At 36.7% G+C, this 576,716-nt stretch overlaps 1 protein-coding gene and 1 pseudogene across 3 annotated transcripts; one reads left to right on the top strand and one right to left on the bottom strand.

Moving 5' to 3' along the window:
* Positions 1-108,222: 108,222 nt before the first annotated feature.
* LOC308278968 (glyceraldehyde-3-phosphate dehydrogenase-like) lies at positions 108,223-109,234 on the bottom strand (annotated as a pseudogene). Its single transcript has one exon. The product of its transcript is annotated as a glyceraldehyde-3-phosphate dehydrogenase-like (transcript).
* A 77,821-nt stretch (positions 109,235-187,055) lies between these two features.
* GRIA3 (glutamate ionotropic receptor AMPA type subunit 3) lies at positions 187,056-566,235 on the top strand (the record flags this gene model as incomplete). 2 transcript variants are annotated; one of them, XM_080718396.1, is made up of 15 exons in its annotated part: positions 187,056-187,254; positions 188,319-188,477; positions 283,283-283,522; positions 359,547-359,734; positions 408,900-408,953; positions 441,523-441,684; positions 446,108-446,275; positions 454,165-454,269; positions 455,666-455,773; positions 457,214-457,420; positions 475,223-475,599; positions 495,229-495,427; positions 546,841-547,088; positions 563,331-563,445; positions 565,990-566,235. In XM_080718396.1, exons 1-15 carry the CDS (start codon positions 187,146-187,148, stop codon positions 566,233-566,235), a joined length of 2,685 nt encoding a protein of 894 aa, XP_080574522.1. In that variant the 5' UTR covers positions 187,056-187,145. The 2 variants fall into 2 exon arrangements, with proteins under 2 accessions (XP_080574522.1, XP_080574523.1); XM_080718397.1 differs by lacking the exon at positions 563,331-563,445 and adding an exon at positions 547,647-547,761.
* Positions 566,236-576,716: the final 10,481 nt, after the last annotated feature.

Genomic DNA, 576,716 nt, shown 5'->3' with positions numbered 1-576,716 from the left:
ACTTACTTAACCCTTCTACAATTATTATCCTATTGCCTCCCCCTCCCTCATTCTCATGTTTGGTTTACTGATTAACTCTGATAATTATAAAAATGTACATCATATACATAAGGGAATTTGCCTAAATCTATTTCTTGAAATAGAAAATAATGGGACTCTCCCAAATACATTCTATAAAGCCAACATCACATTAATACCAAAAGCAAATAATGACATTTCAAGGAAGGAAAACTACAGTCCTATATCTTTGATGAACTTGGAAGGAAAACTGGTAAACAAAATACTAGCAACACTTATTCAAAACCATATAAAGAAAATCATACACTATGACTGGGTAGGGTTCATCACTGGGATGCAAGTCTGGTTCAACATATGAAAATCAATCCATGTAATTCATCATATAGACAAAACCAAAGACAAAAATCACAGGATCATTTCAATAGACACTAAAAAAAACATTTGATAAAATCCAACATCCATTTATGATAAAAGCACTGCAGAGAATCAGAATAGAAGCAATATACCTCAACATCATAAGCCCACAGCCAACATTGTATTAAATGGGGAAAATCTTAGAGAATTGCCACTAAAAAAGAACAAGTTAAGGATGTGAATTATCACCACCTCTCTTAAATATAGTACTTAAGACACTTTCCAGAGCAATAGGGCAAGAAAAGGATATCAAAGGAGTATAAATAGGAAATGAAGAACTCAAACTTTCACTATTTGCAGATGGCATTATACTATACTTAGAAGACCCAACAAACTCAACCAGAAGGCTTACATAACTGATCAACAAATATAGCAAAGTGTCTGGACACAAAATAAATATTAAAACCTCAGAATCTTTTCTGTGCACCAACCATAAATCCACTGAGAAAGAATGCAGAAAGCATATCCACTCAGTATTTCCCACACACAAAAATATAAAGTATTTAAGAATAACTTTAACCAAGGAGGTAAAAGATCTCTACAAATAAAATTATAAAACACTGAGAAAAGAAATTGAAGAAGATCTTAGATGAAAAGATGTCCCATGTTAATGGATAGGCATAATAAATACCCACTCCTGGATATCTTTACAAAGGGGTTAAAATCAGAGAACTACATTAACATATGCATACCCATGTTCATAGTAGCACAGTTTGTAATAGCCAAAATATGGAACCAACCTAGATCTCCATCAACAAATGAATGGATTGCAAAATTATGGGAAATACACACAGTGGAATTCTATTCAGCTATAAAAAAAGAATGAAATAATAGCATTTACAAGAAGATAGAAGGAACTGGAGAACATTATGTTAAGTGAGATTAGTCAAGCACAGAAAGAGAAGGGACATATGTTTTATCTAATATGCCCAAGCTAGGGAATATTGGTAATATCAGAGGGACTCCAGATGATGGAGGGAAAATTTTAGCAAAGTTAGAATGGAATAATAGGAGAGGAAGAAAGCTGAGGTTGTTCAATGGAGGAGGTACATACGAATATGTGTAATGGTATAAATATAACATGGTTAACCTGGACACTCTTTATTGGGAGGGGGAAGGGAAATGGGGGAAGGAGAGGGCACGAAGCACAATCTAAATGTACACCATTTCAATATGTTCAACTTATAAATAAAATAAAACATGGAAGAAAAATAAAATAAAAGATGCATTTAAAATCTGAAAAAAATGTCCATACTTCTAAAAGTGATCATTCTTAATATCATTCCTCAAAGACATAGAAAAATCAGTCCTTAATTTATTTGGAACAATTAAAAAAACAGAATAACCAAAGTATGTATAAGCAACATAAGCATGCTGGAAGAATCACAATACCTGACTTTAAACTATAATACAAATCCATTGTCATATAAACAGCATGGTGCTGGCACAAAAACTGATACATAAAATAATGGAGCTAAATAGAAGACTCAGAAATAAATCCACACACTTACAGCGAATTGATTTTTGACAAAGGGGCCAAAACCATACACTGGAGAAAAAGATACTCTGTTTAACAAATGATGTTGGCAAAACTGGTTAACCATATGCAGAAAAATGGAAATAAATCCCATTGTCTTACCCTCCAAAAGAGTCATTTTAAGATGAATCAAAGACTTGGAAATTAGATCAGAGACCTTGAGGTTTCATGGAGAGGGCATAGTTCCAACACTGCAAAACATAGGCACAAATAAAACCTTCTTCACTAAGACCCCAAAGGCACAAAAAACTAAAAGGCAAATCAATACGTGTGATTGTATGAAACTGTCGAGATTCTGTAAAGCAAAGGAAACTGTCAAGAACCTCAACCTTAGCAAACAGAATGCGAGAAGATTTTTTCCAACTACTCTTTCAATAAAGGAATATAAAGAGAATTCAAGAAACTCAGTACTAAAAATCAACCCAACAGCAAATGGACAAGTGAATTAAATAGACTCTTCAAGAAAGATGAAATTCAAATGGCCAATAAATGCATTAAAAATGTTCACCATCATTAGCTCTCAGAGAGATGCAAATCAAACTACCCTGAGATTTCACCTAACTCCTTGACAGTCGTTCAAATAATAAATAACAACAAATGCTAGTGAGGATGAGGAGAAGTGGGAAGTCTAAAACATTGTTTGTGGGATTACAAATTAGTGCAACCACTTTGGAAAACAGTATGGAGTATGCTCATAAGAATGGGAACAAACTTACCATTTGATCCATCAATACCACTTCTGGGTATCTAGTCAAACAATAGGAAACAAAACTACCAAAGTAATGCAGGCATATCAATGTTCATAGATGCATAACTCATCATTGACCAACTATGGAACCAGACAAGATATCAATAAACAGGTGAGTGGATTACAAAATTGTGAGATATGTACACAATGGAATTTTTCTCAGCCATAATGAAACACAATTATATCATATATGGGAAAATGTGTGGAACTGAATGACATTATAGTAAATGGGATTAGTAGGTCACAAAAAGTAAAAAAAATTGTATGTTTTTCCTAATATGCAAAAGCTAGGGAGAAATGGATAACAGGAGGAACTCTTGAAGAAGGAGATCCTATAGAAGAGCAAATAAGGTGACCTTAGTGAAGGGATGGGAGGAGGGAAGAAGGAAACTCTCCAAAGCACATGATGTACTTAAACATAAAAAAATCAATCACTAAGCCAAGCATGGAAAGGAGAAATGGGGAGGGAATGAGGTGGGGATTGGATATGGGCTAATTGGATGAGGTATGCCTGTATGTCTCCACCACAGAACTCATTAAACTCACCACTAAGAAAACAAATAACCCAATTAAAAAATGAAAAAGTGAACTAAGTAGATATTTCACAAAAGAAGAAATTCAAATGGCAATCAATGTATGAAAAAATGATAAACATCATTAGACATCAGAGAGATGCAAATCAAAACTACCCTGAGATTTTACCTAACTACAACTAGAATAGCAATCATTCAAAACAAACAACTACAAATGCTGGCATGGATGTGGAGAAGTGGGAACTTTAGTACATTGTTGGTGGTATTGCAAATTGGTACAACCACCTTGGAAAACAGTATGGGGGATCCTCAGAAAAATAAGACTTAACCTACCATATGATCCAGCAATACCACTTCTGGGTATCTACCCCAAACACAGGAAATAAAGCTACCAAACTAATGCATGCATATCTATATTGATACTTGTACAGTTCACATTTACCAAACTATGGAAACATCCAAGATGTCCATTAACAGATGAATGGATTACAAAACTACAGCATATGTACATAAGAATATTTTACTCAACCGCATTTACAGAAATGGTTGGAATTGTATATCATTATTATTAATAACATTATTACTAGTAAGTCATAAAAATTAAAAATTAAAATGCTCTCTAATATGTAGAAGCTAGGGAGAAAATGGCTCATAGAAGGAACTCTAGACAAAGAAGAAACCATAAATTAGATAAAAAAAAAAAGGTAACCTGACTGAGGAAGAAAGAGGGGGAAGAGCAAAATTCCTTAATGTCCATGATGTACAATCACAAACGTATCAATTGAGTAAGTAAGACTTACACCATAAGAAAATAGGGGTAAGAAATGAGGTGAAAATTGGGGAAGGGCTAAATGAAAGATGTGTGGAAGTATGCCTCTACCATCTTGTATTCCATTAAAATGTATGACTACAATGCACCAAGGAAAAATTAAAGAAAGATTAAAAAATCTTCAGTTAATGGAGGAGTAGCTTATTTTATAAACTATGAAACACCTTTTCAACAGGATCAAAGCAAACTCCAACAATGTTGGGGGAAAATCAATACTTAGTACAATAGTAATTTCTATTTTAGTTTTTTATACTTTTCAGTTTTTCAGATATTTTCCCAATTTGGTCATTGGATTACAATCATAAAAATTTATTTTTATTTTTAAGTCAAAATTGCACACTCCTATGAGGAATTACTTATCACAACAAGGTTTATTTTCTGGATATTATAAACTATTTTGTTCCTAACCAATCCCTTATTCTTGAACAATACAAATGATGGAGATTAAAAAAAACTGTGTGTGTGTGTGTGTGTGTGTGTGTGTGTGTGTGTGGTGTGTTTTACTGGAGGTAGAACCATGGGATATTCTAATTCCAAGATACACCCTCAAAACTTTTTATATTTTATTTTGAAATGGGGTATCCCTCACTTACTGAGAGTCCAACTAAGTTGCTGTGGCAGTCCTTGAACCTGAGAATTTCCTGTTTCATCCCTCACGTACTGGTATTACAGATGTGTGCCATCACACCACAACAAAAAAATAATATTTTAACTGCTTAATTGGTACAGGATTTTCTTTTCAGATGGTAGAAGTTTTTTGGAACTAGATACAGGTAGTTACTGCACGTTATAAACATACTAAATACGAGAGAGCTGGGCAAGATGTTGGTGGCTGTGGTCACAGTGGTGATCGCGGCTGCTGAAAAAAACATGCATTCCTTGGAGAAGCCCTAGACACCAGATTTTGGTTTAATATCTGATTGGGACAACTTAAGGAGACAATTCCAGCTGTGACTTCCTATCTAGAATACAGGAGAGAGAGTGGATAACAGCGGAATTAGAAGCAAGATGACAAGGAGGCACCCGCCATGCAAGAAAAGTGATTTTTGGAAGAACTTCTCAGAAGAGATTAGAGAAAAGACTGCTTCAGCTGCACATGCTAGGGAACTCTTATCAACATACCTCATAAGAAAAATGATCCAGGCGTGGTGGTGGGAGCCAGGCAATGCCAGGCAGGAAGCCCAGCCACATGTCCCGGGGAGCTCAGTGTGCCTGGCTGACATGCTCCGCTATGCTGCGCTGAGGACCATGATGTGTTCGGAACAGCAGATCCTGCTCTACACGGTGAGGCTGTATGCCTCTACTCGTGGAAGGGAGAAAAAATTCATTGCTGCTGAGTACTCGATCTCACCTCTTAAAAACACACATACAGCCTTCTCTTATGAAAAAGTATTAGAGAGGTGCCAAGATGGTGGCGGTGGCAGCCAGGATTCAGAAGATGCAGACAAATCCTATGCAATACACCTTGAACTTTTGGAAAAAAAAGTCTCTGTGAAGGGGGACTGCTCCTGCTACGCATGCTTAGGAATTCTGGACATCATACCATGTAAGGAAGGTGCTCAGCAGGGAATCAGGAGGAATGCTGCAGCAGCAGGTGTGGGAGCAGCCAGTATTTGGGAGAGGCAGATATCTGGTTCAATCCACCATTAACTTGCGAAGAAATCACCCCAAAGAATGCCGGGCATGGTGGCGCAAACTTGTAATCCCTGTGCTTGGGAAACTAAGACAGGAGGATTGGGCAGGTTCTAAGCCAGCCTCACTGGCTTAAGAGACCCTTTTTCCCAATAAAAATATAAAAAATAGGTCTCTGGGAGGGTTGCCCAGTGGTAGAAGGGTTTCCAGGAACCCCAGTACCACCAAAAAAATGGAAGAAAAAAGGGAACATCTGTAGACTACCTGCTCACAGTGACAGAGACCAGAGCCCACTGCACAGCAAGGCCATTGATGGGGCCTCTGAGGCTGGGATCATAGCCTGCCATGAGACAAGGCCTGTACTTGGGCCTCCGAGGCCAGGATCAGAGCCTGCTGAGGGGTGAGACCAGTGCTGGGGCCAGCGAGGCTGGGATTGGAGTCTGCCATGCAGTGAGGCTGTTGCTCGAGCTAGTGAGACCATGATAGGAGCTTGCCTTAAGGCAACGCCAGTGCTGAGGCCTCCAAGGCCAGGATTGGAGCCTGCCATGAGGCAAGACTAGTTCTGGGGCCACCAAGGCCAGGATCAAAGCCTGCTGAGTGGTGAGGCCAGGATTGGAGCCTGTTATGAGGCAAGACCAGTACTGGGGCCTCCAAGGCCAGAATTGGAGCCTGCCATGCTGCGAGGCCAGTGCTGGAGTCAGCAAGGCTGGAATCAAAGCCTGCCATGCGGTGAGGCCATTGCTGGAGCTAGCGAGGCTGGGATAGGAGCTTGCCTTAAGGTAAGGCAGGTGCTGTGGCCGCCAAGGCTGGGATCAGAGCCTGCCATGTGGTGAGGCCGTTGCTGGAGCTAGCAAGGCTGGGATAGGAGCTTGCCTTAAGGCAAGGCAGGTGCTGGGGCCTCTGAGGTAGGCATGGAGACTGCCATGAGGCAAGGCCGGTGCTGGGGACAGCGAGGATGGGATCAGAGCCTGCTGAGTGGCAAGGCCAGTGCCGGGGCCTTCAAGAGTGGGATCGGAGCCTGTAATATGTCATCCACAGAGAAATATCAGAGAAAATAAAAAATCAGATGCTTTCCCTAATATGCAAAAACTAGGAAGAAATGGGTAATAGGAGGAAATCTAGTTGAAGAAAACACCCTATAGAGGAACAATTAAGGCAATCTATCAGAGGGGATGTGATGGGGGAAGATGGAATCTCTTTAAACCACATGATGTACTTAAACAAATATATCAGAGTCAATCACTAAATCAAGCAGGGGATTGAGAGGGGGGAGGGAATGGGATGAGGATTTGATAAAGGCTAAATGGATGATGTGTGCTTGTATATCTTCACAAGTCTTGTATGCCATTGAGATGTTTGACTACAATACACCAATAAAAATATATTAAAAAAATAAACATACTATCTGGGCATGGTGGCACATGCTTGGGAGGCAGAGACAGGAGGAGTGTGCTGGTTCGAAGCCAGTCCTCCCTGGGTTAAGAGACCCTGTTTCCAAATAAAAATATGAAAATAGGTCTGGGAGTGTAGCCCTGAGGTAGAAGTGTTTCCAGGAACTCCAGTACCTCAAAAAGATAAATAAATAAATAAAAATAAAAATAAAATAAATAAACATACTAAATACAATAAATTGTTCACTTTTATTTATTTTTTATAGCTGCACTATCATCTTTCATCATAATATAGATCATGTTGAAAATGACGTATATTCACACAGTAATTGGTGCCTTCAACCCCCCAATTTCCCTTTTCCCTTTCTCTCAGTACTGTGTGACCAGGTTAACTATGATATTTTCACATGAATACACATATTCAAATGTAGCTTTTCCATTAAGTAACATCAGCCTTCTTCCTCCCCTACCCCTCCTTTATGGCTTTGCTGAGGTTTCTCCTTTATTATCTGGAGTACTGATGGTATCCCTAATACTCTCTAACTTGGACATATTAGAGAAAACATATGTCCTTTCTCTTTCTGTGCTTGGCTAATCTCACTTAACCTAATATTCTCCAGGTAAATTGTTCACTTTAAATGGTTGATTTTGTCTTATGTAAAATTTCCTTCTATTTAGAAAGAAATCTGATTGAAAGCTTGGAGAAAACCAAACCACAAGTAATTGAGTGGACAAGATCTAAGAGCAAAGAAAAGTTTGTTGTGATCCCAATCTCTTCTCGATGCCCCATGAAACATTTGTCAATTCTTTACAGGACTACTTCTAGGAGCTGAGAAGATAAACAGAAAGTATCTGCTTAGAGAAAGAAACTAAACATAACTCTCAGAAGTTTCATGGTTCTGGGAAAATTTGAAAAAAAATGTTATAAAAATGGGAATTCAGAGCCTGCCAAGGAGGAGAGATTATGATAAATAAATATCCTAATGCTTTACTTGAACCCCCTGAATTACTATATCATAGTAGGTAGAAAATTTATAAATAATCTAGATTTTAGAAAGATTTAATGAAATCTAACCTAAACTGAGTGTAAGCCTGATTGAAGTGAGTTACTAATAATCTAATCCTTGATAAAATCTAAAAAAAATCTGAAAAACAATAACATTATTCAAAATTCTCCAATTTCTAAAATATTATTTTTCATGAAGTTACTGGATCTTTCAAATATAAGAGCAAGAGAGATAAAAAGAGTCAATAGTAGCAGAATACATGCATATATATATATATATATATATATATATATATGCAATATAAAGGTATACAAATATATGGAAATATGCAAAAATACACAAGAATTTTTAGAGCAGCACTAAAACTGAAAATCAAAAACTCCAAGCTTTTGATAACTTAAAGATAACATTTCAATATTGTTATGTGAGATTATCATTTTTAATTTTGGATAAATTGCTATAATACTAGATGTCAACCACTAAGCCAAGCATGGGAAGGAGGGATGGGGAGGGAATGGGGTGGCGATCAGGTGGGGGTTGACTGGCGATGTGTGCATGTAAGTCTACAAAAGTTTTTTTTTGTATCCCACTATGATGTATGAATACAGTGCACCAATAAAAAATTAAAAAAAACTCCATCAACAGAAGAATGAATAAATATTAATGTGTTCATACATTGGAGTATATGCAGAAATAAAATGAATTGACTATTGACTATATGTGACAAGTGCACATTGTTGAGTGGGACCAGACAGAAAAGAATGTATAGGATATAAGTTTATAAATTTTAAGCACAGGCAGAAACAATGGTGATAGGTATCAGGATAGCAGTTAGTTTTAAGAACTTTTATAGGAATGACTGTGGGGAACATATGTGGCATATATAGATCTTGTAATATTCTATTTCATTATATATTTGATGGTCACAGAGATGTTGTTATACTTTGTATCTAGAATGTGAATGCCAACCCCAAAGCTCATGTATTAGGCAATACAGCAATATTTATAAGTGAAAACATTACACTATGAAGACTACACTCATAAGGGTATCAATTTATTTAATATGTTCATAATTTGAATGGATTTCTGGGTGATAACTTCACACAGGTGAGGTGTGGATGAAGAAAGTAGGTCACTAAGAATATGCCATGGATTTTTATCTGTCTCTGATCCCCTCCTTTCTTACTCTTTTTCTGCTTTAAAGCTGCCTTGAGCTGAAAAGTTTTCCTTTGCCACATTCAGCCACCATAATTTTTCTGCCTTATATCCAGTTGACCTCCAAATAAACCTTCCCTCCTCTAAGGTTTCTTGTCAGGTGTTTTGCTCACAGTGACAAAACCCAACTAACATAAGATGTGCCATTTTGAGAAACTTTATATACATTTATGATTTGTGTACACTTCAGTTTATATGAGTTTGCTTAAAATATGAAGTGAAAAAATAAGTTACTAGAGAAACTTGTAAATAATGTCTATCTGCCATTCACAAGGAATGAAGAATTACTTCTTCTTGCCAAGCTCTATGTAGGTTTCTTAGGAAAAGTGAAAAAATGAAAACCTAGAGTACAATGAAATCAACCTCTTCCTTCTTCTCCCTACATTCCTCATCCTCTAGTAATCATTCATCACATTCTAGCTCATCAGTTTTTACAACTATCATGGGTCATTTTTAAATAAATAAATAGCCGGGCATGGTGGCGCACGCTTGTAATCCCCGCACTTAGGAGGAGGAGACAGGAAGATCGCGCAAGTTCAAAACCAGCCACTCTGGCTTACAGACCCTGTTTCCAAATAAAAAATAAGAAGAAGAAGAAAATAGGTCTAGGAGTGTAGCCCGGAGGTAGAAGCGTTTCAAGGAACCTCAGTACCATCAAAAAATAAAATAAAATAAATAAATTTAAAAATTTGTGACACAATCTCTGTTTGGGGAGTGTATATTCTAAGAAAAGGCTTTAAAACAACAATCCTTCTAATTTAAGTTGTGCCTGGGTTTTCAAATGAATGCCTTTCCCCACTGCCTGACATCTCTAATCATGATAGATATCTCAAGAAAAGAATGCTTCTTAATGCTAGATAATTTGGTTAGTGACTACTTTCTATATAAAACTGACAAAAATTTATTTACAGTCATTAATCTATCAATATTCCTGTTTCTATATCATCAAAAGAACAAAAGTAAGGAATCGTATGCTTTCCCTAATATGTGAAAGCTAGGGTGAAAGGGGATGTAGGAGAAACTCCAGATGAAAAAGAAGATCCTATAGAGGAGCAAATAAGGCAACCTAACTGTGGGGATGGGAGAGGGGGAGAGGGAAACTCTTTAAAGTGCATGATATACTTATATCGAAGTTACCCACTAAACTGAGCATGGGAGGGAGGGACAGGGAGGAAGTGAGGTGGGGACTTGGTGGAGGCAGGCTGGGTGATGTGTATATGTATGTCTACACAAGTTTTTTTTTAACCCCATTATGATGTATACATACAATGCACTAATAAAAATATGGAAAATAAAAAAGAACATTAATAAATGCTAATGATACAAAAATGGGACCCCTTATATACTGTTGGTGGATTTTTTTTAATTTTTTGGTGGTACTGGGGTTCCTGGAAGCCCTTCTACCTCCGGGCTACACTCCCAGACTTATTTTTACATTTTTATTTGGAAACAGGGTCTCCTAAGCCAGCGCGCATGGCTGGCTTAGAACCTGCGTGATCCTCCTGTCTCTGCCTCCCAAGCGCGGGGATTACAAGCATGTGCCACCATGCCCGGCTGTCAGTGGAATTTAAAATTAGAATTTTCTATTTATTTTAAAATAAATTTTTCTATTGTATAAAACAGTATGGTGTTTCCTCAAAAATCAAAAATAAAATTGCCATATTATCCAACAATCCAACATCTATATTTATCTCCAAAGGACATACAACCATTATATTAAAGATATACCTGTACTGGCACATTAATTTTTGTACTATTACCAATAGTCAATATATGGAATCATTCTAAGCATCTACTAATGAAGAATGGATAAAGGACATGTGGAATATATATCTATATCTACAAAGATATAGATATATATTGTAATATTATTCAAATTCATAAAAAAAATCCTTTCATTTGCAGCAATATAGATAGAACAGATGGGCATCATGTTAAGTGAAGTAAGCCAGGCACAGCAAGACAAATACCACATGGTCCTATTCATTTATAAAAGCTAAAAAAGTTTGTTTCATAGAAGTAAAATAAAATACAGATGCTTTCTCTAATATGTGAAATCAAGGGGGGAGATGGATCATAGTAGGAACTCTAAAAGAAGTAGAAACCATAGATGAGCAAATAAGGTGACCTAAATGGGGGGGGCTTAGGGGTGCAGGGAAATTTCCTGATGTACTTTCACAAACATACCTAAGTCAATCACAAAGCCAAGCATGATAAGGAAAAATGGGGAAGGAAATGGAGTGAGAAGTGAGGAAGAGCTAAGTGACTGATGTGTATGTGTTTGCCTCAGTCATCTTGTACACTGTTAAGATGTATGACTACAATGCACCAATAAAAATAAATTAAAAAATAAATAAGTAAAGTAAAATAATATTTAATATAGGTTGGAAAGAGTGGGGGAGAGAAGGTAGAAAGAGTTCATTAACCAGTACAAATATATAGATAGGAAGTTAAGTTCTAGCATTCTATAGCATAGTAAGCTGACAATAGTTAACAATAATTTATTATAGATTTCAAAGTAATGAGAAAAGGGGATTTTGATTGTTCTCAAAATAAAGAAATGCTAAATATATGAGGTGGCAGATATGCTAATTCCCATGGTCTGACCATTAAATATTGAATATATGTATAAAATATCAAACTGTATCCCATAAATATGCCTAATTACTGTATGTCAATAAAACAAAAATTTCTGCTTCCAGAGACACAAAATATAGCTAGAGAAAACCGTTTATGTGTGCGAATTTGTGCTGCCTCCAGTCTTCTGGATGCTAACCCTACCACTTTACAATGGATTTAGTTGTCTCTGCAAACTCCTTTTCCGACCCCACAACCATTTTTTCAAATGTTTTCTACCATGCTTAGTTCTTCATTTTTTGTCCCAACCCCAGCTTACATTTCAGATATTAAAGAATAAACTGAAACTATTAGAAGTGCCTTTTTTACTACTGTACATCAACATTCCTAAGATCATTGTACAAATCTTTTATTCTTCTCTTCATGCCTCAAAGGAAGAGAATTCTCTCTCTAAACTAAAAGAACAAACTCTGCCCTTATCTATTCCACTGATCTCACTCCTTCCTACTGGAGTGAAATGAAGCTGTTTTCCTTAGGGTAACTAGTCACTTGGACGAGATATACAAAGTAACTTGAATAAAATATTAATTTTTTACTGTAATTCACTTTTCTTCAAATGATTACAAAATGAACTACATCATCTGTGTAAATGCCCAACCCCATGATTTTCCAGGAAATGTTGAGGTATTGAACCTTCAATTCAATCTATCTCCGGATTCCAAGACATTGATCTGCTAAGATTTCTGGCTCCAAAAATACTGTAGGCAACAAGCATCTATTTTTCAATTCTGAATATTTATTTACTTTCTTAATAGAACCCTGAGTAGAAACTAATAGTCCCACCCCCTTTTTAAAATTGATCTATGCATTTCAGACTTTATTTTTTATATGAGATAATTTTATAGTAATATATTTGTTGGGTACAATCGTATAAAGATATGTTGGGGCAAATTCAGGAAAGTAGAATGTGAACTAGGTATTAGACTATTATAGAATTACTGTTAAATCTCATAGCTGTTGATAATGGCATTTGTTGACACAGCAGTTTTTTAAAATATATTTTTATTGGTGCATTGTAGTCAAATATCTCAATGGAATACAAGACTTGTGAGGATATAAAAGCATGTATCACCCAAATAGCCTTTATCTGATCCCCATCCCATTTCCTCCCCCTCCCTCAATTTTATGCTTGATTTAGTGATTGACTTTGATATATTTAAGTACATCATGTGCTTTAAAGATTTTTCATCTTTCCCCTCCCATCCCCTCAGATAGATCACCTTAATTGATCCTCTATAGGGCCCCTTCTTTCACTAGCATTCTGCCTATTACCCATTTCTCCCTAGTTTTTGCATATTAGGGAAAGCATCTGATTTTTTTCTTATATTTCTCTGTGGATGCTGCACTGCAGGCTCCAATCCCACCCTTGCAGGCCCCAGCACCAGCCTCACTGCACTGCAGGCTCAGATCATGACCTCACTGGCCCCTGAACCAGCCTTGCCTCACAGCAGGCTATGATCTCACCCTCACTAGCCCCAGCACCAGCCTCTCCACCCAGCAAGCAGGCTGTGATACCTACCTCAAGGCTCTGGCACTGGCCTCACCACATGGTAGGCTCCAATTCCAGCCTCTCAGAGTACAGCACCAGCCTTGCCACACGACAATCTCCTATCCTGGCCTCAAAGGCCCTAGCACTGGCCTTGCAGCTCGGCAGGCTTCGATCCAGGCCTCAGAGACCACAGCACCATGTATGCAAGAATGTGAGTGCCTTACAGAAAGAAGTTCTTCCTAGTATAGTATCAATGAAAAATTCTTCATAAGCCTTCTTTGTGACTCTATAGCCCCTTAGATCTATTGAAAAATCAGTCCTTCATGACCCTGGTTTTTCAATTATCGCTTCTCTTATAACTTCTCTTAAAATTTCTCTTTCTTCTCTCATCTCTTCTATCTTTCTCTCTCTTAGTCTCTCTCTTTTTCTCTCCCTCTGTTCTTCCCACCATCTCTCCCCATCTTCCCATTTGCTTTCCCTATTCCACTTTCATCTTCTCCATTGACTACTTTTATTCTGTATTTCTACCTACAAACATAAACAGACAAATATGTTTTCAATCCCAAAAACAACTCAATTTAACTTTATTTTTACTCTAAATAAATCATTCTCCATTCCATGCCTCCTTAAGTAATTCTTCATTCTCTCTTGAACCATCTCTGCCTGTAATATGGCTCCTATATTCACAAATTTGCTCTCTAAAATACTCAGTGACTTCTTAAACACTAAGCCTAACATTGTGTTCTCATTTTTTTCTCCTATACTTTTTTTTTTGCATTTGACACTCTTGACCACCACACACCCTTCCATGATACTTTATTATCTCAGGTATATTCTTACCTCTATTATTGTTTCTTGTTTTTATCCTTGTTTTTTCCTTTTTTCTAAAGATTGGCCCATCTCTCTGTATACCCATGCCCTGTAAGATTTTACCCACTTCCTTGGCTTCATTATCATTTGTATGCAAAGAAATATCAATTTTGTTTCTAAGTGAAACTTTTCCCCCATGTTTCTTCTATGCTACAAACTATTGAACTACATTTCTGGATTCTACAGAAACTTCAAACTAAACCAAATAAGCAACCAAGAGCAAAAACTTTCATATCCAACAGAGCAGACTTTAAGCCAAAACTTATCAACTTACCAGAAGAGACAAAGTGGGGCATTTCTCACTTATTTTATATTTTTATACTTTTTCTATTGGTTTTTAAATGTCGAGGATCAAACACCGGGCTTTGCACATGCTAGGCAAGCACTATGCCACTGAGCTAAGTACCCAGCCCTCATTTCTCAGTTATAAAAGGAGTAATATAAGAAGAAAATATAATGATAGTAAAACATTTGTGCCCCAAATCTTTATGCACCCACTTTTATAAAACAAACTTTTTGGCATAATAGGTGTCAAATAGATACACACACAATAATTTTGGGAGACTTAAACACACCACTCACACCACTAGATCTTTCAGGTAAAAGATGAATAAAGATTCTTCAAACCTAAAGAACACCATAAAACAAATAGTCCTAATAGATATATACAGAATCTTACAACCAACAATAGCTGAATACATATTCTTCAAATCTGCTCATGGAAGCTTCTCTAAATCATTTTATTCACACATCTATTTCCTTCTTATTTCTGTTGAGTATGTCATATGTCAATTAGGCTTCAAACGTCTATGATTGTGAAATCTTCATAGTTTCTCTCTCACAATATCTAGTCAGCTGTCTCAACCTATAACAAGGATTTTTGTAATTTCTCATCTTGAATTTTCTTTCTTGTCATTGTCAATATCATTTCTGTAGTCCAGGCACCAATTCTCTTTTGTCCTCATAACTGAGTCAAAGTAAAAAAAAAAAAAACCTCAACAATAAGAAAACAAATAACCTAATCAAAAAAAAAAATTCAGAAAGTGAATTGGACACTTCACAGTAGAAAAAAATCAAATGGACAATAAATATATGAAAAAAAATTCAGCATCATTATCAATCAGAGAATTGCAAATCAAAACTACCCTGAGATTTCACCTAACTACAGTTAGAATAGCAGTGATTCAAAACACAAACAGCACCAAATGCTGGTGAGAATATGGAGAAGTAGAAACTAATAATATTGGTGGGATTGCAAATTAGTGCAACCATTTTGGAAAACAGTATGGAAGACTCTCAGATGAATGGAAACCAAGATTCCATATGTTTCAGCAATAAAACTTCTGGGTTTCTGCCCAAAAGAATGGAAACCAAACTACCAAACTATTGCATGCATATCTATGTTCATAGCTGCAAAATTTACCATTGTCAAACTATGAAACCAGCCAAGATGCCCTTCAATATATAAATGAATTACAAAACTATGATATATGCACACAATGAAATTTTATTCAGCCAAAAAGAAAAACACAATTATGTCATTTATGGGGAAATGAATGAAATTAAAGAACATTATTCTAAGTGAAATTAGTCTGTCACAAAAAGTAAAAAAAAAAAAAAATTTGAATGTTCTCTCAAATACGTGGAAGCTGGTGGGGGTGATCATAGGAGGAACTCCAAATGAAAAATGAGAGACCATATATGAGCAAATAAGGCAACCTAACAGGGCTATGGGAGAGAGGTAGTATAAAATTTTCTAATGCATATGATGTATATTCACAAACATATCAAAATCAATTACTAAGCCAAACATGAGAAGAAAGGAGCAGGGAGGTAATGAAATGGGAATTGGGGAATGGCTAAATAAGTGATATGTGCATGTATGCCTCTACTATTTTATATTCTATTAATATGTATGACTAATATGCACCAATAAAAAATTTCTTTTCCTAAATTCTTCTTCCTAAATTATCCAGAAAGTGTCTACCTATTTAATCTTACTAATAGCTAAGTTCAAAAAGTTCTATTTATACCAACTATAAATTAAAACCTGCTTTACTTGACACTTATGTTACCATAGGGTAGCTTTGACCTACCTTTACAAACTTATTTCCTATTAATTACCCATATGAATCATACATCCAAACCAAAATTATCTAATAATTGGTTACCCCGTCTTGTTCTTTCTTGCCTCTCTGACTTTAATTATAATATTTGATTATAATATTCTCTTTCCCTTTGCAAAGTAAGCTATGAAAACCACAGAAGAGAGTATAATGGAATCTGTGAAGGGAGAAGTAAAGGGAAAGGGGAGGGGAGGGGAAGGAAACAAACCAAATAATTTCATGTAAATATATTAATGTACCACTATGAATCTCACTATCATGTACAATTACAATGCACCAATAAAATTATTTTTAAAAATCCTATGAAGTCAAGCTCAAAAAATATATTACCTGATCATTCCTTCATAACATACTGAGGGTCTCCTCCCTGACACATCATTTATGTTGTTTATTTGGCTACTTTCTTATACTGTATAGCATTTATGCAACATCAACATTAAATGGTAAGTTTTTTATTTTGTAATAAACTAGTAAAGTTCCTGGAATAATATAGAACTTAAAGACATATTTTAATAAGTGGAATAATTTAATAAAAGCCAATATGTGATATTTGATCTAGAATAAAAAATACATGTTTATGGAGAAATTTTTTAATCAAGCAAGCCATGAGTTTATGTCTTATCAAAGTACTACATTAATGTCACATGATTTAGGATCCCTAAGAGTTTTGGGGAAATTAACAAGAATTATACCTAATATTTATAAAGATTTGTGTGAAGCTTCAGTTTACACATATAATTTTAAATCTGATTTTGTGTTTTCTAGAAATAGTTACAATAATATTTTTAAATTTCTGCAACTTCTGTGGGTGTTCAAATTTTTTCTCATAATTAATATGGGGACTAAAACATGAGGCCTTGCTCAGGCCTGTCATGTTCTTAGGCAACAATGACAATAAAGCAGATTTCTGCCCCAAAATACTCCTATAAATTTGTGTGCATATACCAACCCTCATCAACACTGGTAGCCCTTCTTAAAACTTTCAAACCTAAGCAGAACTGAACACTTTCAATGCTAGTTATGAGTGTGTTATTGTTGCATTAATATTCCCATAGCTTTCTAGAAAATAATGTTAATCATTGAAAATGTTAAGACCTCATACCAAAAAACAAACTACTAAAGCACATAAGACAAAAGTAATACAGATTAATCTCAAATCACAACCTGGGGATGATATTTCTGGTAGGAATTGGTAACCCTCTGATGCCTACATATCATCTCTTAAGCCCTACTATGGTTCCCCTTCTACCAATATGAAGGACAAGGACTATTTCTATGCCAAGAGAGATAACAAAGCAAATCAATATTTTAAAACTTCAGCAGTAAAAAAAAATTCACTTCACAGCATTTAAGAGCAGAATTCATTAATTGCTTGGCTTATTTCTTGGGCGCTTCATAAGAAAATGAAGTTAGAATTCAGTGTCAATTAATATTACTCATAAGGTTTTTTTTGATAAAACTCGAAGCAACCTAAAGATATTTTCATTTAAACCTCATAAGAAGAGGGGCAATTTCTTAAACACAAGTGATTGATCACATATTGGTTTCTTCCCTTCCTCAAACTCAACTCTAATTGCAGTGAACAATTTATCAGAAAAAAAGTAGACTTACATGGGAATAGAACAAAAGGGATAGTGAGTAAGAAATCTCAATAAAATTTTGAAAGACTGAATGTAGATGTGAGCTAATTTAGCAAAGTAGAGGATTTTACAATATTATAGTCTGAAAAGAGATGATAATCATTAGAGAAAAATTTAGTTTTTCCTGCAGACCAAAAAAGTATCAGGTTCTGGAGGTGCCTAGGTTCCACACAAGACAGAGATGATACATGGTACAGAAAACAATGAGATTGATTTCAGGATTCCACTGATCAATTAGACCTCCAGGTCCCAAATCACTATCCTGAGCAGCCAAGTGTCTATTCTTTCTCTCAAAAGAAATAAGAGGTTTAATGTTTACATATATTAAATCTGGGATACTTTGAACATAGTAGCACCAGGCATTATAGAGAATGGAGGTGAGATATAATATGCTTAAAAGAAAAGGTATAAGCACAAGTCGGCCTGCAGACTGAATAATGAAGTCTATGTACAGGAAATGGAGGTTGACATTCATCCCCTAAGGGTGGCTGAGTATATCTCTAAGAGAAGAAATTTTAAAAAAAAGATCCATATGATTTCTAGCCAGCACTGTCTTCTAATAACCTTTAGAATTATAGGTTAGCTGACTACTTCTTGCCTAACTAGGCACCTGGTAAATATTACATTTTGGTATTTAACTACAATCTTACTTTTTTGTCATTCTGTAAATGTTAGACAATCACTGAAGAAGGATGAAAAATCCATGAATAAATATATGGACTCTGTATTCAACTTTACCTAGATTCTATTGCTGGCTCTTTATTTTTCTAGTTGTATGACAGAGGAAAACTTAATCTTCCTAAGCCTCAATTACCACCTGTCAAATATGAAGGATAATAAAGGTCATGCATTCAAAAAATTGTAGTGAAGATTAAATAATCTAAAATGTTTATCACAGCATCTAGCACACTATTGTTAACTATGAGTCTTATTTAAAAATATTATTAGCCAGGCATGGTGGCACATGCTTGTAATCCCAGCATTTGGGAGGCTAAGACTGGAGGATCACGGTTCACGGACAGCCTCAGCTACTTAATGAGGCCCTCTGCAACTCAGTGAGACCCAGTTTCAAAATAAAGAAGAACAAATAGGGGTGTAGCTCGGAGGTTGAATGCACCTGGATTCCACCCCCAGACCAGCAAATAAAATAAAATAAAAGTATTAGTAATTAGCATTTTATTTCAAGTTACTATACTAATCTACAAACCAAATCTACAGTATATTTTTCTATTTCTTAGACTTGCCCTTCCAATACAAATATGAATAAAATTTGTTATGAGGTCATACTCTTCTAGAGAAAACCCATCTCCAAATCCCCACAAGTCATGTGATTCTGTTCTTTTTACCACTACCAACACCCTAATAACAGACTATCATTGACAACTTACCCAAACCAATCCAATTCATTGGATTTCCACTTGCAAATCTCATTTTTTGTTTTCTTGCTTGTATTTTTATAAAGTATTTTACCTAAAAAATGTAGACTACAATTGGTGGTATATACTGTGCTGGGAAAGTTAGGTAAACAAAGTACTGGTGGTGATACTGAGCAATACATAGGCTAGGGAAAGAAGAAGAGAGGGAGAAAAAAATAGAAACAGAGATGGAAGAGACAATTTTATCCTTGCCTCTCTTATGTTTGCCACAATATTGCTGGATAGAAAACAACTATAAAATATTAGAATTGTGCAACAATAAATCTGAGTTCTCTGGACTTATGCACAGACACCTCTGCAGCCAAATACTCATTGCCTTGGCAGCTTTGATAGTATACATGAGTTTGTCATGTATATAGACCTTAGTTGAAACAGCTGAGCTGACTTGACTCTACTTATATCTGTTATTGACCCACAGCATAATCTGGACATGTTTTCATGGCAAAGTCAGGTGTGCAACAAGAATTGTGCACACATTTTCCAAGTCTCTAGTTACATTGTCTATGCAAATATCCCATTGGCCAAAGAAAGCAAATTGTCAGGCCCATAATCATATAGAAAAAGGGCTTCAAAGTTAGAGGACTTGTGATGAGGATTTAAAAAGATCCCAAAACTTTTGTAACCCTAAATGACTAGAGAATGGCTTTTATTTCCCAGATCTACTTCCCAAGATTTGTGACCATAAAATAGTTTGGCTATCATTTTATTATAACAAATCCCTCCTTATCTGAACTTTCTTCATAGATTTCTTATTTGTAATCAAGAAATCCTTTATCAAGAGTCCTAAATTGAGTGGCAATAACTTGATGAGTATAGACTGATACAAAATGCAAGGAGCTGGCCTAAAACAGCAACATAAGGTCCTGAGGGTTTAACCCAAGATCTTAAACCTCCAAGGCAAGTACTCTACTACTGAACTACACCCCCTGCTTTGAAACTTCTATTCTGTTGGTCACCTAATTCAAATGCCCACATTATTAAACACTAATGAACAGTTGCTTAAAGATATTTCTTTTTTAATTTTTTCTTGTCTTTTCTCTTAATCTGCTTGGAATCATAAGAATTCACTAATTTTATAGTAAATTAGAAAGATGTGCCACATTTGACAATTTCTTTGTGATTGTGTAATATTTTTTGTGGTACTGGTGATGGAACCCAGAGGCTTTCTACCTTTGAGCTATACTCCCAGATATACTTTTGTATTTTATTTGGAAAAATGGTCTCACTAAGTTGCTGAGAGCCTCACTAAGTAGCTGAGGCTGGCTTCAAACCTGTGGGATCCTCCTGTCTCAGCCTCCCAAGCACAGGGATTACAAGCGTGCCCCACTATGCCCGGATACATATTTTTTTAAAATATACTGCTATACACAGACAAAACCAGTAATGTTGATTATCTATTTCCAAGCTGTCTGTTTCAGCTTCAAGAGATATCTGGGAATATTTCACTTACTTCAGAACTTCCATAAATATTCAATGAGACTGAGTGACCAGAATAGACCTGCACATTTTCTCTCTTTGCAGAAAATGTAAAGAGTGTAGCAATGTTGTGCTGATTTCCAGCTTTGATTCAGAAAAATCTTGGCTCTCAGAGCCCTGAGCATCTGTAGCTTCACACCCACCTGAGCTAATCTTGAATCAGCTGCTAAGACACGATCAAGGCTTTGAACACTCATGCAGACTCACTAAAAGCTCTTCAAGTGGGTGCTCTCAACAAGCAACTCTAATATAACATTTAATAGAGACCATTACAGATCTCCTAAACACCCAGAACTGCTATGAGTTAACAAAGCATGTTGAAATAAACCTTCTAAGGCACCTAAATACTTGAAAGTTCTTACATTTATTATCTTTAACAGTGTAATCTCACATAACTGATTTGGGTTGTGCCCCTTCTCAAACCCAAGTTCCAAATGGATATCATAAGCCAGTGTAAAATTTTCCTGGCTGTAGCATAATATTTTCCATCTGGACTGAATTCTCTTGCAAAACAAAATCCAAATATGCTGATTGTTTTAGCTCAAATTCCTTAAACTATAACATCATAAAAAGGTGTAGATTTTAAAATTTTCTGCCTGGAAGACATTTCACTGACTTAACATTAGATATCCAAAGCCTCAAAAACATATTTCTTATAAGGAAGAGGAATTCCAAGCTGTACAGTGCAGGGCAGAGTGTATATTTTCACAAATGATCCATTAACACTTGCTTAAATCCTGTATAAAAAGACAGTACTATATTTTAATTTCTAGACTCATTTTTTCAGTTTCTGTAATCTGTGACCCAGAAGAAAATAAATAAAATTTCTCCAGTTATGGACACAAGGCACTGAATACAGTTTAATAGTATTAAACAAATTCTTTAATTATATGTAAAATTTTCTCTTGTTGAATAATGAAAAAGACAGAATGTACTGAGATAGAGAAAACAAGGGAATTTGCATTGAAAATATTTGTGTATTTTTTTTCTCTTGGAGAAAAAAATGAAATACTTCAATGTAACCAATTTGGAGAAGTCTAGGAGGCCAATGATCCAAGAGTTCCATGAAAACATTTCTGAGAAGCCTTTTCCTACCACAACAACAATAAAAAAGATGCATAAAAAGGATTATTTAATTGCCTTACAGAAAACATCTCTGCCAGGTGCAACAATTAAAACTGAAAAAAAAAACTCTTCTGCTTAATAAGAAATAGATGGAACTCAAATTGTGGGCAGTGATAGTGCCTTTTAAAAATATTATCTGAAGCAAAAGTTTCATTTTGAAATGTACATGTCTGGTTTATCAGTAAATGTTACTGTGACCTACCCTAACTCCTCTCACTTGGCAAGTATTTTCAGGACCGGACTGCATCTCAGTGGTAGAATATGTCGTTAGTATATTTGAGGCCCTGGGTTCAATCCCTAGTACCAAAACATACTTATTTTAGTGGGTCCAAATCTCTTTAGAATATAGTCCTTCAAACAACATTTAAAGCCATATAAAATTTTGATCTTTCATAATATTACAGACTCTTCTGTTGCCATTTCTCCAGACCTCTATGAAAATACTTTATTCTGAATGTCTTCAAATACTTTCATATTTCAAATATGTCAGGCATATTAAACCCTCTATACCTTTATACCTGCTCTTTCCTCTCTATTTCCTTCCCTCACTTTCTGTAGATATTCCAATGTATTCTAATGCTGCATTTATATCCTACACAGTGTAGTAAGCATATCCGTGAGCTCAGCCATGTACATAGTCATTCATATGCATACATATACATATCTTCTTAAAATGTGGACCTAATGATGTTGAGCATTTTTTCATGCATTTATCAGCCATTTGAATTTCTTCCTTTCATGAAGTGTCTAATTAATTCACTTGCCCATTTTTATTGGGTTATTTGTTTGTGCTGAGTGTTTCTTGAATACTCTGTATATTCTTTTTTTTGGGGGGGGGCAGTACTGGAGATGGAACCCAGGGGAAGTCTACCTACAAGCTATGCCCCCAGCCCTATTTTTTATTCTTTAATTTGAAACAGGGTCTCACTGAGTTGCAAAGGGCCTCATTAGATATTAGTATGCTATTGGAATAGGTGGCAAAAATTTTCTTCTATTCTGTTGGCTCTCTGTTGAGGTTCTTGAGAGTTTTCTTTGCTGTACAGAAACTCATCAGTTTAAAATATTGAACATCAGCCAGGCATGGTGGCACATGCTTGTAATCCAAGCATTTGAAAGGCTGACACAGGAGGAGCATGGTTCAATAACAGCCTCAGCTACTTAGTGAGGCCCTTTGCAACTCAGTGAGACCCTGTTTCAAAATAAAAAAATAAAAAATAGGGCTGAGGGTATAGCTCAGATGTAGAATGCCCTGGGTCTTATCCCCAGTGCCACAGAAACAAAAAAGAGTAAGAACTAAAATACTCAACATCATTATCAATCATAGAGATACAAATCAAAACTACCCTGATATTTTACCTAACTCCAACTAGAATGGCAATCATTCAAAACATAAAAAACTACAAATGCTAGAGAGGATGTCAGAAGTGGGAACTTTAATACATTGTTGGTGGAATTGCAAATTAGTGCAACCACTTTGGAAAACAGTATGGAGGATCCTCATAAGAATGATAACAAACTTACCATATGATCCAGCAATACCACTCCTGGGTATCTACCCAAAGAATAAATAACAAACTACCAAATTAATGCATGCATATCTATGTTCATAGATGTACAATTCAACATTGACAAACTATGGGATGCCAATATTTACATCAACAGATGAATGGATTACAAAACTATAGGATATGTACACAATGGAATATTTTTTAGCCATAAACAAAAACACAATTACATCATTTACAGAAAAATGGATAAAACTGGAGAACATTATTCTAAGTGAGATTAGTCAGTCACAAAAAATAAGAAGTTGGATAATCTCTCTAATATGCAGAAACTAGGGAGAAAATGGGTCATAGGAGAAACTCTAGAGAAAGAAAGGGAAACTATAGATAAGCAAATAAGGCGAGCTAACTGAAGGAATGGTGGGGAGAGGGAAATTCTCTAATGCTCATGATGTACATTAACAATCATATCAAAATCAATCACTAAGCCAAACATGAAAGGGAGGAAAGAGAAGGGAATGGGGCTAGAATTGGATAAGTCCTAAATGGGTGAAATGTGCATTTATGCCTTCACTATATTTTACTCCATTAAGATATGAGGATTATTCCTAGGTATTTTATTGGTTTTGAGGTTATAGTGAATGGAATTGTTTTCTTTGTTTCTTTCATTGTGGATTCATTGTTGGCATAAAGAAAAGCCATTGATTTCTTTAGGTTGATTTTGTAACCTGCGACTTTGCTGAATTTGTCAATCAGCTCCAGAAGTCTGTTGGTTGAGTTCTTTGGGTCTTCCAGATAAAGGATCATGTCATCTGCGAATAAGGATAATTTTAATTCCTCTCTTCCTATGTGAATTCCTTTTATTTCCTTCTCTTGTCTGATTGCTGCAGCAAGAGTCTCAAGGACTATATAGAAAAGGAGTGGTGATAGTGGGCATCCTTGTCTTGTTCCTGACTACCAGAAATTCTTGCAGTTTTTCCCCATTCAATATAATGTTGGCTTTGGGTTTGCAGTATATTGCCTTAATGATGTTGAAGTACATTCCTTCTATCCCAAATTTTGCAGTGTTTTTAACATAAATTGGTGTTGGATTTTGTCGAATGCTTTTTCAGCATCTATTGCTATGATGATGTGGTTTTTGTTCTTGGTTCTATTTATGTGGAGAATAACATGTATTGATTTGCATATGTTGAACCAGCCTTGTTTTTCTGGGATGAAACCGACTTGGTCATGATGTATTATTCTCTTGATATAGTTTTGAATGCATATAGCTAATATTTTGTTTAGAATTTTTGCATCTATGTTCATAAAGGATATTGGTCTGTAGTTTTCCTTTCTTGAGGTGTCTTTATATGGTTTGGGGATTAATGTGATACTGGCCTCATAGAAGGCATATGGGAGAGTTCCATCTCTTTCAATTTCCCGGAACATGTTGTGAAGTATTGGTATTAGTTGCTCACTGAAGGTTTTGTAGAATTCAGCTGGGAACCCGTCTGGGCCTGGGCTTTTCTTTGGTGGAAGAATTTTTATTGCCATTTCTACTTCTTTGGTTGTTATTGGTTGGTTTAGGCTTGCTATGTCCTCTTGGCTGAGTGTAGGAAGGTTAACTGTGTTTAGAAATCTATCAATTTCTTCCAGGTATTCAAGTCTATTGGAGTATAAATTTTTAAAGTAGTTTCTGATAATCTTTTGAATTTCTTCACTATCTGTGGTGATATCTCCTTTTTCATTTCTAATATTGATAATTTGAGTTGATTCTCTTTTTCTTTTGCTTAGTTTTGCCAGGGGTTTATCAATTCTATTAATCTTTTCAAAGAACCAACTTTTTGTTTTATTGATTCTTTGAATTGTTTTTTTGTTCTCTATTTCATTTATTTCTGCTCTAATTTTGATGACTTCTTGCCTTCTGCTGGGTTTGGGAATAGACTGTTGCAGAATTTCTAGATCCTTAAGTTGTGTCATTAGGTTCTTTACTCGGTGGTTCTCCATCCTTTTTATGTGGGCACTCAACCTAACCCAGGATGTAAAAGACCTCTACAACAAAAACTATAAAACATTAAAGAAAGAAATTGAAGAAGACCTTGGAAGATGGAAAGATCTCCCGTGTTCATGGATAGGCAGAATAAATATCATCAAAATGGCCATTCTGCCAAAACTGATCTATATGTTTAATGGAATTCCCATTAAAATACCAGTGACATTCTTCAGCGACCTAGAAAAATCAGTCATGAACTTCATATGGAGAAAGAAAAGACCTAGAATAGCCAAAGCAATTCTTAATAATAAGAAACATGCAGGAGGCATTTCAATCCCAGACTTCAAACTATACTATAGAGCAATGGTAATAAAAACCGCATGGTACTGGCACAAAAACAGATATACTGACCAGTGGATTAGAAAAGAAGATACAGAAACAAACCCACACATCTTTAATCAATTAATCTTTGACAAAGGGGCCAAACACATACGCTGGAGAAAAGACAGCCTTTTCAACAAGTGGTGCTGGGAGAACTGGCTTACCATTTGTAAAAAGATGAATCTAAACCCCTATATCTCACCAAACACAGGAATCAACTCAAGACGGATCAAAGACTTAGAAATTAGACCTGAGACTGTAAAGTTAGTAGAGGAGAGCATAGGTTCAACACTACAACATATTGGCACAGGCAGTAATTTTCTCAACAAAACCTCCAAAGGCCAGGAAATTAAAGCAAGAATAAACAAGTGGGATAACATCAAACTAAAAAGTTTCTTCTCATCAAAGGAAACTATCAATAACCTAAAGAGGAAGCTGACAGAATGGGAAAGTATCTTTACCAGCCACCATTCTGATAGGGGGCTAATATCCAGAATATACAAAGAGCTCAGAAGACTCTACACTAGCAAAACAAACAAACCAATCAAGAAATGGGCAAATGAACTAAATAGACACTTCACAAAAGAAGAGATACAAAGGGCCAATAGATACATGAAAAGATGTTCTTTATCACTGGCCATCAGGGAGATGCAAATAAAAACTACACTGAGATTCCATCTAACCCCAGTCAGAGTGGCAAGCATAAAGAAATCAAACAACAACAAATGCTGGTGAGGATGTGGGGAAAGAGGGACTCTTTTACACTGTTGGTGGGAATACAAACTAGTTCAACCACTATGGAGATCTGTGTGGAGATTCCTAAGAAAGGTGGGAATAGATCCACCATATGATCCAGCTATACCACTCCTAGGTGTCTTTCCAAAGGGGTTGAATTCAGAGAAATATAGCAACATATGCATACCTATGTTCATAGCAGCACAATTTGTAATAGACAAAATATGGAACCAACCCAGATCACCATCAACAGATGAATGGATAGAAAAACTGGGAAATACACGCAATGGAATTCTATTCAGCCATAAAGAAGAACAAAATTATATCATTTGCAAGAAGATGGAAAGCCCTGTAGAACATTATGTTTAATGAGATCAGCCAAGCACAGAAGGAGAAGATACATATGTTTCCTCCAATATGCCCAAACTAGGAAACACAAAGGATACCAGTGGGACTCCAGATATTAGAGGGGAAATACTAGCTAAGTTTGAATGGAAAGATAGGAGAGGAGGAAGGCTGATCTTGATTAATGAGGGTCTACATCTGAACATGTGTAAAATTATGAATAAGACATGGTTAAGCTGGACAACCATTGGTGGGAGGGGGGAAGGGAAAATGGGAGCGGGGGGAGAGGGCACCAAATATAGTTTAAATGTATACTATTTTTTTATTTTTCAATAAAAAATTGTTAAAAAAAAAAGATATGAGGACCACCGGGTGTGGTGGCACACGCTTGTAATCCCCGTGCTTGGGAGGCAGAGACAGAAGGATTGTGCAGGTTTGAAGCCATCCACGCTGGTTTAAGAATCCCTGTTTCCAAAAAAAAAGGTATAAAAATAGGTCATAGGTTAAACACTACAACATATTGGCACAGGCAGTAACTTTCTCAACAAAACCCCCAAAGCCCAGGAAATTAAAGCAAGAATAGACAAGTGGGATAACATCAAACTAAAAAGTTTCTTCCCATCAAAGGAAACTATCAATAACCTAAAGAGGAAGCTGACAGAATGGGAAAGTATCTTTACCAGCCACCATTCTGATAGGGGGCTAATATCCAGAATATACAAAGAGTTCAAAAGACTCTACACTAGCAAAACAAACAAACCAATCAAGAAATGGGCAAATGAACTAAATAGACACTTCACAAAAGAAGAGATACAAAGGGCCAATAGATACATGAAAAGATGTTCTTTATCACTGGCCATCAGGGAGATGCAAATAAAAACTACACTGAGATTCCATCTAACCCCAGTCAGAGTGGCAAGCATAAAGAAATCAAACAACAACAAATGCTGGCGAGGATGTGGGGAAAGAGGAACTCTTTTACACTGTTGGTGGGAATGCAAACTAGTTCAACCACTATGGAGATCTGTGTGGAGATTCCTAAGAAAGGTGGGAATAGATCCACCATATGATCCAGCTATACAACTCCTGGGTATCTTTCCAAAGGGGCTGAATTCAGAGAAATACAGCAACATATGCATACCTATGTTCATAGCAGCACAATTTGTAATAGCCAAAATATGGAACCAACCCAGACCACCATCAACAGATGAATGGATAGCAAAACTGTGGGAAATACACGCAATGGAATTCTATTCAGCCATAAAGAAGAACAAAATTATATCATTTGCAAGAAGATGGAAATCCCTGGAGAACATTATGTTAAGTGAGATCAGCCAAGCACAGGAGAAGGTACATATGTTTCCTCTAATATGCCCAACTATGAAACACAGAGGATACCAGTGGGAATCCAGATAATGGAGGGGAAATACCAGCAAAGTTTGAATGGAAAGATAGGAGAGGAGGAATGCTGATCTTGATTAATGAGGGTCTACATCTGAACATGTGTAAAATTATGAATAAGACATGGTTAAGCTGGACAACCATTGGTGGGAGGGGGGAAGGGAAAATGGGAGCGGGGGGAGAGGGCACCAAATATAGTTTAAATGTATACTATTTTTTTATTTTTCAATAAAAAATTGTTAAAAAAAAAGATATGAGGACCACCGGGTGTGGTGGCACACGCTTGTAATCCCCGTGCTTGGGAGGCAGAGACAGAAGGATTGTGCAGGTTTGAAGCCATCCACGCTGGTTTAAGAATCCCTGTTTCCAAAAAAAAAGGTATAAAAATAGGTCATAGGTTAAACACTACAACATATTGGCACAGGCAGTAACTTTCTCAACAAAACCCCCAAAGCCCAGGAAATTAAAGCAAGAATAGACAAGTGGGATAACATCAAACTAAAAAGTTTCTTCCCATCAAAGGAAACTATCAATAACCTAAAGAGGAAGCTGACAGAATGGGAAAGTATCTTTACCAGCCACCATTCTGATAGGGGGCTAATATCCAGAATATACAAAGAGTTCAAAAGACTCTACACTAGCAAAACAAACAAACCAATCAAGAAATGGGCAAATGAACTAAATAGACACTTCACAAAAGAAGAGATACAAAGGGCCAATAGATACATGAAAAGATGTTCTTTATCACTGGCCATCAGGGAGATGCAAATAAAAACTACACTGAGATTCCATCTAACCCCAGTCAGAGTGGCAAGCATAAAGAAATCAAACAACAACAAATGCTGGCGAGGATGTGGGGAAAGAGGAACTCTTTTACACTGTTGGTGGGAATGCAAACTAGTTCAACCACTATGGAGATCTGTGTGGAGATTCCTAAGAAAGGTGGGAATAGATCCACCATATGATCCAGCTATACAACTCCTGGGTATCTTTCCAAAGGGGCTGAATTCAGAGAAATACAGCAACATATGCATACCTATGTTCATAGCAGCACAATTTGTAATAGCCAAAATATGGAACCAACCCAGACCACCATCAACAGATGAATGGATAGCAAAACTGTGGGAAATACACGCAATGGAATTCTATTCAGCCATAAAGAAGAACAAAATTATATCATTTGCAAGAAGATGGAAATCCCTGGAGAACATTATGTTAAGTGAGATCAGCCAAGCACAGGAGAAGGTACATATGTTTCCTCTAATATGCCCAACTATGAAACACAGAGGATACCAGTGGGAATCCAGATAATGGAGGGGAAATACCAGCAAAGTTTGAATGGAAAGATAGGAGAGGAGGAATGCTGATCTTGATTAATGAGGGTCTACATCTGAACATGTGTAAAATTATGAATAAGACATGGTTTAGCTGGACAACCATTGGTGGGCGGGGGAAGGGAAAACGGGGGCGGGGAGAAGAGGGCACCAATAGTTTAAATGTATACTATTTATGTTCAATAAAAAAATTGTCTGGGAGTGTATCCCAGAGTTAGAAGGGTTTGCAGGAACCCCAGTACCATGAAGAAAAAGATATATGACTACAATGCACCAATAAAAATTTAAAAATAAATATGGATCTATTTCATATGCCCTTTATATTCTCAAAGGTCCAGCAAAATATCTACCAAAGAGTAAATATTTATAAAGATGAGTAAATATTCACAGAAGTTGCGGAATTCATATTTTGGGGTGAGTGTGGATTTGCTGATCTGATTGTTCATGAGATCAATAACTTTTCTCTGCCAATTGGTGTGCCATATTGGAAGTAGACTATGGATAATATTAAGAATAGTTAACAAGCCAACTTGAGAAATAAGTCGCTGGCCATAACATCAGTCTTATATGCCAATCAAGTGAGCCCATGACAAGCACAAAGTTTTAAAATATGACAACTAACTCAAATGCAAGCCAACTATATCATTAGTCCCATCTGCAGGCTCCATGTGTTTGAAATACAGACCATAATTTTGATTAGGTTGATGATTACTTTTTTCTTTGCTCCTTAATCCAATTCCTATTTATAGAATTGTATGTAAAATCTGGCAGATACAAAGCACTTTGTCATGATTCCATTGGTATTTTAAATTATTTTAATTTAAATAAAGGCAGCAGTGACACAACCATTTTAACCACTAACTACTTATAAACTTCCCTATTTGATAAATCCATTTATGCAGGTAGAATATATTTAATGATAAATTAAATCACCAATTCTTATGTCAAATAGAAGAGATATTTGGTTCCACCACATAGTATTGGTATTTGCAAAGAGTTTTCAGTGGTTTCAGACTCTCTAGTACTGGTAAATAAAATCATTCTGAGTTAGTATTCATGCCAAGAATGATCAAATTTTATTATGAATATGTAGCTATGAGGAGTACCCCTCTCTAAAAAGATCCCTTAGGATCATGGAGCATAACTTGGAGAGCAAAGAGCAGCCTTGGGCTTCCCAAGACCTTACTTAACTTTGGCTTCAGACAGCAGGAACTAACTATAAACCCTACGGGCAATGAGATGATTATTTATAGTGACTGCAACTGAAGTAGAAACAACCTCCCATTCCTCCTGCCACTCCCTGAAGGCTTAACTGCATCAATGGACACGTTTGGAGGATGTATGTAAAGCCATCTTTAAAAAAATTAATTAGGCATATATTTATCAGAAATACAAAAGTGCACATACACAAGATGCACAAGGCTTGCAAAAAGATAAATATTTCTCAATCCAAAGCCTAAATACAGAAATAAAAAGCAAAATATAACCACATAAAATAAAAGGGATTGACTTCCTCCTCATCCCATACTTATAAATTCACTTAAAACAAGCACCAGTTAATAGTGTTTAGAAAAGTGTAGTAAGATTGGCAGGGGAAGGGGCTGAAGGTAGATCTTAATACTGTATACTTTTTTCTCTTTGATTATTTTTATTGGTGCATTTTAATTATACAGTGCGATAAAGTCTATAAAAGCATACATGCACACAGCACTCAATGATCCCTCCATCAGTTCCCACCCTACTACCTCTCCAACACCACCTTTTCATGCATGGCATTATGATTGGTATTGATAAATTTGTGTATGGACATTATGTCCACTGATGTGTTTCCCCATAAAATCTCCTCCCTCCTTCTACTTCTCTCTGTCATGTCTTCTTCCTCACACCACTAATATTTCTCCCCCTTTTCTGGAGTCCATCATGGGTACCAATTTCTCCCTAGTTTCTGCATATGGGGTAAAACATCCAACATTTTACTTTTTGTGACTAACTGATCTCACTTAGCACAATATTGTCTGGTTCTGTCCATTTCCCTACAAATGACACAAGCTTATGATTCATTATGAATGAATAGAATTCCATTGTGTATATATTCCATAATTTTGTAATTTATATACCTATACTAGGACCATAGATTAGTAATTATAAATTTACTACTATAAACATAGATATGCATGCATTACTATGATAGTCTGGTTTAATCTCATTTTACTGAGAATGCTAAACAATATTTTCCAAGTGATTGCACTAATTTTTAATTCCATCAGGTTTCCTTCTTCTCCACATCCTCTCCACCATTTATTATTCTTTGTGTTTTTAATTACTGTCCTTACTTCTAATTTGAATGAGCCAAATTACCTTATTATTAATTATATTGAACATTATTTAGAGATTTATTGGCCATTTGTATTTCTTCTTTTGTGAAGTGTCTAATAAACTTGTCCATTTTTGACTGGGTTATTTGTTTGATTGGCACTGAGTTTATTAAGTTTTTATATATTCTATTTATTAGCCTCTATTAAGGAGTATCTGGTAAAGATCTTCTCCATTCTGCTGGTTCTCTCTTCCTTGCATTCCATCAGTTTTCTCTTAAGGTTCTTGATAGTTTCCTTTGCTGCACAGAAGGTCTTCATTTTAATATTATTCCTTGTAAATTCTTGTGTCTTCGGGGTCTAATTGAGGAACTTTGTACCCATGCCTATATGTTGGAATATTGGTTTTATGTCCTCTACAAGTAAATGAAAAGTCTCTAGTCTCATTTTCAGGTCTTTGACCCACCTTGAGTGACTTTTATTCAGAGTGAGAATGTAAGATGAATTTTTCTATTTTTCTATATTTATAACCAGTTTTGTCAACATCTTTGATTGAAAAGGCTATCCCTTTTCCAGAATATGTTTTTGGCAACTTTGTAAAAAATCAATTGGCTGTAAGTGTGTAGATTTGTTTCTGAACCTTCTATTCTCCTCTATTGGTCTATGTGTATGCTTTTTGTGCCAATGCCATGCGGTTTTTATTACTCTAGCTCTGCGATAATAATCTGAAGATAGAAACTGTGATGTCTTCTGCAATGTTATTATTTCTTAGAATTGATTTGGCTATTCTGGGTCTTTAGTTTTTTATACAAAATGCAGGAGTAATTTTTCTAGGTCAATAAAGAATTGAATTAGTATTTTCATAGGGTCTGTATTAAATCTGTACATGACTTTTGGTAGAATAGTCATTTTGATAATACTCAGCCTATCCATAAGAAAGGGAGATCTTTACTTCTTCTAAGAACTTCAATTTCTTTATTTAGTGTTTTATAATTTTCATTGTAGGGTCCTTTTATTTTAATTTTTGGTTAGACTTATTCCTAAGGTATTTTATTGTTTTGAAGTAATTGTAAATAAAATTGTTTTTTGAATTTTTTTCAATGCATTTGTGGTTGGCTTATTGAAAAGCTTCTAATGTTTTGGATAGATTTTGTATTCAGAAATTTTGCTGAATTTATTATTCAGTTCAAAAATACTTCTTATATGAGCACTTTGCACTATCCATTTTTCCTCTTAATACTTCCTTCAAAGTTTCCTAGTGATTTTGATATGCCATATCTCTAATTTTATTTGATTCTAGGATTTTTATTTCTTCTTCTATGATACAGTCCTCATTTAGAAATGTGCAATTCAATCTTTATGTATTTTGGGTAATTTCTTCTTACTGTTGAATTCTACAATCATTCCTTTGTGGTCTAAAAAGATAGAGAAGAACTTCCAGGAATATGGAAACCCTAGAAAAGGAGCACATATCAATCCTGCTAACATCTCACCTCTTTTGCCCTGAAAATAGCAAAAAAATAAAAAGTAACCAGTATAAATTTGAACAAAGCATCGAGAATGAAAAGGCAGTAGAAACTAAGTAATTTACCAGCCTCTGGCTTTGGCCATGATGGCTGTGGCAGCACAATCTTGCCTCACTATGCCATGAATGCTGGCACTGTGTTGCCAGAGACACCAAGCAAAACAGACAATAACTTAAATCAAAGTAAATAGCTGCAGCTCATTGAAAGTGTAAGTGATTGACTCCTCCTGCTCGTACCTGGACAACAACTTGCAGCACTGAAAGCCGAGTTCACCTCATCTTCCTGAGATCCAGAACAGTGCTCAACAACACTAAGTAAAAGAGCAATCCTTGTGAAAGACCACCCACCATGGCTGCAAGCACTTGAGCAGCAAGTGATAGACTTGCAGGGTCTAAGACTTTACAGTTCACCCTGGAGAAGGTGGGGATAGAGATTGCTCTTGACTCAGCACAGATATGGATTAGTAGACAGCCAGGCCCAATCAGTCAAAAAGGCCCATAATCTCCAGGACTCTGAGACCTAGTAGGGCATCTGGAGATTGCTACAAACCACCAAATTGTGGTTATGAGGGAGAAATCAGATCAATCCAGCTTTACTTGTGGAGAAGGTGGTCCTAGCAATGCAGGCTACCTACAAAAGTAAGGAGAGAAATAGACTTAACATGGGAGGAAATCACAGAAACCTGCACTTAACATTAGATCCAGCCCAAGTGATACTTACTGCCTGCATAGAATGAGAGAATCTCAGAATTAGGTCCCTTTAGACATATCAGAGAAAAGTTTCACCATGCATCATAATAGACAAACTGACCAATGTAGAAACCAAGAAGATAATTTAAAAGGCAACAAAAGCAAAAGATCAAGTGATATTCTGAGGCAAACCAGTCAGAATCACTCGAGATTTCCAACTAGGATTCAAAATTGATAAATAAAATACTCGCAGCATGTATTCAATACCACATCAAGAAAATCATACACCATGACCAGGTAGAGTTCATCCCAGGGATGCAAGGCTGGATCAACATACAAAAATCAATCCATGTAGTTAATCACAGAAACAAAACCAAGGACAAAAATTATATGATCATTTCAATTGACATAAAAAGCATTTGACACAATTCAGCATTAGTTTATGCTAAAAAGCAATGAAGAGAATTGAAATAAAAGGAACAAACATACCTCAACATCATAAAGGTAATCTACAATAGGCCCATAGCCATTATATTAAATGAGGTAAAACTATGAAAATCCCCCCTAAAAACAGGAACAAGACAAGGATGTCTATTATCACCACTTCTTTTCAATATAGTAAATAGAAAAAGAAGAACTCAAACTTTCACAATTTGTAGGTGACATGATACTATACTTGGAATACCCAACAAACTCAACCCAAAGACTTATATAGCTGATTAACAAATTCAGCAACTTTCCAGATACAAAATCAATCTTAAATTAACTGAAGCTTTTCTGTATAAAAACCATAAATACACTAAAAAAGAAATATAGAAAACATTTTCACTCAAGATAACTCACAAAAAATAAAATAATAAGGAATAAATACAACCAAGAAGGTAAACAACCTCTACAAAGAAAAGTATAAAATATTTTAAAAAGTTTAAGAAGACCTTAAAAGATGGAAAGACCTTCCATGTTCATGAATAGGCAGAATAAATATCATTAAAATGGCCATACATTCAAAAATGATCTACAGTTTCAACTCAATACCCATTAAATTATCAATTAATTTGGGACAAAACAACAACAAAAAAGAATTAAAGTATATCTCAGCAACAAAAATTATGCAGGAGAAATTACAGTACCTAACTTTAGATTTTTAGAATGAAGTTATTGACTAATCAAATAAGTATGAATTCAACAGGAATAGACAAAATATTTCATTCTTTTTATATGCTGGGGATAGAACCCAAGACCTTATGCATGTTAGGCAAGTGCTCTGCCACTGAATCACACTCCCAGAGTTATCATTTTTTACTTTTTATTTATTTTTAAGCAGCATGACCCTGAAGAATACATGAGTGTTGTTATCAGATAGCCATGGGTTCAAACCCAACTTCCATTACTACCATTGTAATTTAATCAAGTTATCGAGCATCACTAAACTTTCACTTCCTTATATACAAAATGCATTTAGTAAAACCTATTTACTAGAAGATGTTGTGAAAAATGGCATGTAAAACACCTATTCATCACAATTCCTGATACACTGAAAATTCTTAACAAATGGTAGCTATTTTTATTATTATTATTATTATTATTATTATTATTATTGTAATTACATTATTTATTCTATAATAAGGTATATTTCTGTTGATATTAAAAGAATACTCTGCCAGACTGAAAAAACAACAAAAATCCAAAAGCTATTTTGATAGTTGATTCCTACCATATGACTTTTATTAACAGTTGATTTAGTAAAACCTGTAAGAAATAAGACAAAATAGCACCAGGTGTGGTGGAATATGCTTGTAATCCCTGCACTTGACAGGCGGAGACAGGAGGATTATGCAGGCCCAAAGCCAGCCGCACTGGTTTAAGAGACTCTGTTTCCAAATAAAAGGCATAAAATAAGTTTGGGAGGCTAGCCCAGAGGAAGAAGGGCTCCCAGGAATCCCAGTAACATCAAAAAGAAAAAAGAAAATTATTCACCAAATCAAATGATATTTGAGACATGTAGACCAACAAAGACGTTCAAGAAACTTTTTTTCTGCATAGATGGTTGCTATCACAGTTTATTCAAAATATAATATTGCCTTTCTCGCTGTCCTAAACCAATTATGTAATGTTGTTCAATTTACCCTTAAGTAAGACTTCACATTCTTTCTCAGGGATCTATAATTCAATAAAAAAGGCATTCAGAAAGACCTATAAGAAAACACACAAAAATATGGAGGAAATATCTGCACTGGAAGTTAGCTTAGATCACCTCCAAATTTCCTCAGTGTATGAGACTCTATAAATGTCTAGGCTCTGACTTGCTCTGTCACCCTGACCAATCAACTATACTTCTCTGGGTCTGAAATTCATCATCTGTAAAATGATAAAGTTGACTTTAACATTCTGTAATTCTGCTTTAGCCACAAGGACAGAAAAACTGATATCCCTTAAACTATTCCTCTTTGCAAAATCAACTCCAAATAAATCAAAGAAAAAATTATTTCCTTTACCTTATTTATTACTTCACACTTGTTCAGGGCCTAAATTATTTGGTATAAAAATCACCACGAAGTGATTACTAATTTGCTTTACAAATGAAGCAAACAATAAAATTGAGTCAAAACCTTCAATAAACATCCTTTACTTAAAAAATGACATTTAATTTAGTAACAGTTTTCAAGGAGTCTATGGTGATACTCAGTGTGACAACAGCTACCTTTGGAAACACTGTCAAATAATAATGAATCCAAATCTGTCTGCTAAGCAGGGAGAACAGGAAACATAATACACAGGGATGGTTTAGGGGAGAAAAAGTTCTACTGAATTTGTGACCTTACATATGAAAAAATAGCTTTGTAGGTAAAAATGAGGATCTAAATTTTAGTGATTTAACTGTGTCCCATAAAACCTGAATAACCGTGAATATATAAAGGGAAATTTTACATTTCTATTATACTTTTTCTGTCTTCTGCTCTAAGAAAAATGGATATTTTTCAGAAATTGAATAGTACCCAGAGTGACAACTGAGATGATTGCAATGGCCTGGTCTTTATCTAGCCAGAGAAGATAATATAGAAATAACATATACATAGTATTTATATCAGTTATACTATATATGATTATATTGTAATATATATTATATATTATATACTATACTATATATATAGAGAGAGTATATATACTATATATATAGTATATATAGTATATAATATATATAGTATATAATATATATAGTATATAATATATTATATATAGTATATTATATTTTATATATATTATAGAATTTATTTGGTACGAACGTTATATCAGGCCCTTTGCTAAGTGTTTATTCAACACAGTGTTACAATGTTATTTAGGATAGTGGTAATATGAGAACCAAACATAACTCAAAATAAGTTCTGGGCAGGAGGAGTAATGGTGGAGCCATAAGTTCTAGATGTTCTGGCATAAAGGATTAGAGAAACTTTAAACAGTTATCAGAGCAATGATGGCCTTGGACCTTTAGCAGACACAGTGCAGACAGTTCCAGAGAATGTAACTATAGCAATCCTTTGGGCTTAGTTCCTAAAGCTGTCCCACTGGAGTTAACTGGTTCTCAGTAATTTGGACATTATTCATGTTTTGTGGGGCCTTATGCTTTCACAGCATCCTACACAAGCCTGTTTTTGCTTTACACTGAGCACTTAACCCACTATAGTAAAGGTGTGGAGAATAGATTTGGGAACAATAGAGGAAGCTGGGAGAGTAAATGGTAAACTATTATAATAGCCCAGGTGAAAGAAGTTTAAAGAATACTGATAGCAGTGAGGTGAAATAGAAATGAGTAGATCAAGCTATATTATGGGAAATATGGTACAACAAATTTACATCTTTCTGTGGGTTTTTTTTTTTTTGTAAAATGAGTATATTTGTTTCAACATGCCAACCCAAATAATTCAACTTTAGAGACTGAATTTTTCACTTTTAAATATTTTTGATGATGTGTGATTATAGTTTACAATCTAACAATTCCAAAAGGAGTAACAAGGAGAAGAGCAGAAACTTAAGTGATAACTTAATCCAAAGAAGAAGGAAGGTATAGTTTGCCTCTATCCAAAATCTCCTTTTATAAAATATTAATACCCTAAAATGGAAATATTACCTATGATGGACACTGAGTGCTATTCAAAAGGCAACTGCCCAAGAAAAGTATTTTAGCACCAATACATTAAGTTCTCTGTAAAAAATCATTTACTTTTGAAACTTGAACACACAAAAATTAGAAGCAGAACCAATAAAGCATATGCATCAGCATATCATTTTAATCATTCTTTTGCAATATATTAATTTAACTCTTCTTGTTCTATTTTTATCTCTGCTGAAATTGGGTTTTACTTTGCTGTGTTTCAGCTTCTTTTTTAAAAAAAAATTTTATTGGTGCATTATATTCAAACATCATATTGGGGTAAGAAACTTGTGTGTACAAAAATGTACACATCGCTGATTTAACCCCTACCCAATTTCCACCTCATTCCCTCCTTGTCCCTCCTTCCATTGCTTGGTTTAGTGATTGACTTTGATATGTTTAAGTACATTGTGTGTTTTAGAGATTTTCCTCTTCCCCCCTCCTTTCTCCTCCTAAAATTAATGCAAATAACATACAAATGGCCAGGTCCACACAGCCCACTGGACTATTTTGGTACCCAAAGTGCATCTCCAAGCCAAGGGACAAAGTATAAAATCCAATAAATCATTTATATATTTGAACATCTAAAATATTTGGATGCTTCCTGAATTTTCTTTTTTCACTTTAAACCAGGTATTTCCTGTTTCCTCCACTGTTCCTAGAAACGAGCTTGCTTCAAATTGACTATGGCCCAAATACTTATAGACACCCTTAAGGTCTCCGGGAGATTTCTGGCAGATAAATCAAGAGTAAATTTGATAATTCCCCAAAAGATATACTATTGTATAACTTCATGATTATTTATCAGACATTAGTCATTTAATTTAGAAGGTTATACTTTTAGATGCTTTTAAATTAACTAACTTGTTAATTTAGTTAAGCAGCTATTTTGACACATATTTTCTAACAATTTTCCCAATAATTTTGATGCCCAGCCTGAAAGAAAACCCCATAAGCATAGGCTGACACAATTAATATAACTAATTAACATAATTAGTCCTAAGATTCTGGCTTTCAGGGAGATTTTTGACCATATTTTATTAAACTAACTGAAAGATTCACATCTTTTTATGTTCTGATGTTCGCCTACAAACTTGTAGTTATAGTAACCAAGAACAAATGCTCAGTCTCAAAAGATTATGAAATTTAAAGCTATAAACTAGATTTGGCAGCTTCTTTCCCCTCCAAGATACTTAGAAATTTAGATGCAAAATAGTCCTCTACCTTTTACATTTCTTTATTTATGTTAAATTAATTTAAAATGTATTACAACTTTCTTTAATACAAATAGAAATTATTGTTACTTTCCTTTCAATATTTTATCCAGTAAACAGCATTTTTAATCATTTGTTTTACTTTTCATACCAAAAATTTTCTTTTTAAAAGTATATATATATATATATATATATATATATATATATATATATGCTATTGGCATATTTTATATTGGTGCATCTTAATGAATCTTGGTTCCTAATAGATGGTAGAGGCATACATGCACAAATCACCCTTTTACATTTGTTACTTTTAAATAATAGTCAAAATGCCCTTTTTCTGGGCAATGAGCAACAAGTCCACATACTTATAGACACAAAAAAGTAGGCAACAGAAAAAGGAGAAGGTGAAATATCAGCTAGGAAGTTGTGCAGAGTTGATAGAAACTATTTTTAAAAGAATATTAAAGGAAGACTCCATGTATAATTGGATCTGAAACTAAAACATAATAAGAATAAAAACTGGCCGATGCCAGGTGTGGTAGTGCACACTTGTAATCCCAGTGCTTGGGAGGCGGAGACAGGAGGATCACAAGGGTTTGAAGCCAGCTTCAGCTACTTAGTGAGGCTCTCAGCAACTGAGTGAGACCCTGTTTCCAAATAAAGTATAAAATAGGTCTGGAAGTGTATCCCAGAGGTAGAAAAACCCCTGCGTTCCACCCTCACCAGAAAATAAATAAATAAATGAGTAAATAAATAAATAAATAAATAAATAAATAAATAAATGGCTGCCATAAAAAGCACAGTGAATTCCAGGTGTGAGTAAAGGGAAATGTTTATCACAACACAGAACAAAGCCAGATAAAACAAATTATCCCTACTTCTTCATAGCTGCAAATGGTGGTAGAAAATATTTTAAAGGAGAATGTTACAATTTCAAAACACTTTTAAATATGTATTTCAATTTCCATTTCTATCTGGTTCAGTCCACTGGAATGTGGGTATTGATTGAAGCAGTATAGTAAGCAGAATAATGGCACTCCAAAGCTTTCCAAGTCCTAATACTCAGAAGCTATGAATATGTTATCTCACATAGTAAAAGGGATTTGAGATGAGAAGATTAACATGAACAATTTGGGCAGATCAAATGTAATCAAGAGGGTCTTTATAATTCATGGAGGCAGACAAGAGAATTAGAATAAGAGGATATGGGATGAGAGAAGCAGAGGTTACAAAACTCTGATTGCTGGTTTTGAAGGTGGAAAGCAGCTGCAAGCCAAGAAATCTAGGGAGCTTCTATAAACTAGAAAAAGCAAGAAAACAAATTATTTCCTATAGCATGCAATAGGAATACACTTTGATTTTATTCTGGCAAGATGCATTTGAAATTCTGACCTCCAGAACTGTAAAATGTTAAATCCATGTTTGTTTTAAGACCAAAAGTTTGTGTTATTTGTTATAGCAGCATTAAGAAATTAATACAAGTAGTATAACACATAATATCCAAAGGGGCATGACTAATTCAAGATTCATTTCCTTCAATATTTATCTCCCATAGGCCCATGAAATAGGCACTTCAGGTAATATACCTGGTAAAAATCAGTCTACTAGGAATCAAGACTTCACTAAATGACAAGAGGATAAAAGTATAAATTTAAGTACTACTACTAATAATAATTATAAAAAATAAAAGCACTCATATTTTCCCTAGCTTCCATGCCTGGCACTTTTCATTTATTTCAGTAACCATAAGAAACCTATCAAAAACATATTACTGTTATTGTAGATATTAAGCCCAAGGGATGGGAGTCACAAGAACTAGAGAAAAAGTCAGGGGCTATGCAAAATGGGTTCAAACTCAGGGCAAAGTTTTAGTTCCAGAAGAAAGCTGTAGTACTAACTAAAAAAAATAAACTTTGAGGAAAACTCACTGGGTAATCAGAAGTGTAGGAGGAAAGAATGGTTGCAGTTCAATTGATTATTGTGTGCTCAGGACACAATCCAAGTATGCTGGGTCCATTTTTGTAAGGCAGCAAAAGTTATTCTGGGCCTTGCTCACAGTTTGAAAGTTCAAGGCAGGGATAAATGCAATGTATAGGCAAGCCTCTTCTTGTAGCTACCTGTCTGAAAACTTTCAGACATTATTTCCACTCTGTTGGGCTTACATAGATAAAATGCAAACTCTTTGTTGATAAACTCAGGGCATATCAATAAATTTTTCACCTTCCTTCAGCTTCAAGTCTTTTTATATTTCCATAAACAGACTCTCTGCTGCAAAAAAAGCCACCTTCTTGGCTTTTGTCATGGATTTACACCAAGAAATAAGCAAAATGATCTCTAGCAAGAAGAGGAGCATTTCTACCAGAAAATGTCCAGGAATAATAGCTAATGATTCTGGTCAACACCAAACCATTTCTACCAAATTTTTGCTTCTCCCTCAAGTTGTTTCCTCTTTTGTTTGTTTTCAGAATCACAACTGGTCCCAAGGAGGAGTTTATCACCTTATTTAAAGATTAAAAGCAACAGAAAGAAAGTAGAACTCTGGAACTAAAATTATTCCAAACCTGCCCCCCACACACACAGTTTGCAGTTTGGCCCTGAGGGGAATGATCTAATTCCAAGCCAACTGGGAAGGCTACAGAGATTGGCATACCTGACTCTGAAAATTCCACAATTATCTGACTCCCATCATCATTACACCATCCACCTCAAAGGTATTTTATGATGATCCATACAATTCCTTACCCTTTCCCTTTCTCCATGGAAATAATCTCAAAAAATTTGCCCATTGAAGTTTGATAATAGAAGAATTTCAGACCCCTGTAATTATCAAACATTCATAGAAAGACAATTACCACTAATTCTAAGAAAGTTTTCCTGACCCTTGTAAACTTAGTCACATGTCATTCCTCAGGGCTCATAACATTCAGAGGGGCCTCAGATGAGACTCGACACAGAGATATGCAGCACGTTTGGAGTAAACAAAATTCATCATAAAACTTTAAATATTATCCTATTACTAGACTGCACTGCCTGTAGTGTACTAGAAAATAATATATTTATAAATTCTGTGTAATTATCTTATAATTATCATCATTATATAACATATTTTTGTATAGGATACAAAAACACATTTGAAAACTAGAAATCACAGTTTGTATTCCTGTTTTGGAATTTATTCATATTTTTATATGGGGGTATCAAAATATAAAAGAGGCTTAGGTATCTCTCAATCTCCGAAAAAGCCTAGTATCATTTACCTTTCTGGATTGTAACATCTTATCTACATGTCTAACAGCCTTGCACCAGAAGTTCTCAGCCATGGACATACATTAGGGCCATTTGGGCAACTTTAAACTCCTCTGATGCCTAGTCCCTCTCCTCACCATTTGGAATAAAAATAAACTTCCCAGAAGATGGCAAAAGAGGGAAGCAGCACATAACAGTCCTGCTGACACCCAATCTTCATTGACTCAAAAATAGCATTCAATAAAGCTGGAAAATACTATCAGTAGAGGATTAAAAAGGATAGATATAAGGGACAGGGGAAAAGATTATAAGACTGATCAGAGAGCAGAAAAGAAACCCTCCCACCTTGCAGCAGCAGGAGCCATGGGACACCATCTTGCCTTATACAACCAGACTCCAGTGACAAAAAGGAAAACAACCAAGTACCTTAAGTGAACAGCTGCAGACTATTGGAGATGTAAGCCATCATTTCGTCCTTAGCAAACAGTGGCTGCAACTTCCAGTAGTGGTGGCCAAGTGCACCACGCATCCCAGGGATCCAGAGCAGAGCTCAACATCAGAAAAGAAACCCACCCGCATCGCTGCCAAGGGTGCCGTTGCAGCATCATTTTCCCTCACTGCACCTGACTCCAAGGACAATCAGGAAAACATCCAAGGACCCGAAGTAAGCAGCTGCAAATCATCAGAAATGTAAATCAGTTCATCATGCTCAAACACCAGCTACAACTTGCAGCTGTGGTGGTGAAGCCCACCACACCCTTCTAAGATCCAGACCTGTGCGCACCAAAACCTTAAGTGAAGCTGCAATTCCCATGGGATAATGGGACTCATGCAACCCTGAGGCTGAAACTTTGCCATTCAACCCAGCAAAGGAGGGAATATAGTCTACAACTTGCAGCAGTGGCAGCTGAGCTTATCACGCCCTCCAGAGATCCAGAGCTTAACTCAATAACACCATAAATGAAGTCACCTTTCACATGGGAGAATGCCCAGTGCAGTGTCCCCAGGACTCACGCAGCTGCAATAAACTCCCTGGGTCTGAGACTTTGCAGTTCAACTCAGAGAAGGTGGGAATTGAGTCTGCTATTGTACGTAGCAGAGGCTCAGAAAAGACTCAAGCTCTGATCAGTAGAAAGTGTGGGGGGAAACTCATGCTTCACAGTAGACCAAACTGGTAGGATTTCTGAGATCAGCACAGACCACCCAATCATGGTAAATGAGAAGAAGTCAGACCCGTCCAGCATTAGCTCTGGAGAACAGATACCTACATTGAGTTTGATCTCAGAGGCATATGACACCTACAGAGGCAAGGAGAGACTGAGAATTCAAAACTGTGAAAAGTGTGGAGGGTGACCTGCACTTAACCATTAGTGACCATCTACATAGACTGAGAAATACTCAGAGAACCAAGTTAACAGCAGGAATGTTGCAATATCTGCATAGAGACTGCAAAGACCCTATCTGCTGAATAGTCATTTATTTGTACAGTTATATTAAATTGTTATTAGGGTTGTTTTGTTTTTATTTCTTGTTCTTTCTTTTTATGTGTGTGTGTACCTGTTTTTTAAACTTTTTCCCAAACCACTGCCAAGAATCTTTCCTTGTACATACCTACTCTATTCAATCCCTTTTCTAACTTTTTTATCTCTCTTTTCTCTTCCTTCTCTTGTTTTAAATCCACTTCATATCCCTATACCACAAACTCTACATTGGTTACTACAATACTACTACATTTTCCCTATCTCTAATCTTTCATATTTACTACCTTATCAAACTCATACCCTCATTCTATTTGATCATATCTGAGGCTTTACCATATTCTTCCATTTATGCCTTCACTTCCTTACTCACTCAAACTTCACTGTTGAATACAATACAACTTGCCCTTGGATATACCAGCTGACACCTAGAGACTGAGAAAAATCTCTCAAAAGCAACAGAAATAAACTTCTGATATCATGAGAAGGAGTAATAACAAGAAAGCAATGAACTCCCACAATAACAGAACCTGACAACACAGAACTGCAGGGATTGTCAGAAAGTCAAATCAGGAATGTTAACTGTAAAAGTAACACAGGACTTCTGAGAAGAATTTAGAGAGAGAATAAAAGAAATAAAGAATGCAATCATTGAAGTGAAATAATAAATTCAAAATATATACAATTAATTAGACCACATGGAGAGTAAAATCTTGCCCCTAGAAGATGATCACTCCAAAATCTAACATATAGTATATAACTTAGAAAAAACAATTCAACAGCATGAATTAGACATTGAAAAAATATGGGCCTATTTTAAAAGAGCTAACCTAAGAATAATTGGCATAGAGAAGGGAAAAAAGGTGAAACAAAAGGGATAAACAATCTATTCAAAGAAGTAATATCAGAAAATTTTCAAATCACAGAACATGAAGTTGATACATAGGTAAAGGAAACTTACAAAACACCTTTTAAACAAGATCAGATAAAAGGTTTCCCACACCACATAACAGTTAAACTGACCAATGTAGAAGCCAAGGGGAGAATCTTAAAGGCAATAAGAACAAAAGACCAAGTGACATTCATAGGCAAACCAATTAGAATTACTCCAGACTTCCAAAACCAAATCATGAAAGCCAGAAATGCCTGGAGTAATATATTACAAACTCTGAAAGAAAACAACTTGCAATAAAGAATTTACTACCCGGCAAAACTATCACTAAAATTATAGAAGGAAATAAAAATGTTCCACAACAAACAGAAGCTGAAGGTATTTATGTCTTCCAAACGAGCACCAGAGAAAATATTCAAAGAGATCAACTGCAAAGAAGAAATAAGTAATACATGCCAGAACCAGAGGGGGAAAATTTTTTTTGATTCAGCAAGCAACTAAGCAAAGAACAACAAACACTATTTCAAACAAAAGTTAAATCTCAACATGTTAAGAATTAAAACTCAACTCTCTATAATCACACTGAATGTAAATGGCCTCAACTCCCCAATAAAAAAGAAATAAAGTAACAAAATGGATTAAAAAACAGAATTTATTTATCTGCTGCCTGAAAGAAAAACACCTTACAAGTAAAGAGAGTGACAAACTTAAGGTAAAGGTCTGGAGCAAGGTAATCCATGCAAATAGAACTTAAAGACAAAGCAGGAGTAGCAACTATGATATCAGACAAGTTAGACTACAAACCTAAACTTATTAGAATAGTGAAAAAAGTTTATGTTTTTTACTGATAAAAAGACAATCCAGCAAGAGGAAATAAAAATAGTCAACATTTTTGCCCCAAACAAAGGTACAGCTACTTTCATAAAACAAACTCTTTGTGACATTAAGTTATACATAAATCCTAATAGAATAATACTGGGAGACTTCAACACCCCTTTCACACCGTTAGTTTGAGCTTTTTTTTTAAACGAATTTTTTATTGAACATAAATGGTATAGATTTAAACTATATTTGGTGCCCTCTCCCCCCGCCCCCTTTCCACCAATGGTTGTCCAGGTTAGCCACGTCATATTCATAATTTTACACATACTCAGATGTAGACCCTCAATAACAAAGATCAGCCTTCCTCCTCTCCTATCTTTCCATTCAAACTTTGCTAATATTTCCCCTCCATTATCTGGAGTCCCACTGGTATCCTCTGTGTTTCCTAGTTTGAGCATATTAGAGGAAACATATGTACCTTCTCCTTCTGTGCTTGGCTGATCTCATGTAACATAATGTTCTCCAGGGATTTCCATCTTCTTTCAAATGATATAATTTTGTTCTTCTTTATGGCTGAAGAGAATTTGATTGTGTGTATTTCCCAAAGTTTTGCTATCCAATCATCTGTTGATGGAGATCTGGGTTGGTTCCATATTTTGGCTATTATGAATTTTGCTGCTATGAACATAGGTATGCATATGTTGCTGTAGTTCTCTGAATTCAGCCCCTTTGGAAAGATACCCAGGAGTGGTATAGCTGGATCATATGGTGGATCTATTCCCACCTTTCTTAGGAATCTCCACACAGATGTCCATAGTGGCTGAACTAGTTTTCATTCCCACCAACAGTGTAAAAGAGTTCCTCTTTCCCCACATCCTTGCCAGCATTTGTTGTTATTTGATTTCTTTATGCTTGCCACTCTGACTGGGGTTAGATGGAATCTCAGTGTAGTTTTTATTTGCATCTCCCTGATGGCCAGTGATGTAGAACATCTTTTCATGTTTCTATTGGCCCTTTGTATCTCTTCTTTTGTGAAGTGTCTATTTAGTTCATTTGCCCATTTCTTGATTGGGTTGTTTTTTTTGCTAGTGTAGAGTCTTCTGAGCTCTTTGTATATTCTGGATATTAGCCCCCTATCAGAGTGGTGGCTGGTAAATATCTTTTCCCATTCTGTCAGCTTCCTCTTTAGGTTATTGACAGTTTCCTTTGATGAGAAGAAACTTTTTAGTTTGATGCTATCCCACTTGTTAATTCTTGCTTTAATTTCCTGAGCTTTGGAAGTTTTGTTGAGAAAGATACTCCCTGTGCCAATATGTTGTAGTGTTGAACCTATGCTCTCCTCTACTAACTTCACAGTCTCAGGTCTAATTTCTAAGTCTTTGATCCACATCTTTAGTCAATTAATCTTTGACAATGGGGCCAAACTCATACGCTAGAGAAAAGACAGCCTTTTCAACAAATGGTGCTGGGAGAACTGGCTAACCGTTTTTAAAAAGATTAATCTATACCCCTTTATCTCACCATGCATATTTTGAGCTTTTAAAAAAAGGTCAGTAAAGATCCCTCAGACCTTAAGAATACCATTAATCAAATAGACCTGTTAGACACATATAGAATATTCCAACCAACTACAACAGAGTTTACATTTTTCTCAGCCACTTACAGAACCTTCTCCAAAGTATATATCACATCCTGGGCCAAAAAGTGAGCATTAGCAAATTAAAAATATGTGACATACTTCCCAGTGTCATTTTAGACCAGAATGGAATGAAGCTAGAAATCAACTATAAAAGAACCCAGAGAAACCACAGAAATATGTGGAGACTTAACACCACACTGCTGAATGAAGAATGGGTAATAGAAGAAGTAAGGGATGAAATCAAGAAATTAATCAAAACAAATGAAAATAGAGATACATATCACAACCTCTGACACTTTGAAGGCAGTACTAAGAAAAATTTATAGCACTGAGGGCTCACATAAGAAAAATATAAAATCATTCAAATAAATAACCAAATGACCTACCTCAAATCCCTTAAAAACAGAAACAATCTAATCTCAAAGCCAGTAGAAGACAGTAAATTATTAAAAACTAGCACAGGAATCTATGAAGTACAGAATACAAAAATATAGAACCAAAAGGCTATTTCTCAAAAAAAATAACAAGATAGATAAAACACTAGCCAACCTAACCAAAAATTAAGAATCAACCCTAATTATGAAGGCAAAAGATTAAAAAGGAGATACCACTATTGACAGTGTACAAATCCAGAGGATTATCAAAAACTACCTACTTTGAAAAACTATACTCCAACAAAATGGAAAATCTGGAAGCAATTGACAATTTTCTAGATAAATACAACCTGCATATACTGAGTCAAAAATATATTAAAAAATTCAACCAACCAAAAGCAATCAAAGAGATTGAAACAGCGCTAAAGAGCTTACCATCAAAGAAAAGCCCAGGACCTGATGGTTTCCCAAGTGAGTTTTATAAAACCTTTATAGAAGAGATCATCCTGATACTCCTCAATATATTGCATGAAATGGAAAAAAAAAAAAAACTGGTACTCTCGTCAATATATTCTGTGAAGTCAACATCACATTAATACCAAAACCAAATGAAGACAGTTTAAGGAAGAAAAACTACAGCCTATATATTTGATGAACTTGGAGTCAAAACTGCTAAACAAAATATCAGCAACATATATTCAAAACCTCATCAAGAAAATCATACACCAGGACCAGGTAGGGTTCATCCCAGGGATGCAAGTCTGGTTCAACATATGAAATCAATCAATGTAATTCATCATATAAACAGAAACAAAGACAAAAATTACATGATCATTTCAATAAATTCTGAAAAAGTATTTAATAAAATCCAACATCCATTTAAACTAAAATCACTGCAGAGTATCAGAATAGAAAGAACATACCTCAGCATCTTAAAGGCAATCTACAATAACCAAAATCATATTGAATGGAAAAAAAGTTTGAGAATTTTCCCTAAAAACTAGAACAAGACAAGGATATTCATTATCACTTCTCTTCAATATAGTACTTGAGACTATAGCCAGAGCAATAAGGCAAGAAAAGGAAATCAAAGGAGTACAAATAGAAAAAGAAGAAAAACTCACTATTTGTAGATGACATGATACTATAATTAGAATACCCAACAAACTCAACCAAGAGGCTTATAGAACTAATCAACAAATTTAGCAAATTGTCTGAATACAAAATCAGTCTTAAAAAATCAGAAGCTTTTCTGTACACCAAACATAAATCAACTAAAAAAGAAATCCAGAAAACACATCCACTCAGGATTTTCCACAAAAAGGTAAAATAAATTAGAAATAAACTTAACCAAAAGGTTAAAGACCTCTACAACGATAATTATAAAACATTGACAAAATTAATTGAGAACCTTAGAAGATGGAAAGATCTTCCATGTTCATGGATAGGCAGAAAAAATATCATCAAAATGGCCATACTTACAAAAGTGATCTATGGAGTCAATAAAATACGCATTAAATTACCAAGATCATTCCTCAGACATAAAAAAATTAGATCTTAAACTTATTTGGAATAACAAAAAGCCCAGAATAGCCAAAGTATTTCTCAGCAAAACAACAACAACAAAAAAGATGCAGAAGAAATTACAGTACCTGACTTTAAACTATACTACAAATCCATTGTAATAAAAACAGCATGGTACAGGCACTAAAACAGATACATAGACCAATGGAACAGAATAGAAGTTTCAGAAACAAATCCATACACTTACAGCCAATTGATTTTTGACAAAGGGGCAAATAGCATACACTGGAAAAATATTACTTGTTCAACAAATGGTGTTGGCAAAACTGGTTAACCATATGCAGAAATATGTAAATAAATTCCATTTTCTCACCCTGCACATGAGTCAATTCAAAATGAATCAAAGACTTGGAAATTAGACCAGAAACCTTGAGGCTCATTGAAGAAGGATTAGGTCCCAAACTACAACACATACACAAAGATAAAAATATTTTGAGAGGAACCCCAAAGCACAAGAAATTAAAAAGCAAATGAATAAGTGGGATTGCATGAAACTAAAGAGCTTCTGTACAGCAAGGGAAACTACCAAGAACCTCAACCAAGAGCCAACATAATGGGAGAAGATTTTAGCCAATTATTCCTTCAATAGGGAACTAATATATAGAATATACTGAGAACTCAAGAAATTCAACACTAAGAAAATAAATAACTCAATCAAAAAGTGGGCAAGTGAATTAAATAGGCATTTCACAAAGGATTAAATTCAAATTGCAAATAAATGCATGAAAAAAATGCTCAAAATAATTAGAAATCAGAGAGATGCAAATCAAAACTACCCTGAGATTTCACCTAACTTCAACTAGAATGGCAATAATTCAAAACACAAACAAAACAAATGCTGTTAAGGATGAGGCAAAGTAGGAACTCTAAAACATTGCTAGTGGGACTGAAATTACTGCAACCACTTTGGAAAACAATATGAAGGATCGTCAGAAGAATAGAAAACAACTTACAATTTTTTTGTGGTACTGGAGTTCCTGGAAAACCTTCTACCTCTGGGCTACACTCCCAGACCTATTTTATACTTTTATTTGGAAATGGGGTCTCTTAAGCCAGTGAGGCTGACTTCGAATGAGCGCAATCCTCCTGTCTCTGCCTCCCAAGTGTGAGGATTACAAGTGTGCACCAACATGCCCTGCAAACAACTTAACATTTTGATCCACCAATACCACTTCTGAGTATGTACCCAAAAGAAAGAAAACCAAACTACCAAACTAATGCATGTGTGTCTATGTTCATTGCTACACAATTCCCCATTGCCATACTATGGAACCAGCCAAGGTGTCCATTGACAGATTAACTGATTACAAAACTGTGGGATATGTACACAATGGAATTTTACTCAGCCATAAAGAAAAACACAATTACATCATTTGTAGGGAAATGGATGGAACTGTAGGACATTATGCTAAGTGAGATTAGTCAATCACACACACACAAAGAAATTAGATGTGTTCTCTAATATGTGAAAGCTAGGGAGAAATGGGTAACAAGAGAAACTCTAGATGCAGAAAGCAACCTGAGGGGATGGGAGCAGGGAATAGAAAAACTCTCTAAAGCATATGATGTACTTAAACATATCAAAGCCAATCACTAAGCCAAGCATATAAAGGAGAGATGGGGAGGGAATGGGGTGGGGATTGGGTAAGGGTTAATTAGGTGATGTGTGCATTTATGTCTGCACAAGTTTTTATCCTATTAAGATGTATGATTAAAATGCACCAACAAAAATATTTTTAAAACACCAGATGACTGGATTACAAAACTGTTGGATATGTACACAATTTAATTTTACTCAGCCATAAATATAAACACAATTACATCATTTACAGGGAAATGGATGGAACTGGAGGACATTATGCTAAGTGAGATTAGGAACCACAAAAAATAAGAAATTGGATGCTTTCCCTAATATGTGAAAGATAGAGAGATATTGGTAACAGGAGGAACTCTAGATGAAGAAGGAGATTCTATAGATGAGCAAATAAGGTGACCTGAAGGTATGGGGGGATTTTCTAAAGCACATGATGTACTTTAACAAATATATCAAAGTTAATTACTAAGCAAAGCATGAGAAGGAGGAGGGGATGGAATCGAGGGGGAATTGCACAAGGCTTAAATAGGTGATGCGTGCATGTATGTCTTAACCAGCTTTTATCCTATTAAGATATATGAATACAATGCACCAATAAAAAAATTAATAAAACAAGTGCATGAAAAATTGTTCAACATCATTAGCAATCAAATAAATTAAAATCAAAACTACTCTGAGATTTCACCCAATTCCAACTACAATGAAAATCATTCAAAACACAAACAACAACAAATGCTGGCAAGGATGTGGAGAAGTGGAAATCTAAAACATAGTTGGTGGGAGTGCAAATTAATGCAACCACTTTGGAAAACAGTATGGAGGATCCTCATAAGAATGAGAACAAACTCATCATATGATCCAGCGATACCATATCTGAGTATGTACCCAAAAGAAAGGAAACCAAACTACCAAAATAATGCATGCATATCTATTTTCATAGCTGTACAAATCACCATTGCCAAACTATGGAACATGTCAAGATGTCCATCAACAGATGAATGGATTACAAAACTGTGGGATATGTACACAATGGAATTTTACTCATCCAATAAAAATACTCAATTGCATCATTTTCAGGGAAATGGATGGAACTGGAGGACATTATGCTAAGCAAAATTAGTCAATCACAAAAAATAAGAAATTGGATGATCTCCCTACTATGCGAAAGCTAGAAAGAAATGGGTCATAGGAGGAATTCTAGATGAAGAATGAGACTCTGTAGATGAGCAAATAAAGCAAACTGAGAGGATGGGAGGGGGAAGAGAGAAATTTTCTAATGCACATGATGTACTTTAAGAAATATATAAAAGTCAATCTCTAACCCAAGCATGAGGAGCAGGAAGGGGGTTGTAATTGAGCAGAAATTGGGTAGGGCTAATTTGGTGATGTTTGCATGTATGTCTTCACCATCTTGTATCCCATTAAGTTGTATGCACCAATAAAACATTGTGTGTGTGTGTGATACTGGGGTTCCTGGAAGCCCTTCTACCTCTGGGTTACACTCCCAGACCTATTTTTATTTGGAAACAGGGTCTCTTAAGCCAGCACAGGTGGCTTCAAACCTGTGCGATACTCCTGTCTCTGCCTCCCAAGTGCAGAGATTACAAGTGTGCCCCACCATGCCTGGCAGCCAATAAAACATTTTTTTAAAATTGGAATAAAAATACTATATAGAAAGGCTCTGGTGTCTTGTATGTGAAATATCCTACAAATGATTTTTTTCAAAGATAAAGGCAGAAGTTTATTAAAGATTTTCCAACTCACACTGAGGGCCTAGAACCACTGGTATTGACTGGGAACTTCTTATAAGGATACAGTAAAATGTGTTGAATTCCTGCTTCCATTGAGTCAGCATTCAGGAAAGAATTACTAGGTAAAAATGGTCTATTCCACTATCTATTTTGACTTTCTTTCTTTTTCTCTTTCTCTCTCTTCTCCTCTCCCCTCTCCCCTCTCCCCTCTCCCCTCTCCCCTCTCCCCTCTCCCCTCTCCCCTCTCCCCTCTCCCCTCTCCCCTCTCCCCTCTCCCCTCTCCCCTCTCCCCTCTCCCCTCTCCCCTCTCCCCTCTCCCCTCTCCCCTCTCCCCTCTCCCCTCTCCCCTCTCCCCTCTCCCCTCTCTCTCTCTCTCTCTCTCTCTCTCTCTCTCTCTCTCTCTCTCTCTCTCTCTCTCTCTCGTCTCTCTCTCTCTCTCGGTACTAGGGTTAGACCAGAAGCTTTTTACATCAAGACTCTTTTTAGAAAAGATGATTCTGCTGAGAGTCTCACTAAACTGATGAGAAAACCTTTGAACCTGCCATGATCCTGTTTCCAGGTAATGGCATCACAGGCATGCCTTGCCACACCCAGCCTGTTCATTGTTTTCTTTGGTGATTCCCCTTTCTGACAGAAACTTTCTTTCTGTCCCCCAGTCAGTATTTCCAAAATTTAGCTGTGCTTTGCTTCCAAATTATGTGGGAAGCTCATTAAAAATCCCCTATTACCATAACTCATTCCAGATTACTAATCATATCTCCTCCAGTGAAACTCAGGACTGTATTATTTGCAGCTCTAGACAGCTGACCTACAGCTTTCTTTGACATCGCTGTCCTTCTGTTTGTCAACATCACTCATTAAGGGTACCACCTTTATGGGGAGCCTTACTGAATTGAATAAACTCCACTTTAATTTATTTTGTAACTATTTTTCTTCAGGTATTTGAACTTTTCTGTGGGGAAGGGAAAGGGAGGGAATAATTTTCTCATACAGATTATATAATAATGGTGGATATGACCTAGGCTTATCTGTAACTGTTGTATAACCTACTTACCCATCCACCCCCAAAATCATTGAGCCCAATATTATGAACAAATAATCAGGCCTAACAATTCTAATATGGGAGTGTTCATGCTAGTTCCCCATACTCTCAGCTTGTTCCCTTGCATTTGACTTGGAAAATGTATGTCTTTATACCTAGAATTAAATCGAGCTCAACAATATTTTTTTCTAAATCTCTGGTTTAATTTTAAACTATTTTTCTTCTCTTCTGTGCTAAAATTAAATACCTCTGATGAATCTTTACTACCATTTAAACCAGTGGCAATAGACTCCATGTGAGTTTTCTTTAACTCCACAACAGAACTCCTTTGGTCCTTTATGTTACCTTCACAGGTTTTTTTTTTTTAATATAATCTGTTAACCACTCTTATTCCTGAGGAAATAGAATACTTTTCCAGAATTCAAAGAGCACTTAAACACCAAAAAACTCTTCTCACCAATGATTAGCTTTCCAGATCCACCCAAAGCCAAGCTGATGCATTCTACTGACTACACCTTCATGCATCTGCAGCACTGCACACAGCTCAGTAGGCAGGTAGAGTAAGAAGTGGCTGCTTTTTGGCACCAAGTGTATTATTTGAAAGTCAGCATAAAACTCCCCAAATTTAGACCAATTCAGAAAAAGGATCCTGGGAATTTGTGAAAAGCCTAAATAATAGAATATGTCATTGCTAGAGTGAGCTTTGGCAATTGTCTACTTTAGTGATTCTTAAACTTTTATGTATGTGGGCATGCATGTGTATGTGTGTGCATGCATGCGTGCACGCGCGCGCGCGCACGCGTGTGTGTGTGTGTGTGTGTGTGTCTGTGAAGCAGAATGGGGGAGATCAAAATATTTTACTGGAAAAATATCTCGTATAAAATTTGTAAAATTCTACTATCTAAAATTGATTTTAAAGCAAGCTGGCTAATGTACCTCGAGTAATCTGAAAGACTTAGCTTTCTTTCTCCCTCATTGTAACACTCCTCCCCCAGGAATTGTCACAAAACCCTGGGGCTTCAAAGCATATTGCTGGAAACTCACTGTTCCATTCCAATCCTCTGATAAGAAATTGAGGCCAACAGCAGGGAGTGTGATTTTTTCAAGGTCACAGCAATTCAGTGGTGGAACTAGGAACAGAACACAGGTCACCTTATGGTCAAGATGTGCTTTCCAAATGACGCAAAATATTTTTTTCCAATTCAATATATCTTGTTCTTTTCTGATTGCTGTTTTTTGCTCTACATTTTTATTTTTATTTTTATTGGGTACATTGTAGTTTTACAGCATATTGGGGCACAGAATGTTATAAAAATACATGCACACAACTCTTTTAATATACCTTTATTGATGCATTGTAATTATATATTGTAATGAGGTTCAGAGTGAAACATACATACACACAGCACTTGATTTGTTTCTCTCCACAACCCACCCTGTTCCCTTCCATTACATATTATTGTCTTTTATAACTTTGTTATGTACCTAGCATTTTTAAAACTGTTTCCTTTGTCAAATCTCCTTTTTCTTTTCTCCATCTCCCTCCTTTAATCCCCTTCCACTATCCTACTGGTTTCTCTTCATTTACCTAAACTCACTTTTACTTCTTCATTTTTCTCTAGCCTCTATATGTGAGGGAAAACATACAGCTCTTCACTTTCTGAGACTGATTGTTCTCACTTAGCATTATATTATATTTTAATAGCATTTATGGAACTATTTCAAATGACAAAACTGATACCTGCTCATTGTAAAAAAAATTGAAAAATGAATAAAATAATTAAAATATCTCATAATTCCACCACTCATGGAAAATCATTAGGATCTTCTAGTCTTTTGATATGTATGTCTTTCTTTTATGAATTATATCACTGTAGCTTTTTATCTTATAATTTCACAATTATCATTTACCATTCAATATTACTAGTCCACGGCAACATTAATTTAAGGAATAATAAGAATTCTATTTTAATGTACTATGACTTATTGAGTTTATATTTTTGAATATAGTCTGGAAACAGAAGTATAAGATCTGCCCTAAAAATCAATATGATGTCTGTTAGACTACATGCTTTTAATTTAGATATCTTGAGGAAACCATAAAATCTACCCATTACTAAGTGCAAGTATCTCCCAGTTAAATCATAACAGCATAACTGGAAGGGAAGCTAAATTCGTCATACTTGTTAGTTTTAAGAATTATTTTTGAAGCACATTCTCTGCCATGTAGACTTAACCTGTCTGTCTGGAGAGACCCTGGATATTTCAATGTGGTCTCTAAAATCCCCATACCAATTACAATCTTAGACAGAAAACTACCATTGTTAACTGCCATCCTTCATTGCTATGCTGACTCATTATTCTACTGGATTCTTTCCTTTCAATTTTTTCTTAGATAAGTGAATGGGAACTAAGTAAGAATGGGCAATACTCTGAGACCTGATTCTGACCTCATGTGTCACTCCTCCCCACAAATCTGCCTGAAGTGGCCCATGAAAGGTCTCACTCTTGGCCCCTTTCTAAAATCAAAACCACTAACCCCTTTGTTTCTGTTAATTCCTGTCAAATATCCCTACTTGAAGGCTAATAAAGACTTTGGCTCTGGGTCTTAGGATTTTCCCTAAGCAGTAGACATACAATTGGTTTCATCATAGCAATGATGAAAATGTCTTTTGTCTAAGCCTAGAAACTTATTTTTTCCCAGTCTGATATTTCAGCCTTGGTTTTATTTTTTTATTTTTAATTTTTATTTTATTTATTTATTTATTTATTTTTTGGTGGTACTGGGGTTCCTGGAATCACTTCTACCTCCAGGCTACACTCCCAGACCTATTTTATACTTTTTTTATTTTTGGAAACAGGGTCTCTTAAGCCAGCGGGGCTGGCTTCGAACCAGCGTGATCCTCCTGTCTCCACCTCCCAAGCGCATGGATTACAAGTGTTCACCACCACGCCCAGCTTCAGCCTCGGTTTTAGAGAACAAATTCTACTTGAATATTTTTATGTTGTGCTTTCATACAAAAAGGTATATGTAGGTGTGGAAGGGGGCTAATAATGATTTAAATCACTTTACATTTTTCCTAGCATTTTAATCACACATATAACAATCTTTACCTTCAACATCATGTAAAGATTCACTCATATTTTTCTTCTAATATCATTATTTATATATTTAATCCTCCTGGAATATTATTTGTGTGATATATATGAAGATATTTAATTTTTAAAAATTAATATTTAATTATCTCTAAATCCTTTAGAGAATGATCTAGTTTTTCCACATACTTTATTATACAACATAGAGTTATACTGTCAGATGGATAGAAAAATAAGATATTTTAGCTTCTGGATATTCTGGTCAACTGTACTAATCTATTTGGCTATTCCTATGTCTGTCACACTTTATTTTTTTATTGGTGCATTGTTGTCACACATCTTAATGGAGTACAAGATGGTAGAGGCATACATGCACACATCACCCAATTAGCCCTTACTCAATACCTGCCCCATTCCTCCCTCCTTCTCATGTTTGGCTTAGTAACTGAATTTGATATATTTGTGAGTGTACATAATGTACATTAGAGAATTTTCCTCTTTCACCCTCCCATCCCCCTCAGCTATGCCAACTTATTTGCTAAACTATAGTATCTCCTTCTTCATCTAGAGTTCCTACTATGACTCACCTTCTCCCTAGCCTCCACATGCTAGGAAGAACATCCTATTTATTATTTTTGTAACTTAATAATCTCACACAGCATAATGTTCTCCAGTTCCATCCATTCCCCTGTAAATGACTCAGTTGTATTTTTCTTTATGGCTATGTAAAGTTCCATTGTGTACATACTCCATAGTTTTAAAATCCATTCATCTGTTGATGGAAATCTTGGCTAATTCCATAGCTTGGCAATTATGAATAGTGCAGCTATGAACATAGATACACATGTATTAGTTCGGTAGTTTAGTTTCTATTCTTTTGGGTAGATACACAGAAGTGGTATTGCTGGATTGTATGGTAAATTCGTTCCCATTCTTCTGAGACTTCTCCATACTGTTTTCCAAAGTAGTTGCACTAATTCACAATTCTACCAACAATTTATTCGAGTTCCCACTTCTTCACATCCTTACCAACATTTGTTATTGTTTGTGTTTTGAATGATTGCCATTCTAGTTGGAGTTAGGTAAAATCTCAGGGTAGTTTTGATTCACATCTCTCTGATTGCTAATGATGTTGAGCATTTTTTCATTCATTTATGGGCCATTTGAATGTCTTATTTCATCTATTTATTTGTTTTTATATCCAGTAGAATAATTGCCCCTTTTCACATTTAATTGTTTTATGTTTTGCTAGTTCCTTAGCTAAACTAACTTTTCATTATTCAAGTTAAACCAGAATACAAATTTGTCAAACTTCCCTGAAAAAACTTTGAACTGTTTTTATTTTATTTCTTTGAAATTCTATAAGGATAATTTACATTTTTAAGTACTTGTGGTGTCCCTCCATTTATTCTTTTCGACCTAGGATAGAATGAACTGTTGTAAATTATTCATGGGTATTCTAAAATATTACACATAATAAAAATGTATCTAATTTTTTGGCGTGTGGTATTGGTTATTTTGTGTGTGTGTGTGTGTGTGTGGTACTGGGGCTGGAACCCAGGGGCCTTCTACCTCTGGGCTACAATCCCAGACCTATATTATATTTTATTTGGAAACAGGATCTTTTAAGCCAGCTAAGGCTGGTTTCAAACCTGCATGATCCTCCTGCATCCCTCAGCCTCCTAAACATGCATATTATAAACATGTGCCACCATACCCAGCAGGTATTGGGTATTGAATTCAGGGGCATATATACTTAAGAGTTACTCTCCCAGCTCTATTCATTATTTTGAAGCAGTATTTCACTGGGTAGATGAGAGTCTGAGAGTCTCAGTAATATCTGAGCCTGTCCTCAAACCTACAATCCTTCTGTCTCATCCTCCCAAGTACTAGACTCTCTCTCCCTCTCTCTCCCTCTTTCTCTCTCTCTCTCTCTCTCTATATATATATATATATATATATATATATATATATATATATATAACTCAACTATTATTTTTATATTTCTGTCTATTTTATTTCCTATTTCAAGTAAGATATATTAAATTATCTGGCTGTAATTGTGTATTTTATGCATTCCTGACTTAATGAAGTATATTTTTTATACTTCTCTTTATTTGGAAATGCCATATTATAGGTCCACACTACTTATAAATTATTTTAATATTATTTTATTTTTTACGTAAAAAGAAATAAAAAAGAAGAAAACAAGACAAAAATTAAAAATTCAGTCTTCCCCACCTCAAAAACATTATTATATTTGAAAAAAATGTAATATTATTGCTTGAAAATCAAGTAGCATCAAAAGGCACAAAATGAAAATTTAAAATCTCTTTCATAATCCCACACCTAGTAACTATAATATCTTGTGATTTTTTGTTAAAAATTTTATATATATATATATATATATATATATATATATATATTCATTGCAATCATATATCTTGATTAAGTTCAGGGTAGTAGAAGTAGTTATTGTACTAGTTTGCAAACTCACCAACAATGTATTAGAGTTCATACTTCTATACACCCAGCCAGCATTTGTTGTTGTTTGTGTTCTCAATGATTGCCATTCTAATTGGGGTAGGGGAAAATCCTAAGGTAGTTTTGATTTGCATCCCTCTGATTGCTAATGATTTTGAACATTTATGATACATTTATTAATTAATCATTTGCATCTCTTTTGTAAAGTATATCGAGTTCATTTGACCATTTTTTATTGGATTATTTGTTTGGGGATTTTTTGATGGTGAGTTTCTTGAATTATCTGTATAATCTACATATTAGAGTTCTGTCAGAATAGCTGACAAAAATCTCCCATGTTATCAGCTCTCTGTTGAGGTTCTTGATAGTTTCTTTTTTTATACAGTAGCTCTTCAGTTTAATGCAATCCCACATGTTGATCCTCCTTTTACTTTCTTCTCTTTGGGGTCTTGTTGAGGATGTTTTACCCATGCCTATGTGTTGGAGGTCACTTGGATCTGGAAATCTGCTGAAAAATTAGGTGAGGCAGCAGCAGCTTCTAGTGCTTCCTGGCCACACGGCTAAAGAAACCTGCTGGCCCTCTGCTGTAGAGCAGGCCCCAGTTCCAGGCTTGCTGTGCAACAGGCTCTGGGCTCAGTCTTGCTGGCTCCAGACCCTTCCTTGCTGGCTAAAAGGCCTTAAAGCAAGTGTACAAGAAATGAAAGAGGAAATGGAGACACTAAAAAGAATGAGAAAGAGGTCTGGAATGAAATGAAAAGTCAATAAATGAAATGAAGACAGCAATAATAAATAGAATATCACTATTAGAAGACAGTTCATTTAAAACCAAAACCACAGTCGACAGCATACAGAAGTCATTACAGCAACAAGACCTAAACATTCAATAATTATGGGACAATATAAAATGTCCTAAATTATGGATAAAAAGGCATTGAAGAAGGGAAAGAGATACAGACCAAGGGCATTCATAATCTCTTCAGAGAAATAATTTCAGAGAATTATCCAAACATAGAGACTTACATGTTCAGGGGACATACCGAACACCATTAAGACAAGATCAAAGAAAGACCTCCCCACACCATGTAATAATCAAATTGACCAACATAAAGGTCAAGATAAGAATCTTAAAAGCAGTGAGAACAAAATAAAGGGAGCAAAAACATTAAAATCACCTCAGACTATATGATCTAAGTCATAAATGCTAGGAGAGACTGGTATGATTTGATCCAGACCCTGGAAGAAAACAACCTCCAAACAAAACTGCTATATCCAACAAAATTATTATTCAAAATTTACAGAGAAACAAAGTGTTTCAAAGTAAACAGAATCTCACAAAATTCATGAATTCGAAGCCAACACTAGAGAAAATACTTAAAGAAATAAACCATAAAGAAGAAAAAAGAAACAATTTTAAGAACCAGAGAAGAGATGAAGTTGATGAGCAGGTCATCTAAGTAAAGAAGAAATAACATTATACCAAACAGAAGATAAAACAAAAAATGATAGGAAACAAAAATCATATTTCAGTAATAAAACTGAACAGCAAAAGACTTAACTCACCAATCAAAAGGCATAGACTGGCAATGTGGTTTAAAAACATAATGAAAATATATACTGTTTGCAAGAAACTGACCTTACAGCCAAAGACATTCATAGACTGAAAGTGAAAGGATGGATAAAGATATACCATGTTAATGGAGACCAAAACTGGGCAAGGGTAGCAACCCTGATATTAAATAAAACAGACTTTAAGCTAAAACACATCTGAAAATACAAAGTGAGTCACTTCATTTTATGAAAAGAACTAATCCACCAAGAAAATATAATGATAATAAATGTTTATGCCTCAAATGTTGGTGCAGACACATTTGTAAAACAAACCTTCCTCTACATCAGATCTCAAATAGATCAAAATAAAATAATATTAGAAGACTTCAACACAGCTCTAACAACACTAAATCAATCTTCAAGGCAAAAGATGAGTAAAGACTCTGCATAACTAGAGAAAACTATAAACCAAATGGACCTATTTGACATATACATAATATTTCTAACCACAAATAGCAGAATGCACATTGTTCTCAGCAGCCCATGGAACCTTCTCCAAAAAAGATCACATCCTGAGCCAAAAAGCAAGCACCAGAAAATTCAAAAGATATAATATAATTTTCTGCATCATTTCAGACAATGATGAAATGAAAGTAGAAATCAACAACAGGAAGACAAAAAAACTATTTAAATAAATGGAGATTAAATGATACACTATTGAACAATGAGTTGATAAGATCAGAAAAAGGAGAGAAATAAAGAAAGTTCTGAAATTAAATGAAAATAGAGACACAACATATGAAAATCTACGTGACACTGTGAAGATGGTGTTAAGAGCACCATGGTTTATGGCATTGAACACGCACAAAAGAAAAACAGAAAGTCACCAAGTAAATAACCTAATGACACATATCAGGTTCCTAGAAAGACTGAAGTGGTCTAATCCCAAAGCTACAAGAAGGCAGGAAATTATTAAAATCAGAGCAGAAATAAATAGAGAACAAAAATCAATTCTAAGAATCAACAAAACCAAAAGCTGGTTCTTTGAAAAGATTAATAACATTGAAAAATTCCTGGCCAACCTAACAAAAAGAAAGAAAATATCAGCTCAAATTATTAAAATCAGAAATGAAAAAGGAGACATCACCACAGAGAGTGGGGAAATTCAAAGGATTATCATACTATTTTGAAAATTTATACTCCAATAGTCTGGAAAACATGAAAGAAATTATTAGATTTCTAAGCACATATAATCTAACTAAAGTGAACCAAAAGGACATAGCAAACCTAAACCAACCAATATCAAGTAAAGAAATAGAAAAAACAATAAAAATGTTGCCATTTGAAATCAGAAAATATACATCTTCTAGCTGTGTTCTTTTTCGAGATCGCATTGGGTATCTAGAGTCCATATTCCATATTAGGATAGATTTTTTCTGAAAAATAAATAAATAAATATATGATAGTTTCACCTAAAAAAAAAAGAAAAAATATTCTCTGGTAAGAAAGAAAGCAAAAAGAAATATTGAAATGTTATCTTTAAGTCATCAAAAGCTTGGTATCAGACAAATGAAACTGTTATGTGAGATTATCATTTTTAATTTTGGATAAATTGCTATAATACTAGATGTCAAACACTAAGCCAAGCATGGGAAGGAGGGATGGGGAGGAAACAGGGTGGGGATCGGGTAGGGGCTAACTGGGCGATGTGTGCATGTATGTCTACAAAAGTTTTTTTTTAATCCCACTATGATGTATGAATACAGTGCACCAATAAAAAAAAAAGAAAAGAAAAGAAAAGAAAAAGAAAAAAATAAGAGTCCAGGCCCTGATGGGTTTCCAGCTGAATTCTACAAAAACTTCAGTGAAGAACAAATCCTAATACTTCACAACTTGTTCAGGGAAATTGAAAGAGATGGAATTCTCCCAAATGCCTTCTATGAGGCCAGTATCACATTAATTCTCAAACCAAATAAAGATGCCTCAAGAAAGAAAAATTACAGAAAAAAAAATCCTTGATGAACATAAATGCAAAATTTCTAAACAAAATACTAGCTATACGAATTCAAAATCATATCAAGAGAATTGTACAACATGCCTGAGATAGTTTCATCCCAGAAAAGCAAAGCTGATTCAACACATGCAAATCAATATACATTATTCACCATATAAATAGAGCTGGGAACAAAAGCCGCATGATAATATCAATAGATACTGAAAAAGCATTTTACAAAATCCAACACCCTTTCACGTTAAAAACACTGCAGAAAATAGGAATAAAAGAAACATATTTTAACATCATTAAGGCAATAACAATAAACCCAAAGCCAACATGCTATTGAATGTGGAAAAACTACAAGAATTTTCTCTAAAATCAGAAACAAGACAACTATGACCACTATCACAACTCCCTTTTAACATAGTCCTCTAGACTCTTGCCACAGCAGTAAGACAAGAGAAGGATATCAAAGGAATTCAAATAGGAAGAGAGGAATTAAATCTATCCTTGTTTGCATATGACATTGTCCTTTATCTGGAAGACCCAAAAACTCAACCAAAAGACTACTAAAGATGATTACCAATTCAGCAAAGTTTCAGGATACAAAATCAATCTAAAGAAATCATTGGCTTTTCTTTAAGCCAACAATAAATCCATATAAAACAGATAAAGAAAGCAATCCCATTCACTATAATCTCAAAACCAATAAAATACCTAGGAATAACCATAACAAAAGATATAAAAGACATCTAAAATAAAAATTATAAAACACTAATGAAAGAAATTGAATAAGACCTTGGAAGATGGAAAGATTTTCATTGCTAATGGACAGACAAAATAAATATCATCAAAATGGCCATTCTGACAAAACCGATCTATAGATTCAATGCAATTCCTATTAAAATACCAATGAAATTCTTCATTGACCTAGAAAAATCAATCATGAATTTTATATGAAGAAAGAGAAGATCCAGAATAGCCAAAGCAACTCTCAGTAATAAGAACCAGGGAGGAGGCATCACAATCCCAGACTTCAAATTATAGAACAGAGCAATAGTAGCAAAAACAGCATGGCATTGGCACAATAACAGGCATACTGACTGGTGGACGGAATAGAAGATACTGAAACAAACCCACACACCTAGAGTCAATTGATCTTTGACAAAGGGGCCAAACTCATTCGCTGGAGAAATGACAGCCTTTTCAAAAACTGGTGCTGGAAGAACAGGCTATCCATTTGTAGAAAGATGGAACTAAATCCTTTCCTCCCACCATGCACAGGAATCAATTCGAGATGGATCGAAGACTTAGAAATTAGACCAGAGACTATAAGTTATTAGAGGAGGGCATAGGCTCAACACTCTAACATACAGACACAGGTTGTAACTTTCTCAACAAGATGTCCAAAGCACAGGAAATTAAAGCAAGAATTAACAAGTGGGATGGCATCAAACTAAAATGTTTTTTCTCATCAAAGGAAACCATCAAAAACCTAAAGAGTAAGCCTACAGAAATGGGCGATCTTTACAAGCCACCACTCTGATAGAGTAATAATATGCAGAATTTACAAAGATCTCAAAAGAATCTACCCTAGCAAAACAAATAGCCCAATCAAGAAATGGGCAAATGAACTGAATACATGCTTCATAAAATAAGAGATACAAATGGCCAATAGATACATGAAAAGATGTTCAACATCATTACCCATTAGGAAGATGGAAATCAAAATTACACTGAGATTCCATCTAACCCCAATCAGAGTGGTAAGCATAAAGAAATCAAATAACAACAAATGCTGGCGAGGATGTGGGAAAAGAGAAACATTTTTACACTATTGGTGGGAGTGCAAACTTGTTCAGCTGCTATAGATATCAGTGTGGAGATTCCTTAGAAACCTGGTAATAGATTCACCATAAGATTTAGCTATACAACTCCTGGGTATTTGTCCAAAGTGTTTGAAATCAGAGAATTACAGTAGCATATGTATACCCATGTTCATAGCAGCACAATGTGTAAGGGCGCAAATATCAACCCAACCTAAGTCTCTATCAACAGTTGAATGAATTGAAAAATTATGGGAAATACACACAATGGAATTCTACTCAGCTATGAAGAAGAATAAAATCATGTTATTCCCAAGAAGATAGAAAGACCTGGAGAACATTATTCTAAGTGAGATCACTAAACACTAATTTTAAAAAACTGACTTTAAGCTAAAACACATCAGAAGAGAAAATGAAAGACTCTTTCCAGAGCAATAAGACAAAAAAAGTATATATATATAAAAAAGCATCAAGTAGAAAAGAATTAAAATTTTGTTTGGAGTCAGCATGATACTACATCTAGGAGACTCAAAAAACTACTGGAGCTAATTAACCAATTCAGAAAAGTAGCATGATACAAAATTAACCTAAATGAATCAGTAGCTTTTATATTTGCCAACCATGAATCCACAAATAAAGAAATACAAAAAACAATTCCACTCACAATAACTTGAAAACTAATATAATACCTAGGAATAAACCTAACCAAAGAGGTAAAAGACATCTACAATGAAAATTATAAACATTAACAAAGAAATTGAAGATGGAAGATATCCCTTGCTCTTGGGTAGGCAGAATAAATATCACTAAAATGGCCATTCTACCAAGAGTAATCTACAGAATCAATGCAATCCCTATCAAAATACCAATTTAATTCTTCCTAGAGCTAGAAAAATCATTTACAAATTTTATATGGAGGAATATAAAACCTATAACAGCTAAAGCAATTCTCAACAGTAAGAACTATGGAGGAGGCATTAAAATTCCTGATTTCAAATCATAATGCAGATCTGTAGTCATTAAAACAGCATCTTATTGGCTCAAAAACGGGCACACAGACCAATAGAACAGAAGATACAGAAACAAATCTATACAATTATAGTCAATTGCTTTTTGACAAAGGGGTCAAATACATACACTAGAGAAAAGACAGTCTTTTCAGAAATGTTACTTGGAAGTGTCTGGATACAAAATCAATCTTAAAAAATCAGAAGCTTTTCTGTACACAAACCATAAATCCACTAAAAAAGAAATTCAGAAAACACTTCCCCTTAGGATCACCCATAAAAAAATAAAATACTTAGGAATAAACTTAAGCAAGGAGGTAAAGATCTCTACAAAGAAAATTATAAAACACTGAAAAAAGAAATAGAAGAAGATCTTAGAAGATGAAAAGATCTACCATGTTCATAGATAGGAAGAATAAATATCATTAAAATGGCCATCCTTCCAAATGTGATCTACAGATACAACACAATGCCCATTAAACTACCAAGATCACCGGGCATGATGGCATGGGAGGGGGAGACAGGAGGATCACACAGGTTCAGAGCCAGCTGTGCTGGCTTAAGAGACCCTGTTTCCAAGTAAAAGTAAGTATAAAAATAGGTACTGGGAGTGTAGCCCAGAGGTAGAAGGGTTTCCAGGAACCCCAGTACCACCAAGAAAAAAAAAAACCTACCAAGATCATTCCTCACAGACATAGAAAAATCATTCCTTAAATTTATTTGGAATAACAAAAAGCCCAGAATAGCCAAAGTAGTTCTCAACAACAGAAACTATGCAGGAGAAATCACAATACCTGACTTTAAACTATGCTACAAAGCCATTGTAATAAAACAGCATAGTACTGGCACAAAAAAGATGCATAGACCAATGGAGCAGAATAGAAGACTCAGAAACAAGTTCACACATTTTCAGCCAATTGATTTTTGACAAAGGGGCCAAAAACATACACTGGAAAAAAGATAGCCTGTTCAATAAATGGTGTTGGCAAAACTGGTTAACCATATGCAGAAAATTGGAAATTAATCCCACTTTCTCACCCTGCACAAGAGTCAATTCAAGATGGATCAAAGACTTGGAAATTAGACCAGAGACCTTGAGGCTCCTTGAAGAAGGCATAGGTCCCACACTGCAACACATAGGCACAGATAAACACTTTCTCAACAAGAACCTAAAGGCACAACAAACCAAAAGGTGAATCAATATGTGGGACTGCATAAAACTGAAGAGCATCTGTTCAGCAAAGGAAACTGTCAAGAACCTCAATCAAGATCCAACAGAATGGGAGAAGATTTTTGCCACCTATCCCTTCAATAGAGGACTAATATCTAGAATATACAGAGAACTCAAGAAACTCAACACTGAAAAAGCAAATCATCCAATCAAAAAATGGGCAAGTGAGCTAAATAGACACTTAACAAAAGAAATTCAAATGGCCAATAAATGCATGAAAAATGTTCTATATCATTGGAAATCAAAGAGATGCATATCAAAACTACCGAGATTTCACCTAACTCCAACTAGAATGGCAATCATTCAAAACACAAGCAACAAATGCTGGCGAGGATCTGGAGAAGTGGGAACTCTAAGAAAGCCTACAAAATGGGAGAAGATCTTTACCAGCTATCCCTCTGATAGATGGCTAATATCCAGAATATACAAAGAGTTTAAAAGATTTTACACTAGCAAAACAAGCAACTCAATCAAGAAATAGGCAACTGAATTGAATAAACACTTCACAAAAGAAGAAATATAAATGACCAATAAATATATAAAAATTTTCAACAATATTAGCGATCAAGAAGTTGCAAATCAAAACTACACTCAGATTCCATCTATTCCCATTCAGAATGACAAGTATAAAGAAATCAAAAGCAATAAATGGTGAGGATGTGGGGAAATAGAAACCCTTTTAACTGTTGGTAGGAGTGCTAAGTAGTTCAGCCACTAAGGAGATCAGTGTGGAGATTTCTTAGAAAACTGGGAATAGATTCACCATATGATCCAGCTAAACCACTACTGGGTATCTTTCCAAAGGGGCTGAAATCAGAATTATAGTAACATCTGCATACCCAAGTTCATAGCAGCACAATTTACAATAGCCAAAATATGGAACCAATCAAGGTGTCCATCAATAGATGAATAAATTACAAAATTGTGGGAAATACACAGAATAGAATTCTAGTCAATGATAAAGATGAACAAAATTACATCATTTACAAGGAAATGAATGGAACTTGAGAACATTATGCCAAGAGAGATTTTTGTGTCAAGTCACAAAAGGTAAGAAATTGGATGCTCTAATATGTGGAAGCTAGGGAGAAGAAGCACCATAGGAGAAACTCTAGATGAAGAATAATTATAGGTGAGTAAATAAGGCAAGCTAACTGAGGAATATGGGAGAGGGTAAGAAAGGAATTTCCTAATGTACAAGATGTATACTCACAAACATATCAAAGTCAATCACTAAGCCAAACATGAGAAGGTATGGAAGAGAGAAGAGATGGGTATTGGGGAAGGGCTAAATGAGTGATGTGTGCATGTATGCCTCTACCATCTTGGACCTCATTAAGATGTATGACTACGCCGGGCGTGGTGGCGCACACTTGTAATCCCCACGCTTGGGAGGCGGAGACAGGAGGATCGCGCAGGTTCGAAGCCAGTCGCGCTGGCGTAAGAGACCCTGTTTCAAAAATATAAAATAGGTCTGGGAGTGTAGCCCAGAGGTAGAAGGGCTTCCATGAAACCCAGTACCACTAAAAAAAAAAAAAAAAAAAAAGATGTATGACTACAATGCACCAATAAAAAATGGAAAAAAAGCATTTTCTTTCTTTCTTTCTTCTTCTTCTTCTTCTTCTTCTTCTTCTTCTTCTTCTTCTTCTTCTTCTTCTTCTTCTTCTTCTTCTTTTTGGTGGTACTGGGGTTCCTGGAAGCCCTTCTACCTCCGGGCTACACTCCCAGACCTATTTTATATTGTCTTATTTGGAAACAGGGTCTCTTAAGCCAGCAAAGCTGGATTCAAACCTGTGCTATCCTCCTGTCTCTACCTCCCAAGCAGGGATTACAAGCATGTGCCACCATGCCCAGCAAAAAAAAAAAAAAAAATCTTAATACCTATTCTATTCTAGATACTATTCTAGGTGCTAGAAACTCAAATGAATAAGATGTGGTCATTGCCCTAAAATAAATTTCTATCCTAGAGATGGGGATAGAAAAACAAGTCAAAGGCAGGTGTGGTGGCTGACACACACTTGTAATCCCAGCATTTGAGAGGCTGAGACAGAAGGATCACAGTCTGTAGACAGCCTCATATACTTAGTGAGACCCTTTGCAACTCAGTGAGACCATATTTCAAAATAAAAAAGAGGGATGCATCTCAGATGTAGAATACCCCTGTGTTCCATCCCCAGTACCACAAAAACATAAAGAAAGCAAAGTAAGTTAGACATGATGGTGCTATAGGTTGACAGGAGAATGTAGAGGGTCTATCTGAATCATATGCTTTCCACAGAGAAGGTGTGGATTAGCAAGGTTTAAAAGGTAAGAAAAGATCATTAAAACTAGCAGAAATAGTTGTATGAAAACCAGAGATGCTTAAGAAATTACCAGTGTTTTGACCTGACTGAAACATTGAGTTTGTTTTGAAAAGTGGCAATTTTTGAAGGTTGGGATGGTGAAAGATAACAATTTATGATAGGGCTTTATATGAAACAATAAAATGCTTGGATTCCAAAGGTAATGAGAACTAAAAGATTTTAAGTAGAGAAGTGACATGCTTTACTTCTACAAGTTATCAACTTCTAGGCAAGTGTTCAAAATTTTTCTATAAATAATGGGACATTAAAATGAATAAGAATAGATTCATCCTAGTCTGTGATTACAGAAGCTCACCAGTGTGATCAAGATCTAAGATACATTTCTCCTGATCCTGGTATATATAAGTTATGAATCATCTCATCAATGCCCAGAACTCGAAGTGGACTTTTTTTAAACAGTTCTGTCTGAAAACACTTTAAAGCTTGGGCCTTGAAAAGAATTCATTGAGACGGCAATAGCCTACATGCCATGATAAGATAGACAAAGAGATAGAGCTCAATGGCTGATCACTGCTGAAGAAATATCAGTTCGCCCTGCATAGACAACTGCTAAGCCACACAGGCACCAAATGATGGTATTGGAATTAATCAATAGCCTTCTCTTGAGCCTATGTCATAGACAGATTACCAGAGTAAGGGAGAGGATAACTTTAATAGGGCCTGATATGTCAGATTCTGCACCAGGCATTTTTCAAACAACGTTAAATTTAGTCCTTACAGCAGGCACAGCCTTATAAGGCCTTCTTTCTTTCTTTTTTTTGTGTGTGAAAGAGATAGAGACAGAGACAGAGACAGAGGAAATAAAGGATTGAACACAGTGGCATTCTACTTCCAAGCTACACCACTAATCCTTTTTGCATTTTTTGTATTGAAAGAGGTTTTTGTTATGTCACTGAAAATCTCATTACACTGATGATGAGCCTATCATCATACCCAAGATCCTCCTGTAGCAACTTCCCAAGTCATAAGGCCTTCTAACGATTGAGACTATCTTTTTTTTTTTTTTTTTTTTTTTTCCAAACATTGACAAGTTATTTTTGACAAGGTTTCCATGAAGTTTTGGTGGAGGAAATACTAGTCTTTTAACCAAATATTGTTGAAAAATAATAATAAATGAAAAAGAATAAAATTGGACCGTTACCTAACACATATACAAATATTAACTCAAAATAGATAAAAGACCTAAATATAAATCTTAATACTATAAGCTTTTAGAAGAAAATCTGGGTTATAAAACCTCACAACATTGAAATTGGAAGTGATTTCTTGGATATGATTTCAATTGCACAGGCAACAAAAGGGTAAATAAACTCCCTAAAAAATAAAAAAAATATTGTATATCCAAAGACAATGTAAACAGAGTTAAAAGTATGACCCATTTCTCCCTAACTCTCACATATTAGAGAAAGCATCTGATTTCTTATTTTTTGTGCCTGACTAATCTCACTTAGCATAATGTCCTCCAGTTCCATCCATTTCCCTGAAAATGATGTAATTGAGTTTTTTTTGATGGCTGAGTAAAATTCCATTGTGTACATATCCCACAGTTTTGTAATCCATTCGTCTGTTGATGGACATCTTGGCTGGTTCCATAGTTTGGCTATGGTGAATTGTGCAGCTATGAACATAGATACACATGGATTAGTTTGGTAGTTTGGTTTCTTTTCTTTTGGGTAGATACCCAACAGTGGTATTGCTGGATCAAATGGTAGATTTGTTCCCATTCTTCTGAGGATTCTCCATACTGTTTTCCAAAGTGGTTGCACTAATTTGCAATCCCACCAACAATGTCTTAGAGTTCCCACTTCTCCACATCCTCGCCAGCATCTGTTGTTGTTCGTGTTTTGAATGATGGCCATTCTAGTTGGAGTTAGGTGAAATCTCAGGGTAGTTTTGATTTGCATCTCTCTGATTGCCAGTGATGTTGAGCATTTTTTCATGCATTTATTGGCCATTTGAATTTCTTCTTTTGTGAAGTGTCTATTTAGTTCATTTGCCCATTTTGTTATTGGATGTTTTGTTTTCTTAGTGTTGAGTTTCTTGAGTTCTCTGTATATTCTAGATATTAGTCCTCTATCAGTGGTGTAGGTGGCAAAAATCTTCTCCCATTCTGTTGGCTCTCGATTGAGATTCTTGATAGTTTCCTTTGCTGAACAGAAGCTCTTCAGTTTCATGCAATCCCATGTATTGATTCTCCTTTTAATTTGCTGTGCCTTTGGGGTCTTGTTGAGGAAATGTTTGTCTGTGCCTATGTGTTGTAGTGTTGGACCTATGCCCTCTTCAAGGAGCTTCAAAGTCTCTGGTTTAATTTCCAAGTCTTTGATCCATCGTGAGTTGACTTTTGTACAGGGTGAAAAAGTGGGATTAACATCCAATTTTCTGCATATGGTTAACCAGTTTTGCCAACACCATTTGTTGAAGAGGCTATCTTTTTTCCAGTGTATGTTTTTGGCCTCTTTGTCAAAAATCAATTGGCTGAAAGTGTGTGGACTTGTTTCTGGGTCTTCTATTCTGCTCCACTGGTCTATATATCTGTTCTTTTGCCAGTACCATGCTGTTTTTATTACAATGGCTTTGTAGTATAGTTTAAAGTCAGGTATTGTGATTCCTCCTGCATGGTTTTTGTTGCTGAGAACTACCTTGGCTATTCTGGGCTTTTTGTTATTCCAGATAAATTTAAGGACTGATTTTTCTATGTCTGTGAAGAATGATCTTGGTAGTTTAATGGGCATTGCATTAAATCTGTAGATCACTTTTGGGAGGATGGCCATTTTAATGATATTTATTCTGCCAATCCATGAACATGGAAGGTCTTTCCATCTTCTAAGATCTTCTTCGATTTCTTTTTTCAGTGTTTTATAATTTTCTTTGTAGAGATCTTTTACCTCCTTGGTCAAGTTTATTCCTAGGTATTTTATTTTTTTGTGGGAGATCCTGAGTGGAAGTGTTTTCTGAATTTCTTTTTCAGTGGATTTATGGTTGGTGTACAGGAAAGCTTCTGATTTTTTAAGATTGATTTTGTATCCAGATACTTTGCTGAATTTGTTGATCAGTTCTATAAGCCTTTTGGTTGAGTTTGTTGGGTTTTCTAAATATAGTATCATGTCATCTGCAAATAGTGAAAGCTTAAGTTCTTCTTTTCCTATTTGTACTCCTTTGATTTCCTTTTCTTGCCTTATTGCTCTGGCTAGAGTCTCTAGTACTATATTGAAGAGAAGTGGTGATAGTGGACATCCTTGTCTCGTTCCAGTTTTTAGGGGGAATTCTTGAAGTTTTTCCCCATTTAATATGATGTTGGCAGTGGGCTTATTGTAGATTGCCTTAATAATGTTGAGATATGTTCCTTCTATTCCAATTCTCTGCAGTGTTTTTATCATAAATGGATGTTGAATTTTATCAAATGCTTTTTCAGCATCTATTGAGATGATCATGTGGTTTTTGTCTTTGATTCTGTTTATATGATGAATTACATGGATTGATTTTCGTATATTGAACCAGCCTTGCATCCCTGGGATGAACCCTACCTGGTCATGGTGAATGATTTTCTTGATGTGGTTTTGAATGCGTGTTGCTAGTATTTTGTTTAATAGTTTTGCATCCAAGTTCATCAGAGATATAGGCCTGTAGTTTTCCTTCCTTGAACTGTCTTTATTCGGTTTGGGTATTAGTGTGATGTTGGCTTCATAGAATGTATTTGGGAGAGTCCCGGTTTTTTCTATTTCCCGAAATAGTTTGAGTAGTATTGGGATTAGTTCTCCTATAAAGGTTTTATAGAATTCACTTGGGAAACCATCTGGTCCTGGGCTTTTCTTTGATGGTAAGCTCTTTATTGCTATTTCAATCTCTTTGATTGTTATTGGTTGGTTTAAGTGTTCTATATCTTCTTGACTCAGTTTAGGAAGGTTGTATTTATCTAGGAAGTTGTCGATTTCCTCCAGATTTTCCATTTTGTTGGAGTATAGTTTTTCAAAGTAGTTTCTGATAATCCTCTGGATTTCTACGCTGTCAGTAGTAATGTCTCCTTTTTCATCCCTTATCTTCATAATTTGGGTTGATTCTCTCTTTTTCTTAGTTAGGTTGGCTAGTGGTTTATCAATCTTGTTAATTTTTTCAAGAAACCAGCTTTTGGTTTTGTTGATTTTCTGTATTGTTTTTTTATTCTCTATTTCGTTAATTTCTGCTCTAATTTTAATAATTTCCCGACTTCTGCTGGCTTTGGGGTTCAATTGTTCCTGCTTTTCAAGGGCTTTGAGGTGTGTCATAAGGCTATTTATTTGAGAATTTTCTGTTTTTCTTATGTGAGCACTCAGTGCTATAAATTTTCCTCTTAATACTGCCTTCAAAGTGTCCCAGAGGTTTTGATATGTTGTTTCTTTATTTTCATTTGTTTCTAGAAATTTCTTGATTTCACCTCTTACATCTTCTATGACCCATTCTTCATTCAGAAGTGTGGTGTTCAGTCTCCACATGTTTATGTTGTTTCTCTGGGTCTTCTTATAGTTGATTTCTAGTTTCATTCCATTATGGTCTGAAATGACACAGGGAAGTATGTAACATTTTTTAAATTTGCTAGTGCTCATTTTGTGTCCCAGGATGTGATCTATTTTGGAGAAGGTTCCATGAGCAGCTGAGAAAAATGTAAACTCTGCTGTAGTTGGGTGAAATATTCTATATGTGTCCAACAGGTCCATTTGGTTAATGGTGTTCTTTAGTTCTGAGACATCTTTACTGACCCTTTGTCTGGACGATCGGTCTAGTATTGTGAGAGGTGTGTTGAAGTCTCCCAGTATTATTGTGTTGGGATTTATGTGTGACTTCATATCACAGAGAGTTTGATTTATGAAAGTAGCTGCCCCTATGTTTGGGGCATAGATGTTGATTATTGTTATTTCCTCTTGCTGGACTATTCCTTTTACCAGTAAGATGTGACCTTCTTTGTCTCTTCTAATAAGTTTGGGTTTGAAGTCTAACTTGTCTGATATCATAGTTGCTAATCCTGCTTGTCTTCGAGTGCCATTAGCATGGATTACCTTGCTCCAGCCCTTTACCTTGAGTTTGTTCCTATCTTTACTTGTAAGGTGTGTTTCTTGTAAGCAGCAGATGGATGGATTCTGGCTTTTAATCCATTTTGCCACTTTATGTCTTTTTATTGGGGAGTTGAGGCCGTTTACATTCAGTGTGATTATAGAGAGATAATTTTTAATTCCCAACATGTTAAGATCTTATTTCTGTTTAAGATACTGTTTATTCTTCTTTGCTTAGTTGTCAGCTGGATGGGAATTCTTGTTTCTTTGGTTCTGGCGTGTATTACCCATTTCCTCTTTGCAGTTAATCTCCTTGAGTATTTTCTCTAGCGCTGGTTTTGAAGACATAAATTCCTTCAGTTTCTGTTTGTCATGGAAGCTTCTTATTTCCCCATCTAATTTGATGGATAGTTTTGCTGGGTAGGAAATTTTTGGCTGGAAGTTGTTTTCTTTCAGAGTTTGGAATATGTTACTCCAAGCCCTTCTGGCTTTCATAACTTGGTTTGGGAAGTCTGGAGTGATTCTAATTGGTTTGCCTCTGAATGTCACGTGGCCTTTTGTTTTTGTTGCCTTTAAGATTCTCTCCTTGGCTTCCACATTAGTCATTTTGACAATTATGTGGCGTGGGGATCCTCTTCTCTGATCCTGTCTAAAGGGAGTTCTATAAGTTTCCTGGACCTGTGTATCGACCTCTTGCTCTATGTTTGGAAAATTTTCTGCTATTACTTCCTTGAAGAGATTGTTGATCCCTTTGGTTTCACCTTCTTTTCCCTCCTCTATTCCAATTATTCTTAGGTTAGCTCTCTTGAAATGGGCCCATATTTCTTCAATGTCAGATTCCTGCTGTCGGGTTTTTTTTTCTAAATTAGAAACTATGCGTTCATTTTTAGAATGATCATCTTCAAGAAGCGAGATTCTATTCTCCATGTGGTCTAATCTGTTGTTTATACTTTGAATTGAGGCCTTTACTTCATTAATTGCATCCTTTATCTCTTTTTGACTCTCTCTAAATTCTTTTCGAAAGTCCTCTATTATTTCTAAAGTTATTTTCCTAATTTGATCTTCTAGAGATCTTTGGGTTTCTGTGTTATCGGATTCTGATGTTGTGGGGTTGTTGGCATTCACTGCTCCATTGTTATTTCTCTTTCCCATGATTTTGGAAATTTGTGCCTTCTCTGGGTTCTTCCCTGAGTCACTACAAGTTCACTTAAGATGCTCTGGATCTCGTGTCTGTGGTATCTCTGTCACCACTACTCCTTAACTGGGTTGTATCACAAAGTCTCAGACCCAGGGAGTCAATTAAGGCTGCTTAGACCGTGGGGAGTGCCAAGTTGGGCGTTCTCCAGTGGGGAGTTGTGACTATGGTATGATATCTCTGCCACTGCCACTCCCCCACTGGGCTGCACTGCTAAAATCTCCGACCCAGGGAGACTATCTGCGCGAGTCCCTGGGAGTGCAGAACTGGGATTTCTCCCCTAGGGGCCGCAATTTGACTCACGGTTATTGAGTGCGCTGATGGAGCTGTAATGAACTCGATGGATTCGCTGCTGCCGCCACTGGCAATTTGGCACCACTGCCACGCCCTCGGCCGTGATATGGCGTATTTCTTCTCTGGTTTTGAACTCCGCTCTGAGTCCTTGCCAGTTGTGCTGTGCCCGGCCCTTGGGAGTTTTAGATGTTCCCTGCACCAACAAAACTGCTGACTGCCGCCCGGCTGTTCAGCACCTGCTCACCTCGGCTCGCTGTCCACCCCTCCTCTCAGGCGCCTGGTGGCTGGTTGAGTGGATTGGTCTAGGGTCGTCAGGTGAACTCACCGCTGCCGCCAGCAGTAAGACACTGCTTCTGCGTCCTAGGCCGCGAGGCCAAAGTACCTCCTCTCTGGATTTGAGCTCTGTTTTGAGTCTCCCTCCTCTCTGGATTCTGGTGCTGCTAGGGGAGATGTAGGCCGCGCCGCTCCGGCCGCTCTGCGCCGCGGCTCTGGCTGCTCTGCACCGCGGGTCTGGCCACTCCGGCCGCTCCGGCCGTTCCGCGACGCGACTCTGGCTGCTCCGGCTGTTCTGGCCACTCCGCTCCGGCTGTTCTGGCCGCTCTGCTCGGCTGCTCTGGCCGCTCAGCTCAGCTGTTCTGGCCGCTCCGCTCCGACTGCTCCAGCCGCTCTACTCCGCGGCTCCGGCCACTCCGCGCCGCCGCTCCAGCCAATCCGGGCTGCGGCTCTGGCTGCTCCGGCTGTTCTGGCCACTCCGCTTGGCTGTTCTGGCCGCTCCGCTTGGCTGTTCTGGCCGCTCTGCTCGGCTGCTCTGAACCGTGGCTTCGGCTGCTCTGCACCGCGGGTCTGGTCACTCCAGCCGCTCTGGCGGTTCCACTACGCGGCAGGCCGCTCCACTCTGCGGCTCCCCCCAATCCGCGCTGCGGCTCTGGCCGCTCCGCGCCGCGCGGGCGCGGCACTTCGGGCTGGTTTTTCTCTGGTGTCTTGTTTTTCCAGCCCTTTTTCTCTGTCCCTTGTAGTTACCGTTTTTATTTTTTTGCTGGTGGTGTTTTCTGGCTCTGAAAGGCGCTGGTTTTGTGGTAGTAGAGTTGGATTGTTAGCAGGACTTGTAAGTGCCGCTTTCCTCCGTCGCCATCTTCCCGGAAGTCCCTCTGAGACTATCTTTATTTCAATGGATAGAAAGTACATATCGAGTTGACTTTCTACAAAGAAATGGATTTAAGAGGGATAGTGTACTTATTAATTTGTATAAATGAAAGACTCAAAGGTATATTTTACTAAATTCAGGCAGAGCTTTATGTGTGGACTCAGAAGGTGTCACCAAAGATGATTCCCTTTGATGTGAATCTGTTTATTCTGAGACATTCTCAATATTTTCAGATGCTTACCACCTCAGCTTCACATTGGGGAGAAAACAGTTCTTTTTCTGCAAATTCTTGAGAAAGATGACTCTCATTAACCTGCTTATGTCTCCATCACAGAATCTATCTATACCATTAGGGGTTTGATTGATTGAAACTCTTCTATGATTAGGATTGGAAGTAAAAGGGACATTATTTCACATAAGGAAGCTTGGTATTATCTTAAGTACTTTTATTGGTGCATTATAGTGTCACATCATCATATAGTTCAGAGTGATAGTGACATAAATGCACACAGCACTTGGATCCCTCTCTACTCCCTCCCCTTTCTCAAAAGTGATATTGAGATTGGCATTGGTTTTCTCACATTACCATTGATAATATTTCAGAAAATAATGAGTAGATGAAGAAATTAGTGTCCAGAAACATTAACTGATTTTACCAAAATTTTATTGCCAGTGACTGGGAAAAAGAATTAGAACCTAGTTGCATTTTACTCTAATGCCTCTGTTTATTTTACTACATCAAGCTGTCTTAATGAGTTAATTTTAACTCAATTTGTCAAGAAACTGTAATACTTCAATTTATACCTGATACCAATCAGTCATCCTAATGAAAGGTAATTTAAACTAAGGTCACATCACACTAAACAGATCACTTCAAATTTTAGAATCTTCTCTGTTTAGCTTTGGAATGTTTTTAAAAATCACTGTCCCAGAAGATGTATCTAGCTTCCTGTTACAGAAAGTTGTTAGCGACTGTACCAAATGAACAGCAAGAGAAAGAATCTTGGATTAATTAATACTGAAGTCAAAGGATTTAAAAATAAATGTATTTATCTATGTGTTCCTGCATTAATCAGCTTTCCATTTTTATACCCGACATAAACAACTTAGAAGAGCAAATATTTTCCTTGGCTTATGGTTTTACAGGTGCTATTCCATAGTTGGTTGGCTCCTTGATTTGGGCATGAGGTGAGGCAGAACATCATGGCAGAGATAAGCTGCTCAGGGTAGGCCAGGAAGCAGAGAGGGACAGAGAGAGAAAGAGAGGAGAGGCAGAGAGATATACAGACAGAGAAATGGGTTGAGGCAGATATAATCCCCAAAGCTATGCTTTTCAGCTTCTTGCATTTCTGTGCTTAAACATGTTGTGCTTCCTTTTCATCCTGGGTAAAGGGCTCTTCTGGATAATGATTTATAGACTCCTCTTTCAGTGAATTTTGAACAGAAATGGCTTCATTTCCTCAAACCTGTTGTTTAAGTGAAAATATTCTAAATGCATTATTACTACCTTTTAAAACAAAAACAAACTCAGTGATGGGAGATTGTATCAGCCATTAATATACTGAAGTCACAGAGACAGCCCAGAAAGAGCAAATCATTGAAGTAGGGAGAAATATTGTTAATTAGAGCATCTCAGCTTTATGGAATTAAAAATACATAAGGGACAGCAAATTTTACACACACAATTCAAGAATCTAGTTAAGGAAGAGTACAGCATTTAATCAAGAGAGGGAGAAGGACAAGGTTCACTGATACAATATGGTTGTGATTGCCCAGCACAGGGCAAAAATAAATCTGAAAGTTATTTCTTTCCATTTCATTACAGTTTACACATTTCATGCATAATTTTAGACATGAGTAATCCATACTAAATATATAATAGCCTCTATCTAATCCTATGAGCCATTACAACACAGTTTATAGTATCATCCAAATAATCTAGTTTTAGCCACATTCTCATCATGAAATACAGGGCTATAAAGCAGATGGGGGTCTTGGGAAGGCTGCCTATTAGCGATAGAGTATAGCACTGAAACATCATTTTAGTTGTAAGTCCATAAAAGATAGGATATTAATTTATACAACTAAGACTTTACCATAACCTAGAAGGAGGAGTAACCAGAACTGAGTTTAGTAGACTACTAACCAAGAGAGGAATGGTGATGTGATATTATATGTAATTCTTCCTTCAGTTAAATGAAAAAAAAAAACCCACTGGAAAACAAATCTTATTGTAAAACACATGACATCCATAACATCAAAGCCTCTGGGGTCCCTTAAAATCTTCATCATTTTTATTTCTTTTTTTTGTACTAGGGTTTGAACCCAGTGGCATTTATGGTATTGCTTAGTTGCTGAAGATCTCAAGTACTGGAATCACAGACATGTGGTACTGCTTAACAGATACATTTTTCTGATGAATAAGTACATTGTTAAAAATTTGTGGTATGTGTCAAGAGTTTTATAATCACTTTGAAATATCAGAATAGTCTCTCTAAATAATTGAAGCACTAACAATAGAATAAAATTGGCCAGAAAAAGATGAATTTGGTGACTAGTAAAAGGAAAATATAAATAAAAAGTGGTAAAATTTCTCATTCTAAACAAATTTGCTAATTCTGAAAAATCATCATTGATTTGGAACACAAAATCTTGAAAATTTCAAACAAAACTGGAGAAATAAAGATATAGATTTATTTCCTGAGCTTTGGAGGTCTTGCTGAGAAAGCTACTGCCTGTGCCTATATGTTGGAGTGTTGAGCCTATGCCCTCCTCTAATAACTTCAGAGTCTCTGGTCTAATTTTTAAGTCTTTGATCCATCTTGAGTTGATTCCTGCGCATGGTGAGAGGTAAGGATTTAGTTCCATCTTTCTACAAATGGATAGCCAGTACTCCCAGCACCAGTTGTTGAAAAGAGTGTGTTTTCTCCAGCATATGAGTTTGGCCTCTTTGTCAATGATCAATTGACTCTAGGTGTGTGGGTTTGTTTCTGTATCTTCTATTTGGTTCCACTGATCAGTATGCCTGTTATTGTGCCAATACCATGCTGTTTTTACTACTATTGCTCTATAGTATAATTTGAAGTCTGGGATTGTGATGTCTCCTGCCTCGATCTTATTGCTGAGAATTGCTTTGGCTATTCTGGATCTTTTCTTTCTTCATATAAAATGCATGATTAATTTTTCTAGGTCTATGAAGAATGTCATTGTATTTTAATAGTAATTGAATTGAATCTATAGATCATTTTGGGAAGAAATGCCATTTTGATATTTATTCTGCCTATCCATGAACAAGGGAGATCTTTCCATCTTTCAAGGTCTTCTTCAATTTCTTCTTTCAGTGTTTTATAGTTTTCATCGTAGAGGTCTTTTACATCTTTGGTTAGGTTTGTTCCTCGGTATTTTTTTTTGGTTTTGAGGTTATAGTGAATGGAATTGTTTTATTTCACTCATTGTAGATTCATTGTTGGTATAAAAAAGCCACTGATTTCTTTAGGTTGATTTTGTATCCTGCAACTTTGCTAAATTAGTTAATCAGCTCCAGAAGTCTTTTGGTTGAGTTCTTTGGGTCTTCTAGATAAAGGATCATGTCACCTGCAAATAAGGATTGTTTTAAATCTTCTCTTACTATTTGAATTCCTTTGATTTTCTTCTCTTGTCTTATTGCTGCAGCAAGAGTCTTAAGGACTGTATTGAAAAGGAGTGGTGATAATAAGTATCATTGTATTTTTCCTGATTTTAGAGGAAATTCTTGTAGTTTTCCCCATTCAATATGATGTTGGCTTAAAAGTGGGATGGCATCAAACTAAAAAGTTTCTTCTCATCAAAGGAAACCATCAGGAACCTAAAGAGAGAAACTAAAGAATGGAGAAGATCTTTACCATCCACCACTCTGATAGAGGGCTAATATCCAGAAAATACAAAGAACTCAAAAGACTCTACACTAGCAAAACAAACAAGCCAATCAAGAAATGGGCAACTGAACTGAATAGATGCTTCACAAAAGAAGAGATATAAATGGCTAATAGATAAATAAAAATATGTTCTAATCATTAGCCATCAGGGAAATGCAAATCAAAACTATGCTGAGATTCCATCTAACCTCAACCAAAGTGGCAAGCATAAAGAAATCAAGTAACAATAAATGCTGGTGAGAATGTGAGGAAAGAGGAATTCTTTTACCCTATTGGTGGGAGTGCAAACTAGTTCAGCCTCTATGGAGATTGGTGTGGAGATTCCTTAGAAGACTGGGAATAGATCCACCATATGATCCAGCTCTACCACTCCTGGATATTTTTCAAAAGGGGTTGAAATAAAAGAAAAACAGTAACATATGCATACCTATGGTCATAGCAGCACAATTCTTAATAGCCAAAATATGGAACCAATCTAGGTCCCCATCAACTGATGAATGGATTGTAAAATTATGAGAAATATATACAACAGAATTATATTTAACTGTAAAGAAGAATAAGATGTCATTATCAAGAAGATGGAAAGATCTGGAGAACATTATGTTAAGTGAGATCATCCAAGCACAGAAAGAGAAGGGACATATGTTTTCTCTAAAATACCCAAACTAGGGAGCATTGGGGATACCAGAGAGACTCCAGCTGATGGAGGGGAAATCTCAGCAAAGCTAGAATGGAAGGGTAGGAGAGGAAGAAGGCTGAGGTTGATTAATGGAGAAGCTACATTGAATATGTGTAAAAGTATGAATATAGCTAATCTAACCTGGACACTCATTGTTGGGAGAAGGGAAAGGGAAACCAGGGAGGGGCACCAAGCACAGTTTAAATGTATACCATTTTCAATAAAAAATTAAAATAGATATAAATTAATATTGAATTAATATTTTTGAAATATCGGTGAGCTTTTAATGGAAGAAATGACAGAATAGCATTTAAGCCTAATTTTATATTATACAGTACTAACTGTAATAAATAAATTTGCACTTTTTTTATCAGAAAGTTACTTCTGACTTTATTGATCAGGTTAGAACTTTTTTTTTTTATTGGTGTACTGTATTTATACATCATAGTGGGATACAAACTTTTGTAGACATACATACACACATCGCCCAGTCAGCCCCCACCCGATCCCCACCCCATTCTCTCCCCATCCCTCCCTCCCATGCTTGGCTTAGTGGTTGACATCTAGTATTTTAGCAATTTATCCAAAATTAAAAATGATAATCTCACATAACAGTCTCATTTGTCTGATACCAAGCTTTTGATGACTTAAAGATAACATTTCAATATTTCTTTTTACTTTCTTTCTTACCAGAGAATATTTTTTCTATTTTTTAGGTGAAAATATCATACATTTATATATTTATTTTTCAGAAAAAAAATCTATCCTAATATGGAATATGGACTCTAGATACCCAAAACGATCTTGAAAAAGAACAAAGCTAGAAGATATATATTTTCTGATTTCAAACCATATAAAGCTAGAATAATTGAAACATTGTAGTACTATTCTAAAGGCAGATATATAAACCATTGGAGTTAAATAAAAGCCTAGAACTAAATTCTTCCCTATATTGTCAAGTTATTTTTGACAAGGTTTCCATGAACATTTGGTGGTGGAAATAATAATCTTTTAACTAAATATTGTTGAAACATAATAATTACATGGAAAAGAATAAAGTTGGAACCTTACCTAATCTCATATACAAATATTAACTCAAAATAGATAAAAGACCTAAATATAAATCTTAAGACTATAAACTTTTAGGAGAAAATCTGGGTCAAAAAACCTCACAACATTGAAATTGGCAGTGATTTCTTGGATATGATTTCAATGGCACAGGCAACAGAAGAGTATACAAACTCCTTAAAAAATAAAAAAATATTGTATATACAAAGACAATGTAAACAGAGTTAACAGTTACTAATAGAATGGGATAAAATATTTCCAAATGTTATATCTGAAGGTATATTAATATTCCAACTAGAAATCCTAAAAATTAACAACAATAAAGGCAAACAATACCATTTAGAGATAGGTAAAAGACTAACATAAGTAATGAATCTCCACAGATAACCAATCTTAGTTGACTGTTGGATGGAAACTCTTGTTTCTCTGGTTCTGGTGTATGTTACCTATTTCTTCTTTGTAGTTAATCTCTTTGAGTATTTTCTCTAGTGCTGGTTTTGGGGGTTTTTTTTGTTTGTTTGTTTGTTTTTTTTTTGGTGGTACTGGGGTTCCTGGAAGCCCTCCTTCCTCCAGGCTACACTCACAGACCTATTTTTTATATTTTTGAAACAGGGTCTCTTATACCAGCGCGGCTGGCTTCGAACCTGCGTGATCCTCCTGTCTCTGCCTCCCAAGCGCGGGGATTACAAGCGTGCACCACCACGCCCGGCTCTAGTGCTGGTTTTGAAGACATAAATTCCTTCAGTTTCTGTTTGTCATGGAAGCTTCTTATTTCCCCATCTAATTTGATAGAAAGTTTTGCTGGGTAGGAAATTTTTGGCTGGAAGTTGTTTTCTTTCAGAGTTTGGAATATGTTACTCCAAACCCTTCTGGCTCTCATGACTTGGTTTGGGAAGTCTGGAGTGATTCTAATTGCTTTGCCTCTGAATGTCACTTGGCCCTTTGTTTTTGTTGCCTTTAAGATTCTCTGCTTGGCTTCCACATTGGTCACTTTGACAATGATGTGGTGTGGGGATCCTCTTCTCCGATCCTGTCTAAAGGGAGTTCTATAAGTTTCCTGGACCTGTGTATCAATCTCTTGCTCTATGTTTGGAAAATTTTCTGCTATTACTTCCTTGAAGAGATTGTTGATCCCTGTGGTTTCACTTTCTTTTCTCTCCTCTATTCCAATTATTCTTAGGTTAGCTCTCTTAAAATGGGCCCATATTTCTTCAATATCAGATTCCTGCTGTCGGATATTTTTTCCTAGATTAGAAACTATGAGTTCATTTTTGGAATGATCATCTTCTAAGAGTGAGATTCTGATCTCCATGTGGTCTAATCGGTTGTTTGTGCTTTAAATTGAGGCCTTTATTTCATTAATTGCATCCTTTATCTCTTTTTGGCTCTCTCTGAGTTCTTTTTGAAGCACCTCTATTATTTCTACAGTTATTTTCCTGATTTGATCTTCTAGAAATCTCTGATTTTCTGTTTTATCAGGTTCTGATGTTGTGAGGTTGTGGGCATTAATTGCTCCAGTATTATTCCTCTTTCCCATGATTTTGGAAGTTTGTGCCTTCTCTGGGTTCTTCCCTTGGGTCACTATGACTTCACTTAAGGAGCTCTGGATCTCAAGTCTGTAGTATCTCAGACCCCACTACTCCTTTACTGGGTTGTATCACAGAGTCTCCGACCCAGGGAGTCGATAGAGGCTGCTTTAAACTATGGGGGGTGCCAGGTTGCACGTTCTCCTATGATGTGATATCTCTGCCACCGCCCCTCCCCCACTGGGTCGAGTCCCAGGGAGTACAGTACTGGAATTTCTCCTCTGTGGCCCGCAATTTGACTCACTGTTCTTGAGTACGCAGATGTAGCTGTACTGGATTCGGTGAATTCTCTGCTGCTGCCGCCGGTGGCAATATGGCGCCGCTGCTATGCCCTCGGCCGTGAGGCTGGCGTATTACTTCTTGGTTTTGATTTCCACTCTGAATACCTGCAGCATGTGCTGAGCTCAGCCACTGGGAGCTTTAGATTTTACCAGCAGCGAGAAATCCCGCCTGGCTGTTCCGCAGCGGCTCACCTCAGCTTGCTGTAGCCGTCCAGTGAATTTGCCACTGCCGCCGACAGTATTTCGCCGCTGCCACGTCCTCGGATCTCCTCTGTGGCTCTGAGCTCTGTTCTCAGTCCACTTTCTCTCTGGAGCCTGGTGATTTTTTTGTTTCTCTGGTGATGGTGTTTTCTGGCTATGAAAGGCGCTGATTTTGTGGTAATGGAGATTGGTTGTTAGCGGGGCTCTTAAGCCCCGCTTTTCTCGGTCGCCATCTCTAAATTTGCATTTTAATTCCATGTAGTTCTTACATTTATTAAGGCAAACCAAGCAGGACTTCTACTTGACAACATTATAAACTTGCTGCTTATTTTCTGAAGTAACACAATTTGCCTTTTTATAATTTATTTATTTATTTATTTATTTATTTATTTATTTATTTATTTATTGTGGGTCTGGGGATGGAACCCAGGGACATTCGACCTCCGAGCTACAGTCCCTGCCCTATTTTTTTTTGTTTTGAAACAGGATCTCACTGAGTTGCAGAGGGCCTCACTAAGTAGTTGAGGCTGTTGGCAAACCATGATCCTCCAGTCCTAGCCTCTGAATGCTGGGATTATAAGCATGCGCCACCACGCCCAGCATAATTTGCCTTTTTAAATCAGTGTTTTTAACTCATTCGTACAGCCTGGATAATTGTGATATACCAAGAAGCATTACAGGAGATGACATATAATACCACACATATGTAAAAAATGAGACCAATAGATACATTAAAATGTAAATAATGTGTAAGGTTAGATAATGAAACTGCAGTTGATTTTATTATCTTTGTGCTTCTTCTTACTTTTAGATTTTTCTACAATGATATTACATTACTACTTTAATCAGGGAAGAAGGTTTTGTAATGCATTAAAAATTGCTTGGCCCCTTAAAACCAACCTATACAAAGCATTATAAGCAAGAGGAATCTCAATCTGTGTGTGTGTGTGTGTGTGTGTGTGTGTGTGTGTGTGTGTGTGTATACTGGTGTGCATATGTGTGTATATGAGAAAAAGAGTTCTTGAATTGGGTTATGATTTTTAACAAATTATTTATGAAATGAAAAAAGGTAATTTTTCTATGTAATAAAAAGAGAAAAAATAGTATTTCTGTAGCAAGATATAAATTACTCAATACTCCCAAAGTGACATGTAAAGCATGATTGGGCTGCATATATCAGAATATAAATTAAGTTTCTTAAATGTAGGAAATGAAATATTTTGGCCCAAAGTTTTTCTCATCTGTCTTCAGAAACCAGCATTTACATGTTGTCATAAAACGTCCTCTCAAGCCACAAGTAACTGAGTTTGAAATCAGATAAACAGCAGTTTGGCTTATGTATCATATATGTAGAACAAATTAGCTTTCTTGATTTATTGTGGAAAAAATGATAGTTTTCAAAACTAGGCTCTGATGAAAAATTGACCTTTCAGTCTACAAACATACCATTTAATTTACAAGAGAAGTAAACCTTTTTGAATTATATTTACCCAGTTACTTTAATAAAGGTTAGACCTTTCAAAAACAATTGTAAATGTGGCATTTAGCTTCTCATATTTTCTGAAGTACTTCTTGAATCCTGGGACTCAAAAGAAATAACCAAGAAAATAATAATAAAGCAATATTGGGGATCTCCCCTGAGTGAAGTAAAGTGCACAGTATACAGATTAAAATCACATATTTTAAATTTTATATTTCAGATACTCACTACCGTTATTGGGTTTTAGTGTATGTCATTAACATCTCCTTTGGGGAAAAGATGGCAAATAAATTCATTCATTCATTCATAAAGCAATGCTTATTACTGATACACATTTGAATTAGTGAAAGCTGATAGTTATTAATATGCAAAATAACCACTGGATAATTGAAAACTACAATAATTAAAATCTAGGAGGTGAAGTTTCACAATAAAAATCAGAAAGGTTTTATTGTACTCTTGGTTTGATACAATAAAAGTCATATGGGGAGAGTTACAATTAAACTCATATATTTTAAAATTCAGCTTTTACTAGTTTGATAAATATTTATTAGATTTCTACTATACGTATAGTTCCTTCTTCAGAAATGACGTAAATTACTATCATCATTGTGTGTAATCTAAAATGTCTGAATATAATAAAATCTGCTTAAGAAGCTTATAAGGAAAAGAATGAAGGGTTTGCAGACAGATACACCCAAGTTCCAGTCTCGGTCTTGTATTTTTCTAGTAGTGTGACCTTAGGCAAGCTACTCAGCCTCTCTGAAACTCAGTTGCCTTATTTTTAAACGAAGATAAATATTTCTTCCCAACTAACTTGCTGAGCCAGTAATGTATGTAAGAAGTATAATGCTTAGTACTTTGTAAACATTAACCTTATAAATGTTAGGTTTCTTTCCATACTTTTACCAAGTAAATAAATCAAATCTGAGAAATTAAGTAAAAATAATTAAGAGTTAAATTCCTTGGAGGATTGACATAGTGGTATATGCCTGTAATCCTAGTACTTGGGAGGTTGAGACAGGAGGGTCACAGTTTTGAGGACAGCCTCAGCCATCTATAAATCTCTGTTTCAAAGCAAAAAATTAAAAAGGGGTGGATGTATAACTTGAATAAAGAAAGTCCCTGGATTCAATTCACAGTACCACAAAAAAGAGTTAAATTTCATGGAAATACAAAACTTTTATGTGTCATTTGGGCTCATTAATATATAAATTTATTTCTGCTACCTTGGAAAATTATTTGAAAAATGCAAGAGTTTTCTGTGCTTGAACTCATTTCAGGACCCAATGGCAAGAAGCCATGACACCTGAATAAGTCCAAAGAGTTATATTCTGGAATACCTACAAGATGCTCAAAGTCATTTCTTAAATTTGGTAAACTTCCTTCATTTCTGGGAAGACAGCAGCATTAATCAATATATTTCTGCATATAAAGCTATCCCAGGCCCATTTTGAAATATCTGTCTTAGAGTGTAGGTAGGCTATTTAAGAGTAAAGTTTTCACTCTTGGTTGTCCAAGGAATTATCCAAGACATATGGTAAATAACTCAGTAACTACCAATGATCCCAGTAGCTCTTCCCTTTGGTCTATAGGTCTTTGAACACCAGAATAACTTTTATAAAAATGCTTTCAGACAACAAAATACCATTAGTGTTTGTCTCTGGATTAGTAATTACCAATGCTTCTGACCATATACAACCACTAGTACTGTTAGATCCCTTAGACTGTGGATCCTGCCTGTTACCTCATTATTTATCTTGACCTTCCTAGACTTATTCCATTTTTGCACTGATTTACAGTATGTACCAGCTTTTGTATTTGACTATACTTAATATCTAAGTCTCTTCTGGCCATATCCAGGTCTAAATCTTATTCTGGTTTCTTCTATATATATATATTTCTTAAACTACTATAATTCCAAAACACTTCCAGGGGTTTTCAGAATGGAAGCAAGTTCACAAATGTATTGGAATGGGAATAGGTTGGTAGACATTTATTATGCCATCAAAGAGAATATATTAAGGGAGTTGGAAATCTTGGCCTCCTAGATTAGCCAAAGAATTGGATTACTCAATATATTAATGTCAGGCTAATGTTAAGTAAATCTTAAGAATTACCAATATGAAGACAGATTAGAATAATACACATTGCACTAAATGTCAAAGTACCATAAACCCCTGACTCACAATTTATTTTATTTTATTGGTGTACTATAGTCTCATATCATAATGGAGATCATGTTGAAAATGGTGCATACACACACACACACACACACACACACACACACACACACAGAGTACCTCGTGCTCTCCCCCTTCTGCTTCTCTTTTTCCCTTCTTCCCAATACTGAGTGTCCAGGTTAACAATGTTTTATTCACATGTATACACATATTCAAATGTAGATTTTCCATTAATTAACCTCAGCCTTCTTCCTCCTCTAGCCCTATTTTCAGACTTTGCTGAGGTTTTCCCTCCATTATCTGGAATCCCTCTGGTATCCTTAATACTCCCTAGCTTGAACATATTAGAAAAAAAACATATGTCTCTACTCTTTCTGTGTTTGACTAATCTCACTTAACATAATGTTCTCCAGGTCTTTACATCTTCTTGCAAATGACATGATTTTGTTCTTTATTGCTGAGTAAAATTCCATTGTGTATATTTTTCATAATTTTTCAATCCATTCATCTGTTGATGGAGATTTAAGTTGGTTCCATATTTTGGCTATTGTGAATTGTGCTGCTATTAACACAAATTTTATTCTCTAAGAACTTGTATGAATTTTTAAAATAATAGCTATGTAAATAGCTTAAGCTGTCTCCTGTTTGTTAGCATTGACTACCTCTTCCCAAATATCTCCTGTGTGAGAATCAGTGGGAAATGATCATATTGTTCATTGCTAAATGCTTGCAAGAAGCCTAGCATTGAGCAGGATGCTACTGACCAGCCCTGAGGTATCATCAGAATCCACTGACAACAAGTTGGTCATCATTCATGGAAGTTGATCTCTGTGCTTTTACTCTACTGAGAATTAAGAATCACTCTCAACCTTTCAGATATCCACAGTGCAGTCATCTTGTGACATTTTCCCCACTGCTGACCCTGACTGCTAATCATCATCACAGTAATTAGTTACACAGGAGTCAGACACTACAACATGGGGACACACAGGCCAGCTGCTTCCCTCAGACATGTTTTGTTTGGCCTGCACAACATTGTTCTAAATTGTACATAAAAATGCTCTTTAATTGTATGGGTGCTTTCCCACAACTTATTGTAGAACCAGCTAATTTCCAATATTGTGATATTGATCTGGTGGGTGTTTTTTATTGTATCAAGGACTCATGCTATTTAATTTGTGGTTAGTTTGCTCTAGTCCTCATAGCAACTTCAATTCTTCCTGCAAACATCAGGTCAACCATAGAAACTCCTAACTGTACCCCAGGGAATTTTTCCTGTGGGCACAATGTTCCCATTGCTACTGATTTCCATTTCTAATTACCTCCTTATAGTTCAACTCATAGCAAGCAGAAAAAAAGGGGGAAATGAACTAAATCTCAAAATTTGACTCATATTAGCACTAGGAGTCTATACAGGCCAGAATCATACCCTAAAAGTCACGCCAACACTAGAAAAGTTGGTATCCACTGTCACCAGCTTTCAGGGTCCAGGAAAAGGTAGAAACCATTGCTGGTTGGGACACTGATCTCTATCAACCACAAAAAGTCATGCAAGGAGGCTAAGTCAAAAGCCTCATTCCTTTTTGGTCCTTGGGTGAGATTCAGAGAAAGAATTTGAACACAAGGAGAACCTTAAGCTAATAAAAAGGTGCACTGGGCCTGGCATTGTGTAAACCAAAGAGTGGTCTTGGACAATATTATTCATGTTTGTGTGTTATTTCTAGTTAATTAAAACTCTCTAGAAAGCAATGTTAATCTCTCTTTCCTGTCACTTCATTGATGTTTTTCTCTGCCTTTGTATTTCAATGAAAACTCCAAGCCTCCTGGCCCTTAGCTCAACATCATCCATATAGTAAGCAATGCTAGATATATTCTATTCACCTATCCAGATACACTCATTGTGCCTCTCCATCCTGTTCTCTACCAAAGAAAGAATTCTTTTCCCACTTCATTCCAGTGGAATCAGCTAGAGAGAAGTTCCAGTAGCAAAAGGAAGGGAGGAAAAGGAATAAAACCACTGAAAATACTTCCCTGCATTCCTTCCTGCAGGGTTGCCTTGGGCTACTTAGGTCTAGTCACTACTCTCCTCAACACAGTCTCTTCTACTCCACACACTTTTCCAGTTCTGGCTCCCATATACATGTCTCCCCTCACCATTTGGGCTCTCATTTTTGGGTGGTAACAGCTCCATAGCTTTCACCCCTCATAGCAAACTCATATTTTCCTACACCATACTCTCACCTTTTGAAACAGTCCATTTGTAAACAAACCCTCCTAAAGTCATTTCACTAGAAGTAAGCACTCTTTTTTGTGAGACTTTGACAAATATGATGGTGTTCCAAAAATATTCATTAATAAATTACTGATACCTCTGGATACAATCTCCTGAAATGAATCCAGAAATCCCTTACCATTAATCATAGCTCTCTGCAATTTATATTCGCTTTGAATACTTCAATAGGATATAAACCTCTTGTGGACAAGGAATATATTAGATAGGGCAAGATATGGTAATTAATCTACATATTAAGGGTGGGCAGATATTTCAGGGGTTATGCCATGCAACTAATGATGGGAAGAAATTCAATCTGGCAGGCAGAGCAGAACATCTAAAGTATTGAACAATAATGGCAATTGCTAAGAGACCAGACAATTATATGGTGTTGGGGGTCCAAAACAAAAGCAATAATTGTCTCTTATTTTCTATTTTCTTATTCATTTAAGTTTTTTTATCCATTTGTCCACTTTGTCCCCTAGTAGACAAACTTCACGAAGCACATAAATATCGTGAGGTGAATACTTGGAGAATTGAGATAAATGAGACATGGTCCCTGCATTTAGATTATGATGAAAAATAAAAACAGAAAATCTAAGAAAGCGTGGTATTTTGATGGTTCCCTAAATCTCTTTTTCAGCTGATAGCAGATGGAAGGACCCAGCCACTGGGTTGGAATTCAGGGAGTATTCCCAGTGTTATGATAGAAGCAATATTGCTGACAAATTTAATACAGGGACCAGTCCTGATGGAATGAATGTCTTGGGCAGGCTACCAACATGAGGTCTCAGGCACAAGGAATAGATGGTAATCAGAGCCAAGATACAAAGTAAGGACTGGCTCTCAGAATAAGATAGTTGGCTAAAAAGGATAATTGGAGGAAAAAGTCAGGGCCAGCTTGGCAATAAGGGAAATTGAGGATGAGTAGGAGAATATTGGTCTGGATCTTCTGAAAGCCTCTGGCATAGATATTTCCTATAGTCAAAATAAACTGCTACTGCTGCTGACAGAAGGGTGGTGAAGGATACAACCTCCACAGAAAAGAGAGATATAACAGCTTATCAATGATCATATAGTCCCTATGGAAGGCTGACTGTCTGGTAACCTACCCACTCAGAGGGATGTAGAAATAGATAAGATAGCTACAAAATATCTTATTTTCCAGGAACATAGGGCTTTGTCGGATCAGTGGTGCATCATCAATTCAATACATTCAAATATCACACATTTTATTAGTCATAGCATTTACAGAGTTAGACAGTATTTAGAACTATAAATGTCCTTGAAAACTAAATTTCTTTTTTGAAAATCAAATAATTTTAAATTCACCATGGGGACTCACTATTTAAATAAATCATGAGTTAAACTTTTTGTAAAGTTAATAATCTCTTGTGCTATGTGAATAATTTACCCCTTGGTTATATTTGTATATTTGTGTATTAGATCCCATCAAAGTTAGAAACTTTCAGGAAAATTGGTAATATTAGAATAAGGCACCACTCATGAGGGTCTCATGTGCCCTGCATCACCATATTCAGGACATGACACTTAAAGGCCAGTGATTTGACAGAGAGTCCATTGCCTGAGAGTCCAAAGGAGAGTGACACAACTTTGTAAACAAATGTTCATATGTTTTGAAGCAAACTGAGGCCTTTCAAACCCTGAGCCACACCAGACAACAGCAAGACCAAGGCAAGGGAGTGTGGAGATGGGAGTAAACTTCATCAGTGGAGCAATAGTCCAGAACATAAGGAAAAGAGAAGTGACAGAGCCTGTGTTGCTAAGACCACAGGTCTGTCCAGAGGTTTCAGGGGAGAATTTGTTTTCTTGCCTTTTTCTAGCTCTTAGAGCTGTGTTACCAGCATTTATTGATTTATTGTCCCTTTTTCCAGCTTCAAAGCAAGGAGTGGAGCATTTTCAAGTTACCTTACTTCCATTTGTCATTGCCTTCCTTTTCTAGCTCCATTTTATATCTCTAATATAATTTTGTGGTTACTTTGGACCCAGCCACATAACCCAGGATAATCTCTACATCTTGATATCCTTAAATTGATGACATTTGCAAAACTTCTTTTGTCATATAAGGTAGCAGTCACAGGTCTAATAATTAGAACATGGACATATTTATAGGGGCCAGTTTGAAGGCAAGGGGAGGAAAACATGCCAGAGACTTGAGAGAAATAATTTAATTCTCCTTCACCTCAATCCAATTATATTCATGTTTATCCCCAAACCGACAAGTCATAAAAAGAAGGAAAAACAGAGAAGAAGGCAACTAGAAAGTTGAAGAGAACAGAAACACAGGAGGCTCTCTTTACTAGCCACACTTGGATATTCTGAATTGCTCAAAGATGTATAGCTGTAAGAAATGAATTACAGCACAATAGTATTGAGACTGATTTTCATAAATTGTTCATGCATCTCAAGGAATGAGGTCTGTTAACATCACAGACTGGTTGGTTTTTTTAATTTGGTAAACATCTATTGATGAACTACTATGCTCCTGGTACTAGAATAAGTTCTTACATGTTAGCTTGTTTAATCTTCTCAGTAGTTCTGCAAGGTAAATGCTATTAGTCTTTTCTTGTTCTATTTTGTGGGACTGAGAATTGAAACCAGGGGTATTCTACTTATAATTTTTCCCCAAAACCTTATTATTATTTTTTGTAAATTTTGAAACAAGGTCTCACTAGATTACTGTGAGTCTATGTTTCTGAGGCTATGGCCAAATCTGTGATTTTCCTGTTTCAGACTCCTAAGTATTGGGATTACATGCATGTGCCACCACACCCAGCTAATAAATGCTTATTATTATTATTATTATTATTATTATTATTATCATCATCATTATTGTAAATGTTGCCACATAGATAATACATGACAGAGATAGGAATTAAAGCCAGGTCTTCTGCCTCTAACTCCTATGTACTCAGGAGGACAGAACAACTATTTAATCACAGTGTCTGACTTTTCAACTATTATACTGCCTCAGGTTTTGTCAATGATATTGAAAACAACATAACTCCAAGCCCTGAAATATCCCAGAAAGAGCTCTAATTAGTAGATATCCACATTAACTGACATACTACAGAATGGATTAGAAAAGAATACTTCTTGAAAACCTCTGCTCATAGACGTAAATTAACATTCAATTAGTGCTTATAAATACATTTACCAGTGTATGGACTGAAACTCAAAACCAACTTATTCTATTGTATCAACATTTGTAGCACGCTGATGATACACATACATTAGTTTGGTAGTTTGGTTTCCATTCTTTTGGGGAGATACCCAGAAGACCATGGTATTGCTAGATCATATGGTAAGTTCATCCCCAATCTTCTGAGGATCCTTTATAGTTTTCCAAAATGGTTATACTAATATGCAGTCCCACCAACAATGTATTAGAGGAACCACTTCTCCACATCCTCACCAGTAATTTTTGTTGTTTGTGTTTTGAATGATTGACATTCTAGTTAGAATTAGGTGAAATCTCAGGGTGATTTGCATCATTCTGATTGCTAATGAAATTGAGCATTTTTTCATACATTTATTGGACACTTGAATTTCTTTTGTGAAGTATATATGTAGTTTACTTGCCTATGTTTTGTTGGGTTATTTGTTTAATTAGAGCTGAGTTTCTTGAGTTATCTGTATAGTCTAGATATTAGTCTTCTACTGAAGGAGTAGGTGGCAAAAAAAAAAAAAACCTTCCCATTCTGTTGACTCCTCGTTGTGGTTCTTGATAGTTTCCTTTGCTATATAGAAACTCCACAGTTTAATTCAATTCCATGTATTTATATGCCTTTAAGTTTCTTGTGCTTTTGGGGTCTTGTTGATAAAGTTTTTACCTGTGTCTAAGTGTTGTAGTGTTAGACCTATGCCCTCTTCAAGAAGCCTTAAAGTCTCTGGTCTAATTTTCAATTCTATTATCCATCTTGAATGGACTCTTGTGCATTATGAGAAAGTGGGAATTATCTCCATTTTTCTGAATATGGTTATCCAATTTGCCAATACCATTTGTTGAACAGGCTATCTTTTTTCCAATGTATGTTTTTGGTCATTTTGTCAAAAAAACAACTGGTTATAAGTGTGCCAATTTATTTCTGAGACTTCTATTCTGCTGTTTTTATTATAATGGCTTTGTAGTATAGTTTAAAATTATGTATTGTGAGTCCTCCTGAATGTTTTTTGTTGCTGAGAACTACTTTGTCTATTCTGGGTTTGTTGTTGTTCCGAATGAATTTAAAGACTGATTTTCTATGTCAGTGAGGAATATTTTGGTAATTTAATGGCTATTCCATTGAATCTGTAGATCACTTTTGGAAGTATGGCAATTTTGATATTTATTCTGCCTATCCAAGAACATGGAAGATCTTTTCATATTCTAAGGTCTTCTTTGATATTTTAAAATGTTTTATAATCTTCTTTGTGGATGTCTTTTACTGCTTTGGTTAAGTTTATTTCTAAGTATTTTATTTTTTGTAGGATATCCTGAGTGGATGTGTTTTCTGGATTTATTTCTTAGTGGATTTATGGTTGCTATTCAGAAAAGTTTCTGATTTTTTAAAATTGATTTTGTATCCAGACACCATGCAGATTTTGTTGATAAGTTCTATAAGCCTTTTAGTTCAGTTTGTTGCGTCTTCCAAGTATAGTACATCATCTAAAAATAGTGAAAATTTGAGTTCTTCTTTTTCTATTTTTATTCAGTTAATTTCCTTTTCTTACCTTATTGCTCTGGCTAGAGTCTCAATTACTATATTGAAAAGAAATGGTGATAATGAGCATCCTTGTCCTGTTTCAGTTTTTAGGGGATATTTTCACAGTTTTTCCCCATTTAATATGATGTTTGCTGTGGGCCTCTTGTAGATTGCCTTTATGATGTTGAGGTATGTTACTTCTTTTACAATTCTCTGCAGTGATTTTAGCATAAACAGATGTTGGATTTTGTAAAATGTTTTTCAAATATCTGTTGAAATGATCATGTGATTTTTGTCTTTTTTTCTGTTTATGTGATGAATTACATGAATTAATTTTTATATGTTGAACCAGTCTTTCATTCCTGGAATAAACCCGACTGGGTTGTAATGTATGATTTTTTTATGAGGTTTTTGAATGTATGTTGCTAGTATATTGTTTAGCAGTTTTGCATCCATGTTCATCAATGCTATAGATCTGTAGTTTTGCTTTCTTGAGCTGTTTTTATTAGGTTTTGGTATAATGAGATATGAATATTCAACAGAATAGACCTCTCGGTTTCTCTCTTTGTGCAGACCCCAAGTGCCGCTGGCACGTTTCCTGCTCAAAGCCTGGTTCTCTGAGTCTTTCACTCTATGCAGTTGGCCAGTATCAATGGGGATGGATCTAGTGTTAAGTGTAGGTCCCCCTCCACGATTTCCACAAATGTGGATTTTAGGTCTCTCTCTGCCTCCATAAGTGGAGGATGCCTCTGAGACCAAACTCAATGTAAGAGTCTCTGTTCTCCACAGATAATGCTGGGATGATTTGACTACTACCTGTTCACCAGGATTGGGTGGTCTGTGGTGATCCTGAAGATACTACTAGTTGTATCTAGTGTTAAGTGTAGGTCTTTCTGTGGAATTTCCACTTATGCAGAAACTGAGTCAGTCTGAGACTGCTATGTCCAAAGACAGACTCCACCCCCGCTTTTTGGGTTGAACTGCAAAGTCTCAGACCCAGGGAGTTTACTGAAGATGCACAATTTCTGGGGACACTGTGCTGTGTGTTCTTTTGTGGGGACAGTGGCTTAACTTATGGTGTTGTTGAGTGTTTCTCTAGATCTCTGGAGGGCTGGTGAGCTTGGCTGCCACTGCTGCAAGTTGTAGTCAGTGTTTCTGCAGGAGGAACTGATGGTTTACAATTCAAATGATCTACAGCTGTTTTTGTCAGGTCCTTGGTTGTTTTTCTGTTCGCTGCTAGAGTCTGGTACAGTGAGGCAAGATGGTACTATTGCAGTGTCCATAGCTGCAAAGTTGACAGGATTAAAGATCAGTCTTCTAATCTTTTAATCTGCCTTCTGATCAGTCTTCTACATTTTTTCTCCTGCCACCTTGTACTTATTGTGCTATTTTTCTAGTTACAGTATTTACTGGCTTTTGTAGAATGCTGTTTTTTTAATTTTTTTATTGATGCGTTATATTCATACATCATACTGGAGTAAAAAAATGCATGTGTACATACATGTACACATTACCAAATTAAACCCTACCAACTTCCCACTCCATTCCCTCCCCATCCCTCCTTCCCTTGCTTGGATTACTGGATGACTTTGATATGATTAAGTATGTTGCGTGTTTTAGAGAATTTTCTTCTTCCCCCCTCCCATACCCTCATTTAGGTTGTCTTGTTTGCTCCTTTTTATGACTTCCTTTTTCATCTAGAGTTCCTCCTAAGACCCATTTCTCCTTATATTTCACATATAAGGAAAGCATCTGATTTCTTATTTTTTGTGCCTGACAAATCTCACTTAGCAAAATGTCCTCCAGTTCCATCCATTTCCCTGAAAATGATGTAATTTAGTTTTTTTTAATGGCTGAGTAAAATTCCATTGTGTATATATCCCACAGTTTTGTAATCCATTCATCAGTTGATGGACATCTTGGCTGGTTCCATAGTTTGGCTATGGTGAATTGTGCAGCTATGAACATAGATGCACATGCATTTGTTTGGTAGTTTGGTTTCCTTTATTTTGGGTAGATACCCAGAAGTGGTAATGCCTGATTGAATGGTAGATCTTTTCCAATTCTTCTGAGGATTCTCCATACAGTTTTCCAAAGTGTTGCACTAATTTGTAATCCCACAATATTTTAGAGTTCACACTTCTCCACATCCTCACCAGCATTTGTTGTTATTTGTGTTTTGAATGATTGCCATTCTAGTTGGAGTTAGGTGAAATCTCAGGGTAGTTTTAATTAGCCTCTCTTTTACTGCCAGTGATGTTGAGTATTTCTTCATGCATTTATTGGCCACTTGAATTTCTTCTTTTGTGAAGTGTCTATTTAGTTTGCTTGCCTGTTTTGTTATTGGATGATTTTTTTTAGTGTTGAGTTTCTTGAGTTCTCTGTATATTCTAGATATTATTTCTCTATCAGAGGTGTAGGTGGCAAAAATCTTCTCCCATTCTTTTGGCTCTCGAGTGAGGTTCTTGATAGCTTCCTTTGCTGAACAGAAGCTCTTCAGCTTCATGCAATATCATGCATTGATTCACCTTTTAATTTGTTGTGCCTTTGGTGTCTTGTTGAGAAAGTGTTCATGTATTGTAGAGTTGGACCTATGCCCTCTTCAAGGAGCTTCAAGGTCTCTGGTTTAATTTCCAAGTCTTTGATCCATCTTGAATTGATTCTTGTGCAGCGTGAGAAAGTGGGATTAATTTACAATTTTCTGCATATGGTTAACCAGTTTTGCCAACACCATTTGTTGAGGATATCTTTTTTCCAGTATTTTTTGGCCCCTTTGTCAAAAATCAATTGGCTGAAAGTGTGTGGACTTGTTTCTGGGTCTTCTATTCTGCTCCATTGGTTTATGTATCTGTTTTTGTGCCATTACCATACTGTTTTTATTACAGTGGCTTTGTAGTATAGTTTAAAGTCAGGTATTGTGATTCTTCCTGCATGTTTTTAGTTGCTGAGAACTACATTGGCTATTCTGGGCTTTTGTTATTCTAAATAAGTTTAAGGACTGATTTTTCTATGTCTGTAGGGAGTGATCTTGGTAGTTTAATGGGCATTGCATTGAATCTGTTGATCACTTTTGGAAGGATGGCCATTTTGATAATAATTTTTCTGTCTATCCATGAGCATGGAAGTTCTTTCCATCTTCTTAAATATTTGATTTATTTTTTCAATGTTTTATCATTTTCTTTGTAGAGATCTTTTACCTCCTTGGTTAAGTTTATTCCTATGTATTTTAATTTTTTGTGGGAGATCCTGAGTAGAAGTGTTTTCTGAAATTTTTTAGTGGATTTATGGTTGGTGTACAGAAAAGCTTCTGATTTTTTTTTGTGGTGGTGGTACTGGGGTTCCTGGAAGCCCTTCTTCCTCCGGGCTACACTCCCAGACCTATTTTTTATATTTTTGAAACAGGGTCTCTTACGCCAGCACGGCTGGCTTCGAACCTGCGCGATCCTCCTGTCTCTGCCTCTCAAGCGCGGGGATTACAAGCGTGCGCCACCATGCCCGGCAAGCTTCTGATTTTTTAAGATTGATTTTGTATCCTGACACTTTGCTGAATTTGTTGATCAGTTCTATAAGCCTTTTGGTTGAGTTTGTTGGGTTTTCTAAATATAGTATCATGTCATCTGAAAATAGTGAAAGTTTGATTTCTTCTTTTCCTATTTGTACTCCTTTGATTTCCTTTTCTTGCCTTATTGCTCTGTCTAGAGTCTCTAGTAGTATATTGAAGAGAAGTGGTAATAATTGACAGCCTTGTCTCATTCCTCTTTTTAGGGGGAATTCTTGAAGTTTTTCCCCATTTAATACAATGTTGGCAGTGGGCTTATTGTAGATTGCCTTTATGATGTTGAGATATATTCCTTCTATTCCAATTCTTTGCAGTGTTTTTATCATACATGGATGTTGGATTTTATCAAATTTTTTCTCAGCATCTATTGAAATGATCATGGGATTTTTGTCTTTGATTCTGTTTATATAATGAATTGCATGGATTGATTTTCATATGTTGAACCAGCCTTGCATCCCTGGGATGAACCCTACTTGGTCATGGTGTATGATTTTCTTTTTTTTATTTTAATTTTTAAAAGTGGAACATACTGAGAGTGGTGTACATTTACATTGTGCTTCATGCCCTTCCCTCTCCATTTCCCTTCCCCTCCCAATAGTGTCCTGGTTAATCATGTTTTATTTATGCTAGTACACATATTCGTATATAGCTCCTCCATTGAACAATCTCAGCTTTCTTCCTCTCCTATCCTTGCATATATCTGTGTATATATCTGTGCATATATCTTTGACTGTTATTGGGTTTAATCTTCTATATCTTCTTGACTCAGTTTCAGAAGGTTGTATTTATCTAGGAAGTTGTCCATTTCCTCCAGATTTTCCATTTTTTGGGAGTAGAGTTTTTTCAAAGTAATTTCTTATAATCCTCTGGATTTCTACACTGTCTGTAGTAATGTCTCCTTTTTCATCTCTTATCTTCATAAATTGGGTTGATTCTCACTTTATTTTTAGTTATGTTAGCTAGTGGTTTATCTATCTTGTTAATTTTTTGAGAAACTAGCTTTTGGTTTTGTTGATTTTTTAATTTTTTATTCTCTATTTCATTAATTTCTGCTCTGATTTTAATAAATTCCTGTCTTCTACTGGCTTTGGGATTCAATTGTTCCTGCTTTTCAAGGGCTTTGAGGTGTGTTGTTAGGTTATTTATTTGAAGATTCTCTGTTTTTCTTATGTGAGCACATAGTGCTATAAATTTTCCTCTTAATACGATCTTCAAAGTATCCCAGAGGTTGTATCAAAGATATGTTGTATCTTTATTTTCATTTGTTTCTAGAAATTTCTTGCTTTCACATCTTACATCTTCTATGACCCATTCTTCATTCAGAAGTGTAGTGTTCATGCTCCACATGTTAATGTTGTTTCTCTAGGTCTTCTTATAGTTGATTTCTAGTTTCATTCCATTATGGTCTGATATCATAGTTGCTACTCCTACTTGCCTTAGAGTTCCTTTAGCAAGGATTACCTTGCTCCATCCCTTTACCTTGAGTTTGTTACTATCTTTACTTGTAAGGTGTGTTTCTTGTAAGCAGCAGATGGATGGATTCTGGTTTTTAATACATTTGGCCACTTTTTCCTTTTATTGGGGAAATGAGGCCATTTATATTCAGTGTGATTATTGAGAGATAATGTTTTTATATTTTTTTAATTTAATTTTTATTTTTTATAACTGGAACATATTGAGGGTGGTGTACCTTTACATTGTGCTTCATACCCTTTCCCCTCCTTTTCCCTCCCCCCAATAGAAAGTGTTCAGGTTAATCATGTTGTATTTATGCTATTACACATATTCGTATGTAGCCCTTCCATTGAACAACCTCAACTTTCTTCCTCACCTATCCAAATTCAAGCTTTGCTGATATTTCCCCTCCATCATCTGAAATCCCTCTCATATTACCACTACTCCCTAGCTTGAACATATTAGACAAAATATATGTCCCTTCTCTTTCTGTGCTTGACTAATTTTACTTAACATAATGTTCTCAAGTTCCTTCCATCTTCTTGCAAATGCTATTATTTTATTTTTCTTTGTAGCTGAATAGAATGCCATTGTGTGTATTTACCACAATTTTGCAATCCATTCATCTGTTGATGGAGATCTAGGTTGTATCCATATTTTGGCAATTACAAACTGTGCTGCTATGAACATGGGTATTCATATGTTAACTTAGTTCTCTGATTTCAACCCCTTTGGAAAGATACCCAGGAATGGAATAGCCAGATCAAATGGTGGATCTATTCTCAGTTTTCTAAGGAAAATCCATACTTATCTCCATAGTGGCCGTACCACCCTGAATGAGCCTGATCTTGTCTGATCTTGTAAGCTAAGCAGGGTTGGGCCTGGTTAGTACTTGGATGGGAGAGATAATTTTTAATTCCCAACATGTTACGATTTTATTTCTGTTTGAAATACTGTTTATTTTTCTTTGCTTAGTTGTCTGCTGGATAGGAAATCTTGTTTCTTTGGTTCTGGAATGTATTACCTATTTCCTCTTTATAGTAAATCTCCTTGATTATTTTCTCTAGCTCTGGTTTTGAAGGCATAAATTCCTTCAGTTTCTGTTTGTCATTGAAGTTTCTTATTTCCCCATCTAATTTGATAGATAGTTGTGCTGAATAGAAAATTTTTGGCTGGAAGTTGTTTTCTTTCAGAGTTTGGAATATGTTACTCCAAGCCCTTCTGGATTTCATGACTTGGTTTGGGAAGTCTGGAGTGATTCTAATTGGTTTGCCTCTGAAGGTCACTTGGCCTTTTGTTTTTGTTGCCTTTAAGATTCTCTGCTTGGCTTCCACATTGGTCATTTTGACAATTATGTGGCATGGGGAACCCCTTCTCTGATCCTGTCTAAAGGGAGTTCTATAAGTTTCCTGGACCTGTGTATTGACCTCTTGCTCTATGTTTGGAAAAATTTTTGTGATTACTTCCTTGAAGAGATTATTGATCCCTTTGGTTTCACCATCTTTTCCCTCCTCTATTCCAATTATTATTAGGTTAGCTCTCTTAAAATGGGCCCATATTTTTTCAATGTCAGATTTCTGCTGTCTGATTTTTTTTAAAATTAGAAACTATGCGTTCATTTTTGGAGTGATCGTCTTCTAGGTGCGAGATTCTATTCTCCATGAGGACTAAGCGATATTTTATACTTTGAATTGAGTACTTTACTTCAATGATTGCATCCTTTATCTCTTTTAGACTCTCTCTAAATTCTTTTCAAAACTCCTGTATTATTTCTACAGTTATATTCCTGATTTAATCTTCTGGATATCTCTGAATTTCTGTGTTATCAGGTTCTGATGTTGTGGGGTTGTGGGCATTTCTTGCTTCATTGTTATTACTCTTTCTCATGAAATCAGAAGGTTGTGCCTTCTCTGGGTTCTTTACTGGGTCACTATTTCTTCACTTAGGGTGCTCTGGATCTTGATTTTCTGGTAATCTCAGCCACCAACTACTCCTTTACTGGGTTGTATTGCAAAGTCTCAGACCCAGGGAGTTAATCAAGGTTGTGTGAGACCATGTGGGTGCCAGGATGCTGGTTGTTTTCCCACAGGGAGATGCGACTAGGGTGTGGTACCTCTGCCACTGCTACTCCTTCACTGGGTTGGACTGCAAAATCTCAGACCAAGGGAGATTATTAAAGCTGCAAAAGTCCCTGGGGGTGCAGTACTGGGATTACTCCTTTAGTGGCCGCAATTTCACTTACGATTATTGAATGTGCTGATCTGGATCTGAATGCGCTACCACCTGTACCAATATGGCGCTGCTGCTGCCACGCCCTCAGCAGGCATGATGCTGGTTATTTATTTTCTGGTTTTGAGCTCCATTCTGAGTCCCTGGAGGGCGTGATGACCTTGGCCACTCGGAGTTTTAGACTTTCTTTTTGCTGAAAGAAATGCTGAACTATACCTGAATGATCCCCAGCTGCTCACTTCAGCTCCTTGTTTACCTTTCTTCTCTGGAGACTGGTGGTTTGTTGAGTGCACTGATCTGGAGCTGTCACAGGCACAGTGAATTCACCACCACTGCTGACAAAATGGCACTGCTGTTGATCCACCCTCGGCCATGAGGCTGGCATATTTCTTTCTGGTTTTGAGCTCCATTCTGAGTCCCTTTCTTCTCTGGAGCCTGGTGCTGCGAGGCAAGATGACACCACTGTTGCTCCACCACCGCAATGTGGGCTGGTTTCTTTTCTGGTCTCTGGTTGTTCTTCTAGCCTTCTTTTTCTCTGTCCCTTGTTTTTACAGTTTTTATTTCTCTGCTGAGGGTGTTTTCTGGCTATGAAAAGCACTGATTTTGTGGCAATAGAGTTAAATTGTTAGTGGGCCTCATAAATGCTGCTTTTCTCAGTCGCCATCTTCCCAGATGTCAGAATGCTGTTTTTAAGGCAATGGAAATCAGGTGTCAGCAAGGCTGGTATTTGCGGCTTTCTTCAGTTGCCATCTTCCCAGAAGTCCTGATGCCTGTTTTTTAAATGGATCCTTTATTCCTTTCTCCCCATATGAGAATACTGGCCTCATTCCAGAGATTATTATAATTTAAAAAATTAAAAGAAGAAACCTGTAATCACTCTGGGTAAGCAGACCAATCTACATAACTTTTAGTAATTGACACAGGTTGAATAGTAAAGCAAATATAGCAAGAGTATTCCTTTCCACATTCTCTGATTTCATCTATAGAAAACAAATAGGCTACATTATCTATCAGGAAATATTCCCTACAGTGCTTTCTCCTTCCCCAAAAAAGAGAGAAATTTGGACTGAGACACTTAGTATGGGAATGCAGGTAATGTAGAGAAAAACAGTCAAATCCAAGAAACATAAACAGTCAAAACCCTTGCCCACTGAACTCTTCATCTCACTGAGAAGAAAGCTTAGTCTGACTAACTGACATGAAAGTAATCAGTAGTTAAGAAATCAAATAAATTCAATAGTTAAGTGCAGAATGACCCTACTTGTAAACCAAAAGTAAAATATAATGAACATTATCTCTGGAGCTTGTTTCCAAGAAAAGATGAGTCTAAACATTCCCTTTTATTTTTAACTAGTGTTTTCCTTCTAGCATTCCCTTCCCAAGGTGCCCAGTGCCAAAAAGGTCCACTAAGCTTTGGGCAGCAGCATTCAGTGGGACTTAAACTTCCAAACAGGACCAATCCCCTTATCTCCAACACATTTTCCAGTAACAATGAGTTAATAATCAGTATTCGACTAATATATTACCTAGTAAATACTTTTGCTTTAACCCAACAGAGTTTCACTAATGAGAAAATATCAGACAATGACACTGAATGTCTCCAAGTTGGGTTTCTAAGATGCAAATTATCCTCTGGTAAGAAAGAAAACAAGAAAGAAATATTGAAATGTTATCTCTAAGTGATCAAAAGTTTGATATTAGACAAATGAATATGTTATGTGAATTTTTCATTGTTAATTTTGGATAAATTGCTATAATATTAAATAAAGAAAAAATGGGATCAAGTGCCCTCCCTAATATGCGAAAGGTAGGGAGAAATTGGGTCATAAGAGGAACTCTAGGTGAAGAAGATTCTATAGATGTGCAAATAAGGTGACTAAAATGATGTACTTTAACAAACATATCATACTCAATCACTAAGCCAAGCAGGAGGAGAAAGGACGGGGAGGGAATGGGGCAAAAATTGGGTAAGGGCTAACTGGGGGATGTATTAATGTATTTCTCCACCATCTTGTATCCCATTACTGCGTATGAATGCAATGCACCATTAAAAAATAACAAAAATAAATAAATAATGAAAGCTAATAACTAGTTAATTGAAAATTCCTTCCACATTTTAATATTAGATTAATGACTAAAAGCTCTTCCAAACTTTCACAAGAAAAGGACAAAAAAAGCACTTTAGCCAAGAAAAAAGGAGCTGAGACTTTTCTAACACTAGAATTTGTTTTGGCCCAAAGTTTAAGGTTCTAAAATATTGGACAGGTGGAAGAAAAATGTATGCACCATATCCCAAACCATTATGTAGATTGGATTTAAGAAAAAATTGAAAAGAGAAAAAGAAATAAACAAAATCAAATTACCTTTATGTTCTTCAAATCACCAGTATGGTCATTTTATAGCTTTTATTAACTGAAGACCTCAAGCAAATGCAAATATCTTTGGAAATTGTGGCATTATCACCTTTTAGGCATTTTAAAAACAGATATGAGGTCCCAAATTATATTGTGTTAAAAAAATAATTCCCTAAGGGAAAAGTTCAAAGATCTGACTGTCATTGTAGACAAGAAGAGTCATGTTTATTTCCTGCATAGGAAGCCCTAGGCCTCTGGGGTGGGAGGAAAGAGGAAGAGATTGAGTTGTGGGAAGAGTAAATAAAGAAAATAGAGAGGAAAAGATGCTGAAAGTAAAAGAGGCAATAAAGAAAAAGGTCAATGATACTTCTTGGGTCTAGACCAGAGGTGCCAGTGAATAAAAGAGGGGGCAGTTACAAGATTGGCAAATCTCCCTCCTTAGGCTTGATGACTCCCCCATGAAGCTATCACAAAAATACTGTTCTTTGTCAAGTTATATGCTGTTTGTTTATGGGAGAAAACAGTAATCAATATCCAAACCAACTGAAAAATTTGTGCTATATTTTAAGCCAAGCTTCTGCCATGCCATGTATCAGTTGGAGAGAATGACAGCCTTCAACATGAAACTAGCATATTATACCTGAGGCAGGTATGTTATAAAATATTCATAAAATCACTGTAAATACCCCAAATATCAGTCCCAAAATAAGGCACTTTCTAATTGTGGATGGAAAGTGGAGGCAGGACTTGATTTCTATAAACACACAAAAAAAGACTTTTAACAAATCAAGTAGATCTCAAATATATTCCTGGTACAAAGGCCTATTTAGCTTTCTGGTGGCTTTTTATTTAGTAATTGAAAGTTCTTTTATAGGAAAGACCTGTCATTAATGCAAAGAAGTGTTACTATTTACAAGAGTCTCAGTTTCTAAAGAAAAAAATGAGACTATTCAATAACTACAGAAAATTCATTTTATTATTTCATCTTGTCACTGCAAGTCTTCATATTCTGAAATAAGTCCTAAAAAAACTGAACACAGCATTTGTCTCAATCCATTAAATTCATTACTATATCCCTTTTTCTTATGCTTTCTTTACCTTTTTAGCTCTTGCCTTCTCTTTTGTTTTCTATGTTTCCCTCACATTTTTTGATGACTCAAAAGAATTTCAGGCCTGACAGTCTGACCTTAGACACTTTTCTCTTTATAGGGGTTCAGTCCTCAAAATTGTCCAATACAGGAGAAAAGTAGCACATATCAGTCCTGCTTATACTCAGCATTCTGACAAAAAAGAAAGCAGTAAAACGTTTTTAAAAACACAAGTGAAAGTCAGGAGGAAAAGAATCTAAAAGGCTGATAAGAAAGAAGAAAAGTACCCCACCCACCTCTCACATCTGGGACCATGGCACAACAGCAGTGCCATCTTACCTCATCGTGCCTGACTGCCAGAGACTCACAGGGAAAAAATCCAACAACGTGAAACAAAGTAAGCAGCTAATGCTCATTGGAATTGTAAGCCATCAGTTCCTTCTGTGCAAAGACCAACTATGACTTGAAGCAGAGGCAGCTGAGCTCACTGTGCCCTCTAGAGATTCAGAGTGGTGCTCAAAAACACTGTAAGTATTCATGAAATATCTTCTGTAGAATGACCAGTGTGGTGTAAACTCCCTGGGTTTGAAATTTTGCAATTCAACCAGCAAAGGTGTAAGTGGAGTTTACTGTTGGACGTAGCAGAGACTCAGAAAGACTTGGATCCCACAACAGAGTGAAGGGAGACACTTTACACTAGATCCAACTAATAGGATCTCTGATATTATCACAGATCACCCAATTGTGGTGAACAGGGAGAAGTCAGATCAATCCAGCCCTACCTCTAGAGAACAGGGACTCTGGGTTTGGTCTCAGAGGTACCTGCTGACTGGGGAGGCAGGGAAAGACTCAAGCTCCACATCAGTGAGAAGTTTGGAGGGATATCTATGTTTAACTCTAGATCAAGCCCCATTGATACCGGCTGTCTGCATTAACAGAGAGACTCAGAGAAAAAGTCTTGCAGTAGAAAAGGTTCCAAGGCTGGGCATGGTGGCATTCTTGGGATGCAGAGGCAGGAGGATTGCGCAGGTTCAAAGTCAGCCTGGCTGGCTTAAGAGACCCTGCTTCCAAATAAAAATAATATAAAATAGGTCTGGGAGTGTTGCCTGGATGTAGAGGGCTTCCAGGAATGTCAAACCACCAAAAAGAAGAAGAAGAAGAAGAAGAAGAAGAAGAAGAAGAAGAAGAAGAAGAAGAAGAAGAAGAAGAAGGAGGAGGAGGAGGAGGAGGAGGAGGAGGAGGAGGAGGAGGAGGAGGAGGAGGAGGAGGAGGAGGAGGAGATGCTCCAGTGGTACTGCATGTCTGCATGTCTGCACAGAGAGAAAATGCAGAGGCCAAGTCTGTTGAATACTCATATAATCATAGGGTTACATTATTTTGTTGTAGTTTTGTTTTGTTTTGTTTTAGTTTTATGTGTGTTTTTTGAGGAATGCTTTTTTGTTTGCTCTCTTCCCCATCCAGTTCACAAACCTCTTTCTTTGTATGTACCTACTCTCTTCTCTCCATCTCTTTCCATTTTTCTTTTCTCTTCTTTGTCTTTTATTAAATCCACTTCATATCACTATACTAAATGCATTGATTACTAGAATACTACTACATATTCACTATCTCTAATCTCTACTATATTTTTCTTTTTTACTGGGTGCAGTGGATTTTATTGCTGGTGTATTTGACAGTAGAGATCCCTAAGCCCCTCCTCTTTTTCAGGGGGTCTGGGGTGGAAACTGGGAGTACAGGAGATTCTCAGTGTGTTGGGAGTGAGTTGAGGTGGGGGAGACACAGCAGCTAAGGGTCTCTCTCTCTCTCTTCCTCTGTTTTTCCTGGGGTGGGTGTTCCAGGGGTTCTTACTTCTTGGAGACCATGTAAATCATGACGTCCACCACCCTGTTGCTATAGCTGAATTTATTGTTATGCCAGGAAATGATCTTGACAAAGTGATCACTGAGGTCAATATCAGCCCCAGCATAGAAGGTGGAAGAGTGGTAGTCACTGTTAAAGTCAGAGGAGACCACCTGGTCCTCGGTGTAGCCCAGGATGCCCTTGAGGGTTCTTTGGATGCCTGTTTCACCACCTTCTTGATTTCATCATACTTGGCACTATTCTCCAGGCAGCAGGTGAGGTCTGCAACCAATACTTTGGAGGTGGGCATGTGGAAGGTCATGTCAGTGAGCTTCCTGTTCATCTGAAGAATGACCTTGCCCATGGCCTTGGCAGTGCCAGTAGAAGTGGGGATGATGTTCTCAGCGGCCCCACAGAAGTCATGCCACAGTTTCCCAGAGGGGATATCCATGGTCTTCTGCGTGGCAGTGATCACATAGACAGTCATGAGTCCCTCGATGAGGCCAAAGTCGTCATGGATGACCTTGGCCAGGGGGGCCAAGCAGTTAGTGGTGCAGGAGGCATTACTGACTATCTTGTGGGAATTGTAATATTTCTCATTGTTCACACCCATGATGAACATGCATCAGAAGGAGCTGAAATGATGACCCTCTTGACACCACCCTTCCAATGTTCCCCAGCTTTCTCCATTGTGATGAAGACACTAGTAGACTGTACAATATATTCAGCACCAGCTTCCTCCCACTTGATGTTGGCATGATCTTGCTCCTGGAAGATGGAGATAGGTTTTTCATTGATGACAAGCTTCCTGTTTTGGGCCTTGGCAGTGTCATTGAACTTACTGTGGGTGGAATCATACTGAAACATGTAGACCATGTAGTTGAGGTCAACAAAGGGGTCATTGATGGTAACAATATCCACTTTGCTAAAGTTGAAAGCAGCTCTGCTGACCAGGCACCCAATATGTCCAAATCCGTTCACTCTGACTTTAACCATGGTATATCAGGGACATGGCTGGCACTGCATGAGAAGATGTGGCTGTCTTTCAGATGGCGAGTAGCAGAGAGCCTCTAATATATATATACTTTTTTAAACTAATATTTTCATTCTAATCTATTTCAATCCTACTGGTGGCTTTACACAATTGTTGCATTTACAATTTCGCTTTCCTCCTCACTAAACCTTCACTGTTGAATACAACACAAATTTTCCTTGGTTATACCATATAACACCTAGAGACTGAAAGAAATCCATCAAAAGCAACAGATACAAACTTCTAAAATCATGAGAATAAAGAATAATAAGGAAGCAATGAGCTCCCAAACCCCTAAATAACAGAACCTGACAACAGAGAATTGCAGAGATCGCCAGGACAAATAAAAAATTTAACAGCAGAAATGATACAGAAATTTCAAAAAGAATTTAGAGAAATCCTGAAAGAAAAAAACATTCAATCATTGAATTGAAGGCACAAATACAAACTATAAAAATAGACCACATGGAGAATAGAATCTTACACTTAGAAGGTGAACCCTCCAAAACTGAATGCATAATATATAATTTAGAAAAAATTGACAGAAGGAATTGGACATTGAAGAGATATGGGCTCATCTTAAAAGAGCTTACTGAAGAACCATAGGCAGAAAAGAGGTAATAGAAGGTAAAACCAAAGGGATAAATAATCTTTTCAAAGAAGTAATATCAGAAACTTAGAACAGCTGGGCATGGTGGCACACGCTTGGAATTCCCCATGCTTGGGAGGCTGAAACAGGAGGATATCACAGGTTCAAAGCCAGCCTCAGCTACTTAGTGAGACTTTCAGCAACTTAGTGAGACCCTGTTTCCAAATAAAGTATAAAACAGGGCTGTGAGTATATCCTGAATGTAGAAAGCCCCTGGGTCCCACCCTCAGTACCACATTAAAAAAAACAGAACAAGAGGTCAATACACAGGTATAAGAAACATATAGAACCCCTTTAGACAAGATCAAAGAAAAGGATCACCATGCCAACAATTAGAATCACTTTAGACTTCCTGGAGTAATGTATTCTAAACTCTAAAAGAAAAAAAATATACAACTTGCAGCCCCCAAATTTTTACCCAGAAAAACTATCTCTCAAATTGTTATTAATTTTGTGTGGTACTGGGGATCGAACCCAGGGGCATTCTACCTCCAAGCTACACCCCTGGACCTATTTTTTATTCTTTATTTCTGAAATAGGGTCTCAGTGAGTTGCAAAGGGTCTCACTATGTAGTAGCTGAGGCTGTCCTCACACTGCAATCCTACTGTCTCAGCTTCCAAAATACTGGGATTACAAGTGTACACCATCACACCTGGCTAACTCTCAAATTAGTTGGGGAAATAAAAATCTTCCATGACAAAAAGAAGCTGAAAAAATTTATGTCTTCCAAACAAGCACTAGAAAAAATGCTCAAAGAGATTAACTGTAAGGAAGAAATAATAATATATGCCAGAAACAGAGAAACAAGAATTTCCATCCAGCAAACAACTAAGCAAATAAGTACAAATACTACCTCAAAGAGAAGTTAAATCTCATGATATTATGAATTAAAAATTATGTCTCAATAATCACTCTGAACATAAATGGATTCAACTCTCCAATAAAAAGACTAATATCCATAATATACAAAGAGGTCAAAACTCTACACTAGCAAAACAAACAACTCAATCAAGAAATGGGCAATTGAAATGAATAGACACTTTACAAAAGAAGAGATACAAATGGCCAATAGATAAATGTAAAGATGTTCTACATCATTAGCCATCAGGGAGATGCAAATCAAAACTATGCTGAGATTCCATCTAACCCAGTCAGAGTGGCAAGCATAAAGAAATCAAATAACAAAAAATGCTGGCAAAAATGTGGGGAAAGAAGAACTCTTTTACACTGTTGGTGGGAGTGCCAACTAGTTCAAACACTATGGAGATCTATGTGGATATTCCTTAGAAAACTAGGAATAGATTCACCATATAATCCAGCTCTACCACTCCTGGGTATTTTTCCAAAGGAGTTGAAATCAGAGAACTACAGCAACATATGCATACCTATATTCATAGCAGCACAATTCGTAATAGCCAAAATATGGAACCAACCCAGGTCCCCATCAACAGATGAATGGATTGAAAAATTATGGAAAATACACACAATGGAATTCTATTCCGCTATAATGAAGAACAAAATCATGTCATTTTCAAGAAGATGAAAAGTCCTAGAGAACATTATGTTAAGTGAGATCAGCCAAGCACAGAAAGAGAAGGGAAATACCTTTCCTCTAATATGCCCAAACTAGGGAGCATTAGGGATACCAGAGGGACTCCATATAATGGAAGGGAAATCTCAGCAAAGTTTGAATGGAAAGATAGGAGACGAAGAAGGCTGAACTTGATTAATGTGGCTCTACATCCAAATATGTGTAAAAGTATAAATATAGCATGGTTACCCTGGACAATCATTTTTGGGAGGAGGGAAGGGAAAACAGGGGTGGGAGGGAGAGGGCACCAAGTACACTTTAAATGTATACCATTTATTTTCAATTAAAATTATCCCTCAGTAATCACTCTGAACATAAGTGGACTCAACTCCCCAAGAAAAAGACATAAGGTGGCAAAATGGATTAAAAGCCAGCATCTATCTCTCTGCTGCCTGCAAGAAACATACCTTAAAAAAAACATAGACACAAATTAAAGGGCTGGAGCAAGGTAATCCAAGCCAACTGAACACAAAGACAAGCAAGAGTAGCAATTATTTTTATCAGTCCAGTTAGACTTTAACAGCAAGCTTATCAGAAGAGACAAAGGTTATTTTTTACTGGAAAAAAGAACACCCCCCAAGAGGAAACAACACTAGTCAACATTTATGCCCCAAACACAGGCGCAACTACTTCCATAAAACAAACTCTTTGTGACATTAAGTCACATGTAAGTCCCAATACAATAATACTAGGAGGCTTTAGTACCCCTTTCAAACTGCTAAATGGATCTTCTAGACCAAAGTCCAGTAAAGAAGTCTCAGTCCTAAAGAACACCATCTACCAAATGGTCATATTAGATACATGTAGCATATTCCACCTAACTACAGCCAAGTTCACATTTTTCTCAGCTACTCATGGAACCTTCTCCAAATAGATCCACATTCTGGGCCACAAAGTGAGCACTAGCAAATCAAAAAAATGAGATTTACTTCTCTGTGTCTTTTCTAATCCAATGGAATAAAACTAGGAATCAAGTATAAGAAGACCCAGAGAAAACACATATACATGTGGAAACTGAAAACTACACTGCTAAATGAAGAATGGGTCATAAAAATAAGTAAATTCCTAGAAACAAATAAAAATAGGGATACAACATATCAAAACCTGTAAAACACCTTAAAAGCAGTATTTAGAGGAAAGTTCATAGCAGACTTAAAAATAGAAAATCACCAAATAAATAATCTAATGACAAACCCCTAAAGCCCTTAAAAAACAGAAATAGTCTAACCCCAAAGCCAGTATAAGATAGGAAGTTATTAAAATCAGAGCAGAAATCAAAGAAGTAGAGAATAAATAATAAAGAAAATTTAAAAAACCAAACCTGATTTCTCAAAAAAAATTTAACAAAATAGGTAAACTACAAGCCAACTTAACAAAAAAGAAATAATCCAAAATATGAAGATAAGAGGTTAAATTAAGAAGATAAGGGGTTAAATCAGCGATGTGTACATGTCTGTACACACAAGATTTTTTACCCAATATGATGTATGAATATAATGCACCAATAAAAATTTTAAAAAGAGATGAAGAAAGAGATATAAAAAGAGAAAAGAGATATTATCACTGACAATGTATAAATCTAGAGGATTAACAGAAACTACTCTGAAAAACTATAATACAACAAAACAGAAAATTTGGAAGAAATTTACAACTTCTAGATAAATATGACTTTCCTACACTGAGTCAAAAAGATATAACCAAGGAGGTAAAAGATCTCTACAAAGAAAATGATAAAACATTGAAAAAAGAAATCAAAGAAGATCTTAGAAGATGGAAAGATCTTCCATGCTCATGGATAGGCAGAAGAAATATTATCAAAATGCCCATCCTTCCAAAAGCGATCTACAGATTCAATGTAATGCCCATTAAACTACCAAAATCATTTCTCATAGACATAGAAAAATCAGTCCTTAAATTTATTTGAAATAACAAAAGGTCCAGAATAGCCAAAGTAGTTCTCAGCAACAAAAACCATGCAGGAGGAATCATAATACCTGACTTTAAACTATACTACAAAGACATTGTAATAAAAACAGCATGGTACTGGCACACACACACACACACACACACACACACACACACACACAAACAAACAGATACATAGACCAATGGAGCAGAATAGAAGACCCAGAAACAAGTCCACACACTTTCAGCCAATTGATTTTTGACAAAGGGGCCAAAAACATACACTGGAAAAAAGATATCCTCAACAAATGGTGTTGGCAAAACTGGTTAATCATATGCAGAAAATTGTAAATTAATCCCACTTTCTCACCCTGCACAAGTCAATTCAAGATGGATCAAAGACTTGGAAATTAGACTAGAGAGCTTAAGGCAACATGAAGAGGGTATAGGTCCAACACTGCAACACATAGCCACAGATGAACACTTTCTCAACAAGACCCCAAAGGCACAACAAATTAAAAGGCGAATCAATACGTGGGATTGCATGAAACTGAAGAGCTTCTGTTCAGCAAAGGAAACTATCAAGAATCTCAATCGAGAGCCAACAGAATGGAAAAAGAATTTTGCCACCTACAGCACTGATAGAGGACTAATATCTAGAATATACAGAGAACTCATGAAACTCAACACTAAGAAAACAAAGCATCCAATACCAAAATTGGCAAACAAACTAAATAGACACTTCATGAAAGAAGAAATTCAAATGGCCAATAAATGCATGAAAAAATTCTCAACATCACTGGCAATCAGAGAGATGCAAATCAAAACTACCCTGAGATTTCACCTAACTCCAACTAGAATGGTAATCATTCAAAACACAAACAACAACAGATGCTGGTGAGGATGTGGAGAAGTGGGAACTCTAAGACATTGTTGGTGAGATTGCAAATTAGTGCAAACACTTTGGAAAACAGTATGGAGAATCCTCAGAAGAATGGGAACAAATCTACCATTAGATCCAGAAATACCACTTCTGGGTATCTACCCAAAAGGAAGGAAACCAAACTACCAAACTAATGCATGTGTATATATGTTCATAGCTGCACTATTCACCACAGCCAAACTGTGGAACCAGCCAAGATGTCCATTAACAGATGAATGGATTACAAAACTTTGAGATATGTACACAATGGAATTTTACTCAGCCATAAAAAAATACAATTGTGGTATTTTCAGAGAAATGGATGGAACTGGAGGACACTATGCTAAGTGAGATTAGTCAGTCACAGATGTAAGGAATTGGATGCTTTCCCTAATTTGTGAAAGCTAGGGTGAATGGGGTTATAGAAGGAACTCTAATTGTAAAAAGATCCTATAGAGGAACAAATAAGACAACCTAGCTGTGGGAATTGGAGGTGGGGAAAGGGAAACGCTTTAAAGTGCATGATGTACTTATTCATAACAAAGTCAACCACTAAACCAAGCATGGGAGGGAGGGATGGGGAGGGAGTGAGGTGAGGACTGAGTGGGGGCTGGATGGGTGATGTGTGCATTTATGCCCACACAAGTTTTTTACCCTATTATGATGTATAAATACAGTGCACCAATAAAAAATAATTTAAAAAACTAACCAATAGCAATTTAAAAAACTGAAGCAGCAATAAAGAGCCTATCATCAAACAAAATTCCAGGACCAGATGGTTTCTGAAGTAGATGTTATTAAACCTTAATAGAAGAGCTAATCCCAATACTCCTCAATCTATTTTGTCAAATAGAAAGAAATGGGATTCTCCCAAATACATTTTATGAAGCTAACATCTCATTAATACCAAAACCAACTGGAGGACATTATGCTAAGTGAGATTAGTCAGTCACAAAAAATAAGAAATCAGATTCTTTCCCTAATATGTGAGAGTCAGGGAGAAATGGGTCATAGGAGGAACTCTTGAAAGAGGAAATCCTATAGAGGAGCAAACAAGACAATCTAAAGGAGAAGAAAGGAGGGGAGAAAGAGGAAAATCTCTAAAACACACAATGTTCTTAAACATATCGAAGTCAATCACTAAGCCAAGCAAGGGAGGGAGGGACGGGGAGGGAATGGGGTGGGAATTGGGTAGGGGTTAAATCAGCGATGAGTATATGTTTGTAACCACAAGTTTTTTACCCCAATATGTTGTATGAATATAATGCACCAATAAAAAATTTTAAAAGAAAAAATACCAAAACCAATTAAAGACAGCTCAAAGAAAAAAAACAACTACAGGCCTATATCATTGATGAACGTAGATGTAAAGCTGATAAACAAAATATTATCAACATGCATTCAAAACCACATCAAAAAACATCATACACCATGACCAAGTAGGGTTCATCCCTGCTATGCAAGCCTGGTTCAACATATGAAAATAAATCCATGTAATGCATCACACAAACAGAACCAAAGATAAAAATCAGATGATCATTTTAATAGACATGGAAAAAGTATTTTACAAAATTCAACACCCTTTTATTCTAAAAGCACTATGGAGAATTGGAATAAAAGGAACATACCTCAACATCTTAAAGGCAATATACAATAGTCGAACAGCCAATCTCATATTAAATGGGAAAAAAACTGTGAGACTTCCCCCTAAAGACAGGAACAAGATAAGGATTTCCATTATTACCACTTCTTTTTAATATAGTACTTGAGACTCTAGCTAGAGCAATTGCAAGTTATCTACAGGGAGCCTGAGAAATATAGCCTGCAAGGATTATCATCTCTGTGCTAAAAAGCAAGGTAGGGAGATCACATACTTATTTTTCTTTTCTATAAAGTAGAAAAATAATACCTACCTTCCTGTTATGGTCAGATATAGAGCCCCCTGAAGATCCATGTATTAATGTCCAGGGTTGATATGGTTCAGTCATGGGGGTTGTAATCTCATCAGGAGATAAACCCATTATGAGTTTATCTGGGTGGTGGCCAGGGCCAGTAGGGTATGCATATATAAGGTGGATCCCAGGGGATGTGTGTCTTTCTCCCATTGCTTGTGCTCTCTGCTTCAGGCCTCCATGAAGACTCTCTCTCTCTCTCTCTCTCTCTCTCTCTCTCTCTCTCTCTCTCTCTCTCTCTCTCTCCTTCCAACAGCCATGCCATGAGATCCAGATACTTGACTCACATGGACTGAACCCCAAACTTTCAAGGAGACCATGAATCTATAAATCTGTCCTCCTTGGAGTTGTATGGTCAGGTTTATTCAAAATATAGCAGTGAGAAAATATGGACTGCCATACTCCCTAAGTTATAGACAATTCAATGAAAGAGTACATGTGAAGTATTTAACACAGTTCTGGTCTAAAACACTTCTCAATATACATTCATTTCTATGCATATTCCAAATACTTAAGAAATGTATGAGTTTTCAAAATGCCTAGTCCTATCTAGAACTAAATATGTTATGCATGTTAACAGCTCTTGTTTCTAAGACACAATTGCTTTATATTTCCATCTGTTTTATTTTCTAACATTACTCTTAAAAGTAACCGGGAAGATGGTGACCGAGAAAAGCGGGGCTTAAGAGCCCCGCTAACAACAAATCTCCATTACCACAAAATCAGCGCCTTTCATAGCCAGAAAACACCATCACCAGTGAAACAAAAAATCACCAGGCTCCAGAGAGAAAGCGGACTGAGAACAGAGCCACATAGGAGATACACCGGCCTCGCGCCCGAGGATGCGGCAGACACGGGAGCAGCGCCATACTGCCGGCGGCAGCAGCGAATTCACCAGACGGCCACAGCAAGCTGAGGTGAGCCACTGCGGAACAGCTAGGCGAGATTTCTCCGCGCAGAGAGCATCTACAGCTCCCAGTGGCCGAGCTCAGCATACGCTGCAGGGATTCAGAGTAGAAATCAAAATCAAGAAGAAAAACGCCAGCCGCACAGCCGAGGGTGTAGCACGGCGCCATATTGCTACCAGTGGCAGCAGCAGCGAATTCAGCGAGGCCAGTACAGCTACATCTGCGTACTCAAGAACAGTGAGTCAAATTGCGGGCCACAGAGGAGAAATCCCTGGGACTTGACCCAGTGGGGGAGGGGCGGTGGCAGAGATATAACACCATAGGAGAACGTGCAACCTGGCACCCCCCACAGTCGAAAGCAGCCTCTATCAACTCTCTGGGTCAGAGACTCTGTGATAAAACCCAGTTAAGGAGTAGTGGGGTCAGAGATACTACTGACTCAAGATCCAGAACACCTTAAGTGAAGTCATAGTGACCCAAGGGAAGAACCCAGAGAAGGCACAAACTTCCAAAATCATGGGAAAGAGGAATAATACTGGAGCAATTAATGCCCACAACCCCACAACATCAGAACCTGATAAAACAGAAAATCAGAGATTTCTAGAAGATCAAATCAGGAAAATAACTGTAGAAATAATAGAGGTGCTTCGAAAAGAACTCAGAGAGAGCCAAACAGAGATAAAGGATGCAATTAATGAAGTAAAGGCCTCAATTCAAAGGACAAACAATCGATTAGAACACATGGAGAACAGAATCTCGCTCTTAGAAGATGAGCAATCCAAAAATGAACTCATGGTTTCTAATCTAGAAAAAAATATCCGACAGCAGGAATCTGATATTGAAGAAATATGGGCCCATTTTAAGAGAGCTAACCTAAGAATTATTGGAATAGAGGAGGGAAAAGAAAGTGAAACCAAAGGGATCAACAATCTCTTCAAGGAAGCAATAGCAGAAAGTTTTCCAGACATCGAGCAAGAGGCCGATACATAGGTCCAGGAAACTTATAGAACTCCCTTTAGACAGAATCAGAGAAGAGGATCCCCATGCCACATCATTGTCAAAATGACCAATGTGGAAGCCAAGCAGAGAATCTTAAAGGCAACAAAAGCAAAGGGCCAAGTGACATTCAGAGGCAAACCAATTAGAATCACTCCACACTTCCCAAACCAAGTTATGAGAGCCAGAAGGGCTTGGAGTAACATATTCCCAATTCTGAAAGAAAACAACTTCCAGTCAAAAATTTCCTACCCAGCAAAACTTTCTATCAAATTAGATGGAGAAATAAGAAGCTTCCATGACAAACAGAAACTGAAGGAATTTATGTCTTCAAAACCAGCACTAGAGAAAATACTCAAAGAGATTAACTACAAAGAAGAAATAGGTAACACACACCAGAACCAGAGAAACAAGATTTTCCATCCAACAGACAACTAAGATTGGTTATCTGTGGAGATTCATTATTTATGTTAGTCTTTTACCTATCTCTAAATGGTATTGTTTGCCTTTATTGTTGTTAATTTTTAGGATTTCTAGTTGGAATATTAATATACCTTCAGATATAGCATTTGGAAATATTTTATCCCATTCTATTAGTAACTGTTAACTCTGTTTACATTGTCTTTGGATATACAATTTTTTTTAGGGAGTTTGTATACTCCTCTGTTGCCTGTGCCATTGAAATCATAACCAAGAAATCACTGTCAATTTCAATGTTGTGAGGTTTAATGACCCAGATTTTCTCCTAAAAGTTTATAGTCTTAAGATTTATATTTAGGTCTATTATCTATTTTGAGTTAATATTTGTATATGGGATTAGGTAAGGGGCCAATTTTATTCTTTTCCATGTAATTATTATTTTTTAACAATATTTAGTTAAAAGATTTTTATTTCCACCACCAAATGTTCGTGGAAACCTTGTCAAAAATAACTTGACAATATAGGGAAGAATTTAGTTCTAGGCTTTTATTTAACTCCAATGGTTTATATATCTGCCTTTAGAATAGTACTACACTGTTTCAATTATTGTAGCTTTATATGGTTTGAAATCAGAAAATATATATCGTCTAGCTTTGTTCTTTTTCAAGATCGTTTTGGGTACCTAGAGTCCATATTCCATATTAGGATAGATTTTTTTTCTGAAAAATAAATATATAAATATATCATAGATTCACCTAAAAAAATAGAAAAAAATATGCTCTGGTAAGAAAGAAAGCAAAAAGAAATATTGAAATGTTATCTTTAAGTCATCAAAAGCTTGGTATCAGACAAATGAAACTGTTATGTGAGATTATCATTTTTAATTTTAGATAAATTGCCATAATACTAGATGTCAACTACTAAGCCAAGCATGGGAGGGAGGGATAGGGAAGGAATGGGGTGGGGATTGGGTGGGGGCTGACTGGGAAAAGTGTGCATGTATGTCTACAAAAGTATGTATCCTACTATGATGTATGAATACAGTGCACCAAAAAAAAATTAAAAAAAAAGAAATAAAATTATTTTTCTCTGAAGTCATTTCAGACTTTTTACTTTTAGACAAGAGGTGTCCCATTTTGCAAAATAAGCTATATTCATCTCTGATTTTTATGGTTAATATGTTCCTATAAATTGATTTCACTTAAGGTAAAAATTTATAATAAGCAATAGTCCAGATCCAAATGAGTTAATGGATTCTACTAGTGAATACTAAAAGGGGACTTTGTGAAGGAAGAAAGTCCCTCAACAAAAGGCTAACTGAAGATAAATATCCCACTGTCAAACACCAGCTGGGCCCAAAGCCTTCTGTTTATGTTAGAGAGAACTCTGTCTTATAAATGTGTCCTTCAGCCTCACAGACCAATCATGAATATTTCAGCAAAGACATTTCAAGAAACCCTTGCTAGTATTTTCAGAAAATTAAAATATAAAAATTTAGACAGCAGGAATATTTAAACCTCATGCATTATTTTTAATTTGAGATGTTGATCATGAAAGTGAATTTGTGTTTCAGTAATTTATGCTGCCACTTAGGATATTTAATCCTCAAAAATTGCAACTTTGAGCTGCTATTGACATTTATACTAGACATAGAGGAATGGTGACTTAAAAATGGTTTGTGTAGAAAATGTGATTTGCAGCAACAGAGAACCTATTAAAACTATTTGCTCTCCCTTTCTACACTTCTCCCCCATCTCCTCTCTCCAGCAGAGAGATAAATTCCAAGAAACAGGAAAGCTACAATAGAAAACAAAGATGACCAATGATTGAAACCTTTTTTCAAGAGCTCAAGCTATTTTTCAAATAATATTAACAATAAAAGTGATATAAATAAGGTTACTTTTAAAAATAAAACCCAGGCTTTCAAATAATTATAAACACTGAATTAGTGATGAAGAGGTTTCTAATTTTGGCATTAACTACATAACTAGCTGTGTAGTTTGGGAATATTACATCATTTCTCCTGGCTTTAGTTTTTTATCTATTCATAAATGATAATGTTAGCAAATTATTTCCAAAGATTTTAAAACTGCAGATATTCTAGATATAAGCTTTTGGGGGGATTTACAATGTGATAAGGAAGTCAGTGTCGAGACAAAAAGATGAATGGGTAAAGGGGAAGGAAGAAAGATGTTCATATTCCTGCTGATCTAGAATAAATAATAATCTTTCTGTCAACAAAAGGCGTAATCTAGAAGACTAGGTAAACAATGTCAGGAAGGACATATAAAGAAGATTGGTCCTTAAGGTTAGCCAGAAGTTGACTCTATTATATATGGTCACTATCCACATGGGATATCCAATTCGCAACCATTGAGCCTGCATGCCCCAGAGTAGTCTTTGTGAAGATGTTAAGTAAAAATATAACATGAATCTACAACTATTTAGTATCCTCCCATGTTGGAACCTTGTTAGCACCAAACACTAAGATATTACTGATTTTATCAAGATGGGAAAATAGAGAATGATATTGATTACTAGCTTGGAGATCCACCAGGTAAAGTTTCAAAACCTAATAGTAGATGGTTTAACTATCTGTCAAGATTATTCCTGTTGCCTCCACAAACGTTCCTTGTTAAATTTATCTCAATTCCCTACTATATCAGATCAGGTTGAGACTCTTGCTATGGACTATGCTTTCTTTCTTTTAACCACCCTTTAGAACTTTCCTAGCCTTTTTACCATTAACTCAGGCCCAAGCTTGGTGAATGTTAATTTGATCAGCCAATCAAATGGGTTAGTGAATATTTAAGGCCTAATAGTAACATGGAAACACATTAATAAATGTTTGTTTTATGTTTAAAATGATAGCTCTAACACCAGGCATGGTGGCACACGCTTGTAATCCCCATTCTTGGGAAGCGGAGTCAGGAGGATCACGCAAGTTCGAGGCCAGCCGCACTGGCATAAGAGACCCTGTTTCAAAAATATAAAATAAGTCTGGGAGTGTAGCCCAGAGGTAGAAGGCCTTCCAGGAACCCCAGTACCACCAAAAAAAAAAAAAAATGATAGCTCTGTAAGAAAACAAATATAGTTTCTGAATCCTTGCATAAATCTTTTAAACCCCCCTGTGCCTCAGTTTCATCACCCTGCACAATCAAGTAGTACTTACCTCCCAGAGGTTTGTGTTACATTAGATAAAGCATCATATACAACAGTAAAGGTTTTCCGTATCTGTTGCCTCTATTCTTCCCTTCCAATTTTCCATATTTTTACTAAACAACTTCCTTGATTTAACTCCTAATAGATTTTTTGTTTTGTTTTGTCTTGTTTTGATTCCACCCAGGTGATTGACCAATGATCAGAATAAAAGAATCAAAAGCCCAATTGGTTGGCAATGAAGTTTCTGTTAGTCTATTAAACAAACCTGCAATATGAATATCTACAACATGCAAATATTATGCTATCCTCTGATAAATGCAAAATGAGTGACAAATTAATGTTTCCTAATTTGTGGAATACTTTTTTCCAGAGGCATTTTTTACAACAAATCAGTAACTAAGGATCATGGTTGATAAAGTGCAGGAATTAGAGGGTTTTGATTTCAGAGTGAAAATCATTCCAAGACAAATTCACTTGCATTTTAGTTTTCAGTAAATATCTAGGCTGTTCTCCTACATTTTTCCAGATCTTGCACAAAGTCTTTCACCCTCTCAGAATAGAAACCTTATGTCATTTCAAACAAATTCGCCAGAATTCATGGAGAGTAATGCTTGCAAGGGGAAAGGAATGGAGAGGGCCAGACATTAGCCTGGAAATACTTTAGTTCATCAAGCCATTACTAGGGAAACTAGTAGTCTTCTTCAGGATTGAATTCACAGAAGGGTAAATTATAATTTTCTGATATGTGCTGAGAAACTTGCTGTGGCCATCACCTTTATTAATCTAGACAAGCAGGGACTCACAGCTTTTGGTGTGTCCTCTTGGCATCACAGTAAATATCCATCCCAATGGCAAGCAAGAAGAAAATGGACAAGATTTTTCTTGGCTGCTTATTTAAAAAATGCAGAAAAACCATTCCAGGGCATAATATTGATTTTGTGTTCTTTAGAACATAACTTTTCAGGTAAATCTTATAACAATACAATTTGTGTGAAATCAGGACACTTCTGAATGTCACAGCTACTAAGATATAGAAGTTTTGACACCAAATTAGGCTTTATTTGTGCATATTTTTATAATATAGATAAGCATGTCATAGTTTGGAATGACAAAGTTTTATCTTACTAATTTGAATGATATGGAGAAGGCTATCATTAATAAGTATAAGTGTAAAGTCTATATTTGTAAATCTACAGGGCTTTAAGACATTCAAACACATCCAATATCTCAGGTCAATATAAATCTACAGCAAAGGAACTTCCCAAAGAATTTTTAATGCATAAATAAACATTTTAAATTAACTGCTAATGACCAGTAACCACTATAGGCATTTTCCAATGCTGAAGCAGTCTAAGAGAGATTTTTGGGAAAAGTAGGACTTGAACTGTACCAGAAGAGAAAGAAAGGATTTAAAAAGGGAAATAGGAGGGCAAGAATTTGTCAAGTGCCTTGCTTAGCCCCATTCAATTCAAGGAACAAAGACACAAACAGTTAACTTCAGAGAGAAGTAACCTTTTGGTATAAGGCTACTTAATAAGAGTAAAAAAATATTGGAAATGGTCTTAGTAGCTCCACATCCAGAAATTGTATAATCTTTGATATATTTTAAGATGTACAGTTTTAGTAAATGAATCACAACACTAGTAATCCAACACGTAATCAGACAAGTAGATATCTATTACTTTCAACTCCAATGATTGTTTCACATCTTGAACTATTTTCACCTTGTTTCTCTTGTGCTTTCTGTTTTCAATTGACTCTCCCCCTACCCTATTGTTTCTGCTTATTTATGGATTTTTTGGTGATACTGGAAACCATTCTACCTCTGGGCTACATTCCCAAACCTATTTTATACTTTTTTATGTGAAAACAGGGTCTCTTAAGCCAGTGTGGATGGCTTTGAACCTGTGCGATCCTCCTGTCTCCACCTCCCAAGTGCAGGGATTACAAGCGTGTTCCACCACGCCTGGCTTTATGGCTTAATTCTGATTATTATAAAATTTTTATTTGTCTCTGGGTTCATTGTATCACATATTGATAATGTCAATGCGTTTTTAATGAATTTCCCCAAAAAAGAGATCTAAATGGGATGCCCTGTCACTGTGAAACTTAGGGTATCCTTCTCAAGATTGCTCTTATGCCAACCACCTGTCACTGACCTGCCTAGGTGACTGAGTTTGGGTGAGATCTACCCAATAAACTATAACCGGTATGGTTCTCAGCAAAGGCTATGGGCAATACTTTTCAGAAAGGGACAGCTTATCTGGTTCTACCTTTCGTAGCCTGTCTACCAAGCTGGAGCGAAAGCCTGAGTGAAGACAAAGAGGTGACAATTCACACATATATGTGAAATAGTCAGTGTTCTCAATAAATATACAACTAATAGGATACAGGAGAAAGATCAGAGAGAACTTATATAGGAAAACAGCTCACATGCTATGATAGGTCATAAAAAATCTAGTTCTATGATAGGGTGTATGAAGAATCAGAAAAATTAGTCCAGTGACTGAGGCCTTTTTATTTGGTTCAGTCCAAGTGAAAAGACCTAAAAAACCAGTAAAGACAGGGGTGTAAACCCTCAATTTGATGCCAAAGGCCCAAGAGTCTGAGAGGAAACTGGTATAAAACCCAAAATCCAAAATCCAGAGAAGTTGGATTTCTGATACCATTAGGCAGAAGTAGAACATCTTAGTTCCAGAAACAAGAGAAAATCACCTTTAATCCACCTTTGAGTTCTATCTAGACCTCCAACTGACTTCATGGTGCCCACCCAAAAGGAATCTTTCTCTTCATCTACAAACTCATATCCATCTCCTCTGGAAACACAAACACACTTAGAAATAATCTGAAATACTAGGAATTTCTTAATTATCACTTGAAATTAACCATAAAAATAAGTAGATACATCTATTAATATTCAGGGCTGTCAAAACAAAATATCACAGATGTGGGTGGCTTTAACAAATAACATTATTTTACCCCAATTCTAGAAGCTAGATGTCCAAGAGTCAAGATGTTGGCAGTTTTTTTTTTCTCCTAAAACCTGTCTCCTTGGTTCAGGTGTCTACTTTCTAGCTGTCTTGCGTCTGAGTACAGATTCCTGGTGACTTTGTGTGTTCAGATTTATCTTCTTATAAGAACTTCAGTCACATTGGATTATGGCCTACCTTAAGAGCCTTATTTTAACTTCATTACCTCTTTAAATGTTCTATTTCCAGATACAATCATATTCTTCATTACTGATTAGGGCTCCAACATAGTAACTTTGAGGAACATAGTTCATCCCATAATAATCAGCCTGACTAAAGAGAAGGTGAAGAAATAAAGTAAGAAAATGTTGGTCAAACATCTGCTCTAGAAAGCATGATGTTAGGTGTTTCTATAAAGGTTTTCTTATTTAATGTTCAAAATAATTCCCTTGAAAATGGCAATTAATATCTGTGTTTTATAGAAGAGAAGACTGAAGACTAAATAATGTATTATATAATGATAGACTGGAAAATTCAACTCCAGGTTTGAATTACTCAAAAGCCATTATTCTCACCACCTCCCAGGACTACGGGAAGAATGAATATGGAATGAATATTTGAGAAATTAATATGAAAATCTGATAAATTTGATGATGGATCACCTATTACTGAAGGCTATAAATGCTATATCATATCATGGCAGCTAGGAAGGGGAAAGAGAGAGAGAGAGAGAGAGAGAGAGAGAGAGAGAGAGAAGAAGAAGAAAAAGAAGAAGAAGAAGAAGAAGAAGAAGAAGAAGAAGGAGAAAGAAGAAGGAGGAGGAGGAGGAGGAGGAGAAGGATGAAGAGGAGGAGAAGGAGTAGAGGGAGGAGGGAGGAGAAGAAGGAGGAGGAGAAAGAGGAGGAAGAGGAGGGAAAGAACAGCCCAGGGGGCAATGTATATCCTCCCAAGGCATGCCCCCAGTAACCTACTTTCTGAACTAGGCTCCATCTCCTATAGTTTCAAACACCTCCCAACAGTACATTTAATTATGAACTCATAACATTATATTGATGATGTTAGAGGTCTTAGAATCCAGTCACTTTTCTAAACTTCTGCCTCTCACCATCATTGCACTGGGGGCCAAGTCTCTGGGAGACATTTAATATCTAACCATAACATTATTCATCCATAGCCAAAACAAAAGAAAAAATTATAAAGTCTTGCAGGTATTTCTCTACAGTAACAGCCAAAATCCATGTCTTGTTCTTTCCAAAAAGAGGGTAGTCATCTTCTAACCTCAACAGAGAGAGGCACTTGTACCTAATAAATAAGAGTCTAACTACCATCTATTGTATTTACTAGTGATTGATATACAGTTTCTTTAGCAAACAGCAACTAAAAACTTATTTGGAGTTAAAATAAAATTTCAAATTTCAGAAATTATATTCTAAAATGATACAATATTTTATGAAAAATAATATATTTTGACCAGTATTAGAAGATGGGCTTTACTTGAAAATAGATATTCACAAACTGGTTTTTGTAAATAGTGCCAAACTTTAGTCTAAATAAAGGAAACATATTTCAGAAAATTATTGTGAAGTTTTAATTTTCAAATTTTCAAAAACATAAACTTTCAAAACATAAATTGTTTCTTGACAAACTACATTTGTTGCAGAAAATGTAGCCACATTTTTCCCACATCATATTCAATCAATTGAAAATAGAACTGAGAGACTTCCGGGAAGATGACGACCGAGAAAGGTGGGGCTTAAGAGCCCCGCTAACAACCAATCTCCATTACCACAAAATCAGCGCCTTTCATAGCCAGAAAACACCATCACCAGAGAAACAAAAAAATCACCAGGCTCCAGAGAGAAAGCAGACTTAGAACAGAGCTCAGAGCCACAGAGGAGATACACCGGCCTCATGCCCGAGGACGCGGCAGCAGCTCCATACTGCCGGCGGCAGCGGAAAATTCATCGGATGGCTACAGCAAGCCGAGGTGAGCCGCTGTGGAATAGCCAGGCAGGATTTCTCACCACAGGTAAAATCTAAAGCTCCCAGTGGCTGAGCTCAGCACACGCCACTGGGATTCAGAGTGGAAATCAAAACTAAGAAGAAATACGCCAGCCTCACAGCCGAGGGTGTAGCAGCGGCACCATATTGCTACCTGTGGCAGCAGCAGAGAATTCACCGAATCCAGTACAGCTACATCTGCGTACTCAAGAAAAGTGAGTCAAATTGCGGGCCACAGAGGAGAAATACCAGTACTGTACTCCCTGGGACTTGACCCAGTGGGGGAGTGGAGGTGGCAGAGATATCACACCATAGGAGAACGTGCAACCTGGCACCACCCACAGTCTAAAGCAGCCTCTATCGACTCTCTGGGTTGGAAACTCTGTGATACAACCCAGGAAAGGAGTAGTGGGGTCTGAGATACTACTGACTCGAGATCCAGAACACCTTAAGTGAAGTCATAGTGACCCAAGGGAAGAACCCAGAGAAGGCACAAACTTCCGAAATCATGGGAAAGATGAATAATACTGGAGCAATGAATGCCCACAACCCCACAACATCAGAACCTGATAAAACAGAAAATCAGAGATTTCTAGAAGATCAAATTAGGAAAATAACTGTAGAAATAATAGAGGTGCTTCGAAAAGAACTCAGAGAGAGCCAAAAAGAGATAAAGGATGTAATTAATGAAGTAAAGGCCTCAATTCAAAGCACAAACAACCAATTAGACCACATGGAGAACAGAATCTCGCTCTTAGAAGATGATCATTCCAAAAATGAACGCATAGTTTCTAATATAGAAAAAAATATCCAACAGCAGGAATCTGATATTGACGATATATGGGTCCATTTTAAGAGAGCTAACCTAAGAATAATTGGAATAGAGGAGGGAAAAGAAGGTGAAACCAAATAGATCAACAATCTCTTCAAGGAAGTAATAGCAGAAAATTTTCCAAACATAGAGCAAGAGGTTGATACACAGGTCCAGGAATCTTATAGAACTCCCTTTAGACAGGATCGGAGAAAATGATCCACATGCCACATCATTGTCAAAATGACCAATGTCGAAGCCAAGCAGAGAATCTTAAAGGCAACAAAAACAAAGGGCCAAGTGACATTCAGAGGCAAACCAATTAGAATCACTCCAGACTTCCCAAACCAAGTCATGAGAGCCAGAAGGGCTTGGAGTAACATATTCCAAACTCTGACAGAAAACAACTTCCAGCCAAAAATTTCCTACCCAGCAAAACTTTCTATCAAATTAGATGGAGAAATAAGAAGCTTCCATGACAAACAGAAACTGAAGGAATTTAGGTCTTCAAAACCAGTGCTAGAGAAAATACTCAAAGAGATTAACTACAAAGAAGAAATAGGTAACACACACCAGAACCAGAGAAACAAGAGTTTCCATCCAACAGTCAACTAAGATTGGTTATCTGTGGAGATTCATTACTTATGTTAGTCTTTTACCTATCTCTAAATGGTATTGTTTGCCTTTATTGTTGTTAATTTTTAGGATTTCTAGTTGGAATATTAATATACTTTCAAATATAGCATTTGGAAATATTTTATCCCATTCTATTAGTAACTGTTAACTCTGTTTACATTGTCTTTGGATATACAATATTTTTTTTATTTTTTAGGGAGTTTGTATACTCTTCTCTTGCCTGTGCCATTGAAATCATATCCAAGAAATCACTGCCAATTTCAGTGTTGTGAGGTTTTATGACCCAGATTTTCTCCTAAAAGTTTATAGTCTTAAGATTTATATTTAGGTCTTTTATCTATTTTGAGTTAATATTTGTATATGGGATTAGGTAAGGGTCTAACTTTATTCTTTTCCATGTAATTATTATGTTTCAACAATACTTAGTTAAAATATTATTATTTCCACCACCAAATGTTCGTGGAAACCTTGTCAAAAATAACTTGACAATATATGGAAGAATTTAGCTCTAGGCTTTTATTTAACTCCAATGGTTTATATATCTGCCTTTAGAACAGTACTACACTGTTTCAATTATTGTAGCTTTATAGTGTTTGAAATCAGAAAATATATATCTTCTAGCTTTGTTCTTTTCAAGATAATTTTGGGTATCTAGAGTCCATTTTCCATATTAGGATAGATTTTTTTTCTGAAAAATAAATATATAAATATATGATAGTTTCACCTAAAAAAATAGAAAAAAATATTCTCTGGTAAGAAAGAAAGTAAAAATAAATATTGAAATGTTATCTTTAAGTCATCAAAAGCTTGATTTCAGACAAATGAAACTGTTATGTGAGATTATCATTTTTAATTTAGGATAAATTGCTATAATACTAGATGTCAACCACTAAGCCAAGCATGGGAGGGAGGGATGGGGAGAGAATGGGGTAGGGATTGGGTGGGGGCTGACTGGGCAATGTGTGCATGTATGTCTACAAAAGTTTTTATCCCACTATGATGTATGAATATAGTGCACCAATAAAAAAAAAAGAAAATAGAACTGAAACATGAGACCAATAAATGGTGCCTGTTACCTACGTGCTTTCACATACGTTTTCTCTCTTTCCTTTCTTCTTTCTTTCCTTTCCTCCCTCCTTCTCCTCTTCCTCCTCCTTGTTCTCCTTCTTTTTGTCCTCTCTCTCTCTCTCTCTCTCTCTCTCTCTCTCTCTCTCTCTCTCCATGTGGTGTGTGTGTGTGTGTGTGTGTGTGTGTGTGTGTGTACTGAGATTTAATCCAGGAGCATTCTGCCTTTGAGCTACACCCTCATTCCTATTTTATTATTTTTATTTTGAAACACAGTCTTGCTAAGTAGTGGGGGGCCTCACAAAGTTGCTTAGGCTGGCCACAAACCTGCACACCTCCTGTCTCAGGCTCCCAAGTACTGGGATTACAGGTATACAAAAGCACAACTGGCCCATGATGTCTCTTTAATCTAAAGATGGCTTTTAAGCCAGGCGTGGTGGCGCATGCTTGTAATCCCCGCGCTTGGGAGGCAGAGACAGGAGTATCGCGATGGTTCAGAACCAGCCTTGCTGGCTTAAGAGACCCTGTTTCCAAATAAAAATATAAAATAGGTCTGGGAGTGTAGCCCAGAGGTAGAAGAGCTTCCAGGAACCCCAGTACCACCAAAATAAAAAAATAAATAAAGATGGCTTTTATACTATATATTTAGTCATTTTTCTTCAAATGCCAGATAAAATGATTCCTAATGAATACATTTAACTTTCGTGGGAAAAATGATGGGTCAAGTGTAGCCAGTCCATTTGATGACGACATATTTATTAGTATTAAAAGATAATTGCAGATCTTGCAGTACTTGTGACACTGGAGCATCAGAGACCAATTGGACAAAGTGGTCAGTATTGCAAGGCAGTCATGTTGAACTCCAGAAGAAGCTGCAGTAATGTCAGAGTAGCACTGAAACATTCATTCTGCCCCAACTTGATACTAACTTAATGATGCCCTGACACAGAATTGATGGAAAGTAAAGAGGCTTCTCTTTTACAAAATTTCTGGTGGAACCTGGAAGTGGTGATTGAGAATTGTGATGACAATTAAGACAGTTTCAAAAACATTTTCAATTACAATTTTTTTTATAATTTTGTGAAATGTGTGCCTGTTGGTTAGACTAGAATGCTCTTCCAAAAGAGAATCCTCTTTCTGTGATTAGACTTGATTTTTGTGTGTGTAATACTGAGGGTGGAACCCAGGGGCTTTTCTACCTCCAGGCTATACTCCCAGACCTTATACTTTATTTGGAATCAGGGTCTCACTAAATTGCTGAAAGCCTCACTAAGTAGCTGAGGCTGGCTTCAAACCTGTGCAATCCTCCTGTTTCATCCTCCAAGTGCTGGGATTATAAGCATATGCCACCACGCCTGGGTAAGAGTTGATTTTTTATTATTAACCAGATCCAGAAAACCATGATTAGGATAGGTTTTATCAAATATACTAGCTACTAAATGCTGAGAATCAATATTTAACTAGATACCAGACAAGGCCTGTAGAGTGCACTTTCTCTGATTGTATATTGTCTTTGTTTAATTTTTAAAAAAAAGCTATTATCAGGAAAATTCATTGCAAAGCAGTATTACTTTAAAGAGAAAAATATGGCCTTTTTCTTCCCAGGCCAAATTCATTAGGAACCATTGCCATTCTCTTTATTCTATGTGAAGCTTCTGAAGCAAGAGCATCCATTCAAAAGCAACAATGTGTCCTGTTTCTTACCTTTGCTCTGCCCAGTATCCTAGGTCCCTAAAATGAAATTGTAACTGTTCTTTCAGCACTTAATTATATTCTACCAGTGTTTTGCAATGCCCATTTTCTCTTGCAGATAAAATCATTACAGACAAAAAATTTTTAAATGCTATCATGCTTTTAAGAAGCAATGTCAATGTTTTGCCAAAATTAAATCAAGTTATTTGGTGTCAGAAAGTTCTGGATCTCTGTCACTTTATCCATTGCATGAACTTAAGTAATTTAATAACTCTCAATTTCTTCAACAGTAAAATGGGGAAAATACTATATAACCTCATATGTTGTGTCAAGGTTTAAATGAAACAATGCATATAAAGAGCATAGCACAGCAATCAGTAAGCACTCAACTAATGTTAGGTATTAGAATATTAATAGCAATAGATTTGCTTGATGAGCAATTTTATACTCTTTATTTCTATTTTACCCTCCATTGTAGCAAGTTTAAAAGAAAGATGAGAACAAGTTACCCATATACAAAATACTCAAACTTCTTCATGATCCTCAAACACACAGTAATCCAACCCATTTCCTGAGCCCTGGAAAATTATTCAAAGCTGATTTTAACTCAGGCCTTCATATTTGCATGAGTACAATGAATGGTTATGGACTTAATCATTCAGATACATCACATTCAATTAAGGGGATTTTGCCAAAATATGGATGTAGCAAGCATAGATTTCCCTGCTCACAGGCCCAGACATGATATTTTTATTTACAAAGTTAAAAAAAAGAAAAAAGAATTTTCCTCTGAGCTGCCATTCTGTCTAATGAAACATTTTTAAGCTAGTAATGTCTAGGTAATTTCAGAAAATTCTCAGTCATTTCTCATTAAGTTCTTAGTCATAAACACTATATTTTTTTGTTTCACTCTTTCTTTCCATGGGAATCAATGATCAACTCTGGGTATGTTTGTGGACAGGGTGACAGTGACACAAGTGAAAGGGAATTTCATTGTGTTGGCCCTATTTTCTTACTACTTCAAATCTAACTCATCCATTCTGATCCTGGGCACATGTTACACAATGCTCTCTTGAATACTGTATCAGTTAAAGTTTAGTGGTTAACAAATTGCATCAAAACTTAGAAGCTTAATATACCAACCACTGACTTAGCTCACAATTCTGTGGGTAAGCAATTTGGACTGATGTCAGCTGGACTCATTCATGCATCTACAGTCAACTGGCAGTCAAGAACCTCGCTCACATATCTAGAGATTGGCTGGCTGTCAACTGGGATGAGAGAGTAACTAAACACATATCTTTCAGAATCCAATAGTGTGATCACAGAATGATCAAGAATTTCAATGGAATAAAGAAAAAAAATAACCCTAATACATTAACGCTCCAAGTTTTCACTTGCCATCTCAAGGAAAGAAAAATCCCAATACATTAATGCTCCACGTTTTCACCTGCCATCATATTCTATATCACCTAATTGGCCAAATCGAGCTACATTGCCAAGCCTACAGTCAATGTGAAGAGTACTATGATAGTATAAAAATATAAACACAGTAAAAAATTAGAAATCAATACTGCATCGACCTGAAAAAAATGGAAATTGTTTTTCTTATGAATATTTAGTGCCAACTCAGATCCCTTATGATGATGATCTATGAAAGGTATTAGATATTCCAAACCATAGCAGGAATTACCAAAATTATAAGCAGGATCCTCTCATAAAGGCTAAGGGCATCTTAGAAACACATTATTTTGCTTTCTTCTCCTCTTAAATAATGTCCTCCACTCAATTTAGTAGACCACATGACATTTTCATATGATATCATATGTCTTTAGAGGGTTTATAAAACTTAGATATAGGAGGTTTACAAATAATACAAGTTATATATAATATAATATAATATAATTATATAATTATATGCTATATATTATATATTATAATAATATAATAATAAGTTATTATATTAATTGTATATTGATATATTAATTATATATATATTATTCTTACTGGGCCTGCCACACAATACAATTCCACTCTAAAACAAATGTGTTGGATGAAAGAATGGGAATTGCTCAACCAGGAAATCCAGTTCACTAGAGTTTAAATTAAATCGTTCTTTCTTTGATTTCCTCAGCTGTTGAGTGGATATTTTTATCATGTTTTATCTGTCTCTGAGATATGGACCAACAAGATGGGGAAATGGAATACATGAACAGGTAAAATTCATGTTTAATGTCCCTACCTTTTCAAAACTCTATACTATATTCTTTTGTTTAAAAATTCCTTTCTGTGTGTATGCATATTGTACATGTGATAGGGTGAGAAGAGTACAGAAAGATGGCAAAAGTACTTAAACTGATCTTGTATTCTCCCTGACTCTTTCTTAATTTTACTAAATCAGTGGCTATTATTTTATCTTAGAGATTAAAATTTTCCTGCCTTCATTCTTTGAGCTCATTCTTATAAATAACACTATAAATTCTAAATTTTTATACACAGGAGCTATTATTCCAGAGGCATAGATTCTGTCATATATAATTCCACTCTAAATTATACCCTTGGAAAAGCCTTCTATAGCTTACAGGGGAAATAGTAGGGGAACACCTACATTAAAGATCCAAATGCAATGATTTACTCAGGAAGATAAATATAGAAATACAAAATAATTAAGTATCAAGATATGGATTTTTATTATCTCTTTTCCCCCTCTCATTACCCCTTTAACATTTACCAATAAAATTAGACATGGAGCCAGGTGTGGTGGCACACGCTTGTAATCCCAGCACTTGGGAGGCTGAGACAGGAGAATCACACAGGTTTGAAAGCCAGCCTCAGCTACTTAGTGAGGCTCTCAGTAACTTAGTAAGACCCTGTTTCCAAATAAAATATAAAATAGGTCTGGGAGTATAGCCCAGAGTTAGAAAGCCTCTGTGTTCCATCCCCAGTACCACCAAAAAAAAAAAAAAAAAAAAAAAAAGATTCGACATCGATCTGGGAGTGGTGGTGCAAGATATAATCTCAGTTCTTGTGAGGTTGAAACAATAGTATCACTGGTTCAAGGTAAGTCTAAACAACTTAGTGAAGCCCTATACAACTTAGTAAAAAACTAGTTCAGCTTAGAAAAAATAGGGCTGAGAGTGTAATTCAAAGGCAGAATGTCCCTGTTCTCAAAACTCAGCATTACAAAAAAAATTGACTTTGGGACCTTTACCTTGAGCAAGGTCCTAATACAGAAAACAGATTATATTCTTAGAGTTTATTTTTTATTGATGCATTGCAGTCATACTTCTTAAGTACAAGATGGTAGAGACAAACATGCATACATCACTCATTTAGCCCTTCCCCCAAGCTCCCCCCATTCCCTCACCCCTTTCTCCTCATGTTTGGCTTAGTGACTGACTTTGATATGATTGTGAATGTACATTATGTACATTAGGAAATTTCCCTCTTCCCCCCTCCCATCATCCCCAGTTAGGCCTTCTTATTTGCTAATTTATGGTTTCTCCTCCTTCCTCTATAGTTTGTCCTATGACTCTTTTTCTCCCTAGCTTCCACATATTAGAGATAACATACAATTTATTACTTTTTGTGACTTACTAATTTCATTCAGCATAATGTCCTCTTGTTCCAAAGGAATGGAAACAAAAATACTAAACCAATGAATGCATAACTATGTTCAGAGTCGCACAATTCACAATTGACAAACTATAGAACCAGCCAAGATGTCCATCAACCAATGAATAAAATACAAAACTTGGGATAGGTATACAATGGAATTTTACTCAGTCATAATGAAGAACAAAATTACATAATTTGCAGAGAAATGGATGGAACTAGAGTTTACTTTAGAATCAGACCTCTGAAACCCTTACCAAAGCTGTTATTTCAAGAGATAATGTTTTGGATTACAAAAGTCAAGATTTTGGGGAGAGAAAAACTTTAAGTTTCAAAAATTTAAAAAAGAAGTGCAATCTCATAGCCACATATATTTAAAAGAACACATGATGAAAAGGGAGCTTATAGTTAACATCCAAAGTGAAATTGAGTTAGACTGGCTGAGAAAGGAAAGGGAATTGGGACTAATTTCTGGAAAGGAAATGATAGGTACCCTAGAAATATTTAAAGAAAATTGAGAGTAGAGGCCTATGGTTCACTTCCATCATAAAGCTCAAAAAGGCAGCAAGCCTTTTTGCATATCTAGATTTTAAAAGGCTACAAAGTTCTCCAAATCTCCTTCTAACTACAGAGGGTGGCTAGATATACCAAAGTTATCTGTGGTCTCAAAAATTCTACAAATGGCTAAGAGATGTGTAGTCTGCAAGAAAGGTCCTCGTAATTTCAGTAAGGTAACACTGGCAGTATTTTTTTTTACAATTTATATGCCTTTTTAATTATTGCTTTTAATTTTCTTATGGTACATTGTAGTCATACTTTTCTCTTTTTTTTTTTTTTTTTTTTTGGTGGTACTGGGGTTCCTGGAAACCTTTCTAACTCCGGGCTACACTCCCAGACTTATTTTTGTACTTTTTTTTAAATTGTAAACAGGGTCTCCTAAGCCAGCATGGCTGGCTTTGAACCTGTGTGATCCTCCTGTCTCTGCCTCCCAAGCACAGGGATTACAAGGATGCACCACAACGCCCAGCATAGTCATACATTTTAATGGGATAAAAGACTTGTGTGGACATACATGCTGGCAGTAAATTTCATGTCAAGTGTAATATATAGGTATGGTATGAGTATGGACACTAAGAAACACTATTATAGGGATAATGACCAATAGATTAAAAAAAATAGGGGCTATTTTTAGCTACTAACAATGAATGATCATGGTCAAAATGCTCTTTCTTTCATTTGGGTACTTAAACCTACCCCATAGAATGAGGAGAAAGAATAAAATCATAATTTTTATCAAGATTTTTCCTGAAAAGAATGTTTTATCATCATAAATCACTGTGGTACACACTGATAATCCTGGCTACTTGGGAAGCTAAACAAGAAGATCACTTCTTGAGGAACAAGACCAGCCTCAGCAACTTAGCAAGAACATGTTTCGAAATATAAATAAAAAGGGCTGGGGATATAACCCAGTAATAGAAAACCCCTGGGTTCAGTTTCAGTATCACATAAAAGAATGTTATATTATCAACTTAATTATGAGTATCTTGATGAATATTAACATTTCTAAAACTGAAAAAAATAAGGGCTTCAAACATAATTGGACAAAAAGAATACCATTTTACATACTTCAATACCTACAATAGGTGTGTTAGATTAGCCTCCCCCTTATATAAATCACTTCTTATAAGAACCCACAGAGACCTGGGCATGGTACCACACATTTGTAAACCCAGTACTTGGGAAATTGAGACAGGAGGTTTGTATCCAGCCTCAGCTACTTAGGCCCTCCACAACTTGGTGACACCTTGTTTCAAAATAAAAGAATAAAAAAATAGGTCTGGGGTGTAACTTGGATGTAGAATGCCCCTGGATTCAATCCTCAGTACTAAAAAAAGAAAAAAAAAAGAAGCTATAGAGCCAAAATCCTAGGAGCACAGTCTTCTATACAAGTTGTTGCTCAACATTAATCTTTAGCCATCCTGTCACAGATAGGGTCCTACCAACTGTTCACAGCCAGAGTCAGTACTGATTGATTGTTTGGTGACTGTTCTATACCCTTTGTTAAAATTTTTGAATATCAGCCCTGGTGACAGTGACAAATTGAGAAATGTTACTCTGGTAGTGTGAGCAATTAAAGAAAATTCCTTGGGTAGCCTACAAAGCTAAATGAGCAAAGGCAGAAATTTGTATAATAAGGTAGGCAACAAAAGTAAATAATAATGATTATATTTTCTATGCATATATTGTGGATAACATCCCAAACTACTTTGTTTCCAGCAATAAAAAATCATGTGGTACATATGTCCCAGGTCTTCTTCCCTATGATTTCTGAAGAAAATATCAGTGACTATTTTCTCAGATTTTAAGGAATATATTCACTCATTTATTCATTCACTCAAACATCTTTATTGACTATGTCTTGTGTCAGAATCTGTTCTCGATGTTGAAGGTGCAGGAATAAAGAACAACAGATAGTATGGGGCAAAGGTTGTTAATGTTCAGTGTGTGTTTATGTATGCATTTATTGTTTAATAAAATGCAGATTCCAGGGCTGTTCTAGAAAGATAGGTTTCTGAACCCCTCCTTCAGAGAGTCCAATTTATAGTGTTTGGGGCAACTCATAAATTGTAGCCAGTTGCAAATTAAAATGCTATTGTGAAAAGGGACAAGTTAATAGAGGATCTCATCACACTGGTAATGGCATGCAAGAATATTTGAGGCTAAATCCCTTACCATAATTTTTATTTCTTTTAAATCATCCCATGAGCTAGGTTATACAAGTTACAGTGGGACTAGGTTTATGCAGATGCTAACATGTCTACTGTCTTCATTTAGAAATCCTATGTGAACATTTGTTAATTTCATCAACATCATAATTCTTGTACCATTATCTACTTATTTACTGCAATAACTCAAGGGAATCTAGATTAGATAATGGAGTACATAAGTGACTAGTCTCCATATTAGAAGCCACTGCTCCTCATGGTTTTATTTGCAAGGCAGGTCAATAATTTTCAATTTAAACTATTGAATAAAAAACTGTTTATGCTAGAAGCTTTGTACTTTGTTATGCTATAGGAATCTTTTGTGTTGACAACTAGGGGACACAAAAGTTTGATATACATAGGTAAGAAAAATCTCCCAAGGATCACTTTCCCCCCCCAAAAAAAAACCCTTGTTTAATTGACAGTGAAATGCATTGTTTCTGTACCTTCCTATATCTATCATACTAGACATGGACACCCAAACCAGGGTAGGTCATCCCTAGATTCATAACGGACCTATGGCATGGCCTAGCAAAAGGAAAACAGCCATAAAGAATCAGTTAAGTCAATCACATTTATTTTTCTTGGTAATTTAAAGAAAAAAATAACAGACAAAAATTCCAAGTTAGCTATAGAAACTAAGTGGAGAGTAATTACCAATGTTTATACTGGGTTTAAGAGTGGTAAAAGAGAAGCTTCATTCTCATAGTTTTAAGAAAGAGACTAGGTCATGAGGAAATAAAGATAAGTAGTGATTTGAGGATAGATAACAAGTAGGAATAGGTGAGGAATTATGATAGCATGAGGTATAAAAGATCTGAGATAATTAAAATGAAAGAGAAATGGAAGCAAAGAGGAATCCTACACTCCCCTATTGAGAGCCTGTCCTATAAACTACCCTAATTTACAGACATCAGAGGTTTGAAATAAGCCTACCCTGTAAAACCTGGCATTTAGTATGGTTGGGATGAACACAAGAATCTATATATTTGAAGTTAAAATAAAGTCAAGCTTTAGTCTCAACATTCACACAATTGGTAATTTATATTTGTATCATGAGCTACAGCTACAGCCTTGGCAAAACCAAATGGCCAATGATACACTTGGGCAATAATATTTAGAGTCTTTGATCTTGTGTATCATTAACCATGAGCCTATTAAATTACCATCACAAATAATTATCACACCAATTGTCAATAATAGAAACAAAACACCATTTAGATTGGCTAGTATCTAAGTATTCCCTTGCAAAATTCAAAATAGGTAAGCATGCTTCATGTTGAAACCTGGAATAAAAATGATCATCAACCAGTTGAAATGCAAATCTATATGTATGTGATTATTGTAATAATCAAATGTTAAAATAATTAATGCTGATTATGAAAATGATTCATCTTATATACAAAAATAATTATTAGAGACATCCAAATTGTTACATAAGTAGGGAAGCAAATTGGCAATTATAAATACTGAGAGCAAATTAACCACACAATTGTAGGAAGGATATTATACAGTTTTGAGTAAAAAAGGCAGATAATTATATAATAATAATATGATATAATTGTAAAATAAAACAGTAGACAGATATTACCATAATTTAATGTTTATAAAATTGTTTTGTAAACTAGTTAAATACTATTTGATTTATACTTAGTTTCATTGATTCCAAGAAATAATGATATAATTTGTGCTTTAGATATATTTTATGAGAAAAAATTAAAAGTTGAATATTAATTTTGCCATTTCAGTATTTCATGAGGAGAATTAGAATGGAAGCTGTTAGAGAAGAAGAAGGAAATAAGGGAGGCAATGGATGATGTGGTGGAAATTATGAAAGTATGTTATATACATGTATGAATATGCTAAAGTGAAACCAATTATTATGTGAAAGTAATATATACCAGTATTTTTTCATAAGGAAATATCTTCCAAAATCAAATACAAAAACCTGTAATAAATCATCTTTGTGCTTGTCAGTCATAACAAATAATAAAGATTATGAATAGAACAAATCAAATTAAAATAGCTTATGTTGGCTGGGCATGGTGGATCATGCCTTTTGTCCAGTACTTGGGAGGCTGAAACAAAAGGATCTCAGGATCAAAGCCAGCCTCTACAACTTAACAAGTCCCTCAGCAACTTAGTGAGATACATTTTCAAGCTAAAAATAATAAATTAAATTAGGCTCAGAGTTACAATGCCTCTGGATTCAACTTCCAGTATAAGAAAATTAAATTAAATTAAATGGGCTACTTTATAACTATCTTCCTCTTGCAATGTGTAGTAAAACCACCCAAAGCAATCTATTATTAAATAGTGCAAAGTAATTATTATTCTTGTACTCTAATGCCAAAAATTTTAATTGAAGATTAAACATATAAAATCATAATTAGTTTGGAGAGAAAAATCCTTATATATCACAAGTTCACTCTATTGTGATGATACTTATTTTTTATTGAGCTTTATGTTGACTTTTTACTATTATTATTATTTAAGTTGAGACATAATGCTCATATCATATTTAAAGTATACTAATCAATGGCTTACAGTATATTCACAAATTATAACCATCACCACCATTTAAACCTAGAATATCAACACCCTAAAAAGAAACCTCATTCCCTTTATCATTTACTCTTTAATTTCCCCTACTCCTTGCCTTTGTCAACCACTAGTCTATTTTCTGTTTATGATTCTGGCTATTCTGCACATTTTACATAAATAAAATCATATAAAACATGGCCTTGTGGGCCTGGATTTTTTCATTTAGCATAATGTTTGCTGGATTCATATGTGTTACAGAATATGTTAGAACATCATTCCATTTTATTGCCAAGTGATATTGTATTACCTATCTATATATGTTATTCATTCATTTGGTTGTTTCCACTTTGGAGCTAATATGAATAATGCAGCTATGTATATTATAGTTGTGAGGGATAGAATATATATATATATATATATATATATATATATATATAATCATAGCTAGGCATAAAACTGATGAGTGATATGTTAAATTTTGTTTAATCTTTTGAGAAACTGGCATTAAATTTTTCTAAGCAGCTGTTCTGCCCAAGAAATACACGAGTGGTCCATTTTCTCATATTAGCCCTTTTGGCATAAATGGCTACTGAGACCAAACATGACTTCATCACCCCTCTGAGAATCCGAACACTACTTGCCACCATTTTCTTGAGACAGATCCTTTAAGTTTAGTACCCATGAAGCACAGCTCTACTTCAAGTTCCAGCTTATTCATGTCCCTCCCCTCAGCCTGACAACCTACTACTAAGATTTCCCCATTTTTCATGCTCAAAGCCACATAATTATGACATGTTTTTATTGATGCCATTATTTAGGGTTATGAAACCATACAATAAAATGATGAAAATTCATCAGTATTATCAATTATCCTTGAGTATCTGAAATTTCATGAGAAACAGTATTTTATTTATTTCTTGCATAAAATATACTAAGAATCATTTTTCCATTTTATGTATAAGTAAAATAAACTTCTAGGAAAGTGAAGGCAATTGTCTAATTTTTTTTTTATTGGTGCACTGTATTCATACATCATAGTGGGATACAAACTTTTGTAGACATACATACACACATCGCCCAGTCAGCCCCCACCCGATCCCCACCCCATTCTCTCCCCATCCCTCCCTCCCATGCTTGGCTTAGTGATTGACATCTAGTATTATAGCAATTTATCCTAAATTAAAAATGATAATCTCACATAACAGTTTCATTTGTCTGATACCAAGCTTTTGATGACTTAAAGATAACATTTCAATATTTCTTTTTACTTTCTTTCTTATCAGAGAATTTTTTTTCTATTTTTTTAGGTGAAACTATCATATATTTATATATTTATTTTTCAGAAAAAAAATCTATCCTAATATGGAAAATGGACTCTAGATACCCAAAACTATCATGAAAAGAACAAAGCTAGAAGATATATATTTTCTGATTTCAAACCCCATAAAGCTACAATAATTGAAACAGTGTAGTACTATTCTAAAGGCAGATATATAAACCATTGAAGTTAAATAAAAGCCTAGAGCTAAATTCTTCCATATATTGTCAAGTTATTTTTGACAAGGTTTCCACGAACATTTGGTGGTGGAAATAATAATCTTTTAACTAAATATTGTTGAAACATAATAATTACATGGAAAAGAATAAAGTTGGACACTTACCTAATCCCATATACAAATATTAACTCAAAATAGATAAAAGACCTAAATATAAATCTTAAGACTATAAACTTTTAGGAGAAAATCTGGGTCATAAAACCTCACAACACTGAAATTGGCAGTGATTTCTTGGATATGATTTCAATGGCACAGGCAACAGAAGAGTATACAAACTCCCTAAAAAAATTAAAAAAAATATTGTATATCCAAAGACAATGTAAACAGAGTTAACAGTTACTAATAGAATGGGATAAAATATTTCCAAATGCTATATCTGAAGGTATATTAATATTCCAAATAAAAATCCTAAAAATTAACAACAATAAAGGCAAACAATACCATTTAGAGATAGGTAAAAGACTAACATAAATAATGAATCTCCACAGATAACCAATCTTAGTTGTCTGTTGGATGGAAACTCTTGTTTCTCTGGTTCTGGTGTGTGTTACCTATTTCTTCTTTGTAGTTAATCTCTTTGAGTATTTTCTCTAGTGCTGGTTTTGAAGACATAAATTTCTTCAGTTTCTGTTTGTCATGGAAGCTTCTTATTTCTCCATCTAATTTGATAGAAAGTTTTGCTGGGTAGGAAATTTTTGGCTGGAAGTTGTTTACTTTCAGAGTTTGGAATATGTTACTCCAAGCCCTTCTGGCTCTCATGACTTGGTTTGGGAAGTCTGGAGTGATTCTAATTGGTTTGCCTCTGAATGTCACTTGGCCCTTTGTTTTTGTTGCCTTTAGGATTCTCTGCTTGGCTTCCACATTGGTCATTTTGACAATTATGTGGCATGGGGATCCTCTTCTCCCATCCTGTATAAAGGGAGTTCTATAAGTTTCCTGGATCTGTATATCAACCTCTTGCTCTACGTTTGGTAGTTTTCTGCTATTACTTCCTTGAAGAGATTGTTGATCCCTTTGGTTTCACCTTCTTTTTCCTCCTCTATTCCAATTATTCTTAGGTTAGCTCTCTTAAAATGGACCCATATTTCTTCAATGTCAGATTCCTGCTGTTGGATATTTTTTCCTAGATTAGAAACTATGCGTTCATTTTTGGAATTATCATCTTCTAAGAGCAAGATTCTGTTCTCCATGTGGTCTAATTGGTTGTTTGTGCTTTGAATTGAAGCCTTTACTTCATTAGTTGCATCCTTTATCTCTTTTTGGCTCTCTGAGTTCTTTTCGAAGCACCTCTATTATTTCTACCGTTATTTTCCTGATTTGATCTTCTAGAAATCTCTGAATTTCTGTGTTATCTGGTTCTGATGTTGTGGGGTTTTGGGCATTCATTGCTCCAGTATTATTCCTCTTTCCCATGATTTAGGAAGTTTGTGCCTTCTCTGGATCACTATGACTTCACTTAAGGTGTTCTGGATCTCGAGTCTGTAGCATCTCAGACCCCACTACTCCTTTACTGGGTTGTATCACAGAGTCTCCGACCCAGGGATTCGATAGAGGCTGCTTTAGACTGTGGGGGGTGCCAGGTTGCACGTTCTCCTGTGGTGTGATATCTCTGCCACCTCCACTCCCCCACTGGGTCAAGTCCCAGGGAGTACAGTACTGGGATTTTTCCTCTGTGGCCCGCAATTTGACTCACTGTTCTTGAGTACGCAGATGTAGCTGTACTGGATTCTGTGAATTCTCTGCTGCTGCCGCCGGTGGCAATATGGTGCTGGTGCTATGCCCTCGGCTGTGAGGCTAGCGTATTTCTTCTTGGTTTTGATTTCCACTCTGAATCCCTGCGGCGTGTGCTGAGCTCAGCCACTGGGAGCTTTAGATTTTACCTGCGGCGAGAAATCTAGCCTGGCTGTTTCGCAGCGGCTCACCTCGGCTTGCCATAGCCATCCGGTGAAGTCGCCGCTGCCGCCGGCAGTATGGCGCTGCTGCCGCGGCCTCGGGCATGAGGCCGGTGTATCTCCTCTGTGGCTCTGAGCTCTGTTCTAAGTCTGCTTTCTCTCTGGAGCCTGGTGATTTTTTTGTTTCTCTGGTGATGGTGTTTTCTGGCTATGAAAGGCACTGATTTTGTGGTAATGGAGATTAGTTGTTAGCGGGGCTCTTAAGCCCCGCTTTTCTCGGTCGTCATCTTCTTGTCTAATGTTATATAGAGCCAATTAAGATAAAACCAAGTCTCAAATTTTTATGCCTTTGAATGCTATTCCACCACCGATTATCTAAACCTGCGTCTTCTCCATAAAACATTTGCATAAATTGTATCAGAAAGACTCCTTCCCAAACTAATTTTGATAGCTTCCAAGTTGTCCAAAGGCTTGAGAAGAACCATTCTAGTTTTTCTATGTTGAAGTATCATCTGACTTCCCTTCCTATCATAATATTTATTTAATTATTCCAGAATAAACCATATAGATTATATGTGGCAGAAGAAAAATTAAACAAAAGCCTAAAATGTGGTTAATATTTATAATATTCAACTAATACTTCTTATAGATTCTTCTATAATACCTCACTTCATAATTATTTTGTTCAGTGTTTGTCATACATGTGGTTATATTTTAAATGTTTTGAATCCAGAAGCAATAACTGAGAATTTGAACTTTTTATTAAATACTTTCATTTATACTCTATTCTTCAACCCAAATAACCTCGTGTGGAATCTGTCCTCAAGTTAGTCAAATCTCATCCATATCCTTCATATACACTATACTCACTAGCACCATAACAGCATTGCCCATTTTATTTCCTCCACTGCCAATACCTTCTCCCTTTTCCTTCACCAATATATTATCTACATCTCCTTAAGGCCTAACTCAAATCCAATCTGGTTCATAAAGCTTTTCTCCCACAGTTGTAGTCCTCAACGGATTCTCTTCCCTTTATATTCCAATTATATCATGATATTAAATAAAGTATTAATGGCATCATAATCCATGGTTAGAAAATGATGTCTTCCTCAAGAATCCAAGTTCTAGTACTTTCACAATCCCTAGTATTCATGATAACTTAAAATCATAAAAATAATCTCTTCTCCTTATGATGAAGTTGAATTATCTAATCATTTTCAGTGAAAAATTTAATCAAAACCCTTAATTAAGTTAAATTCTTTCTCCATACAACATCTGAGGTAATAATGCAAACCAAATACATAATATAATTTTTTGCAGTCCTGGAAATGGAATCCACAACCTCAAATTAGCTAAGTATATATTCTACCTAAGTGACATCTCCAACCCCTTTAATTTACTTTTAATCACCCTTCAGGGGTTGTCTTGAACTTGGTAGGCCTCTATTTCATGCCGAATATCTGTATTATCACTTCTTGGAGAATGAGCACTGGTTATTAAAATAATCAGTCTGTGAATCTGCAAAAGTAAAAATACTCAGTAGATCCTACCACAAAGGCAAGAAAGTGTAGAGTAGAGCTAAAAATATTCCAAGAACATGATAAAAAATGGAATTTCAATTAACCAAGGCAATAAGGACAGATTATAAGAAATAAAGTATAATCTCCTAAAAGACAGGAGCTAAATCTTAATTTTCTTTGTTTTCCCAATATATGGTGGAATGTCAATAAAGAAAACCCCAAATCAGAGCTTTTCGATAGATACATTTGGATGTTTTTATTTAAAATCTTCCCAAATGCTGAAAATATCTCCTGTGAGTCTTTAGTTTAACAGCTTCACTATTAAAAGTCTAATTCCTAACTTTGGGGGTAATATACTCCTCCCTCTTGCCCTCTTTTCTCATTGACAGTTTTTTTTTTGTTTGTTTTCTTTTCTGCAGGCCTATCATGCATGATACACTTTTAGTAATGTTACATTTTTCTAGTTTTTAATTCAACCATATGTGCTCCCCATTAAGTGAAGTGAAGCTCCAATGACTCTGTCTTCCCCCTTTAATGAAAAAGTTTTTATAAAGGAGAATAGAAATATCATTCAGATTTAGGGCTTAGCTGAGAATGGAGAAACTTTATTATGGTGCTCATTAGTTGCAAAATGTTCAAAAGGAATGTGTATACACTCTCTCCAAAAATTTTACCAGGAAAAAGCCCCAGTTTGGTAGGCCTTTACATTAATCAGCATTCCCAGCAGCATAATGATGCTGGAAATTAGGAAAGCAATGGAGGATTCTTAGTCAGATTTAATAGGCTAGGGCACTTTGCTAACACACTGCTGTGGATCGATTGAAGTTAATTATTATACAAGATTAAACCCCAAGTAACTACAGTACATCAAACCAATGCAAAAAGCTCTGGCTCAGGAAGGAGGATAAACAAACATGAATTCTGGAGGAAAGGCTTTTCTATCCAGTCCTTAACTCACTGCATTACATATAAATATAATAAACTAATGCAATATAAATCTAGGATATTCAACTGAAATTGAAATATAAACTTCACTTACTGTCTCTGTGGAATACTTGACCTGGAAACCTAAATAAATAGCTGTGAATTTTCTTAACATTTCTATTTATTTTTAGATAGTTGATTTGTCTTCTACCATTTGCCCAGATTTACTCTTTTATGATCATTGATCATTCTAAGAAAACTAAGTATATGAGGAAGTCACAAAACCAAATAAATGGTGTTTCACATTTATTCAATGCCTAAGTCACTTCAAGAGAACATGGCTAAGCCTGGAATTGGTGCCTAATAAATAATTGTTGATAAGCTCAAAGAGTGTTTTAAGTCCTCTAGGGACCTAACTTCCTAGGAAAGACAAAAGGACATACTAGAAAGGAGAAAACAATGACAAAGCATATGTATGCTAATTTGTGGTGATTAAATGATTGTGATATACATTTTGACAGAAGAATATTTTTATTACAACCATTTTCTCCTGAGAGTTTCTTTTCTCTTGCCCTTCCCTTCATTGAACAGCTAAACAATTCTGTGCTCATTTTGCTTTGGCAGACAGCAGAGAGCAGAAACAGCCTAAAGCAGTGGGGAGTAAAAGACTTCTCATCTTGACATTTAGATTTCAGATGCATAGCAAAGGGCTCACAACATAGACAATATGTGTGAGAAGACAAAGATTACCCCAATGATCTTTCACAAGAACCAAAAAGATTCCCCAGGATGAGAGAATTAAGGATATTTAGGGGAAAGCAATGAGAATATAAATATCAAATGATTCCATAGAGGGAACCAGAAATAAAAAAAATCCTTTTTTATTTTTGAGAGATAGAAAAATTTGCACCACATCTGCAGGCATATCCCTTGATAGACAACAAGATACACCAGAGACAAAATGACTCTTGTATGTGTTTAGAGAGAAGAGGCCATAGAAAGAATAACAAATTTACTGTACATCATCATGCTTTGGGAAGAGCTGAGTGATTCTCAAGAATGACATGAAAACAGCAGGAAAAAAAAAGATGAACCTAAAGGGAGCCATTTAGGTCTGAGGCATACTGAATTTTTTCTAGAATATCAGTCTAATGGTGAGAAAGGGGTATTGAAGTCTCCCAGTATTACTGGATTGGGACTTAAGTGTGAATTAATGTCACAAAGAGTTTGTTTTATGAAAGTACCTGCACCTATGTTTGGGGCATAGATGTTGACTATAATTATTTCTTCTTTCTGCATTGTTCCTTTTATCAGTAAAAAAAAAATGTTTTTAAATATTGCTTTGTCTCTTCTAATAGGCTTGGGCTTGAAGATTAACTTGCCTGATATCATAGTTTCTACTCCTGCTTGTCTTTGAATTTCACTGGCATGGATTACCTTGCTCCAGCCTTTTACCATTAGTTTGTTACTATCTTTCCTTGTGCGTTGTGTGTCTTGCAGGTAGCAGAGACATGGATTCTGTTTTTTAATCCATTTTGCCACCTTACGTCTTTTAATTGGGAAGTTGAGGCCATTTATATTTAGTGTGGTTATTGATAGATGACTTTTAATTCCTAATATCTTGAGATAGAACTTCTATTTGAGGTAGTGTTTGTTCTTCTTTACTTACTTGTTTGCTGGATTGAAATTCTTGTTTCTCTGGTTCTGGTGTATATTACTTATTTCTTCTTTGCAGTTAATCTCTTTGAGTATTTTCTCTAGTGCTGATTTGGAAGACATAAATTCTTTCAGCTTCTGTTTTTCGTGAAAGTTTTTATTTCCATGTCTATTTTGAGAAAAAGTTTTGCTGGGTAAAAAATTTGTGCTGTAAGTTGTTTTTCTTTTTTCTTTAAGTTTAGAATATGTTACTTCAAGCCCTTTCATGACTTGGTTTGAGAAGTCTGGAGTGATTCTAATTGTTTGGGCTATGAATGTCACTTAGTTTTTGTTTGTTACATTTAACATTCTCTCCTTGGCTTTTACATTGGTCATTTTGACTATGATGTGGTGTGGTGAACCTTTTCTCTGATCTTGTCTAAAGGGGGTTCTATAAGTTTCCTATACCTTTGTATTGACCTCTTGTTCTGTGTTTATATTAATTCTTTGAAAAGATTGTCAATCCATTCTAAGATTCGATCTCTTAAGATGGGCCCATATCTCTTCAATGTCCAATTCATGTTGTCGAATTGTTTTTTCTAAATTTTATACTATGCATTCATTGTTAGGAGTGATCATCTTCTAAGAGTGAGATTCTATTCTTCATGTGATCTGATCAGTTGTATATAGTTTTAATTGATGCCTTTGCTTCAATGATTGCATCCTTTATTTCTTTCAGATTCTCTCAAAATTATTTTTGGAAGTCTTGTACAATTTCTACCATTACATTCCTGATTTGTCCTTCTGGCAATCTCTATAATTCTGTGCTGGCAGGTTCTGTTATTGTGGGGTGGTGGGAGCTCATTACTTTCTTGTTATTCCTCCTCATGATTTCAGAAGTTTGTATATTTTGCAAAGTAAAAAGTAAAAATAAAAAGAGCATTTAAATAATAGCAAGGAGCATCTCCTATGATAGTGTCCCATGACTCTTGATGTAGGATCAAATGGGCACTTGGACATCTCAACAGTTGAGTACATGGAAGAATAATATTGAGAATATAATAACTTACCTCCCAGGGTGATTCTTGTGTATGTGAATTAGTGAAATGGGTCTCAAAACTACATATTATGTATTAGCATAAGTGAAACAAAATACATGCTAAAATATTTAAAGTAAGAATGGGCAATTAATTTATTTTATAAACATTTATTCATTGGTCACTATCACTTTGTTTAAGGGTCGATAATGGGAAGAGATCTGATAGAAATTCACAAAGCCCTAAACAAAGGTTGTAGGTTTAAAAGAAGGGCAAAGCAGTAGGCAAGAAAGCATAAACAAGTGTCTGGCACAGGAAAAATTACAATTATCAATATATTTACCTTTATACTAAAATATTGGTTATCAAACATTAGTGCATTAAAGGGTCAGTTTTGATGCTGTTGTTGTTTACAATACATATACCAAATCCCTACTACCAGAGATTGGATTTTAAAAGTAAGAGTACAGAGCAACATCAAGAATCCTTTGCACTAAAAGTCAAAATAATAAAAATTTTAGATTTTTCTAGCCATGTTAACTCTGTTAAAACTATTCAATTCTGTATTGTATTGTTAATTACATACAATTAATAGATGAAAGGATAATGTTTGTAAAGAGTAAAACTTTATTTACAAAAATTAGTGAAGTCTTGAACCTGGTCCACAGACCACCATTTGTTGATCCCTGGTCTCAAGCAAGGCCTAGACACCTATCATTTTTAATGTTCTACAAGCCATTCAAATTCACAGCATAAACCATTGGGAAAACAGTGAATTAGAACATTATTTTCTAGAAAGCTATAATTTTGAATGCAAATACATAATCTCTGAGGGAATTATCCCTTAGTTCTTTGTTAATCCTAACCAACATTTTAATTTAAAAAACAGAAAATGGCAGCAAAGTACATATGCCCTTGTATTAGTAGCTATGCAAAAGTTATGCAAAAATACAAAGTTAACTATTAGATACAATCTTATAACCCATTAAAATAATAAATATCATAAATCAGTGTAATTAATTCCAGGAATGCAAGGACAATTCATATCCTTTGTCACAATAATTACTATCAATAGACTAGTTGATACTACATACCTAATATGAATAGAATGCCTCTGGAAGAATATACAGGAAACTGTTAATAAGCAGTTGTCTCTAGGGAAAGAAACTGGTTGGCTGAGAAACAGGGTTGAAAGGGGGACTTGCTGTATATATGCTAAACTTTGAGGCTTTAGCATTTTACATAATGTGCAAACATATATTCAAATAAGTAACTATGATAATTTTAAACTAAATTGCCTTATTTGGCTTACTCAGCAAAGCTATATTCAACTCTTGAGAACACAGCTAAAAGAGGGATATCTAGCAAAGAAAACCTTCAAGCGAACAATTCAGGAAATGTAGCCCAAATTTTCAGGTTTCACCACCATATATTCTGTCCCAATTGTCCTAGAAGAGGGATGAAGACAGATAATCCATATTTTTTAAAAAGAAACAAGATGATTTTAATGACTATACATGATTGAGAATGCATAATTTAAGTGTGGGTTGTTGATGGGAAAGCCATAGAGAATCTATTGCATCTGAAGCAGACACTTCTCCAGAGGACATAACAGGTGCCTAGTGCCTTTATTCACAGCAGTAAGGGAAGGAGTAAAAAAAAGAGTGAATTTCACACATATAGAAATCCTGTTGAAACCTATAAACTACCAAAAAAACCCCACAAAAATTATACTAGACAATAGAGGTTATTTGTAAAAAGCGAAGAATTAGACTTCTCTTCAACACTGGAAATTGGAGGATATTGGGATAATATAGACATAGTCTGTGGAAATGATTTAGTCAAATATTCAGATGTGGGAGTAAAAGAAAAATGAGTTCAGAAAGTATACAATTCAGGTATTTTTTCCTAAGTAAATCACTCAAAGAAAGAATTTTTCCAAGTGAAATTTGTGATATATCAAAGAACTCAACATAAAAGAAGAGTAAATGTACAAAAATTAACAGTAAACATATTTTTAAATGTGTAGTTAAAATCTTAATAAATAGCCAGGTGTGGTGGCACATGGCTTGTAATCCCAACATTCTGTAGGCTGAGATGGAAGGATCATGCTTTGTAAACAGCCTCAGCGACTTAGGGAGTCCCTCTGCAACTCAGTGAGGCCTTTTTCAAAATAAAGAATAAAAAATATGGCAGGGGGTTTAGCTTGGAGTTCTAATGCACCTGGTTCCCATCCCCAAATACACAAAAAACTTAATGAAAACTATATTTAAATGAAAACTATATTCAAATAAACAAATTATCCAAAATTAACAATGATAATCTCACATAACAGATTCATTTGTCTGATATCAAACTTTTGATCACTTAGAGATAACATTGCAGTATTTCTTTTTGCTTTCTTTCTTACCAGAGGATATATTTTTCTTTTTTAAAGGTAAAACTATCATACATTTATTTTTTTCCAAAAAAAATCTATCCTAACATGAAATATGAACTCTAAATACCCAAAACAATTTTGAAAAAGAACAAAGCTAGAAGATGTACATTTTCTGGTTTCAAACCTTATAGAGCTACAATAATTAAAACAGTGTAGTACTGCTATAAAGGCAGATATATAAACCAATGGAGTAAAATAAAAAGAGTAGAAATAAATTCTTCCATATATGGTCAAGTTATTTTGACAAATTTCCAAGAACATTTGGTGAAGGAAATAATAATAATTTCACTAAATATTGTTGAAAAATAATAATTACATGAAAAAGAATGAAATTGGATCCTTACCTAACACTATATACAAATATTAACTCAAAATAGATAAAAGATCTAAATGTAAATCTTAAGACTATAAACTTTTAGAAGAAAACCTGGCTCATAACACTTCACAACATTGAAATTGGCAGTGATTCCTTGGATATGATTTCAAAGGCACAGGAAACAAAAATATAAACAAACTTCCTAAATAATAAAATTTATATATCCAAAGACAATGTAAACAGAGTTAAAATTACAGATATAATGGGATGAAATATTCCAAATAGAGATCCTAAAAATTAGCAACAATAAAAGCAAACAATACAATTTAGAAATACAATTTAGAAATAGTTAAAAGACTGAAATAACTAATGAATCTCCAAAGATTTTAACCTATAAATACATGAATATATTCTTATTTGCTTAGTTGTCTGCTGGATGGAAAATCTTATTTCTCTGGTTCTGGTGTGTATTACCTATTTCTTCTTTGTAGTTAATCTCTTTGAGCATTTTCTCTAGTGCTGGTTTTGAAGACATAAATTCCTTCATTTTCTGTTTGTCATGGAAGCTTCTTATTTCTCTATTTAATTTGATAGATAGCAGTGCTATGTAGGAAATTTTTGGCTGGAAGTTGTTTTCTTTCAGAGTTTGGAATATGTTACTCCAAGCCCTTCTGGCTCTCATGACTTGGTTTGGGAAGTCTGGAGTGATTCTAATTGGTTTGCCTTTGAATGTCACTTGGCCTTTTGTTTTTGTTGCCTTTAAGATTCTCTGCTTGGCTTCGACATTGGTCATTTTGACAATTATGTGGCGTGGGGATCCTCTTCTCTGATCCTGTCTAAAGGGAGTTCTATAAGTTTTCTGGACCTGTGTATCAACCTCTTGCTCTATGTTTGGAAAATTTTCTGCTATTATTTCTTTGAAGATATTACTTATCCCTTTGGTTTCACCTTCTTTTCCCTCCTCTATTCCAATTATTCTTAGGTTAGCTCTCTTAAAATGGGCCCATATTTCTTCAATGTCAGATTCAAGCTGTCTGATATTTTTTCTAAGTTAGAAATTGTGCATTCTTTTTTGGAGTGTTCATCTTCTAGGAGCAAGATTCTATTCTCCATGTGGTCTAATCAATTGTTTATACTTTGAATTGAGGCCTTTACCTCAATGATTGCTTCCTTTATTTCTTTTAGACTCTCTCTACATTCTTTTTGAAAGTCCTGTATTATTTCTACAGTTATATTCCTGATTTGATCTTCTGGAGATCTCTGAATGTCTGTGTTATCAGGTTCTGATAATATGGGGTTGTGGGCATTCATTGCTCTATTGTTGTTCCTCTTTCCCATGATTTCAGAATTTTGTGCCTTCCCTGGGTCACTATGACTTCACTTAGGGTGCTCTGGATCTCGAGTTTGTGGTAATCTCAGCCGCTGCTACTCCTTTACTGGGTTGTATCGTAAAGTCTCATACCCAGGAAGTTAATCGAGGCTGTGTGAGACCGTGGGGGTCCCAGCCTGGGGGTTTTCCCACAGGGAGTTGTGACTAGGGTGTGTTATCTCTGCCACTGCTACTCCTTCACTGGGTTGGACTGCAAAATATCCAACCCAAGGAGATTATCAAAGCTGCACAAGTCCCTGGGAGTGCAGTACAGAGATTTCTCCTTTAGGGGCGGCAATTTAAATCATGATTATTGTGCACGCAGACCTGGAGCTGTGACAGGGCACTGTGAACTTGCTGTTGCTGCTGGCAGTATGGCACCACTTCCACACCCTCCGCCATGAGGTTTGCACTGCTGGCAATATTGCGCCACTGCCACGCCCTTGACCATGAGGCTGACACTGCCGGCAATATGGCGCTGCTGCCACGCCCTCGGCCGTGAGGCTGGCGTATTTCTTTTCTGGTTTTGAGCTTCATTCTGAGTCCCTGGAAGGCATGATGAGCTTGGCCACTGGGAGTTTTAGACATCCATTGCCCTGAAAGAACTGCTGAATTATACCTGAATGATCCATAGCTTCTCACTTCAGCTCCTTGTTTACCTTTCCTCTCTGGATCCTGGTGCTGTGGGGGAAGATGGTGCCAGTGCAGCTCTGCTGCTGCATTGCGGGCTTGATTTCTGATCTCTGGTTGTTTTTCTAGTCTTTTTTACTCTGTCCCTTGTGTTTACATTTTTTACTTCTCTGCTGATGGTGTTTTCTGGCTGTGAAAAGTGCTGATTTTATGGCAACAGAGATCGAGTTTTAGCAGGACTCATAAATGCTGTTATTCTTGGTTGCCATCTTCCTGGAAGTCTGGTTGACCCTTCAGTTTCTAATGACTAAATAATCTCACTTAAAACAATGTTCTCCAAGTCCATCTATTTTTCTGCAAATGACATAATTTTTTCTTCTTTATTGCTGAGTAAAATTCCATTTTGTATATATCCCATAATTTTAATCCACTCATCTGTTGATGGCCAACGAGGTTGAATCCATAACTTGGTTATAGGGAATTGTGTTGCTATAAACATGGATATGTATGTATCACTATAATATTCTGACTTCATCCCCTTTAGAAAGATACTCAGAGGTGGTATAGCTGGATCATATACCATTCTCTGTTTCCTGAGAAATTTTCACATTGATCTCCACATCATATACACTAGTTTGCAATTCTGGCAACAGTGCAGAAGGGTTCCTATTTCCCCACATCCTTGCCAGGATTTATTTCTGTTTGATTTCTTGATGATTGGCATTTTAATTGGGGTTAGATGGAATCTCAGTGAAGCTTAGATTTGCAACTCCTGATTATTAATGTTGTCGAATATTTTTCATATATTTATTGACCATTTGGAGTTCTACTTTTGAGAAGTATCTATTTAATTCACTTTCCCATTTTTGATGGGGTTAATTGTATTTTTAAGTGTTGTCTTTTAAGCTCTTTGTATATTCTATATATTAGTCCTCTTTCAGATGAGTGGCTGGCAAAGATATTCCATTGTATAGACTCTCTTTCTCTTTAAACTATTAATGATTTCCTTTGCTGAACAGAAAGTTTAAATCTCATTTATTAAGTCTTATTTTAATTTTCTGAGCTTTGAGGTTCTTATTAAGGTTCTACCTAGGCTATATGTTGAAATAGATGGCCGGCTGCTTTTGCCACTTCTAGTCAACATAATACTGGAAGTCCTAGCCAGAGTGATCAGGCAAGGAAAAGACATAAAAGTCATTTAAGTTAGAAATGATGAGGATAAGTTATCTCTGTTAACAGATAATATGATCTTATATGTATAGAACTCTTAAAATCCACCAAAACTGTTAGAATTAATGAATAAATTCAGCAAAATTGCTTAATACAAAGTCAGCATATAAAAGTCCATTGCAGTCCTATATACTAAAACAAATAATCTGAAAAGGAAATAAAAGTAATTCCATTTATTTTTTTAAATTTTTTATTGGTGCATTGTAGTCATACATCTTACTGGGATACAAAATGGTAGAGGCATACATGCAGACATTACTCTTTTAGACTTTCCCCAATTTTCACCTCATTCCCTCCTCCTCACTCTTTCTCATGTTTGACTTAGTGATTGAATTTGATATGTTTGAGAATGTCCATCATGTACATTAGGGAATTTCCCTCTTTCCCCTATCATCCCCCTCATTTAGGTCACCTTATAGGCTCATCTATGGTTTTTCTTTCATATAGAGTTCTTCCTACAGCCTTTTTTCCCTAGCTTCCACATATTAGGGAGAACATTCAATTTTTTACTTTTTGCAATTGACTTATCTCACTTATCATAATTTTCTCCAGTTCCATCCATTTCCTCTCAAATGGCATAATTTTGTTCTTCTTTATGGCTGAATAAAATTCCATTGTGTACATATTCCAAACTGTTGTAATCCATTCATCTATTGATGGAACACTTGGTTGGTTCCATAGTCTGGCAATTGAGAATTGTGTGGCTATGAACATAGATACCAATGCATTACTTTGGTATTTTGGTTTTCCTTTTTTGGCTAGATACCCAGAAGTGGTATTGCTGAATCAATCCCATTCTTCTTAGGATTTTTTATACTTTTTTCAAAGTAGTTGCACTAATTCACAATCCCAACAATACATTAGAGTTCCCATTTCTCCACAGCCTTGCCATCATTTGATGTTGTTTGTGTTTTGAATGATTGCCATTCTAATTAGAGTTAGGTGAAATACCAGGGTAATTTTGATTTGCATTCCTGGAATTGCTAATGTTGTACATTTTTCTTATATATATTGGTCAGTTACATTTCTTTTTTTAAGTGTCTATTTAGTTCCTTGGCCATTTTTTTACAAAGAGGCCAAAAATGCACACTGGACAAAGGATGGCCTCTTCAATAATTGGTGTTGGCAAAACTGGTTAACTATATGCAGAAAAATGGAAATAAACTCCACTTTCTCACCCTGCACAAGAGTCAAATCAAGATGGATCAAAGAGTTAGAAATCAGACCAGAGACCTTGAAGCTCCTTGAAGGGAGTATACATCCAACACTTCAACACATACGCACAGATAAAAACTTTCTCAACAAGACACCAAAGACACAAGAAATTATTAGGAGGATCAGTTCTTGGGATTGCATTAAATTGAAGAGCTTCTGTACAGCAAAGGAAACCGACAAGAACCTCAATCAAGAGCTAACAGAATGGGAGAAGATATTTGCCAACTACTCCTTCGATAGAAGACTAATATCTAGAATATACAGAGAACTCAAGAAACTCAACAACTAAAAAACAAATAGTACAACCAAAAAATGGGCAAGCAAACGAAATAAACACTTCACAAAAAAAGAAATTCAAATGGTCAATAAAGGCATGAAAAATGCTTAACATAATTGGCAATCAGAGAGATGCAATTCAAAACTGCCCTGAGATTTCACCTCCAACTAGAATGGCAACCATTCAAAAAATAAACAACATATGCTGGTGAGGATGTAGAGAAATGGGAACTCTAAAACATTGTTGGTGGGATTAAAAATTAGTGCAACCACTTTGGAAAACAGTATGAAGAATCCTCAGAAGAATTGGAACAAATTTACCATTTGATCCAGCAATACCACTTCTGGGTATCTAGCCAAAAGAAAGGAAACCAAACTACCAAACTAGTGCATGTGTATCTATGTTCATAGTTGCACAATTCACCATAGCCAAACTGTGAAATCAGCCAACATGTCCATCAACAGATGAATAGATTACAAAACTGTGTGATATGTACACAATGGAATTTTAGTCAGCCATAAAAACACAATTACATCATATACAGAGAAATGGATTAAAATAGAGGATATTATGGTAAGTTAATCAGTCACAAAATATAAGAAATTGTATGCTTTCCCTAATATGCTAAAGCTAAGAAGAATGGGTCATAGGAGGAACTCTAGTGAAAAAGGAAATCCTACAGATGAGCAAATAAGACAACCTAACTGAGGGGTTGGGAGGAGGGAGAAGGAAACTCTCTAAAGCACACAATGTACTTAAACATATCAAAGTCAACCACTAAGCCAAGCATGGGAAGGTGGGATGGGGAGGAAATGGGATGGAGATTGGGTAGGGGCTAACTGGGTGATGTGTGCATGTATGTCTACACAAGTTTTTTACCCCATTATGATGTATGAATACAATGCACCAATAAAAACAAAATTTAAAAAATAACCTCAACAGAAAACTGACAGAACTGGAGAACATTTTTGCCTGCTAATATCAGGATATTAGTCCCTGATTGAGGATTAATATCTAGAATATACAGAGAATTCAAGAAACTCAGCACTAATAAAACAAATAACCCAATCAAAAAATGAGCAAGCAAACTGAATAAATACTTCACAAAAGAAGAAATTCAAATGGCCTGTAAATGTACAAAAAATGTTCAACATCATCAGCAATCAGAGAGATGCAAATCAAAACTACCCTGAGATTTCATCTAACTCCAACTAGAATGCCAATCATTCAAAACACATATTACAGCAAATGCTGGCAAGAATTTGGAACACTTGGAACTCTAATACATTGTTGGTAGGATTTCAAATTAATACAACCACTTTGTAAAACAGTATGGAGGATCCTCAGAAGAATGGGAACAAACCTACCAGATGATCCAGTGATAAGATTTTGGGGTATCTACCCAAAAGAATGGAAACCAAATTACCAAATTAATGCATGTGTATCTATATTCACAGCTGTAGAATTCACCATTGCCAAACTATGGAACCAGCCAAGATGTTCATCAGCCGATTAATGGATTACAAAACTCTAGTATATGTACTCAATGGAATTTTACTCAGCCATAAAGAAAAACACAATTACATAATTTACAGGGAAATGGATGGAACTGGAGGACATTATGCTAAGTGTGATAAGTTAGTCAGTCACAAAATGTTAAAAATCAGATGCTCTAAATATGCAGAATCTAGGGAGAAAAGGGGTCATAGGAAGTACTCTAAACAAAGAAAGGAAAACCATAGATGAGCAAATAAGGCAACCTGAGGGAGATGGTAAGGGAGAAGATAGAAATTCTCTAATGTACATGATGTACATTCATAAACATATGAAAGTCAGTCACTAAGCCAAATATGAGGAGGAAGGGGGAGGGAATGGGATGGGAATTGGGGAAGGGCTAAGAGTAATGTGTGCATTTATGCCTCTACCATTTTGTACCCAATTAAGATATATGACTATAATGCTGCACCAATAAAAAAAATAAAATAGCATTTTGAATTTACTGGGAATATAAATTACTGGAAATTTAGAAAAATGGAATACTTCCCAACTTATTTTCAAAGCTCTAATAATCCAAAAACAAAGCATTAAAAACATACAAAAATGAAACAAAATCAGTCAGCACACAAATAAAAAATTCTAAATAAACCAGCTTTATAAATCCTATAGTTTATGGAAAACATTAAAAATCTAAGAACATAGCTTATATCTAAAAATTAAGAAAGAAAATACATGTAATTATATTGAAATAGTAATTATAATATACTAAATTCTATAGCAATCCTAGATTTAAGTTCCAAAAAATAAAAATAATAGAGATAATATTTAAAGGCAAAAATCAAAACCTAACTACCTGGATTTCAATCTGTGCTCTGGCAATTCTCCTGTGATTTAATATATATAAGACCAGTACTTGCTTTTCAGAAGAGGGATATGGTATAGTAGCTGTCTAGGTTCCAATGCAAGTTTACTACATTAAGTTGTGTGACTTGAAGAGAGTTGCCTACCTACATGTTTCTCCATTTTTTCTTTCTCTGCTAAAGAGGGATAATAGCAAGCCTACATAAGTAAGACAGAGAATATAAAAAACATACTCCCAGTAAACTTAGTTCCTATGATTATTATGAGAAATAAATTAAGGTCAATAACACTTAGACCACTGCCTGTTACATAGTAAAAGTTATTATGACAACTTACAGGCTTCTGGAGTTCCTTATCCATAGTTCCAATATCTATGGCAACATCCCCACAAATTCTAGTCACCGTAATAGTCCTCAAACTACTAGCTCTGTCTCACTTTCTGGTTAAGATCTGCCACCCTGGGAATTATGCCCAGAAAGAATATTTGGGTGAAAGTTAGACTTGAATCATACACCTCCCCTCTTTCAAAGATCACAATCCGGCTTTGATTGATGTCAAATACATACATACATACATACACACACACACACACACACACACACACACATATATATATATATATATATATATATATATATATATATATTTTATGGAAAAAATTAAGAATCTAAGAACAGCTTATATTTAAAAATTAAGAAAGAAAATACATATATATAGTATATATATATATATTTCTAATTTTTCTTCTAATATTTATTTCCCTTTTTAACTACTCAAGAGTTGCCCATTGCTACAAATTTATTAACTTATAAAATAATTTTATTTTGTGTATTCAAGATTTACATTATATTAGGGGATATGTATAGATTGTAAAATGACTAAATATAGTATAGCAAATGGAAATGTATATCATCTCACATGATTACTTTTTAAAAAATTTTTATTGGTGCATTGTAGTCATACATCTTAATGGGATAAAAGATGGTGGAGACATACATGCATACATCACCCAATTAGCCCTTACCCAATTCCCAACCCATTGCCTCCCCCTCCGTCCTTCCCATGCTTGCCTTATTGATTCACTTTGATATGTTTGTTTAAGTACATCATATATTTAAATAGTTTTATATAGGGACTTCCGGGAAGATGGCAACAAAGCAAAATGGGGCTTATGAGCCCCGCTAACAACCAATCTCTATTACCACAAAATCAGCACCTTTCATAGCCAGAAAACACCATTAGCAGAGAAACAAAAAATGTAATTTTAAGGGACAGAAAAAAAGAGGGCTAGAAAAATGAGACACCAGAAACCAGACCACAGTGCTGCAGCTGGAGCCATGGCGTGAAGCGGCAGGCACCATTTTGCCTTGCAGCACCAGGCTGCAGAGAGGAAGGTAACTCATAACAGAGCTCAGAAACCAGAGAGGAGATACTCCGGCCTCACGCCCGAGAACGCGGCAGCAGCACCTTACTGCTGGCGGCAGCAGCGAGTTCACCGGACGGCACCAGACCAACGCACTCAACAGCCTACCAAGCTCCAGAAAGGAGCGGCAGACAGCGAGCCAAGGCGAGCTGCTGCAGAAAGGCGGGGCAGGATTCGGCAGATTTCTCAGCGCAGAGAGCAGCTAAAGCTCCCAGGGGCTGGGCTCAGCGGAGTGGAGTTCGAAACAGAAAAGAAATACGCCAGCCTCAAGGCCGAGGGCGTAGCAGCAGCGCCATATTGCTACCGATGGCAGCAGCAGCAAATTCACGGAGTCCATGACAGCTCCATCTGCGCACTCAACAGTGAGTCAAATTGCAGCCCCTGGAGGAGAAATCCCAGTATTGAACTCCAGGGGACTTGACTCAGTGGGGGAGTGGTGGTGGCAGAGATATTACACTATAGGAGAACACCCAACCTGGCACCCCCCATGGTCTAAAGCAGCCTTGATTGACTCCCTGGGTCTGAGACTCTGTGATACAACCCAGTAAAGGAGTAGTGGGGACTGAAATACCACAGACTCGAGATCCACAGCACCTTAAGTGAAGTCGTAGTGACCTAGGGAAGAACCCAGAGAAGGCACAAACTTCCAAAATCATGGGAAAGAGGAATAACAATGGAGAAATGAATGCCCACAACCCCACAACATCAGAACCTGATAAAACAGAAATTCAGAGATTTCTAGAAGATCAAATCAGGAAAATAACTGTAGAAATAATAGAGGTGTTTCGAAAATAATTCAGAGAGAGCCAAAGAGAGATAAAGGATGCAATTAATGAAGTAAAGGCCTCAATTCAAAGAACAAACAACCGAGTAGACCACATGGAGAATAGAATCTCGCTCCTAGAAGATTATCATTTAAAAAATGAACGCATAGTTTCTAATTTAGAAAAAAAAAATCCGACAGCAGGAATCTGAGATTGAAGAAATATGGGCCCATTTTAAGAGAGCTAACCTAAGAATAATTGGAATAGAGGAGAGAAAAGAAGGTGAAACCAAAGGGATTAACAATCTTTTCAAGGAAATAATAGCAGAAAATTTTCCAAACATAGAGCAAGAGGTTGATACACAGGTCCAGGAAACTTATAGAACCCCCGTTAGAGAGGATTAGAGAAGAGGATCCCCACGCCACATCATTGTCAAAATGACCAATGTCGAAGCCAAGCAGAGAATCTTAAAGGCAACAAAAACAAAGGGCCAAGTGACATTCAGAGGCAAACCAATTAGAATCACTCCAGACTTCCCAAACCAAGTCATGAGAGCCAGAAGGGCTTGGAGTAAGATATTCCAAACTCTGAAAGTAAACAACTTCCAGCCAAAACTTTCCTACCCAGCAAAACTTTCTATCAAATTAGATAGGGAAATAAGAAGCATCCACGATAAACAGAAACTGAAGGAATTTATGTCTTCAAAACCAGCGCTAGAGAAAATACTCAAAGAGATTAACTATAAAGAAGAAATAGGTAACACACACCAGAACCAGAGAAATAATATTTTCTATCCAACAGACAACTAAAATTGGTTATCTATGGAGATTCATTATTTATGTTAGTCTTTTACCTATCTCTAAATTGTATTGTTTGCTTTTATTGTTGCTAATTTTTAGGATTTCTAGTTGGAATATTAATATACCTTCAGATATAGCATTTGGAAATATTTTATCCCATTCTATTAGTAACTGTTAACTCTGTTTACATTGTCTTTGGATATACATTTTTTTTTATTTTTTAGGGAGTTTGTATTCTCTTCTGTTGCCTGTACCATTGAAATCATATCCAAGAAATCACTGCCAATTTCAATGTTGTGAGGTTTTATGACCCAGATTTTCTTCTAAATGTTTATAGTCTTAAGATTTATATTTAGGTCTTTTATCTATTTTGAGTTAATATTTGTATATTTGTTAGGTAAGGCTCCAATTTTATTCTTTTTCATGTAATTATTAATTTTCAACAATATTTAGTTAAAAGATTATTATTTCCTCCACCAAATGTTTGTGGAAACCTTGTCAAAAATAACTTGACAATATATGGAAGAATTTATCTCTAAGCTTTTATTTAACTCCAGTGGTTTATATATCTGCCTTTAGAACAGTACTACACTGTTTCAATTATTGTAGCTTTATATGGTTTGTAATCAGAAAATATACATCTTCTAGCTTTGTTCTTCTTCAATATTGTTTTGGGTATCTAGAGTCCATATTCCATATCAGGATAGATTTTTTTCTGAAAAATAAATAAATAAATGTACGATAGCTTCACCTAAAAAAAAGAAAAGAAAAAATATTCTCTGGTAAGAAAGAAAGCAAAAAGAAATATTGAACTGTTATCTTTTAGTCATCAAAAGCTTGGTATCAGACAAATTAAACTGTTTTGTGAGATTATCATCGTTAATATTGGATAAGTTGCTATAAAACTAGATGTCAACCACTAAGCCAAGCATGGGAAGGAGGGATGGGGAGGGAACAGGGTGGGGATCAGGTAGGGGCTAACTGGGCGATGTGTGCATGTATGTCTACAAAAGTATTTTCCTTATACCATTATGATGTATGAATACATTGCACCAATAAAAATAATGATAATAAAAATAAAGAATAATAAATAATAAAAAATAAAAAATAGTTTTATATATTTTGTTAAGTTTTAAGTTTTTGTGGTTGTTTGTAGTGTTACTGCACCCCTTCTGCTGCTTTTTTGGTTTGGACAAACTATGTATAAGGTTATTTTTCTTTGTGTATCAGTTTTCTTACCCCAGATACAGGCATGTGATCAATGTAGCCTGTTGCAATCCCCAGAACTAAGACTCTGCCTGGGAAGCACCAGTAATCAATGTAGGAGAAAAACCCTTATACAAGTTACATTTTTGTGGTAAGAACCAGAAGCTGTGGCAACATATTTTAATAGATAATATACTATATTATTGAGTTTGTGGGGAAACAAGTATTCTCCAACACTGTAGGTACAATTGTATATGAATAATGTTTCTAAAATAATAATAATAATAATAATAATAACAATAATAATATTTACTGAGTTTAATGTGTCTTTCAGAATTTCTAAGCATTTCATATAAATGTATTGCCACATTTAATCAGCACAACAGACATATGATATAGGTATTTCTACATTACAGAAGAAAAATAACAGAGTAAGGAAGAGGAGGTTAAATAATTTTCCTGTGGTTACACACCTAAAACATGATGAAGTCAATATTTAAAATCTAACTGGGCACTGCAGCCCATGCCTAAAATTTCAGTACTAGGGAGCCTAGGACAGGAAGATCACAGGTTCAAGGCCAACCTCAGCAACTTAGGCTCTTAGCAACTCATTGAGACCCTGTTTAAATATAAAAAATAAAATAAGTCAGCCATTGAAATATTCATTAAAATTAAAATATGTTTAACATTTGGTATAACAGTCCCAATTCTGAGTTTCTCCATCAGACATAAAAGCATCATTATATACAGATATAGGTATAACTCATTTATTGTAGCATTTGTAATAGTTCTTTGAAAAAAAAAAAAACCCTGAAGACAATCAGAATGTTCATTAATAAAAGAATGGTTAAATATAGTGCATTTGTACATACTATTGAATACTATTTGGGTACTAAATGAGAGTAATCCATATGCATTGAATTTAGGATGTGTGTGACATACTAGGAATAAAAAGCTAAATTACAGAATACTATGTAGAGTGTGATTCATAAATGACTCACCTAATTTATGTCTCCAGCACAGACCTTTCCCCTGAACTTCAGATTTCATATTCAACATTCCCTCTTGATGTCTCAAAAGCACTGCAAATTCAGTATGTCCAAAATCAAACTTGGAGTTTTCTCTCTTCAAACCTGATTGCTAACAATGTCTGTTTTCCTAATTAATGAAACCATAAAATACCCATATATCTAAGACAAAAGCCCAGGACTCATCTTTGCCACTTCCTTCTCCCTCAAATCATTTTACCACCTACACACCTTCCCCACTCTGCACACCTATTCAACCCTTCACCAAGTTACATTCACTTTATTACCTAAATATATCTCTACTTTATCTACTTCTCATTCTTCTCATCACCAGTACCCTAAGCAAAATTACCAGTATCTCCCACTTAAATTACTAATATCCCTAACCCAGCCACTCTAATCCACCTTAATTTGTTCTCCACTATGTATTGATGAAAGCAAAGAAATCTCTTATTTGGAAAGCTTTATCCTGAACTTATCCTTATCAGACAGAAAATAAGTAACCATTGTCATAATCACAGCCTAAAGAATTAAATTGCCTTTTGTTGTTGAAAGTAACAAGAGCTTTCCTATTTGGAAAATATTTTTGAGTCATAACCCCACTACCCCTAATACAACATCTCTTGTGCGACAGAGCACAGGAAAGGGAACAATAAACTGCAACTTTAAATTATTCTTCCATAAAAATTATCCTTAGAGGAAGATGTACATGAAAGAGATTTTTTTTTCCTAGGGAATGACTTCAGCAATCACTCCTTGCATATTCATCTCCACAGTTTGGCTATCATCTCATATGAACACCAGTACGAAAAATACTTGCTTTCTATAGAAACTATGTAATTAAGATAAAAAACTGAAGGACTCCCCCAATTAACCTGTACTTCTACATTGTTTCCTATTTCAAAATTCATCCTGACTTTAGCCGAGCGTGGTGTCTCACACTTGTAATCCCAGCATTTGGGAGGCTGCGATCGCGGTTTACTGCCAGCCTCGGCTACTTAGTGAGGCCTTTGGCAACTCAGTCAGACTCTGATTCAAAATAAAGAATAAAAAATAGGGCTAGGGATGTAGCTTAGAAGGAGAATGCCTCTGGGTTTCATTCCCAGCATGGCAAAAAAAAAAAAATCATCCTGATTTTTCTGATTAGTGTCCCAACATTCAGTTTCAGATCTCTCCTCTGGGTCACCACTCATTTGTTAGAATCCTGCCACCATTAGGGAGGTCTCCCAAATACATCTTCCTGCTTGTGTCCACCCCATGAGGACCCAATGTCATGTGTTTCTATCTAAACGTCTGATGTACATTATCATAACAACATATACTCCAGTTTTTACTATTGCTTGAATCCTACTGAGATAAATGTTTCTTCATGCCATGCCCAATCTCAGAGTCCTAAAAAGTTTCTTCTGTGAAACTGTTACTGACTTTTTTTAAAGGGTGGGTTTTATGTGAGTTCTCAAGACTTAAAAGTGATTTTCAGATAAGAAATACTCTTCATGACTCTTTGATATGGGCAAACTCTAGGAAAGGGGGCAGGAGACAGAATGTCAATGCCACTTCTCAATGCACTGGATCAATCTCTGTAAAGCAGCATTGTTGAACTCAATATTTACAATATTATTTTGCATTTGTGTGATTTATTTCTTCCAAGTATATTCACATTTTCATTTTTATTTGCACTTGCTGTTTCATAATATTTTATAAGCATCTTAGGAGATAAACAGAACAGGTATTGAGTGCTTTAAAAATCTCTTAAGGGCAAAGGCTGAATCTTCCATTATTTGAACCCTCCCTAGCATTTAGTACAGTGATTCTGTACAAAGTGAGAGTTCAATATTGAGATATGTACACAATGGAATTTTACTCAGCCATAAAGAAGAACAAAATTATGTCATTTACAGGGAAATGAATGTAACTGGAGAACATTATGCTAAGTGAGATTAGTCAGTCACAAAAAGTAATAAATCAGATGTTTTCCCTAATATGTGGAAACTAGGGGGGGGAGTATCATAGGAAAAACTCTATACAAAGGGAAACCATTGATGAGCATATAAGGCGACCTAACTGAGGGGGATGGGAGATGGGAAGAGGGAAATTCCCTAACATATATGTTGTACATTCACAAACATCAAAGTCAACCACTTAGTCGAACATGAGAAAAAGGAAAGGAGGAGGGCATGGGGAGGGAATTGGAGAAGGGCTAAATGATATGTGCATGTATGCCTCAACCATCTTGTACTCCATTAAGATGTATGACTACAATGCACAAATTTTAAAAATTAAGAAATAAAAGAAGTCACTTACCCATGCTAGCTGGTAATGTTTTATGGTAAAAAATACATTCACTTGATGCTTAGAACTGAAGTAGGGGGAGTAGAAATAATAATATTTGAATCACTTAGAGCTAGTGGTTACAAAATAGACCAGAGTCCCAAGACTTTCAAGCCTTTGGCAACCGAAAGCACTTATAAAAATATATCTGTATTCTTATAGGTACAGAAAATGTACAACGCAGTAGTTTTTAGTCGATGAACACTTAATAAATGCAAACTCAGCATCAAACAACAAAAAATACAAAACCAACATCACTATTATTGAGAAAATTAGAAAATGTTAAAAATATGGATAATATGCAGAATTGGTGAGATTAAGAGGAATGTACACTATCACGCATTTCTTGTAATATTATAAATTGATATGAAAATTCTAGAGGAAAATTTAGCAATAAGTTGCAAAAGTATTAATATTTTCTATAATGTTTGACTCTGCTGCACCCTATCTAGCAATTTATCCTATAGAAAGAATCACAAATGAGGTCAAAGTTATATGTTAATAGGTCTTCATTGCAGTACAATTTACCATCATGAAATATTGAAACCAGCTTAAGTAGCCAATAATAAGAGATTGATAAAATGACTTACTGTAAGACTGGGGATATAGCTTAGTGATAGAAGAATTGTCTAGCATGCATGAAACCTTGGGTTCAATTCCCAGCATTACCAATTTTTAAAAATAATAAATAAGCAAATAATTAAACACTAAATAAATAGTTTATTAAATATGTTAAATCATAGTTGTTGATGCTAAATAAATAATAATAATATATGAATTATTAAAAGCATACTATAAGAGAAGATTTGGTGACATGAAAATGTTTTAAATAGTCATTTTAAATTACATTGAGTTTAAAAGCAAGCTACATAACAGTTTGTAGAGTATGACTTTATTTTTAAAATATGCATGTTTCTTGTAATCATTAGGACTATTCATCAATATTCTCTTGTTCTACTTCAAGGGACATAATATGATGACAAGTCCCCATTCCCTTTGAATTTAGGCAGGGCCATGTGGCATAACTAGGCAAGTAAAGTATGAGTGGAATGTTTAAGCACCAGTGCTCAATCAGGCCACAGGCCCTTTTTCCTGACTTGACAATGATAGAAGCACATGTCACCTTGGGTTCCTAAGTGATGTAGATATGTAGAATGAGGAGGAAAAGAAAGTTTTTACTATATGAAGCCACTGAGATGCTAATACCGCCTGCATTTGAATGTATGTGTGTAAATTTAGAGTTGGAGAAGAGAAGGAGGAGGAGGAGGTGGAGGAGAAAGAAGAGGAGGGGAGAACTGGTTAGTCATACATAGAAACTATAACAAATGGTGATTTCCATTTTCTTGTTTTTCAACATATCTTAAATTTTAAATAAACATGTACTTTTTAAATTAATAAAAACAAATTAGGTTTACAGAACTTTGGGCAGAAAACAGAGTTACTATGTGCCCCCTCTCCCCCATACACATAAACATACAACCTCCTCCATTAGCAATGTCCTGAACCAGAGTGTGTTGCAATGTATCAACAGTGACACATCATTATGACCCAAAGTCCATTGTTTGTAATCTTGGTATTGAACATTCTATGGGTTGAACAAATCTATGATGACATGTATCCACCATTGTAATGGCATACAGAGGAGTTTCACTACCATAAAACCCTACCATTTTTAAAATCTTTGTTACCACACATTTAGCTCATACATAATTATCCAAAAGTATGCACACATGTAAGTATACATAATAGAACGATGTTGCAGTTATTATTTGGGGCAAGTTATCATCCATTGGCATAATTAATAAGAATAATAAAATGTTTTATTTTACCTTTACTCAAAAAACTTAACACCAAAAATATCCAAATAACCCAATTTAAAAATGGACAATTGAACTGAACAGATACTTTTCAAAAGAAGAAAAAAATGGATGGTAAATATATGAAAAATGTTCAATATCATTATCAATTAGGGAAATGCAAATCCAAACTACAAAGAGATTTCTTCTAACTCCAATTAGAATGGCAATCATCAAGAATATAAACAATAAGCCAAAAGTGTTAGCATATGCCTCTAATCCTAGTACTTGGGAGGCTGAGACAGGAGGAGCACAGGTTCATGGCCAACGTCAGTGATTTTGTGAGATTCTCAGCAATTTAGTGAGACTGTTTCAAAATTAAAAATTAAATAGGGATTTCCGGGAAGATTAAGATGTAATTACAAGGGACAGAGAAAAAAAGGGCTGGAAAAACGAGGCACCAGAAAGAAACCAGACTGCAGTGCTGCAGCCGGAGCCGCGCCACGGAACGACGTGGGCGCCATTTTTGCAGCACCAGGCCCCAGAGAGGAGGGGGACTCAGAACAGAGCCCAGAGCCACAGAGGAGATATGCCGGGCTCACGCCCGAAGAAGCGGCAGTAGTGCCTTACTGCCAGCGGCAGCGGAGAGTTCACTGGACGGCATCAGACCAACGCACTCAACAGCCCTCCAAGCTCCAGAGAGGAGCGGCAGACAGCAAGCCGAGGTGAGCCGCTGCGGATCAGCTGGGAGGAATTTGGCAGATTTCTCGGCACAGGGAGCATCTAAAGCTCCCAGGAGCTGGGCTCAAAACACCTTGCAGGGACTCAGAGCAGAGTTCAAAAACAGAGAAGGAATATGCCAGCCTCACGGCCAAGGGTGTGGCAGCTGTGCCATATTGCCACCGGTGGCAGCAGCAGCAAATTCACCGAGTCCACTACAGCTCCATTGGCGCACTCAACAACAGTGAGTCAAATTGCGGGCCCTGGAGGAGAAATCCCAATACTATACTACCAGGGACTTGACCCAGTGGGGGAGTGGTGGTGGCAGAGATATCACACCATAGCAGAACACCAAACCTAGCACCCCCCATGGTCTAAAGCAGCCTTGATTGACTCCCTGGGTCTGAGACTCTGTGATACAACCCAGTACAGGAGTAGTGGGGACTGAGATACCACAGACTCGAGATCCACAGCACCTTAAGTGAAATTGTAGTGACCTAGGGAAGAACCCAGAGAAGGCACAAACTTCCAAAATCATGGGAAAGAGGAATAACAATAGAGCAATCAATGCCCACAACCCCACAACATCAGAACCTGATAAAACAGAAATTCAGAGATTTCTAGAAGATCAAATCAGGAAAATAACTGTAGAAATAATAGAGGTGCTTCGAAAAGAACTCAGAGAGAGCCAAAAAGAGATAAAGGATGCAACTAATGAAGTAAAGGCCTCAATTCAAAGCACAAACAACTGATTAGACCACATGGAGAATAGAATCTCGCTCCTAGAAGATGATCATTCCAAAAATGAACGCATAGTTTCTAATCTAGAAAAAAATATCCAACAGCAGGAATCTGATATTGAAGAAATATGGGCCCATTTTAAGAGAGCTAACCTAAGAATAATTGGAATAGAGGAGGGATAAGAAAGTGAAACCAAAGGGATCAACAATCTCTTCAAAGAAGTAATAGCAGAAAATTTTCCAAACATAGAGCAAGAGGTCGATACACAGGTCCAGGAAACTTATAGAACTCCCTTTAGACAGGAAAAGAGAAGAGGATCCCCACGCCACATCATTGTCAAAATGACCAATGTCGAAGCCAAGCAGAGAATCTTAAAGGCAACAAAAACAAAGGGCCAAGTGACATTCAGAGGCAAACCAATTAGAATCACTCCAGACTTCCCAAACCAAGTCATGAGAGCCAGAAGGGCTTGGAGTAACATATTCCAAACTCTGAAAGAAAACAACTTCCAGCCAAAAATTTCCTACCCAGCAAAACTTTCTATCAAATTAGATGGAGAAATAAGAAACTTCCACAACAAACAGAAACTGAAGGAATTTATGTCTTCAAAACCAGCACTAGAGAAAATACTCAAAGAGATTAACTACAAAGAAAAAATAGGTAACACACATCAGAACCAGAGAAACAAGATTTTCTATCCAACAGACAACTAAGATTGGTTATCTGTGGAGATTCATTATTTATGTTAGTCTTTTACCTATCTCTAAATTGTATTGTTTACTTTTATTGTTGCTAATTTTTAGGATTTCTAGTTGGAATACTAATATACCTTCAGATATTGCATTTGAAAGTATTTTATCCCATTCTATCAGTAACTTTTAACTCTGTTTACATTGTCTTTGGATATACATTTTTTTTTATTTTTTTAGGGAGTTTGTTTACCCTTTTGTTGCCTGTGCCATTGAAATCATATCCATGAAATCACTGCCAATTTCAATGTTGTGAGGTTTTATGACCCAGATTTTCTTCTAAAAGTTTATAATCTTAAGATTTATATTTAGGTATTTTATATATTTTGAGTTAATATTTGTATATGGTGTCAGGTAAGGGTCCGATTTTATTCTTTTTCATGTAATTATTATTTTTCAACAATATTAAGTTAAAAGATAATTATTTCCTCCACCAAATGTTCTTGGAAACCTTGTCAAAAATAACTTGACCATATATGGAAGAATTTATTTCTAGGCCTTTTATTTTACTCCACTAATTTATATATCTGCCTTTATAACAGTACTACACTGTTTCAATTATTGTAGCTTTATATGGTTTGAAATCAGAAAATATACATCTTCTAGCTTTGTTCTTTTTTGATATCGTTTTGGGTATCTAAAGTCCATATTCCATATTAGGATAGATTTTTTGTGATAAATAAATAAATAAATATATGATAGTTTCACCTTAAGAAAGAAAAAGAAAGAAATATTCTCTGGTAAGAAAGAAAGCAAAAAGAAATATTGAAATGTTATCTTTAAGTTATCAAAAGCTTGGTATCAGACAAATGAAACTGTTATGTAAGATTATCAACATTAATATTGGATAAATTGCTATAATACTAGATGTCAACCACTAAGCCAAGCATGGGAAGGAGGGATGGGGAGGGAACAGAGTGGGGATTGGGTAGGGGCTAACTGGGCGATGTGTGCATGTATGTCTACAAAAGTATTATTTTTATCCCATTATGATGTATGAATACAGTGCACCAATAAAAAATTTTAAAAAAATTAAATAGGGCTGAGGGTTTAGCTCAAAGGTAGAATACTCTTGGGTTTAATCCACATAACCTATATAAATAGGTTAATATAATCTATGTAAACCCCCATAACCTATGAAATCCCCATAAACAATAATAAATGTTGGAATAGTATTGTGAAATAGGAATTCTTATACGTTGCTGGTAGAATTGTGCATTAATATAACCATTATGGGGATCATTAAATAGGTTCATCAAAATACTAGCAGTGGGACAACTATATAACTTACCTATACCACACCTCAGTAGCTTTCCAAAAGAATTAAAGGTAAAATACTATAGTTATATATGTGTATCCATGTTTATAGCACACAATGCACAATAACAAAATTATAAAACCAACCTAGGTGTCAACATACGAACAAATAAAAAATGTGGTGTATGTACACAATAAACTTTTACTTAGCCATAAAGACAAAATTATATCCTTTGCAGGAAAATTGACAAAATGAAAAAATATTATGCTAAGTGAAATAAGCCACCTCAGAAAGTCAAGGGTCATATGTTTTTAAATCTCATGTGGAAGCTTAAGAGAAAAATAGTAAACAGAAAGGACTTCACTTAAGTGAGGAAAGAGACCAGTGGAAGAGTGGAAGGGATTGGGGGAGGGCAGTGAGGAGAGGAGGAAATGGCTTGATGAAGGAAACATCTCAAATAATAATGTGTTCATATATGAAGGTATTACTACCAAATTCTAACATGTACAAGGAGGGAGAAAGGGGAGCAGGGTGGACTACAGGGGTAAACACACCAACTGCTGTGTTATGTATAAATGTATCACTTCAAATCTCACTGTGATATATAATCTCAAATGGATGTAAACGGAGTGGGGTTAGATACTAAAATGGAGGGCTGAGAGTCTTAGATTTATGTTCTCTTGTCCATCCTCCAGGCAACTGATATTTTGTTATTCCTAAGAGACAAAGGGCAATTCTACACTTCATGAAGGGAAGGCAATCATTTCCAGATCTCTACCACTTTAAAGTGAATTCACATTTCTGCCTGGAGCATATTAGGCACAAATCTGTATTATTTAACTTTCTTTTACTCTTTCATCAACCTTAACTGTTAATAAAAGTGTTTAAGAGGGAAACATCCTAATGCACATGTTGTACATTCATAAACATATCAAAGTCAATCACTAAGCTGCACATGAGAAGGACAGGACAGAAAATGGGGTGGAAACTGGGGAAGGCTAATTGAGTAATATATGCATGTGTCTCTGACATCCTGTACCCCATTAAAATATATGATTACAGTGCACCAATATTTTCAAAAGAATTTATATTGTCTTTTCACAAATTCAAGTAAATCTAAGATGATGGCACAATCCCATAAAACATATTATCTAGATGGCAGCAAAAGTCTTGCCAAAAGACATTATAGCTTATCTAACTTTGAAAGCCTAACCAAAACAAGATCAAAGAAAGAAAAACCATTTGCCAAACTGCTGGAATTACCACCATTATCTCTGCTTCAATAGACTAACACAGTTATGTCTCCAGAATTCCCCAATTTAAATGTGAATTTCAGCCTAGAGAAGCTAATATGTTAATATTCAGCTTTCATTTCTGAATAGAAGGCAAAGTCCTAAGGGAATGAAATACTGCAGAAAACAGATAAGCTTTAATGGGTATGAGGGGGGAAAAAAAAGAAAGTTCTGGACATGGGAGGAAACATGAGCACTGAAAAGCTAGAGAAAGAGCAAATAAAGTATTTGAGGAAGATACCAAAAAGGAAAGTTAGCAAAGACTAAAAAAGCATTAATTTGCTCCCTGGGTCCCAAATGGTCCTGGTGCTACGTGATTTCTCATTTCTGATGGAAACCTAGGAGGGGCGATAGCATGAAGTCTCTAATCTGCCTTTTCATCTGTGATATGGAAACTGGAGCAAAACAGTAATAGTAGGTAATAGTAGTTGTATAAATAGAAAGGTGGATATATAAAAAACTAACAGAGCAAACAAAATAAAAGGGTATGCAGTTCAAAGGTCTAATCTCAGTAGGGCTAGTTTGGAAAAGTAACCTGGGTTAAAAGCATAATTGACTAAAGAGAGTAAATTTCCTAGATTAGACAGTTTGCCTGAAATTCTGGTTTAATTATTAATTGTGCCCCTTACACTCTTAAAAGTGTCCCAAGTTAAATTGATAAATGATTTAGTCATCTTTATGAAAGACTGCTGACAGTATCAAGTGAATAGATTAGAGATGTGATGAGTCAGTGGTTTTTTTTTTTGTTTTGTTTTGTTTTGTTTTTAAGGCCTCTGCTATACCGGAGTGGCAGAGTTTCCAAACTTGTTGATTGTAATTCTGAGGAGTTGTTCTGTGCCACCACATGTAAATATTGGGAAGCATGTACCAAAGAGAAGCAGTGCTGCCATTTTAACAGACAGCTTCACATAAGAGTGTATAGATGTGAGAACTTCAGGAAGCACAAGACAAGAGGAAAGGATGCAAAGGAGCAAAGTGGAAAAAATAGAAGCACCCTGAGTCACACTCAAAGGAAGTATTTCCCCCCTCCACTTAGATAGAGGGCTAGATTTGATTTGTGTGTTCACACTGTTGTCATGTCTTCCATTTCCACCCAAAAAGAAAATAGTGTTTTCTCTGGATGGGGTCACTCAGCCACAGGCCAACCTGATATTCATCGTTGAACCTGACCACCTATTTAGTTTTCCACTTAATTAGAAACAGATCAGTACTTGTATAATGCCAAGCCTAGAACAACTAAAGAAACCAAAAAAAAGCCTATACATAGAGAAAATGCAATGCTATACTGATGTGTAAAAAATATTCATTTGATTATAAACACTGGATTTCAGTTATCATCTAATAGCACCAGTGAGGAAATTGTTCTAAAATTGATAACATGTTTTTTCTTCCCAAAGTTTGTGTTCCCATTCAAATTGCACTTAATCTTTGGAGACATTGTCTTCTGAGCCTAAAACCTATTTATGCATCTAATTCTCATCTCTTAGTAAATACTTGTAATGTATCTAGGAAATCAAAGACATAATTTCTTTTTCAATATATGCAAAAGCATTTGTCTCCTGTGGTTGAGGGCATAATTTAAATGCTACAAAAAAATCAAAGAGCAGATGGGGGCTTTGGTGTTGCTCCTGGTCCCTCTGGCAATGTTTTTATTTCCCTTTAACAGTACTGATATTGGGGGACGGAGGAGGGCAACTAAGGTTCTGGCCTCTTGGATGCTTCCAGAAAAAAAAAGTGTTCTCAATGCACACTAAGGAGCAGGTGAGGAGAGAAAAATTAAGAAGATAATCAATGCCCTCCTACAACCCTCTTCCCTCTACGGTCTTATTCTCTCTTCTGTTGTGTGCATAGAGAGCAGGTAATCAGCAAAGCTAATCAAAAATGCATTCATTACCACAGAGCAGCAGTGGGTGAGAGCAACTGCAGCTTTAATTTGGCAAGTGGTTTCTAGACTGGCACAACAGAGTCTCCGTAGCTCTTTGGCAGGCCTTTTGCATCTTCTGCCCTCCTCCCTCACCCACCATCCCAGCAGTCTCTGCCATACTCAACTCTGCATTCCCATTAAAGGCAATTTAATCCTTACAGTTGACAATGTTTCCGCTCAATCACCATAACATTGTTCTGTAAACGCTGTTTTCTGTCTAATAAGTCTTCTGAGTATTTTTTATAAAGCTTTAAAGGTGTTTATTTGTGTGAAAAATACATTTCTTCCTTTGTTTTCAAAAGAGGAAGCTCTTTCTTTCCGGGGCTAACGAAACTGAAATGCTGACAGATTCTGCAACTTCAAAAACCTCTTCTGTTTCCTCTAACTTAGCAAAATGGACTCGTTTAGAGTCCTCTGGACCCAAAGGAACTCAGAGGGACTGTGCAGGTGTGGAGTCCAGTGATAGAGTGCTTGCCTAGCATGTACAAGGCCCTAAATAATAAACTTAAACATAAAATATTCTGGTGGGCAGATTGGAGCTAATACTGAGCACTTATTGCATTCCAGATATCATTCTATATACTTTAATCTCATGCAATTTTCACAAGTGCCTTTTGAAATATGTGTTAACTATTATAATCTCCATTGTTCAGATGGCTATGGTGAGACCTGAGGAAATCAAACCAGTGTCATGGGTGGGGTTTTGAATTCTGACAGAGTAGCTCTTGGGCCAAACCATACATCCATTGTTCTGATGGAAGAAAACAAGTGTACTGCTGCATACATTGCTTCATCCTCTCTCAGACAGTAGAGTTGATTTTTTTTTAGGATACATGATTGCCAATTAGTAAAATAACTATTTTCTTGGTGGTACTGGGGCTCCTGGAAAGCCCTCTACCTCAGGGCTACACTCCCAGACCTATTTTATATTTTTATTTTGAAAACAGGGTCTCTTAAGCCAGCGAGGCTGGCTTCAAACCTGCGCGATCCTCCTCTCTCTGCCTCTCAAGCTCGGGGATTACAAGTGTGCACCACCACACCTGGCTAAAATAACTATTTTTAAGGCAGATAAACAGTATCTCCTTCCCTAAAAAATATAAATTTGATTTAAATAAGTTGGAGAGGTACATTTATAAAAACAAATCTCCTTGAAAAGTCTTTGTCATAGTTTACACTGATGGTTGACTGGCCATTGGGTTTGTCTGGCATAGAAGCAGCTATCTTTACCCTGCCCTTTGGAGACACACAAACCAGTTGAAATGTCAGGAGACACACACACACATACACACACAATGACAAAGAGGCTTCCTAAACTTATTTCACTGGAACCACTTAGAGCTATATGACTTTGGGCAGTCAATTTCTATGTGTCTCAGTTTCCTCAGCTATAACACTGAAAAAATAATAGAACTGACTCCAAAAGGGGGCTACCAGGATAAGATAAGCTAAATTACTTTGCACATGACTGGCATGTAGAAAGTACTTGATGAATAATGACTCATAAAATAATTTTCCCCCTGATTTGTAGCTTAGGTTGCGTAGCCAAGGCTTCAGTGAAGTAGCAAATGGTGGTAATTTGGGGCAGAGAAGGACAATAGTATGTATGTTTCATTAACCCTTCAGTTTTGTCCCAGGTAAACTAGTAAATGTCTGATCCTACTTCAGAAGTATGCTGTGAAAAGTTGACAGATTGGAATACTGGGAACTTAAAGACATGCTTCCTTATGTAAGCTTTAATAACAGAAATTTCAGAAAATAACTATCCCAAAAGTACATCAAAGAAATATGACCTCTAAATTATAGGAGACTTTGCTTTTTAGAACAGCATGTAAGAAACCATTAAAATGACAAAAATTGTCACTATTTTACTTGGTAAAATGATTTTCTTCAGACTTCCCTTAAATTAAAAGTACCTGTCCTGAGTTTAAAATGGGGTTTAATCTACCTAAATTAATTTTCCAGTCAAATTTTTAAATGAATGACCATTACATAAGGCAAGACTTGCCCATATTGTAGGTATAGAAACAAATTGCTGATGTCCATTTTTACTTTGTCGGCATTTATAACTCAGCCTCTTATCATGCTGTGGCCAGCTACAGACATAGTCAGCCAATTTCTATGTTCTTGAGAAACTGGAAATATTATATACTAATGCAGATCTTCAATTCTTCTCAACTGCCTTCTCTCTATTAATGGCAACACAAGGACTGCTTTCCACTAAATACATTTTGGAATATACAAACCACTTTTATCTGATTCTGGCAAAAAAAGGAAAAGGATGGGTAAGTTTTGACAGTGAGAAAGCAAGAAAAGTTATTCTCCCTTTCTCCCTCTAGTCCCACCCTTTACTCTTCTCCACCCTACCCAGAACTTTAATAGGCACTGCCCTAAGCATAATGAACACTGCTCTCTAAAAGTATGTTAAATCTAATCACCCAGACAAATGGACATTTGATCTCTTCTTTTTTAGTCCATCCCTATAATCAGAAACGTTTTCTCCCTTATATTTATTCTGATACATTTACCATAATGTTAAGCATTTACCACTGGATTGGGCCTTTGGCTAATTCAACAACCCATTCATTGATTTGAAAAAGAGGAGCAAACAAGGCAACCTAACTGAGGCGATGGGGCGGAGGAAGGGAAACTCTCTAAAGCACATGATGTACTTAAACAAACACATAGATATCAACCACTAAGCCAAGCATGGGAAGGAGTGTTGCAGGAGGAAATGGGGTGGGGATTGGGCAGGGGCTGACTGGGCGATGTGTGCATGTATGTCCATCCAAGTTTTTTTTTTAATCCCATTATGTTGCATGAATACAACGCACCAATTTAAAGAAAAGAAATTAACAATTGAAGCTTGAGTTGAGAACAGGCGCCACAATGCAGATGATGGGCCACTTCAGCTCCACAAAGCCACCCCTCTCTTGGGCTTGGGCTTTGGCAGCATCATAACTATGGGAGAAAGGACAAAGCACAGAGGCAAGCAGGGGGATCTGCATTTTCTAAGGGTTAGGATCCACAAAACCCCTGGGAGAAGAAGCAATGAAGGGAATGACACCCCCCAGCAAGGTGATTGAAATGTACAAAAAATGAACTGGAAGGAGAAACGGCAAAGTTACAATCGAGACTTGTTCTTGGAGGCAGGAGTGAAAATGGGATAGATGTGGGTCAACATCTTTTAACATTTTATTAAGAACATTTTCAACAAAAAAAATAAAAAGAAATACTTGGAATCTCTTATGTTCTAGGCATTATTCTAGGTGCTAAGATGCTAAACTGAATAGATAGCCTCCATTCATAAATGGATTCATAATAATTCTAGGTGCTAAGATGCTAAACTGAATAGATAACCTTCATCCATAAATGGATTCATAATAATTCCAAAAATATATATTTTTTGATGTTTTATCTAAGTAATATATAGAAGAAATGTTGGAAATACTAGTATTACCATAATCAACAACCATTCAGTGGAAGTACTTTGACAATTGTTTTTTTCTCTCTGTAACATATGTTATACCAGTCTATAAAGGTTATATTATATAATAAATTATATAAAATAAAAGGATTCCCTACCTTGAGAAGCTTACAATCTTAAATAATTTTAAAAATTAAATATCTAGTTAAGGTAAAATGTAGACTATAGTTAATTCCAATACTGAACAAGTTGGTACCCTCAAGTTTTACCCTGGTAAACAATAACGTGGTTTTAATTTCAAATATGTATTAATTTGATAATGTAAATATCCTATTTATTTGGTATTTATTAATCACACATTTACAAATTCTATAACAATTTTGAGATACCTAAAGTAAAAGGAACATAATATCATTGCTTTTGTTTGTGAATCATAAGTCAAATGTAAAGGTCAAATATTATCCCAAGGAGAAGTGTAAGAGTCAATAGTCAAGATCAACGTGGGTTTTGCTTAGGTAATTTGTCTGCAGTTATTGGAAACTTCTATAAGTCGGTTGGAATAAAGCCTTCACCTATAACCATATCAAGATAATCTTGTTGGGATATGATTTACCTAAAATGAAGATAGAGTGTACTTCTCTAATCACAAAATTTTGTTCATCAAAAACTTTGTGGCAAAATTCATTATTACAGAGCTTAGTTTTATAATGCTTGCTATAAAACTTTAGATCTTGAGTGAGCCCATGAAAACCTTTATTTACTAATTGATTCAGCTAAGTACTAAGCACTCCAAAAATCATTCACAAATAAATTTTGTGTTCACAAAATCATACAATAAGGGAAGCATCCTAAATAAAGGGAAAATTAATTCACCTTGTGACTTACTAATAATGGAAATTGTGCAGGTACTTTCCATTTAACCCTCCTTGTTTGATAGATGTTTTTCAGCATCTCTTTCTTTATAAAAATGCTTCTAATTTTTATTTGCATGAGGATACTGGTAGTGCTTAGTTCAAAAGGCTGTCATAAGTCTTAAATAAGACAATGTATGTAAAACTGTGATGAAATAACTTGAATAAAGTAAAAAATAAACCATAGCTATCATTATCATGTTCATCATTATTATGGTCATTGCCTTTGATTTTAGTTTTATATTAAGTTAATCAATATATACCAGAAATATGAGCAAAGAAAATTCAGAATTGGGAAGGAGTCATTGCTTTCCCTTTATCAGCAAAATGTTAAAAAGTTTTAAACTCTTAATCACAGCACTGCCCCCTAAGGGATTTCTGTTTAGTGCCTTTGGATATAGAATGATCTTCCCCCTAGGAAACTAACTCATTTTGAGTTTTGATAGCAGAGCAGGTTAAGTTCAGAAAGACCACCTTTTACTGGTCTCCTACCAAGATCCAGTGATTTGAAGTGATTTTCTTGTGCTTTATAGCACGAATCTTCTCTTGAAACTGGAACTACCACTAAGGGAGAACCAAAGAAGTAGCAAAAAACTATTTGCAGCCTCCAAGAGGAAGCACCTTGGTTTCCTTGGCCCTATAGAGCCCTTAGTGAAGGAGCTTTCTCTCTGGGGCTTGAAGTCAGAAGCCCAGGGAACTGAAGAGGGTGGTGTTCCACACTAGCCCATTCTCCTCTAGAACAGGTTCCACCCTCTCAAGTGTGACCTGTGTAAGCTCACAGATTTAATGCTTTGCTCTCTGTTGTGGAATTCTTATCAGTGTTTAAACAAAGAGCCCGGCATTTTCATTTTTCTCTGAATCCTATAAATTACATAGCCAGTCCTGTCTGCCATGAAGAGTTTCTAAACATCTGGCAGGCCTTGTTCATAGTAGTCTCCAGGCTTCCTGTTGCTACTTAACAGAATATATCTCTTTTTTTACATTTAAGTCCAATTAAGTGTTGGTGGTTCCATGGGAATCAGCTTTCTGTCTAACCCTGAGCTCTAAAGATCTCTGTAGAGATACTTTCATAACTGCCACTTCTTCTCTATTCTTATTTTCTCTAAGTTAAAAAAGAAAAATAGCAACAGTAATACTCCTGGGAACACTGATAATGAGTTGTTAGGCATAATACATAATTTGCAAGGAATTGAAGATAAATAAACAGCATAGAAGTCAGAAAGTTGGGGTTTCCTGCATCAGACTTAGGGAAGTGACAGATATTCTCAGTTCTTTATCAGTGAGCCCTGCCTCAGTTGTGCATCAGTGAGTTATTGCCATGTAATGTCTAGAAAAGTAATAGCAGTTGAAATACTCTTAGTTCACATTTCCTGATAATCTGTGACTAGAGCTAATCAAATTTACCAACCAGAATACTAAAGGACTGAGTGGATAGTGTCAGTGATCTTTCCCTCTCCTCTCTCTTCTCTCCTTCTGTTTCTAATGTTTTATATGGAAAAGTTAATAAGATGTACCCCAAACTCATGGATACAAATCTTAAGGCACAGAGAGTATAAATGATTGCCTGGGGATAACATTCCTAGTAATTTTGGTAGAACTGTGACTAGAAATACAGATTTTTAGATTCCAGATTTAATACCCAAGTTAATTAATTATAAACCAGTTGGTTTTAGACATTTCTATTCTGAATACATAGGAGTTAGGTTCCTGAATAATGACACTATTGACATTTAGGGCTGTATAGTCCCTTATTGAAATTGCTGCCTTGAGCTTTATATGAGGTTTTCCTACATCTTTGCCTCTGCCCACTAGACATTTGTAGCTTTGCCTTTCCCCAACCTTGATGATCAGTAATGTCTCAACCATTGCCACTTATCTTCTGGGGAAAAAATTACTTCCAGCTGATACCTATTTCACAAGGACAGTTCATTACCCAATGAAACCTTTGGTGAATCTTTAATAAACTACAAAATTTCCTCTAAATTTATACTGAATTTTCTTAAACCAGGGCATATCTGTAATTTCAAAAGAAAATTCCACTGATTTTAAATTTTCAGGTACTTATCCCAACCAAATTAGCACTGCCCCCATAACTGCACACACCTCGAACATGGGAGGAAAATCATGGGATGTTATTTGGCATGATGCTAAATCAGTGCTTAACATCCAGGCTTGTAAGTTTTAGTACCCAAAGACAGTTTTCAATTTTCATGAGTACTCCCAAAATGGAAACTTCTCCAGCTGCATGTAAAGCACAACTCCTCAAACAATTGGCACCCAAAATTCCTCAACATTTCTAAAATTCTCAAATCTACACAAAATGCAATTCATCCCCAAGTAGAGCCAGAAGATGAGACTAGTTCTAGGTGGCAGGGTTAATTTCCCCCTGACTTGCCTATGGTATTTCACTGTGACAGTTTTTAACCTTCCCAGAGGGATAAAAAGGTATGCATTAATAAAAATGTCAGCAACATCATCTCTGGGAGGTAACCTGGAACAATTCACAATAAGCACTTTCCATCAGATAGACATTGCAGCTTATAAGAATGTCACTTTGTGAGAAGCAGGAGTCCCAAAGCCATGTGATATCCATCTGTAGTTTCCAAGCCCATTCAGAGCCCATCAGGGGATAATTACTTGCTAAGATGTATTTATCCCAGCAGAATATATTTGTTAGGATTCAGTTCTCTTGCATTCTCAGTCTCTCAGCATGAAGGAGACTCTGGTCTAGTGGATAAAGCCCTGGAGGAATAAGAAACTTCATTTCCTACCACGTGACCTTGGGCTGCTCACTTAACCTCTCTGATTATTCACTTTCATAGTCTATGAGGTGACACCTTAAACCTCCTTCACTGAGAAGAACTTGTATAGGAATCACAAAATCTTTATCGTAAAGGCTTTGGAATATTTGTCTCTACCCCTAGGAAAATGAATTATTTCTATATTAGCTTCTCACAATAGACTCTCGATATAAAATGATTGTCTCCAGAGAAAAACTAAATATCAGGCAGATGCACCCTGCACTGAATTTAAAGGGTTGAGTTAAATAAAGTAACAGAATGTTTTAATCACTGAGTGGTCTAACCATATTAGACCCTTAAAGACAAGACAAGACCATTTCAGCAAGTCATCGAGGTCTTATGGGCATTTCAAGATTAAATTCATTACTGTTCACAATACTCCAGGAAGAGGAAGACTTCAGTCATTATTGTGGTTGTTTCCAAACCTGCAAAACTTTCTCCCCCAACTCTGTGTCAATCATGTGGTTTGGGGGTGAGGGTTAGGGAAGACTGACCTTATGCTAAGCTCTCCGGATGGAGGATAATCTTGTCCTCCATGCCATGCTGATTGATTCAGATAATTCAGAACTCAGCATGGCACTACCTGACCACAGAATTGAATGTCAGATCATGTGATTTAGTTTGAACCAATACAAGATGACGTGATGCAGATATGAAACCAAGAAAGGTTACAGCTATGATACCATTATGAGGGAAATGAAAAGGATAGAGGGAAGAAATTAGGTCCTGGATGAGATTATTGAACTACTGAGTCTAATCAATTTTCAAGCCAGCCCTGTTTCTTGCCCTTTCCCAGTATATGAGCCGATGTATCTCTATTATTGTTTGTAATAGTTTTAGTGGGTTTGTTCTTGCCTGCAGCATGAAACATCCTAATGAAACAGGAGCTGAAAGGGTCAAAGCATGCTCACTAGCTCTTAGATTGCTTACAGAAGGTGGTGTGTAAATGCTTATTCCAGGGAGTAAAGTGGTAAAAACAAAGGGTATTAAAAGTAAAAGAAAATCACCTCCAAATAATTGTGCCTCCAAACAGTTTCAGGAGATATCTTCAGGGCAAAAACTGAGTCCTAAACACCATTTCCAGGGTGAAAAAAAACAAGCTAATCTGAAAATAATTTGATGAATAATTGCTTCCCTGGCCACTGCTCACCTGATGTGACTGTCTCCTTCAGGAAGTTGCTACAGATCCATTTCTGGGCATATTAAACCCAAGGCATAAGGCTTCTCTGACTCACATATCTGCTCCCACCAGGAGCAGCTCCAACTAGGCCCATGCTTAGATTCTGAGTTCCTCAGGGCTGTGGATTTGTTAAGCACTGCCAAGGCTGACACCCACAGTGAGGATTTCAAAAGAGATTTCTAGATGGGTGACATAACAGAGAAGTTGGGATGATAGATACATAGGATAATAGATCCAAAGTTTTTTCGATGTTGCATCCAAGCTGAATGAATCTCCCCATGTGGCTGACCTCAATTGCTATCAAAGAATTAGGGAATGGAAAGGCAAGAGACAGTCATAAAAATATGTTGTGCCTAGCTTTGTCCTTTGATTAGAAGCTAGGCTGAAATTTTCAGTTTTTCTGGCTATAAGATCTTCTCTTTTTAATGGTTTGCAATTAAATCGGGGGTAAGAGAAGAACCTTGTTTGAGATACTTAAGCACCCTCCTCTGTGCTACCTTGCACCTGATGCTGACTGTTTTCAGATCACTTACCATATTGCATCATCATTGCCAGTGACTAAATCTGCTCCTTCTCTTAACTTGAAATTCATTGAAAGCAGAAATTGCCTCCTTATATCCCTAGTGCTTAGTACAGTCTGTAATATAGCAGGTGGTCAATAAACGTTGACAAAATGAAAGTTTCAAGTCAAACAATGGGAATTACCTTGGTTTTATTATCTCCAAAGGATACAGAAGTAACCATGCAATAAATCAGGATATTTGTTTTATTTATTTTATTTTTAAGGTATTAAATTAGCAAGTATGAGACTCAGTGTATAGTATAGGTAGAACTCTGTCCAAAATTTACTGGCAAACATATCTTACTGCTTATGCAAGTGTACCCATCCCAAGCCTGAAGCCAGCATGAATCTCATAAAGAGAAGTGCTACTTTCAAATTTCAATAACAATGGCAATCAATTATTGTCTTACTATTTAAACTGTACCATTTAAAAGTACAGACCATAGGTCTTAAGACTAGTGGGCATTCTCGAATTCAGTGGCAATGTCTTTTAACCACAAAGAGAGACAGAGCTAGATTTGGGGCTTTGTTGGCAACTTGATGTGGCTATGATGCTGCTAGTATAATCTCTAGCCCCTCACTGGAAAATCAGAGATAAAGTTCAAAAACTGTCTCACTGCTCTCTTGGGTAAGGGATAGATTGCTAAAGCATTTGCATGCATTATACAGGCTTTTCAACCAACAGCAATATGCTTAGTCTACCACTGTGCCCCTGCTGGCTCAGCTGAGACTAGTCCAACTCTGCCAACAGCTGCCACTGACAGCTAAAAGTTGAAAGAGTGGCATCAGATGAAAGGGAAAATAGGTAGCAAGCAGAGGAAAATGAAAACGGAAGGGATGGGTGGCATTTACAGCAATGACTTCAATAGAGGATTTTCAAGTGCAGAGGTACTGAAATGTCCTACTTCCTCTCTCTCATCACTTGTGACTGACTCCACTCTTATTCTTCATGCCAAATGGCAATGATAAATCTCTCCTTCACCTCTTTTCATGGATGGCCAAGGAGAGATGGGGACCTGGCTGCTTTCAGGAGTAAAGTAAGGTGTACTAAAAGCCACCTCCTCACCTCCAGTACAAAAAAATTTATTTACCCACCTGAAATCAAAACCAAATCTATTGAAGACTCCTACTAGGATGCAACTATATTATCTAAAAAGAGGAACATATAGTGACTGGCACAGAGAACAGGTTCTTTAAATGTGGCATTTTTAATATTAAATTGTCACTGCCTACCATTAGAACTTTAGTAAAGATTCATTTACCAGCTTCTCTCCTGTCTCCTGAGGCTTTTAAGGAACTATGATAGGGATTTTTTTTTTTTGCAGTACTGGGGATGGAAACCAGAAGTATTCTATCTCGAAGGTACACCTCCAGCATCTATTTTTTATTCTTTATTTTGAAACATGGTCTCACTGGGTTTCAAAGGGCCTCACTAAGTAGTATCTGACACTGTCCATGAACCTGGATCTTCCTGTCTCAGCCTCCCAAATGCTGGGATTATAAGCATGGACCACGACGCCCAATATATGACAGGGATATTTGATGTATAGCATAGACAAAGACTTGGTAGCAGTCTGAGGTTGTGGGGCTGGTGAAAAGAAGGGAGGATACAGTATCAGGAACTTTTGGGGAGACATGGGCACTTTTAGAAATTGAAAAAGAGGAAAGAAAATTTAGAAATTAATATTTATTGATTCCTCTATGAGTCAGACACTTAATTAGATGCTCTTGCATCCATTATTCTATTTAATCCTCACAATTGTAAAGAAAGAAATATTATCATATCCATTTGAAGATAAAAAACTGAGTAGATTAACAAAGTTGTTCAAGGTCATACACTGCCTATACATGATGAAAATGAGACTTGAACGTGGACCTGCCTCCCAAGCCTAGCTTTAAACTGATGCTATCTTGTCCTCTATGTCAAGGGGTAGTTGATTTTGTCTTCACTACCTCCTTCACCCTCTTGCTCCTTCCATAGGAAGAATGAGACTTTTCTGGCTCCCAAGGATATCCCTCACTTCCTCACTTATTTCAAGCCATGGACTGTCAAAATGGAGATAAATTATTTCTAAGTGATGGGGGGGAAAGAGGTTAAGCATTATCAGAATGGATACAAATTTAGAAAGAGCCTAGGACCATTTTTCTAGTAGCCAAAGAGTCTTGAATCCCTTTGTTCCAGGCTCCACCTTATATCTTTCCAAAATCTAAGTTTTGAAATAATAAATTAGATGAGTCCCTGGGTCCCTGCCCTTTATGTCCAGTGCCATGTGTATTTGTTTGCTGTGTGCTGGCATAAGAGCTCACTATCCACTTAGACCAGGTAGAGAGGATATACTGAGAATATCAGGTGTGAGGAGGATACAATCTGCACTTTACAGAGTATCTGTGAGCTAGGAGTGAAAGATTGTGACATACAGGATTCTTTTTTTCTTAACACTAGAGAAGGAATACACCACAAGAGGTGTAGGAGACTATGTGGAGGGGACCTCCCTCATTAATATTCAGGCTGGGGCATATGACTTCATAGGTTCTTTTCTCCCCTTAGAGCAAAGAGTTCTACAAAATTGATAAGGTCTGTGAGGTCATCACTCAGGAGCCTAAGCTGCAATGTCCAGAGGCAACACTGGAAAAAGGCAGCTGAAGACAGTTCCCTCCAACCTTAACTTTCAATCCCCACCCCCACCTCTGTTCATTCTCACACTTCTTTCCCGAGTCCCTGGGACCAAGCATCCTGAATTTTTATTAACCTTTTAGTTACCACTTCCATGTGTGTATATATATATATATATATATATATATATATATATATATATATATAGTTGTTGTTGTTATGTCCTCCAAAGCAGTCCACCCCAATCTGCACATCACTGCCTCCTTCTCTCTCAAACCCGCCTAGCAACTAAGGGGCGCACACATCCCGAAGCTGCAGGAATGGAGGTGGAGGTTGTTCCTTAGCCCTTCGATCTCTGCTGTAAAAACTGAGCGCAGAGACCGGGCATGCGCAACATCTTCCGGCGCATTGTGATGGGAACTGCTTTACTGAGTCTCTTTAAAGACTCCAGAGTAACCACTAATAGTCCTCAAAGACCCCTCTTCCTTAAGATGGACAAACAAATGCAGAGGCAATGCAGCTTTTTCTTTCTTTCTTTCTTTTTTAAGGGAAGACTGGTTGCAGCTTGAAAGCCCGGTCCGCGTGAGGACTGGGGAATTTCTATTGATTCCATCTTCCGTGTTGACAAATGCCAGCGCCTAGGCTTTGCAGTGCAGGGCTGCAGTTTGCAGTGGAGCTGAGCGGTCTGCGCTGTGCGGCTTTAATTCCACGTCATATCAACTTTGATCAATATCCCCCTACCGTCCCCATTGGGAGAGCCCATTTCACCGGTGCTGAGCTTTTCGCTTTTTCATCCTGCCCCCCGCCCCCGCCTTTAGACAGCATCTTCTGGGGAAGGGGTCCCAGGTTTCCTTTGTAATTTCCTTCATATTTCTTTATCCCTATCTTTGTGTGTGTGTGTGTGTGTGTGTGTGTGTGTGTGTGTGTGTGTGTGTTTCTGTGTCTTAGGTTTTTATTCTCTCTCCCCCTCCGTCTTTCTCCCCCCCTCCCCTCTCTACCTCCCTCTTTCCCTCCTCCCCTCCGATAGGGAGAGAGATCGCTTTGGCGAAACCAGCGAGCAGCCAATGAACCCGCCTTCCAGATTGGTGTGAAGACAGAAGTGAGGTGGGGGGTGGGGAGGGGGTGTGAGAGATCCTAGGAAAGAGAGAGAGAGGAAGAGAGGAGAGAGAGAGAAGAAGAAAAATTAGAGGAGGAGGCAGCGGCGGAGGAGGAGGACTAGTGTGGGGTGGAAAGGAAGAGTGAGCGAAAACAAGTTGAGGGGAGGGGGAGTAAGAGCCGGAGAATTCTTTTTTCTTTTCTATTATTATTTTAACGACTCCCGAGTTGCGTCCATGCTCCTGTCAGCTTCGTTTTAGTCGTAGCATGGCCAGGCAGAAGAAAATGGGGCAAAACGTGCTCCTAGCGGTCTTCTTTTTAGTCCTGGGGCTTTTGGGTCATTCTCACGGAGGATTCCCCAACACCATCAGCATAGGTAAGTGCCAGCGAGCCGCCGGTGGGGCTAGGCTCTTCTGCATCCAAGACCCCTGCCCGGCGTGGCTGCCGGCTACCGCGGCAGAGGGTCCCCGTCCTGCATGGCCTGGGAAAGGGAACGGCGGAAATCTGAGTCCCAGCAAGCTGGCTAGTCTAGGGAGCTTCGAGGATGAGACAGGGGCTTCCCAGGGCTGACAGGGGTGGACTTCCTAGGTTTCTGAGCTGGGAGAAAAAGGGGAGATGAGCTGGAGGTCCGGATGCTGCAAAGGGACGAAGAGTCGCGGCTTATCAGCAACGGACTTTGCCAAGGCATGCAGCTGCTGGAAGTTGTCCCAGGGTGATGCTGCCTATCTGGCCTCACTAGGGTTCCTAACCTGGGCCCCAGGTGCCCTGTCCTGCATCTACTGCTACAGGGTTACAGGCTAGTGCTGGGGGACAAGGAACCTGGCAGTGGATCCGGTAGGAGGTGGAGAACCTGAGCGAGCGGGCCAGCAGCGAAGTCACGCAGACCATGAATTCATGAATTGCCGCTGTGTCTGTCTGGAACCCAGCTCCGGGAGCCAGAAGAGAGTTCTCTCTGCTGTCTGTATTTACTAGTCAAGAAGTTAGAATTGTTGCCATTATTGAACTAATCCCTGTATTGTCACCAAGGAGGATGGCTAATGGGGAACGTGATGGGGAAACAAGGGGGGGGAATTGTTTTTCTTCTCGATTTGCCCTTTCACCCCATAAAAAGATGGACCAGCTATGGGGATGTGGGTGAGGGACTAGTGTAAAGAGAAAGGCTATCATCTAAGAACCAATTCCCACTCTTCATTCCATTGTCCTACCCCAAAGCAACCCCACTCTTTCTTCTCTCCCTTCTCTCCAGCCTCTTCTCTTCAGTCTGGAGAAACCAGGTTTCTTTTGGACAAAATCTGAGTTCACAAGTCTGAAAAAGAAAATCAGTCCTCAGTTGTGCATCTCAGTAACATTGAGAAGTATCTGGTATCTAGTGCTCCCCAATTTATAACTCATCCCAGGGTAGGGGGACATAAACCAAATCTCCATCCCCTTTTCTTATAGGTGGACTTTTCATGAGAAACACCGTGCAGGAGCACAGTGCTTTCCGCTTTGCTGTGCAGTTATACAACACCAACCAGAACACCACCGAGAAGCCCTTCCATTTGAATTACCACGTAGATCACTTGGATTCCTCCAATAGTTTTTCTGTGACTAATGCTTGTAAGTAGATCTACTTTTCCTCCATTTGGGGCCTTGGGAACCTCACTTGCATTTTGGTTGTGGTGCTTGGGTCTTCTGTGTACTGGCAGGTGATTGCCTCAATAGACATTTTAGGGGATCTAGTCAGTTCTGGTTTCATATTGCATAAATCAGTCCCAAAGATTCTGCTATGGGGCTGAATGCAGTAGGCAAAATTGTCATGATGCAAAAGTTTAATTTTCTTCCCTGCTAAACTGGTGTTCCCTCCCCCGCAGCATTTTTTTTTTCCTAAGGAGAGAGAAAAATAGCACGGTTGTTCAGGGAAATTTCTTCAGATGGGATTTTAAAAAGAAGAAAACAGCAGCTTCTTGATTGAATCAATTCAGGATATACATTATTTGGTTGTTAACACTACTGCTTGGCAGTAGGAATGAGCTGAATTTGACAACTGTTAATGTTTAGGAACTAAATATGATAAATCCCACAAACAAGTGACCTTGAAGAACAGATCAGGCTGAATTCCCTGGCCTCTTTCTGTCCTAGAATATCACCTTTCTTATGGAGAGAGCTCTGATAGGAACGGATAAGACCACAAACTGATTGCAAGTGATGAACGCCTGGCAAACTGAGAAGGGAGAAGACAGAGCTTAGATGAATGTTTGGAAAGCTAGCTGTTTCCCTAGTGTTGTGTGCCCCCCAACATTAAGAACCACCCAGTTCTTAAATTAGACCAAAAGGTTGGGAGGAAGTCGGAGCAGAAATATCAAAGGGGGGATCTCATCAACCTCCAAACCATTTCTGAAATGCATAATTGTGTACTGGGATTATTCCTTTGAAATGGGACATTTAAGAAGCTAAAATCATGGGGAGTCCAAGTGTCTCATTGTCTGCTGGACACAAGGTTTTACTTGAATGAAATGGTTGTGAAAAAGAATTCTTCATCTAAGCTTATTTCACTAAAAGTTTCACAACAGTGAAAATGATGATGACATGAATGAAGCATGATTTGTTTTATGGCTGGTGTAGTTTGGATTTTTTTCTCATTTTCTTTCAAGTGAGAAATAATATTTATGTTTGATTGGGTGAAACTTTATATATGACTTCTTTCAAATCCTTCTGTCTCAAAAAATATGTAATTTCCAAAAACCATTATAAGGGTCCTCAAAAGCATATGTTCCTTGGATTTGAAAATTTGAACTTAGGGGCTGGGGTGAAGTACTTTGCAAGTAATGTGACAGTTATCAGCTTTAAGAAAATATTAGCTGAACATACAGATCCTTTCATAAATATGTTATTTGACATTTTTGGCTTTCCAACATTGGTAAAAATAGGAATGTATTAATTCTAGCTAAGTATGAAAGTTATAAAATGTCTGTCTATACTTTGCCTCTTATTTCAGTCATCTCAACCTGTTTCCACAGTACTTACAACACACCTCTGACTCTTAATCCTGCAGCACTGTGGTCTAGTCAAAAGGCTGAAACTCAAATGCAGCTTCCTAAATTATAGAACAGATGTAAAACCAAATGCATAAAACTACCAATGTTTATTCTCAGCAATAATAAATAATATTTATTTCAACTTTCTCCAATGTCTTTCCACTGATCAGAACTAGGATAAGCCATTTGGCCTTTCAAGAATGATCAATTTCTAAGGTTTTTGGTCCTGTTCTTATGGTCAAAACAAATTGACACCTTCTAGCCTAGGGCCACTGGACCCTTACCAAAGGAGTGATCAGGAAATTATCTTAACCATGTGAAAATCTTGGATTTTGGAATAAGTATTGCCACACATATCTGTGTCGAGTTGCCTTAATGCCTAACCTTTGAGGAAAATAAAGTAAAAACCATGGGAAAGGAAAAGTGATTGTCAGAATCCCTCACTTTAAATCCAAAGCACTTCTATTTACAAGGCTGAGTTATGGCTAGAGGCTTGAGAGTGTGGGAGAAGGAGTGTGGGTCACCAGAGAACATGGAAAATAAAAGAAAAAGATGACCTTGACCTTAGTTTTGCCAAATACACATGTATCCATGCATAAAAACACACCACACATGGGAGAAATATATAGAAGCCAATGATGTGTACCTAGCCTCCTGTTGGATTCTCGGACTTTTTACAGCTCAGATGATAGAGAAGGAAACTGTCATCTTTTCTGGTCCCCAAAACAGTCATGTCTGAATGTCACAACCATTGAATGGGTGCCAGATCTCAATGCTGACTCCCGGCAGCTGCTGCTTAGTAGCTTAGTATGAGAAAGATGATGAGTCTAACCATAGTCTGAATGCATAAATGAACATTCTCAAGGGGCTAGAGAATACTTGGAGTTTTCTACTTTATCTTCTCAGTCTTGATTTTTCTTCTTTTTGTAAAAGTAAGGGTAAAACATTTCAGATGTAGACAAACAATTCCAGCTCATTGCTGGAACCTGGCAGTGAGGGATCCCAGATTTCATTCCTCCAAGTAACTACCTGACTGTGAGAAAATAAATAAATAATAAATAAATAAATAAATAAATAAATAAATAAATAAATAAATCCTGTATCCTTTGGCCTGCCGTTCCCTGGAAACCTAAAGGGAATTAGAAAAAGGCCCAGATGAGAACAACTCTGATCACCCATCTCTCTTATTTGATTCAATATAGAATGTACTTGTAAAAATTAAAGAAATTTCTCTCTGTGGCTATGTAGAACTCCTAGTTTCAGCTTCCCCTAGCACTAGAATTGATCTCTTCTCATGATCTTTTCTGCATCCTCAGTTCTGAGGAAGGCATAAACTTTCTAGGGCCTAGATACTCAGGTAAACACACACAAATGGTAATTTCTTCTGTATATGTCCCTACACTCTACTGTCCTTTGGGATTATCCTCCTTTCTACCCCCAACCCCCTTAATGTATTCAGAAGGCTTCCATGCAATGAATCCCAGGTACCAGTTATTTAAAGACTCTTCTTCACCAACAACCATTTTTTCACAAGCCCCAAAAGATTTGCTTAAGACTTTACTCTTTGCCTTAAGAGGACAATAAAAGCCTCCCTGGCTTTGAATGGTGGTCCATTTGGGATCTTGGCTCAGAGTTGAATTGAAGTTTATCAAAGAGACTCATCCAATTTAGAGTATGTGTTCCCATTTCAGAGGAATTAGTAGAGTTTGTTGCTTTACTTTTCTGTTTAGTTTTATAAACCCAGAAAGAAATATGGTTTGAATATTCTGATTTCAGCATATAAGCATTCATAAACATACATAGGCATTCATACCCACATGATCAGTATATTTGAAAAGAGATGTAGATACAATTACACATATCTATTCTTTGAAAAAGCAAATGTTATCATCCTCCAATATTGGGGGCTGTATAAACATCAAGGGAGTCCTGAATCCTATTTTGTGGCTTTGCTGCTCTGGTTCCTTGAGAAAAAGACCATTTCCCTTGAAGTCCCCTCCGTGTGTCTTGCAGCTGTGTACTTGTAGTGCACTCCACACTACACTGCCCCAGCCTCTGCAGTGTCAGCTCATTAGTACACAGATCTCATATTCCCTCTCCGCACTGTCATTGCAAAAATTGCTGTTGTACACCTTTACAGCCAACAAATGTGCTCACGGATTACACACTGTTTGCAAGAAGCAAGAAAAAGGCAAATGTAACCTTAAAGGATATTCATCACGGAATGGTGCTCTAAATGTGTTGGCTTAAATAAAAATATGTTGATGGAGATGCAACAGTGATAATGAGACTGAAAGTCAGACTTAGGAGCACACAATCTAATGGAGCCCTAGGCAGAATCTCTTTTGCTGGCTAAACCTAACCTATCAGCCCCAATTTTTTACTCTATTAATTTTTTAGCCATTTGAAACATACCTGCTGAAAACATGCCCCCTTTTATGACTAAGTGTTTTTCACTACCAGGTACACATAGCCCATACAGGTTTTCATCTCTTGCCTACAGGGTCACAATCTAATTAACTAGTTATTTTAATTGCCAGTGTCTGGTTAACTATTTAGGGACATTAGAAAGGGAATGACTTCCCTGATTCCATGCTCTGCAATTTGGTGGGTTTGTTTAGTTTAATTGGGTTTAGTTTGGGTGTTTGTCCTTTCCATGTGAGCTCTGGAACCAGGGTAAAGACAGCCTCCCCCCTTGACCACCCATGCCTGTAAACAGATCTTCACATACCAGCTAATGTCTTTTTTGCCTCACTTCTCCCATTGCTTTCCTCATTTTTTCTCCTTTCTTCCTGTCTCCTCTGTCTGCTGGCTAGTCCCATGTAGGATCACAAGTTTAGCTCACTTTTCAGCCCTTCGGGCCAGCTGGCTTAACCCACTGAAGCACAAAGAGATGACTCTGGTGGAGCCAGTCAAAAATTTTAGTTACCCTCTCACAAGGTTTATTATGGGTTTTTAAAAAATCTATTTTTATGGGAAGGAGGAAAAGGGAGGAAAGTGATGCTGTTCATTTGGGCCATAAAAATAAATGGTAAACAGCAGGCTGTAGAGGTGAGCTTCCTGCAAAGTGTATTGTCACCTATACAAAACAGCTTCCTATCAATCTGTGACATGGGGGTGGGGAGCATTTGAGGGGAAAGAACAAAGAGGATTATTTTTTATGTGTGCTTACTGCAGAATGGGTCATGCCTTTTCTTTCTAACTGAAATTTTTAACTTTTTTCCACAAATGAAACTAGTTTTCCAAATTCCCCTACAGTAAAAATCTTAATCAGCCCCCACTATTCTCACTCAATCTTCAAATTAGGTCGGGGGATTCAAAATCAAGAAAACAACCTCTTGACTGTGAATAGTGGGGGCTTGTTGAGATTTTTATTGTATTTTTGGCTCCTAATATATCTTTAATTGTCATTGTGATAGAAGTAATTGGCTGGCTTCATTTTAACAGATAAAAAATAAATGAAACTGCTGAGGTGTCATTATTTGTCTTCCTTTGTGGATGAAAAGTTTGTCATTTTTATGGAGTTGGTTTAAGGATTAAATGACAGCCTGGAGTTCAAGAGAGGGTGGGCATTTTAAAAGATAAAATTCATGATCTTATGGGAAAATAAGTAACAGTTTTATTCAGATTATTAACCTTTGAACTTCTTAGATAGGGTGTGCAAAAATATTTAAAAGACCTTCCATGAGACTCTATCTTCTTTGAAGGTAAAGAAAATCGTATGTATACTTTACCTGCTCCATTAAAAAAATCAAGATAATAAAATTTTGACTTTATTCTTTTGGCTTTGTTACTTTGGGTTCAATTAAATGAAACAGCCAGAGGACCAGGAAATCAAAACCGCAGGAGGGGACAATGGGTATTTTTCAGTAAGATTGTGGAATTTGTACAGGCACAAAAGGAACTCTAGCCCTTCCTCCTTCCTGAGAGTTGCTCAGAAAATGCTTGGAATCCAGACACAAAGCAGCAAATAGCCAGGTCCTATTTGTGTGATTAGCCTCTAGCTAGAGCAGCTATCCCCCAAAAGAGGTCAGTCCTTGGCAAAAGGTTAACATGGACAGAATTTGACTTGCTTGGATTTCTACCTCTTTTATGACCATAATTTTTTCCTCCTGCTGTCTGTCCAGCTCAAGTGCTTTTGCTGGTCACTTACTGCCTACTCACTGATTTTCCCTGGATTCTGAGGTCCATCCATACTAAACTTACCTAGGGACTATTTCTGACCCTTGACTTTTCTAGACCTAAATCTCTTTTTTATTCAAATATTTTAGTCCATCCTCCTCAGAGACTGCATCCCACTTTGGAGTCAATGGATTTTTACCTAATATAGGTACATAGCTGAGTGGCAGATAAAGGCTTAATATACCTAATGAGGAAGTATTTGCTTTAAAGTCAGGGACTATGATAATCCCAATCTCTCAGTCTTCCAGAAAAGATACTTAAATGGGGATGATTCTAGATAGGATGCTTAAAATATTTGTTTACCCAAAGCAAAAGTCTGCTGGCTTTGGTCATAGCAAACCGTCAAAGTACGTTGGATGCAAGTACACCAAAAGCATAGGCAGGCTCAGCTTCTCCAAATGAAAACTAAAAAAGCATTTGAGGTAATTTGTGAAGCAGCCAAAGTTCATGGGGATTAATTTTATTAAAGAGGCTGTTATAAGGTCTGAAGCTGTCTTGTGGGCACTGACAGGAGATGCGGGGCACACAAGAAAGGTCATTAGAGAGAATGATGGGAAAGCTGGTTCTCAAGCTAGAAGTTTCCATGCCCTGGGATGGCGTATGGGATGCCACATTTTATGAATCAGCATCCATCTCAGACACTAAATGGTAACTCTGGAGGCATTTGGAAAGTGAGCCAAGAAGTGTCTCCTCCTCACTCCCTCTATCCCTTCCTTGTCTTGGCTTAAGTGAACACTCTGGCCTTCCTCCTAGTGGAAATAACTAGCATACTCTCTTCTGGATTTCTATTTGAGCATTGGTGAGAGGAATAGGTGTTTACATCCTTCAGTCTTAACCTCCCTGCTCCTTAGTTTCTAATCATCACTGGCTTTTTAAGCAATTGTTCTCAACACAGCCACCATTTGTCCTTATGTGGAGAAGACAGGGGAGTAAGGATAAAAACCAGGAGAGAAAACACAGCTGGTAAATCCCTCCCCACTCTGTGGCATAATCCAGTGAAGAAGAGCACTTCTTGGCTTTTCTTGTATACACTGATCACCTGGTGTTCTTGTTAAAATTAAGATTCTTCTTTAGTAGGTCTACTGTGGGGCCCAATATTTTGCATTTCTAGCAAACTCATGGGTGATCCTAATGCTGCTTGTCCTTGAACTGCATTCTGAGTTAGAAGAGTACAGAGAAGGGACACTATGCCCATCAAAGAAAATCCTCTTTCAGACAAGTTTTTACCCATGTTTATACCCTCTTTCCATTTAAAGAACATTCAGAAGGAGACACATTTGGCTCATTCTGACTTACAAATATCTCTAACATATTCCTAACAAATTCAAGTATTTTAAAGTCAGGTAGGTGGTATGGTTAGGTGACTGGTGAAAGTATTCATTTGAGTTTGGTTTTTCTTGGGGATGTGGAGGGGGCACTCAAAGGCAAGCCAAGAGAGGAGGTTGTTAATGAGTCAGGACGACAATGCCATGGTTTCTCGCCACATTCCAAGGTATCCCTTTTAGAAACAAACTGCTCAGGAGATTTAAGATTGGCTTATTGTCATTCTCTTTCCAATTTGCTTCTCTGGGTCAAGGTATGCTAGAAGGAGACATGTAATATCTACTCCTCAGCTGTCTGGCATATCTCCTAACATGGTTAAAAACAAGAAGCACCACATAATTCAAATTCTAACCGGTCCCAGAAGAACCTAAAACATGACTCTGTTTTCAAGGCCTGTGTGAGGTTTTCATTGATAGGAGGTAATAGATTCCGTGTTACTTTCTAATATATCTAAACTGACAACTATACCAGAACTATTACACAGTGTCATCCGAGGACTGTAAAATGACACTCAACCCTCTCAAGATATTATCCCTCAATAGTCTTCCATTAAACTAAAATTTCACAAGTTCATTTATTTGTGTTACTGTACTAAACTGGGCTAAAATAGAAGTGGGCTACCTGGAAAGGAATGAGTTAAACCCTCATCAGCCATTAATATTTCATCTAGAATTATTTGTTCAGTTTATTACCTATTACTTCACAGAATCCTCAGAGGGAGCTCTCCAAGACAGATAAGTGACCCAGAATGAGATATCTGCCCAAAGAAGTGGAGTATCAAATAAATGAAGGGCATTCAGGAGGGTAGCAGAAAATCCTCAAGGTTAGAAAGAATCCCTGAAATATGCTTCATCTATTTTGAAACATTTGACATGCCTGGGTAAAATTATCGTACTTTATTCACTAATGTCTTATCTGCCTTTGACTGTTATAGTTGCATTTGACCAGTCTAGCCATACACTTCCAATGGCAATGGGCCTGCTGTCTGCTCTGCATGTGCCTGTTTGCTGCAATAGATGATCTGAGCCACAGAATTGTCCACAGTTACTGTGGGTAATTTTCAGAAGTAAAATCAGTTTGTGATAGAGAATCATAAGGATTATTTTAAAATTTCAAAATTGTTGTGATTAAAAAATGGTCTACTCTAGGGCTGGGGATGTAGCTCAGTCGCAGAGTGCTTGCCTAGCATTTAGTAGATCCTGAGTTCAATCCTCAGCACTGCAAACAAAAATAAATTCCTCTCAATTGTCCATGATTGGCTGACTTATCTCACCAATTACTCATTGCAATCAGAGCCCTCATCTTTGAAGCTACCCAGAAAGGGGTCAGGCTACAAGCAATGGATGAGACAGGAAAGGATCAGGATCCAGTCCACAGAGGGTAAGTATATGGGGAGGGGTGTTAGTATGGATCTCTATGCAAGAAACAGCTTTGTAAATTTAAGGTAGAAAGGCAACTAACATTCATAGCTAGCCAGAACCTGTCATAGATTTTCAAACATGTGTCTATCTTGTTACAATTTCCAAAGCTACTTGTCAATTATTTTAAAACAGTTTCTCTAATTGGACTGCTTGCATCAGAATCATCATAAATACTTCTTAATTTTAAATTCCTGGGTCAAACTCCAAATATACCAAATCAGAAGACAAAAGAATGAGCTTTATAACAATCTCCATAGGTGATACTAATGAAAACTCAATTTGGGAATCCAAAATTTAATAAGTCCTGGTACTACAAACACAGATATGTAGATTCAGATTGAATATTAATTGTGCAACCACTAAGCACCAGGTATTATACTAGTACTTTCACATATGTTGCTTCTGTGTGTACTTGAGGTGCTATTGGCCTGTGCATGATTAGTGAGTTTGGCTCTCATACTGAAAATCTAAGCCTTGAAACAACTAAGAAACTTGCCTCAACTCACAGTACCTAAAAGAAACAAAGCAAAAATGCTCTTTGAGATGATAAGAACAGACAAAAAATGAATTTCACTTTAACAACTTCTTTCCTTATTTGGTTATTATCCAATGATTGATCCTGAGCTATGCTATAAACTAATTGTCATGGCAAATGCCAATCCATTTATTCAAAACAGATGTATTACAATCAGTTCGTATGGCATCTCTTCCTCTCTATTCTTGGCTACCAACAAATGTAAAACCAGATCTGAAATAATAACTGCTATTCATTGAAGCTGTACCATGTAGAAGGCACTATGGTGAAGTATTTTATATGTCTTATCTCATAGAATCATCACAATATTTTCAGTAGGGATAAACTCATGACCATTTTATAAGAGGAATCAGAGGTGGTTCAAATTTATAAGAAACCAATTCAACTGGGCATGGTGGCGCACGCTTGTAATCCCTATGCATGGGAGGCAGGGACAGGAGGATGGCCCAGTTTCCAAGCCAGCCTCGCTGGCTTAAGAGACCCTGTTTCCAATTAAAAATATAAAATAGGCCTGGGAGTGTAGCACAGAAGTAGAAGGGTTTTCAGGAACCCTAGTACCACCAAAAAAGAAAGAAAGGAAGGAAGAAAGAAAGAAAGAAAGAAAGAAAGAAAGAAAGAAAGAAAGAGAAAGAAAGAAAGGAAGAAAGAGAAAGAAATAAAGAACTCAGGTTCACCCTGATGGATAGTGGAGCCAATATTCTACCTAAGAATCTCCCACTTCCCAAGCATGAATTGTTTTCAAAAAGATTTAACACCTCAAATGAATATATGTGGGAACTGAATGAAATGTGTTACAACAAAGAGTATTGAGGCCTGTGCCAATCTGGAGAGTTTATATTCCTACCTGGAGGCATTTAAATTCAATTTTTTGTGGTACTTAGGGTGGAACCCAGGGGCTTTTCTACCTCCTCGCTTTACTCCCAGATCTATTTTATACTTTATTTGGCTAGGCCAGGCATGGTGGCACACACTTGTAATCCCCGTGCTTGGAAGGTGGAGAGAGGAGTATCCCGCAGGTTCAAAGCCAGCCACACTGTCTTAAGAGACCCTGTTTCCAAATTTTAAAAAAAAGTATAAAATGGGTCTGGGAGTATAGCCCAGAGGTAGAAGGATTTCCAGGAACCCCAGTACCACACACAAAAAAAATCTCCCAGGCTAAAAGTTTCCCATATACTCCAAGAAAGAGGAAACTCCAACTTTATACCAAAGTCTAAAATATGAATGTGTAGTGAGCTTCCTAATGTTGTAACCTAATGTAATCCAACTTGGTCATTCACATCTATTAGGTATACTGTGTTAAATATCAAGAATGAGGGTTAGAGGTCTTCTTGCCATAACCTCATTACCAAGTATGAAAGACTCAGCAAAATCATGTCATCACTAAAATAGTAGCAAGCAGGCAGAAAACTCTTGGACAGCCAGTTCTGCAGGCTTAGTGAAGTTCAATTTACTTATCTTTTGAGTGCTCAAACAGTAGCTTGCACGAAGGTTCACTTGGGGCAGACAAGACAACTTTCTAATGTCAAAATTCAGCTAACCATGGACCCCCATCTTTGGCTACCCACAGGGCAATTTCCAAATAGAGCCTAGGATCCCATTTCTAAAGAAAAATACTATAGAGCTAATTATATCTTTATATCTTCTTTCTGCTAATTTGAGAATACTTCTATCACATTTCTAGCCAATCCACAAGTTGTAAATACTACTGATTTCACCAATGAGAAATTTGATGTTAATTAACAAAGCTTCTGGTATTCATTGGAGAAAAACTCCTAGAATGTTTGTAAAACTTCTTCTTGATCTGAATTTTTTATACTAGATAAACACTCCTGGACTATGTGTGGGTAACTGACCATAGCTGGTGTGTAAATTAAGATTCACCCACCTACATATATGCCACATATATTATGTTGAAATAAATTAAATCACAGAAAATATAACATTTGAGACCCCATGTTTCTATGGCCTTGGGAGACAGAAAAAAAGCTGTAGGGAGAATAAGGGTGGAGGGGTATGAGCAATGGGCCAGGAATTCAATCTGATCTGTGTTCGTGTCAGTTCTGACAACCAACAATTTCCTGGATAACCTTAGATAAGTGCCTCTTATTCTAGTTTTTTTTATATCACTTGCAAACTAGTAAGATTCTTCTAAATGATATTCCATCTTTTACATACTATCATTCACTCTTATCCCATTCTTAACCATCTCAATTCATTTTTTGAAGATTTAAAGAATTTTATTAGAAATATAGAAATACAGAAAATAGAAATATAACCCCATGCCAGAGTAGCATGGAGGGATGACTTGAATGAATACACCTATCTCACTTCATTTTTACTGAGGAAAGCCCATTCAAAAGGAAGCCCCCCAATTTCTTTTATTTTTTATTTTTATTGGTATATTATAGTCATATATCTTAATGAAGTATAAGATGGTAGTGATGGACCCATCACTAAATTTCTACTCATATCCATCTATCCTCTGCCATTATAAGATGCCATGATGGAAATATCAAATCCATGGAACAAATGGATAGTATTTCCAGCAAGTTATGACCTATCCTTGCTCATCCCAACTCTTCTACTTACTAAGTGTGAAACCTTGGGAAAAATTACTTAACTTCATCATACCCCAAATTCCCTAATAATAATAATTCTTATATCATAGATTTGTGGAGAGTTTCAAATTAAATAAGTCACAAATCAACATAAAACACATGATAATACCTGGCACATGTTGGATATTATCACTAATATCATCATTAGTTCAAGATCTTATGAGATTTTTGTCCTAAAAACAGAGACACAGTTCCATCTATTTATTTATTTATTTATTTATTTATTTATTTATTTATTTATTTTGGTGGTACTGGGGTGGAACCCAGAGGCTTTCTACCTCTGGGCTACACTCCCAGACCTATTTTATACTTAATTTGGAAACAGGGTCTCACTAAGTTACTGAGAGCCTCACTTAAGTAGCTGAGGCTGGCTTCGAACCTGAGCAATCCTCCTGTCTCAGCCTCCCAAGTGCAGGGATTACAAGCATGCACCACCACGCCTGGCTAGTTCCATCTTAAAAATAAAATCCACTGTTCCTTTAGGGATCATATTTCCTTCCTAATAGGGATCAGATTTATTTCCTGAACAGCTGTCCTCTAACCTATTCTACCATTCTCAGTTCTTCTCCGAACCCAAACAAACCATCACAACACCCCTTCAGATTACCAGATCACCTACCTTGCCTCAAGCCTCTCTCACCCAGGCTTCCATTTTTTCCCACCAAGTTTAACTCTTGGCAGCACAGGTGAGAGATGCTTGAGGTTAGGTAGGTGATCTGGTAATCTGAAGGGGTGTTGTGTCAGATCATTATCCAAACAGTATTCATGTAGTTCCTCTGACTTCAAAGGGCCCAGGAGGCATCCACTTGTCCTCTGAAGTTTGATTCAGAAAAAAACACTGTGACCAATCACCCAGGAGATTAGCTTTGCAGTCAGTCCCTGGGGTTTCAGTTTTGAAAATGAGGATCCCCACTGAGGGGCACCAGGATTAATAGCAAGAAATTGCCCATGGCCTCCTTCATGAAAGTCCTTTCATTTCCTTGGATACTTCAAGGCCATTAGGGAGTGACCTTTCTTTCTGGCCCCTGAAGTCATGAGCCTAAGGAATTGAAGAGAGAGGCTCTCTACTGCATATTCTCCTCTGAGGCAGGCATTACCCAGGCACCCACACACTTCATACACATTTTCCTTTGTCTTTTCCACCTCTTATTGACACTTAGAAGTCAATAATGCTTTCAAACTCTAGTTATTCAGATGATGAAAAAACCTCAACAGAAACGCACCTTGGGTACATCTCTGCATCTAGGCAATACTTGAACTTATAAGAGTTCAGTCCACCTTGTGCCAGAGCTATGATTGATGACCTTTGGCATCTTGGTTTCTTCCGGATCCAACTCCTACTGTCCCATTTATTCCTACATATCCTCCAGACCTATGGAGTAGGAAGAGAGGAAAACAGTGAGGACAGCTGTACCTTCCCTTGGCTAAAGAGACCAAGAACAGCCCAGCTCTTCCTCCTCTCACTTCTAGCCATTAGGTTTTAGACATTACTCCCTAAAACAAATGATTGCTATTTGACCCATGCTGATGAAAGGCTTTCTCTCCTACTCAATTTGGGAGCTGCTAAAGACAAAGAATGTCTCTAAATTGGGCTGTCTGAATTTGAATCTTGGCTCTCTCCCTAAAAATATGACTTTGGACAAATGACTTAACCTCTTTAAGCCTCATTTTCTCCTATGTGAGTGAAATGAGGATGAATATCATATTAATTCCCTTCTAAAGTCCTGAAGATTAAACAAATTGCCCATGTATATTTACTATAATGTGTGGCACATAATAAGTGTTCAATAAGTTGTAGCCATCATTAAAGTAGAGTAATAAGGTGATTGGTAAATGAAAGAGGGGAATAGAACTAGTCTAGTCAAATGCAAGCTCTCTAGAAGAGATTCTTTCTGTCTCTGGCCATGTCCAAGGCCCTCGACACCAACTGTATCTGAACCAAATCTGGATGGGGTAATCTTTGAATACTCATAATGCTACCTTGAGCATAAGAGATTTAATTTGAGGCAAAAAAGTGGAGAAACAATTGACGTTTAATCCTCTAAAATCCAAAGCATACACACCATGAGGGCCAATCATTCCACCAATAAATGATATTGTCTAGAAGGACATAATACCTTCTGATTTTTTTTCTGAACTATATATGACTTTATTACTCTCCATGCTTTTGAAAAAAGCATCATGAATAACCTTGATAACTTTGGTGCTTGCTGGCTTAAAAGAAAGAAATTTTCTTCAGATGTTAAGAAATGTGTTGCCACGTATAGTGCAGTATGCTTGTAATCCCAGCATTTGAAAGGGGGAAAGTGGAAGATGATGGTTCTCAAACAGCTTCAGTTACTTAGTGAGGCCCTTTGCAACTCACTGAGACCCTGTTTCAAAAGGTAAAAATGACTAAAATTTAGGGGTAAGGCTGTAGCTCAGAGGTAGAATTCCCCTGGGTTTCATTCCCAGTACCACAAAAAGAAAGAAAGAAATATGTTAATGTATTTAAAGTGAGAGAGTGATTTTTCTGAGTTCTTTCATTGAGCATGATGTGGTGATGGAAGTTTCGAGCACATCCATTTGCATAGACAAACTGTTTACTTTTTTTTTCTTCTTTTGGAAAAAGTTAAAAGAGAAAGTTTTGCTAATGTGATTTTCCAGCATTTCAGTCTCCAATCTTTTCAGAGCAAAGGTTAACTAGCCAATTGCAAAATCATAAATTCAGTACAAGGATCCTGCTGAGGACCAACAGGCAATGCAGACTGTTTTTCTCCCTTCTTTTCTTCTGTATTCTATGTTTGGTCTAACAGTATGCTATCTCCAGCAGGCCAAAATGTGGGTGATGAGTAAACACAACGTTTTTTTCCTTTATGTCCCAGGATATCTATGCTCTACCAGCATCACCTCCTCTTCTCCTTTCCACCCAAGCCTGTGACTCTGCTTTATCATGAATTGTTGTTCATTATTTTCAGATTACTTATACTTTAGAATAAGTGATTATTCTAAAGTCACACAGCAAGCTGATAGCTTGTTTTACAAAGCAAGTCTTCTAAATCTAGCACTTCTCTTGGTCCACCATTATCTTTCTTCCCTGAGCTTTCTGCCACAACAGTGATATTCTCTATTAAAATGACAATACTGACAGTTTTAAGTAGGTGGCAGACAGGAAGAATAATTCCACAGCAAGCAAATTGGAAATGCAGTAAACCATGAGTTTCAGGGGCCGTGGTTAATTGTACCCTCTATTTAGTGTCCCAGTGTTAATCTGTCATCATTTTACCACCCTCTGATTTATAGTCAGGGATAAGAAAAACAAAGACTCGAAGTCTTGTTATAGGCTGAAGACTTTTGGAGCCATATCAAGTATTTCTTGTCCAACAACCTCATTTCATGAATTAGGAGAGTGAGGAGGATAAAGAAGAGGTTTGCCAAAAATGATGTAGCTCCCAAGCAGCAGAAGCAAAATGAAATCTAGACTGCCATATTCTCTGAGTGGGCGCTTTTCTACCATGTTTTGCTACCTTCACAGCAGAAAACTATACCAAAGCAATACCATAGCTTTAATTACTTTACTATATTATGAGATATCTTCTTCTCTAATCATTTCATTGTTCTTATTGTCTCAACTTGATTTTTAAATGTAGAAAATACTTTGAATGATTATAGAAATTAAAAATGTAAAATAAATTCAAGCTCATTTAAAAAAATCATGCAAAATCAGGTTTTACCATCTGTTCCAATTGTATCCTGCCTTTTTACTTAATATTGGGAACATTTTTCTAGACCCTTGTTTCATAGTTATTTTATTATATATAAAAACCATTGCCATACATACATTTATTTATGTATCTATACATACATATAAAGCTATTACCCAATTGTATGCATCTAGATAGATTCCCAATCCACTGAGGTTTAGAATTATGCCTTAACTTCCCTGTAGTATCTACATTCAAGCCAATCTCATTCCAGATGAGGGAGAGTAAGGGGGCAGGAAAGTGACAAGGAAGGGGTCAGTCAGGTGTGGAGACTGTCCTCATACTTGACTAGATTCTGAAGAGAATTCTATTGTTCCCAGCAGTGACTGCTACAGCAGATGACCTTACTTTGATTAATAATATTTATCTTTGCAGTTAGTCCTCAGTTATGTGCTTTTGGAAAACTTGGTGAAGCATATGAAATTGCCAGTTGCTTAAAAATACAATTGCCAATTGTTTGAGTAGAGTAAATTGATTACAGCCAGAGGACTATTCATTTCCCCTGGCCTGAATCTAGCCCTCATCAGGCAAGGACTGCACCACTGATGGCAGCTAGGACATTGCTTCATTCTCCAAATTATATCCCTCCAGGTACTCAGGAAATATGTATTGGATATTTTCATCTTTATATTAGCTAAGATGAAAGCTCGTGAGTACTTCTGTATGACAACCTTTTTAAGTTCAGTGGCATAGGTTATTTTGAAAAGAAGCATAAAGTGTTTTTTTAACATCAGGCTGCAAGGGTGACTAAATGCCAGCCAACAAAGCAGCCCATTAATAAATATGTACCCAAATGAGGTCTCACTATTCTGAGCTCCAGAATTCGGGCTGCATTCACTAGCTTACATTGTAGCCTGGACAGGGTCTATTCATACTGAAGTATCTTTACCTGCCCTTCAGAAGAAGGGAACCTATTACCAGAAACAGCTTGCCTTTGCCTGATCATCCCCACAGGTTCTGCCCAGAAGGACTAACTGATTTGTCTGGGAAGCATCGGGAAAAGCAGTTAGAGAGCTCCATCATGCTGCAGAGGCCACAGACTGCACCTAAACTGTTAGCCAGGTGGGGGCCAGCTAGGATGAGGCCTCTTGCATCTGGAGTAAAGTTGTCAAAGTCTGAAGGCAGCAAGGTGGAAGAAAAAGGAAAACAACCCCGATCATCAAGCCCTGTTAGCCACAACAAGCTGCCTCCTGGCTGCTTGAAAGGGACACACTTCAGGTCTGTGGGAAGTAAACATATGGAACTCCTTACCCCAGAGTAGAAATAAAAATGCTGTCAGAGAAGCCTCAATACATTCCCGACTGCTAGAGCCATAATAGCTTATTAAGGAAAGTGACACTGTCTGGGGACATGTTCAATCTCTGAGTTCAAAATAAGTGAGGACAATTAGATCCTTTGACAGCTTCAGTAGAATGAGTCCTGAAGACATGCATAGTCACAGAATTTGGATTCCCAATTAAATTTGAGGGAGAGGTATTGATGGTTGGTCAACTATAACTGAGATACTAAAACCTCTGGTTTGCTCAGAGTAACATTCTTGCACACATATAAGGGGAGTAATATTTTGTGAAAGAAAAAGCCCCCTTGCCCTGCTACTACAGCCGAGCTGCATGGCTGGCTCACCTTTTCCCATTTATAAAATAAAGGCATTAGATCAGGTGACTTCTGAGGTATTTTTCTGGCTTCAAATACATTGAATTCAGATATCACACAGTTCCCTTGGAGGGTTAGGGGCTCTTCCCCTTTCCTTGCCCTCCCTTACTCAGGAGCTCAGGGTTTTGAGATTCTCATAAGATGCTCTAGACTCTACCAAAATGTCTCTCTCTCACCTGGCTTCCACTGTAGAGGCACTTGCTCTAGGATTTATATCTCAAGGCCTTTTCCTCCATCCTTAAACCCCCAACAGCCTTGTGAGGAGATTAAACTGGTTAGACAAAGAGGTTTTGTTTTGTTCAATTCAGTAGGCCAGTTTGGACTCCAAATATTAGAGGCAGCACTCTGTGGACTTTAAAAACTAGAGCTGGCTTTGGTTATAATTCTGGTACTTCCACTTCCAGCTATGTGACCTTCAGCAATTTACCTAAGCATTCTGTACTTCAGTTTTCTCATCAGTGGAAGAAAATCCTAACACTGCCTTCTGTCTAAGTTATTGTAATGATTAAGGAAATTGCTATCAGATGTTCATCATAATGGCTGACATGCAGTAAGTTCTGGCACCAGTGGACATCCTTGTCCATTCTCCACTAAAGAGACATTGAGCTAACAGACAAAACGAACAAGTCAATAAAAATTGAGCTAAAAATCAAGATCATAACTTTTAAGTAAAGGTAAATTATTTGGCTTCTCATGGCCTCCATTTTATAGTCCCTGTACATGTTTACAATTGATCAGGGCATTCTGGAGAGTGCACAGGTCAAGGAAGATATTTTTGGTAAGAGTGGAACTGAGACCCTTCAAATCCCACTGGTTAAATAAATGAAGCTTTTACCTCCTGTAGAGCCAGCCCAGTTTGAGGGGATACTATAGGGAAGCTGACAGAGTTCCCTAAAATGACTCTTTGATGTGATTCATCCACTCACAAGGCTGAAATTGCACCTTCCCCATTCAAGGTATACTGATAAACTGTGAGGTAAGACCAAAGCCAATGAGATTGCCATTATTTCTTATCTTCATGGGTTCTCACTGATTACCATTTGGGGGGGAGCAAAGAAAGAAGGGCAGCTTGGGTATGCAAAGCTGGAAATCTTTGGGATGGGCCCAAACTCAATTTAAAGACAGGAGGAACTGTCCTATGAAGATAAAAATGAAAATATGAAGTTGAAATGAGACAGGATCAATGTTGATGAAATTACAAGACATGTTAAAAAGGATTATTAATTTATTCCTCAAATCTTGTGTTCTGCTTTGTGGGCATGTATTTGGGAATTAAGGGGGGATAGGAACAGATATTAGAATGAATCAACTTCTGGAAACCCTGTACCTCATTTTACACAGGGCCATTATAATTTCTCTTCCTTGGCTATTTTTGTGAGAAGCCCCCAGTATTTAAAAGAAAGTTCTCAGTTAATTGAGATTTATGCATGAGTACAAATATGTCTTAAAAGTTTAATGGATCAGGTAAGGAAGTAAAGAAATGAAGATAGTCCCTAAAGGTGTATACCATGTCCAGCACAAGCAAAGGTAAGATAGATGATGACCTGTGCTGACTGCTTTTATTTTCCAGGAAACACCCATGTATTTTCTTTGTATTATTATAATAAAATACCTATGATAGCCAACTTATAAAGAGAAAAGGGATGTTTTGGCTCATGGTTTAAGAGGTTTCAGTTCATCATTGGCTAGCTCCATTACTTTTGGGCAGGGAGGACATAATAGAGACAAGCTGCTTGACTCATGGTCACCAGAAAGCTGAGAGAGAAAGGGCAAGGAGGGGCTCCAATATCCCCTTCAAGATTATGCCTCAATGACCTAACTTCCTTTCACTCGGCCCTACTTCCTAAATGTTACACCATCTCCCAATATCATCCTAGGCCAGGGACCAAACCTTTTGCATATGAGCCTTTGGGGGAACATTTAGTATCTAAATTAAAATAACCCATGAATTAAGGCAGGTAGAAAATCTATTTCACAAAAAGTTAAGGCATATTTTATTACTATGCCTGTTTTACGGTTAAAGTAACAGACTCAAAGAAGTTAAAGTACTATTCCCTATAACTAGCAGGAATGAAATGCCAAACCTAACTCTAATCTTGTACTCTTCCTATACGCCATGCTGTCTCCATTTAACTATTGTAAAATGGGAACATGTGGTGCCATTGAAGCTAATTTTCCAAATACTTGAAGCACACATCTTCCAGAAGTGCAAGTACAATTTGCATTTTAACCATTTTTGAAGAAAAACTTTCTACAATGCATTGCCCATCTCCATGCCTTACTATGCAGAAGATACAGATTACTGTGATTTTAGTTTTCTATTTTCATGGCCTCTATTTTCACCGTGGTTGACAACACTCAACATTTTCTAGGTTATTGAGGTGTGTCCCATTTGAAATGGGGCACTCCTATAAGTAGATGTACTAAAATGTGACAGCTGACAGAGAAGGAACCACATGCAGAATCGTCATCTACAAAAGCCCAGCAGTCTGAGAGTATTTAGCATGGGGTAGATATATATATCTAAGAGGGCAAAACACCTCATAGACATCTAACTTTATACTGTAATTGCAATTCCCAGGAAAGACCCAAAAATATTCATAGAAAATCAAATCATTCTCTTACTACTGTGCTGGTATACTGTGGAGAAGGGGTGATGGAGTAGTTCCATCCCATTGAGAGTATTTTCCCACTAATATTGGTTAGAAATGCCTGTGCATAGTGATAATAAAAAGTAGACTTTTTTAGATGGAGTATTGCTGACTTTAAATTCTCCACACACAACATACCCTCCTGTTGTTTGCATCCAAGTGGACCACTCCCCCTACCACCACCCTCAGTATGCCAGTGCTCAAACTGTATTTAAAGAAGAAGGCAGGTATATTTTAGAAAGATTTTATCTCCAGTGGAATGTCTGAAGGGACAAATCTTCAATGATCTGGAAAACATATCCCATGTGAGATGCATGGCAAATTACTGTGTGTTTAGCTTGTCACTTCCCTTTTTCTCATCCCACCTGTAATTTCAAAGCAAAAAAAAAAAGCAAAACAAAACAAAACAAAAACACCCTCCAAGTAAACCTTCTATAGATCGCCAGCCTATTAGCCTGCTGCAAGTACTTGGATCTTTTCAAATTCTAATTAGGAAGGACTCTGCTTTGCCTTCTCCATCTTTGTCTCCCCTGACCCAGCAAAGTTTCACATCTTTCATCCTGTCACTTAGCTAATGGTGTGTGTCCCTTATACATGTATTGCATAGTCATAGGTTCTTTTCACTAGTGAATTTGGAGGCGAGATGCTCTGCAGATGGTTCCCTGGCTGCCATTTTTGTCCCCTCACTGCAGCAATCTGTTGTTCTAAATAAAAATGTTAATGAAAATTAAAAGAATGCAGCACCAATATCTGTCTGATCTAAATTAATATAGAGTCAAACTTTTTGAGACAGGTTTTACTGGCACAAGTTTCTCCATACAGACTACCCATAGTTTTGTGTGTGTGTATGTCTGTGTGTGTGTGTGTGTGTGTGTGTGTGTGTGTGAGTGTGTGTTCTCTCTCTCTCTAATTAAAACTAAATACTTTTATTTACCTGTGTCTTTCTTGGCACCTACCAACCTGTTCTTCTTAATAATAACAAAGGCCTAACGAACAGTTGATTTCAGTGTTCTGTGGAATGGCATCTCACCTGATGAAACATAATTTTGGAGATATGTGATGTCTAATTATAAACAGGCTTTGATTAGACACTGTTTTCAATATCTAAATGATACATTTACTAAACACCTCAAGCGCAGCTCTAAGGCATGTGGTTATTGAAATCACTTGCAATCCATTTGTTTTAGAACTGCTGGCAAAATCATTGCTAATTTCCTACTTTATTTACAAGGGCCCTTCACTTTCCATGTACTCAGCACAGCATTCATTTCTGCAGCAGCAACAGGCCTGCTTCCTTTTTTGGAGGAAACAGATGTGCCTACAAGATTGTATAAGACAAAATTTCAACTTCAATTTAGGGAACAAGTGGTCACGATGATGTTAACACACCTAATCGGGAAGTTGTCTCAATCTTGTTACTTACAAAAATCTAGAAACCAAAACAATGGCAATTTCAACCACCTGCAGAAGACCACATCTTTCATAGATTCTTCCTGAGTCCTTAGCTGATATTTCTGAGAATAGTAGAATAATGGGAATTTTTAATTTAGCATAATTTAGGAATAATAAGAGTGAACACTGTGCTTCCTATACATCAGGAATCCTTCTAAATAATTTACATTTATTTAGTCTTTCAATCATCTTCCAGTCATCAAAACAACTCTGTAACTTTGGTCTGTTGACAGATAACGAATCTAGAGTATAAAGAAGCTAAGCTACTTGCCCAAGGTCATACATCTAGTAAGAAACAGAACTAAAGGATAATGTGCCTGGCTCAAGAGCCTTCTCTTTTAACCTCTATACCCTTCTATACTATGCATCAAGGGCCAGATATTTCAACCTTTTTGGAAATAAGCTATTGTTTTCTTTCAGATACACAGAAAAAATTTTGCTAAAACTGCTATGTAAGATAGAAGCAGGCTTTCACATTAATTGGACTTGCTCCTTGGTAAATGTATGTGCTCTTTGCATGTCTCACTGCCACTAGGTGAACATCTCTAGCAGAGGCAGTAAGCAGGAAGGCAGGGAAAAAAGCTGGTTTAACCAGGTGTGGCTGCACATGCCTGTAATCCCTGTTCTTGGGAGGCTGAGACAAGAGGATCACAGGTTTGAAGACAGCCTCAGAAACTTAGTGAAGTCCTCAGCAATTTAATGAAATCTTACTTAATTTTTTTAAAATAAAAGGGCTGGGAGTGTAGCTTGGAGGAACAATGCCCCTGGGTTCAAATTCCAGTGCCTCTCCTCACCAAAAAAATAAATAAATAAATAAAAAAGAAAAGAAAAACTTGGGCTTGGGGTAGGTATGACACTAGTAATTAGATCAATTATCTTAGTCATGTGCACTGACAAGAGAAGACCAAAAGAGGTAAAGCTCACAAAGCCCACATCTGAACCAGTGGACCAGATAAGGTCTCCCAGCTGGGACATAAGTCAGGTAAATTAGTTCCACCTTCAGTGCTTTTCTGTGCTGCAAACAGGGCCACCAACAAACAAAATACCACTGAAGTATTGTCTTATACCTCTGCTCAGAAGTCAGCTCAACTGAGAAAGCAAACAACAGTATGGTTCTCTCTAATTAAATATATGCCTCCACGGCCTCAGAATTTACTAGGGTATCAAGTTGTCCTCAAAAAAGGCTGCTAGTCATGGTGACTCACCTGTAATTCCAGTACTTGGGAGGCTAGACAGGAGGATCACACCTTCAAGGACAACCTCAGCAACTTAATGAGACTCTCGGTAAACTAGAGTTAGGAGTGTACCTCAAAGGTAACATGTCCCTGGTTTCAATCCTTAGTACCACAATAAAGAAAAGAAAAATGTCCCCAGTGGAAAAAGATGACAAGAGTCATTTCAGTCATTTCTTTTGCTGAGCCTCACTTTGGCAGTTGTATTTCTCTGGCCTTACAAAGGACTAAATGAAAATAGGAATCTGGAAATGATATTTCCAGAAAGCAAGATATGTTGATCAGAATCCTGGGATAAAAGCCGGATTCCCAGATTCATTTATAGCACACCATGACCTCTCTGGGTCTCATTTATATCATTTATAACATGAGAAGACCCTATGAAGGCCTTTACAACATTAAATACATATGATTTGAGCATCCCCAACTATTTCCTAGGGAAATATTTTTCTTGTGGAAACAAGGAAACTCAGAGGATTTAATTAAATAAAGCAAATATTAGATTTGTTTATGGGTGTTTCTGAACAACCAGAAAGTAAATTTCTTTCTGGCCTGATATCTCTCTGAAGATATTGCTAGGTAATTGCTCACCTCTGTGAGTCATCAAATCATAGGCACTTTGAATATCTGGGATGAAGGTTATCTTTTTCTTCCTCCCCTCATGACTTGGCTACTTTTGTTTAAAAACAGCTAGTCTAAGTAATGGGTCTTTTGCCAACTTTACACACAGTCAGAAAAGGTGCTGCTCATCTGGCTGAATATCACAGGTGTGAGATGGGCCATCTGACCCTTGGCCTCAAATAACTCTCCCTCACTGTAGAGCTCTCATTTAGGGTTCTTCTATCCTTCATAGTATTTACATATGGGAGAGCACTATTAACAGAGGGCCTAGACTTTCTTTATACACTGAGAATATATAAGCTACAAATTCCCTTGAAAGAGATGGCAGGTACTGTGTGACTTCGTAGGAGTTCCCATCTTGAGATCCAATTTTAATATTAAAGCTGAAAGATAGGAAAATATGGAAAAGAGTAAAATGGGATTCAGTGAGGAGAGGAAGGATATATAGAACAGAAATAAAAGGAAGGACAGAGAGACTAAAGTGATAAGGTAATAGAATATAAAACAACTTGGAATCAGACTTAGGTTTACACCTCAGCCATGCCCAATTGAACTAACTGCATTACCCTGTATAATAACCTAAGTCACAGCCTCCTAAATGGTAATATGGGGATAATAATATCTGTTACACATGGCTTTTGAAAATTAAGGTAATCATTCATAGGCATAATTACAGTTTACTTAAGTATATTTTTGGCTCCAAATCTACCATGTTATTAGAGTTTGGTGGTTTAGATATTCATATTCTTTATTGCATCTGTGGCACTCGTGAGTATGTATAGTGCTGATGTCCAGGCCTGCAGCCACCAGTAATACTTTTAACGAGCTTTAACATCAATGGAAAAAATTAAATAACTGATTTAAGTAGCAGCCAGTATCTCAATTGTCAAGAAATTGAAATGCCTACATAGAATTTTGATCAAGATTAAAAACCAGATATGTGCTCATAGTTTGAGAGGATCCCATGTTTTAAAGCTTGTCTTTATTTATTTATTTATTTATTTATTTATTTATTTATTTATTCATTCATTCATTGTGGTGTTAGTATTTGAACTTAGGGGCATTATTTTTTATTTTATGTATATCATATTGAAAATGGCATACATTCAGATAGTGATTGGTGCCCTCCCCCCTGCTTCACCTTTCCCCCTCCAAACAAAGAGTGTCCAGATCGACCATGCTACATTAATACTTTTACACATATTCAAATGTAGCTCCTCCATTAATCAACCTCAGCCTTCTTCTCCTACCCTTCAATTCAAGCTTTGTTGAGGTTTGTCCTCCATTATCTGGAGTCACTCTGATATCCCCACTACTCCCTAGTATGGGCATATTAGAGAAAACATGTTACTTCTCTTCCTGTGCTTGGCTGATCTCAGCATATTGTTCTCCAGATCTTTCCAACTTCTTATAAAATACATGAATTTCTTCTTCTTTATTGCTGAGTAGAATTCCATTGTTTGTATTTCCCATATTTTTGCAATCCATTCATCTGTTGATGGAGACTTAGTTTGGTTTCATATTTTGGCCATTATGAATTGTGCTGCTATGAACATGGGTATGCATGTTACTATAGTTCTTTGATTTCATCTCCTTTGGAAAGATACCCAGGAGTGGTATAGCTGGATCATATGGTGGATTCATTCCAAGTTTTCTAATGAAGTTCCACACTGATCTCCATAATGCCTAAACTAGTTTGCACTGCCACCAAGAGTATAAAAGAGTTCCTCTTTCCCCACATTCTTGCCAGAATTTGTTATTTGACTTCATTATGCTTGGAACTCTGATTGGGGTTAGATTGAATTTCAACATAGTTTTGATTTGCATCTCCCTGATGGCTAATGATATTGAACATCTTTTCATGTATCTGTTGACCATTTGTATCTCTTTTTTTGTGAAGTGTCTATTCAATTCAGTTGCCCATTTCATGATTGGGTCATTTGTTTTTCTACTGTAGAGTCTTTTGAGCTCTTTGTATATTCTGGATATTAGCCCTCTATCAGAGTGGTGGCTGGTAGAGATCTTCTCTAATTCTGTAGGCTTTCACTTTAGGTTCTTGATGGTTTCCTTTGATGAACAGAAAATTTTTAGTTTGATGCTATCCATTTGTTAATTCTTACTTTAATTTCCTGCACTTTGAAGGTCTTGCTGAGAAAGTTACTACCTGTGCCTATATGTTGAAGTGTTGAGCCTATGCACCCCTCTAATAACTTAATGATCTCTGGTCTAATTTCTAAGTCTTTGATCCATCTCGAGATGATTCCTATACACAGTGAGAATTAAGGATTTAGTTTCATCTTTCTACAAATGAATAGCCAGTTCTCCAAGCACCATTTGTTGAAAAGGCTGTCTTTTCTTCAGCATATACGTTTGGCCATTTTTTCAAAGATCAATTGACCATAGGTGTGTGGATTTGTTTCTGTATCTTTTATTCTGTTCCATTGGGCTGTATGTCTGTTGTTGTGTCAATTTCATGATGTTTTTACTACTATTTGTCTATATTATAATTTGAAGTCCAGGATTGTGATCCCTCCTGCATGGTTCTTGCTGAGAATTGCTTTGGCTATTCTGAGTATTTTCTTTCCCCATATAAAATTCATGACTAATTTTTCTAGGTCTATGAAGAATGTCATTGGTATTTTTATAGGAATTGCATTGAATCTGTAGACAATTTTTGGCAGAATGGACATTTTGATGTAATTTATTATGCCTATTCATGAGCAAGGGAGATCTTTCCATCCCCCAAGGTCTTCAATTCTTTTCTTTAATGTTTTATAGTTTACATTTTAGAGGTCTTTTACAACTTTGGTTAGGTTTATTCCTAGGTATTTTATTGGTTTTGAGGTTATAGTGAATGGAATTTTTTTTTATTTCTTTCATTGTGGATTCATTGTTGGCATATAGAAAAGCAACTGATTTTTTTCAGATTGATTTGTATCCTGCAACTTTGCTAAATTGATTAATCAGTTCCAGTAATCTTTTTCTTGAGTTCTTTGGGTCTTCTAGATATAGAATCTTGTCATCTGCAAACAAGAATAGTTTTAATTCCTCTCTTTCTATTTGAATTCCTTTTATTTCCTTCTCTTCTCTTATTACTGTGGCAAGATTATCGAGGACTATTTTGAAAAGGAGTGTTGACAGTGGGCATCCTTGTTTGTTCCAGATTTTAGAGAAAATTCTTGTAGTTTTTCCATATTCAATATGATGTTGGCTTTGGGTTTATTATATTGCATTAATGATGTTGAAATACGTTCCTTCTATTCCAATTTTCTGCAGTGTTTTTAACATGAATGGGTATTGGATTTTGTCAAATGCTTTTTCAGCATCTATTGATATGATCATTTGATTTTTTTTTGCTCAGTTTTATTTATGTGGTGAATAACATGTATTTATTTGCATATGTTGAACCAGTCTTGCTTCTCTGGGATAAAACCAACTTGGTCATGGTTTACAATTATTTGATATGGTTTTAAATACATATTGCTAGTATTCTTTTAGACTTTTTTCATCTCTTTTCATTAAGGATATTGGTCTGTAATTTTCTTTTCTTGGGGTATCTTTATTTGGTTTTGGTATTAATGTGATACTGGCTTTGTAGAAGGAATTTGGGGAAATTCCATCTTTTTCAATTTCATGAAACAAGTTGTGAAGTATTGGGATTAGTTCTTCACTGAAGGTTTTGTAGAATTCAGCTGGAAATCTGTCAGAGCCTGGGTTTTTCTTTGATGGAAGAATTTTATTGCTGTTTCTATTTCTTTGCTTAATATTTGGTTAGCTTAGTCTTGCTATGTTCTTTTGGTTCAATTTAGGTAGGTTATATGTGCTTAGAAATGCATCAATTTCTTTCTTGTTTTCCAGTCTATTAGAGTATAAATTTCAAAATATTTTCTGATAATCCTTTAAATTTCCCCAGTGCTTGTAGAAATGTCTCCTTTTTAATTTCTGATTTTAATTATTTCAGTTGATTCTTTTCATTAAGGGTTTCTCAATCTTATTAATCTTTTCAAAGAACCGGCTTTTTGTATGTGTTGATTATTTAAATTGTTTTTTAGTCTCTATTTCATTTATTTCTGCTCTGATGTTAATTATTTCCTGACCTCTCCTGGCTTTGGATTAGACTGTTGCAGTTTTTTCTAGGTCCTTGAGATGTGTCAATAGGTTGTTTACTTGACAACTCCCTGTTCTTCTTGTGTTAGCACTCAATGCTATAAACTTTCCTCTTCACACCATCTTCAAGGTGTCCCATGGATTTTGGTAAGTTGTGTCTCTATTTTCATTTAATTCCAGGAATTTCTTTATTTATCCCCTTATTTCTGATCTTACTCACTCATCATTGAATAGTGTATCATTCAGTCTCCATGTATTTGGTTCTTTTTTTCTTCCTGTTGTTGATTTCTTCTTTCATTCCATTGTGGTCTGAAAAGATGCAAGGAATTATATTACATCTTTTGAATTTGTTAGTGCTTGCTTTATGGCCCAAGATGTGATCTATTTTGGATAAGGTTCTATGGGATGCTGAGAAGAATGTGTATTCTGCTGTTCCTGGTTCAAATACTCTGTATATGTCTATTAGATCCATTTGGTTTATAGTTTTCTTTAGTTCTGAAGAATCTTTGCTCATCTTTTGCCTTGAAGATCAATATAGTAGCATGAAGGGTGTTTGAGGTATCCCAGTATTATTGTATTTGTGTCTATTTGAGATATGATGTCCCATGGATTTGTTTTACAAATGTGTGTGCACCCACATTTGGTGCATAAATATCTACTGTCATTATATTTTCTTGAAGAATTGTTCCTTTTAATAAAAGGAAGTGCCCTGCTTTGTCTCTTCTGATATGTTTTAACTAAAAGTCTGTGTTTCATTGGATATCAGCATTGCTACACCTACCTAGTTTTGGCCTCCATTAGCATTATATATCTTTTTCCATCCTTTCACTTTCAGTCTATGAATGTCTTTGGCTGTAAGGTAAGATTCTTGCAAACAGCATATATTTGGATTATGTTTTTAATCCCTGTTGCCAATCTATGTCTTTTAATTGGTGAATTAAATTCTTTGATGTTCAGGGTTATTATTGAAATATGATTTTTGTTTCCTGTCATTTTTGAGTTCTGTCTTTTGTTTGGTATAATGTTATTTGTCTTTACTTAGTTGCCCCGCTAATCAACTTCGTCTCTTCTCTGGTTCTGAAATTCTTTTTTCTTCATGGTTTATTTCTTTAAGTATTTTTTCTATTTTTGGCTTTGTATTCATGTATTTTTTTAGATTCTGCTTATTTTGAAACACTTTTTTTCTCTATCAAGTTTGAATAATAACCTTGCTGGATATAGAAGTTTTGATTGGAAGTTGTTTTCGTCCAGGGTCTGGATTACAGCATACCAGTCTCTTTTGGCATTCATGACTTGAGTTATAAAGTTTGGGGTCATTTTTATTGTTTTTCCCCTATACATCATCCATTTTTTTCTCACTGCTATTAAGATTCTTTCCTTGGCCTCTATGTTGGTTGTTTTGAATATTACATGGCATGGGAAGGTCATTCATTGATCTTGTCTTAACAGTATTCTGTATATCTCCCGAACGTGTATGTCCAAGTCTCTTTCCAAATTTGGAAAATTCTCTGAAATTATTTCTGTGAAGAGATTATGAATACCCATTTCTCTGTATCTCTATCCTTTTTTCAATGCCTTTTATCCATAAGTTAGGACATTTTATATTGTCCCATAGTTGTTGGATGTTGAGGTTTTATTGCTGTAATAACTTCTGTATGCTGTTGACTGTGCTTTCTGTTTTCAATGAACTGTGTTTTAACAGTGATATTTTATTTTTCATTTCATCTAATCTTCCAGAATTTCTTTATATCGCTGTCTTCATTTTATTTATTGACTCATTACATTCCAGACCTCTTTCTGAGTCTTTCTTAATGTCTCCATTTCCTCTTTCATATTCTATATTCTTGCTGTGAAGCCTTTCATCATACTGAAGATCAGGATTCAGAATTCTCCTTCTGCATTTTTTGTAGGTTGGTATTTGTGATTTCCCTTATTTCCTCACTGTTCCTAATTATCATATTTTCAGGGCTCTCAGGCTTGTTTTTTTAATGCCTCAGCACCTTCTCTTTTGTGTGTGAATATTCTGATGGATTCAATATTAGTAGTAACAATTTAGGGATGTCAGCTTGTAAGCAGTGCTTTTTTCAATGGTGACAGTTGGATAAGGGGGGAGGAGCTGAGGTAATGGGCACAAGAGTCATGTAAGGTAGAAGATATTAGATTGAGTAAAAATTTAAGTATAATAATGTAGTTTATCTGGTTGAGAATGAGAGAAGGTTAGATAGTAGGACTCTTGTAGTTAGTAGACTAAAGTATGGAGATATGAAATAGCTTGAATATACAAAAAGGAGATACAGTAAGGGAAAATAAAAGTTTTGAGAGAAGGGAGTAAATAGGCTAGAATGAGAAAGTCTGTAAAAGGAATGGGATAAAGAGCAAATAAAAACAAATAAAGTAACAAATCAAGCTACAAAATCTAACATTTATAAATCAAAGATAAAAAATAACCAAAAGAAAAAAAAAGGAATAAGAAAGAGAAAAACAAAAAGAAAGGACAAAAATATAATTAGAAAGAGATCTAACAACAGTGTGAGAGACAAAGAAACAAAACAATAAAAAAACCAGCAATCCTGATAATTTACATATACGGGCCAGGGCCCATATAATATCTATATGTTTATTCACTGTGGTAGATTCTGGAGTATATTTCAGTATGTTTTATTTGTTCTGTAACCTATTGTCAGCTTTTGAACCCATTATATGAGTGTTTGTCACCCTCTCTTACCTCTGAAAGCTTTGCATTTTGGTGTCAGGGTGTCGCATCAGCAAAGGGAGCCCAATGTAATCTTGGAGTGACCTCTGTGACCCTGTGCAGGTACCAAGCCTTGAGCACCTTTCCTGTATCTCTGGAGGTTTTAACTGGACTACCACCAGAATGGGCCACCTAGGCTTAGCCTTCCGGGTTCCTGAAGCTTCTCTGGGCAGTCTACGGCCTCCACCAAGTACTGAGTAATGAAATGGTTACCTGACTGTCCTAATGCTGGGTCTCTGGAAAGCATGTTGTGCTGATACAGGTACCACCTCTGGTGAGCACACGGGCTTTTGGACCTTTTTCTGTGTCCCTGGAGTGTCATGCTAATTGTTTAAGATGTTGGAGATCTGTCGCCTCTTTCTGCACTTCAAGTTCTTGGATTACTTGGGAGGAATTTCTTGGGGCTGCAGCTCTGAAGTCAGTGGTGCAGGAGCCGGCACTCTTGTTTCGGGCCTGTGACCTGAAATGGCACTGGCAGCCAGGTCAGTGGCTGTACCAGGTCAGTCACATTCTTGAAATTTTTGCAGTGTATATCAGAGTTTAGAGTACTAAATTTCTTCCATTGTGGTTCCTGTTTCTGTTTTGGTTCGTGAGCTATGATTATTTTGTTTGTCAAGATGCTGCCTTCTTGGTTGTTGCAATTTATTTGTTCCAGCTACTGAGACGTGCTGCATCCCGCAGTCGCCATTTTGAATCTCAAACCTAGGGGCATTCTATTTCTAAGCACTGCCAAGAGTCTTGCCACATTGCCAAGGCTTTTCTTGAACCTTTCCAAGTCCTTGGATTACAGGTGTGTGCCATCAAGCCTGGCTTAGCTTATCCAAATTTAGCTTAGTTAACAGGAATTTAAGGTAGTTTCCCCAATTAATGGGATCCAACCAGGAATAAACACACATAACTGCCTTCTTGAAAATGGTTCCCAAGATATATTTCAATCTTAATGTAGAAGAAGAAAATTAACAAATAGATTGTTAAGGAGTCCATGAACTTGTCAAAGATAATGACAGGAAAGTTAAAGATAGGCTCTGGTCATGCTGCAAGGTAGCCCTCAGTCCTCTCATTTGGGTCAGTGTACTTCATTCTACATAATATTTTTAGATAGAATGTTGTAAGGTTTGGAACTGCATCTTTCTGTGCTGCTTTGGTTTCTTTGCTTCTATTGCAGGTGGTGTTGATATGTAGGAGCTAATCAAATCTTTAAAGTATTATTTTCAATGACAGAAACAAAATTATTAGAGCCCAGGGCTCTTTTTCTTCCTGTAAAAAACATGCGCGAAGCTCCCTATTAATAAAATTACTGTTTCTACCTGCTCTTTTTTCCCCATCGTCCTCCTTTTTCCCCCTAACTTCTCTAATCTGGAATCTGAGTGAGTTTCCTCTATTTCCTAGCACAAATTCTATTCCTAACTCTCACAATCTCTTTCATTTCCCACTAATGTACCAATATTTCTCTTTTCTAAAAATTTTTATTGGTGCATTGTAATCATACATCTTGATGGGATAAAAGATGGTGGAGACATACATGCACACATCTCCAAATTAGCCCTTACCCAATTCCCACCCCATTCCCTTCCCCTCCCTCTTTCCTATGCTTGGCTTAGTGATTGACTTTGATATGTTTAAGTACATCATCATGCACTTTACAAAATTTCCCTCTTCACCCTTTCTATCCCCTCACTTAAGTCACCTTATTTGCTCATCTATAGAGTATCTTTCGTCTTCTAGAGTTTTTCCTGTTGCCCATTTCTCCCTAGCTTTTGCATATTAGGGAAAACATTCTATTTCTTATTTTTTGTGACTAACTAATCTCACTTAGCATAATGTTCTCCAGTTCCATCCATTTCCTGTAAATGATGTAATTGTGCTTTTCCTTATGACTGAGTAAAATTACATTGTGTACATATTCCACAGTTTTGTAATCCATTCATCTGTGAAGGACATCTTGGCTGGTTCAATAGTTTAGCGATGGTTAATTGTGCAGCTATGAACATAAATACACATGAATTAGTTTGGTAGTTTGGTTTCATTTCTTATGGGTAGATACCCAGAAGTGGTATTGCTGGATCAAATGGTAAGTTCATATCAGTTCCTCTGAAGAGCCTCCATACTGTTTTCCAAAGTGGTTGCACTAATTTGCAATCCCACCAACAATATTTTAGAGTTCCCACTTCTCCATATCCTTGCCAGCATTTTTTGTTGTTTGAGTTTTGAATGATTGCCATTCTAGTTGGATTTAGGTGAAATCTCAGGGTGGTTTTGATTTCCATCTCTCTAATTGCTAATGGTGATGAACATTTTTTATGTATTTATTGGCCATTTGAATTTTTTCTTTTCTGAAGTGTCTATTTAATTCACTTGCCCATTTTTATTGGTTTTTTTTCTTTTATTAGTGCTGAGTTTCTCGAGTTCTCTGTGTATTCTAGATATTAGTCTTCTATCAGAGGAGTAGGTGGCAAAAATCTCCCATTTTGTTGGCTCTCAACTGAGGTTCTTGATAGTTTCTTTTGATGTACAGAAATTTAGCAATTTTATGCAATATCACATAATGATTTGCCTTTTGTTTCTTGTGCCTTTGGGGTCTTTTTTAGAAAGTTTTTATCTGTGCCTATGTGTTGCAGTGTTGGTCCTATGCCCTCTTTAAGGAGCCTCAAAATTTCTGGTCTAATTTCCAAGTCTTTGATCCATCTTGAATTGACTTCATTCAGGGTGAGAAAGTGGGGTTTATTTCCATTTTTCTGCATATAGTTAACCATTTTTGCCAACATCATTTGTTGAACAGGCTATCTTTCTTCCAATGTGTGTTTTTGGCCCCTTTGTCAAATATCAGTTGGCTGTGAGTGTGTGGTTTTGTTTCTGAATCTTCTAATCTGCTCCATTGGTATCTGTTTTTGTGCCAGTACCATGCTGTTTTTATTACAGTGGCTTTGTAGTATAGTTTAAAGTCAGGTATTGTGATTCCTCCTGCATGGTTTTTGTTGCTTAGAACTACTTTGGCTATTCTGTGTTGTTTTTGTTGTTGTTGTTGTTGTTGTTGTTGGTCCAAATGAATTTATGAAATTATTTTTCTATGTCTGTGAGAACCAACATTTCCCTTGTGAAGTAACCAGTGATCTTCATCTTACCAAATGCAAAGATTATCTTTTGTTTACCCTCCAATCTCTTTGGGGCATATGACATACTCATTTCATCTGGTCTTGGGTTCTTTCTTTATCCTCTATAGACATTGCACTTTCCTGATTCTCCTGATTTTCCACCACTCCTTTTTACTGACATAAGGCAAGTTACTTCTCCTTTTTAGCAATGAGTTTTTTGATAAAATGAAAATATGATAAATCCTGAGTTCTCTTCCATATCACTCTGTAGCTCTGAGAGTCAATGAGATATACCTGAGATCCTTTACTTGCCTTCAACATGCTATAAGGTTTTTAATGTTTTATAGCAACACATGTACTTTAGTGTTCAAGTAATTGATATGTGTACATATTTTGTAAGGCTAGGTTTTTGCTGACTTATAAATATATAATCTATGTTTCCTTTTCTATATATGAACATATACGTGTGTGTGTGTGTGTGTGTGTGTGTGTGTGTGTGTGTATCCTGAAAGCTACATGGTGCCTTTCTTGAAAAAATATATGAACATTCTACAACAATATCCTTTTGTTTATGCTTAATGCTAATTTTTCAAAAATGTATATGTGTCAGAAATGTTTCTTGTTTCAATTAATTTGTATGTTTAGAAAATGGAAAAATACTCATTTTAGCCAATTAAAAACACTATGAACAACCATAAGAGCCAGAACTTATGCATGCCATCAATAAAGAATTATAAATAAATTTGACAGTTTATTTTTCCACATATTCAAGCATTTGTTAAATATACATTTATTAGTAATTAAACCTAAAAACACTATATACAGTCTGCCCTGTGAACTCTATTTTTATGCGATTCTGAGATGTTACCATATTCTGGAAGCAAATTTCTTCTAACCTAATAGGTGGTGCCAGGCAAGTAGTAATCCTCTTGGACCAATGATGAGCTCAGGACCATAGGACCATTTAAAACTGAATTAATATGTTACACACAACTGGACTACAGTGGTTGAGTTAACACTTCTGTGTTGTCCATGTAATGTCACTTGAAGATATTCACCAAAATATATTTCAATACAATTTTTACTGATAATTGTATTCTTTCACCCATATTTTAGTTGTTATACATACTACTCTAAAGAATTGCTTGAGACCCCCAAAATATTGGCTACCCATGCCTTAAAAGATAACCCCAGAAATCCTTTGAATAAGAAATTTTCCTTATCACAATTAAAATGCAATGATATAATTCCTGGATCCAAGAATAAATATACATTGGTAATGAGTATATCAGGAAAAGAAAACTTTGATTGTACAAAGTAGAAAATGCTTACCCCTGCTAAGAAAGTTCCTCAAAAGTGGGGAGAAGGGTCCTTAAGGTGCTCCCAGAGCAAACCATAAAAAAAAAGCAGCTGAGGTTTTGTTGGAATTTTTTGCTGTTTATCACCAGAAAAATATATAAATTTCAAAGACCTTACTCACAAAGTAGCTCTCTTGATCCATGAAACATAAAGTTGTCAGTGTCTCAACAAGGTATGATATACTACCAGCTCTCCTCTAACAGAAGAAATTCAGTAACTTTCCCAAAGTTTTAAGAGTCAGTGGCTGCATCAACAGGCCCCTAAATCTCTGTCAATTTTTTCTTTTTCTTATTTTTTTGTGGTACTAGGAATGTAACCCAAGGGAATTCTACCTTCAAGCTACACTCCTAGCCCTGTTTTTATTCTTTATTTTGAAACAGGGTCTCACTAAGTTTCAGAGGACCTCACTAAGTAGCTGAGGCTAGACATGAACCTGTAATCCTCCAGTCTCAGCCTACCAAGTACTGAGATTACAAGTGTGTGCCACCATACAAGCTCCTGTCAAATTTTTGAAAACTATATATTTATACAAAATATAACAACTACTGGCTGCCTCTCTCATAGTGTTTCTCTTTCTCTCCACATTCTTTTTCTTCTCCCCTTCTCTATCTTACATTACCATATACTACATACCACCTAAGTGCTTCTCAAACTCTTCTTTTTTTTCAGGAAATAATAAAAAATTTTATTGGGAACTTTCAGTTGGGAAGAGGAAAGTTGAAGAATGTGACAATTAGCCTGTGTAAAACTAGACCAGATGGCAACTTCTACCTTTGTGGGCTATAATTCACATCTAATTTGAGATATTATTAATTGACCTTTATGTGGCTCAGTGTAGATATTCTAAAGAAAAAAAGAAACAGTAGGCAAACTAATCACACAGCTACTAAGTGACAAACTAATGTATGAATTCAAAGACTTTCTGTTTAACCACTATACAAACTACATTCCTTCATATCTCCAAAAATATTGATGGGACTGTCATCTTTCTAAAAAGACATGTACAGGTCATGCATATAGAGGACAGTGTGTATTTTCTCATCATCTTATCTAATTAAAAACTATATACATGCATATACTTCTCAAACTCTTCTTGATGAAATGATTTTTATCATGCCATATAGTTTTGGTATTGAGCATTTTCAGGGACTGGAATGCTCAAATTAATAGACTTGGATATTAAAGTTACTAAAGAAGCACTAAATATGCCATATAAACTTTACCCATTTTTAAGAGTTAGAATAAAATAAAATGTACTCACAACTAAAAATATAATATGCATAAAGTTATTTTTATCAATGCTTTAGTAATATACTAGAAAGACATAATACAGTTATGGAGTTAGGTAAAAGGTGACATCTTTGGAATGACAGGACCATGAAAGTCTATTCTAGGTAAAATAACTGACTCTAAATTCTCCAGGAAAAGAAGAAATGAAGATTATTTTTAAATAAGTAAACATTGTCAAGATTGTTATATGAAATGCTAGCAATTCTACCTTGAATTTCAAATTCACACATTCTTAACATCTTGTATTTTGTTTTTAAATCAGTAATCCTAACTTTCTGCTCCTAAAAGTAATAATATGGTATCTCATTGTGAAACTTGGGCTTTTATATCTCTATAAACATCTCCATGTTTGGGGATTTTAAGATATTACCCTTAAAGGAATGCCAATTTTTTTATCAAGAGCTCCAGTTGGGGTGGTGCCAGTGACAAAGTATTTGTTGCTCTGTGCCAAGAGTTATATTTATTTTTCTGACACAAATGAATAAGTACTTATAGCATTTTGTAAAAATAAGAAATAATCTTCATAGTCTTTCAACCAAAGTTCCACTATTATTTCTATTAGTTTGGGGAGCTTTTGCCCCACCAAAGAGAAAATGATGAGTGACAATAATATCAGTAATAGCTACTAAGCATTGACCTCTTATGTTGTGCCAGGCATTTGCTAAATGATTTTACATGTATGATGTCATTTAAATCCACATAACAAATTCATAAATACTATTGTCAGCCCCTTTTTTCAAACAAGGATTATGAACATAAACAAGGTGTCTATAGGATCTTTTGCCAAGACAAAATGCCTTGAGTGTAGAATTGCCATGTTAATTCCTATAAAGGGGCATGAATATATAGTAAGCATCTACTATGTACCAGGAACTGGGCCAACTTCTTTATATAAATTGCTTTATTTAATCCTTTCATCAGTTTTATTAAGTTATCATTTTAAACATATTTTTAATCAAAGGGAACAGGAGTACAAAGAAGTACAAAGAAGTTGACATTTTTCTCAAGTTATTAATCTAGATACATATGACCCTACAGTCCAAGTTTTTCCTACCACAAATAAAAAAATAACTAGACAAGAGAAGAAATATATTTAGTTTAATAATAAATCTAAGTTAGATTAGTCAGTCACAAAAAATAAGAAGTTGGATGTTCTCCCTAATATGCAAAAGCTAGGGAGAAAATGAGTCATAGGAGGAGCTCTAGATGAAGAAGGAGATTCTATAGATGAGCAAATAAGGCAACCTGAGGGGATGGGAGGAGAGGGAAATTCTCTAATGCACATGATGTACTTTAACAAACATATCAATATCAATCACCAAGCCAAACATGAGAAGGAGAGAGGGGAAGGGAATGGCAAGGGAATTGGGTAAGGCCTAATTGGGTGATGTGTGCATGTATGTCCCCACCATCTTGCATCCCATTAAGATGTATGAATACAATGCACCAATAAAAAATTAAAAAATAATGAATACCATATTGTATCCCTGAAACTAATACCTTAATCATGAAATCCAATGTCAATAGTAAACTCCTATACACAGAACTTTTTATTTTATAGAATACTGGGATATAGTATTTGATCACCTTTAGGTTTTAGAGGAGAACATGGATCAGCTTAAAGCATTCCTCCATAATTCTTTTCAGGCCAAATAAAGAAAAACAGACCTTAAAGCAAAATTATCCTAATTTGTCCACATGCAGAGTGCAGCTTCCATTGAGATGAGGAATTAACTCTTCCATATGATTAAATATTCCCCTTAATTCAAGAATCCAGTCCTCACTGATCTGAAATCTTTACCATCCTCCTCAAATAAAAACATTCAATTCATATTTCTCACTCAAATCCCTTAGAGCACTTGTTAAAAACTGCTGATTCCCAAGCCCAGTCCCTGCAATCAGGACTTATGAATCTGCATGCTAACAAATATTTTATAGCACTTAACAGATGCATTAATGTTTGAGAATCAAATTTTTTCTTAACTCACAGTTATCAAAGCCTATATTATCGTATGCCCCTTCTGTGAGGAAAACATGATGAATACTTTGAGAATGTGCTGCTCTGCACCAGTGTTTCTCAGAGTACTGTCAATATCATCAAAATGCAAAGATGGTAACTCTCCCTTAGACCTGTAGAATCCATTTCATTGGGGGCAGGAAAATAGGTTGCTTGTGCAAGGGAAAATACTTTGCCTTAAGTAACCAAGCTCCAGAATTGAACACACAGAAGAAGCCCAAATAATGTTCTACCAAATCCTGCTGCTTCCTCAGGGAACAACAGGAGATAGTGGGTGGGCAGATCTGCTCTTCCTCTTGCTAAGCTGTAGAACCACTTAACCTCTCAGTTTCCTCATTTGTAAAATGAGAATGATTATCATTACCTGAGCTACTGTTAGAACTCAATGAAGAAGTACATAGAAAACTTCAATGAGAAATACGAAGCTCAAAAAGTGTTCATTTCTCTCTCTCTATCTATCTCTATCTCTATCTCTCCTTCTCTGGAATAGAACTATAGGATTGGCTTTTTTAGTGCAAGGGGTGATCAGGAGGTTCTGCTATTGGGTCTAGAGAAGCTATTCTTCCAAAAATAGTTTCCTTTAATGACAGCCTAGGTTGGCAATACAAAGAGGTACAAGGTTCTAAAGTAGTTATTTGATTCCACTAGCCAGGAGCTGACATGCACTGGGGTCCACAGAGATGAACATACAAGTCTATCCCTCAAGTTGCTGGTGACAGAGTTGCGACAAAACTGAATATGTCTAGTATGACAGAAAATGGGAAGTGTTTCTAAAGACCAGAGAGAAGGATGCAGCTGGTCATAGAGGCAAGCCATACTAATGCAAACTGCATTATGGCTAAGTTAAATCAGAGAGTCTAAGGACACCCAATGTCATCTTTATCTACTCAGAAGAGCCAAGTGCTGACCTAACCAAGGGCTGCAGTTTCAGGGCTCAGTTCCAGCTGCAACAGCAGAGCCAGGCACAGGCTGTTTTTGCTTTGTGCCTGGTGCTGTACTACATATAGGATAAAGCCAGCAAAGCAGAAGTGACCCCTGCCCTCTAGGAGAAAAAACACTGATGAAGGCAAGCCTCTAGGGCACAGGAAAATAATTGAAAAGTTAACACTAAAAAAACAGATAAATACCATGTTTCCCCCATCATTATATTCTTGGGTTCCTGTCCAGTTTTCTCTAAGATGGAAAAGCTCAGAGGATACCAAAATAAGTGAGCCTTAAGTCTCCAGCCACCCCTACCTCAGCAACTCGGAGATTTCTTGTCACTGTTATTTTTCAAAACATTTATTTCACCAGAGTTGCATGAAAATCAGTGGTCATAATCATTGAAATACATCTTCCCTAACATTTCTGTCTCCTTTTAACAATATTTTGTCCTTTGTGTGGCAGGGGAGGAGGGACTATGAGATTCCAGTGATGCAGTGATGTTCACATGGAACATTCCCTTGCCTATCGATGCTCCTAGCTGGGCCTTAAGCTCCTTCTCTCAGTGTGACAAACCCCAGGAAGCTGTGGAACTTCCCTCTCTATTTGTATGTTTTCCCATATGCAATTGGGCAGTTGGGCATCAGCAGTGGACAAAGTTAGCATTTCCTAGATGGAGGGTAGGGAAACAGTAGTTGAGAGGCAGGACTAGAGGGTGAAATACAGACTTGACCAGCAATCTCTTGCACCTTCCACTTAAACTTATGTCAACCCGCCACCACTGAGGAGATGGCATAAAATAATTAAAGAGACTCTGAATATCACAGGTGTTGTTTCTTGATGTGTGCATGTACGTCTCCACCATTTTGCATCCTATTAAGATGTATGAGCACAATGTACCAATAAAAAAAATTTTTAAATGTCAAAGAACTAAAAACTTCAGGAATTAATAAAAATCATTCAAAACAAAAATTAAAAATAGTGGCAGAGGAAAGGAATTATATTAAGCAAATACTGATTTTCCCTAATTTTCTTCCAGAAATGTGTACAGGGACAGATGACAATGAAGAGCCATAACTGAATAAATACTTGCATAAACTATGTAAACCATCTCAAAGCCTAAGTGGAATTTAAAACTCTAGTCTTGTCTCAGCTGTTTTGCCTAGAATTCACTGGACAACTGTCCTTCATTTCTAATATCTAATTCCTCAAATAGCCTTTCAGTACTATCTGATGCTGCTAAAGGGCAAAAGATGCTAACAGGACCACAGAAATTTCTGCAATGCCTTTTTCCCCCAGCAGAACAAACAGTGTTCAGATCTTGCAAAGCCAACAAAACTGCAGCCGAGGTCAGCTGTGAACTTCTCCTCATCAGAGACCTCCCTGAGCCAGCAAAGTCAGGGCCATGAGCTCAGGGCCCTGAGAAGGTCACTGGAGAGGACAATGAGTCTGCAGGATGAATCATGAGAATTGAGAAGCCCAGCCAGTGCCTAGAGCCAGGTCTCTTGCAAGACAGCCAAGGAAAATCTCTGTAAGAACCTGGAACACCCTGATAATGGAAGAGAGGGTGGGAGGGCAAAAGCAACAGGAGAAACTACGTGCCCTCAGCAATGGCAGAAGCAGGGATCCTGCATGTTTTAGCCTTGACATATCTCTATTCCACTCTCTATATCCTCTTTCCTCCTAAAAGCACCCAAAATGCCCACACTGAGGCCAACTGACCAGGTATTTTCTATCACTCTCAGCTCACCTTTGAACCCCAACAGGCTTGCCTTTCTTATACCTTCCCTGGTATCTCACTGTCTTTCAACAGTGTCTTGCTTCCTTAGCACTGCTCTGCTTTGACTTTGTGATAACTAATTTGGACTAATATATCAATTAATGAGTCAGTGTGGTCCCCACGGGGGTCACACATTGGCGATTAAACAGCTGTCTCTTAGTAACAGAATACTTTAACTCCAGTCTCTGTTGTGAGAGGGTTTCCAATGAAGGCAGAGTGATACTGGAGGACTCCACATTCAATTCTATGTGTACCAATACTTCCCTCTTTCCTTATTTAAGCATAAGCTAATCCTAGAGGTATCTACTTGGCCAAAAGCCTAAACCAAATCAGTGTCTAATGCCCCAAGATACCTTCTTATGCGGACCCCAAGTACAAGAACTTCATCTGAACTATTTTCCTCAGATTGCAAACTGCTAATTTGTGATATTATCACTTGCAGTAGGGTAATTAAAAATGGGAGTTAAAATAACTGACCATATTATCAAACTGTGAGGAAGAAAAAATTAAGAGCAACCCACATTATGATAAAAATTGCCTGCTAAAAAGTTTTGGAAAACTTACACTGCTCCAAAGGTGCTAAAAAGGAGAGTGTAGAATAAGAAGTCCTACCTATGGCATTGGCTTATGCCTGACAACTGGGAGTGTTTGGGGAACATGGATTTGCTGAAAAGAAGGTAATCATTGGCAGCACTGGCTTATTCTAAGACAACTCAAGATGAGATAAAGAGCTGGCATTTAGGTTACCCAGTTTGTAAGAAGCTGTAGAATATTGAGGAAGCCATTTGATGGGTTTCCTAACATATTGTGCTGTCACAACTGGATTTTTGGGGGAAAAAAGTACCTACTTCATATTTCTGAGTTCTAGACTGTTTCAGAAAATATCTGATGATGCTGATTTACAAATGGACATCATTGTCTCTTTTTTTTGCAGTAATGGGGATAGAACCTAGGGCCATTCTACCTCTGAGATACACCTCCAGCCCTATTTGTATTCTTTTTCTTTTGAAAAAGAATCTCACTGAGTCGCAAATAGCCTCACTAAGTAGCTGAGGCTGTCCAACAACCTCCATCCTCCTGTCTCAGCTTCCCAAATGCTGGGATTACAAGCTTGTGCTACCACACCTGGCATCATTGTCTTTTCTTTTATTTTATGCTTTTTTAAAGTTTTTTTTAAATTTATTTTTATTGGTACACTGTATTCATACATCAAAATGGGATAAAAAAAAAAACTTGTGTAGACATATGTGCACACATCGCCCAGTTAGCCCCTACCCGATCCTCACCCAGTTCCCTCCTCATCCCTCTTTCCCATGCTTGGCTTAGTGGTTGACATCTAGTTTTATAGCAATTTATCCAATATTAATGATGGTAATCTCACATAACAATTTCATTTGTCTGATAGCAAGCTTTTGATGACGTAAAGATAACATTTCAATATTTCATTTTGCTTTCTTTCTTACCAGAGAATATTTTTTCTTTTTTTTAGGTGAAACTATCATACATTTATTCATTTATTTTTCAGAAAAAATCTATCCTGATATGGAATATGGACTCTAGATACCCAAAACGATCTTGAAGAAGAACAAAGCTTAGAAGATTTATATTTTCTGATTTCAAACCATATAAAGCTACAATAATTGAAACAGTGTAGTACTGTTCTAAAGGAAGATATATAAACCATTGGAGCTAAATAAAAGCCTAGAGATAAATTCTTCCCTATATTGTCAAGTTAATTTTGACAAGGTTTCCATGAACATCTGGTGGAGGAAATAATAATCTTTTAACTAAATATAGTTGAAAATAATAATTACATGAAAAAGAATAAAATTGGATCCTTACCTAACACCATATACAAATATTAACTCAAAATAGATAAAAGACCTAAATATAAATCTTAGTACTATAAACTTTTAGAAGAAAATCTGGGTCATAAAACCTCACAACACTGAAATTGGCAGTAATTTCTTGGATATGATTTCAATGGCACAGGCAACAAAAGGGTAAACAAACTCCCTAAAAAATAAAAAAATATTGTATATCCAAAGACAATGTAAACAGAGTTAAAAGTTACTGATAGAATGGGATAAAATATTTCCAAATGCTATATCTGAAGGTATATTAATATTCCAACTAGAAATCCTAAAAGTTAGCAACAATAAAAGCAAACAATACAATTTAGAGATAGGTAAAAGACTAACATAAATAATTAATTTCCACAGATAACCAATCTTACTTGTCTGTTGAATGGATAATCTTGTTTCTCTGGTTCTGGTGTGTATTACCTATTTCTTCTTTGTAGTTAATCTCTTTGAGCATTTTCTCTAGCGCTGGTTTTAAAGACATAAATTCCTTCAGTTTCTGTTTGTCATGGAAGCTTCTTATTTCCCCATCTAATTTGATAGATAGTTGTGCTGGGTAGGAAAGTTTTGGCTGGAAGTTGTTTTCTTTCAGAGTTTGGAATATGTTACTCCAAGCCTTTCTGGCTTTCATGACTTGGTTTGGGAAATCTGGTGTGATTATAATTGGTTTGGTTCTGAATGTCACTTGGCCTTTTGTTTTTGTTCCCTTTAAGATTCTCTGCTTTGCTTCCACATTGGTCTTTTTGACAATTATGTGGTGTGGGGAACCTCTTCTCTGATCCTGTCTAAAGGGAGTTCTATAGGATTCCTGGACCTGCAGATAGATCTCTTGCTCTATGTTTGGAAAATTTTCTGCTATTATTTCTTTGAAGATATTATTGATCCCTTTGGTTTCACCTTCTTTTCCCTCCTCTATTCCGATTATTCTTAGGTTAGCTCTCTTAAAATTGGCCCATATTTCTTCAATTTCAGATTCCTGCTGTCTGATTTTTTTTCTAAGTTATAAATTATGCGTTCATTTTTGGAGTGATCCTCTTCTAGGAGTGAGATTTTATTCTCCATGTGGTCTAATCAATTGTTTATACGTTGAATTGAGGGCTTTACCTCAATGATTGCATCCTTTATGTCTTTTAGACTCTCTCCAAATTATTTTTGAAGGTCCTGTATTACTTTGACAGTTATATTCCTGATTTGATCTTCTGGAGATCTCTCAATTTCTTTTTATTAAGTTCTTATAATATGGGGTTGTGGGCATTCATTGCTCTATTGTTGTTCCTCTTTCCCATGATTTCAGAAGTTTGTGCCTTTGCTGGATCACTACATCTTCACTTAGAGTGCTCTGTATATCGAGTCTGTGTTAATCTCTGCCACCATTACTCCTTCACTGGGTTGGACTGCAAAATCTCAGACCCAGGAAGATTATTAAAGTCCCTGGGTGTGCAGTAGAGGGATTTCTCCTTTAGGGGCCGCAATTTTACTCACAATTACTGTGCGTGTTGATCAGGAGCTGTCGAGGGCGTGGTGAACTTGCTGTTGCTGCTGGCAATATGGCGCCACTGACACGCGCTCAGCCAAAAGGCTGGAGTTGCTGGCACCATGGCACCACTGCCACACCCTCAGCTGTGAGGCTGGCATATTTCTTTTCTGGTTTTGAGCTCTGTTCTGAGTCCCTTGAAGGCATGATGAGCTTGAACACTGGAAGATTTAGATGTTCTTTGCCCTGAAAGAACTGCTAAATTACACCCGGTTGATCCGCAGCTGCTCACTTCAGCTCCTTGATTACCTTTCCTCTCTGGATCCTGGTGCTGTGAGGGAAGATGCTGCCGGTGCGGCCCCACTGCTGCATTGCAGGCTTGATTTCTGATCTCTGGTTGTTCTTCTAGTCTTTTTTCTCTGTTCCTTGTGTTTACATTTTTTATTTCTCTGCTGATGGCATTTTCTGGCTATGAAAAGCACTGATTTTTGTGGCAATAGAGATCAAGTTTTAGCAGGGCTCATAAATGCTGCTTTTCTCAGTCGCCATCTTCCTGGAAGTCCATCATTGTCTTTATAATGAGATTTCTCTGGGCAAAGAATGCTGTCATTTCAGCTTTCTTGTGCAAGTGGACTTTCCTAAGCAGGTCTAGCAAGTGGACCAAGCTTGTCTTTGGTTAACTCCTCCTTCCTACTCTATAGCTTATATAGCTCAGTCTCCTCACAATCCTAACACTGGAACCCATTTTTCCCTGGCAGCCAATGCTCCCCGTGGTTCTACTCAGTCCAGCTTGCTTATTATTGCTTCAAAACCTATAGTGCTTTGTCTCTCTGCTCCTTCTCATCATAAGATTCTGACCTGCGTCCCTTTGCTGAAGGTCCTGTTGCATACTTCCCAAAGAAACAGCTGGGAACTCATGAGTTATGATATGTTAAAGTGACCATGGCTAATAATGAGTTACATTCTTCCTCCTTCAGAGTAGAACAGCTTTATTGACAAGGAATAAATTTCTGACAATAGAATTTTAGGCCTGTATTAGCTGATGAATGTGGCAGTTGCAGACAAGGCCAGTGACACACCTTGCATTACACTCTGAAAATGGCTGCCTAATTTTCCTAAACATAGGACATAAAGTGCTCTGACTGGTTTAGGTAATGGAAGGAACCTGTTTACAAAGGATGCATAATTCATACACTACCTATTATTTTTACCCAGAATCCATTCATATGCAGGTGTCTATCCTTTAAAAGGTTATGATTTTGCCTTTGATTGTGGCCTTATCTTTCACATTGTGCCTTTCTTTACTGAGTCTACTCAAAGCAAAAACAAGTTGCTAAATCCATATTGCATTTTTCCTGAATTATTTTAAAATGTGTCTTCCTTGAAATGAGCCTGCACCTGGACTCCATTTCTTGTCCCTTTGTATGGTTCAAGCAGTAGAACTCACTTTACCCAGAAACTGCATTGATGGAAAAAATGTATCTGGGAAGAGCAATACTGTAAACACACCACATTGCATCAATCTGTAATGTAGTAATTCCAAGTGATTAGATCTATTATCTTAATGAACAAGTACAAGACTGATCTTTGGCCAAGTTGTCCAGTAAGGCACACCTATTGTCAAGATATTAAATTGTCCCATACCAGTTGGTAAATAGTCACTAACCCTCACCTTGGCTGCTTCAGATACTATTCTGAAATGCCTAGATTACCACAAGATCCCACAGCTAACAAAATAATATGTATCACAGCAAAAGCTTCCAGATCCTTCTTCTGAGACTATACCTGAAAACTATTTGGTTAATTTCCTGTGCCTTTCAACATAAATATTATCCACAATATCAAGGTAACTGAGTAGTAAGTACTCTTTGTGTCCGTAAATGTGGATCATAATAATTTGCTGAAAGCTGTAGTAGTGACACTGAGGTCTGTCTCCTGTTCATTTTGCTGCATGCATTCACATGGAGCAGAACATCTACGACCTTCAAAAGATAGACAACTTGAGCCTGGTTTCCGAAATAGCACTTGGCAGCTAGCCTAGACTCAGATAGGGGCAGCAGACACAGGCTGTGGGCATGATGGGCCAGCCCCCTATCCCATTACCTCAGGGGATCCTTGGCCTCATGGGACTCACTAGAAAATCCTTTATATTTGAAAAATAGAAATTATCTAGTCCACCTGAGCACCCTGAGAGTGGGTCTATATTCTTAGCCTTATGCTTCAAGTGCTGAGTTTAGAATAAAAGCTCTGTTCAAGGTCATATGATGAGTCAGCTACTGAGTGGGGAGTGAAAAGAAAGGGGAACAAAAAACCCAAAGCAGGGCTAGCTTCAGCTTGAGCTGCCTCAACCTATGGGGAAGGCCTGTTCAAACCATTTGTATTCTATTTATATAAATAGCTAGTGAAATTGCCTTGGAAGGGTATTAATGAAAATAGGTAAAGAAAACTAATGATAGTGCTTGGCACTTCTTTAATCAGCAATCCTGGAAACCCCAACTTGTGGTAGCCTATGATACACATGAATATACACTCAGCTTCTGCTTGCTGTTCTTATCTGTGAACCAAGAAAAAAATCATTTTTTTTCTGCCTCAGGTACAAGCTCATTTCTTTTTCCAATGCACCTGAGCTACTGTCAACCTTATACTAATGTAAATAGATTCCTCTTGTGACAAAAAGAAGAAAAAGCCTTATATCTGAGTGTGGAAGATCTGAGTTCTACTCTTGACTCTACTAACTCTTTTGGGAACAGTAATGGAGGCATTTTTTTTCATTTTCCTCATTTATAAAGTAAAGATGACAGTGCTACCTGCCTCATGGGTTGGGATAGGAAGAAAATACTAGTATACATATGAAAACTATTTAAATATTCCAATAACTACAAATGCATAAGGAAATATAACTGTCTTCAGAAATGCTCAAGGAGTATGTTGAAACCTAAAATTATCAAGCACTTATTATGTGCCCTGAACACTCATATGCATTAATTAAATTAATCCTGATGACAATCCTATAAAGTAGATATTTTTCATTGCATTAAAATTATGTGGGATAAAAATGACAACAAAAATCTGGGCATGGTGGCAGATTCTTGTAATCCCAGCATTTGAGAGGCTGAGACAGAAGGTTCATGGTTCACGGACAGCCTCAACTACTACTTACTGAGGCCCTTTGCAACTCAGTGAGACCCTGTTTCAAAATAAAGAATAAAATAAGGCTAGGGCATAGCTTAGAGGAAGAATGCTCCTGGATTCCATCTCTCCTTTTTTTTTTTTGGTACCACAAAAAAAGACAATAAAATATACTGCTAGTCGAGCGTGGTGGCACACACTTGTAATCCCAGAATTCGGGAGGCTGAGACTGGAGGATAGCAGTTTGTGGATAGCTTCATCTACTTAATGAGGCCCTCTGAAACTTAGTGAGACCCTGTTTCAAAATAAAGAATAAAAAATAGGACAGGAGGTGCAGTTTGGAGGTCGAATGTCCCTGGTTTCCATCACCAGACCAGCAAAAAAAAATTAAATTATATATATATATATATATATATATATATATATATATATAATTTCAAATTTTAATTTTATTTTAGAAATAATACCAGCAAAATAGCAGAAGAAATAACATAGCAAAGGGGATGAGGTGAGAAAAAAAACGGGACAAGGAGGTTTGAGGAAGGAATCAGGTCTAATAATGTTATGTTCACATATGAAGGTATCACTACCAGTATCACTAACATGTATGAGGAGGGAACTGGGAGGGCCCAGAAGAAAATATATCAACCAATACATGCATATACATGCAAATGCACCACTTTGAATCTCTCACTGTGTTGTATAAATACAGTGCACCAATAAAATTATAAAAATAGAAATAAGTAGATATGTCCCTCAGTAAAGAAGCTTGTATCTGTGCATGTACACACACGTATCTAAATTACAAATTATAACAATAAAACAAATAAGTTTAAAATCAACCTGAACCTATAACACACAATTATAAAACAGACAGACATTTCCTTCACAATTTATATTACAGAAGGATAATGGAAAGCATTTATGGTCAAGATCATCACCCTGGAAGGAATATGTAAGTGCTTAAAAGGCAGCCAATAAATCCAAACAATCCTCTATACTAAAATGACAGAATGCACAGAGGCAGGAATAAAGGCTTATATTGGGCATAAAGTAGTAGTCCAGTAAGGGCCTCCTAGTGAGGCATACAGACTGCCTTGGAGGTAAAGGGTGAAAAGACACAGAAGAGTTGATTTGTATAAATGTAAAAATGCAAGCACACATGTGTGAGAATAGCGGAGGTACTGTGAACCTGTAACTTTCCCCCTGACTGGGAAAGCAGTGCCAGGCTACTGCTGTAGCTAAACCCTATTATTTTTATCCTTGACCAAAAGAGAAATGAGACTCCTGAAGGAGAGGTTAAAAAATGATTCCCAATATTTTTATCCTCATCCTCAGCAAGAATAATGAGGCTCCGAAAGTTATTTCCCCAGATATTTTAGCTAATAATGGGGGAAATTGGGATTCAAATCAAAGTATACATGACATTCCCATGCCCATATCTTAAAAAAAAATGCATCACTTCCCCAAACCACATTTCCTCTCTCACAAATTGTTCCAAACCTTTGGGTGACAGTGAGACACTGTTCTTGGCCCTTTCTTACTTAAATACCCCTTATATGACCACCCTAATTTGTCACACATGATAAATTCTGCAAGCATTCCTACCAATGCTGAATGCTGTTTCATTGTTTAATAAAGAAAGATCATATGACCAAGAAACAGCTGTTTTCCACCCGTAAAGCTAACTGAATTTCCCAGGGAATCAAAATCATGTATGGCCTTATCTTCTCTCCCTTTTTGTTCAGCCTGCCTGGCACAGAAATCCTTGAAGACTAAGACTCTGTCTGAAACATTCTATCCCAATATTCCAGTAGTTTTCAGCACATCACTTGATACATAGCACACATGCAAACTATGCACTGAATGAATGAAGATCATTCTCTCACCATGTGCCATTATAAGTATGTCTTCAATGTCTTAATATTATTAGAATCCTTGAGAAATTTTATCAGAGTTATATACAAAAAGATAAGAAATTGAGATGAAGACAATGATCACCTCGTACTAAACTCTCCTCTTTCTCAAATGCTAACTTGATAACATTTGTTCCAGTCTCAAATCTAATGCCATCAACCAGAGAAATTAGAAGATACCTCCCCTCTTTTAGCCTACATTTCCTCATTTTAAGCAGAACAATATTGAACAAGATCAGTGGTTATCATCCCTCACTTCACACTAGAATCATCTAAAGAGCTTTAAAAATATCAATACTAGATCTTATCCCTGGGGTTTCTTTTTCTGATGTATAGTGAGGCCTAAGCATCAGTATTTTCTTAAGTTCTCCAGTGAGTCTGATATGCAGCCAGAGTTGAGAATAACTAGGCTAGATGATCCCTAAGGTCCCTTCTTAATCTGCAAATCTATATGCACACTAAAGCTGGATCTCTTGTGATAACAGAGCTTCCCTGCCTGTTCTCCACTTCCTCTAATACTACACACCACAATATTTATCAATTGAGTTGCCCAATAGCCTAACATCTTGTTCCACCCCATTTACCTATTGACTTAAAAGTTTGTTTACTCCTGGGGCTCCTAAACAGTGCTATTTAGACCTACTTTTTAATGCTATGTGACTCATTTTGTCAACAAAGAAGCTCCCCTGATACCAGAATGTATTCCCAAAGCACTAGCTGGCCTGCCCCGCTTCCAGGCTAGGAAAGCCCAATAGGCAATAATCAGTCTGGAGGGCTCCAACTGATCTGGAAGGAATACATTGGCATAATGCACAACTTTCCATTTCACTAAACTCTTTCATGATACTGAGCTTGCTCATTACATTTGGCCCTTTGTCAAGAATGTCCTTGACACATAAGGAATTGATTTGTTCTTGCTTTGCTTTTAATAAGTCAACAGTTACACAAAAGTCTTATAAGATATTGATTTAACATACAAACTGCATTATGGCCCTTGAATGCTACAGCAAGAACCAATGCCTCATCAGCCAGGAAGACTAATATTACTGACATCTTAGCATTTTCTTAACCTGTCAAAACATCCCTGAGTTCTTTGGTTTTGCTGAAGAACAGACATGCCAAGGATTTAAAAATGTCATATTAAATTATTCTAGGCTATTTTCAAAAAGACATAAAGTGATTTAGCCACTAGCATTATACAAACAATGCTCTTTCAGACCATAGGGCTGCTAAAAGAAGACCCTCTTTACAGAAAGTTCCTCACAGTCATCAGATGACTTTATATAAGGAACATTCCTCCCAAACATTTATCTGATCTTTGTGTCAATGAGAAGGGCTGGAAGTGTGGCAGGACAGGAGTGGGAGCTTTAAAAAATAGGGAGGGAGGTGAGAGCAGGAATATGAATGAAAAATTCCCATGCTACAAAGATCCTAAAATTGATGATTGGAATATTAAAATCTGACATGGCCTTTTAGTTATATTTAGCTTAGATGTCCTTCAAGGATGGGAAAGTGAAGAGGGGCTTTGTTGTAGGCCCTTGGTCAAACTGTCAAAAGCATATAAAATCATTCTTCACTTCATTGCCAAATACCTTGTCCATTCATTCTTTATATTTATTTCCCATGTTCCCCACTCAGCTGAAACTGCTCACAATAAGATATCAGTTATCTCCAAATAGCCAGTCCCTATGGTCATCTCTTGGTTCTAAGCCTGATTGACACTATTGGACATGACTGGCCATTCTTTCCTTGATTTTTGTGTGATATATCTCCAGATTCTTTTCCTGTTTCTCAATATTTCTATTTTCTCAGTTGGCTGCTTAAACTAGTCATCCTTTACCCAACTCTTAAATGATAGGCATTTTGGGGCCCTTTTCTCACCTTTTACAAATGTTTCTATGCTATGATTTAAATGACTATCAGATCTAGTGCCAATAATTCTTCAAAACTCCAAGCTGATATTTTCAGCTCCCTTTTAGATACCTTCACCAGGAAGTCCAGCAGACATATATACCCATTCCCAGTCTGTTTCTTTTCAGATCATTTCATCTACTACATTAACTTTCTAATTGATGTAACTGATCTCCTCACCTATAGCCTCTTTCTCATCTCTAATCTATCAGACAATATTGGGCATGCTCAGGGTGGTATGGCCATAGATTCTAATTTATCTTCTTCACTTTTTCTAGAATTTTCTCTTGGACACATATATCTAATGTTGCCTCTGTCTCAAAGGTTTTTGGGGCTACCTTATATCTACAGAATAAATCTACTCTTTACTCCATGACATTCAAGATATCTAACAAGTTGGGCCTGCTTTATCTTACTAATTTAACTTCTGGTATCTCCCCTATCATCCCTACCCCTTTTCAAACTTCACTGTTATCTATCTTATGTTGTAGCACTTTTTAAATATGTCATGCTAGCTGAAATATCAATGTTTTGTTTCATACTACTTTCTGTAGCTGGAAGAGTCTTTCCTCACTCCCATTTTCAAATTATATATTTAAAATACCTTCATGTCCAATCAAACTGTCACTTCCTGTGTCAAATCTCCAGGCAGAATTAATTGTGGTCTCCTCTAAATCCAAACTTGCTACAGACCATAGTTTTAGCACTCAAACATATTGTTTTGCAATTATATTTGTGTGAGCTCTTTAAGAGAAAGAATTCTTCTCAGTCTTAATGTTTAATATCTCAGACTCTGGAATTGAGTACCAGCTCTCATACGTAATACAAATGTGATGTTGGGCAAGTTAATGTCTCCAAATCTCTTCATTCTCATGTACAAAAAAGTGGTAGCTATTGTACTTCAGAAAAACAAATGAGATAATGCATATAAAACATTAATAGTGCCTGCCACATAATAAACACCCAACAACAAGTGTTAGATATATTTTTCCTGTGTTCAACATATGGTCTTGCACAGAGCAAATACTCAATAAATGATTACTGAATAAATTGGCCTTAACATGGAAGCTCAACTTCCTGGAAGATGGCGACCGAGAAAAGCGGGGCTTAAGAGCCCCGCTAACAACCAATCTCCAATACCACAAAATCAGCGCCTTTCATAGCCAGAAAACACCATCACCAGAGAAACAAAAAAATCACCAGGCTCCAGAGAGAAAGCGAACTGAGAACAGAGCTCAGAGCCACAGAGGAGATACACCGGCCTCACGCCCGAGGACACGGCAGCAGCATCATACTGCTGGCGGCAGCGGCAAATTCACCGGACGGCTACAGCAAGCCGAGGTGAGCCGCTGCGGAACAGCCAGGCGGGATTTCTCGCCACAGGTAAAATCTAAAGCTCCCAGTGGCTGAGCTCAGCACATGCCGCAGGGATTTAGAGTGGAAATCAAAACCAAGAAGAAACATGCCAGCCTCATGGCCAAGGGCGTAGCAGCGGCGCCATATTGCCACCGGCAGCAGCAGCAGAGAATTCACCGAATCCAGTACAGCTATATCTGCGTACTCAAGAACAGTGAGTCAAATTGTGGGCCACAGAGGAGAAATCCCAGTACTGTACTCCCTGGGACTTGACCCAGTGGGGGAGGGGCGGTGCAGAGATATCACACCATAGGAGAATGTGCAACCTCGCACCCCACACAGTCTAAAGCAGCCTCTATTGACTCCCTGGGTCGGAGACTCTGTGATACAACCCAGTAAAGGAGTAGTGGGGTCTGAGATACTACTGACTTGAGATCCAGAACACCTTAAGTGAAGTCATAGTGACCCAAGGGAAGAACCCAGAGAAGGCACAAACTTCCTAAACCATGGGAAAGAGGAATAATACTGGAGCAATGAATGCCCACAACCCCACAACATCAAAACCCGATAAAACAGAAAATCAGAGATTTCTAGAAGACCAAATCAGGAAAATAACTGTAGAAATGATAGAGGTGCTTCGAAAAGAACTCAGAGAGAGCCAAAAAGAGATAAAGGATGCAATTAATGAAGTAAAGGCCTCAATTCAAAGCACAAACAACCGATTAGACCACATGGAGAATAGAATCTCGCTCTTAGAAGATGATCATTCCAAAAATGAATGCATAGTTTCTAATCTAGGAAAAAATATCTGACAGCAGGAATCTGATATTGAAGAAATATGGGCCCATTTTAAGAGAGCTAACCTAAGAATAATTGGAATAGAGGAGGGAAAAGAAAGTGAAACCAAAGGGATCAACAATCTCTTCAAGGAAGTAATAGCAGAAATTTTTCCAAACATAGAGCAAGAGGTTGATACACAGGTCCAGGAAACTTATAGAACTCCCTTTAGACAGGATCGGAGAAGAGGATCCCCACGCCACATAATCGTCAAAATGACCAATGTGGAAGCCAAGCAGAGAATCTTAAAGGCAACAAAAACAAAGGGCCAAGTGACATTCAGAGGCAAACCAATTAGAATCACTCCAGACTTCCCAAACCAAGTCATGAGAGCCAGAAGGGTTTGGAGTAACATATTCCAAACTCTGAAAGAAAACAACTTCCAGCCAAAAATTTCCTACCCAGCAAAACTTTCTATCAAATTAGATGGAGAAATAAGAAGCTTCCATGACAAACAGAAACTGAAGGAATTTATGTCTTCAAAACCAGCACTAGAGAAAATACTCAAAGAGATTAACTACAAAGAAGAAATAGGTAACACACACCAGAACCAGAGAAACAAGAGTTTCCATCCAACAGACAACTAAGATTGGTTATCTGTGGAGATTCATTACTTATGTTAGTCTTTTACCTATCTCTAAATGGTATTGTTTGCCTTTATTGTTGTTAATTTTTAGGATTTCTAGTTGGAATATTAATATACCTTCAGATATAGCATTTGGAAATATTTTATCCCATTCTATTAGTAACTGTTAACTCTGTTTACATTTTCTTTGGATATACAATATTTTTTTTATTTTTTAGGGAGTTTGTATACTCTTCTGTTGCCTGTGCCATTGAAATCATATCCAAGAAATCACTGCCAATTTCAATGTTGTGAGGTTTTATGACCCAGATTTTCTCCTAAAAGTTTATAGTCTTAAGATTTATATTTAGGTCTTTTATCTATTTTGAGTTAAATTTTTATATGGGATTAGGTAAGGTTCCAACTTTATTCTTTTCCATGTAATTATTATTTTTCAACAATATTTAGTTAAAAGATTATTATTTCCACCACCAAATGTTTGTGGAAACCTTGTCAAAAATAACTTGACAATATAGGGAAGAATTTATCTCTAGGCTTTTATTTAACTCCAATGGTTTATATATCTGTCTTTAGAATAGTACTACACTGTTTCAATTATTGTAGCTTTATATGGTTTGAAATCAGAAAATATATATCTTCTAACTTTGTTCTTTTTCAAGATCGTTTTGGGTATCTAGAGTCCATATTCCATATTAGGATAGATTTTTTTCTGAAAAATAAATATATAAATATGTAATAGTTTCACCTAAAAAATAGAAAAAAATATTCTCTGGTAAGAAAGAAAGTAAAAAGAAATATTGAAATGTTATCTTTAAGTCATCAAAAGCTTGGTATCAGACAAATGAAACTGTTATGTGAGATTATCATTTTTAATTTTGGATAAATTGCTATAATACTAGATGTCAACCACTAAGCCAAGCATGGGAGGGAGGGATGGGGAGAGAATGGGGTGGGGATCGGGTGGGGGCTGACTGGGTGATGTGTGCATGTATGTCTACAAAAGTTTGTATCCCACTATGATGTATGAATACAGTGCACCAATAAAATAAAATAAAAAAATACAAAACATTCAAAAAAAAACATGGAAGCTCTAAGAACACTAGCTAAACAGACAGTTTCTTCCTTTATATAATTTTGGGATTCCTTTGAGAGGCACAGAAAGTGGTTATATAATGATTTTTTTTCTCTGTAGTCAAATCATTTCAGTATCAAGTGGGGTAACCAAAAGCTTTGTACATGTACTTTATCATTTGTATCTGAACCTAGTACATCTTTATTCTCAATAAATACATATTTTGAAGTGTATAACTCAAAAATTTTTCCAGGATAAACACAAATCCTTTCTTCTACTTTAATACTTGAGAAATGAGTTGATTCAATAATTGTGATAATTTTAATATGGCAAGCAAAATCTTTTAAGATATAATGGTAATTGAGCCCAGCATGCTTAGAATACCATTCTCTGAATCAGATTCAATGATATGTTTTTAAATTGTGACCTTAGAGGTTTTATTCATTCCAAACTCTTCTACCAATAAAAATTTAAATTAATGGCATTTTTAATTTCCCCCCTTTCAATCATAATCCATCTTAATCTTTTGACCTCTATTTTAGTCGTGAATCTTTGAAGAATTACCTTTCATATTCAACCCATAGTAATCTGTTTAATATCCTTTGATAAGGAATATCCTTTTAAAAATTTAAATTTTGACATGTTTTAAATATACTCCCTCTTTTTTGAGAAAAGACAAACACTAGTCCTAGAAAAGGGCCAGAGAAAGCTACATATGTCAAGTCCATTATGAGTATGGAAAGCAGACATTTGAAGTGTCACTATCACCAAAATAAAAATTAATATAATACCAGTTCAAGATGTTTGGAAAATAAAGGTGGAGTTTTATCCAAATACAATGAAAATGACTTTTACATATTTTCCCATTCTTATTCACTTGTCTACATTTTTTGAAAGCTTGACTCTAAAACAATACCAGGTTACATAAGGTGAATTTTTGAAAACCCCAAAAAAACTATTATTTTAATTGTATGGCTGCCAGAAAGGCTTCCCATGGTTTTAGATTTTCAGAGAAAGACACTTTGAGAGTATAGATATTCTGCTCCAAGTCTATGGAGAGTTTCATTTCTGTGAATACACATTACCCATTCCAAAACAAACTGTTGGGAATTGGCTAATTAGCTAATCTTTGGTGTCTATCTGATAACCAATCATTACCAGCCCAAAGTCTGGAAACCAGCACCTTTTACTTCAATTTTAATTCTGAAAGAGAAATGAAATGAGGATTCCCTAATGATAATAACTTTAATCTTCATGATATTAAAAAGTAAGAATTAAAAAGCAAATAACATTCAAAAATCCCACTGATATCCAAAAATAACATATGCAAATCATTTTTGTATGTGGTTCACCATTGATTATCCATGAGAACAGAAAGGAGCTGAAGCTTCCAGATGTGTTAAATTATAGTTATCTGCAACTTTTATTTCCCTATCCCTCCCCATGCTTTATTCTCCAACTGCAACACATTTAGGATATTTAAGATTATATTTTATATGGTCAGAAAAAACCTGATGTTGGCATTAATGGAAGTGTACATTAGTGCCTTCTTACTTTTATTTCTCAAATTTACCTTCCTTAATTTTCTTGCACACATCCTGAAACATGTAGATTCCTCCTTTTTAGATACCTTTTTATAACATAATTTTCTAGACTAGATGATTTAAAGTCGGATTAATTCATAGTATGTTATGTAGCTATTGCATCACTTAATGTGTCTAAGGCTTGTCTCTTCAAATTGATCATGAGTTATTTGACATTTCATACCTATTACTTCCTTCCTATCTGCTGTGATCCTTGTCAAGTAGACTATGAGCTTCTTTGGATGGACCATGCCTACTCACCTTTGTCTCCACAGCATTTATTTCAATAGTTGTCAGTGGACTTAATAAAAAAATGTATTGAATGAATGGAAGAGTGGATGAATAGATGAATGAAAATAGAATAGTCAAGAAATTATATGCTGGTGATTAATGGATTTCAGAGCACTGTCCAGCAAGAAGAGTGGCCAGCAATTGTTAATAAGCCAGTTAAAAATTACTTACCAGCTGGGCGGGGTGGTACATGCTTATAATCCCTATGCTTGGGAGGCTGAGACAGGAGATTCGTGCAAGTTTAAAGCCAGCCTCAGCAATTTAGTGAGATCCTGTTTCCAGATAAAATATAAAATAGGTCTTGAAGTGTATCCCAGAGGCAGAAGGCCTCTGGGGTCCATTCCCAGTACCATCAAAAAAATTTTACTTACCATGTACCTACTATCTGCCTGATTCAGATATTCTGGAGATGGGAAGGGAGAAAATAGAGGCCTAAAATTAAAGATAAAATGTGTGTAAATCACAAAGTATAACACAATTACCCAATCACCTTTTTGTCACCATTGTATAGGCTCGGGTGAATTCTTTTCTCTACCACAAGAGGTAAACGAAGTTGGAAGACAGAATATTACCATGATTCTTTTATTTTTAGATGGACTTGAATGTTTTAAGTATTGGGATATGTAGTCACTTCTATGACATCTTCCTTAGCCTGAAACTATCCCTTTTAACCAATGTGAACATGAGTTGGAGAGACATTTTGAGTTCTAGCAAAGTCACTGAAGCTAATTAATAGATTAAAAGCTGGGCTGTGATAAATAGGTTGCATTCAAGATCTTCTTCCACTTTAGAGAATGAAGGCTTCCGTCTTCTTCTGCTACCTCTCTGACACTGCTTAGTAAAGTTTTGCTTGAATAGCAGTAACAGAGCAGCAAAAATTGATAATGGAAAGTATCATAATAGCATGGTCTTGTGGCCCAAACATAGTCAGCCTCTCAACAGCCAAGCCCGTGGAGCTGCCCTGTGCGTGTAAATGAGGGGATAAAATGGATATGGAGGAGACATTTTATAAAGCCATTATAGCTGCTCACTTTAAATACACTGTCCATCACATATAGTAATTGGGACTTGGAAATCACAGACATTTGGGCTGCTTGAAAAAGAGGAACATTATGGTAAATTGTATTATTGTACATTTGCTGAGTTCCAGGGCATCTCTGGGTGCCTCTGAGGTCCAATGGGACATTTTCAAAGAATAGTTTGAAACACTGCCATGCTGGGGGTAAGCTCAAGGCCAGCTAATGGGTCTCTGATATGAAATCATAATTTTGGTGTTTGGAAACTTGGTTATGGGTTAGCATGGACAGTTTTTAAAGAATAGAATCACTTGGCAATGGATCAAAAATGAATATATTTATAGAAATATTTAATAAAACCATTGAGTTCATTGCTTGGACACTTTTAGTATTAAAGGTCTATTCAAAATCAAATGTCTGCATTTAAGGTTTTATGGCAATGCCTTACCATGTCCAACATAATTTACTTTCATCCCTTACTGCTTAGTACTTAAGCACAAATCCAATAGATTCAGTCCAAAGACCCAAATCAAGCAATTGTCCTAGCAAGGCTGGATAAAGTGCATGGCTCCTTTGGATTGCCATAGACCTGGGAAAATCAGAATGTCACTGATGGAGAGAAGTTTTAGCTTCCAGAAAAGGGGGGCAGTTTACCATAGAGGTCAGTAAGCCCATTGGTTTAATTATATAACATGTGTTTACAAAATATGGCACATGCTTTATTGAAGCCTCATTGTCACAGGCAATATCCTTGGTAAATTCAAAAGGAAGAATGTCTCAATGGGAGTGAAATTCTAGAAACTCTATTTTCCATCCACCAGGATTATGCCCATCTCAATACTGGGTAGTGAAAATAATTTACAGTGGAAAAATCTCAGAAGTAGAAGATTTCTAAGAGGTTAAATACTGACTCATCTTCTTTACATATGGATAAAATGAGGGTTGAGGATGTATCTAAGGTTGCAGTGCTAGGAGTACAAGTCATGTCCTCTGACTCCCCATATAGATGCACTTTTCACTAATACCATGTAAACTGTTTGTACTACATTCATCATCATGACCCTGAAGCAACAAAATACATTAAGATATCTAATTATTAGAGAAAATCATAATATGTTCCTTATATTGCCAGTGTGCTATGAATTACATGGTATTTACCTCTCTGTCCTTGTGTATCTATAAGTAACCTTCATTAAGTATAACTTTAACTTGATGTTAACTCTTATTCACTAATCTAGCCAGTTGACATAATATGTTGGGAAATAGAATGTATTCCTTCCCTTAGCATCCACCCCTGGCCTTTCTTAGAGGACCATGACATCTAGGAACTAGAAAAAGTAAATTGATAGAAAGGGAAGGACAGAGGCCATCTTTCAGAGTAAGGACTTGTCTGGGACCCATAATTCCCCATCAATAATGCTTTACTGGAAATAGAAGGGTCTGAGCTTAGTAAAAATAAGGGTCTGAGCTTAGTAAGAGTCATTGCAGTATAACAGCAAGATTATACATTCTCTACTTAATGGGACCTGAGTTGAGACAACTATGCAGAGCCTAGCATGGTGTCTGGCAAACAGTGAGTACTTGTCAAATGACATTCATTATTGTGATTATTACTAAGCATATTATTATGAAGCATAAAGACTAAAGCTACCCAAGGGGTCAGGATTACTAGTCAGATAATAGAAGAGAAGTAAGTGTTCTAAAATGTAAAAGTATTTGCTAAGTGCTTGAATGGGGGTTGGGGAGAGAAAAAACAATTTACAGTTTCTATACTCAAGGACCATTTCTCATCACTTTCTCCAGAGTTGCACATGACCTCTTACCACTGTGAAATAAACCCAGATAATTTTCAGTGCTTCACTGGACTTTTGGTGACATTTCCAAGTAGGGAAAACCAACACCCTCATGTTGAACACTAGCTGTTTGATGGGAGCTTATTGTAATATTGAATAATATCTTGAAAAGTATCCCATGTTCTATAGTTTTTCTTTTTTTAAAATTTTCATTAAAACAAGCATGGGATCGAGGGAGGGGGAGGGAATGGGATAGGGACTGGATGAGGGCTAATTGGATGATGTGAGCTTGTATATCCTCTCAAGTATTGTATTCCAATGTGATGTATGATTACAATGCACCAATAAAAATAAATTTAAAAAAATAATAGTGAGAAAATTGAGATGCAGAAAAGATAAAAATAAATAATAAATAAAATAAAATTTTATTGAATATTTTTATTTCTATTAGTATTTTGTAGTCATACATCTTAATGGGGTACAAAATAGTAGAGGTATACATGCACACATCACTCATTTAGCCCTTCCATAATTACCACCCCATTCACTCCCTCCTCCCTGATTCTCATGTTTGGCTTACTGATTGACTTTGATATGTTTATGAATATACATCACGTACATTAGGAAATTTCTCTTTTCCCTACTCCCATATCCTTCAGTTAGGTTGCCTTATTTGCTCATCTATGGTTTCTCCTTGTTTGGAGAATCCGATTTTTTACTTTTTAAATTTTTTTTATTGGTGCATTTTTAAATTTTTTTTTGGTGCATTGTAGTCATACATCTTAAGGGGATAAAATACTTCTGGAAACATACATGCACACATCATCCAATTAGCCCTTACCCAATACCTACGCCATTTCCTCCTCATTCCTCCTTCCCATGCTTGGCTTAGTGATTGACTTTGATATGTTTGTTTAAGTACATCATGTGCTATAGAGAGATTCCCTGTTCCTCCCTCCATCCCCCCAGTTAGGTTGCCTTATTTGCTCCTCTATAGGATCTCCTTCTTCATCTAGAGTTTTTCCTGTTGCTCATTTCTCCCTAGTTTTTGCATATTAGGAAAGAATCCAATTTCTTCTTTTTTGTGACTGACTAATCTCATTTAGCATAATGTCCTCCAGTTCCATTCATTTCCTTGTAAATTGTATGATTGTGTTTTTCTTTATAGCTGAGTAAAATTCCACTGTGTACATATCCCACCGTTTTGTAATCCATTCATCTGTTTATGGACATCTTGGCTGGTTCCAAAGTTTGGGAATGTTGGATTGTGCAGCTATGAACATAGATATGCATGCATTAGTTTGGTAGTTTGATTTTCTTTTTTTGGGTAGATACCCAGAAGTGGTATTGCTGGATCAAATGGTAGATTAGTTCCCATTCTTCTGAGGATTCTCCATACTGTTCTCCAAATTGGTTGCAGTAATTTCCAATCCCACCAACAATGTTTTAGAGTTGCCACTTCTCCACATTCTCGCCAGCATTTGTTGTTGTTTGTATTTTGAATGACTGTCATTCTAGTTGGAGTTAGGTAAAATCTCAGGGTAGTTTTGATTTGCATCTCTCTTATTGCCAATGATGTTGAGCATTTTTTATTCATTTCTTGGCCATTTGAATTTCTTCTTTCATGAAGTGGCTATTTAATTCACTTGCCCAGTTTTTAATTGGGTTATTTGTTTTCTTAGTGCTGAGTTTCTTGAGTTCTCTGTATATTCTAGATATTAGTCCTCTATTGGAGGAGTAAGTGGCAAAAATCTTCTCCCATTATGTTGGCTCTGGATTGAGGCTCTTGACAGTTTCCTTTGCTGTACTGAAGCTCTTCAATTTCATGCAACCCCAAGTTTGATTTGCCCTTTAGTTTCTTGTGCCTTTGAGGTCTTGTTGAGAAAGATTTTATCTGTGCCTATGTGTTTCAGTGTTAGACATATGACCTCTTTAACAAGCCTCAAGGTCTCTGGTCTAATTTCATAGTCTTTGATCTATCTTTAATTGACTCTTGTGCAGGGTGAGAAAGAGGGATTTATTTCCATCGCTATGCATATGGTTAAACAGTTTTGCCAGTATCATTTGTTGAACAAGCTTTTTACCAATGTATGTTTATGGCCCTTTTGTCAAAAATCAATTTGCCACACAATGTAGTTAAACATATCGAAGTCAACCACTAAGCCAAGCAAGGGAAGGATGGACAGGGAGGGAATGGGGTGGGAATTGGGTAGGGGTTAAATCAGTGATGTGTACAGGTATGTAAACACAAGTTTTTTAACCCAATATGATGTATAAATATAATGCACCAATAAAAAAAAAATTTTAAATCAATTTGCACCAGCTGTGGTGGCAAATACTTGTAATCCCTGCACTTGGGAGGCAGAGACAGAAGGATCAAGCAGGTTTGAAGCCAGCCTCACTGGCTTAAGAGACCCTGTTTCCAAATTAAAAAATATAAAAAATAGGTGTCTGGGAGTGTAGCCCAGAGGTAGAAGGGTTTCCAGGAACCCCAGTACCACCAATAAAAAGTAAAAAAATAATTTGGCTGTAAGTGTGTATTTGTTTCTGAGTCTTCTATTCTGCTCCATTGGCCTATGTATCTGTTTTTGTGCCCATACCATGCTGCTTTTATTACAATGGCTTTATATTATAGTTTAAAGTCACTTATTGTGATTCCTCCTGCATGTTTTTTGTTGCTGAGAACTACTTTGGCTATTATGGTTTTTTTTCTTCTTCCAAATTAATTTAAGGACTGATTGTTTTATGTCTATGAGGAATGATCTTGGTAATATAATGGGCATTGCGTTGAATCTATAGATCACTTTTGGAAGTATGGCCATTTTGATGATATTTATTCCACCTATCTATGAACATGGAAGGTCCTTCCATCTTACAAGATCTTTGATTTCTTTTTTCAATGTTTTATAATTTTCTTTAGAGAGGTCTTTTACCTCCTTGGTTAAGTTTATTCTTAAGTATTTATTTTTTGTGGGAAATCCTGAGTGGAAATGTTTTCTGAATTTCTTTTTCAGTGGACTGTTGGTGTCCCGAAAAGCTTCTTTTTTTTTTTTTTTTTTTTTGGTGGTACTGGGGTTCCTGGAAGCCCTTCTAACTCCGGGCTACACTCCCAAACCTATTTTAACATTTTTATTTTTGGAAACAGGGTCTCCTAAGCCAGCGCACGTGGCTGGCTTTGAACCTGCGCAATCCTCCTGTCTCTGCCTCCCAAGCTAGGGGATTACAAGTGTGTGCCACCACGCCCGGCCATGATTCTGGTTTTTTAAGATTGATTTTGTATCCAAACACTCTGCTGAATTTGTTCTATAAGCCTTTTTGTTGGGTTTCTTGGGTCTTCTTAGTTTACTATCATGTCATCTGCAAATAGTGAAAGTTTGACTTCTTTTTCTATTTGTACTCCTTTGGTTTCCTTTTCTTGCTTTATTGATCTTGCTAGAGTCTCAAGTACTATATTGAAGAAAAGTGGTGATAATGGACATCCTTGTCTTGTTCCTGTTTTTAGGAGAGAATCTCAATGTTTTCTTCCTATTTAATATTGCCTTTATAATGTTGAGGTATTTTTCTTCTATTTCATTTCCCTGCAGTACTTTTAGCATAATTGGATGTTGGATTTTATCAAATGCTTTTTCAGCATCTATTGAAATGATCATGTGATTTTTGTCTTTGGTTCTGTTTATATGATGAATTACATGGATTGATTTTCATATGTTGAACCAGCCTTGCATCCCTGGGATGAAGCCTAGCTGGTTAGGGTGTATGATTTTCTTGGTTTGGTTTTGGATGTGTGTTCTAGTATTTCGTTTAGCAGTTTTGCATCCAAGTTCATCAAAGTTATAGGCCTGTAGTTTTTCTTCCTTGAAATGTATTTATTTGGTTTTGGTATTAATGTCATATTGGTTCCATAGGATGTACTTTGGAGAGTCCCATATTTTTCTATTTCTATAAAATAAATTGAAGAGTATCAGGATTAGCTCCTCCATAAAGGTTTTATAAAATTCACTTGGGAAACCATCCGGTCCTGGGTTTTTCTTTGATGGTAAGCTCTTTATTGCTGTTTCAATCTCTTTGATTGCTATTGTTTGGTTTAAATTTTCTATATCTTCTTGACTCAGTCTAGGAAGATTGTATTTAGCTAGAAAGTTGTCAATTTTCTCCAGATTTTCCATTTTGTTAGAGTATAGTTTTTCAAAGTAGTTTCTATTAATCCTCTGGATTTCTACACTGTCTGTAATGATACCTCCTTTACTCAATTATATTCATAATTTGGGCTGATTCTTTTTTTTTACTTAGGATGGCTAGAGGTTTATCTATCTTGTTAATTTTTTGAGAAACCAGCTTTTTGTTTTATTGATTTTCTATAGTTTTTAATTCTCAACTTCATTAATTTCTGCTCTGATTTTAATAATTTCCTGTCTTTGACCGGCTTTGGGGTAAGATTGTTCCTGGTTTTCAAAGGCTTTGAAGTGTGTCCTTAGGTTATTTATTTGAAGATTTTCTGTTTGTCTTATGTGAGCACTGAGTGCTATAAATTTTCCTCTTAATACTGCCTTCAAAGTGCCCCAGAGGTTTTGATATGTTGTACGTCTATTTTCATTTGTTTCTATAAATTTCTTTTTTTCACCCCTTTTTGTTCTATTGACCAATTCTTCATTTAGAAGTGTGGTGTTCAGTCCCCATAATGTTTACGTGGTTTCTCTGGGTCTTCTTTCAGTTGATTTATAGTTTCATTCCATTATGTTCTGAAAAGACACATGGAAGAATGTCACTTTTTTAATTTGCTAGTGCTCACTTTGTGGCCTGGGATGTGGACTATTTTGGAGAAGGTTCTGTGAGTAGCTGAGAAAAATGTGAACTCTGCTGTAGTTGGGTACAATATTCTATATGGGTTTAACAGGTCCATTTGATTAATGGTGTTCTTTAGTTTTGAGGCATCGTTACTGACCTGTTGTCTAGAAGATTGGTCTAATGGTGTGAGAGGAGTGTTGAAATCTCCCAGTATTATTGTATTGGGATTTATGTGTGACTTAATGTCCCAAAGACTATGTTTTGTGAAAGTAGCTGTATCTATGTTTGGGGCATATTTTTTTTTAATTTTTTATTGGTGTACTGTATTCATACATCATAGTGGGATACAAGAAAAACTTTTGTAGACATACATGCACACATCGCCAGTCAACCCCCACCCGATCCCCACCCCATTCCCTCCCCATCCCTCCTTCCCATGCTTGGCTTAGTGGTTGACATCTAGTATTATAGCAATTTATCCAAAATTAAAAATGATAATCTCACATAACAGTTTCATTTGTCTGATACCAAGCTTTTGATAACTTAAAGACTACATTTCAATATTTCTTTTTGCTTTTTTTCTTACCAGAGAATATTTTTTTTCCTTTTTTTAGGTGAAACTATCATATATTTATATATTTATTTTTCAGAAAAAAATCTATCCTAATATGGAATATGGACTCTAGATACCCAAAACGATCTCGAAAAAGAACAAAGTTAGAAGATGTATATTTTCTGATTTCAAACTGTATAAAGCTACAATAATTTAAACAGTGTAGTACTATTCTAAAGGCAGATATATAAACCATTGGAGCTAAATAAAGCCTAGAGCTAAATTTCTTCCATATATTGTCAAGTTATATTTGACAAGGTTTCCATGAACATTTGGTGGAGGAAATAATAATCTTTTAACTAAATATTGTTGAAAAATTAAAATTACTGGGGCATAATTTTTTACTATTGTTATTTCCTCTTGCTGGATTGTTCCTTTGACCAGTAGAAATGACCTTCTTTGTCTCTTCTAATAAGCTTGGCTTGAAGTCTAATTTGTCTGATATCATAATTGCTATTTTTGCTTGTCTTCGAGTTCTGTTGGCATGGATTAACTTGCTCCAGCCCTTTACCTTAAGTTTGTTACTATCTTTATGTCTAAGGTCTATTTCTTGCAATTAGCAGATAGAAGAGTTCTGGTTTTTAATCCATTTTGCCAATTTGTGTCTTTTTTATTAGGAAATTGAGGCCATTTACATTCAGTGCGATTACTGATAGATTTTTAATTCCTAACATGTTGAGATTTTACTTCTGTTTGAAATGCTATTTGTTCTTCTTTGCTTAGTTGTCTGCTGAATGGAAATTGTTTCTCTGGTTCTGGCATGTATTAGTTATTTCTTCTTTGCAGTTAATCTTTTTGAGTATTTTCTCTAGCACTGGTTTTGAAGGCATAATCTCCTTCAGGTTCTGTTTGTTGTGGAAGATTTTTATTTCCCCATCTAATTTGAGAGATAATTTTGCTGGGTAGGACATTTTTGGCTGCAAGTTTGTTTTTGTTTTTTTTTTTCAGAATTTGTAATATGTTATTCCAGGCTCTTCTGGCTTTCATAACTTGGTTTTGGAAGTCTGGAGTGATTTTAAATGGTTTTCCTCTGAATGTCACTTGGTCTTCTGTTTGTGTTGCCTTTAAGATTCTCTCCTAGGCTTCTAAATTGGTCATTTTGACTCTTATGTGGCATGGGGAACCTTTTCTCGGATCTTGTCTAAATGGGGTTCTATAAGTTCCTGTACCTGTGTATTGACCTCTTGCTCTATGTTTGGAAAATCTTATGCTATTACTTCTTTGAAAGGAGTGTTGATCTCTTTGATTTCACCTTCTTTCCCCTCCTCTATGCCAATTATTCTTAGGTTAGCTCTTTAAGATGGGCCCATGTTTCTTCAATGTCCAATTCCTGCTATTGAATTGTTTTTTCTAAGTTATAAACTATGCATTTATTTTGGAGTGGTCATCTTCTAGGAGCAAGATTCTATTCTCCATGTTGTCTAATTGATTGTTTGTGGTTTGAATTGATGCCTTTACTTCAATGATTACAGCCTTTATTTTTTTCAGACTCTCTTTAACCTCCTTTTGGAAGTCCTGTATTATTTCTATAGTTACATTCCTGATTTAACCTTCTGGAGATCTCTGTAAATCTGTGTTGTCAGGTTCTTTTATTGTGGGGTTGTGAGAGCTCATTGCTCCCTTGTTGTTCTTCCTGCATTTGATAGATTTCTCAGTCTCTAGGTATCAGCTGGTATATACAAGGTCAAGTTGCATTTTATTCAACAGTGAAGGTTGAATAAGAGGGTAAGTGACAAAGTAAATGAAAAATTAGTGTAAAGTCTCAGATAGGGTAGAATAGAATGAGAGTATGAGTTTGGTAAAGGTAGTATATACTAGAGATTAGGGATAGTAAAAATGTAATATTATTCTTGTAACCAAAGTAGAGTTTCTGATAGAGCAATATGAAGTCAATTTAATACAAGACAAGGAAGAGATAAAAAGAAAAAAAGAAAGAAAAGAAATAGAGAGAAGAGCGTAGGTATGTACAAGGAAAGAAGCTTGGGAGAAGGTTTTGGAAGAGGATAATAAAAACAACCAGGCATACACACTCACACACAAAAAAGAACAAAATAACAAAACAACCTCAACAACAAATTAATGCAGTTGTACAAATAAATGACTATTCACATATAGGTCCTCTACAGGTTTTCTCTGTGCAGATACTGAGTGCCACTGGCACCTTTTCTGCTGTGAGTCTGGTTCTCTGAGTCTTTCTCAATCTATGCAGATGTTCAGTATCAATGGGGCTGGATTTAGTATTAAGCACAGGTCACCCTTCACACTTTCCACAGATTTGGAGTCTCGATCTCTCCCTCCCTTTTTTTGGTGGTGTATGCCCCTGAAACCCAACTCAGTGTAGGAGTCTCTGTTCCCCACAGCTAGGGCTGGGCTTGGCTGACTTCTTACTGGCCTGTGCTGATCCTGGAGATACTAATAGTTGGGTCTATTGTTAAGTGTAGGTCTCCCCCACACTTTCCACTTATCAGAGCCTGAGTCTGCTGAGCCTCTGATATGTACAACAGCAAACCCTTCTCCGGGTTGTATTGCAAAGTCTCAGGCCCAGGAAGTTTATCAGAGCTGAGCTAGTCCCTTGTGGTGCCGAGCTAAGCATTTTCCCACAGGAGCCTCGACTTTACTTATGGTGTTATTGAGCAATGCTCTGTATCTCTGGAGGGTGTGGTGATCTCCGTGGCCACTACTCCTTCACTGGGTTGAACTGCAAAATATCAGACCCAGGGAATTTATCATGACTGTGGGAGTCCTTGAGGACACAGCACTGGAAGTTCTCCTGTGAGAACTTAAGTTCACTTATGAATTTGGTGCTTCCTGGTGTTGAGCTGTGCTCTGGACCCTTGGAGGGCATGGTGAGCTTGGTCACTGAAAGATGTAACTGGTCTTTGTGCAGGAAGAACTGATGAATTACAACCCATTGATCTGCAGCTACTCACTTCAAGTTCTTGTTTTCCTTTTAGTCTCTGGAGTCCGGTGCTGAGAGGCAAGATGGCGCCGGTGTACCACCCACCATCACAAGGTGGGAGGGTATCTTTTCTGCTCTCTGGTCGGGCTTCTAATCTTATTTTTCTATTTCCTTTGTATTTATCATTTTTATTCCTCTACTGATAGTATTTTTTGGCTTCATAGAGCACTGTTTTTGTGGCAATGGTTATCGGGTGTCAGCAAGACTCATAAGCAGTGCTTCTCTGGATCACCATCTTCCCGTAACTGATTTTTTACTTTTTGTGACATACTAATTTCATGCCACTTCTGAATATATATACCCAAAAGAATGGAAACCAAACTACCAAACTAATGCAGTATTTTTTATTTACTCTTTAGGTCCTAATAAAAACTAATCCATCTTGTGTCCTATGTTCCCAGGATCCTAGCATTAGATAATACAAAAATTAATTTATTCTGGGTATTAATTATCACTAATACATCATATATCCAGGGTATCTGGATATAATGTTTTCATTTTAATGAATACTTTGTGCCAACATAAAGCAGTTTGGTAGAAATTCCTGGAGCCTGAGTAGGCTGCCATGGGAGCTATTCATGGCCATATAAGAGCATTGTGGTATTTCTGAAACTGTACCATGTGGGAAGCTCTGCTTCAGATAATTCTAGCAAGTTAACTGGGTATAAATTATAAAAATAACAAAAAAAGAGAAGTTGCCTACTCAACCTATGCGTAGGGCATTCCAGCTGTCACTTTATTTAATTATGTAGAAATTTTGAACACCTACTCTGAACCTGGCACTGTACTGGCTGCTAGGATACAGAGATGGCTATTATACAGCCTGGATCTTCTATTTCTATGCTCCAACTATGGCTGAAGCAAAACTTAGAGCTGCATATTTGCTTATTTAATTGACAGAGTAAGAACGTAGTAGAAGAAAAGCTAGCAGCTATTTGCTTATAATCATTTACCATTGGAGACTTCTCTTCTTGGTTTAAATAGTACTTTTTTGCTTTGAATACAAAGAAGATCTTCATGTGAAAAAAACTAATCTTTGAGGCAAAAGGTAAACAAAGAGCAGATGATGAGAGAAGTGAATTCTGCAATGAGCAAATCACTTGTCTTTTCCAAAGCAAACCAACACTGTTCACCAGTGTTGAAGATTAATTCACTAATTAAATTTGTTTTTTTATTTAACCATGACTATTCAAAACATTAGAACTCTGGAGATCTCTATTAAAAAAGCAGCAAGTCTCAGGTAATTCACTGAAATATTTTTTCTCACTGGTAATGAACCATAAACCAGTGTGGTTAATTATGTAAGCCTAGAGACCCTTAAAGATCATTGGATTCTTGTTTTTTAGGTGAGGATATGGGCTTAAAGAGCCCGTGTGATATACCTTTGGCCACAATCCAAAAAATGACAGAGATAAAATCAGAATCCTGAGATCTTGGATGTCAATTTTTAATTCATTGGGTCAATCAGTCAACTAAATTCCCTGAGCATTTACTACATGTCAGGCATTGTGCTAAGATCAGATGGTAGGGTATAAATGAGTGGTCATTATCTCTGTTTTTATAAATCTGGGGAAGATAGAAATTAAGAAAATATTTATTTATAAATATGATCCACACAATGAAGAATAAATACAGAAAACTAGAAGAGCAATGTAGCCCTGCTGAAGGAATAAGAGAAGTTATAGTTTAGACTAACAAGTAAAAAGATAAGGGTGAGTTCCTCAGCTGGATAAAATCATCCCAGGGGTTGGATAGTAGACTTTTGAGAGGAAAGAACATTCTAGCTAGTCTAATGGAAAAGAGCAGTCAGTGTAAAGCCATCCACGCTCTCAAATGCTGCCTCTCTTATAATCCAGACATCCTGCCCTTTCTATAATGAAGCAAGGTCTCCAGTATATTTTATTTTTTCAGAAGCATGGATGTGTAGTGGAAATAAAGGCATCATAGCCATCTGGACCTATTAAAATACTTATTAAACACTTCTCTGATTAAAGTTATTTTTACTCACCAATGTCATACACTAAGGCAGATAATTAGCATTTCAAGCTTCTATAAAGGTTGTATCCTCATCCTTATACATGGCACCTGAAAATAAAATAATTTTATATTCAAAGGAATCAATTTTAAGTGGTGTTCACTAAAAATAAATTCACTGAACAAAGAAAAAATAAGGAATAACAGAATTTTCACATACAGAGAGAGAGACAGACAGACAGACAAAGAGAGATAGAGAAGCATAAAGGAATGTTGCAGGCAGCAGCCACCATGCTATATAACCTTTTCCTGCTCCAACTAGAAGCACCCTGACAGGAGAAAGCAACTAATCTGATGTGGCAGGTGTAACTTCACAAGAGTTTTGGAGTCCTGCATCCTAGATGTGGAAGGCTAATTACCAAGCACTCAGAGTTCTTCATTTTTGCTATGGTACTTTGTACCTAAAATCCAGCCCCATATTTTCACTTCAGGTTAAAACAAACAATTAGAAGTTAGAAAGGTGGTTGTCCAGAGAATGGAAGTGAGGTGTAGGGATTGACTCTTTAATGAATACAAATTTAGTTTCACAAGATGAACATTATTATGGATATGGATGGTTTGATTATTGTAAAACATTATGAATGTATTGAGTATTACAAAACTGTACAATTAAAACTGGTTTAAGATGACACATTTTATGTTAAATATATTTTACCACAACAAACTTTTTTAAATTAAGTGATGTTCATGTTAAACTGTGATCATTCACAATCAATGTGATAATAGTTAAAGCAATTCTGCTACAGACACTATTTTATATGAATTATATAATTTGATTTTATAATGGGATCTATCTCCAGAAAAATAAAAGTTCCATGATGGCAGGGATTTTTGTCTTCCTCACTATCATATATCCTCAGCACATATAACAGTAATTGGCACAAAGCAAGTGATCAGAAAATACCTGGTGGAGTTGGAATCCAACCAAAGCAATCTTCTTCTGCAATCTACTTAGATACTGGACCAACCACCTCCAAGGTCTCTATTCTTTGAGCCCCATTCATTTAGGTCCTTATTATCTCTTGTCTGGAAGCCACAGTGTGCTCCTAATTGCTTATCTCCATGGCCGTTTCCAGGCTTCCCATGTTTTTAAACTGTTCCTGACAACAGTTTAAAGCCTAGAGATAACCCTTACTAAAACCTTCTAAATGTCACAGGCCCTGCTTAGGCACTGAGAGGGAATTTCAAATAGTTCCAGGCCCACATCCTACTCTAATATTTGCTATCTATGTGATACTGGTCAAGTTATGTCGCTTCTCTTAAGTCTCAACTTCCTGACCTGAAAAATGGGAAATCACTTGGAAAATTGCTTGCCCATTTGAGGCTAGGTTTCTTGTTTATATCCCATTTTCCTTCTAGCTTCAAGGATTTGTGACTAACACACTGGTATCCCACATGTCCAGCTGTCCCACTCTATATTGTTTGAATTATTTACTTGGAATTTTGTAACAGCCACCTAGGTCTATTCAGATTGTATATCTAACTAACAACTTCATATGTTTGGAAGGTATTTCTTATTTAATTTATTTTCTTTTTAATTTTAATTGGTACATTGTGAATATATATCACAGTGAGACTCATAGAGAAATATATATGTTCATACATGCACACTGTGTTTCCTAGTTTTTTTTTCTTTCCCATTCCTCCTTTTTCCCTCTTCCCTCCATGTATGTGGTATCAGCTACCTACTCTTAATGGTTTACATGCCCTCACCAAAGTCCCTCAGATAAATCTGGTATCTTAAAAATCTGTCAGACTTTCAATTACTAAGGAATCTGCCTATATTTACCTAATATATAGAATGAAATGATTTCTTACCTCTTTTGAAGAGCCTAGTGCTGATATTTCTGCCTTTATCCCTACCTAAGTCTTTTCATGTTTAATATCTATAAATCAAAAAAAGATCAGGATGTCTTCTGCCAGGAAATTTGATGATCAGAGGTTGAAGTCATGAATAGTAAGTATTTGAAGAGAAGTATTAACTATATAAAGCTTGTTGATAGGATCTAGAAGAATTCCTATAAATAATTCGTATATACTTTTTCCCCATATTTCCCTTTTCTGAAAGGAAAGACTACACTAAAATTAGAAAAATAGCAGTCCATGTTTTATAACAAAAATATTCCCCTCTTTTTCTTCATGCTTCCTCCATTTACGTGAGTAACCCTGTGGGATCCTAGAAAATAATTGATATCCTTGTAGACAAAAATGATACTGTAGCCTGCAGCTTGCTTGGAACTATTCCCTTTGATAGCCCCTTCTTTTTATAAGCTATTTCTCTCCCAGATGCTACCACCTGGGTAGAAAAAATCTAATGGGTCCCTTTACTAATTGGTCTGTATTTTTGGCCTCAATAGGATGGGGGAATTTCTAGCCACTTCCCTCATCTCTGTGTCCATCAGTGTCCCATATAGCAACAGAGCCATCCCCATGACAAACACCCTCCTGGTCTTCATGACACTCCCCAAGATACTTGCCTTGAATTGATTTGTACTTTTTCTCCTGGAATCCAATTCTCAAATGTTTCTGACACTGAAATACTGATGGTATTATTATAAGTAAAGTGGCAAAGTGATATGTAGAGGAAATAACTATCCATGGGATGGGGCATTTCAGGGTGAATTTCTAACAATAAATTATATTTCAAGCAGCAAGCAGTGCCATCCTAGCTTTCTGAAATTGATTAGACAGCAATTTAATTACAACATATGTCTGATCATTTTATACATTGAGAAAACACAGTGAGATCATGAGACCTTTCACTTCGTAGCAAAATATTCCCTCCAGCTCTTGGTTTCTCCAAATGGGAGCATAACACACAAATAAGTCAATGGCATCTAATGAAATAATAAATGTTCATTAAGAGCCAAGGTATCCACTGACAAATGTGTTCTGTAATAGCAACAATATTCTAGGGAATAAAAAAGTGAGTGCAAAGGGCAAAATCTCTTCTAGAGACACATAACTGAATTATAAGCTCACATAACAAGTAATGCACTGAGGGCCTAATAATTGGCCCTTTATCTTTTCCTTATAAAAACAAAGGTTTATTTGCCCTTTAAATTATCCAGTAAAAGGAAATTGGCACCATGTGGTATATGTTGAATTCATAATCAGAAATAGGAAAATATAAAAGAGAAAGCAAAAGTAGAAAAGTCAGAGATGGCGAAGCTATTAAATGAGGGCATAAGCCTAACACTCCAACATGAAAGCACAGGTAGTAACTTTCTCAATGAAACCTCCAAAGCACAGAAAATTAAAGGAAGAATTAACAAGTGGGATGGCATCAAACTAAAATTTTCTACTTATAAAAGGAAAACATCAAGAACCTAAAGAGGAAGCCTACAGAATGAGAGGAGATCTTTACCAGCCACCACTCTGATAGAGGGATAATATCAAGAATATACAGCCAGGCATGGTCGCGCACGCTTGTAATCCCCATGCTTGGGAGGCAGAGACAGGAGGATCATGCAGGTTCGAAGCCAGCCCCGCTCTGGCTTAGGAGACCCTGTTTCCAAATAAAAATGTAAAAATAGGTCTGGGAGTGTAGCCCGGAGGTAGAAGGGCTTCCAGGAACCCCAGTACTACAAAAAAAAAAAAAAAGAATATACAAAGAACTCAAAAGACTCATAATATATAGCAAAACAAATAACATGATCAAGAAATGGGCAACTGAATTGAATAGAAACTTCACAAAAGAAAAGATACAAATGGCCAATAGCTACGTGAAAAGATGTTCAACATCATTAGCAATCAAGGAGATGCAAATCAAAACTACACGGAGATTCCATCTGACCCCAATCAGAGTGGCAAGCATAAAGAAGTCAAATAATAACAAATGCTGGTGAGGATGTGGGGAAAGAGGAACTCTTTTACACTGTTGGTGGGAGTACAAACTAGTTCAGCCACTATGGAGATCAGTGTGAGGATTCCTTAGAAAACTGGGAATAGATCCACCATATGATCTGGCTATACCACTCCTTAGGTATCTTTCCAAAGGGCTTAATATGAACTACAGTAACATATACATACCCATGTTCATAGCAGCACAATTTGCAATAGCCAAAATATGAAACCAACTTAGGTCTCCATCAAAAGATGAATGGATTGCAAAATTATTAAATACACACAATGGAATTCTACTCAGCAACAAAGAAGAGCAAAATCATATCATTCACAAGAAGATGGAAAGACCTGGAGAACATTATCTAAGTGAGATCAGCCAAGCACAGAAAGAGAAGGGACATATGTTTCCTCTAATATGTCCAAACTAGAGAGATTTAGGGATACCAGAGGGACTCCAGATAATGAATAGGAAACCTCAGCAAAGCTAGAAAGGAAGGATAGGGGAGGAAGAAGGCTGAGGTTGATTAATGAAGGAGCTACATTCAAATATGTGTTTAAGTGTGAATGTATCATGGTTAACATGGACACTCATTATAGGGAAGGGGGAGGGGAAACAGGAAGGAGGACACCAAGTACTTTGTGAATATATGCCATTTTCAGTAATGATCCACATTATGTTGTGAAACTATAGGGCATCAATAAAATAAAAAAGAAAAACAATGTAGGAATGTAATGCAGTTTACAGTAATACCTCCTCATTGTGTAGCAGATGCTGGGGCAGCCATTTCTGAAATCCAGATATTACCAACTGTATCCACAATACCTCAAGAGGTTTAAATGGGAGTATCCCAGAGGAACAGGGGAGGAGGAGGACAGGTCAGAACCAGAAAGGAAGCAACTCTCCACCAAAAGAAAATTTACAAAACTTTGAAAACAAATGCGCTACTTGTAAAAACATATGCTCCGTGGTACTCAAAGTGTCTTTTAAAGTATATTCCCTGTAATCCTTCTAAAGATGCTCATGTTAAGATCTTCAGAAAATAGGCACAACAAAATTCTCATAATATATAAGTATACAGTAAGCCAACTTTCAGAAAAGGAAGAAACTCAGTGCTTGCTAACTGATGAACATGAAACACAGTATATAATAATAAAAATTTTTTCTTCTGATTTTTAATTTTGATGCCCAGACACAGAACTTCCTGTTTAATGAGTGACAGCACATTGATAATAGTTTTCTATATAAACTTAATAGATGAAAGAGAAGGGAAAATGTATTATTATTCAATTACCTTTTGCATCAAATGTATTCATATATTCTATTCAGAGAAATTATTAATCATGTACTGAAGAAAATCATGCACTTGGAAATCTCTGAAGGCTTTGTAGAATTTAATTGTTTACAATGATTCACATGGTCAATAAATAAGTAAAAGAAAGAACACATAATGAATCTCAAAGAATGCTTCTCTGAAAATGTCTCAGAGGTTCTTAGTGAAAGCATAACTATCTAGAAATCATCTCTCTGCCTCCAACAGGGAATACGTATTAGCCTAAATATATTATGTGCATCTGCATCATGAGTAAAATTTTCTTTGACTTTCTAGGGGCCTCCACAAGTTCTTTCCAGCCTTAGAGGACCAAATGATAACTTTCATAGCTAAAGAAACACATGTTTGTTTCCTCTGTGTCTCTCCCAGGCAATCACCAAGGAATACCCTCAGATATCATTGCTGTCTGGCTGACACTTATGTTCTGTACTGCCCCCACCACTTCTTAGAGATGGAGGGAAACCAACATGGGAAAGAACACTGGCCAAAGCAGATATTCAAGTGTAAAAGATGGCAAAACATAGTGAGAATCACTGTGTCTCTAATGTTTGGGGAGCCTAAATCCCATAAAGGTTGATCTTTAGCCAAATTTATCAGAGGTTGCATTTAAAAAGCAAAGAAGCAACTAGACACCATTTGTTCATGGAAACAAAAAATCACAAGCAATAAAGTAAAATTAAATACTCATAATTGACTAATTACTTTTACAGTTGGCTTCTTTCCCCCTAAAGGCTTTATATGATTTCTGAAGCATTTATCCAAGTATAGCTATAATTACTATTATTTATATAATTACGGAGTTCCCATAGATTTTCATATTTTACATGTTTTATCTTCATTATGATAATTCATAAAAACATCTCTTTAGGGTATATAAGAACTGTTCTTGCCACTATGCTGGAGACAAGCAAGAGCTACAGAAAAGGTAAAATGAAGGTCACATATTGAGTCAGCAGTGACTTGGGAAATAGAAGTAGATAATTTTTCTGCTCAGTATCAATTTATGTCATCAGGTTCTTAAGTGCTTTACAATATAAAACAAGTTATACTGAGCATGACACAAAAGCAACAGAGCACATGTTTCTTGGCTCACCAAAAGCTTCTCAGCCATTGATAATTCACATCCACACACATGAGGCAAGCAGGCCACAGCTGGGGCCAGGCATGGTATGATCAAATGCCAAAATGGGGGCTTCAGGCCAAGTGTTTCAGGAACTTGAAGAAAAAATAGGTCTATTAGAGGAAGAAGCGCCACCAAGAGCTCCAGATGGATTTTGAAATGTGGACAAGAATAGGAATGGCAGAGATTTGGGAAAAGACAGTTCATGATAATCACAGAGCATTAGCAAGTGCTCAGCAATGAGAATAAGCAAGTTGACACAGAAAGCTCAGCTAGGTTGGGACAGAAGATTCTTATTGAAGAATTACAGGAGATCGTTTTAGATAGAGCATACATCATAATGAGGAAAAGTAATGGGATAGAAAACAACCACTATTTATTAAGTACCTATTATGTAAATTTCTGATTTTCCTGTTTTATCAATATAAATTCTAAGCTGAAAGATTTGGACTATCTGACAGCCAATGGAGAGCACACGGCCCAGTCACTATGTCCCAATATCTGAAATGAGTCAGGGTGTGCTCACTTGCCTTTGTCATATGTCCTTGGACAACCTCTAAGGACTTCAGTGTTTTTATGACTACATATGCAGCTTCTCACAGGAAACATCATTGTTATCAGAAAATATAAAAACTTCAATTTTGCCGGGCGTGGTGGCGCATGCTAATAATCCCCACACTTGGGAGGCAGAGACAGGAGGATCAAGCAGGTTCAAAGCCAGCCATGCTGACTTAAGAGACCCTGATTCCAAATTTAAAAATGTATAAAATAGGTCTGGGAGTGTATCCCGGAAGTAGAAGGGTTTCCAGGAGCCCAAGTACCACCAAAAAAATAACTTCAATTTTGCTTGGCAATGAACAAGATATCCACAGAGACCTAATTCCTCTTCCTGGTAGAACAAATGGATAACTCCAATATAGTCAGATATATTCATTGGTAGCATGTTAAAGTTACAAGTTCACACATAAATGAGCAACAAACTTCTAGAGAGAATAATACATTCTGTCTTAAGATGAAACTAAATTCTATAAGTTGCATGCATTTACTTAATGCTAGCTATTTCTAGATATTTTAGTCTGATTCTTCCCCATGGAGCAAGTTAGGCACCTTAGGAGATCCAGTCTTACTCTAAAGCCACTGAAAGAGCATCTGCAGGGTCTATGGAAGAGGACTCAGTTGTTCTGTGTTGCTGCAAGAGTTTAAAGTAGTAATCTACTTGAATGACATTCTGCACCAGTGGTCTTCTTACCACACAAATGGATTGAATTCTAAAAGAAGATGTGCAATCTGGCTTAATACAGGTGGTCTGAGTACCAGAGCTACTTATTAAAGCACTTAGTACCCAGTCTGTAACTGAAGGCTTATATAGCACTGAATCTAAACCCACCTCATGCTAATGTCTCTTTGTGGGAAGACGCATTCATTTTCCCAAATCAAAAATTCAGTAATGCATGTTCCCTAATCACTCCTGTCTGAGTAAGTGGGAGCAGAACTCCTTTAGCTCTCATCCCCAGGTTGCAGTTCAGTGTGACTCCAGGTGGGTGGGGAGGGTGAGTTCATATGGTACTTAGAGTGCCTAGGGAGGATGAATGAATTGGGAGATTAGGGAAAAGAGAGATGGAACCTCTGCAGGAGGCAATAGACAGTAAAGACACAAATGTTATAGAGTAAACTAGTGCTTGGCTCAGGACAGAGCACATAGCTACAATGGTGTAAGGTGGTGAAAAGTCAGTATTCTCACTGCTATAACCCAAGACAGGTGACTCCACAACTTAGAAGAAATGCTTACAGTTTTCATGGTTTTTTTTGAGATCTTGGAGTTCAGTTTATGTGACACCAGATGTGGAGTTAGAGCTCAGTCCATGGAAATGGGAAGCAGAGAGAGAGGAAGAGCACAAGTCTTCACACTCACATCATGGAGGCCAGAATCAGAGCAAGAGAAGGAGGGGACCTTATAGATTCCCCAAAGCCACTCTACCCATGAACTCCTTCTTAGCAACCAACCCAACTTCCACCATTGCTACCTTGTTTCTGTGAGGGATAGGGGTACATTCTAAATTCAAACAATTATAGTTAGTAAATAAATTAATTTTATTTCTTAACCCACAAAACACATGGCTATGCTTGATAACCTTGATTTCATTAAGCAAAATGTATCCTTACTACATAGATGTACTTTGCCTTTTCTTGTTTTTCATTTATTTGTTAAATGATAAGTCAAGATTCAATAAATTATTTCATAAGACACTAATGGGTTGTACCCTGCAATTTGTGAAACATTACTGTAGGGGAAGGGAGAGATTTATTTTTCTTCATCCTTTCCTTTCTCTGTTATCTATCACAGACTGGTATGAACCAAATCAGAAGTGTGGGAGACTGATAAAATGGAGACTGAGATAAGAAGGGTGGGGAGGTGGGTTCCAAACAACACACAGGGGAAAAAGTGGAAAGGAAAGAGGAGGCCATGCTGTAACTATGAGTTTCCTAACAGGAGATCATATTAAAAGGAACTTGAGAGTACAACTCTTTATCACCAGCATGTGACACAGTACTTGATACTGTTCAATAAGAATTTATTTTTAAAAGTCTGCTGAATTGACACATATAAGTCATAGGCTGCTTGTGTTTTAGCCACATATGTGGCTAAAACACAGGGATAATAAGAACATATCCTGGGTAAATAGCAACAATGACAGGGATTATAGGGATTGTTCTTAGCACTTTTATCCCTTCTCTTTGAATCTGCCTTCAGATGGCAAAAGGCCCCTTTATTGAAGTGTCCCCCAGCTTCCCCAACTAAAGAAGCATTATCCTAGGGGATAACTGAAAATTGAGGTGTTTCCTGACTCTCAGTAAAATCCTAAAAAATTTACCTACAAAGATTCTATTCCCATGGTCCTTGGTTTTCAGTCAAAATTAATTTGGCAAACCAATCTAAATTGAAGCAATTATAAGTAATACCAACTATACATTTCACTTTGGAGACACATTTTCATCTTAACAGGGGATATCACCATCCTAGATAGTCTTGGTGGATGTTTCAAACCTCATGGTAGTCATTCAGGATGACAACTGAAGACAGGAAGTCTGTCTAAGAACCCTGATGCCACACTACAAGGCCAATAATTGGCTTCACATTGGCAGTTGGCATTACTCTATAGATGATGCCCCCCTCTACCAAAACAAAAATGAAGGTTGCTAGTGCAATGCCTAGAACAAAGAGAATACTGAACAAGTATAGGTTGAATTAGAATCCAAAATATTTCAATGAGTAGGGGCAGGAGATAATTTTAATTGGCCCAATTGTCTAGCACTGTCTGTGATAACAGAAATGTTTCATATTGTAGCTTCCAATATGGCAGTCACTGGCCCCGACTATGTATGTATTGCTTGAATTGTGGTTAGCTAGTGTGGCTGAGAAATTGAATCTTTAAATTAATTTAACTTAGCCATATGTGGCTAATGGCTACCAGATTGGACAAAATGTATTTTAGACATTCTCTAGACATAAAAAGCCACATTTTGAGCAAGTGCCTATCTCTTAGTGATGCCTTTTTCAAAAGCTGTGTCTTTTTCTAAGTTAACTCCAAGACCTGAAATGTCCCTCTTCTAATGAATCTTCTTTTTCTATAGGACAAAGGGGTGAAGTGTAGGTATTTATAGATGCCCTTTTCAGAAGACTCCTCAGTTCAAGCTACAGTACCTACTCCAAATTGAAGCTTTTAAATAGAAGTAGGAGCCTATCCCTGCACCATCTTGCATGGCCCACTGAAGTTGGCCTGAATGTGAGCTCTATGCTGAAATACAAACAACTCTACCATGACTTTCATGGCACAAAGTCTGCACAGAGCTAGACCGCATTCCTCCAATAAAAATCAGAAAATTACTTTCAAATATGCAACAAGTTGGATTCAAGTAAGAAGATTTCTTCATCAGAATCTTCACAGCTATAATCTAAAGATTTGGCCATGTAACTTAGAGGAAGAAAGATTTTTTTTTGCTCATGGTTTTGGGGTTCTGTTCATGTGAAGATTGGACCTCAGAGGGCTGTGGGAAGTAGAGAGAGGGAGAGTACATGAGCTGTGTTCCTCATATTGTGGAGCCCTAAGGACACACTTTCTCCTGTCACATTCTACCATCTCAGACTACCACTGAAATAAACCCAATAGATTGGTCCACTGCTGAGATTACAATTCTCATGACTCAATTACATTAACTTCAAACACAAATTTATGGCTCTTCAAGGGACCATTCTATATATAACTATAACAGAGGAAATATCCTTAATTTAAAGGTGACTTTTTCCTAGATGGAAAAATAGTTCTTTGCTCTTTGGGCTGTTGAAACTAATGTGAAGAAACAGAGGTTATAGAAGAAATAAGTAATACATGCCATAACCAGAGAAACAAGAATTTCCTTCCAGAAAACAACTAAGCAAAGAAGAACAAACACTACCTCAAATAGAAGTTAAATCTCAATATGTTAGGAATGAAAAATCATTTTTCAATAATCACACTGAATGTAAATGGCCTCAACTCCCAAATAAAAAGACATAAATTGGCAAAATTGATTAATCTATCTGCTGCTGCAATAAACATACCTTGCAAGTAAAAATAGTAGCAAACTAAAGGTAAATGGATGAAGAAAGATAATCCATGCCAACAGAACTTGAAGACAAGCAGCCGTAGCAATTATGATATCAAACAAGTTAGACTTCAAGCCCAAGCTTATTAGAAGAGACAAAGAAGGTCATTTTTACTGGTAAAAGGAAAAAATCAGCAAGAGGAAATAACAATAATTAACAATTATGCCCCAAACATAGGTGCAGCGACTTTCAAAAAACAAACTCTTTGTGACATTAAGTCACACATAAGTGCCAATATAATAATACTGCGAGACTTCAATGCCCTTCTCACACCATTAGACCAATCTTCTTATTAAAAGATTAGTAAAGATGCCTCAGATCTAAAGAACACCATCAAACAAATGAACCTGTTAGACACATATAGAATATGCTACCCAACTATAGCAGAGTTCATATTTTTCTCAGCTGCTACGGAACCTTCTCCAAAATAGACCACATCCTGGGCCACAAAATGAGCACTAGCTGATTCAAAAAAAATGTGACATACTTCCCTGTGTCTTTTCAACCATAATGTAATGAAACTAGAAATAAACTATAAGAAGACCTAGAGAAACCACATAAACATGTGAAGACTGAACACTACACTGCTGAATGAAGAATTGGGTCATAGAAGAAAAAGAGGTAAAATCAAGAAATTTCTACAAACAAATGAAAATAGAGATACAATATATCAAAACCTCTGAGACACTTTGAAGGCAGTATTAAGAGGAAAATTGACAGCAGTGAGTGCTCACATAAGAAGAACAGAAAATCACCAAATAAATAACCTAATGACACACCTCAAAGCCTTTGAAAAACAGGAACAATCTAACCCAAAAGCCAGTAGAAGACAGAAAAATAAAATCAAAGCAGAAATTAACAAAGTAGAGAGTAAAAAAATGCAGAAAATCAACAAAACCAAAAGTTGGTTTCTCAAAAAAATCAGCAAGATAGATAAATCACTAGCTAACCTAACAATGAAAAGAGAGAATCAATACAAATTATGAAGATAAAAGATGGAAAAGGAGATATCACTACTGATATAATAGAAATCATGCAGCAGTAAGTTATATGGCTTTATATAACCATCATTTCTGAGTATTGTGAAGGTGGCTGTTAAAGAGTTACTTTCCATTAGAATTGCATTTGGGGAATTTTATAAGGCTTCTTTCTATCTCTTTAAATTGTACTAGCAGGTAGGGAACGAAGATCATAGCCTTGAGGAAGTAATCAACTAGAAATTATTCTATTTTAAAATAGGTAGGCCATATATATCTTTGTAACAACAAAGCACAGTGAATCAGCTTTTTATCTTAGATAATGACACAGTATTAGAGTAAGCAAATGGGAAGGAGTTTCCCTCATTCTTCACCAAAGTACTTCTCTATCTCATCATCTTCCCTACACTCAGACTCCTTTTCTTATTTCCTCCCCATAAAATGAAATAATAATAGTATAGATACATGGTTAAAGATTATTAGAAAAAGAAGAAAATTATTCCAGTTTGTTTCTGAGATTCAGGCCCATCAATGAGTATAAGGAACCAAGATTAGTGTTAAATCATTTATATTGCCTAAACTGCAAGTATATTAAATATACATTTGGAGCAGACTGAGAAACTCTAGCCAGAGTACTTATTATGTATTTGTTGTCATCTTCAAAAGTGTTCACGTAATGAAGGAAGAAGATTGCCAGACAATTCTGTCCTTGACCCTGTCTTCTTCAGCACTTTTTGCCAATAACTTAAATAATTCTTTCCAAATATAACTGATCAAATTTTCATATGGCACATAACTCAGAACAACAGCAAATAAACTTGTTAACCAAATCAATATTTCTACATGATCCCAAGAGTCTGGACCAAAACCATGAGGACATTTTCAAAAGGTAACAGATTTATAGAAAGAAATTAGTTAAGGTTGGGAATGTCCAGCAGGAAAAGTTTTTTTTTTTTAATATACCTGGGGTATAAATTCAAGACTATAAAATAGTAGAAGATTCCATAGAAGTCTATGATTGGCTGATAAAAACAAATTGTTCCCATTCTAGGAGGCACTCTTGTCTAATCCAAAGTCGTGGTACACAGAACATGAGTATATTCTGAATGGGTTCTACCTCATTTGCGGTGTGTGCTTAGTTCTAGACACCAAATTCTAAGAGTAAAATTTGACAAACTGGAGCACATCTAAAGGAGGCTGGCCAGAGTGGTGCAGGGCTTGGGTCTATGATATATCCCTGAATAACAGCTAGTGCTGGGGGTAATTAGCCCAAATAAGGAAAGAGTAGTTTGATGAGATGCATAAGAGGAAGCATATACTTTCTGTAAGCTTCAGACCCAAAAAAAAAATGATCCATAAGTGGTGAAAGTTGCAAGGAAACATGTTTGTGCTGATTATAATAAAAAAATTTTAATGATCAGAGTCATCTAACTATAGAATGAATGCACTTCTTTATGAAGTAGTGAGTTTCCCATCATCAGAAGTATTCAAGAGGAGATGGAATCTTCACATGTCAATCAAGCAATAGTGGGGACTTTTGCAGCATTTAAGAAGCTGGAGAGGGTGACCTAGGCCATCACATACATTAAGAAGGTGAAGGAAGGCTGGTCATGGTGGCATACATCTTCAGTTCTAGCTTTCTAGGAGAACAGTGCAGTAGGATTGCATGAGTCTATCTCAAGGCAAACCAGGGCAGCATAGTGAGACCCCATCTCAAAAAAGAGAATTACAAAAGAAATTCAAATGAAATGGGAAAGGAAAGCACATAGTCTTGACTAATGATGGTATTTTTATACCAACATTATTAAAGATTATGAAATGTTCCAAGCCTACACAAAATAATATTATAGAAAATCATTATTATATTAGTCAGCTTTTCATCACTGTTATGAAATATCTAAAAAAAAACAACTTAAAGAGGGAAAGATTTATTTTGGCTTATCATTTCAAAGGTTTCAGTCCATGGACATATAGCTTTATTACCTTTGGGCCTGAGGATAGACAGAACATCATGGCAGAAAAGCATGGTGGAAGAAAGCTGCTCAACTAATGGCAGCTGGGAAGCAGAGGAGAGACAGAGAGAGACGAGAGAGAGAGAGAGAGAGAGAGAGAGAGAGAGAGAGAGAGAGAGAGAGAGAGAGAAGAGGGAGAGAGAAAGAGGCTAGGGGACATAGATAGTTCCCAATAGCATGACCCAATGATCTTACTTCCTTCAGCCATGCCCCACCTACCTGTAGTTTTCACCACTTCCCAGTAGTCCATCAAGCAATCCGAGCATTAAATTATTGATGACACTACTGATCCAATCATTTCCCCAAAGTTCCACCTGTGAACATATCTGCACATGAGCCTTTGTGGAGCATTTCAGACCCAAACTATAATGACTGTTATTAACTTTTAAGAATAACTTTTACTTTGGGGCCAAGTACACTCTCTCTCCAACAGGATGGTGTGAAAATTAAAGAAAATTGTTTCCAAAAATGATATGGCAGCAAGGCATGTTAGCATATGTTTGCAATCCAACTACTTGAGAGGCTGGGAAAGGAGAATTGCAGGTTCATGAACAGCCTCAGCTACTTAGTGAGACTCTCCAAAACTTAGTGAGGCCCTGTTTCAAAATAAAGAATAAAAAAATAGATCTGGAGGTGTAGCTCTGAGATAGAATGCCCACGGGTTCAATACCCAGTACCACAAAAAAATACACATAAACACACACACACACACACACACACACACACACACACTATATATATATATATATATATATATATATATATATATATATCCTGAAACTCTTACCTCTCTGTGACAAAACTTAGGGCCATTTGAAAGGCATCATAAGAACATCATTTTCCTGCCTGGCTTTAGAAATTATTTCATTGATTCTGATTAGATCAAAGGTTAGACTATTTTTCCAATAAAGAGTCCTGATAAATCCCATGTAAAATGAGTTAATAGTCAAGACAGGCTTCTGACCACAGCAGATGATTGATGGAGATATGTGAGTGAATGGCAGAAAACTGAGGCTAAAAGAATGACAATTCTGTTGAATTATTTGTCATAGGGATGTTGATGACAAGGAGCCAACTACCAACACTACTTACTGACACTCAGATAGCAGTTTTTGTTATTTTTCAAAGGGGATAATTAGCTATTCCATTTATTTTCTTCACATCCCTGTGAGGTGGGGTAGGCAGATATATTGCTGGCTAACAAATGAAGATCTGAAGCCTGGTGAAATGACTGGCCCAAGGTCACACAATGACAGTGTCTATTACACAATATAAAGTAAAATTTCATATGATGAATAAATTAATGACAAAAATGTAAACTGATTTCTGAGTTCCAATACTTAACAATGCTGTCTTGATATAAAAGAGCCTCAGAATCAGCCCTTTATTCTTATCTCTTCGGCCACTTCTGACACTGCTATGGTAGGGTAATTTATACTTACGGATTCAAAATGAATTTTCCATAATACATGTGTTTCTATGTTAATGTCTGCATTTGCAAGCCTTTATATTCAAGTAGGATTAAATGTTGATGATGAGTGTTTTATTTGCCAGCGTTTAGATACATGCCATGTAATTGCAAAAATAACTAGTTAGACTGTCAGAAGGCAGTGTACTCCTGAAAGCAGAACAAAATGCTCAAAGAAGTTAACCTTGTGATGGTAATTAAATCATGGAATCATCAGCTGGAGAATAGAGTTGATACCTTGTTCTTACTCTGGAGCCTACAAGCACCTGTGGTTACTAGGCCCCAAGACCAAAGGGGATTTGTGGTGGGCAGGAACTAAGCTATATGAAGGCAGGGAAGGTAAGAGCTGATTACCACACATGTTCCCCCTACCACTTCTTTTCTCTCTCTCTCTAATTCCCCTTCTCCTACTTCTCCAGGGTAAGCACAAACAGCTAATTGAAGAGCAGAATAGAACAAACATTCCAGAGGAATGATATGGGGAAGAGAGGAAGAGAGTGAAGACATAAATGACCCTTAAGTCTTTGGCCTGGGAATAAGAATGATGCATTAGAGAAACAATGACAAGATTACTGATCCATAGGAAGAAGATTGGAGTGGAGAAATGATATGATGTCTTGAAGGCCACCTAGGAAAGCTGTTTTATGAGCAGTAAGAAGTATGAATCTAGAGCTTAGAAGTATGGCTGAAGCTACAGGTATCTGCTTGGAAGCCACTGCATGGAGGTAGTGAGATGAGATTCCCCTGCCTGGCCCATAGCAGTACCTACATAAATATTTATGGAATTTCAAAATATTTAGTATAATAAAAAGACTAGAGATAAAACTTTTTTGTGGTACTGTAGGTGGAACACAGGGGACTTTCTACCACCCCACTATACTCCCAGACCTATTTTATACTTTATTTGGAAACAGGGTCTCACTAAGTTGCTGAGAGCCTCACTAAGTAGCTGAGGCTGGCTTCAAACCTGTGTGATCCTCCTGTTGCAGCCTCCCAAGGACTAGGATTAAAAGCATGTGCCATCATTCTCAGCTGGGATAAAAATTTTGAAGATGTCTTCATTGAGGGGTTAGACCAAGAGGAACCTGAAAAGGAGTAAGAGAGGTCAGGCCAATATAATTTTTGTTCTAATAATAGTAGAAAGGAATTTCAAGTAGGAAGACTTGGCCAACAATATTGAATGCTGCTTGGCAGTCAATTGCAATGAAATCTATGAGTACAGCTGGATGTGGAAATGCAGATTTCATCACCAAACTTGAGAAATCAGTCTCAGTAGAGTGATGGGAACTGAAACTAGGCCACAGATGCTGAGGTCTACAAGGTTCTCATCATCCCCTCATTGGTGAGCATGGCCAGAGTTTGAAAGGTAGTTTCTAGAGGTAGCAGGGATGTAGGAGGAAATGGGAACTTTTATCAAAAGGTGAGCCTAACAGGGAAAAGACAGTACAAAGAGACCAGAGACACAAACTTGAATATCTAATAGATATAGTGTATCTACTGAGTTATATCCACTTTAATATTGAGCTTCCTATAAAACTAAGTTGAGAACAAACTGCCCCACAAGAGAAGTAATGAGTTCTCTTGATATTAGGGGGATTTGAGGAGAGTCAACATGACCTCAGAAGATATGTCTCTGAAATTGGACAGAAAGTTGGACTAGATACTTCATTTCTATGTTTTGGACTTCTCCAATAAATAATATTTAAGGCAAAAAAGGTGGCAGGCTTTAAATTGATCCAGGGAGTTAATAACCTTTTAATTTTTCTATGTTTAGTATATTAGCTTTCTTTGTATTGCTGCAAAAATTACTATAGATTCATTGGCCAATAACAATACAACATTACTGTCTTTTAGTTCTGTAGGTCAGAAGTCTAGTATGAATTTTGCCATCTTAAATTAAGATATTGACAAGACTGAATTCCTATTTGAAAGCCAGGAGAGTGTGTTTGCTTGCCTTTTCCAAGTTTTAGAGGCTCATGACTCTCCTCCACTTCAAAACTAGCATGGCCAGACAAGCATGATATCAAATTTTTCTTATACCTTCCTTTGTCTCTGTCTACCACATTTGAGAAGCAATGTGATTACATTAGATCAACTGATACATTATATCAACTAGATCTCTCTATTTTATGGGGCATCAGAAAAGACAATTCCATCTGGAGCATTAATTTTCCTTTCCATGTAACCTCATTCACAGATTTTGGATTCTAAAACATGAATGTCTTTTCTGAGACCATGATTTTGTCTACCACATAGGAGACATAGATAAGGATATAGATACAGATACAGTCTCCTCTGTAGTAGTTCTCATTATCATTTATATCAACATCATTTCAGAAAAAAGAAAACTCTATGTGTAACACTAGAAAGTAAAAAATTACACCACAAAGCACTATAATTTCTAAGAATAGTAGCTTTCCTTATAACACTGTAAACACACACACACACACACACACACACACACACACACACATATTTATTTCACCAAACTAAAAATTCCACCATGGACCAACACCACAGCATTATAAGTCACTGAATTATATGTTCTCTTAATGTCCCTCTCAGCGCTAAGCTTCTTTGGATCCACTAGAATTCACTATACTCTGCTATTATGTAGAGAACCTTCTTTTGATGTACTTTATCAGTCCCTTCATAGCTATATTTTTCTACTTCCTTCTTGCTTCAAATGTGATCATTAAGTCAGCAAAACACTTCAGTTTCCATTTCCCCCTTGATTTAAAAGGTTTTGAAAAGTGTTCTGTAGATGATATGCAATATTGTTATTCCAAATTTTTGGATAATACAGATGTTTGATGTTTTATAATGCCTTTTGGAATATGGGTGGTATAATTAGCTGCCACACTGTATATTTACAATACCTGCCCTGACCCTACAGATTTTGGAACTATAAATAAAAGTGTGACAGTTGGTTCCAGCCTTACTTTGTCACTCACCATTGAATGGATAGCTGTTGGGGTGCTACAATTGAGTGCCCAAGAATCCAGGATGTAGTCATAAACAGCACCTTCAATGAGAAGAATTTGGTATTTTTTCTAGTGGAAAGAATGGAACCAGATATTCTAAGTAAGGAGGCAACCAAGATCTTTCACACTGAGAAGCACTGAATCCCCAAATGGGGATAGCATTTTACCAGCAAAAAGGCATTATATAGGGAAGGGGAAGACAGAAAACCAGCATGTTCTTGAACCAAGTAGTAGGGCTTCATTCTTAAACCATTATAATCCAGAAATGAGAATAGGAGAGGGCACTGAGAAATGGATAGGGGAGGACTTCCAGGAAGATGGCGACTGAGAAAAGCACCATTTACGGGTCCTGCTAAAACTTGATCTCTATTGCCACAAATTAGCGCTTTTCATGATCGGAAAACACTAGCAATAAAAAAATAAAAAATGTAACCACAAGGAACATAGAAAAAAAACTAGAAGAACAACCAGAGACCAGAAAAGAAATCAAGCCCGCAATGCAGCAGCAGACCCACGCTGGCACCATCTTCCCTCACAGCACCAGGCTCCAGAGAGGAAAAGTAAACAAGGAGCTGAAGTGAGTAGCTGCAAATCATTTGGGTGCAATTCAGCAGTTCTTTAAGTGCAAAGAATGCCTAAAACTCCCAGTGGCCAAGCTCATCACACCTTCCAGTGACTCAGAACAGACCTCAAAACCAGAAAAAAAAATACATCAGCATCATGGCCGAGGACATGGCAGTGGTGCCATATTGCCAGCAGGGACAGTGAGTTCACTGCACCCCACGACAGCTCCTGATCACCACGCAGAGTAACCACGAGTGAAATTGCGGCCCCTATATGAGAAATCACTGTACTGCACTCCCAGGGACTTGCGCAGCTTTGATAATCTCCTTGGGTCTGAGATTATGCAGTCCAACCCAGTGAAGGAGTAGTGGTGGCAGAAATACCACACCCTAGTCGCAGCTCCCTGTGGGAAAACACCCAGCCTGGCACTCCCATGGTCTCGTGCAGCCTTGATTAACTCCCTGGGTCTGAGACTTTGTGATACAACCCAGTAAAGGAGTAGTGACGGCTGAGATTACCACAGACTCAAGATACAGAGCAACCTACATGAAGTCATAGTGAACCAAGGAAGGCACAAAATTCTGAAATCATGAGAAAGAGGAACAACAATAGAGCAATGAATGCCCATAACCCCATATTATCAGAACCTGATAACACAGACATTCAGAGATCTCCAGAAGATCAAATCAGGAATATAACTGTAGAAATAATAAAGGACCTTCGAAAAGAATTTAGAGAAAGTCTAAAAGAAATAAAGGATGCAATCACTGAGGTAAAGGCCTCAATTCAATGTATAGACAATCGATTAGACCACATGGAGAACAGAATCTTGCTCCTAGAAAATGATCACTCCAAAAATGAACGCATAATTTATAACTTAGAAAAAAATCAGACAGCAGGAATCTGACATTGAAGAAATATAGGCCCATTTTAAGAGAGCTAACCTAAGGATATCAAAATAGAGGAGGGAAAAGAAAGTGAAACTAAAGGGATCAATAATATCTTCAAAGAAATAATAGCAGAAAATTTTCCAAACATAGAGCAAGAGATCGACACACAGGTCCAGGAAACATATAGAACTCCCTTTAGACAGGATCAGAGAAGAGGTTCCCCATGCCACATAATTGTCAAAATGACCAATGTGGAAGCAAAGCAGAGAATCTTAAAGGGAACAAAAACAAAAGGCCAAGTGACATTCAGAGGCAAACCAATTAGAATCACTCCAGACTTCCCAAACCAAGTCATGAAAGCCAGAAGGGCTTGGAGTAACATATTCCAAACTCTGAAAGAAAACAACTTCCAGCCAAAAAATTCCTACCCAGCACAAATATCTATCAAATTAGATGGGGAAATAAGAAGCTTCCATGACAAACAGAAACTCATGGAATTTATGTCTTCAAAACTAGTGCTAGAGAAAATACTCAAAGAGATTAACTACAAAGAAGAAATATGTAATACACATCAGAACCAGAGAAACAAGATTTTCCATCCAGCAGACAACTAAGATTGTTTACCTTTGGAGATTCATTATTTATTTTAGTATTTTACCTACTTCTAAATTGTATTGTTTGCTTTTATTGTTGCTAATTTTTAGGATTTCTATTTGGAATATTAATATACCTTCAGATACAGCATTTGGAAATATTTTATCCCATTCTATCAGCAACTTTTAACTCTGTTTACATTGTCTTTGGATGTACAATTTTTTTTATTTTTTAGGAAGTTTATTTTTTTGTTGCCTGTACCTTTGAAATAATATCCAAGAAATCACTGCCAATTTCAATGTTGTGAAGAGTTATGACCCAGGTTTTCTTCTAAAAGTTTATAGTCTTAAGATTTATATTTAGGTCTTTTATCTATTTTGAGTTAATATTTGTATATGGTGTTAGGTAAGGGTACAATTTTATTCTTTTTCATATAATTATTATTTTTCAACAATATTTAGTTAAAAGATTATTTCCTCCACCAAATGTTCTTGGAAACCTTGTCAAAAATAACTTGACCATATATGAAATAATTTATTTCTATGTTTTTATTTTACTCCATTTGTTTATATATCTGCCTTTATAGCAGTACTACAATGTTTCAATTATTGTAGCTTTATAAGGTTTGAAATCAGAAAATGTACATCTTCTAGCTTTGTTCTTTTTTGAGATTTTTTTGTGTATTTAGAGTTCATATTTCATGTTAGGAGAGATTTTTTCTGAAAAATAAATAAATAAATGTATGTTTCACCTTAAAAAAAAAGAAAAGAAAAAGAAGAAAGAAAAATATCCTCTGGTAAGAAAGAAAGAAAAAAGAAATATTGAAATGTTATCTCTAAGTCATCAAAAGCTTGATATCAGACAAATGAATCTGTTATGTGAGATTATTGTTGTTAATTTTGGATAAATTGCTATAATATTAGATTTCAACCACTAATCCAAGCATGGGAAGGAGGGATGGGGAGGGAGTGAGGTGGGGGTTGGATAGGGGCTAACTAGGCAATGTGTGCATGTCTGTCTACACAAGTTTTTTATCCCATTACGATGTATGAATACAGTTCACCATTAAAAAAATTTTTTTAAATAGAAATGGATAGGGAAGGTAAACAAGAATAAAAGCTGTGAAAACTAAATATAAATATAAGACAGGAAACATAAGAGTCCTTAAATAAATGAGGATAGAGACCTGAAGAGTTGATGGGTGAAGGAATTTAGGGAGGGGAAGAAGGAGAACTGAAATAGGAAATAGGCCATATGTGAAGGTATTATAACAAATCTCAGTAGCATCAGTGGGGAGAAAAGAGTATGGAGCAGGGTGGGATGCAGAAAGAAATACATCAATAACTGCGTGTATGTATGTTTTTATCACATTGAACCTCACTATAGTTTTATAATTGCATAATTGCAATGCACAGATAAAATATAAAAATGAAAATCTGTGCTACTGGGGACTCTGAGATTGAAGGCAGTGGTTACTATGTGAAAGATATTGTGACAAAGCCAACAGGGACAAAGGATGCTAAAAAACAGCTGGCCACATGAGACTGGCTATGTATTTGATTCATCTAATTTATTGTATTTTCCCTTCACTTAAATATAAGTTCCAAGATGACATAATATTTTCATTTCTGTGTCTCCCAGTCCCTACAAAATTGTCTAGTATATAGTAGGTGCTCAATTAATGTTTGTTGAACAAATAAATAACCAACATTAATTAAGTATTCATTATTTTTCAGGCATTGTTATAGATGCTTCCCATCAATGAACTCATTTTAACGTTCATGGCAATGCTGAGACAGGCACTATTTTTATCCCAATTTTACAGATGAAGAATGGCACAAAGGCACAAATATATTAAGTAACTTGCCTAACAAGTGATGAATTCAAGATTTCAACCTATATGGGTTAACTCCAGAATCTGCCTGTGTAATGCCAATAGTATACTGAGACTCAAAGAGGTTAAGAAACTTGCAGTATAATGTGGTAGCACACACCTGTAATCCAAGTAATTAGAAGGCTGAAACAGGAAGAGCAAAGTTCAAGACCAGGCTCAGAAAAATAGTAAGAGCCTGTTTCAAAATAAAAGTTAAAAGTGTTGGGGTATAGATCAGAGGTAGAATGCCCCTGAGTTCAATACCACATGTGGCAAAAATAAAAATAAAATGAAGCTTACAAAACTTCTAATTATTGGAACCTGTATCAGAAGTTATTGCCCTTCTCTCTGCATTTTATTACTTCATAAGATTACCAGGACAAACAGTCTTTCCATTAGCATTTTACCAAAGACAGACTTCTGAGACAAAATAAGTTTGGGTCACTAAGAAACAGGAAAAAGAAAACAGATATCCCCTCCCCAAAATTCCTGAGTCCTGCAAGATCACTGATATTCCCCTAGCTCTCAGTTATTTGTTTTGGGAGCTCGAGAGAGCTGAGAGAAGCAGTTGGCAGATAAGTCTGTGCAGATACAGCTATCCTACTTTGACTAAAAACTAGGCATCAAGGGAAGTCCCTTTCATGCCAAGCAAATCATGAGCCATACCACCCTAGATAGCTCTGAAATAGGAAGGCTAAGAGAAGGCTGACAAACATTTTTAAGAGAGTGGTTCATAATTCATTGTGTGACCTTGTACAAAACACTTGCTTTCTTTGTGATACAACAGTTTCTTTATAATAAAGAGTTAGAATGGTGGGATACTCTTCAGTCACATGAGCTCCACTTTGTCTCTTTTATATATTATCCTTCATATATTGGACTTTGTTGCATAAAAATTTATTTGGGAAAAAATTCCACCACTAAATATTATGCTTGAAAAAGCAATGAATAAAAAATCTTTAGGGTCCCTTAGCTCATTCTAAGTATCTAAAAGCTGAGAATTCCTTATCTATATATCTCTTGATGGACTTCTGGAGTTGAGGAGGGGGAAAAAAAGATGAGGAAAAATGAGGAAAAATGAGGAATATGTAGTATGTAACAGGGCCTGGCTAAGTATTGTTATCACTGTTATCTGCCATTGGTATTATTATTGTTGACAATATCTGTTATTAAGAATTTTATATAGAAAATTATGTGCACTGGCCAAAATTTGATCTAGTATTGCAAAACTATTCATTTGTAAAATTAATTTTTAAATGAAATTCTTTCTTAGTAACTCTCTTGGAAATGACCAAAGGCAATTTTTTTTCTGAATGATTTCTTTGGCTCCCTGTTACGAACTATCACAGACTCATTCTCTAGCTGGCTTTCTCCTTTTAACATAAAGACCGCTTCTATGCATGTATTTTGAGGATCCTTAGAATTTCTTGAGTTGAAGGCTATTGTCATTCATATTGGAGATGATGGACTGGCTAATAATCTTTGAAATTGTATCCTCAAGTCAATAACTAATGAGTTTGGCTGATAAAAGAGAGTAGCCCTAGTCAACATAGATTGAAATGCAGGGAAAAGAAGAGAGCTTTCTCACACAACAGGGTCAAGAAAAAAGTCAAATGGTGTTCCACTTGCTTTCACCCTACTTTCAATGTCATCCCTGTTTTTGGTACCCTCCTTTCATGAAGGACTTCCAGATCCTATAATTCTTTTCACCAAAACCATTAATTCCTTTCAAAGCTAATCTTTACTTTTCTACTCATTCTGGCATCTAACTGGGTATTTCATCTTACTATGATAATGGATTTAAAAGATACTATTTTTCCAGGTGTGGTGGCGCATGCTTGTAATCCCCACTCTTGGGAGGCAGAGACAGGAGGATTGCACAGGTTTGAAGCCAGCCATGCTGGCTTTAAGAGACCCTCTTTCCAAAAAAATAAGTATAAAATAGGTCTGGAAGTGTAGCCCGGAGGTGGAAGGGTTTCCAAGAACCCCAGTACCACCAAAAAAAAGATACTATTTAATCTCTTTTACAAGCCACAGATGCTTCTTAATGCTCTAAACCTGAAGTAAGCATAATATTGGTATTTAGGAATTCCTAACAAATAAGGGAGACCATGTAGGACCTCTTTAATCACACCACATTATGTCTGTTATGTCTGCTTCACATGAATGGAAAAGAGCAGTGGTGCAGATAATCTAAAGATAATTTCCACTTGGTTTGGAAATGTACCACACGGTGTGGTTGTAACTGATTTGCTTTGCTAATTATGTTCTCCTGAAACACTAATATTGAAATTGGTTCACATTTTTTATGATCATCAGAGCATGAAAAAGGAAGAGGCACTGGCATGGCCTACTTTGATATGAAAGAAAACTGATGACAACCATGAGGGGGGAATGAAAGTTTCACACATGAGATAATGAATATCCAAGGTAAAGGCAAAAGAATCAAGATAGAACTGCCAATTATGAGGAGTGGAATAGGCAGCCACCTACCATGAGTGATTCAGTGGGCACTGAAAGACTAGTCCTACCCACAGCCCATCCAGAATTGTAAGTTCTCCAAATTAGTAAGCTGGACTAAGGATCTTAATCATAACATAACTGTAGTTGAAGCATTTTTGTACCTTGGGAAGTGTTACACATTTCCTAGTGGACATATTAGCAATTAGTCTGACTAAATCCTCTGTCTTTATTGTCACCTATAAGAAAAAGCACTAGAGAGGCAGAAAGTGAGTTGTACCTTGTTGGGGGCATAGCCAAACTAAGAGGTCCCTTGGCAGCAATGGTATAAATAGCTCCAGTGCCTGGGAGGTAACCTGACTGGTTTGCTGAAAGAGGGCAAAAATATCTTCACCTCTTCCTTTCTCAAGTCTTAGCTTCTTCCTGCTCATGGTAGACTTACACAATATGTAACTATTTCAGATAAACTCTTCCCTTTCTTACTTTTCTCCTACTGGACAACTGAGCCTTCAATGACCTCTAGAAATTTTATGAGATTTTGGTTTTCATTCAAGGATTGTAATTTTGAGCCTAACTGTACATTGAATTTCCAGATCTGCAAGCCACAGCAAGGGACACTGGGCCTCTTGACATTTCTTTCTCCTTTTCTCATTACAGTCTGCTCCCAGTTCTCAAGAGGGGTGTATGCCATCTTTGGATTCTATGACCAGATGTCAATGAATACCCTGACCTCCTTCTGTGGGGCTCTGCACACGTCTTTTATCACACCCAGCTTTCCTACTGATGCAGACGTTCAATTTGTCATCCAAATGCGCCCAGCCTTGAAGGGTGCTATTCTGAGCCTTCTGGGTCACTACAAATGGGAGAAGTTTGTGTATCTCTATGACACAGAACGAGGTAAGAAGATGCATCTACTCCTCCTGGGATATTCATGTAATAGTAGCATGTGCTCTTCTTCAATTCATGTGCCATTTTCTTCCAAAAAATAAAATCTAACACTCTTCTTAAGATGTATTTAATGTTCAAAATAAATCAAGGCATAATACATAAAAATTAAGCAATGCTTATTTTGGAATCTAATCTTTCAAGCCATATATGTCCTCATTGAAAAGCAGTTTGGGGTACACTACTGATTGAGACATCAATGTTGGAAAATAATCCCTCTTCTCAAAGGCTCTCTCTGGTCCAAAATTCCCAAAGGCCTATGCTGATGGGATTACATTTTAAATTAATCCCATCATTAACAATAATTAACCTCCTATATAGATGAGATAGCTGAAACCTAAGGAAGAGATGTGCTCTTTCACACAGTGATTAAACTGTAGATATGGAACTGGTGGCAATGTCTCTTGTTTTCAGGACTTGTTTCACCAGATCACATTAGGTCCTCAGTTAACAGGGTGTCACTTATTACTAAGGAATGAGTGTAGACTGGCTAAACTGGGCTTTGGGCATGGTTAATTTTTCTAATACTGAGATAATATATTGAGGCCAAATCCTATTAATCTTGAACACTATACAGTAAGGTGTATTAATTAATTAACTAAAACACATATATCATAATTCAGATAAATGGACTCTAAAACCTAGTTAATTTTAAGTAGTTCCTCAGTAAAACCAAAGGATTCTATCACCACAACAGCTCAGAACATTATGTTTCTTTATCAGTCATTTGCCTGTGTTTCTGTCACCATTCTCAATGCTGTGATCTAAATACCTGACAAACATAACTTAGAGAAATAAAGGTTTATTTGAGTTCACAGTTTAAGAGGTTTTAATATATATGGCTAGTTCCTAGACATAAATGTCAACAGAAACAGCAGCAGGGTGTGTTAAAGGACCCCACTCTAACATCATGGTGGCCAGAAGCAGAAAGCAAGGGAGGAGGGAGCCTGTAGTTCCAGAACTACACCACGAATAACCTATCGTGTCTCACATGCCTATTTTACCACCCTATAAATACATTTAAAATTATGAATCTGTCAATGAATTCATTCACTAATAAGATTATAACCTTCCTGATTCAATAATTTCACCTCCAAACATTTTTATTGCCTATTCATGAACTTTTCCAGAGTACATTCTATATCCAAATCATAACATATCCAAATCATAGACTATGGATGGTTCTTTTTGACTCATGACTTTCACACTCAGGGAAGAAAGGAAAAAATTGAAGGCCTATATTCCTGAGGGACGACTGGAGAGGAGGTCGTCTACATAATTTAACTTGAAAGGTCATTTAATTCTTGGCAAAACAAATATGTCTTCCCTTTAATTTCACTTCATCATTAGGTTCTATCAGGAAATACTTAAGCCTGTTTTTGCCTGTGGTATTTACCTCCAAAATTGTACCGAATTACATGAACCTGGAGCAGGACACCAGAGTTCTATTATTTATTTATTTATTTATTTATTTGGTGGTAATGGGGGTGGAACCCAAATGGGGGCTTTTCTCCAGGCTATACTCTCAGACCTATTTTATACTTTATTTGGAAACAGGGTCTCATTAAGTTGCTGAGAGCCTCACTAAGTAGCTGAGACTGGCTTCGAACCTGTGCGATCCTCCTGTCTCAGCCTCCCAACTGGGATTACAAGCATGCACCACCACGCCTAGCTCAGAGTTCTATTCTAAGCACTACCACTAACTAGTTCCTTGATATTGACAAGCTCACAGAAGCTTTCTTGACTTTGGTCTCTTCATTAAAGGTATATTCCCTCTTGATGTAATATTATATGCTTCCATGATTTTTAGATATTCTGCTAGGCATAGAACACTTTGTATCTTGCTATTAACCCTAACTTATATACTATCAGTTAGCCAATCAATTCTATAAGCCATTATCAACCCATAATAATTTGTTCCAATCCTGTGATAAATACATATATAATATTGTTCCAATAGAGGTGGACAGAAAAAGATACTCATAAAAATTATTGAACATCACAAAATAAAATCAAGTTGAATATTACACTGTTGATTCCGATTGCTTTATTAATTGTGAATAGAGGCATAGTATGGTGGCACATGCCTATAATCCCAGGGAGGCTGAAGCAGGTAAATCACAAGTTCAAGGCAAGCCTCAGTAACTTAGCAAGATTTTGTTTCAAAACAAATAATAAAATGTTTGAAGTCATAGCACAGAGGTAGAATTCTCTGGATTCAATTTCTAGTACCCCCTCCATCCCCCTCAAAATAAAAACCCTAGAATTGCAGAATTACAAAAAGGCAGACCTTCCAAAAAGTAGAATTTTCTGAGAAAGCTTGTTAAGGAAGCTAGGCTTGAGGAATATAAGCTGCAGATCACCAGAGAGGAGGGAGATGGAGCAGGGAGACTGGAAAAGGGTGGAAACCAGGGGCAGAAAGGATCTCTGTGTGTTCAAGCAGAATCTTATTTAACTAATGTACCAAACTAATTTGAATGTTCTAATTTGAAATTTGCTAAATTGTAATATATTTCATTTTGTTCAAACACTGGTAATGAATTAGCCTTTTCCCCTGCACTATATATAATGCTACCTAGTGCACAGCAATACAGCTTTCAGAAATAAACAGCAACTTCATTCTTAAAACTATTTCAAAACTAAATACCATTTCTACTAATACTGTAACTCTAATTCATTCAAAACAGATACATGATTAATGTATTCTCTCCTCATCTCCTGTGACCCATTGCTGCTCATTAATTCTCAATTAGAGCAAGGAACCAAATGTCATCCATATCTATTTCTTATCCCTATATTTTTCTCAAAACATCTCACTAAATAGTTTGAAAAATTCTAGAAAGGTTTCCAAAGAAACCTTTTTAGTGAGCTAAGGGTATAGCTCAGTGGTAGAACACTTGCCTACCATTTTGCAGGCCCTGAGTTCCAGGCACACAACCACAAAAATATTAATAAAAATAAAAAAGAATGCAGAAACCTTTTAGAATCATGTTAGTACATATTTCTTCTCACTGTAGCCTTTGGTGGGGTTAATGTGCTCTGCTTTAGAGAAGTTCTTCTCATAAACTTTTATATTGATTTCCTTCTTGGAAAGCCTTCTCAAAACATTATACCAGGAACCTGCTCCAAAATTCATAATGGCTTTCTATTTCCCACATTAAAAATTAGTGTGCTCTTTATGATTCAGCATGGTTATGCCTCAATCAACTAACAAACCCATTCTCCACATGCATGACAACCTTCTAATATAGGCTGCTCCTGTTTTCCACTTTTGTCCAAATGTAACAGAACCATGCCCAATTCATCAACTTCACTTTTATACTAATATTTATAATTATCTGCTTCACTTTGATTAAGAAAATCTTGACCATCCTTCCATTTTTCAAAACCCACCTCAAACTTTGTCTCTCCAAGGTGTTTTTCCCTGACCATTACAGTGCACAATGATTATTCACACATTCATTCAATAAATGTTAAGCCAACCACTAAGTCAAGCATGGGAAGGAGGGATGGGGAGGGTATGGGATGGGAATTGAGTAGGGGCTAAATGGGCAATGTGTACATGTATGTCCACACGTTGTTTTTTTTACCCAATTATGATGTATGAATACAGTGCACCAATAAAAAAAATTTTAAAGATTACAATGATAAACAAGATAGATATGATTCCTGCAATTATAAATTTTACATTCTTTATTTGCAGTACTGGGGATTGAACCCAAGGGCATTTCACCTCTGAGCTAGACCCCAGCCCTTTTTTTATTCTTTATTTTTGAAACTGAGTTGCAAAGGGCCTCACAAAGTAGCTGAAGCTGGTCGCAGACCATGATCCTCCTATCTCAGCCTCCCAAATACTGGGATTATAACCATATGACACCACACCCAGCTTAAAGATTACATTCTAATGAGAGAAATATACAACAATCAAGCAATGTAACAAATTAATTGCCCATTTAGATAAGGCGCTATGAAATAAAGAGGAAGAATATGGATAGGCTCCTAGTTTGAAAAGGATGCTTAATTACAGTCTAACTGAGAAGGAGTATTTAAGTTGGGAACTAAAAGATTAAAAGGAGGCAGCCAGGTAAAGAATAGAAGAAAAGAGTAAAAATAGCAAGTACAAAAGTCCTGTGGCATGTTTGAGGAATTGAAAGAATAGCTGTAGGGCTACAGAATACTGAGTAGGTAGAAAGTGTCCTGACAGAAGAATAGAAGGAGCCATTGAGTGTGAACAGGAACCATGATGAAAAGTGTAGACCTTATTCTATGTACAATAATTGAAAGAGAACAAAGTGTGGTAAAAGAAGAAAAATCAATTAAAAACCTATTGTGGTCATCCAGGTGAAAATGATGGCAGATTAAACTATGCTGGAGATGGAGAAAAGTGTGTGGAGCTGAAATATATTTTGGAAACAAAAACAACTGAACTTGAGGACAAAATGACTGTAGGAAATAAAGGAAAGGAAAGGCTTGTGGAGGCCTAGTAAGCTTTTGGTTTGAGAGATTGGATAAGATAGTGATATAATTTTTTGAGGTGGGTGGGCAAGAGAACCAGGACCCTTTGGCCCATGTCATTTACTTAGCACTCAAAATAACCTTTTTCCATTATAAGTTCATTAAGTCTGCTATATACTTTCTCAGGCCCTTCTTCACAGTCTGGTAAGCCCCTGAATTTATACTTTGTGCCTCTCATGATACATAGCACAGTACCAATTTCAGCCTCCTTTACTGACTCATCAAGAAAAAGCTAATGTCGATATTTCAAGACTGGGCTAAAGGAACTGGAAAAAGAAAGAGGAAGAGAAAAAGAGACAAAAGAAAGGATATAGGAAAGAGGTGAAGAAGGAAGGTAGGAAGGGAAGAGGGAGAGAGGGATGGAGGGATGGAGGAAGACAGGAAGGCACATCCAATTTAGTAAACCATTTTGTACTGTTCTTTAAACTATTCAATGAAGTATTTTCTCTATAGTTTCTTATTTTACACAATAAACATATATGTCTTTAATAACAACATTTATGGGTAAAAATTACAGCATAAAAGTATAATTTTAGCTAGGCATGGTAGTGCACACTTGTAATCCCAGCATTTGGGAGGCTGAGACTGGATGATCCCTGTTCATGGACAACCTTAGCTACTTAGTGAGGCCCTTTGCAACTCAGTGAGACCCTATTTCAAAAGTAAATAAGACTAAAAATATAGGGCTGGAGCTGTAGCTTGGAGATGCAATGCCTCTCAGTTCCATTCCCAGTACCACAAGAAAGAAATAAAGAAAAGAAAGAAAAGAAAGAAAGAAAGAAAGAAAGAAAGAAAGAAAGAAAGAAAGAAAGAAAGAAAGAGAGAGAGAAAGAAAATAAGGTTGGGGGTGTAGGTCAGAGGGAGAATGCTGAATGCTCCTGGGTTCCATCCCCAGTACTATATATATTATAAGAGAGATGGAAAACAGAGAGAAGGAGAATATTCAATTAAGTTAAGTATACACATGGTGTGACTACTATGCAAGGTCAGGGAAGAATGAGGACCTATGAAATGGGTCATATATGTGAGGTCATTTAAAACATGTGTAGCACCAACAGGGTAATTTTTCTCTGGAATTATGAATCATTGACTGTATTTCAAGGATTTATTGGCTCTTATTTCTGTCTGCAGAAAAAGTCTGGTTAAGGTTACAGTTGATCACTTCACTTTGTTATTAAACTACCACCTTGTTTTACTTATGCAAGGTTGAAAATTATGCTCTTGATACAATACACATGAAAGTTTCATTCTTGAAAAAAACATGGGTTTTATTCTGTTATTTGTCCTCAATTTATTGAACCCTCTAATCCTTATTTACCAGTGACTATTACTATGGGCCACATCTACACATCTACACCTGCCTTCCCTGGCAGAAGCCAAACCTCAACCTGCCTCTACACTTTCATAAAAACTTTCCTGTCCTACAATTTGTTCACATTAATTAATAGTCTTTCTCTGTTAGTGACAACAGATTGGTTCACCAATTTATTCATGCCAATTTATTATGGCCACTAATGACTCATGTTACTTCATCCAGGGAAGAGGAAATTTCTATTCAGGCCAGGGGCTTCTGTTGAAATAAAACCTTAATACAAAATACACCTTTCTTTTTATTATTATTATTTTTAATTAACACACAACTGTATATATTTACAAGATACAGTGTGACATTTGATACATGTATACATTGTGTAATTATCAAATCAGGGTAATTGGCATGTCTATCACCTCATACATTTATCACTTTCTCCATGGTGAGAGCATTCAAAAACCTTACTTCTAAATAATTTTAAATATACTGTACATTAATGTTAACTGTAAGGACCTCACTGTGCAATCAGAACTTATCCCTCTTGTCTAACTGTAACTGTGTACTCATTGACCAATCTTTCCCCAACCTTCCAGTCCCAGTCCCTGTAACCATTATTCTATGCTCTGTGATATAAACTTTGCTTCAGAGATCTCGGGCACTATGAGTCCAGTTTGGGAGTTTCTTTCCTCACATGCCTTCCTATGGAAAGTCAAACTAGCCCAGAGAGATGGCCACTTCTTCCAATTACTAGGCCTATCTTTTGGGTTTAAGTGGCATACTTCTCTGTGTCACTGCCCCACAACAGTGACATACTTGAGAATTACAGCCAGATTCTCATGCACCTGATAACTCTCCTTTGCTTCAATGGGCAAGACCCACAGAGATGAAAGAATCTGAGCCAGCTGCAATTCTCTGCTTAGATAATGAGATAATACCTCAAGGTGACCTTTGAGGCAACTAGTCCCTACCTTCTTACCAGTGTTTAATAAACTCCTGCTGTCTTCCTTTCTCAAACTGAAACTCCCTACTCAGCTCCCAAGTAACTCTGGAAGTCAACAGCCTTCTAACAGATCTTTCTATTTTCTTTCCAAGGTTGTGACAGGAACATGGGAGGTTTAACAATTACCCCATCAATCAACAAACTTTCCCTACCTCTAGTTTGTGCTAGTCTACTGGCGGGATTTCAAAGCAGCAGAATTAAGTAAGCAGTTAACTCCTGCCTTTGAGGAGTTTACAGTCTTGCTACAGAAACAGTGATTTATCTCAGGGACCTGGCAAAAAAATAATTTTTAAACCAGCTATTCCCACACCCACCAATGACACATGCATTCATTAGAGCCAATATCTTGTGGAAAAAATAAAGGTTACCAGATAGCTAGGAGAGTGGAGAAATTTTAAAGGTACTAGAGGATTTAAGTGGTCAAAAGACTCCCCAAGACAAGGAGAAAAAGACATTTCCTCAGAGGACTGTGAGTCCTTTCAGACTGGCTGTATTTGGAGTCCTATTGATAGACAAACAGAGCTTCAGTTCTGCACACCTTCCTGCAAATGGCCATTTACAACTACTTACACAACCTATCCTCATTCCTTCCATTCAATTATGCTTTCCAAATAAAGCACAAAATCCCACTCTTGCTCTATCTCTTCATCCTTATATTCCACCTCTCTATTCACTTTATCCTTTTCTCACTTTCTTCACTCTTTCTCTCCACAAACATGCATGCATTTCTGTTATTTGCATCATTTTATTACCTTATTTTGATAAAAATCAGCTGCCATTTCTTAAGCACTTATTATACTAGGCCCTGAGTTTATAGGCTAACACATTTAATTCGCATAGCATATCTGCATCTTTGCAACTGAGTAAACCAAGGCATAAAAACATTAAATGATCATTTCTAGGATTACACAGCTCCAAAGCAATGAAACTAGATTCTCACCTAGATCTGCCCATTTCACAGTGCTTTACACTGGCTGACATACTACCTCCCATGCTTTTGACACCTGAAAACACCTATCACTTATTCCCTTCAGCCATTCTTCAAAATACCTGGTACTCAGACCCTCCCCATATTTATTGTTTACCTGTGGATACCACCCACTTGTCAATTTCCTTCTCAAAGACTGGTATCCACAAATACAATGTCCTATAGTACTGAGGGATTAGGGATCAGGGAGGAGGTAAAAAGATTCAGGTTAAGGGACAGATGAGCTCCAAAGGTGAGATCAGAAAAGGACAAGTTCTGTTATTTATTTGGTTTTCATTTTATGCAATGTTGGAGTTTGAAATCAGGGCCTCATGCATGCTAGGCAAGCACTTTACCACTAATTTACACTCTCAACATCCAAAAGTCAGAGTTCTAAATGCTGGTAGAAGGTAGGCTTGCTCATTGGTGCACATCATAGTGCTGAGTGACTATCTGATTCTGAAACAAAGGGAAAACATATATTCCTATCCAGAGAAAGTCAGATTCCATAGCACAGAAAGATATGAACCTGCAAACCCTCTTTGGTAAGGAGCTATTTCTTATTTAAAAAAATCAAGGAGTGACCAAGAATGGATCACTATCTCATGCTTCTTTGAGTTCCTGCCAAGTACTATGAGTAGCAGGTATCTTCATTAAAAAGAAAGACAAACTATCATGGATTTTTTCTCCTGCACTTTAAGAACTCATTAAAGCATGTACAAAGTTAACAGATGGTTCCAATTCTAGTCATGTCCATTTGCCTTCTGGGAGAAGTGAAGTCAAGAGAGTTTTTATTGAAATTCAAGCTACTTTTTACATCTGAATAAATTAGGAGGGCCCAGAGAGTACATTATCCTGTGAGAGACAGATCCTAAATTCCCCTGTTTGAGCAGCAATAATAAGAGTTGACAGTACCTGAGACATTTGGTATTTTCTTCAGTCTGCCTAATCTATTGTGATGAGTCTTCAACTATGAGAACATCTCAAGAGCCTGCACAATAATAATAGTGAATGAATATTTGAACTAGATTGTGAATAAAAGACTTTACATATGTCTGTAATGAGAGTTTCATTGAAAATGAAAATACCAAAGCTGTCATATTTTTAATGCTTCGATTTTCATGTCTTTGACTGCTTTGGGGCATGGAAAAAGAAGTGCTGTGCAATTTGTTGCTGGCTCTTGAGATAAATTATCATTTAAACACTTCCTCTCCACAAAGGTTATTAGCTTCATGGCTTGTTTCTAGGGTTGGGATATCAGTATCAGGGGAAAAACCACATGACACTAAAATATCCTTTCAAAAGCTGAATATTTAGTTACTGTGGAGATTGTTCTTTCACTAGCTTCACATATTTGGCTGAAGCACTCCAATTCTGCAGTTAGACTGCAGTGACTATTAATAAATACTGTCATATTTTACAGCTGTCATGCAAAGCTGAAAAAAGGCCTCACTGTGATTAGATTCTATTTATTGTAATATTTACAGCTCAGACTCATAAAGGCAGTTTTTCTATAGAGTTAGTTTCCATAAGTAGAATATTTCCCCAATGTATGCCATGACTAATTTTAATATATCATTAACTCCTTGGTGGCAGTGATTTTGAGATTGAATTTACTTCACAACCAGAACTACATACTTCTCCAAAGACACATTAAACTAAAATGTCAAACTTTCTCTCTTGGGTCATCAGATGTGCTTTGAGTCTGTGCTTCCGCCCTAGAAGGACAAATCTACACTGGCATATCCACCTTCTTTTACTCTGTGTCTCTTGTAACCAAGTGCATTGTTTGCAAGATGACTGATCAGGAATTCAGGTAGGAATTTTTCTTCAGTGGACTAGCTACAAATCCTGCTTTCTGAGATTGTCATTTTATAAGCAAAAGAAATACATCTCTAGACCCCCTACCATGCATTAGCTATTTGGAATGGCACTCACATCTCTGATAAAAATCAGATGACAGCTTGCAGGGTTGCTTTTGTTCTGACATTCCATTGCTTATCAAATTCCTTGAGGAATTAACCCCTTCATCAAATTCCCTGAAGAAGTAACTACATCTCAATGAATAAGTATCTCATACAATCAATGGTTAGCTGGAGTGTCCTGTAAATTCTTAGTTTGAGCCTGTGAGGCCCTTGAAAGGTTCTTCTAAATGTTTCTTAAGGGAAATGATAGACTTTGATATATACCTGCAACTATGACTTTGGGGTTTGTCCCTGGGAACCCTTTAGACAATAATTAAAGCAAAGACAGAGTTACCATGGAAGTTAAATAAGAGAATTCATGGAAAGCCTCTACATTCAAGTGGAATATGCACAATGAATTTTACTTCTTATTTTATTTTGGAATTATGGAATATTACTCCTCACTAGGGAGGGAGGGAGGAGGTCATTTCCCCCCCTAGGAAACATTTGGTAATCCCTAGAAATATTTTAGTAGTGAATAGAGGCCAGAAATGCTGTTACACATTCTACAATCCACCAGACAGTATCCTCCTCCAAGGAAAGAAGTATCTGGCACAAAATATTCATAGTGCCAAGGAAGCAGCAGGTCAAGGGCACAGTTGCACACACTCCTCAAGGAGCCATCATTGAACCAATGTGGCAATCAATCAGTGTCTTTTACTATGCCTACATCAGTAGTAACAGCTATGATCAATAAGAGTCAGAATCTTTGACTCTGAAGAACATACATCATGGTTGGGAAGATGGGTTAAGATTAATGTTTATGAAGCAAATATTAGCACAAAATAGCTTAAGGTAAGAACTAGATGGTGTGGTACAGATTTCAAGTCCAATGGGAGTCCAAGAAAGAAAGAATTTATGGCAGGAGGGGCTGGATTAGTCAGGGATGAGTTTGTAGAATAAGTTGCTTCTGAACCTACTACAGTAATGACCTACCCTAGTAATGACCTTGCCTTGATTACAGAAACCAAGTTGGGATCTAAAACCAAAACTACATGATATTTCCATCAGTTTTCTCAAATGTCAGATCTCAGGGCAAGAAACACAATTAAAAGAAAAATCAGAAAAAGGAACAATGTTCCTTTTACTAAATGGAAAGTGATTATAAGGCTATTAAAATAGGCAATAAACAAAGGGAGGGAAGTAAATACTGGCAAATTTCATTTCTCCAACAAATCCTGAAGCAAAAGTACAATTTACAAAAAATCCAGCAGTATTCTCTCTCTCTCTCTCTCTCTCTCTCTCTCTCTCTCTCTCTCTCTCTCTCTCTTTCTCTCTCTCTCTCTCTCTTTCCCTCTTTCCCCCTCCCTCTTTCTGTCATATGTGTTGTTTGATATCAACACAGCTACACATGATGTCTCAACTAAAAATTGTATAGATCTTAGGGCTTCCATAGATTGTAGACCTGGGAGGAGGGAGAGAAAGAGGGTGAGGTAGAGCACAAATCATTTTGCCTTCCAACGTCTTTGCACCTTCATTTGAGGTGAAAGAGGAGAGGCGCAAAGCAGGAACACTTTACTTCCAATCTTCTTGGATCTTTTACAATCAATAAGTTGCCAGAGTCAGTTGCTCTCCTGCTTTTGTCGATTCCACAAACAATCTGATTAATTATCTGGTGCTAACTGCCTCAGTGGGCCTTCCCAGCAGTACAACAGAGGCTAATTAAGATCATGTCAGGTGAGGAGGCTGACAGGATCTGTTCTTGGGCCAGACTGAACTTTTAGAAGGTGCTTCAACTTCACTGCAGGCAGGCAGCACTTGGCTAGGCACTGACTTTATAGCAGGTCTCTCATTTATATGCACAGGTTCCCCTGTCAATAGGCCTCTGTTTTGTCAGGATTTATACCATTCTCCTTGGAGTAATTAGCTGCCAATATATTTGCTTTCAATTACATTACTTCAGCTCCCTTTCATTTTAATATTTAAATTTTTATTGGTGCATTGTAGTTATAAATCTTTATGGAGTACAAGAGGGTAGAGGCATACATGCATACATCACTCATTTAGCCCTTCTCCAACTCCCACCCCAATCCCTCCCCCCTCCCTCCTCATGTTTGGCTTACTGATTGAATTTGATATGTTTGTGAATCTACACCCATGTACATTAAGGAATTTCCCTCTTTCCCCTCCCAACCCCTTCAGTTAAATCACCTTATTTGCTCATCAATTATTTCTCCTTCTTTGTCTAGAGTTTCTCTTATGACCCTTTTTCTCCCTAGCTTCAACACAGTAGGGAGAGCAACCAATTTTTTACTTTTTATGACTGACTAATCTCATTTATCTCCAATTAGAATGTCAATCATTCAAAACACAAACAACAACAAATGCTGATGAGGATGTGGAGAAGTGGGAACTCTAATACATTGTTTGTGGGATTACAAATTAGTGCAATCACTTTGGAAAACAGTATGGAGGATCCTCAGAAGAATGGGAATGAACCTACCATATGATCTAGCAATACCACTTCTGGGTGTCTACTCAAAAGAATGGAAACCAAACTACCAAACTAATGCATGCATATTTATATTCATAGCCACACAATTCACAATTGCCAAACTATGGAACCAGCCAATATGTCCATCAACAGGTGAATGGATTATAAAACTATGGGATATGTACACAATGTAATTTACTCAGCCATTAAGAACAAAATATTTCATTTGTGGGAAAATGGATGGAACTGGAGATCATTTGAATGTTTAATATGCTTATAAACACATATAACAAATAATAGTGAAGTCATTTTCCCAATTAAGACATGTGCATTTGTGCCTGATTGTGTGTGTGTATGTGTGTGTGTGTGTGTGTGTGTGTGTGTGTGCGCGCACTTTACCAACATATAGACTACGGAGGTGAGTTTAATACAAATAGAGGAAGCTCTACTTCTCACAACAGGTTAGTGGAAGGAACATATGAAACTCATTAAAACAAGCTGTGGATTAGACTGAAAATATAAATAGCTGCCCCCCAAAAAATAAAGGCTTAGATGAATTCATGGATGATGTTCAGAGGTTTCTCCAGATAGAGATTGATACAAATTGCACAGTAGCCTATTAGGGCCATATTTACCTTCTCATAGACAGAACCATTCAGAGCACTGGCATTCTGTCCCTGACTTTTAGAGGATAACCTCAAGGGCCACTATACATTCATTAGGTCAGAAGGAATGCTCAGAAATGGAGGAAAGTTCTCCAGGAACATTCTGTCAGTCCCTAACTATGGCAAAGATAAACACAGATATAGACTAAAAAGTTAAGGAGAAATTTTAATCAGTGATATGATTTTGCAATAAGGGGAGCATTCAGCATACACAGAACTCACCTCCAGCTTGTACAGAAATGAATGGGTATTTTAGAAGTAGAAGGAGTGAGAGAGGGATGGATGGGGACTCAGGAGAATTGGGGAAGGTAAAAATCATAGAGTAGGAAGAAGTTTATGTGAAGCCTCTTCATATCAATATGAAACTCTTCTTGGTTTGTTAATCGGTGCACCATTAAGTCAGGCTCCTGCCCTCCCACAGAGTCTGAGAGACAGGCCTTGAATTCAGGTATTGGCTGGAATAAACAGTTCTTTGGGCAGCCTTGATTTTTCTCAGGCACTTTAGGGTGAGCAAAACATGTTTGAGATGTTGGATACTATGCTAATGTTTTGTTCAAGCCTCTGTGGGCCAAGATTGGATTCTAGTCAAGCAGAGAACTCAAAGGAACATGGCAAGAGTTTAGTTAATGACACAATTATCATCCCACATGAATAATGCCATTGTGACAAATGAACAGTGAATTAAAAGTATGGAAGAAAAGCAAAATCAAATCAGAACATCAGTTCTCAACTTACTTAAGTACTTGTGTGATCATGTTCAAGTCACATAGCCTTTCTGGTCCTCAAATTCCACATCTGTGAAATGAGGGAATAAACTCCATTATTCTGCAATTAATTCCTGGATACAGGACTTCTATGTTGGGGCATTACTGGGATTATTAAAGTAAATGAGACAAAATATATTCCCTTAGTAAGTTTATAGTTTAGAGGGGCAGCAGAGACATGTAAATAAATTGAAGACAGAGTGATTCTTTAGTGTTCCAAAAATCTGTAGGTTATTTTCAGACTTACATTTATAATGAAACTAAAACTTCTTTTTTAATCAGATGGATTAACTCTTTGTTGCTTCACACAAAGTATTAACTCAGTTAAATTTGCTATGTTATATATACAATCAATATATTAGACATAAAACAAAATAAAATTGAAATATCTATTATTAAGGTAGCTCCTAATAATATAGTTTTAGTGCTACTACATCCCTAGAGCATAAAATATACCACCTTATTTTATTTTTTTATTGGTACCTTGTAATCATATATCTTAATGGGGTGCAAGATGATTAAAGCAAGCATGCATACATCACTCTTTTAACTCTTCTACACTTCCCATTCCATTCTCTCCCTCTTACTACAATTTGCAACAGTTCTTCAGTATAGGCATTATTTTTTCTTGTCATCAGAGACAAAGATAAAGGTATAAAAATTAAATAATATACTCAGAATTATCCATTTACTTAGTGGCCAATGAAAACTTTTAAACTTAAGTTTTTATCAGTCAACTTATAATAATGAAAAGAAAAATATAGTATGTATTTCAAATATAAAAGACTTAACATGGGAGTTTGGTCTTGTGGGATGTGGGAAATGGAAAATAACAGAAATTGGAACATTAGTTTCAGCAGTTAGAAACAGTAAGAAAAAGGTACTTTCTGAAGGGCACTAGAACTCCTTTTAAATGTCCTTTCCTTGGGAGGGTTATGAAGACACAAATCACATCCTACATTGGCTTTGGCCAGAGATCCGCAAAACATTCATATGTTTCCTTCCTGCTCATCTCTTAACACAAATCCCTTAATCTCTTCAGGACCTTGTGAAGTATGTAAGAAAATAAAATGATGCCCAGTTTATCAGTTAGATGTTCTGGTAGATCTTAAATTCCTTGCAGGTAGGTTTCTATACCAGGGACAACCACAATACACTTCTAAAAAATATTCCTTCTAACAAGCGATGCTTGGATTTTAACAGTGGCCACCTCTCTGACAGGAACCTTCTAGGCCTTAAAACATGACCTTACCCAGTCCTTTGGAATCTCCAAGCTTCCTGAGAATAAAAGGAGTGCTTCCTGCCCTAAATTCCATGAATTTATAGGATAAAAGACAAACCAGCTTTGTTTCCTAAACATATCCAATTTTTCTAATAATTGAAAATGCCTCACTAGGCAAAATAGTCACAATTTTATATGGGCTTGCCAGAGGCCCTTATACCTCTCCCCAGTTGTAGATTCAGTCTTGTTTACTCCTAAAAACCTTTGCTATGATGTCTTATCTGGACCTCAAACTCAATGTTCTGAACTCTGAATTTATTCATCTTTTCCAGGAAAACTTCTTTTATACCTATGTTCCCATGCAGAATTAATGGTACTTCCTTTTTCCCAAAGCAGAAACTTCATTTTGAATTCTCTCTCATCATCACCACTCCACATCTCATCACCGTGACCCTCTTCTATAGTCCCACTACCACTGAGTCAATTTCAGGCTCTCATTATTTGTGTGCCGTCCTGCTAACTGATTTTCCTGATCTTGCCCCTCTACTACTTCCAAATAGTGATTTTTCCATTATTTCACACTTTCATAAAAGCTTCAGTGGAATCTCATTACTTTCAGGATCAAATCCTAACTTAGCATGACATACGAGATCCTTCAGTATCCAAGTAAACCACCATCCACCCATAGTGCTCTCTAGTGTAACTATTTGGTACTTTTACTATGCCATGTGTACTGTGCCCCCCTATTTTGCAGTGCTGGAAATTGAAGCCAGAGGTTTGTACATGTTAGGCAGACTCTCTACCACTGAACAACATCCACAGCCCCACTGGTACCCCTTTTGTTTTCACACATATTGTTTCTTTTTTTAGTTTTTTATTGGTGCATTGTAGTCATACATCTTAATGGAGTGCAAGATGGTAGAGGCATACATGTACACATCACTCAGCCCTTCTCCAATTCCCACCCCATTCCCTTCCCCTTCCCTCCTTCTCATGTTTGGCTTAGTGATTGATTTTAATATGTTTGTGAATGTACATCATGTACATTAAGGAATTTCCCTCTTCCTCCTCCTATCCCCCTCAGTTAGGTCACCTTATTTGCATCAATTACAGAAAAATGGATGAAACTGGGGAACATCATGCTAAGTGAGATTAGTCAGTCACAAAAAATAAGAAATCATATGTTCTCCCTAATATGCAGAAGCTACAGAGAAAATGGGACATATTGTTTCTTCTTTCTAGCACAATCTGGAAAATAGTATAACCTGCTCAAATATTCACTTCCCTAAGCTGAGCTATTCCCACAATCCCTTCTGCTCACATATTACTTTGTATATAGCACTAGTATAGTACCAATCATATAACAGTATTATCTGTTTATGTATTTGTCTTCTTCACAATTCTGTAAACTTCTGAAAGAAAACATTTTGTCCTATTCATTTCTGCCAGTGCTGTGCTAAGTGCTGAATATAATGTAGTACCTTGTTTTTACTGTAAATTTAAGAAATTAATGACTTAGTAAGAAAACTTTAGCTAAAAACAAAATATAGAATTGTAAGGGCTTTAACGAGGTAGTAAAAGACGTGTGCATGGATTCACTGTTCAGTTTGGGTAGATGGTGTTCTGAGACCACACATTAAATAGCTGCCTACCTCCTAAGGATTCGACTAACCTAATTTTGGGTCTTCCTGTGACCCAATCTCCATGCCAAAAATGAGCACCCTCCTAGTCCAACTAGCTTGAAAACAAAACAGATATTTTAGTGATAGAAAGTTACTGATAGATTTCTGGCTAAAGGACAAACTTGCAGCATACTAGATGGGCCTTAAGTCTCACCCAATACAGAGTCACTAATATTTGAGTCTTCTCGAAAGCTAGGGTATAGATGTTCACTATTTTATACAAACCACATGAATTATCTAAAGACACATGTAGCAGGATATTGATTTTCACAGCTCCCAGTGAAAAACTAAAGAACAAAATTATTTCAAAATGGTTTTGTAAGTAATTTAAGAAAGATGAAAAGTGCTGTGAGTGCTGAGGTAGTCAGTTCACAGCTATTTATACCAGAAAAGGCAAGCTATGCACAGGTAATCCAAAGGCCATTTCTGTAGGCATGAAATGATACCTTTTCATAACCAATTTTCTTCACAATTCTAGCATGCTTAGGCTTGGCAGAACATGGAAAGTAAGGTAAATGACCCAGGGAAAGGAATCTTTACAATATCTCTTCAAATTCCTCAAAGGCATAAAGTACCCTTTTGGAGTCAGATAAATTGCCACATGCCTGTAATCCCAAGTAATTCGTAGGGCTGAGGCAGGAGGTTCACAAGTACAAGTCAAATCTTAGCATCTTATCAAGACCCTCAGCAACTTAGTAAGATGCTGTCTCAAAATTTAAAAATAAATGCTAGGGATGTAGCTCAGTGGTAGTGTATCCCTGGTTAGATCCCCAAGTATTGTAAATATTGTTTTAGGGAGCAATAAAAGTGATGGGAGAGGAGTAGGCACAGAAGATAGGAGTGGGACCCAGAATCCAGAGAGAATAGAGGTCATATCCGAGCTCCAGAAACAGACATTACTGTTCTTATAATGACCATTCCTATTCCTGAAACCATATCAGTGAGAGATACAAATAAGTAATAAAAAAACTGTTAACCCTGGTAACTTTGGTTAAATATGTTTGATGTAAGGCTTTTATTACTTCAGAAATTCAAAAGAATTGCATGAACTATAATTTCCAGGTTCCAACAAGAAAACTACAGAATTATTCCACAGAAGCATTTTATAGTTCTAAGAAGCTGAAAAAAGGCTTCCAAAGATTAAAAGGCTTCCAAAGATTAGTCAGGTCATGTTCTCTCTTGGGAAACTCTTGGCAGAAGTGTATTCCTTCTAAAAATCCTGGAGAAAGAATTACTGTTTCCAATTGGTATCATATGGAAGGAAGCAGAACAATGTTGTTTTTTTTTTTTTTTACCAAAAGTATACATTGTTTTCAATTTTTTTACTCCTTCCCATAATATAAACATCTCATGGTTAATCAATAAAATTGAAATTTCTGCTTTTAAAAAGTGATTTTTTTATCATGCTGCTTGTATCCACCTATTTATTTTTTATTTTTATTGGTGCACATCGTAATGGGATAAAACCTTCTGTAGCCCCCACACCCCACCATTCCCTCCCGGTTCTTCCTTCCCATGCTTGGCTTAGTGGTTGAAATCTAATATTATAGCAATTTATCCAAAATTAACAATGATAATCTCACATAACAGATTCTTTTGTTTGATATCAAACTTTTGATCACTTAGAGATAACATTTCAATATTTCTTTTTGCTTTCTTTCTTACCAGAGGATTTTTTTTCTTTTTTTAAGGTGAAACTATCATACATTTTTTTCAAGAAAAAAATCTTTCCTAACATGAAATATGAACTCTAAATACCCAAAACATTCTCAGAAAAGAACAAAGCTAGAAGATGTACATTTTCTGACTTCAAACCTTATAAAGCTACATTAATTTAAACAGGGTAGTACTGCTATAAAGGCAGATATATAAACCAGTGGAGTAAAATAAAAACCTAGAAATAAATTCTTCCATGTATGGTCAAGTTATTTTTGACAAGGTTTCCAAGAACATTTGGTAAAGAAAATAATGATCCTTTCACTAAATATTGTTGAAAAATAATAATTACATGAAAAAGAATAAAATTGGACCCTTACCTAACACCATATTCAAATGTTAACTAAAAATAGATAAAACACCTAGATTTACATCATAAGACTATAAACTTTTAGAAGAAAACCTGGGTCATAACTCTTCACAACATTGAAATTGGCAGTGATTTCTTGGATATTATTTCAAAGGTACAGGCAACAAAAAATAAACAAACTTCCTAAAAAATAAAAAAAATTGTACATCCAAAGACAATGTAAACAGAATTAAAACTTACTGATAGAATGGGGTAAAATATTTCCAAATGCTGTATCTGAAGGTATATTAATATTCCAAATAGAAACCCTAAAAATTAGCAAAAATAAAAGCAAACAATACAATTTAGAAATCCTAAAAATTAGCAAAAATAAAAGCAGACAATACAATTTAGAAATCGGTAAAAGGTTTGTGCCAAAAAAAAAAAAAAAGAAATAGGTAAAAGGCTGAAATAAATAAGGAATCTCCAAAGATTTTAACCTATGAACACATGAATATATTCTTCTTTGCTTAGTTGTCTGCTGGATGGAAAATCTTGTTTCTCTGGTTCTGGTGTGTCTTACTTATTTCTTCTTTGTAGTTAATCCCTTTGAGTATTTTCTCTAGCACTGGTTTTGAAGACATAAATTCCTTGAGTTTCTGTTTGTCATGGAAGCTTCTTAATTCCCCATCTAATCTGATAGATAGTTGTGCTGGGCAGGAAATTTTTGACTGGAAGTTGTTTTCTTTCAGAGTTTGGAATATGTTACTCCAAGCCCTTTTGGCTTTCATGACTCAGTTTGGGAAGTCTGGAGTGATTCTAATTGATTTGGCTCTGAATGTCACTTGGCCTTTTGTTTTTGTTGCCTTTAAGATTCTCTGCTTGGCTTCCACATTGGTCATTTTGACAGTTATGTGGAGTGGGGAATCTCTTCTCTGATCCTGTCTAAAGGGAGTTCTATATGTTTCCTGGACCTGTGTGTCGATCTCTTGCTCTATGTTTGGAAATTTTTCTGCTATTATTTATTTGAAGATATTATTGATCCCTTTGGTTTCACCTTCTTTTCCCTCCTCTATTCCAATTATTCTTAGGTTAGCTCTCTTAAAATGGGCCCATATTTCTTCAATGTCAGATTCCTGCTGTCTGATTTTTTTCTAAGTTATAAATTATGCGTTCATTTTTGGAAAATTAATCATTTTCAAGGAGCGAGATTCTATTCCTCATGTGGTCTAATTGATTGTTTATACTTCAAATTGAGGCCTTTACCTCAATGATTGCATCCTTTATGTCTTTTAGACTCTCTCTAAATTCTTTCCAGAGGTCCTGTATTATTTTGACAATTATATTCCTGATTTGATCTTCTGGAGATCTCTGAATTTCTGTGTTATCAGGTTCTTATAATATGGGGTTTTGGGCTTTCATTGTTCTATTGTTGTTCCTCTTTCCCATGATTTCAAAAGTTTGTGCCTTCCCTGGATCACAACAACTTCACTTAGGGTAGTCTGTATCTCAAGACTTTGGTAATATCTGCCACTACTACTCCTTCACTGGGTTGGACTGCAAAATCTCAGACCCAGGGAGATTATCAAAGTCCCTAGGTGTGCAGTACAAGGATTTCTCCCTTAGGGGCTGCAATTTTACTTACGGACTTCCAGGAAGATGGCGACCAAGAAAAGGAGTGCTTACAAGCCCTGCTAAAACTTGATCTCTATTGCCACAAAATCAGCGCTTTTCATACCCAGAAAACGCCATCAGCAGAGAAATAAAAAATGTAAACACAAGGGACAGAGAAAAAAAAAGACTAGAAGAACAACCAGAGACCAGAAATCAAACCTGCAATGCAGCAGCGGGGCCACGCCGGCACCATCTTCCCTCATAGCACCAGGATCCAGAGAGGAAAGGTAAGCAAGGAGCTGAAGTGAGCAGCTGTGGATCATTGGGGTGTAATTCAGCAGTGCAAAGAACGTCAAAAACTCCCAGTGGCCAAGCTCATCACGCCTTTTAGGGACTCAGAACAGAGCTCAAAACCAGAAAAGAAATATGCCAGCCAGAGCCGAGGGCATGGCAGCAGCACCATATTGCCAGCAGTTCCAGACTCACAGCCGAGGGCGTGGCACTAGCACCATATTGCCAGCTGTTCCACCTTCACAGCCGGGGGCATGGCAGCAGCGCCAAATAGTACTATTTTAAAAAATGATTTTAGACATGTCATGCTGGAAAGTTTTTTAAAGTTCTTAAGTCTGAAGTCTTAGGTTCTCAAAAAATGCATTGGCCCCATATTTTCTCAAGATGTTGAGTCACCTAATCTGTAATTCTACTTACAAAGTGTGATTCAAAAAATCCAAAGGTTAGCCAGATTTATCATATTAAGCCTTTTTACCCTAAGTTCTTTTAATAATGGTCATAGACTTTACATCCTATCTCAAAGGAATAAAGAAAAATGACATAATGATGTAAGCTAAAATCAAATGCTGAGTGTGGCTGGGCAATTGCCTCAAGTTAAAAGAACTCTTCTATACATAAGTGGTTAAAATATGATGGGAGGAGCTCATTCTTTCCTGCTCACATTGTCACAGTGCTTTGTGTAAAGATTACCTGACCAAATAGAAAGAATCAGTACAGCTCCCCATGTTCCTCCTTCATTCACTCACTCACAGAATCCAGCCAGTTCTACCTATTCCTTGCATCAATGACCAGGTCAACCAGTCCCCACATTCAACAGGAATAGTCTACTAATGTTAATCAGACCAGTATTTCTAGTACAAATTCCTTGGGCCATATGGTGACTGATAAGAATTAGGACCTGTTTTAAGGTGTCTATATGAGCTGGATATAGTGGCACACTCTTGTATTCACAGTACTTGGGAGGCTGAGACAGGAAGATTGCAGGTTTGAAGCCAGCCTTAACAATATAACAATGCCCTCCATAACTTAGTGAGATCCTGTTTCAAAATTAAAAAATAAAAGGACTGGGGGTATAGCTCAAAGGTAGAATGCTCCTGGGTTCAATCCCCAGTACCAAAAAATATTTAAATGATATACATATTAAGTTCTTGGTACAGTATCTGATAAGTATGAATATGCACAACAGTTAAGTGTGGTAGTACATGCCTGTAATCCCAGTATTTCGAAGGCTGAGATAGAAGGTCACAGGTTCAAGTACAGCCTCAGCAACTTAGCGAGACCCTCAACAACAAAGCAACATCCTGTTTGAAAATCATAATTAAAATGGGAGCCAGGCTTGGTGGCAGAGTATCACAGGTTTCAGACAGCCTCAGCTACTTAGGGAGGCATGCCACAACTTAGAGAGACCCTGTTTCAAAAATAAAGAAAAAAAAAACAGGGATAGGGGTGTAGCTTGAAGGAAGAATGCCCCTGGATTACACCCCCAGTGCCACAAAAAAATAAAATAAAGTAAAATGGTTCTAGGGGTATAGCTCAGAAATAGAATGCTCCTATGCTCAATCCCCAGGAACCATACAAAAAATACATAACAAATGGTAGCTAATATTACTTATGATAATATTTAAAATTTTACAAAAGCATCCACATGGAACCACATTTAGTTACTAAGTTCAATAATCACCTTTAGGGAAAAGAAAAAAGATGTAGGAAATGTGGGCTGTCCCAGAAAATCTTGGGTGTTTTATCACTGTATCTATAGGTACTGATTTCCTTTAGTTTAATATGGCATCTTAGAAAAAGAGATAGAAAAATACAGAAATAAGAAGCAAAGGCAATCGTCTCACTGACACCATAATTTCTTACAGATACTGATAAGCTATTTGGAGCTCCTGTTTCTATTTCTAGCACCCATCCACTTTGCTCTCTGAATATTCCAATTTGAAACTGGGGAAATATATCCCCAATGTATTTGCCTTCATGATCTAACCCAATATGGAGCTATGAGATAAAAAATTATTGCTTAACTCATTGCAATGAAAGTACATTCAATTATTCTAATTAATATTGTTCAACAGAAAACCTACCATTTTACACTTCCAGGCATTTTCTCCATGATTTTTATCATCATTCATACCCAGTGAAAAGGGAATAGCAAATGTACCATTGTTCGTTTACAAATGAAACAAATCTATATTTCCCAAGAGGGGAATGATTTGCTCAAGGTCACACAGATAATGAAGAGTGTAAGCAGAACTAAAACCCAAGTTTCCTAATACCCTGTCCAAAAAGCTTTCTCTCCACCAGACTGCTGCATACATTAGGATGAACGGCTGTTTCCCCACTGAACAAGAAAGATGCAGGCTTTGGGGGATGATTTAGGAGTTAGTTCATCATATTAATATTTAACCTTGACTGAACACTTGTTATATACCAGATTCTACACTAATCTTAAATGCATCATCTCCCTGAATTTTCACAATAGTTTTCTTTTTCAAAGAAGTACCATCATAGTCCTCATTTTACAGATGAAAAAGTAGGGGCATAGAAAAAGTTAATTGATTGTTCAGCATCATACTCCTGTTAAGCAGTGGAGCTAGTACCAAGCACCCTGTTTCCTAACTCCTAGTTAAAGTGATATTTCTTTTGCTCTACCCTGACAGCCACCTTCAGATCTCCCATTAATAAGGAAGAGATGCTATTTTTATTTTTTTTTTACTTTTTTATTGGTGCACTGTATTCATACATCATAGTGGGATACAAGAAAACTTTTGTAGACATACATGCACACATTGCCAGTCAAACCCCACCCGATCCCCACCCCATTCCCTCCCCATCCCTCCTTCCCATGTTTGGCTTAGTGGTTGACATCTAGTATTATAGCAATTTATCCAAAATTAAAAATGATAAGTTCACATAACAGTTTCATTTGTCTGATACCAAGCTTTTGATAACTTAAAGATAACATTTCAATATTTCTTTTTGCTTCCTTTCTTACCAGAGAATTTTTTTCTTTTTTTTTAGGTGAAACTATGATATATTTATATATTTATTTTTCAGAAAAAAAATATGGACTCTAGATACCGAAAACGATCTTGAAAAAGAACAAAGCTAGAAGATATATGTTTTCTGATTTCAAACTATATAAAGCTACAATAATTGAAACAGTGTAGTACTGTTCTAAAGGCAGATATATAAACCATTGGAGTTAAATACAAGCCAAGAGATACATTCTTCCATATATTGTTAAGTTATTTTTGACAAGGTTTACATGAACATTTGGTGGAGGAAATAATCTTTTAACTAAATATTGTTGAAAAATAATAATTACATGAAAAAGAATCAAATTGGACCCTTACCTAATCCCATATACAAATATTAACTCAAAATAGATAAAAGACCTAAATATAAATCTTAAGACTATAAAATTTTAGAAGAAAATCTGGGTCATTAAACCTCACAACATTGAAATTGGCAGTGATTTCTTGGATATGATTTCAATGGCACAGGCAACAGAAGAGTATACAAACTCCCTAAAAAATAAAAAAAAATATTGTATATCCAAAGACAATGTAAACAGAGTTAAAACTTACTGATAGAATGGGATAAAATATTTCCAAATGCTATATCTGAATGTACATTAATATTCCAACTAGAAATTCTAAAAATTAGCAACAATAAAAGCAAACAATACAATTTAGAGATAGGTAAAAGACTAACATAAATAATGAATCTCCACAGATAACCAATCTTAGTTGTCTGTTGGATGGAAAATCTTGTTTCTCTGGTTCTGGTGTGTGTTACCTATTTCTTCTTTGTAGTTAATCTCTTTGCGTATTTTCTCTAGCACTGGTTTTGAAGACCTAAATTCCATGAGTTTCTGTTTGTCATGGAAGCTTCTTATTTCTCCATCTAATTTGATAGAAAGTTTTGCTGGGTAGGAAATTTTTGGCTGGAAGTTGTTTTCTTTCAGAGTTTGGAATATGTTACTCCAAGCTCTTCTGGCTCTCATGACTTGGTTTGGGAAGTATGGAGTGATCCTAATTGGTTTGCCTCTGAATGTCACTTGGCCCTTTGTTTTTGTTGCCTTTAAGATTCTCTGTTTGGCTTCCACATTGGTCATTTTGACGATTATGTGGCGTGGGGATCCTCTTCTCCAATCCTGTCTAAAGGGAGTTCTAAAAGTTTCCTGGACCTGTGTATCGACCTCTTGCTCTATGTTTGGAAAATTTTCTGCTATTACTTCCTTGAAGAGATTGTTGATCCCTTTGGTTTCACCTTCTTTTCCCTCCTCTATTCCAATTATTCTTAGGTTAGCTCTCTTAAAATGGGCCCATATTTCTTCAATGTCAGATTCCTGCTGTCGGATATTTTTTCCTAGATTAGAAACTATGCGTTCATTTTTGGAATGATCATCTTCTAAGAGCGAGATTCTATTCTCCATGTGGTCTAATCGGTTGTTTGTACTTTGAATTGAGGCCTTTACTTCATTAATTGCATCCTTTATCTCTTTTTGGCTCTCTCTGAATTCTTTTCGAAACACCTCTATCATTTCTACAGTTATTTTCCTGATTTGATCTTCTAGAAATCTCTGAATTTCTGTTTTATCGGGTTCTGATGTTGTGGGGTTGTGGGCATTCATTGCTCCATTGTTATTCCTCTTTCCCATAATTTCGGAAGTTTGTGCCTTCTCTGGGTTCTTCCCTTGGTTCACTACAATTTCACTTAAGGTGCTCTGGATCTCGAGTCTGTGGTATCTCAGATCCCACTACTCCTTTACTGGGTTGTATCACAGAGTCTCAGACCCAGGGAGTCGATAGAGGCTGCTTTAGACTGTGGGGGGTGCCAGGTTGGGCGTTCTCCTATGGTGTGATATCTCTGCCACCGCCACTCCCCCACTGGGTCAAGTCCCTGGGAGTGCTGTACTGGGATTTCTCCTCTGGGGCCCGCAATTTGACTCACTATTGTTGAGTATGTAGATGGAGCTGTAGTGGACTCGGTGAATTCGCTGCTGCTGTTGCCGGTGGCAATATGGCACCACTGCCACGCCCTCGGCCATAAGGCTGGCATATTTCTTCTCTGGTTTTGAGCTCCACTCTGGGTCCCTCGGCTCGCTGTCTGCCGCTCCTCTCTGGAGCCTGGTTGGGTGTTGAGTGCATTGGTCTGTAGCCGTAGCCGTCTGGTGAACTCCGTTGCCACCGGCAGTGGTGCTGCTGCCGTGTCCTCAGGCGTGAGGCTGGCGTATCTCCTCTGTGGCTCTGAGCTCCGTTCTGAGTTCCCCTCCTCTCTGTAGCCTGGTGATTTTTTTTGTTTCTCTGGTGATGGTGTTTTCTGGCTATGAAAGGAGCTGATTTTGTGGTAATGGAGATTGGCTGTTAGCAGGGCTCTTAAGCCCTGCTTTTCTTGGTCGCCATCTTTCCTGGAAGTCAAGATGCTATTTTTAAAAATGCTTTAGGGCAACAAGATAAGCTAGTACCCTCTCAATTCTTCATAATGATAGAGTAATACAGAAAGCAAGTATACCATGCCCAACCCCAAAGCCATGAATGTGAAGATATGAAAGGACAGTTAACGGCAAAGAGTCCAGCAGAGAGAAATCAAGTGGAGGGGTATGCCCTCTCTCACCTACTCACACCCTGGGCTCACAGCTGGTTTTTAGTTAAAGAGAAGGCAGAAGCCATAGTTATTCTATCTGTAGCTCTTCTTCCCCCACCCTTTTCCCAAGGGATGCCTGGTGCCCTGACCATGCTACAATCCATCCCACATCACTTATCAAAACTGCCCTGTTAGCTGGACCTGTTGACCCAAGCCTGTGATTCCAGTACTTGGGAAGTTGAAAAGGGAGAATTGCTAAATGAGTGATGTACGCATGTATGCCTCTATCATCTTATTTCCCATTAAGATGTATAACTACAGTGCACCAATTAAAATAAAAGAAAAAGTAAAAAGAAGAATGCAATTTTAAGGGCAGCCTGATTAACTTAGTGATACCCTGTTTCAAATTTTTTAAAAATGGCCTGTTCTAGCTCAGAGGTAGGATGCCCTGGGTTCAATCCGCAGTACCACATATACACACAAAAAAACTACCCTGTTTCCTTTCCCCTAGAACACAACTAGATGCCTAAAACTCAAACTCAAGTGCTCACAGCTAAGGAGGCCAAAGGCTGTCCATCTCAATGTCATAGGCTTCCTTAAGAAGTACTTTCTAAGCCTTTATCTTTGAGCATCTGAACAAGGGGATGTAGGACCAGCCTTGCTTGTTGCCAGTTAGAAGTGGAGCTAGGGGTGGGTTGCCATGGCTAAACTCACCCACTAGTCACCGAAACTTACCATCCTCCTTTTCTTGCCCTCAGAAATCCTCCCCTGTGGATAAAATGTGTGCAAATCACCCTAAGGTCAGAAAAGGTGAAGCTCCAAATGTGTATTTATATTGAGAAAAGGAAAAATCAGTTCATTCTTTCAAGACCTGTTAAGATTCTGTAAATCCACAGTCAACACAGAACAAAGATCCCTTTTTCCCCCTTACATTATTTATGTGCCATCTAAAAATTACATGCCCGTTCTTTTTCCAGTGCTGAGAAAAACATGCATATTCATGATCTGATAAATATTTAAGTGGGATTTATTTAAATGAGAGAGTCCATTTACAAACATTCCCTGTCTCTGAGATCTTATCCTGGGCACACAGAGAGAGGGAGGATAATTTCCTCTGGTAGATTCAAAAACCCCGCTGGCCACCTGTCTCCCTAAAATTGGAGCTCTTCCTTGATAGCTGGTGAATGCCACCTGCAGTATTTCAAGGAAGTCTTCTGTGCCGCCTTCCTCCTGTCTTGCCTTCCTGCTCTGAGATCATGTCATAGGATCAGTCATTGGCAAGATGCTAGAGTTGGCGGTTTATCTGGGGGCAGTGGAAACCTTCACAGCTTTCTGTGTCTAGGTCTTTCCTCCCACCATGCTAGTCCCATAGCATCTCCCACCCCAATATCTCTCACCTTCCTGTGAATTCATCTCTCTCCTTTCTGAAAGGACAGTCATATGATACACCAAGTAACCAGGGCTAGTTTTCTCTGCTACCCATCCCAGGAGGACATGCAATTTGATGTTTTAAAAGCATGCTGTCAATATTAGATTTCAAAGGATGCACACATACAGTGGTTCCATTCATTCCTCACAACAATCCTACCATGCTCCAAGGCAAAATTTTTTTCCTCAGTCTTAGGAAATAATAAGTTTCCAACCTAACTCATGTGGCTGGAGATACAGACTTAAGACTTGAATGCAGGTCTGACTCTAAGACTTAAGATCTTTTTGTTTACCCAATGCTGGAGAGAAAGAAATGGTAACCCAAATGGAAGACTAATGATTACCTATCAATATTATGGCTATCAGGGTGGGAAGACTCAAAATCTCTTTAATACTATCATATAAGTGCCTTTCTGTGTATGAGATCAACTTTCAACAATTCATTCTGGTACCCAATTTTAGCCCAGCTTTCTCTATTCCAAATTAAATTTACCTCATATATATCATATATACCTCATATATCTCATTTCTCTACAGCTTCTGAGACAATCAATGAATTCATCTATATCATTAATTTTGGCTAAGGCTATAAATGATGACTAATGGCTCAATGTTCAAATCCTTCTGTATCATACATGTTTTACAGAAGCTTCTAATAATGACACTATGTATGGCAATGGTAGTAAGCAATGAGTAAGGCCATTGAGGGGAATATCTCAAGCTAATGGACTTTTCAGCTCCCTAATTACCTAAGTGACTAGAAGAAATATAGTCATCCAATAAAATTTCATTTTCAGGTAAATGGCATGTATTCTTTTAGTATAAACATGTCCAAAATATTGCAAGAGACATATATACACTAAAACAATACTTACTGTCTATTTGAAGTTCAAATTTATTGGGCTACCTGTCTCTTTGATAAATCTTGCAATGCAAGCTTAATTCTAAGACCTGTCCCACTGGGTTTCTGCTTTCTTGTGACACTTGTGATTGATTCCATAAAACTATGCTGGAGGAGATAGAGGAGGGGAAGAAAAAAATGAAGGCATATTTCGAAGAGAAAACTATCTCATCACTACTCTGGTTTTAGTCACTTGTACATGACATAAAATTAATGTGAATAGGCTATTTAGAAAATTGAACTAATCCTATTTACTCTCCTTTTCATCACCACCTCAATTTGGTGTGCTATTATGCTCTTGGATAAATGAAAATGAATACAATTTGGCATATGGCAGGCCCTGTGTTCTCCAAGAGTGATCTGGGCCTCAGAAGTCATGTCTCCTGCAAACAGCAAAGCGGGCTGGAGAGCATGGCCAGGCCACTGCACAGACAGCTGGGCTGCCCAACAGTAATGAAGCACCAGGTTCAGTTACCAGGAGTGACAAGGGGAAGAGTTTCATTACCAAAACATATAGAGAAGTGAAGTGGAGACTGTTTGCAAGCTTAACCAGCAATTTGCACAAGTGAATAATTTAAAAATTTTCAGTGTCAGCAACTTTATGGACTATGGAAGCCAAACTGGACTTGAGGGAGTGGGTGGCACTCAACTTTTGCTAGTAATCCCACTCCAGTGATGGAGGTACCAAGATATTCAGATCAAGAAAATGACCAAATACAAGCACCAACCATGGGCTGACTCATATGAAATATAGTAGAAGCTACTACATTCTTATCTTTCTTAAAATGTTAGTGTGTTTTAGTTATATAGAATAACAAATTTCATTGCAGTATATTTACATGCAAATAGCCACTTTAATTTAATCATCCTCCATTCCTCCCTTCCTCATCCCCTTCCTCTTCTCTAATAATATCCCTGCTACTTTCATGACATCTTTCTATATTTTTAGATTCTTAGTGTGGGGAAAACATGTAACACTTATCTTTCTGTGTCTGGCTTATTTTGTTTAACATTATAATCTCCAGTTCCAACCATTTTCCTACAAATGATTAGAGTTTTTAATTGACAGACACAGCTGGGTCCTGTAAAATGACTGAGCAAAACACGGCCCCTTCACTCCTCTTACCTAACTCAGCAGTGTGCTTTATGTATGCCAAGCACTGCACTAAAAATGCATGGATTTTACCTCATATCATCCTCACAACAACCCTATGTTGTAGGCAGTATTATTATTTCTATTTTGCAAATGAAGATCCTGAGGTTGAGAAAGCTTAAGTGATATTTCCAAGGTTATAGGGCTCATAAGTGATACAACTGGAATTTGAACCCAGCCAGTCTAAATTTAGTCTTCATGCTCTTCTACTTTACTTTATCCCTGTGACATACTGCTGCCAAACAATGGCATTTCTGTGCCCTTCTCTAATGCTCCCAAACCTGTGTTCTCCAATACAATATCTACTAGAAATATGGAGCTATTTAAATATAACTTATAGTTAAATGAAATTTAAATTCACTTCCTCAGTCCCATTAGCCACATCCAAGATGCTTGAAAGCTACATGGAGGTAGTTGCTACAATATTGGACAATGCAAGAAGAGAAATTTCTCATCAATATAGAAAGTTCTATTGGACAATACTGCTCTAGAAACTAAAGTCTGAAGCCCTCCACCTGGTATTTAAAGTGTTCTGCAATCTTGTTTCTACCAACTTCTCAGAGAACAGCAGAAAATGAGAAATAGCAATTGAAGCTGGGTACATGAGTCTGAAGCTGAAGGCCCTGCTATGCTGCACCATGCAAATGAGGCCTTGTTCCATAGCACAAGACAGATTTCATCCCTGAAAATAGGCAGAATATCCCAGTGCATATTGAGATTTGACTCAAACTCACCTCTCTCAGGAAGCTGGAGTAAATAACCAGAGAGGTCTCAAGATCATGTCAACCTGTTGACTGGATACTCTCCAGCAGTGATAGGAAAGATTCTAATGTTCACTGAAAATATCTCATACTCCAAATGGAGTCAAAGGACCTGTGCTCAGATCACAGCTCTACTAATTATTAGATACATAGCATTAGCACTGCCACTTAGTATCATTGAACTTCTTTGCCTATCTGTGTGTGAAACAGAATCCCACCCCCATAGGTTTCTAGGGAGTATCTAGAGTAGAAACTCATTGAGGTTCCTTGCAGCTTTTAAATTCAAGTCTTAACCCAGTCTAAGAAAGGTGATCTGGTTAAATAGTCAGAAATATGAATAGAAAGGTCAATTGGACAAAACACTCATCAAGGCTTCATGAACAGGCAATGTTTCAAACTTCATGGATAGTCTAGATTTACAGGTAAAGCAGACTTTTTGAGGGGATTCAGGGTTGGCATTGGCAGAGTCCCTCTCCACTGAGTGTTAGATGCACCCCAAAACCCCCAGGCCAAGAATAGACCACAGGTGACTTTTATTGTCCTCAAAAGGAGTCATTTAAATTTAGAATATAGAGTGTGGATGTTGAATACAATAATTTTTTATCAAATGGAATTGCTTCATTTTAAGGACTATTTGAATATTAATAGTTAATTAAATTTATTAATTCAATTATTAAAGATAATTCAATAATAATTTCTTGGAACAATAGGCAGATGAAAGTCTGAAGGTATGCAAAGTGAAGAGGGCTGGGGGGAGTTGGTGGAGGGAGAGAGGGATGGAAGGGGAATATTCTAACTAATTCAGATAGCATCCTGTCTAGCACAGTATACTGGTTTTTCAGCACATTAATCCTCCACAGACTCTTGTATTACCCATATTTTCCTGCACATGAACAACACATGGAGACCTGGCTCCACCTCATGGCTCCAGAATCCTTCAAAACATTGAAGTGCCTCCTTAAATTACCAAGAAAGGATAAAATTATGCCAAGTCTGATGAAATACTAGTGCTTATATTTTGTTTTATATTCACTCCATGAAAATAACAAATCCCTATAGAGTGAATACAGAAGCCCTGTTAAACTAAACTATTTGATGATTCAAGGCACCCTACTTCCAACTGTGCATCAAACTGGAAGTTTGCAGAATTGCAGGTACTTGTAACTCTATCTTGTAACTCAAATGAAGACTCAAATAGAAATCAGTAACTCTCACTTCATAAATGAATGTCATAGCTCCAAAAAGGACTTCCATAACAAATAAAACATCACTTCCTTGATTCTCAATCTCAACACACTCCTGTATTCATCTTGAATGGACAGTCAAAGGTTTTAGATACCAAAAGTAAACCAGATCATGCAAACATTTCTTTGTTCCACTTTATATTCTCACTTTATTTTTTGTTCAGCTAATGCCACTAAATGGTACAGAAAACACTATCTTTTTTGATGTGGTGTTAGTGAGTTTGGCTCATTAACACTGAACTGGTTCTGTGGGGAAAAAAAGCCAAATTAAATACATTCATTTTGTTATTAAAAATAAGGCAGCTGAAGGTTAGTCCATCAAAATTCTCATGGAATTAACTGTCCTAATTAGAAAAATCTCCTGATAAATGAAATGAAGCCAGGTATGGTGGCACATGGTTGTAATCCCAGCATTTGGGAGGCTGAGACGGGAGGATCTAGGTTTGCAGATAGCCTCAGCTACTTAGTGAGGCCCTTTGCAACTCAGTGAGACCCTGTTTTAAACTAAAGAGCTGGAGGTGCAGCTCAGAGGTAGAATGTCCAGCTCTATCCCCAGTACCCCCCTAAAAATTACTGAGATGAAACTAAAAGAATGTTGAAATGACTCAGTCTAGCTGTCAAATTTTCTGAAATGCTTGATTCCATATTCTGCCTTAAATATCATGGAATATTTTTTTGATATAAGAGGAACTGGTACAGTCTTCGAGTTATCATTTTGAATATTTATTTTTAATGTCCAGAATTTGAAATAAAGATGGCTATAACATGAACTGAGCTCAGGGCACAGCTTTGGTAAAATCTCCCATTTCAAAGGCTTACCATTTGTTTCCTCCTTTAAATCAATTACATGGGAAAGGGAAAACACTTTTAATTGAATATTCTGATTACCAAAAAGTCTCATGTAATGATAACTCTCAATTTTTCCATACATTTCCACACCTGAACTCACTTGATCTTCATTATAGCCTTAGGAGATAGATTCTTCATTTTATAAACAGAGGTCTAGAGATAATAAGAACTTCAAGGCTGATATTACTTCTGAAGTCTCAGTCTAGAGTTACTTTCAGTACACCACACTGTGATGTCCATGTCAATTCCACTTTCACTGTATTTGTACTGACTTCCTCCCAAGAAGGCTCAAATAATCTCACTATAGTAAACGTATATCTGAATGTGCTATGAACATGGGTATGCAAATATTACTTAGCTAGTTTTCTGATGAATGATCACAAAATTATGGGAAATATACACAATGGAATTCTACTCAGCAATAAAGAAAAATAAAATTACATCAAGAAAATAGAAGGACCTGGAGAACATTATGTTAAATGAGATTATCCAATCACAGAGAGTAAAGAGTCATATGTTTTCTCTAATAAGTGCAGGATGGGGAGTAATTGGGATACAAGAGAGACTCCAGATGATGAGAAACTTCAGGGGAGCTAGGGAGGAGGTATAAAGGTAGAAATGGAGGAAGAATTAAGTTCATTAATAGAAATACTACTATAAACTATGTTTTACATGTGAATATATACCAGTATCAATCTGGGTAGTCTGTATTAAAAGGAAGGAAAATGGGGAGGATGAGGCACCAAGAGCATGTGCATGTATGTTCTTGTCAACATGATTTATATTATGATGTGAGACTATAATGCACCAATAAAACCACAAAAGATAAAAATAAAATATACCAGAAAAAATAAAATCCTATGACTATCTTAGGGTTTAAAATAAGCATTTCATAATGTAATTTTGAAATATAATTAAGACAAATGGAAACAGAATTATCTATGGCCTCTCCAGTGTCCCCCTCCTCTTCCCCTTTATTGCCCATATAGAGTCACTTGTCTGCACACCTCAGTAACAGAAAAAAATCTTCCTGAGGTCTGAAAAATAGTACCATTTTTTTTACCACATATACAGTGGCTGGCAGTATTCAAATGGAAATATCATTTCCTTCACTGCCAGGCTTTTCTAGGACAGCCGTCTTTGCTTTGGAGTTCAGAAGCTAGTAGCAGAGGGGATACCTTTCTTCTCACTGTATGAGGCGTCACTTCCCAGAAGCTCATCCCCCAGATGAAGAGTGTCAGAATCACTTGGAATAATTAGTAAAAATAGAAATTATGGGTACTCACCACAGACCAGGTAAATCAGAATTTCCAGAAATAAGAACTAGAAATCTAAAGTCTTAAGTACCTTAGGTCATCGAGATTTCTGAGGTTCACTAAAGATAGAGTACCCACAGTAAAAGGATTTACCCAACATTGGGTTTAGACAAGGACTTTAAGGAAGGTCTTGTTTCTCTATCCAACCACCACCATTCCCACTTTTTCCTGTAAAAATCCTCATGAAACTATCAGAGAAGTCAGGCTCCACCCTCCTTTACCTTTCTACCTACGTCTCATCCCCATCCAAACTCATGTGAATTCACTTGCCAGGATATTTCTCAGGTTGCTAAAGCACACACACTTGAGTCTTTGACAAATTCCACCCATGAGAAAATATTTTTTTTGGTATTTTTTTAATTGGTGCACTGTATTCATACATCATAGTAGGATACATACTTTTGTAGACTTACATGCACACTTTTCCCAGTCAGCCCCCAACCAGTCCCCACCCCATTCTCTCCCTATCCCTCCCTCCCATGCTTGGCTTAGTAGTTGACATCTAGTATTATGGCAATTTATCTAAAATTAAAAATGATAATCTCACATAACAGTTTCATTTCTCTGATACCAAGTTTTTGATGACTTAAAGATAACATTTCAATATTTCTTTTTGCTTTCTTTCTTACCAGAGAATATTTTTTTCTATTTTTTAGGTGAAACTATCATATATTTATATATTTATTTTTCAGAAAAAAATCTATCCTAATATGGAATATGGAGTCTAGGTACCCAAAACGATCTTGAAAAAGAACAAAGCTAGAAGATATATATTTTCTGATTTCAAACCATATAAAGCTACAATAATTGAAACAGTGTAGTACTATTCTAAAGGCAGATATATAAACCATTGGAGTTAAATAAAAGCCTAGAGCTAAATTCTTCCCTATATTGTCAAGTTATTTTTGACAAGGTTTCCACGAACATTTGGTGGTGGAAATAATAATCTTTTAACTAAATATTGTTAAAAAATAATAATTACATGGAAAAGAATAAAATTGGACCCTTACCTAATCCCATATACAAATATTAACTCAAAATAGATAATAGACCTAAATATAAATTTTAAGACTATAAATTTTTAGGAGAAAATCTGGGTCATTAAACCTCACAACATTGAAATTGGCAGTGATTTCTTGGTTATGATTTCAATGGCACAGGCAACAGAGGAGTATACAAACTCCCTAAAAAAAATATTGTATATCCAAAGACAATGTAAACAGAGTTAACAGTTACTAATAGAATGGGATAAAATATTTCCAATTGTTATATCTGAAGGTATATTAATATTCCAACTAAAAATCCTAAAAATTAACAACAATAAAGGCAAACAATACCCATTAGAGATAGGTAAAAGACTAACATAAATAATGAATCTCCACAGATAACCAATCTTAGTTGTCTGTTGGATGGAAAATCTTGTTTCTCTAGTTCTGGAGTGTGTTACCTATTTCTTCTTTGTAGTTAATCTCTTTGAGTATTTTCTCTAGTGCTGGTTTTGAAGACATAAATTCCTTCAGTTTCTGTTTGTCATGGAAGCTTCTTATTTCTCCATCTAATTTGATAGAAAGTTTTGCTGGGTAGGAAATTTTTGGCTGGAAGTTGTTTTCTTTCAGAGTTTAGAATATGTTACTCCAAGCCCTTCTGGCTCTCATAACTTGGTTTGGGAAGTCTGGAGTGATTCTAATTGGTTTGCCTCTGAATGTCACTTGGCCCTTTGCTTTTGTTGCCTTTAAGATTCTCTGCTTGGCTTCCACATTGGTCATTTTGACAATTATGTGGCGTGGGGATCCTCTTCTCCAATCCTGTCTAAAGGGAGTTCTATAAGTTTCCTTTTCCTGGACCTTTGTATCAACCTCTTGCTCTATGTTTGGAAAATTTTCTGCTATTACTTCCTTGAAGAGATTGTTGATCCCTTTGGTTTCACTTTCTTTTCCCTCCTCTATTCCAATTATTCTTAGGTTAGCTCTCTTAAAATGGGCCCATATTTCTTCAATATCAGATTCCTGCTGTCGGATTTTTTTTCTAGATTAGAAACTATGCGTTCATTTTTGGATTGCTCATCTTCTAAGAGAGAGATTCTGTTCTCCATGTGTTCTAATCGGTTGTTTGTGCTTTGAATTGAGGCCTTTACTTCATTAATTGCATCCTTTATCTCTTTTTGGCTCTCTCTTAGTTCTTTTCGAAGCACCTCTATTATTTCTACAGTTATTTTCCTGATTTGATCTTCTAGAAATCTCTGATTTTCTGTTTTATCGGGTTCTGATGTTGTGGGGTTGTGGGCATTAATTGCTCCAGTATTATTCCTCTTTCCCATGATTTTGGATGTTTGTGCCTTCTCTGGGTTCTTCCCTTGGGTCACTATGACTTCCTTTAAGGTGTTCTGGATTTCGAGTTAGTAGTATCTCAGACCCCACTACTCCTTTACTGGGTTTTATCACAGAGTCTCCAACCCAGAGAGTCGATAGAGGCAGCTTTAGACTGTGGGGGGTGCCAGGTTGCAAGTTCTCCTATGGTGTGATATCTCTGCCACCACCCCTCCCCCACAGGGTCAAGTTCCAGGGAGTACAGTACTGGGATTTCTCCTCTGTGGCCCGCAATTTGACTCACTGTTCTTGAGTACGCAGATGTAGCTGTACTGAATTCGGTGAATTCGCTGCTGCTGCCGCCGGTGGCAATATGGTGCCGCTGCTACGCCATCGGCTGTGGGGCTGGCGTTTTTCTTCTTGATTTTGATTTCTACTCTGAATCCCTGCAGCGTGTGCTGAGCTCGGCCACTGGGAGCTTTAGATGCTCTCTGCGTGGAAAAATCCCGCCTAGCTGTTCCGCAGTGGCTCACCTCAGCTTGCTGTAGCCGTCCCGTGAATTCACCAGTTTCACCGGCAGTATGGCGCTGCTGCCGCTTATGCCGCGTCCTTGGGCGCGAGGCCGGTGTATCTTCTCTGTGGCTCTGTTCTCAGTCCGCTTTCTCTCTGGAGCCTGGTGATTTTTTGTTTCACTGGTGATGGTGTTTTCTGGCTATGAAAGGCGCTGATTTTGTGGTAATGGGGATTTGTTGTTAGCGGGGCTCTTAAGCCCCGCTTTTCTCGGTCGCCATCTTCCCGGAATCCATGAGAAAATATTGTTTTGTTTTGCTTAACTTTACCTTCCTTCTCTCTCTGTTTAAATTTTCATCTCTGGTGCTTCTTTATGATATATTTTGGATATATTTCAAGTCCATTTATATTCCATACTGACTTAGGTCTTTTAATGTTCTGAGAAATGTCATTGCTTATTTTAAAATGATGCATTGAGATATAAAAAAGAGGAGAGAGAGAGAGAGAGAGAGAGAGAGAGAGAGAGAGAGAGAGAGAAAGAGAGAGAGAATGAGGTAAATAACTGAGAGCAACACTGATTAGAAAAATTTCCAGACACAGGTGTTGGGACTCTCTTTAAGAGCACTAAAATATTGTCAGTTTATTGCTTGGTTGTGCACCTCTTTCTATCTTTCTAGAGTGGGAAGAGGTTGATGTTTGAAGGTGCAATGCAATCTTTTCACCTGGTTCAGCAGCTGATTCTACCAGTATTTTTTCTTTGTGGTTCATTGTTGAATTACAGCAAATATATATTTTGTGCCTCCTGGGATAGTCACTGCTTGCCTTGAGTTTTCTCATAATGAAAGGCTTCTCAATACAATTCCACATAAAGTATATTAACTAATAAAGGTCAAAATATACAATGAGAGCATAGATTGTTAGGACACAGAACCAAACAAGTAAGTCCCTTTTATGGGAGAGGGAACCCACAATGTACAATTACTCAATGCTCAGATTTAATTGGTTTCTAAATTCTGTCTCTTTGTTCCTTCTCCTCAAGGAGTATATGTGTGCACACACATGTATATACCATGTTCAAGAGTGTAGGTAGGTCTTAAAATGTATTTGCATTAGACATCATAATCATGTTCACAATAATTTTATGATTCTGCAGGAGGTAATATTCAATGCTTGTTCTTGTACAACTTTTCAGGATCATGCAAATTTTACTGACAATTTAAATAAAATATTTAACAATATTAAAAGTAATCTCGGGGAGGGACTGGGGTGAGGATTAGGTAAGGGCTAATTGGGTGATGCAGGCATGTATGTTTCCACAAGTCTTTTATCCCAATAAGATGTGTGACTACAATATACCAAAAATAATGTTTTATAAAGTCAACTCCACAAAAGTTCCAAATAGATCCAGATTTTGAAAGTGGCCACTTCCTGGTAACTCTAGTACATTTTTGGTGGGATTGCAAATTAGTGCAAGCACTTTGGAAAATAGCATAGAGTATCCTCAGAATGGCAGCAAACTTACCTTATGATCTAGCTACACCACCCCTGGGATTCCACCCAAAAGAATGAAAAACAAACTACCAGAGTAATACATGCCAGGTTGGCTCTTTTAAAATGGGCCCATATTTCTTCAATGTCCAATTTATGCTGTCAAATTATTTTTAAGTTATATATTTTGCATTTGTTTCTGGAGTGATCATCTTCTAGGAGCAAGATTCTATTATCCCTTTTGTCTAATCCATTGTTTATAGTTTGAATTGATGTCTTCACTTCAGTGATTGCATTCTTTATTTCTTTTAGATTGTCTCTAATTTTTTTTCAGATGTCCTGTATTATTTCTACACTTACATTACTGGTATGACCTTCTGGAGATCTCTGCAATTCTGTGTTGTCAGGTTCTGTTATTGTGGTGCTATGGAAGCTCATCAATTCCTTGTTACTCCTCCTTATAATTTCAGAAGTTTGTATATGTTGCTTTTGATAGATTTCTCTCAGTCTCTAGGTGCCAGCTGGTATATCTAAGGTTAAGTTGTGCTGTATTCAACAATGAAGGTTGAGTGAGGAGGGAAGTGAAGTCGTAAATGCAACAATAGAGTGGAACCACAGATAAGATTGAATACAATGAGAGTACGAGTTTGGTCAGGTAGTATGTAGTAGAGATTAGAGGTATTGGAAATATAATAGTATTCTAGTAACCATTGTAGAGTTTTTAGTATAGTGATATGACTAGATTTAATACAACATAAGGAATAGAAAAAAGAGAAAGAGAAAAAGAAAAAGAAAAAGAAAAGGGATGGAGAGATGAGAGAAGGGCTTCTCACTCTCAAGATAGCCCACTTTCTCTCTTGAATGTTTACTCTTTTTAATTAAATCTCTGTACCTCAAAAAATCTCAGTGAGATATCCCAAAAGAAATAAAGTCCAATCTAAGCAAGGAAGAACATTTGGTCACTCTACTCTTATGGAGAGAAAATGCTGAAAGAAGAGCAGGAAATTGGCAAGACTCTGGAGTGATTCAGATTACATTAATCATGATACCTGTCCTTGAAAGCTCATGTTTGAATCTGAGGAGTATACCTGGCTTGGGTTATTTACACTCTTTATTAGGTGAAGCAGAGTGTCATAAAGCACCCAGTACAGTATCTTATATATACTTTATATAGAAAACATATAATAAATTATAGCCATAAAAGAGTTCATAAATAAGTTTGAGAGAAAGAATAAGGTTGATGAAAAGTTAGAACAACAGTGATATATGTAAAAAAGGTTTACTTATACTCTGCACCATCTAGTGTATCCTCTATGCTTTTGCTTTCCCATATCTGATATGAAAACCCACTCAACAGGCCATTTCTATAGATAAATAATTGAAAATGGCAGGTGGAGAGGGTGATGATAACGTGTAGAGTAGGAGAAAGAATGTATAAGCAAGGGAGAGTAGGAAGGAGAAAAAAAAAGTAGTTGAATGTAGATGCAAAAATGATGTGTGTAAAGAGGTAAAAGGAATACATAGGAAGACAACATTGAATATTAAAATAACAAATAAACAATACCCAACACTTATGTAAGAATTAATATGCACCAAACCCCATTGAAAGGACTGCTCATGTGTTAACTAATGTAATCTCTGCAAGCATACTTTATAGAATTATTATATTCATAGAGTATTATTATCCTATGTCACAAAGATACTGAGGCACAGAGTTTAAACCACAATTTGGTATTTTTCAAGCAAATACAAGGAATGAAGAAAGAGTCTGAGACCTGAAATCATTTCTACATTTTTAGTTACCTAGGCCAATTATTCTTTTACTTCAAGTCAATTTAAGTCAGATTTATGTCCCTGCAATCAAAACAGTCCTTACTAGTAAAATATACATTGCTTGTTTATCATGGACAACATACCAGGTTAAGTGTATTATATACATGAATTTTAATTTATCCTGGCAACTCAATGAGTTAGGTATTATTATTATTACCCAAATCTTGAAAATGAAGGAACTGAGGCACAGAGAAGTTAAATAGCTTACCCTGAGTTATGCACCTAATAACTAAATGGTAAACTCCTGAAGTCTGACTCCAGACTTGGTGGACAACTATACTAATCTTTGGTGGACAGACAAAAAGAGAAAGAATGTGTAAATAGTCAGCAGTGAATAGTGGAAACTACAGGCAACTTACTGTGTTCCCTTTGATGAACAATCAAATAAAGTTATAGCCACCCTTTCATATTTCTACTTAATCAGTCTGTGTAGGTGATCATCTGTGTAGAGGTTCCTTATTCTAGAGAAACCATGGAAATGATTGGATCATGAGGGCTCTGACCTCATCAGTGGATTGATGCATTGGTTGCCTAATGACAACTGGGAAATAGGGCCTACTTAGAGAAAGAAGTTCATTGAGGGCATGCTCTGGAAGAGTGATATCTTTCTCCAGTTCTCTCTCTCGCTCTCGCTCTCGCTCTCGCTCTCTCCCTCCTTCCTCTCTGAGATGAGCTCTCTTTCTCTCCTTCCTGGCTGAGATGAGCTGAGCAACTCTCCTCCACTATGCCCTTCTGCCATGATGCTCTTTTCTCCAGAACAATGGAGCCAGCCAACTACTAACTGAATTGTCCAAAACTATGAGCCAAAATAAAATTTCTCCTCCTCTTATTGTTCATGTCAGGTGTTTTAGTCACAATGACCAAAACCTGACTAACATACTTCCAAACAGAAAAAGGAAGAAGGTATGATGAAGACATCTCTGTGGCTATTGCTGGGGATGCTTCTTAGAACAGGAAATCAGTAGCATCAGTCCCTAGGAAACACCATGCTAGGATTCTTAAAGCCAACATCAAATGAACAAAGCCTACTTCTAATACTTACATACCTACTGTCCATTTGTTTAGCATCTCACATCATCTCTGTGGGCTTTCAGCCAATCCTATGGCCACTGCTTCTTCCCTAACTGTCCTACAAACAACTAATTGCTACAAACAACTAATTGCATTGTGAAAGAAGGATGTATATGTGTAAATTTTATGTTTTTCTTGTTTTATTTTTTGTGGGTCTGGGAATGGAATCCAGGGACATTAGATCTCTGAACTGTTTTGTATTCTTTACTTCGAAACATGGTCTCACTGAGTTGCAAAGGGCCTCACTAAGTAGCTGAACTCCGTGAACTGCAATCCTCCTGTCTCAGCCTCCCAAATGCTGGGATTACAAGTGTGCACCACCACACCCGACTTGTTGTTTTATTTTAATGTACACAAGAACCTGTCTGCTGAAGATAAGTATTGGCTATAAAATTATAGTCTACAATCAGAATTCAAAGAGTTAAGTATTACAAATGTCCTTCAATTTTTATAACTATTAGGATACTCTCCTGGTAATTTCCAACTGATTTATATCTTGGCATCTCTATTTCTGCTTAGACTCCATAAAATGCTATATAATATAATTTCATATTAAAAATAAAATCAAGACTTAATAGAAAAACAATAATTTTTATCAGCCTTTGTGAATGGGCCTTATTTCCCATTCATTAAATGTCTATAAGTGTTGGCTAGTTCTTAGTGGTTGAATGATTAAAAGGACAGGAGAGATGTGAATTTAAAAAAAATCACTGTTTTAAACTCCATTCCCAAATATATCCTACACAGCATGGTAGATCTTCTCCATGAGACCAGTTAATAACAAGCATTCTACATATTTTATAATTATGTGCACTGCCAGCAGAGTGTGGTTGAATTTATTACTCATTTGAGCCCCCAGAATCAGAGTCGTGCCTCACAGCACCATTTATAACAAATGGCATAAAGCATTCTTTATGTTGCAGCATGCTGAGTTGGATATTTAAATAGTATGCCCCGGAAGTGTTCTGAGTTACAGGCACACAACAAAAGGGACATCATCTAAAATACACTATGATTTAAGTGTCATGGCCCATAGCTGGAGCCAGCAAGTGACTGACTCAGAATTAGGAGCTATAAAAATGTGAACAAATAATTATTTCGATGAGACCATAGTTGACTAGAAGCAGATTGAGCAGAAACTCTTATTGGTTCCAATTGGAATTTGGCACACTCTAATTTTTAGATGTAGGAGGCAAATCACATGCACTCATAAAGGCTCATATTACTTTTCTTTCCAAGCAAAAACATAGTTTGCCCAAGTTTAGATGAGTGTCCAAATGCCTATACCAGTTTTCTATCTCTATTCCTTTAACCTTGGAATATATCACTAAAATGGTGATATATAAGTAGAATAAAAAGTATTCTCTTTCTGACATAAAAGATATTCCACAAAATACAGCAATATTTCTCTCACTCTCACTTTGGAATGAAAGGAAAATGACCTTTGGATTTCCATTATATACTTAGGAAGTTGGAAGAGTAATTTTTTTATCTCAATACATACCAAATAATTGCTAATGCTACCTTAACTTTTTACACCAGTTTTAATTGTCCATCTATTATCCTCAGATAATGTCTTTGGATCTTAATGTTAACACTGGTATGATTCACTATACATTTGCATGCTTACAAAAGCAAGGCAACTTCTCCAAAGTCACACACCAGATCACCACAGAGGACAATCTAGATTGCAGGTCTCCTGATTTCTGACTCAGTGATCTTACTATTGAATTATGCTATCTATAGCCTGGTCTTCCCCAGGTTAATCTACTTTGAGAAAAGTATATAAACATATCTAGGATGTCATATTTTACCCTATCTTCACAAATCAAACTTGTTCTTCCCCTTCCTTGCACCAGCACTCTTCCCATCCCCCACCCCAACCCCATACACTATTTAAATGCCTGTGTGTCTTGCTATTGTTCAAGATATTGAAACATCTAGACCATCTAAATATGACTAGAGATAAATTATCTTATGTCCCCTTAGACATTACTATGATACAAATAATTACTCCAGAAATAAAAAATGAAAAATATAGTATTAAGTACTATCAACAAATCTAACTAGCCTTAATTGGCATTACTAATTCTTGCACACAAATAAATAATTGTTCTACTTTCTTTCCAACTTTAAATCTAGATATGCCAAGTCTACTCAGTTCACTGGAGCAGAAAGCAGAAGGCTTTACCAAAGTTGACAGCCCACACAATAATATGTAACCTAGACCTTTAACTCGCCTTTACATTTTTCAAAGAATTTGTTAACACAAAGCCTTTCCTATAGTAGGGTTTTAAATGAGGGCTTGTTTAATTAATGATTTTTTCATGACCAGTCACCAATTTCCATATTATTATCTCATGAGAATAAAATGCTCAGTTTCACCTTATGTAATGACCTTAGTTTAATTAAATGGATTCAAACATGCCTCTCCTAAAACATACCAATTATGAATAAGACCCTAAAGACACTCCAGTTAAACCTTGATACTTAAAGTGTCTGCCATAGAACAGAAGAATCAGATTCACCTGTGAGCTTGTTAAAAGTATAATTTCAGAACCCAGCTCAGACCTACAAAATCAGAATCCACATTTATAAGATTCTCACGTGATTCATGTGCACATTAAAGCTTCAGAACTTCCATCTTGGGAAACATTGTTAGTCCTGTCACTTGATACCAACAGTTTCACTACAGATTCTCATCCAAGAGCACCCTCAAGACCTTATGAGTTCCTTATGCCCTATAGATAATGCAGAGGGAAAGTCATAGTTTCCACTCAGGATCATATATAATCTAGTCCTTAATTGTGTGATTAGCATTGTACTAATGCAATCATAGTGTTGATCAAGAGAATTGGGTTACTGGATTAATTTTGGAAAATGGAATCATTTACAATAATTTACAGTATTTGGGGAAGTAACAAAAATGGTAGCAATAGTTAACGGTTATACATTTTTTAATATTTGCCAAGGTCATAGGTCATACAAATTATATGTTATATTGTTAATTATTCACATCAATTCATTGAGTTAGGTATAATGTCATGGCAAAGTTCACCAGGCTAAAATAAATGGTCTGAATTTGAATGCTACCTTTACTAGCTATGTCATTCTGGAGCAACATCCTTAAACTCCCTGTGCCTTACTTTCCTCATCTATAAAATAAAGATACTAGTAACACCTACCTCGCATAGCTACCTATGAGGATTCAAGTAGTTAATATGTGTAAAGCACTCAGAACAAAGATCACGCCATAGCAAAAATCTAACATTTGTAACATCTAACATAAGATGTTACAAATTTTATTTTATAAGTGGGAAAATTTATGCAGAGAAGTTGAACAAACTCTGGCAAGTGGAAAATCCAGAACTTTAACCATGCTTTTTGTGATAAGAACTTGTGTTCTTTTTTCAGTTTATTTCTATTTCCATTTATTTTTAATAAAAATATATTTGTATAATAAAATACCTTCTTAAAATGACTCACTGATGTCCAAATATGATTAACATAAATTTAAAAAAAATTATTGGTTTATTGTAATCATACATCTTAATGGGGTAAAAGATGTTGGAGATATACCTACCCATATCACCCAAATAGCCCTTACCCAATTCCCACTCCATTCTTCCCCCTCCCTCCTTCCCATGCTTGGCTTAGTGATTGACTTTGATGTTTGTTTAAGTACATCATGTGTTTCAGAGAGTTTCTCACTACCCCCTTCCCATCCCCTCAGTTAGGCTTTCAGCATCCCCTTCTTTATCTAGAGTACCTCCTGTTACCCATTTATCTGTAGCTTTCACATATTAGGGGAAGCATTCAATTTCTTTTTGTGTGTGTGACTGACTAATCTCACTTAGCATAATGTCCTCCAGTTCCATCCATTTCCCTATAACTTATGTAATTGTGTTTTTCTTTATGGCTGAGTAAAATTCCATTGTGTACATATCCCACAGTTTTGTTTGGGGTTTTATTTTTGGTGTTTTTTTTTTTTTTTTTGTGGTACTGGGGTTCCTAGAAACCATTCTACCTCAGGGCTACACTCCCAGACCCATTTTTATATTTTTATTTGGAAACAGGGTGTCTTAAGCCAGCAAGGATGGCTTCGAACCTGCATGATCCTCCTGTCTCTAACTCCCAAGTGTGGGGATTACATGTGTGCACCACCACACCTGGCTATCCCAGTTTTGTAATCCATTCATCTGTTGATGGACATCTTGGCTGGTTCCATAGTTTGGCTATGGTGAATTGTGGAGCTTGAACATAGATACACATGCATTAGTTTGTTATTTTGGTTTCCTTTCTTTTGGTTAGACCAAAGACCTTGAGTCTCCTTGAAGAAGGAATAGGTCCAACACTGAAACACATAGGCACAGATAAAAACATTCTCAAAAAGACCCTGAAGGCATAACAAACTAAAACATGAATCAATACATGGGAGCACATGAAACAGAAGAGCTTCTGTGCAGCAAAGAAAACTGTCAAAAACCTCAATCAAAAGCCAACAGAATGGGAGAAGATTGTTGCCACCTACACCTCCAATAGAGGACTAATATCTAGAATATACAGAGAACTCAAGAAACTCAACACTAAGAAAACAAAGCATCCAATAACAAAATGGGTAAGTGAACTAAATTGACACTTCATGAAAGAAGAAATTCAAATAGCCAATAAATGCATGAAAAAATGCTCAACATCATTGGCAATCAGAGAGATGGAAATCAAAGCTACCCTGAGATTTCATCTAACTCCAACTAGAATTGCAGTCATTCAAAACACAAACAACAACAAATGCTTGCAAGGATGTGGAGAAGTAAGAACTCTAAAACATTGGTGATAGGATTGCAAATTAGTGCAACCACTTTGGAAAATATTGAGGATTCTCAGAAGAATGGCAATGAACTTAGCATTTGATTTAGAACCTGTGTTCTTTTTTTTTTTTTTTTACTGGGGTTCCTGGAAGCCCTTCTATCTCCGGGCTACACTCCCAGACCTATTTTTACATTTTTATTTGGAAACAGGGTCTCCTAAGCCAGCGCGCGCGGCTAGCTTCGAACCTGCGCGATCCTCCTGTCTCTGCCTCCCAAGTGCGGGGATTACAAGCGTGCACCATCACGCCCAGCTAGAACCTGTGTTCTTAACTCTATGTTATATAACTTAAAATAGGCACAGGGAGGAAAGAGGAAACAATTTTAAACCAAAAAAATTTAAATTATTTAGTCCAACTTACTGTGGATGCTGGGCTTATAAAGAATTAGACAATTATGTTTGATTTTGTGCCTTCATATAAATTTTCAGTCAGATTCACTATTTGAAACAAGTTAATCAAAACTTTGAACTGTTTGTCTAGCAGTGGTTATGGCTTTGCACAACAATTCACAATCTTCTGCCTGTATATATTTATGACTAATGACAGGGATTTCTTATATGTATGGAATAAAGGCTGTGTCCAAGTCCTAAATCAAAGTCACATGGCCCCACTGAGCTCATTAATTATTGGGGCTTTTAGACAAACCACACTTTTAAACGATAATTGAAATTATTCCAGAATAGTTTGGAATATTATTTTAGAAATTAAATCAAATGTCACTAGACTAGATTAATCTAAATTCTTTCTAAATACTGGTCCTTGCTTTAATGAGCTGAATTTTGTGTTAAAATTTTGGCTGAACTCTAAAAGTTTATAGTATTAAGATTTATATTTAGGTCTTTTATCTATTTTGAGTTAATATTTCTATATGGTGTTAGGTAAGGGTCCAATTTTATTCTTTTTCATGTAATTATTATTTTTCAACTATATTTAGTTAAAAGATTATTATTTCCTCCACCAAATGTTCGTGGAAACCTTGTCAAAAATAACTTGACAATATATGGAAGAATTTATCTCTAGGCTTTTATTTAGCTCCAATGGTTTATATATCTGCCTTTAGAACAGTACTACACTGTTTCAATTATTGTAGCTTTATATGGTTTGAAATCAGAAAATATACAACTTCTAGCTTTATCCTTAGAGATTGTTTTGGGTATCTAGAGTCCATATTCCATATCAGGATAGACTTTTTCTGAAAAATAAATAAATAAATAAATAAATAAATAAATGTTTGATAGTTTCACCTAAAAAAAGAAAAAGAAAAAATATTCTTTGGTAAGAAAGAAAGCAAAAAGAAATGTTGAAATGTTATATTTAAGTCATCAAAAGCTTGGTATCAGACAAATGAAACTGTTATGTGAGATTATCATCGTTAATATTGTATAAATTGTTATAAAACTAGATGTCAACCACTAAGCCAAACATGGGAAGGAGGGATGGGGAAGGAACGGGTAGGGATCAGGTAGGGGCTAACTGGGAGATGTGTGCATGTATGTCTACAAAAGTATTTTCTTTATACCATTATGATGTGTGAATACAGTGCACCAATAAAAATAAATTAAACAAATTTTGGCTGAACTCTTTTCCATGTAACCACAAGCCAATCAATATCCTTCTCTAGACCTCAGGCCCCATATCTATAAAGTAAGACTAAATTGTTTCTTTGTGTCTTTCCATTCTTGATAGTTTTTATATTTTTTCCTGTTATATTTTTATTTATTTTATTAATGCATTTTATTTATATATCATAATGGGATAAAAAAAAAACTTGTGTAGACATACAAGCAAACATCACCCAGTCAGCCCTCATCCAATCCCCACCCAATTCCCTCCCCAACCCTCCCCCTCATGCTTGGCTTAGTGGTTGATATTGATATGTTTGTTTAAGTACATCATGTGCTTTAGAGAGCTTTCCCCCCTCCCATCCCGTCAGTTAGGTTGCCTTATTTGCTCCTCTATAGGATCTCCCTTTTCACCTGGAGTTCCTCCTATGACCCATTTCACTTTCACATATTAGGAAAACCACCCGAGTTCTTACATTGTGCAACTGACTAATCTTGCTTAGCATAATGTCTTCCAGTTCCATCCATTTCCCTGAAAAATGATGTAATTTTGTTATGGCTGAATAAAATTCCATTGTGTACATATCCCATAGTTTTGTAATCCATTCATCTGTTGATGGACCACTTGGCTGGTTCCATAGTTTAGCAATGGTGAATTGTGCAGCTATGAACATAGATACACATGGATTAGTGTGGTAGTTTGCTGTGCTTACTTTTGCATAGATACCTAGAAGAGGTATTGCTGGGTCAAATGGTAAATTTGTTCCCATTTTTCTGAGAATCCTTCATACTGTTTTACAAAGTGGTTGCACTAATTAGCAATCCAATCAACAATGTTTTAGGGTTCCCACTTCTCCACATCCTCACCAGCATTTGTTGCTGTTTGTGTTTTGAATGACTGCCATTCTAGTTGGAGTTAGGTGAAATCTCAAGATGGTTTTGATTTGCATCTCTCTGATTGCCAATGATATTGAACATTTTTCATGCATTTATTGGTCATTTGAATTTCTTTTTGGTGAACTATCTATTAAGTTCACTTGCTATTTTTAATTGGATTGTTTTTTGGTCTTGAGTTTCTTGAGCTCTCTGTATATTCTAGATATTAGTCCTCTATCTGAGGAATAGGTGGTAAAAATCTTTTCCCATTCCCTTGGCTTTCAATTGAGGTTCTTAACAGTTTCCTTTGCTGAACAGAAGCTCTTCATTTTCATGAAGTCCCACTTATTGATTCTCCTTTTTGTTTCTTGTGTCTTTGGGGTCTTGCTGAGAAAGATTTTATCTGTGCCAATGTGCTGCAGTGTTAAACCTATGCCCTCTTCAAGGAGCCTCAAAGTCTCTGGTCTAATTTCCAAGTCTTTGATTCATCTTGAGTTGACTCTTGTGCAGGGTCAGAAGGTGGGACTTAATTCCATTTACCTGCATATGGATAACCAGTTTTGCCAACACAATTTGTTGAATAGACTGTCTTTATTCCATTGTATGTTTTGGCACCTTTGTCAAATATCAATTGGCTGTGAGTGTGTGGGTTCATTTATGAGTCTTCTAATCTGCTCCATTAGTCTGTAGATCTGTTTTTGTGTCATTACAATGCTGTTTTTATTACAATGGCTTTGTAGTATAGTTTAAAGTCAGGTATTGTGATTCCTCCTGCATGCTTTTTATTGCTGAGAACTACTTTGGCTATTCTGGTTTTTTTGTTGTTCCAAATTAATTTAAGGACTGATTTTTCTGTCTGTGAGGAATAATCTTGGTAATTTAATGGGTCTTGCATTGAATCTGTAGATAACTTTTGGAAGTATGACCATCTTCATGATGTTTATTCTGCTGATTCCATGAACATGGAAGACTGTTTCACCTTCTAAGATTTTCTTCAATTTCTTTTTTCAGTGATATATATATATATATATATATATATATATATATATATATATATATATATATCTTTGTAGAGGTCTTCCACTTCCTTAGTTAAGCTTATTCCTAATTATTTTATTTTTATTGACACCCAATATATTAAATGCTGCACATCAAGTGGAAATCCTGAGTGGAAGTGTTTTCTGAATTTCTTTTTCAGTGGATTCATGGTTGGTGTACAGAAAATCTTCTGATTTTTTTTTTTTTTTTTGGTGGTCCTTGGGTTCCTGGAAACCCTTCTACCTCCAGGCTACATTACCACACCCATTTATATATGTTTTTTTTTTAATTTGGAAACAAGGTGTCTTAAGCTAGCAAGGCTGGCTTCAAACGAGCATGATCCTCATGTCTTGGCCTCCCAAGTGCGGGGATTACAAGCGTGCACCACCACGCCTGGCTTAAAGCTTCTGATTTTTTAAGATTGATTTTGTATCCAGATACTTTGCTGAATTTGTTGATCAGTTCTATAAGTGTTTCGGTTGAGTTTGTTGGGTCTTCTAGTGTATAGTACCATGTCATCTGCAAATAGTGAGAGTTTGAGTTCTTATTTTCCTATTTGTACTCCTCTGATTTCCTGTTCTTGCCTTATTGCTCTGGCTAGGGTCTCAAGTACTATACTGAAGAGAAGTGGTGATAATGCCCATTCTTATCTTATTCCTGTTTTTAGGGGGAATTCTTGAAGTTTTTCCCCACTTAATATGTTGGCTGTGGATTTATTGTAGATAGCCTTTATTATACTGAGGTATGTTCCTTCTATTCCAATTCTCTGCAGTGCTTTTATCATCAATGGATGTTGTATTTTATCAATCGTTTTTCAGCATCTATTGTAATGATCATGTGATTTTTGTCTTGATTCTCTTTATATGATGAATTACATGGATTTATTTTCATATGTTGAACCAGCCTTGCATCCCTGGGATGAACCCAACCTAGTCATGGTGTATGATTTTCTTGATGTGGTTTTGAATGCATGTTGCTAGTATTTTGTTTAGCAGTTTTGCATCCAAGTTCATGAAAGATAGAGGCCTGTAGTTTTCCTTCCTTGAACTATTATTATTTGGTTTTGGTATTAATGTGATGTTGACTTCATAGAATGTATTTGGGAGAGTTCCATTTCTCTCTATTTTGCAAAATAGATTGAGGAGTATAGGGATTAGTTATTCAATAAAGGTTTTATAAAATTACTTTGGAAGCCATCTGGTCCTGGGCTTTTCATAGATGGTTAAGTATTGCTGTTTCAATCTCTTTTATTGCTATTTTTGGTTTAAATTTTCTATGTCTTCTTGACTCAGTTTAGGAAGGTTGTAATTATCTAGGAAGTTGTCAATTTTCTCCATATTTTCCATTTTTTTGGAGTATAGTTTTTCAAAATAATTTCTGATAATCCTCTGCATTTCTGCACTGTCAGTTGACATAGCTCATTTCTCATTTCTTATCTTCAAATTTTGGGTTGATTCTCTCTTTGTTTTTTAGTTAGATTGGCTAGTGGTTTATCTATCTTATTATTTTTTTTGAGAAACCATATTTTGGTTTTGTTGATTTTGTGTATAATTTTTTTATTCTTTATTTTGTTTATTTCAGCTCTGATTTTAAATTTCCTGTCTTCTACTGGCTTTGGGGTTAGATTGTTCCTGTTTTTCAAGGGCTTTGAGGTGTGTCATTAAAATGTTTGATGATTTTCTGTTTTTCTTATGTGAGCACTCAGTGCTATAAATTTCCCTCAATACTGCCTTCACTGTGTCCCAGAGGTTTTGATATGTTGTATCTCTATTTTTGTTTGTTCTTAGAAATTTCTTTATTTCACCCCTTACTTCTATGACCCATTCTTCATTTAGAAGTGTGGTTTTCAGTCTCCACATGTTTATGTGGTTTCTCTGAGTCTTCTTTTAGTTTATTTCTAGTTTCATTCCATTATAGTCTGAAAAAAAGACAGGGAAGTATGTCACATTTTTTGCACCTAGTGGTGCTCATTTTGTGGCCCAGGATGGGATCAGTTTTGGGGGAGGTTCCATGAGCTGTTGAGAAATATATGAACTCTGCTCTAGTTGGGTGGAATATTCTATATGTTTCCAATAGGTCCATTTGATTAATGGTGTTCTTTAGGTTTGAGGTGTCTTTACTGACCTTTTGTCTAGAAGATTGATCTAGGTATGTTAAAGTCTCCTAGTATTATCATATTGGGATTTATTTATATGTGGCTTGATATCACAGAGTTTGTTTTATGAATGTAGCTGCACCTATGTTTGGGGCATAAATGTTGATTATTGTTATTTCTTCATGCTGTATTGATCCTTTTACCAGTAAAAAAATTACAATCTTTGTCTCTTCTGATAAGCTTGGGCTTAAAGTCTAACTTATATCATAGTTAACAACTTCTGCTTGTCTTTGAAATCCATTGGCATGGATTACCTTGCTCCAGCCCTTTATCTTGAGTTTGTTGCTATCTTTATTTGTAAGGTGTGCTCCTTGCAAGCATCATACAGATGGATTCTGGTTTTTAATATATTTTGCAACTCTATGTCTTCTTATTGGGGAGTTGAGGCCATTTATATTCATTGTGATTATTGAGAGATGATTCTTAATTCCTGATATGTTGAGATTTTACTTCTGTTTGAAATACTGTTTGTTATTCTCTTCTTAGTTGTCTGTTGGATAGAAATTCTTGTTTCTCTAGTTCTGTCATGTATTTCTTTTATCTTCTTTGTAGTTAATCTCTTTGAGTATTTTCTCTAGTGCTGGTCTTGAAGACATAAATTCCTTGAGCTTCTGTTTGTCATGAAAGATTTTTATTTCCCCATCTAGTTTCTGGGAAGGATATTTTGGCTACAAGTTGTTTTCTTTCAGAGTTTGGAATATGTTACTCCAGGCCCCTCTGGCTTCCATGACCTTGTTTGGGAAGTCTGGAGTGATTTTGATTGGTTTCCTTCTGAATGTCACTTAGTCTTTTGTTTCTGTTGCCTTTAAGATTCTCTCCTTGGCTTCTACATTGGTCATTTTGACTATTATGTGTCATGGAGAATCTTTTCTGTGATCTTGTCTAAAGGGGTTTCTATACATTTCCTGTTCCTGTGTGTCAATCTCTTGCTCAATGTTTGGAAAATTTTCTGCTATTACTTCTTTGAAAAGATTTTGAACCACTTGGTTTCACCTTCTTTTCCTTCCTCTATGCCAAAAATTCTTAGGTTGGCTCTTTTATAATGGGCCGATATTTCTTCAGTGTCTAATTCTACTCTTGAATTGTTTTTCCTATGTTATAAACTATTTGTTCATTTTTGAAGTGATCATCTTCTAGGAGCGAGATTCTACTCTCTATGTGGTCTAAGCAATTGTTTATTGTTTGAATAGATGCATTCCCTTCAATGATTGCATCCTTTATTTCGTTCAGACTGTCTCTAAATTATTTTTAATTCCTGTATTAATTCTATAGATACATAGCTGATTTGACCTTCTGGAGATCTCTGCAGCTCTCTGTTATCAGGTTCTGTAAATGTGGACTTGTGGGAGCTCATTGCTCCTTCATTGTTTCTCCTTTTCATGATTTCAAATGTTTGCCTCTGTTGCTTTTGGTAAACTTCGCTCAATTTCTAGGTGTCAGTTGGTATATCTGAAGGGAGTTCATATTATAATCAATAGTAAAAGTTGAGGAACGATGGAAGTGCAGGAGTAAATGAGAGAATGGGATAAAATCTCAGAGTCGAATAGAATGAAAGTATGAGTTTCATAGAGCAGTATATAATAGGGATTAGAGATAGTAAAAATAAAGTAGTATTCTGGTAACCAATGTAGAGTTTTTGGTATAATGTTATGGAGTGGGTTTGATACAAGACAATGGAGAGAGAAAAAGGAGAGGCAAGATAGGAAAGGGATAGTGAGAAGAGAGTTGGTATGTACAAAGGAAGAAGCTTGTAAGAAAGTTTGGGAATAGGTTAAAAATAAAAACAAAACAAAATCAAAACAACAATAAAACCAACCAGGTATACATACGCATATACAAAAAAGAGCAAATAACAAAAACAAACAAAAAAATCCAAAACAACCTCAACTACAAATTAATGCAAGTCTACAATTAAATGTCTATTAAGCAGATAAGTCTGCTGCAATCTATCTCTGTGCAGAAACTGAGTACCACCTGCCCCCTTTCCTACTGTGGGTTTAGTCTATGCAATTTTCTCAGTCTATGTAGATGGCCGATACCTTTTGAGCTGCGTTAATTATTAAGCACAGGTCACCCTCATGCTTTCCACCAGTTTGTAGACTACATCTCTCCCTGCCACCATTGGTGACATATGCCTCTGAGACAAAACTCAATGTAGGAGTCTCTATTCTCCACAGCTAGGGCTGGTCTGGTCTTATTTCTCCACATTCGCCCCAGTTGGGTGGTCTGTGGTGATCCCCAAGCTTCTATTAGTTGGGTCTAGCTAGAATTTCTCCCCCACATTTTCTGCTAAAAGTCTGAGTCAGTCAGAGCTTCTTTTATGTCCAACAGCAGCCCCTTCTCCCACTTTCTCCTGGTTGTATTGGGAAGTCACAGACCGGGGGTGTTTACTGTGACTGCATGAGTCCCTAGGGGCAAGGCGCTGATCAATGCCTTTTAGGATGCAGATCACTTACACTGTAGGTGCTCACTGGGCTGGGACTCTGGGAGGCATGGTGGGCTGGGCTGTCCCTGGGTTGATGGCATCACATCGGCATGCCACAAGAGTGGCGGATTTCTATTTTGGTTCTGAGCTCTGCTCTGGTTCTCTGGGTGGTGTGTTTAGCTCTTTGGAAGTTATAGGAGGTCTTCACGCAAGCTGACTTACAATCCATGGGTCTGCCATTTCTCCCTTTAAATCCTTGTCTTTGGTATGGGTGCTGTGCGGGAAGGCTGTGCCGCTGATGGTGCCCGCCGCCGTGTGGCAGGCGGGGCTGTTTTACTTTGTTCCCTTTTTTTTCCTTTTTCTCTGGTATATCTGCTTTTTTCAGTCTCTTATGTTTTTTTATTCTTATCCTCTGCTAAAAGTAATATCTGGTTTTGTAGCACTCTGTTTTGGGGACAATGGTGGCCAAGTGTTAGCAGGATTCGTACATGCTGCTGCTTTCGGTCGCCATCTTCCCTCTCGTTTTTATAGTTTTGAAAGCATCTTTAATCCACACCATTTTTCTCCTCCCTTGTCTCCAATGAGATGGAGAAACAAAGGCTTTGGACCCAGACAGATGTGTAGGACTGCTTTGTTGCCCCCAACAACACATGTCTCTGAGCCCCAGTTTCCTCCTAGAGATAATAATATTCCCACCTCACAGAGTTACTGTGAGTTACATGTACTAGAAGGCATTCAGTTTACAAATGCAAGGTCTCTCCTATCTGAGGATTATTACTTGTGTCACTGTATCTGCTTTGAACCATTCTTGTATGTTAAGAGATGTGAAGGACAACATAGGCCTACATGCTCTCCTAATACATCTTTCACCTATAAGTATCTATTTAAAAGGTCCTATATTCCCTTAGGCAATTCTATACTCTTTCTTAGCCTTAAATAATGAGTGTTCAATGTTATGCACTCATAATAGAATTTATTTTCTATGGCCAGGGACTATTTCATTTTTTTCTTTTTTTTTTTTTTTGTGGTACTGGTGATGGAACCCAGGGGCATTCTACCTCTGTGCTACACCCCAGCCCTATTAAGTAGCTGAAGTTGGCCACAAACTGCAATCCTCCTGTCTCAGCCTCCTGAAAGCTGGGATTATAAATTTGCAACACCATGCCCACTTCCAGAGACTATTTCAACTTTTGAAGCTTAAAATTAACACTGCTAACCTCCTCACCATTTTCACCGCAGAAGTGTTTTCCATTACTTTCAAGGACTATTGTAAAATTTCCTTAAAAATAAAATTAATTTTAATTCATTTAGATTTTATTCAAATATGCCCTGTGGCACTTCAAGGGTCCTTCAAGGCTGCAGAAACTACTAAGAGTATATACAAGCTACTTATCTGTCACATTGGAAAGCAGAATTACTTAAGAGTTAGGAAAAATCTAGATTTGTCATTAACCAACCAAACAAGCCATAAAATCATCTATTTGTTTTAGAGCAGTGTTTTGGTTGAGACAGGAAGGTTATTTCCCTCTACTCAGGAACAATGCAGAGAAACAAAAGGAAATGTCCAACAGATATCTGTCACCTTTATTTGGTGACAGTGATATATATATATATATATATATATATATATATATATATATATATATATCTTTTTCATATATATACATATATATATATCTTTTTCATATATATACATATATATATATGAAAGAAGAATGATATATATATGATATATATGAAATATATATATATATGAAAGAAGAATGCTAAGATGAATTAAAATACATAATTCATCAAAAGTATATTTGCCACTAGGAGTAGTTTGCAATGCACTGATGAGAATTGTATGCTTTACCTTTAAAGACTTTAAGAAGCATGTATCTGAGAAGGTGCTATGGTTAAAAGATTCATCCCTTTCCCCAAAGTACCCTTTATGCTTCATATTTTGCATGATTGCTGACTTCAAGCAGGGTCAGTATTGGTTCAGTGTCACTGTACAGTACAACCATGTCCTTTGGCCACACCATCTTGACCATTCTACCCCAACTTCTGACTTCTATACCCCAGGAACATCATTGGATCACTTCAAACATTTCCTCTTTGAGGAGAGTCTCCCACCAGTCTGAAAGGCCCAGTTTTAGTTTTAAGTCAAAGGAGAATCAAATAAAGACATGCCATCTGTCTGTCCTATTTATGAGTTCCAAAATAGCATTCAACTTTCTTTTTATAGTAAAATCTCAATCAACCAGAGTCTAATAGGTCAGAATCTTCAAATAGTCAGAATTTCTGCCCAGAGTTTTTAGGATAGAAACAAGTGATTACAAAAAGGGATTTAATGAAAGTGATTATTTCCTTGGGTTGCTCCAGGGTCAGTACATGTTTGGCTGTTTGTCTCTATTTAGATTTCTATAGTCTTAGACAGTATATATCTCGGTTCAGAATGATGACTTGAGACACTGTGAGGTCCTTGGGCACCCAAAATGATTTTGTAATATTCCTGTGATTATATGTATTAAGGAAAGAAAGTGGACTTGCATTTTTAGAGATACTTAAAAATAACTTTTCAATAACAATAAAAATGAAAAGACTTTCTGTTTAGAACTTAAGTACTGGAAAGCACTTTTCTCATTCCCCTTCCTTTTACAATTCTCTGAGCATGTCATTTTCCCCTCTGACCCGTAGTGTGTGCATCTGTAAAATAAAAACATTAGATTAGATGACATCTAAGGTCCCTTTCAATTCTGATTTGTGGTTACATAATCCCTATGATTTCTTGCATAGCCTCTATATTTTTAGCATTATGCATAATTCTTTTTTTTTAATTTTCATTGGTGCATTGTAGTCATACATTTTAATGGGATAAAAGATGGTGGAGACATACATGCACACACCACCCAATTAGCCCTTACCCAATTCCTGACCTATTTTCCCCTCCTCCCTCCTTCCCATGCTTGACCTAGTGATTGACTTTGATATGTTTGTTTAAGTACATCATGTGCTTTAGAGGGATTGCCTCTTCCTTCCTCATATTGCTTCAGTTAGTCGCCTTATTTGCTCATCCATAGAATCTCCTTCTTCATTGAGAGTTCCTCCTGTTACTCATTTCTCCCTATCTTTCACATATTAGGGAAAGCATCTGATTTCTTCTTTTTTGTAACTAACTAATCTCACTTAGTATAATGTCCTACAGTTCCATCCATTTCCTTGTAAATGATTTAGTTGTGTATTTTTATGGTTGAGTAAAATTCCCTTGTGTACACATCCCACAGTTTTGTAATCCATTCATCTTTGCCAACTACTCCACCGATAGAGGACTAATATCTAGAATATACAGAGAACTCAAGAAACTCAGCACTAAGAAAACATATAACCCAATCAAAAAATGGGCACATGAATTAAGTAGATGCTTCATGAAAGAAGAAATTCATATAGCCAATAAATACATGAAAAAATGCTCAACATCATTAGCAATCAGAGAGATGCAAATCAACACTACCCTGAGATCTCACCTAACTCCAACTAGAATGGCAATCATTCAAAACACAAACAACAACAAATGCTGGCAAGATTGTGGAGAATTAGGAACTCTAAAACATTGTTGGTGGGATTGCACATTAGTGCAACCAGTTTGGAAAACAGTATGGAGGATCCTCAGAAGAACGGGAATGAACTTATCCATATGATTCAGTATCTACCCAAAAGAAAGAAAACCAAACTACCAAACTAATGCATGCATATCTATGTTCATAGCTGCAGAATTTATCATTGCCAAACTATGGAACCAGCCAATATGTTCATTGACAGATGAATGGATTACAAAGCTGTGGGATATGTACACAATGGAATTTTACTCAGCCATTATGCATAATTCTATCAGAGCCTACCTCAAAGAAACATAGTTCCACCAGGTTCCATCTGTTATTCAATGTCTTTTGAGTACCAAAGATCAGGAAGCAGTCTCAGAACTATTAGCTAAAGTTGACTAAGAACAGAAGTTTTGCCTATCTCATATATGAAAAGCTAATAGAGCTGCTTTGTTGACTGTGTTCAAAAGGACCGCCAAGGACAACGCACACAAAAGAGGTTCATCTGACTAACATAGGGCAATGGTTTAAAGAATTAAATAAAGGACAGTTTGGCAACTGCTTCTAAAAGGATACATTGGCCTGAAACTAGTTTGAAAGTAAGTTTTTATTATTATTAAAAGGCAAAAAGAAAGTCTTAGAATAAATCAGATAAACAACATAGATGATTTTATGTCCTGTCAACAATACAGCAGGCAGTCTTGAGGTTTGTTGGTCATCCTAACAAGAGTGCCTTAACTTAAGATTTTCTTTGCCAATTCTCAGCATGTTCAAAATGAATTTCTAGGTCCTCTCTACCCCCCATTGATATAAAGCTAAAATGACACAAAGTAAACCTTAAAAGTTCTATAATGTTAAATATTTCTCACCATCTAAATAGAGATAGCACCTGGATAATTTCTCCCATTAGAAAGAAGCTCTAGCTGCTTGCATGAGCTACTTTATAAACTTGGGACTTGGGTTTCTAGGAGACTAAGAAAAAATTACTTTCAAATCAGATTTACACTAGCCAATCTTATTTTGAACCTACATTCGCCCAAATGCAAAGCAAACTTTGCTGTCAATTATAACAACTGTAGAGTGACGTATTCCACTTACCAAAGAGTGTAATGCCAAGACCTAGGGACTAACAAAACAACAACAAACAAAAAAGACTAAAAAATCAGAAAAATTACTTCATCGACACTGCATTGTCTTTATGACTTCTATATCCCAATGTATGGACTTTCTGCATGGATTCAAAGATATCGTTTATACCAAAAGTAAACAACAAGCCTTTAGAAGACATCTCCTGTATTATCCCTATCCAATTATAAGGAATTAATTATTTATCATGCCAATAATGATTTTGAGTTTGATCTTTACCATCAATTTATCTTAATTTTATATACTTTCTATATACCATTTTTTTCTGTTTACTTTCAGTTAATCTTTGTTTTTGTGCAGGATTTTGAATCCAGGGGTAATCTACCTCTGAGATACACTCCCAGCTTTTTAAAATTTTTTTATTGTGTAATAGGATCTCACTAAGTTACCAAACACTGGCTTTGAACTTCTGATACTTCTGTCTTAGGTTTATAAGTACAAGGATTACAGGCATGTACCACATCTGGCGGCATTCATCTTTTAAAACTAATAATTAGCCACTCTCTGCACTAGGGAGGATTTGAAGGCAATCCCACATGAGTATTTTGTATAAGTCTGAGAGGTTAAGATATAAAATTGAAAGTTGAGGGTAAAAAATGCAAAAGAGATAAGAATAAGACACCGGAAGCATTTTAATTTCCTTTATCATGCCTGTATAGTTAAATTCATTCTCATATTATGCAGACATTTTAAAATATTTCCATATCATACAGACATATTGAAACATTTCACATGAATATAAAATTATTTTAAAATTAAATAAGTGTATCCACTATTCAGTACTAATGACACTCCATATTCTCTATCCCTGTTGTAAATAATCAAGACTAAATTTTAAAGAGCTCGTAGACAGGATGGCTGGAAGTGGGAGGCATGAAGGAGCAGAACTCAATAGGCTATATGTCTTTTGAGACCACAACCTGCTCTATCATTCTGTTAGAAATCATTGATGTTAACATTCTTGGTCTATTCTGTATAAATAAGACAAATTACAATAGAGTCAGAGCAAACATTCAATACTCTGGGGCCTGTATGAACAATGGAGCTTATGCTCTCTTCTTATTAATTCCTTATGTATGTGAACAACTCAAAAGCAAGTACTACACATATATGTTGCATATGTCTAACTAATTGGCGAGTTTTATTATAGAATCACTACTGTTGCTTTATTGAAGACTTTATACTTCTCTTATACAACCAAGTCACAAAGTTACCATACATGATACATGCAAATGCAAGGCAGAAAGCAGAACTGGTGACTACTGTGTCCGTCCCAGACACATTCTTTCCTAATGTGAAGGAAGTAAACAAATATTTAGTGAGCATCTACTATGTGCCAGATACCACTGTGCTTAGAACTTCCATACATATCCCTAATGCATGATTTATACTGAGAATAGATGAATCAGAGGATAGATGATGCATTGAGATTGAAAGAATACAGAGCTCTTGCATCTGGAGACCAATAAATCCAACAACAAAACATTGATCCAGAAAATGCTAGCATACTCTGTCCAGAGGAGTTTACCTCCCCAAAAGACACCACTACAGCCTCAGCCAGCTAAAGATAGGCATTTGAAGAGACTCAGGGAAAGATGCATATCTTGAAATTATCACAATAGCAATATTCCTCTGAGCTACATTGAGCATTCTTGGCACCACAGAGTAGGGGAGTCTAGGATTAGACTAACACACTTATCCTCACCCAGTTGGCTCCCATATCTGCCATTTATATATAACCCTCTCTCTGGCCCTGGGACACAAGCTTATCATATGCTATTTCCTGAAGAGAATTCTCCTCTCTTTTGCTTTCGAGACCTTGGCAACAGATGTTCTGTATATCCAATGGCATTCAAGTAACTACTACCTAATGCCCAAAGCTTAGAACCAGAAGAGATTTTTCCAAATGCCTGACCTAAAAGAACCATTATTTCAGTTCTTTTCTAATTAGGATAATTAACCTCCCATGCTCATTCATTCTATTCCAATCCAAAAAGCTCAAATTAAAATGGAACAGGGGACTATCAGGCTCTAGGGACAGGAAATGGTTTACAGGCCTTTCACCTCCATTCAGCCACTATCAAGGCAAAGCCAGAACAAAGTCTTCATAGCAGTTTCACCCTTGGAACAACCTTGGGGATTCTTGAGGGGAATTTTCATAATTTTTATCATTATAAATATCCTATTAACTACACAGTTTTACACAACTCCGTAGCACTTTCTGAACAAAATTGGAGCAGAAAGGGGGCATCCAGGAAGGATGCTAATATGAGATATCAATTTCTCTTTGATTTATCATGTGAGTTTTGTAATTTTTCCCAGGATAACCAACCCTATATGGCTTTGAGTTGGTAGTATTTGATATGAGATTTATGGAATTTATCATTTATAAACAAACACTGGAGACAAAATTTCAGGAGCTTTTAAAAAACTGGAATTGAACAGCAGCAATTCAGATTGGACAAAGGCACAGTTGAAGGGATGTGGTACAACAGTTCTTCCCCCAGGTGATTTTAACTGCCCATTCTCCATCATTGAGCAGGTTTGAAAGTTTCCAATAAAATGTCCAAATCTTCCATGCTTCCCAAGTATATAGGACTCAGTGATGTACGCTAAAATTTTTATTTATCCCCACTACAAGATTGAGGCAATGGGCTTATCTACAGACAGCCCTTTCTACCTGTGTAGGAAGCCACTATGCTCTGTAGTCTCTGTGCCAACAGCTCTTTGGCTATAGATCTTTGTATGTATCTATGGCTCATGGGAAAGATAAGACAACAGGTGATAGATGAAATCAAGATGCCCATCTAGACTGAGTACTGAAAGATTTCCTTCCAGCCCAGAAATTGCATAATTTTCCCTGGTTTGCCTTGGTTGGAAACTTGGAATGTCTCCAATTGATAACTTGTTACTCAGTTCCCAAAAGAGTCATCATCATAAATTTCTCAGAATGTTGTTAAGAGGTTTGACTTGGATCTAGGTAAAACAAGTTAGTCATTCTCCAAACTTGCCAGTTTATGCCCTGGTTTCTTCCTAGCCATCTACTATTTACTTCCCATTTGAGTTCTATACTGCATCCTAGGTCTTCCCTACTCCTGTGGGCCTTAGTAGTTATACAATAATAACTAGACAAGTTCTTCTCAAATCTTATAAGCTAATGAGTCACTTAAAGAGCTGGTTAAAATGTTCATTCTGTCCACTAATTGTATAGTGGGACCTAAGAGCATAGATATATATCAACTTTAACTATGCCAGTTTTGCTGGCCCATAGACCACAAAAATAAGTTGCAAAGGTACAGCATCATTAGGATATTCTCTATAATTTATATGCTGAGTATTTATATACTTCAAGTAGCAAGAACATATATCCCCTTTCTGAATGAGGTAATTCCAACTGAGCTGCTTGGAATAAAAAATGGTAGCACATCTCAACCTTTCTTCTTGGCAGCTACCAGTAGTCTCTTTTCTTACTGAGAATCAAATAATCACTTGGTGTCTAGCCAGATCTGTGTGGAAGTACAGCAAAGTAGAGTGGACCCTGGCATAAACTATCCTTTGTGGGACCTGGGTTAGTAGAAAAAGCCTTACTTGGCACATGCCCTGCTATTTGAAGCCAATCATGCAGAAACAACTCATTTTACATCCAGCCAGTTCATTCATAGCATCCACTTTCACAGTGTCTCTGGATGGCTGCTGCTATATCAATCACACTGTGATCTGCATTGGTGGTTAAGAAGACAGAAATAGCTGCATCAGCCAAGGAACAATCCATTTATTTCATAAGGGACAAAAACAATATTCTATCCAAATAGGGCCAGTGAGCTAGGAAGCTGCCACAGCTTTAAAATTATAAGAACTGTGCCTTTTCATCTATTTATCTCCTCAGTGGAGAGCAATGTACCCCTTGAGGAGGGGCCAGATGTCATTAGTGCATCGGTGCCATGCCGGACAGATCAAGCCCATTTCTTTTCTGAAGTGTAAGTTGTAAAACTCCTGGGGTTGTTAAAACATAAATTTTCTGGAGAAATTAACTGGCTTGTATCTCTCCAAGTATAATTCCTGAATGCTTTTCTCCAGAATTGCCATCTATTATTTTCTTTGTAGAAAATAATAAACCCTAAAGAATATTTTGTATGCATTTTCTTAATGGGCAGATAATGTTATATGTCTTATCTTGCACATGTGATATTATAAAGGACATATACATTGCAAAATGGTTAAATCTAGCTAAATAATGAATATATTACTTCACATAGCTGCCATTTTTTGGTTATTGCAAATAATATCTGCCCTTTTTTTCAAAGAAGATACTGATTTATAATCAATCTTTTGAAATGTATCCTTTTTAACTCTATGTATCCTGTGACCAAATCTACCATGTTACCCTTCCCCCAACCATCCCAATCCCTGATTATGATCATTCTACTCTCTACTTCTATGAAATCAACAACTTTTTTAGATTCCACATATCAATAGAGATCATGCAATATTTATCTTCTGTGCCTGGATCGTTTTACTTACAATAACATTCTCTATGTTCATCTGTGTTGTTGCAAATGACAGGATGCTCTCTTACATTTATATTTACAGAGTTAAATACTACAGATGGGAATGTTCCCATAAGAAGATTCCAGAGCATTTTGATTATGTGGTTTCAATCCAAAATATAAACTTATTTTATGACCCAAGGGAGTTGTCAAAGAATATTTTAAAACACACTGGCAAATTTAAAACAGCTTTAAAAGTAGGCCAACCTAAGAATCCAGAATGGCCACATACCTACACTTCCTAAGCTGCATGGAAATAAGTCTTCCTGGACTAGCCATTGGTGAGATCGCCAAGGTATAAAAGGATTGATCATTAACTAACTTTCCTCTTGTCCACTATCCCTGACCTCTTATGCTAGTTACTTAATTCTCTTGGAGAGCTTAATACTTTCATCTACACAGGACACTACAACTTTATCTCTCCCTCAAAATGATACATAAGATCTACCATACAGGCCAGTGGGATCAAATATCTAACCAAGAGGAACTCAGATATTTTGTCAAGTTCTGTCACTGAGCAGTTAGCCTAAATGAGCAGAGGACCTTTGGGGGCATGGCTAAGTAGTACCTCTGGTAACCCAATCACCATGATGAGTAACTAAATGATTCCTAATTAAATTCATTCTGTTTGAATTCCTTGCCAGCAGAGTTTCCTAACAATCCATCACCAGAGTTGCCATTTTATTTCTAGGTGACTTAGGCCTCTCTATAAGACCCACAGATTCTAGTTTGTTGAAGTCTCTAAATTTATTCATAACTTATTTGGCTGTTTATGCTTTGCAAATAGTTAACTCATTTAACTAGATCCTCTGACTAAATGAAGCCAAGGCCAAGAATGATGGCTGCTCTGGCTGTTGGCTTCCTTTTAGTACATGGATCTAGACTTTTTCCTCCATTTTAGTCATCCAGTCTTCTTAGTAATCTGAGCTATTGGTGGCAAAGGAGGCTAGGATAAATGGCTGGAGACACTGTCTAAATCTAGTTGTTTTATGACCCATAGCTCTAGTCAAATGTTCATTTCCAAGTGAAACACCAACTGGTAACAGTGAGCACAAATGAACAGAAATAATTAACTTCTTTTGGATTATCTTTTATGTTTCTCTGAGATCTACCCCCCCATTTTCTTTTATCAAAATTGAATTTTCTTGGTCAAGTCTGCAAATTCTGATAGTGTGTATCTACATAATCCTGAGATGACGCCTTGAGAAAGTATCATTTTAACATAAGAGGAAACTGAGTTTCAGAATAGGAAAGGAACAACCACAAGCTTATCCAGTTTAATGAGCCACCTCAAGTCTTTCTTAGAAGATAAATCCTATATTGCAACAAGTTGAAACACTTAAAATACCTACTATGTCCTATGTCCTATGGGAAAGAAAGTTTTGAGAATAAGCATGGCTGAAATATAATCAAAAGTGATGGTGTTGTATGATTATAATGCACCAAATATAAGCATAAAAATGATGAGGAAAAATGAGGGTGATAAAACTGGCCTTAGTGAGCAATTTGAATAAAAGGAAAAAGGTTGTGCAATAGTCCAAGCATGTACTAATAATAACTTCAAAATTAGTGATAATATGAGAATTTAAATAAAAGGGCAGACTCATAAAAGATTAATTAATTTTACTTATTGTATGCTCAGGGCAACAAAAAATACAAACTAATATTTTATAACTATATTTTATAACTATATTTTATAAACTATATTTTATAACTTGAAAATTTTATAGGCAGAAGGCATATGAGTGTGGGAAATGAATAAGAACAGGAGCAATGAGAAACCCCGCTCAGTCTAGTAACTCCAGTTCTGTTCTAAAGGTGGTGATTACCTGATGTGTGAACTTTGGAAATAAACCAAAATCATATGGTAAATCAAGTTTTTACTTATGAAAACTATACAACTTTGAATATGAACTGCACCAAGTTCATACTGCTTTCACTCTGCCCCCACCTCCCAATCCACGCATGTGAGCAAGATACTTCTAAAATCATCAACTTTTCGGCCATAGCGGACTCACTTGATTTGAAATAGAAGGCAGAGAAAACCACAGTTCTTTACAGTCAGATGCAGACTCCTTTCAGTGTTGGCATAAATTCATCCCCACTTCTTTTTTGATTGGTGCATTGTAGTCATACATCTTAATGGAGTACAAGGTGGTAGAAGCATACATACACACATTACTCATTCAGCCTTTACCCAAATACCACTCCATTCCCTCCCCTCTCCTTCTCATATTTGATTTACTGATTGACTCTGATATGTTTGTGAATGTACATCATGTAACATTTCCCTCTCCCTGTCCCATCTCCTCAGGTCGCCTTATTTGCACATCTATAGTATCTTCTTAATCTACATTTCCTACTATGACCCATATCTCCCTACCTTTCACATACTAGGGAGACCATCTTATTTCTTACATTTTTGTGACTGACTTATCTCACTTAGCATAATGTTCTCCAGTTCCATCCAATTCACAGTAAATGATGTAATTTTGTTCTTCTTTATGGCTGAGTGACATTCCATTGTGTACATATCTCACGGTTTGTAATCCATTCATCTGGTGATGGACATCTTGGCTGGTTCCATAGTTTGGCAATTGTAAATTGTGCAGCTATGAACATAGATATGCATGCACTCGTTTGGTAGTTTGGTTTCCATTCTTTTGGGAAGATACCCAGACATTGTATTGCTGGATCTTATGGAAGGTTTGTTCTCATTCTTCTGAGGATCCTTCATACTGTTTTCCAAAGTGGTTGCACTGAGATGCATTTTCATCAACAATATATTACAGTTCCTGCTTTTCCGCATTCTCACCAGCTTTTATTTTTGTTTGTGTTTTGCTTTCTAAAAATTGAGAATGCTTTCTAAAAATTGAGGTCTTGCTTTCTAAAAATTGAGAATTCTGGAAAATATTCACAAATAAGTTACTTTCCTGATGGGAAGCCTTCCTTAGTGAAACCCAAACACATATCTTCTGATTTTGATTACCACCTAGGTCCATTCTCTTCACTGTTCCATTGACATAAGCTGCAACATAAACTTCTGTGAACAAAGGGAAATCTGGGATGTGAATGCTTAATGCAAAATATCTTTAATTCTGGGAAAATCATTGAAAATCATTATGTGCTGAAGGAAGGCGGACAGAGTAAGCAGTCTTCTTATCTGTCATCACTAAGTACTATTAGTGATAAATTAGACCTGAAAGTAAGATATGCTGTGGCCATTTTGTAGCACTCCTTCCTCTAGCCTATAACAGGGGCCCCTTTTTATTTATGTGTAAGGTCTTTGCATCATCTAGATGAATCTTTTTGTAACCCAACTAGAGCTGGCAAATATGTTCTCTGGTTGAGGTCTGTGGTCATCTCTCTCTCCCAGGCATCCACAAAACACTAACATCCAGGCCACTTACCACTTGTGTTGCTAGAAAATAGTCACTTGATCACTGCTGGAAATTACTGATTTCAAGGTGGTTAAGAAGTTGAGTAAAGAAATATTAATGTGCAGGATCATTCACCAGAAGACATCTATTAAGTGTTCAAAAGTACACAGAGCAGCTTTGGGATGACTCCTGCCATCTATGCATTACAGGCAACATATCCCAGGATAATTATCCAAATACCAAGCAGAAATATAAAGGGACTGTGTACACGCATTGTAATAATCTATTCAATCCAAACCCAAGTTGCTTTCAGGTTTTTTTTCCTGTGTGTGTGGTGGTACTGGGGGTGGAACCCAGAAGCTTTCTACCTCTGAGCTATACTCTCACACTTACTTTATATTTTATTTGAAAACAGGGTCTCACTAAGTTGTCAAGAGCCTCACTAAGTAGCTGAGGCTGGCTTCAAATCAGTGAGATCCTCTTGTCTAAGACTTTCATGTGCGGGGATTACAAGTGTGCATCACCACACCCAGCTGCTTTCAGTTTCTTTTATCAACCCTTGTATGGTGGAGGATCAGAGGCTTGTCTCCTCTCCTTTTTCTAGACATTAAATACATCTACTCCAGATGGTCTTCTAAACTTCTTTTCAGCCAACCATGCAAAACAAGTTTGCTTCCAGTCAACAAAACTTACATATCTATTTGTGCATATTTTTCCAGTTTATGGTAGGAAGAATGGAACTACGTAATTTACGAGCAGGGAGACAAAATTTACAGTGAAGATCAGGATGAAAGATAAAAGATAAAAAGACAGAATTACGTGTAATGCCTGTTTCACAGTTGACCTTAAATTTGACAAGTAATGACTACCTCCTCAAGCAAGAATTTGGGGTACCAGAGATACCTCAAGGTGCCAACCCATATCCTATACTTTACTGTTGTCTAGAATTTCTTCATTAGAGTTTATTCCTTCAAGTCTTTTATTTTAATTATTCAAACATAAATCCTTTATGGAAAAGCAAACAATTGAAGGACAGTCATAAATAGTTTTGCATCAGAGTTTGATTTGAGTTATTAGGGACATGGAACAAGGACACAGAACTGAGGGCACCTTATGTTCATTGATCACACAGATTAGCTAAGGACACATACTAATAGTATAGCTGCTAGAAAGAGAAGATTTTCAGAGGGGCAGCTGTTAAACACAATTATAAAGAATGAAGGCCACAATAAAATCTTCATTTGCCAAGGGTAAATTGGGCTTGCACGTTGGTGGATATTTGTTTTTATCCTGTTCTATGAAATTCACAGATTGACATCCATATGAAAACACAGAGGGGTTTTGATCTTTCTATCTCAAACAACTTACATACAGATCAGTTTCTACATTAGAATCTCAAAATTAGACAATAGCTAAATTGATCTCGATGGAAACCAAAAATTTTTAAATTAAGTTAAAACAAATAAAAACGACAAATATGCAGATTCAAATGTGCTATGGGAATCATTCCATGAATTATTTGTAAAATAAATATGTTTAATATCAATAATCATCCCTGAAGTATTGGCTCTGAGTTCAGTTTTTATACATCAGATTTCTTAGATATGGCAAAACATATGACAAACTGAACGATTTAGAACTCATCATCTCTATCTTTCCTTGATTCTGCTTTTTCCACTCTCTGTCTCAAAAATCACCTTCTCACTCCATATCTAGTTTTCTCATGCCCTTATTTTGCTGCAATATGCAAGAGAAGCTTATTTGAAACTCCATGGAAACCAAAGAAGTAGCAAGAAATAGGGGTGGTTCACAGAAGGTTTGAGATTAAATCCCACAGAGGCACTAGGAGAGTAATTTTAATTTGCCCCTTTCTATCTCATATGATTCTTTTATGAACAAGAATATCACTTTCATAAAAAGATTAAACTCCTGTTCATCAAAATATATAAGGAACATTAAAAGTCAAATACAATATGCTGGACGAAATAAAAAATATACAGCATACATTACAGACACTGTATATCAGTATATGATGGCTCATAAACCAACCAGTAACAAAGACACTAACATCACTATAAATGTGGACAAAGGAAATATATTCACAATACTCAAATGATGAACTTAGACAAAATTTTGTTAAAGAAAGCAGTAGTTTCTTCAGCAAAATTTAGTTACATAAAACAGGCAGGATGGACCCTGAGCCTCTGGGTATCTCTCCTATTGTTACCTTCCCACTTATTTCACTTCTGAGATGTCCACAAGCTACCAGCTGTTCATTTGTTAACTGCCATAAGGTGATAAATACATCAACTTCCACATTCATCATTTTAATGACCCTGTAAGATGGGCATCCCCAAAGCAATGGTCAGCATCCCCTTTTTCTTCCCTTCCCAATCCATAAGGTCATTGCTAAAATGTGTCTGTGCTAAGTGAAGAGGTAAAAAATTCAGCCATTCTCCATTTTTATGCTGGCACCTGGAAAAGGTCAGGGTGTGGAGAAAATTGAGCACAGAAAAAGGAAGTTTTTTGTATATATGCATTATTATGGATCAATACCAGGGGCATTTTACCTCAAAGATACACTCCCAGCCATTTTATTTTTTGTTTTGAAACAGGGTCTCACTAGGTTGCCAAGAGCCTTGCTAAAGGCTGAGGTTGTCTTAAAACCTGCAATCCTCTTGTCACAGCCTCCCAAGTACTAAAATTATAGATGTGTACCACCATGCCTGGCTGAACAATGAAGTTTTTATGTGGGGAAAGAGAAAAGAAAATGCTAGAAATGGTGGTTATAGGGCTAGCTGGGGTGCTATTTAGACAGAGATTTTGAGTGACTTCAAAAAAACATAAAAGTCAATCTACACTGAACATGGAAAGGAGGAAGGGGAAAGGAATAGGTCAGGAACTGAGAGAGGGCTAAATGAGTGTTGTGTGCATGTATGCCTCTATTATGCCAAAATTCATCAAGATATATGATTACAATGCACCAATAAAGTAAAAAAATGAAAGTTTGGACTTATTTGCTCAGATTCTAGTCTAGTTGCTGAAACTAGACTAGTCATAGGATCTTAAACACATCACTTCCCATCTCTAACCACCATCCAACAAACCAGAGCATTTCCTATTTTATTTGGCTAAGATGTCAAGATTCCAAAAAATATAATTTTAAAAAGATTACACAGCTTCAAAATTGTATCCTACTTCCATGTCACCTGTAAGAGTCCTAGTAGCCTACATCTGAGAACCACATACCTCAAAACTTTTCATGAAACAATTTAAGCCTCCCTTTTTCACCAGAAAATTTTGAAAAGGTAGCATCTGCACAGAACAATCGACAAATATTTAATCATCCCCTGGGAAAGATACACTTGCCTATATAGATTATTTCCAGAGAGTCAATAAGCACTCTTGAGGCCTTATAGCAACCCTCTCAGAATCCTTGTGAACCACAAATTTCTATAAATGTGAATGCACTTGTTAAGCCCATACATAAATATCAGACAAGATCACAAACACAGACTATGTGGCTAAGAGAGATCTGGTACCATTTTATGAACAATAGCCCCTACTAGAAGATACAAAACAGAACAAAGAAAATTATCCTCAACTATATTTTCTTGGACATCTTCACTATCAATTCCCTATGCCAATATCCAGTTTATTGTTCTGTGTTTTCACATCAAATACTAAATTTGTCTGGCTTGAAGTGTTTTTTCTTTCATTTTGTTTGTACATTGAAAACAACTCCTGGCCTTTTTCCCCTTGGGAAAAATGGTTTCAACAATTGTATATTTGAGGACTTTCTGTATCTGCTGCCATTCTTTTCATGAGGTCAACTTAATAGTCATGGATTGAGTTCCCTGGAAACAGACTCTGCAATGGAGATTCACATGCAAGATGTTTATTGGGGAGTACACTCATTGCCAAAACATGTGAGTGGGAGGGAAAGAGGCAGGTGTGATGAAATAATAACAGTTTCTTGACCTTACTCTTTGGGAATATCTGAAGCTGAGATGACCCTTTAGAGTTATCCAACTGGGAATAAGGGGGTCATACCTTTATTCTACTGTAATCAATGATTAGATACAGGCTGACCTGGGAAGGGGATATAATCTTAATTCACCAACAATTTTCCCAGTAGTGGAAGGAATATGTCCTTCAGTGCTGGCAGAGGATCTGGATAAAAAGTGCAGCATCTACTCTGTACCTTTTACCAAGACAGCCTCCTTTTTTACCATTAGCAGCCAAACCACTAGTCTAGTATGATTCGATTGGTTATAGCTGCAATCTATTTCTTCATCAATTATTGATAAAGAAATCCTGTGTTGTCCAACACTCCTCTGTTCTCATGCTCTTACCTTAACCTGGTTGAATACAGATGGCAATCCAGCACTTGCCCAGTTACCTATATGGTAACTCCCATTCTTTAAAATCAGGATAAAAAAAAGAGGATGAGTGGCAATAGTAGTCTGGAATGAGAAGGAGGAAATTTCTTCAAATAAAAGTAGCTGCCAATGTTACAAATTTGGGCATGTTAAAGTTCACACAGAGTAGATAACAATTCCAAAGCTTCTAGAATGGCAGGCTTATTTTTCCAAAGTCAGATCTTTGTTACAAACCTCTCCTCCTATGAGCACCAGATCCCACTTTTGCTCTGCCTCCAAGTCAAAATTCTCTTTTATTCTCCCTTAATCTCCTATTTGCTCTTTGGTAAGTTGTAATGTGGAGCAAACTACACTAAATTAGGTATGAAAACAAAGAAACTCTTTGCTTGGCTTGCTTGCTGACATGTACTGATGTGAGGTGACTATTTCCCCCAGGGTTCTGGAGTGTCACAGCCACATGCTAAATCAGATACAAAGAAATTCTGCATGTTGAGAGAAACTACAGTGTTAAGTCACAGTTTGACATAGCTCAGAAAATGTGAGGGGAGACTCAGCGCCCAGGAGGCCCCGGACACACGCTCATTAAACAATTACTATGCTTTTCTTCTTGATTTTTAAATAGGAAATACATTCAAATGATTCAAAAGACAAAAGTATAAAAAGATCTGTAAAATCACTACCATTTAAGAGACCTTTCACTTGTGGCAGTAGGTGGCACATACGTGACACTCATGTGTCATCCATGTTTTCTAGGAGTTCATGATGTATAGGGAAAACATAGGTTGTACTTTTTCAGCCTTGCAGTTTTGTACTTAGTACATTCTTTTTGTAAAATAATCAAATATTATCTAAACAAATGACAGTGAAAGTTGAGGTACTTGGTAATTCAACTCCTCAAAGATAACTCCTGCCAATGGCTACTCCTCAAAGATAACTCTTTCCAATTTTTTTCAGATTTTTTCTATAGTATACAAACATAAGAGCTTTTCTAAAAAAGATGGAATTATATCACAAATGTTCTTTTATAGCTTGTTCTATTATTACATATCACATTTATATACATATTTGTACACTATATATATACATATATGTTTATATATATTACAGAAATGTTTTCTTGTTAGCATAAAGAAATTAAACTGTCTTTTTAACAGTAGCATAGCATTCTGTGTGCATGTACTATGGTGCAGTAACTCAGTTTTATTTTGAATTTTTATATATGATGCAGTACGTTAGAACTGATTTATTCATTGCCTGTAATTGATTTACCCTAAATTTATGTCTACTTACTCCTTGAGAAATTAATGAGAATTCACTAAAGAATGCTTCATGGGGAAAAGAGAGAATCATCCAGAAAGTTCTGCAGGTAGCAAGGTGTGTCTGGTAAAGGGAAATACATGTGAAATTTTCTTGAGTAGATAAAAATGAGAGTGCTGAGAAGCAGATGAGATAATTTTCCAGATCTGAAAGAAAATGGAAATAGAAAGAAGATTGGATTGATATTGGGTGAGAGATGAAAGAAAGGGAAATAAAAGCATATGAAAATGGAATTTTAATACATGGATGGCAAGATATTACATAGCAAAAGTTTTATGGAGTAAACCAACATGTTTTAGTTGAATACAAGCTTGATACTGATTAACAATATAATTTGAGTAATTAAATATATTAACAATCCTAGACTGCTAAAATAACAAACTATATGACAGCAAGCAATAATTACATTACTACCCAAACTCACAGGTCAGATCACCTCTGAATTATCAGGATCAAGAAAATGTTAACAAATACCCACAGGAGAAAGAGAAATAAAAGCAGAAATAAAAGGAGAAAGAGAGAACAGAGAGGAACTTGTCATGGCATCATAAAAGTAATTGTTGAAAGATAGGGACATCTTTAATCTTAAGAAGAGAAGCTTAACTAAAGCTGTGCTAACAGTTTGTGGAGATTCCTTGTAAAACTGGGAATGGATCTACCATATGATCATACTATACCACTCCTGGGTATCTTTCCAAAGGAGTTGAAGTCAGAGAACTACAGTAATATATGCATACCCATGTTCATAGCAGCACAATTCATAATAGCCAAAATATGGAACCAACCTAGATCTCCATCAACAGATGAATGGATTAACAATTTATGGGAAATACACACAATGGAATTCTACTCAGCAATAAAGAACAAAATTATGTCATTTGCAAGAATATGGAAAGACCCAGAGAACATTTTGTTAAGTGAGTTCAGGCAAGCACAGAGAAGAGACATATGTTTTTTCTAATATGCACAAACTAGGGAGTATTGGGGATACCAGAGGGACTCCAGATAATGGAGGGGAAACTTCAGCAAAGCTAGAAAGGAGGGATAGGGAAGGAAGAAGGCTGAGGTTAATTAATGGAAAAGCTACATTAGAATATGTGTACACATATGAATATAACATTGTTAACCTGGACACTCAGTATTGGGAGGAAGGGAAAAGGGGAAGTCGGGGGGCACCAAGTACTGTGTGAATATATGTCATTGTCAACATGATTCACAATATAATTTGAGACTATAGTGCACCAATAAAATTTTTAAAAATATGAAGGACTGTCACAAGGAAAAGTGGTTAACCTTGCTCAGTGTGATCCCAAATGGTGGAATGGGAACAGTGAGTAGAAATTTAGCAAATTTCAATTTTGAGTCAACAAATGAATACTTTGCTAAAGGGCCTTTATAAAAGTTTACTTTAAATATATCAAAGACTCTCTGTGTAATTTCATTACCATTATTATTCATCCAATACTTTCTTCAACCCAATCCTTCCTGAATTTTCATAAATTCTCAATTGGTGAGATTCAAAATAATGAGGCCTTACTGCTTAAGAAAGCTTTAAAAATGCTTTAATCTCTTTCTTCCTATGTTTATTTCTTAATACCTTACCTTGGCCCACCATGTGCCCTCAACTCCCACTGAAGCAGAGAGCACATCTAAAACCCACATGAAAATGTAAATCTGAGAAATAAATATGCGTGGTTGGTTTAAAAAGAGTGAGAATTAACATTTCAAGTAATGGTAATTTACTCTGATCTGTAATTTTGAGTTCCTATGCTGAAATTACTCATTTGGAAATTACCAAGTGCTTGGGTCTCATTTGTGATCTTCTTCCTGCATACACCCAGCCCACAAAGGAGTCATAATGACTGGCTGAGTCACTGCTACCACTTCCCTGAAGCATGCTCTCCAAATGTCAGTGCCATTTTCTGTGGTACAGTGAGAATGATTCCAAACTGTAGCCTGCTTACACTACAGAGTGAGTTGAAGACAGCACAGAACCTGGAGTGTGTTCAAAGGGCACCATGATCTTCCTCCATTCTCTATTCCACCAGTGGTTGAACTGCTATATGATGGGCGATTTTGGCTTCACAAATCATCCCTATCACCCACTGCTATTAGTCATTAACTGAATATAAATGAAAAAAATTTAGATCTACGAGAAGGGAGGTATTTTTATAATATCTCAGTAGAATGATGTCTATACTTGATAAAAATTATACTCAGATTAAAGATTCATCCCAGAAGCAGAACTATGAACATGATATAATATTAGCAATAGGACTATTCTAAAAGAATAGTACATAGAAAACTCTCATGCTTTTCTTGAGGTTCATACATTTTGTCTATGGTACTGGGGATTGAACTCAGGGGAATCTACCTCTGAGCTACACTTCCAGCCCTATTTTAGTTTGTATTTTGAAATAGAGTTTCACTGAATTTTGTAGGGAATTGCTAAATTGCTGAGGCTGCTATCCTTCTGTCTCAGCCTCCAAGTACTGAGATTATAGGTGTGCTCCACCTCACTCGGCTTGGTTTATATTTTAGATGTATTATTTATCCCAATTTCTCAAACCATAACTACAAAGAGGGTACCCAAAATCAAGCTTCAGATCTTTACTCTCTTTCTCACTCAATATAGAGCCAGGGTGTTAGTTGCTAATAGTTGTCTGATGGAAATTAACTAAAAAGTAACTAGTGTTTCCTGGTAAATTTAAATGAAAAGGGGGCAGTACTCACAAAGACTTAATATGATTGAACTTTTCCATAATGCTATAATCAAGAGTATGATTTGTTTCTCATAAACTGCCTTTGTCAGATTTTCATAGTTATTTTACCTGAGAGACATAATTTATCTTGTTAAAATAATCACATCCATGTAAGGATCAGCTATGTGATAATTAGGCTCTATGTCTACTAAAGTTATTTATAATTCTGAAGATGTTATATAAAAGATTTAAAAATGAACTTTAACTGTAATCGAAAAAATGCAGCCAGATACAAGGAAGTTATTCTTCGCATTAATTCCAGAGATATTGTGATAGTGTATGTCAATAAAAACAATTAGGTATGATTTATTAGGCAGAGGCTTGATTAAATACCTAGCTTGGTACCCAAAAATTGTACAATCTTCTTTTCTTTAAAAGAAAATGAAAATACAACTGTCTGTGGGGGTAAAATTAAGGCTGTGAGCAAGCCTGCTCTCTCCACTGAATAACGTTCAAAGAGACCCAAAGTACTGTGGATAAAACTCATAAGAATCTTTAATACCTGCAGAAATATTTTTATTTAATTTTTTGTGGTACTGGGGATGGAACCCAGATGTTTTCTACTTCTGGGCTACACTTGAAGACCTATTTTACATTTTATTTGGAAACAGGGTCTCATTAAGTAACTGAAAGCCTCACTGAGTAGATGAGGCTGGCTTTGACCCTGCGTTATTCTCCTGTATCAGCCTCCCAAGTACTTGGATTACAAGGGTGCACCAAAATGCCTAGCACAGAAGTTGTTTGTTTGTTTGTTTGTTTGTTGATGGTCTGGGGATGGAACCCAGGGGCACTGGATTTCTGAGCTGTACCCCCTGCCCAATTTCTTATTCTTATTCTGTATTTTGAAACAGGGTCTCACTAGGTTGCAAAGGGCCTCACTAAGAAGCTGAGGCTGTCAGTGAACCGTGATCCTCCAGTGTCAGCCTCCGAAATGCTGGGATTACAAGCATGCACCACCATACCTAGCTCAGAAGGGTTTTTAAAAGAAAAAAATCATTTTTAAAAGAAAAAAAATTAAAAAATCGTCACCTGTTTTTCCTTTCTTCAGGATTTTCCATCCTACAAGCCATTATGGAAGCAGCAGTGCAAAACAACTGGCAAGTGACAGCAAGGTCTGTGGGAAACATAAAGGACGTCCAAGAATTCAGGCGCATCATTGAAGAAATGGACAGAAGGCAGGAAAAGAGATACTTGATTGACTGTGAAGTTGAAAGGATTAACACAATTTTGGAACAGGTAAATTGGAGATTTATCCCACTCTCCTCCCCCTAACCCTAGCCAACATGTTAAATCATCATCCTGAGGAAGTTCTCATTTCTGCTAATAAATTAAGTAGCCAACAGACTAAATGTACCAACCATTTTTTATTGTCTCTCTAATCCTTTCTTCATCCCCAGTGGCTACAGGAAAGAAAAGAAAAACATAAGCTGTTTAAAATTGCATACCATGATTAATCTGAAAGGCTCTGCAATTTAATGCTACCTATCAAATAAAACACACCCCTTCACACTTCAGTTTAATGGATAGCTATTTCAAAAGAATCTCCTTCCTTTCCCATTACCTTCTTCCTGAAATTGCAGGGTTGAAGGGTGGGTTTTTATTTCTCATTGCTGAAATATACACTATTCCCAGATACTCTCCAGAGATCATCAACTATTCTTGATTAGTACAGGTAGGCAAAGTGTCAGGGCAGTAGTTGCCAAGTTGGAATTGTCTATATTTTTGCATATTATTCCTCTAGGGAGAAAAGAGTGGAAGAGAGAGAAAAGGGGAGTTGGAGAAAGTGAGAGAGAGAGAGAGAGAGAAAGAGAGAGAGAGAGAGAGAGAGAGAGAGAGAGAGAGAATAAGATCAATTTTAAGTAAAATGGCATATGAGTAAAAATGCTTGTGGTTTTAAAAGTATAATAAAAGTAAAAAAGAATTAGACTGGGGAAAGACAATTCAATGAAAAACTGTATTTATTATTAAGCTCAATTATTTTAATTTAAGAGTAAAAATGCTAGAAGAAATGTTTTATCCTAAGTTAGATGGATACTATTTTGGGAGTAAAAATCAAATTGAAATGCAGTGAAAGTTTATTATTTTCCTCAGAAGTCCCAATTTTCTAGTTAATAACAAAGAACCCATGCCATCATAAAAAATGTAAAAATAATTTCAATTGTAATTTGATCCCAGTGTACCTGGGGGCAAAACAGTTCCAAACATCAAAATTAAAACAAACAGTAATTACCTGGAAGGGCTACTTTATAGTAACTCCTATATGCTCCTGTAAAAAGAGAACAAAAAAGTAAGTAAAGGAAGCAGAAAAAAGAGAAGGAAGCAGATAAAGAAGGAAAGTAGGGAGGAGAGAAGATGTAAGAGAGGGAGGTAGGAACAAAAGAGAGAAACAAAGAGAAAGAGGGAAAGTGCTGACTGTACATGGTAAAAATACAAATCTGCCCTCTGGTTAAGAACAGCATAACCTCTAGTGAATCATAGCTCACAGAAAATCTAGAGCACTAGCCTGATTAAAATCAAGTTTCCCAACATTCTTGGGAGCTACACAAATGATCCAAATTCCCCCTGCCCCATCCCCCCCCAAAAAAAAACTTCCTTTGATTTTCTTAGATCTTAAAAGTGAATAATCAGGTCAGTGATGTTGGTGTATGTACTATATGCCCTCTAAAATTTTATACCAAAATAGCCATTTAGTAGGTGACCTACTTAATAACCAAAGCAGAGGACATCCTCTTTGTCATACTTTGTTTCCTTTGTTTTGTATTAGTGACTTTGGCTTCTTGAATATCATATGTTAAGTATTAGGGGTTTTATAAAATGTTATATTGGTGTCTGGGATTTTTCAGCTTTATGTAATAGAAAAAGTAGTGGATAAAGCTCTGAATTCTATAGAGCTGTGGGACCTTGATCACTTAAAAAAAATATCTAGGCCTCAGTCATCTCATCTACATAATGGAGAAAATAAGATTTGCTCTGCCTCACATGGCTGGAATAACTGCATTAAAATGCAAAATATTATAGAAGAATCACTACCATACACTTTTAGGAAAACTAAAGTGTCATTTTAAAAGCTCTGTTCTCTCTTTTCTTATTTTACTTCTCTATCTTCTTTCATTCTATATGGACATTCACGGTACTCCTCAAAATACTTTATACCCAATTTTATTTCTTTTCTTTCTTTCAAAAATTGTCATAAATCTTTCAAATCATAATTTTTATTGTCATTTAAAGAGTTACCGCTAGGCCATGAGTTCTATATGGTAAGAACATGGTTTATATTGTTTTCTTTTACATAACCAGAGTCCAACTAAGTATCTGGCACATAATGATGGATGTGATAAATAAATGGGTGGATAAAAGGATATATGGGTGGATATTGAATTAGCACATTTCATTAATTTCCATTGAAGAGTTGCAGTGTTTTCATGCAGAGTCAAGAAAATGCCTGTAGCAAAATGATATAATTGTTAATGTACATGTTTTCAAAGGCTGAAAATGGTAGCTCTTGAAAGAATGAGGTGGTATATGGAAGGATATTCACCAAATGATGTGTTCCTGTATGATTATATCACTTTTAATCTCACTATGACATAGAATTACATTGCACCTATAAAAGCATTCAAAAGAAAAACGAAAAAAGAGAAAATGCACTATTCTGAAGTACATTATGATGCAAGACTACAACGCACCAACTACAATGCACCAATAAAAATATATAAAAACTTTAAAAAGGCCTGTGGGTATAGCTCAGTGGTAAAGAATCCCTGAGTTCTATCCTGTGCACCACAATAAGTGAAAGAAAAGAGAAACAAGAGAGATGGAGAGAGAGAGAGAGAGAGAGAGAGAGAGAGAGAGAGAGAGAGAAAGAGAAGGAAAGAAGGAAGGAAGGAAGGAAGGAAGGAAGGAAGGAAGGAAGGAAGGAGTATCATTTTGCTTAAGCCTATTCTCCATAATTCCTATATAAAAATAAATTTCTAATAAATGAATTATTTAATTATTTCCACTTGATATTTCTTTTAATAAAAACTTTAAAAATTGAATACTAAAATACAAATATGCAGGGCGTGGTGGCACACGCTTTTAATCCCAGCATTCAGGAGGCTGAGACCAGAGGATCGTGGTTTGCAGACAGCCTCAGCTACTTAGTAAGGCCCTCTGCAACTTAGTGAGACACTGTTTCAAAATAAAGAAAAAAAAAACAGGGCAGGGGGTGTAGCTCGGAGGTCAGGTTCTATCTCCAGACCTGCAAATATAATAGATAGATAGATAGATAGATAGATAGATAGATAGATAGATAGATAGATAGATGATAGATAGATAGATGATAGATAGATGATAGATGATAGATATAGATATATATAAACTTTTATTGTTGTTTTTATTTTAAGTTACATAAAGATAGAGAAGGACAAAGCAGCCCCCCCAAAGGAGGAGGTCAGAAAGAGAGTGACTTTGAAACTCTTGAGGAATGGACTTTTAAACATTCTTGAGGTTTTCTATCTGTTCTTTTAGGATTGGTCAGGATTGAGTTTTGGAGACCAATGACTTTTGCAGTTTCAGTCCTTAATTTAAATGATTATCTGTGGGCTGGTCAAGACCCTGATTTCCTGGTGCCCCTTAATCTCTCACCTTCCTGCTTACATCCTCCAACCTTACAGAAAGGGGGATACAGATGGCTGCTTTAATTCTTCCTGTTCCCAGAGCCTCTGCCCTGTATCATGTCCCCCCTCTGATAATGTGACCTTAATGCTGTTCAAGAAATAGGGCTATGACTGCTCTAACTGCTTCAGAATGGTAGGGGGCATTGTCAGGGTGTTGAAATTTAGGGTCTCAGAGAATGGATGATCTAGAGAACTGTGGAAGAATAAATTATTTATATGATGATTTTTTTAAATCATCTGGAGCTGGAAGGCTGAAAGAGATTGGTGATCTTGGCTGAAAGTCATTCATGATGGTTCAATGGTTATCTACATGAAAAACTGACACATTAGTACATTATACAATAATCCAAATATCTCACCAAAATGTTTTTTTCATAACCCTTTACCTTGGGCCATTCACATATTAGCATTTTAAACTGGAGGCTAGGTAGCCAACCCATTTGTAATAGACCATGAGTCAATATATACACATTTTTTAACTGTAGAACTGTAGAAGTTTCTGTGGCACAAAGCCTCAAAAATCAAGCATGTTGTTTTTAACTTAGTTTAAACAAGTTTTTTATCCATAGGTGTTTTTTTTGTTTGTTTGTTTGTTTTTGTTTTTGTTTTTGTTTTTGTTTTTGTTTTTGTTTTTGGTGGTACTGGGGTTCCTGGAAGCCCATGTATCTTAGTTTAAACAAGTTTTTTATCCATAGGTTTTTTTTTGTTTTTGTTTTTGTTTTGTTTTGTTTTGTTTTGTTTTTGGTGGTACTGGGGTTCCTGGAAGCCCATCTATCTCCGGGCTACAATCCCAGACCTATTTTATATTTGGAAACAGGGTCTCCTAAGCCAGCGTGGCTGGCTTCGAACCTGCACGATCCTCCTGTCTCTGCCTCCCAAGCATGGGGATTACAAGCGTGTACCACCACGCCCGGCCTATCCATAGGATTTTTTTTTTTTTTTTGGTGGTACTGGGGTTCCTGGAAGCCCTTCTACCTCCGGGCTACACTCCCAGACCTATTTTTACATTTTTATTTGGAAACAGGGTCTCCTAAGCCAGCGCACGCGGCTGGCTTCGAACCTGCGCGATCCTCCTGTCTCTGCCTCCCAAGCGCGGGGATTACAAGCGTGCGCCACCACGCCCGGCTTTATCCATAGGATTTTGAACAGGACTCAGATTCTCCAGGAGCTTACAGAAATAGGAAACTTCGCTTTTTGTAGTGTATGATGGTCCTGGACCTATAAAATCTCAAGAATTACAAGCTTAACCTTACAATATCTTTTTTTGTGTGGGTCTGGGAATGGAACCCCGGGACATTCAACCTCTGAGCTACACGCCCTACCCTATTTTTTATTCTTTATTTTGAAACCAGGTCTCACTAAGTTGCAGAGGGACTCACTAAGTAGCTGAGGCTGCCCATGAACTGCGATCCTCCAATCTCAACTTCCCAAATGCTGGGATTACAAGTATATGCCACCATATCCAGCTTACAGTATCTTATAAAGATTTAACCAGATGGAAGTTTTGGACATTTGGTGTCATATCTTATTTTTTGTGTGTAAGCCTAAAAGCAGAAGTATCATTATTATACATTTTCTGGTTGGGTTTTAATCATTCACTATCCAGATGTTGGTTAGAGAGATAAAATTTATAACTTGGTAATTATCAAGCCCTCCCAAGAAGTGCCCTTGTCCTCCAAGTGTCTTCAATTTTGTTTGAGATTATTTTCATAGAAGAAAATTTCTACAATCTTCCATAAAATGATTCTTCATACATCATCTGGAATAAGAGAATGTTATACCACTAAAAACTATTCTAAATAGATCAGATTTTGGCACAAAGTTTACATTGTACTCTATAACCAATGAATATTAATTAAAATACCTCAATACAGTATAAATTTTTAAATATAAGTAAGGTTCTGATATAGTGTTATATATCATAATCTCCACATTTTTATGTTCTTATTTTTCTCTGAATGTTTAAACACTTATAAGGCAAATCAAACTTCTCCTAACATTTCTTCTAAAGCCATTTGTAAGTGTTTTCACCCTTTCATATATGGTGCCATGTGTGTTGGCACACACCTGTAATCCCAGTACTTGGGAGTCTAAAACAGGAGGATTACAGTTTTGAGACAAGCCTCAACAACTTTTGAGGCCTTCAGCAACTTAGTAAAACCTTGTTTCAAAAATAAAATAGGAGCCTGGCATGGTGGCATATGCTTGTAATGCCTATGCTTGGGAGAAGGAGACAGGAAGATCATGTAGGTTCGAAGCCAGCCTCAGCTGGTTTAAGAGACCCTGTTTCCAAATAAAAAATATAAAATAGTTCTGGGAGTGTAGCCCAGAGGTAGAAGACCCCTGGGTTCCATCTCAAGTACCACCAAAATAAATAAATAAAATAGGGAGGAATGTATAGTTTGGCATTAGAATGCCCCTGGTTTCAATCCCCACTATGAAAAATAAAAGACTCAGTTAAGTACTAATCTGTCTTTAATACCGCTCCTTAACAGTTAATCTCTCAGGGAGATATTTGAAATCTGTGGTTGTAAAAATTAACATAGAAAAAGATAGAGGTATGGGGCTCAGAGGCTATTTAGAAACTGTAGATTCTGAATCCAAGAATTAAAAGAGTATTTTCTATAGGAATATCTAAAGTACTAGGGTGAATGAACCACTGGCTTGACTCAGTACAGCTTTCCTGTTACTGTATTGTGACCATGAGGCTGTCTCCACTGATAGACATCTGTCTTCATTCAGTGAACAATCTAAACATTAACTTTTGAAATGGTTACTTCTCAAAGAGTTATCTACTTATTACTGAATAGATCCTCTATCTCAGTAATATATACCTATGAACTGCTTTTGAAAATCAGGGCCAATCAAATGGTATCACTCTGTTGTACCTTTAATGTCTATTTCAAAAGGCAATCTAGCCTAGCATTTCAGAGCATAGGCTCTGGAACTAATCTGCATAGATTTTGTCATTTATTAGCTGTGCACCCTGGGGCAAATTACTTAACTCTCTGTATCTTCATTTCCTCCTAGTAAAATGGGAATTAAAACTGTACTTAGATGAGTTAATATATGCAAAGCATTTAGAAAACTGCCTAATATAAAAAGCATGTATAATGCTTTGATCCTAAAACAAAGTATTTTGCACATAGATCATCTTATTTGAACCTCACTGTGGGAGGCAGGAAGGCAAGATGTATTTTTTCAAATTTATAAATGACAAACTGAGGTTTGAAGACCTTTTTTGTGGTACTGGGGTTTCTGGGAGCCCTTCTACCTCCGAGCTACACTCCCAGACCTATTTTTTATATTTTTATTTGGAAATAGGGTCTCTTAAGCCAGCACAGCTGGCTTCAAACCTGCACGATCCTCCTGTCTCCACCTCCTAAGTGCGAGGATTACAAGCGTTTGCCACCAAGCGTGTGCCACCATGACTTGCTTATTTGAAAAGCTTTAAATGTCTTGTCCAATTGTGGCTGGCTGCTCCATCCTGATAAGTGGCAGAGAAGAAACAAAACTCAGGTCTTCTAACTCCTTAGTCCAGTTCTCTTGACTCATATATCATACCACCTCCCTTAATTTCTCAGTTGATCATTAAATAAATGCTCCTCCAATGCCAAACCCTGGGTTTTGCCTGCTTATCAGGTTATATCTTAAAATAGTTTCAATTAGAGATGATTCAAAGAAGAGCAGCAAAAAATGATTAAAGCATTAGAAAATAGGGCCTGTGAGGAAAGGCTAAATGAGTTAGGTAGAGGTTTTTTTCCTGGAGAAAGAGAGCCAAGAGGCAGTTTAATCAACATCCTCAAGTATAAAGAGGGCACTCACCAACTGTTCTGCAAGCCTAAGGACAGTGCCAAAGCAAAGGAGCTTAACTAGACTAGAGAGACAGCACTGGAAAGAACTCATTATAAAGAAGAGAGGAAATTTGATGAATATAAAATCTTTTTTCAATTTTTTATTAGTGCATTGTAGTCATAACATCTTAATGGAGTACAAGATGGAAAGTCATACATGCACATATCACTCAATTAGCCCTTAAAATCTTACCAGTTTTATGAAAGTAATACAATATGAATTAGTTAAAAGTAAGATCTAAAATATTTTTAGATTATTTTTAAGAATATATGAAAATTCCAAGTTAATTTTGTGTATTGACATAAATACAAAAACCAACAGATGCTCAAGTCTCTTTTATAAAACAGCATCATATTTTAATATAATCTATGTATATTCTCCTGTATAGTTTAAATTATTTCAGATTTCTTATAATATCCAAATGCAATGCAACTGCTATGTATATAGCCATTATAGCATATTGTTTATGGAGTAATGACAAGGAAAAAAGCCTATATGTGTTTTATACAGACACATTTTTATAACTTAATTCCCACTTGAGTGAATCTGTAGACTCACAAGTAGAGGATAATAGAGGGCAAACTATATTTCCTAATTTGTCTATCCATTACATGTCCAAAATGTCATTCCCTTAAGGAGAATGTAACATTCCCCATTCAGCCTTTACTACATTTTTCCATAAAAAATTTAAAGGTAAATCTCAGCATATCCTTAGCCTGAATTACAAGGTCTAAACCAGTATGTTTCAATGTTGCACACAGGACTATTATAAAATGTGTGGTTTCTGGAGATATTGCAAGCTAAAACTACCTTATCATGCATGATCTTAAGAGCTTCTTAAGGAAATAATCCTGAAGCAGGTTAATCCCTCAAGTCCCTTTCATTTAAAGAACCCTGTCTATCACTTTAAAAAAAGGCCATTTTAAGAAATCAAACACATAAGTCAATAAGTCACATTTCTAAAAATGACAATTTAAGTAAGATGAACAATATTAGGTGTCTTTCTAAAGTATAAAGCTATAAAACTAAGAAAATGGTGCTTACTCCAAAACTTCTCCAGTAATTGTGGTCAGTAGAACATTGATACCAATAGCTAGACCTAGGAGAGCAAACCAAATGCATTGTAGCTATATGCCTGCTCCCTGCCTCACCTTTCACTCAGTAGATAGTGGTACTGTCCAGATCTCCTTCCCTTTTTTGATCCCACTTTGTCCTAGCCCTTACTTTCAATGTTCCTTAAAAAGCATTAAGTTGACTTACCAGTCCATTAGACAGTATGAATTAGCAACCCTTCTTGCAATATTCTTTTTAAACAATTTTTATTGAACATAAATAGTATATATTTAAACTATATTTGGTGCCCTCTCCCCCCTGTCCCCATTTTCCCTTCCCCCCTCCCACCAATGGTTGTTCAGATTAAAAATGTCATATTCATAATTTTATACATGTTCAGATGTACACCCTCATTAATCAAGATCAGCCTTCCTCCTCTCCTATCTTTCCATTCAAACTTTGCTGGTATTTCCCCTCCATTATCTGGAGTCCCACTGGTATCCTTTGTGTTTCCTAGTTTGGGCATATTAGAGGAAACATATGTACCTTCTCCTTCTGTGCTTGGCTGATCTCATTTAACATAATGTTCTCCAGGGCTTTCCATCTTCTTGCAAATGATATAATTTTGTTCTTCTTTATAGCTGAATAGAATTCCATTGTGTGTATTTCCCACAGTTTTGCTATCCATTCATCTATTGTTGGTGATCTGGGTTGGTTCCATATTTTGGCTATTACAAATTGTGCTGCTATGAACATAGGTATGCATATGTTGCTGTATTTCTCTGAATTCAACCACTTTGGAAAAATACCCAAGAGTGGTATAGCTGGATCATATGGTGGATCTATTCCCACCTTTCTTAGGAATCTCCACACAGATCTCCATAGTGGTTGAACTAGTTTGCATTCCCACCAACAGTGTAAAAGAGTTCCTCTTTCCCCACATCCTCGCCAGCATTTGTTATTGTTTGATTTCTTTATGCTTGCCACTCTGACTGGGGTTAGATGGAATCTCAGTGTAGTTTTGATTTGTATCTCCCTGATGGCCAGTGATGAAGAACATCTTTTCATGTATCTATTGGCCCTTTGTATATCTTCTTTTGTGAAGTATCTCTTTAGTTCATTTGCCCATTTCTTGATTAGGTTGTTTGTTTTGCTAGTGTAGAGTCTTATGAGCTCTTTGTATATTCTGGATATTAGCCCCCTATCAGAATGGTGGCTGGTAAACATCCTTTCCCATTCTGTAGGCTTCCTCTTTAGGTTCTTGATAGTTTCCTTTGATGAGAAGAAACTTTTTAGTTTGATGCTATCCCACTTGTTTATTCTTGCGTTAATTTCCTGAGCTTTGGGGATTTTGTTGAGAAAGTTACTGCCTGTGCCAATATGATGTAGTGTTGAACCTATGCTCTCCTCTACTAACTTCACAGTCTCAGGTCTAATTTCGAAGTCTTTGATCCATCTTGAGTTGATTCCTGTGTTTGGTGAGATATAGGGGTTTAGATTCATCTTTTTACAAATGGTTAGTCAATTCTCCCAGCACCACTTGTTGAAAAGGCTGTCTTTTCTCCAGCGTATGTGTTTGGTCCCTTTGTCAAAGATTAATTGACTAAAGATGTGTGGGTTTGTTTCTGTATCTTCTATTCTAATCCACTGGTCAGTATATCTGTTATTGTGCCAGTACCATACTGTTTTTACTACTATTGCTCTATAGTAAAGTTTGAAGTCTGGGATTGTAATGCTTCCTGCATGTTTCTTTTTTTTTAATTTATTTATTTATTTTTTATTGGTGCACTGTATTCATACATCATAGTGGGATACAAACTTTTGTAGACATACATGCACACATCGCCCAGTCAGCCACCACCCGATCCCCACCCCATTCTCTCCCCATTTCTCTCTCCCATGCTTGGCTTAGTGATTGACATCTAGTATTATAGCAATTTATTCAAAATTAAAAATGATAATCGCACATAACAGTTTCATTTGTCTGATGCCAAGCTTTTGATGACTTAAAGATAACATTTCAATATTTCTTTTTACTTTCTTTCTTACCAGAGAATATTTTTTTCTATTTTTTAGGTGAAACTATCATATATTTATATATTTATATTTCAGAAAAAAAATCTATCCTAATATGGAAAATGGACTCTAGATACCCAAAATGATCTTGAAAAAGAACAAAGCTAGAAGATATATATTTTCTGATTTCAAACCATATAAAGCTACAATAATTGAAACAGTGTAGTACTATTCTAAAGGCAGATATATAAACCATTGGAGTTAAATAAAAGCCTAGAGCTAAATTCTTCCATATATTATCAAGTTATTTTTGACAAGGTTTCCACGAACATTTGGTGGTAGAAATAATAATATTTTAACTAAGTATTGTTGAAACATAATAATTACATGGAAAAGAATAAAGTTGGACCCTTACCTAATCCCATATACAAATATTAACTCAAAATAGATAAAAGACCTAAATATAAATGTTAAGACTATAAACTTTTAGGAGAAAATCTGGGTCATAAAACCTCACAACACTGAAATTGGCAGTGATTTCTTGGATATGATTTCAATGGCACAGGCAACAGAAGAGTATACAAACTCCCTAAAAAATAAAAAAATACTGTATATCCAAAGACAATGTAAACAGAGTTAACAGTTACTAATAGAATGGGATAAAATATTTCCAAATGCTATATCTGAAGGTATATTAATATTCCAACTAGAAATCTTAAAAATTAAAAACAATAAAGGCAAACAATACCATTTAGAGATAGGTAAAAGACTAACATAAATAATGAATCTCCACAGATAACCAATCTTAGTTGACTGTTGGATGGAAAATCTTGTTTCTCTGGTTCTGGTGTGTGTTACCTATTTCTTCTTTGTAGTTAATCTCTTTGAGTATTTTCTCTAGTGCTGGTTTTGAAGACAAAAATTCCTTCAGTTTCTGTTTGTCATGGAAGCTTCTTATTTCTCCATCTAATTTGATAGAAAGTTTTGCTGGGTAGGAAATTTTTGGCTGGAAGTTGTTTTCTTTCAGAGTTTGGAATATGTTACTCCAAGCCCTTCTGGCTCTCATGACTTGGTTTGAGAAGTCTGGAGTGATTCTATTTGGCTTGCCTCTGAATGTCACTTGGCCCTTTGTTTTTGTTGCCTTTAAGATTCTCTGCTTGGCTTCCACATTGGTCATTTTGACAATTATGTGGCGTGAGGATCCTCTTCTCCAATCCTGTCTAAAGGGAGTTCTAAAAGTTTCCTGGACCTGTGTATCAACCTCTTACTCTATGTTTGGAAATTTTTCTGCTATTACTTCCTTGAAGAGATTGTTGATCCCTTTGCTTTCACTTACTTTTCCCTCCTCTATTCCAATTATTCATAGGTTAGCTCTCTTAAAATGGGCCCATATTTCTTCAATATCAGATTCCTGCTGTCGGATATTTTTTCCTAGATTAGAAACTATGCGTTCATTTTTGGAATGGTCATCTTCTAAGAGCGAGATTCTGTTCTCCATGTGGTCTAATCGGTTGTTTGTGCTTTGAATTGAGGCCTTTACTTCATTAATTGCATCCTTTATCTCTTTTTGGCTCTCTCTGAGTTCTTTTCGAAGCACCTCTATTATTTCTACAGTTATTATCCTGATTTGATCTAGAAATCTCTGATTTTCTGTTTTATCGGGTTCTGATGTTGTGGGGTTGTGGGCATTCATTGCTCCAGTATTATTCCTCTTTCCCATGATTTTGGAAGTTTGTGCCTTCTCTGGGTTCTTCCCTTGGGTCACTATGACTTCACTTAAGGTGTTCTGGATCTCGAGTCAGTAGTATCTCAGACCCCACTACTCCTTTACTGGGTTGTATCACAGAGTCTCCGACCCAGGGAGTCGATAGAGGCTGCTTTAGACTGCGGGGGGTGCCAGGTTGCACGTTCTCCTATGGTGTGATATCTCTGCCACCACCCCTCCCCCACTGGGTCAAGTCCCAGGGAGTACAGTACTGGGATTTCTCCTCTGTGGCCCGCAATTTGACTCACTGTTCTTGAGTACGCAGATGTAGCTGTACTGGATTCGGTGAATTCTCTGCTGCTGCCGCCGGTTTCAATATGGCGCCGCTGCTACGCCCTCGGCCGTGAGGCTGGCGTATTTCTTCTTGGTTTTGATTTCCACTCTGTATCCCTGCGGCGTGTGCTGAGCTCAGCCACTGGGAGCTTTGGATTTTACTTGCGACGAGAAATCCCACCTGTCTGTTCCGCAGCAGCTCACCTCGGCTTGCTGTAGCTGTCCAGTTAATTTGCCGCTGCTGCCGGCAGTATGGCGCTGCTGCCGCATCCTCAGGCGTGAGGCCGGTTATCTTCTCTGTGGCTCTGAGCTCTGTTCTCAGTCTGCTTTCTCTCTGGAGCCTGGTGATTTTTTTGTTTCTCTGGTGATGGTGTTTTCTGGCTATGAAAGGCGCTGATTTTGTGGTAATGGAGATTGGTTGTTAGCGGGGCTCTTAAGCCCTGCTTTTCTCGGTCACCATCTTCCCAGAAGTCGCATGTTTCTTATTGTTGAGAATCTTCTTGCAATATTCTGTGTGTGCTATAGTTGAATAAGCATAAGTTTGGGAATCAAATCAATATGACTTCAAATCCTGGCTCTTTCACTTCTATGTTGTAAGACATCACACAACATTTGCGACAATTTTATTTTTATTTGGGGATCATTTTTTTTCCATTTTACTTTCTTCAGTAAGTAAAATGAAAATTATTTTTGTGTGTGTATGTGTGTGTGTGTGTTTGTGTGTGTGTGTGTGAGAGAGAGAGAGAGAGAGAGAGAGAGCGAGAGAGAGAGACTGGGGGTAGAAAGCAGGGACACTCCATCTACAAGCTATACTCCCAGACTTGTTTTATTCTATTTTTCTTTTTTTTTCTTTTTATTATTATTAATTTTTTTAATCAGGGTCTTACTAATTTGAGGAGGGCCTCACTAAGTTGCTGAGGCTGGCTGAAAACCTGTTCTCCTCCTGTTTCAGCCTCTCAATTACTTGAATTACAGGTATGCACCACCATGCCCACCTTCAATATTTTCATTTTAAAAGACTGTTATGCTACCTTCTTTTCAAGGGTGTTGTAAGGTATCACATCAGATTATATAAAGAAAGCACCTGGCACAGTTCTTGGTACCCATTGGACACTCCGTATCTGGTAACCATATATATTTGCTCATGAGCATTGAGTTTCCATGCTTATAAAAATATGTTCTTTAATGACTGTTTCTCAAGAATGGTATCATTGTGGATTTTCCAAGATATCAGTTCAATTTAAGGTCAGATCATGAGATCAGGTCTCACTAATATAAATTTAGAATGCTCAAAGACTTCTGTTTTCTTCTCCAGTGTAACACTGAGTAACATATGTTGGTTGATCAGATCATGCATCATTTGAGAATTAACTAGATTTTTCAATATCACTTAAAATAATTAAAGGTACTGAAACCTTTATCCAGATATTATTTTAAGTAGTGTGTGTGTGTGTGTGTGTTTGTGTGTGTGTTTGTGTGCAAGCACACACATGTGCTGTGTAAATTTCCCCTATAATGTAGATGAAAGTATTATCTCCATTTCACAAATGAGAAAATTGAGACTTAGAAGTCATACACATAATAATTGCTGAAGCTAAAATTCAAACCTAGGGCAATTGAATCCATATGCTTTTGATCATTGCACTAATTGACCTTGCATCTGAGTTTTTTCAATTGGAGTTGCTTCTTTGAGAAGTTATAAGTGATGAGCATGCTGATGAGTCCTGGACCAGCTATGTTTATACCACAAGCATTTTACATATATTTTCTCCACATGATGAGGAGCCATGTCCCATTAACACATGAAATTGAAAATATGCCCTTTATACCTACTCTTTGGTGAAGAGTTTATTTGTGACCAACCTCCACAAGAGTAGGGATGAATTATGAGGGGGACTTGCTCAGAGTTATCTGTACATATAGCTAGCAATGTACATCTTCAGGCATCTCTGTTCAGATAAAAAAAAAAAAAACAGCCTCTATATTCTTACAAAAAAATTATAGGTGTTGCTCGTTTTCTCCTTCTCTTACTAAGAAGTAAGTAGAAAGAAACCAGCAATATCTGGCAGCTATGCCTCCCTTTTCACCCCATTAACCTCTAGAAAACCAAGCATAAAATAGGACCAGTCATGAAGAAGCATGAATACCCATGGGATAATTATTTCAGGTGGGTGCTTTGCTTTTCTGGGTCACTAGACTTGAGCTGCAGACCCCAAGGGACATACTTCTCTCTCCTACCCAGTATCACCATGAGACTCTGGTGAAAGGAGCCACTGCCTTGAGCACCATGCTTTTAGAGAACTCCTTGTACCACAAACACTGAAACACAAAGACTTTTTATTTCTTTTTGGTCTTAAGAGTTTTTTGAAAACTTAGTAGCAGATTGAGCATCTGGGGATAGTGGGAGGAAAGGAGAGGGACACAATACCCAAGAGAATACCCCAGACCAGAGCACACAGACACAGGAAGTCTGATAGAGGAGGTATGTAAGAATAAATGACTATTTATGCCACAGGAAACAAGAGAAAATATGGCTAATTTTGTTTAAATTTGGCCTCTCCAAATCACTCAGAGTAGAGGGTGTTAGCAAATCATTTTCTCCAGATGACAGAATTGCCATTTTCTGTACTACTTCAATGAGCACTTTTAGAACACACAACAACTTTCCTGGCAAATACAAATCATAAAGGTGAGCCTTAGGAATGGGGAACTTACTGGCTCCTCGGATATATTGAACATGTGCCCTATTCCAGCTTTAGATGGGTCTGGTCACAAGAAGGTCTGAGCCCTAGGCCTAGCTTCCACCTGTCTGGCCCTACCCTACCAGATTTGTGTACTTTACTGGTAGAAGAGATGGCCTTGAAGTGAGCCTGATTTAATCAGTTTCTAAGTTTATTTCATGGGTGTGAGCTTGCAGGGCCCCAGATAGATAAACATGCCATGCCTTTTAACATTTTGATATAGTGTGTGGGCCCTTAATTTTACTTTTGCTTTGGGCCCCTAACATGTAAGCCTTGTCCTATTCATCCAAATTTATAATGACATAGAAATATAAATGTCCCTTTCAAAATTTTCAGTTTATTTATTGGAGGTAGGTTTCTCTCAACTTTTTTAGTCTTAGAATAAATGTAAGTTCTTCTACTCACCTATCCTGGTATTTCTTCATGAAGAAAGACAGAGAAAAGTGTGTTCTCACAATGTAAATTCTTACCCACTAATTTAAATGTTGTGGTAAGTTAAGTATCTGGTAGAACTGGAACAGAGAGTGAAGCTTCCATTATTCCTTTGAAAATTTATCCTACTTCTTCGACCTGTGGGTATAGGCTACTCCCAGGAAACCTTCCTGATACCCTCATATCTTTTATTTTATTCTATGGACATTCCTTTTCATCCAATCAAAAATCTGAATAAGAAGATGATCAAAGGACATGGTTAGGATAAATAAATCTGGGGTACATGGATAGGGAAGTAAAATATTCAAAGTTTTCCTCCTTTTTTCCACACCAACAGCCACACTTGCCCCAAGGCACTATGTCTAGTTAGATTCTTTGCAACAATGGGGTTTAAGAAAGAGTCTCTATTCTTGGAACTCCGTTAATCTTCTAGAGACCTACTTTCAGAGGCATTGGTATAATCTGAGAGTTAAACATTTTTTTCACTACAGCATAGAATTAGTTCTACACTTTACACTTATACAACTTATACATTCAACTTATACAGTGGGCTGAGAATGAGACAAGAGATAGTACAGCTAAACTGAAGCCACCTTGAAAAAAAGTAGGATCCTGCTTTTTTACCATCCTGTGTCTACTGGTGTGATGGGTGTAAAGTCTTTCAGAATCTTTATAAGACAAAGACAGGTAGACAATTTGGCAGGTGTTACTCGGATTTCAAAGGGCAATCTCATGTCATGCTCTTATGAGACAAACAAGGGCTGAACAGAATGAGAATTCTTGGAGTGGATGAGTAATTCTCTTGCTGCTTAAGAAATCAGTGCATATTCAAGAGGTAACTCATGAAAAAGAAGAAAAGCAAATGGGATTAGACCTCTAGAATTGGCATTGTAATTTACAAGGACAATGTTCCAGACAGGAGCCAGCTAACTATACTGCAGTTAAGCACAAGGACTTAAATTCAGGCATTTATGGGAGTAACAAAAGTTATTTCTCTGCTTTTTTTAATTTTTTAATTTAACATAGCTCTTGGCAATGTTAATCAGGTTGGAGAGAAGCTTCTTAGCAAATATAAAATGATATAAAATACTGGGCATATTGGTCTAGTAGAATAAGAGGTATTTAAAAAGCCCAGAGCTTATTTTGTATATTATTAAATTAATAGCAAAATGTAAGGTCAGTATATTTATTGTATTTTTAATATCCATCTCTCTTTCTTGTTCCAGGCCCATAGGTAAGAAAGCCCATGTGTCTTTTTGCTTTCCCTACTCTCCAATCTCCTGACAGCCAAACATACCTCTTGGCCTTCTTTCATAGCTTAGTGCATCTTGGTTGTTCTCTTTCTTTCTCAACTTCCACTATTCTAAGTTTCTTTTTATGAGTTGACTGCCTCATTCATCCTTTTTATGAATGGTCTCTATTTCTTTGTTTTTTGTTTGTTTGTTTGTTTGTTTGTTTGTTGGTGGTATTTTTGCAGGTCTGGAGATAGAACCCAGGGCCATTCTACCTCCAAGTTATACCCCCCTGCCCTATTTTTTATTTATTTTGAAACAGGGTCTCACTAAGTTGCAGAGGGCCTCACTAAGTAGCTAAGGCTTTCTGCGAACCGAAATTCTTAGGTCTCAGACTCCGAAATCTGGGATTACAAGCTTGTGCCACCATGCCCAGCGGTCTCTATTTCTTAATCTAATGACATGATGATTTGATGCTATTAGTTAACATTATTGAACTACAAGAATATTTTATGGGAGGCTGAAACAGGAGGATAGTGGTTTGCGGACAGCCTCAGTTACTTAGTGAGGCCCTTTGCAACTCAGTGAGACCCTGTTTCCACAAAAATTAAAGAATAAAAATAGGGCTGATGGTGTAGCTTAAAGGTAGAATGCCCCTGGGTTCCATCCCCAGTATAGAAAAAAATATTTTAAAGCAAAAATGCATTCCAAAACTACACAACAGTATCATCAAAGCAGAACCTATGGTTGATTTCTTAAAGATGTCTCTGTAAAAATGGCTTCTCTCAAGGGTAACATAATGTATACCAGCACTGAGTAAACCCCTATACTTGTACTGAAAGCCTTCAGTGTGTTAGACCACTTGGACATTCACTAGAAAACCTTAAATAAACTCATCTTGTAAAGTGCAAAATATTTATCATAGGAGCTACTAGCACACATCAGCATTCTATATTTGAGGATTTTATCTTTGGCTTATTAAAAAAGATGGCCTGATTCTCTAGTCATACTTCACACTAGACTAGGTGGTTAGACTTTGTAAACATTTAGAAGCAAATTCCCTCTGGGAAAATAAAGAGGAAAAATTCATTCAAGATCATTTCTTTGAAATAGCAAGGCCCTTGTTTATTTCAGATGACAGAAGTTTTAATCTCAAAAAGGAAAAGTTTCTACTCAACCAACGGTTTCCACTTCCAGTTTTTAAAAATACTGATACCTCATTATTTGCTTGAGAATTTCCTATGAGGTTTAATTCAGACTAATTTCCATTAGGAACTTTCTCAAAGATTGAGAATCTTTGAGAAAACTAAAGACATCTGAAGGTTTATGAAGACAAATAGAGATGCCTTGAGGCAGCTAGATGACTTCATAAAGTTAATGCCTCTAAATCGTCATTTCTTATGCCCTAACATAAATGTGCTGAATATGATATTCTCTTCCAGTTCCAATAGGATATGATTATCAGAGCTGTGAAAAACGTGGTAGAAAATTCAAGAGATAATGATTGAGAGGCTGGGTATATATCTCAGTGGTAGAACATATGCTGAGTATGTGTGAGGCCCTGAATTCAACCCCCAGCATTAAGAAACAGAGGAAGAGGGGGAGGAGGATGGGGAGTGAAGGAGGCAGAGAAAGAAAAAAGAAACACTGTTAGAGTCCTGACCCATTTTTTCATACCCAGTGCTAGATATGGTGGGAGAAAAAAGAGATATCTTCCCTTCTTAAAAAATAACTTAGTAGAGGCATAAGACAACAAAATAATTCTGGAAGGCAGACAATTGTAAGTATCTAAAATGTACTGATTTTAGCCAGGCGTGGTGGCACACGCTTGTAATCCCTGCGCTTGGAAGGCTGAGACAGGAGGATTGTGCAGGTTTGAAGCCAGCCTCAGCTGGCTTGAGACCCTGTCTCTAAATAAAATATAAAATAGGTCTGGGAGTGTAGTCCAGAGGTAGATGGCCCCTGGATTCCATCCCCAATACCACCAAAATAATAATAATAATAATAATAATAATAATAATAATAATAATAATAATCTGTACTGCTTTCTCATATTGCCAGGCTAGTGATCAACATTATTATTATTAATAGTAGTAGTAGTAGTAGTAATTATTACTGACTGAGACTCTTAAAAACCTAATCATCAGTGGACTTTGCTCAGACTTAGAGACAGAAATGATAGGGGAAATGAAATGATATGCCCTACGGCCAGAACACAGCCAGAAATTTTATCATTTACTTCTATCCTTAGAGCACAGAACAACAAATATTCCTAGATGTTTCCGGTTCATCGAATCTGTGTCTCACATGTGCATGTGTGCATGCACGCACACACACACACACACACACACACACACACACACACACACACGTATATATATACATATATATATGCACATATATCATATCAGCCCCTCTGAAAAAAATGCCTAGGGAAAATTTCTATTAATTAAGGGCTCTTGGTAGTTGGATTCTGATTAACTAATATTTGTTTATCATAAGTCTATCATAAATTTTTCATTATATCCACATCACTACTTCTTAGATTTCCTTTGCATACTGCCACACATAGCAGAGCACAGTAAAAAATGTATTAAATCAAGATCTTCTTCCCCATTCATTAACACCAGAATGTTAGGGTTAATGCTGGTATGTTATTCCAAAATTATAAAAATATGAACCAATTTAAGTAGAACAATAAAACTCACTTAAATTTTCCTCTCTGTTTTTAGTTAACTCCATCTTTTAAGTCAAGTAAGATTTCAGATCCCTTTTAATAATGGAAAGAAATAAAACATTATCCAAACATACTGTTTTATCCCTCCACAGACAATATATACATATATTTTTAGTTGACATGAAAGGAAAGCATCCTGTTATGTCTTACTTTTATGGCTTGTACAGTGAACACCTCAGTTAAGCCTCTGCAGGCATGGAAAGATTTACAAAGTCCTATGTGTTATAATTACTGGCTTATAAACATTAACAATTTTTATCATCTAGCTTCATTAGAAAATGTTCCCATATTAAGAGCAATGAAAATATAGCAATTCAGTGGTTTGTCATACAGCTGAATGATTACAGGAGTCATATGCTAGATTCTAAGAGATGCTATAACAGTTTGAAGGGCTGAAAGAATCAGTTTACAACAGCAATTCAAAGGCTGAAATTGCCACAAGACCCTTATATTTAAGGTGATTTAGACCTCTGGGTTCCTCTACTGAAAGGTGCCAAGCAAATGCAAACTAAGAACTGTAACAACAAAGTAATAAAATGTGTGGACTCAATTTTTACTGCACCAACACTGAAGGGCAAAGTCCATTGATAGATTCATGCAAACATTGTGAGACCAGTTGGATGGCACCATTATCAGCCAATATCTAGCCCTTTGCAGTCAAATTAATCCCATCCTTGTGGTACAGCTTATCTCCAGTCCAGATTTGACAGGATAAAACTGTCTTTTTCCAAATATCAGAACAAATTAATATGTGAGGGGAACCATTCAATGAGTCAGGACCAAGGTTTGAGTATATTGATGGCAAGACATATCAGGTCACTAGGAGTGGAGCTAAAGTAGAAGAGATTAGTAGGCAGACACCACCATACTATCTCCAACTCATTGTTTTAAAATGGCTACCAAATGGCCTCTTCAAAATACTCATAGCACTACCATTCTATTCCCCCAAAAATAATAGCAACTGAGCAAGTATCTTATGAAGAAATCCAGTTCAAGGCTTTGCATAGCACCTCACCTTCATCATTTTAGCAAGCAACTTCAGCCATAAAATATAAAACTCCTTCTGTCCTTACTAGGATAAAGTGGGGATGGATCAGACAATTTCACTAAAGCATTCCAAGATCCTTGGAGAGGACAAGTCTACAAATACAAGGCATTATCATTGAAATCACCGTACCTCATCTCTTTAGAAAGACAAAATGAACAAATAAAGGAACCTATGTGGCCACTGAACCTGAGAACTCAAAAGACATTGAACAATGTTCCTTTTATAATCTGAGGCAAGTCTCAAGAAAGTGAGACTGACCTGGTAAAGTCAGAGAATAATTCAGTGGGGTACCTTTGCCTGGCCTGTGAAGTGGCTAGGAATGGTGCCAGGACATTAAAAGCCTTCACTTTTGTCTTTGACAGCAAGTTGGATGTGTGAGTGCCGCAAGGCAGTGGCTAGTGATTTGATTTTATTATGATTTCATAGGCCAAACAGGACTTGCCTTCCATAGTGGGATTGACTGGCCATCAAAAAAGTCCTATATCCAAACTTAACTGGCTTTACTTCAATCATCTTCATGCCTTTAATTGTCTCCAGAGTGAAAATTCTCACTCTAGTTATACCTATATTATTATTGAAACTAGGGGAAAATATAGGGTCCCTCTCCAAATTGATCACTGGCAGAAAATGCTCCTGTCAATTGTAGAATGGAGACCTAGTATGACTTCAATATACCAATAAAATTTTTAATATATTGTAGGATATTAGTAAGCATATACCAAGTGTTTCCCTTCATGTTTTGAGAAAAACTGTCACATAATTAAATTCATCTTTTCTCTGTAAAAAAAAAAATGGAAACCCATAAAAGGAAAAACTGGGGAACTTATTTGAAAATCAGAACCAGGAGATGATGGTAACGGTCGTACACTCTTGGAGAGACAAACACGAGAAAGGAATCAAAATAGAAGGTGACCTCAGAAATACTATTTCTTGGATTAAGAGATGAGATCCGGGGCATTGAAGCAATGCACTAGGAAGTCAAAAAGAATACTACAGAAAGCTTCCTAATAGCCTCTATTAAGTACCTTGCTATCACTGCTATCTCTTCAACAGCTTTGAGAGTCCTCTGCACTTCTCTTGACCTATTTCAGACTACTGCTGGTGCTTAACTTGAGAACCTTCTACTCAATAAATTACTCCTCTTCCCTGACCAATATAAAATCAATTGTTGCTTGGCAGACTGCTTTGTTGAAGTATTCTCAAAGGAGCAAAGGAAAGAACCATATCTTATTTTTGCATACATTAACTTAATTTCAGTTTCACCCACTCAAGCACAGTGCAATTTTTCAAATGATGACCCAATCCCCTTTTCTATTTGGTGTCCATGGTAACCACTGCCAAGCCAAGCTGCTCAGGGAGCACTGCAAGGAGTGGCAGGAAAGTACACCTTCCAACAGTGCCATTAGCTTTACTTCATTAGTCACAACAATAATAGGTGGCAGCAGGCTCATCCCTGGAAGACAGTTTTTCAACTTTTTTTTGGTTCCCATGAATAACCTGTTGAAGAAAAAGCACCTGAGTGTGCATTATTAGAATGGAGTAGGATAGTTTTTGTCTGAGAAACTTCCTAATGGTGTTTTTTTTTTATTGGTGCACTGTATTCATACATCACAGTGGGATACAAACTTTTGTAGACATATATGCCCCCACCCGATCCCCACCCCACTCTCTCCCCATCCCTCCCTCCCATGCTTGGCTTAGTGGTTGACATCTAGTATTATAGCAATTTATCCAAAATTAAAAATGATAATCGCACATAACAGTTTCATTTGTCTGATACCAAGCTTTTGATGACTTAAAGATAACATTTCAATATTTCTTTTTACTTTCTTTCTTACCAGAGAATTTTTTTTCTATTTTTTTAGGTGAAACTATCATATATTTATATATTTATTTTTCAGAAAAAAAAACTATCCTAATATAGAATATGGACTCTAGATACCCAAAACAATCTTGAAAAAGAACAAAGCTGGAAGATATATATTTTCTGATGTCAAACCATATAAAGCTAGAATAATTGAAACATTGTAGTACTATTCTAAAGGCAGATATATAAACCATTGGAGATAAATAAAAGCCTAGAGCTAAATTCTTCCCTATATTGTCAAGTTATTTTTGACAAGGTTTCCACGAACATTTGGTGGTGGAAATAATAATCATTTAACTAAATATTGTTGAAACATAATAATTACATGGAAAAGAATAAAGTTGGACCCTTACCTAATCCCATATACAAATATTAACTCAAAATAGATAAAAGACCTAAATATAAATCTTAAGACTATAGACTTTTAGGAGAAAATCTGGGTCAGAAAACCTCACAACATTGAAATTGGCAGTGATTTCTTGGATATGATTTCAATGGCACAGGCAACAGAAGAGTATACAAACTCCCTAAAAAATAAAAAAAAATATTGTATATCCAAAGACAATGTAAACAGTTAAAAGTTACTAATAGAATAGGATAAAATTTTTCCAAATGCTATATCTGAAGGTATATTAATATTCCAACTAGAAATCCTAAAAATTTACAACAATAAAGGCAAACAATACCATTTAGAGATAGGTAAAAGACTAACATAAGTAATGAATCTCCACAGATAACCAGTCTTAGTTGTCTGTTGGATGGAAAATCTTGTTTCTCTAGTTCTGGTGTGTGTTACCTATTTCTTCTTTGTAGTTAATCTCTTTGAGTATTTTCTCTAGTGCTGGTTTTGAAGACATAAATTCCTTCAGTTTCTGTTTGTCATGGAAGCTTCTTATTTCTCCATCTAATTTGATAGAAAGTTTTGCTGGGTAGGAAATTTTTGGCTGGAAGTTGTTTTCTTTCAGAGTTTGGAATATGTTACTCCAAGCCCTTCTGGCTCTCATGACTTGGTTTGGGAAGTCTGGAGTGATTCTAATTGGTTTGCCTCTGAATGTCACTTGGCCCTTTGTTTTTGTTGCCTTTAAGATTCTCTGCTTGGCTTCCACATTGGTCATTTTGACAATTGTGTGCCGTGGGGATCCTCTTCTCCGATCCTGTCTAAAGGGAGTTCTATAAGTTTCCTGGGCCTGTGTATCAACCTCTTGCTCTATGTTTGGAAAATTTTCTGCTATTACTTCCTTGAAGAGATTGTTGATCCCTTTGGTTTCACTTACTTTTCCCTCTATTCCAATTATTCTTAGGTTAGCTCTCTTAAAATGGGTCCATATTTCTTCAATATCCGATTCCTGCTGTCGGATATTTTTTCCTAGATTAGAAACAATGCGTTCATTTTTGGATTGCTCATCTTCTAAGAGCGAGATTCTGTTCTCCATGTGGTCTAATCGGTTGTTTGTGCTTTGAATTGAGGCCTTTACTTCATTAATTGCATCCTTTATCTCTTTTTGGCTCTCTCTGAGTTCTTTTCGAAGCACCTCTATTATTTCTACAGTTATTATCCTGATTTGATCTTCTAGAAATCTCTGATTTTCTGTTTTATCGGGTTCTGATGTTGTGGGGTTGTGGGCATTTATTGCTCCAGTATTATTCCTCTTTCTCATGATTTCAGAAGTTTGTGCCTTCTCTGGGTTCTTCCCTTGGGTCACTATGACTTCACTTAAGGTGTTCTGGATCTCGAGTCAGTAGTATCTCAGGCCCCACTACTCCTTTACTGGGTTGTATCACAGAGTCTCTGACCCAGAGAGTCGATAGAGGCTGCTTTAGACTGTGGGGGGTGCCAGGTTGGGCATTCTCCTATGGTGTGATATCTCTGCCACCGCCACTCCCCCACTGGGTCAAGTCCCAGGGAGTGAAGTACTGGGATTTCTCCTCTAGGGGCAGCAATTTGACTCACTGTTCTTGAGTACACAGATACAGCTGTACTGGACTCGGTGAATTCTCTGCTGCTGCCGCCAGTGGCAATATGGTGCCGCTGCTACACCCTCGGCCATGAGGCTGGCGTATTTCTTCTTGGTTTTGAGTTCCACTCTGAATCCCTGCAGCGTGTGCTGAGCTCAGCCACTGGGAGCTTTAGATGCTCCCTGCACGGAGAAATCCCGCCTGGCTGGATTTTGCAGCGGCTCACCTCGGCTTGCTGTAGCTGTCCAGTGAAGTCGCCGCTGCCGCTGGCAGTAAAGCGCTGCTGCCACGTCCTCGGGCATGAGGCCGGTGTATCTCCTCTGTGGCTCTGAGCTCTGTTCTCAGTCTGCTTTCTCTCTGGAGCCTGGTGATTTTTTTCTCTGGTGATGGTGTTTTCTGGCTATGAAAGGCGCTGATTTTGTGGTAATGAAGACTGGTTGTTAGCGGGGCTCTTAAGCCCCTCTTTTCTCAGTCGCCATATTCCCGGAAGTCCCTAATGGTGTTTCAATAAGCATTTTTATTGCTGTAATACAAAACACCTGACTACCATAAATTAGAAGGAAGATTAATTTGCTTACAGTTCTGGAGATTTCAAGGCCTGACAGGCCAGTCTACAGAGATCAGGGAATGCCATGGGGATCCAAGAAAGAGAAATAACAAGTTCTTTTCTCACATCATAGAGGAAAAAAGCAGAGAAAAAAATAGAGAAAGTGAGCATGGAGGAGAGCCTATATACAATACCCAAGACTGCCCCCTCTGGGACCCCTCCTCAGCATCTAAGTCCACCTCCAACATGGCTGCTTTGCCTTTATAAGGTCTAGGGGGACATTCTAAATCCAAACCATAATAATATTCTTCCTCAGTAACTCTGTCAATAAGTCTCCACCACAGTGAACCCCCAAGTGACAATATTACAAGAAGTCTTACCCTCTTTTACTGAGTGACCTTTACCAGTGGTCTGCAGTTCATACTCTTAGCTTCTTAACACATTTCTATAATGCATGCTTGTGTTTTCTAAAGAAAAATATAAATATCAATAATGGTCCAGGTACTGGAAGATTTATGAATCAATATAAAATGGTATTATTTCTCTAAATATAGAGAAAACTGTTTAGCCTATAAACTGTTCTCTTGAGTTCCGTATTGTTTGCTTTGCTCAGAGCTTAACTAAAAAGTTGTTGATGGCAATGTATTTCCTCTTACTGTACTCCAATAGAAGATAGAATTGGTTCATAGGAATGGTTTTGTATGTAATCTCATTACAGCAGAGCCAAACATAATTTAAAAGAGACCCTTTGCATGAAGAGTATTGGCTAAGATTCTGTTCTTTGTGGTAACAGAAAAGGACCCATTACTCAAGTGCCCTCTTCATAGAATCTACATAAATAGGAATAATAAGTGAAGTGGGAGAAACAAGTGAATGGTTTTTATCATAACTGCATGTAAAAAGGAAACAGAAGGCAATTATGCACAATCTTTTCCAATGTATCTGTTGAAATGTAAGAAGATGGTTTCAAGATCTCCGTAAAAGCAAGACAACATTCATATTCATGCTGCCTATCTCTGTGATCTTGGATAAGAGCGTGTAATAAGTTTAAAGAAAAACTGGGGGAAAAAGGCATGGGCTAGGCATGGTGGCACACATTTGTAATCCCAGTACTTGGGAGGCTGAGACAAGAGGATCACAGGTTCATAGCCAGCCTCAGCTATTTATTGAGGCCTTAGAAACTTAGTGAGAACTTGTTTCAAAATAAGGAATAAAAATAGGACTGGAGGTGTAGCTCAGATGTAGAATACCCTGGGTTAGATCCCAGTTCTCAAAAAATAAAAGCATGGTTTCAGCCCTCAAAAAGCTCTTGGGTTAGTATGGAAACATCTCAGTAAATAATAGATAATCAATCATCGCCTAATGTGCAAAACACAGATGACAAAGGAATACATGGATCCCAATGGGAATGTAGAAGAAGCATGCCTAATTCAGCCTGATTCAAATATCTTGGAGGGCTTTCTCCTTATGACTGATTGGACTGATTTCCTCATGGACCCATTAAAGTTCACCTGGTTTGGTAGAAGGGGAAATAGGATTTCTATCTACCTATGTATGACACTTTCCACTTTCTTAACAGGGAAAATGCTGATAAGTTGTACCAAATGAGAAATTGAGATAGACTCAGATGGCATAAAACAGAATAACAGAAACCTGATGTCAATAAAAAAAAGGACTGGATGCTGAGGCAAGAAGTATGTGAGTTCAAGGTCAATCTGGGCAACCTAAGGATACATTGTCTCACTTTTTTAAGAAAAAGGGAGAGGCTGAGAATGTAGCTCAGAGGTAGAGCACTCCTGGATCCAATCTCCACTACTGCAAAAAGAAATAAAAAGAAAATAGACTATAGTGGCCAAAATACAACTTGACCTTTCATCATGACCTTTGGATCCTAATAAAACAAACATTTTCCACCAGACAATACAGTAACATGTATCTGCAATATGAAGATTCTTCTTAGGCATTCAACTACTCTTCTCTTTACAATGATAAAACTGAGATGCTGAGAAAGGACTAACATACACAATAGCCACATAATTAGTGAGTGAAAGAGTGAAGACTTAAATTGAGATCTAGCTCCAGTGCCTATACTTTGGTGCCATACTACCCAAGATTATGCCAATACATGGACCAAATATACATCTGTATATGGGTTCCCCTGATCAGGCCACCTGCATTCTCAATCCCATCCCCCTCCCCACTCAGCTGCATGGAACTAGTATTTGGGATAGTCTGTTCACATGAGAGCATAGCACACAAAAAGAACAAATATTTGACATGAATATCACTTCCCATCCTTCGTCCCAGTTTCTGGAGTTGTTCCCTTTCTCATTATTCACAAAAAATAATTGCATATCTGCTTCTAGGGGATCATAAGGATTGATAGGATAACTGGTATCACAGGACACATACCCAGGTTGGGTAAATAATTAGTGGACTGAGGAAAGATTAGAGGTAGAGTAGAGACCATGTAGGAATCCACAGGAAGAATGATCACTAGAAAACAAAAATGAAAGATAGATTCACGTTGGCAGAGGTTTTTGAATCTAACATATCTAAAGTGGTTTGGAACCCAGTACTCAACAATGATTTTTAATTAAATAAATAAGGCTTTTGACTGTTTGGGGAGTTCTTGACTTTTCTCATGTGAGGAATAATTTCCACTTATGCACTGTGTTGCACTGTACACTGTGGCATTTACTCATGTTGCACAACAGGCACTTCCTTGAGAGACTTGTAGAAATGACTGCTCAGCCTATAACCTAAAACTCTGCAAAGTAAAGTGTTTTTTAAAACCAGGTAAAGTATTATTTGTACTCTGCTGCTCCCCTGCCATGGAAGAATATTCTCCAGTAATGAAGGGTTATGTGAATCCAGGGCTTTTTATTTCCTTATTATGACCTCAAGCTCTTTTCAGCAAGGCCACAGTGCTTAGATAGCAACCATTCTGAGAAACACAACCCCATTATTTGCTTAGCTCATCTAACAAAGCATACCACAGATTCTGATTTAAAAATAAGCTCCTTTAATGAGTTTTGGTTAGGGTTAAAGGATAAACAGTTATGATTTTCAGTAGGCATCTATTGTAAATCTGTTTTAGATAGTTATATTCCACTAAGGGAGACTAAATGAACATTTGAACATAATTCTGTTTAAAAAGTAAATCAAGAAAGAAAAACAATTTCAAATGTAGTCATTTTGTGCATCCCCAACTGCTCAGAGTCTTGTTTTTCCAAGGTTTTGTGCTAGGATATGATATTTTTCATTTATTTTATTTCTAACATTCTACAATTATTTCCTATACTTTTGGAATCCAGGACTTGGGAACAAGTGGGTAATTAGAATGCATAAGAACACTAAAGGGAAAGCCAAGAATTCATATAAAAATAAATGGGGATAGATCCATCTTGGTCTCACTATGACTCCCACCTCATGGCACCATGGCACTGTGCCAGCACATAATATCAAGTAAAGGAGTTATATAAATATAAATGGAGATGAATCTAGTTTCATGATAAAAATGTTAAATTTGCGTGCTCTCTGATTTCTTCTCAAAGCCTATAAGAACAAAAATATTTATTGTTTTTTTAAATTTTTAATTGGAGCATTGTAGTCATACATCTTAATGAAATTAAAAAAAAAAAAACTTGTGGAGACATACATGCACACATCACCCAATTAGCCCTTACCTGATCCCCACCCCATTCCCTTCCCATTCTTCCTTCCCATGCTTGGCTTAGTGATTGACTTTGATATGTTTAAGTACATCATGTGCTTTAGAGAGTTTCCCTATCCCCTCTCCCATCCTCTCAGTTAGGTCGCTTTATTTGCTCCTCTTTAGGATCTCATTCTTCATCTAGAGTTCCTCCTGTTACCAGAACAAAAATGTTTCTAACTCTGTTAATACACCTCCTAAGAAAGTAGATTGTCATGTATCACTATATAGAAATAGTGCTGAACATATTACCAACACTGATCCTTTCACCTTTTAAGAAGTATAGCTCAGAATGTACTTGGTTTATTGCAGAGTCTAGGGAAAAACTTTAAAATGCTACACTTAGAGCTCGGTATAGTGACATACACCTGTAATACTAGTACTTGGGAGTCTGAGACAGGAGGGTCACAGGTTTGAGGCCAGCTTCAGCAACTTAGCAAGACTCTTAGCAAACTAGTGAGACCTTGTTTCAAAATGAAAAAAAAAAAAATTAAAAGGGCTTGGGGTGTAGTTTTAAGGTAGAATGCCCCTGGGTTTAATCACCAGTACCACATACATATATTTAGAGTAGCTGTATAGCCTAGAGTAGCTATATAGTCACCTAGAGTAGCTGTATAGTCAAAAAAATTTTGATTAGGAAACCTTCCTATAAAGCAAGACAGCAAGACTAAATACTGCCTTGGGGAACTTTCCATGTTTTTCTAAAGTTTTCTCATGAAGTACCTCCTTTGACCCTCTGAGGTAGGTAGAACTAATAGTATTTTTTATTATGTAGATAAAAAATAGACATAAGAATGTTAAATAATTTGCTTAAGATCACATGGTCAAGAGTTCAAAATTCTAGTGCCTATTTCTGCAAGAGCTGTACCCATTTTATGTTCATCTAAAAGGAAGCATTTGAAAAGATAGCATTGGGAGACTTGTGATAAAACATTAATTATGTTCTTCCCCTTTTTACTCTCCTGCTTTTCAAATGTATGGCTCATAACATTTTTTGTGGGAGGGAGGGCTTGGACATTTTTCTTTCCCTTTTCCTACTCCGTTTCTTGAAAAAACAATTACGATCCATCTGAGACTAATTATAGTTAATCATGATTTTGAACTTGCAGCCATTACCCAATTAGGGTCCCTTATTTTAAATTAACTTGCCTGGTCAGAACACAGGTTTGGTTATCTTCAGAGCACAGCACAGAGATACACCAGCTCACTCAGACTTTTAATTAACTAGCTAAATAACCTGCACTGTGACAAGCTGCCTATGATTTGAAGGAGCCATTCATTTTCATTCAGACAAGGATCAAAATACTCTGTCAGAGCTTCAGGGACTGAGTCCTAAAAACTTTCAGTCTCTTGTTCAAAGCTGCAAGTCACTTCCTGTTGGTTCTCTCTAATGATTATCCCTGGGCTTTTGTTCTCATTATCCAACATTCATCACAAGTGCAGCTTGTGATAAGACAATGACAATTCATGTCATATGCTGATAGAGAATAAAAAAATTGGAGTCATGATTATATGAACCAAGAACAATGCTTCCTGAATAATTAGGGGAAGCCAAAGGGAGATTTCCAGGATGCCCAGCAACAAAGGAGAATTTCAAAGATTTAGGTCACAATAATAACAGTAGGTACTTAGTCTTCACTGAGTGGAACCCATGATGGGAGCTGATCCTTCCACAAGAATAATGATAGTTCTTGCCATCAGTAACTATTATTATTATAACCACTAACATTTATTTACTACGTTTTGAGTCAGTCAAACCTGATTTTTTACTTTAGACTCCATCTGCCTATTAGGCCTGAGACAAGTTACCAAGCTTTTCTGTGCCTCTATTCCTTAACTTGAAAGAAAAAATTAATAATGGAGCCCACCTTAACAGGTTGTGTAATGGCTTCAACAAAATAAAGCATGTTTAAAGACTATTTTTAATTTATTTATTTATTTATTTTTAATATTATAGCAATTTATCCAAAATTAACAATGATAATCTCACATAACAGATTCAGTTGTCTGATATCAAACCTTTGATCACTTAGAGATAACATTTCAATATTTCTTTCTTGTTTTCTTTCTTACCAGAAGATATTTTTTCTTTTTTTTAAAGTGAAACAATCATACATTTTTTTCAGAAAAAAACTATCCTAATATGAAATATGAACTCTAAATACCCAAAACAATGTCAAAAAAGAACACAGCTAGAAGATGTACATTTTCTGATTTCAAACATTTTAAAGCAACAATAATCAAACAGTGTAGTACTGCTATAAAGGCAGATATATAAACCAGTGGAGTAAAATAAAAAGGCTAGAAATAAATTCTTCTATATATGGTCAAGTTATTTTTGACAAGATTTCCAAGAACATTTGGTGAAGGAAATAATCTTTTCACTAAATATTGTTGAAAAATAATAATTACATGAAAAATAATAAAATTGGACCCTTGCCTAACACCATATACAAAAATTAACTCAAAATAGATAAAAGACCTAAATGAAAATATTAAGGCTATAAACTTTTAGAAGAAAACCTGGGTCATAAAACTTCACAACATTGAAATTGGCAGTGATTTCTTGAATATGATTCCAAAGGCACAGGCAACGAAAGAATAAACAAACTTCCTAAAAAATAGAAAAATATTGTACATCCAAAGACAATGTAAACAGAATTAAAAGTTACTGATAGAGGCGGGCTTCGTGGCACACGCTTATAATCCCAGCATTTGGGAGGCTGAGACCAGAGGATCACAGTTTCCGGATAGCCTGAGATACTTAGTGAGGCCCTTCGGAACTCAGTGAGACCCTGTTTCAAAATAAAGAATAAAAAATTGGGCAGAGGGTGTGGCTTGGAGGTCAAATTCCTCTGGGTTCCATCCCCAGACCCGCAAAAAAAAAAAGTTACTGATAAAATGGGATAAAACATTTTCAAATGCTATATCTGAAGGTATATTAATATTCCAAATATAAATTCTAAAAATTAGCAACAATAAAAGCAAACAATACAATTTAGAAATAGGTAAAAGACTAAAATAGATAATGAATCTCCAAAGATTTTTATATGACCAATAAACAACATGAATATCACTCCTCATTATCATAATATAACTAATCATTAAGGAAATACAAATAAAAACTATAGTGAAATACTACTTCACATTTGTTAGGATGGCTAATTAACATGAATTACCTTGCTCCAGTCCTTTACCTTGAGTTCGTTACTATCTTTAATTTTCAAGTGTGTTTCTTGTAAGCAGCAGATGGATAGATTCTGGGTTTTAGTCCAATTTGCCACTTTATGTCTTTTTATTGGGGGAAATGAGGCCATTTCAATTCAGTGTAATTATTGAGAGATAACTTTTAATTCCTAAAACGTTAAGATTTTATTTCTGTTTGAGATACTGTTTATTCTTCTTTGCTTAGTTGACTGCTGTATGGAAAATCTCGTATCTCTGGTTCTGTGTGTATTACATATTTCTTCTTTGTAGTTAATCTCTTTGAGTATTTTCTCTAGTTCTGGTTTTGAAGACAAATTCCTTCAGTTTCTGTTTGTCATGGAAGCTTCTTATTTCACCGTCTAATTTGATAGATAGTTTTGCTGGGTAGGAAATTTTTGGCTGGAAGTTGTTTTCTTTCAGAGTTTGGAATATGTTACTCAAAGCCCTTCTGGCTTTCATGACTTGGTTTGGGAAGTCTGGAGTGATTCTAATCATTCCATATATGGAGTGATTCATATATGGAAGGCCTTTGAATGTCACTTGGCCTTTTGATTTTGTTGCCTTTAAGATTCTCTGCTTGGCTACCACATTGGTAATTTTGACAATTATGTGGTGTGGGGATCCTCTTCTCTGATCCTGTCTAAAGGGATTTCTATAAGTTTCTTGGATCTGTGTATCAACCTCTTGCTCTATGTTTGGAAAAATTTCTGTTATTATTTATTTGAAGAGATTATTGATCCCTTTAGTTTCACCTTCTTTTCCCTCCTCTATTCCAATTATTCTTAGGTTAGCTCTCTTTAAATGTGCCCATATTTCTTCAGTGTCAGATTCCTGCTGTTTAATTTTTTTCTAAGTTATAAATTATGCATTCGTTTTTGGAGTGATCATCTTCTAGGAGCAAGATTACATTCTCCATGTGGTCTAATTGATTGTAGTTTTTTTTAATTTTTATTGGTGCATTGTAGTCATACATTTTTAATGGGGTACAAGATGGTAGAGGACATATATGCACACATCAAGTCATTTAGCCCTTCCCCAATTCCCACCCCATTCCCTCCCCTTCAAAAAATAAATGTATGATAGTTTCACCTAAAAAAAAAGATTGTTTATAGTTTAAATTGATGCCTTTACTTCAACGATTGTATCCTTTATTTCTTTTAGACTTTCTCTAAATTCTTTTTGAAAGTCCTGTATTATTTCTACAGTTATATTCCTGATTTGATTTTCTGAATTTCTGTGTTACCAAGTTCTGATATAATGGGATTGTGGGCATTCATTGCTCTATTGTTGTTCCTCTTTCCCATAATTTCATAAGTTTCTGCCTTCTCTGGATTCTTCCCCAGGTCACCACAACTTCACTTAGGGTGCTCTGGATCTCAAGTTTGTGGTAATCTCAGCTGCCACTACTCCTTTACTGGGTTGTGTCACAAATTCTCAGACCCAGGGAGTTAATCGAGGCTGCGCAAGACCATGGGGGTACCAGGCTGGGCATTTTCCCACGGGGAGCTGTGAATAGGGTGTGGTATCTCTGCCATTGCTACTCCTTCACTGGGTTGGACTGCAAAATCTCAGACCCAGGGAGATTATCAAAGCTGCGCAAGTCCCTTGGGGTGCAGTGCTGGGATTTCTCCTTTAGGCAATTTCACTTACGGTTGTTGAGTGCACTGATCTGGAGCTGTCGCAGGTGTGGTGAACTAGCCACCACCACCACCACCACTGGCAATATGGCGCCACTGCCACGCCCTCGGCCATGGTTTTGAGCTCCGTTCTGAGTCCCTGGAAGGCATGATGAGCTTGACCACTGGGAGTTTTAGATGTTCTTTGCACTGAAAGAACTGCTGAATTACACCTGAATGATCCGCAGTTGCTCACTTCAGTTCCTTGTTTATCTTTCCTCTCTGGAGCCTGGTGCTGTGAGGGAAGATGGCGCCGGTGCAGCTCTGCTGCAACAATGTGGACTGGTTTCTTTTCTGGTCTTTGGTTGTTCTTCTAGTCTTCGTTTTCTCTGTCCCTTGTGTTTACAATTTTTATTTCTCTGCTGATAGTGTTTTCTGGCTATGAAAAGCTCTGGTTTTGTGGCAATAGAGATTGAGTGTTATCAGGGCTTGTAAACGCTGCTTTTCTCAGTCACCATCTTCCCAGAAGTCGTTTAAAGACTATTTAACACAGTGCCTTCTACACAATAAGTACACAGGTATATTCCCACCTTGGATTTTCTTTTCCCTTCCCTTTGCCAAGAGTTACCCTCATCATCCAAAATCTAGGCTAAAATATTCCACTTTCTAGCCAGGCATGGTGGTGCACACATCCCAGTATTTGTCAGGCTGAGACAGGAGGTTGGGAGATTCACAGGCAGCTTCAGCAATTTAGCAAGTCTCTCTGAAACTTAGTGAGAACCTGTTTTAAATTTAAAAAATTAAATAGGGCTGGGAGTAAATCTAGGAGATAGGATTCCCCAGGGTTAATCCCCAGTACTGGAAAAATAAAATCCATCTTCCTTCCCAGAAGAAAGCTTTTCCTGATTCTGTCTCCCACATCTGAATTTTTTCAGTTGCTACTCCTTCAGTATACTTTTCTATTATTTTAAAAGTCTCTATCTTTTTCTACTTCATAAGCAATATAGAATTTTCTTCAGGGTGTACTATCCTTTATACCTTCCATGTTATGAACAGTTAGTAAACACTACCTCAGTGGCACCTACTGGAGCAGTATGCTATGTGGCACACATGAGTGTCAAAAAGTTAGAAATGGGAAAAATGGAAGAAGCATAAATTGAACCCACTGATATCACAGGTCTTCTGCTAGGAATTTTAAATGCATTTCCTCATTTAGGCTTTATGATAACCCTAAAAGTAAGTTCCACTGTGATCTTTATTTAACAGTTGTGGAAACTGAGGTTTGGAGAAGTAAAGTCACTTGTTCAAAGTCACTTCAGCTAGAAGAAAGAACTGGTCAGTCTGAATCCAGTTCCCACTCTCTTCACCATTATGCTTTACTGCCTATCTTATGGTTTTGCATTGTTTTATCAATTGCAGTGATGTATGGCAAGGCAATATGTAAAGTGTTATATGTGTCACATATAGATTACTGCAGTATAGCAAATACTATTGGTTCCTCACACAGATCACCTCAGCACTAGCTTTTATTGTACACATCAATGGCATCCTATTGCAAGCACATGCTGTTCTTAACCTGAAGATTTCCTCTTATCCTGACAATGAGACAAGTCAGGAGTTTTGGGGCAAAACTGATATTCCTGACAGCATCTGCTAACTATTGGTGAATGGCAAATGAGAATCAAAGCCTCCAGCTTTCTGGCCCTTCCAGTCCATGTATTCCACACCACTTTCAGAAGGCCCCAGAGCTATCCTGCACAATAACACATAGGCATTGGCTTGGACTTCCTCAGTTCCTCACTGTTAGCACTGAGTGAAATCACCTCCATGTAACCTTACTGATCCTGAAATCTTTGTCTTAGCATCTGCTTCTGGGGGAGTTCTTCTTAAAACAATAATCTTCCAGAAATTTCTCTTTTGATTCCTTTCCCAGGAGTCTGGGTGCATGTCCTCATGTTGACTGCTGCCAGCTCCAGGAAATCTCATGGCAGTGCCCCAAGGGAGTACCCTGTATGACCAAGGGCTCCCTTCCTAACCTCCTTCATAAGAATGCCAACATTGAGGGTCCTGCTTTTAGCTCTTCAAAGTACATATATTATGAAATGCAAAGATTGTTTTTAAATTTCAGTATATATCATATCCATGTGAGATGATAAAAAGCAGATTCCCTGGTCCTACCCCAGACTTATGATTTAAACACTCTGAAGAGGAGCTTTCATAGATTTTCCAGCTGATCCATATAGTGTGCATTTTGAGAAATACCACCCAAGACATTCTTATAAACTGGACCTCTAGAGAATGTAGATTGTGTCCTTTGGTGCCCTCTCTAGCACCAAGGCCTCTAGGGATTTAAGTAAGAAAATCTGAAATAGCTATGCCTCCTGTTCTGAAATGGAGTATGCAGAAAGCCAAGCCTCAGTCACTACTGTTAGAAGGGGAAGCTGAATATACCTGGGCAACATTCTCCAATGCTAAGTAAGAAGAACTCATCTTACTGACACAGTCCAGTTTCTGCTCTCATCTTTCTCACCACCCATTCCCAACTCCTAATTTCCCCAGTGGTGGAAACAATACATTAACTAAACATACCAGTTAGGTAGATTATGGTCTGTGTTCCTTTGTCCTCTCCTTCTTACACACACATTCACACACACATTCACCAGGTTGTTGTATCAGTATTAGTAGCAGGAGGAAATTGGACAGTGGAAGGAGGCAATGTGCGTGGCACTGTTGTTTGTTTACCCCCAGATTCTTGTCATTTTGTATGACTGAACTCCAAGTGCAAACCTCAGCTACATCCCTCCACCTCCAGCCCAATGCTATACTAACCCATGACCCCAATACTTCTCTTTCCCCAAAGCACCCACACAGCAACAGGAAATGTATATTTTTTAGCATTGGGGAAAAGAAACCAGGGGAGGCTTTATGGAGGGGGATGCATATGAGTTTGACCTTTAAGTATAGATGTAATTTTCTGCAGGGAGAGGGAATTGCAATAAGGAAAGAAAGCATAACTAAAATGGGATAAGCTTTGGGCACTATCTTAAGAACAACATATATATTATTTCACATATTTATTACTGTAATTTATGAAGTGAATGCTAATGATAGACCTATTCTTCATATAAGATTATGGAAACCCAGAAAAATTAAGATAAGTATGGGATCTAACCCAGGCAATCTAGCCTATACTCTTGATCACCCTATGCTACCACCTTTCAAATCTTAATGTTCCATTTTTCAGATGAAAAACTGAGGCTGAGAGGTTAGCTTGCCTAAATTTACAAAGCATATAACTGGCAAAGGCTGGAATGCTCTGCTTCAGCAGATCCTATTCTATTTATTATCTAGTCAGTCTAACTGAGCTTCTCCCACCAATAATCTCAATCACCATTTCGTATGGAATCAGCTCTGGCTTCCATCACACCAAATGCTTAAAGTTGTTCAAAATTTAAAAAAAAATCTCTCCTCTGATGTGTAAGTACCTCAAAACAGCAAGACTCTCCTGTAATCAAGAGAAATAACCCTTGGAAATACATCTTTCTTTGTTTTCAAAAGAGCATTCTGTTTAAGTTACCTGTTTGTCAGGCTCCTACTTATAAAAGCCACAGGAAAAAATTCTTAGATCTTTAGTTAGAGACAAAATACTTTCTATCTATAGCAGGTTATGAGTTAATCATTCTCTCCTCAGTTGTGCTTTGTACATATTTCAGTTCTCACACTTTTCCCACTGGATTATAATTGCCTATTAACTTGGCTGCCTTTCTCACTTGATTGTGAGATTCTCTAGGCTAGGGACTAGGGTTTTGTGACCTCTGTCTCTCCAGGGTCTAGCCCCAGAATTGGCACTGTGCAGACATTCAACAGATTAAACATGGTTAATAGAGGCAACCCTTTTACCTAGTGGAAACTTCAATCCATATTCTTCCTAAGTCTAGGAGTATACTAGAAAACTGGCTCTTCACAAAAGAAAAAATAGCCTCTATTTGTATTGGCCAATTTCTGCATTGTTAATACTCCCCTGTGGCTGATTTTAACCTACCAATTGTTTAATGACTGGCTCACAAAAATCATGAATATTTAACAATCAGTTTTCAGGAGCTTCCTGTGTTTGGCTGAAAATCAGTAATTCTGCCTAGGGTGTTTGAAGTGTTTGCATGTCATTGTGATCACAAAGGTAGATAAAATGGCAAAGGGGAAAAGATAATGCAGATCCAAATGGGGAGAGTAAAAGACCAAACAAAACATTTGCAAATTAGGAGAATTCTATGTTGTGCCTCCTGTAAACTAAGGCTCTGTCATGTGTCATCTATTTGTAAATGGTGATTCATTTAAAAGACCTGGCTCCCAGAAGAGGAAGAAACCTGCCAAGTAAGCAACTTTCCTGAAAATCAAAGGCCCAGAAAACACATTGGGTTCCTGACAGATATTTGCTTTTATTTGAAAAGAAAATCATGGTCACTTCAGCAATAAAAAAAAATCTTACAGATTAGTGTGTCAAATGCTGGAAACATAGCAGAAATAGAAAATGCAAATGGAGCCAGGCATGGTGGTACACGCTTGTAATCCCCGTGCTTGGGAGGCAGAGGCAGGAGGATCATGCAGGTTCGAAGCCAGCCGTGCTGGCTGAAGAGACCCTGTTTCCAAATAAAAATATAAAAAATAGGTCTGGGAGTGTAGCCCGGAGGTAGAAGGGCTTCCAGGAACTCCAGTACCACAAAAAAGAAAAAGAAAAAAAAAAAAGAAAATGCAAATGGAGATCGTGCTATACTGTAAACTCTCACATGTTTCTTTCTCTCCCTTTCTTGCTTAGGGTCTCCATGATCCTGAGCAGGATATGGGCCTCTAAGAGTCCACCCTACCATTAATGTTTTAATTTTGCACACAAAAATGGAGCTAATAAGTAAATGACAGAATTCAAATACAGAACCATAATACTTCAAAGTTCATGGCTTTTCTAGTACATTACAATTAATAAATACCTATTTGAATCTTTAAGGGTGACTCAGATGCCATCTATAGAGAATTTTAGATAGAATTTTAAGCACTATAAGGTGTCATTTTAGAGTCTTTGATACTAATAAATACCTAAAGACCAAAAGGTATGACTCCTGGGCTAATGAAGGAAGTCCTGTTTTGTCTCACTCATCCTCAGGTGGTTGTGACTAGAAATTACACATATTTGAGTAACTACAATAATACTGCAAATATTGCCATTCCACTTTTTATAAATCCAATTAATAAGTTTACTGGCACTCCCATGCCTGTTACTCAGCTCACATAGTATCCTTTCAGTAAGTCTTTATCAGAAATTCACAATTATAATGGTTTGGGCTCAAATAATTTGGCAAAATTGTTAGAGAAAACAAAGACTTGACTTGATATTTAAAATAAGGTTGTAAATATTTAAAAGTTTCTGGGAATGTAGATGTAAAATACATAGTTTATAATAAATTTCAAAAAAGACTATAAAAACACAGTCATTCAAATTGTACTAACATAACGATAATTTGGAGAGAATAGCCAATACAATATGAAGAGAGGCTACAGAAAAAATTTACATGATCCTATTGAAAAGAGAATAATTTTTGTGTTGTGTGTGTATATATGTGTGTGTGATACTAGGGGTTGAACCAAGAGGCATTTTTACCTCTGAGCTACACTTCCAGCCCTTATTAGTTTTTGTTTTAAAACAAAGTCTCACTAGTTTGCTGAGAATCTCATTATATTGCTGAGGCAGGTCTCAAGCTTGTGATCCTTCTGCTTCAGCCTCCCAAATACTGGGATTACAAGCATGTGTCATCTTAATTTTCTTTTGCTGTACTATTTTAGACTGAACACAAATTAAAATATGCCCACCCACCCATCTACATCTTCCATTTATATTTCCAAATATAAATAGATAAAGTGAAAGGTCCTCTAGATGAGGTACTTCATAAAAAGACACAGTGCTTAGAATACATTATGGTTGGATGTAACATCATTTTACAGGTTTACATGGTGTTTAAAGTGTTCACTATAGGTCCATGACCAAGAATTCTAGATCATCAAACTTACAGAGCTTCCTGGATAAAATAGTACATGAAAAACTCTCTTCGAAAATAGGTGGGCAAGTCTACACATTTGTCATTTGTACCCAGTTTCAGACATCATTTGCTACTTCCCAAACTCTGTACTTGATTTTGCTCCCTATGAGGCTCAAAACATTTTGACGATAGATGAAGATACTCCAGATTTGAACCATAAACTAAGACAAATTAACCTCTTGTCAGAACAGGAAAACTCAATCTGCATGCATTCTCTTCCCTATAGACACAACTACCTTCAGACAGCATTTTCTATATTCCTGGTGGTACACAGGAAGGTTTTCTATGACCTTGGATCAATATAAATTTATTTTCATACAGCTATATTTATTTACTTATATGTGGCTTCATGGCCATTTTTGCTTTGGACATGGCTCAATTTAAATAAAGAAGCAAGTAACTATAAAGAAAAACTATGAAGTAAATAATGGCATTGTGGCATACAGGTAAGACATAAATCATTATATCTATAGAATGAAATTATGGAAATACTGTTTTAGGGTTAAAGTGTACCCACACATACCAACATGTATTTAAATTATCTCTTGTTCTTAAAAATAAGAATAGCCTTTGGCTCCATTAATTACTTGTGGCCATTTGTTGTCTCTTATTTGTGTGGCCCTTTGCCTTTCTTGCCATTTATTATTAAATCTTCTCCATCTTCCATTCAATTGTGACAAATACAATATTAAAGCCTGAGAAGTGAAACTTTCCAAAAATGTGTTTTTGGTAAAAATCTTTATCCTCTAATCCTCATACCCTAGCATTTTATTTAATGCTTCATTCAATTGCCTTCTTTCTGGATAAGCTTTCCTGTAGAGAGCAAAAGCACTGAGATTCCTAGGTTATTCCACTAATGTAATTATTTATGAAAGTTTATTTTCTTTATCTGCACCATTCCACTCTCACTGCTACTGGCTCACTTTGGTATGGGTGAATGGTTCTTCTCTGACTCACTAATCTAGAACATTTTTTTCATAGAAGATGAGTGAAGTATGAAACAATCTCATTTAGTCACAGGGAACATTTTGTATAGGTTCAAATTATTAGAAAATAATATAACATCATTGCTTTCTGATATGCATTTACTAAAATATGCATTTTAGATTTAGTAAATGAATATTAGATTTACTAAAACTCTAATAAACTTAGGGGGCTTGGAGGGGCTTTATTCAAGAAAATGAGAGCTTTTTATCATATCAAAAATTTATTCAGGTATAACTCATTCTAAGGCTGATTGCTATAGTACACCATTCATTCAACTGCTCACCCAGCTGAAATTACACAAGGTACCATAGAACAACCATTTTATTTTTCAACAAAAATTGCAGGAAAGGCTGAGAAAAGCTGAAAAATGTCTTCTTGGGCATAAAAAATGTGATCTAATACTTTTTTCTAAAAAAGAAAGAATCCATACAGTAAAAGACGAAAGCCTGGTAAACTAAAATCAGAAATCTCACATACCCACACTTCTCACCACCACAAACATTTACAAGGTACCTAAATCAAAGAGAAACAAATTGAGGTGAACATCAAGGCATGTTCTGTACTCAAAGCAAGATCAATCTTTATACATAGATACTTTTTTGGCACTGATGTAGAAAATCCAAACATGGAGATACTTAGGTCTACAAATAACCTAATCTGCATACCAGATGGATCTAAGAGGGAAAAAACATACACAATTCTTCACACACATTTTTTTCTAAAATGTGAGCACAAAAAAACAGATGCTTTTGCCTCTCAAAGGATCTGTGGGCCTCTCTCAAGTAGTCTTGTGGAGCAATTTCATTTCAAATTTCTCAAGTTATGAAAATGTCTAGATTAAACAATAAATTGAGAAAGGAAAGGCCTCTTATATAGAAAATCATCTGAATATTTCATAAATCATTTTGAATTACTGATACTCAGCCCTCAATTTCATAGAGAAGTGGATGGAGAGGGTCAATAAGGAGAGTTCTCCCCTAAATTGTTAGGCTATGATTCACTGACTTTAACAAATAATTTGATGCTGTCTGCAGGGCTCAGCATGTTAGTATGTAAGAGCTCTTTCTACGGTGAAGAAACTGCTGTTTAAGCTTCAGTAAATGAGGATCGTGGCATTTTTCTTTCAGATGCTATATGTGAGAATAAAAATAAATTTCCTTAAAACAATGAATTTTGTCCACATTCCACACATTTCCCCTTATCATATTTATCATGTCTTCCATCTCAAAGAGCCATTTATCATCTGCAACAAATCTTACAAAGGCAAAGTGAATACAGAACATAAATTTTGGGGCCTGGTATTTCTTCAACTTTCAAAGTCACCTATAAAAACAGCTATAATATTTTAAATTCTGAAACTAACTCAAAAACAGCTATTATAATTACTGTAAAAGCAAAGTTGACTATTCTCACAATTACCAGTCATTTAATAACTGAAGGTACAATTTAAGCCTTGTTCATCTGTAATGGATGGATAGAATAAAGATTTAGGACTATTTGAACAAGAACGGCTCCAATTAACTACATAGTTCTTTGGTGCACCATATTACATACAACTTTCCTATCACATCCAATTTTTATAAGCCCTATTTAAAAATATAAAAGGGAAGGCCAGGAACAAAACATAATTTATAGGGAAATGAATGGAACTGAAGGACATTAATGGTAAGTGAGATTAGTAAGTCACAAAAAAGAAAAAATTGGATGCTTTCCCTAATATGCAAAAACTTGGGAGAAATGGGTAACAGGAGGAACTCTAGAGGAAGAAGGAGATCCTATAGATGACCAAATAAGGCGACATAACTGAAGGGATGGGAGGGGGGAAGAGGGAAACTCTCTAAAGCACATGATGTACTTAAACAAACATATCACATTCAATCACTAAGCCAAACATGGGAAGGAGGGAGGGGGAGGGAATGGGCAGGAATAAGGGCTAATTGGGTGATGTGTGCATGTGTTTCTCCACCATCTTTTATCCCATTAAGATGTACAACTATGCCAGGTGTGGTGGCACACGCTTGTAATCCCCACACTTGAGAGGCAGAGACAGGAGGATTGCACAGGTTCGAAGCCAGCCACACTGGCTTAAGAGACCCTGTTTCCAAATAAAAAAGTTTAAAATAGGTCTGAGGTAAAATAGACCAGAGGTAGAAGGGTTTCCAGGAACCCCAGTACCACACCATAAAAAGATGAACAACTACAGTGCACCAATAAAATTTTAAAAATATGACTCTTTTACAGTGAGGTCTCACTTAGTTTATATCAGTAGGATCATGGCTACCTCATATAAGTAAGACTTCCAAGTAAGCGAAGTTTACTCTCTTAAGTACTGGGTAAACATTCCTGATAGAATCCTTCTCTAAAATAAATTAATTAAAAAGCATATATATCCATCCATCCATCCATGGGAGTTTCAACAAAAATTTAAGCCTGATGACTCATATTCACAACACACATCCATGATTATACTGTGCAGCAGTACAGTATTGTCTGTTTTTCTTTCTGTCCCTCGTTTCTCCTATAAGTCAGTCACTTCCTCTACTACTAATGTACCTCTTTCTAATATCACACCCTGACTCCATACACAACCTTAGTTTGCAGCATTTAATTTACTGTGAACTGGAAAACCAAGATTGGTAAGCACTGTATGTTAAGTAAGAGTTAAGAATACACTGAAAACAAGAATGAGGATTTAATTATGGGATTCCATGAAGCATTTTTGTGACACCTAAATGTTTCTATCTTTAGATAATTTCCCATCTATTCTACTTTAAAACCATGTTGTAAGAGAACTACCTTCAAATAAGTCAGTTTGTTCTGAACAGACCATATAGGCATGGATTCAAGCAGGCTTTTCAATAGCTTCAAGTTTTTTTCTGCACTTAAAGAAATAATGTCTTATTGAAGGACTTCTTCCCACATTGAAGCAATATGGCATACTTACATAATTCATGTCTCAAACACTTTAGTAGACATTATAAAATTTAAACCTAGCAACACTGCTAAGGTAAGAAGAGCTAGGTTGCAAATTAAAAAAAAAATGATGGCTCAGGAAAGTTGAATAGTTTGCCCACAAACATTGGATAAATGACAAGATTGAATTCACATTCAGGGCTCCTTTCACAACACTACCATTCTCTATTGCTCCCTCTTGCCTTCTGTATGCTCAAAGGACGCTAAGCTCTGCCTCTGGTGAGACTTATTCATTTCCTTCAAATTTCTTCATTACTTCTCTCTAAGTTTGTCACATATCCTTAGGAATATTACTCATTTTTCTGGCAGACACCAAAAATCTCTATTTTTATTACACTGGAGATGTCAGTGAATTAAAAATTCAACAAATGTATGGTACCAACTTGCCACCAAAAGTTAACAAATATCACAAGCAAGGATGTTTCTCACAAGTGGACACTTAAGAATACATCCCAAAAGACACCTAACAGTTCATTTGGTGTCATGGCAGAATGAGAAATAACCGCCTCAAGATAGTCATTAAGTTTTCATTTCAGTCAGAACTGTGGCTTATATTTTAAATTAATAAAAAGTCTCTCTCTCTCTCTCTCTCTCTCTCTCTCTCTCTCTCTCTCTCTCTCTCTCTCCCCTTCTCTCCTCTTCTCTCCTCTCTTCCTCACCTTTCCTCTACTCTCCCACCCTACTTGAAATGATCTGAGCATTTGTAATGTCAGCATGATAAGCATGGTATTCAAATGTATTATTCTATTTCTCTGGCCAGCTTAAATCTTGTCTCCTCCATAAACTCCTCCTTGTTCCTTGTTCCTCAGACTTTATACATCTCTTACTTTTCTTCAAGAACTTAGAGAAACAATTGGCATTTGATATTTAAAGATCTAGGTGCTTCTCTACTTTGAATTATATCTTAATGAACCCATTGTCAGTTTACAATATCATAAGTCAAAATATATTTAATATACTTAATCTACAAAAATCATACTCAGCTAGCCTAGCTACATGAAACATGCACAGAACACTTACAATAGCCTAGAGTTGGACAAAATCATTTAACACAAAGACAATTTTATAATAAAGTATTGAATTTCTCATGTGACTCATTGAATTCTTTACTGAAAGTGGAAACAATAGATATATTGGTACTCAGTGTTAATATATAATCAACATAAGTTAAAATAAGGTTTTTACTAACTGCATATCTCTTTTATTCCATTGCAAAGTTGAAAATCAAACCATTATAAGTTGGGGACCACCTATATTTAAAAATTATGTGATGTACAGTTATTCTGCAGGAGATCAGTTCCAGGACATCTCTCATCCCCACAGTTACCAAATTATGTGGATTATCAAGTCTCTTATATAACATAAACTAGTATTTGCTTAGAATCATCTTCTTGTATACCATAAATCATCTCTAGATTGCTTATAATACTGATTCAATGCAAATGGTTTTTATTTTTAATATCTTAGGAAAATAATGACAAGGAAGAAAGTCTATACTTGTTTCAGACAGATAATTATTTTTAATCAAATCTTATTTTCCATGGAGGTTTGTTGAATCTTCAGATGCAGAATCCACATATGTAAAAGTTCTTGCTATACTGCCAGGAGAATGACTTCTAGAAGCAGAGACTCAAGTTCTAATTCAGCTACACCACATTCTTGCTTTGTGATCTTGGGTAAATTACTTAAACTCTGGTCAATTGAGATTTTTTAACTATAAAATGGGACTTTTAAGTTGTCTTAAGGATTTAATACATATATTGCACCTATTACAGTGCCTAGCATATACAAGGCAGTCAAATAAGGAAAGTCATGTTTATTAGTAGTAGTATGTTTTTCTATATACAATTGTGTTTTGATATGTACCAAGTACCAATATCATTCCAAGTCCTTTTTAAACTTTCAACAGCTAAATCAGAAAGGAATTTGTCATGACACTTAATGGCCCCTTATTTGGACAGCATCTTTCCAAGTCCTTGTTCCAAATATTATATTGATAATTTTGTCTTAATTTATTAAAAGAGCTCCTATAACTTTACTAGTTTGGGTGATGTGTGCATGTGTGTTTCCACCATCTTTTATCCCATTAAGATGTACAACTATGCCGGGCATGGTGGCACAGGTTTGTAATCCCCGCGATTGGGAGGTGGAGACAGGAGGATTGCACAGGTTCGAAGCCAGCCACACTGGCTTAAGAGAACCTGTTTCAAAATTTAAAAAAGTTTAAAATGGGACTGGGAGTGTAGACCAGAGGTAGAAGGGTTTCCAGGAACCCCAGTACCACACACACAAAAAAACTATACTACAAAATATAGTTCCATCAATAGTGGTCTTTTTCATCTCTATATTATTAACCTCCCTGTTCCCACCACCTAAATCCAGTATAGTACCTTACACATAGTACTCAAGAAAACCTTCTATGAAATTTCTAATTAATCAGATATTTTGCTGCATTTTGTCAAAAATAAATAACATATATAAGACTTTTTGTCAAAAACTTCCAGCTGGGCACTGTGGTGCATGCTTGTAATCTCAGCATTCGGGAGACTGAGACAGGAGGATCATGGTTCACAGACAGCCTCAGCTACTTAGTGAGACCCTTTGCAATTCAGTGAGACCCTGTTTCAAAAGAAAGATTAAAAATAGGGCTTGGGGTACAGCTTAGAGGTAGAATGCCCCTGGGTCCCATCCCCAATACCACAAAAAATACTTCCAAGCATTCTATTAGGTTGGAAAATAATTTAGCCCATTTACATAATTTGGGATGAAAAATGCAATTTGCAGCTGGGCATCGTGGGGCACATGTGTAATGTAACCTTGGGAGGCTGACACAGGAAGATCCTAGGTTAGAGGCCAGCCTTAGCAAGTAGTGCAACTGTCATCAACCAAGCAAGACCCTCTTTCAAAAATAAAAATAAAATAGGGCTAGAGGTGTAGCCTGGAGTTAGAATGCCTCCAGGTTCAATTCCCATTATCATAAAAATATATAAAAATAAAATAACAAAAAAACATATAGCCAAATAGTTCTCAGTAACAAAAACCATGCAGAGAGAATTACAATACCTGACTTTAAACTATACTACAAATCCATTGTAATAAAAACAGCATGGTACTGGCACAGAAATAGATGCATAGATCAATGGAGCAGAAGAGAAGACTCCAAAACAAATCCACACGCTTACAGGCAATTGATTTTTTACAAAGGGGCCAAAAACATACACTGGAAGAAAGATAGCCTGTTCACCAAATGGTGTTGGCAAAACTGGTTATCCATATGCAGAAAAATGGAAATAAATCCCACTTTCTCACCCTGCAAAAGAGTCAATCCAAGTTGGATCAAAGACTTGGAAATTAGACCAGAGACCTTGAGGTTCCTTGAAGAGGGCATAGGTCCAAGACTGCAACATATAGGCACAGATAAAAACTTTCTCAACAAGACCCCAAAGGCACAACAAACTAAAAGGCAAATCAATACGTGGGACTGCATGAAACTGAAGAGCTTCTGTTCAGCAAAGGAAACTGTCAAGAACCTCAATCAAGAGCCAACAGAATGGGAGAATATTTTTGCCATCTACTTCTTCAATAGTGGACTAATATCAGGAATATAGAGAGAACTCAAGAAACTCAACACTAAGAAAACAAATAACTCAATAAAAATATGGGAAGTGAATTAAATAGACACTTCACAAAAGAAGACATTCAAATGGCCAACAAATGCATGAAAAAATGCTCAACATCATTGGCAATTGGAGAGATGCAAATCAAAATTACACTGAGATTTCACCTAACTCCAACTAGAATGGCAATCATTCAAAATACAAAGAACAACAAATGCTGGCGAGAATGTGGAGAAGTGGCAACTCTAAAACATTGTTGGTGGGATTGAAAATTATTGCAACCACTTTGGAAAACAGTATGGAGAATCCTCAGAAGAATGGGAACTAATCTACCATTTGATCCAGCAATACCACTTCTGGGTATCTACCCAAAAGAAAGAAATCAAACTACCAAATTAATGTATGCATATCTATGTTCATAGATGCACAATTTACCATTGCCAAACTATGGAGCCAGCCAAGATGTCCATCAACAGATGAATGTATTAAAAAACTGTGGGATATGTACACAATGGAATTTTACTCAGCCATAAAGAAAAACACAATTACATCATTTACAGGGAAATGGATGGAACTGGAGGACATTATGCTAAGTGAGATTAGTCAGTCACAAGAAAGAAGAAATTGGATGTTTTCCCTAATATGTGAAAGCTTGGGAGAAATGGGTAACAGGAGGAACTCTAGATGAAGGAGGAGATCCTAAAGAGGAGCAAATAAGTGACCTAACTGAAGGGATGGGAGGGGGAAAGAGGGAAACTCTCTAAAGCACATGATGTACTTAAACAAACATATCAAAGTCAATCACTGAGCCAAGCATGGGGAGGAGGAATGGGGAAGGAATGGGATGGGGATTGGGTAAGGTCTAATTGGGTGATGTGTGCATGTATGTCTCCACCATGTTTTATCCCATTAAGATGTATGACTATAATGCACCAATAAAAATTTTTAAAAATAAAGTAAAATAAAATGCACTTTGCAGGCCAGGCATGGTGGCACATGTTTGTAATCACAGTACTTGTGAGGCTGAGACAGGAAGATCACAGGTTCACAGTCAACCTCAGCAACTTAGTGAGATCCTGTCTCCAAATAAAAAATAAAATAGGTCTGGGGGTGTAGCCTAGAGGTAGAATCTCCCTGGGTTCCATCCCCATTACCACAAAAAATGCACTTTGCACACTGTAACATTTACTATTAATACAGTATTACTTGTGAAAATATGATAGGAATGATGACCCTGAGGAATGGTTTCTCAGCCACCGCCCTAAGGACGTACTTGGCCAGATATTTCTCTATGGTAGGAACTATTCTGAATGTTAAAGTGTGGCTAGTAGCATCCCTGGCCTCACACATCTCCTAGTTGTGACACCAAAAAATGTCTCCAGACATTCCCAGATGTCCTCTGAGGAAACTCCCCCTGATTTCCCTAAGGCAGTATGATCAGCACCAAAAGACATACAGATGGTCACAAATCTTTCATATTAAAGCAGAAAAAAAAGAAGGCAAGAGGTTTTAGAAGTTTTCAATAAGCAAAAGCAACCTCGGTTAACCTGAAAAATCCCATTAACCCCATTCTTTGAGTGCTCTATTCCCTAAGCATTCCAGATAACAAAAATATACTGTACATTCTATTTTCTAATTTGTATGCAAAGTTCAGCTCATTTTCCATTTGAATAGCTAAATACAGAAATCTAGTTCATGGGTGGGGGATTATCAGCTCCATTGCTTTTGACATCTATTTTAAATGACAATGATGCTACTGACCTGGAAGTTTCGAGGGTTTTTTCCCCTTGTTTTGACATTTTAACTTTGATGTTGACAATTCTTCCTGTTTCATTTGACAGAAATAAAATATATTTAAAAAAAACATGGTCAGATTAACTACAATTTTACTGTATATAAAAAATATAACATTTGGTTGATCTCTTAAAAGCATTTGTTCTAGCCACACCAAATATTTTATATTTGCAATAGAAAATATCCTTCTTGAATAAGTAGTATTTTTCATTTCTTCTTTCTGCAGGTTGTGATCCTGGGAAAACATTCAAGAGGTTATCACTACATGCTTGCTAACCTGGTAAGAACAAGCAGAGTTTAAGTGTTCTTCGGCAATATATTCTATTTAGTTTGTGTAATCTGTAATTATCCAAAGAGAAAATGCACAAATCACTCCAAGCTTCTCTAAAAGCTTGGAGAAATGAGTTCAGTAAATATAAATATTGCATCAAAACCAATTTTGATGCCTTTGTTTTTGCTGCAAAGCTATATTCTTTCTTATTTAGAAAATACTTTGATATAATTCTACACTTATTCTTAGATTCAATTTTGCTTTAAAATGTAAACTATTTTAATCAGGTTTAAAAAGTAAACCAAAGGAAATTGACACCAGAAACGGACTCTTTCTCAATTGATCCAAGTGTATTTGTACTAGATTTATCTCTTCAGAAGCAGATCATCACCAAATCTTTTTAAACTAGCTTCCAGAGTAGGTTTCAACAATTTATGGTAAAGGGCCCTATAAAAAGTACACCTTTCATTTTATATAAGACACACCTTGAATCTTTAATTTTAAATTTCTTATGCTTTAAAATTTGTGACATTCTAGAAGATAGAATTAAGGTTATGTGACACCTCTTCTTAATCTGAAAGAACAACTTGTTAGAATTAACAGAATGGTTTCTAAATTAGCAATATCTCTTTGGCAGACATTACATGGAATGAAAGAGGAATCCTAAATTATCACGATAATACTAAAAATATACATAACATGAGTTCCAATGCCAATTTTGCTTCATTAGCACAACAGAATGACCATTATAAAGCTCTTAAACCAAAAGAATAGCAACAGAGGTGAAAGATTATTGTAATTATATTTTAGACTTCTTTAATTTAAAAAATAACACATTTTGTTTTAATAATGGATATTTTTCGACAAGAAAGAAAATGTTACTTAAACTTTCTTATAAATTATGTACATTCACTTTCTAAGGTACAGATTAGAATCTTATATACTGTTTTCCAAAGTGGTTGCACTAATTTGCGACCCTGCCAACAATATATCAATGTTCATAGCTGCACAATTCACCATTGCCAAACTAAGGAACCAGCCAAGATATCCATCAACAGATGAATGGATTACAAAACTATGGGATATGTACACAATGGAATTTTACTCCACTGTAAAGAAGAACACAATTACATCATTTACAGGGAAATAGATGGAATTGGAGGACATTATGTTAAGAAAAATTAGTCACTCACAAAAAATAAGAAATTGGATTCTCTCCCTAATATGTGGAAGATAGGGAGAAAATGGGTCATAGGAAGAACTCTAGACAAAGAAGGAGATTCTATAAATGAGCAAATAAGGTAACCTGAGGGGATGGGAGAGGGAAGAGGGAAATTCTCTAATGCACATGATATACTTTAACAAACATATGAATATCAATCACTAAGCCAAACATGAGAAAGAGGGAGGAGGAAGGAATAGGGTACAAATTGGGTAAGGGCTAATCAGATGATATGTGCGTGTATGTCTTCACCATCTTGTATCCTATTGAGATTATACTAAAATGCACCAATAAAAAATTTTTAAAATATACAGATTAAAGCTATTTTCTAAGATGTAGATTAGAGCTACTGCTTTCAAACGTAGTATACACCATCTATGATAATTTTCTCAAAGTGGAGCACCTTGGTCCATTTTGGGGATAAATGAATAGACTTTTAGAAGGAAACATCTTGATTTTTAATTCACATCAGAACATATTCAATTTGGATTTTAGGCAAATAGTAATGGATATTTTACTCAATAGAGGTTGGAATGGGGCTTGAAGGAAAATATGGATGTCACAACAAAGCATCTGAGACAGTTATTAATAACTTTTAATTGTTTATTTCTCAATAATGAATAGTTCACTGTTCATTCCCTCTTTCTTTCATTCTTCTTTTCTTTAATTTTTCTCTGCCTTATACATCCTTGAAAGCAGACAAATGGTATAATGTTTAAAAATGTGGAATTACTATCACTAATAGTATATGATGTTTCTTTAATTAGTACCCACAAAAACTCTCATCTTAGTACTAATGTATTTCTTAGGTATGTATTAGAAAACTATAAAACTTATGTATCAATATCAAAATTTTACAGATATTCCTCAAACAGGGATAAAGTAAAGGGTTAACAAAAGTAAAAAAAATGCTAAGTGAAGAATAATGATGAAGAAATATACCTAAATCTGGTCCTTACATAGTTCTTCAAAAAGTGGCGGTGTTTTACATACATGGTTGACTAGTTTTGAAAAATAACATTGAACTAGGTGTCAGAATGTCTTGGTCGTCACACTGAATTTGCTACTAGCTAACTATGGGATCTTGAGTAAGTCACTTCACCTCTATGAAACCTTTCCTTACTGTGTAATTGGAAGTGAGAGTAGAAAGAGTTTTATTCATATGATGGGTGTGTCTTTTAGAAGCAGATGCTAATACATAATTATAAAGTACAAGACATTTATTGGGAATAATACCTATAAGGCAAAAGTGAAAGAGACAGGAGGAAGAGCTTCAGACCACAACACAAACCTGATATCACCAAAAGAGGGGGGGAAAGGGGAGGTTGATGAGAAGAGATTCCAACAGTGGTACAACTCTGAGAAAGTCTTGGCCACCACAACTGTGATCTTTGCTGTACAGACTGCACATAGCAGAGCCTATGCTATCCTGAGGAGCAAGCCATTGCACCCCAACTTTCTCAGTCATTGGCTGGTGGGTGCCCGGGAAGTATGTACTTTCCACTTAAAAGCTAAGGCAGACCCGGCGTGGAGGCTCAAGCTTGTAATCCCCGCACTTTGGAGGTGAAGACAGGAGGATCGCGCTAGTTCGAAGCCAGCCATGCTGGCTTAAGAGACCCTGTTTCCAAATAAAAACATAAAAGATCTGGGAGTGTAGCCCAGAGGTAGAAGGGCTTCCAGGAACCCTAGTACCACCAAAAAAAAAGACAATAATGTACAGTATCATGTCAGTCTGAATAATCAAAACCTGAATACATTTATCACACTTCTCTTCCTCCTGTGACCTCATTTTCATTTTAATTCAGCCATGTGTTTCCATAAGTTACTGTACTGTGGATCAGCTGCATTTGGGCAATATAGATAGGAACTGCTGCTCATCTCTGATAATAATAATAATGAGACAGGCTATCCCTATCATGGTTTCCAGATTTCTTTAAGCTGATAGAAACACCTCCATCAAAGACATACATAAACATAGTAAAGCAAAACTAAAGTCTTTTGGATGGTCAAAAAAGGGAAGTGGCGCTAAGGAGATGTTTCCTTTCAAGATGAGCCACCTGGCCTTTCATGATGAACCAGCTGGGTGAAAGCTGAGGATAAAGCAGAGTAAATTCTAATCTGAGTCTTGGTGTTACAACAGTATAGAGCTACTCTTTTCTTCTACAAATGCAAACTCAAGAACATTCACACTGGCTAACTAAGCTTCCTGAAATCATCTAGCTCCAAGTGTTCCCTTTGATATGAAGCTTCATCTATGTGGGAAAAGATTTTTTTACATTGATTTTCCTTAGTAGCAATTGTAAATCGACAAGATTAGGATATTCCATAAATGAGTCAATGAAGGTCTTCCACAGGTTGAGATGTACATTTCAGAGTGGACAACTGCAGAAAATTCTAACTTGAAGAAATCCCTGAAAGAAAAAAATTAATTCTACCAGGAACACATGGTAGAAATGTGATCTGGTCAAGCCAGAAATAGATCTTTCAAGAGAGCAAGTACGTCTCTTATAAATTCTGTATAAGAGAGTGATGTCTTTTTTAGGGGATGTTCCATAATTAATTGTTGTTTTCTGTTCCAGGACTTTAAGGCAGTTGTATTTTTCTACTATAATCCCAAAGGTAACATACGTGTATACAGCCTGTCCAATAAGCAGCCTCTCTTTTTCTCATGGCAAGGTCCTTGGTCAGGATTTTTTACACTGCATTGCTAGTCATGTTATGTATCATGACTTAATTTTTGTGCATGTTATTATTGATATCTCAGTCATTGTGCACAGAATCCTAGACTAAGTTTAGTACTGATTCAAAGAAGGGAGGCAGTGTGACATAACAAAAAGAATAATTAGACTAGAAGCTAGGACATAGGTTTGAATCCCATGAATTCATGTGGTAAGCCAATATTTTTTGTTAATTCATAAGATGGTTAGGCCAGAAAAGAGTTTAGATACACTAGTTGAGGGAATGCTAAGGACAAAAATTGAGGATTAAAACCAGAGCTCTATTGTCATTGAAGATATAAAGTCTTAAGGCCTATCAAAGCTTTAAAGTTAGTCCAGAGGAGCCTGCCTTGAGGCAAGGCCGGTACTGGGGCCTCTGAGGCCGGGATCGGAGCCTGCCGAGGGGTTAGGCCGCTGCTGGGGCCAGTGAGGCCGGCATCGGAGCCTGCCGTGAGGCAAGGCCGGTACTGGGGCCTCTGAGGCCAGGATAAGAGCCTGCTGAGGGGTTAGGCCGGTGCTGGGGCCAGCGAGGCCGGCATCGGAGCCTGCCTTGAGGCAAGGCCGGTACTGGGGCCTCGAGGCCAGGATAAGAGCCTGCTGAGGGGTTAGGCCGGTGCTGGGGCCAGCGAGGCCGGCATCGGAGCCTGCCGTGAGGCAAGGCCGGTACTGGGGCCTCCGAGGCCAGGATAAGAGCTTGCCGAGAGGTTAGGCCGGTGCTGGGGCCAACGAGGCCGGCAGCGGAGCCTGCCGTGAGGCATGACCAGTGCTGGGGCCTCCGAGGCCGGGATCGGAGCATGCCGAGGGGTTAGGCCGGTGCTGGGGCCAGCGAGGCCAGCATCGGAGCCTGCCGCGAGGCAAGGCCGGTACTGGGGCCTCTGAGGCCAGGATAAAAGCCTGTCAAGGGGTTAGGCCGGTGCTGGGGCCAGTGAGGCCGGCATCGGAGCCTGCCGTGAGGCATTACCAGTGTTGGGGCCTCCGAGGCCGGGATTGGAATCCTGCCAAGGGGTTAGACCGGTGCAGGGGCCAATGGCCAGCATCGGAGCCTGGCGTGAGGCAAGTTCACTCCTGCGGCCTCCAAGGTCGGGACCAAAGCCAGCTTAGGGGTTTGACCGGTTCAGGGGCCAGCGAGACCAGAACTGGGTCCTCCCATGAGGCAAGGCCGCTGCGTGAGCCAGCGAGGTCTGGTTCAATCCACTGAGTAGCCAGGCCACTACTGGGACCATCAAGAGTGGGATTGGTACTTGCAACGCAGCATGCACAGAGAAATATCGCAGAAAATATAAATCAGACGCTTCTCTTAATCAGCAATAACTAGGAGGAAAAGGGCAACAGGAAGAGGTTGAGCTATAGAAAGGGCCCTATAGTGAAGCAACTAATGTGACCAATCAGAGGGTATGTAATACTGGAGGACGGAGCCTCTTTAAAATGCAGGAGGTACATAAACAAATGTATCAAAGTAAATCACCAAAGAAGTGTGGGATGGAGGGAGGGGGAGGGAATGGGACGGGGGCTGGAGGAGGGCTAATTGGATGATGTGTGCTTGTATATCCTCTCAAGTCTTGTACTCCAATGTGATTGATATATGACTACAATGCACCAATTTAAAAAATAAACTAATTAAAAAAAATAAATAAATAAAGTTAGTCCAGAGGGGCAAAAAACCAAGAGGGGTATAAGTACTGTTGGCCAAGTTCTGAACATGGATTAGGATGTAAAGAATCAATCAAAATATTCTAGTAGTTGACACAAAATTAATTGGATCTGGATTAAGGTGGTTTGACAACAAATGTTTTCTACCCCAAAATATAAGACAAAAATTCCAAGCAAATGAGATGCCCAGGGATGAACATAAGTCATAGCAGGGTTTATTCTGTGCTAAACCAATTAACTGGTTAACTACTGCCTGACAGTTACCCTGCCTACATCATGTATAGTCCCAGAGTTGGAGACAGCTGGTGACCCTGCAAGTGGAAGTTAGGCAAGGTCAGCTTTCAGCAGCAGAGTAGCACAAGAAGGCCATAAAGCAGGTCATTATGCTAGAGGAGGCCAGAAATGGAATTTAACATATCTTAGGCTCTTCTCTACTGTGTTAAATGTTTTCTTCAGACTTCTCATGTGATCATCTCAGAACTTCTAAGAGGAGAAACTTATTGCTTCTCCACCTCCCCAAGCCTTTTAAAGATCAATAAATGAGCTCAGAAAAGATACATAATTTGCCTTAAGTCTTATAAATACTCCATTGCCAAGCTAGGTTTTCAATACAGGTAAATTAGACTACTGATATTGCACCTTGCTCTTTCAACTTTACCTGCTTAAGCTCAGTGAGACAGGCCAGCTCCACAAAGGTCATGTACGAGCATCTGTAAAGACACAAATGTAAATACATGAAAGACTAGTTATAAATTATGAGTGAATTGACCAGATATTTTAAAGGGTTTTAAAAACAAGGACAATGCTTTATGAATCTTAGTTTGAAGCCTGACCAACATGAAATGTATCTTAGCCATCAGTTACATCTTTATCACTTTTCTTGTTTCTATCTCTCTATCTCTCTCTGTCTCTCTCTCTCTCACACACACACACACACACACACACACACACAGAAACTCTATCTAATCTATCTCACCCCACATCTTTATCTTGCTCTCTCTTCTCTCTTTCCCTCCCCATCCACCTTATTCACATTCTTACTGTGTGACAAAATAATAATGGGTACTAGATGACACATATTTTTCCAAGTTTTGCTTACTAAGACAAAATAATTACTTTTAAAATAGAACCCTAAGACACAACCAGGAGTAACCTATACCTGAAGAAATGCACTCTGTCTTGGCAACTTAGCAAATCTGAGAATGTACCTGAAAACAGAAGGGCCTTTTTAGTTTAGAGAGAAAACAAATTTGAATGAGACTGAGTCATGCTGTTTTTCTTGCCAATAACAACTATTCCCTTCTGCTCTCTTCCCCTTCCAGGTCTTCTTGTTCTGTTATCTCCCTCCCCTTCCTTTGTTCTCTCATTTTTAATGTTTTGAATAAAATTCAAATGCTCAAAGCCACGTGTTGTGATCACCGACATTTCAACAGATGGCATGTAAACAGAGCTCATCAGGCTGGAGGCTGGCTTTTCAGGCAAGGGAGGTGGGCTTGGGAAGAACAACTCTCACTGGCCCTGAGTACAAGAGAAACCCTGTCACCTCCTCTGGGTACACAAGCTCTCTAGCGGCTTTGAATTTAATTATTTTCCAAATAGAGATGGGACACATCAGAGTAGCAAAGGGATGTGGAGTGGGGGTTGGGCTGGAGTCCAGTTTTCCTATCATACATTTAGAATGTCACAGGCACTTGTCAGCTTAAAGTAAAACTTGGGGGCACTCTTTCTTTCTCTCCCCAAATGCCTCCATTATAGTGAACCACTCTTTCTCATTTTTTCCCTGACTCTCCCTGAACCCTTGCCTGCGTCTCATCCTTCTCTCTCCTCTCCCCTGATTGAAAATAAAAGGAAATATCACCTAATACCCAGGGTTCTAACAGGATGTGATGAAAGAATTCTGTCTTCTCCCCTAGGTTCCTATATCATTTCCTCTAGAATAGTGCTTTTTTTTTGGTGGTGGTACTGGGGTGGAACCCAGAGGTTTTCTACCTCCAGGCTATACTCCCACACCTATTTTATACTTTATTTGGAAACAGGGTCTCACTAAGTTGTTGAGAGCCTCACTAAGTAGCTGAGGCTGGCTTCGAACCTGTGTGATCCTCCTGTCTCAGCCTCCCAAGCACGGGGATTACAAGCGTGCATCACCACGCCGGGCTAGAATAGTGCTTCTTAACCTAGTTGTGAAGATGGACTAGTTTTTCTGCAAATCTTCATGAACCAATAAAATGCAACAAAATAAGTGGTTTAAATAACAAAGTATACAAAACAGTCAGTATTTTTAGTATTACATTACACAGCTATATAATATATGTTATATGTTAGTCTGCTATAAAGGTTCATGGAGACTTACCCTCAATTTCTTTCCTTATATCATCTCAGATTGCTAACAGTGAACCAGCACCCACCCATTCTCTTTCTCTCTCTCTCTCTCTCTCTCTCTCTCTCTCTCTCTCTCTCTCTCTCTCTGTCTCTCTCTCTCTCTCTCTCTCTCTCTCTCTCTCTCTCTCTCTCTCACACACACACACACACACACAGACTGGGTAGCATAGCGTTGAAGGTATTTACAGTAAGTTTTTTTTCCTCTATCATTTTTGTGTCTAAAACCTTGTTCACTTCACTGCAAGTAAGACAGAGTACAGTACCCCTGAGAAATTTATAATCATATTGGTCAGAGCTGACATGCACAGCTGATGATAACTGGCATGGGAATAGACAGGGAATGAAGAGAAAGCAATCTGGGGAGCCAATGTATGCAATGTATGGCCAGAGAAGACCTTTTAGAAAAGATGAGTTTAAAATAATGATTGAAAGTGTGAGAATGATCCATTTACATAAAGAATCAAGGAAAGTTTGTGCATAGGCAATAGCACATGCCAAGATCTTCATGGTGAAAATAACTTGATATCCTCCCTAAACTGTCAGAAGGCAACTTTGGCTAGAACAGTGAGACAGAGCAGGGTAGGCAGAGCTTTACTAAGTCAAGTTAAGGAGTTTTAGCTTTTCTCAACAACAGTAAAACAAAATTAATGAATTTATGCTTTAAAAAGATCAGCATCAAATAGATAACATGTATGGCATATAAATTATATCTCAATAAAGTTTATATATATATATATATATATATATATATATATATATATAATCAGTGGCTATTTCTCCACTGCTATCACTTATATCAATTTGTAACTATTTGTTTGTTCGTACAAATAACGTAAAGTAGAATGAGGTGCCATTAGAGAAGCAACTGAGTTTGATATGACTCACCACTGTACCAACAGAGGTTAGGGAGGCAGCTGAGTGGTATGGTACTTGCCTAGCATGTGCAAGGCCCTGAATCCAATTCCTAGCACAGAAAATAATGTATAGATATTTAGTATGTAAAAGGTGAGAAAGCAAAGTTTCAACTCTCCCTGTGTGTAAGCAATAGGATTGCCTTCAATTTTCTCTGCTTTCTCTCAGATCTTCTAATCTCTTCCCTTTTCACACAAGTTTACTGACAAAATCAAAGGAAAGGATACCACTATAGCAATTAAGCCAACTGAACCATCAATTTCAATCAAACAGAATTGGTGAAATACAAGCATAACTTGAATTGGTTTAGTTTAAGAACTCAAAAGCTATTGAGTACCTAGTCATCACTTTTAACCACTAAAACCTTTATGAAATAATGAAATGTACTCAAAAGACCACAGCAAGGAACATGGGACTCTAAAGCCACTTAGCAATAATTTTTTAAGTATACAAATATATTTATTTCACAGAGGCTTGGGAAATCATGTGATAAAAAAATAAAAGTCCACAATTAGTCATCAAAATGGGCAAGCACTATGTGATTATTGCTAGAAACAAAGGAGCACAATTTTTGTAATAAATATTTGATATAGATATTCTTCAACATTATTTTACTAACTGAAAATTTTGGCAAAGATGAGAAAAGACAATACATTGTGTAGTAGAAATATAAATTAGTACAGCCATTATGGAAAATATAAAGTTTTTTTAATTATTGCATCTACCATCTTGTAACCCATTAAGATATATGATTATAATGCAATAGTTTGTGCACACATCACTCATTTTTGGAGTTTCATTTTAAAAAACTAAATTTAGAACTATCATACAATTCACTATTCCCACTTCTGGGTATACAAATGTTCCTTGACTTACAATGGGGTTAAATCCCAATAAATCGATCCTAAGTTGAAAATGATATGCTGAATGCATATCATTTTTACACTATCATAAAGACAAAATGTTATAAGTCAAACCATTAGCAAGTTGAGGACTAACTGTATATCTAAAGGAAATGAAATCAATTATATTGAAGGAATAGCTGCACTTCCATGTTTGTTGCACCTTTTTATTCACAATAGCCAAGTATAAAATCAACCTGTGTTCATAAGGGGACAAATGGATAAAATAATGTGGCATATGAATATTCAGCCTTTATTTTTGTAAGTTGGTTATTTATTTATTTATTTAGTGGTACTGGGGGTGGAACGCAGGGGTTTTTCTACCTCTGGGTCTCACTAAGTTGCTGAGAGCCTCAATAAGTAGCTGAGGCTGGCTTCAAACCTGTGTGATCCTCCTGTCTCAGCTTCCCAAGCCATGGGATTACAAGCATGCACCACTACGCCTGGCAAATATTCAGCCTTTAAAAGAGGGAAATCCCATCATTTATAACAACATAGATGAATGTAGAGAACACTATGCTCAATGAAATATGCCAAGCATAGACAGAAAAACTCTTCATAATTTATCTTACAGGTGGAATCTAAAAAGTTGAACTCATAGAAGTAGAAAGTAGAATAATGCTTAGCAGAGGCTACTGGAGATAGGAAAGGAAGGAATAGGGAGTTGTTGATCAAACAGTACAAAGTTTTAGCTACAGAAGAGAAAGAGGTTTTGAACAGCAAGTGACTGTAGTCAATAATGTATTATATATTTCAAACAATAAATTTCAAATGGCTCACAATAAAAATGGTAGGTAAGTTAGATGATAGATACGTTAAAGAGCTTGATTTAAAAATGTCACATTTTTGTTTATATATATATATATATATACAAACAAAAGATATATATACAAACAAAAGATATATATATATATATATATATATATATATATATATATATATAGTAAATATCAATTAAACCACCACTGATTATAAGAAAGAAAAAAGAAAATTGTTCTTGAATAATTAAATTTCATGTAGAGCATGGTGACACACAACTGTGATCTCAGTACTTGGGAGGCTGAGATGAGAGTATCACAAATTTGAGGCCAGCCTCAATTTAGTATAAGTAATAAAGAAGGGGCCCTTTCTAGATGAAGAGGACAAAGATAACAATGTTGGAAATGACATGAGAGCATGAAGTCTATTGAAGAAAATAGTGTAGCTAAGGCTAAGGCTGAGTGACAGTAGTTGGGAGTATTTCTTATATGAGGAGGCCTCATAGGAATGGTTAGAGCTGATTAAATGAAGGAGTTACTGGGCTTTCCTGTCAAGGAGGATGAATAAGAATGGAACATTCTAGAAAAGGTCATACAATACTGATCATTGAAACAGGCAAGTTCAACCAGGAGTGATGGTGCATGTATGTAATCCCAGTACTTGGGAGGCTGAGACAGGAGGAATTAGGTTTGCAGCCAGCCTTAGCTACTTGGTGAGGCCTTCTGCAACTTAGTTAGACCCTGTTTCAAAATAAAGACTAAAGAGCACCAGCCAGCAGCTTCTCAGAGGCTGCAACACCAGGCTCTAGCACAACCCCTGCCCAGCACCAGCAGAGCACCAGCCCAAACCGCAGCCCCGGGACCTGACTTACACCAACATGACAACAAAATCTGAAAGCTCCTTCGGAGACCCAGGAAGCACAGAGACTGCGCCAGACCTATAGCCACTACTCCTTCAGAGACCCAGGAAGCACGGAGACAATTCAAAGAATCAATAAAACAAAAAGTTGGTTCTTTGAGATCAATAGAATTGATAAACCCCTGGCCAACCTAACCAAAAGAAAAAGAGAATCAACTCAAATTATCAAAATTAGAAATGAAAAAGGAGATATCACCATAGATAGTGAAGAAATTCAAAAGATTATCAGAAACTACTTTAAAAATTTATACTCCAATAGACTTGAAAACATGGAAGAAATTGATAGATTTCTAAGCACAGTTAACCTACCTACACTCAGCCAAGAGGATATAGCAAGCCTAAACCAACCAATAGCAACCAAAGAAATAGGAACAGCAATAAAAATTCTTCCACCAAAGAAAAGCCCAGGCCCAGATGGGTTTACAGCTGAATTTTACAAAACATTCAGTTAAAAACTAATATCAATACTTCATAACTTGTTCAGGGAAATTGAAAGAGATGGAACTCTCCCAAATTCCTTCTATGAGGCCAGTATCACATTAATCCCCAAAACAAATAAAGATACTTCAAGAAAGGAAAATTACAGACCAATATCCTTAATGATCATAGATGCAAAAATTCTAAACAAAATACTACCTATACATAGCATTCAAAAAATACATCATGACCAAGTTGGGTTCACCGCAGAAAAACAAGGCTGGTTCAACATACGCAAATCAATACATGTTATCCACCACATAAATAGAACCAAGAACAAAAATCACATCATCATAGCAATAGATGCTGAAAAAGCATTCGACAAAATCCAACACCCATTTATATTAAAAACACTGCAGAAAATTGGGATAGAAGAAACATACTTCAACATCATTAAGGCAATATACTGGAAACCCAAAGCTAACATTATATTGAATAAGGAAAAACTGCAAGAATTTCCTCTAAAGTCAGAAACAAGACAAGGATGCCCACTATCACCACTCCTTTTCAATATAGTCCTTGAGACTCTTGCTGCAGCAATCAGACAAGAGAAGGAAATAAAAGAAATTCACATAGGAAGAGAGGAATTAAAATTATCCTTATTCGCAGATGACATGATCCTTTATCTGGAAGACCCAAAGAACTCAACCAACAGACTTCTGGAGCTGATTGACAAATTCAGCAAAGTCGCAGGTTACAAAATCAACCTAAAGAAATCAATGGCTTTTCTTTATGCCAACAATGAATCCACAATGAAAGAAACAAAGAAAACAATTCCATTCACTATAACCTCAAAACCAATAAAATATCTAGGAATAAACCTAACCCAAGATGTAAAAGACCTTTACAACAAAAACTATAAAACATTAAAGAAAGAAATTGAAGAAGACCTTGGAAGATGGGAAGATCTCCCATGCTCATGGATAGACAGAATAAATATAATCAAAATGGCCATTCTACCAAAACTGATCTATAGATTCAATGCAATTCCCATTAAAATACCAGCAACATTCTTCAGAGACCTAGAAAAATCAATCATGAACTTTATATGGAGAAAGAAAAGACCCAGAATAGCCAAAGCAATTCTCAGCAATAAGAAACATGCAGGAGGCATCACAATCCCAGACTTCAAATTATACTATAGAGCAATAGTAGTAAAAACAGCATGGTACTGGCACAAAAACAGATATACTGACCAGTGGATTAGAATAGAAGATACAGAAACAGACCCACACATCTTTAGTCAATTAATCTTTGACAAAGGGGCCAAACTCATATGCTGGAGAAAAGACAGCCTTTTCAACAAATGGTGCTGGGAGAACTGGCTATCCAGTTGTAAAAAGATGAATCTAAACCCCTATATCTCACCATGCACAGGAATCAACCCAAGATGGATCAAAGACTTAGATATTAGACCTGAGACTGTGAAGTTATTAGAGGAAAGCATACGTTCAACACTACAAAATATTGGCACAGGCAGTAACTTTCTCAACAAAACCTACAAAGCTCAGGAAATTAAAGCAAGAATTAACATGTGGGATAACATCAAACTTAAAAGTTTCTTCTCGTCATAGGAAACCATCAACAATTTAAAGAGGAAGCCTACAGAATGGGAAAAGATCTTTACCAGCCACCACTCTGATAGGGGACTAATATCCAGAATATACAAAGAGCTCAAAAGACTCTACACTAGCAAAGCAAACAACCCAATCAAGAAATGGGCAAATGAACTAAATAGACACTTCACAAAAGAAGAGATACAAAGGGCCAATAGATACATGAAAAGATGTTCTACATCATTGGCCATCAGGGAGATGCAAATCAAAACTACACCGAGATTCCATCTAACCCCAGTCAGAGTGGCAAACATAAAGAAATCAAATAACAACAAATGTATCGAGGATGTTTGGAAAGAGAAACTCTTTTACACTGTTGGTGGGAGTGCAAACTAGTTCAGCCACTATGGAGATCTGTGTGGAGATTCCTAAGAAAGCTAGAAATATATCCACCATACGATCCAGCTCTACCACTCCTGGGTATTTTTCCAAAGGGTTTGAAAACAGAGAACTATAGCAACATATGCATACCTATGTTCATAGCAGCAAAATTTGTAATAGCCAAAATATGGAACCAATCCAGGTCCCCATCAACAGATGAATGGATTGCAAAACTCTGGGAAATACACACAATGGAATTCTATTCAGCTATAAAGAAGAACAAAATCATACCTTTTGCAAGAAGATGGAAAGTCCTGGAGAGCATTATGTTAAGTGAGACCAGCCAAGCACAGAAGGAGAAGGTACATGTTTCCGCTAATATGCCCAAACTAGGGAATCCAGAGGATACCAGTGGTACTCCGGATAATGTAGGGGAAATACCAGCAAAGCTTGAATGGAAAGATAGAGGAGGAGGAAGGCTGAACTTGATTAATGAGGGTCCACATCTGAATATGTGTAAAATTATGAATATGGCATGGTTACCCGGAGCAATAATTGTTTTATTGCTGGGAGGGGGGAAATAGGGGTGGGAGGGGGAAAAGGGCATCAAGTATAGTTTAAATGTATACCATTTATGTTCAATAAAAAAATTTTTAAATAAAAAAATAAAGACTAAAAATAGGGCTGGGGGTGTAGCACAAATGTTGAATTCCCCTGGTTTCAATCCCTAGTACTTCCAAAAAAAAAGAAAAATGAAAGAGGCAGATTAAGGGTAATGTGAAGATAGCAGCTATCAGGCAGACAGGTAAGATGCATACCTTCCTCTACTGGTTCCTACTGCTGACATCTCTTTTCTCTTTTACTCCTTGGATTTGAGTCTCAAAAGCCTAGCTCTATTTCATTACATTTTTGCAGAAGTTTTGTAAACCCAAGCACTCTGAGTTCCACACATAGTGAATTATGGATGACTGTCTCTAACTTCTGTTGATCCTTGGAAAACAGGAAGTGGGAAATCAGGAGGCAAGTAACACCTCCTTTTAGCCAGAAGATTTCTTCTAAAGTATATATCTTTGCATCTCATTCCTACCCTTTTCCTTTTCTACTTATATCTAATTTTCTTGGGGTGATAAAACAATTCTTTGTCTTCAAGGAGTCCAGTGATTTTAGATTCTCAAAAAATAGTGTTGGCATATCCTACTTGCAGATTATATAAGAGGGAATAAAATTGGCCAAGAGCTAGGAAACTCTAACCATTTAGCCACAGGTGTTTATATAATAGCCACCTCCATACTACTTAACTTTGTCCTTGAGAAATGAATGCTGGATAGACAATTTTTTTCCAGTAACTTTCCATAGGGTTTAGAGAAGATGAGATCAAAATTTCCAGAAGAGAAGACTTTGGGTAATCAAGCTTGAAGTAAAGATGACCAAAAGGAAATAAAGAAAAAAGTAGACAGTGGAAAATGTCATGGAGTGTGATTTTCCATGACTACAATAGTATCTAGCATTACTTAAAAGGAACCAGAATATATTTTAAAGCAAGAGAATAGAGGTTCAAGGTAGAGTAAGAGCCAGGTAGTTTCTGTCCCTCATCCAGCAACTCTCTCCTAACTTGTTTCTTTCTCCATTTTCCCCACCCTTTTATCCATTTACCTATTTTATCTGTTTGGTAGCCAGGTTATTAATGTTAAACTTTTTACATGGGTTTTAGAGATACTTGGCACTTATATATAAAATTGAAGTCAGTGTGTTGCCAATTCAAAAAGAGAAATCTAGCAAGAGTTATGAATAAAGAAAATTCCTTAAAATAATGAAATTCAAAATGAATAGAGACCAAAAACCAGCCATCTTCTTCTCCTAGACAGGATCCCTACTTTTCTATCACTTACCATAACCTCTTTATTTTACTTTGTGAACTCTAGGTATTCAGTGAACACTTCCACTGTATTCCCACCTTTATTGAGGATTAAGTAGGACATGAACTCAGTCTTCCCACCTATATTTTCTAAGTGGTCAGCTCAAGAAATGAAACCCAGAGGGTATGAACAAGTAAAATGTTTTAGAATATTGTGATAGGAGACAAAATAAAATCAGGAACCAGCAAACTGCTTCCTTCATAGAATAGTAATCTTCTAGATGGGTGTGATGGTATACACCTGTAATACCAGTATTTGAGGGGATGACAGAGAAAGAGCTAAGGTTCAAGGCCAGCCTCAGCAACTTAACAAGGCTCTCAGCAACTTACTCAGGCTCTGTTTCCAAATAAAACAAAATTAAAAGGATGGGAGATGTAGCTCATAGGTAGAATGTCACTGGGTTCAATCACCAGTACCAAAAAACATGAACTCCTAACAATCCCCTTTTAACACACATCCATCCCACTGTTCTTTACCTTCTTTTAGGATATGGGGTAGTCACTGCTGCTATATTAGCATCCTTGCTAAAATTTTGAGGAGAATTCAATCTCAGTTTTCTCTACATTGCAGATAACACTCATAAAATTTATGGAATCCAACAATATGTGATGAAAAATGTAACTTGCTTTGAATCATATTTGAAGGCAAACAGATGAACCAGGAACCAATGAAATATTGCCCAACTGTCTCTACTCCTCTCTTTCATTCCACACATGACTTTGACATGTTTTCTCTGATTCCCTTCCCAGTTTTTGCTGGTCATTTCTGTTGCATTGTTTAATTTATAAAGATTTTGATGGGATTGGGAAATATTGTCACCAGTATCTATCTCTGCAGGTGATCAGGGGAAATATAAGCTAAAAGGCCTTTATAAGCAAGTAAAATAGGACCTCTAGATGGTATAATACAAATAAAAGCATTAGAGTCAACCAACGCCAGCCCATTATAAAAACGGATTCAAGTCTCATCGTTAAACTTCTTACCACAACCCTGGCCTTAAAAACCCCTCTTAAATTCTGAATAATTGTTTGTAAGTTCTGTAATATTAGGTTTTTTTCTGAAATCGCTCAAAGAATATGGTCCTAGTTTTTGTACCTTGAGATTTTTTGTATATGCATATCACCATGTAACAGTATGTGATGGGAGACTGGCAAGCTTCAGGCCATGTTAGAAAAGGAACAGATGAACTGGGAATCAGCCAACTTCTAACCTTAGTATTTATCCCATAGCTTTCTTCTTTCTACCAATAACCTTTACATATCTAATTTTTTTTTTACTTTTCACCTTCCAGATGTTCTGTGATTGTTTCTGTTGTTTTATTTATAGAGATTTCAGCCAACTCAGCCAGATATCATCTTACATCTTTGAGTCTGTAAAGACAGCAGGCTGCAAATCTGCAAGTTCAAAAACAATTTTTTTGGTGGTACTGGGGTTCTGGAAGCCCTTCTACCTTCGGGCTACACTCCCAGACACCTATTTTTTATATTTTATTTGGAAGCAAGGTCTCTTAAGCCAGCGCAGCTGGCTTCGAACCTGCACGATCCTCCTGTCTCTGCCTCCCAAGCACGGGGATTACAAGCATGCTCCACCACTCCCAGGAAGTTCTAAATATTAAAACTCGCCAGGCACACACCTATAATCCCAGTGGCTTGGGAGATCGAAGCAGGAGGACCACAATTTCGGGTTCAGCCTAGGCAACTTAGTAAGACTCTGCAACAAAATTAGAATGTTTTAAAGGGTTGGGGATATAGCCCAGTGGTAAAGCACCCCTGGGTTTAATCCTCAGTTATGGGAAAAGAAAAGAAATGAAATCTACGTACAGTTTGTGAATAAGTAAAAGGACTTAAAATTCTGTGCGAGGAGGTAAAGTGTAATCAAGAGTCAGGTAACTCCTGCCTTTCCTCAAAAAATGGACTGCTAACACTACCCATTCCTAGAACACTTCTTTTTTTTTTTTTTTTTTTTGGTGGTACTGGGGTTCCTGGAAACCCTTATACCTCCGGGCTATACACCTAGACCTATTTTATTTTATACTTTTTTTTAAATTTGGAGACAGAGTCTCTTAAACCAGTGAGGCTGGCTTCGAACCTGCGCAATCCTCCTGTCTCCGCCTCCCAAGTGCAGGGATTACAAGCGTGCACCACCAAGCCAGGCTTGGAACACTACTTCTTATGTGTTACTCAGCTCTGCTACATCAGTGTCTTTGTGAAGATGTTAGAAGAATCTAGTCTCACTCTCCTATACCTTACATCTTCTATTTGTGCATCTCAAAAGTATGATATAGAAATGTGACATAAAAATAAAAAAATTAAAATATGCTCGAAGAGAAGCAGGTAAACCAGGACACAGACAATTTCTGCCATTTATAAAAAATTGGATTCCTAGGTGGACGTGGTGGCACATGCTAATTAATCCTGGTACTTGGGAAGCTGAGATAGGAGGATCACGCAGTTTGAATCCAGGTTCAGCTATTTAGTGAGGCTCTCAGCCTCACTATTTTTATTTGTTTCCAAATAAAATATAAAATAGATCTGAGCGTGTAGCCCAGAGGCAGAAAGCCCCTGGGTTTCATCCTAGTACCACAAAAAAATTGGATTCCTAGTATTCCCCTCTTGCCACAACTTGCCCTTTTCTGTTTACCCTATTGCATTGAGTGATAAGCTCTATTTTATTAACATCTTTGCAAAATTGTCCAAAAGAATCTAGTGTCAGTGTTCTGTACCTGCAGAATATATTTACACACTTCACTCATGGAATACAACAAGTGGGATGGAGAAGACAGCATTTTTAACCAACTTAGATAAGAGGTAAACCAAGAATCATATACTCCTGTCCAGTAATCAAAACTCTTTTCCTACTTTCCTTTAGTCCACTCATGTTCTTCCCACTTTCATTTTCTCCTTTCACCTCCCATGGAATCACTGGGCATTTATACTGTGTGTGTTTTTTTTTTTTTTTAGCAATCAATCAGGTTGGGCCAAATATTCCTATATGCAGCTCTGTAACCTGCCAACCCAAGGGAAATTTAGTAGCATTTATGGACAAATGAAATGCCTTAATATGTTATGACTATATTGAAAGAAATAGAAGATAGCTACCTTTAATTTTAAAAATCTAATATTCTTCTCCTTACCAAAACTAACCTCTTTTAGCCCCTCTTATATCCTGAATATTTGTTGGTAAACTCTCTGATACTGGTGTTTTTTATGAAGTTGTCCAAATAACCTAGCCTTGGTTTCTGCATCTGTATACTGTGTTTACAAATATCAAAATATAATCCAGAAATATGATAGAAAACAGAACACTTTTTTTGCGGGTCTGGGATGAAACCCAGAGGCATTTGACCTCTGAGCTACAACCTCTGCCCAATTTTTTATTCTTTATTTTGAAACCGGGTCTCACTGAGTTGCAAAGGGCCTCACTAAGTAGCTGAGGTTGTCCGGGAAAAGGGAACAGCGATCCTCCGGTCTCAGCCTCCCAAATGCTGGGATTACAAGCGTGCACCACCACGCCAGGCTGAAAACAGAACATATTTTAAACTTTGTTAGAAGGAAAACTGGTTAAGAGGAAGTCAGACAACTCTACCCATTCTTTTCTAGCTTCAGCAATTCTTCTAGTGTTCTTAGTTTTGTTTTTTTCCTTTTAGGTACTAGTATTCAATATCATTTCTGTTTTGTTATTAATATAATGAGATTAGTGAGTTGAACCCAAATATTCTCACCTGTATTTCTTCAAGTGGTCAGCTCAAGAAGTGAAACCTAAAAATAAGTTACGAAAAAGTGAAATGCCTTAAAATACCACCATAGAAGGAAAAAATGGCAACAAACACCAGTCAAATTCTGCCATTTTCATGAAGTTTGTCTTCTAGTATTCCTTATCACTTCTCTATTCATTTTCTTCACTCTCTTCCCTTGAGGAGAAATATATATATATATATATATATATATTGTTGTTGCTGCTGCTGCTGTTGTTGTTCCTGGAAGCCCTTCTACCTCTGGGCTACACTACCGGACCTATTTTATATTTTTATTTGGAAACAGGGTCTCTTAAAACAGCGTGGCTGGCTTCAAACCTGCGCGATCCTCCTGTCTCCGCCTCCCAAGCGAGGCGATTACAAGCGTGCCTGCGCCACCACACCCAGCCTAAGAGTGATTCTTAATGTTGCAAACCAAACTGTTTGGTTTCTTTTCCAGTCTCCTTTGATTTACATCCAACATATGAAAGTAAGAGGAAGGAGAATATAAGTAACAGCTGAAAAATCTGTTTCACTAAAATGTTTTCAAAGACTGTTTCCTTATCATGTTAGAAAATGTAAAATGAAAGATGCAGGGTGGGAGGGACTGGGGAGGCACACATTGAGGGGACTTTTGGATATAGGTTATATTCATGTATTCAGTTTGTGAATAGTCATCAAATATACATGTATAGATATGCATACTCTTCAATATTACTATGATACTTCAATAAAAATGCTTTCAGAATATAAACAATGAGAACTTTTAAAGAATTGATAGGGATATGGGTAATATCAGTTTGTGAGCAGTACATTTATATTTGTACACTTCATTGAATGTAAATTTTACCTCAAAAATAGAGAAACAAAGAAAAAAACTGTAGAAAACTTTGAAACTTATTTACTGACCTACATGCTGAAGTCTTTAGGAGTGAAGTATACCAGTGTCTACAGTGTACTTTTTTTTGTGGTCCTGGGGATGGAACCAAGTGAGGTTCTATCTCTGAGTGATACCCCCAGCCCTGTTTATTGTTCTTTACTTTTTTTTTTGTTTATTTATTTATTTTTAATTTTTATTGGGGCATTGTAGTCATACATCTTAATGGGATTAAAGATGGTGGAAAAATATATGCACACATCACCCAATTAGCCCTTACCCAGTTCCAATCCCAGTCTCTTCCCCTCCCTCCTTATTCTGTTTGGCTTGGTGATTGAAACTAATATGTTTTTTAAGGTACATCATGTGCATTAGAGTTCCTGCATATTACTCTTCTCTGTTTCCTAGAACTCCATGTTTATAAAATTTGGCCATGGTGCATTTTATTAGTTCATCCCATTATTTCTAGGATCATTATGGTTATTTCCATATCCTTCTTCCCTAGAAGTATTTTTAGCCCTCATATTTCTTTTTTTAATTTTCTTATTGGTGCATTGTAGTATACATCTTAATGGGATAAAAGACTTGTGAAGATATACATGCACACATCACCCAATTAGCCCTTACCCAATCCCCACTCCATTCCCTTCCCATCCCTCCTTCCCATGCTTGCCCTAGTGACTCACTTTGTTTGATATTTCTGTTTAAATACATCATGTGCATTAGAGACATTCCTTCTTTTCCCCTCCCATTCCCTCAGTTAGGTTGCCTTATTTGTTCCTCTATAGGATCTCCTTCTTCATCTAGAGTTCCTGCTGTTACCCATTTCTCCCTAGTTTTCACATATTAGGGAAAGCATCTGATTTCTTCTTTTTTGTGACTGACTAATCTCACTAGCATAATGTCCTCCAGTTCCATCCATTTCCTGTAATTATGCAATTGTGGTATTTTTAGGTTGAGTAAAATTCCATTGTGAACAGATCCCACAGTTTTATAATCCGTTGCACTAATTTGCAATCCCACCAACAGTGTTTTAGAGTTCCCATTTCTCCACAACCTTACCAGCATTTATTGTTGTTTGTGTTTTGAATGATTGCCATTCTAGCTGGAGTTAGGTGAAATCTCAGAGTAGTTTTGATTTGCACATCTCTGATTGCCAAAGATGTTGAACATTTTTTCATGCATTTGTTGGCCAGTTGAATGTCTTATTTTGTGAAGTGTCTATTTAATTCAATGGCCATATTTTTATTTGGGTTATGTGTTTTCTTAGTGCTGAGTTTCTTGAGTTCTCTAAATATTCTAGATATTAGTCCACTATTGAAGAAGTAAGTGGCGAAAATCTTCTCCCATTCTGTTGGCTCTTTATTGAGGTTCTTGACAGTTTCTTTTGCTGAACAGAAACTCTTTAGTTTCATGCAGTTCCACATATTGTTTTGCCTTTTAGTTTCTTGTGCCTTTGAAGTCTTGTTGAAGAAGTTTTTATTTGTGCCTATGTGTTGCAGTGGAGCTTCAAGTTCCCTGGTCTAATTTCCAAGTCTTTGATCCATCTTGAATTGACTCTTTTGCAGGGTGAGAAAGTAGGATTTTTTTCCATTTTTCTGCATATGGAAAACCAGATTTGCCAACACCATTTGTTAAACAGACTATCTTTCTTCCAGTGTATGTTTTTGGCCCCTTTGTCAAAAATCAATTGCCTGTAAGCATGTGGATTTGTTCTGGAGTTTTCTCTTCTGCTCCATTGATCTACGTATCTATTTCTGTGCCAGTACCATGCTATTTTTATTACAATGGATTTGTAGTATAGTTTAAAGTCAGGTATTGTGATTCCTCCTGCATGGTTTTTGTTGCTGAGAAGTACTTTGGCTCCTCTGGGTTTTTTGTTGTTCCAAATGAATTTAAAGACCGATATTTCTATTTCTCTGAGGAATGATCTTGGTAATTTAATGTGTATTGTGTTGAATCTATAGGTCATTTTTGGAAGTATGGCCATTTTGATATTTATTCTGCCTATCCATGAACATGGAAGATCTTTCCATCTTCTAACATCTTCTTCGATTTCTTTTTTCAATGCTTTATAATTATCTTTGTAAAGACCTTTTACCTCCTTGGTTAAGCTAATTCATAAGTATTTTATTTTTGTGAATTCTGAGTGGAAGTGTTTTCTGTAATTCTTTTTCACTTTATTTATGGTTGGTGTACAGAAAAGCTTTTGAATTTTTAAGATTATTTATGTATCCAGACACTTTGATGAATTTTTTTATCAGTTCTACAAGGCTTTTAGTTGAGTTTGTTGGGTCTTCTAAGTATAGTATCATGTCATCTGCCGATAGTGAGAGTTTGAGTTCTTTTCCTATTTGTACTCCTTTTATTTATTTTTCTTGTCTTATTGCTCTGGCTAGAGTCTCTATTACTATATTAAAGAGAAGAGGTGATAATGGACATCCTTGTCTTGTTCTTGTTTTTAGGGGGAATTATTGAAGTTTTTCCCCATTTAAGATGATGTTGGCTGTGAGCTTATTTTAGATTGCCTTTATGATGCTGAGGTATACTCCTTCTATTCCTATTCTCTGCAGTGTTTTTATCATAAATGGATGTTGGATTTTATCAAAGGCTTTTTCAGCATCTATTGAAATGATCACATGATTTTTGTCTTTGGTTCTGTTTATATGATTAATTATGTGGATTGATTTTCATTAGTTGAATGAGCTTTGCATCCCTGGGATGAACCCTACCTGGTCATGGTGTATGATTTTCTTGAAATGGTTTTGAATGCGTGTTGCTACTATTTTGTTTAACAGTTTTACATCCAAGTTCATTAAAGATATAGGACTGTAGTTTTCCTTCCTTGAACTGTCTTTATTTGGTTTTGGTATTAATGTGATGTTGGTTTCATAGAATGTATTTGGGAGAGTTCCATAATTTTCTATTTCATAAAATAGAAAAAGGAGTATCAGGATTATCTGTTCTGTTCAGGTTTCATGAAATTAACTTGGAAAACCATCCATTCCTGGGCTTTTCTTTCATGGTAAACTCTTTATTGCTGTTTTAATTTCTTTGATTGCTACTGGTTTAATTTTCTATATCTTATTGACTCAGTTTAGGAAGGTTGTATTTATCTAGGAAGTTGTCAATATTTTCCAGATTTCCATTTTGTTGGAGTATAGTTTTTCAAAGTAGTTTCTGATAATCATATGTATTTTTCACTATCAGTAATGATATCAACTTTTTTGAATTTTTTATTGGTGCATTATATTCATACATCATATTGGGGTAAAAAAACCTTGTGTGAACATATATGTACACATCACCCATTTAGTCCCTACCCAAGTCCCACCCCATTCCCTCCCCATTCCTTCCCTTGCTTGGCTTAGTAGTTGACTTTGATATGTTTAAGTACATTGTGTGTTTTACAGAATTTCCTTCTTCCCACCTCCCATCCCCTTGTTTAGGTTGTCTTGTTTTCTCCTCTATAGGATTTCCTTTTTCATCTAGAGTTCTTCCGATGACCCATTTCTCTTTAGCTTTCACATATTAGGGAAAGCATCTGATTTTTTTTAATTCTGTAACTGACTAATCTCGCTTGGTATAATGTCCTCCAGTTACATCCATTTCCCTGAAAATGATGTAATTGAGTTTTTTTAATGGCTGAGTAAAATTCCATTGTGTACATATCCCACAGGTTTGTAATCCATTCTTCTGTTGATGGACATATTGGCTTGTTCCATAGTTGGCTATGGTGAATTGTGCAGCTATGAACTTAGATACACATGTATTAGTTTGATAGTTTGGTTTACTTTCTTTTGGGTAGATACCCAGAAGTGGTATTGCTGGATCAAATGGTAGATTTGTTCCCATTCTTCTGAGGATTCTCCACACTGTTTGCCAAAGTGGTTGCACTAATTTTCAATCCCACCAAAAATGTTTTAGAGATCTCACTTCTCCACATCCTCACCAGCCTTTGTTGTTTGTGTTTTGAATGATTGCCATTCTAGTTTTAGTTATGTGAAATCTCAGGGTAGTTTTGATTTGCATTTCTCTGATTGCCAATGATGTTGAGCATTTTTTCATGTATTTATTGGCCATTTGAATTTCTTCTTTCTTGAAGTGCCTATTTAGTTCACTTGCCCATTTTATGATTGGATGATTTGTTTTCTAGTGTTGAGTTTCTTGAGTTCTTTGTATATTCTAGATATTAGTCCTCTATCAGAGGTGTAGGTGGCAAGAATCTGGCTCTCTGTTGATGGGCTTGAGAGTTTCCTATGCTGAACAGAAGCTCTTCAATTTCATACAATCCCACATATTGCTTCACCTTTAAATTTGTTGTGCCTTTGGGGTCTTGTTGAAAAAGTGTTTACCTGTGCCTATGTATTGCAGTATTTGACCTATACCCTCTTCAAGGACCTTCAAGGTCTCTGGTTTAATTTCCAAGTCTTTGATCTATCTTGAATTGACTCTTGTGCAGGGTGAGAAAGTGGGATTTATTTCCAGTTTTCTGCATATGGTTAACCAGGTTTGCCAACACCATTTGTTGAACAGGCTATCTTTTTTCCAGTGTATGTTTTTGGCACCTTTGTCAAAAATCAATTGGCTGAAAGTGTGTGAGCTTGTTTCTGGGTCTTCTATTCTGCTCCATTTGTCTATGTATCTGTTTTGGTGCCAGTACCATGCTGCTTTTATTACAATGGCTTTGTAGTATAGTTTGTTGTTGTTGTTGTTGTTGTTGTTGTTGTTGTTTGGTACTGGGGTTCCTGGAAGCACTTCTACCTCCAGGCTACACTCCCAGACCTATTTTATATATTTTTATTTGGAAACAGGGTCTCTTAAGCCAGCGAGGCTGGCTTCAAAGCTGTGCAATCCTCCTGTCTCCGCCTCCCAAGTGCGGGGATTACAAGCATGTGCCACCATGCCCGGCAGTAGTATAGTTTAAAGTCAGGTATTGTGATTCCTCCTGCATGGTTTTTGTTGCTGAGAAGGTTTGGCTATTCTGGGCTTTTTGTTATTCCAGATAAAGTTAAGAACTGATTTTTCTCCAGGAATGATCTTGGTAGTTTAATGGGCATTGCATTGAATCTGTAGATCACTTTTGGGAGGATGGTCATTTTAATAATATTTATTCTGCCAATCCATGAACATGGAAGATCTTTCCATCTTCTAAGATCTTCTTTGATTTATTTTTTCAGTACTTTATCATTTTCTTTGTAGAGGTCTTTTATCTCCTTGGTTAAGTTTGTTCCTAAGATTTTATTTTTTGGAGGGAGATCCTGAGTGGAAGTGTTCTCTGAATTCCTTTTTAAGTGATTTTATGGTTGGTGTACAGGAAAGCTTCTGATTTTTAAAGATTGATTTTGTATCCAGATACTTTGCTGAATTTGTTGATCAGTTCTATAAGCCTTTTTGGTTGAGTTTGTTGGGTTTTCTAAATATAGTATCATGTCATATGCAAATAGTAAAATGTTGAGTTCTTTTTGTATTTGTACTCCTTTGATTTCATTTTCTTGCCTTCTTGCTCTGGCTATGGTCTCTAGTACTATATTGAAGAGAAGTGGACATCCTTATCTCGTTCCTGTTTTTAGGGGGAATTCTTGAAGTTTTTCCCCATTTAACATGATGTTGGCTGTGAGCTTATTGTAGATTGCCTTTATGATGTTGAGATATGTTTCTTCTATTCCTGTTCTCTGCATTGTTTTTATCATAAATGGATGTTGGATTTTATCAAATGCTTTTTCATCATCTGTTGAAATGATCATAGGATTTTTGTCTTTGATTCTGTTTATATGATGAATTACATGGATTGATTTTCATACGTTGAATGAACCTTCCATCCCTGGGATGAACCCTACCGGGCCATGGTGTATGATTTTCTTGATGTGGTTTTGAATGCGTGCTGCTAGTATTTTGTTTAATAGTTTTGTATCCAAGTTCATCAGAGATATAGATAGGCCTGTAGTTTTCCTTCATTGAACTGTCTTTATTCAGTTTTGGTATTAATGTCATGTTGGCTTCATAGAATGTATTTGGGAGAGGCCCACTTTTTTCTATTTCATGAAATAGTTTGAGAACTATTGAGGTTAGCTCTTCTATAAAGGTTTTATAAAATTCACTTGGAAAACCATTCAGTCCTGGGCTTTTCTTTGATGGTAAGCTGGTTCAATCTCTTTGACTATTATTGGTTGGTTTAAGTGTTCTATATCTTCTTGACTTAGTTTAGGAAGGTTGTATTTTTCGAGGAAGTTGTCGATTTCCTCCACATTTTCCATTTTGTTGGAGTATAGTTTTTCAAAGTAGTTTCTTTTTTTTTTTTTTTTTTTTGGTGGTGGTACTGGGATTCCTGGAATCCCTTCTACCTCCAGGCTACACTCCCAGACCTACTTTTTATTTTTGGAAACAGGGTCTCTTAAGCACAGCTGGCTTCGAACCTGCACGATCCTCCTGTCTCCGCCTCCCAAGCGCGGTGATTACAAGCGTGTGCCACCACGCCCGGCTCAAAGTAGTTTCTGATAATCCTCTGGATATCTACACTGTCAGTAGTAATTTCTCCTTTTTCATCTCTTATCTTCATAATTTTGGTTGATTCTCTCTTTTTTTAGTTAGGTTGACTAGTGGTTTATCTACTTAATTTTTTCAAGAAAACTGTTTATTTTCTGTATTGTTATATTATTCTGTATTTTGTTAATTTCTGCTCTAATTTTAATAATTTCCTGTCTTCCACTGGCTTTGGGGTTCAATTGTTCCTGCTTTTCAAGGGCTTTGAGGTGTGTTGTTAGGTTATTTATTTGAAGATTTTCTGTTTTTCTTATGTGAGCACTCAGTGCTATAAATTTTCCTCTTAATACTGCCTTCAAGTGTCCCAGAAGTTTTGATATGTTGTATCTTTATTTTTGTTTGTTTCTAAAAATTTCTTGATTTCTCCTCTTACATCTTCTATGACCCATTCTTCATTCAGAAGTGTGGTGCTCAGTCTCCACATGTTTATGTTGTTTCTCTGGGTCTTTTTCTGGTTGATTTCTAGTTTCATTCCATTATGGTCTGAAATGGCACAGGGAAGTATGTAACATTTTTTTAATTTGCTAGTGCTCATTTTGTGTGATAGAATGTGACCTATTTTGGAGAATGTTCCATGAGTAGCTAAGAAAAATGTAAACTCCGCTGTAGTTGGGTAAAATATTCTATATGTGTCCAACAGGTCCATTTGATTAATGGCGTTCTTTAGTTCTGAGCCATCTTTACTTACCCTTTGTCTGGAAGATCGGTCTAGTATTGTGAGAGGTGTGTTGAAGTCTCCCAGTATTATTATTTTGGGATTTATGTGGACTTCATGTCACAAAGAGTTTGATTTATGAAAGTAGCTGCACCTAGGTTTGGGGCATAGATGTTGATTATTGTTATTTCCTCTTGTTGGATTATTCCTTTTACCAGTAAAATATGACCTTCTTTATCTCTTCTAATAAGTTTGGGTTTGAAGTCTAACTTGTCTGATATCATAGTTGCAACTCCTGCTTGGATTCGAGTTCTCTTAGCATGGATTACCTTGCTCCAGCCTTTTACCTTGAGATTATTACTATCTTTACTTGTAAGGTTTGTTTCTTGTAAGCAGCAGATGGATGGATTCTTGTTTTTAATTCATTTTACCACTTTGTCTTTTTTGGGGGGAGTTAAGGCCATTTATATTCAGTGTGATTAATGAGAGATAATTTTTAATCCCTAACATGTTAATATTTTATTTCTGTTTGAAATACTGTTTATTCTCCTTTGCTTGGTTGTCTGTTGGATGGGAAATCTTGTTTATCTGGTTCTGGTGTGTGTTATCTATTTCTTCTTTGTAGTTAATCTCCTTGATTATTTTCTCTAGCTCTGGTTTTGAAGACATAAATTCCTTCAGATTCTGTTTGTCATAGAAGCTTCTTATTTCCCCATGTAATTTGATAGATAGTTTTTCTTGCTAGAAAATTTTTGGCTGGAAATTATTTTTTTATATATATGTTTATTGGTGCACTGTATGCATACATCATAATGGGATAAAAAACTTGTGTAGACATACATGCACACATTGCCCAATTATCCCCTACCCAATCCCCAGCCCATTCCCTCTCCATCCCTCCTTCCCAAGTTTGGCTTAGTGGTTGACATCCACTATTATAGCAATTTATCCAAAATTAACAATGAAATATAACATAACAGATTCATTTTTCTGATATCAAACTTTTGATTACATAGACATAACATTTCAATATTTCTTTTTGCTTTGTTCTTTACCAGAGGATATTTTTTCTTTTTTTAAGGAGAAACTATCATATATTTATTTATTTATTTATTTTTCAGAAAAAAATATATCCTAACATGAAATATGAAGTCTAAATACCAAAAATAAACTAAAAAAGAACAAAGCTAGAAGATGTACATTTTCTGATTTCAAAACTTATAAAGCTAAAATAATTGAAACAGTGTAATACTGCTATAAAGGCAGATATATAAACCAGTGGAATAAAATAAAAAGCCTAGAAATAAATTCTTCCATATATGGTCAAGTTATTTTTGACAAGGTTTCCAAGAACATTGGTGAAGGAACTAATAATCTTTTCACTAAATATTGTTATAAAATAGTAATTCCATGAAAAAGAATATATTTGGACCCTTGCCTAACACCATATACAAATATTAACTAAAAATAGATAAAATACATAGATGTAAATCTTAAGACTATAAACTTTTAGAAGAAAACCTGGGTCATAAAACTTCATAACACTGAAATTGGCAGTGATTTCTTGGATATGATTTCAAAGGCACAGGCAACAAAAGAATAAACAAACTTCCTAAAAATAAAAAAAAAATTGTACATCCAAAAACAATGTAAACAGAGTTAAAAGTTACTGATAGAATGGGATAAAATATTTCCAAATGCTATATCTGAAGGTATAATAATATTCCAAATAGAAATCCTAAAAATTAGCAACAATAAAAGCAAACAATACAGTTTAGAAATAGGTAAAGGACTAAAATAAACAATGAATCTCCAAAGATATCTGATCTTAGTTGTCTGCTGGATGGAAAATCTTATTTCTCTGGTTCTGGTGTGTATTACCTATTTCTTCTTTGTAGTTAATCTTTTTGAGATTAACTACTGGTTTTGAAGACATAAATTCCTTGAGTTTCTCTTTGTCATAGAGGCTTCTTATTTCCCCATCTAATTTGATAGATAGTTTTGCTGGATAGGAAATTTTTGGCTGGAAGTTGTTTTCTTTCAGAGTTTGGAATATGTTACTCCAAGCCCTTCTGGCTTTCATGACTGGGTTTGGGAAGTTTGGAGTGATTCTAATTGATTTGCCTCTGAATGTCACTTGGCCTTTTGTTTTTGTTACCTTTAAGTTTCTCTGCTTGGCTTCCACATTGGTCATTTTGACAATTATGTGGCATGGGGATCCTCTTCTCTGATCCTATCTAAAGGGAGTTCTATAAGTTTCCTGGACCTGTGTATCGACCTTTTGCTCTTAGTTTGGAAATTTTTCTGCTATTATTTCCTTGAGGAGATTATGGATCCCTTTGGTTTCATCTTCTTTTCCCTCTGTTCTGATTATTCTTAGGTTAACTCTTTTAAGATGGTCCCATATTTCTTCAGTGTCAAATTCCTGCTGTTGGATCTTTCTTTCTAAATTATAAACTATGCATTCATTTTTGGAGTGATCATCTTCTAGCAGCGAGATTCTATTCTCTATGTGGTCTAATCAATTTTTAATAGTTTGAATTGATGCCTTTACTTCAGTTATTGCATCTTTTATTTTTTACACTGTCTCTAAATTCTTTTTGAAGGTCCTGTAATATTTCTACATTATATTCCTGATTTGATCTTCTGGAGATCTCTGAATTTCTGTGTTATCAGGTTCTGATGTTGTGGGGTTGTGGATGTTCATTGTTCCATTGTTATTCCTCTTTCCCATGATCTCAGAAGTTTGCACCTTCTTTCGGTTCTTCCCTCAGTTACCACGACTTCATTTAAGGTGCTCTGGATCTCAAGTCTGTGGTAATCTCAGCTGCCACTACTCCGTTACTGGGTTGTATCTCAAAGTCTCAGACCCAGGGAGTTAATTGATGTTGCACAACACTGTGGAGGAAGCTGTGACTAGGATGTGGTGTCTCTGCCACCACTACTTCTTCACTGGGTTGGGCTGCAAAATCTCAGACCCAGGGAGATTATTAAAGCTGTGCAAGTGCCTGGGGGTGCAGTGCTGGGATTTCTCCCTTAAGGGCGACAATTTCACTTACAGTTGTTTTCTGCACTGATTTGGAGCTGTCGCCAGAGTGGTGAACTCGCCACCCCCTTCTGGCAATATGGCACTGCTGGCATGCCCTTGGCCATGAGGCTGGCATATTTCTCTTCTGGTTTTGAGCTCCTTTCTGAGTCCCTGGAGAGCATGATGCGCTTTGCCACTGGAAGATTTAGATGTTCTTTGCACTGAAAGAACTGCTGAATTACACCCGAATGATCCGCAGCTGCTCTCTTCAGCTCCTTGTTTACCTTTCCTCTCTGGAGCCTGGTGCTGTGAGGCAAGATGGCTCCGGTGCAGGTCCGCCACTGCAATGCGGGCTGGTTTCTTTTCTGCTCTCTGTTTGTTCTTCTAGTCTTCTTTTTCTCTGCCTTTGTATTTACAGCTTTTATTTCTCTGCTGATAGTGTTTTCTGGCTATGAAAAGAGCTGATTTTGTGGCAATAGAGATCAAGTGTTAGCAGGACTCATAAACGCTGCTTTTCTCAGTTGCCAACTTCCAGGAAGTCTGTCATGATATCACCTTTTTCATCTCCTATTTTCATTCTTTACTTTTTGAAACAGGGTCTCACTGAGCTGCAAAGGCCCTCACTAAATATCTGAGGCTGGTGCCAGCTGTGGTGGTGCAAACCTGTAATCCCAGCATTTGGGAGGCAGTGAATGGAAGATCACGGTTTTCAGACAGCCTCAGCTACTTTGTGAGGCCCTTTGCAACTCAATGAGATTCTGTTTCAAAAAAATAAATAATAAAAAATCAGGGCTGGGGTGTTGCTCAGAGGTAGAATGCCCCTGGGTTCCATCCCAAGTACCACAAAAAAAAAATAGCTGAGGCTCTCTGCAAACCAAGATCGTCCTGTCTCAGCCTCCCAAATTCTGGGTTTACAAGCATGTGCCACCACACCTGACTCTACAATGTACTTTTAAACGCATCCCAAAAATAAATCAGATTAATGGATGGATAGGAAAATATTAAGAGTAAAATCTGAGTCATGATTTTATGGGTGTTCACTGTATATTTCCTTCAACTTTTCTGTATATTTGAATTTTTATGTTAAAATGTTGGGGGAACTCTAAAGATGGGGAGAAGAATTATTTCCACTTCTTTATCAATAGAAATCTGGCATCAGCACACTGAGGGCTGTCACTCTAAAAGTCACTGAGCAGCAATAAGTAGGCAAAAGGTAGCCAACAGAAGTAGCAGCAATTTATGAATGAAGGTCCCAGAAGACAGCAATACCCAATGGATTTGGTGGTGCCCAGGTGAACATGGCTTAGGTGTGAACCCTTGGGAGACTACTTCAGGAGAGTTTGGTTGTAGAGACACCAGATGGTAGCCAGAGCAAGTTAAAAAGAAAATGGTGGATGCTATGCAGATGTCAAGACTCATTTGCTGACACATGTTAGAAGTATCATGGGGTTTGTTCCATAATATACAATCAAGCTTTCACTCATTGTTATTTCTGTAAACCATAAATATCTAAAGTACTCATAACTAGAATCTGAAGCAATTTGTTATATTTGGCATGTTAAACCAAAGAAAATATTTTTAGAGTTTTCATTAGGGTCAAGCTTATTTAACATTTTCCATTTACATAAATCATTATATTTTTACTCAATGAAGAAAGACTGTAAATATAGATAAATGGAAAAAGTAGTTGCTTGAAGTTGTCACCCATGTTTTTTCATGCTGCTGCTACACTAAATAAAGACACGGACACTAAAATAGAAGAATATGTATTTTCTCCATCCTGCCTACAGTTTCAGAGACTATAAATTAGTTTCACATTCAAGGCTTTGTTGATTGCTACTAAATGATCCTGGGGAAGGGACTTTCAATTTCATCATTAGCACTCTAACAGACATGGTGAGTTAGAAATACATGATATCCCATAATCATAATTTCTCTTCCATATCTTTCCAGGGTTTTACTGACATTTCTCTGGAAAGAGTCATGCATGGGGGAGCCAATATTACGGGTTTCCAGATTGTCAACAATGAAAACCCCATGGTTCAGCAGTTCATCCAACGCTGGGTGAGACTGGATGAGAGAGAATTTCCTGAAGCAAAGAATGCACCACTAAAGGTAATATTCCATGGCATATAAAAACCTAAGCCCAGATTTCAAAGCATCTCAATATGGTCTTTACATATTTATGTCCATCCTGTGATCAAGTGGTCTTCCCTCAGAAGTGATTCAAAGATGCTTAAAAAAAGCAACTACAGGTTATACTGCATTTGAAAATTAAATCCCCAAATAAAGAATGTATAGAAAATGAGCTCTTCTAAAATTCAGTGCTTTGGAATCCATTCACTTAATTTTTCATGAATTTCATTTGTAGTATGCTTATAATAATTTACAATATTATGAGTACCTGAGGCAAGCAAAGGGTGAAGGCAGTGGGAATAGGTAAGAAAGATTGATAGGCTGAAATAGAAAATTAGATTGTACATTATTTATGTGATTGCTGTGTGTTAATAAGTTCCATGAATATCAGAACACCCAAGTGAATTAGGATCTAATACTGAGGATAGACATATCAGTATATACACACATATATAGAGAGAAAACAGAAATGTTTGTCTGCCTGAAAAAGTATTTTTAAAATAATTATCTAAGCTGTTCGTTTTCAAAAAATCAATATACTTTTTAAAGCAGAAAGTTATTCTTAAAGTCCACATTTTCATATGGGTTTTTCTATGGCTAAAAATATTATTTAAAACTCAGGAATTAAAACGAATAAATTAGGGGGAAATTATTCATGTTACACAAATGATCCTTCAAATACATTTTTAAGTAACTCATTTCCTCAATGCATTGATTCAAGTACAAAGCTGACTTTAAATTCTTCCTTCCTGGTATAGTGAATGTATGTACCATGCTGAGTTATACAACAAGAGATCAAGTAGCATCAAGATCTTCCCTCAAATGAAAAGTGAGAGAAAATCTGCCATCTTATGGTTTCAAGATACTAATCTTCACATCATTTCTGCTCTGGCAAGAATAGAATAAGGAATAACAGCAGAGAACACACACCAAAGAGATACATTCTATACTATCTGTGCAGATTCACTTTAAATGAGTAACATCAGAACTTAATACAAGTGTTTTGGTTAGATATCCAGAAGTGGTATTGCTGGATCATATAGTAAATTCGTTTCTATTCTTCTGAGGATTCTCCATGCAATACATTGTTGATGGGATTGCAAATTAATGAAACCACTTGGAAAAACAGTATGGAGGATCCTCAGAAGAATGGGAACAAACTTACCATATGATCCAGCAATATCACTTCTGGGTATCTAGCCAAAAGAAAGGAAACCAAACTACCAAACTAATGCATGCGTATCTTTGTTCATAGCCACACTATTCACAATTGCCAAAATATGGAACCAGCCAAGATGTTCATCAACAAATAAATGGATTACAACACTATGGGATATGTACACAATGTAATTTTACTAAGCCATAAAAAACACAATTGCAGTATTTACAGGGAAATGAATGGACCTGGAGGACATTATGCTAAGTGAGATTAGTCAGTCACAAAAAATAAAAAATATGTGAAATCTAGGTAGAAATTGGTCATAGGAGGAACTCTAGATGAAGGAGATTCTATAGATGAGCAAATAAGACAACCTGAGAGAATGGTAGGCGGAAAGAGGAAAATCCTTTAATGTGCATTATGTACTTTAACAAACGTATCAAAGTCAATCACTAAACCAAACATTAGGAGGATAGGGGGAGGGAATGGGGCCAGAATTGGGTAAGGGCTAATTGTGTGATGTGTGCATATATGTCTCAACCATCTTGTATCTCATTAAGATGTATGACTACAATGCACCAATAAAACATTTTTTTAAAAGAACATAGTACAAGTGAGACCTTACATTATACAGTGGTATGTTCTAGAACAGTTGTAAGTTTAACATTTTTCTTCATTCAGCTAAGTCATATACTAGTTAATGGTCATAATGATTATATATGCCTGATATTTTATAGAAAAGTCCTGTTAAAATTTTTTCTCTCCACAAGATCAGACCACAAATCATAATTTTAATAAATATGCCACAATTCCAAAGAAGAATACTTTGTAAACAAATCTTTTTATCTTTATCCTCACACTATATTTAGGTGAACTTACTCAAATTCAGATTTTTATGAAACTGTTTTTGGATTCTCAGTTTTAGCACATAATAGGAAAAATTCATTTACTCAACATTTTATGGAGTGTCTTCAATGTGCCACGCACTATGTTAGATAAAAGGAAATGGATAATGATAAAAATATAAAAACAATACAGCAAAGCAGTTTATTCCTACTCTGAACTTGGAGAACTTTCAGAAAAGAGAAGGAAAACAATTTCATGTTTGGATTATCCATGGTAACACCTAATATATACAATGTAAAATTCTAGAACCTACTGAGAAGAAATATTCAGGCTTTTAGGTAAAAGTCTTCCAAATAACTTGAGAAACAGGAATGCGTAAATAGATACAACTTTCAGTTTACTTTTTCTTAGTACTAGTTATCATAGAATCTTGAATCAATTAGACAAAAAGGCCACTTTAAATTTTATGTATACAGTTATGCGTGAAGGCACATGCCTATAATCTCAGTACTTTGGAAGCTGAGACAAGGAGGATTGTTCGCTCAAGGACAGCCTCAGAAACCTAGTGAGACTCTCAGCAACTTAGCAAGATCCTTTTTCAAAACAGAAACTAAAAATAGATGGAGGTGACCGGGCGTGGTGGCACACACTTGTAATCCCAGCATTTGGGAAGCTGAGACCTGAGGATTGTGGTTCGTGAACAGCCTCAGCTACTTAGTGAGGCCTTCTGCAACTTAGTTGAGACCCTGTTTCAAAATAAAGAATAAAAAATAGGGCAGAGGGTGTAGCTGTGATGTCAAATGCCTCTGTGTTCCATCCCCAGATGGGGGTGTATCCCAGAGGCACAAAGCCCCAGGATTCAAAATCCCCAGTACCAAAAAATTTGAGGTACAAAGAATATACCACAATGAAACTCACTATTCTACAAAATTAATATGCAGCAGTGAATTTTTGCCAGATTTCCATATTTTAGGAAGAGAGGTTCCAAAGATATTTGTCATAGTTTAAAATGGTTATGTCATAGGAAATAATTAAAATATTTTAATCCTATTATGTAGCTTGGTAAAAAGGAAACATGATAAAATGTGACTAGAAGCTAAACATTGTCTAAAAATTGATATATGATATTTTTATCAGAAAACAAAATTATCTTTAAAATCCTGATGCATAAATTATATTTTATAAATACTTCATTTTGAGTTTTTTAAAGGGGGAATTCTCATACATAAGTGAGTAGAAACTAAATAAATTAGAAAATTACATAGCTCTTTTGGCATGGCTTAGGATGGACTACATTAAGACTGCTGGCAATTTATCTAGTTGGTTGGAAAGAAAACCACCATTATGGTGTCTTTTTGTGTGCTAGGATGAACATACACAAAGATTTTTTGACATATGCCTCCTGTTATAGTCATACTTGATTATTTGCTTCTGAAAGAAAAGTAACATGAGAAAACAATGTATTCACTCTCAATAGGGTTTGGATATACTGCGTATAGAGAGAAATCCTCCTAGGATATTTTGCTACATTAAAAAAAGAAGTCAGGAAGACTCCATATTCTAGAAGTATATGCCAAGCTTCCAAAACAGGGATCATCTTATTTTAATTACACTTTGTTGATTAATTTACTGAAGAAGCAGCTACCATTTCAAATTATAAATAATAAAATTTCTTGTATTAAGTGACTGGCCTCATCCCCAATGGAGCATATCAATAAGTAAATCCAAGTAATAGAAAATAAGTATCCTTTCCTGAAAGAGGTAGCATCATGAAGTATTGCCTACAAATTGTCAATGTTATCAGATTTAAAACTCAATAACATTTGCAATTTTCTGCAATTGTAAACTAGCTTTGGTTTTTGCTACCCCCCCCAGAAAACAAAAACTGATTTATTACTGGCCAGAGGTCTTAGAAACATGAACCAGACAGAAATGATTAATGTCTTCCTCCAAATTAATTTCAAGCTATCTAACTTGGCTATTTCCATTTTCCCCTAAGTAAACACCAGTTCTGAATTTTCTATTACAAACTGCAATAACCCAGTCTTGCTTTAGGATATGCAGTTTCCTTTCCAATAGATAAGTGCCATCCTTCAACTTCACATGCATTTTTTCCCATAAAGGACCTAATCTTTTAGTAGTCAGTATGAAACACAGTATTGAGAGCAGGAGAACGACTCCCTTAAGTCATTTGATCTTAGTAATCTTAACACCTGCATGTATAAGGTAAAAAGCATCATTCTTGAATGAATCAAAGTCTGGCTAATCAAAAGAGATCTTGACTAAAATAATTAAAAGAACTTCAGTTTTGGAGATGAATAAAAACTATATGGAAGAAACAAGGAAAGTTTTGAGGATGTCACTTGACATATTTTATTTTCCATGCATCCATTTTAGTATACATCTGCATTGACACATGACGCAATATTGGTCATAGCAGAAGCTTTCCGCTACCTGAGGAGGCAGCGAGTGGATGTGTCCCGGAGAGGCAGTGCTGGAGACTGCTTGGCAAATCCTGCTGTGCCCTGGAGCCAAGGAATTGATATTGAGAGAGCCCTGAAAATGGTAAGAAAAAAACACACAGACACACATATGCACGTGCACGCATGCACATACACAAACACACATACACAAAATGGGCTATTGGGCTGGAGGAGCCTTATAAAGACACAAAAAGATAAGACCTCAATCTGGAAAGATGACATACTAAACAGAATGGACTCAGTCTATTGGATCTCAGTGTGGGAAAGATGAATATGGATATTTATTCACCCAAATCTAGAAATCCAAAAGTAGCAGGTTCTACCTTGAAGTTTGAAAAAATGGTAAACTGGAGGCAATTATTTAGTTCTGTTCTATACTGTGGATAGCAAATAGAACTTAGTCCTCTCAAAATCACTTTGCATTAAAGATGTAAAAAGTTTCAAGCTTTCAAACCTTGCAGAACTATGACATTCCTTATGGAGACTGGGTATTTTACAAGATGCTCCTAATGAACAACACCATCCTCAGGCTCATCAGACAAATTTATTAGCCTTAAGGGATTGTAAAACTAAGCCAGTGTAATAGTATTTCTCTTATCAAGAAGAAAATTTACATCATTCTACACAATGGAATGCAGAAACATGATACATTTCTAAGCATACTTAAAAGGCTTTTGCTCAACGTTCCAAAGAAAACGCCTAAAGAAATCAGATGCTTTCTCTAATATGTGAAAGCTAGGGACAAAATGGGCCATAGGAAGAACTCCAAACAAAGAAGGAAGTACTATAGATGGAAAATAAGGTGACTTAACTGAGGGGATGGGAGAAGGATGAGGGAAATTCTCTAATGTTCATGATATATATTAACAAACATTTCAAAATCAATCACTAAGCCAAACACGAGAAGGAGGGAGGGGGAGAGAATGGGGTGGGAAATGGGTAAGGGCTAATTGGGTGATATGGGCATGTATGCTTCCACTGTCTTGTACTCCATTAAAATGCATGACTACAATGCACCAATAAAAAAAATTTTTAAAGAAAAGTACAAGGAATCAATGGACAGGCAGTCAAATAGGTCACTTATTTTTAGTATTTACTGGGTAGGTGGTCATTTAAGGCTTCAAGCAGTGTCCTGTGAACAGATTCTATTATTTACACCTAGAGATAGCATCACCAGCTCATTGCAACTTTCCAAAAAAGAGCACATTCCTGAATATTTTACTTTATGTCTGCCACATGTACCTGCATACATTAAAATGAGCCTTCAAGAGTACAAGCACCTCTTTCCCTATATCCTCACAATGCTGTGTGCATGTGTCACTATCACTATGATTTACATTATGATATGAGACTATAATACACCAAAAAATATAAAAAGAGTACAAGAATTTCTTATTTCTACCCAATTAACCTGATGTCTGGGACATTCAAATCAACAAAGATATGGGCAATGATAAGATAATTATGTGTATAATCCAGCAATGGCCTCATAAGGAACATTGTTTTGTGTAGTTGGCTCTCTTGCTACTGACACTAATTTGCCAAGTTGGAAGCATTCAATCAAAAGGGGTTAGTATCCCCTGTGTCTCTCTCCAAGAAAGAGATACGCCTCATCCTTCCATCATGCATATTTTTATGTCATTATGTCAGTTCCCTAACAAATGTCCTAAGTGTAGTTTTATGGAGGTAGCACTGCATTATTTTGAAGAGCAGTTAATTAAATTCAACCTTCCGAGCAGTTACGAGATTTGTATTGTCAGATGAAATATAATGATGAGTGAAATATAAAACTCTCTCAGAGTGAATCAAAAGCAGTTTTCATCAACAAAACCTCAAGGGGCAAGACCCAACATCTCCAATTGATTCCCCATTCATGACACAAATAACAACCTCCTCCATATAGAAAACTAGCCACCAGAATAAAAAAATAAGAAATTAATGTGGCTAGAATAAATGAGATTGGTCATAATAGTACACATAAAATTTTCTGCAACTCTAACTCACTGATCAATCTCAAGTTAGGAGACAGGTAGTAAACTTTTTCCATAGGCATTGATGATTCAAATACTCAACAGGAAGAATTTTTCACCACTTTTTATTTATTTATTTATTTATTTATTTATTTATTTATTTTTATTTTTTATAGTTTTTTATTTATTTTATTGGTGCACTGTATTCATACATCATAGTGGGATACAAACTTTTGTAGACATACATGCACACATCGCCCAGTCAGCCCCCACCTGATCCCCACCCCATTCTCTCCCCATCCCTTCCTCCCATGCTTGGCTTAGTGGTTGACATCTAGTATTATAGCAATTTATCCAAAATTAAAAATGATAATCTCACATAACAGTTTCATTTGTCTGATATCAAGCTTTTGATGACTTAAAGATAACATTTCATTATTTTTTACTTTCTTTCTTACCAGAGAATATTTTTTTCTATTTTTTAGGTGAAACTATCATATATTTATATATTTATTTTTCAGAAAAAAAATCTATCCTAATATGGAATATGGACTCTAGATACTCAAAACGATCTTGAAAAAGAACAAAGCTAGAAGATATATATTTTCTGATTTCAAACCATATAAAGCTACAATAATTGAAACAGTGTAGTAGTATTCTAAAGGCAGATATATAAACCATTGGAGTTAAATAAAAGCCTAGAGCTAAATTCTTCCCTATATTGTCAAGTTATTTTTGACAAGGTTTCCACAAACATTTGGTGGTGGAAATAATAATCTTTTAACTAAATATTGTTGAAACATAATAATTACATGGAAAAGAATAAAGTTGGACCCTTACCTAATCCCATATACAAATATTAACACAAATTAGATAAAAGACCTAAATATAAATCTTAAGACTATAAACTTTTAGGAGAAAATCTGGGTCATACAACTTCACAACATTGAAATTGGCAGTGATTTCTTGGATATGATTTCAGTGGCACAGGCAACAGAAGAGTATACAAATTCCCTAAAAAATAAAAAAAATATATTGTATTTCCAAAGACAATGTAAACAGAGTTAACAGTTACTAATAGAATGGAATAAAATATTTCCAAATGCTATATCTGAAGGTATATTAATATTCCAACTAGAAATCCTAAAAATTAACAACAATAAAGGCAAACAATACCATTTAGAGATAGGCAAAAGACTAACATAAGTAATGAATCTCCACAGATAACCAATCTTAGTTGACTGTTGGATGGAAAATCTTGTTTCTCTGGTTCTGGTGTGTGTTACCTATTTCTTCTTTGTAGTTAATCTCTTTGAGTATTTTCTCTAGTGCTGGTTTTGAAGACATAAATTCCTTCAGTTTCTGTTTGTCATGGAAGCTTCTTATTTCTCCATCTAATTTGATAGAAAGTTTTGCTGGGTAGGAAATTTTTGGCTGAAAGTTGTTTTCTTTCAGAGTTTGGAATATGTTACTCCAAGCCCTTCTGGCTCTCATGACTTGGTTTGGGAAGTCTGGAGTGATTCTAATTGGTTTGCCTCTGAATGTCACTTGGCCCTTTGTTTTTGTTGCCTTTAAGATTCTCTGCTTGGCTTCCACATTGGTCATTTTGACAATTGTGTGCCGTGGGGATCCTCTTCTCCGATCCTGTCTAAAGGGAGTTCTATAAGTTTCCTGGGCCTGTGTATCAACCTCTTGCTCTATGTTTGGAAAATTTTCTGCTATTACTTCCTTGAAGAGATTGTTGATCCCTTTGGTTTCACTTACTTTTCCCTCCTCTATTCCAATTATTCTTAGGTTAGCTCTCTTAAAATGGACCCATATTTCTTCAATATCAGATTCCTGCTGTCGGATATTTTTTCCTAGATTAGAAACTATGCGTTCATTTTTGGAATGATCATCTTCTAAGAGCAAGATTCTGTTCTCCATGTGGTCTAATCGGTTTTTTGTGCTTTGAATTGAGGCCTTTACTTCATTAATTGCATCCTTTATCTCTTTTTGTCTCTCTCTGAGTTCTTTTCGAAGCACCTCTATTATTTCTACAGTTATTTTCCTGATTTGATCTTCTAGAAATCTCTGATTTTCTGTTTTATCGGGTTCTGATGTTGTGGGGTTGTGGGCATTCATTGCTCCAGTATTATTCCTCTTTCCCATGATTTTGGAAGTTTGTGCCTTCTCTGGGTTCTTCCCTTGAGTCACTATGACTTCACTTAAGGTGTTCTGGATCTCGAGTCAGTAGTATCTCAGACCCCACTACTCCTTTACTGGGTTGTATCACAGAGTCTCTGACCCAGGGAGTCGATAGAGGCTGCTTTAGACTGTGGGGGATGCCAGGTTACACGTTCTCCTATGGTGTGATATATCTGCCATTGCCCCTCCCCCACTGGGTCAAGTCCCAGGGAGTACAGTACTGGGATTTATCCTCTGTGGCCCGCAATTTGACTCACTGTTCTTGAGTACGCAGATGTAGCTGTACTGGATTCGGTGAATTCTCTGCTGCTGCCGCCGGTGGCAATATGGCGCCGCTGCTACGCCCTTGGCCGTGAGGCTGGCGTGTTTCTTCTTGGTTTTGATTTCCACTCTGAATCCCTGTGGCGTGTGCTGAGCTCAGCCACTGGGATCTTTAGATTTTACCTGCGGCGAGAAATCCCGCCTGGCTGTTCCGCAGCGGCTCACCTCGGCTTGCTGTAGCCGTCCGGTGAATTTGCCGCTGCCACCGGCAGTATGGCGCTGCTGCCGCGTCCTCGGGCGTGAGGCTGGTGTATCTTCTCTGTGGCTCTGAGCTCTGTTCTCAGTCTGCTTTCTCTCTGGAGCCTGGTGATTTTTTTGTTTCTCTGGTGATGGTGTTTTCTGGCTATGAAAGGCGCTGATTTTGTGGTAATGGAGATTGGTTGTTAGCGGGGCTCTTAAGCCCCGCTTTTCTCGGTCCTCTTCACCACTTTTTATAGGCTATCTTCTTTCTACTGCTGCAGAGTGTCTGGAAAGCCCAACCTTTTCCAAAAGTAGAAAGTGCCTCAATAAAACTGTACTGTTTAAAAGGACTGCAAGTGAGCTGGGCGTGGTGGCACTTGGGAGGCTGAGACAGGAGGATTGCACAGGTTCAAAGCCAGCCTCAGCTACTTAGTGAGGCTTTCAGCAACTTAGTGAGACCCTGTTTCCAAATAATATATATATAAAAAGGTCTGGGAGTATAGCCCGGAGGTAGAAAGCCTCTGGGTTCCACCCCCAGTACTACCAAAAATAAATAAATAAATAAAAGGACTGCAAGTGGAACTGGTCTAAAGTACCAAACGTTTTACTATGTTAAAAATTAGTCCCTTTTTTCTTGATTTAATTAAAAGTGAGATTGCATGATGTCAAAACATCTCTCATTGTGACTAGCATATAGTTGTTTCTCAATAAGTCATTTTTTCATGAAACAAATATGGAAAACAAAAGCACTGCCTCATAGAGGTTCCTAAGGGACTTGTTTTAATTAAAATATAACCAAACCTTGCATTTAGTAAATATTTATTGAAAATTTATGACTGTTTATCAGACCACATATTAGTAAGCAAACATAAAAGGAAATGAGGAGACCTCACATTTAAATTGGTAATATGTAAACAAATGCTTTAAAATATCTTTAAAATGGAGGAGCTACATGCAAATATGTGTAAAAGTATGAGTGTAGCATGTTTAAGTTGGACACTCATTGTTCGGAGGGGGAAGGGAAAGTGGTAAAGAGAGGGCACCAAGCACAATCTGAATGTATGGCATTTTTAATATGATCTACTTAAAAACTTAAAATTTAAAATTAAAAAAATAAAATACCTTAAAGTTACTTGCAAATTGGGCAATCATTCTACTCACAATCTACAAGTAGTGCAAAAAGCATCCTTAGCATTTTCTACTGAGATATTTGTCACATATTCAAAGCCATATCTATAAAGATATATTGAGCACTTGCTCTATACCAGGCACTGTATCTATTGCTGATAAAAAAAAGAATGCCTCTCATCTGGAGATCCTTCCTATTTAGTAGGGGAACCAGAAATACATTAGAGGATTAAAAAGTTATGCTTATGTTCCAAACAGGGTACAATAGATTCTTACCATTCCAGATCAGATGGTGAGAATTTTACTGTCATTTAACACCAGACCACATCCTTGAAACAGCTTCCTCTTTGCATGGTAGTCCAATGTTTACTGCTCACTAAACATTTGAATCATGGATTTTGGGATCTATTGTGAATATGCTAACTGTTTGATTCATAAATCATATTCAGATGAACTAAGTCTTTAGGAATATACAATTTTAATAAGACTAGAAACCTTTGGTATTTTCAGTAATGAAGGACTTCTTCAATATGGCATTGTCACTACCCTGCCTAACTCTCTTCCTACATTTCAATGCTCAAAGTATATTATGAAGAGTTTCCTGTGAATAGCAATATGCACCAGCCCCATCCTACTAGATGAGCAATTTCTATCTCAATAAGGTACTTTTCTTTAATTAGAAGTGTGATGCCACATTTTCTGCAAGCCTAGGCTAACAACAGTGCATAGGTTTGTTTCATCAGCTAGACAATCATCTTGTTCCCAGTTACATCAGAGCATTTCTCTTTCAACAGGAATTCCACAGTCTCTTTCTGATGGTCAGCAAGTTTCCTTTAAAATGTGTTCTCCAATCTTTGACATCAATTTTCTTTCTGTAGTATGAGCCCATTACCACCTCTGACTTCTATGACAGATTCCCATTTTCTATAACTGAAAGGAAAAGCATTCCATCTTTTTTATCCTAAGAAAATGAGACAGATTTTTTTCTTTGAAGAAGTCTTTGATGCTTACTTACAAGATGAATAATGCTTGTAGCTGACAGGAATAAAATATCTATAGAAGTTTTTTTCATCCAATGCCCCTTAAGTGTAAAATAAATAAAGAACTCTCTCCACTCTAGAGGTGACCTCTTACTAGTCCCTGATACTGAGCCCAGACCCAAGAAACATTGTAGCATACATTAATTCTGCATTTAGCATGCCAAACAGGTATTCAGGCTCCAGTGCCTCTATCTTTATTATCTAGTACACCATATTCTTGACCCCTTAGATTTAACAAATATCATCATTCTTTGGAGTATCCTTCCATGTCTTAGTGCTGCAACCTTTCTGTATGTGAGCATAGGTTAAATAAGAAAGAAATCTAATCCCTCTCATTTTGTAGCTGATAAATGTGTAACTCTGTCAAGAAGCAAGTAAATTCATTTTGGTTAATAATAATAATTCAGTCAAATGTATTGTTATGCTTACAATGTGTCCAGATCTATTCTAAATATTACATATGTATAGCTCAGTTAATCCTCCTAATGGATAGCTACTACTAGGAATTCATATTTTATGTATTAGAAACTGAGTACCAATGTCAATCTTAAAACCCTTTATGGGAAGGAGGGGAAATGGTACGTGTATGTATGTCACTATCACAAGGAACTACATTGTGATGTGAGACTAACGCACCAGTAAAAGTATGAAAATAAAAATAAATTAAGTGAAATAAAATAAATAAAAAGCACTAAGGACTATGTCTAAAATCATCTATTTAGTAAGTGGTGAAGTTAGAATATGAATCCAAGAACTCAAGAACCCATGTTGCTGAAATTAAATCATCTTCAGATATTGGGAACACGAAGACAAGACATGGCCATGGTTTCCTAGGAGCTAAATTCAAAAGAATGCATTAACCTAGTTCAGAGAATAACCTGAAGGTACTAATGGAAATGTCAAGTTTTTAAAAAGAGCTCTCACTATAACATAAAGGTAACTGCCTCTCACACCCACTCAACTCTTCATAACTAAAAGGCAAAATGAGAAAATACTGCAGAGGAAAGCTAGTGGATAAAGCTCAATGACTCAAGATTAAAATTCTCCAATATTTCAAGATATGTCAATGGATCACATCCCAAAGACCTAGAAGGTAATAATGCTTTTAATTTTAAATATTTATGTTTTTTTTTCCCTTTTGCCAGGTGCAAGTACAAGGAATGACTGGAAATGTCCAATTTGACACTTACGGACGTAGGACAAATTATACCATTGATGTGTATGAAATGAAAGTCACTGGCTCTCGAAAAGTAAGTACGCAAAACAGACATCCAAAGAAAAAAGTCCCTCAGAAGGTAACATTAGTTTGATGTGAAAAAAAAGGTGTTAAGAATACACACAACAGGAGGATCGCGCAGGTTCGAAGCCAGCCACGCGCGCTGGCTCAGGAGACCCTGTTTCCAAATATAAAATGTAAAAAGAGGTCTGGGAGTGTAGCCCAGAGGTAGAAGGGCTTCCAGGCTTCCAGGAACCCCAGTACCACCAAAAAAAAAACCACAAAATAAATTCCCACACATCATTTTTGCATTTCCATTTCATAAAGAGCATAGATGAGATGCACAGAATTGTTCTGTAATCAGAATGATCTGTTTACTAATTTTAACAACTTCCCACAATTAACAACTTCCCACAATTAAGGGACATAATCACACAACTTTCCACATAATCACACAACTTCCCACAATTAAGGGACATAATCACAAATTATATAGCATGTTATGTTATATTTATTTATCTTATTTATTTATCTTTTGTGGTACTGGGAAATGGAACCCAGTGGTCTTCTACCTCTGGTCTATACTCCCAGACCTATTTTATATTTTCTTTGGAAACAGAATCACTCTAAGTTACTGAGAGCCTCACTAAGTTGCTGAGGCTGTCTTCAAACCTGTGTGATACTCCTGTCTTAGCTTCCCAAGTACTGCGATTACAAGTGTGCCACCGTGCCTGGCTAGCATATTATATTTAAACAGAAACCTCCAAAGTACATGAGGTTTCAGCCCCTCCCAAAAAACAAAATGTGCAAAATAGGTATCCTTCCATTTTCCAACTCACCCAGCAAAAAGACTCTAGAAAAGTACCATCCTATGTATCTGAATTCTATATGACCAATTTGCTTCTTTCCTACTAATAGGTGTGCTATGGAGGAAAAGGGAATTTAAAGAAGGAACTCCCAAACATCCTACAGTCAGCTAAATTGTTTTACATAATATCAATATGGGTGAAGTGGGAATGGAACCCCCAGGATGAAGGAAGAGCACATCTGTGTGTCAGTGTTGGGGTTCTTTTTTTTTTTTTACAATACTGAGGATGGAACCCAGGGACATTCTACCTCTGAGTTACATCTCCAGCCCTATATTTTTAGTCTTTTTAAATTTTGAAACAGGGTGCTTGCTAAATAGCTGAGGCTGTCCACAAAATGTGATCCTCCAGTCTCAGCCTCACAAATGCTGGGATTACAAGTGTGAACCACCATGCTCAGCTAGCATTCGTGTTCTCACAGAAGTGACAAAGCAAATATATTATACCTGTAAAGTTCAAACTACTAAAAAAAAATCGGGTTTCATTATATAATAGCACTTGAATCCCATGCAGTATTTTTTGAGTGAAAAATAGGCATTCAGGTCAAATGTTTGCTTTTTCTAGGCTGGCTACTGGAATGAGTATGAAAGATTTGTGCCTTTCTCCGATCAGCAAATCAGCAATGACAGTGCATCAGCAGAGAATCGGACCATAGTAGTAACTACCATCCTGGTGAGTGTGGACATAAAATCGGTGGGTGTACAGCAAGACATCCATTTCCTGAAAAGCATTATTCAGCCAGTAGAAAACGTCTCAATCTCAAGTAGTGAAACTTCCAAAAGGGTAGTTTAGGAACCCCTCGAAGTATCTTGACATGATGATAAAGTGAAAAAAATAGGAATTCAGAACAGTTTCAAATAGCATCCCCCTCTTCTCGCCTGACACATTCCCATATGACTGATCTTTCATCTGGACTTGAATTATATTTCTTCATTGTGGGGGAGGCAATGCTGTATGGAGGAAGGAGTATATTAGGGTTCTAATATTAGATCTACCACTAACCTATGGAACTGTGCAAGTTGCAACTTCTCTGAGCCTCAGGTTTTTGCGTCTTTAAATTTATACAGTGGTAGTTATTTATAGTACTTTGATGTTAAGTAGCACTGCATTGTATATTTATAATGCATCAATAAAATTATTTTTAAAAACATTGAATGGGTATAACAGTATCACACTTATGTAAAAAAAAAAACCACTTCAGGACACAATTCATTGTATAAAGATTTTCCACAATATTCAAAGCACTTTTGAAAAGTGATGTAGTATTCTCAATTACTTTAAAGATATTTTCACAAAACCTGCTGTATTTATATTAAATGTAGCACTAACCTGGTTTAAAAACAAATATGGCACTAGGTCTGAAGCTCTGATTAACTGAATGAAGACTTGAATGAGGTTGGCCTTTCATTTAAACATATATATCAGCCGGGCGTGGTGGCAAATGCTTGTAATCCCCATGCTTGAGAGGCTGAGACAGGAGGATTGCCCAGGTTCAAAGCCAGCCTCAGCTACTTAGTGAGGCTGTCAACAACTTAGTGAGACCCTGTTTCTAAATAAAATATAAAATAGGTCTGGGAGTATAGCCCAGAGGTAGAAAGCCTCTGGGTTCCACCTCAGTACCACAAAAAATAAAAATAAAAAATAAACATATATATCAAACACTCAACTTGACCTATGTATTGTATTAAGTTCTTCAGATAAAAAATGAATAAGCCACAAATCCTGACCTCCCAAAGACTGCAGCACTTCCCTATGGCTTGCCTCAGCTGAATAATCCCTACTTGGTAAATCCTGAGAATTTAAAGCAGTTTGCTTTCATGTAACTAAGGGAGATACCTCTGCACAATTTGACTAAATCGAATACTTTAGAGGTGAAAAGTAGTCCTATCAATCTCTCAAAAAAAATTAAGTTTTTCTCTATTTCTTTAGATCATCAGATAAGGAATATGTGACCCAATAAATAATCACTTGAGGATCTTCTGTTTATTAAGTAAAAACATAAGGTCTTTCTCACACATCAAATCTCAGAGGGAAGCATGATATTAAATTTATTATATTAGAAAAAATTTACAGGATCAATCCTTTGATCTTTTTTTTTTTTTGGTCTCAAAGGAATCACCATATGTAATGTATAAGAAGAACCATGAGCAACTGGAAGGAAATGAACGATATGAAGGCTATTGTGTAGATTTAGCCTATGAAATAGCCAAACATGTAAGGATAAAGTACAAATTGTCCATTGTTGGTGATGGGAAATATGGTGCAAGGGATCCAGAGACTAAAATATGGAATGGCATGGTGGGAGAACTTGTCTATGGGGTAAGTATTTTTCACCTCTGTTTTTATTTAACTCTATGCTTTCCACTTAACAAAGGGGATAAGGAATATAATTTTCAATTTCAATGTTTATCCAGTTGTATAATTTTCATAAAATCTGTGTGTTTTCCTCTACAGTTGAAGTCTGTAAAGGTAAGTTGTTGATAGCATGCTTTAATGTAAGAGGATTATTTTATTTAAAAGAAACCAGAATTGGGGGATTTTACTTGGCGATAAATAGAATAGAGGGCACAGCCTGCCCTCTATTGAAAATCTATTCCTTCTGTGTTCCCTCTCTCAGTGAAATTGCCCACCCACATAGTTTCCTAAGCAAATTCACCAAAGCAATTATACCATCTTCCTCACTGTTTACCTCATATATAGTCAGGGGAAATGTCTATGAATTTTACCCTATGTCTCTCAAATCTGGACACACTCTTTATCCCCATCATTATCACCTTAGTTTAGAGGCTGATCATTTGTCAATCACTTAACTGGTTTCCCTGCCCCTATTTTCAAGCTGGCAACTCAGATTTCCATATTACTGCAATTTCCCACTTTAAAATCAGGATTAAACTCAAATTCTTTAACATGGCAAATAAGGCACTTTGTATTTTGGCATCTTCCTAGCTATCTAGTTTCATCTTGTATACTTTTACATTCAACTTTATAGCCATAGCAATTGGTTGTTCTTTTAAGATACTAAGCTGTAACTTAGGATATCTCTGGAGATACTTTTGCCTCTCTTCAGCCCACTCCCACCACCTACTAATGCTTCAGAATTTAAAGATGATACTTTTTTCAGCAAGCCTTTCCAAGCATGCCTACCCACCTTCAGTCTGGGTTAGGTGCTCCTGCTTTTTGCTACCCTATAGTACTCTTTGCATTCATTTAGTCCTTCTGAATCTGTACTATAATGATTCAGTTACAAGTTCATCTGTCCAACTATACTATGAGCTTCTTGAGAATACAAGACATATCTTACTCATTTCAACATCTGGAAGCCTGTATTATAATAGAAGTTCAATTAATACTTGAATGAATAAATGAATAAACATAATAGCTCTTACAAGAGTTTAGTCATGGGCTGAGTGTAAATATATACTGATTACTAGAGCCCTTAAGAGGGGCACATCAATATTTTCAGAGCTCTTAGAGACAATTTTAAGTGGTGCTGGCTTCTGATTGGGAATATCAGAACTTAGCCCAATGAGGCATATGGAAATAAGCTGAAGTGAACATAAGAACTGCCCAACAGGTTAACCAGTCACTAAGATACTAATCCAAGTAGCAGCAGAGGTTTAGTTCTAACAAGATCACTGTGATTGATCCCTGTCTAGATAATAAGTAAGGAGAAAAACAAATGAATCTAGGGTCTCAGCATGCTGATTAGCCTTAAATGGTAAGAAGCAAACATCTGTTGTACTTAAGTTCAAGTAAAGGACTCTCATGTTTGAAATCAGCACAAATAGGATGTTGCTCTCCAATCATAAGAAAAGTACTGGGGTCGCTAAATTTTTGAGACAGCCCCTTGGACACAAAGACAGAAGCTCATTTCTAAAAATAAGAGCACAGAAAATGAACTAAGACTTAAAATGAGTCTGGTACCCTGGTATAATCACGGGGGCACTATTGTCCTACTAGACAAGCAGCAAGGTGACTTGAATATCAGCATTCATCTATGAGACTAGAACCAATCATCTTTTGTCTTAGGTCAAAATTGGTCCTGGAGACTGAGGCAAGCCTGAGTTACAGATGAGATTTAAAAGAGCTCAGAAGTGAAAAAGAAGATTTTCTAATTCCAGAAAGAGCTGAACAAGGAACAAAACACTTGATGTGATTTCTGAGGACCCTGCAAAGCTCTGAACCATCTTCTTTTTTTTCAGTACTAGGGATGGAATACAAGGGTATTGTACCTCTGAGATATACCTCCAGCTCTATTTTTATTCTTTGTTTTGAAACAGAGTCTCACTGAGTTCCAAAGGGGCTCACTAAGTAGTACCTGAGGCTGTCTGAGAACTGCGATACTCCTGTCTCAGCCTCCCATATGCTGGGATTACAAGCTTGTGCCAACACACCCAGCCCCTGAGCCATCTTAACACAGCTCTAACCTTTCACTATAAAAGTCAGTGATTAAAGTCTTCTCATTTTTGTTCCTTTTCTCCTGAACACTCAGGGTCCAAGAGGTCTTTTTTTGCTTTTATTTTTTACTTTTACTTATCTAATATATAGCAAAGGCTCACTTTTTGATTTAATAACACAAAACCTGGAAAATAGTAATTCCTAGCAAATATTCATTAAATTTAGTTCATGGTAGGGAATATTCAAGTAACATTTTATTATCATTATAATTATCAGCTACTACTTATTACATGTTTATTGGCTGCCAGACACCATGCTAAATGTAACTTAATCCTCAGAACACCCCTTTGAGGAAGATACCATTATTAACTAAACTCATCCTACATATAGAAAAATTGATGCTGAAAGGTGAAGTCACACCCCAAAGATCAAATAGTCCATAGTCACTATCTTAATTGATCAGGATGAAGTAACAAAAATAGCTTAGACCAATGGCTTAAAACAAAATAAATTTATTTCTTATGGTTCTGAATGTCGGAAAATTTAAGATCAAGACAGACTTCATTTTCTAGTGTTGCTGTGCTTTCTGGCTCATAGAGAGAAACAACCTGAAATGGCAGAAGGAGTGAAAGGTCTTTCAAGCCTCTTTTATGAGGGCACTAATCACATTTGTGAAGGCTGTGTTTCATGACCTAATCACTTCCTAATGACTACATTCTCTAATTACACCAACTTAGGGGTTCAACTTTCCTGATATGAATGGAGAGGACACAAACATTCTGACCATAGCACTGACATAATGATTTGAACTTATATCCTTGACTATGAGTTCCATTTTCTTTAACCATTGCACTGTAATACCCAACAGCCAAATTGTTGTTTCAGGTCTATCCTATCCTGAAAAATATCTGAAATTCATTATAAATGTTGGCCATTCAAGACATTTGTAGGCTTTAGTAGCACAGTAATAAATCTAAGGTGTTTATACTGATCCAGAGTATCTGACATGACCTATTTTTTTAATTCTATCAGCCCATCAAAATAGAATGGCCAGAGTTCACTAATATCTCAAAAGAAACCTGTCATACTCTTTAAGTGAATCAATGACCTCCTAACATTGAGCAAGACCTTATACAACAGTGATGTACAGCAAGACAGATTTCGTGACATTGCTCAGAGACCAGCTTTCTCACTGGGTTTTTATTTATCCTATGGCATGTCTTTTGTACTACACTCATTTAGTCTCTACATATTTTCAATTCATATACTTGTGAGTGAGAGAGCTTGAAAATTACAGAGCCCTCCTTTATTTGTTTAGCAATTCACATGCCACCTCTCTACTTGTAAAGGCAAAAATTCTGGAGGATTCTCACTCTCTTTTCCTTTTAGTTCTTTCTACTAAAGACAAAAGTCTGGGAAGGCTCTTAGAAAAAATTCCTTTTTCCTCTTCCTAATTAGAACAAATCTCTTGATGTTCTTTGTACATATAACAAAAGGTGATGTTAGAGAAGTGACAGCAAACTAACTTATTGGAGTGGACTGCCAAATTCCACTTACCTATAAAAACCTGTAGCTATGAAAAATAGGTATTCATATTATGCTTGGAGTAAGAGCTTTCTATTAGGAAAGATGACCTCATAAGCTAAATGTGTCTTCATTTTCATTTAAAAATTTTAATCTTTCAGTATTGGGAAGTTTTCAACTTTAACAATGATAGAAATGGAGGAAAATTAAAATACTGGCTTTTGTTTCTGGCAGGCCTGACCTCTTGTGGTTTGCAAGTTGCTTAAGAAAAAGAAAGGCAGAAAACCCTTAATGATTTCCAGGAGTGTTTAATAAGCAAAAAGAGAATAACAAACCATTTCTTACAGTGCACATGAAAATTACACAGATAGGCACTGCTTTTCCTTTAGGGTATTTCGTCATGCTTTTAGAATGTAAAACAGATCAGAGCAGGAAAAAATGAAAAAATCTTTGCAAAAGGAATTTCAGTATCTGCCATAAAGTCTCAAGAATCAAAATGAATCAAATTTGTTGTAGAATAAAGAATTCAATCGGCCACTTTTCAGATGATTCCTAAATGGGCTTTTTTTTCCTCTAAAGAAATTTAAATCAAAGTCGATGTTGGGGCACCTTGTATCTCTAGAAGACTATTTTGGAAACAAATGTCAGTAAGGACACAATGTACCCCATTATGTAAGTCCTTCAGAACATTATGAACTTAAAACTCTCCACCTGCTTTTAACAGTTTTGATTTCAAGCTGGATGTCTGTAACACTGCCACATGGTAATTGCCCCAGCACAAATGGCTTACACACCACAAGTTTTTATGGCTCCCAAATAGCTAGCATTTTAAGAAGATGTTTCAAAAGAACATGTTTAAAAGCCCTTGATAACAGGGCTTTTAAACATCCTTTAGCATAATTTTGTATTCATTTTACAGATGGCAATGAGGACCAGCCAAGAATGGACATAAGGAATGCCCATTGGGTAAACCAAAAAACTAAAGCCTGATAGAGGACAGGGTGACAGGAAGGGTGAGAGGATTTTGACAAGATCACAAATCACACAGCATGGCAACTCAGGTTTCATGACTCCTGGTTTATTTCTCTGTCAACTGGGCCACACTGGTGCAGTTCACCAAGACTGATGGATTTAGGGAAGATTGGTGTTATATCACTCAGATATAGCATCTGTGCCTGGCTATAGGAGGCTTATAATCTAGTTCAATTATGAGCTTTTCCATTCAAGATGCCTGCCTTGTGTGTCTGTGGCCTCTAGAATAAAATAATACAAATCTCTGTTTATCACTTGAAATATTTAAAAACCCAGTGTAGACAGCTGGAGCTTTCTACCCTTAGAGAAGACATGTAATCTAACAAAAAATAAAGGCCTGTGAAGGGCTAAAAAGAAATTGAGACCTTAATTAAGAAGAGGATACTTCCCAGTGGGAAGCTGTCATGTTCCTTATGTTCTTAGCACTTAGAACTAAGACTAAAGAGTGTGTTTCTTTGGGAAAATCCAGACAAGCTACTTTCCAATTGGTTCATTTGCAGTCCCAAAAAGCATGGAATGGAGAAGGAGTAGAAGAGATAGTTTATTCCATGTTATATTCCTTCAGTGTCCCCCTCCTTCATACTCTCAAGACAAATGCCAATTCTACAGATACTGTTTGCACTGACATTTCTCTGCCTACAAGAAATTATTTCTAAAGTTGTCATCATCCTAAGATAGATTCATTTACCATTAAAAGAGGCAGAAAGTTTATCTGTCCTTCCAGCCAAAAGGTAGAGATGCAAGGGTCAAGTAACAGATGCCATATATTCACTTCTAGTCTTCAAATGATGATACTGGGCTGAAGCAGAAAGTCTGATGACTTGATAAAAGTGTCCTTCTCCCTCAGGTGATGCATATAAACTCAAGGAAGAAGCATTAATGATGCATGGAAATTTGCCATTCTGAGCAGAGAGGGTAGGAAAATATATCCAAAAAAAATTTAGTCTCATAAGAACTTTATGCAGCTTCAGGAAACTCCCTTTATCTCACTTTGTCTTTAACTCTGTCACCTACCCAAGACAAGAAATTCTTTTTTTTTTTTGGAAAATCATTTTTTATTCTATTACTTTGCAGATGTTATTTTTCTTTTCAACTTTCTTTTTTAATTTTTTATTGGTGCATTATATTTATACATCATATTTGGGTAAAAAACTTGTGTGTACATACATGTACACATCACCGATTTAACCCCTACCCTACTCCCACCCCATTCCCTTCCCATCCCTCCTTCCCTTGCATGTCTTATTGGTTGACTTCGATATGTTTAAGTACATTGTGTGATTTAGAGAATTTCCTTCTCCCCCCTCCCATCCCCTCATAATCAATAGATCTAGACTGGGACATCTGTCCCAGAGAAAGAAATAAGAAAATTCCATCGTGGAACCGCTTGTTGTTGCATGGATTTAAAAAGGCCTCACCCATTTTTTAGAAATTAACAATCACAGACAGTAAGAAACTCATAGAGTGCAGCCAATGAAGCAGTTTTAGTCCTATTCCTCAACACACAATAATTATATCTCTATTTTCTAGCTTGATTCTGCCATGGTCATTTTATAACACATTTAATTTTGCAGCCAGGCATGATGGCACACACACTTGTAATTCCAGTACTTGAAAGGCTGAAGTAGGAGGATCACAATTTTGAGGCCATCCTTAGCAATGTAGCAAGGCTCTCAACAACTTAGTGAAACTCTTTAAAAATTAAAAAAATAGGCTGGGTTTTTAACACAGAGATAGAATGCCCCTGGGTTCAGTCCTCAGGACCACAAAAAACAAAACTGTGTAAAGTTTTTATAGAGAAGAGTTGGGTCATCTTATCTACTTTTCTTGGATAACATATAATACCTTATACATTATATATCTACTTATATAATACATCGTCTACTCCCTCTCTGTGTCTTCTCCTTTGCTTTCACAAAATGCTTTAAAATGGTGGCTGTCATCTCTGCCTAAAACATCAGATTCTTAAGTGCATTGTCCCTTTATGTATAAGTCTGTTAGCTTTTAAGTTTTATGAAATTCATAACTTTGGCAACCCACCTATAAAAAGAATTATAAAATCCCTCAAGCTAAATCCTGTCTAATAATGCAGTTGCTCTGGTTTTGTCACTGATAAGTGGAAAAATCAAACCTCATTTAATGTGTTTATTGAGCTCACACAGCCACTCTTACGCCACTTGATTAAAATCCTTTAAGTAGTCAGGATGTGAGCAAAACCACCAGCAAACTCTTATCCTTAGCTCTTTTCCAGTTTTTGTTTATCAACTGGAGCACTCTTGTACAGCCCACTTACCCACCTAGGTTACTGAAAATGGCTTTCCTACTTCTACTACCAGCACAGAGACTTGAGGACAAAAGGCCACTGGAATTTTTCAGGACACCACAAGAGATAAACTTCTAAGTCAGAATTTCACCCACTTCCTAGTCCCATCCATGCTCTCTCCCAACCACAACTCACTTCCCAAATAGATATTCCATTTGGGGAGTTGCCCTTTTCCATTTTCCATCAGTGTTGGCCTCTGACATTTTTAACTTGCCTTAAAAAATGACCTCCCTCTCTCATCTGCATCCTATGGCATTCCCAGCAGAGCCAAGTAGGCATTTTGAGACATATTTTAATTATCTTCTTCTCCCCATTTTCTTTAATAAATTGATTATTCAAATAAATTATGAAAGGCAGGCCCTAAGCTCTGAAATAACCAACCCTCACTAGTGTTTTTTTTTAACATGGAGGATAGGATAGTGGTGGTAGAGGACCACAGCTTCTCAAAGGCTGACTCTGAGCTAATATGCCAGGTCTGCAGATTTGGTCCCTTATCATGCATACAAAAGACAGGAATTGCTAAGTCTCCTACCTGTCTATCCTTGAGGCTCCAACAGTAGTTCCCTTCCCCTCCATTTGTGGAGCTTTCTCTACCCATTTGGTATTATTCCTTTTTCTTTTTCCATCTGTAGGTCTTTTGGGGGGAAGAGTCTTTCAGGGTCAGTAAGGAGAATTCTCATTTTGGAGCCTGGTCCACATCAGTAAGATTTGAGCACAAATTTAATGCCATTTTTCATTTGGTAAGTGCACTCCAAGAAACAGACAAGCTCCACCTACTTTGCAAAATCTCCTTAGGAAGAAAAAATTGAGAAAAGCTATATAAATGCCAAGCTGAGGAAAAAGGGCAAGTGCCTGAGAGGAGCAGATTCTTTCATTTGTCTTTTGTGATTTCAAAAGTGCTTCAAACTAAGCATGGCCTCTTTTGGGAATCTGTTCTTTTACTAAATATTCCTGAGAACTAGACAACAAAGTTATTCTTTGACTCATCACCTCTTGTTGGTATGTAGCAGTTGTTATCTTGTGATGGGTATTTCAGATACTCAGTTCTTCTTTCTTTTAAAGGGGGGCAAGATTCTCAAACTTCTTTCTGTACCTGCTTGGAAAAAATCCTGTTTCCTTTAAATTTAGTTCAAAGTGATTTTCTCATACAAATGTTTCCTTGCTTCATCCTTCCAAAACAAAACAAAAACAAAAACTAGAATTTTCTTCTAGACCTATCTAGAATATTAAAGATTTATAAGATTTTAAAAAGATAGCTAAATTAAGTAATTAAATTCAAATGAGATTAAATGAGAAATAGAACTAGAGGGCTGTTTGAATGTTCTGAGCAGGAGGCAGAGACATGTTGGCAAGGAGAGAAAGTAGCTTTATCAATTAATTCTTTTGGCATGACAAGACTCTTTCTAGCTGATTCAGAGTCTCTCTGCCAAAAAAAAAGCACTAGCTTTCTAGCCAATTCAATTCTCCTCTGAAGCCATTGTTTCGAGGACCAGGTCTGGCACCTTGCAAAAGGGTAAAATTTGTCTTTGGCTTTCTATCCAGTCAACAGTATGGGACTATCACAGGAAGAAGTTCTAGGATATCCCAGAGAAGGGAGCTCAAGTGATAATAAGTGATTTTTTTTTACAAATGTCACATTAATGAAGTAAATTATTTGTCAGAGGCACAGAGATTTATTTAGGAAAGCAGAAACACATCGAAGGAAGAATGTGTACTATCTCAGGAGAGAGAATTGGGGGGGTAAAGCAAATAATGCACATGCAAGGCAGAATATATGCCATCTCAAGAGAAACATCACCTTGGTCTGGAATGTGAATATTTATAGAGTGGCTAGGAGGTGGACTAGAGATGGAGTCAGGGTAGGGTTATGCAAATTGGTACCAGTTTTTCTTGTGTTAGCATGTTGCCCTCACATCATGTTATTTTTCTGCAGGCAAGAACACAGGCCAAGGATGCAGGCTGGGTTGCTCACCAGTTCTTTGTTTTGATTTCCCACAGTTTTTGGGCAATTTCTTCATTCCTATGGTTCATGGATGCCTGTTTTTTTCAGACTCAATATATTTCTCTCTCTCTCTCTCTCTCTCTCTCTCTCTCTCTCTCTCTCTCTCTCTCTCTCTCTCTCTCTCTCCCCATCTTCAAATTCCTGCCTCAGAACTGGAGATTCTGATGTTATCTGCAGTGGGTTGAAAGCTGAAGCCACAGATGATAATACTGGTTGGGAGGGCAGGGGTGGAAGACAGAACATTAAAGGATCTTTCTTATTCCAAAAACTTCCATAGAGTATCTCCAAAGGCAGGCACCATAAATAGACTTTGGTGGTAAAAAGTACAACTTAAGAGAGGAGAAGCAAGAATAAAAGCCAGAGAAAGGATATGTGTAGTTAGGAGAACCTGTAGTCTTCAGTATCAGAGAGTGACAAAGGACATATAGTGCAAAAGGCCAGTGGTATCATATGAGCAGTGCATGTCTGAGGGAAGGTCTTTAAATGTGATAATCAAGTATATAGCTCAAGAAACAATTTCAGTAAATTGTAGGAGGTAGAAATTAAATTCTAAATGAGATTAGTCAGTCACAAAAAGTAAAAAATTAGATGATCTCCCTAATATGTGGAAGCTAGGGAGAAAAAGAGTCATGGGGGGACAAGGAAGAATAAACCATAGATGAGCAAATAAGGTGACCTGAGGGAGATGGAAGGGGGAAGAGGGAAATTCCCCAATGTACATGATGTACATTAATAAACAAATCAAAGTCAATCAATAAGCCTAACATGAGAAGGAGGGGGTGGGAGGGAATGGGGTAGGAATTGGGTAAGGGCTAAAAGAGTAATGTGTGTGTGTATATGCCTCTACCATTTGTACTCCATTAAGATGTATGACTACAACGCACCAATAAAAATTTACAAATGAATAAATAATCATAATGAAAACATAAAAATAAATTAAATCTCAGAAGTATAAGGAAAAAGTAGGACCAAAATTCAGACATAATAAAGGTGTATTTATTCAAGAACATTAGTGGCAATAGGAAGAGATATAATGTAGTCATGAGAATAGCAGGATCAGAAGATAGAAGAAGTGGGTTTTTGTTTGTTAGTAAACAAAAATATCTGAGTATTACTTTAAGTTAATATTATAAATCAATGGTTTTCAAATTATGGTAAGCACTATAATTACCTATAAGGTTGACTGAGCCCCACTCACAGAATTTCTGAATCCATAACTCTGTGGTGTGGGCTAAGAATTAATATGTGAAGCAAGTTCCCAAATGACATTTTGCTGCTAGTCCAAGGACCGCACTACAAGAACCACTGAGGTAGACTGAAGGAATAGAAAAAAATTAAAGATCTAAAAAAGACAATAGATGGACTTGGGTTTTAAGAAGACAGAATAAAAGGCTGAGACAAGAGAATCACAAATTTGAGGCCAGCAGTGTGCAGTAAATTTAACAAGATCCTGTTCCAAAATAAAACAAAAATAAGGCTGGGTATGTAGCTAAAGGGTGCAATACCCCTAGACTCAATCCCCATTTTCACATAAGCATACACACACAAAAAAAAAACCAGAAGCATATGGGATGCATGAGTAAGGGGGTAAACAGATTATTAGCAAGAGTGTCAAATTCTGAGATGAAAATTCACAGAACTAATGGATGAAGATCCAGCAATATTTTGAGAAGGAGGAGAGGGACACTGAGGTGACAAGAGCTCAGATCAGATGATTTGCATCTTCTTAGTAAAGAAACAAAAGTTATCTAAAAAGGAAATAAGACTGGCAAGAATTAAGAACTTGGATTTTTTTAAATTTTTTATTGGTGCACTGTATTCATACATCATAGTGGGATACAAAAAAAACTTTTGTAGACATACATGCACACGTCGCCCAGTCAGCCCCCACCTGATCCCCAGTTCATTCCCTCCCCATCCCTCCTTCCCATGCTTGGCTTAGTGGTTGGCATCTAGTATTATAGCAATTTTTCCAAAATTAAAAATGATAATCTCACATAACAGTTTCATTTGTCTGATACCAAGCTTTTGATGACTTAAAGATAACATTTCAATATTTCTTTTTGCTTTCTTTCTTACCAGAGAATTTTTTTTCTATTTTTTTAGGTGAAACTATCATATATTTATATATTTATTTTTCAGAAAAAATCTATCCTAATATGGAATATGGACTCTAGATACCCAAAATGATCTCGAAAAAGAACAAAGCTAGAAGATATATGTTTTCTGATTTCAAACCATATAAAGCTACAATAATTGAAACAGTGTAGTACTGTTCTAAACGCAGATATATAAACCACTGGAGTTAAATAAAAGCCTAAAGATACATTCTTCCATATATTGTCAAGTTATTTTTGACATGGTTTCCACGAACATTTGGTGGAGGAAATAATAATCTTTTAACTAAATATTGTTGAAAAATAATAATTACATGAAAAAGAATAAAATTAGACCCTTACCTAATCCCATATACAAATATTAACTCAAAATAGATAAAAGACCTAAATATAAATCTTAAGACTATAAACTTTTAGAAGAAAAAATGTGGTCAAAAAACCTCACAACATTGAAATTGGCAGTGATTTCTTGGATATGATTTCAGTGGCACAGGCAACAGAAGGGTATACAAACTCCCTAAAAAATAAAATATTGTATATCCAAAGACAATGTATACAGAGTTAAAAGTTACTGATAGAATGGGATAAAATATTTCCAAACGCTATATCTGAAGGTATATTAATATTCCAACTAGAAATCCTAAAAATTAACAACAATAAAAGCAAACAATACAATTTAGAGATAGGTATAAGACTAACATAAATAATGGATCTCCACAGATATCTAATCTTAGTTCTCTGTTGGATGGAAAATCTTGTTTCTCTGGTTCTGGTGTGTGTTACCTATTCTTTGTTGTTAATCTCTTTGATTATTTTCTCTAGCGCTGGTTCTAAAGACAAAAATTCCTTCAGTTTCTGTTTGTTATGGAAGCTTCTTATTTCCCCATCTAATTTGATAGAAAGTTTTGCTGGGTAGGAAATTTTTGACTGGAAGTTGTTTTCTTTCAGAGTTTGGAATATGTTACTCCAAGCCCTTCTGGCTCTCATGACTGGGATTGGGAAGTCTGAAGTGATTCTAATTAGTTTGCCTCTGAAATTCATTTGCCCTTTGTTTTTGTTGCCTTTAAGATTCTCTGCTTGGCTTCCACATTCGTCATTTTGACTATTATGTGGCGTGGGAATCCTTTTCTCCGATCCTGTCTAAAAGGAATTCTGCATGTTTCCTGGACCTGTGTATGGACCTCTTGCTCTATGTTTGGAAATTTTTCTGCTATTACTTCTTTGAAGAGATTGTTGATCCCTTTGGTTTCACCTTCTTTTCCCTCCTCTATTCCAATTATTCTTAGGTTAGCTCTCTTAAAATGGACCCATATTTCTTCAATGTCAGATTCCTGCTGTCGGATATTTTTTTCTAGATTAGAAACTATGCGTTCATTTTTGGATTGCTCATCTTCTAAGAGCGAGATTCTATTCTCCATGTGGTCTAATCGGTTGTTTGTGCTTTGAATTGAGGCCTTTACTTCATCAATTGCATCCTTTATCACTTTTTGGCTCTCTCTGAATTCTTTTCAAAACACCTCTATTATTTCTACAGTTATTTTCCTGATTTGATTTTCTATAAATCTCTGAATTTCTGTGTTATCGGGTTCTGATGTTGTGGGATTGTGGGCATTCATTGCTTTCTTGTTATTCCTCTTTCCCATGATTTCACGAGTTTGTGCCTTCTCTGGGTTCTTCCCTTGGGTCACTACGACTTCACTTAAGGTGCTCTGGATCTCGAGTCTGTGGTATCTCAGACCCCACTACTCCTTTACTGGGTTGTATTGCAGAGTCTCAGACCCAGGGAGTCAATAGAGGCTGCTTTAGACTATGGGGGGTGCCAGGTTGGGCATTCTCCTATTGTGTGATATCTCTGCCACTGCCACTCCCCACTGGGTCAAGTCCCTGGGAGTCAGTACTGGGATTTCTCCTCTGGGGCCCACAATTTGACTCACTGTTGTTGAGTACGCAGATGGAACTGTAGTGGACTGGTGAATTTGCTGCTTCTGCCGCTGGTGCCAATATGGTTCTTCTGCCACGCCCTCAGCCGTGAGGCTGGCATATTTCTTCTCTGGTTTTGAGCTCCGCTCTGAGTCCCTGCAGGGTGTGCTGAGCCCAGCCACTTGGAGCTTTAGATACTCCCTGCACCAAAAAATCTGCCGAATCCCGCCGGGCTGTTCTGCAGCGGCTCACCTCAGCTTGCTACCCGCCGCTCCTCTCGAGTCTGGTGGGCTGTTGAGTGCGTTGGTCTGTAGCCGTAGCCATCTGGTGAACTTCCCGCTGCCGCCGGCAGTAAGGCACTGCTGCCGAGTCCTCGGCCATAAGGCCGGCGTATCTCCTCTGTGGCTCTTAGCTCCGTTCTGAGACCCCCCTCCTCTCTGGGGCTGGTAATTTTTTTGTTTCTCTGGTGATGGTGTTTTCTGGCTATGAAAGTCATTGATTTTGTGGTAATAGAGATTGGTTGTTAGCGGGGCTCTTAAGCCCTGCTTTTCTCGCTCGCCATCTTCCCGAAAGTGTGGAAAATTTTATGATAAGCATAGTTCACAGACTTAGAGAAGAATCTACTTTGAGGTGATAGATGTTGGGTTTAATTTTGGTTGGTAGGCTGTTGTCTTCAATAAATATGTTTTCTGCAACTTCCACTAATATGTAAAAGATGTAGGATGCCCTTCATGCAAGCAAATATTTTTGTCTATTTTGTTTGTCTTGTTCACTGGTTCATCCCAGCACCTAGAATAGTGTCTGACACAAAACTGGCACTCAAATATTCATTGGAATAATCCTAAGGGGCTTGGATGACTAGATAATTACACATAAATGTAGCATATATAAAAGACTAGTAAGTATATATAAAGAACATTTTGCTTGTTAAGAGAGACCTCTGGAATCTGAATACCAGAGTTCTAATTCCTAACTTCTCAGTGTTTCAGTTTCTCCATTTCTAACATAGAAATGATAATTATACCAATTTCAAGGTTTCAATGAGAATTAAATGAATATATTTATAGTTAATTATGCATTGACATTTATTTTTATTGATATGACATGTAATTGCTATGCTGACATTCATCATTAGAAAATACAGCTTAAAAATAAAAATAACCCCTTACCTCTCATCCTGCTCATAAATCAACTTGAGATGAATGAAAGACCTGGAAGTTAGACCAGAGTTTTTAAAGCTTTTAGAGGAGGGCATAGATTCAACACCCTAACATATAGGCACAGGTAGAAACTTCCTCAAAAAGACCTCCAAAGCGCAGGAAATTAAAACAAGAATCAATAAGTGGGGTGGCATAAAAGTAAAAAGTCTCTGCTCATCAAAGGAAATCATCAAGAGTCTAAAGAGAAAGCCTACATAATGGGAGAAGGTCTTTACCAGCTATCCCTCTGGCAGAGGTCTAGTATCTAGAATATACAAAGAACTTAAAAAACTTTACACTAGGAAAACAACCAATCAAGAAATGGGCAACTGAACTGAGTTGACACTTCACAAAAGAAGAGATACAAATGACCAATAGATACATGAAAAAAATGTTCAACATCATTAGTAATCGGGAAGATGCAAATCTAAATTACAGAGATTCCATCTAATCCCAATCAGAATTGCACTTATCAAGAAGTGGAATAACAATAAATGCTGGTGATGCTGTGGGGAAATAGGCACTCTTCTACGTTGTTGGTGGGATTGCAAACTAGACCAACCATTATGGAGATCCATGTGGAGAGTCCCTAGAAAACTGAGAATGGATCACCACCATATGATCCAGTCCTATCACTACTGGTATCTTTCCAAAAGGGGTTGAAACCAGACAACTACAGTAATATGTGCATACCCATGTTCATGGCAGCACAATTCACAATAGCCAAACTATGGAACCAATCTAGGTATCCATCAACAGAAGAATGGATTACAAAACTGTGGAAAATACATACAAAGAGATTCTACTCAGCAATAAAAAATAAAATTACATAGCTTGCAAGAAAATGGAAGGACCTGAAGAACATTATGTTAAGTGAGGTTAGCCAGTCACAGAGAGTAAAGAGTCATATGTTTTCTCAAATAAGTGAAGGATAGGGAGTAATTGGAATACAAAGGAGATTCCAGATAATGAGGAGAAGTCTCAGATAGGCCAAGAAGGAGATATAAGGATAAAGGTGAAGACTTAGGTTCATTAATAGAAATACTACCGTAGACTATGCATATTCATGTGAATATATACCTATGTTGATCTGTGTACTCTGTATTGAAAGGGAGGGAAATGGGGAAGGGGGCCACCAAGAGGATTTGCATGTTTGTCATTGTCAATGTGATTTACATTATGATATGAGACTATAATTCATCAATAAAAGCACAAAAAATAAAATACATCTTAGTATATATTAATATATATTCTTTTTTGAAGTGCTGGTAGTGATACCCAAGAGCATTCTACCTCCAAGATACACCCCCAGCCAAATTCTTTTATTTTTTATTTTGAAACAGGGTCTCACTGAGTTGCAAAGAGCCTTACTAAAGTAGTAGCTGAGGCTTTCTGCGAACCGCAACCCTCCAGTCTCAGCCTCCAGAATGCTGGAATTACAAGCATGTGCCACCATGCCTGGCTCTATTAATATATATTCTAATAATTTTTTACCCATGTCATTATATATATATATATATATATATATATATATATATATATATATATTGCTTAGCACAGTGCCTCACACAGAGTAAGCACTCACACATTAGCTAGCAGTTTATTACCTGCATTTCCCCTAAAATGAAGAAGTATTTCTCAATTGGTTTGAGTTATCATATATAAACTAAAGCAGTAAAACTTCATTTTCTTGAAAATATACACTACCTAAGATTATTTCCCCTCCTCTCTACTCAAGTATAGATATTGAGACACAATTGTAATTAATACAGAAAAATTTGATCAAAATAGATGTTTTAACTTCATATATGATATACCATCCCTAAGCCTTCCTTAGTCACAAAAGAAAGTCACACTTCCTTTTCCCACATATGAATTTTAAAGCTTGAATCTATACTAAAACCTACCTCTGTTGTAAATGAACAGCTATGGATAACAAAAACAAAATAAGCACAGAAATCCTCAGTACATATTTTCATGGCATTAATATAAAATTGTGGCTTATATTTGCCTGAGTTAACTATGTATTGATGTTTATTTTTACTAATCTGACATGTGAATACTATGCTGATATCCATCATTAGAAAATACAGCTAACTATATAAATTAATATATATTCTAATAATAGAATATATAGGGAGTCAATCGAGGCTGCTTTAGACCATGGGGGGTGCCCAGGTTGGGCATTCTCCTATGGTGTGGTATCTCTGCCACTGCCACTCCTCCACTGGGTCAAGTCCCTGGGAGTGAAGTACTGGGATTTCTCCTCTAGGGGCAGCAATTTGACTCACTGTTGTTGAGTGCACTGATGGAGCTGTAGAGGAATCGGTGAATTTGCCGCTGCTGCTGCCGCTGGTGGCAATATGGTGCCGCTGCCACACCCTCGGCCGTGAGGCTGGCATATTTCTTCTCTGGTTTTGAGCTCTGTTCTGAGTCCCTGCAGGGTGTGCTGAGCCCAGCCACTGGGAGCTTTAGATGCTCCCTGCGCCGAAAAATCTGCTGAATTCCACCCAGCTGTTCCGCAGCGGCTTACCTCAGTTTGCTGTCCGCCGCTCCTCTCTGGAGCCTGGTGGGCTGTTGAGTGCATTGGTCTGGAGCCGTCTGGTGAACTTGCTGCTGCCCCCGGCAGTAAGGCACTGCTGCTGTGTCCTCAGCTGTGAGGCTGGTGTATCTCCTCTCTGGTTCTGAGCTCCGTTCTGAGTCCCCCTCCTCTCTGGGGCCTGGTGCTGCAAGGGAAGATGGCGCCCATGCTGCTCCGTGCCATAGTTCCGGCCACAGGACTGCGGTCTGGTTTCTTTCTGTTGTCTCGTTTATCCAGACCTCTTTTTCTCTGTCCCTTTTAATTACATTTTTTGTTTCTCTGCTGATGGTGTTTTCTGGCTATGAAAGGCACTGATTTTGTGGTAATAGAGATTGGTTGTTAGCAGGGCTCGTAAGCCCTGCTTTTCTCCGTCACCATCTTCCCGGAAGTCCTCCACATAGAATTCTTACATGTTTTTACATATTTAATAATAAACAATTGTGCAACTACAGATTTTTTTCGTTTAGTATCTCTTGAAATGATAGATACAAAAATAGAAGATTGAGTTTCTGCCTTCAAATGGTCTATATTTTAACAGACATACTCTCAAATATAATTTAAAATAATATATGATAGCAAACACACAGAAACTGTAGTGAATACTATGGCCCTGTGTTGCAATACATGGTAGGGGGAGCAAATATGAGGTATTAGCTATTATGCATGCTTAAGAACATAAAAATTAAACATAAAAATTAAAATAGGAAAGAAACATATAAAAAAAGGTATATGTCACAAGGGAGTACAATTTGGGTCACAAGGCCGCAAAAAAGTTCAGGAAAAAAATGGATTTAGTTGCCCTAAGCCAATATGTTTCAAAGGACAGAAAACAAGTGCCCTTTTCCTAATTCCCTATCAAATTAAAACACTTTAGAAGCCATTGAATGCTACCACTTTTCTAACCTGAGCATTGAAAAATCGATTGGTTGTGGTGATTTAAGAGTTTATTATTCCATCAAAGAAGTATTAGGTGACAAATGGGTAAAATGTTGTCTCTGAAAGTTATATATGCATTTCTTTTTCAGAGAGCTGATATAGCTGTCGCTCCACTCACTATCACATTGGTTCGTGAAGAAGTCATAGATTTTTCAAAGCCATTTATGAGCCTCGGCATCTCCATCATGATAAAGAAGCCTCAGAAATCAAAACCAGGCGTATTCTCATTTCTGGATCCATTGGCTTATGAAATCTGGATGTGTATTGTCTTTGCTTACATTGGAGTCAGCGTAGTTCTTTTCCTAGTCAGCAGATTCAGCCCTTATGAATGGCACTTGGAAGACAACAATGAAGAACCCCGTGACCCACAAAGCCCTCCTGACCCTCCAAATGAATTTGGAATATTTAACAGTCTTTGGTTTTCTTTGGGTGCCTTTATGCAGCAAGGATGTGATATTTCACCAAGGTTTGTTTCTGTGTGATATCCTTGCATTTTTATGGCCATACTTCATATATGTACATCCGGTATTCATCCATTTCAACTCCAAATTTCTTCCATTTAACATTCCATCCAGTGACAAATTATCACCAATCCATTGTGTTTGCTTCCATCCATGAAGTGACTGTTATTTTGATGTTATTTTAAATGTATTTTGTGCATTTCAATGGTATTTTATATTTATACTCACATGTTATAGCAGACATTTGAACTCTGGATAAAGGCAACATTGTCAGGTAATATTTATATTTTTCTTGATCAGATAAGATGTTGTTTCCTCACTAATTAATTTAAAACATTTTCTCATTTGTCAAGTAATTGAATCTAGACAAAATGTAAAAAATGGGCTCTTATTTAAACCCCTCTATCTTCTTCCAGTGTCTACTATTTTTCATTTTGCACTCAAACTGCCTAGAAATATCCACTGTAGTATGTGACCCAAGTTTCCTGACTAAAACTATAAAATTTCTCAAAATAAAACATAGGAGAAAATTGGTGTGATCACATATTGGACAGAGTTCTCATATAGAAAGCAAATATTCATGGTCCATTAAAACTTTGATTAAACTGGGCATGGTGGCACACGTTTGTAATCCCAGCATTCAGGAGGCTGAGACCTGGAGGATCGCAGTTCGCGGACAGCCTCAGCTACTTAGTGAGGCCCTCTGCAACTCAGTGAGACCCGGTTTCAAAATAAAGAATAAAAAATAGGGCAGGGGGTGTAGCTTGGAGGTCAAACGCCCCTGGGTTCCATCTTCAGACCCGCAAAATAAATAAATAAATAAATAAATAAATAAATAAATAAATAAAAACTTTGATTAACTGAATTTCATCAAATTCCAAAAACTTATGTTTCAAAATACACCGTTAATCAAATAAAAAATTAAGCCAATATGTAAATACTAAAACAATATTAGCAAGTCAAATATCTGATAAAAAATTATGTCTAGAACATATAACAATATATTGTAACTGAATAAAAATAACACAACTCAATTTTAAAAATAAATAAATGACTTGAGAATACATTCCCCATAAATACATAAATAACTAATAATCATGTGAACATAATGAGTTATTAGGAAAATTCAAACTAAAACTATGATAACATACCTAAACACATCTTCTATAATGGCTACAATCAAAAAGATAATAACAAGTGGTAACAAGGTTATGAACAATAGTAATCCTCACCCATTAGTAGTGGGATTGCAAAATTATATGGCCACATTGGAAAATAGTTTGCTTATAAAGATAGACATACACTTATAATAGAAATTCCACTCAAAGGATTATACATAAATATTTATAGCAGCTTCATTTGTAATAGCCAAAAAATAGAAACAACCCAAATGTTCCTCAACTAGTGCAAGGGTAAACAAACTATACCATGCCCATATAATAGAATACTATTTAACAATTAAAAGAATAGACAACTGAAACATGTTTCAACAAAGATGAACCTTGAAAATATTTTGCTACACAAAATAAGTCAGACACAAAAGGTCACATATTAGACAATTCTATTTACTGAACTTCATTTATTGAATATCCCACATTATATTATTCCATTTGTCCAGAATAGACAAATCCACAGAGACAAACGGTACATTAATGGTTGCCAGGGTTTGAAAGGAGTAAAAAAAGGATTTTTTAAAAAGTTCTGATTATGCTGAGGCAAGTGAAACTGAGTAGAGCAAACGCAGAGATCAGATGCAGGTGTTATTAGGAATTTTGAAATTTTATTCATCATGGACTTTTTGCATTCATTTCAATTTTACAAATGTTCTATTAACATGCTATTTCTTTTGATGATTGATACTTTGAGATCCCATTAAATTTTTCATGTGGGGCAAATGCCTCACACGTCTCACTTGTAGAATTCTAAATCTACTAAAATCATGCATTGTATACTTATATTGATGAATTTCATGGAATAAATTTTTCTCAGCAAAGCTACTGAAAATACTAAACATGAATGTGCTAAGACCTTGACAGCTTTATGTGTAACTCACCTAAGCAAAAACGGTGATGAATTCACAATTAATAATATTATAAGTAGTGAGGCATGGTGGCGCACACTTGTAATCCCAGCATTTGTGAGGCTGAAACAGGAGGATCACAGTTTGTGGACAGCCTCAGCTATTTAGTGAGAGCCTTTGAAACTCATTGAGATCCTGTTTCAAAAGAAAGAATAAAAAATAGGGCTGGGGTGTGTAGCTCAGAAGTGGAATGCCCATGGGTTTCATCTACAGTACCTCAAAAATATTATAAGTGAATATAGCATCTTTATAATCAAAAATAACTTTTATGGAGCAAAAAACTACAAAGTTTGGTTAAATTTAACATTAGTACAAATTTTGACCAGACTCAATTATACAAATATAAAGAGATTCTCATTTAGAATATAAAGAATTGGAAGGTCTCCACTGTTTTTATACCAAACTTCTTTTTGAGATTATCCTCTCAGAGAAATATTAAAATAAAGATTAACAGTATAATTCACTGGTAACCACCTCAAGCAGCTTTTTAGACTAGCTTTTTCAGCCATTCTCAGTCTTCTTGGTAATATTATCTAAATTATTTTACTTCCTGTTCTTTTTATGCTCAGGTATGTGTCATTTTGTGCTATCATCTGAGAGTTCATTTGGTTTGCTAGTTTGCTTTTTTATTTTTGAAATATTTGCTTCAAAAGACTATAGTTTTTGAATGATTCTGTAATTGAAAGATTTCTAACATGCCTGGTAATTTGTGTTGACCAAATTCAAAATAGTCAATAAGGATGGAGATCTTATTGGTTTCTGTAAGCGAATTTTCAAAACTAAATTTGTTATATCTCCATTGGAATGCTGCGTACTACTTTTCATATTCAAACAGATCTCTTAAAATGCATTTGTTTTTAGAATTATTTAGGCATACTGCTTTAAGTAATAACTTAATGATGATGACCTGAAAGTAACAAGTTGAACAAATTTTTGGATTTTGTTTTGTAGCAAAATTTACACAGTGGTTCTTCTGTGGCACTGAAATATATCAAGTACTTTTTTTCAAGGTACATTTTCAAGATTCATTATGCTACTCTAGAAACTGTCATACATGGCAATCACTTTCAAAATTTTTGGCCATGACCCACAGTAAGAAACTTTCTATCACACTTCAGTACACACAAATGTATATAGCTAAAGTTTCAGCAAACATTACCCTTCTAGTATACAATGTACTGCGATATTTTCTATCTTGTTTGATTTTTTTAATGCTGGTCACAGCTCAGTGCAGCAATAGGGCGCACAGATTACAGAATAACAGAGTACCAAGTGTTAGCCTTATTGTGCTTTTGAGTGATAAATTATTACCTTTTTGAGCTCTATTTTCTACCATATGAGTGATCCCCCTCTGACACTGTCTTCTGTGTCCTTCAAAAGAAATTATATCCTCAAGTATTTTAATAAAGTGTTATACTTCCTAGAGTATTTACTATATACCAGTAAGAAACATGTTTCTCCTTGTCTTGAGAACTCTATTGAGTATATATTTGTACCCAGTGGTATATCATCAAAGCCCACTGTAATGTCTTTATTTATTAACAGATTTAGAAATTTCTAATAATGACATAGTTAACATTCTGAGATTTGTGGTTGCCTTGACTGCAAACATCAGCATTATACTTTATTTCTCTTTAATGGCCACATTTGAAGTGCAAACTCTTCAGAAAGCCCAAATGTGCACATGCATTGTACACTTTGAGTTTTCTCAAAATTGAAGCAATTCATGAAATTATAAAAGACCACATTTTACAGTAGAATTAGTAAGTATTAGAGGTGGATGAGATGTCAGAAACTCATCCAACTGCTGCCATTTAGTAGAGGTATGGCAACAACAACCATTGCTGAGCTCCCACAGTGTATGGGCACTTTACCTACATTATAATATAGATTTTAATCCTCAAAATGCTGCCACAGGGTGAGCATTGCATTCATTTTTTAGTTGAAGAAAGTGACACATTAAATAATTTGCCCAGTCACACAACTAATGGCAAAGCCATAATTCACACCTAGGTCTACAACTCCCACATCCTTGTTCTTTCTGTTTCGTGATGCTTTCCTCATATTATGAACAAAGGAATAGTACCCAGAGCAATGATATGATGGAAAGTCATGGAGGGTTTAAAAGCTGGCAGTACAATTATTTACATTACCACACACTGCCTCACATAACTAGCTGAAAGATGCGCTGTTTCTTCCATTTCTTTCCTCATTCTCAGGCACAAGAGCTATTTTCCAGGCTCCAAAACCCCGTAAAAACTCTACATTTGCTCAGGTCATTATTAAAATAGGCAGTTAGCATTCAAAATGCTATTGAGCATGTGTTCACGCAAAAGTTGAAGATTGCAAAATCAGCAATCAGACACCATTCCATTCCCATCAAATAAAGTTACTGACAGTTACCTAGAAGCTTCAAGAGTCTGTATCAATATTGGGTTTTATATTTGAATTACTCTAATTGTTCAGAGTGAATTACTTTGTTCTACATGAAACTAGAGGCTGAGTCAATGTTAGAGAGGGTAATCAATGTAATAAGCTGAGGTTATATCTATATGAGAACTCATGTGCTGAGGGCAGTTAGGAAAAAGCGTTAACAGGTTGACTGTTAACACTCTTCCCTGAGTGGAAGTTGGGGAGACAGCAGTGAGTGCAGCCAGATAGAGGGAATGTAGTAGTTAAACATATGGGCATTGAAGTTAGCTTTACTAGATTCACAATCCGCTTAGCAGTTGTGTAACTTTGAGCAAATTATTAAACCTTGCTAAGCCTCAGTTTCTTATCTGCAAAATGTAAAGCACCATACCTGGAATATAAAAGCTCAATAAATGTTAGAAATCGCTATTAAATTGGCTTCATCTAATCATTCTAGTTCCACAAATACTAAGAATTAATATTGCATTTGCACTTGAACTCCTAAAACTCTTTAGGAATATGGCTGAAATAAAAGTCAGTACCGAACTGTAGGCCTCTGGTGAGAAATAACCCACTTGATTCCATATACTGCCTTTGTTAAGAATTACACTTCTTGCAAATATTTTGATTGTATTACCCCACAATATATTACAAATTTTGAAAGGAGGTTCCAACTCTTACTTAAATGTAAGTTGTTTCTCTTTGTTAAACTTTGATTTTAAAAAAATGTAAGCAATTCAAGTCTAGACAAATGTTTCCCCTGCTGACTTTCTCTAAAGCTGCAGGAACATCTGAGGATGAGCCAAGTCGAAGATATGAATGAGAGTTGGCAGGAGGAGGGAGGATAATTATAGAGAATATAGAAAGAACAGACTAACTTGAACCTGATCACTGTATACAGATTATTCCAGATGTTATTATTCTCCTATTATGTTTTAAAGATATCAAATACTTTGAATAAGTAGGCAATGAATCTATCCAGAGTAGACATAAATCCTCCACATGTGGATCCTCCTTTAAAATGGAAAGTATATTCAGAATAATAAAAATGTGAAGGGTACAAAAGGTACAAAATGAATGGGATCAAAGACAATATTTTTGCTCCATTTTAAGTTATAGTCTTTATTCTGCTGATGTACTACTGTCTATATCCTACTATGAATTTACTTCAAAGCAATAGTGATATGGCAATAAATTAATGATGTGGAAGCAGATTTTTATTCCAAATATTTCACAACTTTTCTGGCTGAAAGCTGTATTTCTCAGTCTTTGGGACATGATTACTTATTCCTATCAGAGAACACTATAAGAACCAAAGATTGATTCTGTGTATTTTTAAAAAGTCTGTCACAGACACAGCATTAAATGGAGTGTAAATATGATACATACTTTGAAAAAAGATAGAAGGAAGGAATGATAAAGAGTTTGTCCAAAGAAAAAGTAGTCTTTTGTACCAGCTCTTCATCTTGTAAAGTGAGTAAGTGCAGTTACAAAATTTACTTACAGGATGAAGGTTAGTGTTTGCTATCATGTCATATACCATAAAATGTATTTTATTATTAACTCAGACATTTCAGTTTATTATGAATACAGTAACAGAACACTACATTATTTGATATACATATTTTGCAGTGTTTATGTATTGTTTTTCTTTTGTTTATAATTTACTTTCATTAAGTCATGGCTCATTTTACATTTTTCAAGGTATGATACACTCCTTACAAGGCATTTTTATAAACAATAAATGTGCAGCATTTTATAACCATTTCATTATGCTAACCTTGAAATCCATCTTAAGCAACAAAACTATTTGCAATGAAAGTTAAGCACTTTGTAGCTGCATTAATGGAAGAAAGGTACTAAAAAATGACAGATCTTTTTATCTCAACTATAAAGTCCTGTCTTGTTTTAATAGATAATTTTTAAAATGTGATGGGGTTGACCCTTCAGTCACTTTTTATATAGCCTCCATGTGAAATGTGGGTTTAAGTGGCTATAATTTCACTAATGAGTAAAGAAAAATGCAAATATTCTTGTGAAGCTTCTTTGTGGGTTACACTGTGCCTTTTCTCGGTTAAAAGATTTAACCACTCATACCAAACAAGGGGAAAATATGGTATAAATTTCACCAATTTTTTGTGTCAAAGTTACTGCTGTCTTGAGACCATAATGTTGAATGCAGACTTGTGCATTTCACACTAATTTCACAGAAGCTCTTTGTCGATGTTCATTTAAAAAAAAAAAAACTATTATACCATTTCTAAATGGGTACTCAGCCAAATTCTCCATGCCCATAGAAACAATCATCCTTGGTTCAAGGGTATTGATTTTGGACCCACTACTGATACCAAAATCCATGGATGCTCAAGTCTCATACAAAGTAGTATACTTGCATATAACCTATGTACATCCTTCCATGTGCTTTAAATCATTACTAGATGAGATCCCAGTGTGGTGGTGCACGCTTGTAATCCCAGTGCTTGGGAGGCTGAGACAGGAGGATGTCACAGGTTCAAAGCCAGTCTCAGCTACTTAGTGAGGCTCTCAGCAGCTTAGTGAGATCCTTTTTCCAAATAAATTATAAAATAGGGATGGGGTGAAGCCCAGAGGTAGAAAGCCCCTGTGTTCCACCCCCAATACCACAAAAAATATTACTAAATGACTTATAATACCTAATACTATATAAATGCTACATAAATAGTTGTTGTGCTATATGGCTTGGGGGTAAATGACAAGAAAAAGTATGTACCTGTTCAGTACAGATGCAATTTTAAAACATATTTTTGATATTCGTCTGGTTGAGTCTGTGGATTTGGAACCTAAGGATAAGGAGGGCTGACCATATATCAAGAGATTAACCACACAATTGCCAAAGTCAATAACCATATAGACAAAAGACCATTTTGCATTTTGGTTTATTTTCAGTATGTCAACACTCAGTCCCAGCTGAGTCATTAAGATCTTCCACATGATGATCTGAATCAGTATTAAGGTGGCCAAAATAACCATATTATAATGTGCAAGCTTGATTTTAAATCAGGCAGACACAGCCATAGTCCATTAGCCTCAGTAAAATGGCAAAATGTAATTTCCATAAATTACTGTATTTTTCTCTACATTTTAAATAGACAATGCATAAACTACTATTAGTATTGCACAGCAGCAGAATATACCTCTTTCCATACCAAACAGTGATTCTGGAATCACTCCAAAGTCAGTTCTCTTCTTGGTTTCAGAAAAACAATATCATTCAACATAAGAATAGCATTTTCAGTTCCACTTCAGATAAACAATAGATAACAAACAATATCTAAATTTATTTTGTGTTCCTGAAACTATATTTTTCAATGTTTGAAGGAAAATTTTACCTACTATAATTTACACACCATTCTTAATTTTGTACTACAAAAAATCTGGTTATTTTCTTCCTAGTATATAACTATAGATGTTATAGGTGTTTACTTTTTATTTCTTCCCTTTGTTCCTCAGCATATTTTTCTATAAAATGCCTATGTGTTCTCATCTTTAAAATAATCCTTGACCATAGGGATAGAGGATTTTAAAAGTTGGTATGTGTAGTAAACCAATTAGAAAGTCTCAATGACTGTTAACTATTGTTATCATTTTTACTACACTATTACCATGTGTGCTATCTTGAAGCATTAATCTTACATAGAGTAAAATTATTTCCAGAGTCATATTAGTCCAGAATAAATTAAGTGTATATGGCAGCAATGGAGAAAAAGTATGCAAGGTCTAAATTTTTAATTGAAATATTGTGTATACCTTTAGTATTGAAAAACATGGCATATTTTTTGCTACTCATTCAGATGTTTTTACCTCTTCTGATTAAAAGAGAAATATTCACAGATTAAATCTTAAGAGAGTATAACTATTAGTTAGAAAACATCTGCTGCAAAGCATATTTTCACATCTGAGAGACTAAAATGACTAAGTTGAGGAAATAAATAAATAATGGTTGTTTTAGGCATCCAGGGACCAATATGAATTGCAAATTTAAAAAGTCAATTAGGTTTGTTATAGTTAAGAAACTAAGAACAGTATTTATCAAAACACCTGTCAAAATTATTTGATGAGAGTGTACCATCTAAAACAAATTTTCCAGAGGCTAAAAAAGGTTATCTGGGGACACAGGAATTTGAATTTGTTTCAAAGTGCAAGTACAGACAGAGAAAAGCATGATTTGTCATCTTTCAGCCCAGAACTGCCCTCTTCTCCCAGAGTCTGGAGATGTGCCAAACTCCTACGCCTATTCTTGACTTTATGAAAGAGTAGGTTCTGTTTCTGTGAGTTTTTCTGGGCATGAGAGAACATAGTCTAACCAGGCTAAAGCTCTGTCACACAGCACAACTATCTTAGGGATGATGTGGCAATGTTTTATAAAACCTAGGGAGCAAATTCTTATTTCTGCAGACCAAGTCAACTTTCAGCAACATCACAGAGGAGATGAAGTGTTCTAAGTACAAGCCATTACCAAGATTACCCATCACTGCACATTCATTGCCCTCATGCTGGTCCCCTAAATTCTCAGTCTCTCCTTTCTCCCCCCCTCCCATAGCACTTAAAATGTAGGGCTATAAATGGCAACCCTGTATACACTTTAAAGGTTATATAATATGCTGCTATTCAGGCCCATCTCCCAGAATTCTGATTTAATTGATCTTGGATGGATTGTAGGAAAGGATTTTTTGTCTGTTTTGTTTTATTTTGACTAGAGCTCCCAAGGTGCTATGGAGAACCATGTTTATTTTTCAGTTTGGTCTGCAGACCACTTGCAGAAGAATCACTTGTGATGCTTCAAAAATCACTTGTGATGTTTCTTGGGCACTCAAATATTTTGAATCAGAATTTTAACAAACACCCCCAGATAATTCCAATGCACAGTAAAATTGAAGACAAAATGTTACTCTTATTAAAATTTCCATCTTCCATCTTCTGTTTTATTTCCTATTAATTGGATAAAAATGAGTACTGTCAAAGTAATAGTAATGTGTTACATTTTTTATTGGTGCATTGTAATCATACATCTTAATGGAGTACAAGATGATAGAGGTGTACATGCACACATCACACTTTTATCCCTTTCCCAATTCCCACCCGATTTCCTCCTCCCTCCCTTTCAAGTTTGGCTTACTGATTGCCTTTGAGATATTTGTGAATGTATATCATGTACATTAGGGAATTTGCCTCTTCTCCTCTCCCAATCCCTTCACTTAGTTGCCTTATTTGTTCATCTATGGTTTCTCTTCTTCCTCTAGGGTTCCTCCTTTGAACATTTTTCTCCCAACTTCTGTATATTAGGGAGAGCATCCAATATTTTACTTTTTGTGACTGACTAATCTCACTCAGCATAATGTTCTCTAGTTCCATCTATTTCCCCCACAAATGACTTAATTTTGTTCTTCTTTATGGCTGAGTAAAATTCCATTATGTACATATCCCATAGTTTTGTAATCCATTCATCTGTTGATGGGCATCTTGGCTGGCTCCAGAGTTTAGCAATTGTGAATTGTGCAGCTATGAATAAACATAGATATGCATGCATTAGTTTTGTAGTTTGTTTTCCATTCTTTGGGATAGATACTCGGAAGTTGTATTCCTGGATCATACAGGAGGTTGGTTTCCATTCTTCTGAGAATCATTTATACTGTTTTCCAAAGTGGTTTCGCTAATTTGCAATCCCACCAACAATGTACTAGAGTTCCCATTTCTCAACACTCATTAGCATTTGTTGTTGTTTGTGTTTTTAATGGTTGCCTCCTAATTGGAGTTAGATGAAATCTCAGGATAGTTTTGATTTGCATCTCTCTAACTACTAATGATGTTGCACATTTTTCAAGCATTTGTTGGCCATTTGAATTTCTTCTTTCATGAAGTGTCTACTTAATTCACTTGCCCATTCTTTTGAATGGGTTACTTGTTTTCTTAGTGTTGAATTTCTTGAGATCTCTGTATATTCTAGATATTAGTCCTCTATCAGGAGTAGTTGGCAAAAAACTTCTCCCATTCTGTTGGCTCTTTGTTTAGGTTCTTGACAGTTTCCTTTGCTGGACAGAAGCTCTTCAGTTTCATGCAATCCCATGTATTGATTAGCCTTTTAATTTGTTGTGCCTTTGGGGTCTTGTTGAGAAAGTGCTTATCTGTGCCTGTGTGTTGCAGTGCTGGACCTATGTCCTCTTCAAGGAGCCTCACGGTCTCTAGTCTAATTTCCAAGTCTTTGATCCATCTTGAATTGACTCTTGTGCAGGGCGAGAAAGTGGGATTTATTTCAATTTTTCTGCATTTGGTTGACCACTTTAGCCAACACCATTTGAAGAGGGTATTTTATCTCCAGTGTATGTTTTTGGCCCCTTTGTAAAAAATTAATTGGATATAAGTATACAGATTTGTTTCTGAGTCTTCTATTCTGTTCCATTGATCTATGTGTTTATTTTGTGACAATACCAAGCTGTTTTTATTATTATGATTGTAGTATAGTTTGAAGTCAGATGTAGTGATGCCTCCTGCATGGTTCTTGATGCTAAGAACTATTTTAGCTATTCTGGGTATTTTGTTGTTTCAAATTAATTTAAGCACTGATCTTTCTTTGTGAGAAATGACCTTGGTAATTTAATGAGCATTGTGTTGAATCTGTAAATCACTTTTGGAAGAATGGCCATTTTGATTATATTTATTCTGCCTATACAAGACAATGGATGATCTTTCCATTTCCTAAGGTCTTCTTGAATTTTATTTTTTAATATTTCATAATTTTCTTTGTAAATGTATTTTACCTCCTTGGTTAGGTTTATTCCTGAGTATTTTGTTTTTTATGGGACATCCTGAATGAAAGAGTTTTCTGGGTTTCTTTTTCAGTCGATTTATGTTTGACATACAGGAACGATTCCGATTTTTTTAAGATTGATTCTGTATCCCAACACTTTGTTCCATTTATTGATCAGATCTAAAAGCTTTTTTTTTTTTTTGGTGGTACTGGGGTTCCTGGAAGCCCTTCTACCTCTGGGCTACATTCCCAGAACTATTTTATATTTTTATTTGGAAACAGGGTCTCTTAAGCCAGCGAGGCTGGCTCCAAACCAGCGCGATCCTCCTGTCTCTGCCTCCCAAGTGCGGGGATTACAAGCGTGCGCCACCACGCCTGGCTCTAAAAGCTTTTTGGTTGAGTTTGTTAGGTATTCTAAGTAAAGCATCATGTTATCTGCAAAGAGGGATAGTTTCAGTTCTTTTCCTATTTGTATTCCTTTGATTTTCTTCTCTTTCCTTATTGCTCTGGCTAGAGTCTCAAGTACTATATTGAAAAGAAGTGGTGAAAGTGGACATCCTTGTTTTGTTTCTGTTTTTAGGCAGAATTCTTGAAGTTTCCCCCCATTTAATATAATATTGGCTGTAGGCTTTTTTATATCACCTCTATGATGTTGAGTTATGTTCCTCTCTTCTGATTCTCAGCAGTACACTTAGCATAAATGAGTGTTTATTTCACTGATGCTTTTTAGGGTCTATTTAAAGGATCATGTAATTTTTGTCTTTCATTCTGTTTATGTGATAAATTACATATATTGTTTTTTATATGTTAAACCAGACTTGCATCCCTTGGATGAACCCTACTTCATCATGTTTTATGATTTTCTTGATGTGGTGTTCAATGCATATTGCTAGTATTTAGTTTAGAAGTTTTGCATCTAATTTTATCAACCATATAAGTCTATATAGTTCTCTTGGGCTGTCTTTATTTGCTTTTGGTATTAATGTGATGTTGGCTTCATAGAATGTGTTTCTGAGAGTCTCAGTTCTTTCTAATTCACAGAATATTTTGGGGAATATTAAAATTAACTTTTTTTTTCGGGTCTGGGGATGCAACCCAGGGGCATTTGATCTCCGAGCTACACCCTCTGCCCTATTTTTTATTCTTTATTTTGAGACAGGGTCTCACTAAGTTGCAGGGGGAGCCTCACTAAGTAACTGAGGCTTTCTGTGAACCACAGTCCTCCAGTCTCAGCCTCCCAAATGCTGGGGTTACAAGCATGCGCCACCACACCCAGCTCTGGAATTAGCTCTTTTATAAAGGTTTTATAAAATTCAATTGGGAAACCATCTGGTCCTGGGCGTTTGTTTGATGGTAGGCTCTTTATTGTTACTTAAATCTCTTTTATTGGTTTAAAATTTCTAAATCTTCTTGACCCAATTTAGGAAGGTTGTATGTATCTAAAAATTTGTCAATTTCTTCCAGATTTTCCATATTGTTCGAGTATGTTTTTTTAATTATTTCCTGATAATCCTCTTGATTTCCATGTTATTGGTAGTAATAGCTCCTTTTCTTTTTCATCTCTTATTTTAGTAATTTGGATTAATTATTTTTCTTTTGCTTAAGTTGACCAGTGATTTACCTACCTTATTGTTTTTTATAAACCAGCTTTTGGTTTTGTTGATTTTCTATATTGCATTTTTATTCTCTTCTTCATTGATTTCTGCTCTGATTTTAATTTCCTATCTTCCACTGGCTTTGAGGTTAAACTGTTTTTGTTTTACAAGGGTTTTGAGATGTGTCAGTAGGTTATTGGTGATTTTCTGTTCTTTTATGTGGACACTCAGTGCTATGAATTTTCCTCTTAATACTGCCTTCATGGTGTTCCAGAGGTTTTTATAGATATGTTGTATATCTATTTTCATTTGTTTCTAGGAATGTCTTAATTTCACACCTTATTTCTTCTCTGGCCCATTTCTTATTCAGCAGTGTGGTATTCAGTTTCCACATGCTAATGTGGTTACTCTGGATTTTTTTTCTTTTTTCCACTACTGAAGATGGAACCCAGAGGCATTCTACCTCAAGTTATATATCCAGCCCTATATTTTATTCTTTATTTTGAAAAAGGGTTTCACTGAGTTTCAAAGGGGATAACTAAGTAGTAGTTGAGGCTAAGAATCATGATCCTCCTGTCTCAGTCTCCCAAATGTTGGGATTACAAGAAAACACTACCAACTGGCTTTACTCTGGGTCTTTTTATAGTTGATTTCTAGTTTCACTCCATTGTAGTCTGAAAAAAGCACAGGGGAGTATGTCACATTTTTTGAATTACCTAGTGCCTGATTTGTGGCCCAGGATGTGATCTATTTTGGAAAAGGTTTCATGAGCAGCTGAGAAAAATGTGAACTCTGGTGTAGTTGGGTGGAACATTCTGTATGTGTCTAATAGGTTCATTTGGTTTATGGTGTTCTTTAGGTCTGAGGTAGCTTTACTGACCTTTTGTCTAGCAGTGTGAGAGGAGTGTTGAAGTCTCCCAGTATTATGGTATTGGGATCTATGTACAAATTAATGTCACAAAAACTTATGAAAAGTTTTATGAAAGTGGCTGCACCTATGTTTAGGGCATAAATTTTGATTATCATTATTTCTTCTTGCTATATTTTTTCCAGTAAAAAATGTCCTGTTTCATCTCTTCTGATAAGCTTAGACTTGAAGTCTAATTTGTCTGATATCAGAGTTGCTACTCCTACTTGTCTTAGAGATCTGTTGCCATGAAAATTACTGTGCTCAAGCTCTTTACCTTTAGTTTGTGCCTACCTTTAGTTGTAACATGTGTTTCTTGCAAGCAGCAGACAAATGGATTCTGATTTTTAATCCATTTTGCCACCTTATGTCTTTTTACTGGGGAGTTGAGGCCATTTATGTTCAGTGGGATTGCTGAGAGATAATTTTTAATTCCTAACATTCTGAGTTTTAACTTCTGTTTGAGATAGTGTTTGTTCTTTGCTTAGTTATTTGAGTATTTTATCTAGTGTTGGTTTGGAAGACATAAATACTTTCCGTTTCTGTTTTATTATTGGTGGTTTTTATTTTCCCATCAAATTTTGTGGATATATTTTCTGTGTAGAAAATTTTGTCTGCAAGTTGTTTCCTGTAAGAATTTCAAATATGTTACTGCATAACGTCTTGTCTCTCATGACAGTTTAGGAAGTCTGGAGTAATTTTAATTGATCTGCCTCTGAATGACACTTGGTTTTGGTTTTTGGTTTTTTTTTGTTTTTGTTTTTGTTTTTTTCTTTTTGGTGGTACTGGAGTTCCTGGAAACCCTTCTACCTCTGGGCTACTCTCCCAGACCTATTTTTATATTTTTTTTATTTTGAAATAGGCTCTCTTAAGCCAGCACAACTGGCTTAGAAACTGCCCGATCCTCCTGTCTCCATCTCCCAAGCGCGGGGATTACAAGCATGCTCGCTACCACACCTGGCATGTCACTCAGTATTTTGCTTTTGCCCCCTTTAGGATACTTTCCTTGGCCTCTAAGTTAGTCAGTTTAACTATTATATGGCATGGTGAACATTTTCTTTATTCTTTTTAAAAATTTTTTATTGGTGCATTATATTCATACATCAGTTTTATATGTTGCCTTTCCCTGTATATCAATATATTTTTTTATGTTTGAAAATTTATGAAATTGCTTCTTTGAAAAGATTGTTGTTGATCTCTTTCATTTCATATTCTATTTCCCCTTCTATGCCTATTATTCTTAGATTGGCTATTTTAAGATGGACCCACATCATGTCAGTGTCCAATTCAGGTTGTCAAATTGTTTTTTTCCCCTAATTTTGTACTAAAAGTTTATTTTTGGAGTGGTCTTCTTCTAACAGTGAGATTCTCTTTTCCATTGTGGTCTAGTCTACTGTTTATAGTTTGTATTTATGCTTTATTTTCAAATAATTGCATCCTTCACTTCTTTCAGAGCTTTTTTCTTATTCTTCTTTAGGATGTCAGATTCTTTATTATTTCCTTATTTCTGTCTGGCTCTCCCTAAATTCTTTTTGGAAATCATCTGTAATTTCTACTTTTAAAATTCTTATTTGTCCTGCCAATCTCTGCAATTTTATGTTGGAGGGTTCTGTTATTGCGAGGTGGTAGGAGTTCATTGTTTTTTGCTGTTCTTCCTTCTCATAATTTCAGTTTTCTTAAGATTGTATCTTCGTTGCGTTTGATAGCTTTCTCTTCCTCTGTGGGTGTCAACTGGTATATACAAAGGCAAGTTGTGTTGTATTTGATGGTGAAGGTTGAGTGATTAAGAAGGTGATGGAGTAGTAAATGCAAGAATAGAGTAAGGTAGCAGATAGGATCGAATAGAATGAGATTCTGAGTGTAGTAAGGTAATATGTAGTAGAGTTTGGATATAGTGAATATATATGATTCTAATAACCAATATAGATTATTTAGGCAAAATTATATTAAGTGGATTTAATTCAAGATAAAGAATAAAAAGAGACAGAGAGAAGAGAGTAGATATAAAAGAGTGAGGAAGCTTCTAAAAGGGATAGGGAAGAGAGCAAACACATACACACAAAAAAAACAAAACAAAATAAAACAACCCTACACATTTATGAATACTGAGCAGACTGGGCCTCTTGAGTCTGTGTTAAACCTTTCAGCCATTTTAGGATCGCATTCTATATTAGATTCTCCATCATGTTTTGAGCACTCTTACTGCTCTGTAACCTATAGTAAAGATGTCAGTTTGTAGCCCCACTTTTTGGTCTCCTTTGGTGATTGGAACCCTGTCCTGGTGTCTCTTTCTGTCTGTGCAGATGCCAAATGCCACCGGTGCCTCTCCCACTGCAATCCTGTGTCTTTGAGCTCTCAAAAAGATCTTGTCTCTAAGATTCTTTCAGTCTACGCAGGTGCCCAGTATCACTGGGACTAGATCTAGTGTAATCATGGGTCTCCACACTTTCCACAGATCCTGAGCCTGCATCTCTCCCCACCTTTGTAGGCCGCAGGTACCACTGGGACCAGATCCAGTGTTTACATAGGAGTCTATGTTCTCCACAGATATGGCTTGGTTGGTCTGACTTCTCCCCAGTCATGAAAATTGGGTGGTCTGTGGCAATTTCCTGAGGCCCTAATAGGACTCTGCACCCTGCAGATTATAGGCCTCTTTTCTCGATTGTCCCTGGTGCTTATTTCTTAATCTGTGCATCTGCTATGTCTGACAGCAAACTCTATCCCCACTGTCACCAACATGAACCACAAAGTCTAAGGCCCTGTGAGTCTATAGCTTGCTGTGCAAGTCCATGTGTCTGAACCTGGCAGTCTCCTGTGGGGAGAGCTGGTTCACTTATGGTATTGATGAGTACCACTCTGGATCTCTGGAGGATGCAGTGAGTTCCGCACCCAGTGCACAGGGTCTATCTGGAGTCCAAGCAGTAGTATCTCTATGGAGTGTGGAACAAGGAGGTGACTGCTTGTGACCACACAATTACAATTGTGACTGTTTACAATTTCAGTGAGCTGCAGCCACTTACTTTCCTTAAAGGCATTGGATTTTTTGTTGTTGTTGTTGTACTGGGGGTTGAACCCAGAGGCTTTCTACCTCCGGGCTATACTCCCAGAACTTTTTTATATTTTATTTGGAAAGAGGGTCTCTCACTAAGTTGCTGAAAGCCTCACTAAGTAGCTGAGGCTGTCTTCGAACCCATGCAATCCTCCTGTCTCAGCCTCCCAAGCGCGGGAATTACAAGCATGTGCCACCATGCCCAGCTAAGGCATTGGATTTTTTGCTGGGGATCTTTGGAAGCCACAGTGCCAGCACTCCCAGTACAGTTAGGCAAGATGTTACCACCACTGCCCCCATGTCCACAACTATTGGAGGAGGGTACTTTTTTGTCCTATGTTCTGCCTTCTAGCTTTGTTTCCACTACCTTTCAATTTTCAGTGCTCTGTTCAGGTTTATGCCGGATCTTTCTCTTGTTTTCATAGTTGTTTTTCACTGTTTTCATGGTAATAGAGATTGTCTGCAGGACTGAGATGTGCTGCTTTCCTCAATCACCATCTTCACTTTGTCTTGATCAAGAACTTTTAAGAAGGGTGAATTCATTCAAAACACCCCCCATGCCACTCTTGAATGGCATAGGGCTATAACTGTCCTCTGTATTTCTATCTTTTTAATAAACTCCTTTTAAAAAAAAGAACTTGGAAGACAATACAGAGGATGATTCCAAAATTCAAACTTTGTATGGCAAGCCAGAAGGATGGTTTCTTTGGGAATTTTTTGGAGGAAGTAGTTGGGAGAAAACAAGCCATTTAATGCTTTACAAAACTTAGTATTCACATAGTTTCCTGCTTCACTTAGGGCCTTCCCTTATTGATTAAGACTTGGTTTGTAAATGGGAAGAGTTTTGATCTCCCAGATTTCCTAGTCATATATATGAAGGTAGCAGTTAACATTACCATCTAGCTTCTTGTCATGGGTGACCAACTCCACAAAATGACAGTCTTCATTAAATGTAATAAGTTCAAAGTAAATAGTGCTCATTAACTAGTACCTGCCTATGTCTCTTCACATGTGGAAAGATTTTGACTCCCATGACATCAACGTACATCAGTGGTTCTCTACCTTGGATGCACATTGTAATCACCTGATAAGCTTTAAAATATACATACATCTGGGTCCCACCTCCTAATTTCTGGTTGAACTGATCTCTGGTGGACTTGAACATGAATTCACTTAAAAATACCAGGTGTTTCTAATGTGTAACAAGCTCATAGCCACTGGATTTAAGGGAGATATATCTGTCTTCTTCAGGTGTGTGGAAGGAAGAAAGGTTTATTAGGGCTTACTATTTCAAAAATTTTAGTCCCAAGTCACTTGGCCTTTTTCCTTTGGGCCTGTGACAAGGGAATACATGCACTGGAATCATGTGGAATAGGAGGCCTGTTCATCTCATGGTAGCTTGGAAGAAAGAGAGCAAGAGCAAGAGGAGGATACTTGGTTTCTAATGTTCACTTCTAGGACTCATTTCCAATGACCTAACTTCCTCCAGCTAGGCCCCACCTTTTAAAGACTCAACACTCAAAAAAAAAAAAAATCAAGGAATGGGCAATTGAACTGAATAGACACTTCACAAAAGAAGTGAAACAAATGGCTAATAAATACATGAAAAATGTTCAAAAACATTAGCAATGAGGGAGATGCAAATAAAAATTACACTGAGATTCTATCTAAACCCAATTAAAATAGCAATCATCAAGAAGTCAAACAATAAATGCTGGGGAAATAGGCACTCTTCTACTCTATTCGTTGGATTACAAGTTAGTACAGAGGCTATGGAGATCACTGTCGAGATTCCTCAGAAAACTGGGCATGGACCTACCATACAATCCAGCTATACCACTCCTGAGTATCTTTCCAAAAGGACTGAAATCAGAATATTTTAGTGATCTATGCATATCCATGTTTAGAGCAACACAATTCACAATAGCCAAATTATGGAACCAACCTAGATATCCATCCACAGATTACAAAAGTATGGGATTTGCACAGAGTAGAATTCTATTCAACAATAAAAAAGAGCAAAATGATGGAAAATTGATTTCAGGAAAATGGATGGACGTGGAGAATATGATGTTGAGTGAGATTAGCCTGTCACAGAAAGTGAAGGGTCATATGTTTTCTCTTATATGCAGAATCTATAGATTAATCATGATACCAGAGGGACTTCAACTAAAGGAAGAGAAACTCCAATGGAGTGAGGGAGGTGGTCTAAGTTAAGGTGGAGGGCAGGAGGAGAGGGATAATCATTGAAAGAACCACTTCAATTGAAATTCTGTACATATGTGAAAAATGCCAATATCAATACCCTGTATAAGAAAGGGAAGGAAGCCAGGGGAAAGTCCAACAAGTACTGTATGCATGTATGTCACTATCACTGTGAACTAGATTATAATGTGAAGCTATAATGCATCAATAAAAATATTAAAAGATAACAAAATCACATATAATAAAATAAAAGAGTCTACCACATCACAACGGCCACCATCACCCACAGGTTGGTAACCAAGCCTTCAACATGTTTATTCTTTAGGGACATTCAAGATCCAAAGTAGAATAAAGCCTATGTAGGCCATAAGAACATTGTGCATGCACCATCATAATGTGTCATCAGAGCATGGGGTGTTGTTTTTAATATGTGACTTTTGTTTGATATTTTAATTCCATTCCCTCATATCAGTCACTTCTTTCCTTCATCAGCCATACTAAAACCACTTCTCTTTCAAGAAATAAATATAAGAACTTCTAAAAGTGAAATTTGGCCTTTTGGGGTTTGTATTTGTTTTGTTTTGTTTTTTTTTATTTTGCAGATCACTTTCCGGACGCATTGTTGGAGGAGTTTGGTGGTTCTTTACCCTGATCATAATTTCTTCCTATACTGCCAATCTTGCTGCTTTCCTGACTGTGGAGAGGATGGTTTCTCCCATAGAGAGTGCTGAAGACTTAGCTAAGCAGACTGAAATTGCATATGGAACCCTGGACTCTGGTTCAACAAAAGAATTTTTCAGAGTAAGTGCTTTATAGTGGGCCTGCTGGTTTATTTTATCATCTACTAACAATGGCAAATTCACTGTGCTTTTAAGGGAGGGTTGGTAAAGAGTGGTAGTTTTGTCAAAGGAAAGTGTCTTAAATTTTTTACTGCTTAAATGGTGAGCTAATTAATTGTCATTTAGAATTAAGAGTCATGTGAGATATAACAGGTAACATGCAAAGAGCACTGAGTTCAAACTCTAGGTTTCAATCCTGACTCTGACACAGAGTGATTGTTTGGTTTTTGGAAAGTCATTTAACTTCTTTCAGCTTTGTTCCCCTTGAAATGTGAGGGAACAGAACTAAATAATCTCTTCTTCTAGCTTTTACCAAACCAATAATTTTACTTCTCTGCAGTTCACAGGAGTCAGCTCTGACTAAGACTCTGACAAGTGATGGGCTCAAAGAAAACACATTCTATTTCAGACCTTGGCTTTTTATATTTAAATGTATTACAGTTGTTTCAAATATAAATAAATATGGTGATAATTCAGTTTTCAGGGAAAGTTATGATTGTTGTAATTTCTTTAGTAGACTTATTACATCTCCCCATTATAGGCCAGATCTTATTGTGGAAACAGCAACTTGTTCAAGTTAGTAAAAATATGTAAACTCCATGGGAGTTTTTAAGAACTCAAATATTTTTAGTTGCCCCAGTAAATACATTGGTTTAAATTAGAGAATAGATCCAGTCAACATGCTTCCACTGCCTGCTACTGCAGCCACTATAACTGATTGTAGCAATGATCCAAAAGCCACTTAAGTAATAAATAAGGAGAATAATTTTAGACACTTTCTCTAACAAATAAGTTATTGGGTGGCAGGTATAATTACTGATTTTTTTCTGAAAGGTCCAGGTAAGCAGATATAGTTTCTAAACCATCTTATTTTAATAAATCAGTAAACAATATATTTCTACATGTATTATCATGAGATTTGTCCAATTACTTCACTGAAAACCAGGAGGAATATATTTCTTGACACTATAGCAACTAACTAAAAACTGTTTTCACTTGCTTAAGAAGAAAGGACCAGTTATGGGACCCTTTTAGGAATTCTCAGTGGCTCAATATATCCATATCTCACCACTACCACCTGTTTGCTGAGCAGATCATAACACCAACTGGTGAGAGGAATCCAGAATTGGAAGCATCAAAGTTACATGAAGGCCCTCTGAAACTAATTTGGCCTTGACTCTTTCTATTATGGAAGTACCAAAAGCTTATTTTGTAACAATCCCTTTCCTCCCTAAAATCACTCAAACATGTCAGGGCTGGGAGCCAGGGATTTCCATCTGCTGAGTATTCAGCACATAATCAGCTCCATGAAAATATAGTTTGGTATCAGTCTTCAACCTAGCATATGTTCATCATTCCAATAGGCATTCAGGTGTTGTATAAATTAGCTGACCACTTAGGATATCAAGACACCAGATGTGGGCCTTCTGATAATGTTTTTTCTACTGGAAATCATTTTTCCTTCAACAATGATTAGAGATTATAAATGGTAATCAATGTCTCACTAAGTTGCTGAGAGCTTCACCAAGTTGCTAAGGCTGGCTTCGAACCATGCCCAGCTTATTTTCTTATTTATCTACTGATCTATCTAATGGTAGTTTCATTAAAGAGCATCATATTACTTAAGCAGATGGCAATCAACATTCAATTCTTAAAAAAGCTATTGCTACATTCTAATTGGTGAGTGGTTTCTAATGTTTACCAATTACTATTGACCTTTATAGCCAATGAATAATGTGTATGGAAATAGAGCTGTTTTAAAAATCTGGTTAGAGAAAGAGCTGGATTTTTTTTTCTCTTTTTTCAGTACTGGGGATGGAACATAGGGACATTGTACCTCAGAGCTACATCACTAGTCCTATTTTTTAGTATTTTTATTTTTTGAAATAGGGTCTCACTGAGTTGTGAAGGGCCTAGCTAAGTAGCTAAAGCTGTCTGTGAACCATGATCCTCTGGTCTCCGCCTCCTGAATGCTGGAATTACAAGCATACACCACTATGCCCAGCCAAAGAGCTGAATATTTCTAAGCATAAGGCAGTAAAAATTATTTTTAATTCCACTGCATTCCACTTTTTCATTTTTTCCCGCATGGTTTCTAGGGATAGCATGAAGGACTCTTTAGGGTGATCCTTCAGGACAACACACAAAGTTGGTAAACTGAGATTAAAACTGAGTAGTATACAAAAATTGGCTCTTTAGCCTGCTTGCACTAAAAATGCTATATAAACCTAACAAAAATGTGCTTTGTATTCATAAAATACAGGGGCCTAGCCCATCAGTATTCCATTTTTCCTCACTCCATCCTCCACCCCATGCCTCCTTGAATCCAATGGGGCAGAGAAGGAAGCCTGCAAGAGCATATCATATTTAACTCTGGTAAAATCTTGACCTTACCTCTCAATTCTCAGTGATCTCAAGGCATTAAGCAATTTTAAGAGTAGTAACCCCACCACAAAAAAATTGGGAAGTTCAGATGGCATGCCTTCTGAATTATAGAGGATGAAACAAGATTCCCTGCAACATTTACAAATGTATTGAGTTCATTTCCTCTTATTCTCACTGCATACTAAAACCACAGAGGCCAAATATTAATAGCCTAAATTAGCCTAAAGCTAGCCCTCAAGTTCTTCTACTAAGAGATATATATAAAATAAAATCTTCTAATTACCCTGAGGAGATTTTGACTCATCCTGGGTAAGGCTGCCACTAAAATGATGGTATTTGGAAATGATTCCTTTGTTTCTCAAATTTTCTAAGCTTTCCCTAGGTCATCTTACAATCACACAAAGTCACTGTCACAGAGGAACCTGTTCTATAAGGAAAAGCAAAGAGGGACTGAGAAAAACGCATGCATCTGGAAGAGACATCTGGAATATTAGCATCAATCCTCTTGGCTTGAAAACTGATTTCCTTAGACAGCAACTCCAAAACCAAATATCCCAAGTAGAAATAGAGGCACATGTGCTAAAAAACAAGTCAACAGCTTTACTGTAATTGCCCAAAGAAATGTCAGTATGATTTGGGAAACCGCACCAAAATGATCATTCTCTGCTAAGTTTTGGAAATTTATACTGATACAGATTCATGTTAAAACGTAGCACTGAGAGAAAAAGTCATGCCAAAGTTATTGCTTCCTGTAGACCCCTAAAATGTTGTTGTTTTTATTTTGTTAGGGTTTTTGCAGTACTGAGGATGGAACCCAGGGGTATTCTACTCTTTTTTTATTTATTTGCATCTCACTGAGTTGCAAAGGGCCTCACTAAGTAGCTGAAGCTGGCCACAAACTGACATTCTCCTATCTCAGCTTCCCAAATGCTGTGATTACAAGCATATGTCACCATGCCTATCTAAAAGAAATGTTTTTAATGAAATGTTTAATACTAATCCAAATACCTTTAAGAAACTAATTATAAAAGGAGAGAAGTGCAGAGAGTGTGATTTGCCTGAGTGCCCTACACAGGACAAAAAAATCGACCTTCATCAGGAGACCAGTGAGAGGACTGTCCTGTCTTTTGAGTTGCAGACATTATAAGCCCTGTGAAGCATAGTTGAATTACTCATGAATAAGGTTTTGTCTCAAGACAGCACCCTTTGTTGTTTCCCTCATTTAATTTATTTAAATAAAGGCAGTGAAAGGAGAGGCCCTTCCAAGCTGTTATAGAAAGCAGTCTCTGTTAATAATGTTTATATTCTGCTTACACACAGAATCACACACACACACACACACACACACACACACACACACACACACACACACATTTTTACTTGAAGTCTGCATTTCTTCAACATTTAAGTTATCTATAATAGAACTTTTGAAGTATATGGGGAACAGAAAAAAATATTTCCACAAATGCAATTATGCAGAATATGATGACTGACATTTTAATGTGATCAGAAAAATTAACCATCAATCTTTAAACTGTATTACAGCTAAACTATGTATGTAATGGGCCTTTCTGGCCCTTTACCCATTCACTAATGATAGGAGACACATCAAAATGTAAAGATCCTTTTGCTAAAATTCTTTCTTACTAGCTTGGCACAGTGGCACACACTTATAATCCCAGTACTTTGGAGGCTGGGCAAGAAGACCACAGGTATGAAGACAGCCTCAGCAAGTAGTGAGACTCTCATCAACTTAATGAGATCCTTTTTCAAAATAAAAATAAAATAAGCCTGGGGGTGTATCTTGAAAGTAGAATGCTTCTGGTTTCAATCTTCAGTACCAAAAATATTTTTTTCACCAAAAACTCTAATTAATTTGAGATTTTGACAGACAGGGCAACTGCAACCAATTTTTACTAGTTTGAAGGCACATAGAATGTGTGAACAAATATTTGAAGAGACAGCCAGACCATTCACTAGAAAACATATAACAGTAATTTTTATGATTCCCCATAGAAAAAATATATCTGCCTTATAGGAGCTCATAATCTAGTGACCTGTAAGTTTCCAACACACATTCACATGTTACCATATTCAATCCACACAACCAGAGCACCTATTTGTAGGTGACTGAGACAAGAGGACATTTTGACTTGCTGAATGTCACTCAGATCAAGAAAGAAAAGGAAAACAAGGCCCTGAATCTTCATTGGGTTCCCTTTTCTCTCCACCCTAGTACTATTTTAGTATGTGTATCCACAAAAACAAAGTATTATGCACAAATCAATCCTCTAAGTCAGCACATGTTAAAGCATTTGTATCATCTCTTGGGTTATCTTTGCTTTCACTCCTTTTGATCAATTAAAGAAGGAACATATCAACTTTTAAAATATAGTTTCCCATACTCTGGCAATTTTAAAGGGATTCAGATAAGAAGACAAAAACATGGAAAGGCATTCATAAAACTAGAGTGTATGTAAAAAGCACAGTAAATACCTATTATTCCATGGCTTATTATACTTTCTGACATGCTAAGGGTTATGTCATGCATGTCGATAAAACTGGAAAGAAAAAAGAAACAAAAAAATTGTGTCTAATTTCACATTAATGACTTTCTTGTTCTTTGGGTAAGAAATATTTTGTCTCAGTTTCCTCATTTATGAAAACTATTCATTGTTCCACTTTCCTTTTGGAGATTGGTAGAGAATAATATCACAAAAAGATCTCTAATATATGAAGGGCTCTACAAATTCCAAGAGACATTAGGAAAAGGCCCCAGAAACAGAGCCATTAAAACATAAAGGCTCTTCAGACAAGGCTATGTAGAGATGTGAGGTGTATTTCTCAAAAAATATAATAATAAAAATGAAAATCTCTGCGTTTGCAATGGAAGGGATATGAATTTTTCTCTGGCTTTGGGAAAAGAGCAAAAGCTCATTTATATCTTGCCCACATCTTTATGATTCCACTCCCACTTCTAATTATACAATAGTATCACTGAATTCATCTCCTAGCCATTCCATCTTTATTTTTTTGTAGACTGCAGACTCAACAACTTCAACATGCATAATTTAGAGCTGCCTTTGAGGACCACCTAGAAACTTCAAGTGCTTTTAAGGTGGCATACATGCCATCTGCCCAAAGTAACCAAACATATGGATATTATTAGCCCATCTCTGTTTGTCCTCTCAGGTAACCTACTTGCTTATGAGAGCATTTCACAGCCCAGAAAGCCTAAGGGGGTTAAGTCTCAGTTCTCCTTGAGGCTGCTAACTCTCTCAGACAGCATCAGGGTAATTAACATCACACAAGATTCCCAAGTCCTTTTTGAGAACTCTGAAGCTCTCTTCACTAGAAGAACTCATCTCAGGATGTCACTTTCTTTTATCTGACAAAGTTAAATAACAAGATATCCTTCCAGTTAAAGAAATGAGGTCCATCTGTTCAATTAGACTTTCCTTGAGTTCACCTGGCAAGCTGATACAGGTTAATTATTTATAATTATTTTTCATCACTGTGCAAAAGACTAAATAAATACTTCAGTACAAATATCAAGTAAAATTTAAACTTACTGAGATTTGATGAAGAAGAAAAATTAACTAAAATGCTTGGTTGTAGTCTACTTTGAAAAGAAAAGGCAATTCACACAAGCAAAATCTTGATGTGAATTTTCATTACAACAAAGCTATCAGACACCAAGGATACAGTACAGGAAACTTCAGAGAATACCTACCTTTAAGGGAATGTGTGTTTCTTTAGAAGGAGACAATAAATATGCAATCAAATACATGCACAGGATAATTTCCAGTACTAGTGTTCTAGGATATTATGATGGAAAATTACTTATAGTTAGAAAGTTTTAACTTGGAGCCTATCATAGAGTATCAGGAAAAGCCTTTGATTAGAAATTTAAATGATGATAAGAGGTGGGAATGTGGAAATCAGGTGAAAGAGTATTCCAAACAGAAGAAACAAAGGCAGAAGTCCTGGAACAAGAACACTCCTGCAATGTTTTATAAGACAGGAAGAAAATCAGTATGGCTGAAGGATAGAAACCCACATTAGAGTTTTGATGATAGAGACTGTGAAAAGTGATCATATTTATGGTTCCTTTTGGAAAACTGTCTTTTCTCCAGTGCATGTTTTGTCTCCTTTGTCAAAAATCAAATGGATAAAAGTGTGAGGATTTGTTTCTATATCTTCCTTTTTATTCCATTGATCTATGTATCCATTTTGTGCCAATACTATGCTATTTTTGTTACTATAGCTTTGTAGTGTAAATTGAAATCATATATAGTGATGCACCCAGAATGGTTCTTATTGCTCAAAATTGCTTTAGCTATTCTGAGTCTTTTGTTTAATGTGAATTTTAGAACTTTTTCTATCTCTATGTAGGATTTTATTAGTAATTTCAAAGTGATTGAATTGAAACTGTAGATAGTTTTAAATAGTATGGGCAACTTGATTCAACAACATGGGACGTCTTTCCAAATTCTAAGTTCTTCCTCAATTTCTTTCTGTATCATTCTTAATTTATATGGTAGAGGTATTTTATCTTCTTGGTTAGATTTATTTCTAAATTTTAAATAAGGAGAGGATGCTTTTGTTTAAGGCTATTGTGAATGAAATTGTTTTGTTTTGTTGTGGTACTGGGGTTTCTGGAAACCCTTTTACCTCCGGGCTACACTCCCAGAACTATTTTATATATTTTTATTTGGAAACAGGGTCTCGTAAGCCAGCAAGGCTGGCTTTGAACCTGCCATATCCTCCTGTCTCCACCTCCCAAGTGTGGGGATTACAAGGATGCGCCACCACACCCAGCTGGAATTGTTTTTAGATCTCTTTTTTAATGAATTTGTGCTTGATTACAGAAAAGCTTGTAATTTTGTAAGTTGATTTTGTATCTGGCTACTTTACTGGATTTTTTTTTATCAGCTCTAGAAGTTTTCTGGTTGAGTTTCTTTTGGGTCCTTTAAGTATAGAATAATGTAATCTCTCCCCGCACTTGGGAGGCAGAGACAGGAAGATCGCGCAGGTTCCAAGCCAACCGCACTGGCATAAGAGACCCTGTTTCAAAAATATAAAATAGGTCTGGGAGTGTAGCCCGGAGGTAGAAGGGCTTCCAGGAACCCCAGTACCACCAAAAAAAAAAAAAAAAGAATAATGTAATCTTCAAACATAAGTAATTGCAATTCTTCTTTCCCAATTTAATTTTTTTCTCCTGCCTTAGTTCTATGGCAAGAATTTCAAGTACTGTATGGAAAAGAAGTGCAACCTTGATGTGTTTCTTTTTTTTTTATTGGTGCATTATATTCATACCTTGTAGTGGGGTAATAAAAAAAGACTTGGGTAGATGTACATGCACACATCACCCAGTCAGCCCCCATTCAATCCCCACCCCCTTCCCTCCCTAACCCTCCCTCCCATATTTGGCTTAGTGATTGGTATCAATATGTTTGTCTAAATACATCATGTTCCTCAGAGAGCTTTTTTCCCAATCTCCCCTCCCCTCATTCACTTTAGCTTTCATATATTAGTGAAAGCATCCGATTTCATACTTTTTGTGACTGACTAATCTCGATTAGCATAATGTCCTCCAGTTCCATCCATTTCTCTGGAAATGCTTTAATTGTATTTTTTATGGCTGAGTAAAACTCCATTGTGTACATATCCCACAGCTTTGAAATCCCTTCATTCATTGATGGACAGACTGGTTCTTTCCATAGTTTGGCAATGGCGAATTGCACAGCTATGAACATAGATACGCATAGATTAGTTTGATAGTTTGGTTTGCTTTCTTTTGGATAGATACTGAGAAGTGGTATTGCTGAGTCAAACAGTAGGTTTGATAACATTCTTCTGAGGATCCTCCATACTGTTTTCCAGAGTGGTTGCACTAGTTTGCAATCCCAGCAACAATGTTTTAGAGTTCCCACTTCTCCACATCCTCACCAGCATTTGTTGTTTGTGTTTTGAATGATTGCCATTTTAGTTGAAGTTAGATGGAATTTCAGAGTAGTTTTTATTTGCATCTCTCTGATTGCCAATGATGTTGAACATTTTCATACGTTTATTGGCCATTTGAATTTCTTCTTTTGTGAAGTGTCTATTAAGTTCACTTGCCCATTTTTAATTGGGGTATTTGTTTTATGGTGTTGATTTTCTTGAGCTCTCTGTATATTCTACATATTAGTCCTCTCTCTCTGAGGAATAGGTGCCTTTATTATGTTGAGGTATGTTCCTTCTATTCTGATTCTCTGCAGTTCTTTAATCATGAATGGATGTTGGATTTTGTCAAAGGCTTTTTCAGCATCTATTGAAATGATCATGTGATTTTTATCTTTGGTTCTGTTTATATGATGAATTACACGGATTGATTTTCATATGTTGAACCAGCCTTGCATCCCTGGGATGAAGCCTACCTGGTCATGGTGTATGATTTTCCTTATATGATTTTGGATGCATGTTGCTAGTATTTTGTTTAGCAATTTTGCATCCAAGTTCATCAGAGATATAGGCCTATAGTTTTCTTTCCTTGAACTATCTTTATTTGGTTTTTGTATTAGTGTGATGTTAGCTTCATAGAATGTATTTGGGAGAGTTCCATTTCTCTCTATTTCACAAAATAGATTGAGGATTATAGGGATTAGCTCTTCTATAAAGGTTTCATAAAATCCACTTGGGAAGCCATCCTGTCCTGGGCTTTTCTTTGATGGTAAGCTCCTTATTTCTGGTTCAATCTCTTTGACTGTTAGTGGTTGGTTTAAGTTTTCTATGTCTTCTTGACTTGCTTTAGGAAGGTTGTATTTATCTAAGAAGTTGTCAATTTCCTCCACATTTTCCATTTTGTTGAAGTATAGTTTTTTTAAAGTAATTTCTGACGATCCTCTGGATTTCTGCACTGTCTGTTGTGATATCTCCTTTTTCATCTCTTATCTTCAAAATTTGGATTGATTCTCCCTTTTTTTAGTTAGATGGCCTAGTGGTTTATCTATCTTATTAACTTTTTCAAGGAACCAGCTTTTGGTTTTGTTGATTTTCTCTATCTTTTTTAAATTCTCTATTTCATTAATTTCTGCTCTGATTTTAACAATTTCCTATCTTCTACTGGCTTTGGGTTTAGATTGTTTTTGTTTTTCAATGGTTTTGAAGTGTGTCATTAAATTGTCTGTTTGGTGATTTTCTGTCTTTTATGTGAGCACTTAGTGCTATAAATTTCCCTCTTAATACTGCCTTCAGTGTGTCCCAGAGGTTTTGATAAGTTGTATCTCTATTTTCATTTGTTTCTAGGAATTTCTTCATTTCACCCTTTACTTCTTCTATGACCCTTTCTTCATTATGAAGTGTGGTGTTCAGTCTCCACATGTTATGTGGTTTCTCTGAGTCTTCTTATAGTTGATTTCTAGTTTCATTCCATTGTGGTTTGAAAAGACACAGAGAAGTATGCAACATTTTTTGAACTTGCTGGTGCTTACTTTGTGGCCCAGGATGTGATCTATTTTGGAGAAGGTTCCATGACCTGCTGAGAAAAATATGAACTCTGCTGTAGTTGGGTGAAATATTCTGTATGTGTACAATAGGTCCATTTGATTAATGGTGTTCTTTAGGTCTGAGGTGTCTTTACTCACCTTTTGTCTAGAAGATTGATTTAATATTGTGAGAGGTGTGTTAAAATCTCCCAGTATTATTGTATTGGGATTTATATGTGGCTTGATGTCACAAAGAGTTTGTTTTATGAAAGTGACTTGTTTCTGATTTTAAAGGCAATTCTTCCCAGTTTTCACATTCAATATGAAGTTTGTTTTTGGTTCATGATATATAATCTTTATGATGTTGAAGTAAGTTCATTCTATCCCTAATTTTTTCAATGTGTTTAATATAAATGGATGTTGAATTTTGTCAAAGGGTTGTTTCTGCATGTGTGGAGGTGACTGTGTAATTTTTGTCCTTAGTTCTGTTTATGTGATAAATTTTGTTTATTTACTTGCATATGTTGAACAAGCTTTGGATCCCTGAAATAAAAGCAACTTGGTCATGGTGTCCAATATTCTTGATGTGAGTTTGAATGCAAATTTCTAGTATTTTATTAAGAATTTTTGTATCTATATTTATCAACAATATTGGTTTCTAATTTTCTCTTTTTGAGGTATATTTATTCAATTTTGGTGTCAAGGTGATGGTGGCTTAATAGAATGCTTTTGGAGGTATTGTATCTCTTTCAATTTTGTGGAATAATTTAGGAGGATTTGGCTTCTCTACAGGTCTTATATAATTTTAGAACTCTATATGTTCTTATAGAATTTCTTTAAATTTATTATTTAAAGTTTTTTATAGAATTTATCTTGGAATCCATCCACTACAGAACCTTTCTTTGTTGTAAGGCTCTTTACTACAGTTTCAATTTCTGCTTGCTATTGGTCTGTTTAGGTTTTCAACATTCTTTTGGTTTGATTTGGATTGGTTGTATGTGTCTAGTAATGTGATTTTTTCTAAGTGTTCCAGTTTATTGAAGAATATGTTTTCAAAAAAGTTTCCAATGATTATTGGATTTCCACAGTGTCTGTGGTGATATTTCCTTTTTGACTCTTATTTTAGTAATTTGGCTCAATTCTCTTTTTATTTTTGTTACGTTAGCTAAGGGTTTACCAATCTTGTTTGTCTTTTCAAAAAATAAAAGCTAGCTTTTAATGGGAGTCGCTACTGGGGATTGAACCCAGCGGCATTCTACTACCAAGCTACATGCCCAGACCTATTTTTTTTATTTGGCATCTTGATATAGAGTCTCATTAATTTGTGAAGGGCCTTATTAAGTACCTGAGTCTGGCTACGAACCTGCAAAGGGTTTACCAATCTTGTTTGTCTTTTCAAAAAATAAAAGCTAGCTTTTAATGGGGGTCGCTATTGGGGATTGAACCCAGCAGCATTCTACTACCAAGCTACATGCCCAGACCTATTTTATTTATTTGGCATCTTGATATAGAGTCTCATTAATTTGTGAAGGGCCTTATTAAGTACCTGAGGCTGGCTACGAACCTGCAATTCTCCTATCTCAGCCTCCCAATTACAGGGATTACAAGTGTGTGCCACCACTCTCGGTTTAGATTTTTGTTTTATTGTAATTCCTCTTTGTATTCATTTTTATTCATTTTATTCTTTGTTTCACTTATTTCTTCTCTGATATTAATTAATCCTTGTCCTCTACAAGATTTGGGGCTGGTGGTTGCTGTTTTTAAGAGGCTTCAGATGCATCATTAAGATGATTATTGGGATACTGTTTTTTTTATTTTTTTATTATTGGTGCACTGTATTCATACATCATAGTGGTATACAAACTTTTGTAGACATACATGCACACATCACCCAGTTAGCCCCCACCCGATCCCTTTTTCCCAAGCTTGGCTTAGTGGTTGACATCTAGTATTATAGCAATTTATCCAAAATTAAAAATGATAATCTCACATAACAGTTTCATTTGTCTGATACCGAGCTTTTGATGACTTAAAGATAACATTTCAATATTTCTTTTTGCATTCTTTCTTACCAGAGAAGATTCTTTCGTTTTTTTTAGGTGAAACTATCATATATTTATATATTTATTTTTCAGAAAAAAATCTATCCTAATATGGAATATGGACTCTAGATACCCAAAACGATCTCAAAAAAGAACAAAGCTAGAAGATATATATTTTCTGATTTCAAACCATATAAAGCTACAATAATTGAAACAGTGTAGTACTGTTCTGAAGGCAGATATATAAACCATTAGAATTAAATAAAAGCCTAGAGCTAAATTCTTCCCTATATTGTCAAGTTATTTTTGACAAGGTTTCCACGAACATTTGGTGGGGGAAATAATAATCTTTTAACTAAATATTGTTGAAAAATAATAATTACATGAAAAAGAATCAAATTGGACCCTTACCTAATCCCATATACAAATATTAACTAAAATAGATAAAAGACCTAAATATAAATCTTAAGACTATAAACTTTTAGAAGAAAATCTGGGTCATAAAACCTCACAACATTGAAATTGGCAGTGATTTCTTGGATATGATTTCAATGGCACAGGCAACAGAAGAGTATACAAACTCCCTAAAAAATAAAAAAAATATTGTATATCCAAAGACAATGTAAACAGAGTTAACAGTTACTAATAGAATGGGATAAAATATTTCCAATCGCTATATCTGAAGGTATATTAATATTCCAACTAGAAATCCTAAAAATTAACAACAATAAAGGCAAACAATACCGTTTAGAAATAGGTAAAAGACTAACATAAATAATGAATCTCCACAGATAACCAATCTTAGTTGTCTGTTGGATGGAAAATCTTGTTTCTCTGGTTCTGGTGTGTGTTACCTAATTCTTCTTTGTAGTTAATCTCTTTGAGTATTTTCTCTAGTGCTAGTTTTGAAGACATAAATTCCTTCAGTTTCTGTTTGTCATGGAAGCTTCTTATTTCCCCATTTAATTTAATAGAAAGTTTTGCTGGGTAGGAAATTTTTGGCTGAAAGTTGTTTTCTTTCAGAGTTTGGAATATGTTACTCCAAGCCCTTCTGGCTCTCATGACTTGGTTTGGGATGTCTGGAGTGATTCTAATTGGTTTGCCTCTGAATGTCACTTGGCCCTTTGTTTTTGTTGCCCTTAAGATTCTCTGCTTGGCTTCCACATTGGTCATTTTGACTATTATGTGGTGTGGGGATCCTCTTCTCCGATCCTGTCTAAAGGGAGTTCTATAAGTTTCCTGGGCCTGTGTATCAACCTCTTGCTCTATGTTTGGAAAATTTTCTGCTATTACTTCCTTGAAGAGATTGTTGATCCCTTTGGTTTCACCTTCTTTTCCCTCCTCTATTCCAATTATTCTTAGGTTAGCTCTCTTAAAATGGACCCATATTTCTTCAATGTCAGATTCCTGCTCTCAGATATTTTTTTCTAGATTAGAAACTATGCGTTCATTTTTGAATTGATCATCTTCTAAGAGCAAGATTCTATTCTCCATGTGGTCTAATTGGTTGTTTGTACTTTGAATTGAGGCCTTTAATTCGTTAATTGTATCCTTTATCTCTTTTTGGCTCTCTCTGAATTCTTTTCGAAACACCTCTGTTATTTCTAAAGTTATTTTCCTGATTTGATCTTCTAGAAATCTCTGAATTTCTGTTTTATCAGGTTCCGATGTTGTGGGGTTGTGGGCATTCATTGCTCCATTGTTATTCCTCTTTCCCATGATTTCGGAAGTTTGTGCCTTCTCTGTGTTCTTCCCTTGGGTCACTATGACTTCACTTAAGGTGCTCTGGATCTTGAGTCTGTGGTACCTCAGACCCCACTACTCCTTTACTGGGTAGTATCGCAGAGTCTCAGACCCAGGGAGTCGATAGAGGCTGCTTTAGACTATGGGGGGGGGGTGCCAGTTTGGGCATTCTCCTATGGTATGATATCTCTGCCACCACCACTCCCCCACTGGGTTAAGTCCCTGGGAGTGCAGTACTGGGATTTCTCCTCTAGGGCCCGCAATTTGACTCACCGTTGTTGAGAGCACAGATTGAGCTGTAGTGGACTCAGTGAATTTGCTGCTGTTGCCGCCGGTGGCAATATGGCGCCACTGCTATGCCCTCGTACGTGAGGTTGGCGTATTTCTTCTCTGATTTTGAGCTCCACTCTGAGTCCCTGCAGCATGTGCTGAGCTCAGCCACTGGGGGCTTTATATGCTCCCTGCGCCGAAAAATCCCGCCTGGCTGTTCTGCAGCGGCTCACCTTGGCTCGCTGTAGCCGTCCGGTGAAGTCGCCGCTGCCGCCGGCAGTAAGGCGCTGCTGCCACATCCTCAGGCATGAGGCCAGTGTATCTCCTCTGTGGCTCTGAGATCCGTTCTGAGTTCCCTTCCTCTCTGGAGCCTGGTGATTTTTTTTGTTTGTTTGTTTCTCTGGTGATGGTGTTTTCTTGCTATGAAAGGCACTGATTTTGTGGTAATGGAGATTGATTGTTAGCGGGGCTCTTAAGCTCCGCTTTTCTCGGTCGCCATCTTCCTGGAAGTGGGGATACTGTTTTTTAATGTGGGTACTCAAAGCTATAAATTTTTCTCTTAAAATTACTATCAGAATATTCCAGAGTTATTGGTAAGTTGTGTTTCTATTTTCTTCTGGTCCTAGGGATTAATTTTCTCTTTATTCCTTCTATGATACAGTCATCATTCAAAAGTATATCATTCTCTGTCCAGGTATTTATATCATACCTCTGGGTCTCCCTGTTCTTACTTCTACTTACAGGCCATTATGACCTTAAAAAATGCAAGGAACTACATTAATTTTTATTGGTGCATTGTAGGCATTTATGTTGAGTGTGATTATTGGGAGATGATTTATAATTCCTAACATTTTGAGTTTTGACTTCTGTTGAGGTAGTGTTTGTTTTCCTTTTCTTTGTTGTTTGCTTAATGAGAATTATTGTTTTTCTGGTTCTGGCATGTATTACTTATTTCTTATTTTCAGTTATTTTCTGTAATGCTGTCTTGAAAGACAAATTCTTTCAGCATCTGTTTGCTGTGGAATATTTTTATTTCTCAGTGGAATCTGAGAGTTTTCTGGGTAGGAAATTTGGGGCTGCAAGTTATTTTCTTTCAGAGTTTGGAATATGTTACTCCAGGCACTTTTAGCTTTCATAACAAGGTTTGGAAAGTCAAGAGTGATTCTAATTTGTTTGCATCTGTATGTCACTTGGCCTTTTGTTTTTGTTGCCTTTAAAATTCTCTCCTTGGCTTCTACAATAGTCTGTTTGAGTATTATGTGGTATAGTGAACTTTTTCTCTGATCTTGCCTAAAGTGGATTCTATAAGTTTCCTATACCTGTGTATCAATATCTTTTTCTATGTTTTTAAATTTTTCTGATATTACTTCTTTTTTTGCTTTGCTGTACTGGGAATGGAACCCCAAAGCACTGTACCTCCAATCGACACCCCTAGCCCTATTGTTTAAATTATTTATTGGTACTTGTGTAGATATACATGCACACATGGTCCAGTTAGACCCTACCCCATCCGCACCCCATTCCCTCCCCATCTCTCCTTCCCATGCTTTGTTTATTTATTTATTTTTTTAATTTATACTGGTACTGGGTTCCTGAAAGCTCTTCTACCTCCGGGCTACACTCCCAGACCTATTTTATATATTTTTTATTTGGAAACAGGGTCTCTTAAGCCAGCAAGGCTGGCTCCGAACCAGCGTGATCCTCCTGTCTCCACCTCCCAAGCATGGGGATTACAAGCATGTGCCACCAAGCCTGGCCCCATTCTTGGTTTAGTAGTTGACATCGATATAGTTGTTTCAGTACATCTTGTGCTTTAGTAAGTTTCCTTCTTCCCCCTTGTTGCCTTGTTTGCTCCTCTATAGGATCTCCTTTTTCACCTGGAGATCTTCCTGTGGCCCATTTCATCTTAGCTTTCTTTTATATGGAAAGCATCCAATTTCTTACTTTTTGCAACAGACTAATCTCACTTAGCATAATGTCCTCCAGTTCCACCCATTTCCTTGAAAATTATGTAATTGTGTTTTTTATGGCTGAGTAAAATTCCATTGGATACATGTCCCACCGTTTTGTAATCCATTCATCTGTTGATGGACATCTTGGCTGGTTTCATATTTTGGCAATAGTGAATTGTGCAGCTATGAACATAGATACAAATGGACTACAATTTGAGATTAAGTTGAAACTATTTCATTAATGTTTTACAAAGCTTTAGGGAAACCAAGTGCAGATCCCTATAGGGAAGCTCAAGAAATGGTATCTGGCTGGATAATGGTGACAAATAAAATCCCTGAAAATTATAAGTGGAAGAAAAAATGAAACCATAGGTGAATAATGACCAGAAGTCTCAAAATATTAATCACTTTAACCTAATGTTTTTCTCCTATAATCCTTTTCCACTGCCCATTTACAGGATGCATTTCAATTAGTCAGGACTGTCATATCAATGTTTTTGTTTTGTTTTGTTTTGTTTTGATTTGGAGATACTCAAGAATGAACCCAGGGGCATTCTACCTATGAGCTACGCCCCCAGTCCAATTTTTATTCTTTATTTTTGAAACGGGGTCTCACTGAGTTGCAGAGGGCCTCACTAAGCAAATGATGCTGGCCACAAATGCAGGCCATCCTGTCTCAGTCTCCCAAGTAATAAGATTACAAGCATGTAACATCATATCTGGCTTTATATCAATGTCTTTACAGACCCTTCAGGGAGCGCTATGTTTCAAACTACCTATTCCTAGAAGACTCCAGGAAGCCAGGTGCTTATTTATAGTGAAGATTTTCAATCAGGATGGCCTAAGTAATTGCTGTAGATAAGATGAATTTTTAGGTAAAAATGAAAGAAAAGTTAAAGATAAACCAGGAGCCTGGAAACTCCTACTAATGAGGGAGTGGCTCTATCTCATTTTCCTTTAACTGACCCTTACTTCCCCTTCTCTTTCCTTCTCTACCTGCTAGGTCTCAAGTAACCAGCACTGTTATGTTAATGCTTTTAAGAGAGGTTTCAGTGCACTTCTTACCTCAACTATCCCTATCTAGAGGAATTTTGATGAATATCCCTAGATGCTAGTCAGCATGGAAAAACAAAAGCAAGAGAAGCTGGAAAGAAGTAGGGGCACATGAAATTTCATAAAAATTAAAAAGAAAATTAGTGAAAGAATTAGATTTATTAGAACAGAAAATGCAGCCAACATGAAGGAGCTGGCCTGCCAACCTCTCCCCCAGCTCTTGCTCCATCTCACCTGCAGAGTATCAGGTGGAAAGGGATTCTATGATGGTGCTTTTTCAGAGGCTAAAGGGAGTCCTAAGCTTAAAAATTCCTCAGTATAAAGGACAATAGGTGAATAAAAACAGTGGGGCTTCACATGCGGAAGCTCATGTATTAAAATATTGTTGAGAGCTATAAGCAAAATAAATGCCCTTGAAAATGAATAGAGGTTCCTCAAAAAGTCTAAGAATGTAACCACTATTTGCCCTACCTGTCTACTCCTTAGTATCTTTCCAAAAGAATTGAAATCAGATACTATAGTGACACATGCAACCCCATGTTTATAGCAGCACAATTCACAATTTCCAAATTATGAAACCAACCTAGGTGTCTATCAATAGATGAATGGTTAAATGTGGTATATACCCACAATGGAGTTTTACTTACCCATAAAGAAAAACAAAATAGGCAGGGCATGGTGGCGCACACTAACTTGTAATCCCAGCATTCGGGAGGCTGAGACCAGAGGATCACAGTTCACAGACAGCCTCAGCTACTTAGGCCCTCTGCAATTCAGTGAGACCCGGTTTCAAAATAAAGAATAAAAATAGGGCATGAGGTGTAGCTTGGAGGTCGAATGCTCCTGGGTTCCATCCCCAGACCCGCAAAAAAAAAGAACAAAATAATGACATTTTCAGAAAAATAGATGGAACTAGAGAACAGCATGCTAAGAGAGATAAGCCAGACTCAGAAATTCAAGGACCACATATTTTCTCTGTGGAAGCTATGGGGGAAAAGTAGGAAAGAAAAATAAATTTGTGGAAATGAGAATAGAAACCACTAGAATAATGAAAAGGAATCAGAGGAGAGAGGAAAAGGAGAAGGAGGCTCAAGGAAAACAACATACAAATGCTTTGTTTGTATATATGTATCACTATGAATTGTACTAGCATGTACAACTAGGGAAGAGGGTAGAGTAGATAACATGAAGAGGGAAAGACACTAATACATTTTGTATGCATATACAAATGCATTGCTTTGAATGCATTACTATACTATATAGATACACTACACCAATAAAATTATTTTTATTTTTTATTGGTGCATTGTAGTCATACATCTTAATGGGATAAAAGATCATAAAGACAAACCTAACACATCACCCAGTTAGGCCTTATCCAATTCTTGCCCCAACCTGCCCCCTCCTTCCTTCTCATGCTTGACTTAGTGATTGATTTTGATATATTTGTTAAAGTACATCATGCGTATTAGAGAATTTCCTCTCCCCCCCTACAATCCCCTCAGATTGCCTTATTTCCTCATCTATAGAATCTCCTTCTTCATGTATAGTTCCTCAAATAACCAATTTCTCCCTAGCTTTCACATATTAGGGAGAGTGTCCAATTTCTTATTTTTTGTGACTGACTAATATCACTTAGCATAATGTCCTCCAGTTCCATCCATTTCCCTGTAAATGATATAATTGTGTTTTTCTTTATGTCTGACTAAAATTCCATTGTGTACATATCTCACAGTTTTGTAATCCATTCATCTGTTGATGGACATCTTGGCTGGTTCCATAGTTTGGCAATGGTGAATTGTGCAGCTATGAACATAAATACACATGCATTAGTTTGGTAGTTTGGCTTTTTTATTTTGCATAAATAACCAGAAGTGGTATTGCTGGATCATATGATAAATTCATCCCCATTTTTCTGATGATCCTCCATACAATTTTCCAAAGTGGTTGCACTAATTTGCATACCACCAACAATGTATTAGAGTTCCCACTTTACCAGCATTTGTTGTTGTTTGTGTTTTGAATGATGTCCATTCTAGTTGGAGTTAAGTGAAATCTCAGGGTACTTTTGACTTGAATCTCTCTGACTGCTAATGATGTTGAGCACTTTTTCATGCATTTATTGGGCATTTGAATTTCTTCCTTCGTGAAGTGTCTATTTAGTTCACTTGCCCATTCTGTTATTGGATTATTGTTTTTTTAGTGTTGAGTTTCTTAAATTCTCTGTATATTCTAGATATTAGTCCTCTATCAGAGGAGTAGGTGGCAAAAATTTTCTCCCATTCCGTTGGCTCTCGATTGAGGTTCCTGACAATTTTCTTTGCTGAACAGAAGCTCTTCAGTTTCATGCTATCCCATGTATTGATTCACCTTTCCATTTGTTGTGCCTTTGAGGTCTTGTTGAGAAAGTGTTTATCTGTGCCTACGTGTTGCAGTGTTGGACCTATGCCCTCTTCAAGGAGCCTCAAGGTCTCTGGTCTAATTTCCAAGTCTTTGATCCATATTAAAATTGACTCTTGTACAGGGTGAGAACGTGTGATTTATTTCCATATTTCTGCATATGGTTAACCAGTTTTGCCAGCACCATTTTTTGAACAGACTATTTTTCTTCCAGTGTATGTTTTTGGCCCCTTTGTCAAAAATCAATTGGTTGTAAGTGTGAGGATTTGTTTCTGAGTTTTTTATTCTGCACCATTGGTCTATGTATCTGTTTTTGTACCTGTACCATGCTATTTTTATTACTATGGCTTTGTATTATAAAGTGAGGTCTTGTGATTCTTCCTGCATGATTTTTGTTGCTGACAACTATGTTTGCTATTCTGGGATTTTTGCTGTTTCAAATGAATTTAAGGACTGATTTTTCTGTGTCTGTGAGAAATGATCTTGATAATTATTTTGCTTTTGTTGTACTAGGGATGAAAGCCATTGACCTTCTACCTCCAGGCTACACTCCCAGAATGTTTTTATTATATATATTTTTGGAAACAGGGTCTCATTAAGTTGCTGAGAGCCTCACTAAGTAGCTGAGGCTGGCTTTGAACCTGCTCAATTCTCCTTTCTCAGCCTCCCAACTACTGGGATTACAAGCATGAGCAACCACACCCAGCTGATCTTGATAATTTAATGGGTATTGCATTGATCCTGTAGGTAACTTTTGGAACTACAGGCATTTTATGATATTTATTCTGCCTATCCATGAACATGGAAGATTTTTCCATCTTCTAAGGTCTTCAATTTCTTTTTTCAATGTTTTATGATTTTCTTTGCAGAAGTCTTTTACCTACTTTTCTTAAATTTATTCCTAAGTACTTTATTTTTCATTGGAAATCCTAAGTGGAAATGTTTTCTGGATTTATTTTTTGATGAATTTATGGTTTGTGTACAGAAAAGCTTCTGATTTTTTAAGATAAATTTTATATCCAGACACTTGGCTGAATTTGTTGATCAGTTCTATAAGCATTTTGGTTGAGTTTGTTGGGTCTTCTAAGTATAGCATGTCATCTGCAATTAGTGAAAGCTTGAGTTCTTCTTTTCATATTTGTACTCCTTTATTTCCATTTCTTGCCTTATTCTTCTGGCTACAGTCTCAAGTACTATATTGAAAAGAAGTGGTGATAATGTATACCCTTGTCTTGCTCCTGTTTTAGAGGGAATTCTCAAACTTTTTCCCATTTAATATAATGTTGGCTGTGAGCATATTGTAGATTGCCTTTATGATGTTGAGGTATGTTCCTTCTATTCCAGTTCTCTGCAGTGCTTTTAGCATAAATGGATGTTGGATTTTATCAAATGCTTTTCCAGGATCTATTGAAATGATCATGTGGTTTTTGTCTTGGTTCTATTTATATGATGAATTAAATGGATTGATTTCCTTATGTTGAGCCAGCCTTGCTTGTTTGGGATGAACCCTACCTGGTCATGGTGTGTGATTTTCTTGATGTGGTTTTGAATGTATGTTGCTAGTATTTTGTTCAGCAGTTTTGCATCCAAATTCATCAAATATATAGGCATGTAGTTTTCCTTTCTTGAGCTTTCTTTATTTTGTTTTGGTATTAATGTGATGTTGGTTTTATAGAATGTATTTGGGAGAGTCTCATTTTTTTCTATTTCATAAAATAGATTGAGAAGTATCAGGATTGCCTCTTCTATAAAAGTTTTATAAAATTCACTTGGGAAACCATCTGGTCCTGGGCTTCTCTTTGATGGTAGGTACTTTATTTCTGTTTCAGTATCTTTGGTTGCTATTGGTTGGTTTAAATTTTCTATATCTTATTGACTCAGTTTAGGCAGGTTGTATTTATCTAGAAAATTGTCAATTTCTTCCAGATTTTACATTTTTTGGAGTATAGTTTTTCAAAGTAGTTTTTGATGATCCTCTGGATTTCTTCACTGTCAGTAGTGATATCTCCTTTTTAATCTCTTATCTTCATAATTTGGGTTGATTCTTTTTTTGGTTAGGTTGGCTAGTGATTTATCTATCTTGTTAATTTTTTCAAGAAACCAGGTTTTGGTTTTGTTGATTTTCTGTATTGATTTATTTCTCTATTTCATTTATTTCGGCTCTGATTTTAATACTTTCCTGTTTTCTACTAGCTTTAGGGTTAGCTTGTTCCTGTTTTTTCAAGAGCTTTGAGGTGTGTAATTAGGTTATTTGATGATTTTCTGTTATTCTTATGTGAGCATTCAGTGCTGTGAATTTTCCTCTTAATGGCTGCCTTCAAAGTGTCCCAAAGGTTTTGATATGCTGTATCTCTATTTTCTTTAGTTTCTACAAATTTCTTGATTTCAATACTTACTTCTTCTATAACCTATTCTTCATTCAGCAGTGTGGTGTTCAGTCTCCATATGTTTATGTGGTTTCTCTGAGTCTTCTTGTAGTTGATTTCTAGTTTCTTTCCATTATGGTCTGGAATGACACTGGGAAGTATTCACATTTTTTTAATTTGCTAGTACTCACTTGTGTCCCAGGATATAATGTATTTTGGAGAAAGTTCTGTGAGCGGCTGAGAAAAATGTGAACTCTGCTGTAGCTGGGTGAAATATTCTATATGTGTCTAACAGGTTCATTTGATTAATGGTGTTCTTCAGGTTTTAGACATCTTTACTGACCTTTTGTCTAGAATATCAGTCTAATGGTGTGAGAGGAGTGCTGAAGTCTCTCAGTATTATTATATTGGGATTTATGTGTGACTTAATGTCACAAAGAGTTTATTTTATGAAAGTTGCTGCACCTATGTTTGGGGAATAAATGTTGACTATTGTTATTTCTTCTTGCTGGAGTGTTCCTTTTACCAGTAAAATAAAATGACCTGCTTTGTCTCTTCTAATAAGCTTGGGCTTGAAATCTAACTTGTCTGATATCATAGTTGCTACTCCTGCTTGTCTTTTAGTTCCACTGACATGGATTACCTTGCTCCAGCTCTTTACCTTAAGTTTGTTTGTATCTTTACTTGTAAGGTGTGTTTCTTGAAGGCAGCAGATAGATGGATTCAGGTTTGTAATCCATTTTGCCACATTATGTCTTATTTATTGGGGATATATGATTTATTTATTGGGGATTGAGGCCATTTATGTTCAGTGTGATTATTGAGACATGATTTTTAATTCCTAACATGTTGAGATTTAACTTCTGTTTGAAATAGTGTTTCTTGTTCTTTGCTTAGTTTTTTTCTGGTTGAAATTTTTGTTCCTCTGGTTTTAGCATGTATTGTTTCTTTCTTCTTTGCAGTTAAATTCTTTGAGTATATTCTCTCGTACTGTTTGGAAGACAGAAATTCCTTCAGCTTCTCTTTGTCATGGAACACTTTTATTTCCCCATCTAATTTGAGTGATAGTTTTCCTGGATAGGAATTTTTTGGCTGCAAGTTGTTTTCTTTTGGTGTTTGGAATATGATACTCCAGGCCCTTCTGTATTTCATGATATTTTTTTATATATATATTTTTTTAATTATTTTTTTATTGGTGCACTGTATTCATACATCATAGTAGGATACATACTTTTGTAGACATACATGCACACTTTTCCCAGTCAGCCCCCACCCAATTCCCACCCCATTCTCTCCCTATCCCTCCCTCCCATGCTTGGCTTAGTAGTTGACATCTAGTATTATGGCAATTTATCTAAAATTAAAAATGATAATCTCACATAACAGTTTCATTTGTCTGATACCAAGCTTTTGATGATTAAAGATAACATTTCAATATTTCTTTTTGCTTTCTTTCTTACAAGAGAATATTTTTTTCTATTTTTTAGGTGAAACTATCATATATTTATTTATTTTTCAGAAAAAAATCTATCCTAATAGGGAATATGGAGTCTAGGTACCCACAACGATCTTGAAAAAGAACAAATCTAGAAGATATATATTTTCTGATTTCAAACCATACAAAGCTACAATAATTGAAACAGTGTAGTACTATTCTAAAGGCAGATATATAAAACATTGGAGTTAAATAAAAGCCTAGACCTAAATTCTTCCCTATATTGTCAAGTTATTTTTGACAAGGTTTCCACGAACATTTGGTGGTGGAAATGATAATCTTTTAACTAAATATTGTTAAAAAATAATAATTACATGGAAAAGAATAAAATTGGACCCTTATCTAATCCCATATACAAATATTAACTCAAAATAGATAATAGACCTAAATACAAATCTTAAGACTATAAACTTTTAGGAGAAAATCTGGGTCATAAAACCTCACAACATTGAAATTGGCAGTGATTTCTTGGTTATGATTTCAATGACACAGGCAACAGAGGAGTATACAGACTCCCTAAAAAATAAAAAATAAAAAAATTGTATATCCAAAGACAATGTAAACAGAGTTAACAGTTACTAATAGAATGGGATAAAATATTTCTAAATGCTATATCTGAAGGTATATTAATATTCCAACTAGAAATCCTAAAAATTAACAACAATAAAGGCAAACAATACCATTTAGAGATAGGTAAAAGACTAACATAAATAATGAATCTCCACATATAACCAATCTTAATTGTCTGTTGGATGGGAACTCTTGTTTCTCTGGTTCTGGTGTGTGTTACCTATTTCTTCTTTGTAGTTAATCTCTTTGAGTATTTTCTCTAGCGCTGGTTTTGAAGACATAAATTCCTTCAGTTTCTGTTTGTCATGGAAGCTTCTTATTTCTCCATCTAATTTGATAGAAAGTTTTGCTGGGTAGGAAATTTTTGGCTGAAAGTTGTTTTCTTTCAGAGTTTGGAATATGTTACTCCAAGCCCTTCTGGCTCTCATAACTTGGTTTGGGAAGTCTGGAGTGATTCTAATTGGTTTGCCTCTGAATGTCACTTGGCTCTTTGTTTTTGTTGCCTTTAAGATTCTCTGCTTGGCTTCCACATTGGTCATTTTGACAATTATGTGGCATGGGGATCCTCTTCTCCGATCCTGTCTAAAGGGAATTCTATAAGTTTCCTGGACCTTTGTATCAACCTCTGGCTCTATGTTTGGAAAATTTTCTGCTATTACTTCCTTGAAGAGATTGTTGATCCCTTTGGTTTCACTTTCTTTTCCCTCCTCTATTCCAATTATTCTTAGGTTAGTTCTCTTAAAATGGGCCAATATTTCTTCAATATCAGATTCCTGCTGTCGGATATTTTTTTCTAGATTAGAAACTATGCGTTCATTTTTGGATTGCTCATCTTCTAAGAGCGAGATTCTGTTCTCCATGTGTTCTAATCGGTTGTTTGTGCTTTGAATTGAGGCCTTTACTTCATTAATTGCATCCTTTATCTCTTTTTGGCTCTCTCTGAGTTCTTTTCGAAGCACCTCTATTATTTCTACAGTTATTTTCCTGATTTGATCTTCTAGAAATCTCTGATTTTCTGTTTTATCGGGTTCTGATGTTGTGGGGTTGTGGGCATTAATTGCTCCAGTATTATTCCTCTTTCCCATGATTTTGGATGTTTGTGCCTTCTCTGGGTTCTTCCCTTGGGTCACTATGACTTCCCTTAAGGTGCTCTGGATCTCGAGTCAGTAGTTTCTCAGACCCCACTACTCCTTTACTGGGTTTTATCACAGAGTCTCCGACCCAGAGAGTCGATAGAGGCTGCTTTAGACTGTGGGGGGTGCCAGGTTGCACGTTCTCCTATGGTGTGATATCACTGCCACCGCCCCTCTCCCACTGGGTCAAGTCCCAGGGAGTACAGTACTGGGATTTCTCCTCTGTGGCCCGCAATTTGACTCACTGTTCTTGAGTACGCAGATGTGGCTGTACTGGCCTCGCTGAATTCGCTGCTGCCGCCGGTGGCAATATGGCGCCGCTGCTACGCCCTCGGCTATGGGGCTGGCGTTTTTCTTCTTGATTTTGATTTCTACTCTGAATCCCTGCAGCGTGTGCTGAGCTCGGCCACTGGGAGCTTTAGATGCTCTCTGCGTGGAGAAATCCCGCCTGGCTGTTCCGCAGTGGCTCACCTCAGCTTGCTGTTGCCGTCCCGTGAATTCGCCGGTGCCTCCGGCAGTATGGCGCCGCTGCCGCGTCTGCTGCGTCCTCGGGCGCGAGGCCGGTGTATCTCCTCTGTGGCTCTGTTCTCAGTCCGCTTTCTCTCTGGAGCCTGGTGATTTTTTGTTTCACTGGTGATGGTGTTTTCTGGCTATGAAAGGCGCTGATTTTGTGGTAATGGAGATTTGTTGTTAGCGGGGCTCTTAAGCCCCGCTTTTCTCGGTCGCCATCTTCCCGGAAGTCCTCATGATATGGTTTTGGAAGTCTGGAGTGATTCTAATTGGTTTGTCTCTGAATGTCACTTGGCCTTTTGTGTTTGTTGGCTTTAAGATTCTTTCCTTGGCTTTTACATTGGTCAGTTTGACTATTATGTGGCATGGGGAACCTTTACTCTGATCTTGTCTAAAGGGGGTTCTATAAGTTTCTTGTACCTGTGTATCAACCTCTTGCTCTATATTTGAAAATTTTTCTGATATTACATCTTTGTAAATATTATTGATCCCTTTGGTTTCACCTTCTTTTCCTCCCTCTATGCCAATTATGCTTAGGTTAGCTCTTTTAAAATGGGCCCATATTTTTTTCACTGTCCAACTCATGCTGTGGAATTGTTTTTTCTAAGTTATATACTATATATTCATTTTTGAAATGATCATCTTCTAGTAGCAAGATTCTATTTTTGTTGCTATCTAATCAACTGTTTATAGTTTTAATTGATGCCTTCACTTCAAAGATTGTATCCTATATTCCTTTGAAACTCTAAATTCTTTTCAGAAGTCCTGCATTACTTCTACAGTTACATTCCTGATTTGACCTCCTGGCAAACTCTGCAATTCCATGTTGTCAGGTTCAGTAATTGTGGTTTTATGGGAGTTCATTGCTTTCTTTTTATTCCTCCTTTTCTTGATTTCAGAATTTAGTATTTGTTGCTTTGGATGAATTTCTCTCAATCTCTAGGTGTCAGCTGCTATATCCAAGGTCAAGTTGTATTGTATTCAACAGTGAAAATTGAGTGAGGAGGGAAGTGAAAGCATAAATGGAAGTATAAGGCAAAGTCTCAGATAGGGTCAAATAGAATGAGAGTATGAGTTTGGTAAGGTAGAATAGAGATTAGAGATAATGAAAATGTAGTAGTATTCTAGTAATCAATGTAGAGTTTCTGGTATAGTAATATGAAGTGGATTAAATACAAGACAAGGAAAAGAGAAGAAGAGAAAAAATGATAGAAAATGGCTAGAAGAGAGTAGGTATTTTGAAAGGGAGATGCTTGGGAGAGGGTTTGTGAAGAGGATAAAAAATAACAGGCATACACACTCACACTCAAAAAAAGAACAAAAAACCAAACAACCCCAACAACAAATTAGTGTAACTTTACAAATAAAAGACTATTCAGCAGACAAGGCCTCTGAAGTGTCTCTCTGTATAAATACCAAGTGCCACTGGCACCTTTCCTGTTGTAAGCCTGGTTCTCTGAATCTTTCTCAATCTATGCAGATGGTTGGAATCAATGGGGCTGGATCTTGTGTTAAGTGCAGGTCACCCTCCACACTTTCCAAAGATTTGGAGTCTCAGTCTCTCCCTGCCTCAATAGGTCATGTATGCTCTGAGACCGAACTCTGTTCTCCCCAGCTAGGGCTGGTCTGGTCTGACTTCTCCCTATTCACCATGATTGGGCAGTCTATACTGATCCAGGAAATTCTACTAGTTGGGTCTAGTATTAAGTGTAGGTCTCCTCCTACACTTTCCACTGATCAAAGCCTGAGTGTTTCTGAGCCTCTTCTATGTCCAACAGAAGACTATCCCCACCTTCTCCAGATTGAACCACAAAGTCTCAGACCCAGGGAGTTTATCACAGCTGCACAAGTCCCTGGGGGTGCCGTGCTGGGTGTTTTCCTGCTGGAACTGCAACTTCACTTACAGTGTTACTGAGCTCCGCTCTGGATCTCTGGAGGGCATGGTAAGCTCAGACACCACTGCTGCGAGTTGTAGACCCCATCCCCTTCTTCACTGAGTTAAACTGCAAAGCCTCAAACCCAGGGAGTTTATTATGGCTGCATGATTCCCTGGGAGTGCTGTGCCAGGTGCTCTCTCACAGGGACAGTGGCTTCACTTAGAGTTTTTATGTGCACCAGTCTGGATCTCTGGAGGTCCTGGCGGGCTTCGCCTCCACTACTGCAATTTGTAGCCAGTGCTTACACAGGAGAAACTGATGACTTACAATTCTGATTATCTGCACCTGCCTACTTCAGGTTCTTGGATGTTTTCCTGATCATTCCTGGAGTCTAGTGCAGTGAGGCAAGATGGTGCCACCATGACGCCTTTGGCTGTGAGGCAGGTGGGTTTCATTTCTGGTGTTGAGCTCCACTCTGAATCCCTGGAGTGTATGGTGAGCTTGGCCACCACTGGTGGAAGATGTAGCCAGTGTTTACGTTTGAAGAACTGATGGCTTACAACCCCAATGGTATGCATCTGCTCATATCAGGTCCCTGGTTGTTTTCCTTTTTGTATCTGGAGTTGGGTGCTGTAAGACAAGATGGCACCACCATGGCACCCACCAATACAAGGCGAAAAGGTTTATTTTCTTCTCTGTGATCAGGCTTCTAATCTTCTTATTCCGGGTCCCTTGTATGTATCATTTTTATTCCTCTACTGATATTTTCTGGATTTTTAGGATGCTGTTTTTGAGGCAATGGAGATTGGGTGTCAGCAGGACTGGTATGTGCTGCTTCTCTTGGTCACCATCTTCCCAGAAGCCCAATAAAAAAATTTTTGGTGGTACTTGGGTTCCTGGAAACCCTTCTTCCTCAATGTTACACTCCCAGACCTATTTTTATATATTTTTTAATTTGGAAAGAGAGTCTCTTAAGCCAGCATGGTTGGCTTCGAACCAGCACAATCCTCCTGTCTCCTCCACCTAAGTGCAGGGATTACAAGCGTGCACCACCACACCCGGCTAAAAATTTTAAAATATAAAAATGATAAGGGACATAATATGAAGTTACAATGTGATATTTGAACTTTTATCTATTAACCAAAACTCCTACTGTCATGTCATACTCTCTCATTTTTTTCTTTTACATGCTTTTTATGACGATGCAGCTTGTGTTACTATTTCAGTAAGCTTCATCCCTTTGAGTTCCCAACCTAGAAGGCTATAGCTGAATAGACATGATCTTGATCACCAGGAAGAGCTCAAAATTCAGAGGATGTGAATATTATCTGTAAAAGGAACCAATTTGAAGAATGTTACAGGAGAAAAAAGTGGACTAAGAGCAAGAATCCTTACCAAGGAGGGTTAGTGAGTGCACATCTTTCTGGGAAGTAGTGGAATGATGGGTATCTACCTGACTAAAAAGCTGACTCTTGGAACTTAAAATAAGAAATAATATTTCTGTGATCCTCCTCCCTGCCACTTTTGCATCAGTTCTACATTGCTACGGACATTTAAACATGTTCTTGGCATGAGCTAAACAGAATGACAGTGATTATCAAGGTATTGACTATCAAAGACATTCATCAAAGGAGTGGTCATGAGGTGTCTGTTGAATATGATCACCAGGGTGGTGGTTAGGAACATTTAGATTCTCAAGCAGGAGACAAATGCTTCCAAGCCTAGAAGCTGTATTACCAAGCCATCGTCCACAGCAGCAGCCAGAAGCAACTGATCAATTTTTTTTGGTGGTACTGGGGTTTCTGGAAGCCCTTCTACTTCCGGGCTACACTCCCAGACCTATTTTTACATTTTTATTTGGAAACAGGGTCTCCTAAGCCAGTGCACATGGCTGGCTTCAAACCTGTGTGATCTTCCTGTCTCTTCCTCCCAAGCACGGGGATTACAAGCGTGCGCCACCATGCCCAGCTCAATTTTTTAATTAGTACAAATTTTGCTAACCTGTGGTCATTGCTAAGATCCACACAGGGTTAAGTTGGAATTATTAACAAGATAAAGTTTTCCCACCACAAATTGTTCTGTATATCTGACGGATGCTTAAAAGAACCCATTCCTTCTTTCTTTCTCTGGAGTTTCCTCATCTCCCATACAAAAGTATGCATACCAACTACATCAGAAAGGCGATCTCTATACACCCTGACTCTTTGCTGGAGAGTAATTTTCCTCTCTTTCATGGAGGCCACATCAGTTTTTCTAAGGATGCATAAAATTTTTCCATTCTATTCCATTGGTTCCCTTCCTATTACCATGGATAATAGTGATTAGTATGACATTTTGGGGATGCAGCACAGCATCCATTGTATCAGGACCTCCCACCTTGATTTTCTTTCTACTGGCTTTTTTTTCTTCCCAGACAATTTTTGAGCTTGTCCTTCTGCCAGCCCAAAGATTAACAAGGACTACTTAAAACATTTGTTACCTTTAAGACTTTCATTTTCTTCCACAATCTCTAGCTATACAACACAGCAGACCCTAACTTAAGTAATCAACATATCAGAAAATTATGGCCAATAAAGGAAATTAATAGTAATTACTCACATTAGAAACACATTCTTCCTTGGAAAACAGAAATATCTTAGTGCAGTTTGGTGTTTACAGATCATTAATGGCTTGTCAGAGAAACCTATGAGAAGTATTTTCAGAAATAAGCATAAAACAGCCCATGAATTGATAGAGAAATGAAATCTGCTTTTCAAAAGTAAATTTAATTTCTGAAACAGTCTTTTCTAGGAATTCATCTGTTACATAATATAAGGTAGACTCTTATATAGGCAAGCATTAAAAATTGGGAAAAGGGAAGTTCCAAGATGCTGAAACCTTAAATTGTGGTGATTGAGCCAATTTACATAGGTATGGTTACACCATTCCAGTAATCTGGTAGTTAAACTTAGAGTCTCCTTTACAACACACTCAACATTATTTAATAGTTTTGCATCAATGTCCTTATAATGTTTAACTATATGTGCAGTATGTGACATGTTCTTGAAACTGAAGCAATGAGAAACTTAAGAGTTCTGCAAGCCAGGCATTATAGTGTATGCTTGTAATCCCAGCACTTGGGAGGCTGAGGCAGGAGGCTTGCAGGTTTGCAGCAAGCCTCAGCAGTTTAGTGGGACCCTCTGCAACTTAGTGAGACCCTGTTTCAAAATAAATAAAACGTAGGGCTGGGAAATGTAGCTCAGAGGTAGAATGCCCCTGGGTTCAATATCCAGTACCTCAAAAAATTATATTCCTTGATTTTCCTTAAATTTGTAAACTTAATGTTCCATTAATGATCTATTTTGCATAACTATTTGATTGTGATATCTTAAACATTCATTTAAACTGTAGAAGACAGCATTACTCCTACCTGCTTATCATTAATAACATACTTTTCAATGAATTGATAATAAGTGGTCTTGGAGTTAAATTAGCAGAAATGCAGATTGCCATTAGTTGGAGAAATGGGGGATGCCATCCACTTTCTCCACAACACTGTCAAGCAAGTTTGAGGCTAGCCTGGCATGGTGGCACAGGCTTGTAATCTCTGTGCTTGGGAGGCTGAGACAGGAGGATCACACAGGTTTGAAGCCAGCCTCAGCTACTTAGTGAGGCTCTCAGCAACTTAGTGAGACCCTGTTTCCAAATAAAATATAAAATAGGTTTGGGAGTATAGCCTGGAGGTAGAAAGCCTCTGGGTTCCACCCCCAGTACCACAAAAAAAAGAAAGTTTGAGGCTAAAGGTGGACAAATCAAGTCTCAAAGAGAGATGACTCTATAGGCAGTCTCTTAATGAAGTATTTGGTTGGCTTTTGAAGTCAGACTGTAAAGGAAAAAGCCATCCTAATGGAAATTAAATTTTTCAAAATGACTTTAAAATTTGGGGATTAATAAAAACAAGTAATTTAATTATGGAAAAGAAAACCAAATAACTCTTGGTCACAGCTTATTCTGTAATATGTCTGTATAAGCATCATTTAGTTTGTTAGTGGCACCCTTAGTAAGGATAGAGTGTCAGAGGTAGTGGGCAGTGAGAATTCTAGCTGACAAAATCTACTACTGGTTGATCTGGATTAAAATAAAAGGCAAGTAGGAAAGCCTTAAAGGAAAACTACATAAAAGTGTTATTGACCCTTTTCAGTTTTCTGGAATAATAACTGGTTCAAGATATAGAAGGCTTGTTTTTCAGTCACAGTTTTCTTTTGCTTGTTTTTTTGCTTTGTTTTTTTTTTTTGTTTTTTGTTTCTTTGCTTTGTTTTTTTTATTTTTATTTTTGATGATGTTACTAGCTCAGAAATTAGGATTTAAGGGAAATGTATTTCAATTCAATAACTGCTAATATATGAAAGTTGGAAGTGCAAAGCAGCCTTTCAGTTTCCTTTTGCTCTTTTAAGTCCTATAGGTTTCAATATGGCTTCCTCCTACAGTTTGACTCTTGGTCTTTACTAAAGAGACATGATAAATATATCTACCAGGAGCTCAAGCCAAATGAAATAGGTGTCATTAGGTTTACTTTGGAGGGTTTTCAGACTTTTGTTTTGTGTCTGTTTAATATTGGCAGTGAATACACAGACTGCAATATAAAACAACCTAGTTTTCTGGTTAAGTCTTTTTTAAAAGAAACAATAATAAAAAGTACCTTTACTTCAGCTCATTATATTTCAGGGTTTTTTAATTTTCTAATGGGGATTGCCTTGCAAATCCACAATTTGGCAATATTTGTTTTAGTTTGGGGCTTTTAGTTTAATGCTCTGGTTACTATGTGATAGCAACAAAGAAAAACGCAACCTGCCTAACTCCCCAGGTCTTACTACCATAGAAAATGTTGGTCCTGTCCTCCCTATGGTGACTATGATAAGGCAAATTTATAGCTGTCACCTCAATGTAACTGTAACTCAGTTTTAAAATGCCAGCCAAAAAGCTAGGCACAGTGGTGCATGCATTTAAACCCAGTATTTGGGAGGCTGAGACAGGAGGATCGCAGGTTAAAAGCCAATCTCAACAACTTAGTGAGACTCTATTTCCAAACAAAATATAAAATAGTTCTGGGGGTATAGCCTGTAGGTAGAAAGCTACCATCCCCAGTACCAAAAAAAAAAAATGCTATGCAAAGACATTTATGAGTACTGGCAAAAACTATTTGGAATTTTTAGAAGAAGGCACCTCTACCACTTTCAGTTTTGATTATACTCAATTCTTCAACCCATCTATCAGAGCAGATACATGAAAGCACTCACTATTAAACCTGAAGTAATTTGTGAATGTTACCACCTGGCTTCTCACCCTTGTTTGAATTATTCTCTTGGGAAGGAGAGTTGGAAAGATGGCCCAAGCAACTTAATGTAGCAACTCATAGAGCCAGAAAAATATCAGGCTGGCTAGAAATTGAAGTAACATATTCTATTTATCACAAGTAATTTATCATATCATAATCTTTTCTTTTTGAAAGAAATTGTAGTGCTTGAACAGTAGTAACAAGAATATTCTTTCATGGCATACCTAGACCCAGAAGGTCAGTCATTTTCAATTTTAAACAAATAGAATAAATTTAAGAAACAGTCCCTGAATGTGTCTAAGGAATATTTTGCCCATGAAAATAGTAAAGAACCCTTCTATAAACACAAGCTAGAAAGGTGTGGACAGGACTTCCACGTTATGCACTTGTCACCTGCATTATCAGGGCAAACCAGAAAAATATTATGAAATAAAAAATAGTTCTCGGTGCCCTTTTGCCACCATTTAGTACCTCCCTGCTTTTCCTTTACTTCAGCTGTCAGTCTTGCTATCCAATATGGTTACCCACAAGATATATTTAATTATGTAAATTCAATTAAGTTCAAATTTTAAATTTAGTTTTCCAGTAGCAGTTACCATGTCTTAAATGCACAATAGCTAAAAATTAGCATATTGGACAGGAAAGAAAAAGAACATTTTAGAAAGTTTTATTGGATGTCATTTCTGCTAGCTCTTTTAGCTTTTTGAACACAAGGACCACATCTCACACATCTTCATTCCCTACAAAATCTACCATACTGCCTGATACAATTGAATGGAAGAGAAATTTATTCAATGTTGTCTCTGTTGTCTTGAGCAATGCTAAATTCATTGAAAACAATCCTTTGTGGCATCACTTCAAGTACACTATTGGACTTATTACCATCCTCATTTTTCAGATGAGAAAACAGAGGCTCAGTGAAGTCAAATGATTTGTGCAAAGGCACACATCTACTAAGTACAAAAGCCAGTTTTTTGTAACTCCAGAAGCTGTGCTTCTAACCACTACTCTATACGACAAAAAAAAAAAAATCACATAACTTAAATTTCACCATGGACAGGCAAACCCCTTCTAGAACATTGATGACGAGATGGTTTTTCTACAAAACTCATGCTGGCCAAGGTAGAAGAAAGACAGTTTGGGATGAGGGCCTGAGTGTAAAGAAGTATGTTGATTCCTATTTTGAGTGTGATTATCACATTAAATGGCTATTTGACTACATTTTTAAAGCAACTAACAGCAAACTAGTTTTTCTATTTGCCATTTGCATATGAAGACCATTGCCTTGACTCAAATGGTGAAGATTAGTGCAACTTAATCTTTCTGTGAAGTCACTCTCCCTGGCTGTACTTACCAGAGGTTCTGTAACCTGAGCTTCTATGCAGTACAGTTTTTGCCAGGACGGGCAAATGCCAGAAAATCAATTTTCCTGCAGCTTGCACAGTTAGTGTGTTTGCCAGACAAAATCCCAGCCAGCCACTTTTTTTAAAGCAGTGTAGCTTCTTTAGAAATAATACTTACTAGAATACTCCTAACCAAGCAAGGGGGAAAAGACTTAAATCTAAGTCCAACTGTTCAAAATTGAGAGCCACAGGAGAAGGTGAAGGGTGAATATATTGAAATAGAATATTTTATTGGCCCCCATTTGGCCTTATAAGATATTTTCTGCCAAGTAACTAATGAGTTAGCTTTGAGTCTAGTCTATGCCTCAGTAACACTAACAGCATGCAGCCTGACATTGTCCTTCCTTCCACCCACATGAGCACATATGCTCCTGATTGACTGGGGTGGCACTTTACTTGTCCTCTCTCTCAGAGACCTATTAGATTCTCCTTTCCTCTGGTGCTCTTCTAGCACAAGTTCTCTAAGAATTCGCATCATACAGAGGTGGTAGTAACGGGTTGTTTCCCCTTCCATTTGCCATGAGAGCATAATCTAATCTACTGAGGACCTCATGCCAGGCATTATGCCGGAGCTTTTTCTTTTTGTTGTTCTGGGGATAGGAACTAGGGGCATTATACCTCTGAGATACACCCCCGTTTTAAATATTGTTGTTGTAAAATAAGGTCTGGCTAAATTGCCCAAGGACCTCATTAAGTTGCTGAAGTTAGCCTCCAATTAGCTATCCTACTGTCTCAGCCTCCCAAGTATTGGGATTACAGGTATGCACCATCACACCTGGCCTGTGTTGGAGATTTATCTCATTTAATCTTCTATATTCATTTCAGAAAGAATTATTAGAGACTTAGAGACATTTAACTAACTTGTCCAAGTCAAAAATAAGGCATCATCTTGAATGGTAGGATTTGGGACTTTGTGAAAGGTTAGTGGGTCATTTTATTGATGCCTTTTACCACAGAGCATGTTGCACAGGCTTCAAAGCTGAACCGATGAAGAAGATGAGACTATATCAAATCACAACAGGTCAAAGAGGTAAGCTTCAAATCAGTTCACTGACAGTTTGGTCAATGTGATCACTAGCAATTCGTCCACTAGGAGGCAGTGTGGAATATCAGGAAAAGCACAGGTTTAGAAAGCCAACCAACCTAATTTGAACACTAATTCTGTCACTTTATCTATGCTACCTTCCAATTATCACTTTCTTTCCCCAGGCTTTGGAAAGAGAGAGAGGAAGAGAGACTTTGGTGTTGAATGATTTGAGTTTCAATCTCAACTATTAATTTATTGATTAGGTTAATATTTATTAAGTATATGTTACATGACAGCCATTGTTCTAAGGGCTCAGAACAAAACAGTCTTTTTGCTACTTATAGTAGGTGAGACAAAAATAAACAAGTGCTATAAATAACATTTGTTTGTTTGGTTTTGGTTGCAATGGGGAAAATGCAGGCGAGGAGAAAAAAATATTGAGGGTGCTATTTCATTGCAGCTGATTGCAGAAAGCTTTTCTGATATCCGACTAAAGTGAGGAGCAAATGTGAGGTGGAGTCAGGTAGAAAGAAAAGTACTCCAGAGTGAAGAGCAGGTACTGACATAAGAATGTGCTTGGCTGGCTTGAAGCTCACACAATGATTTGAGAGAAGTAAGATAGGAAGAGAGTGTTACCTTTTTTGCTGCTTTCTCAAGATAGATGAGAGCAGCAAAAATAATGGGCCAGAGTCTATTGTACTGGGATTTCTAAGATTTGAGATTATATTATGTTTAATAGGAAGTCATTTAGAGGACTTTGATCAGAGGAATGCTACAATCCAATTGATGTATAAAGGGATCACTCAGGTAGCTATATAAGGCAAAAGTTGAAGAGCAAGAATTTATTGAAATATTTCAGGTGAACAATGATTGGCTTAGACATGAGTGGAGGGGGTGAAAACTGGTTGCATTTCAAATATGTTTGAAGACTAAGCTAACAGGGTGTGTAATATGAGAACAAAGAGAGGAGTTCATGATGACTGAAAGGGTTTTAGCTAAAGCAATTGGACATGTTGGATGATGGTGCCATTTTCACTGCTGGAGAATACTAGCAGAGTAGAGAATGTGGATGAAGAGAATAAGGAATTTAATCTTTTCCATAAAAGTTGGGAGATGTGTATGAAATATCCAAGTACACATTTCAGGCAAGCAGTGGGACAAATGAAGCTGAAGTTTAGTGAGGAATGGGCTGGAAATTTAAACAGCTCTATCATCTTGAACAAATAAATTAACTTCTATAAGTGTTAATTATCTTCTGAATAAAAATAAGGATAATATTGGTTTCACCATGTCATTATTTTTAAATTTTTTATTGGCACATTGTAGTCATACATCTTAATGGGTACAAGATGGTAAAGGCGAGATGGTGACCGAGCCCCGCTAACAACCAATCTCTATTACAACAAAATCAGCGCCTTTCATAGCCAGAAAACACCATCACCAAGAAACAAAAAAATTCCAGCCCCAGAGAGGAGGGGGTCTCATAACAGAGCTCAGAGCCACAGAGGAGATACGCCAGCCTCACGGTCGAGGATGCAGCAGCAGCGCCTTACTGTCGGCAGCAGCGGCGAGCTCACCGGACGGCTATGGCTACGGCTACAGACCAACACACGCAACAGCCCACCAGCTCCAGAGAGGAGCGGCAGGCAGCGAGCCGAGGTGAGCCGCTGCGGAAAAGCCCTGCGGGATTCGGCAGATTTTTTGGCTCAGGAAGCATCTAAAGCTCCCAGTGGCTGGGCTCTGCACACACTGCAGGGACTCAGAGCGGAGTTCAAAAACAGAGAAGAAATATGCCAGCCTCACGGCCAAGGGCATAACAGCGGCACCATATTGCCACCAGCGGCAGCAGCAGCAGCAGCGAATTCACCGAGTCCACTACAGCTCCATCTGCGTATTCAACAACAGTGAGTCAAATTGCGGGCCCCAGAGGAGAAACCCCAGTACTGACTCCCAGGGACTTGACCCAATGGGGGAGTGGTGGTGGCAGAGATACCACACCATAGGAGAACGCGCAACCTGGCACACCCCATAGACTAAAGCAGCCTCTATTGACTCCCTGGATCTGAGACTTTGTGATACAACCTAGTAAAGAAGTAGTGGTGACTGAGATACCACAGACTCGAGATCCAGAGCACCTTAAGTGAAGTCGTAGTGACTCAAGGGAAGAACCCAGAGAAGGCACAAACTCCCGAAATCATGGGAAAGAGGAATAACAATGGAGCAATGAATGCCCACAAGCCCACAATATCAGAACCCAATAAAACAGAAATTCAGAGATTTCTAGAAGATCAAAGCAGGAAAATAACTTTAGAAATAATAGAGGTGTTTCGAAAAGAATTCAGAGAGAGCCAAAAAGAGATAAAGGACGCAATTAATGAAGTAAAAGGCCTCAATTCAAAGTACAAACAACCGATTAGACCACATGGAGAATAGAATCTCGCTCTTAGAAGATGATCACTCCAAAAATGAATGCATAATTTCTAATCTAGAAAAAAATATCTGACAGCAGGAATCTGACATTGAAGAAATATGGGCTCATTTTAAGAGAGCTAACCTAAGAATAATTGGAATAGAGGAGGGAAAAGAAGGTGAAACCAAAGGGATCAACAATCTCTTCAAGGAAGTAATAGCAGAAAATTTTCCAAACATAGAGCAAGAGGTCAATACACAGGTCTAGGAAACTTATAGAACTCCCTTTAGACAGGATCGAAGAAGAGGATCCCCACGCCACATAATTGTCAAAATGACCAATGTGGAAGCCAAGCAGAGAATCTTAAGGGCAACAAAAACAAAGGGCCAAGTGACATTCAGAAGCAAACCAATTAGAATTACTCCAGAATTCCCAAACCAAGTCATGAGAGCCAGAAGGGCATGGAGTAACATATTCCAAACTCTGAAAGAAAACAACTTTCAGCCAAAAATTTCCTACCCAGCAAAACTTTCTATCAAATTAGATGGAGAAATAAGAAGCTTCCATGACAAACAGAAACTGAAGGAATTTATGTCTTCAAAACCAGCACTAGAGAAAATACTCAAAGAGATTAACTACAAAGAAGAAATAGGTAACACACACCAGAACCAGAGAAACAAGATTTTCTATCCAACAGACAAATAAGATTAGTTATCTGTGGAGATTCATTATTTATGTTAGTCTTATACCTATCTCTAAATTATACTGTTTGCTTTTATTGATAATTTTTAGGATTTCTAGTTGGAATATTAATATACCTTCAGATATAGCATTTAGAAATATTTTATCCCATTCTATCAGTAACTTTTAACTCTGTTTACATTGTCTTTGGATATACAATATTTTATTTATTAGGGAGTTTGTATACCCTTTTGTTGCCTGTGCCATTGAAATCATATCCAAGAAATCACTGCCAATTTCAATGTTGTGAGGTTTTTTGACCCAAATTTTCTTCTAAAACTTTATAGTCTTAAGATTTATATTTAGGTCTTTTATCTATTTTGAGTTAATATTTGTATATGGGATTAGCTAAGGGTCCAATTTGATTCTTTTTCATGTAATTATTATTTTTCAACAATATTTAGTTAAAAGATTATTATTTCCTCCACCAAATGTTCGTGGAAACCTTGTCAAAAATAACTTGACAATATATGGAAGAATATATCTCTTGGCTTTTATTTAACTCCAATGGTTTATATATCTGCCTTCAGAACAGGACTACACTGTTTCAATTATTATATCTTTATATGGTTTGAAATTAGAAAATATATATCTACTAGCTTTGTTCTTTTTTGAGATCGTTTTGGGTATCTAGAGTCCATATTACATATTAGGATAGATTTTTTCTGAAAAATAAATATATAAATATATGATAGTTTCACCTAAAAAAAAAAAGAAAAAAATTCTCTGGTAAGAAAGAAAGCAAAAAGAAATATTAAAATGTTATCTTTAAGTTATCAAAAGCTTGGTATCAGACAAATGAAACTGTTATGTGAGATTATCATTTTAATTTTGGAAAAATTGCTATAATACTAGATGTCAACCACTAAGCCAAGCATGGGAAGGAGGGTTGGGGAGGGAATGGGGTGGGGATCAGGTGGGGGCTGACTGGGTGATGTGTGCATGTATGTCTACAAAAGTTTTTTGTATCCCACTATGATGTATGAATATAGTGCACCAATAAAAAATTTAAAAAAAAGATGGTAAAGGCATACATGCACACATCACTTATTTAGCCCTTCTCCAATTCCCACCCTATTCCCTCCCCCTTCCTCCTTCTCATGTTTGCTTTATTCATTAGGTCATCTTAACTATTAGCAATTATGCATACAATGTGTGAAGCACCATTCCAGGTATGTAAGTGTTCAATAAATTATAACCCTCTCATTATCAATATTCAATGCAATGACGAAAAGTTAGTTGTCGCTGTTATAGGATCAAGGATGATTGTTCTAACCACAGGTCAAATAGTAGAATCACCTAGGGAGCATTTTTTTAATATTGACCCTACCTTAGGCCAATTAAACCAGCATCACAGGAGCAGTAATCAATGGCTTTCCAGGTATATAATATTGACAGATAGAAAACTGATGAACTATCTTTTTTAATTTTTATTGGTGCATTGTAGTCATAGATCTTAATGGGGCACAACATGGTAGAGACATACATGCACATATCACCCAATTAGCCCTAACCCAATTCCCAGCCCATTCCCTCCCCCTTTCTCCTTCTCATGTTTGACATAGTGATTGATATTGATATGTTTGTTAAAGAAAATTTGTGCGTTAGAGAGTTTCCCTCTTCCCCTTCCTCACCCCCTTAGTTAGGTCACCTTATTTTTTCATATATAGTATCTCCCTCTTCATCTAGAGATCATCCTATGACCCATTTTCTTCATAGCTTCTGCATATTAGGGAGAGCATTCAATTTTTTATTTTTTGTGACTGACTAATCTCAGCATAATGTCCTCCAGTTCCATTCATTTTTCTGTAAATGATGTAATTGTTTTTCTTTATGACTGAGTAAAATTCCATTGTGTACATATCCCATAGTTTTGTAATCCATTCATCTGGACATTAATGGATATCTTGGCTGGTTCAAAACTTTGGCAATGGTGAATTGTGCAGCTATGGACATAGATACGTATGCATTAATTTGGTAGTTTGGTTTGGTTTCTTTTGGGTATTTACCCAGAAGTGGTATTGCTGGATCATATGGTAAGTTCATTCCCATTTTTCTGAGGATCCTTCATACAGTTTTCCAAAGTGACTGCACTAATTTGCCATACCACCAACAAGGTATTAGAGTTTCACTTCTCCACATCCTTGCCAGCATTTGTTGTTGTTTGTGTTTTTAATGATTGCCATTCTAGTTGGGATTAGGTGAAATCTCAGAGTATTTTTGACTTGCATCTATCTGATTGCTAATGATGTTGAGTATTTTTATGCATTTGTTAGCCATTTGAATTTCTTCCTTCATGAAGTATCTATTTAGTTCACTTGCTCATTTTTTTGACTGAGTTAATTTTGTTTTCTTAATGCTGAGTTTCTTGAGTTCTCTGTATATTCTAGATATTAGTCGTCTATCAGAGAAGTAGTTGGCAAAAATCTTCTACCATTCTATGGGCTCTTGGTTGAGGTTCTTGATAGTTTCCTTTGCTGTACAGAAGCTCTTCAGTTTAATGCAATCCCTCTACTGATTTACCTTTTAGGTAATTCCTCATGGACATAGAAAAAACAGTCCTTATATTCATTTGGAACAACAAAAATCCCAAAATAGCCAAAGTGGTTCTCAGCAACAAAAACTATGCAAGAGGAATCACAATACCTGACTTTAAAGTATACTACAAAGCCATAGTAATAAAAACAGCATAATACTGGCACAAAAACAGATACATAGACCAATGAAGCAGAATAAAACGCTCAGAAACTAATTCACACACTTACAGCCAATTGATTAACCATATGCATAAAATGAAAATAAGTCCCACCTTCTCAACCTGCACAAGGGTCAATTCAAGATGGATTAAAGACTTGGAATAATTTCCAGAGAATAAATCTCAGAGACCTTGAGGCTCCTTATAGAGGGCATAGGTCCAACATTGCAACACACAGGCACAGATAAATACTTTCTCAACAAGACCCCAAAGGCACAAGAAACTGTTGCTCTATCTTTAACAGCACTTCTCTTCAAATGAATTCCAGCTTACATTTTGGGAAACTAACACTCCCAAAAAAAACACTAAGTGGAAAATTTCGATTCTTCTGTACACCCCTGAGAAAATCACTTCTTTCTTATGGCTTCCTCGCCTATTATGAAAACTATTCTTTCTCTGGGTACCTGGAAGAAACAGCTACTGTGGAAACTCAAAATATTACAATTCTGGGATAGATTTTTTTTAACAGAAGAACATTTTTTTGTTCCCACATCCAAATATATGCAATATCAGGTTTGGCCTCTGTAATACAATTAATTGGTTGAAGAAAAAAGTATTGAACATCTCTTTTAAAGATTTTAGTTATAGCCGGGCGTGGTGGCGCACGCTTGTAATCCCAGCATTCGAGAGGCTGAGACCTGGAGGATTGCGGTTCGCGGACAGCCTCAGCTACTTAGTAAGGCCCTCTGCAACTCAGTGAGACCCGGTTTCAAAATAAAGAATAAAAAATAGGGCTGGGGGTGTAGCTCGGAGGTCGAATGCCCCTGGGTTCCATCCCCAGACCCACACAAAAAAAGAAGATTTTAGTTATAGAAAATAAAATACAGTTGGAAAACAAAATACAGTTGGTCAGAGATGATTGGCTCTGAATTGCTGAAGATGAAATTTTATTGAGGGAAATGATGCAGAAGTGTTCAATAGTGATAGCAGGCTGGAAGGTAATCCATTTCTTGGGATCAGGGAATTTGAGGCTTTCCTCTAGTTAGTAGCAAAAGGGTGTGCCAGGCACCCTTTCTCTGTGGCACATTCTCTGTTCTGATAATAGGTTCTGCAATCTAAAAGTATAGATATATAGTTATCAAAGTCCGCTTTTCATCACACACACACACACACACACACACACACACACACACACACACACCTTCTTTACCCAGGGAATATGTATACCATTAGGCTATCATTCCTGTAGGTGTATTTGTACCTTTGCTGAAATACAAGTATTGCCACAAGAGAATTCTACTTTAGGCTATTGTACATCATTTATAGTTCAATGTGAACATTTTTAATCTTTTTTCTGAGAGTAGTATAAGGTGAAGAAGTACATTTTGCAAATGGTGAGGTAAATATGGAAGGGGAGTAAGAGATGACACTGTCGAGAGTGGAAGCAAAGATTGAGAAGTATTTGTAAGAATGAAATTTGATGTTGTGGTGCACACAACATCCCAGTACTTGGGAGGCTGATACAGGAGAATCACAGGATCCAGGCCAGCCTCAGAAACCTAGTGAGGCTCTCCCCAATTTAGTGAGATTCTGTTTCAAATTTTAAAAAAATAGGACTGGAGGTGTAGTATAGATGTAGAACACCCCTAGGTTCAATCCCCAGTATTACAAAAAAGAGTTGACACAGTCTTATTTGATAACAACCTGAGTAGTTCATTTTATGTATTTTCATTCTCAAGATAAGGAGAAAAAATAATTTGCCAATCTCTGGTTTTATTTTATTTTATTTTATTTTGGGTGGTACTGGGGTTCCTGGAAACCCTTCTACCTCCGGGCTATACTCTCAGACCTATTCTATGCTTTTTTATTTAGAAACATGGAATCTTAAACCAGCACGGCTGGCTTCAAACCTGCATGATCCTCCTGTCTCCGCCTCCAACGCATGCGCCACCACGCCAAGCTAATCTCTGGTTTTAAAACTAGGGTCTCCATGTTCATTAAGGGCAGGACACCTTAGTCTTTAATCTTACACTTCAGGGTGAGAATAATAGAAATGTTATACCCCTTGAAGTTGTGCTAAAATATAGACATCATTTAAAGCAGCATTTGGATGGACCTAGCCCAGTCCTTGCATACAACTGACAATCATGCATTAATTTGTCTGGGAAGGGTGTAGTCTACTACACTATTTGAGAACTCAGACTCTGAAACTTACATGAATTACAAGCTCCACCATGTATCAATTGAATTGTCTTGGGCAAGTTACTAAACTTCTCTGTGTTTCTGTTTCGGTTTTGTTTAATTGAGTACTGATATAATTTATTTCATAGAGTTGTAAGGATTACATGAAATTATGCATGTAAAATGCTTAAAATAGAACCTGGAACAAAGAATATGCTCAATTAAATGTTAGTTATGATGATTTTCCACAATTAATGGCCATTCCATTAAAACTCATGTAGCAGGGTTTCTCAACATTAGCACTATTGACATTTAAAGCCAGATAGTTTTTGATTGTTTAGGACTTTTAAAGTACCCTTGGCTCCTATCCACCAGATCCAGTAGCACTTTTCTTTCTGACTTGTGATAATTTTAAAATGTTTTCAGATGTTGACAAATGTTTCCTGTGAGGATAACTTATCACTGACTGAGAGGCACAAATTAAAGGATAGCTTGCCCCTTTCTCTATCCCAAACTTCTTGGAATAGAGCAATGGGATCTTAAAAACCCATTGTCCAAGAATTTAGTGACTGATTCTCAAAGTCATGCAGCCACTGTGCCACTTTCAACCCACTGAAGTATACTTAGTCTCACTTGGAAAGAGAGGCAGGATATGAGTCAGAATAATAATCTGACTTTGCATGCCAGGAAGGGACACTAAAAAGGCCACTGGAAAGTTAGCTGAGTTGTGAACTGTACCTTTGGAAAGATGTCTGAAATTGGAGTCCTTCAGGTGAAAGGAAAGTTGAATCTAGACTTTAGAAAACAGTTTTAAAATGTTAGACAAAGGAATATGGAATGAGTACTTGACATCTGAGAGCAAAACTCAATATCTAGGCCAAAGGTGATCTCCAACTCCACTAAAGTTATCTAAAAGCCCAACCCCCAAAATAATTCAACTAGGATCAGAACATACCAATAGCAAAGCTAAGAATAGAAATCTGAATTTTTTTCTCTTCCTTTCCCTGTTATACTAATACACAGTCACAGGCAAATTCTGACTGAAGAAAAAACAAAAACTGACAAGCAGTACTTGTCTGAATGTTTAAAAATGTGCAAACCAAAGTGAAGGAAAGACATTGAACACAGGGGTTTAGTCATGCTTTAGAAATGAAATCAGTTCCTGTGTACCTCACTCCAAATCAAAATGGAAACAATTTCCTTTGCTTTAGGGTAGAAAATTGTAAAATTTAATGATTCCTTTATCCAAATGCACCTCATCAAAGCTACTGATTGTTTCAAAGCACATGTGGAAGAAAAACATGTAATATCTGAACTGGCAAACCAGATGTGCTCTTCTCTCCTACCTCAGATTGCTCTGCTCCCTTCTGGTAGTAAAATGTGGACACAGAGGGCCTGTAGCAGTATTATAATGAGTGACAAAAACATTCACTTATTTCCCACTGTAGTGGAAGTGGATTGGTTTTAATATACAATTTACATTAATTTCAAAATATAGCTCAGAAAAAATAAAAGATCCTTTGAGGTGGTGTTCTGGTTGAGATGCTTCTAAAATCTGCCAATTATGCTTCCAATGTACTGTTATATTTTATTAATTCAGTTAGTTCTGAGCTATCAACACATGGCAAAGTGTTGAAAGGAAAAAGTGTGCTAATGTCTCAATCTGCAGAAGAGATGTTTCTGCCATGTGTGTTACTTGTATTACTGCCACTATATCAAGCATATGTGTGGTCAATTTTGGAGACATATTTTAGGAGGGACTTTGAAATTTTTAAAAAGCATCTAAAATACTGCAACCAGAAAAGGGGAGTTAATTAGAATTCATATGAAACAAGGAACAAATGACAGCCCTTTCGGTGTTCAGCCTGCAAAAGAGGCAATTCACAGGTGATATTGTAATGGTAGACTTTAGGACATACATTGTGTGGGAAAGAGTATATTTACTCTGAATCAAAGAGGAAAGAATTAGAATCAGCAGATGCCACTCCAGTCTTAATATCATTTATTCCACAAACCCATACATACTGAGACTTTACTACATGCTAGGCATTATGCTAGACACAAGGGATGCAGAGACAAAAATACATCATCTCCATTCTCAAGGATCCTAGATTTGGCTGCAGATTGAAGCATGGGGGGATCTTCCCAATTTGAGCAGAAGACAGAAGTAGGATTGGCTAGAAAAGGCTTTCATTAATAAGGGTCTATCAACTTGAATTATGTCATGATGAAACAAGCTGCCTCCTAAACTTCTGGGGGCTAGGTTGTATCTCACCACCAAAGGCATTTAAACTAAGATACTACTACTTCTCTGGGTAGGAGGCTGAGCAAGATTGTTTTGAAAGCACCTTCTAGCTTTAGTGTTGCATTATTATATTGATTTCAACTGGATATTCTATTGAACAAGTGCTTATTCTAATTTATAGAAAAGCAGAAAATTTATTCACCAAGTTTTCCCAGTAGCAGTATTCTGTTGAATAAGAATGTTAATGTATAAATCTCAAATAAACTACAAAACACAAATTAACAGAAAACTGTGTCTTTATACTCAATTTTCTCCACCAACAAAATACTAAAGATCCAATGTTAATGGGCTTTTGTTCAATACAGAGCAGGAGTATTTCCCAGGGTTGTGCCTGGAGACCGAAATGTGTCAATAATACTTAAGGATATGATAGCCCTTATAAAACAAAGTATTCCCATATTCTGCAAATATGGGATCAATGTAATTTATAATGTTACTAAAGTCAATGTTGCCACTAAAACTAATTATTCTTTCTTTACTATAAAATATAGAATATTCTCACGACTTCCTGTATTCCAGTCACTGTTCTAACAATGTGTTGACCAATTTCATTTATTTCAACAAATGTTTGAGATAGATATCATTTTTACTTTTTAAATCCTATTTAATTGATGAGGAAATTGATAAATATAGAGGCTAGATAACATAAGCACCTATCTTGGTCTACAGAAGAATACTGTAATTATAAGAGCCACTCTATGCTCAAAGACTTGGAAAGACTAACATCACTGCAAAGAGATACAAAGTCTGAGTGGTGGGCCCAGTAACTCACTAACCTACTTGCCTCTATGCACCAGACATGCAGATTCCAAGATTCAAATTTTCATCTCCACAAAAAGAAAATTTTCTCTATTATTTTTGACCTGTATGGTTTATTACAAATAGTTTGAATTGTGACTATTGAACCCATTAATGCTATACTTCTACCTTATCTACTTTTTTGGTTTAATCTCTTCCCCCTTCAATCATGTATTTCTCCTTTGGAATCATTTGCTAATTATCTAGCACTGCTAGGTAATTTCTAATGGCCTTTCCGTGTAACTGTCATTGGTTCTCTATTTGATACAAAGTGGTACTATGTAGGATGGGGGGAAAAGTCATGGCAGGTTGGAGAAAATGAACTTCTTATTACACATCCTGCCCATAATTTTAAAAATTTCTCCCAGGTGATTGAACTGAGAATCAATCCCTTTTGTTGCCTTTGATATTTCAGCCAAAATAAGACAGCCTGTAAAAAGGAGAGAAAATGCTAATGATTTATTCTTCTTCATTTTGGACTGAATGCTACACTGTCACTTAAATGCTAGTTAGAAAGATAAACACTTAAGCTTATTTTTCCCACTTATGAGTCGTTTCTTCTCCCCCTGTCTAAATCCTTTGGGCCCAATCATTTCTGCCACTAACTTGCCATTTGCTGTACTCATTAATATCTGCTGAATGTATACCACATTCATTTAAAGTGCCCACTTCAAGAATTACCATTTATTCTCCTAGAAATGCATCATTACCTAAAGGAATAAACCTTTTAACCTGTATCAGCAATCAAAAAGGTCAAGTAAATTATAAAGCAAATTAGTTCAAATTATAGTGCACTTGGATCAGAATTCTTAGACCCCTTTGCCCCTGGCTTATAAATTTATCTTTGGAAGCAATGGCCTATTTGCAAATAATTTAAGGGATAATTTTGTCTAAAACCTCTTCCTCTTTGTTCCACATTGTCTCAAGCCTGATTGGACCAAGATAAAGAATATAAAATGCATACTTACTCCATTGTTATTTATAATGCCAAAAATTTGAACTGTTTTGAGTCCTTCAAATGTGATAGGGTAAATATAGTTGATTCATAGAACACGGCACTATACAAACATTATGCAGAAGATATTTACTCTGGTAAAAGTAGAAAGAGGTAAAAAGGAAAAATAAAAAATTAATTAGGGTAATTAATTTTGGTGAGTAGGGAAGTCTATGTAGCTAGGGAGGAGCAGAAAGGCAGACTTCAACTAACTTCACAGTGTTCAATTTCTTAAGATTTCTGGTAGTTAGTTACCCAGGCATTCTTACGATATTTTATCTTTCTGTGTATCTGAATTATTTGTTTTTACTTAATTCTTTTGGGCAACTGACTAGGGAATTCCTACTGAAATGAAGTCATCAGCAATGTCTTTCATTATGATGCCCAGAAATTGTTTTATATGTCAGATAGGATAAGGTATAATATGACCATAAATGTTCATGAATGAGAATTTGTTCTTAAAAGGCTTTGATTCTTAGGGACTATTAAGGGGGAAATTATTGCTCTGGACATCAAAGGCAGGCTAAGTAGTGATTTAAAAGCATTTAACCTGGTTGTTTTAGAAGGTGTCTGGATCCAATAAGATTTAGAAAAACTTCAGCTCTATAATTCCATAGCACTATAAAGCTAGTGCTGGTAACCATTTTTAACCAAACCTTTCATATCTTTGGCTAGTAATGTTTGTCACCTTCATCAAGCCTAAGCTTCAATTATTAAGCAAACATCTCCTTATAGATTTCCATATATCAGATACTTTGCTGCTTGCTCAAATAACAAGGGAAAGACAGACATTTATCCAAGTCAGCTTAATGCAATATAGTGAGAAAAGGTATGAGCAAAGTGAGAGGACAACCAAGGAGAGAGTGAGGAGAGATTTCACAGAAGATGTGATATTTGCTCTGGATCTTGTAGGAATAATAAAGTATTTCAGGCAGAAGCAAAAGTATAACAGCATTAGGCATAAGGCATTAGACATGAAAGTACGTGGCTTATTTCAGTGAACAGTGATCAATCTAGTGTGACTGTAGCATAGGAAAGTAACTAAGATCACAGGAAATCTTGACTATCACAAAGAAGTACTTGAACTTTGTCCTGCAGGTATTAGATAATTATCAGAGGATCACTGGTGGATGAATTGAAGTGATAAACTAAACAGAAACACCAACCAGAAGGCAAGAGTGTTCAGGCCAAAAAAAATGATGAGAGCCTGACCAAGGGAGAGAATGGTTAAGAGGATGGAAAGAAGATGGCAGGACAGATTCCATGGGCATTTCTGTATTAGAATAAACATGTCATAATGAGAGACTGAGGGGAGTACAAAACCTAAGCTTTTAGTTTGTATAGTCAGTGGTTTAATGGTAGAATGTAAAAGGAGTGCCAGGCTTTATAAGGAAGATAATGAGTTTGATTTGGAAGTGTGTAATATGAAAGTGTTTTTGAGTTCACTGGTTAGAGATACCCATTAGCAAGGCTTGTTTGCTGTTTCCTCAAAAGTGTATAATGGAGGGAAAATCTCAGCAAAGCTAAAAAGGAAGGTTAGGTGAGGAAGAAGGCTGAGGTTGATTAACTGGAGGAGCTATATTTGAATCTGTGTATAAGTATGAATGTAGCATGGTCAACCTGGACACTCATTGTTGGGAGGGGAAGGGCATCAAGCTCTGTGTGAATGTATGTCATTTTTAATATGATCCAGATAAAAATAAAAAAATGAACATAGAATTAAAATTTTAAAAGTGTAGTGCTGGGCGAGGTGGTGCACACTTGTAATCCCCCCGCTTGGGAGGCAGAGACAGGAAGATCAAGCAGGTTCTAAGCCAGCTTGGCTGGCTTAAGAGACCCTGTTTCCAAATAAAAAATATAAAATAGGTCTGGGAGTGTAGCCCGGAGGTAGAGTGTAGCCCAGAGGTAGAAGGGCTTCCAGGAACCCCAGTACCACCAAAATAAATAAATGAATAAATAAATAAATAAATAAATAAATAAATAAATAAATAAGTGTATCTTGAATCCAGCCTCTTCTCTCCACTTAGTCCATGCCAGAACTGTCTGCTCCCTGAACTATTAGAAGAGCCTCTAAATGAATTTCCCTGCTTCCATTCTGGTCCACTAGTTAGTTAGTTAGTTAGTTAGTTAGTTAGTTATGGTACTTGGAATTGAGCCCTGGAACATTCTACCTCTGAGATACATCCTGAAATCTTTTTATTTTATATTCTTATTTTGAAATAAGGTCTTGCTAAGTTGCTGACGGCATCCTCGAACCTGCAATCCCACTTCTTAGCCTTCCAAATACAGCACCCACCACCACAACCAGCCAAAGTAATTCTTCAAAATTTATTTAGCATGCCCCTCCTCAATCATGTTTATCACATGTAGTATGCATCTAAACTTTTTATCATTATTTACAGTAGACCCTAAAAGATCTGACTTCTGATTATCTTTCTAATCTTATTTCCTGCCACTCTCCTTTTGCCCATTCCTCTTTAGTCATACAATATTTTCCCCATATTTTATGCAACGCAAGAATTCTGTCATCTCATCAAACAGTTGCAGTGACTTAGTGAGGGCTTCTGTGAGAATCTAGTTGCCATAAACACAATGCTTAGTTTTCATAGTGACTTCTCTGGGAGTTCCAGCTCCAGAATTATTTGGCCAAATCCAAGTAGGCCTCAATACAGTTGGCAAAAGTGCAGAGAATAGCAACTAACTAATCAAACAATTTGAGGTGGGTTCCAGAGAACCTCATTAAAGAACACTTGAAAATGTAAGTTGTGTTTGTGCTTTTTACCCTACTGTCTCGCCGCTGGTCTAGTGTCATCTTAGAATTTTTCTCTAGGATTTTCATTCCTAAGGACATACTTCCCAACTCAATTTGAAGTTCTGGGGTTATTGTGACTATTCTTTCTTAAATTTCCCATAATGACTAACATAGCATTAGAGACACAGTATATTTAGTGCATGTTCTATGGACCATCTGAAATGAGATGGAATTTTAATAGGATTAAACCTCAAATTCAAGAAGGTACAAATGAGAAATACTTGGTCAAAAAGCCCCAGAGTTTGGGGTTGGCCTCAAGTTGAGTTGAATATTCACTCTATTATATTCTTTTCAGTCTAGTATATTCTTCACACTCCCCATAGGGTGTTTTATCTATAGCATATGATCAAGAAATACTTATTGAAAGGATAAATGAATAACTAAATACATTAAGCAAACTAAGGCAACACTGATAGAAAATAATGCTCCAATGACAAGAAGTGGGTCTTTTCATTCTGTTATGGTCATAACCTGGGGATACTATGTTTATGTCTGGAAACTCCAATTTTAGAGAGACATCACCAATTAGAGCAACCTAAGGATTAAAGACCAAAGTTGTGACAGTGTCAGTGAAGTTCCACCTAGTAAAAATATGAGGAGGGGAGATAATCAAAGCTTTGCAATATTTGAAGGATCACCATGCAGAAGAATGTGCAAAAGTGTTTTACACTGTAAATAGTAGCTGTAGTAAATAGTACAAAAGGGTGTGAATAATAGAAAAAATCAGTGCAGAATAAGGGAGTACTTTATATAATAGATGTTCCATGTTGGTATAGGCTGACTAAATTGATTGCACAGGGCCTGGCATCATGGCACACGCTTCCAATCCCAGCATTCAGGAGGAGGAGACCAGAGGATTGTGGTTCACGGACAGCCTCAGCTACTTAGTGGGACCCTTCGCAACTCAATGAGACTCTGTTTCAAAAATAAAAAGACTAAAAAATAGGGCTGGGGGTGTAGCTTGAAGGTACAATGCCCCTGGGTTCCATACCCAGTACAACAAAAAGTAAAATAAAATAAAATGACTGTACAATCTTCCAATGATTAATGACTTATTTCAGGCAAATACAGGACAAATACATATCAGCATATCACAGGGAAAAGAGAATCTTCATTAAGAGAAAGACTGAAATAAGAATGTGTTTTCAAACCAGATCATAACCATTATGAAATCAATTTAATGGGTCATGACCAGCATTCTTTAAAGTGAATTAGAACAGAAAATATCAGAGTGTATCACATATCGCATAATTTTGAGAAACCTGTTTTAGAAACACATCAACATATGCCTAAATGCATCTGCTAGGTTGCAGTGGAATGCATTTTTCTTTTTGTATATTGCAATAAAAAATTTTTGATAACTACTTCACTCAAGCCTCATTAAGATTTCACATCTGGCAGTTTGAAGAACTCTTATCTCTTTGTTGCAGAGATCCAAAATCGCTGTCTATGAGAAAATGTGGTCTTACATGAAATCAGCAGAGCCATCTGTGTTTACTAAAACAACAGCAGATGGAGTGGCCCGAGTGCGGAAGTCCAAGGGAAAGTTTGCCTTCCTGCTGGAGTCAACCATGAATGAGTACATTGAGCAGAGAAAACCGTGTGATACGATGAAAGTTGGTGGAAATCTGGATTCCAAAGGCTATGGTGTGGCAACCCCTAAAGGCTCAGCATTAAGGTGGGTGGAATAATATAACAATATCCATGTTGTTATAGTATTCCACCTACCCTGATGCATTCTGTTGTCATTTTCTTTCTTGTGGATTTTGAGGTAACTTTTAAAAGTTTAAAACCTACAATATTCCATGGAGTTAAATAAGACGGTAAATTATGGTTTCATCTATTTAACACATCCATTTTTGATGTTCTCTCTCTCTGTTGTCCTCTCTGACTGGTTGTCACTGTTTTAATTTTACAGTTCAATGGCTTTTTCAATTTAAATGGTAAAAGCCAAGTAATGGTGCCATATGTGACGAATGTTAATTGCATGGATGTGGTGTTCTTGTTACTTTTTTTCTCAAAGACAATTTCCCCATCCCGCACACTTCAGTTTTGAGCAAATGTTATCCTCCATGCCACCTTCCAATATTTAACCCTGTATTTGCTGTACAGACATTTTTATAGCTCCACGTTCTGTGAAATTTAGACAATTTGTCCTCTTGTGCTCCTTTTTATACGTTAACTATTTCCTAAGCATTTGTGCATTTTCTTACAAGTTATGTTTTATCGTTTCAAGAAATGCTGTTAACCTGGCAGTATTAAAACTGAATGAGCAAGGCCTCTTGGACAAATTGAAAAACAAATGGTGGTACGACAAAGGAGAGTGCGGCAGCGGGGGCGGTGACTCCAAGGTCAGCCTCAATGTCACCACAACCGGGTACCCTTAGTGACGAGTAATCGGCAAGACTGTTATCTTATTATTGAGGAGAGAGCACAAGACTTACACATAAAGTGGAATGACCAGGTTATTCCTCTGCCTGGCAGCTCTGGAACCAGAAAGTCTTTAGGGCACTGCCCATGTTTTTGATCTAACTTGGGTCCCTTCTTAAACTCCCAGACAGAGGCTCCTCACCCATGCCCATCCTTCCCCTCACACACCAGACCTTACGAAGGCCATGGCATGAGTTTTAATACCCAAGGCTTTCAAGAGTCCAAGTTTTTCCTGTGAAACTTTCCCAACCTGCCTCATTCAAGTGGCATAAGAAATCAGATCCATATACTGAAAAGGCAAGTTATAATATTTTCCCCCTAGGACGTGATGATTGGTTGCAGAAGTTGGCTGATTGCATAGGGGTGACTTCTTCAATTATGTATGAGTGATGAGATGATGTTCTCTGTATGTAATGGCCCATTTAAGCAGGCCCCACTTAACTTGAAAACCAAAGAACAAGATTGGTTTCAAGTTAAATAGGGTCTTTCTTCAATTGGTCATCACATATAGAGACTTTTCAAAGAGATTCTATGTTTTATTTAAATAAGTGCGTCACCTGTGATACTATGTGTGTGTGAAGCCTCGATTTGGCTACTCTTTAGCCATGTATTTGGGTCAGGTAGGTCTAATTGTTATCCAGATTTCCATTGTGAGAAAACCCATCTTATTTGGCATTCCTTTGTTTCCTAACACTCTTCGGCCTAAATTGAATGAGTTATCATTATCCAAGCAACAAGAAATAGTGTCTCACTCAGAAGCCAAACTACCATGTTCTGGAAAGACACACTGGGTAAGTACAGGAGAAGACCTGAAAACAGAATCTTCCATGGCCCAAGGGACATGAGAATGCTTTTCAAGCATGTGCAATCAGCTCTTATTCAACCAAGATACCATGGGCATCTTAAAGTGAAGAACAGTGTTTCCTAACCACAGAGCAACAGACAGGCAAGTCAAAACTTTTCTCCTCCAGAAATGATGGTTGTACCTCGGCTCCTCTCTTTCCCTCTCCACCCCTCAGGATCCCAATGGAAAAGTTAGTTTGCCAGTCTGACATATAATAACAATATGGGGTTGGAAACACTGATACAGAGCACTTTCAAAGATACAAATTTAAAAACAAATTACTTCAGCTTACCAAGCATTGGCAAGGCTTCTTATTGTAAAACCTTGATTAACGAGAACTCACTTCACCAGTACCCCAACTAACTGAATTGTCCCCCTCAGAACTTCACATTGATGAGAAAACCTCAATAGTTCCCAAAAAAGAAGACCTCAAAGAATTTATTTTCTTTAATCACTTGTCAAGCAATAACCTATGTTTAGGTCACATTCATCTCTTTCTCCTATAACTTCTCTCCATCTGGATTGACACTCAAACATTACAGGCTGCTACCCTGAGGCAAGAAAGTGGATACAAGCATTTTAACAAAACATATTATTAGCCAAGAATGAAACCAAATGTGTATTCTTATTGAAAATTCTATTCATCCTTATGGATTCCAATTAATCAAGGTTTTACTATGTGTCAAAAAGCAGTGACTTCCTTTCCCACCAATGTGAACTGATGACACTGACAATTTAACCAAGATTTTTGTTCATTTGATCATTACAATGGCTAACCTAATGTCCAATATATAAAGTACCTTCTTCCTAGTCTTTTTCTCATGTTATTAGCAGGCCATGGAAAACCTAACTACCATTGAAGTGAGTTGCAGACTGAAAAGTGAGCAAGACTGGATATATTGCTCTCAAGAATTCATCGTTCATATTCAGCATGGTTAAAAAGGAGCCATGGACTATCTCAAGATGATGCTATACAATCCTCATGATGCCAAGTGCCTAGAAGTTTTCAAATAACCAGATATTTAATGTTACATAAACAAAAAATCTACACATTTGGCTGAATCTTTACCTTTCACCTAAATGTTTTGTATCATGAAGACCCCCAAGCTTTAGACCATCTATTTTCTAATTACAACCAGCAATCAAGTCTTTTTATCCTCAGATATTACTGTTGCAAAGTTTTTTTTTAATCAAGTAACTTTATTGCCAGCTCACAGTTTCCAGATTATCTGAATTTGGGTATGAAAATAGAAAATATTTCAGTAAATCTTAAATGATTCCAGTTTCTATGACCATACTGCTACCTGTCAGGCATCTTTCCAAATCACTTTTTGGTCATTCCATCAGCCAACCTTTTGAAATAAGCCAACCCCTTCTCAACTATGAACAACAGTATGATCAGTGCTGCATTACCAACAATTGCTTATTTTGTTTCTGGATTACCAAGGATCTTGCCTTTATTTTGTTCCTTCTTGCCATCTACTGTTTTCTGAAAGTGAGCAAGAGAAGGAAAGAGATACAATTGACTGCTTCACCACTATTTAGTGGTGTTGCTAAATATATATCAGTGGAGCAGGAAGTAGAAATGGCAGTAAAGCCCATTAATTTGGAGCCCTCTAATTCATAATTTGGGATAAACTAGAAAGGGACCACTCTACTAGATAACTTTATATTACTAGGGATGGGGACAAGGGAGGTTTGTTAAACAAATGAAGAGTTTAGACTATATTGTCAGTTGAATTTTTCCTTAAGAGAACAAACTGTTTTTCAAATGTTGGGAATCACTTATTAGATATATTTGTTACAAATCTATCTGCTAAAATAGTTCTCACAAGGACCTTCACTAAGGCAATGTCTTATACTTGGATTGAATTACAAAAATACTTAAAGTAATAAAACTGTCATTCTAGAGAACTATTTCATAATTCAGAAATTGTTATTCATTCAGACGATCCTTCCCCTCCATTAGTTCAAATCAGTGAAGTTTTGCTATATTAGCAAAATGACTTGAGAATTATATTTCTTTATTGTATCATGTCCCCAGTTAATGTGACAAGTGACTGTTGAATATACCAGCATTTTATAGAAAAAATGAGATTCAGAGATGGTGGTGACTTTGAGAAGGTCACACAGCTAATGCAAATCTCTGCTGACTTTCAAGGTCACCTCTTGTGATAATAATGCAGATGGCAATTTATCACATCTACTTACCCAGTGAGCAATATGAATCTGATTGCATGTGATATGTTTCCATAAGAATCAGGTTCATTCCCAACTACCTTGGTTATTAGACAAATGGCATATTTAAGTCATTGCAGCACTCAGTACTGATTACTAAAAATGACAATAATCACAAAGCCTGACATTTATAAGTGCTTTTACTTTTCACTTTCACTCCTATTATCTCTAAAACCAGGGAAGAAAAATACCTGTATTACTTATCTCTCTGTCTCATTCCTACAACCTTTAAATAATATAAATGGACAATTATGTTAAATTGTTGACTTTCTTCCTCTCTGGTATGAAATAGTATATATTCTGAACCTATTCTAGGAAAGTTGCTATACTATGGAAAGAGGCAGCAACTTTGTAGGATAATTGTGCAAATGTTATTTTCTCTTCTGAACACAAGGAATTAAGATAAGGTCATTCATTCATGCAGTCCCTAAACCACACCCACACAGTAGAACCAAAGTACTCCTTGGCTTTACCCATGTCCCAAACTTGGGTGAATAAGGCCTAAACAAAGCAGAATCAATCCTTCCTTAATGGGCCATAAATGCATAGGCAAAGATCATGGAAATTAGACTTGTGGTTTGGGAACTTTGAACCTGCGAATCACCTTTTTTGTGTTAGTCCTTTATTCCAATATAAGTGCAAATGCAGTAATTAAGAGCCAGTAGGTTGTTTCAGTGATAAACCTGCATAACCAGGAATTTGTGACATAGCAAAAGAAGTCTGTCACTGTAAATCATAGCATAACAGAGATTTAGCTACTAAATTGCTATATAGGCGCACCAACCTCCTCTTTCTCACAGCTGTCTGTACCCTCCAACTTCTACATTCTTCTGGTCCCTCCTTCCACCCAACTTCATTTTCTTAATCTTAACTAAAGAGTGCCAGTTTGGTGTTTCCATCTAGCTTTACCTAACAATACAGAGTGGAATTAGTCAAACAAGCTATTTGTGACTGGAGGAACAATTTTAACAACTCTACTTAACCTTGTCCTAGATTTGTACCTAGCATTAGTTTTATCCAGGGATTTAAATAGATCTCTAGTATTCATATGTTTCAAGGTGAAAAATCAGCACATATTATGTGCTTTAGGGAACAATGGAGCATTGTTTAAGTAGACCCCTTGAGTGTAATGATAATTGTACAAAAGGAGGGTAGTTTAATTTGTAAGGTATATGGGGAATACGCGATAAGGAAAGGCTATGCAGTTAAGCCTCCATTATTTAAATAAGTGGCAAGGTAATCATTATGAGTTATAGAATACTGAGAGAAATTCACTTAAAATATATAGGGACAAGAAGAAACTTACTATTGTGCACCACACACATTGGGAAAAACCTTAGGATACTTGTTTTAATAGATTCAAAAATTGCCTGCAATTAAAATGTACTGTGTTACTTTCATGTAGGTGCCTAAACAAATTTGTTCTCTTAAGAAATTCAGATATGTTCCTACTCCCTATCCCTAGCAGTCTTTTTTAAATCCCATACATTTGCTTAGCAAGTCTTTTATTCAAAGATAGTAAAAACTGACACTTTGAGACACCCTATTTTCAAATTCTCAACTTCATTGTTGATGGTACATAGATGAATAAGGTTATAATTGTCTTTCCCATATGTATAAATAAGATCTTCAGTTTTGTGTGTATTTTTTTTATTCTTCTTCTGTGTATGTCTACAATTCTCCTCTCCTGTGCCACCATCTCTTAATCACTTCTCTTCCACACTCAGAATTATTTGCCATTCCTGGGCCTTAGGTAATGGATATGAATCTGCATCTACCTTAACCTACAACAAAATGGAACTTTTACTGCCAGGAACCATGACTAAAGGTAGAAATTGTGGATACTCACAATTAATATGGATCCAAATGACTCCTTATTGACACTGTTATGTGTATAGGCAAGAATCATTACAGAGCGAAGGCACTTCCTGGGTCTTAGCAGATGTTCCTGCGAAACCCCATGACTCTGGTTTGGAATCAAGGAGTAGGGTGAGTATATTATGCTCTTCGTTGGTTTGCATGTTTCTGTGCTGATACTACCTCCTGGAACTATGAAGAACCTGACTTTTCTTTCCTGGTAGTGACTAAATTTGCTCCTTGAACTTACTCAGGTCTTCCTCCCAAGAGCAAATCCTCACTTTCTCTCAAAAGGCTGCTTCAAGCAAGGGACCTGTTACCTAAAGAACTGAACCCATCCAGTGGCTGCCAAAACCATTGCTTTTGCAAAATGATGTTAAAGAATAAATTCTACAACTGGAAAAAAATATATATATAATACATATATATATATATATATATATATATATATACACACATATACATAATTCAGAAAAAATGTTTAAAATTATTCCATACTGTGATTTTAAAAACTTGACTATGTGGCCTTAACATAATTTCTATTATTAGAGCATTGTTGTTTGCATTTGGTGTTATCCTGATAACATGAATGTGTTTCTCATTGACAAATAATGAGCAAATGCTCAACATCAGAGCTACAGAAAAAGCAGCAGGAGTGAAAAGTCTGAAGGTAAGAATACTGTTATACAATTACCAAGAGGAAAACACACCATTGCAGTGACAAAGATTGAAATGGTATATACCTAAGCCCTTTCTGCCCCTAGTAGACCCTATCATTTGGTTTCCTTTCATTTGGAAGGCTTATAGAACCATGCTGTCTGGCTGGGCATGGTGGCGCACGCTTGTAATCCCCGCACTTGGGAGGCTGAGACAGGAGGATCGCACAGGTTCGAAGCCAGCCTCAGCTACTTAGTGAGACTCTCAGCAACTTAGTGAGACCCTGTTTCCAAATAAAATACAAAAATATGTCTGGGAGTGTAGCCCAAAGGTAGAAAGCCTCTGAGTTCCATCCCTAGTACCACCAAAAAAATAAAAAAATAAAAAAAAATAGAACCATGCTGTCTGAAAGGTAGGGCAGTCATGGAAAAGAAACATGAAAAATTTGATGAAACCAAAATAATTTGGCTAGGGTGGGCACTGGGTTTGGTGAAGCAGGGTGGGGGAAGATTTATTTTATGGATAACTGAAATTCATTCTCTTTTGACTTTTTAGAGAGCGGTATAGCATTTGGCCCTTGGCACATTAGGCTGATACCCATTGATCAGAGATGGCAAAAGTGTGGTTCAAGTACTGAATTCACCTTTTTGCTTAATTTCTCCTGGCACTGAAGCAAATATTTCTCAAAATATAGACCTAGGAGAATGGCATACTTATTTTGAAATATATCTATCTATATCTATATATTATATATGTATATGTACATATATATTTACATACACATCATATATATACATATATATATATATATATATATATATATACACACACACACACACACATAGTAAGACTACTAGTATCCAACATCACTACTAGAAATGAAGATGTGATGTGTGGATGCTAGAATGTGCTAGAAAAGGGAGGTATATACCTTTGGCATGGCAACAAGTAGCCAGCTTTCAGATCTGATATATAAACACCACTTGTTGCAATTTATCTTTAGATATAAGTTAAGACTAATTATTTTTCTATGAGTCATAGTAAGGAATGGTTATTAGAGAAAGGGGAATATGATGGCACCCATCAGACTGAACTTTCAAAGCATATTTTTCCTAGAACCAAGAAAAGGAGCTAGGTCTCTTCAGAAACACTCAACTGGTAAAGTTAATTGGTGCATTCACACAACATTAGGAGTCAAAAGCTATGGCCTAATGTTCTACATGGTTTGAAAAAAATCTATCATTTGAGTTTCTAGCCTCTCTTAGTGTCATTGTAGTGAACTGAAGAAAGTACACATACACATAATAAAGCCCAACCAAATTTGATAGCTCAAATTTTTAATGGATGTTAAAATAGAATTTTTAAGTAAATCATACCAATTATGTACTTGTAATAATATCTGTGGCCACATTATAACTTGAACTGGATTCTCTGGTTTAGTGTCTTCCCTGATACCATTCTCTTTGTTAGGGAAAATTGGGTAAGAACGTCCCAGACAAATTAGGCTATGTGAAGCAGTCCAATACCAATAATGATTGTGGATTCTTGTTCTAGAGAAAGAAGTTGGATAAGGGTCTAATTTGACAGAAATCCATTAGGGAAACTCATGGCCTGTAGAATCAAAGTTTCTATTGCTTTGAATTTGAGAGGTTATCATTTGTAAATGCACTAGATTTAACCACATATCTCAAAAGTTGCTTTTGGGCTGCTGTGTTAGCACAAAAGCTCATCAATATATCTCTGTCACTAGCAATGTTAAGCCTATAGTAAAATGACACACAGCTTTCAACTCCTAAGATTATATTAATTCATTATTGAATCTGCTCTTTGCAAAGACTTAAATAGGTTTAGGCTACATTTGTGAACTACATGGTTATAAATACTCTGTCAGCAGTGGCCTCTAGCAGCCTAGCACTATGTAACTCTGCAATTAATGTGGCTGCCCTGTGGAATGTGGGTCACTTGACTGGCCATAGTCCAGTAATGCTAGCAGTCATATGTGCACATGTTCCCAGGCTGTAAGGAAAGCTTAGGGATATCCACGGGTAGGAATACTGAAATAAATCCTCATACTTCTGTAATCCTATGTACAGGAACTCCTGTGAATAGAAGGGGACAGAGATTTTTTCAAAAAGAACACTAGCATACCCTAGGGCATCTTTGAATTGCCATAGCCTCTGACTTCTGCTGTATGAAGAGGTAAATTATTTCACTACACATATGCCAAGTAAACATACAGAAAAGAATATAAAATATCCTATCATTCTGAAAATATTCTTATTATCCTTGATCACCAATTGGCTTCAACTAAACAAAGGTGAGATATGCCTTCCTAGACATTCATTCCCACATGTCCTGATAAATGCTAGGATTTCTCTAGGGAAGTTTTGAGAGTTGTTGTTAAGAGTGACATGGAACCATATGATTCAGAAAGACAACTTATTATCAGGAAACCCTGAAATATCTTCAGCAAGAAAAAACAATAATAGAGAGAATGACTATTCTGCCTCCAAAAGGACAAAAATATTTCTGAAAATTTGTTCCAAAAGTCACTACAAAAGCCAGGTATGGAGGTACAGACCTGTAATCCAAGTTCTTTGGAGACTGAGACAGGAGAATCGCAGGTTTGAAGCCATCTTATGAGACCCTGTTTCAAAATAAAAATAGTACTGATGGTCTAACTCAGTGGTAAAATGCCCCTGGAGTTCAATCCTCAGTATAAAAAAAAACACCAGACACCAAGAGGTAAGCATTAATAAGCTGGAAAAAAGGTTTGGACAAGGGAGAGGGTAAGGGGAGTGCCTCCAGCCTAGTTTCCATTTTCATCATTCAGATATTATGTGGCCAGAGCAGGTTTATAATTAAGCATGCAAATGTATCATCCATGCTCATATATTTCTTTTACTTCTTGGTGATCTTGTCTTTATAACCTACATATTTACACATGAATCTCTCCCTCCTAAGGGTACCATTGCAGACCTTCTGGAATCATTAATTAAGTGGGCATTTGCTCTTTAGAGTCCCTGCCCAGAAAGGAGAAGTGAGGTCGTTCAGAACAGAATAGATCCCACAGTCTCTCAAACTCATAAATAATACTGTTACCTGGGTGCCTAGATTTTTCAGGCCCAGAACCATATCCATAATACAAATTCTTCTCTAAACCTTCCCAGAAGCACCAAATTATTTGAAGGAAACAACATGGTAATTAATTCATAAAAACAAATTTTTCTTCTTTTCTCCAGTAAGAAGCTCAGCACCTTCACATCACATTTAAATATTTCCTAAGGAGCTGGGTTTGGTGGTGCACACTTGTAATCCCAGTACTTGAAGGCTGAAACAGGAGGATCACAGATTCAAAGCCAGCCTCGGCAATTTAGCGAGGCTCTTAGCAACCCAGTGAGACCCTGTTTCAAATAAAAAATGAAATCTGACTAGGGATGTAGTTTTGAGATAGAATGCCTTTGGGTTCAATCCCTAGTACCAAAAAATAAATGAATATTTCCTGAAATATAAATTTTAAAATAAATTGGGCAATTCTTTTGATAAATATCAAAAGCCTTATTTGGGTTTTTTGAAGATTTAAAGGAGTTTATTAAAAAGATAGAAATACAGAAGATAGCTACAGCCCCATGCTAAAGCATGAAGGGGTGCTTCTAACGAAATCACCCTGTTTTTGTTGTATAAATAAACAGCTTCTACCTTCATAAAATAAAAATAATAATGGTATTCTTCCCCTAAAGCTGTCTCTGTATATAAGATTTATTATCACTAAGATAACACTGAGTCTTTGAAATGTGTGGTTGAAATGTCCCAGCAACTGAGCCTGGAATCTAGAAAGTCACCAGCTAGAGCAGGTGGATACTTTGGACTGTCCTTTATAGCTAAAGTATTGCCAGGTGTGGATGGCAGAGATAAGCAGAAATTTGTATCATCCATTCGTATTTCCTTCAAAAATAGAACTCCTTATCGAAGTGTCATGAATTACATTATTATTGCTCTATGGAAAATAAATGGAAGCCGGGCATGGTGGCACACGCTTGTAATCCCAGCATTTGGGAGGCTGAGACTGGAGGATCGTGGTTCGGGGACAGCCTCAGCTACTTAGTGAGGCCCTCTGCAACTCAGTGAGACCTGGTTTCAAAACAAAGGATAAAAAAAATAGGGCAGGAGGTGTAGCTCGCAGGGCAAATGCCCCTGGGTTCCATCCCCAGACCCTCAAAAGAAAAAAAAGAAATGGATGACACTCTCACTAACTCAGGAATTACATCTTGACACAGGTCAGCATTACCTTTGCATACTTCAAAATGACTATCAAATTCACATAACTCATAACCTCTCCATCTGATGAGCAGCAATCCATATGCATTTATATGACTTACGTGCCATAAAACATTTTCTTCTTAGGTGATCTTTACATTCTTTTTCCACCCATAATATTTAAACACTTAAATAGAATAAACAGCAGTAGTTTGCAAATAATTATTATTTTCCTTATTTTTCGCTTCTCAATTGTATTAGAACAAGGAATATATATGAAAATTAAAAGATGAGAAATTCTCACAGTAGAATTTCATTTATCAGTGAGAAAAACCTTTCTGGACAGGGAGATGTTCCCAGACCCCCAGAAACTACATCATATAGCTCTCCTGTTTTCTCCCAAAGGTTGCTTATCCATGTCTTTGTCTTAGGAAGGGCTCTGCTCAGCAAAAAGTTCATAACAAGCCCTTCAGAGGGAGAATGTTTGACTAATTTCCATGATAGGAATGTAACCTACTTTGTTTAATTCTTTCTATTCTATATTGAGGTGAGTCAAGTAAATATTTCTGACTTTTAATTCTCTCAAGTACCAGTTAAGGGCATGCAGTAATTGCTCAAAACATTACCCTGGAGACATATTACTGCATCACAGTGAAAGGCCCCAGCTGCAAAATATACCCTTGATAGGTTGATAGTTAATTGATGGAGAATGATGATCCCTGAAGAACAAAATCATTATTAACATCTAACCCTGAGGAGCAAAACTAAAGAGAACTACTACCCTTCTGTGTGCTCCACTGGAGAAGTCAGAGTACAGAGTTGACTATATACTGATTTGCCTTCTGGCCTGCCCCATCGTTTGCTGTAGAGGCATCAGCAGATTATTTAACCTATCTGTGCCTCGGTTTCTTTACGTATAAAGTGTTGACCAGTACTGTTATCATTATAATTATGTGAAGATGCTAGGTTGAAAAATAAAAAGATAAAAAAGTTATCCATTTAACAGGTATTTATGGAGAAAAGCATCCAATATGGAGATGCAGGTACAAAATCCATAATCCCTGCCCTTGAAACACACACAGACTAGAGGGACTCACAAGACATGAGCATCAAGAATAAGGCAAGGGAGAGAATGAGGGAAAGGAGAGAAAATATTGCAGAAGCAAAAATGACTTCCTGGAGAAAAATGGCATTTTATAATAACCAGATGAGCCGGGCGTGGTGGCGCACGCTTGTAATCCCAACATTCTGGAGGCTGAGACTGGAGGATCGCGGTTCACGAACAGCCTCAGTTACTTAGTGAGGCCCTCCACAACTCAGTGAGACCCTGTCTCAAAATAAAGAATAAAAAATAGGGCAGGGGGTGTAGCTCAGAGGTCGAATGCCCCTGGGTTCCATCCCCAGACCCTCAAAAGAAATAAAATAAAATAAAATAATAACCAAATGCCCACCTACTTTCTTTTTAATCAAAATACCAACTTGTGTGTATGTGTGTGTACTGGGGAAAGGATATAAATATACTGGGTTTTTAGATTAAGCTAGGTAATATAATCCATCCAATAAGATGCAATAAGAAAGAAAACAATATGGATAAAAGCAGTTTTTCTCTACCATCTTAAAAATTTAGTCTATCCCACAGTTACTTGGAGTTCTAAGGGATTTAGATTTTAAAGTACTTTCTTTCTTTCTATCTTTCTGTGTGTGTGTGTGTGTGTGTGTGTGTGTGTGTGTGTTGCTGGGGATTGAACCCAGGAGCATTTTACCTCCGAGCTACATCCCCAGCTGTATTTTTTATTCTTTATTTTGAAACAAGTTCTCACTAAGTTGCAAAGGGCCTCACTACGTAGCTGACACTGGCCTCAAACTTGTGATCCTCCTTTCTCAGCCTCCCAAATTCTGGGATTACAAGCATGTGCCACCACAACTGGCTTGTGATTTCTTATAACTTTTATGCTCCTTGGCTGTGCTGCTGCGCAAAATGTTTTTCTCCCTCATTTTTATGTAGAATTTTCTAAATGCACCTTGGATCCCTGTCAGATTTCATAAATATTGTGATTTTTCAATCAAAAATGAAACTTCTAGGAATATATCATTTGCCAGAGTTCTCTGGCATCATGGGGTATCTCAGAGGGGATCTGTATGCACTAAGGCCAGAATTACTGACACTTGAAGCCAGATAGTTCTTCATTGTGGGGCCTCCCCAATACATTACAGCATGCTTAGCAGCATCCCCAACCACTGGATACCTGTAGCATTTCTCCACTTAGTTGACATAACAAAAATTACTTCAGGAAATGCTAAATGTTCCCTGGAGGACAAACAGCTCCCCACCCAGTTAAGGACACTTTATCTAATGTAACCTTCACTTTAACTGTAGAAGCCAGGAATGGAAATCCATAATCTTTGCTACTAGTCATCCTGTGAAAGCCACTGGATGGCTGAAAGCAAGGATAAATCATTTGTCAGAAGTAGGATACTAAATTGCTAACGTGCTAACCCTGAGGTTTGGCAAATGAGTACGCTGGCAGCCCAGAACAGACCCCTAGCATTGGAAAAGCCTTCTCTCCTCCCAACCAGTACTTCTTAAACATCTTGCCCAGTATTTCTTTATACTGTTAAAATGATCAGAAACCTAAATAGATTTTGCTTTTGTGTGTTATGTCATTAATGTTTACCACATCAGAAATAAAACTGACAAATTTTTAAAGAATATATTCATTGATTCATTTAAAATGAGCTTCATATGTGTTAGCATAAATAATAAACTTTTAAAAAACAATTATATTTTTCAAAAATCAGAGAAATGAGTGGTACTGTCCTATATTTTTGCAAATCTCTTTAATATCTGGCTCAGTATAAAACAATAGGATTTGCATTTGTTTCTTCACTCAATCTACTATGATTTCACACATCACATGTCCTCCAGGAAATTCAACTGAGTATTATAAGGAAATACTATTAAGTGGAGCAAGTATTGTTTTAGTATTATTTTTAAAGTTTTGGTTTTATAGAGCCTCTGATTCTCCAGGGGTCCCTGGACCACACTTTGAGAACCACTGTTTTAAACCAACATGCTATACTGTTATAAATCCATCTCAATTAAGAGTTGACAAATGTCTTTAAAAACCGAGATCTGACCGGGCGTGGTGGCGCACGCTCATAATCCCTGTGCTTGGGAGGCTGAGACAGGAGGATCACACAGGTTCGAAGCCAGCCTCAGCTACTTAGTGAGGCTCTCAGCAACTTAGTGAGACCCTGTTTCCAAATAAAATATAAAATAGGTCTGGGAGTATAGCCTGGAGGTAGGAAGACTCTGGGTTCCAACCCCAGTACCACCAAAAAAAAAAAAAAAACAGGACCTGTAAAGATAATGGAACCTCTCCATTGGACCCTCGTGTGAGCACCTTAAATCATACTTCTTTGTCCCTAAGATCAAGTAAAAGAAGCAGTTAAGAGATTTAATGAAATGATTTCAAGAACTTATGACCTTAAAGGAGGACAGGGCCTGGCAAAGGCTCAAAGAATAGTGAAAGAACACTGTGCCTTTGGCAATAAAAAAAAGAAGTATAGAATGGCGGAAGAAGATGATTTTTATTATTTTGTACTTTTTCCTGTGGGCCTGATGGGCTCAGATCACACCTGTGTCACTGGAATACATCTTCCCTGCATCTGGAAACAAATTTCGTATTTCCAAGTTTTATGTCACTGCCTGGCTTAAAGTATTGCACTGGTAGAAATGTGGTGATGATGAAATCACAAAAATTCTCTAAGGAAAGGAAAGGTCAGGTATAGAGGAGAAGATAGCTCCAGCATTGATTTCAAGGCCATAGATGCCCTGCCTGGCCTTCAAAAATCTATGACTTAACTTTCAGTGCTAATATTAAATTAAAGAGGCTCAAAGTTTCAAATACCCTTTGTTGCTTTGTATTCCAAGCAACTCTGGTCAGTACTTGAGAAGCCTAGGGTTTTGACCATTGATTGAAGGAAATTGTATAAAGTATAAGAGGACCCCAATTTCCTTGTGAGATACAAAGCACAGATATGCTGGCTGCCAGGCCCTACACCAAGAAAGTGTCACCTCCCTATCACTAAAGGTTTACAGTTTTTCAAATTTCAGTACTCTGAAATTGCATATTATTTTTAAATGATGATGCATATGTCAGACTGTCTCAAGATGAGATGGCCCCTCTGCTCTCAATAGCAAATGGGGTGAGAAAGGAAATAGGTTTGGGACTTGATATTATAAAGGCCAATCTTTATTACTATAGGAAGCCTTGTCAGTAACTGGATATGTTAATAGGTCTAATTTATCCAAAATAAGCTAAGAAATTTTATAGCATGTTCAGAGTTACATAAATTTGTTCAGTTTCCACCTTTTAAGTTAGTGACATTCATCCCAACATATAGTAGTATTGGCAATATTGTTCACATGAATCTGAACACCTAGTTTATTGCCTCATAATAGAATTATGTCACTCTCTATGAATAATGCATTTTATTTAAAGTTATTGGATATCCTTGATTTTAAATTCAATGGCTATAGAAATAAGACAGGGTAAAGGCTTTATTACTATTTTACAGCTGAAGAAATCTCTTAAAAACAAAAGTCTTTATCCCAGCAGCAGCAGAGTTTTATATATGTGGTCCATGGATCGAGATAATGTCCTTATCCCTTAAGCAGTGAAGGACTAAGAAGCAATGTTCTTGCCTCCTGTGGCTATATTAAACTGTCAGTTGAGGGAGTCTTACCATACTAGAACAGTTTGTCTCAACTATTCCTCTATAGTGCTACCCAACAGTAGCGGAGTCCATTTGCCACTTAACATAAGGCCATATTAATATTCCACTTTTATATGATCCATTCCACCATCTGGAGATCTAAGGTGACCACAGACATATGACCACATCAGAGAGACAGGCAGGCAGTCAGTAACTCAGAAACAATCTATAGGCCAGTTTTTACATAGTTGAAAATGCTCTTATTCAAAACTCGGTTTTTCATATTATGCCTTTAATACTAAGACCAATATGTGCATAAGAATTTAGAATACATGTTTGTGAAATGAGAATATGTATGTTGTACAGTTTTTTTCAGCTGGGCAACAGATCTACATAATAAGGAACAATTAATAAGAAGGCACACTATTTATATAGGATCTATTTTCTGCTCAGATTAATCCATTGCTCTTGTCCACAAGATGGAAATGCTTCTGGACCGTCCCATTCCCAACTCCCCTGTAAAACTTGCTTTCTGTCTGGAAGTACAAGATACCCGGTTAGATCAAACTTAACATGCCTCCATCACAAAGTTGCTGCAAGCTGCCTGCCGACGATTGTCACCTGAGAGGAGTCCCTCCTCACCACACACAGCCTATCCAAAGAGTGCCTTTTTTCTATCCTCATTATTTAACAGTGTGTGCCGATTACTCAAAGCGATATGGGCAGGCCCTGGTAAATATAGCGTTGCTGTAGTGTTAACTTTTTATAAGGTAATGCTCAGGTTGCCTGCAGTGTCTAAAATTACTCTGTGGCCAGGGCCCCCTGCTTTATCGCTTTCTATAGTTTTAAAGTAGTTTGAAGCTTGAATAACATAAAATAACATAATATAATGTTATTTATGTTATTTCCCACGTGAAGAACGCCTGTAAACCTTGCAGTATTGAAACTCAGTGAACAAGGCATCTTAGACAAGCTGAAAAACAAATGGTGGTACGATAAGGGGGAATGTGGAGCCAAGGACTCCGGGAGTAAGGTCAGTCGCTGAAGGTCTTTTTGTACTGATTAGCAATCATATTTTGACCCACTGTTTATTTTCTACCCCAAACGGCTTTCCTTCCCAACACACACTTCCTGACACAGTGGGACCCCTTTATAACACCAGCGCTGAAGGAATAAGGCAATTGCCAGCCTCAGAGGCCTGCCACCTGATATCAACTGTTGACGTGGACAGCTGTTGTTATGATTAGGGAACCTGATCTGGCCCACTGCGTTTCCAAAGCTAAAATATTGAGCTGTGTTATAAGAGGGTATTACTGTACATCACATTTTGAAATTTCAGAGAAACTATAACAACAACAAAAAATAAAAAGATACAGTTGTGACAGTACTTTTTCTTAACCTCTCAGTGTCAGAGACTTTGTAGTTGTAAATACCTTTGGTTATTAATATATTACATCTATCCCATCCCAGTCAAACAAGTAAATAACAAAAAAAGGTCTCTGTAAGCAGAACAATTAGCTTCCTCCCAGCTGCTACTGTATTGTTTTAGCATCTATTTGGATCTCGAATCTCATTAAGTCTGTCACACTTCTCTCTTCCAAAGGTGTCATTTAAACCTCTGTATATAATACTTTTAGAATTTAGTCGCATGCTCCTGAAGGGTATACACTGTCAGGATAACATCACATTGATAAGCATGAAACACTCTTCCCCACTTCCTTCCTGCCCCCCTTTGCTCCCCTAAGAAAGTTCTTTTTAGTTTCAAATTTTGCCTTTTTTGTTTTTTGAACTAATATTGTGGTATCAGTTAATTCATTTCATAAAATGCCACTCATTTTCCCCATGCAGTAAACCATTTTGCTACTGATTTTCTACGTCCCACATCAGGGAATTCTGTACCTGTTCTGAAACTTAAACACATGGAACTTGAAATATTCTTGTTGTTATGGCTTACATGGTTTCTGTTAAAGGGCCAATCCCCCTTTAAATACCACATAAATATACGAACATGATGATAGAGGAGGGTTAACAGAAATTTGTCCATTTCCTGGACTGTAGAACATCCTCACCAGCCTCCTTAAGGAGATGATCCATTGTTTCACAAGTGACAGAAATTTTTACCACTCCTAGTTGACATTTATTCTAAAAATATAACTATTTGCAAAGTGGTTGTAAACATTAGACATTGCCATACCTCCTCTCTGAATGTGATTCAATTTCAATTGGCCTTTTTTAAATTAAGATGAACAAGTACAGGACTGGCTCCTATGACAATTGGGTCAGAACAACATGGCCATATTGTGTTTACATTTAATTCTTTAAATATACCAGGAATGGCTGAACCATAGAATTAAGGGTCAGCAATTGATATCATCAGCTTACTATGTTATCACTGAAAGGAGATATTCAAAATCACTCATTTAACAACTTACATATTTCATTCCATTACATTCAGCAGCAAAATGGTTACATTCCCTCTAAAAAGACTACAAAATGCTATTTTGTTTTATTTTATTTTTCAAAGAAAGACTCCTGGCCTTTTGTGTGTCCTACCTCAAGGTAGGACTCAAGACACCAACTTTTTTTCCTTCAGTTAGCTTTTTTATATAGGCAGTCAGTCAGATTTGCAGTTTGACCTGAAAGTCACTGACCAACTTCCTCAATTCCCCTCATTTTAAGTAGAAAGAAGATAAGTGCAGTATTTTTTAAATATTCTCTGCATTCCCTGAAGTAAAGGCTGAATAAAATGAGCTGTATTTTTTAAATCATCAGATTTTTGGAAAAGCTTTCTGATTTGTGTAGAGCCAATACAGGACCTAGGAGGTCTTCCTGACACTTCCCTTAAACTTTCAGGAAGATAAAATGGAGCCAATTCTTTGTGCTATGTCCTTGTCCCAGCAACATAAAAACTTGTTGCTGCCCTGATATTGACTAGGCTGACAACTTAGTGACCAATTCCCAGGGGAAGCAGTTTCTCAGTCACTGGGAGAAAGAGGAGAGTTAACTGTTTTTAAACAAACCCTCCTGAAGTAACTTCCCAAACAAGAATATAAGGAACCTTAATATTCTCACCTGGTATCATAAAAATTAATTGTTGACAAAGTTTATCACAGGGAGAAAAAAGGAGAAAAGGGCTTTGCGGGGCAGAGAGGGGAAAGAGTGCTTCAAGTTCCCAAATGACAAGAGTGTTACATTTGTAGAGACTATGTCACAGCTCAACTCTGGAAAATGGTATTTATTGAAGCCTGCAGAGGAGTGAATTATGCTTATGTTTACTCTTTTGTTTCTGTGGCCAAGTTCTGTCTTTAGCTGTTGAAAACCACTTTGAGGTACTAAGACACATAAGAAATACAAATGAAAGGACCTTTAGGTGAGAATCAAAATTGTTAACAGAAGCACAATCTACCATCTTGCTGGCTATTGTGAAATATCAGCCAGTTGCCAGAGTTGAGTCAACACTTACATCAATGTTTAGCTATTTTACAATTTAGAATTATCTTATACTACTGTAATGTGTTATAATGTCCCATTGTCTTTTCTTTCCCCAAGAACTAATCATGTTGTTCATTTTTCTTAGGACAAGACCAGCGCTCTGAGCCTGAGCAATGTGGCAGGCGTTTTCTATATACTTGTCGGAGGTCTGGGGCTGGCCATGATGGTGGCTTTGATAGAATTCTGTTACAAATCACGGGCAGAGTCCAAACGCATGAAACTCACAAAGAACACCCAAAACTTTAAACCTGCTCCTGCCACCAACACTCAGAATTATGCTACATACAGAGAAGGCTACAACGTGTATGGAACAGAAAGTGTTAAGATCTAGGGGTACGGTTAAGGTCTAGTAAACTAATCAGCCTTATGTTGCTCTATGTTGACCTCTTGTTTTTCTTTTTTGATGTTTTATTTTGGTTTATTGTTCCAAGCATGGTCTCTTTTTTGCAATCATTGGATTCTTTGAAAACAATGATTGTACTTCTTTTCTAATAGCATAGTTATAATTAAACTATAGTCTGTGACCCAAAATCTTTAGATCAGTACTGTTCAATAGAAATATATGGAGCCACATATGTGATCCACTGTATAATTTTAGATTCTCTAACAGTCACATTTTGAAAAGCAAAACAATTTAATTTTAATAATATACTTCATTTAGGCCAATATAATATCACTTCAAGATGTTACCAAACAAGGACACTAAAATAATGAATGGGATAATTCTTGTATTCATATTAGTCTTAAAAATCCGGGATATATTTTATTCTCAGGGTATATCTTAACTCATACTAGACACATATCAAATGTTCCATAGTCACATGTGGCCAGTGGCTACCATGTTGGACAGTGAAGTTCTAGGGAAAACAGCTCTTCTGGAACCAATATTTTAAATTAGGAGTAGAGTGAGGCCTCAAACTAGTTTAGTACTTCCATTTGGAAGTCTTTTAAGGAAGCACCATAAGCCTGAGACAATTTTCTTAATCTTTGAGTTACTTTGTTTTCCCCTCCTTGAAACTGATACTCAGGTAAGTTTCTCTCAAAGGAATCTAGGCTCCTTGCTGTTGGCCAAACCCAAATTAATACTTAAGTTGAACTACCTGGTCACCTTAACTCTATTAGATATAACCAAACCCCACCATTAACTCAGACATGTTTGAAAGCCAACTTGTATTAGGATAACATCTCCCTTATGGAAGCGTTTGAAAGAACATAGCCATTTATTTTTACCTCAAGCATATCTGTCATTACTAACATTCTTACCTAAAGCAGAACAGAACAATTATCAACTTCATTCCCCTTATTTTGGCTGGTGATTTTTACTTCATAAGAACCCATCAATGTGCTGGAATTTTTACTAATACATTTGTGCATTGACTTTCTTATATTTCACACTATGGATCTAAATTCAGCCGATATTTTAATATATGAACCAAGTGAATTATTTGTCTTTACCATAGAAAGTATCATCTCATTTGATGAAGTCGCTGGTTGTCCTTTCCTCCTGAAGATTACAGACTTTTGCCACAACATGTTCAGTACACTGAAATAACCTACTGACACAGTGTTCCTATTGCACTGGTGAATGTTGAAATCATAGATTCATTTTCACTAGCACTGTTTGCAAGCAATCATTTCATGGTCTAGTGTGTTTCATTTGAGTAGGTGACAGGGGCCCATTATAATTGAGAGCACATTATTTGTTTTTTTCATAGGATAGTACATGAGAAATTTCTAACTTAATAATTCCAAATTCTTAGGTGCTGGCATCCAAATCAATAACACACCTTAAATCTATATAGCAGTTTTCCAAGTGTTCTCACATCTATTCCATCATTTGATATGAGCTGCATCGTGTAGTATTTTCCCTTTTAGATAACTAAAACCCCACTACATTGAGTGACTTGCTCAAGACAACACAACTAGGTAGTTGCCATTCTGGGATGAGAACCCAAACCTTTTTCCTCCTATAAATGTATTCTTTACTGACCTATGCTGCCTCCTACTATTCATGGCCTAGTGGCTTCCAGGAAACTTGAAGCACTAACAATGTCCTGTCAAATTGAAAGTAGATCTTAAGTTTAGGTCCCCTTCCCCCATACACACACACACACACACACACACACACACACACACACACACACGCATGCAGGCATGCACACACACAACCTTAAGAAACTTTGCAAAGCCGCCATATGCCCCATTTTTATGTACTGTGGAGAACACTGCAGAGTACTCCATATGCCCCATTTCTACATTCCTCAGAAAGAATGTTTCTGAAACAGAAACATACCAAGCCTCCAAGTTGTATAGCCTCTAGGGTTATTAGCCATTCTATCTGAGAATCAATGTCCCTACATCCAAACTATTAGAGTCTCAGTCTCTTGTTAAAAGCCCCAGTGCAGCATTCCTCAGACATTAATACACATGCTAATCATGTGAGTCTTGTAAAAATTTAGGCTCTGATTCACCAGATCTATAGTGAGGTCTGAAATTTAACATTTTCAACAAGCCCTCAGGCCATAAAAGCTAGTTCAGGGAATTGTAATATTCTGGAGAAAACAATCTCAGAAAATAAAACTTAAGAAAAAAAATAAGGGGGAGATGAGGTAGAGAGAAGAAGGGGAAGAAAGAAAGGGAGTTGGTAAAAAAAAAAGGAAGGGAGGGAGGGAAGAAGGAAGGAATGAAAGAAGGAAGGAAGGAAGGAAGGAAGGAAGGAAGGAAGGAAAGAGAAAACACATGAATTAGCAATCCCTTGTTTGAAAAGAGCATTGTTATCCTAAAGTGGAGGCCTGGAATATCAAATCTGTGGGGGAAAGCCTTAGAAATTAACTTGCCAAAGTTTCTGGCTCCCTGACTTCCTTTTAGTCATCTTGATTGATCCACTTCTGTAGAGAAAAATCCAGGCTATTAGAGACAAGAGTCAGATTTCAATAGACACTTATGGCAACGTGGTTACAGCCAATTATCTGGCATCTTGGCAGCCATCTCTGTGATGATAAGAAAGCCTGGGAAGTGCCTCTATAAACAAATCTGTCCTTCACACCTGTATCGAGTCTCCAGACAAGAAGAAAAAGCCTCAGAAGATGTCAGGAAAGCCTCACATGTGTCAGTCAAGAGGTACAAATCAGACCGAACAGGAAATAGCAAGCTTTCTGCTATCCTCAGCCAATTTGGAAGTGTTTGTTGAGCTCTCCACCCATTCATCTTTTATTTCAAGTAAAGTTCTTAAATATCTCCTAGTGATTTCTAATTTGTTGTGTAGTTATTAGACTTCCAGTTCTCTGAGTTGGCCTAGATCTGTCAGGGTCTATTCAGGGGTAAAGAGATGGAGAGTTATCCTGAGTATTTACTTTGATTGCTAATTATCAGAGCCTGCCTTGGGTGTTTATAGTAGTATTAATTGTTCAGGAAGGATGGCTGAGGGTAAATAACCTGCAAGAATACAATCCAGTGAAATCTGATTAATAAAAGGGCATTCTTAGGTGAGGTGTGATGGTGCACACTTATAATCCCAATACTTGGGAAGGCTGAGACAGGAGGATCTCAGGTTCAAGGACAGCCTCACCTACTTAGTGAGACCCTCCCTAACTTAGTGAGACCCTGTTTCAAAATAAAGTATAAAAAACAGGCCTGGGAGTGTAGCCCAGAGGTAGAACGCCTCTGAGTTCAATCTCCAGAACTGCAAACACACACACACACACACACACACACACACACACACACACACACTAAAAGAGAATCCTTTAAAGATGAGAGAATTGCCTCTAATTTCTATGGGTCAGGGTTATTTGACACATGGGAATATGTGCTTCAGCCTCCAATTGCATTTAGCATCCCCTAGAAGATGGCCCCCTAACTACTTGATGCCTCTCTAGTTACTGACTAGTCACTGGAAGTGTGCCTTCTCCTCCCAAGCATGCCTTGACCATCAGGTTTTCCAGATTCACTGCACCCTAGCACTGACTCTCTTGATTTTTTTAAGAAGCTCTTTCCACTCTCCATATTACTATCAGAACTACTTCTGGCACCTTTTTGGCTTCTTCAAGAATATCTGTGGGCTCGGTGTGTTAGCAAAAGCCTGTCATCCTAGCACTTGGGAGGCTGAGACAGGAGGATCGAGGCCAGCAAAGATCTGCAGCAACTTAGCCAAACCCTTTTAAAAAATGAAAATCTTTAAAAAAAGAATATTTGTGAAATCCCTCTTACAAGCAAGACCTCAAGAGGCCTGAAGTTAGGGGAGAAATTTCCATTTCTCCTCCAAGACTATTCTGTTTAAGCTTCCTAGGAAATATTAAGTTTGCTCATGTGGCTTATGTTCAAAATGACCACTTTTTCTTCTGCAGCTATCCACAGGCCTTCTTGCTGGGGGAGTTCTCCTGCTTAGGAGAGATCATCTTATGTCAAAAAGAGACAAACTTCTGATAAGTGATATCATGATGGTTTTTCTCCCTGCTGGACTTTTACCTCAGTGATGATACTTTATGCATTCCCATTTAAAAGTGGGACTCAGCCTCAAAGGACACAGTAGCGGCCTTGCCTCACAGCAGGCTCCGATGCCAGCCATTAGCCCCGGCACCGGCCTAACCCCTTGGCAGGCTCCGATCCCAGCCTCGGAGGCCCCAGCATCAGCCTAGCCTCATGGCAGGCTCCAATCCCAGCCTCGCTGGCCCCAGCACCGGCCTAACCCTTCAGCAGACTCCGATCCCAGCCTCAGAGGCCTCAGCACCGGCCTTGCCTCACAGCAGGCTCCGATGCCGGCCATTGGCCCCGGCACCGGCCTAACCCCTCAGCAGGCTCTTATCCTGGCCTCGGAGGCCCCAGTATCAGCCTTGCCTCACGGCAGGCTCCGATGCTGGCCGCTGGCCGCTGGCCGCTGGCCCCGGCATCGGCTTAACCCCTTGGCAGGCTCCGATCCCAGCCTCGGAGGCTCCAGATCGGAGCCAGCTGAGGGGTTAGGCTGGTGTTGGGGCCAGCGAGACCAGAATTGGAGCCTCCCATGAGGCAAGGCCGCTGCTTGAGCCAGCGAGGTCTGGATCAGTCCACCGAGTAGCCGCCAGGCCACTACTGGGACCGTCAAGAGTGGGATCGGTATTTGCAACACGGCATGCACAGAGAAATATCGCAAAAATAAAAATCAGATGCTTCCCCTAATCAGCAAAAACTAGGAGGAAAGGGGCAACAGGAAGAGGTTGAGCTATAGAAAGGGCCCTATAGTGAAACAACCAAGGTGACCAATCAGAGGGTATGGAATAGGGGAGGATGGAGCCTCTTTAAAACGCAGGAGGTACATAAACAAATGTATCAAAGTTAATCACCAAACAAGCATGGGATCAAGGGAGGGGGAGAGGATGGGATGGGGGCTGGATGAGGGCTAATTGGATGATGTGTGCTTGTATATCCTCTCAAGTCTTGTACTCCAATGTGATATATGATTACAATGCACCAATTAAAAAATAAATAAATAAATAAAATTTCCAGTTCCTCTAAAAAATAAAATAAAAGTAGGACTCAGAGGCACTGAGTGGTTAGGTTTCTTTCCCAAAGTCATAAAGCTTGGTAGTAGTGACATTCAATAGTAAATGGGACTTTGATATTCATGCCATGCATATAGAACTTCTTTAAGCTTTATATGACAGAGAGATGACTCAGGACTGAGGGATTCCAAAGAAGAAGTTGTCCCACTTCTATGTTATTCTTATTCTGCCCTCCTTTTAGCTTTTGGCCTTCTGGCACATCTTTGACACTCTTCTTACATCTACTTTTGTTCCAGAGCCAGCAGTAGGTAATGATTATGTGATTCCTTTGGGCTAAATTCAGTGTTCACTCAGGAGAAAAAGAAATATCCCCTGAGTGTACAAGGAAAAAAAATGGGAGTGGAGTGTGAGCCTGAACAGGAGGCAAGAAAATGGTCTTCAGTTTCCTGAGTCAGAGTCAAATGAATCCCCTGAACTAATTAGTGCCTCCAAAAGAAGGGTGCCACCAGCAGCATCTTAATCAGGCCCATTAAAGTTAGGGCATATGAATGTCAAGACCCTTTACAGGTCTTGACATTCTGCTCTGACCTTTTACTGGAATGTGTTGTCTCTTTAAAGTCAGTGTGCTGTTTTCAGACTTTTAAAGACTAAGGTTGTAGGAACTAAGAGAAATAAATGAGTTGGGTTTGGTGGTGCATGCCAGTAATCCCAGTACTTGGGAGGCTGAGATAGGAGACCTAAAGGTTTGTGGCCAACCTCAGCAACTTAATAAGACCCTCCACAACTTAGTAAAACCCTGTTTCAAAAATAAAAACTAAAATAGAACTGGTAGTAAATAACTTTGGAGGTAGAATTCCTCTGGGAATCATGGATGGGAGGACAGAGAAAAATACGCAGTCACCTTTCTGGCAAAGTGCAGAATTTTTTTTTCTCACAATCAAAATTGATTTTAATTCAGGAAGCCATAAAGCACTGCTTTCTATCCTAGGTATACAGTCTTTCATCACAGGCAGGTTCTGCAATCTAAATATATTCTATTGGCCAGGCGTGGTGGCACACACTTGTAATCCCCGCACTTGGGAGGCAGAGAAAGGAGGATCGCACAGGTTCGAAGCCAGCCACGTGCGCTGGCTTAGGAGACCCTGTTTCCAAATAAAAATGTAAAAATAGGTCTGGAAGTGTAGCCTGGAGGTAGAAGGGCTTCCAGGAACCCCAGTATCACCCAATAAATAAATAAATAAATAAATAAATAAATAAATAAATAAATTCTATTGGGTAGTTATCGTGAATATCTCTAGCTAACTGCCTCTAAAACCTTCTAAAATACCTACATCCTGAATCGTAAAAGTCTTGACTTAGGCTTTTTGCATTTCATGGATATTCCTTGGTACAATCAATGTATATAGTACAGACCAATCCTAACTTAACTTATTGCAAAAGACTTGCATCAAGTTGAGAAATTTAATCAGACCTGTTGCCTAAAGCCAGTCCAATGGGGTGTAGCCCAGTAATGTCAATTTGAGAAAGCAGCCATCTTTTTTTCCAACATAGATTGAGCCATAATAAACTTTTCAATTCTCAATAAGAAGCCCCTTCAAATATAAATTTCCCCTTACCTTTGCAGATCGCTTCCCACTGGAGACATGCGATGAGAGGAAATCACCGAAAACGTGGCTGCTTCAAGGATCCTGAGCCAGATTTCACTCTCCTTGGTGTCGGGCATGACACGAATATTGCTGATGGTGCAATGACCTTTCAATAGGAAAAACTGATTTTTTTTTCCTTCAGTGCCTTATGGAACACTCTGAGACTCACAACAATGCAAACCATCATCGAAATCTTTTTGCTTTGCTTGAAAAATTTAAAATAGAAACCAATAAAAAATGGACATGCAAGATTCCAGTATGAGAAAAAATCTTATTAAAAAAGTCAGTTCAACAAAAGCCATTCTTTGATACCACTGCACAGTATACTTACACCATGTCCTTTAATACACACACACACACACACACACACACACACACACACACACACACACACACATTTAAAATTCTAATTCAGCAAATAGACCCATCTTAGATCTTAGCTAAAAGAATTAGTTCCTCCTGATTAAAACAAACAACAAAAAAAAAAAAAAATACTCTGTCTCCCAGTGTTGGGGAAGACAAACTGGCATTTCTTCTAGGATCTGCTGACCAGTTGCTTTTGGTATTTCCTGTTGGTGGTGATGTTCTTTGCACCCTATTTCCTTTCAATATTGCTGAAATGTGTATCTTTAGACTGTAAATGCAACACTTAAAATTCAAATGCTTTGGGAAAGAGGCTAAATGGTGACTTCTCTGTGTTCTTGAAACAGTTTTGTGAAAATGCTTTGATAACTTCCCACTTTGTAAAGAGATTAACAGAGCTTTCAAAATTGACTCGCGTGCATAGCAAGGGATGGGGCACTATCAGGCATACCTATCGGTGCTTTCCTAAAACAGATCCTGGGGCTTCCCCAAAAGTCTGGAATTTCAGCTCATGGATCTGTTTTTCTTGCTTCAGTGTGAATTTTAAGTCAATATAGCTGAGTATTTAGCATTGAGGTGAGGGAAATGCTGCCTATACTCCCAGATGTGTTTAGAATATCTTTCTCAGAAACAACACTGTGTTTAGCTCTGCTTTCTCTGCTAAGTATGCCTTTCAAGTGTATAGCATGGAGACAGGACTATATTGCAAGGCAGGCCAGTGAATTCAGACCACAGTTCTCAACCTGATTTTACTCTTGGTTGGTCTGTCTTACTAGCTGTTGCCTGTTACTGACCATGGCTCTCCGTCAGACTGCATGTGTCCTTTTCTAGTTTGCAAAGATGAAAATGCATTCACAAAACTACTGCTAATCTGAGGGCCTCAGCATCACCCCCAGGCCCTTGCTTGGAGCAGTTTCTCCACTGACTCTCAGAATATCACTTCACTGCTCCATGGGCTATCAAGTAACTAATTGCATACCTGTCATTGGCATCACCAGAGCAGTCAGAGGAAATAGTCTCCGTGCACTAATTACCTCCTATATAATGACGTATGCTTTCTGTAGTTCAGTAGTTTGCTCTCATCGGTAACATACATTGGGAAGTTTCCAGACTGTAAAAATTAGGAGCTTGCCTTCATCTTCCAAGTGTGATCCTTAGATGCTTAGTTGACTTGCTGCATATTTGCTCTTGTCTTCAGAAAAGAAAGGAAGAAGTCACATTCCAATGAAATGTTTCCAGAAAAGTGTAATATAAACTTTCATTCCAAATAGTGTGTCATAAGCAAATAACTCACCTGTCAGATTTTAAATGGTATTGAACAAAAAGGAAAGATGTTGTGTTTTTGTTTTGTTTTGTTTTCATGAAACTGTGACTTCAACTTACGAATGCTATGATGTCCCAGCGCGGGAAGCTAATGCTGTGTGAATGCAAAGTTGTATAAAACAAACCAACCAACCTACACACAAATGTTTTCATAGGCACTGTATAAAGAGAAATGTATGTTTATTGACTCAAATCAGATTTTTTGGAAAGGAAACTTCACTGGGATAAAAAAAAAGTGGGTAAATTGGTTTGTTACTTTAAAAAAACTTGCATGTTTAAAAAAACGTTGATTGCTTCAAATTTCTGCTACTAACTTCAAGCTATGGGAGTTTGGCGATAGTCACTTGAGGATTTTTTTCCAACTTTTCCTTTTGTTGTTAAAGCTGTACTTCAGTGAACAGAAAAATTGCCAAGCAAACTAATGGCTGTAAAAGCGTGAATTGCATGTGCGGGCATAATTACAGCGCCTCATTGCCATGAGGTATTGTACAAAGTTTTAATACATTTTGTAAATAAAATTGTAAAGAAAGAATTCTGTTTTGTTCTTTGACTAGCTGTTTAAAATTTACTTGGATGTGGGTGCCAAGAAGTTACTGTTCACTAATTGACTTCCTATTCAAAGCTTTGCCAATGATGTAACAGTTACTTTTCTAGCAATTTGTACAAAAGATTACATCGCTTCCCACCCCAACTGTAACCAGAGTCAGACTCAACCCTCTCAGCTAAAACTGAGCCATATTCCCAAACCTTGGATTAGTTTCACTTCCCTGCCTTCCATTCCCATTCTCTGTTTCATCCACGTTTTGGGACCTTCTCCTTTCCCATTCTCAAGGAGAAATTAAGGACTAATTACCTAATTTGATTTATAGATTCCAAACATGGAATACAATAAATTAAACAGTATCTAAATGTAGACAAGTTTTACCATAGAAAACAAAAGACAATGATAGGGAAAATTTAGGGGAATAATTTAACTAGGTGTAGTAGTACATGCCTGCAGTTTCAGTACTTGGGAAGCTAAAACAGGAGGATCTCAGGTTTGTGGCCAGCCTCATCAACTTAGCAAAGCTCTCCACCATTCAGTGAGACCCTGTTTCACAATTTAAAAATAACATAGGTCTGGTGGTATAGCTCAGGGATAGAATTTGCCTGAATTCAATACCCCAGTACCACAAAATAAATAAAATATAATAAATAGTATAATTTGCAACTGAGTCAAAAAAGAAGAAAGCACATGTAAGACACTAGAAAGATAAAGAGAGAAAGATATCTGGGGTTAGGGAGTTAGAGAGCAAGGAAAATAAGCCCTTGGGGGGGGGGAGAAAAATAGAAATAGGAAAAGAAGACTCTCAGAAAATTCTTATATAATCCCATTGTGAACAACTTGGCCTGTAGGCTCCAACAGAATTAACATTTTCGCTACCCTCTGAAATGTTGACTAGCTTTTTATACCTCTTTTTGCAGTACTAAGGGTGGAACCCAGGGGCATTCTACCTCTTAGCTACACCCCAACCCTATTTTTTATTCTTTACTTTGAAACAGGGTCTCACTGAGTTGCACAGGACCTCACTAAGTAGTTGAGGCTGTCCTAGAACTGCGATCCTTCTGTCTCAGCCTCCCAAATGCTGGATTACAAGTGTGTGCCACCACACTCAGCTTCTTTGCTGTTTTTAAAATTAAAACACATGTAAGCCGGGCGTGGTGGCTCACGCCTGTAATCCCACGCTTGGGAGGCTGAGATAGGAGGATTGCACACTTTCGAAGCCATCCTCAGCTAGTTTAAGAGACCATGTTTCCAAATAAAATATAAAATATTTCTGGGAGTGTATCCCAGAGGTAGAAGGCCCCTGGGTTCCATCCCCAGTACCACCAAAAAAAAAATTAAAACACATGTAACAGTCCTACCAGAAGAAAAGTGATTCTCTAAGAAGATTCAGTGACTAGACTAGACTGATGGTTCCCTTGAAGAAATCAGTTCAAGCACCAAATGATATCCTCAGATA

This window comes from Muscardinus avellanarius (genome assembly GCF_963383645.1).
Source record: "Muscardinus avellanarius genome assembly, chromosome: X".
NCBI classification, from domain to species: Eukaryota; Metazoa; Chordata; class Mammalia; order Rodentia; family Gliridae; genus Muscardinus; species Muscardinus avellanarius.
This window is presented reverse-complemented; position numbering and strand designations above follow the sequence as displayed.